This window comes from Lutra lutra, chromosome 6, assembly GCF_902655055.1.
Source record: "Lutra lutra chromosome 6, mLutLut1.2, whole genome shotgun sequence".
Taxonomy (NCBI): Eukaryota; Metazoa; Chordata; class Mammalia; order Carnivora; family Mustelidae; genus Lutra; species Lutra lutra.
Genome location: NC_062283.1, coordinates 128879988 through 129456703, shown reverse-complemented (window position 1 = coordinate 129456703; position 576716 = coordinate 128879988). Strand labels below are relative to the sequence as shown.

Here is a 576716-nt window from a genome sequence, read left to right as displayed (position 1 = left end):
AAAATTTTTTAAATTTTAAAAAACGAAAAAGAAAAAAGAAAGAAAGAAGAAAAGAAGAAAACGTGAATTAAAGGTTCATGAAAACAAACTCTTTTTTAAAGCATCAGTAAGTATAAAAATATCTCCTTGCATGCCTGGCCTTTGGTCCTGAGCCGTAATCCAGCTACTGTATGTGAAGGAGACACTGAACCAAATGGCGAGGCTGGGAAGGAAGGTCTTGGCGCAGGGTCGGGGTCTGGGGGTGCTGGAATGTGAAATGAAAATGGTGTGGCTGCTTTATAAAACTCGTCTTTCTTTCTACCTGTAGTTGTTTCCATTGTTTTTATTTTGTGACACTATTTCCCTTTTGTGTAAATAAACCTAGAAAGAAGCAGGGAGGAAAGGACCACATAGTCTAAAGGTTCTGACTAAATAGGCTTCAGGAGCCACCCTCCCTTTCATTACCAAGGTCAAAGGGCAGACCTTCAGAGCTCACTCACTCACAGGTGCCTTTCTCTTCATTTTTTTTTTTTTAAGATTTATTTATTTGTTTGAGAGAACAAGAGTGATGGGGGGAGGGGCAGAGGGAGAGAAAATCTCAAGCAGACTCCGCACTGAGCACAGAGCCCCACACGGGGCTCGATCTCACAACCCTGAGATCCCAACCTGAGCCAAAAGCAAGCATTGGACAGTCAATGGACTGTGCCACCCAGGCGCCCCTCCCGCGAGCCTTTCTGACTGAAATCTTTTTTCAAGTGTTTCACATATCAGAAATTATCTTCTGTGAGACACTTAAAAGGCATGTGACGTGCTTGCACGAGGAGTAGTGGGGGGAAATGACTGAGGGCTTTCCTTGCTGTCCTCGAGACCGGGTGCCTTCCAGCAAGGACGGCATATTCCTCTACCCCAGTGGCTGTGACCACACAGCGGGGGAGGCGGAGGCCCCTCACCAGCTGTTCAGACACCACGACTTCCCAACAGCCTCACCTGCAGAAGCTTGGGAGGGACACCCAGAGCAGGAAATGGGAAAGGGGACACAGAAGGTGTGGAGGAGATGGGAGGGACTCCACTAACGCTGCTCCCACAGCGGATGAGAGAAAGTACAGCCGCCATGATCTACACACAAACCCTGGGTCCTTCATCACCTGAGGAAGGTAGAGTTGATAGAGCAGAGCAGATGAGTACAAGTAGAGAGCTGTGGCAGGAATCCCCTTGAGCACCCCTGTGTGTTGGATCAGGGGGATGGCGGTGTTTGTAAAGAAGAGTGTTGTTGGTTGTTCAGAACAGGAATCCCTTGGAGATGAAGTGAAGAAGATGGAGGCAGTTGACTCTTTCTGGAACTCCAGAGATCAGAGCCACTTTTGGCCTCCTCTAGGTCACTTCCAGGGTTGATCTCAAAGAGGAGATGACGTACATGAAAGTGACTGGTGTAAAATCCGGCCACATATTCATGAATTAAATGCTCTTTGATTCATGCATGCAGGAATCTCTCCATCCACAAGAGGGAGGCTAACGTGGGTGCGTGCTGGTTAAATGTGGGCTCTGGTATCAGACTGACCAAATGCACTTTCAGACTTCGCCCTCACCTGGCCTCTGCGTGCTCCGTTTCCTCATCTAGAACATGGGAATAACATCGGTATCCTTCTCACAGGGTTGCTGGGAGGCATAAATAAAATGATGCAACTAAATGGCATTTTGTGCTCATTGGATACATGTCCATTAAAATTAGCAGTGGATTTCACTCCCTCTTGGTTTGACCCAACCCTGCACATGAGAAACGGGTGAGGAAAGAGCCTGATACATTCTAGAGGTCTGGAAGCAGGCTGCAGTGACATTACCAGGCATGCGTTCTGTTGTCCAATTCAGATTCAGACTGAGTTAAGACCTGAGTTGACACCGGTAGCTGTGGTGCCCTCAAAAGGGCATGCACGAGGGGGTAGAGAGTCTAAATGTGGGCTCTAGCACTCACAAGCTCTGTGACCCATGCCCGTCCCTTCATCTCCTGGATGGTGCCTTCCTGACCCAGACATGGGGCTTGCGCACAAAGCATGTGGTTTTGTGACAGTTGCCCAAGACCATCTGAGTGACCACCCCTGTCGTGGCGTCTGGCATGGGGAAGCTGTCAGTGTTTCTACCCATTTATTTGGTCAGCTTAGTCGACCAGTGATCCAGTGGCCCAGCCTAGAAGTGACTGTGGGGCTTGGATTCAGCCCTCTAGAGTCTGTGAGGAGTGACACAGCCCCAGGGGACCCCAGCAGCTCTGCCACTGCTCTGGTGAGCCACCCCCATTGGCCATCTACACAAGTAGCTGGGGACAAAGTTGAGCTTAGGGCTCAAAGCATCAAAACCATGGGGAATGGAAAACAGCCTCTGACCCAGAGCCCCCTTTCTCCCCACCCCAGAAATCTAACATGGCTGCCAAAGTGCCTCTCTCTTCTCTCCTCCCTCCTCTCTCTCCCTCTCTCCACTCTCTTCCTCTCTCTGAGCTACTGGAACAGCGGCCTCCCACACTCCGTCTCCCTCAAACTTTACCTGCACATACACTGACAACAGTTGTCTTTTTGATGTTGTTCAGACCCAGGTGTGAGGAAAAGTAGGAGGAGAGTTTTCCCCCTCTCCTAACAGAAAGGTCAATCAACACTGTCTAATCTCATGGTGTAGGCACCAAATCAGTGATCCCACCCTGCTCTGTGGGCTGAGCCATCAGACGTCCTGGGCCCTGGTGAAGCAGCTGGACAGCGCCATGGGCGGTGTGGACACTGGAGCCCGCGGCTGGGCCCTGCCTCTTACTGTGTGTAGCACCTGGACAGGAAGCCCCTTCACCTTCATGCCTCAGTTTCCCCGGCTATGAAACGGGAATGATGATGACAGCAGTGCCACACTCACAAGGCTGTCATGAGAACCAAACAAGTGAATGTGTGGAAAGCCCGCCCTGGGGTCATGTCCAGAGGGACACCTGTCTTGGCAGAGGGTCCTTTTCCCTAGAAAAATGCCGCACACTGGTGGCAGCTGTTCATTCCAGCCATGGCCAGCATGATGGACTTAGAGGCCCTCTCTGGGTACTGAAGCCTCATTTACCATCTCTAAGAGTGTCCAAGGGTCACACCTAGAGGTTATCTTGTGTCCAAGGCCTTCCTGGCTTAAAAGTGTCATAGTTCTGCGACCTGGAATCATTGCACATCACAGAAACCCTGGGACCATGATGGAGTCTTATTCTCTTGTGTAGCTCCCTGCATCCAGAAGAAGCCAGAGGTAGGCTGCCCCACAGGCTAAAGCAGGGTGACACTGGAGCCCCGCTTCTGTGAGCACCAGGGACAAAATGGAGCTCTGCAGGCATCCTGTGTTCACTGCACAATGGCTCTGGCCATCAGGCTTGTCCCACCCTCTTCCACCATCAGGCTGGACTCGTGCCCCAACTCAGCCCCCATTTGCTCATCCAAGGGTGAACGATCGTTCTTCAACGATATAGTTAGGAGGGTCACAGGGTCCTATGTGTGAGCACCCCAGATGACATAGGAAGGGGTGGCCTTTTCCATTTAAACAAGATCCCCAAAAGCCCAAGGGAGGAGCTGTGAATGGCGCCACAGGGAGATCGGGCTTGACTTTATGGATGGGTGGCATGAAAACTGAGCTTTGAAGAGGTGGTTTGTGAAGGGGTGGTTTGTAAATCGCATTAATGATCATCATCTTAAGGGTTCCCCCTGTGCTGGGCCCAGGAGATCCAAGGCGAATAAGACAGGATCTGCACCCTCAAGGACTGTGCAGTCTAGCGAAGGGCACAGACAGGCGAGGAGCTGGACAAGCAGAGCGTGAGGTGCCCTGGGAGGGAGTGGGGCGTGGTAGGGCTCTTGGCCCAACAGGAGAGGGGAGCCAGTGTTTTTTGCAGACTCCCCTAGAGAGCATCACCCAAGTGGTTGGCTGCGTCCTGATGAGTTGTAGAAATTACTCCGGGAAGATGAAGGAAAGACATTTGATGCAGAGGCACCTGGACATGCAAAGAGCGAGGATGGGCCAAGAGCAGGGGCGTCCAGAAACAGTGCCTGCCGCACTGGCAGAGAAGAGGCGGCTCTGGTGAGGCCAGCATGGACCAACATTGGAGGGCTCCGCTTGTCCTACTAGGCCCTTGGCTTTGCTTCTGTAGGGAACCACTAAGGGCTTGGGAACAGGGGTGACATGTCCCAGGGTGAAGCCCTGTTGCCCCTGGTCAAGGAAGCGAGGACTCTGGCTCCTGGGTTGGAGGAGAAGCCAAGGAGGGGAGGCAAGCAGTATCCATCTTGAGTGCCTTTGTACCTAGCCCTGGACTCTGGCATTCTGCCACATCATGTAGGCAGCATGAAGGGACACCTGCTTACGGCTCAAGCTGTCCTCCCATTTTTAAGGGAGCACCTACAGTGCGGGAAGTGGGGTGTGCATCTTGGCAAAGTGGTGAATCTAGGCTCCTCACGTGCAATTTCATAAACCTTGGAAAATATTCAAGGGGATTTCTGGTGAGACCAAGAAGGGGTCCATCTTTTCCACAGCCCTGTCTTCCCATTACCTGTAAGCTACGAGGGCATGGGCTGTGAAATTTATTCTTCTTCCTGTCTCCCCTTAGCATCGCACATGGGGCCCCGGGGCCAGTGGGGGTTTGATAACCAGGAAGACCCTGCCTGACGCGTTTCTCAGGAAGCGGAGTGGTCTCAGCACTTTCCCACACCCAATAAGGGGCAGCGGCCAGTAACCATGAATGCTCAACCTTCTGGCTTAGTTTAAAATTGAGGACCACTTTGGAACAAAACTGAGCCACTGCCAAACTTACAGGAAGTCAAAATGACTCTTCACGAAGATGTCATCTGTTTTTCTCTGGCTTGAACGTGCATGGCCTGGGCTCTGGCCGCAAACCTCATGGATTTGAATCCCATTCTGCGACTCACTGGCTGTGTGGTCTTGGGCAAATATTAAACTCACTGAGATTTGGTTCTTCTTTTATAATAAAGGGAAAAGAACAAGGCCTTTCTCATACAGTTTCTCTGAGGATCAAACTAAGCCTCAGCACATGCTAGGAATAGTTGATGTTCTCATTTCTGTTTTTCTTTATAGATAGTTTTGATAGCCCAAGAGGATTTTGTATTTAGAGAACACCAAGATTAGGAGAAGGAAGGGAAGGGAAAAGGTATGCTTATGTCTACTGAGATGCCATAAAATCCTCTCGTGTTGGTACAAAGGTATCTTTTGTTTCTAGAAGGGTCAAACTGTTTGCTCAATCGTCTTGGACTACAACCACAGCAAAATCAGCATCCTCGATGATTGTCTTTATGAGCAAGTCCAGATGAAAAATCCTAGCTGGGACTCTGTGCCAGACAACAACAGCTGGGTGTCTGGGCCCCTGGCACGTCCTCAGCTGGGCCTACAGAGCTCTGACAGAGTTGTCGTCATAGCCCCATGCCAGCAACATGTGAGAGTCCCTCTTTCCACAAGAGAAAGAAACTTGGTCTCCAGAATCCACTCCCAGGAAGGTCTCTCAGAAAATGCTGCTGACAGGCCTACGTTTTTTTAGAGAAGTTAAACCACACCCGTGTGGGACTCAGCAAATCAATTTACCTTTCCAGGCTTCGGTTTTTTTCACAGGCAGAACAAGAGGATGAGACAGATCAACACTGGCTAGAACTAGGTACTAATGTATTACCCACCTTAGAAGTCTTCTGATGTTTAATCCAGGTACCAAGGAGAAACCAGATTGACCATTCTTGTAGAGTTCTACATTCTTGTAGAGATCTACCATTCTTGTAGAGTTAACACAAAAACATCTCCCAGCCTGGAGGAGGAGGGGGGTGTTGAGATGGTGTGGTGGGAATGAAACCCGAAGGGGATGTTTGCAACTGGATGGTGCTTCTTAGAGTCCAAAAAAAACCCAACCCTGATCAGGACTGGGAGGGTGGTTGGGAGGGACACACAGTCTACAGGCCCAGGACCTCACTACGCATGTCCCTTCATGTCATCAGCAAGGGCATGCTGGGGAAGCAGCCCCTCACACAGGCCAGTGGCCTCTTGTTTGTACACAGGTATGATTCACTGCAGGTCAGGAAGGCCAGCATTGCCCCTGTATCTCAGCATCCTTCAAAACGTACTCACTTTATTTTTTAGAAAATGTTTTCCCTGGGGGAAAGAAATGAGCGCCTTCTGTAACAAGGAAAATAACAACAATAGTCATAATAATGAGAAAAGCAAAAATAAGCACATGTAAGTGCATTTTTTTTCTTAGAGATTTATTTTTGTTTGATGAAGCTGACACCAGTCAGGGAGAGAGGAGAATGTTGGGAGCCCCGCAAGGAAGTGAGCACCCAGAAGAAGGACCACTGCTTCCTGCGGGGTTGGGGGCGTTGGGGAGGTTGGTGTTGGGGTTTAATTTGTCGCTGGAAGTTTTCCTTTTGTTCTCTTTTATAAATCTCTCCCTGGGCTTTCGAGCTTCCCCTCCCTCCCACCTCCCTTCCCCTGTCCCCTAATTTCATTTTTTAAAAAGCGAGCTCGCTCGCCAGGTGTGTCCCCCAAGCTCTCACAGCTCTAATAAATAAGGAGCACCTGTAAAACAGTAGCTTGACTTGTTAAGTGACTCTGTACAAAGGAGAATATAGAAATACAGTATGTACACGGCATCCGCGGGCCCGTGGTGCTTCAAGGCCAGCGCGACACTGTCCTGGCCTCACCGCCCCCAATCCCCCCCCACCACCACCTGCCGCCCCTCCTGTCTCCCGCGGCCCTGTGGGGCGGGGGGTGGGCGCGGGACACCTGGACCCCTCAAGAGGGAACAATTGCTTTATCTGAGTTAGTAAACAGATACACTGAATCACAAGGTGATTTGATTTTTTTTTTTTTTAGTTTTCTTCTTTTTTGGATTTTTTTTTCTTATTTTTTCTCTTTTTTTTCTTTCTTTTTTCTTTTCTTTTTTTTTTTTTTTTTTTCTGTACTCATCAGAATGGGATACTCCACGACTGTCTCACCAACTCAGTGTCAGTACACATGCTCTCGAGGACTTCTGGACTCGCAGCTACGACCATACAAGTGCACACAAGAAAATCTACCCTGTTATCCTCCACCCACTGACCGAGGATCGAATTGCACATTTCTCTTAACCATGACAGGAGAAAGCAAACAGTGAAACAGAATCACGGGCGATCTTTCTCACTTTCCCTCTTGTTTCCACTGGTTCGTCCATACCATTCTAATTATCATGAAAGGACTCTGCGTAAAGAGAGATTGCTTCACTGACTTCCTGGATCACCGAAAACCATCAGGGTTGAAATTTCATCCAAGTCTTTCGTGACGCCCAGCAAACAGTCCCCCTCAGATTGTTTTACACCTTGAGGGCATTTTGGTCTTCAGTTCAACACTCTTGCTCTGTTCCCAAATGGGGCGCTATTTAGGAGAATTTAAAGAGAAAGCTGAGAAGAATAAACATTTACTGAGTTCTCTTGGCATTCAGTCTCTGAAAAACCACAGTATAAACTATTCATGCTGCTTCTTACATCTGTCAAATCGAAAATTAAAAGCCATAAAAGTGTAACACTGAAAATATGGCATTAAAAAGGATAAAGGTGGCCTTTGTAAAAATAACAAGAAAAGTATATCAGCCAATAAAATATTCTAACTCTTCATTTAAAAGTGCATCCTGGGTAGGACAGAGACGACGCTGAAGTGTTGGGACCCCAGGACGATCCCTCTCCGCCTTCAAAACATGGACAGTACAGGTCCCAAACCGTACAATGCAAAATCACAATTCTTCGTGTAGCAGCAAAACCACAGCAGTTTTTAAAATGACTAAAAAAAGATGTTTGTTTTCAAATTCATATCATCTTCCAGCCTCACCCTCTGAGCCTCGAAGATGGAGCGGGGAGAGTACCTATGTTGGTCCTTGTGGCTTGTCGGTGTCTTGTTGTTCTAAAACCAGGGGCAAAATCCCTAAGTTCCTCTGTGGGAAAGCAGAGACGGTGGCCACAAGAAGGCTGGGCCGCTTGGTAGGTCCAAGACGTGCTGGCTTCTCTGGGCTGGAGGCCACCGAGGGAGGGCTACTTCCTCGGAGATGCTTAATGACAGGAAGCGGCTTGATTCGTTTGAGTTTTAGCCAGAGGGGGTGGTGAGCTGACCAGCTGGTGTCATTGGATGGCGTGACATGGTTTGCTCTGCGCCCTCTCTCCACGCAGGGGACCCTGTGAGTGAGCATTCCTGGGAAAAAGAGAAGAAAAGACCGGTCAGCATCCACGGGATCCAACCACACCCCTACCCCATGCAGGGAGAACCCAGGCAGGAGGCAGGGCCGCACGCTCTGGCCCGGTGGGCCCAACCTGCGACGAAGGCCCAGGACAAGAGAGCACAGCGTGATTCTGACGTGTCTTTAATTCACAGTTCTGCTCCGGGTCAGCCCTGCCAGCTTTGTGTGAGGAAATGAAACACGAGTCGCTTCTTGGAATGCTGTAATGAGCATGGGGCACCACGCCCTCCCTCAAGACCACAGCAGCATCCCTTCGCCACCAGGCAACCTTCACCCTCCCCCATAAAGCACGCTTAACTGGCAGCTCCTTTGAATGGCCCAAGGTCACCCCAAAGCGAGGCAAGGTCACGCGGGGGCCCTAGAGCTCCAGACCTCACCCCTGTACTCTGGGTCACACACAGCTCTGGTGTTTGCTACAAAGGAGGAAAGCCTAGAGATGCGCTTTTTAGCCCATGAATAGCGACTGCAGACACGAAGACCTCTCTTCAGAGGTTTCCTGCAGAGGCAGCTGAGCTGGGAGAAATGCCCCATGTCTTGCCTGACAAAGGTGAGCCATTCCCATCTCTTGCTACCTGAACCGAACAGTAGCAAGGGACTGGCAGACAATAAACCAACAGGGCTTCGGGATCCCAGAGCAGAGGCTCTGAAGGGGACTGTTCTCCAGGAAAGTCAATTTCTGGAGAATGCCCACCCCGGCTTTTACCACGGATGTTAGGCTCTGCCTCTCCATCCCTACTGGCTCATTTCATTGGCCACCAGTCCCTTGGTTTGAAATATAACCTCCTGAGGACACCCAGGGACTCCTAGTAAACAGCCACTTAGAAGTCTGCCAAGCAAACTGTAAGGTCCCTGAGGTCTGGGGCTGTGTCTGTTTGGCCCACATCTCCACACCCAGCCCCCGGTTCAGCTAGACACGCATTTGTCCAGTGAATGAGGGTCAAGCAGCTCCCGTCCCTCATGCCCTCAAAAAATTCCTTTTCTCTCCTGCTGATCCGTGAGGATGTCAGAAATGTGACTGGATAAAAGCTGACTGAACGTGAGGTTTACGAGACAGGGGACTCGTAAACATCCTTACAAGGGTTGAGATTATTCCTAGAACAACGAACAAATAACCTCAGGGAGGTGATAGAATTGAAAACTTGAAGGGACCCCAGAGATAATATAATTTCCCATTTTATAGATGAAGAAAAAGAGGCCACAAAGAGACCCTCAAACTTGCTCGGGGTGTCTGTAGCCTGAATTCAGCTCAAGTATGAGGAGGTCAGCATGCTCGTTGGGAAGACTCAACACGAACTTGTGCTTTCAACCCTGCTCTCCCAGTCCTGGTGTTAATGGTAACGATAATAATGATCAGCCAAAAACAAGGTCTGAAAATCTGAATGTGCATGACAGGAAATGCCTGAGTTCCCCAAATCACATTAAATCACCAGATCTGTGTGTATTTAATATGTATATTAAAGAACCAAAGTGAAAATGCAAGACACCACAAATATGCAGTGGGGGTTGGAATTACAAGGCCATGGAAACCTTTTCATTTGGCATGGTCAGATTTGGAAATGTGGCTATTTATCTCTGAATAAAGAGCTCACTTTTTATTTCTTTCTTGTCTCTCTCTCTCTCCTTTACTTCCTTTTCTTTCTTTCTTTCTTTCAGAAAGAAACAATGGCAAGAAGGGATACAGAAATAAAAATGTCAAGAGCCACTATCAAATGAGAGGTCATAAAGAATTGGAAAGGAGACTCAGAAAGCACGAATGGATCCAAAGATACAAGTGTAGCTTCCTCTGGGGCCGTTCTTTCCATTTAGGGAGCATAGCCTGGAACTTGCTTTGAAGGGAGGAAAACCATCCCCACCCCTGGGCTTGGGACCAAGAGTGACCAAATTTTGTAGTTGGAGGAGGTCTCTGAATCCCTTCTTTAAAAAGGAAAAGGCGCGGGGCGGTGGGGGGGGGGGGGGGGAGGGCGGGCGGCAGAAAAGCGTTTAACGCTTTCTTCCAGTGACTGGGAAACACCGCCATTTTGAATGACTTACTTAGGAATGCCATAATGGCTTTTTCAAGGATGTGGCTTTTTTTTCCCCCTTTAATGTAATCATGACCTCAAGAAGAGGAATATTTCTCAAACGAGTTTCTTTATATTCAAATCACCTTTGGACAAAGGCCAAACATGGACAGCATCAGCCTACTTGGAGAAAATTTCAAGGCTTTCATAAGGGACTTGGGAAAACGGGATTATAATGAGAGCCATTCTGGAACCTTAACTACAGCGTTTGCCATCCCAAACACTATAATAATCATTATTATTCTCTGGTATCTATTATTGTCTGGTAAATAATATGTGTTTTCCCCCCAAGTTCTAAAGGGTGCAGCTGCACTGCACTCTATTTTTTGCAGCCCCATTCCTGCTGCTCTGAAAGCCTCCTCACACCGAGCTTATTTTAAGAGAATGGCAAAGTAGACAATTTGTGCTGTTTCCTTGCCTCTCGCCACACACTTGCCATGTCTGGGACACCCACGAAGGCCAGAGGGTGGCAGCACAAGTCCCTGTCTGCAGTCACATTTGAGGAGGGGGTGGGATGGAGGTCATCCTTCTTGTGTTCCTGTGACCTGGCTGGTTCAGGGCAGACCCCCCTCCCTCCCACCCGTTGTTTGGGACATGGGAACAGACTCTGGCTTCAATGACAATGAAGAACCAAGCTTGGGCTTCACCTTCCTGAAGTGACTGGTATGCAAAGTATGAAACTCATGAGTGAGGAGGAAGCAAACTTGGAGTTTTAGAGTGATCATGAGGAAGTTCCAGAGCCCGAGCCAGTTCCTATGTTGCCCTTGCCAAGCAGAAGGATCTTATGGAAAATCCATCCGCTCTAAATTTCTTGATCTGAACAAAGGGGAAATTACTATGATAAGTGAAACAGAGACACTAGTTACAGTCCAGCGTGTCCCCTTCCTTAACCTGCCCAAGCCTTGATTCTTCTGTGAAATGGGTGCCTCGGTGAGATTTTCTATTATATCTTCCACCTCTCAAGTTCTGTGACCATAGGATTTTTGGACCAAAGCCAGTGGTCAACTATGCAGGATTATAAACTTGAGCATAACATAAGGAAGACTATTAATAAATTTCTGAACTCCAAAGCCCAGAATTCCAGAGACTCCTTTCTACAACTCTCTCTCTCACTCACTCACACACACACACACACACAGCTCTCTGGCAGAGAATTTGGAGCGTCCCTTAATGCAGGGAATTCTGGGGAAGTGACTATATTTGTGCCTCCCATTTGGATTTTCCTGTGAGTTGGAGGTTCATCTCAAGGCAGGACAACCAGGGTCCTATAACATGGACTATCACGCACACACAGCCCAGCTCGTACACCATGTGTGTACCGTATTTGAAGACCGGCTCCACAATGCACCGTCTCCAGCAGGCTCATATGGCCAGGTGCCTTCAGAATTCCAGAACCCCTGGTCCCTTCAGGCCAGAAGAATGAAGAACCTTCCTTAGGGAATGCAAACACCAAGGGCACTGAGAGAGCCTCTGCCTGCCTAGCACTTTCCTTTCTTTCTTTTAAACTAGATTCCACACTAGGGCTTGACCTCATGACCCTGAGACCAAGACCTGAGCTGCAATCAAGAGTTGGACGCTCAACCGACTGAGCCACCCGGGTACCCCACTTTTCCTTTTTTCATCAGGAGAGCATTGCTAAGAATGTGATCGAGTTACTCATCCTCTTTTACCACACAAGAGTTTGCAGAGAACTACAGAGAACAAAAATTGGGCCTGAGTACCGATAAGTTTTTTCAGTGTCGATACTGTCAAAATACAACCATTCTCACCTTTCCTTCTTCGGTCTTTACAGTCTAAGACTTAACACTGGTTGTGTTTAAAAGGAAATTTTGTAATTTCTATGCAACCACTTCCAGAAGTAAATGTGCATCCAGAGAAAAATGTTTATCTTATCCTACATTTGCAAGCTGGTCCCTCCACGGTACAAGAGTCCACCTCTGCCAGGAAACCAGCCTTGGGTTATCTAATCCATTCTCCAAACTTCTATTCTTCTTTCCTTCTTCAAATACCTTTGTCATTAGCATCATCAAAATCCTGGATGTCTGTTGTGTCTTACCTGCTTAGAAGGCAAGCTCCCTACATCTGTCATATTTACTCCCAGAATCTACAACCTTGTGGCATCAGCTGCACGATATGCAAGAAATGCCCGCTGCTGAGCCGCTGGCCTTTGTCCATTTACCAGGGCCCCGAAGCAAGGCAGCTCACTCGGGCACGTCGGCCAATCACTTATCACGGTTAAATTACAGCCATTACGCACTGGCTTGGGCCACGCTGTTTATCTGGGACAATAATGAGTCCCCGAGGACTAAACTGCTCTCAGGTAGCCACAGCTATTCTGGGACACTCACAAGAGTAGAGCCCTGCGGTCAATGAGCAGAGTCACCTGCGTTAGCTGATAAACCCAAGTGTGATGCCAGATAGTGGTCTCCACGGCGAGCCCTTTCCAGAAAAGGCTGCAGCGTGGTGAGGTTTTGCCAAAAAATGGTTCCTCCTCTCCCCCATCAATCATCACTTCGTGAGGTATTGAAATGGCTTTTACCAAGCCAGAAAGGGTTTTCATTTATGAAGTGGAGGGCACCTCTTTGCTTACAGCTCGTTAATGGGTGAAAGTCATTGAGAAACATCCCTTCTCCTTCCTTGTGTCATTACGATGGGACATAACCAGTGGCGGGGGAGAGTGGTATGGGATCCAAGGGTGAGCTTCAGTTAGCTCAGGGTTGAGCTCTGGTCTGAACTACAACCTCATCACCACGGTTCTACCCTCCCCATGGCTCTGAAAAGCCAAGGCTCAAGTATATTCAACAGAAAAAAAAAAAAAAAGAAAGAAACCAAACATCAGGCCTTGGTTTTCTTTTTTTATAATCTTCTCCTTTAGCAATATCTCCTATTTTAGTCTTTAATCAATAAAAATCACAACCATATAAGACCACCTACTAGGATAATTCCATTTTTAATCCTTTGTTTGACAAATTAAAATTTTGGTTTTCTTTGCCTGGCCGGTTCTATGAGTTAAATGGGTAGAAAGGCCTGTTTATTCTCATAAGTGGTCACTGCTATTTCTTGCTGACCTCGAAAAGTTCCTAGGGGACAAAGAGCCCTCAGCCATGGAACCCCATCTTGTGCACTCATACAAACCCTTTTCTTCATCCTGGACAACTGATCTTCCTTAAATACCTCAAATCCTTCCTGGAACCTGGGGGATTGAAACCAACCAAATGACCCTGTCTGGCCCTACCCTAAAAGCAGGTGGGGATTCATGAGTACATGTTCATTAACGCACTGGAGCTGGTGGCTACAGTTATTCACAAAAGAGAGGGGAAAAAAAGAAGAAGAAGAATAATTACATAATACAGTTAATGTCCTGCAGGAAATTTTGATGATGAAAAAGTCCTGGCTTTTAGGACTGAGCACTTCCGTAATGGTTTGGGAATTAAGTTAAGTTATTGTGTTAAGTCTGCAGTTTTCCACTCAAATTTTAGTGAGCACCTACTTTATAATCAAAGACTGCACTAGGCACTTTTATGTACTTATTTCACTTGAAAACAAGCATATTGTGTGTGGTTAACTCATTGAAACAACAATGCTACTCAAGTATTTATTATCGTCCCCATTTTGCAGATGAGGAAATTTTCCCAGGAAGGGTAAGGAGCTTACTTGGTCAAAGTCACTAGCTAGAAAGGGGCAGAGTGGGTTGAGTCCAGCTCCTATGACCCCAAGTTCTACGGTCCCGTGGAGGGAGTGCTTCCCCCAGTCCAGGGTTTCATCTCTCCCCTTCCTTCCCAACAAGTGTGTGGGGGGGTCACAGTGTCAGAGCCATAAGGGCCCCAGAGACATACACAGTCCAGTTCCTTTGCTTGATTTGTTAAGAAGTTATAAGTGCATTTTCATTCAAGTTCCATCCAATATACAAACTGGCTAATGCTGGTTCATGTGCCTTCTAAAAATTTTGCCTTGGACAAAAAAAAAGTAGATGTTTATTGTGTTAAGTCTGAGTCTGTCATTTCTCTATATATCTATATTATCTGGACATAGGCAGTCTAGGTTAAAAAAAGGAAGAAGAAAGGAAGAAGAAGAGAAGAAGAAGAAGAAAGAAGAAAGAAGAAAGAAGAAGAAGAAGAAGAAGAAGAAGAAGAAGAAGAAGAAGAAGAAGAAGAAGAAGAAGAAGAAGAAAAGGATCCTAGAGCAAAAAGCAACTTTCTGACGCAAGCAGCTATGGTTTACGAAGCGATAGTAAATTCTAGGATTTTAGGCAGGAGCTGGAAAGGTGGTCTTTCTTTATCTCTTCTCTACAACCAGTCCATGAGTAGAGGAGGGTGGGAAGGAGCACAGGAGATAGTGAGAGAGGGAGAGGCTTCATATTCATGGAAACTAACTTCGCTGTACAGAATGAGAGCAAGCATGCTGACTCCCCACCATGCTGCCACCCACCCCCACCCCCATGCAGCCAAGGACGTGGAGAGTGTGGTTAATAATTGCTTCCCTGCAACCCTTCACCCTCGCAACCCCAGATGTTGAGGTACAACTTATTTCCTGAGATCAGCTGCCCAACGTGAGGAAGTAATACCACGGGTGGCAAAAATATGCCTCTGGTTCTTGGCACGGGGTGTGTAACTCAAGCAGCTTTGGTCAGATCTTGTTTCCCACTGAGAGGAAAGGCAGATGAGGACTCAGGTTCTAATCCTGGCTATGCCACTTCGACCTTGAGCATTTGCTCTGTTTGTCCCAGTCCCTATTTGTAAAAGTTGAACCAAACATCTTAGAATTTCTGGAATGGTTTCCTCACCTCCAAGGCTGACAGCATGGAAGCATTTCCTCACCTTCCATTACACACATCCAAGGGAAGCAAGTTCTGGGCTGCAGGGGCCACTGTGATGATTCTTTTAGCAAGCACCTACTATACACCAGACACTACCTCAACATTTCACTCAGGTTATCTACACTGGAGCCTGATGACTCTATGGGGCAGGGGCTATTATCTTCATTTTCCTTGTATATGAGATGTGCTCTGTGATTTTATATGTGGACTCTGGAGCCGGGCTGCCAGTCGGATCCCAGCACTGTCGCTGATTGACCAATGACACTGGGTAGAAGACTTACCCTCTCTGTGCCTCAGTTACGTCATCTGTAAAATGGACTTACTAATGGTATCCCATAGGGTTGTTGTGGGCGTGTAACATTTGAACACTGCCTACATATAGAGTGTGCTCGATAAATATTAGCTGATGTCATTACATAATGAGAGAGCAGGCACAAAGAGGTTATAAAGCATATCCAAACTCACAGCTAGTAAGCGATGTGGCCAGTTTTCAAATCCAAGCAGGTCTCATTCCAGCCCCGTGGTCTTCTCCCAGACCTTGCAGCCTTTCCTCTAGGGACAGTAGCTGCTGGCTGTTGGGCACCTGATATGCCCACTGTCCATGTTTTCTTACCCATCCCTCACACGGGTGGGATCACTGCCTATCACCTGGAGGAGACAAGGCACTTCCTTCCTCACCTCGAAATGCCTCTGCCAGGATCTGGACGCAGGCTGGCCCAACTCCAAAGCACAGGTCTTTTGCCAGGAAGCCACACCACTGCCAACCTTCCCCCCTGGAAGCCCACTGTCACCAGATGCAGGTGCTTGGGAAGAAGGTCTGTGGTAGGGAAGGTTAAAAAAGATAAAAGGACATCTGCAGAAGCTGTCCCCTCCCCTGACAGCACTTGCAGGCTCTTGGGGGCTGGGGATGGGATTCAGCGGCTGGGGACAACCCAGAAGCTGTCTGAGGTAGAGCCAGCCACCCAAGCCTGATGGCTGCTCTTGGTTCCAAGACCAGAGCGTCTGGGTGTCCGTGGCCACCGTCCTCCGTGTGCCCGAGAGCTGCGGCCCACAGCCGGCACCAGGCCTGGCCAGCTGGTGGTCCCAAGGGATGATCCCTGTGTCGGCACGGCCCTGGGGCCCCGCCATCGTCCCCCGGACTGGCCTTGGACACTGTCTGTCCTTCCGCCACCAGCCGGGAAGCCCCTCTAGGCCCAGGCCCGACGCAAAGCCCCTCTTCCGTTGCACGGCCACCACTTCCGGTGCACAGGGGGCAGCCCCGCCCCTCTCATGGTAGCGATAACTTCCCGCAACGTTTAGCATCCACCCCTGGTAATTAGCCTGTCATCAGAAGGCAGCCATCAGCCTCAGCGATGCCAGTCCTTCTCTCGCTTCCTTTCAGTCCGTGAACAGCTGCTAAAGTAATTTTCCCCCAGCACAGATTTCACGCTGTCACTCCTCCGCTCGAGGTCGGCCTGGCGCGTGGAGTACCAGCCCACGCCTCCCGCCCGGGCGCTCACTGCCCTCCTCCAGGGCTCCAGGCTCCGCCCCAGCCTGGCAAAATGGGGGGCGGGGGGCATTTGCCCCTTACGGAGCTCACTGCCCTCCGCCTCTGTGGCTTTTCACATCCCATAGCCCTCCTTAGCCTGACACTCCCGACTGACAGTCCAGGCCGCTCCCCAGAGTTAGGGCCTAACTCCCAACTCATGTGCTTTCTAGAACCCTCCCAGGGTAACTCCATTCGCTGTTGCTCTCCTGGGGCTCTTCGCCTACATTTAGTCCACGAATACCTGCGCGCCCCCTTGGCCAGCCTTGGGCTAGAAAGTCAGTTACAGCCCCGAGGGAACTGCACAGGCCCCTGTCCTCCCTGAAGCACCCTGTCTGTGGGACCACGGCGACGGGCAGCTCTGCCTGGAGCTTGGAGAAGCTGCCTTGGTTATTTCCTGTGTCTCCCAGCAGTTTATTAGCTCCTCAAAACAGTCAAGAACACCTGCCACTCCCTCTCCCCGTTTTTTCTTTTCCCTTCTTTCCTTCCCTCCCTCCCTCCTTCCTTCTCTCCCTCCCTTCCCTTGTGTCTCTTGACAACAGTGTCCCTGCACAAAGTCAACATTAGATATCATTAGTTAAAAATGGATATATTTTTTTAAATGGATATATTTTATTCTCTAGGGAAATACATGAAGACCATCTCTATCAATAAGTGAAAGGGGGCTGCCTCCCTCTATTTAGAAATGATTGGGAGTTTTTTAAGTTTGTAGACTGTAAAATATGAATTAAGTATAAATTAAGAACTCCAATACAGAATATTTTTAAAAGCTATTATTCTTCTGCATAGGCCACACACACACGTGTGCGTGTGCACGCCTGTACACATACACAACTGGTCAGATGATCAGACAGTGAAGAGAGCTGTCAAAATCGGACCTCTGAACCAGCAGCCCCTCACCTTCATTTGCAGAGCCACAAAGTTTTTCCAAAATATTTCATAGTTTTCAATCAACATTTAGGATTTGTGTTGCTCAAACCTTGGTGGATATGATAATAGACATTAAGACATTAAGGCCCATGCTTACGATGCCTTCATATTAAAGGAGAAGAATGGAGGGACCTGGATGTATTTTTGGTTTGGCAAATTGTAGAAATACTTTTTTTCAAACATTTGGGGTTTGGCTAAAACCAAAACTTATTTTGCCAGGCACTTTGGCCTTAATTTTTAAACCCATGTGTATTTTAGAAGAAATTCAATCTATATGTTTCTGACTCATTTACACTTAACTCATGAAAATGCTGTTTGGTAAGAGCTATTAGATGTCCAAGCAAGTTTATGAGCCTTTTTTAAGCCTTCTTTTCCCCGTTCTTACCAGAAAGTTGTATTTTGCCAGCCGTAAAAGAGTGTGAGCCCCAGAGGCCTGTGGTCAGTCTGAAATTTATAACCTCTGAAGCTTAAATGGATTCTGAGTGTGGAAAAAGTTTGGGTTTCCCCCCCCCTCCTCTTTTTCATATGAAGCGCATGAAAAGGCGACCTCTGATAAAGACGGGACCCTAGGTCTTAGTTTCCAAGACAGCTAAAGGTGAATCATAAAGGGTCCAATCTAACCACCAATAAATTGCCCCTAAAACACTTCAGAGGAACGATATGACACTTTAAACTCATATGGCCACAGATCTAGAGCCAACACTCTCCCGGAAAAGTCTCACTAATTTCTCCCAGGGTAAGACAAAGAGGTGAGACACAATACAATTCAAGTTGAACATTTTACCTTTGGGAGAACTGGGTCATTTTTTTTTAAACTCACAACCAACCCTGTTTATGACTTTTTATACATTTTTTAAATAAGCAGAATCTACTAAAAATAGCATTTGAATTAAAACCAGAAAAGCAGGAAGAACGTGCATGCAAGCTGCTGTGACTTCACCCCGTATCTTCTCTATATAATGACGCTCGGATACCACTCAATTATAGTATTCCAGTGGGAGAAAGCTTTTGGATAAAGTACTTAAAAATGGCTTATAAATATTTAAAGTATAAGCATCTAACAAATCATAATGACAAAGTTTTACATTTAACCACATGTGCTCCAAATATCTTTAAATTACTCTAAATATGGGTTTAAAATATCAAAAGGGCTTGTTGATGGGATGCAGAACTTTGCAGAGAAACTTAAACCTGATCGTTCTTGCTCCCACAACACCCAAGCTGCACAATTTTTAAAGTGTGCGTGTGTAGATTTCCTTAGAAAAAGATCACATTACAGCCCGAATTTCCAAAACAAGAGCTGAAGGATGAAATATAGGGTTTCCCTTTCTCTCACCAAACGCAGCTTAGCCACTTTGCTTCTAGATAATTTGTTAGTGTAGGTTGGCTCAAATTTAAGACAGCAACATTTTAGAAACACTTCGAGAACTCGGCCAGCTGCAAGGAGGATATCATTACAAATTGGGACACATGCTGAATGGGAATACCATTCATTTTCAATACCAAACACATGTCTGGGGAAATAAGCCATGCAAATGAGAGAGAGAGAGATACTTTTTAATTGCATTTTTGGGGATGTTAGGTCAATGGTTCATATCAAATGAGTCTATAAAGTGTATCTCTCCCTCCTGTTGCATAAACGCTCTCGGCCACATTCTTACCTCCCTTTTTACCCGCAACAAAACACAGCCTGCTATCAAAGAGAGACAACACACCAGAGGCTCAATGGGGGAAACGATGAGACATCCAGCAGCACAGCGCAAGAGCAGGGTGGGATGAGGCTGGGGAGCGCTGGGCAGCTTTGATTTGTCACAGTCTGGACCCCGTGGCTCTGTGGAAAGGCAGTTCCCTTCTCTCTATTCAGAGAAGGCGCTGGGAAAACTTGATAGAACTGCACACACAGGCTACTGCTTATGCCAGCTCAGTAGGAGGAGCGAAGAGTTAAAAGATCTCGGGGGCAGCCGGACTGGTTCCCAATCTAAGAATGTGCCGTGCTCTCGGGAGCCATTCTAAAGCATAAGAGCCTGGTTTCAAGTTTTGCTCATTCTTGTCATCTGCTTTTGCTCCGGTTGCTGTCACTAAGCATCTTTTCAATGATCCTTGAAATAATGGGTGTTTGTGTGTGAGCGTGTGTGTTCTCCCTCTTCGTGGATGGCCTCACGTTCTCAGGCCGGACCCCATCCCACTTGGTTGTCAGGCAGAATGCTGTGGAAATCCACAAATTTGGAGGAGAGCTCTACGGGGTCAACATTTCGAGCTGGCCTCGGAGAGGGCATTGACCCCTTTTCCGTGAGAATGGGACCCTGTTAAAGGATGCCGGCATTACATCATTTATCTTTTAAAGCTAATTTATTTGTTTCTCAGAAATGGATTCCTTTTAGGCTTTTGAGATATTAAACACACAAAAAAGCATACGCATGCAGAATGCATTACCTTAACGTGCATTCACGTATGAAGTGCTGTCCATTTAGACTGGCAACCAAAGAACACGCAATAATTCTTTGCAGGATGGGGTGAAGGGAAACAGAACGGCCACCTCTATCCCTCTGGAACAATCTCTTTGACAAGAGAATCTGGAAAAGGCAGCGTGCTGGGGGTGGAGGTCTTTCACCACATGAGGTAAGTGTGCTTGAGTGTATTTTGGTCTTCAAATACCTCTGGCCCTCCCTAAGACTTGTCTGCACGAAGGTAGGTGTAAGTGATTGAACCATGATGCCCAGGCAGCCGCTCAGGCTGGCAAGGAGATGATTCGTTGGAAATCAGACAGGGAGTTTATTTCTAGCACCTTTCTGAGCAATGGGTTGTTAAGAAGTGATCCAAAGCTTTCACTCTCTCCAAGCCCGGTGTCTCCGGGTGAAGAAGCATGCTAGTGAGCTAGGGAAAATGGGTAGCACTTCCAGACACGGCTCCATCAATGCCTTGGTATTTACTGAGCCGTCCACTTCCCAGATGCTAGCCATTCTGCTCCCTCGTCCTCGAAAGTAGGGCAGAAGCTTGTCCCCTAAAGGAGAGTGTCTCCCTCCACAGTAGAAACCTCAAATTCCAGGGGGCTGGGGAAGTATCTAACTTGTTTCTTTTCTTGCTTACCTTTTCTTGTGCTCACAGGACCTGGAGGGTCTACAGACTGTTGCCTTTTGTCACTAAAGCCATCTTCTGGAGGCAAGTCTTATGTTATATCGCGGCAACGGCAGTTCTGTGATATTAGGTCCATCCACGGCAAAAACTGCTACAGATAACTCTGTTTTAAAGGAAACTTTACCATTAAATCGGCTTCCTCAGAGAGACAAGGAAAATTCCAGCTCAGATATGGCTTCGTGATGATGTCAAATAATCCTTCCAAGATGTCAGGCATAGTTCTTTGGAAGCTGAGGTCTACGGACCTCTCCTCCAAAGACAATGCCTCTGTGCACAGGTATGTAACACCTGCCCTGGAATTCCGGGGGGGCTGCTGAAGGCCACCCGTGGACTAGTCCAGGGAGCAGAAGACCAGCTTGAAGAAGCAGCCACATCAGCCAGAAGGCCCGGAAGCCAGGCCGGGACTAGCACGGCACCTGCACGCCCCTGAGACTGAGTGCTTTCGAGTTTGTGCACTGAGAACCCTCTCACTTCACCCTAGTCTGAGCCCTGCTGAAGACAGAGAGTTATGGCTCCATCTGAAAGAAGTAAATACCTGGTCACATACATCCTTTCCTATTGCACCGTAATCTAATTGAAATAACATCCAAAAGCCAGATGCTTGCACATTAAAACCACCCTTTGTGGCACGGGTTAAAACAGCCAGAGGCCCTGAATGAGATGTGGCTAAGGTCGACCTTGACTCTGTGCAATCTAGAAAAGTCTCCTCTACACATCTGAAATGATCACAGGAAGCTCCAGCAGTTCCTCCCCACTCACACGTGTCCATGAGGTGGACCTGGCGGTTTCTCTCTAACTCTGTGAATTACACCTACCTAGAAATGGACAGCCCTCTGCATCTTGACAGACAGCCGAAACTTGAACATCAGGGGTTATGTGGCCAATTCACACATTCCATAACCCCATGTAGTGGGACATTAAGAATCTCCAGACTGGCAGAGGGTCTGAGTACACCCCATTGGGATCAATTTCCTCTTCTCAGTCTCAGGTTTTCTTCTTTTTCCTTGCCTTCATAGCAGGCAGCCAAAGGAGTACTTCCAACGTATGGATCTGACTTCCCAGGCAGCTGACTCTCTCAAGTTTCCCAGCTGGAGAAACTAAACTGGCAAAGAGTTACCCATCACCTCCACCCTTCGGGCTTTCCTGAAGAGGTCAGCACCCCTCCCCCCACCTTGAGATCATCCTTCTCAGGACTGTGGCTCCATAACCAGACTAATGATTAAACTCCAAGAAGCCACAACTAGGGCTGCCTCCTCCAGCTCTCCCAGAGGAAAAAAAAAAAAAAAAAAGTGGGAGGCACCCCTGCTGCTGAGGCAGAGGGAGCAGCATGGAATTGGGACCAGGGAAAAGAGTCCCAGATTTTCTTCCTATTTTAGAAACATGTACGAAATCTGGAAGCCACAAAGGTGGAAGTTGTATGGACTTGTTGCTCCAGGGGGATGGAAAAAGTGAGGGTGAAAAGGTTACTCATGGTACACATTTTTTCCATTGATTATTTTACTTAGAATATGTCATTTCCCTGGAAAATCGAGGAGGGGGGATATTTTCTTTTGAATATCTTCAAACATTTGCAAATGGTTACTCTGAACTCCCCAATGTACCATAAACAAGTGTAAACTGTAGAAATTCAGAAAATGTACAAATACAAACAGCTATCCCCCAAGCTCCCAGGCAAAGACAAAGAAGGGAGTATTCCATTTACAAATGGAATTCTTTGTGGATAGAATAGTTTGGAAAATGTTTATACGTTGTTTTTCTTATTATTTGGAGGAATATTTTTTCCAGCCTACAGAAGCTGCCGCACTGGTATTTGGAGCCTTGAAAGTTGAAGATTAAAGGAAGAATACAATCTTCCAAAGTCTTCGACTAAAACCTCATTAGTTCTGCATCTAAGACAATATCTGCTCGTTGAAATCATTTGTAATCGTATCAACAAAGAAGAATGCATAAAGTCAGGTAACCAGGAAGAATGCATAAAGTCAGGTAACCAGGAACCAGGAATTTCGAATCACTTCAAAATGGAAAAAACAAAGGAAACAAAGCCCCCCAAAAACAAAACCAAAAAAACACCAAACCTCATATTGGCCAAGAAGTAGCAAATCTGATGGCTTCTTTGGAGAACACTGTAGCTCCCCAGATTACTGATCTCAAGATACAGTCTGCTTTGAATCTACTTAAGATGATAAACAAACAAGCTGGTAATAGGGTAGGAGAATGGCAGGCACAGGGGAAAAGTACGAAGAACCCTGACAAGTTACCAACAGACTTTCCAAGAGAAATAGTGTGTGAGTCACCAACAAGCACATGGAGAAATCACTCAGCCACACCTCGGGCCCCACAACTCAGTCCGGTTTAATGCTTTCCACTTTGGCTTTAACTCATCACCAACAGTGTTCACTGTCAGGGCACAAAAGCCATGCCGACCTTTATTTAACGGATGCATTTCCAATTTCCACCACCATATGAATGGGCTGGGTTTCTGAAGGCACCGAAGAAAAACAGCACCACATGTGCACAGAGAATCAAGAAGGGTCAGAGGATGTAAGTGAATTATGGCAGGTTGAGACTGCACTTCGAGGTGACACGTAACTCCAGAGGGCAAGAGGAAATGTGATTTAGTGGAGAGGCAGTTCTTCCCCATCTTAAATCACTTGCCTTGTCACCTTACTGGAGCTGGCCAAGCCTGAGTGTCTCTGACTTTAGAGAAAAGCTGTAATTTCTTACGGGACCCATCATAAAAAGAACTCTCCCATCTCAAGGGGCTATGGGCAATTTTGTCACTGCATCTTCTGAAACTGGCTGAAGCCAGGTTAATATTTTTCGTAATGACTCTGGTCCACATACGAGACCCTAATATGATTCTGTATTCAGCAACATATATCATCCAAACAGCTACCATATATCTCATGCTTTTATGTTCTTTGGGCCCCTCGCTACTCATGGACCAGTGGCACTATTCTTGGCCTGGTCACTTCTCACTCCAGTAATGGCAGTAAAATTGTTCACCCTCCAGTTCCTCCCATAACCTCATAGGAATGATTGCTATCAGAATATATTTAAAATTCCAATTCCCAATGCTTTTTGGCTTTCTAAAGGCCATCACTTCTTCATCCCACACTTTCCTGTTGCTCACTATTTTATTAACCGGGTCAAATTATGCTGGTGGAGATATAAGGGGCATTTCCATTTGAGGTTGACTACGAGAAGGCTCAGTTCATCTGTCTCCGGACAGCAGAATTTGTAGATGTAAAGCTAAGAAAGGATGGTGAGCTGATTTTTAGTGTTCTGCTGCTACTGGCAAAGCCAGCAATGGAAAAGGAAACCTCAAACTATGGTGACTGGGAAAGCCTTCTCGAACCGCCCAACAAGCCTCCTGGCGCTAGCCCTATGCTTCCCAAACAAGCCTCTGGCTGTGAGGTAGGTCCCCATGTAAATATGCCAACATGGAGACAATGGTCTGGTCACGCCATATCCAGGCTTCTGGCCCACATTTATATTTCCCACTGTGGAGTAACGGGCTGGTATTTGGGTTTGTTGTTGCTGCTGGAAAAACAAGAATTGAACACTGTCAAAAAAGAAAGAAAGAAAGAATTGAACACTGTCTCAACACTTGGAAAAGTTGGCAGATATGTTTGGTTTTTGTCTAGGAACCTTCCCCAAGACAGCTAAGGTGAATAAAAGAATTTCATCAAGTAGGACAATAAAGGGACCATTTAGCCCATTCTCTTACAGTGGTTTCAAGAAAATGCAGCTCTGGGGCGCCTGGGTGGCTCAGTGGGCTAAGCCTCTGCCTTCAGTCTCAGGGTCCTGGGATCAAGCCCCACATTGGGCTCTCTGCTCAGCAGGGAGCCTGCTCCCCCCCCCCCCGCCTGCCTCTCTGCCTACTTATGATATCTCTCTCTGTCAAAAAATAAATAAATAAAATCTTTGAAAAAAAAAAAAAAGAAAGAAAATGCAGCTCTGGAGTCAAACAGCCTGGATTTGCATCTTGACTGCTTCCTAACTCGGTCATCTTGGGCCACTTACTTAACTTCCATATCTCAGTTTCCTCATCAGTAAAATGAAGACAACAATAATTATCACATTGATCCAGATCCAAATAAATAGTACTAAAAAACACTTAGAAGGGGGCCTGTACATGCAAACGTAAGCCAGCCGTTCTTCCTATATGGTCCACTTCTACCCAGGCTTCCTTCCTCCCTGGGTTTATGTCCCCACCAGACTAAGTGGAGGGCAGGCACTGAATCATAGTCACCTTAGTTTCTCCCCAGCTCCTGGAAGGAACTGTGCACAAACCAGGTGCTCAGCAAATGTTCATTTCTCTTCCTTTTCTCTCCACAAACCATTGCTAAGCCTCAACTGGATGGACGGAGGGCCTGGGGCTGGCAGGCCAGAGTTAAATACTGGTTCCCCAACTTGCTAGTTCTCATTTGGACAACACCTCCATGCCTTATCTTCCTCCTTGCTAAGGTGGAGATGACACCAATTCTGCCACCTGGTGGGAGGCTCACAAGAGACCACGTCTGGCTTTGGTGGGAGTGCTACACGTGCTAGTTCCTGTTCCCCTTGCTGAGATTTTGGACTCATTATCAATAGCTCATAGCGCATGAAGCAGGATTCCTTCCCTTCATGAGGTCGGACATACGGACTCCCAGTCGCTTCGGCAGGGTGGCCCTCTCGCCTGTCAACCTCTCCCACTGTCCGTAGAGGGGAGCAAACCACCGGCTGAGCCACTGAGCCCCCGAAAGGAGAGAAGGCAAAGCTGGTCAGCAATGCTGGAGGCCTGCCCTAGGGAATGCTTCAGGACAAGAGGAAGGAAGAGCCTCCCTCAACAGGACCTATGGACCACTCTTCCAACACTTTGCCACAGAAATGGGGCTTAGGGGCCCAGAGTTCAGTTGGCATAAACACGTAAGAAAGTTAGTTTGTATTCTCATCTTGCACATGGAACCTGTGGTTTTTGAGAAAATTTGGTGAGTCGAGACCTTGTGCCAATAAGCCTACCCGCCTCCCGGAAGTGACTCATTCACCTTTACCACAGCTCTGTAACCTCATGTCTGAACATTTAAGGGTCCCAAAGAATCTCTCCCTCCTCCCCACACCGTCCCTCTTCTTCAACAGGGTCAATTACAGAGATGGGCTTAAGAATAGAAGTCTGGTTAACTAGATAATGTTTCAAGTCAGGTGCAAGATGGGGCTTCACCATTAAGTCAGTCACCTCGGGCACGGCATCTACCTGCTGTGACGAAGTTTCCTCGGCTGTAAAATGGGAATGATGTTGGATCAAAATGGTGACAGCGTGTGACCGCACTAGGTGAACTCTAAAACTCGCACGGTAAAAACACGAATATCCCGGTAGCGCTCTCGCGCGTCTGCCTCGTAAGGAGTAGGGAGAGGTGCACGGGCTCGTGCGGAGGAGAGCCCCGGTGGACATACAAACCTTTTACTTATTCTGATTTCTAATTCGGAGGCACCTCCTTTTGAGCGGAGGCTCCAGGTCCTCCGGCCCGGCGCTGAGCATGGGCGAGGAGATGATGCACGGCGCCATGGCAGTCTTCTCCGCGGGTTTTGGCACAGGCTGGATCACGCAGCCCGTCTTGGGCAGCATCCGCAGAGCGTACGCGTGGTCCTCGTCCGCGGGGTTATTAAGGTTCGGGTCTGACTTGTCGCCCCCCGCCAGGGCTTCCTCCCCCATCAGCTTTTTGGCCGCCTCCCCGTCCAGGTGACAGTTGGAAGCACAGTTGTTCTCCTTGACGGACTCCAGCTCGCTCACGGCCGGCTCCTCGGGCGACAGCAGCTTCTTGGGGGGCGCGGGCGGCGGCGGCGGCGGGGGCTGCTCCGGCGGCGGCTCCGCGCCCTTGGCGCCCTCGGCCGCGGCGGCGGCGCCGCGCGTGCCATTCACGATGACGTTGCAGGCCGCGGCGGCCTCGGGGCCCGCGGGGGCGCCCGGACCCGGGTCGCCGGCGGCTGGCGGGCTGCAGTGGCCGTCCCTGCAGCCGCCGCAGGTCCTGCGCTCCGCGGCGCCCGGCTCGCGCTCCGCCTTGACGTGCGCGTGCAGCGCGCGGTGGATCACGTTGTGTAGCCGGGCCCGGTGGCCCACGGTCAGGTCGATGACGCCGTCCTGCGGGCCCTGCAGCACGCCGGGGAAGCCGAGCTGGCCGCCCGCGCCCGGGGGGGTGCCTGCGCGCCGCGTCAGGTCCACCACCTCGCTCCGGCCGTGCTCCGCGGGCGCGGGCGCGGGCGCTAGGCTCAGGGCTTGGCCGGAGCAGCCGGGCGGCGAGTCCGCAGACTTGGACGAGCCCTGCTTGGAGTCCCTGGGGGACAGGGAGTGTCCGCCTGGCTTGCCTCCGGACGCTGAAGAGTCGCCAGGGGCGCTCGGAATGAAGTTCTCCCCGTTGCTGGAGAATCCGTTGGGGGGCTTGGAATCATTGACGTGAGGGATGGGAATAGGGATGGGGATGGGCACAGGCAGGGGCACGATCACCGGGTATGGCACGAGCAAGGTGGGAGGCGGCACCAGCGGGGCGAGCGATGGCAGCCCGAAATTCATCATCTGGGGCACTGGCATCGGGCCATTTGGCATCATGCTCACCGGCGGGAAGGGGAGACTGGGCAATGGTGCGCCCGGGGGCGGTGGGGGCAGCAGGCCCGGGGGGTTCCCAGGCATGGTCGGGGTGCTGGGGGGATGGATGTGGGGCGACAGCATGGGCCGGTGCATGGGACTGGAAGTGGGGCCCAGGTTCCTGGGGCCGCCGGGTGGGGGCCCAATGCCAGGGAGCATGGGGTTGGACAGGGGGCTGTTGGGGTTGGAGGCGTGGTGCGGTGGCCCGCGAATAAAGGGCGGGCGGATCTGCTGCATGATCTGTTGTTCCATGAAGATGGGCAGCGGCACCGGGCCGCGGTTGGTCATCACCATGGGAGGGCTGCGAGGCGGGACACCGAGGGGAGGCCCGATGCTAGCAGGTGGCTGGACGGAGACAGGAGGGATGTTTGGCGTCTCGCTGATGGGCATGGACTTGGGCACTGGCGTGGGGATTTTAGTGACAGAGCAGTTGGCAGTGTCAGATGGAGAGACGGTGGTGGACGACGATGGGCCAGGGCCCTGGCTTTGGCCAGCTGCAGCCACTGGGGAGGGGGCCTTCCTCCGAGCATCTGTTAGAGGGATATTCCAAGAGTCTGGAGTGAGCAGCTGCACCCCGGTGCCTTCTGCTTTATTTTCCATGGGAGGGTGTAGTGTGCCGCACAACCCAGCTGGAAGATTGGCCTGTGTCTCTTTGTAGAAAATGTCCATTTTGTATTGATTGAGACATTTTGCACTGCAGAACTGAAGCCTTCGTTCCCCGTCCCCAAAATCCAGGTATTCTTTTGTGTGTCTTATGTGCTTACACCAGTCACATACCTACAACACAGCAATAAAAAGAAAACAAGATAAGCAATTTCCTCTGACAGATCATGTTTTGTGTTTCACATAGAGGTTCTTTCAAACTTTATCACCATTTTTCGAACAGGCGGAAGGGTTTCTTTCCGAAAGGTAACATTCTTAAATGTTTGTCAAATGATTTCTCCTTGGAAGTCAGACATGCTTTTTAAATAGTAACTCTTGGGAATAGCAATTATCACCATTTTCCAGGAAAAACAATTCAACAACAACCCCAAACCGTGTTGTGCCCGTGACGCTCAACGCAAAGGGGGGTCTGACAGAAAGGCGTACATCCCCCTGCCCACATATTTTCACCTGTCCAGGAGGCTCCCTGGAGATGTAAATGTGAATGGTTGTGGAGAAGAGGATTCTCCAGAAGTTTGGCGGCCTTTGAAACAGAGCCCCATAAAATTCTCCTCACGCAAAGTACTTTACACTATTGACTGTGTTCAATAATGCAGTTGGAAAGGTTGTGCTGTGTTAACCAATAACACAAAGCGCGGAACATCATTATGTCTGGCTTCCAAAGGGAAACTTGGAATTAGTCATGAAGTCTGTGTGAGGTTTAGCTATTCCCAACCTGTGATGTTGCACCAAGCTAGAATTATTTTTTGAGCTGTTTGCCCACTCGCTCTCAGTAGTCAGAATTTTTGGTGACATTTCTTGGCAGGCGGTCTTATTTAACAACTTTTCAAACACCAGAGAACGGTTTCCAAAAGTTGTTATGGCTTCCTCCCCTCCCCTTCAAATCTACTCCTGGCAAAAGAAAGATATCACCAAATTTATTTTAAAGTTGGGCTGCAGAACTAATTAAAGGCTGAGAGCTTTTCCCAATTGGAAATCACTAGACATCAAAGTTCAAAAAATAGTCATTCTCGGCTTCGGAACCCATTACTTTGGAGAAATTATTGTGATTTCATTAACACATTAATTTTGCAACACCATCAGCTCTCACAGATGGTGAAGACATGATCTACAATTCAAATATGACTCTTGTTTGCACAAATGTCTTTCCTTCATATGGCATTTTAAACAAGAATTAATATGAGTAATCTTGCCATAGCTATAAACAGATAAACAGATGTCAAAATTTTCAGTAGTTCTTTCAGTGCCTTACTTTTTTGACTGGAAATTACACACACATTTTTTTTTTCTTTTTCTTTTTTTCTTTTTCTATCTAAAGTTCTTTCTTTCTTTCTTTTTAAAATCATATTCTTAGCACTCAATCCATACAGCAGTGGAGGAAGAATTCGGAAATGCTGTGCAATGGTGAGTTCACTGAATTCAAAGCTCTCCTCCATAAAGCATTGTTTCCAATATTGCTCTAAATGGAAACTTGTTTTTGTTGAGGAGGGTGCCTGTTGTTCTGTTGTTGGTGCAGTGTTGTTGCCTTTTTTTTTTTTTAACCATGGTAAACGGATAGCATTAAAAGATGATAACTTTTAATCACAATTGGTCGCATCAACAATGCAAAAACAACATATGCTGGGCATTTGATTACTTATCTCATTTAACTCTCAGCTTTCCTTGACTGTAAACAGTGGTGGCATGCTCGTATGTGACTGGGGGTGTATGCACTTGTGGCAGATGTGGGTCTGTATGTGTAAATCCACTCTCTTCCTTCTCATTTTTTTCCCCCACTGATATTTGCAGGTAATATACTGCAAGGCGTGAGACTGAGTAACAGACACTTAATGGCACACATTCGTTTTCTGTGTAGTCTCATATCAAATTACCCTTTCAAAAATCCTTGTTGTAAGATGAATAATTTCAATACTAATATACTTCTGCATTTCAGTACAGTATTTTCAGGTTTCTCTAGAATTATAGGAATCTTTTTTTAAATCATAGGTGAGAAATCTGCAAGTTTACAGGTGAGTGCAGAATTGCCTCTGATGAAAAGAATCACACAAAACCCAGCAGACCTTGAAAATTCTTATCTAGATAATGGTTAAATAAACTAGTAGTTAAACCTTGAGGCAAGTAAGTTATTATTTTAAAAACCTGATCATTTTTACAAAGTTAATACGTAATGATGTGACATTTAAATCCCTATACGAAATAAAGCCACTGGATTATTTCAGTATTAGAACCCATAGAAAGCCTAAAATGTAAATTTGTAAGCTTGAAGGAAAAGATCAAATATAGCTTCTTTAATCATGAACTTAAAAAATATTATCAGTGAATTAAACTAATTAAAATAATATGCCAAATTTTCTGGCATATTTCTTTTGGATCTTATTTTTTAACCATAAGGGGAAAGAGTTTTCTGAAATCCTTAATTGGTTTTTAAATTGCCAGATTGAATTATTTGCCTCCAGAGGATTCCTCTGTTTCCTCAAGCTAAATAAATATTTTCAAGTGGAGTCACAAAAAATAATCTAAATATAACTTAAATGTTCTCCCTTCCTTCACTTCCTTCACTTTTAATAATTCAGTGATGAATAAGGAATGCTCACAGATCCATCCCAATTATCAAATGAGAATTCTCCACCACATTTTATCTATTTCCACATAAAAAGAATTTCAGACATCAAAGTTTTAAAGCAAAATTCTATTGCATCAAACTTTCCGGTTAAAGCAAAGGCCTAATGTTTACAGCTTCATTTTCTGCAACATTCTAAAGCATTTAGGTAATAGTGTGAAAGTTTGTGACTGCCTCATTTTGGGTAATGTGAGTGTGGATGTGTGTGTGTTCTTGCCTTATTATATTTCAGTTCAGAACACTGCCCTAAAAACACAGAAAAGCAATCTTTCTGATGAAGCAAAAAATTGTTAGAGAGAAAAAAACCCGTCACTTAAGAAATAATGAATCAAGTCTGTCTTACAGGAGACATCATTTAAGATGAGGTCAATGAATTTATGGCACAAATGGCTAAATCATGTGAGGCAATAAAACACGGTACCATCATTCATTCCACATCTAACTAATGACACACTTCTGGTAATTAAAGATTTCATCATAGGAGCCTGAGCTGATTACTTAAGATGTGATAGTTAGGTGAAAATACGTACTATAGATCTCCCTCTTTAATAAAACAACATTTTCATATCCATGAAATACACAGCATGTGTCTCATAAACTATGGTTTTCTGAATTGCCTGTTATGGGGGTAATCTTCCTTTCTTTTTCCACAGGCGGCTTTAATTTTTTTTTTTTTTTTTTTTTAGTTTTTTTCTTAATATGCCAAGAAGTACCAGAATTCCTTCAGATATTTTAAAAGATAAAGATTAAGAAGTACAGAGCTCAACTCACTGGGCTCTGGAACGAGTTCCCCCTAATTCCACCCCAGCTTTGTTTCTGTTGGAATCTGGCCTCTTTGGTTCCACTTCTCTCCCTAACAGGTCCCAGATTGGACAGAGCTGAAGCCGGAGCCGCTTAACGATGGCAATCTGGGGGCTGAACAATCGGCTCATGCAATGCCATTGAGCAGGACAGCTGAAATGCTTCGTATCACAAATACATAATGCATCACCAGGAAGACAAAAGATCACAAAGGAGATAAACAAATGCGTATTCCATTCAACCCTCTAACGGCAGTCCTCAAAAAGATTAAATTTACCTTCCTGGGATGTGTCCAATTCTAAACAACAGAATGAACATTTCCTTTAGTCCATTTAGTATTTCTATTTTGGTGGCTGGCTGCCAGGTTTGTACTTATAAGCTCAGTGGCCTGATGGACTCACTCCTTTCCTATGATATAAATGTGTGGCAACCTACACCCACTAAACTACTCAAAAGACACTGCCTCAGCAGAAATATCACTTGCTCTTGATAGAAGAGAACTGGAAGGCGGGACTTCTGGTTCCTATAACTCTTTCCATCTTGTATTTCTCCTGGAAAGAAAGCAAGCTATTCATGTTGGCAACTGAGCCTTTATTTTTGCATAAACGTCCAAAGTCAAAGCCGAAGTATGCCATGAGGTTACCCACATGGGCATAATATACACATTCTACTGGGCTTAAGAGAAGATGCGGGTGACTGGGGAGGGGGTCGGGGTTCCTAATTAACACATTAATCAGCTGTCAACTGTGGGAGTGAAGTTCACCCTTTAATGGAACCCACTGCCACCTTCGGAGTGGTAATCTGGTGTGAGGCAATATTTAATTAAGAAACGCTTTTGCTGAAATCTTTCTTATCTGGGCAGAGGCAATTGTAGCAACGGACCAATAAAAGGATATTAGCAATCCCCTGAATGCCATCAACAATCTGAAAAACAAAACAAAATCTTCGTGTGCTCCTGACTTTCCACAAATAGAGCACCCAGGTAACAGCTCAGAAGTTATAGCTCCTTAAACGAAATTGTAGCTTGTCCTACGAGGCTGGTTCTCTGGGTCTTGGCCTGTTAAATGTGGCAAACAATCAGTGTTTTTAGAGTCTGGGGTCTGCCTTACCTCACCACATGAACTGACCCCACCCAGATCCCTGCTTCCAGCCTGACCCAGAGGTCCCAGGGTCCCAGCAACCGTTTTTTGGGGGAAGGCACTACGTCCATCGAGGCCCTAATTCCATGCCCTTGGGCAGCAAAGGATGCTATGGAAATTGCCCGGGATTTGGAATCAGAAGACATGGGTTTGATTGTGGGCTCCGTCATTTACTAGCAGTGAAAACTTCAGCTTCAGTTTTTTCCTCTGTGAAATGGAACTAACAGTAGTAACGAGCCATGCCTGTGTGCCCGGCAGATCACCCGGCTTGCTGCACAGTGCGTTTGTTTTTTGGTGTTTTTTTTTTTTTTTTCAGTCCCTAGCCCTCCTCCCTCATGGTTGCTGATGTCCCAGGAACATCCCGTATGTTTAGGTTCATTTTAACTAATGGGAGGATGTTTCTATGGCAGTGTTAGTAAGGAACGGGTAATTGCCATGCACAGCTTTCCAATGGGCCTGTGTGTCTTTGAGAGAGAAAAGAGTGTGTTTCTCTGTTTCTCTCTGGGCAAATGCCTGCTGTACCTCATAGACACCAGCCCCCAGCCCAGCTTCCCAGGAGACTGTTCCAGGGTAACAGAGGGGCTCTGTCTGCAGGGAACCAAGCCCGTGGTTCTATACGCATCCCAGCTGACCACCATCCCGAGAAGACTCTAGTCAGCTCCTGCCGAACCCTCTCTTTCCACGGCCATTCTCCAATTCAGGCAAAAGCTTGACAAAGCAGCACGGCTGCTTGGAAATGAGTGTTCGGACCATTAAAGGAAAGAATTCCTTTCCGGCTCAACTGCTCTTTGAATAGTGGAAGCCATAAACTGTGCTTTTCGTGTTTTATTAAAAAACAGAGCTGATGAGCGATCTGCTTGACTCATTACGTGGAAGGGCCAAAAGCCACAGTAACACAGCCTTTTCAGACAGGATGACCCAAGCCCTGCATTGGGAGAACACACAGGAGGATAAGCCCCCATGGAGCGGGGAAGGGTGCACCAAAACCTGATCTGGGGACCCAACTCACCATTCCAAATTTCCTTGCGAAGCTGGACTAGAGAGTAAAGGAAGGAAAAAGATGGCCTAGCCATAGATTTTTGCAAAGTCACTCAGAAATCAGGAGAGGGATTTAGAACCAGGAAGAACCGTTGTTTGTTGTTGTTGTTGTATTGTTTTTGTTTTTGTTTTTGTTTTTGTTTTTTAAGCAAATTCATGGAGAAGTTCATTTTCAAAATAAACTTTCTGCAGGTTTGGATTTCAACATGATGATGTTTGCTACATAGTTCTTTTTATTTCTGGATCTTTTTTTTTTTTTTTTTTTTTTTTTTTTTAAATTTTTTTATTTTGTTCAGCATAACAGTATTCATTATTTTTGCACCACACCCAGTGCTCCATGCAAATCGTGCCCTCTACAATACCCACCACCTGGTGCCCCCAACCTCCCACCCCCCACCCCCTCAAAATTCTCAGATCGTTTTTCAGAGTCCATAGTCTCTCATGGTTCACCTCCCCTTCCAATTTCCCTCAACTCCCTTCTCCTCTCCATCTCCCCTTGTCCTCCATGCTATTTGTTATGCTCCACAAATAAGTGAAACCATATGTTAATTGACTCTCTCTGCTTGACTTATTTCACTCAGCATAATCTCTTCCAGTCCCGTCCATGTTGTATTTCTGGATCTTATTCAGTTTTGTGTTTTGCTTTGTAGTTTGGGCTCTTTCTCTCCCTCTCCTCTCTCGTTTCTCTAATAGGATCTGGAACTCAAGGAGAAGCCAACAAGTATCTTTGTTAGAATTAAAAGTCTCATTAGAAGACTGGCCTGTAGGAAATTTATACTGTGACTCATGTTCTTTGCATACATTTTAAGCTGGATTTCAGAAGTCTTGGCCCAGGTGACCAGGGCAAGGTCCTTCTTTTGCTCATGTGCCATGAGCTCTGTCAAGCAGAGAGGAGATGGGCTTGGTTTGCAGGACCTCAATGAGCGTTGACAAATGGCTCATTACTGACCCAAGTCTATTTCTACAGCCAAAGCAAGAGATGGAATCCTGGCCTGTATTCAGTGACTGTGGGTCCTCCTCACAGCCAAACACATGATTGAGAAGAAGACGATTTTTCCCTTTGGTCTGATGTGTTACCTTGCCTGAGAGCATTAGCATATCACACAAAACTCTCTGCTTCACTTCTGCTGAATAAATACAACTTACATCTTCTAAACCCAAGTCATCCAGATGGAAAACTAAAAAAATTCAAATGTTGGAAAATCTGGTCTACCTGGTGGAAATGTCTGCCTCTTCGTTTTCTAGTTAATGCCTTGAGAGGACACAGAAATAGCCCAGGAGATCTCAGAGCAATGGAAATCGAGCCCTGAAAAGAACCTGAGAGATCAGTGGGTCCACTCCTCCAGCCTCCAGCTCCTGGTGGGGCCGGGCATCTAATCACTCTGAGCCTCAGGTGCTCAGCGGTGAGATGAGCTCATCGATAGTGACAGAGCTCCCCGAGACACCTGCCAGGAAGAAAGAACCAGCCCATTCTCTGACTGCTTCTTGGAGGCTTGTAGCTGTTCCTGGTAAACTCTCATTCACTTACCAACCCTGTACTGATTACTTGGAACCTGTCTAGCACCCGGCTAAGAGTTCTGCTTGAACAGCCTCATTCAATCCTCTTTGAACAGTCTTTTTTTTTTTTTTTTGAGATTTTTTAAAAGATTTTATTTATTTGACAGAGATCACAAGTAGGCAGAGAGGCAAGGCAGAGAGAGGAGGAGGAAGCAGGCTCCCCAAGGAGCAGAGAGCCCAATGTGGGGCTTGATCCCAGGACCCTGGGATCATGACCTGAGCTGAAGGCAGAGGCTTTAACCCACAGAGCCACTCAGGTGCCCCCTCTTTGAACAGTCTTGTGTATACTTCTCGGCTCCCTCGGTTACAGTCTGAACCAGCTTCTCCCTGTGGATCCTCGGAATTGTTCCCACTTAAGCCCCTAGTGTCCACCTCTGCCCAGTTCTCAAGTCTCTCCAGGACACCCCATCAAAAGTTATGACTTTTATTATAGTGCCTGCCGGAAGCCCCAATTTAATGTAATAAGAATTGAGGACTAACGATAGCTAGCACTATTTAAGCATTAGTAACCATGCTAACTCTGTTACCTCACTGAATCTCCACAAATCCCTTATCACCTGCATAACGGGGGTTTATAGAGGTTAAATAACGTGCCCAAGATTTACATATACAGACCCACATCTGCCACAAGTGCGTACACCCCCAGTCATATACGAGCATGCCACCACTGTTTAGAGTCAAGGAAAGCTGAGAGTTAAATGAGATAAGTAATCAAATGCCTAGCATATGTGCCCAAGATTATCTGCGCAGGTAACAGACGGCAGATCCAGATCCTAACTTAGATCCGTCTGGCTTCAGAGGCCATACTGTCCCCCACTATCTCAAGGATTTTTGCATTTTCTTTTAAAGCTACAGGATGAGGATGGTTGACTAGTATTTGATAATAACATCATTCTGAAATTCCGGAATTTAGTCCTCTAAGGAAATTCACAGGTCAAGCTCAACCAGACTCCCCCAGCGAGCTTGGGTTCCCCTCTACACATACACAGACGGTCTTCCAAGCAGCACTCCGACTTCCGGGATAGGGAGAACCATCCAGACACATCCACACAGCCAACGAATGATCCACGTCATAGTGACCAATCTCCTCTGCACTGAGTTTTCTGGTGGCTTTCTAAAGACAACTGCAGCACAGCTGGAGAGCCCTATGCAGCCTCGTTTATGGCAGCCTATTCTGTGGTTGGGCAGTTCTATCAAAAAGCTTAACCACTTCACATCCCGGTCACTTCCACCCACTGATAGCAGTTCTGTTCACCAGGGTCTCCTAGCATAAGCCAACTCCTCTTCTGAATCTCAGCTTATCAAATACTTAAAAAGAGCCATCAGAGTTTCCCCAGATTGTTATTTTTAAACAACTGGGGGTATCCTGTGTCCATTCTCCAGGAGGGCACATTCCCAGAGTCCTCCCATCCTGTCAGTCCTCCTGTGCCTTGTACCGAGGCATACACTTCACCTTGGTAATGCCCCTCTTAAAGGGTGGAGCCCGAAATGGAATGCAGCAGCCTGACCGGCATAGAGTCCAGGAAACTCTCCTCTCCCTCTTCCAGAACACTATACTATGCCTCCACTAATACCACCCAAGAATACATTTGCTTTTTTTTCTTAGCAGGCATATCCTGCTATAAGGTCTTTGCTTTTTAACAACAAACATTTACTGAGTGACTATTAAGTGCCAAGTTCAAAGCTTTTGCTTATTTCCCTTAATTCTGGCAACAAACTTGTAAAGGAGCTACTGTTATCCCTATTTCACTTGAAAATGAGGAAACAAAGGTTCAAAGAGATGATTTGGTTTCCTGAAGCTCTCACAGCCTACAAATTGTGGAGCCAGGATCCAGATCCAGAACTTGCAACCCATCCTCTCTCTCTGCCACACTGCTTGCTTCATTCTGAGCTTCTGGTCAACCAAAACCTTTTTCTCCTAAGTGCTCATCAATCATTTGTTTAATGATATATTCAAGGACTTTTGAGGGAAAGCCAACCAGCCTACTGTGTCTAGAGTTTCAGAAATGAGAAACTCTTTCCCAATTTTGAAAATTTGGTTAACATTTGTCCTTTTTCTGTCTTTATAAAGCCTCTCCCATCTATCATGATAGAGCAAAGATTATATAAAAGTAGATATGAAATTATCTACAAATTCCCTCAAAAGGGGCTCAGAGATCTAAATTTGCTTAGCACAGCAGGTGCTCTCCACCTAGCTCTTTGCCCACAATGTGGAATTCATAGCCTTCTTTAAGGTTTTCGTCCCACCCAGTCTCAAGAACATTCTCTTTATGGAGACAATGCAAAGAAACCAAATAAAAGTTGCCCAGCCCCGCTTTCTCACCTGCTTTTGTTAAATATTAACCATTTGCTCTAAACATTGATCTATCCAACTCTCCTTCTGGTTCCTTTCATGAGCATAGCTGTAAGAGCTCCCTTTATTACCCTGGAGAGTTCCCCAAGGGTTCAGTCCCTTATGCATCCTAGCCTTTTTGACACAGAATTCATTTTTGGAATTTCCTGCCCCTCATGTTGCTCCTCCAGCCCTAAGATTACACTGAGTCTCTGATTGTGGTTCTAAATCCACCTTTCCTTGGAACTTAAACAAAATTCTGCTTTTCTAAATTGTAGGGAATGTGGCTGGTCATATCGAGCATTCTCTCCCTCTCCATTGCACAGTCCAAGATAGCTGGGTCACTTTCCTCTCCATCCACACGGTAAGCAGCTGTCCTCCATCTTAACCAAATGCTGATCAAATTAAGATTCTCCTTACTGTTTCTCTACCTTCTCAGAACTATCAACAAGACATGGGAAGAAAGGTCAGTTACTCCATTTTTAAGAGAATGACATTCTTAGTAGATATCTAGGTAAGCTGTCCTATTTCTTGCTTCTTTGCTAAATAACCTGTTTTTAACATCTGCTTCAGATTTTGTACTCAATACTCCAAAATAATTCTTGTGATGTTTCTTTTTATTCTCCTCAAATTCCCATCTTACATTTCCTCTGAAGTGCATGGATTACAATGCAAGGATATATTTTCCTGAATTTTACCCACCTATTAGATATGTCTGGGGGGAGGGTGGCATGTTGTTTTATATTTTAGTTCTTTGTGCTAGCTCTAGTCTAGGCACCAAAAAATCCAAAAAAACCCCAAAAACCTCCAAATCTCCGTGGTATCTCTGAGATTGTTTTTAATCTTTTTGTGCCCACAGTCCAGGATAACTCGGCCCTTCCCACTGTCTGCCTTGGTAGAGAGATGTCAGAAGCCATTGGTTTATTCCTGCTCATGACTTTGTTTACTCTTGAGAAGGACTGGTCCCTTCTTCACTATCCCATCTCTTCCTGTGTTGCACCTGCTGACTTCAGTGTGGCTAGTTTTACAGGTTTATTGAATAGTTTCATCTCTCTTCCCTACCTCACAATTTAAATTTTTCTTGATGAGAACCTTTAATCTCTAAATACACTCTTCCCAATCTTCAGTCAATGCCCCAGGCTTTTACTCTTCACTTGGGAAGCAGCAAGTTTTGGCGAGGAAAAGTGGTGAGCTAGGAATCAGAAAACAAATGTCCTGCCTACCCTGTAACTTTGGATCGAATTTCTGTGATTTGGGCCCTCTGTCTCCCTTTAAGTTCTGCTATGAGGAGCAAAACAAATAGTGCAAATGGAAGCACTCTGAAAAACATAAGGTGTCATATAAATATAGATATTTTAATTTTTTATTATAAATGTGTAAGAACTACCTTTAGATGTAGAAAACAAAGCACAGAGCCAACTGGTCTACCTACACTCTACTCTTATTTACCCGTATTCTTCTGTTAAATCTCAGTTATAAAAACAAAGAGAAAATCCACCACTATGAATTTTCCTGTGATGTGTACTTCAAAGTAAAAAAGCACACCACAAAAATAAAACCCAGAAACCGAAATCAACAAAACACTTGACCCCCAAATTCTCCACCCTTTCCAACGGCTTGTGGAGTGTTTGACAGCAATGTAATTGCAATAATGAGGAGGTCTGCAGGCCAGGTTGTGGTCTTAGGCTCACTGAGGATGTTTTAGCCCTAGGCTCAGCTTCAGGCCAGCACCAGTCGCCTGGGCCAGAGTCACCAATGGAATCCCTTATGCTTAGTCAAACACAAATGTGACATTTATGGCATCTGGTGCACCATGCTGCCAATTCAAAAGGCCTAGGATGCTGGGCTTACAAACTTGGGGAAAAGAAAGAATATCGGTTGCCTATTGTCTTTTTAGTTAATTAAAACCTGCGAGAACACCCACTTGGTAGCAGTTTCTTAAGTCTCTAAGAGACACACGCTGGGCTTCTTCTGATTCTGTATCTACATGTTGGTTCTTTTGTCTCCAAAAAGCTTCCTGGATGTGTGTGGACTGTTGTTGTGCCTGGTTCTTTTCCATCTTTGTTCCACGAATTTAGCCATTGTGCCTTGCCAACCCCCCTGGTTGAAAGCCAGAACTCCACCAAAGCTAGATTCTCCACTGACCACCCCTCTTTCAGCTCTGTTCTCATAAGCAAATCCCGGGCTAGCCTGACCCAATCTCCCCACCCAGCTTTAACATCTGAAGGGCTAAATGGTATGAAGCAGGACAGCCAGGACAAAGATTTGTGTTCCTACCTGTTGAAACACACCTGTTATTCATATAAGTCCTTTCTCCCGGTAAATTCAATGGACTCAACAGACACGATCACAATACCATTCACAAGAAGTCTACAAAGAGACAAGCAGCCAGGGGCGCCTGGGTGGTGCAGCTGGTTAAGCATCTGGCTCTTGGTTTCGGCTCAGGTCCTCATCTCAGTGTTGTGAGATCAAGCCGCGCACTGGGGTCTGTACATGGAGTCTGCTTGGGACTCTCTCTCTTCCCCTGACCCTCCCACTTGTGCTAACGCTCTCTCTTTCAAATAAATAAATCTTTAAAAAGAGAGAGAGAGAGACAGCCAGATAATATGTTATGTTTTATTTTATTTTATTTTATATATTTTATTTATTCATTTGCCAGAGAGAGAGAGAGAGAGAGCAAGCACAAGCAGGGGGGATAGCAGAGGGAGAGGGAGAAAGAGGCTACCCACTGAGCAGGGTCCCTGATGTGGGGTTTGATCCCAGGACCCTGGGATCATGACCTGAGCTGAAGGCAGACGCTTAACGACTGAGCCACCCCAGGCAGCCCAATATGTTTTATTTTAGAGATAAATTAATACTAGCAAGAATTACATATCAATGGTCAGTGTTTGGGTAAAAGCCATCTCATAATCCTTGTATAACTAACTACATCATTCTTTGGTTCACTCTGACGAAGGCAATGAAATGGGTAGGAATACTTCCATTTTGAGCCATTGTACAACAGGACTCTTGGCTCCTGGGTAAAGAGAAATGAGCAGGACAGCTACCTAATCCAGGCAGCCTATTCGAAGGGCCTCAGATGTGGTAAGGTACCAAAGACAGGCATATTTGGGGGTAACCTAAATATGTGAGGCCAGGCCTCTCTTCTAGCACTTCCTATCTCAGAGTGAAATAAAGGGCAGTTCTGAGTATATTCTGGTAGCTCGAGGCATGAACATGGTAGCATGTGCAGAAGTTGGGAAGAACAGGAAAGGAAAGAAGGAGGAGGAGGGAAAGAACTGTGTATTAACTAGTTTATACCAGAAGGAACCCACTAGATGCCAAGTGCCTGCTATGGCCACAGCTCACTGACCCGAAGGACACCTCAAGACCTTGGTCTGGCTCTGCCTAACAGGGACAGAATAATCCAATAACCCATTAGGTATCCCTTCCTCGGGAAGGTGGGAATTAAGATAACTCCAAGAGACTAAGCAGTGGTGGGGAGAGCGCTTGTGGGAATAAAGCCAGATGACCACCAAGGACAGGCAGTAAGCAGGAGCCAAGGGGCAGGAGAGGTCACAAGGCAGAGTGGGGAAAAGAGGACTGAAGGGGCAGGAGGAGAAGTCAAGTGTCAGGGAGCTGCAAGTCCTTGAAGGCCAAGTGCTAAAGCAGGAAGCAATGAGGGGGACACTAAGGCAGCACAGCTGCCCACTTATTAGTACTCTGGGACCATCTCTCCTTCCAGAACATCTCCCCATTCTCCATGAGCATAAGCAGCCGTGGGTAGTCCCATCTCACTTATTTTCTTGGGCATCTTTATAGTGAGACTCTATGACTTTAGGAAGACCAAGAATCTAACCCAGCTTTATACACTTTCTCCAACTTAATCCTTACACCTCTGTGAAGTATCACTCTCTGTGGAAGGTTGAGGAAAACCTGGGATGGGGTAGTGACTTCAAAGTCCTTGAATGATCCTCATGATCCTTGCCCCGTTGACGAAGAAGCTCTCTGCGCCACATTACCCCTGGGTACCCTGCTGCGGGTGTGGGCTGCCCCCCAGGGGCAGCCTCAGCCCATGGAAGCAGGAAGCTGACACCAGGGTGTGCCTCTCACATATGCCTCTCGACACCAGCACTGTTTCGGAGGGTCACCACAGAAAGGAACTGTGACTGTCCATCAGGTCCTCGCTTGTACCTGAGCCCACCGCAACTGCCCTCTTCTCACTTACTGTTCCTACCCCAACTTTCTATCGCCTGTAGGGTATTCTGGAAAACTCTCATCCCATCCATGGCCTGCTCCTGCGAAAGGATTCTATGGCCAAGTGACTCTGCGAAATGCTCGTTGCCATATTTAAGCTTCTTTTGAGAAGTTTTGTAGAAAAGAAACATGTTTTACTTCATTAATCCAGAGTTTCCTCAACTTCACAAAAATAGAGCTCTTTTTTTTTTTCCTAGTAGAATCTTAGAGTAGGGCACTTTGGAAAACGCTACTTTAATGATCTGGCTGCCTATAAGACAGAAGCATGAAACCTAGGCCTTACCCCTAAAGTGTCTGTGGTTCTGGGTCCGAATCTTAATGGAACTTTCACGCCCCAGTGTACTCTCCTGCATACGGAGAGGCTTCCGTATGCAACTGTTGGTTGTCAACCAAACCGCAGGAGAAGGGAAAGGTGATTTCCCACGCCTGCACCCTTCTGCCTGTCAGCAGGCTCCGTCCTGCCAGGAGTCAAGGTTATGCGGCCCCTTGTCACACTTTTTTCAGCCCTCATCAGCTTCCTGTGCTCCCCCAGGCCTAGCCGCTATTCCATTTCAGCCTGTGGTTTCAGCTTCTGCCATCACTACAAACTCAATTTCTGTCCTCTCAGTTCCAGCCACCCCACACAACCCACAGGCTCGGCAGGATGTCATGAATACCGTTACCTGCCGTGGGACCCTTCCAAGCCCCGAGGCTCCGCCCAACAGCATTCCGGGTCCCACCACTGCCTTCTCTGCCTGGAAGACAAACGCACGAGCATCTCGTGAACAAGCCACCACAACTGAGGTGGCCGGCTCTTCAAGAACAATAACAAATGGCACGTCGGTGTCTTCACATGTAGACACAGAGAAGGGTCTTACCGGTCGTGCTGAATAAAAATATCAAGAGATAATCCCTCAGACAGCCTTGCTGGCACACTGATTCTGAAGTAAATTCCATGGGTCTGTGAGAATTTATTCTACTCTGATTCCCATCAGGCATTTTTTTTAAAAGATTTTATTTATTTATTTGACAGCTCACAAGCAGGCAGACAGGAAGGCAGAGAGACAGTTTGGGGGTAGGGAGCAGGCTCCCTGCTGAGCAGAGAGCCCGATGCAGGGCTTGATCCCAGGACCCTGAGATCATGACCTGAGCTGAAAGCAGAGGCTTAACCCACTGAGCCACCCAGGAACCCACCATCAAGCATTTTATCTCTTCCCTGGGCTGTTCTCTGCGACAGGCCTTCGGGCAAAGTCACCCTTATCACAAGTGAGTGACACAGGTGTCCTAAAGGGCCAGAAGAACTAGGGTCTCCAAGGGGAAAGGGTGATTAACTATCCCTGGCCTAAGTAAATTCTTCTAATCAGACACCTGCATCCTGTAACCCATACTCCGCGGCCTGATAAACCCAAGGGTAAGTGTGGATGGCCTGATACCATGGTTTCTACCAGGTAACCAGACTCTCTCAAGCTCCACCAGTTGGGAGAGGGCAAATTCTCTTCTAAGTCCTCTTGACAGCATACAGTCATGTTAGCCATCCACATGCCGAGAAAGGGCTGCGACAATTACCTAACAAGAGAGCATACCGCTACCTAAGCCTCCATCCATACCCCTGTTGCTAGAGACTTCGAGAGAACACAGGCCTGGCCCTGAGATAGCCACAATGAGCTGTGCAGTGAGCAGCCTCGCTGGCTAATTGAGCTCTTTGCTGAGCACCAGTGAGACGTGAGACGTGAGTTTGGATTGGAATTCCATTATGAGTTTTTAATAATTAAACGTTACATGTTTGGAACCTCATTCTTCTGTATTACTTTTTAAATATTAATCTAGTTATATCAGCTGGACTTCCTGCAGCCTGACACGCGGTACACGGGAGTCCCATCGAGACAGACAACTGCCTCCCTAACTTAAACCATCTTTGTTGCTCAGTAACAGTAAATATGGCGCTGGACCCATCCTATGCTGTAATTACCCCTCCTTTTAGAAGGCGGCTCCCTCTGTCTTTCGGCACACTCACACTTTCCTCAGCATTACAATGACTTTTTAAACTAGCAAGAAGCCAAATTAATTTTCTTTGGAGAGTGTTATAACACCCCTCGAGCTCTCTGGAGGGAGGGAGGCTGCCCTCCTCAGAACCGGGGTCAGGCTATGGATGCGGAAGGTATGTGAGCGTTTCCTTAGATCTTACCCCACACTGTGATGAGACCCCAGCAGAAAAATGCAAAAACAGGAGCGCACATAAAAACCTCATTAAGGGCTAACCTTGCTATACACAGTGCCCTCAAGCCGACAAGGCTTCTCCCCAGGTGCCCGGCAGCCACTCTCCTGGGCGAATGCTCCTGGGGCTATCGCTGTGTCCTCCCCTCCTCCCATTTCATCATCCCTGTCAGCGACTCCCCGGGGGTCCCCTCTCTCTGCTGCTGGGGGTCTATGGCTGCGGTTTTGCTGCCTGGCTGTCCTCAAAGACAGAACCCCCTGAGCACAGAGATGAGGCCTTCTTAGCTGCCTGATTGCAATGGTGAGCAGCCGGAGGTCAGATTTCAATGGAACTGGGATTCTAAGCCAGGCAGGACAATTAAGGACCTTCTAAATCCAAGGATGGGAGAACCAACACAGCAAGTGTCCCCTGCTCTGGGGATTGTGGGCTCTGGGGATTGTGGACCCCACTGTTTCTGCAGTCAAGGTAATCATCAGACCCATGTCTGCACTCGGCCCCTTGCAGAGCACAGTCTCCAATTTGGTTTCGATTTGAGAATTTGATTCCCTTTTGAGACAAAGCTAGCAGCCCAGAGCCGCCATGAGCTGTTTTAAAGAGTAAAACACAGTTTCACTTAATACAAAAAAGATGTAGGATTCAAGGCAGAAAATTACATGGGAGCTACCTGTATTATAGAAAAAGGGCCCTCCCAGCTGCCCACCTCTATGACCACAGAGGAAGAGGGCAGTGCAGACCCTCCCAGGAGATTAAACATAAAAATCTCTACCAAATGTCAGTATATTGTTTTACCTGTCAGTACTATTGAATGGCTCATGCAAAATGCCTAAATGCAAAAGTCCCTAATTAGTCTCACAAGGAAGCCTGGGGTCCTGTGCCCTCTCCAGACAATGCGTGGTGCCAGCCCAGCCGGTCCAGGAAGGCTGCAAGAACTACACAGTGACTGGTGGGCCCTGGAAGCCGGGACCGCTTGGGAGAGTCCGTACTAGACTGTGGAGGACAAGTCAGTTCCCAGCATGCTAGAGGAATGCTCTAGACGGAGAGAAAAGCTCCGGGCTTATGGAGGGTTCTGCCAAGGCTGAGGCCACCTTCCTCCTCAACCAGCAGTGTCCAGTTCTCCCTGGAGCGGCGGCTCCTTTTCACCCAGTTTCAAGATCCATTCCCACCGGTCACAGGAATGGATGTCGCGTCCTCTTCCTTCCCTCTAGAGGCAGGACTAACAAGCAAGCGGAGAAATGGGAGAATTCGGGCACATGCCCAGCCCTGCATTCTCTCCAGAGCTGTCCTCTGATTCTCCAGGGCAGATTTCTCCTCTGTTCCAGGAGGAGAATCCTGGTTTAAAGAGCATCAGGCGCTTGTTACAGGTGGACAGAAGTCGCTCAGCAGGGGATCGATGGCCCACTGGGCTTTTTGTGTTGTGAGACTGAGGAAAGCAGAGGAAGTGAAGCTTTCCCCGTTTGCCCAATCCCCAGAGGTCATGGTGTCCTCTAGATTATGTCAGCCTCTGTCCCTCTGATTTTCGAATGACTTGGAAAACAAAGCGTAGCATTCCCTAAAAAATATCTAAACGCTTCATAAATCCATCGCTGGGAAGTACCCCATTAATATTTGCTCTAAATCTTTCTTTGCTTAATTTCATCCCATGATTCCTACCCTTGTCTCTATTAATAAATGGATGCCTTCCTTCTTAGATGCCAACGTCCTTCAGATACCTGAAGACCACGATCGAGCCAACCACCCAGGTCCTCAGACCTCACTAATGGGCGCCGAATGCAACAGAAAGAATGATGACACAGTCTGTGCATGTACCTCGGGCTCCAGCTGAATCTTTCCTGCTTTGTTAGCTCCCCAAATCCTTATCCACGCAGCGCTCCATTTTGAGTTTCCAAATTATCAGCCAAGAGGGGAAATGCCAATAGGTCAGAGTAGTACACAGTTATCAGAAGATATTTAAACTAATGCTCACACTGAATCTGTAAACAGGAGACAAAATCCCCAAAGAGTAATTAAGTCTAAATATTTCATTTTCCATCAATGATGCTGAGTGGCTTTTTTTAAAAGGGAGAGCATACTTTAAACAGTGAAAATGATAGATCACTCTCAAATTCCCTTTTGATACTTTTGCATTCAGCATTTCACAATTCAGCAACTTTTGGAAGTTCAAGGTCACCATGCCTAGGAGTTGAAATGGCACCAGAAAGTCATTTCATCCCACCTTGCAAGCAGTGCACAGAGCCCAGCTACAGTATGCTCCGCTGGACATCTGACTCAGCTGGGATGCTTCTGCCAATGGGGAGCTCATTACTTCACAAGGGTGCCCATCCTACTCTTGTTAGCAAACTCTTCCTGATCCTGAGAGGAGGTCTGCCTTTCTGCAACCCCTATAGGCCTGGCCATCTCCCTCAGGGCCACTCAGCATGGCTGCTTCCTTGTCCAGGGCAGTACATGACTGCCTTTCATATACCTGGCAATGGGGGTATGTGTCCCCAGGAAGGACATCCTCAGTCACCTCTATTGTCCTTAAGGCATCATGATTTCCAGACCACCACAGCCCAGAGTGCCCTCATCTCACCCCCATTTCATTCTCAATATGTGACACCCAGGGGAAACACAACACCCTCTAAACCCGCCCTCCAGGGATGGGCAGAGTTGAGCTTTCAGGAGACTAGGTGATGTGATTTTGTGTTTGCTGGAAAGATCTGCCTTCCTCTTCCTCAGCCATGACAGTCTACCTTTAAAGATTTCTCTCTTTAGGTTAAAATATTACATATCTGGACTCCTCTGTTAAAAATCCAAATACCCCTGAAGGGGCAATATTTTAAACCACCAGCAGCCAGTAGGAATTGATTTATTCAGTATCTTTGGACTGATACCTGGATTCTAACCCCAACTTTGTCATTTTTTAGCTGCAAAACCACAAGTCATGTAACCTCTCTGAATAGGAAGGAGTTAATCAGCTGAAGTATCGGGGACTACAAGCTCTTTTTCTTTTTCTTTCTTTCTTTTTTCTTTTTTTTTTAAGTATTTTATTTATTCATTTGACAGAGCACAAACAAGAGGAGTGGCTGGTAGCAGGAGAGGAGACTCCCCATTGAGCAACGAGACTCCCCATTGAGCAAGGAGCCCAATATGGGGCTCAATCCCAGGACTCCGGGATTATGACCCAAACTGAAGGCAGATGCTTAACCAACTGAGCCACCCAGGTGCCCCAGGCCTATAAATTCTTAAGAAAACAGTCATCAAACATTAGCCAAGTATCTGTGAACTTAGAGCAAACACATTCTTTCTTCTCTCTTTCCTTTCCACTTACTACCTCTAAAACTGTCAGGAAAAAGACCTGATTTCTTCAGACCGGAGCATGGTGGGTCCTTATCACCGCTAATATCAAGGCAGTTAAGGAGTGACATAAGATACCTGCGTGAAACTCCAATCAACAACAACCTAATGGTTATGCATTTTTAATAAATGTTTTTCTGCCATCCCTCTGAAATATTTTGACGTATCACACTTGGATCAAAGTCAAGGAGAATTCCTAACCTGGACAGGTGTTTTCCTTCTGGGGTCCATCCTAGAAGGACCCTTGAGAACCTCTACATATTGGTCTTTGCAGCAGAAGCAGCATGGGAAGGATGAAGCTTACGGTTGGGCACCCCACCCCTCGCCCCCGAGTGTCCTGAGCTCCTGCATACAGACAGCTCTGGGGCTCTGGGCCTGGGCTTCTCCAATGGAGTATACATCATAATCACCTGGAGGGCTTATTATAACACAGATCCCAGATATTTGCACACCAATGTTCACTGCAGCATTATTCACAATAGCCAAAGGGTAGAAACCACCCAAGTGTCCATTGACAGATGAGTGGATAAATAAAATGCGGCATAGACATAGAATGAAAAAGTATTCGACCATAAAAGGGGGTGAAGTACGGATACACGCTACATCACGGATGGACCCCAGAAACATCCTACAGGTTGAAAGAAGCCAGACACAAAAGGCCACATATTGTATGATTTCTTTCGCATGAAATATCTAGAACAGGCAAATCCATAAAGACAGAAAGTAAGTTGGCGGCTATCAGGGCCTGGTGGGAGAGGGGAGAGAGGGGTTATTGCTTAACGATGCTAAAGTTTCTGTTTGGGGTGATGAAAAAGTGTCAGAAACAGTGGTGATGGTTGTATGACATTGAGGGTGACAGGGAATGACACATCTAAAATGGTTAAAATGGCAAATGGTATGTTACATGCATTTTACCATGTTATAGAAAAAAAATTGAACCCCTCAATTTCTTGGGGGTGCACCCCCAGCGTCTCTGCTTCAGTAGGCTTGGAAATCTACTGCTGTAAGCCCGGAGGGATTAAGAAAACCCTTCAAACTCTCTTCTCATCCTCCTCTGCTTTGTGGATTGTCTAGAGAAACTCAAACTTCTGTATGTGTGTAGCAATGTCAACACAGGCTGCAAATCGTAAGACCAGCCCACATCTAGGCTGACTCGAGGCTCTCAGTTCTCCCCTGCGGTTTTCTCAAACCTCTTTTTCTTCTCACTCAGTTTTGAGCCACCACTGACCAGTACAGATGCCAATAATTAACACCGGCTTCATCGGGGTAGACACAGGCGCAAGTCTGAAGGGGCCGGTGACGAAGGCGATCTTTTGGGCCTTGTCCTCGGGAACCCTGCCCCACCCTGCAACCCGAACTCGCCAAATTCACAGTGAAGTGTTTTCAGATAGGACTTAGAAAAGTGCTCACTGCTTAAAGTTTCAAAAGAACTTGAGTGCCAGGCTCTGTGATATTGATCTGGGCAAGATACTCCTATGGGGCTGGGAGGATGGAATGCATATGTCTCATTTGGGGTCGAGTAAATTGCCGTAGAGCTCACATTTCTAGGATTCTCTTTTTTGACATTCTTGGGTTCACCTGGAGTTCACTGGTTTTCCCGATGGTATTACTTAACTTCTCCAAATTTAATATATTTTTATTCCTGCTCATTTGGGTGTTGTATGTCCACGCAGGCATGCTTAATTGAGCAGAGGGTGCTGGGCCTTTTCCCTACAGAGGTAACACTGCGCGGCTTTTTCAGCCGGAAAGAGCAGCATCCCAGTCACTGCTGCGGAGTGGCCTGCCATCAGTGGCAGACATGGAAATAGCCACGGCGACCCAGGTGAACTCAATGCCTGGCTAGACTGGCCCTCGGGAGGAGTGGGTCCTCCCACTGGGCTGAGCGAAGCCGACAGCTTTTCCTCCGAGAGCGGAGAGCATGTGGGTTCCTTTCAATTTGCGGGGCTGTCATGTTTCAATATGAAAATGTTGCTTAGAGCCAAATGTTAGTGACAGCAGCCCGTGGCGCCGATCGCAGTTTGCTCTCTTACTCCTGCTAAAAATAAGCTTGCTTTCCCTGGATTCCTTCAAACTCCACATCTGCAGGAAGTTTTTGTTGCTTTGGCTGGCCCTTTTCTTTCTTTCCCGAAGAAGATGACGGGTCTTTGGTTCCACGGGGGACCTCTCCCCTCTCCCCTTGCTGGGAGAACGGCATTCTGAACAATAACAATAAACACTCAGGGCTCAGACGGTCCCTCAAAGGCATCTTATTGGTTCTCAGTTACTATCACAGGCCCCTGCCTCCTAAGTCTTTAGTGAAGGTGGAACTGGGGCAGCTACAAGGGAATTGAATCATCTGACCACAAGTGAAAGATGAGCCCACCGGGATTAGCCGGGCAGGCTGAGAAGCACAACCTGAGGGCGAGCCTTCTGTGTTTGGGGCACGCTTGACAGCAGCCAAGCAGAGAGCCTGCTCCCTCCCGGGCTGCAATAATTTTGTTTTCCAGGTATGAAACGCACACCTAGCACACGGCAAGCACAGCAATGATGCATTCCGAGCACATGCTCAACTCTTCTTAAGGCAAGTATTTGATTGCCTTTATCATTCTCTCTTCCTTTCTCCTGCCCATGGTGTGGGCAAGTGAGTGGTGGGTAGGGGTGGGGGGCAGAGAGGGAAAGAAAGAGAGAGATGGGAGGAGGGGTTGGAACAAAGGACATAGGGGTTTAGGTGTTCTCAGAATCAGCCAGAAGATCTTGTTTGGAACAGGACCTGAAAGCCTGGAATCACTCAAGGAGCTTTCTTACTGGCCCCCACTCCCAGGGCTTTGGATTCAGATTGTCTAAGGCAAGTGGAGCCTCCCTGAGCAAGGGCCATGGGTTGGATCTCGGGTCTCCTGGCTGTGTCCTTCTTCCCCGGGCCCCTCTTCCTCACTCCCCACTGCCGCTGTGGGCCAGCCGCCTCGGATGCCCCCTCCTCTTCAGGAGCTAGCAAGGATTCTGGCTGAAATGTTTGACAACAGACAGTCCGGACGAGTGTTATGGTTCCTTCTCCCCCAGAAAGGAAGATAGACCAGCTCTGCAGTCCTGGCCCAGCTGTCAGGCTCCAAAGGGCCCCAGACAGCTTTTCCCTCTCTGTGGGAAGGGAAGCCTCTGCCTCATTCTCCTTCTGCTCCCAGCTTTGGCTAAGTGCCTGACACACATGGGCTTGACAGAGTTTGCTGGAGCATTGAGTGCTTTCTCGGTTTTCCCCAGAGCTCACAGCCTCTGTGGTCATGCAGGTGAACTCCAGTTGGGAGAGGAGATGTGACTAAGAAAGAGATGTCTGCCAGTGGATTCCTATGAAGTGAGCCTCCTTGAGCCCCAACTTGGCTTATGGAAATTGGAGATGTGTGTCTATGGTGGGGTCCTCATAGAACTAGACGCACTTGGCCAGGAATGGCTCTTAGAGTGCCAAATGATCAAGACCTGGAACACTGGGCAGCATTTTCAGATCATGACCCCACTGGCCAGTCCTGACTTAGCATTTCCCTCCCAGTTTAATCCTCTCTAGGAATAGTGATGATGTGCAGGGTGCAAGGCTTCCCCACCCGGCCTTCCCAGAACCCATGTCCTCCTCTTTCTATCTGTGGTTCTTAATGCCTAATAGAGCCAGGTGCCACCAGGGTCACTAACGCCATGTACAACTTCAACATGGAAACTCCTCAGGAAAAAGTAGAGAGGTCCTGAGGAACAGCTCAACTACCTTTGCATTAAATACAAATTCCATACTACAGGTGGACCTATGACAAATAATCTCCACATTTCCCTCTACCGTCCCTAGACCCTAACGTACTTACAATATTTGCTCAGGAAGAAGATGTGTAGCCCAACAGTACACATCTTGGGGCTTTTCTTATCTCTAAGAGCTTGTACTATAAAATCCAGTTTCCTCTAACAGCCTATGCACACATCCCTAGAGAGGTGATCTTCAGTGTGGGGTGGGGTAACCTGGCAGAGGCAAACATGATCCACTGATGTCATGGAAGAAAATACTAGAACATTGAGTGTTTTCTTGTTTTTTAGTTGTTCTTGTTGTTGTTTACTGGTGAGATGTGTAATCAATAACCTGCTGACATCACAGGTCTAAGGACACGGTAGACCTTTACTTTTCATGAAACTGAATAGCTGGGGGGTTGGGGGGGGAGAAGGAGTGGGGAAAGGAAGGTGTTCGAGGATACTCCCTAGGTTTTTCTTTGGAAAGGGAGATGAACACCAGATCAAAGGTGATGGATACCCCTTTTTTCTCTGTCTGCCTAAAGAGCTTTCTGATGTCAAATCCCCAAGACCCACCTGATTCCCTCTCCCCAGTCAGATGTGATTTATCTCTGGGACCCCTCTTTGCCACTTTTTCCCTTGCTCCAAGCTCAGGTCACTGTCATTTCTGATGTCACTTGAGTTCTTGTCCTGCCTGTCCCAGATTCTCAGCTCTTTGAGGGCTATCTCTTAGGTTATCTCCTGAAGACCTTGCACCTATCTCTTAGGTTATCTCCTGAAGACCTTGCACATAGTATCTAATGGAGAACGCTCAGAAACATAAGAAAGCTTTCATTTAAAAAAAAAAAAAAAAAATGACCTTGTCTACAGTGAGGTCACCGGGCACTAGTCAGTGTTTTCCTGGCTTTGAATTCTAGTCAGTAAGAGCTCAAAAACAGATTTCAGACTTGCCACCCTATGTCAGTCCCCTGAATTATTTTTGCCTAAAAGACTTTTTAAAAATTACTATTTATTGTCACTGCCATTTCATTTATAAAAAAAAAAAAAGAAAAAGAAAAGAAAAAGGACATTTTAATACCACACAGCTAGAAACGATATAGTCTCAGAAAGAAAAGATCATCCTTCCCAAGAAAGGACTTTGGGACCTTATGCTGCCACATAAAATATCTTTATAACGTCCTCACTCCTCATGCCCTAGTTCACAGTTCACTACTTCAGAACCTCTGAGGTGGAGGGAGGCCAAGAACACAAAAACTCCAATCAAATCAATGACGGCCTCTTGCTCCCCAACCCAGGTGGTCAAGGGAGAGACAAGCCCTTGTCTGAATAGAACTTCAATGTATAGGGATTAAGATGTTTGTGCCACCTCGTCTCATCAGTCTGTCTGCCCACAGGTTACATCCTTTCAGGGCCCCGATCTCCAGCAAACAAAACCCCAAATGTCAATCCAAGGCTTTTACCTCAGATAACGTCAAAACCCAAAGAAAATAAAACCAAATGGTGAAATTCCAAATGGTGGAATTTCAAGTGAGTTGGTGGCCTATCCTTTCTATTTGAGTAGCCCCTCAAGTTCCAGCATATTCATGACTACAGACCAAACCACCTCTCTCTAGAGCTGGTCCTATATATAAAGAGGTCCAAAGTTCCAGCAGCCATTAGGACCCTGGACTGACACAGGGTTTCTCATACCTGCTCAGAGGACAAAGCTCCCTATAGATCCCCCATGAAATGCTGATACAGTTAAATCTATCATTTGGACTAAAAACAATGTATACCCAGAAAATGATTATGTTGATGGTAGTACATATAGGTCATCAAGAAAACCCCACCTCCAGCCACATTCTGCCCACACGCACAAAAGGGCTTGAACAACAAGTGATCATCTCTTCCTGAATTCCTCAGTATTTATTTGGGTTTTTTCCTATTGTTTCTTCGGTTTGTCAAATGCTGGCACCTGCTGCTACAATAGGTACCAGACACCAAAGGCTTAAGAATTATTAGGAGAGAAACTCTGAAATGGGAAAAAATTATATTCATTAACTTCATTTCTTTCTACAATAATGCCAGTATTTGACATGAGCAACGGAACATGACAGTCCAGCTGGAGGTACGTCAGTGTTCCTTGGGAGCCTGATGATAACAGGCTGGACTGGTTTACATTGGGTCTGTCCCAGAAATTCCAGGTGGCCACAGACTTGATCTTTTAAATGAGCTGTCCATTTCCTATTATGCAATAAGTGGTCACCAATTGCCTGGAAAATATCGGTATACTTGATCTGACCAATATCTATTCTGCCATGTGTAGGGAGTATAAGACAGACTGGGAAATAAAGCTGGAACCCCAAGTCATCTTGATGATTTATAGTGATGACTGGCAGAACATCTGAAAACAAGTATCCTGGAGAATGGACAGTAGCCATATCAATAGAATCATCCAGAGCACATCCCTGGGACTGAACTTAAGGTCTAATGCTCGCTGGCCCCAGTCCCTTGGTATAGATAGGGACTTCTCCCCATAGTCCCCTTTCTTGGTGTGGACAACAGATTCTGTCCCCAGACCATACGAACCCCAAGGCCTCCCCATCTGCCATGTGCTAAGCTCCCTCGCCTTTTTAAGGCACATGGTGGGAGGGGCAGAGGGACGAGGGTGGTGAGAAGCCCCGAGTTGGGCACCACTGTAGGCAGCATCTTTGAAGTCATGGCACTGGGACTGCCTTGGCTACCCTTCCCATAGTGCATGACCATCTGGCCTAGCCAAGAGAGGCCAGCCAAGTCTAGCCCTTCCTGGTCCTGTAGGCAGAAAGCAAAGGTGGGGGGGGGGGCGTGGATCCTGGTGCAAAGGCTGGTCCCTCATCCTTTACCAACCCAGACTATAGATCCCACTCCATAACCCCACCACCTCCCCTAAGGCAAGCTATGAGGTGAGGACCCACTCTTTTTGTTCTAGGGCTTAAACAATGAAGCCCAAATTCCAGGCACCAGAGGCAATTTGGGATTTAATAACCTAACCCTTTAGATGCCTCACATTTTCTTTCTAAATTGGAGCTCAGACTTCAAATATGCAGAAGTGGTAAAGCAACAGGCTAAGCTTCCTGGGGAGCTGCACTGTCTTGTGCCTGTGCCCCCCACTGCCGCGGCGCACCTGCCTTCACTTGCCCCCAGCCTGCTCCTTCTGGATGCTCCCGGCAACATTCTTTCTTAGCTGTGGGTAAGCGTTCCACCTGTCATACACAGTAAATTTCTCAATGGCTGTGAAAGAGATTCTGGAAGCACGGGGGAGGAGCCCAGGGTGTGCATGGCTGAGTGTGTCACGGGCATGTGTCCTATAATAGTAAGGTGCCTACTAAAGCAGACTCAAATTTACAGGATAAAAATCAATCATCATACCCTAGCCCAGGGCTTCTCCAATCTCAGTGTGCACATGAATCCCCTGGGGATCTTTCCAAAAAGCAGGTTCAGATTCAGTATGGCTGCATTCCCACCAGGGGCCCAGTGGGGTCCCCACTGCTGGAGAGTGGACCACATTTTGAGTACTGAGGGTCCATAGGCGAGTTGGGGTTGGAGGGTCAGCCCAAAGTCAAGAGGACCATTTCCTGAATCCCAAGCCAAGGCACACGTTCTAAGGAAAGATTCAGGTTTGCTTCCTGGACCCAGGGGCGGTCTGGGAACCATAGCAGGATGCTAGAGCTTTGGATTTTTTGGAGTATTCACAGAGATTGAGGCTAGTGATTCTCAAACTCATCTTCTGAGGACCCACTGTATAAGCCAGACCCAACAAAGCAGCTATTGCAATCAGATCACTTTTGTCTTCTCCCAGACCACTGGAAAGAAATGTTAAGGCACTGATTTTGCAAAGTTATGGTTTTGTCCTCTATATTTTCCTCAGCTTTAATTAGAAGCCTTCAAGATTTAGCTATGGCAGGATAATCTCCGGTAGGAGAAAGGCAGCTAATGGAGCAAGAGGCAGTGACCCCTGAGCGTCACCAGCTCTGGGGTCCCCGCTGCAGCCCCACTGGCCCCACATGGCTCTGCAGCTACTGAGTGTTTAACCCTCCGGGGCAAGCCTCAGCCCTCCTTTGACATGCTGTATTCCCACTGGGACTTTGAAAAAGTTATTATAGTATATAATATGTGAGATCGAAAGAAAAATGTACCCAGAGAATACTGAAAACCTACAGCTTGTCTGGCGGATGGCTGGACCGTTCAGGAGGAAAAGTTGAGGGAAACTGAGTGGTGTGGGGGGGGGGGGATGGAGGGGGGCGAGACGCAAGCCAGCAGAGGGGTGAGAGCAGGAAGTGGGAGAAGGGGAGGATGTCTCTGAGCAGGCTGACAGATGACTAGATCCTGCATGGAAATTCGGCCAGAGAGAAATTCCTGGTGATCTAAGAACTTTCATGAACTGGAATGTCGTATATAAGCTTTTCATAGTACTGTGATTTAAAAGCCTTTTACCGGCTTGAACCTTCAGAAAAAGTTGAATTCACCCATGCATGCATGCAAGGACACACACAGACACACACACACACACACACACACACACACACACACACACACGCCTATATACATACATACACTATGGAGTCTTGGCTCAAGAATCTAAAACAGCAAACTCACGGGCCCCAAAATGTTGGCACAATCTGCAGGCCTGGGTCCAGATGCAGGACCCAACTCCAAAGCCAACTTGGAGGGTGTTATTAGACCACACATTGCTCGGTGTCACCCTCCAAGGCGCACTGTGGTGAAAGCGGAAAGAACAAGCCTACCCCCTGCCCACACCTTTCTGGATTCTGGAAGAAAGGAGGTGGGGAGGGGAGACAGGTGGCAACAGGAGTTTGGGTTTGAGTGGGGGTGAAGATGCAGAATTGAGTTTAGATGCCACTCCCTTCACGAATGGAGTGGCCAAGTCTCCAGAACAGGGACATTTGAGCAGGGAAATAAACACATCACAAGGCAATCACTGCAGCATCCATAAACAAGAATTACCCAAATTCAGTAGGAAGGGACTCAGTTCACAGGCCAAGGCTGCTGTATCTGCTAACAAGCATTCAAAGACAACAAAACCAGCAAGCAAACTGCAAAGCCTACTTATGGAAAACCAGGAACTGTCAAACCCGCTTAGACAGATTGATTATTTGTGAACCTGTTTATGACTTTATATTTCATATGTGTATTATAAATAGCGAAAACTACTCCCAGTTCACACAATGGGGATTAAATAGGTCAATAATTTGTAGTGTTTTAAAAAGAGTGACACTATTTCCAAATGCTGGGCACCTGAACCCATTTGTAAACCAATGACTGATGAAAACTGACAGTAAGTGTGAAAGGGGGAGGCTGGTGCAAATCCTGGGACACGTGGTCATCACTCTGATGGCGAAGGCACTGTGTCTGCCTTTGCATATGACACCCCCAACAAAGGACATCCCCGAATAAGGAAACTTGCCCGTGGCAATTCAGTTTGCTCAATTCAGAACTTATCTCCTTTATCCTCCAGTTTTCTAGAAATTATTAGAGGGGCTGGGGGGACTCCAGGCCCTCACAGCATGAGAGCCACAGGCCTCCTCCTTCTGGCTCTGCTTTCCCAGAAACTCACAAGGAGACCTCATGGTATCTCCCAGCTCTGGGTGAAGGGGACTGGGGTGGACATACCAGCCCAGGACATCTTCCCGGGCACAGAGGTTTCCTTCATGCGCCCAAAGCACTTTTTCAGGCTTCTATTACGTGGTACTCAAATTGCTTTTGAGACAGTTTTCCACTGTGTTTTAAAAGCCAGCCCCAGCATGTCTATAAACATCAGTTCATATTCCTGGAATAAATCTTTTTTGTGTTCCGTCCCACTACCCACAGGGGTACAGATGGCAGGTTTTATGTGGCGGCCACTGTTTACAATTCAACCCCACGGAGCCCCATGAGATGCCACAAATGGAGCCCACACAGGAAGACAGCCCCTTGGGCAGCGACATTTGTCCCGACGGGCCAGGAGGGCCAGGAAGGGACACACCCTGAAAGTACACGAGCTAACATACATTCTCCATTCGGGGCCGGCAGCGGGGTCCTGGGCATCCCCGGGAGGCACACAGAGACGCAGGCTTGACCCAAGGGACTGCAGGGTGTGCTCGGCCCAGGCATACACAAAATGCCCAAAATTGGCCGTAGAGTTAAAAACATCCACAAAGCAAATCCTTCCCTACCACGAAGGTCCGCTGCGATCATTTGCATGTCCGTGAGCATCTGCTAGCCGAGTATCAAAGCATCCTTCTTTCTATTCTGATGGACAGTCGTTAATCACAGGAGATGCGACCTTGTGGGCACCTCAATGACTGAATTATAGAAGCAGGGTTTTTTGGGGGGGAGGGAAGGGGGGAAACGAAGAGGAAGCACTTCCCTCCCAAGAATCCTCCCAACAAGCCTCTGCTGTCTCTGTCTCCGGCTAAGATAGCATTTGCTGAAAATGTCAACAGATTGTTTCTTGAGCTGGAGTTGTGCAGACATCTAAAGCTTATTTTAACAGGGCATTTTGCTTAAAATCACTTGGTTAGTTCAGGCATTTTGAATGCCTCTTAGTATATAATTTGGATCAAGAAGTTCTTGTTGAGTTTGACTGATTTAGCATAAATCGGAAGGACATACTGGAATAGACTCTTCACCAACCAGAGCCTTCAGGCCATTAATGTAGCAAAATTTGCTCTTTGTTTGTGGTGAATTTTTAATGGGGTCTTTTTTCTCTCTCTCTTTCTTTCTTTCAACGTGGCTTAGTTGCTATGCAGAGGCTTAGCGCCCCTGCTCGGGGATCAGTTCCAGACTTTGGCTTGATTTGAAACAAGCCTAGCAAATTTGCCCGAATGTTGATTTCAAAAGGTTTTTCGGTTTTCCCATTTCTCTCATCAGGAGATAGAAGGAAGGTGAAAAGCAAGCCACTATCTGAGTTCAGATGACACTGGTCTGATTTTTCCCAAGTATTTGGTAGGATTCAGTAGACACAGTTGAGAAGGACAACCAGTGCCCCTCGAAAAGCTGCCGCAGCTCGCGAGAACCAGGTCTCGGGGAGCTAATTTCAAGATGCAGATTATTTACACTTGAGATAAAGTCTCTTTCTTCCATTTTTACTTTTCAGTCTTTCGCTTTCATTTTCTCTGTCCACATCACGTTGACTAGATGTGACTCAAAAAGTTAATGGTAATTGCGCTCATCTTAATTTAGCAAAGAGAGAGAAAGAGAGAGAGAGAAATGAGTACAATTTGCAGATCTGAGCGCAGGTCATTACAGGTGTGTTATATTAGTGTATTCATGAGCCCTCAGGGACGGCCATGCTGAGCTATCCAATAACTTTCTTAATGTGTAATTACACACCATCGGACTATAATTGATTAATTGAAAAGAATATAGGCAGATGTGAGGGCAAGACTTCTGCTGCTCATTAAATGAATATGTCCTTGCTTCTCTTTAATAAGTTAAGTGGAACTACTCAAAAGCAATTAAGTCAGTAGTGAAATTCATTAAATTTTAAGTAATTATTGGTATTAAATTCTGTAATAAAATCCAAGACTTTGCGTAGTTCTATTTCAAAAAGAAGTATGATGATTCTGTGGGGCCAATGTGGCAGAAGGAGGGTTCCGGAGAAAACTATACCTTAGACTCACTGACATTTTGTGTGAAAATCACCTGAGAGAAAACGAGACAGAAATGGCAGTTGGGGGTAGGGGAAGGCATTCTGGAAGCTCTGGAGCTATCCTTAAACCTAGGAATGTAGTGGTGTTCCTGAAGTCATTCTTTCACTTAAAATCTTCATATGCAGAGTTCAAAAGGAATGAAAAAAAAAAAATACCTGTTTTTCATTCTAATGCCTTGATTACTACTTTTGATACCTTCTCCAGTAGTTAAATTCAAGCAGAAACGTGAATTACAGGGAGTTAAAGGTGATTTGGAGAAAATTCTTTCCAGGCTCTATTCTCTCACTTGGGAAAAAAACCTGAGCTTTTGGGGTCGGGGGTGGGGGGGAGAGGATGAAGTGTGCCACAGCTCAGGGAGTGGCCACAGATAGTCCTCAGGGCCCATAAGGGGCTCCCACACCTTCTGCCACTGTTCCTTCTGCCCAGGCAACTGGACGACTCAGAAATGTGTCAGAAAGGAACTCAACTCAGCCAATGTGCCGCATTCCAGACATTCCTGACAACTCCCTAGACGCAGGGGAGACCTTGGCGTCTGGTCTGTCTGTGGAGAAGTGCCAACTGGGAGCCACACCGGTATGGTCTGTTCATTCATTCTTACGGTAAGTATTTCTTGAGCACCTATTCAAAGCTTTTTAAAGATGACTTTACAGCAATATCTATCTATATAGTATATATGTAATATAAAGTAAATGTAGAAAGATCTTATAAAGTGTGGGGTGGAATTCTGTACAAATGTAGTCCATTTCATACCCATTCAAGCTGATCTGGTGCCCCACACATAGTAGGCACTCAGTAAAAGCTTGCTGACCAAACGATGGAAGGTATCGATGATGTGGGCCATGAAGAAAGCATGATAGTGTGTGGCACTCGCATACAATTCTCTATTTAGGTTTTGGAAACTGTTAACATTAGACATGTTAACGCTTGGCCAGGATAAGCCAAAGAGATGGTGGTGACGGCTGCTGAAAGTGAAGGAGAACTGATTTCAGAACCTTTTATCTACACCCAGGCTTCTGCTCTAACCATCAGCATCCTTATTAGTCCTGTCAATTCTTTCTTCCAATAGAAAACTGAAAATGTAAACCCACGTATTGTGGTCATTTTTTTTTTAAACGCTAGATTCAACCACTTTTTTTTTTTTTTTAATTTGTACTTCCAGATCTAAATATAACTGTGTGTGGTTAGTTGCACAATTTAAAAAGAAACGATTGTACTTTTATTGTTTGCTGGGGCTAACACTTCGGGGATGTTGAGAGCCGGTGTCCTAGATACAAGGCTGCAAGGCTGCTGGTCCCCATCATGGAGACTGTGAGAGGCAACCCCACAGCCGGGACTGACTAGACACAGAGAGAGAGCAGGGAGATACGTGACTCACCATTCCCAGCGGGAGGGAGAAAAGCATTTTATGTATACCCTCATTCCTGCTGGAAGAAAAAAATTCCAATCCTCACACACACTGTAATTTTAGAAAGCATAACTAAAGCTAAAACTAAATTAGACTAACTAGGTATATTAGGCTCAAGAAAAAAAAAATCAGGGCACAAGGAAAGACATTAGGTCTCATTTTCTGTTTGCATGTTTTTCTGTTGTAACGGGCAATTTATTGTCCCACAGCTCCTTTAAATCTTGAACGTGACCTTGATAATCTGTGTAGGGGCAGCCCGACTATTTCAAAGAGAAGTTCTAACCTAGGGAACATGCTGTCCAGCTTTCTCGTGTTCACTAAATGAGGTTTTGCTCACACTGTTTTGGAGCTTTGTTTTTCATTTTTACAACTGTTAACAGGTCCCAAATATATTACAGGCAGCTGAATCAGATCAAAGGAAAACTGATTTATCAAATCAATAATTATGTGCCTAATCTGAAATATTCTGAAACTTACAAGCATATGAGCAAAGAAGATGGCCAAAGAAGATGTGATGTGATGGTGTTCATTTCCAAAAGAAAAGTGGAGTTTTGGGGTGCCTGGGTGGCTCAGTGGGTTAAAGCCTCTGCCTTCAGCTCAGATCATGATCTCAGGGTCCTGGGATCGAGCCCCGTGTTGGGCTTCTCTGCTCAGCGGGAAGCCTGCTTCCCTTCCTCTCTCTCTGCCGGCCTCTCTGCCTACTTGTGATCTCTGTCAAATAAATAAATAAAATCTTAAAAAAAAAGAAAAGAAAAGAAAAATGGAGTTTTAAATGGTCAGGTCATTAGAATAACTAGGAGTGTAGGATTATAAAAATTTTAATTTGAGGGTTTAAATAGCATACACTTTTTGTATGAGACTTTCTCCCCCAAAGCCAGTGGATATGCATTTAATGTTCTATCTTAGTGAACTCAATATATTTAATAAAATGTTTTTTATTTGATGAAAATCTTTAAAATTTTTAGGCTCATTACTGAATTAACACCAGCTCTCCTTCTAGAATCCAGGATATGCAAAACATGAGAAATAAGCTAAGTCCATAGAATCAAAAGCTATGTATGATAAGATATTTCTTATTTCTTCATTTATTTCTTCACTTAAAAAAAAGGGGGGGGGAGGGGTTCTACACTTGTGGTTGAGCATAGCATAGGTTTAGAGTTTTCTGACCTGACCATGTTGTATACCTGAAACTAATGTAACATTGCATCACTATATTCAAATAAATAAATAAATAAATAAAAGGATTCTGAAGAGTCGTGTAGATTTTATTTATTGTCTTTCCTTCCTTCTCTTTAAAGTTGAGCACCGAAGAGGGATTTTATTCCCTTTACTAGTTACCTTTTACTGACTGCTTATTATATGCCAGGCATTTTACATGTATTATCTCACTTAGATTTGACATTAATCCTACACAGCTATCATCTCTGTTTTACAGATGCAGAAACTGATTTTCCCAAGCCTGCAAAGCTAGTAACCAAAGAGCCAGGAAGTAGACCAAGTCCACCGAGTCCAGGGCACAGACACCACACTCCCCCTGTGCTGTTCTCAGAGGCAAGGGATTATTGCCTTCTTGTTAATGGAGGGTCTACACTTCTTTAAATTACCCAAATTTAAGAACTTTTCCCACCCCCCAGTTTGTATTTTTACAGTTCTCATCACACTGATCCCTGAATCACCCCGGATCACAAATATTTGAAATGTCAGGGTCTTTCTTCTGCTTTGATCTTGTTTTTGCCACTGACCACATCTAGCTACTTACTCAATTAAGACTGTTATCCAAAATATAAATTTACAAGAAAATTGGCTTGAGATGAAATCCTTGCCTGTTATTTATATTAGCATGGTCATAAGACCTTGGTGACCAACATTCTTGGCCAGCCATTTGCCGTCTCTTGCCTTTCCAGCTGTGAGAACCCTTTGTCCCCACTGCCTGGACCATACTAACCACCTTCTAGAAGCCTCCCCATTCCCATCCTCCAACCTGTGAAAGCACTGTTTTCATAATAGTACTTCCTGGCTCAGGCACCTACGACAGAGCCCCACATCCTAAAACACCAAACGTGAGATTACCTGCTGTTTCTCACTGTTTTTATTATTTGACCACAACCCATCAAGTTAACTTCTCTCACCTGGCACATCCAGGAGCCTCTCTCAACTACCCACTCCCGCACTCCCCCCACCACCCCCGCCACGTGCTCGATGCTTACCTCTCTCATCATCATTTCCCAAACAGTCTTCTCTTACTCTGGGATACCCTTCTATGGTGCACTCACCCTCCAAGGACCAGCCCAGTCCCTCTCTCTGAGCATCTACTCTTGATGACTCCATCCCACCATCTTTCCCATCCCTTAGCTTCCTTATTGTGTACATTAGATTCCGATATGTATTTCTATTCCCTAATCAGCATAGCACCCATCGGGCACTTTGCTATTCACTAGAAGTTCATTGCTCATATGAGGACAGTTTGTTTATAAACTCCTTATGAGAAGGGTCCACATTTTATATGTTGTTTGCACTGCAACACATGACTTTTAAGCACAGCACTGGAGAAAACTGAAAGAAGACTGTCTTCATAATCTGGGTCACACACACATACCATAACCTCCTACTCTCATACTCATGCCCCCTTTTCAGGTGTGTGTCCATGACACTAAATGCCCAGATTTTTTAAAAAGGTTTTAAATTTTCATAGACATCGCACTGGGTTATCGACATTGTCTTCATGCACTGTATATAAAAGAATAAATTAGAGATATAAGAAACTATTCAGACCAAATTAACCAGGAAGAATATATCCCTCGGGAAAAGGTCTTTTGGGTTTGAATTATCAGGCCTGGCTATTGCCACTGATGGAGCTCAATTTCCAACCTGGCTGATTGGATGACAGTCAGAACACTGTCTAAATTTCAAAATGCTAAGGAAAAATGAAAATAAATATTTCATTACAACTTTATTTTTCCATGCTACTTATTTTTATGTATTCATATGTAAACATCAAATTGTTATAGGAAAAAATACTGCATAAATTAGAAGTGTTAGATGCCACAGGCTGGTGAGCACTTCTGTAATGGTCTAGTTTATTTTCATTTTCCTTTATATATGTATCTACATTTCCACATAGGATATAACAATCTGCCTTCGTATAGTGTATTTTATACATATATATGCAACAATGCCATGTAATTTCAAAACTCAAGCTCTCTGGCAGATACATAAATATTTTCTCTAAGCCAAAAATGATGTTTAGTTCCTTGGGAGTGTTATCAGACAATTTAGAAGCTAAAAGCACCACTGACTGAAATGGGTGTGTAACGGAGGCCCTCCCAGTATTTTACACATTGTAATAATCTGGATATTTTTCATATAAAGGCTTTATCCAATATTTAAATATTGCCCTCTTCCCACCTCAGGCTTTGACACTTGAAAATGTTTACATCGGTTTCCCCTCCTTGTTCCCACAAAGAAGTGGGAGACAGATCCTGCTGCTGTATCAAAATCAGATTCAAAATTTCCATGAAAATGAAACCAAACCATTTTGAGATCTGACCGCTATAAAACAGCAAGAGTATTTCACATAGAAAGTTAAGGGTGTAACTTGACCTGCACAAGCTAATATCCTGAACGTGGATTATGAAACTTGGGATGTGTAGGAAATGCACCATGTGTATTTGTCTCTTCAGTAGGTTGGGAACTTCTCTAGGAGATGTTGGTGACAGTGCCGATGATGGAGAAGGGCCTCTTGATTTATAAAAAAACATACTTTATCCTAATGTAACCTACAGCATGTTCTATGGGGAAAAAGAAAGAAATCATGGCTCTTCGACCAATGTATCTTCATGAATTTTCGAGAGAGATCTTGGTGGATGTGCAATCCCATGGTAGAACATTAAGCTATTTTCTGGATAATTAAGGAAAAAGTTGTGCTTATTATTTTAAACCTGGCTTATCTAGGGTCTGTCTTCACTGGTTTGCTTGAGAAAATGAACAAAGTCATCTGCAGCTCCACTGAAGGGAAAGTACACAGCAGTAACGTGCTCAGCCGCGACAACCACAGGCCAGCTCCCCACTTGAACTTGTTGGTAGCCATCGCACAATCCAGAGCCAACCAAAAGTATTTCGCTTTTACTGAACTAGAGCCTGGGGGATATGTTATTGCATGCACTCATCCAACGAAAAATCACCAAGCACTGATCTCCACAGCTCATGGAATCTATGTCATCATTGTTGTTAAGATACCATTATCTTATACCACTGCTAGGGAAAAACATGGCCAATTCAAAAATGACAGGTCATCAATGATCATTTACAATCCCATTTCTGAGATGTTGGCGGGGGGGTGTATTTTACGTTCCATGAAATGTGACGTGGGCAAGCGCACTGCTCAGGGATACAGTCTAGAAAAACAAAGGATCAGCGCCACAGAGCTCTCGGCCCAAGGGAGCTTCATCTGGACTCAAATAGAAGCTCCCCTCCGGGTTGCATGTGGTCATGCAGTAGGAGCCGGAAGCCCTCCAGGAAGGCCTGACACCTCAGACCAGAAGACTGGGACACGTACAGAATACATGATTCTGAAAGAGACTTCAAGCCAAATGCCGTGAGAAAATACATTCTTTCAAGGATTCTTGTTTGCCCAAATCTGTTCATTTGCAGCTTAATCATGGGCTTTTATCTTCCTTCTTCCCTTTCAAAATTCCCTCTCACCAGTCTCCTAACACCCCCACATCACCACCTCCAATTTCTTGCCTCCCTTATTACTCACAAATGTCATTCTTCTTAACTCCAAATATTTTTCATACCCTTTCCCTTTTTCTCCCAAGAGATTTTGGTTAGCTTGTTCTTCCAACCATAAACCAAACATGGGCCTGAATATGATGGATTTTAGTTCTGGCTGGTTACTTGTGCACTTTCATATTGATAATTGATATCCTATCTGATTTTCTGGATTTGCTTGATACACGACCTGGAGTTTCTGTGAAGCCACCAGAGGTGAATTTTCTTTGGTATTTTAGGTGATTGTTCAGTTCTAGCAATTAAAGCAATGAGGGAGGGTATGGCTGACACCCGACTCTGGGTAATGGCCAGAAATCTTGAAGGATGTGGGTCAGCTCACTCTGAGGAATACCACAGTACTAAATCAAAAGAGGCCAGCGCCCCCCCCCCTTTTTTAAGGTCAGCTCTTTTTTAAATGGCCTTACTGACCACAAAAAGAATCCAAATCTTCAAAAGAAGACTTAAGCACTTATCATACACAATCTATTGCTGTCAGATTTTTATTAAAAATAACATACTCAAATGCTTATATCATATTGAAAAATATATTTTCTATAGTCTACTAAACTAAAAGACCTATACTTTGGTTCCTTTCCCCACAATTTATTACACAATTGGGAATTCTCCAATATTACAGGCCTTTCTGAATAATTTCCCCTTCCTGACATTCTCATGGATGCTCTTTCTGGCTTCGGAACTCTCCCAAAGAACTGTACTATAAAGAAGCCAGGAAGAATGATTCTGAATTAATTTCTTAATTCCTTCATTCCACCCACATAGCCCTGGAATGGAAGGACGTATCAGACCTGGTCCCTCCAGCACAGGTCAGAGAGATATGGGTCAAACCTTGGCCCACGCCTGCTCATTGGATCCCCTTTCTACCCCCAGTGCAAGGAACAAACATCTCTGAATTTTAACTTCCCCACATGTAAAGAGAAAAATAACAATTGCTGTTGAGCAAAGTTAGGGAGAATGAAGGGTCTAAAGGAGAGTGTATAAAGACTGAGCACAGTGCTGGCATATTGGAGGCTCCCCACAAAGGATGATTTCTTGTCTCCTTTCCTTAACAGGCACATCCATTTGCTACTGCAGATATCCCCAGGTGTAAGTTAAAATTTTTCCTTTGCTTTGCACTTAATTTCTTAGTTGCATACTTCCAAAAGTAACAATTTTAGTATTAAATGGCAGGGCAAGATTGAAGGGGTCTTTGGTCATATAGAGAGTCTTCCCTGAGAGTTATAGTTAAAAAAAAAAAAAAAAAAAAAAAAGCTTAGCTCTAAGAATATTCTGCCTAATATATCTGGTCCTTCTCATTGTTCACAAGGAAATTTTGTGTTTTTTGCATGCAAATGTGCACACCCAAGACTTTCAGATAATCTGTTCTAGAAAATGTGGCCAAGTGGTACCCTATGATGTGTTTAAAAAGCAGGCTTGGAAGAAATAATCATGATCACAACACTGATTAAGTACCAAATGTTTGCCAAATACTGTTCTCAGAACCTTATACGGGTATTCATTCATTTGGACCTCATACCAGCACTACTGGACAGATATTGTCCTCATTTTACAGACGAGGACATGGACATTCTGTGACTTGTCTACGGTCACACAGCCAGTGGGTGGAGTGGTGGAGATTCCTGAATCCAAACCAAACACTCTGGCTCAAGAGCCCAAGCTCTCCAGTGCAACACCATACTATATTTTGAACGTTTTGCATTCTTCTTCAAAAAAGCACTCCAATATTGCAGTAACTCACAAATCAGCAATATCGGCTAGGCAGCCAACAGGCATCCCTGGTGCCTTCAGTATGAGCAGGCAAGTGGGTAGATGTTCAAGGGTTTCTCTGAAGTTAAAATATTACATACGGGCTTCTATCCCAATCAACTGGGAAGAGACTCTAGTTAGAGAATAAAGGCAGGTACTCCCAGCATCTACCTTAAGATTCTCTTTAAACTAATGCCACCTTCTAGTTCCATTTTATTAGTCATAAGACTAACACTTACTGAATTTTTACTGTAAGATGCATACTTTTACACATGATCCCACTGACTCCTCAAAACCACCCTATGAGGTATGTACTGTGTTGATTCTCATGTTGTTGATAACAACACTAAAGTTCAGGGCAGACAGTTGTCTGAAATAGATAATTTCTACTGTCAATTAATAAGACCTGCGGGGCTTACTTGCCCAGGCTGTGCAGCAGGCACGTGTGCAGAGCAGACATTGGGATACCCACTCTTAGCTACTATACCACACTGACCCCCTTGGAGAACACAGGATCCTCCACAACTCTCTCTGGCTCTAAGAACCACTGCAAGGTATGTGTGAGAAGTCAGCATGAAACCAAACCATCACGCCTCTGACCTTTCTGTGCCACCGCCCTGAAACTAGAAAGGCAAAGATCTCCATGTCTTGGAAAAGGGAGCTTGCTGAGGACTGAGGATCTCCAATCCAGTCGAGGGTCTCAGATCCAATCAAGGGTGCCTGATTCCAAGAAATGTGCTTATATGAGTGCAGAAGCTGGGGAACTCTAGCCCTTACCCAAATGGCTTCTCCCCGCCATATAAAGAAACTTAAAAGGGAGAGCTGAAATAGGTTTGCCTCGTTGGGGAGTGAAGGGAGATGGTCTACTGCGGTACAGAGGGTCTTTTTACGGGAGAAAAAAGACTCTCCGCTCTGACTGCACAGCAGCAAGGGACCCAGGAGGCTGGGAAGAAAGGGCAGCAGCAAGCCAGAGCAGGTGAAACAACAGCACCTATGGCAACAGAGGGCCATGCGGGCGGAACACGACGGCCGGGCAGAACACGCCCCTTCCGCCCCCGCCCAAGGAGAGGTCTTGCTGCTTGGCGTCCTCGCACCACCTCCGTTGGCACCGCCCCTTGCTTAGTCTAACGCGGGTCCTTCTCTTTCTAAAGAGTTCTACTTTTCTAAAACATATTTCGAAAGGCCGTAGGAGCACAGTTTGGGGCCAAATAGCCCCAGAGTAAAGGGATCCAGAGGGTGGATGTGAAAATGGTGGCAGAGGCCAACTCTCTCTAGATAGCAACCGGTCCCCGGGGGGTTTCTGGGTCACTTGACATGTTTGGGGCTGTTACAAATACTGTTTCAGGAAAATGGCACACGGCAAACTACATACACAAATACTGTATGATATTTTATTTGATGTGACGGAAGTCCAAGTGTGTCACCACGAATTTATGTTCTCGATGCCTTGTGCTGCTCTCCTGGAACTTCAAGCTGAGCTGGGGCATGAATCTGACTTTCTGTTAAACCAAGTGTTAAGGGGAGGGGTTTTGGTTAATTATACCTATTTTGAAAAGCCTATCAATTTCAAGGGAAATATGGCTGTTTCTATCACCTTTTTTTTTTTTTTTTGGTGGGGGGGGAGGGGCCAGTTTCATTAGGTTTCCATGATCTCACAGGAAAGTTCTAACAATAGCTAATATGTGACCGCAACCCCAGAACAGCCCCTCGCTTATGTTATGAGGCCAACATATACTCATGAGCTGGGCTGGGTCGCAAAGAGATCTGATTTCATTTTTTAAATAAATACGTTTAGAACCAGGGGCCTGAAAGTAAAGAATTCAAGTCACCACTGGCACTGTGGTGTGTTTTTTACCTTCAGGGCTTTCTGAACTAGATCTGATTGTCCAAGATTTGCAAGGTCGGACTGAGCAGGGAGGGAAGAGCCACTGCCATCACCAAGTCATTTGTTTTATGTGAATTTAGTCCCAAAGCTTCAATTCCCAATGTAACCAGGGTCAACAGGTTCTTTCTAGCCAGAAAAATGGGGGACCTAAAGTCTTTACCAAAAAAGAAGCCAAAAAAGCTTCTTCACTCACAATCCTTCAGTGGAATAAAAGGGGGATGGGGTGGTCAGAGAATAAAGCAATAGATGAAGCAAGATTAGTAGTCTGATCATTGTTGAAGCTGGGTGACAGGTACAGGGGAGTCAATGGCATCACTCTCTCTACTCTTGTGCATGTTAGGGATTCTCCATAATAATTTCTTTAAATCCACAGAAGCACTAGGAATTTCCATGAAGTAGAGCTACTGACGTCTAAACCTGATAGGATATTGTCAATTATTAAGACCTGTGCAAACGAGCCAGCCTGCTGGCTCACCCCCTTTTCCTTCAAGGACTCTATACTCTGCTCAACTTAGGGGCCACCGGCCGGTGGCTCACTTGGTCTATACTCTCCTGCATCCTCGTCTTTGCCAAGTTATTTCCCTCTGCTTAGAATGCCCCCTTCCCTTACACCTCAGCTCCAGCTTTGGAAATCCAACCCATGTTAAGGCCTAGATCAAAGGTGTCCTCCTCCTCTGTTAAGTCTCTAATTACTGTATTTGGAAATAATCTCTTCCTCCTTTGTACTCCAGAACTTTGCTGGTGCTCTCCTGGGCACAGCCAACTGGGTAATGGTAACAATCATGGCAATAAGAAGAATCATAATAATAGCAGCTAACACTTACTGAAGGCTACTAGGTACCAGGCATTTTAAATATGTCATCGCTTTCAAGCCTTACACTATCTTCTGAGGTTATTACCTTTTATTATCGCATGCTGTAGATGAAGATCTGAGGTTCAGAGAGGTCCAAGAGGATCCACGGTGTTGTAATGCCAGATGTGTCACCATAAATTCTAAGCCTTTGTACTTATGATCCTTAGTGATACCCCCGGAGTAATACAGTGTAAGTTAAAGTCTGGCTGGGGCAAAATTCTAACTTTCAGGAAGCCCTAAGAGCCCATATTCCTGATGACTACAATAATATATAGGCCTATTCTTCCTATTGAATTGTAAGCTCCTTCAGGGAAGGGACTGTGCCTTTTTCTGTTTTGTGTCCCCCCAAAGCACTGTGCAGTATAATTCCATGTATACAGAAGATGCTCCATAATGTCTTGCTAATTGAACAACATATTAATCCAAAGCAGTTCTGCCTAAGGACTATGTCCAACTTTTGTCTACTTTCCCAAGGAAATGAGATGGACAAATCAGCCCACAGAAGATCTGCCTAAGCATCTCACCTCCCCACCACCTCTGCTCACAGGCCACAAAACGAAAATGCTTCTCATCTTCTCCTTACACTGGCATTCTGAGTGACCAGAAAGAATTCTTCCTTGATGCTATTTTTATGCAGCCTCCCAGCTGCAGACTCTATCCCCCACCCTCTGCAAGACTCCCACCCCTAACAGCCTCAGGAAAAGTCGATGTCTCGGCGATGCCTTGGGAATCTGGAACTGAGGAAAACAGTCTGATTTCCCCCTGAGTTTCCTTTCTCTTATTTCTCCTTTCAGACTTCCTAGAGCCGCTTTCTTCCCAACCCGATTACACAAGGCTATTGTTGCTGTCCTTTGACTCTATTCTGACCTCCTTCAATTGCAGTGATGTTCTCGGCACTGGCCTTGAGAACACCTGGGGAGTAGACTTGGGTGCCTTCTGTTCCTTCCCCCAAACCCTCTCAACATGCCTCTTCTTTTAGCTACTGGTCTTCTCCCTCTGGGAACCCAGCTTCTGCTGTATTTCTGCTGAAATTCTGCTGTCTTTTAAGAACTGAGAAAGTCCTGGATGGTGAGGTGTGAGCTCATGACATGGTAAAGGTCCTCCTTACATGACACACGACTTCCACCGTCCATATGAGCATTGTAATAGGGGAAGAGGAGAGAAGGCCTTCTCGTCCCAAAAGAATGAGGCAAAAATGGTAAAGGGACCAGAAATGGAGGTGAAGCTTGGTGCAGAGGCTAGACACCTATAGCTTGTTCTAAATGTTCCCTCTCTGGGACTTCCACAAGCCATATCACTGGAGTGTTAATGGGATGTGAATTTCCACAGCTTCTCTTCTTGAAAGTTATTTGCCTTGGTCATAAATTCAGCTCTGCCAGCAAAACACCTTGGCGTGTGTGTGTGTGTGTGTGTGTGCACGCATGTGTGCCTATCAAAGAGGTAGATGGGGCCACACTGAATTGTGTTTCTATCAAACAGTCCTCAAGCTTTATCTAATGTCACTCATCCTGACAGCCTTGCATTTTCCAAATTAATAAAAAGCATAAGGAAGCTGCTGCTTAACCACCAACCAAAGCATCTTGGCCACCGAGCGATATATCGAGTCATCTGTGTTGGACGTTAAGTGTGAAGGCACGTATCACGGTTTGGGATTTAAATGGAAAAATCAATACCCTACAGGGGTCTCCAGTCGCACAGCGGATCTTTCTATCAGCCAGTGCTTTGTCTGTCAGGGCCTTCTGACTAGGCGTCCCTGGGCATACCGCACGTGGATTTTGCTTTGCTTCTGTTGTGCTTACTTAACCCTCTTCCCAGAAGCAGAGGCGGGGGAGAGACCGGAGACGACAAACGGTCACTAATAAAGTCTGAGGCAGTGTCCAAGCTACCTAGCCGGGGCACTCTCTGTCAGAAAGTGTGGCCCAAAGCGTTAGCCACGTAGCCCAGTGTCCTGATGGTGTGGGAGCCTAGAAGCAACCTGTGGCCCCAGGGCTTTCTCCCAAGGGTCATTGACACCCTCCACGAGGTTCCTCTGCTTTCTAAACCCACCAAGCCTCTTGCTGCAGGGAATTACGCAAAATGGCTTCTAAGCTAAGAAAGCACTTTGGAGCCGGACTTGCAGTCTTTTTTTGTGAAACCTTTAAAAATTTGCTCTAAGCTGCACTAAGAAAACTCCAAGGACTTCTTATTCCTCTCTTAAGAACGTACAAGTCTCTTTCATACAGTAACATAACTTCTCCAGGCTTCATAACCAGCCACAAACACCACTGCCTCTCCTGCAGTTGAAAAAAATGAAATTTCTCCTTGGAGAAATAAGCTTACTTGGTTTTTTTTCCCCTTTACACTCCCTTTTTCCTTTATCACAGAAAAGTACTGATGAAAATAAAGCATTTCTAACAGTGACAAGAAGGACAAAGATTAACCAATCTCTCAAAACCACTGCTAACACAATATTGTGTTGAAGCATAGCAACGACTAAACATATATTTTCTCTAAAGACTGATGGAAAAGATGTTCACATGTATGTCTTAGTTCCTCCTACACAGACTGACCACAACGGGGACCCAAGCGCATTCATTTTACAAATAAATATTTTTTTAAGAAAAATCAAATATGGCATATTACTTGTTTAACAATTTCTCTAAGAAGAAATTAGATACTCCCCAAAGCATTTTGATACCAAAACATAGCATAAATGGCCCATGGCCTACAGTCTTCAGCTGGATAACCACAGTTATAGAGTGAAATATTAAAATGGAAATGAATGAAAAAGGTTTCCCCCAAAATAGGTCATGCTAGTGGACCTGGAAGTTTAAGAGCCCTAAGATAAAATATAAGGTGAGTTGAATTTTCAGGAAAAAAAAAAAATGCATTTCTAAGCAGCAAACCGGCCCACGGATGGGTGGGTCAAAGGGACAGGACACACAGAGTGAGTGGCGCTATTGTGGTTACGCAGTTCGCGGACCAGGGAAGGGCGTTCTCTCACTGGGAACATCTAGCGGCTGTGGCTAGGATGGGTAAGCACGGTATTTTTCTCTCTTCTCCTGCTCTTTGGACACCTTGTTTTTCATGAACTGTTGGTATCAGTGCTAAGTCCAAAGATGGCTACATGTGGGATTTCCTAATGCGGAGACCTGGCAGAGCCGAACTGTGTTGGGCCAAAAAACTAACTAGAAATGAGACTACCTCGGAATGTAACAACTGAGTATTTTCATTGTCTTTCAGTGTTTTCATTTAGCTGGAGCAAATGTTTTGCTTTAATGCAACTGAAGGGAAAAGAACATTTAGGGACAATATAGCTAGATCCCTCATAAAGCCTCATTTTCAAAAGCAGTGTTTAAATCTCTAAATAAATGACAATTCATTCTCTGTTTACTTTAGGTAAACAAAAAATGCATTGCGGAGCACTCATTTTCAAAAGCTAATCAAGAACATTAGGTCCCAACAGATTCATTTAATAGAAATATAATAGGCATTCCTGCTTGCTTTTCATCTTGTCTTGCTGTAAATGCTAAAATGAACAGCAAATTAACCCTACGCTGGAACACAGTCCCTGTCACAGCTGATATCCTCTCTCTCACGACTTGTAAACATCCCCGCATCCTGTCGCTGCTTTGACTTCTCCTACATAGGAAAGACGAAAGCGCCTGATTGAGCTTGGCAAGACAGTGTAGGAACACTTGACTTCTAAAGGGAGTACTGCGTGTCAACTCTGCAATCTTTCCTAGCAGAACAAAATATTACCATGTTGTGTCCTAAAATAGTGTACAATTAGGAAGTAGGAGGAGGAGAGGTGGTGGGATTGTTTTTTTTTTTTTTTTTTTTTTTCCCAAGCTACATATATCCACTGTCTTTCTCTGTATTTTTAACTTTACTAGCCATTCTCCAAATGGCTGGTGATAAACTACTATACAAAACAAGCTAATAAAGACAGGGCCATCCAAGCTCTATAATCAGATATAAAAGATTTGCAAACAACTTGAGATCTTATCATTAATATTCAGTGATAGCAGAATCAGCATTTAGAACTCTATACAGAAAAACTATAATACTTCATAAATTATGTAATAATGAACAAACCCTTGCAAAAACTGTTTTCACTGTGCTAAAGTAACATTCTAGACTTGTTGTAAGTATGTTATTCTTACAAGTAGTTCGCTGTTATTCTTGAAGGCAAGCCTTGGAGTTTCCTTAGCATAGTGCTGCTGGGGAAAATTTTCAGCATGTCCATCTTCATCTCTAGCCTGAAGGGAAATATAATGGCCTATTTAGGGACTTACAAATAATGGAAGAAAAAAAAAAAAGCTAAAAGCATAACAGCTCAGATCATTAAACAAACGGGAATCCAGAAATAACAACATTATTAAGAAGTTTGTTTAAATACGCAGTACGCCTTTTAGGTATCAAAATTTGGGATTTATTTTTCTTTACATAGTTTGGTTTGAACATGCAAATTCATCGTGGTGTAATATTTTAAATGATACAAAGCAAACCAAAATCAAGCAATTTGGTTGGAAATTACCACCACTTCGGGCTTCCCGCGACTTTTCGTGGCACATTTAGGGTTATATGACATACGTACGTGTTTAAACTTTTTGGCATGCTTAAGCAATCTCTAGATAATGCACTTTAAAAAAATTCTAATAGCAAGGCCATAAGAAAAGCAATTTGCATCGTTATATTTTGCATTGTAATACTGTCAGAGATAAACTGATTCCCCTTGATTTTTAAATAAAGATCTGAAAGGAGCAGTGATCTAGTAAGAACAACGATTCTTCAATCGAATGCAGTAAAAAAATAGATTTAATTAAGAAGCTGCGTTAAAAGTTACTGGTTATTTTGATCTACACTGTTAATTAAGAAAGCTGAAGTTTAAATGGAGACATTAACAGAACCCATTAGCAATACCGCTTGCATACAGTCTTCGCTTTCTAATCTCCATCAGTTTCTGGTTTGGCGTTGGAGAGAGGGAGAGGTAGGTGAGAGGAGGCGTGTCTGCAGCACACTCATTAAACCATTCATTTGGGTGACACTTGCACCCTGCTCTGCTCTGATCTCATCTTAGCCCTAACTGCTCTCCCTTCCCTGGCCTCCTGAAATTCACAGCTGAGCTGTCTCCCTCACATATGGCTTGCATATAATTATGCATATTCCATTTTGCACTGCATTAAAATGATGAGCTCCTGGCTCCCTGCCAGCTGATTTTAAAAAGCCCAAGTGAAGTAGGAAAAAGGAGAGAAACACAGGGAGAGTCGCACAGGAAGCAGCAGGTAGTTCTGTCTGCTGTCTCTTTAGATAAAATGTATGTCTGGCACCACGGAAACAGCTGAGAACTACCTGTTGTGATGTACGGACGGAGGGGGAGAAAACAATGCGTCTACGTCTGCGCCACAGCAATGACAGTCCTTGTGTATTGTTTCTCCTTCCATGGAGTGAAATTTGCCCGCTGACAAGTTATCACTCAGAGCTCCTCTGCTAGACGAGGTACTGTCATTTTGGAAACGGATCCAGATCTTGTCCATCTTAGGATGTATTGCTTGTTTTTAATACAGGCCTCTGCTACTTATTCCAGGGAGGAAACGGGATGGAATTTGGAAGTGGAATGTCACGGCCAGGGACATCTGGGTTACAAGAAGTCAGTGGGAGAAGACATTGCTCTGTTTTGGTTTCCTTTTTGAAATTTAGGAACATCTCTGGGATCGGGTGCCTTTCTAGGACACCTTCCCCCAAAACTGCCCCCCCCTCGCCCCCGCCAAATCAGAGTAACATAAAAATGCCGTTACAGGATTGGGCTACATGCGACAGCGAGCGTAAGCACCGCTCACGTCCAGTGGTTATGCAGGCACTGAAACTGTAATGGTCCTTCTCACAGCCTCGAGCCCTATGCTGCAGCTACATCAGGGTCTAAGCTAATAGAATCTTAAATGGGGCCCACATTAAAGTGGAGTGTATAAATAAAAGGCAGCTGGAGGAAAAACAGAAAGAGGTCAATGGGTAGGAACAACATTACATTCTTCGATTCTTTGTAAGTGCATTTTACGCCGCTCTATGAGGTCTCTTAAGGCAGGGACCTCATCTATTTCATCTTTCTTAATTCTGCCATGCCCAGTGCCTTACTTTGAGTTAGTACTTAACCAACATTGAAGTGATGAAAAAAAAAAAAAATACATGGAGAGTAACTAGACCCTACCATAAACAACTTTGCAGAAAATGCCACCTCAAAATAGGCTAAACTTGGTGGTAGGTTCATTATATTCCTGGTGCACTATGATACATATGCTTGGAAACACAGCATATAGTTTACGAGGGCTACTATTTACATATATATGTCTATATTCAATATATATGTATCTTGTGTATAAATATTCATAAGGTGGAATATGTTTATTATGCATGTACTATGTGTACACATTCATACACACCAGATGCCTGGGGATATTTTCAACATTGGTGGCAAAAGTACATCCATCTCACTTACATGTAAGGTGATCACAATGCTTTTTATGTTTTTAAAGGACAAAAAAAAAAGAAAAGAAATCCCACTGTCTAAGATTTTGAAGGTGGTTCCTCAAAGAAGCTGAATTATTAATTTATGAGGTTGAATGAAGCAGCAGTGGAAGAGAAAGGAGAGGGGAGAGGGAGACGGGGAGAATTGGAAGCGAAGAGAGAAAGCCAGAAATCTGCTTCTCCACTGAGCTGTGTATTTGCCTCTCTATGGGACTCCATGGCCCTTGGAAGGGTCTGCCTCTCCCGATCAACCTGATTCCAGAGTCTAAGACATTCTACCCTCCAGCCATTTGCTGCGTTTCCAGCACGCGCCACCGAGCTGGAGAGCATACCACGTGCACGGAGACCAAGTGCCAAACCCTTCACGTGTGTATGCAGACACAAGCACTCACCCACCTCTTGCCAAAGCGTTTCTTTTCGCATTCTGAAGTATTTTTGGGGTAAAATTTAAAATTCCTCTTCCTAGACTAAGTGAAATTAAGTGTATTCATTGATGGCAGGAGAGTTCTCTCTTCCGGCCCATGCTAGAGTCATCCAGGTGGCTTTTTGACAGTGGAGTGTGTCCTCCCCTTTCCGCCCTACCTTTGTAAGATTCTGATTTAATTGGGCCAGGGTGGGGCCTGGACAGGGATATTTTTTAAATTAAAAAAAAAAAAAAAAAAAAAAGCTCTGGGATTGTAACGTACAAGCAGGGCTGAGAGCCACTGATCTAAGGGGCATGCCCAGAGTAGGGGTATCGAGAGGAGGCCCTTGGCAGAGTGTTGGCAGAATGTGCTCCAACCACGTCCCAACCTCACTGGATGGACGGCTCCACAATAACTAAGAGGATGTAGGCTATGGCCCTCGAGACGGGTTTTGTTCTAAAGATTCGAGAGAGGACATGACTCTAGCTGATTGCAGGCAAAAAATTTCTGATTTTAGTCCTTGGCATGACAACTAATCTTGGAAGAGCTACTAGACCAGTTCCTCAAAAGATCTTTCTGGATCTCTCTAAGTAGTCAAAAATCCCCACCTGCCCTCTCTTAGACTGGACACAGGTGCAACTTGATGCCAATGGGTGGGATTTTTGTCCCTCCACCCAAAGACCACACACTTCCTAAGGGGAGGTATGGTGCCTGGTTCCTCACCCGTGGCCCATGAACCCCAGCCAGTACCCGGTGCTCAGTAAGTGTTCTCCGGGAGCGAGCTCTATTTTCATTCCCAGTCACTTGATGGCCATGTTAGATAAAATCCTAGGAGCTTCTTTATCCTACACATAGAATCATTTTAGGATGTTTTATAACCTGTTATATACTGAAGCCAGTGCCGCCTTCTGCCTCTGCCCCATCTGGGGTGCAGACAATGGCGTATCGAGGCAGGCAGATGGAGAGAGCCCACAACCCCTGCAGGGAGGGGTGTGTAAACCCTGTAGATACTCCACATATCCAGTCACAGTAATAACATGAAGCAGAAAGGCTTTGAGCTGGTTTTGTTGTTCTTAAAAGTCTCCACAGACCATGGGTTCTCTAACTGCCTGTCTTAGGGCAGACCACCCCACCGCCAGCTCTTGGCCTTTCCTGGGGCCAGGAGACACCGTGTGGATGTCTGACTTTGTTCTGGAGTGACCAGTTCTGACAGAAGGAATGCCAAGATACATGATGAACTAACTCTCTCCATGTGTCTTATTCTCAACAGCTTTATTCTGACTAATATGCTGGATATTTAGGCCAACTTTGAGGAAAAGCAAATGGAAAGCAATTTTTTTCCTTACATTTTACTACAAATGTGACTGTCAGAACAAAGGTGCATTTTTTTAAAATCTATTATTCTAAGAAGGCTCTGCTTCTCACCATAAAATAGAAGGAAAAGCTCTTCAATTAAACTGTTAAAAGTAAAAATCCTTCATTTAAACTGCAAGGGGATTTCCCCCGCTTGCTGACAGTCAAGCATCCATTTTCATGTGGTACCCACCATTCAAATAAATATTAGATTATGTGAGAAATTCAGACTAATCGCCTCTCTACTTCAAAAATCTCTGGTTTAAACAAACTTCGGATTCACCTCTCTTTCCCTGTGAATCATCAGCCATTCACATTTTTATTTTGATTCTTACATATGGCAATCTTTCATTCTCTTTCAAAGAATTCAGTTCTTCCTTTGGGCTAAAGCTTTGGTGTCGTGTGCCTATGCGAGCAAGCTCAGCAGTTTTTCCCCCTCTGGAGGACTCCCTCAGAAAATGTGGAACATTCTAAAAACAGCTCCAGGGGCCTACCCCAGAAAAGAGAGATTTCTGACTCAACAAAAAGGTTAACACTGTTGCCATTTAAGTGGAAAGATAACTAGGTTTCCTAGTTAATACCTCCCGGTGATGAATGGGAGTTTACACCTCTCCGTCTCTGTGATTTCAGAATTTCTTCAGAAAACAAGAGAAGGTTCCGCGAAGGTTCCGCGTGGAGCCATAGCCAGGGTGAGCGCAGCCAAGTCTCCACACTCGGCGTTCCGGGGCCCCAGCAGATGTGGGACCCGTCAGCTCACACATGTGGTGTCACCAGCCGACTTGAGGATATCAAAAATAGCGCGTCTCAAACTTGCAGGAATGAGTTTAGAGATGAATCGTTGCAGAGAAAATCTTTGATATTTTCAAACTCATTTTGCGAATCAGAAGTAACAGAATTCTTTTCAAAAGTCAAGACAAAAGCACAGGGACTCCACTTCTGGAAACTCTTAGAATTGCATCTTCTGATGTCCCGTGTCCGGTCTCTCCTTCCTGAGTCAATGCCGACACACGTTCCTCTTGAGGAAGTTCAGGGAGGAATAAACTGCAACCATCCCACATGGCCTTTCTGTGTGCTGTGAACATCTTTGTGAACTTGACCTAAAGGTCAGCCCGGTGTCTGGGCCCCTCAGTGAAGTTCAGCCCATGTTGGCCCAGGACTAGAATAACACAGGGAGGCCCGTGGAGGAACTCCGGCTTCTGCTGAGTTATGACCCGGTTATGATCATCTCAGTGGCCCAACTCCTCACGACTGAATGCCCAGTTCCCCTCAACTGGATTCCTATCCTTTCCGCCCATTTTCTGCTTGTAAAACTAGATTTCATCTGTTCTCATGACTTCTCCTGGAAATTTCTTATATGCCTTTTAAGCATTCATTCAGACTCTACTCCTTTAGGAAATCATTCCAGACCTCTTCCTCTTGGTCCTAACCTGGGCTCTGAACCCCTCTATGTGTGTATATGTGGTGTGTGTATGTGTGTGTATCTCCATTCTACCCATTGCATTGCATTGCATTATGACCTCCTATATGTTTATCTTCCCCACTAATCTGTGAGGTTCTTGAGTACAGAAATTATGTCCTATTCAGCTGTAAATCTGTAGAGCCTCATCTACTGCTGGGCATATAATAAAGGCTCCATAAATGGTGAGTGAGTGAGTTTGCTGAGTATGTGAATGAGCTCCAATCCTTCAACCCTAGCAACTGGTCATTCTGCCTTACACTCCAGTCCCCAGAGGTGAGTGTCCTGCCTCTGAGCCCCAGAAGTCACCTGCATACCTGAGCCTCAGCAGGCCTCTGCCAGAGCTCTCTGATTGCTCCTGTCTCCCACCTGGGCCTTCCACTGGCTCTTCTACGTACTTCTGCCCAACACCTAACCCTCCCACCCAGTCAGACACTAGAGTCTCAGCCTCATTATAGCTCTCGTACTCAATTTGGGCTTTGGATAATAATCATTTCATCCTCGTGTTTCTCCCCTGTGCCTCCCACTCTATCTAACCTCTGGTCATTGACTAACAAATTCTTTTCCTCCAAGTCCATTCCCAGATTAACCAACCCAGTGCCTTTCTCCCTGTTTCTGATAGCTCACCTAGTCCTAGTGCTCCAAGTCAGTCTGGAACTCCTTGGTGTAACTCATCTCAGTTATGACTCGTGTCTTATCTTTCCTATCAGACTGGAAACCACTTACAGGAAAATGTATGAGGCCCCCATGCTCAGCAGAGTACTGTGTACCACAAAGAAACCCGTTCATATAGGTTGAATGCATTCATTAATCCTTTGCTCTTCCTTAAGCTAAGACCCAGAAATGTTGTTTTCCTCTACCCTGAATTACCTGCCTCTAAAAATGGATCCCCTTAAGTATGAGTTGTTTCCATGCAAATATTCAATTCGGCAAACATCAGTTCGCAGAGAATTGCACGGCTCGTGGACAGGGTTGTATGTGCACACAGCTTGGGTAGAGAGCTTTCTCTCGCACAGAGGACTCCTGCCTGGCATCAGGCTCCCTGCTCCGGAGACACCCCAGGCACCCAGAAACATCACTCTCTGGACCCAGGCATCTGCTCAATTCACGTTAGTACTAATTTTCCATCAGGATCCCTTGCCCTCCCTTTCATTAGCTTGTCATCAAAGACTGACCGTGGGATTCCTGCAGTGGGGCTGTTTTACTCTGTTCTTTTAACAAAATGTAGTTAAAATCCCATTTAGCAAGTAGGCCAGGGGAGAAGCTGTTTCCCCAATGGAGTTCCTCTTAATTCTCCAAGCTCTGTACCTGCCAGGCTCCTCTGACAGCTCCCACATCTCTGACGGATGAGACGGACTTATTTGCCGCAGCTCTCTGTTTTCACTCCACGCCAACCTTTATATATATCATAAATTTTTAATATCCAATTTGGAGTCCTCAAAGAATAACGGTAACAAATATGCAACATGAAGATAATGGCAATCGAATCATGTTTATGGCCTCCACGAGCATCTCCTTAAACGATGTCGGGTCAGAGCCACTCAGATCGGTGAGTCCGTGAGGCTGGCGGGCTGATCTCGTGTCTGATTAATGGCTGCCCTTACTCAGGGGCCCTAATGGATTGCATGACAGTTTCGGCAACAGATTCCACATCAGCCTGAAATACGGCTACCACACGAGCTAAAATATATCATGCTCGTCCCAGCACATTACAGCTGTGTCCAGTGTAATCAGAGCAGTTGCTAAGTGGTTCTGAAAATCCCTGTCTTGGCTTTTCATTTTTTTGAATCTATTTTCCCTCTATTGGACAGGATGGCTGGATTCATCTCATGCTGCTTTTCGTCGGGTCACCTGAGTGTCTTCGGTGAAGGATTGTTTTTACGGAAGTGGTGTGCAGGTAAGGCCTGGCAGCTGGGGCACGAGGTCCCCTTTTGTGTTCTCTGCGAAAGCCACGCCGCCGCCCCATCCCGCGCAGCTTCTGATTATCCCAGGACCCCTGATCCGTGGTGGATTATCTGGGCTCCTTGATGGCTCCCCGTCCCCCACCTCCCGCCTCCGCCCACCGACTGCCTTTTGGCTTTTTCACTCACTATTCATCTGTATTTATTACCCAGGGTCCTGCGAGGGGGAACAAAAGGAAGGCAATTCCACTTTGTTACCCGTTGGCACCTATAAAATACTTAAATAATTGGCCTAATCCAGGCATTTCAGGTGGTCCTTTCATTTCTTTTCTCTGAAATCCCTAGGCAGAAGGGGCTGGACTCCGGTCTTTATTTACAGACCTCGGGATGGACCGAAAAACTGAAAGGAAATGTGAAGCAGGCGAGGTCCCCATCTGTAAGACTAGGAAAGGATCCAGACGTAATGGAGGAGATTCACTACCTGCAGGAAGTCTCCCTCGACATAACCTGGCCTCACATGGGAATAGGAAACACACCAGAACCAGATGAAGACACTGCTCTGGGTATTATCAAAGATTCATAGGAATGGCTCACATCCCTACAGCTGTTACACATGCACCAGACACCATTCTGAGGGCTTTACATGTATTAACCCATTACTACACGCGCCCAGACACATACCAAATCCAAACAACTATTCATGAGTAGGTACTGTCACTGTCTCCGTCTTACCTAGAAGGAAACACAAGCACAGAGAGATGACGGAGTACACGCAAAGCTGCACAGCTAATGAGGCCTGGAACCTGGATTCGAACCCAGGCAATCTGTCTCCATGGCCCCTACCCTGTACTCAATAATCTGCTACTTCTCTGCTAATGGTCCAAAAAAAAAAAAAAAAAACAAAAAAAAAAACCAGTGTGAAATAACTTGAAAACACTGATGTCATGAAGCTAAAAATATATATTACTTAATTAAGGGAGGTTTTCATAATTCTTTGGTTTTCTTGGGTTTTCAATTCCAAGACGGACTACTCCAAGGAAACCAGGAAAGGAGAGTGCTGAAGAACAAATATTATGGAAGGGGGTGGGGTGGTCTGCAAAGAGCCCAGGAAAAAAGTAGCAAGAGCAAACATGAGTCAGGGAGTCTCCGGCACAGCCTGAGCAAGATGCTACTTCAAAATTTATAAAACTAATCCTTAAAACAAAACAACCTTTTTGACCTGATTCTTATTAAATAATCTTTGGATCATTGATTATGACACCCAAGCCCATCAATTCCAGAAGGACGTGTCCCCCAGAGCTCCCTCAACAGTTCAGATCCTCTAGCAATTTCCTTTGTGAATTTCTTAAAATCAGTATTAGTATTATATGATTTTTTAAAATTAATCCCATAAATAGTGCTGTGCGGATTCTAAAGGACATTGTGTGTCTTATCTCATTCAGTCCTGGCCCTCTGGCATATAAATACAGACTGTGGCTTTGGCTAGCATGAGTTAGTTCATCAAAGCCGAGGATTCTCTTCGATGAACTGGCGAAATTAAGTCACTGTCTTGCCTCGCTGAGACATGGGCCTAGATTGTGGTGATTCTTCAAGGGTGGGGTTGTGGGGAGCCAAAGGCCAGTTCACCAGCTCCTATTCAATACCACAACACCCTCCACTATGGGGAAAAACTGAGACACAGCGACAGTAATGCAGTCCCCGTGAGGTTGATGACTAATTATCTCAGCAGGTGAGAAGACAATGCAAGAGGCTTGGAGTCACGTCCTGGAAGAGTTAGCTTGCTCTGTGTCCCTGCCACAGCACGTACCCTTCATTGTGACCTGACACGTCACACATATATGGGTCTTAGCAAAGGGGAGATGGACCCCGGGGAACATGCAAGAGCACATGAATGAGTCAGTGTGTGTCTCTTATGACTTCTAAAGGAAACAACTCAAAGGGCATACCCGGGTGATGGCAGTCATGGAGAGCCATGAGGCATGAGCTGAAACAACTGTATCCTTGAATTAGCTTCCAAGTCTGAGGCCAAGGACTATAAATTTTAAATTAGCAGCAATCCTTGTCAAAGACCATGATGTCACAATTGTTATCTGTAATAAAGGTTCAGGGCTCAAACCAACCTTCTTTTTTATCTCCTACCAGCAACCACAGAAATGCCATAACGAGGGTCCAGATACAATAGGGCTGCCTACATCTTCTCTGCATGGTTCACATGGGCCTCAGTCTACCCCATCTCCGGGGTGCCCCACTAACCTGCAAAGCGGGCCTGTAGAAGCCCCATGGTATTCAGCACTCTCGTCACTCGTTCCCTCCCAGATCCAGCTTCAAGGCCACATCTCTACCACTCTTGGCTCTCAACCCTCACCCTTGACTCTGGACCTGCCTTGGACACTTTGATCGATGCCCTTGGCCTGGCTGCAGCAGTCTCCATAGACAGTGGCCTTGAAATGGCCATTCTGGTTCTCCGCTCTGGACAGCCACAGAAAAATATCCCACCCTGGTCGCCACTCTGACCTGGGACAGTGTTCTAGTCAGCAACCCTATAATGGGGCCCAAAACATAAGGTGTCCTAAAGATAAGACTTCTTTAGTCAGAAATGGAAGTGAGAATTATGCAATGGCCTTAAAGATCTAAAATTGGCCTGACATAAGGAAGAAAGACCAAGACCAGGAGTAAAATCCTGGCTGTTACTGTGCTCTGTCCACACAAATGCTGTGACCAAACAAAGTGATGCTGTGGTTTGTGCCTGTGCAGGCGGGCAAGGGAGAAGGACAAGGCAACACGTCTACTTACTCTGCCCTCTGGGTCTTACAGAGCGTGAAGCCAGGATGTGATTCCAAACTGGACAGTTCGAACTATGAGCCACATAACATCCGAACTGTTAGCAGAGGCACTGTCAGGCTAAGAGGGACCAAGTCCAAACCACCCTGTTTTCAAACACAGGACTAGGCGCCTGCGTGGTGATCCCAGAATCATGGGAAAATGGTGAGATTAAGCCCCACGTCGGGTTCCATGTTGGGTGTGGAGTCTGCTTAAGAATCTCTCTCTCTCTCCCTCTGCTCCCCCTCCACAGCCCTCTCTCTTTAACAATAACAACAACAACAATAATAATAAAACAAACCCAGGACTGATCAGCCTCTCTAAGGAGACAAATGTAAAGATGACAGCCAAGGAGCTTCTGCTCAAATGGCATCCTCTGGAGTCTCTGTTTTAAATCCCAGCCATTCTGCAGATGATGATTGGAAGTAATAAAAGGTGGGATGGTGACATGTGTAAATAGGGGACAATCCTTTCAGCAGAATTTGGCCTGTGTTGAGGAAAGGGCCTGTTGAAGCCAATAGCTGAGCATCGGGTTAAGGTCTGTTTTTAGATGATAACTTCAGTTAACACTTGTTCCTCTGTCACCCCTTTTTAAAGATATTATTATTATTATTATTATTATTATTACTACATTTCCAAGAGTTCTATTCTGGAATCAAAGCCTAGGTGACAAAAGACAAAAAGTCTCCTGAGTTTCCACATCCTCTCTCTTTATGGTATAATTAAGAATAAGAGAAGGTAGTTCCCCTCTGCACAGTGAGTAGCCCTGCCCCATTCCCTCTCTCACCTAACCTTTCTGGTTACCAAAATTCCCAAACTATTCCAATCCCTCTGTGCCCTAGTATCTCAGTTGCCCAGTGTGGTTCTAGATATGAGATAACTGGAAGCCCAATCAGAGGAAGGCTCCCAGACTGCAGACTGGGCCCTGCTGGAGAGAACATCACTGCTTCTAGAAACTTCCAAATCTGTGACTGCATCACAGAGCTGTCACCGCAAAGGAAGAAAACTCAGTATAGACGTCATTTTGGACAGTAAAATTAAGATTAAAGTTTGTTCTGTGCCAGACTCCATGCTAACCAATTGCAGACCTTGGCTCCTCAAACTCTTGTGAGGTCTATACTACCATTACCACCTCCATTTTGCCAGGAAGGAGTCTGACGTGTAGAGAAGTTCCGTAACTTATCCAAACCTCAGGAGCTGACAAAGGCCAAGCTGGGGTCCAAATGCAGGTGCCTGCACACCATGCGCAGGCTCTTGACCCCCACACATTGGCTCTCCCACAGCAGCTCAGTCAGCACAGGATGTTAGCTGACAATGAGCAAGAGAAGCTATAGATATTACTAGAAGGCAGAGAAGTCATGGCTCAAACGTTCCTGTGGGTCCTTGCAGGAGAGAACTTTGTCCTCTAATCTCCCCCTCTATGTGGCAAAGCACCCACCAATGCCCATGGCAACTCAAATGGAGGTGGTCAAGGGACCCAGCACCTCCCTGAGAGTCAAGGCCCGGGGGTCAGTCTACTAGGCCAGAGGCAACATAGGTAACAAGAACGCAGCCAAAGGTCGAGCAGATCAAAACCCTAAGCCCACCAGGATGGAGGGCAATGGCCTTTCCAAGTATTCTGAACTTTAAGTATGGGGCAAAAAGGAGGGAAGAAAGGAAGGAGAGGGAGGGTGGGGAGTACACATAGCGATGGGCCTTTGCCAGGGGAGTCCTCCAGGTCAGCAGGAGAAACACTGCATGGAAATGGGGTAGGGCACATCCTGAAGTTGACAGTCTTCTCATAGGGGGCTGTTTGTTTTGAAATCCCTCTTCTTTTTCATTTGCAAATCCTACAGATTTAAGATGATGGGGCTCCAAGAAGAGAGTGGGAGCCTAAATCTTCTCTCGGGCATCAACACAGACTGAGCTGTGTTTTCAAGGACAAAGGATTCTAAATTCATAAAACTTTCCTTGTGGTTCTTACCTAATCACAGAACAGAAAACTGTTATGGTTTGATGTGGAAAATAGTAAAAGGGGAATAAGAATGATCACTTGATATAATTATTACTAACATCATTCTTCCCTTATTAGTAAAAATAAGCAGTATTTACATGCAATCAAGAATCTTTGTGTGCAAAATAAGGAAATTTCTTTCATACCTTTGACTTAAGGAATGACAGACCCTTGCCTTGGAATGATAAAAATGATTTGTCTAATTCTATAAACAGAGGTTGTACTACTCAGTATTTATAGAGTACCAAACCACTCTATGTGGCATTGTGACCCCACAGAAAGCAGACAACAATGACAAGGGCACTCATATAACCTTTTCCTTAGGTCCCATTCATTCATTCATTCATTCATCATTTATTGAACATCTACCATGTGTTTGGCTATTGTAGACAACTGAATAACTAAGCATCTACAATGAATGGTATTCAGCCCACATGTCCAACACATTTTAACTTTTTAAATTCAATGATAACAAAACAAATGATCCCTCAGCAAGGGCTAACCATACACAGTTTGGAGTGTCAAATATCACACATTTATATCCTATTTAAAATTTAGATTTTTAAGTAATCACAATTTTTTTAAAGTAAATAAAAGTAAACCACAAAAGGCAAGAAGTAGAAAATATTCTCATAAGCAGATAAGAATGATAAGGAAATAAAAAGCAAGAAAAAGTGAGAGCAAATTCTCCAAGGCCAAGCACCCCATGTGCCATTTGGTGGAGGATGTTCGTACAGAAAGGGGTGAGGAGGGACATTTGGTGCCAATACTGAGCTGAGTTTGATTTCTGGCACCAGCAGTAAAACAGGGGACATAACATCCGGCTCAGAAATTCCATGCAAGGATTAAATGAAACAATTCATCACATGTCCTGCACAATGCCTGTAACAGAGTAAGCACTCAATATATGAGAGTTATTTAAATTTCACAGACCCACTTTCTTCTCTGGAGAGAACAACTCAGCTGGCAGGAAGGCCATAGGGACTCACTCTCTTCTTATCATTGAAGTCGTGATTAAAATTAAGTTGTGTGCAGCTTTAGAGCATGCCCAACAGCCAAAGGCCAACGTCAATGAGAAGACCTGGTGTAGACTTGAGGACTGTTAGAAAGGCATAAATACCCCCACTAGTCAGGATCCTAACCCTCTACACATCAGTATTAATGACCACTTCTATCTCTCTCCTGCCATCTGAAGACCCATTCTGCTCCCTGCAAATAAAGCCTTGTTTTCTTTTTTAATCTCTCCATCTCCTCTTCTGTTTCATGAGTATCTCCATCAAGCAACTTTCTACATGGGCTGAGCAGCTCCTATCCATTCGAGCCACTGGGGATTCATGGAGGCTACTATACCTTGAATTCCACGGTCATTACCACACTTCCAAGGAAGAACTCAACCAAGGTTTTATTGTTGCTTCCTTCCTTACCATTCAAATCATCTCCCTTTAGTCCATATTTTCCAGCTACTAACATCACCCTCTATCAACTTGGTTTCTGACTCAGTAACACAGGACACCTGCACCATTTGCTGATGTAGATTCTCATCAGAGGGGCACGTGGGTGGCTCAGTCATCAGGCATCCGCCTTCGGCTCAGGTCATGATCCCAGGGTCCTGGGATCGAGCCCTGCATCAGGCTCCCTGCTCAGCGGGAAGCCGGCTTCTCCCTCTCCTACTCCCCCTGCTTGTGTTCCCTCTCTGGCCGTCTCTCTCTGTCAAATAAATAAATAAAATCTTTTTTAAAAAAATAAATAAATGCTCATCAGAGGTTGGGCACACATACTCTGGAACCCACATACTCTTTCCAAGCTGAATGGCCTCACCAAAGACAGAGAGGAGCAGACAAAATAGAGGGGAGAATTTCTTTTTTTTTTTTTTTTTTATTTATTTGACAGAGAGAGAGAGATCACAAGTAGGCAGAGAGGCAGGCAGAGAGAGAGAGGGGAGCAGGCTCCCTGCTGAGCAGAGAGCCCGATGTGGGGCTCGATCCCAAGACCCTGAGATCATGACCTGAGCCGAAGGCAGAGGCTTAACCCACTGAGCCACCCAGGTGCCCCTAGAGGGGAGAATTTCTAAACAATCCAATATGTGGTTTACTGCTTGCAGAAAAGGTGCTAATGAGAGGATATAATTTTCTTATTCAAAAGGCTAGGATTTTATTTTATTTTTTCCTTTAAATGTTTCATCATCTATTCAGTCCTTATTCATTTTAGAATTCAGCACAAAATTGTTGCCTTTGAGTTTCGTTTTGTTGTTTAGGTGTTCACCCTCATCTTTCTGTCACATGCTCTCTCCTTCGCTCCCCTTCCACAGGACCCCGGGCCACCTGGCAACCTGTCCATGAGTGAGAAGCCCCTCTCCTCGCTACCTGGGCAATCGCAAACAGCTTTCTCTGATCTCCCAGATTTACTTCATCTTGAAGTAAAATGTCCTCCTTTGTATGAAACATTTTCATTTCTGCTTCTCCACACATCCTGCCCCGCCACAGGAAACTGCTACATGGGTACCATATAATGTTTATGTTCATTTGTTTCTTTATATGACATCCTGCCCTCCCGTGCTCTGCGATCGGATGTCTACAAAGATATAATCAGAATGAAATTGTGTTAGTTTAGATCAGCATCTGTGGCAGCAAGGCCTTAAATGATACAAACAAGGCAGGAGCTCTAATGTCTGTCTTGTTTCAAGGTAAAAATGAAAAATGACATCTTTGATGGAGAAGACTCCACAGAGACCCGGGAGAACCGCAGCCTCTTCCCCTGCTCACAGACAGCTCTCTTTCCCCTCATATGGCTGACAGGTGTGTAATCATGTTCCTTAGTCACAGTCTGTGTTAAAATAACCAATTACCAAATGAATGAGAATGGAGCTCCAGTGTGACCGGTGTCCGTCTTGCAAAGTCATGGTACGCATCCAAAGCATGGCTTTAAACAGAGGCTCCTGGGGTGCCTGTGCGGCTCAGTGGGTTAAAGCCTCTGCCTTTGGCTCAGGTCATGATTCCAGGGTCCTGGGATTGAGCCCCGAATTGGGCTCTCTGTTCAGTAGGGAGCCTGCTTCCCCTGCCCTCTCTCTGCCTACTTGTGATCTCTGTCTGTCAAATAAATAAATAAAATCTTTAAAAAAATAAAAAAAATAAACAGAGGCTCCTTCTCCAAAGATGCTCTCCAAGGCTAGAAGCCTCTCCCACTGTACAGTGAATTTGCTCAAATACAGGACGTTTTTCCTCTGGCCCTGGCCCTAAGGAATGAACAGTCCCACCGGGCCACCATGGATGAGCAGTCCAATTTCCCTGGCGCTGGCAGGTCCCTACCATTTCCTGTTCTGGATCTTTCCAGGACACATCACTGTTGCCTCTCATGCCTGCCTGGATTTCCACATGAACAGGGCAGCAACCACCATCAACATATTCTTCCCTCTGTGGTGTATGTCACCTTCCACCAGGCCCCTTAGGGACAAAGGACAATGCTGAAGCCCAAGAGCCAGGCAAGGAATTCCCGAGATCTACTGCCCAAGAAAGGTAGAGAGTCCCATGCTGGTAGCCTACAGAGACACATGTCGTTCTCTGTCATAGATGTGATCAAGAGAAGCAAATCCGTTAGAATTCATGGAAAAATCGCTTTCTTTTGGCCCAAAGGTAAATAACATGTTGGGGGAAGCAAGCTTGCAAATAACTCAAATGAAGTCAATGTAGAACATTGAGATAATGGCTTACTTACAACCAATGGATTATAATAGTGCTGCTGTTACACTCTAGGTGACCTTCACCTCTAACCCCATCGCTGTGCCCATGGGCGGAGGAGCCCTACTTCCCAGACCTGTAGCTAAAGAAGCTGAAAAAGGGATGAAAGAAAGTTTCCACCCCTTAGCTTTGCTTCCCGCCTGAGAAGCCAAGTTCGTACTTCTTACCCACACTTGGTGGAGCGAAGAGAGGGGTTGTGACCACCATGCAACACCAGCAGTGTTTTAAGGAAAGATTTTGAGTTGCATGTCCACCGAGTATCTTTTGATGAGAAAGACTGTATTTCAGTAAAGCCAAAGGAGGCGCTGATTCGAATTTTAGGCAGCAAATATCAAAGTAAAAAAGTGAATCCCCAAAAATCTCTGCATTGGTTTATTTAGGATAAATCATACAAGGAGATTCAAGAGAGATTCAAGGACGTGAGTGAAAAGTACCATTCTTTTCTATCTCTCAATCCTTTTTTCTCTTATCACAAAAGATGTTCCACTGGAAGATTTACCTACAAAAACCAGACCAAAGCTACTCTCCTGTAAAAGGTCTTGGTAAGCTATGCCTTGCCTGAGATGGGGGGTAATAAAAACATTTGAGAGGAAGGAAAAAAAAAAAAAACAGCTGGTTTTCCCCTTCTGTAAACTGATGAGTTTTTAACCTCAGTCTTGTTATCCTCATTAGCATAAATGCTAATTACCACCTCTCCTCTCCTACTGGAAGGGCAAGCAGGACTCCACGCTGGCTCGAACAATGGCTGACATCCCAGGTCAAGGCTGCGGGTGAGGAAGGAAGACTAGGGCTGCGGACAGGTAAGTGGTGAGACAGGTGCGCTAGACAGGGGACAAAAGGTCAGGGGGCTGCTGGCATCGAGGGTCTCCTTCCAAGGAGGGGGCGAGGCCCACGGCTGCATCGCGTCTGATGTTCTCGCCTCCACTTATTCATGGGCTCCTGGCAAGTTTGGCAGCGGCACCTTGAGTGAAAAGCACACTAGTTTGCACATATGGTGGAAAGAGCCTTGTGCATGGGTTGAATGCATACTGTACTACGTACACATTCTGTTTTATCTCTGGGCCCAGCCGTGCTGCAAACGCTTGCAAATTGGGAAGCCTTCTGTGCAGTAAAAATACGGACAGGAGAAGCTAGACTGTGACTTATAAGATGCGACACTAGCCAAAAAGCCCAAGGAACGAAAAGTTACGGCGGCGCGTGCTTCACGCTCCTTGCAACAAAGGCGGCGGCTCTGTGAGGTGGGAGAGTCCCCGCCAGCCCTGGGTTCCTTCCCCTCCTCCCAGGGTTTCAGACCCAGGGAACAGGCTTCCCTTCCATACACACACACACACACAATGCCTCTCTGGAAACCTCTGCCGGTATCCACTGCTGTTTTCATTTACGGAAAGTGTGAGACTTCTACGGAAAAAAAATTTTTTTTCAGTGAAACTTCTCATTTACTTTGGTGGGAGATGGTGACGAAATTGCTATTTTTGTCCTCCGTTTCATCCTGAGGTCTTCAGCCTACCATCCTGCATCGGGATGCCGCCGCCCTTCAAGAGGCACCAGCATCGTTTTTACTTCCTAAGTGTTTCTGAAAGCAAAATCTGATACCGCTCGGGCTTCAGAACACCCTGTGTATTTGGGATGTGAAAGGGGCAAAGCGGTGGGTTATTCTGACCTTCCTCCTTCCCGCTCTTCCTTTACCTGGCGCCCAAACACAGTCATGATTTTTATAAATAACTCCTTTAAAAGGAGCTAAGGAGAGTGACATAAAAATCCTTTCTTGATTCAAATGACAGAACTTCCTTTCTTTTCTAGTAACCTTGTATAGGAGGAGGAAAACAGTGGGAGAACATAAGGATTTGGACAATGTCTATAGGGGTCAATGCACTAGGCTCTGTCACTCTTACTCAGCCTGCTGAAAAAGGTAAGTTCTTGTCTCAAAAATGAAGAAAGCAAGATGTAACCAGGTATTTGGGGTGCCTGGGTGGCTCAGTCAGTTAAGCATCTGACTTCAGCTCTGGTCATGATCTCAGGGTCCTGGGATGGAGCCCCACGCTGTGCTCCCTGATCAGTCGGAAGCCTGCTTCTCCTTCTGCTGCTCCCCCTGCTTGTGCTCTCTCTCTCTCAAATAAATAAATAAAATCTTAAAAAAAAAAAAAAAAAGATGCCAGCAGGTATCCAGTAGAAGTCACAGAGGAACTATGATGTGGGGTTCTTGGCAAAACACTGACAGCTTCAAGCGTACAAAAGGGAAAGAGCAGAGAGTCCCCAGAGCGATGCCCCATAGTGCCCCCACAGTCTGCCGCAAGCTGCTTCTCGAACCAAGGAGCCATGTCTCCCCTCCTAACCCTTCCATCTGTGCAGCGTCCGAGGTTGCGAAGGAGCAGCAGGCTTACTAATGCTGAAGTGTATGCCTTCCCTAATTCTGTGTGTGGAATTCCTGATTTCGTTTCCATGTGATTCAGAATCATCTTCTCACAAATGTTAGGAGTGACGGAAGTTAACCCCAAACTGGTGGGAAGCTCTGAGTTGCCTGAGGCATGCTTTGGTTTACTGCAGTCAGTTGTTCATTTTCAATATGCTTTTAGTTTGTTGAGTTGCTAGAAACAATAAAATACATATTTAAGAGATTGTGTTTTATAAGGACTCCTCCACAGGCAACTTTCTATCACACTTTCCACCATTCAGGACTTTGTCCAGCTTTCTTTTTCTTTGTCAGGTTTTTGTGGCTGTTTTTTTTTTTTTTTCTTTAAATAAGTTGAAATATACAGAAAACATGATAAAGTCAATAATTGGAAACAGCTCCCACCATTTAACTCTATTAATAACAGTATATGATAGGGGCTCCTGGGTGGCTCAGTGGTTTAAGCCTCTGCCTTCCGCTCAGGTCATGATCTCAGGGGCCTGGGATCGAGCCCCACATCAGGCTCTTTGCTCAGCAGGGAGCCTGCTTCCCCCCCCCCCGCCTCTGGCTGCCTCTCTGCCTATTTGTGATCTCTCTCTCTCTCTCTGTCAAATAAATAAATAAAATCTTTTAAAAAATAGTAATAATAGTGTATGATAATTACTACTGATACACCTGAAATTCTCAGTGGAGATTTCTGAGAAGTATATACAAGGGAAGAGAAAGAAATATTACATACTCGGATAAAGACCCAGGTTCTTAAAATGGACCTTTTAATGAAGTCTTAAGAGAAAGAGTCAGGGGCGCCTGGGTGGCTCAGTGGGTTAAGCCGCTGCCTTTGGCTCAGGTCATGATCTCGGGGTCCTGGGATCAAGTCCCGTATCAGGCTCTCTGCTCAGCAGGGAGCCTGCTTCCCTTCCTCTCTCTCTGCCTGCCTCTCTGCCTACTTGTGATCTCTCTCTGTCAAATAATTAAATAAAATCTTTAAAAAAAAAAAAAAAGAGAGAGTCAGTTGAGTTTAAATACTGCTCATCCTTCCATACGGCCACTTTAGAGCCAGAAAAGGCAGAGCTGGGGGAGATTCTCTGGGTGACTTTCAGAGCCTTTTTACTAGTTTTATTTTGAAAAAAGTAAAATAAAAAACTGACATTGGCAACACATCCCAGTCCCTATCACTTCAATACAACACAGGAGTAGAAAAGGGTCACATGCAAACAACACTTAGTCCAAGGCAGAACTCTGTGCCTCCCGAGGCAGCAAGCCCGCCTCCCCCAGAGACCCATGCTCAGAGCCAAACTGAACACACAAACAGACCAGTCGAGAATGAAGTCGGCCCCAGGCCTCAGCACATCCCACCCTCCCTAGAGCCCTTCAAGCTCCCTGACGTCAGCCATGGACACCCCCAACCAGGCCAACTCCTGGCCTCTTGCCTAGCAGGGGACATATTTAAACAAGAATCAGCCACTTTTTTCTCCCTTTCATGTGTGTATGTCCAATCTTCTGAGCCAAACAGAAAATTCCTTGAGAGAAGGGACTGGATCTTATGTGTCTCTTTCCCATAATCCCCAGAGGTGACGTTCTATGAGATGAAGTAAAATGAGTTCAGAAACCTGGAAGTTCCTCTAGAAAGAGCCCAGGTTAAGGACTGAATATGCTCTGTATTAAAATGGCAATCCGATCCCAGAACTGGGTTAATAAAATACATAGGTGTTTTGAGGATATAAAATCAAGTACCAATACTTGAAATGCCCAAGAATATAGACTTTGAGGAGATAATTTCTTGATTGAGTCAGAACACACTATAGAGCGTGACTGCTCATCCTAGCATGAGCTGTGATGCTGAACATGTCTTTGTCCAGGGAAGCCTGGCTCACAAGGGAGGTTTGGGAGGCATTGCCTTGGGTTGGGGTGGTCAGGAGGGCAGGGGGTTTCAGGTGGGCACTTTAGGTAGGTTTTTGATAGGAGTCTTAATTATTTTCCAGGACCTGTCCAACTTTCCACTTCACCCTCCAGGAACAAAGCTGAGGAGGAAAAAAGTATACTCTGGATTTTGGATCAGGATCACAAGTCTAGTTATGTATAATTAAGCTCTAAACTCTACCATCATCCTCATGTGCTCCCTGTTAATCCTTACGTACTTCTAGTTTGGTCACTGTTCCTTCCCCCCCCTTACTACCTGCATAGGAAATGAACGAAAGACTGTTGAAACCTTGGACGCCTAGCATAGTGCTTGACCCAAGTGAATGCTCAGTAAATGTGGGGCAGTGGACCTGGGAGAGCAACCAAGGTGTATGGCCACCACATCCCCTTCCAAAGGACCGTGTACCATGTTTGGTACCACGTGACCAGCCTCGGCTAATTGGAGCAAGGATATGCATGTGACCCAAGAGCAGTCACTGGATGAGACATCCTCAACCCATGACATGGCCTGTTGCAAAGAGACGAGGTGATTCCATTAGATCTCCTCTCTCGGGAACAAGAACTAGCATGTACCAAGAGACTGCCACACAGTGACAGGCGCTGAACTATAAGGTCACAATAGTGAGCAGAGCCAGAGAGGCCATGATGGAGTCAGCCCGCTGAACAGTGAGGACCAGGGACTATGGGGAAGATAGAAAGAAAAACATGGAGCAGACAGCCAGGGAAAATCAGAGATACCGTGACAGAGGAGATGGAGAGACGCCAAGCCCAAAGCTGCCTCAGTTCTCACTGTTTTCTGCTTCCAAATCCTGCCCCCTTTCCTGAAGAGATGGGCTAAAATAGACAGTAACATCTTCTGTCTTCAATTTAACTCCACTCTCTTCCTCTGCAGAAGTCCAGAGCTTGTTTTTCTTTCTCTCCCACGGTGGAGAGGGGAAGTAGCTCCTGCACATAAAGGGGGCCTCTAAGGGTGAACAAACACGAGAATTTCAAAACCATCGAGTATCTCATCACAAACCTCCATCGCCCGCTGGGTCTGACGGACTGGGCACTGCACTAAATCTCGGAAAGGGAAGGCGTGAGTGAAAGGGGTCCTGTTTGTTTTGCAGGAGTAGACGCCAGTGCTAACAAGCAGAACCAGGGGTGCAATTTCCTTCATCACCGAAAATCACCACTAACGGTGTGGATACGACAGTGCTTTGTTTGGTGAATCCTAGAGTCTGAGTGGATTCTATTTTTTATGGCAAATCAGCCATGGCCTTTTACCCTTCGGGGCATTTGTCATTTCTAATTTCTGAGAGTGGCAGATGTCAGCTCCCTTAGCAAGGAACAATTTTTTGAAATCTGTTTGTACACATCAGCTGACACAAACCAAGCTGAAACCCACTGGGGGAAAGTACAAGATTATGCTGGAAGCAACCAGAAAACAAGGCTTCCATTGCCTTTCCTGCACAGTGGGGGTGGGATGGGCCAGGGTACCTTCTCACTCCCATTTCCTTTATTTCCATTCCGCATATTCCAGAGTACATTTCTGGAAGGTGCAAAGACTGGTTGATTACTCTGAATGTTCAGATCAAGTTCACTTTAATTTTCTAGTCTCTGGCTTAGAGATTAGGTGTATATTGTACAATTTAATGGAATCTTGTTTTTATTTTGGCTTTGTTTTTTTTTTCAGTTAATATTATTTACTCATTCTACTTCTCTTACAGTTACAGTTATAGTCAAAGTCCAAGAAAGGCCCAAGGACTGGGGAGTTACTCCCTGAATTCTCCCTCTGTTCCTTGGGTTCCACTCACCTCATCCCATATCCCCATCCCATCCCATATCTAGTTCCACTGTCAGCCCAGGAGCCCTGGGAACCTGGACTAGGCCCAAGTCATCTCCTACCCAGATGACCATATGGAAATTTTAGGCCCCTTCTTCCCCCCCAACCCCTCACTGCACACACACACACACACACACACACACATACACTCGTAAAGTCTGAGTCAGACCCTTTGCACCTGCCCATACTGGACTCAGAGAACCCAGTGTGAGAAGGACATACAGGTGGTTCAGGGCATGGCAGAACTTCCCACTATGGTAGAGACTGACACAAGCTGGGTTTAATCAGACTGAACCTACAAGGGCAGCCTTGTACAGTCTACAGCAGACCAAGACAGAGAGGCACTCAACAGGACCTCCCAGAGACTCTGGAACCCTAGGACAGCTGGGTCCTATTTCTGATGGTCTATGTCACTTCCTTTGCTTCATTAAATATCACCGAGCCCTGAGGAGAAGACTTCTTCGGGTCTCTTGACCTTTCAAATGATGAGGGGACTTCATTACAAGCTAGAGTTGAAATACCATAGATTAATCTAGTCATAGAATCCAAACTGAAGAAAACACCTGGACAATCTCAAAATCTGTGTTGCAGTCACTCAAACTTCAACTTTCAATTGCCATCTCTCTGTTCTCTCTTGCCCTCTTTATTTTGATCTGCTGCCCTTTCGGGCAGTGATCCTGTTTTCTTTAGCAGACCAAAGGCAGTTTGTTTCTGAGTTAAATGTCACTTCAATATTTCCCCAAGTGAGATGTTTGAACAAGTTTGTGAGTTTCCTAAGCAACAGAGAAATGCTGGAAAAATATTTGGTATCTCAGGTCTGAAAGTTGCCTTAAACTTTGGCTCTCTGAGGCAAATGAAACAGATAGATAGAATACTCCATGCTCCCTGAAGTTTCAGGTTGAAAACTAAAGTATTGGCCTGAAAGCACAGAGCTCTAAACACCAGCCTCCCAAAGCCATGTCACTCAGAATTGTGTCCCCAGACAATTTTAATGCTGAAATAGTCTAGTGACGGTAAGAGAAACAATGGCGGCACACATCCAGGATCACGGAGCCATGGTCAACAACTAATGTGTGAGGAGGGAAGTAAGCGTCCCTAGCCAAACACAGAATTCTGCAGGAAAATTCCTGTGGGAACCCAGATTATGCCCTGAAGGCTGAGATTTGATTAACCTTCTTGTAGCATGTGTAACGACAAATGTTATTGGTCATAAAATTACCCAGCCCTTATTAAAACACAGCTGCAGCTCTGGGCTCAGTGACCTCCTGGGGGAGAGATTTCCATAAGATAGTGAGAGACTTTATGGAGGGAGAGCGCCTTCCTAGCGTTGAAACTACGGGAGAGTGTTTTCTACTTTAATGAGGAGTTCTTGAGAGAGACCAGGCTCCTTAGTATTAAAAGCTTTAAGAAATGGAAGGACCAGATTACATTCAGTCTGCTACTTGGCGGGCAGCTGGTCTACCGCTCACAATATGGAACCATCTTCCTTCACAGAGAACATGCAGCGTCACATTCTCGCAGACCTACCTATTTCACATCCAACTGTTACTGCTAAGGAAGTTTTCATTTCTCTTTGTCTTATATAATCATAGCATCTCAGAATTTGAAGGAAATTTGGAGACTCTTCAGTCCAACAACCCATCCAACTCTACCACCAAGTAGAACTGTATGAAAATGAGAACCTATCTTTGGACATGTTCCAGAAGGGCTGTGCAACTCTAGGCCATGTTCTCAAGGGCTAACACAGCCGATGGAACATACTCCTTCCAACAGCCAGTGCTAGTCAGCTCTCCATCTCATATCGTGGGACTCTCCCTGTGCTTTTCCTGAGCCTCCACATTCATGGGGAGGACAGTTATGAGGCTCCATTCCCTACAAGCCAAACACCATTGTGGGAAGGGGATCCTTTGCTTTTCTGGCATACCGGTGAATCTGTGAGCAATATCCTTTCATCTATGACAAGTTTTTAAATAACTAAAGACAATGAACATGAACAATGAAAATGCTTATTCTTTTCTGTAGCTTGTTCCTCACTATTTATATCCTACTTTCTTTCCCTTCACATGAGCCACTAAACTCATTTTATTAATAGTGTTTCCTTTGTGAGCTTTAAATTTGCTCTTAGGAATCCTTCCCCCAAATACAGAGTACTTCCCCCGTTTAATTTCTCCTAACTTGATCATTTATCTGCTGAAAAATATGAACACTGGAAGGACTACAGAGTTGTATCCTGTTAATTTTTTTCTCAACGAGAAAAATTCCCCAGTCATACACTTTTTCCTCAAACGATGTGAAAGCTTTCCTTGTGAAGTTATTTTGGACCTTCAAATTCCTACAATCTGTGGTTCTTATTTTTCTGTCTCATATATATCATGCCTCCATTAACATTTTATCACTTTTTAAAATTTTTATTATGAATTTTTCAAGAAACACAAAAATAAAGATAGAATAGTGACTCTCCACATTCCCACCACTCGGCTTCAATAACTTATCAGATTTTACCCCACTTCCCTTCATCCATCCCTTCTTTTTATGCCTTCGTCATAGGAGTATTTAAAGTCATCGGAGTCATGTCATCTTCACATACATCAGTGTACATTTCATTCTATCAATTTTTACATAATGTCGATATTATTTTACTTCCCTTCTTTGAGACTTTCCACATTTGGCCCTCAGGTAGACTGGGGGTCTTAGCATCTCAGCACACCACCTCCATTGTCCCTACTTAGCACAGAGGAAGGCAGGGAGGTTTGCCTCACAAGTAAGCACACGCTATCACAAAATACAAAATTCTGGCCACGAATTTAAAGTCTCTTTTATTATGCCAAATTGGCATATAAAAACTATTTGGGAAAGACAAATGTGCATAACTATATAACTCAGGAACCAGAAGATAAAATACACTGCTGCCCGTATTCTCATCAAGATATCATGGCACCATGTACCAAGTGACCTACCAATGTCTAAAGACAATCTTTCTTTAAAAATTTCTTTTATTAACCTCTAAAAAGCTTCCTTTTAATATACCATCATTAAATGAAATTCAGTATTTAAGAGCCATGGAGCCATTAAGAAGCAAGCGTGTGATGATTTAGTAATATTTTAGTTCAAAGAATACATGATTTTAATGATCTCTTTTGAAACACCACAGAACCCCAGACACTGGGAAGAAACAGAAATGTGTGACACACCATTCAAGGGCTCTATTTCTCTCTGTTGTTCTTACTTCTTTCTAAACTATCAAGCTGTAATAATTATTCAGTCTAAGCCGCCCCCGGTAAATGAAACAGCCCTTAGACAGCTGTCAAGGCTCAGTCTTCCGGAAGCTTTGATTTTAATGAAACTCATTAAGGAAAGAAATTAACAGAAAATATCATAATTTGTCTTGTTTCAGAAAACTAAACAGAAACAAAGGGCTTCTTAACCTGACAAGGAATCTGACCAGCCAAGCTCCTCTATTATATTCAGAGCTCCCCACCAGTGAGCTCTGCACAAGCATTGGACTAGGTTAGGAAAAAAACTCTTCCCCGAGAAATGGCCCGGCCTGGAGACTTGTCTCAACTCCATGGAGAAGGCCTCCTTAGTCAGGGCAGGGGATTTTTAGACCCATAGTGCATAAGCACAGACTATTGGAGGAAATGAAAGGCTATGGACAATGTAATTCTAATTAAAGGGCTATGACTGGAGAAATTATCCACATATTTGACCGCATTAAGTTCAACTTCTCTCCAGACAACGATGACATTTCCTTCCTTCCTTTTTTCCTTCCTTCTTTCCTTCCTTCCTTCCTTCCATTCTTCCTCCCTTCCTCCCTTCTGTCCTTCATTTAAAGAAACTCCATGAAATTTATGTTCCTTTGTTTCCTTTCAAGAATGTATATGTAGAATATAATGGAAGAATATAATGTCTTCCAACTTACATTAGGCTGGAATGTTGCAAAGACGGGAAGAAACATTCACCTAAATTTCTATCTACTAGCTAGGACGCTCTCAAGGAAGACACTGATGGTGCCCACAACCTTTACGCTCATAGGTTCAGCACAGGCCTGATTGGGATGCATTTGGATTGCGTGTAGATCTAATTAGCATGCCACCCTGCCTGGTCAGATAACCCTAGAGACAGACCTTTCCGGAGAGAAGGCCTCCGAATGAAACTGAGAGCAAGTATGTAATTGACAGTGATCTTACTGCTGTAAGCACATGTTTTTCAGTCTCTCAGAAAAAAAGCCTGCAAAGGTGGCAGGGCTTTTCCAGGGATTTAGGCTGTGTCAGTGGGAGGTAAGACAAGGAGCTGGTCAGGGTAGGGAGCGTGAACATGGCCCTCCTGTACCCCTGGCCATGCATACCCACCTTCAGCCTGATGCAGGGATAGTCAACAGTACAGTCAGTCTGCTGGGGGAGCAGACCAGGGTCCCTTCCCAGCCTGCTCACTTACGGGTTGTGTGACTGGGTAAGTTATTTAACTCCTCTGAGTCTCGGTTACCTCCCACGTAAGATGGGGTCAAAACACCTTTTTTTATCAGGGTGCTGTGAGGATTAAACAACACAAAGTATTTAGCCCCCAATGTCTGATACAGTGAGAATTTCAAAAATAGGAGGAACTGTGAGCATCCAGGAGTGTATGTAGAGGGCGCTACTGTGATAACCCTTGGGGGTCAGGAAAGCGCTAGGGAAAGGGAGAGGATCCTGGGAGCCAAGTCCTAGAAGGAGAGGAGCCAGGAAGGAGCCAGGGTGTGGGTAGAAGGGAGACCCTGGAAGGGGAGCAGGAGGAGTTCCTGCACTTGGCTGACCTCTCTTCCTGGTGTTGTACTGTCCTGTCCAGGAAAATTCTCAAATCCTTGCTGGGCGAGTCCTATCCTTACCATGGGGATCTACACAGGAGACCCAAGAGCTTAAAGCTTATCTGGGCGTTCTTTGGAATGGGGAAGGTTAAGTAACACTTCTGAAACCCTCTCTTTTAGAAAGATTGGTAAAATGAAGGCAGGAAGCTGCTAAGAAAGTAAGAACCACCAGAGAGACAAGAGGGGAAAAAAGAAAAGTTCTTTGATAGCACACAGTATTATCTCAATTGTTGAAAAAGTAATTTTGAACTAGTTATTTTCTAACTTTTTCTGGGCTCCATTTGATACTCTGAGGGGTATCAGACCACCTCCTAATTGCTGACCCCTCATTAAGGTGTTAAGTCAGATCTATGCAATACATTGAACACTGCTCTTTTTCAGAGAAAGAAATTGACATGTATTTTGCAAACCAGTGAGTGACCATGACTGAGATTTCTCCGTTAGATTAGGAGTCTGTGTTCGTTCGCTACAAGATACAAGCTACGTGTGGGTAGTAATAAAGGAAAATAATCAGACCTACGTGTCACCCAACTACATAGAAATCCACATTGTCTCACATAATACAAAATAAGTTTCTTACAGAGATACCACAGGATGGGTGAGAATAAGATCATTATTCCTACTACTACAAACCTGAGAAGACAGATTAGTTAATCTGCGAAGGTTTTATACAGCCCAAAGACTCAGGGACAAAGCCATGTGGCTGGGAGATCAGGCGAGTAAGCATCCCCATGACTCGGGGTTCACTGACCCCAGACAGGATTACGTATACATTGTGGTTCTCAGTCTTTTTATAGTATCTCCTCTTGTTCTCGTTTCATGCCTGTTTTTTATCGTTTTCTTAGCTAACATAAATGTCATCTGTATGTTTTTATCTAATTCATTGATGGATTCTTTGTGTTAAAGGATTTGCATATTGAAAGAGGGAAAAAATCTGGTTATCAGCTAGCATAATTTGTATAGCCTCCACAACCTCTATAGCAGTTCCCAGATGAAAAAAATGCACCCAAGGCTTGATGGTAAAAATGATGTTATCTATTAGCCTACAAACTAGCTCTTTTAACATCTAATTAATCTAATTTGGTAAACAAATTAACGTTCTTTTCAGTGTTCCTTATTTCAAAAAGTCAGGCCTAGTTTACGGAGTCCATCATTTAGTACAGACCCTGTTCATTCATTTGTTCGATGAATATTTATCAAGAATTTTTAATATAGCTGCCATAGTTTTCAACATTGGGAATATGCCAGTAAGCAAGACAGACATCATCACGGATCTTCATGGGGTTTTATTATAATGGGAAGTACGGACAATATACAAATAAATATCTACAAAAAATGCATGATATCCAGGAGTATTACATGTTATGAAAAGGACAGCAGTTGTGAGAAGTTAAAGGATGGGGCTGCTGACCTAAGTAGATATTTGCTGAATAAAGTGCTCAATTTGTAATATCAGTAGAGTGACTTATATTTTTTCCTAATCTTCCAAGTGTGATATGAATCAAGCATGTTGGAATAAACCCATAGCTAGGGTTTCCACAGTTTTATGTATTAATTCAATTTTATTTATTAATTTATTTGTACTCTGCCTCATTCCTGAAAGGATTTATGGCAGAGCTTCTATACAGTTGCACAAACTGTCCTGCCCCTTTGCTATTAAAGAACTAGATCTTTAGGTAAATACAGACACAGTCATTTCAAAAGTATTTCATTTTCTCTCAATCACAAGTTGATTTCCTTGACAATTTAAGTGTGTCAGTAAGTACTCAGAACCAAGATTTTCCAGGAAGATCAAATGAAAAGGCTGAAAAATCAATACAGGCAGCAACTACTCCTTATAATCACAATTCTCTTAGAAACTTAACTTTGTCATTTGTTTTCACAGTGTGTCAGTCTCCGAGGATACGAGGAGGGATCCTGTCTGTAGCCAGCATCCTCACTCGAAAATGTTCAAATTTTGCATCCCCGTTGACATACAATAAATGACAACATGACATGAGAAGGTGGAGGCAGAATGAAGGGGGAAGTTATTCATACACCATGCAGTCATCTTTTGCTGATCCTCCTTGGTAGAATGGAGGCGGTTTAAATGACACAAGACAAAGAATCACCTAAAAATTGCACTGGAGAGCACACAACCAGTCCCCGGCTCCCTAACCAATCCCAGCCCCTCAAAGTTTCCAGCAGCCAGAACTTAGAATGATGATGACAGGCAACCCTCTGCATTGCTATTAAAACTCAAGTCATGAATAATTAAGTGTAGGCTACACAAAATGTGAGTAAACAAAGCGAAATCGCTGTTACAGATCCGGTACTTGGCACTCAGAGTCCATCTGTTGAAACATTTTGTAATAACTTTCCAAAACTTTGACTTATTTTGACCAAGTCTGATATACAACCAAAGGATATGAGATACACTTTGATTTGTGGCTCGTTTTGTCATTCCCCGAAGAGTAGCCTTTCCATTTTTTGATGGCTATATTTCCAGAATTTTTAATAGTTTGAGAAAGATGTTATCTAGAGATAGCAAAAACAGATTTCTGCCTGTGAAGCCGAGCCTATAGTTCACAAAAGCACAAATATTTATTTAATAGATATTTTTAAATTTTTATTCGATAATGTAAAAGTTGAAAATATGTATTTTACTTTTCAAATCTACCTAAGGTATTCATTACTTAGGCCAAGACAGTTTATGTTTTCATTTTTCTGTTGATTTCAAGGGAAAAAAACCACCTCTAACATGTGAAATATATTTTCTATACCTTAGTTTTAGTTCTGCTTTGCACTTATTCTCTTTATCTTCTTTTTAAGAGAGAAAGAGTGGGTGGGGGAGGGGCAGAAGGAGAAGAGAAAGAGAGAGAGAGAAGCTCAAAGAGGCTCCACGCCCAGCGCAGAGCCTGATGCTGGGCTCGATCTCACAACCCTGAGATGGTGACTGAGCAGAAATCAAGAGTTGGATGCTCAACTGACTGAGGCACCCAGGTACCCCTGTTCTATGTGTATCTGATTCACAGAACAATCCTTGTACTAATAACAAAATGAGTGTACCAAGTACACTGTGCAAGATACACGTACATTTAATAAATGTATTAGTAACGTCAGAGAGACTAAGTCAAATGCTGGAGGTATGTGAACACTTTGTAAGTTATAACATGTCATATAAACGCATATTCTTATTAGTATTGCTATGTATGACATCACATCAATTCATTTCCTTTCATTATATAATACTTTAGGCCACAGCTTTTTATTTTTATTTTTTTTAAAGATTTTATTTATTTATTTGTCAGAGAGAGAGAGCAAGAGTGAGCACAAGCAGATAGAGTGGCAGGCAGAGGCAGAGGGAGTAGCAGGCTCCCTGCCAAGCAAGGAGCCCGATGTGGGACTCGATCCCAGGACTCTGGGATCATGACCTGAGCCGAAGGCAGCCGCTTAACCAACTGAGCCACCCAGGCGTCCCAGGCCACAGCTTTTTAAATGATCACATGGCTCTCTTTTATCAGGCACCTGATTCTCAGAATTGCCAGATGGACGCAGGTGTCCTGAGGTCTGACTGGGATTCTGATTCACCCAGGAAGAAAGAAGGTTCCAACCAGCCGGGTGCCTAAACCTGCTGAAAGATCTGTCCCAGCTGATTATTTACACACTACCTTGTCTTCCTGTGGGCCCGTGACTCGCCTGCTCACGGTCTAGGTTGGTAGGCGAGATTGTGCCATTTGCTTTGTCAGGCACAAATTAATGCAGTTGACCTGTGTGATTAATTCATGCCATTTTGTCAAGCCAAGTCACAAAGAAAGAATATTAGGAAACCACACCATTACCTCCTGTGCTCGGTCATTTGCTCTCAGCTGCAGTGGATCCAAGTGGTCTCCAGAAAGTGTCCAAAGTGACAGTCATGCTGCTGTGAGCACTGTGAGACTGCGGGGAAGCTGATCTGTGTGTACGTGCTCCTAGAAGGATGACACCAGTGTAACAGAAAACCTTTGGCTACATGAAGATTTGGGGAATTATGAGGTCCTTCAGCTTATCAAGGAAGAGCACTGATTTACTACGTTAGCTTCACAGGGTGCATTTCGGCCTTTTCCAAAGGACAAATCACTGAGCGGGATCGTTAGACCCACCCTTGCTTCGGGACCATCTCAGGACAGCTGCTGCCTGTGCCTCACCATAACACCTCTATGATTTTAACAAGCAAAACCATGGTCTGTCTTCTGCGACTTGCCACCAAATTCTCAGGTCAAGTGTAAACGCCTATCACAGTGCACCCTCCGGCATGTTGGAGCCCTCATTAAAAAAACCTCCAAAAGTCTTCAACTGCGCCAATGGAAATGTTTCCAAATCCTCTTATCCCCAACATAACAAATCCCATTGTTTATTAAATCTGATGTTTTGTAAATTGGATACGGCCTGGCTTACCGGGATGGAATATCCACCAAAACAACCCAAGAGAGTTCTTATGGAAAGACAAGTAAATCAGGAGAACCCCCTTCTGTGGTTAAGAAGGCAATTCTAGGACGAGGAGACACAACAGTACCGCAAACCAATTACGGTTCTGTCTGGGTCATGTGCTATCTGTAGCAAAAAGAGGCAAGATGGCAGATGCCCTGGGTTATTTTAATTAATTTAATCATGTGACTAATTGGTCTCTGCTGGGTTTCTGTGGTAACTGCTTCCTAAGTGCTGATGGGCAATTGTGTTAAATGTAGCTTGGAATCCGCACGCAGGGCGTGTGCCTTTGGAGAGCTCCCGACAGAGCCCTGCAGCTGCGCTGGCTTGGAAGGTGCCCTGCTGGGCCTCTGATTGTCTGACTGCGGCGCGCTCCCAGCTGCAGAGTCCTCTGGAAGCCAGCACTGCCTCCCTCTTCTCAAAGCCACTGCTCACCTATCTACGTGGGCGCGAACTCACTGTGCACGCGGGAAAATGATCTCTGATCAAAGAATACCCAGGTTAGGCAAGGGTTTGGGGATTAGAGAAAGGCATCTGTAAGGAAGGGACACTGGAATGGGGAAGAGGAGGGAGGGCAGATGAAGGCTACTCTTCTGTGAATAATATGCAGGCCCAGAAGCTATCATGTGTTATTCATAGCTGCCCAAACGATACTAATAAGCCATCCTTTTAAATGCCTTTCGGGGTTTAGCTTTTTTTTTTTTCCTCATTCTCTTACAATGCCATCTCCTCCTTGTCACTGAGAAGGTGCGTGGGAGAACGGGTGGGTGGATGGCCAGTTTTAGAGCACAGTCTACTTCAGACAGATGGAGGGAAAATGACTTCCAAATTTTCTCATGAAGTGGGATATGTTTGTATTTGCGCAATGCATTCTAGCACCTGTGCAGAGAAAAAAATGTAATCACAGATTTCCCTCAGAATGGGATTTAAAAAAAAAAAAAAGTAAAACCATTAACGGCAGCACAAAGATGCTGCTGTACTTGATCAATCCCTTCCATCTGTGGTCCCAGGCAGACTCTCAGAACAATAGTTTCTTCCCACCTCACCCCCACCCTGAAGAACAGGTCAGTGCTTGGACTATTCTAGAAACTCAAGAGAAACTGCTTTCCGAGATCCGTTCCTGTGTCTGTTGCAATGGTGGCATGAGTGATATTTTTCCCCCAGAGCAGCAGTGGGAGGCAATAGCTGGGTGGCGTTTCTTTTCCTTAACAAATGGCACAGTGACCCAAAGAAGCTATTGTGTGTCCTGTGTGTTCCCGGCTTCTGCAAAGGGGCAGCTCCAATGGACTCCAGCCTGCTTCTCTGCCCCCTCCCCACCACCCGCAGACACAAAGCAACATCTAGGTAAATTAAGCTAAATTGGCTTCATCTAAAAATTTCCCATTAGAGATGAACATTAAATGGGCTGACAGTTTAAATTCCTTTAAGAGGTGGCAAGGAGTTCTGTTAAGCAGTACAATGCATCTGATAGGACATCCAGGCAGCCAGCATTATTTAATCCAACATCTTGCTAAGACCAGGAGCTTCCCCACATCTGTTATGTCTCTGTAATGCAAATGGAAGAATCTGTCCATAACATCACCAGTTTCGTGGCTTTAATGACATCCATTCTGAGAAGTACCTGTCCATTCTAAGTATTGGACAAATTACTGAAAAATTGTGTCATTTGATTCTCAAGGTCTATATCCTGGAAGAAGCATCATTTCTGGCACTGAGGCAGAACTGCCCTGTCTCCTAATACTGGAAAGTTGATTACTGCATGCTTATTCTAAAAACCGGCCCGGGACGCCGAGCAGCACGGCTCAATCCCAGTCTTCTTGTACCATCCTTACACTGACCGATTTACAGCACACCTCCCCTGTCCCACACCTCCATTCCAGGCTGCACACGTCAGAACACCATCCATGCTGTATGTCTGGCTTAAGAGAAGGACTCTAGTTCAGAACAGCAGATGAGGAGCTGAGTTTTCCCACATCCAATCACTCTCAGTTAGGATTTTAAATCTGAATTCAAGAGGTCAATGAATGAATTTCCAAAAGTCCATGAACCCATGAAACAATCTGTAAAATTCTGTGTGTCTGTTTATTTCCTAGCGAAAAGGTCCACTCTGAACTTTTCTTCAGGTTATCCAAGGCGGCTATGATTCAAATAAGAGGTTAAGAACGCCCTGCCCCAGTTCCCCAGTTTTCTCTGCTGGTTTCTGCCCCCACTCTCCTCCTACCCTGTCTCTAATCTAGCTTACTGAATTATTGATATGTGAAAGCCTTAGCTATCATTTCTTTGTCAGCCTACTTTAAAACAGATTCAACCGTCTATCTATAGATGAATGAATAAAGAAGATAATATACACACACACACACACACACACAGGAATATTATTCAGCCATAACAAAACAAAATCTTGTCATCTACAACAACACGGACGGAGACAGAGGATAAAATGCTACGTGAAATAAGTAGAGAAAGGCAAATATATGATTTCACTCCTATGGAATTTCAGAAATAAACTGAGAAAAAAAGAGACAAAAAACCAGACTTTTTAAAATAGAGAACAAATTGGTGGTTGCCAGAGGGCAGGTGGGTACGGGATGGATGAAATAGGTGTAGGGGATTAAGAGTAACTTAATCATGATGAGCACTGAGTAATGTATAGAATCATTGAGTTACTCTACTGTACACCTGAAACTAATATTACAATGTACATTAAGGGGTGCCTGCGTGGCTCAGTTGTTAAGTGTCTGCCTTTGGCTCAGGTCATGATCCCAGGGTGTTGGGATCGATCGAGCCCCACATCAGGCTCCCTGCTCAGCGGGAAGCCTGCTTCTCCCTCTCCCACTCCCCCCTGCTTGTGTTCCCTCTCTCACTGTCTCTGTCTCTGTCAAATAAAGAAATAAAATCTTTATTAAAAATGTATATTAAATATACTGAAATTAAAAGTAAAGTAAAAATAAGTAAATTCAACCATTCTTTCTCCTCAATAGCCAACCTGTACCCTCAAACAAGTCCCCTGACATGGGCCAGTCCTTGGAAAGGAGAAGCCTCATGCCATGATTAGCAGCACAGTCCTACTGACCTACCGGACATGCCTGGGCATCATCTCATTGACTGTGCCATGGACAGCAGACCAAACATGGCAATAATCTATGTGCTGCCATTTAACTCCTCGTCACCTTTGGAACATGGCTGAGGACTATAATGAAAAGCTGCGTGGGAAGCTGCTTCTCTTTCTTCAGTTCACCGCTCAGGTCTATCCTCTGTGTCTGCTCTTCTAATCTGGCTCTCTTACCTAAGCTCCTTCCCCACCAAGTCACTTCTGCCTTCCTTTCCTTCATTTTCACTTGATACAAGAACTTGACGTAGCTCATTTTAAAATCTGAGCATTCCCTTTTATTGTCTGATCAATATTCTCACTGCACCCGGTTCTCCATCAAGACAAATGCATACTTAAAAGCATATTATAAATGGGCAGCCATTGGCCATTTTAAGAGATAAATATGACTCCATTAACAGAGTCCACAATTAAAGTTTAGAAAAACTAATAGAAATACCTCAGTTTAACTTGGTGAAATTGCAGAGTCAAAATCAAAGAGAATCCAATGGTAAGAACTTGAAGGCCCCCATCCTGCCATAATAATTACATTTAATACAAATCTCCCTATTCATTCAATATTTTCAAGCTGGGTTCTCAGCCCATTAATGAGTCCCAACCAGCAACGTTTTAGTAAAATAGAGCATAACAAAACAGAAAATATCAGAGCACAACACGTTAAAAAAAAAAAAAGTATTATTTCAGGAAGCTTTTGGTTCAGTTCGTTTGTTTGTTTATTTTTTAGAGAAAGCGGTAGAGAGTGTGAGCGCCAATTGGGGGAAGGGTAGAGAAAGAGGAAGAGAGAGGGAATCTCCAGCAGACTCCCAGCTGAGCACAGAGCCTGACATGGGGCTTGATCTCCCGACCCTGAGATCATGATCTGAGCCAAAATCAAGAATCAGATGCAAACCGATTGAAGCCACCCAGATGCCCCACTTTTCGTTCAATTTTAAATGGATATACCCTCTTCTGCATATTCTAAAGCCTAAGCATTTTTCATATTTTAATAGTTCTGAAATCGTGATGCATTTTATAATTGTTGCCATCCAGGTTGCAGTTGTGACATAACTGCATGAAAATCTTTTGTCGACACTTCCTAGCAAAATCAAGAAAATGCCAGCATCGAAGTGACGTAAGTAATAGGAAGTAAGGTAGGAGTGGGGGGGGGGGGGGCGTACGCATGTGTACTAAATTACAAAGCAAAATGCATTTCTTACTCCAAGTTCTTGGCAAATAAAACTTTGAAAACTAGCATACTAAGCCCTTTTATGAAGTATATATGTACACTTACTAAATAGTGCTATTCTGGGGCACCTGGGTGGCTCAGTGGGTTAAAGCCTCTGCTTTCGGCTCAGGTCATGATCCCAGGGTCCTGGGATCGAGCCCTGCATCAGGCTCTCTGCTCAGCAGGGAGCCTGCTTCCTCCTATCTCTCTCTGCCTGCCTCTGCCTACTTGTGATCTCTGTCTGTCAAATGAAATGAATAAAATCTTTTTAAAAAATAATAAAATAAATAAATAAATAAATAGTGCTATTCTAATGACAAAGAAGAGCTGTTTCTATCACTCTTCGAGCTACTGCCATTACAATTCTCCTCCTGCAGTTTCAGAGATCTCATGCTGATCACAGCACGGATGGCGGATGGTATCCGCCCCTTACTAGCTCTGTGGCCCCAGCAAGTCACCTCCCTTCTCAGGGCCACAGTTTTCTCACTTGTAATAGGAGGATGTTGGAGAAATTTTGTCACATCACTTTCAGCTCCAACAGTCCAGGAAGCGCACAGATACGCATCCAACTCTCAGCATGTCTGTCATGAGCCTTGTCTATGTGTTCTCAACTTCTCTGCCTCCTTTAATCTCTTGCACATGTTTTCCTACATATAACCTAAAGACCAAAGGACGTCCAAAATCAATTTTTTCTGTCATGGGATATGGTTTTCAGCATCCCTAGAAAGTCTGTAATATTTTGAAATGTTATTATGGACCCTGGCGACTACAATAAGGCTTAGACATTTGTTTTTTAACATGTGACAAGTAGAACTCCCACTCCTGACTCAGAGCCTTTAAGCTGCCTTGCCACCCTTTGCCTTTCTCCTGTCTGTCCCAATTCCGGAATTTGCATTTCAGTCCACATCCTAGCATGTGCTCGCTCATGCAGAGGAGCCTGGCCCCTGGGCTGGGGAAGTCACTCTATGGTCGCCAGTTGTGCTCATCCACATCTGTTCTGGCATGCCTCCTACCATATCATTTGCTTACTCAGCTGTCTCCCCTATTCAACTGAGAGAGCCTTAGAGTCAGAAACCTCTCCTTTATTCATCTTTGTATCACCAGGCACAGACTAACGCCCAGCATGCTGTGGGGGCTGAATAAATGGGTAAATGAATAAATGTGTGGAATGGCATCTCCGTACAAGCACCGGAAAACTCACACACTTGGACAGACATTCCTCTATCACACCTAGGAGAGTTTCTGGTTCATTCGCTGGGTGCACAGGACACACGGCTTTCTACCCAAATACCCAAATTTCTGTGCTTCTCTCCAGCCTTTTACTTCCCCAGTCTCTTCCAGTGTCCAGGCCCAGGCCAAAAGTGATGGGTGCAGATCCCTGATCTGCCAGGCAGTAGCTCCTGAAAGGAAGCTGGGTGACAGCATCAGGACCCAAGAGCAAGAAGGAAACAGCCAACTTCCTTCCCATCTCCCCTGGGAGCCAGCTTGGCATTCCAGGTTGAAGGAAGGGGAAGCAGGGGGAGTGGGCCATGGGTGCCGGGCTGCCCAGGAGGGAGTGAGACCTATCTCTCCATGTCTTCTCCTGTGCACAGCTGGTTTAGGGCAACACAGTGATGGCAACCTCTTGCTGGGCCCCTGTATGGCCCTGGAGAATACAGAGGACAGGGGCTAACTGTGATAACTACGTTGATATAGGTTTTATTCCATACATCATTCATCCATGTCCCTAACATACACAAGGAGAGAGAAATTGAGGTCCAAATCGTCATTCCCAACCCCTGACCAAGCGTTAAGCCAAATAGCTAGGCCCCAGGGATGCCGAACATCTTGCTGAATTGCACGGTCATAAAGAATTACATTTAACGGATATTTATTAAGTGCCAAATGGTTGCATCAGCAACGTAAAGGAAGTGAGAAAAGCAGAATGAAGGAGAGAGGGCGTCTGCTGGTTGGGGGTCGGAAGTGTTAACTTAAGCTTACCTCTTAAGTTTACTTTTGTGCACTTTAATTTTCCCCTCTCATCCCATTTAATAGGGCATACCATGTAAAACATCTAAATTGTTCATCCAACTCTTCCTGAATTTCTAGTTAATTCTGGTTGTCTCGATTTAGGCTTCAACAAATACAGATAATTTCTCTGAGCTCCATCCCTGGTATAGGGCTTCAGAGCATACATCTTCATAATTAATCCTCTGGGGTTTTCTGCTTTTGATTCAGTCTCTAAGTCAAGTTCAATGCTCTGGAATTTGGGAAGCCAACATTATTCGTTTCTACTTATTAAGCAACTCAGGACATAGGAAAATGAAAAAGATATCCCCGGCACAGGCTTTCTCGGGTGCCGAAAGGCCATAAGATGGGGGAATTCTTTATTTCGTTTGCAGTCAGTATTGTCTTGAGAATCATGTTTGAAGTTCTATGAGGTTTACAGTCGTGGTATCTGCTGCCTTTGCAGTTGATGCACAAAGTCCTCGTCCTCTGATGTACCCTCCACGGTGCCACTTTAACCAGACACGGGAAGTCGTCAAACTAAATCACGGACCTGGGATGTGAGTCTACATTCTCTCTCTTGCCTCTACCTGTATCACCCCTTCCCCGGAGCATGCCTCATCGGCTGTGCAACGCACTACAGGAGGGAAATGTTTTCCCAGCCCAGAAACTCATCAACTTGAACCCTGAAGCATGACATCTGAATTCCTTACTGCAAGAGCAGGAGCAGCTCACAACTGCTGTACACGATCATTAACAACCTGCTTGCATTTCCAGGGCTGCCTCTGTGGATTAATATATGCACTACGTACTAAACCATCTGCCACGGAGTCTGACCTGGTCTTTTTCCATGGTGGCCAACCGCAAAGGTTACCCGTAAGTGTTAAGAGGCAGGGTACACTTTCATTGTATTTATCTTCACTAATTCTTTAGTTTTATTATTGGTTCTTTGGTCCCCATCAGTGTACCTTTTCAGGCTCTTTGCATCCCATCTTTGTATAGTCCGGAGCCTAATGAAAATATATTTAATCCTCTATGTCAACTCTTTCAAAGTTCAGCATTAGCCTTTTATAAAAATCAGGTTAAAGAAGGATGAACTACACATTTCCTGCGAAGGTGGGACAAAGCTTATTGTTTGACATACTTTTGTCCACTGTAAAAAACTATCTTTAAAGCAAACATCTAAATGCCCTTTTTTTTTTTTTTTTTTAAAGTCTAGGCAAGGAACACAATTGAAGCCCATTCAAACCAAAACAAGTTCCCCTCTCTGGGGATGCTGAGAGCCAGCCTGTATCAGTGAGTATGAAGATTGAAAGTTTTTGTCCTCTTGTGCTAGCTGACAGCTCCGTGAATGGAATTGCATCTGATGTCAGGTTACCTCATTATATTTGTACATTTGTAGAGCAGGGTTTGGTGCTGTGGGGGGAGGAGGAGGGAGCTGGGAGGAGGTAATCCCCTGTGGTTTTTCAAATGAAAGCAACTTAGAAAAAGTAGCAAACTTCCCTTCCTTCCTGTCATCTACTTCCAAATAAGCAGTGTATTAAGTGACACTATTCCTAATATAAACCCCTGGGACAGTATGCTATTAATTTATGCATACTCTGAGGAATATCATCTACTCCTTACCCAGGTTCTTAATCCAAGGTAAGACTTTATTCCTGGCCTTCAGTATTTATTTTCCTCTAGGGTCTCTTTGGAGGGAGTCAGCCAAACTCTAAGTGAATTATTTGGATTTTTGAAAATCCAAACAACTTACCTTACTTTTTGCAAGGCTACATTTAGTCATCTTTTTTTTTTTTAAGGTTTATATTGAAATGCTAACTCAAGACACAAATACTGTTTTGTTTTGTTTTGTTCTCAGAGGAGGGTTCTCAAATGACAGCCCTGCACACTGTGCGCTGTTAGTTTTCTTTTTCAGAACCTAACTTCTTTCCCAGTTATGATAAAGGAAACTCACCAACCTCAAGCCAGGAAAGTTTCTATTTAAGCATATGTGTGTGTCCGTGCATGCGGACAGGAGCATACGTGAAGGTGTGTGCTGGAAGCACTGAAAGAAGAGGCTGGAGGACCTCCCACCACAATGATTTCGCACTTACAGGGATGCTTACGATGTTTTAGTCGTACCGGAAGCAACATCATACTTGACTTCCTTCACATGCTTTGGGCCTTCTGACTAGGGGTGCTTAAGCTTCTCAGATTTGGTCCAGCTCCTTTTCCTTGGAGACGCAACTCACAAATTTAAGTCACATCAAATCCCTATAAACACTGCCGCACCTCAAAAGGACAGGACGGGATGCCACACCCACCCTCCACATACGCCATCTTTGTCTTCCAGGGCTTTCTAATCTCTTTAGAGCACAGCCCCCAACACCCAATGTATGGAAGCGCGCTGTATGTTTTCGCACTTTCTGGCTGCTTTCTGAGATGTCATCTGTGTGTCCTCTCCATTCCCCATTGGTCTTTAACATGTCTTCCGAGTTGCCAGAGACAGATTTTTCACTTTTCAAAAGGATGCCTTTTTCGTACTAATAAAACTTTCATACTTGTCTGCTTAATCACGCCAGCTTTACTGTCCCCTTTTTACTTTTTTGTTTTTGGCTCAGAGGTATATGAACCATCTGTGCCTCTAAAACAGTTTGCTTAAATAGCCTCCAGGCAGATTTTATGGTTTTTAAGTTTTTTACTTTAACCTTCAGCCTGCTGTTAGCCATTTTCATCACAGTTTTAAAATCAGCCTCTTTTGGAAACGACTGTCACTATATGTGGTTCTCAGAAGTTACTGGAACTGGAGAAGGGGCCACGGACTCCAGCTGAATTGCACCGTGGTGCCCATCCCCCATCACCTGAGGCAGGTGCAGGTACGGTTAGGCTCGGGGAGGGTCATCTCCTCGAGCGGGCATCCTGAAGAGTGACACAGAGACCCTCCATTTTGAATATCTGTGTCCACACCATCCAGTTGTGACCCATGAAAATAAAATCTGAACCACTTACCTGCCTATTTATTCATCACCACATTTCTACGGGATGGTCATCGCGACCCTAGGCACTAAATGAGATCCTAGGCTGAAACAAAGAATACAGAGAAAGGGAGGAGAATTCCTTCCTTCCCGCCACACCATTGTGCCCTGAGAATCGTCCTCTGTTATTTGCTGGCAGACCTGCTGTTCAGTTCCCATTTTATCACAGTTTTCTAGTCTGGGGACCTGGGCGTCAGTAAGCGTTCCTCTATCCTGAGATTTATCACCCAAACTTCCTGTCTACTCTCGCATTAATGTAACATAGGTCTATAGTTCTCTCTACATATAATAAAACCACGTCTCTTCCCACACCCAGAGGGAGGTGGGGAGGTGGGCAGGATCTGCCCTTTCTCTGGCTCTTTCCATCAAAAAATAGCTTACTCCATTTAATTTCAATCATCCAACCATATTTGTCAGACACTAATTATTTTCTTCCCCCAAATCAGTGCATTTTCACCCAATCTTTTCTCTGCTGTTATTGTTGCTTTCCTGATACATTCGATAATAAAAACACTTAGGGTCTTAGAGTTATTATTCTTATTCTTATTATTTATTTACAAAGTGCTGCTACCTTCAGGAGCTACAGGCTGTCAAAATACTCCCTGAAATAAATTAGTAATATTATGCCTAGTCCACCATCCATGAAGCAGAGTGAAAAGTCAAGGAAGGCAGAAGCTAGTAGGCAAGCAGCAAATCCCCAAGGTTGGTCGGAATGAATGAATGAATGAATGAATGAATGAACAAAGACAGAAACAAATGGATCAATGGGATTATTGTTCCAGGGAATATCTGGTTTTTTTCTTGTTTATAGGTTAACGGTCCATTCCCTCACAAAGAACCTGAAATTAGCAAAGAAGTAGCAGATCAGGGCCAGGGTTCTAGATCATGCTGCTGTATCCTCTTCCCAGAGAGCTCTTCCGTCCCCTTTCTCCCCTCCTTCACATCTGTTCATCTTTTGAATTTCAGTGAAAGCCCTACTTCCTCAAGGAAGCTTCCAGGTCTCCTGACTAATCAAATCTCCCTGTTGGAGGCCCTCACAGCACTGTGCCCACACACTCACAGCACTTGACACAGTGACAATTTCACATCTGTGTTATTACATAAATAAATGTCTGCCTTCCACCGCTTCCTGAGGGCAGGAACCGGTTCTCATTGTCCGTTGGAACGCCAACAACTAGCACAGTGCCCGGCACATAGTACCTGCTCAAGAAATCTTTGCTTAATAAATATATAGATAAATTAATAACTTGCAAGTTGCGGCTTTCAAGGTCTCTTCTCCTTCTGCTACCTGAACTTGATGCATTCAGCCTCAGACTAAATCACAATTTGTTTGAACATTCTCCACTCCCTACTGTTCAGCAGGCACAGTTTTCAGCCACAGAGAAAGCTTAAATATGTGGCAGGCATACTCACCTTTGATGAGTAAGAGCAGCCTCACCCAGTCCCAGGTATCTGCCTCCCCATATCCAGTACAGTCCTTGGCCAACTTCTCCTGGCCACTCACACTGGTGGAACTATTTATTGTGCTATCTGCTCTTCTAATAGTACCATTGTTCCTCTTCATAAATAAGCATATCTAACAGCCAAACACAATCCCTTCATCTTAGTTCCATGCAATCACATATTCTATGGAGTCCAAAAAGAAGAAAACAATTCAGCACTTTGTCCTGGTACTAAAGACAACATTCTAATAATCAGGGCTTCAAATAGCTAGTCCTAGAGAGAAGTAGTTCATCTAAGTGTCCTATGGTGAATGTTAACCATATTTTTATCTCTCAATCCATATTTGGATTTCAGATACCTTCTTCCACATGACAAGAGGAGATGGGCATGCCATATTCATTGTGTAAAGAATTCAACCTCATGAGATAACCTCATGAGGTCCCTTCTCCTTCTCTCTCATGGATATCTGCCGGCACCTACCATCAGCTGTCATTCTGACCCCTTCCCTCTCTTAAGAGATTCCAAATTTTCGGGTGCCTGGGTGGCTCAGTTGGTTAGGCGACTGCCTTCAGCTCGGGTCATGATCCTGGAGTCACGGGATCGAGTCCTGCCTCGGGCTCCCAGCTCCTCGGGGAGTCTGCTTCTCCCTCTGACCTTCTCCTTGCTCATGCTCTCTCTCACTGTCTCTCTCTCAAATAAATAAATAAAATATTAAAAAAAAAAAAAAAGAGGGACGCTTGGGTGGCTCAGTTGGTTAAGCGGCTGCCTTCAGCTCGGGTCATGATCCCAGGGTCCTGGGATCGAGTCCCATATCGGGCTCCTTGCTCAGCAGGGAGCCTGCTTCTCCCTCTGCCTCTGCCTGCCTCTCTGCCTACTTGTGATCTCTCTGTCTCTCTCTCACATAAAGAAATAAATATATATATATATATTTTAAAAAAGAGAGAGATTCCAAATTTTCATTCTGGTAGCTGCCTTTCCTCACACGCCTCCCATGGGCTTTAGAGGAAAATAAGCCTAACTCTAACATCCAATGGAAGCCCTGACTGGCTCAAGCTAATCAGAATAGCCATTGCCCTGGTCATAGCCCCAGTTCAGGCATGTGCATGTGACCTAAGCATAAACAATAAATATGAATTTCAAGACTCTTGCTTGGAATGTTAGGACATAGGCACTCTGTCTTTCATTGGATATGAACAAGGAAGCATATAGGCCTGATTGCTGCTAGCAGCCTTCCCATGACCTCTGGGGAACTTGCCTTGGAAAACAGCCAACACTCTATATACAAAAGCACAAAGATGGGAAGAAATGAAACCACTGCACTACAGGATCAACCTGTCTGAAGCATAACCTACCAAGAAAGGGTTGGATGAGCTGGCACAGGCTTGGGAGTAAGTATTGACCCAGAGCTGGGTCCTTTAAAGTCTAACCAGTTTGAGTTGGGTCTTCTGTTACTTGCATTAAAAATCCTGATACTCCATGCCCCCTGCCTCCCCTCCCCCCACAAAAAATCCTGATATAGCCTATAACTATCACCAAATTAAGTCTACCCTTAGAATAAAATAAACTTCAAAACACTCCCTTTACCCAAAGATGCTCCCTTTAAAGTTACTATCTCCTTTCCCTCACACTACTTCTAGGGGCCATGCGGGTGCCTGTGGATACCATAGATCTGTCTCCCAGAACAAGGTTTGGTTTCTGCGTTGAGCTTACCTTCTGAGATCTTAACCTCCCCTCTAGACTAGGTGCAAGCCCCACCTGCCATATAGAAAGAAAAATCACTATGTCAGAACACTTAACCAACAATATCCATCCTTGGTTCATTTTTCCCCACACTTTAAAAAAAAGAGAGAGAGAGAGAGAAAACCCCTAAGCTAGTTCAACATACTTTTGCTACTGAGAAATGTTTCATAATTACTAGTGAATAATTCAGTGAATCTGACACTTTTCATTTTCTATTGCCAGACACACCCAACTCCATGGGAATGCTATTGCCTTTCCTACTCCCTAAATCCTCTCTGCACCTGGGATCTTAAATGTATTACTTCCTTAACAGAGATCCAATCAACAGAGAAGATTAGATCATGTCACACATCTTGCTCAATGCCTCACAGAAGTTGCCATCAAAGTTAGGAGAAAATCCAAACTAGTAGCTCTGTGCCCTAGTGATCTGGCCCCAACCACCTTGATCGTTCAACTCCAGACAATATGGTCTTCTTGCTGCTGTTCAGAAATGCCAAGGCTCTTCCTCTGCCTCTCACTTGCTCCCCCTCCTCTTGTAAATTCTCTGTTCTAAGCTCTTCTCGTGACAGCCCCATCCCCCTTTCTGTCCCTACCCACGCATCACCTCCTCAAGGATGACTTCCATAACCACCAGATATAACATAGCACCCCATCACCATCCATGTCCTCACTCTGTTTTTTCTTCATAGCACTTGTCACTACCTAAAATTTTGTTACATATATACATATTTTTAACTTGTATATTATCAATCTCCCTTAGAGAAAGAATCTAAGTTCCTTTAAGGCAGGGACTTTTCTCTTGTTTTCCAATGTACCCGCCAAGCCCAAAACAGTGCCTAGCATATTACGGAGATGCAGTATATCTTTTATTTGTTTAAATAAATGGATGAATAAATAACAATTTATTTAATCTTGGCTAAAAACAAACAAAAGCAGCACAGAGACTTGTCTCCTACTAGGCAAATCCCCCTTGTCTTTAAGTATTTGCCCTGCTTTTTTTCCCCTTTTTTTCTTTTTTAACTGAAGTTAACATACAATATTATGTATTTATGTATTATGTATTCAACTGAGTTAACATACAATATTATATGAGTTTCAGGTGTCCAAGATAGTGATTCAACATTTATACACATTACGAAATGATCACCATGATAAGTCTACTTGCCATCTGTCACATACAAAGTTATTATAATATTATTGATATAGACCTATTTTGTAATTTATATTCCTGTGACTTATTTAGTTTTATAACCTGGAAGTTTGTACTTCTTAATTCCCTTCACCTATTTAGCCCATCCCACCATCCCTCTCCCCTCTGACAACCACCATTTTGTCCTCTGTATTTATGAGTTTATGTCTGCTGTTTGTTTGTACGTTTGTTTATTCATTTGTTTTTTTAGATTCCACAGATAAGTGAAATCATATGGTATTTGTCTTTCTCTCTCTGACTTATTTCACTCATCATAATACCCTCTAAGGTCCATCTATGTTGTCACAAATGTCTATCTGCCCACCTGTATCTCACCTACCCCTGGGTCTCTGTATCCCCAAATCCTTTGACATCAACAATTTAAATCACTCTAGTTTATAAGATATTTAATCCTACATGTGATCACAGAAAGTATCAGGGCCTTCAAAGACTGGTCTTAGAGTAGGATGCACAGTCTTAAAACTGCTTACCCTATTTAAGATAATATGAATTTATTCTCTCAAAATAGATCACAGATAATATATCATTTATTTGAAATCACCACTTTATCCTAGAATGGCTGGCAATCAGCCTGTGAAGCAGACTAGCAATTGTCATACCTCAAAATTTCTATTACCCACCAAGTCCCCAAAATACACTTATTAGGGTAGGACCAGCTCTCATAATGCTAATTAGTTAATCAAGAAATCGAGACACTAGGAAAGCTCAAGTTTGTGTGACAAAAATTGGATGCAAAATCTTTGACTTATAATTTCTACTACCTCGATGGGAAAAAAATAATCATTTCAAAGTCAAAGCAGTTGTTTTTCTACAATCAAAAGTAGTTAAATACTTTTAAATTCATTTGAACATATTTATGAAGGATTTCTCCTATATGCCTCCAAAGCTCTCTTATAAATCAGTATAATGTTTCCAAGGCACATTTAGAGGTAAAAAAAAAATTCCTATCTACTAACCATATTTTCTTCTATTAGAAGATGAATTAAGCAGAAAATACATTAATGTCTGAATTTATAATAGCAGTGGTTAACCCTTAGCCATAGCAAACTAATGAGGAATATTTTACCATGCAAGGATTAATCAGGGCTCTCCAACACTATGTAATTTGACAGTCAGAGGACTTAATCATGAATGGATTTTATTCCCCTATTTACTTTTCATCATGGGGATGCCTTACAAAGACACTACATGTTAGAATAATATAAATCTGGAGCTTAATCTTATTACTTTAAAGAAATGTCATTTAAATAATATTCCATAGCTTTAAAAAAAGAGTCCTTACAGAGGCAGCACTCGATGATTATGTCGTCTCTGGCTTAAATGCAGCTCAAACATTGAGAAAAATATTAGTATGGAAGTAGTGAGCCTCAAAACCTGGGTCTGGCTAACCCACTGTCAGCAATGAGACAGCAACACAAATTCTGGGAGGTTGTGATTACCGGACATTGGCTTCCACCCCCCAGCCATTGATTATCTCTCTCTTTGTTAAAGACTACAGGAGTTTCATTTAACTGGAGTGCTGAGTACCTTGCAACAGAGTTCAAGGATCTTTTATGGATTCATTAAACCATTGATCTGCCTTCCTGTGCTTGTAGTCGTGCCCAGCTCTGGCTCACAGCCTGTGTTTACAGAGAATGCAACAGACTGACGTTTGTAACCTCCAAAGGCAGTCTGTCAGTAGACATTAGACTGCATTGTGCACACGGCCACTCTAAGAGTGGATTGTAATGTTAAGGAATTTCCCATTCTCCAGCTCAACTGCTGGGGCAGGAATTACGCAGCCATCTACAACAACCTTCTTTATATTCCATCCTAATCTGTGATAATAGGAACAAAGAGCCAAGAGCCCAAGGAACAAATAAGTCCACGTGGCTTGCCCAGTTCACACGTTTGCCTCTGTGTGCAAAAGCCAGCCGGTGGCACTGAGACCGAGGTGGGGAGCGGTGTGATGCGGCAGGGATAAAGACCGCAGGTGTGCCTACAGCTTGCCTCTCCCGAGTATGGCCATCTTGAGTGTACTAGCTTTTGTGACCACACATTGCAAAAATGTATGAGAAAAATTCTGGATTCAAACTACTACCTTAAAATATCTCAAGGCAAGCCACCTGGCCTGTCTTGGGTACTTCACATTTTTAACAAGGCATTTGAGTTAAAAACCTAACTACGATCCTAGGAAAATGTACAATCCTTCTCTCTTGGTTTCTGTGGACACTAAATACTCTTAGAAACTTCTCCCTCCTGTGGTCTTTATGAATAAGGTCTCATGACACGGTCCTTTTAAAGTCCGGTGCAGGGAGGGCTGGAGGTAGCTCACGATGGGAGAAGCACATCAGAACAACCCATGAGATAATTCTTGAAATGCCTGTTCTTCCAATAAACCGAGAACACCACTAGCAGCAAGGTGAGAAAGTTGGCGATGCAAGGGACTGGATCGATTAGGAGAAAGCATGTCCCAAATAACTGGAACTTTTCCTGTTCATTTGTTTCCTGAGCTGCCCACTGCCCCCAACCAGACAGCCGGACTATGAACTTGAGGCACGCCCATTCATCACTCCGCAGCCGCACTCACCAGAACACAATGTAGCTGATGCAATCTGACACTGTGGTTAATGCTAAACGAGAGCGTGCCTTCAAGATGGATTGGATAATTACCGGCAGTTCAAATGAGAGAAACCTGATTTAAGTGTATAGCATTAGCTATCATAGAAGGATGGCCAGACTCTGACTGCGTCTGAAAATCAGCATTCGAGAATATGTCAGATTCAGATCCATGAAAAATCCACCCCCCCTTCCTTTTGTGTGCTGAACAGAAATGTTGAACAAACACTGGGGCTTGAAGCTATTTGGAGTTTCAATCATCTCTTCATATTTAGTCTAAAATAGCTAGTATTATGCAGAAGTTGACATCCATTCTAGATCACAGATTAAAATTATTTATCTGTTTTCCCTACAGCCTTCAAACTGTAGCCCACTAAAAAAACAGATGGGGGTTGGGCGACTGGGTGGCTCAGTCGGTTAAGCGACTGCCCTTGGCTCAGGTCATGATCCTGGAGTCCTATGATGGAGTCCCGCATCAGGCTCCCTGCTCATCTAGGAATCTGCTTCTCCCTCTGACTCTCCCCTCTCATTCTCTCTCTCTCTCACAAATAAATAAATAAAATCTTAAAAAAAAAAAAAAAAAAAAAAAAAAAAAAAAAAAAAAACTAGACAGGGTGCTATTCCTTTCTTGCAGTAGAAAACTTACCTGCCCCCTTCTGTTTGTGCTCCCAGTATACCTTAAACCAGCGCTTCTCAGTGGTGTTCAAGTGTTCTGATAAACATGCTTACATGCCTCTCCCCCGAGTTTTGGATGGCAGTTGGGGGGAACTAGGTCCTCCCAACACTACAGAAGCTCTGCCCTGGAACCCTTTCTGGCTTTCTTCAAGAGCCCAGGTATCACTTTAACCTGACCCACGTCTTGCTTCGCTGCCCCAAACTTTCCTGCTGGAATCCCACCCCAAATGCGTTTCAAAGGGCTAACACCTTCCCCCTCCTCTGCTATTGCTTTTCTCGGAGGTTCTCGTTTGCAGCCTCTCATCAATATTCCATTCCATATTCCAAAATACCACAGAATGAGAAAACAGTTGGGCTTGTTGTTCTTTCCCTAGAGCTTTCTGAGGACGTCCCTGTTTGCTGTGACCAAGAGGGAACTTGGCCCCTGGACGACATACTGAAGCCCTGGGTGGGGCAGCGGGGGCCACTGTCCACCATGCAGCCAGTGGACAGGCCTGTGGCACGGATCCAAAAGGCAGAACCAGAGTGATCGTGCTGCAGGCCAGGGGAGATAGACCCAGAAGGCTCACTGACACCCCGTAAATTCCAGGTGAACCTGCAGGAAGAACTCTGGTGCTTCCCTGGAATGTTTACTGCTCAATTGAGAATATTTGCAAGCAACTGGCAAAAACAAGTCTGTGGCCTGAGATTTGGGCAGTCTAAGAACATTAATTACAAATAATTTCTTAACATCCTTCCCCCAAATTTCATGAATGATAACCATGTTGCAAATTAAATCTTGTAGGTGTTTCAAGGGAACAAAGTAGCCAGGTTAATCACTAGATTTACAGGGCGACTGTTACACATTTCTTCTGCGCTACTAGGTTCGATAATGAAGTCTGAAACTGAGAACCTTTTCCAAGATATCTTCAAGTTTAATAAAAAGACCAATACAGGAGTGCCCCTTATCCATGGTTCACTTTCCATGGTTTCAGTTATTTGTGGTACACTGTGGTCTAGAAGCAGATGATCTTCCTGATTTATCATCACAAGGTCAAGAGTGGCCTAGCACTACATCACAACGCCTACGTCTCACAGCATCACAGGAAGAAGGTCAGTACAGTAAAGATATTTTGAGAAAGAATCCACATTCACATAAGTTTTATGACAGTATGTTGTTATAACTGTCCTATTTTTAGTTCTTATTGTATAGTATTTAATTTATAAATTAAACTTTATCATAGGTGTGTATATATAGGTAAAAATACAGTATCAGGAGGGTTCAGTACTATCCATGGGTTCAAGCATGCACTGGGGGTCTTAGAAGGTCTCCCCCAGGGTCCGGGAGGACTACTGTAGTCTAAATTAAAATGTGTCTTCAAATAATATGATACATGCTAATTAGTGATGGGTTTTCCAAAAGGGATCTCTTCAAAGAAAAAAATCACTGTGAATGTAGGAAATCATTTGAAAGTGAGATAAATGCTTTATTATACAATATTCCCCTCTTTAAATATTTGTTGTTATTATCATCACGATGGCTAGCAATTTAATGAGATGATTTGCAAATGTTGTTTCTCTTTATACCCTTTTAATCTTTAATTCATCCTTACTGTTATCCCTTATCTACACAGCTTACTTCCCACCATGGTCTGGTGGTGAACAGCAACGTTATGACATTGAAGAAATATTTCTATCTATTCTTGTTTCAAATTACAGGGAAATTAGACAAAGGAAGTAAAACTTTTGTGTTTTTAGGCAATTGTGTCTGTTACTAAAATATCAATGCCATGAACCCATAAAGAACACTAAAAGTTAAGATCTTAACAAAGAGAAGAAAACAATCATTTGCATTGCCGGCATTGGCCATTTGTCTTGAATTTTTATTTCCTTCTTGATTTATGGACATGAATTTAGATAATAAGATATTTTCCCAAGCAGAAGGAAAAAGACCAAACACGGGCTATTTGGAGATGACTACTACTTGTGGTCTTGTTTGTTACTCTTGTTTTTAAAGAGATAATGATTACAAGGCATCCTCCCTCAGGAAAGACAATTTCTAAGTGTTATTGTGCAAAGTAAAACTGGTGTTTGTGACACAAAACACCTGAGCATCTCTTGCAAAACCACTAAGACACCTCTGCAACTTTTCAACTCCTAGGCGAATCACTAGGCTAGAAATGTTCCCAAGTCCTTCTCTACTTGTGGCCTCAAAAAGGGGCTGGGAAAAGAGCAAGCTCTTAGTTCCCTGAAAATTCTCCAGTGCATTGAGTAATGAGACGCACGTACCATTGCTCAGCCAATGCCCATAGACTACAAAAGTATTTTTCTTCCCCACTATTTAAAAAAACTTTGGAGCCAGCAATGGAGACTGTTGGGGATAAGGAGTCCACAAAATATAATTACGAATTAACACTATCACTTCTTAGAGCTGATGTCCTGAAATGTATAAGCTAGTAGTTAGGTTCCTTAAGTGAATACAGCTGTGACTCACAGTCCCCCTCCTAATAGAAACTTCGTGAAGAAAGCCTACGTCTGTGTGGTGATCCAAACAACCCTTCAAATAAAATTGTAAACTTTATTATTCAGTTTAAAAATATAAACTACATGCCCAAAAGGGTTAACTTGGCTGGAGTCTACCCACCTTACTTGTTAGGGCCAGGGTTTGAGAGAGACGGATATGACATGACGTTCTTAACCTACTCCATCAAACAGACACAGAGACCCAGAGAAAGAAGGGTGGAGAAGTAAATGAAATTTAAAGAGCCAATTTTCAGGGGGCCTTCATTTTGAGAGTTGGGCTATTTTTGTCCTTGTTTTTAGCAGCAAATCAATTCCTGCCTCCATACCCAAGCATTTGTGAAGAGGAGAGCAGGGGAACCGCAGGCACAGCTGTCCAATTTACATTCACAAATGCAGGTGTTGCTCAGACACAAAACAGAGGTCAGCTGAATGCGGCTCCTAATTAGCTACCTTTTCTACTAGGATTTTTCTTTGTAAAGTTATGCATGCAATTTGGGTTCAACTTAGAGACCATTTTTAGATCCCAGCATGCTATCCACCAAGAAGCGGGCTGTCATTATAAAGCATAATTTACAGCATAGTTAACTTTACATGTTTTTTAAAATCTACATTACACCTAAGGCACATTTCCCTTCCACACACACATTACCCACTCTGTTTTCCATCCCCTTCTGCCTATCTAAAATTTAGTGCAGAATGTAGCCGGAAAATCTTTTATGACAAAACAGGAAGAATTTTGCCCTTTTTCTAAGATTAAGGAAGTCCACAATTTTAATAATGAGGACTAAAGACTTGGTTAAACGGCACAAGAAAAGTAGCTATTTGCTATTGTCTTCAGTGGGGAACACCCTGGGGCTTATTACAGCAGTTCTTAGAAATAGCAGGATGGAGACTGGTATCGAATACAAGCCATTAGGAAACCCAAGCCCTAAATGAAATGACCACAAAATCCTATCAGTTAACAGAAATGCAGCAGCTGTACATGTTTTTTGTAATACAATAGGATATTGTTGCAGAGATAACACTCTTAAAATTAAAAAAAAAAAAAAAAAGCATCCAGCAAGCAATGTGACCGCTTTATTCCCCTATTTGAAAAATGAGAAGGTATGGTGTAGCAGAGCTTTGGAATACATAAATAAGCATGAAGATTGCGGAGAAGACAGGTATTGTATGTACACTAATGGGCTGCTGGGATCAGCTGTCAAAGTCACTGGCTAAACTTGAAGCCACTGTGACTCCCAGCTTCGGCAGGACGTTCAAAGACCTACCCCGGTAATTCCCTGCAGGAAGCAAAAGGTAACGGTCCTCCTCGGATTTTACCTGCCGTACGTATAATCCAAATACTAATTCTTATCTTGGCTCCCAGTTCTGTATCTTTTAAAACTGCATGCTAGAGAAGTTTAAATTCAGTTCGACCTTAAACTTTATAATGATGTAATAGTACACGTTATTTATAATTATATAAATTTTTATATATGGTATTCTGGGCTATTTCAGAGGCTTACTAAAGTCAAGTCGTTTGGCAAAAGATAATATGTATCACAGGGATTGTGACAAATTCATCTCTCTTGATTGTGCTCACTACAGGCCATCCATCAAGATTCAGACCCATAATCCTTCAGAACCATAGAAAGACAAAAACCCCTGTTCTCTAGCCATCTTCTGGGTTGGAATGCAAAGTATTTTGTTGTGGTAAGTAGGGCTTTGAAGATGAAAGTGCTGGGTCCACTCCTGTGACTGTTACCCCAGTGCTCAGCATTCAAAACAGGAGCCCCCGGATCTCAGAGATCATTTTAATCCTCCTATATTAAAACAAACGTGTCTCCCATGCGTTGCTCTAACCGCCTTCCTCTGGCATCTCATTGGCCCCTCCCGAGGGAAGATGAACTCGACTGTTGACTGTCCCAAAAGAATTCCAAACAATTTCCTTACTTGCCTCCCTGTTCCAATGAAGATTATGAGCCTAATTCTTCGAGACTGCTACTAAAATTCCACCCCGCTGGTTCCTGCAGCCTAATTCTTTCAGCATTATGTTTTTTGGCAGAATGATGTGACCCAAATTTGCAGGAGACAATTTGCTGCAACAGTGCTTCTTGCAATGCAGTGAACCCGAGATTAGCATTCCAGGATTATAAATATCAGACTTTAAAAAAAAATAATAATAATTGTTTGCTTCGAGAAACAAGATTTCGAGCTCATATTATGGAAATGGAAATGCTTGGCAAAATGTGGACAATTTTATGAATTAAAGGAAGCTTTCCAGATCAATGGAAAACAATCAAGAAGTAGCAATTTACTTCAGTAAGTGGTGGCAAAATGCTACAGCGGTTCTTTTAAAGATTACGGAAATAGCTGTGCGTGTCTGTGTGTGTGAGATTGTAAAACCATCATGCATTCCATTTCTCAACAGTGGTGGCTGATACTATTCTAAAAGGACATTTTTCAGAGCTGAGGTGTCTTAAAATACAACAAAACAAAAACTGATGAACTATGGCTGTCCCTGTGTTCACCCACCAGGCTGCTCACCAAGGCTTGGCTGTGTGAGCGAATGTTGGTTCAGGTATCCATTATTTCACCTTTTCTCGGTTTCAATCAACTTGCACATAAGGCATCAAGTGAGACCTGACGTTCTTCTTGATTCGAATTTTGTGGATCAGGTTTTGTAAAGAGCCAGAGCAATATCCCCATTGGGAACAAATATGAAACTGCGTGGACTAAAGCTTCCTGGCCATGCTTCCGTGGCTCGCTCCTCGGCCTGTGTAAGCCATCTCTACCGCTTATCTTCCGTGAACTCTAGCCTACCCCCTCTACTGCTGGAGAGACGCTGGCACCTCCGATGTCACTCGGCTGCGACCACCGCCACCGCGTCCCTCCTCACCCGATTCTCATTCACCCTCTCAGAATCCAAACATCAAGACAGAGAAACGGAAGAACAGGGGACACTTAGAAGGGGATTCCTCATTCCGAAAGGTTAAGAATGACAGAGCAGGAGAACAGACACAACAGAAAAAAATAAAATCAAAGGAAAATGTGCACAGTGTTTTCAGCTAGAAGCTAGAGGCGCATGCGCACGTGGTCTTGGGAGGCCTGCATGGCCGCCTCTCTCTAGTGCTCTTACCTTATTTCTCTTGAAGTAGGCTCGTCGGCAGGCCGCAAAGCACTTCTCGCTGCAGAAGCTTTTCACCTCACTTCCCATACTCAGGGAATAGCGCTTGATTCCCACTTTCTGGCACCAGGCACACATTATTTGTACATTTGACACATCATCTTCTATAATAAAAGTATAAGAAAAATGTTCATATCAGAAGCAAACATCCCTTCAAACTTAGACACACCCTGAGCCTGACAGAGCTACCTGAGGCCAAATTTCAATTTCTGCACCTCACCGCTTTCTCACCTCCGTAGGGGAGCCAGCTCCTGAGGGGAAGCCTCAGTGCTTGCTTTTGCTTGCTTTCTCTCTCTTTTCCTTTTTTTCTTTTTTTTTTTCTTGGTTGGCTCTTAAGTCTCCAAAAAAACATCATTTACTTAAAATCCAGAATATGAATGCACACCCAGGAGGGCTCCCGGGGCTTCTTAGCCTGGCAAAATTGCATTTTCTACCTGGTTAAGCCAGGCCCAGTTGTCATGAAGCTGCTAAAATGACCCGTTTCCTCAAAGGTGCTGCTGAAAGCTTGTGAGGGCCACAAGAGGTGGGACGCCCGAGTGCTAACCCACAAATGTGATGCCCTCCTGTGCACCTTGAGGGTCAGGAACCAGGCTCCATCTTGGTCAGCCTGGTGCTTACCACTGTTAGAAGACATGGGGTGGCATTTACCCTTGTGATGTAATGCTTCCCAAGTGGTATGGCTAAGTCAAAAAAGGAAGATGTGAGTGGCCAGATGCCACCGATGGAAAGGCCCTAGCCTGGCTCACTCAGCAGTGTCTTTTGACAAAACCTTCCTGCATGGGTGTCCTCAGGGAGGCACAGGCCTGATTTAAATTCTCTCCACGTGATGTAGCTCATGTCCCGAAATGGAGGGATGGTAATGGAGGTGTCAGGCATGAGACCTGAGGCCACACAGCCGTAACGATCATTCTCGGCTAGGCTGGTCGTCCTAGCAGCTCCTGCTGGACCTGCGGCCCAGGTCATGGAGATGTGCAGAATGACGTTAAGTGGTATGCGAGAATTTTCAATAATTAAAATCCTGCATTTCTTTCCCTTTGCAAGAAAAGAAAACAAATTTAACTGGTGAAAAAAGCCCATATTATCACGAATATTAACTGCTTAAAGCAAAGAGAGGCTTTTAAAGTGAGTCAGCTAACAAAATATATTGAGTAAATCATACTGCAGGTGATAAGAAGTTCTGACAAAAATGTGACAGTGACATTCAAATGGCTCAAGTCTGGGATATACCGGTCTATTTAGGGGTGGGAGCAATGAAAGGAGACTTTAATTAGAAGTCTACAAAATAGGTTCTTGCTGCCTCCTAGGAACTTTTGCTATATTTTGAGTCTTCTGATCCTCCCAATTGACAATGTATGTACATCTGACTGATTGCCACTATCAGCCACATTTCTTCTTCCTTTATGAATTTTTTTTTTTTAACTCTCCCAGACTCGTGCTCCAGACATGAATGATAATCACAAAATCCCCAATAAACTCTGGTATAGTGTCATCTGATTTCTGAATAAAATCCCCCAAAGACTAATTGCTAAGCAAGGCCTGGTCCATGAGTTGTTGACATATTCATGGTTCATACAGTCTGTCATGCAATCATTCCATTTCCAGGGAAAAGATTTGGTTTGAGACAGTGCGGTCATCAGCCTGCAAAATTAGAAGCAAACTAATTTGTAGTGCAGTGATACGGCTCTTTTTCCCCTGAGTATCATCACTCAGAACTATGTGCAGCATTTTATTTACCTTAATGGAATAAATATTGTCATTTTAATGACCACTTTTTTTCACAAATTACATAATGTGATCCATTGTTAATTACCAGATGAGACATGTAAAAATGACCTTTGATATTAATCAAACATTTTTGATAACGTAACTTTCTTTAAATAGAGTCATAACACGAATTCACATGTCGTACAATTATTGCATTTTATAATTTGTCCTAGTCAAAGAAAGCTTTATTTCTATTTTATATGGTCCCTAATATGGTGTCTGTCTACACATAGACATTTTACATGAAATGTCTATAGACGTGAAATGTTATAGACATGAAAACTGAACAAAACTCTATAATTTACCTCAGGGTATGAAGGAGGTTTTTTTTTTTAAATTAGATTAGAAATAATATATTTTAAAAATAATCATCTGTCATTCCTAAACTAATGAGAACTACTGGTTTCTATTGTTCCCAATTGATTAGCTGCTTTAAAATAGTAAAGCCCTAAAAAAGAAGATGATACAGCAGAACGCTCCCAAATGATCCGTTGGCAATATGTTTGATTCTGGTGAGATCTGAAAGGAAAAGAAACTTTTATGGGGGAAATTACTTGGCCTCCAATTCAAAAAGGAGTCCCCACTTCCCAAGGAGCCTCTTTAGAACAACCATTCGGTTCCCCTTGTTGTTCCTTCCCTTGGATTGTCTTGTTTGAGAAACAAAACCTAAAATTTTTCCTTCTAGATCTTTAATGGATACAAATAAGATAAAATAAAATAATCCACCATAATGGACTAAAATTGAGATGGGAAAGGGGAGAGAACAAAGCACTAATGAGGCGGGCACACAGCCTGGCAGGAAGGAAGGAGGCTGGGGAGAGGGCAGCTCGCCATCTCCCTCATGCTTCCCTCCATCACCGCCAGGCAGAGTAGCCGGTCAGTTTTTCAAGAGGAGGCAAGGATTCTCTCTTACAACAGACCTAACAGAGAAACAAAAAGTAGAATTTTAAGGGAAATTGCTTTTACAAATCAGCTGTACTAGAAAGCAACAATATGAGAAGATGAGACAAAAGAAATTGTGCACTTTTGTTTTGTATGTGGCAGTTGGAAAACTCAGAATGGTGGTTAGCATCTGTCTTGTTAAATAATTCAGTATTCCCATCCATTTCTCATAAAATTCCATTTCATGAAGGCAAACACTTGGGAAAAAATTCCACTGGATTTCTCCTTTTCTGTCATCAAACTGTTACCAAGAGCTGGTGCTCCAAAGATGGGAAAACATTTTCAGATATCTCAGGTACTCCAGTCTTATAAAAGCCATTTTTATTCATGTTATACTTAAGAAACTAAGAACTATAATTATCTAAGTTAATTTTTCAGCTAAAACATAGCTCAAAATTCGGGTCCTAGACATGAGATGGTGTCCCATCTTAAATGGGTATAACTGTACCCCTAGCAAAATGAGCTTTTCTTAAGTGCTTAAAACCAAAGGGATAGGCTTGTTTCAACAACCACATTTTTAAAAAATCTGAAACCTGGTAATTATGTGCATGCTTTACACTGGCAACATAGAAGTCCCCAGCATTTTAGCTTTTCTAACTTGATCTGCTGTAAAAAGAGAAAATTTATTTAAAAAAATATTTCTTTGAACTAAAGAGAACCTGATTTCCTATCTTATATTTAGACTAAAGACTGTGCCTTTAGAGACTTGAGATTACCTCAAAGAAGACTGGTGTTACAGATTTTTCCTTACAGCCGTTAGCTGAGTCTTTTTCATAATGAACAATGCAACAACAAATGTAAAATATTTACAGCATTAAGTCACATTCCCAAGGCCAATAGTTTGTATAACATGATAAAATTTTCATATGATAATACCACATAAATATGCATCAATCAAAATATGCATGTTTCTATCAATCATGAAAATTTTGTACTACCTTTTTAGGATTTAATTAAGCAAAATGTTTAGGGTATTTTCTTTACAATCTAGTGTTCAAAGAGCTCTAGAACATTATTCCATTTTTACATCCCAGAAGGAGAAGTTCAGATTAATTACTTTGAGATGAAATCAAAATTGTATTTATTTATCATCATGCAGAGAAGTATGAGATCAAGCATTTCTGGAATGCATGGGTGAAGGATGCTGAAATTGTTTGAGAAGCTGCCTTTTCTGGTGACTTTCAAATATAAGGACAGCCTTTGGTCGGTGGCATTCTAGGGTCAATTGAATTGACTATGAGCACGCATACTAGCTTACCTGACCAGAGCACAAAGAAAATCAGGAGGGTCTTAATGGACCCCAAGGGATTAAACTGAGGATTTACCACCCCTTTGTAACTTTCATGAGAGTCCAAGACTGAGGACAAAATCTGAAAAGATTTGCTGGTGATGTTTCTCTCCTCCAACAGTTCCTGGAATGATCCAGACAATCATTTCAAGATTTGAATTATATTTGAGACAAGTTGCAAGGCAGTCTGAAAGGACTCCTGGGTGTTCTCCACACCATGAAAGGACAGTACAGCATGGGTAGCATTCTGTCACTCTATTCGTCAGAGTAGCTATATTTAAGAACACAGATGAAGACATAGGCTGGAAGGTAGGCAAGAAACTAAGGTTGAAGTTTGCTTTCTTTATAGCCCTTCTTGGAATAATTCAACTCCAAAAATTTTTATGCAATCTCACTCAAAAGCCTCTACAGAGTCCTACAGAAGCTTCTGTACAATTCTTTAGGTTCTAGAAGTGAACATACAAGGAGACCTGGAGAAAATTTGGAACACTGAGCAAAAAGGAAAATAATCATAGCTAGCCATCATTCAGTATTTTATGGTGGCAGGCACAGTGCAAAGTTCTTTAAATCTATCATTTCATCTTAATCACAACCACTGTCCCCCAGACAAATATTAACTGATCCCCTCTGGGTAAAGTGCCCCGATGGGTAAAGTGAGGTTTAGGTTAGCAATTTACTCCAAATCACAGAGCCAGTACATAACAAAGCCTAGACTCCAGAGCCTAGGCTCTTGACTACAACATCTTAGAGACCAGGGCCTTTCTAAAAGCATGGATTACACTCCATCCACACGGACTTCCTCTGCAAAAAGGACTAAAAGCTGTCACAAGATTCTGTTACTTACACAGCACCCTGCTCCATGACACACTAATAGACAAAGGAAATGAAATCAAAAAGGTCAAAATGTCTTTGAGGAAACAGCTCAAGTGTTATTCAATCAATATTTGTTGATTGATTTTCAAAAAAAGTTAAAGGCTCACAATGCAAGCTTTTATTTCTTTATGACTATGAGACTTGGATTTGCTGCATTCTGTCTGAACTTTCACCAGCAAGTGCCACTTAAACATTAAACAAGGAGCCAGAGCCAATAATACCTGGATCTCAGGAAGCAGTCATTCTACCCACAGGCAAGGAGAACTCTTCCCGGTTTTCTGTTTAGTCAGGAGGGGGATCACAGCAAGACATGGATAAGATTGATTTTCCATGTGGGTGAAGCAGGGAATCACTTACATCTGTAATTCCAAAGATGCCACTAAGAATATCCTAGCTTCAAAAATTATGCCACAACTCCTCACTAACATTAAATTCTACCATTAGAGAGTAATTTATTTGGCCAAATACTTTTTATATCCCATTAAAACACAAATTCCCTAAAAGCAGTAAAATTCAGTAAATAGTTGCCAATTATGACTTATGCTTTAAAATCAGTGGTTCTTTCTGAAAAATGAGTTTTCACAGAGAATGGGGAAAAGGGCTGAGGACAAAGTTCCAATGAGAGATGTGAAGGGCAAAATGGGACAGGTTATGGTATGAGAAGCCTGTGGTCACTCACTGCTTTGCTAAAGTCTAGCCCTGGACATACAGATAGAGAAAGCTGAGGCCAACCAAGCAAAGAGTAGACAGGAAAAAATACTATCTGAGCATACAATAGCAGCTCTATCTCCAGACTGCCTTTTAGATGAGAATATTAAAAAGTAGGAGTTGAAGGATGTGGGAGGAATAGCATATAGACAGGGACCTCTGGAAAAGAAAAGCAACAGGCAGATTCACTTAACACCACCTCAAGGGAGTGAATTTCTTTCTGTTTTTGTTTGTTTGTTTGTTTGTTTGAGTGAATGAGGTAACACACACTGCTTTGCAAACCTCAGTCACTATTATTGAAAGACAATGTGATGGAGTGCCAGGAACCAGAGACAGAGGACTTAAGTGAGAGTACTAATACTGCAACTTCCAGTTGTACAGCACTCTAGCTGAGTGACCCACAGTCACTCAAGGGACAGTAATGCCCACCCTAACCGTAGCTGCGGTGACAATGAAATGATAGAGAAGCAGCCACATCCTACATGTAAACGAGCCTGCCTTAGGATTACCAGCAACTAGAGCTGCAAGAAAAGGGAAAGGCCAGCTGTATACATCCTGGAGAGGCTGGATGACCAGGCTCCGGTTTCCTCAGTCACATACCCCCTCCCCATGGATGACATCTGCAGAACCACTATCTTTGACTACAAATAGCAACCCGGTTAATTGGTTAAATTTCACTAACTCAGACTATTTAAGAGTAAAGCCATTAATTTAATAAAAGCTTCACTTACAGTTATTCTTTTTAAAAATTACTTAACTTGAATTAATAGTTGACAAGGTGTTACCAAATATATCACTGTACTGCCAGATGTTCTGTAATTAATAGATGGGAATTCTTGGTAATTATTACATCAACTAGCTACACATGGGTGGATCTTCCTAAGTGCCTGAGAAGTTTGCTCTTTTAAAAAGTATCATAGTAACAACCGAAAATCTCTGCCACCTTGGTAACAACTATTAAAAATTGCCAAATAATAGAGTCTGAATGAATACAATTTTATTGGACTTATTTCCCATTAAAAGGCTAGGTACAGGGGCGCCTGGGTGGCTCAGTTGGTTAAGCAACTGCCTTCAGCTCAGGTTGTGATCTCAAAGTCCAGGAATTGAGTCCGCACTGGGCTCCCTGCTCAGCAGGGAATCTGCTTCTCCCTCTGACCCTCTCCCCTCTCATGCTCTCTCTCTCTCATTCTCTCTCAAATAAACAAATAAAATCTTTTTTTAAAAAGGCTAGGTACAATGAAATGATAAAGGTTCCATACAACTATGATTTTTCATAATACCAAAAATTACCCCTATTTTTTTCCTTTGGAAATAAAGCCATTTGAACTGACTTCAAGAATTATTATTTTTTTAAAGATTTTATTCATTTATTTGACAGAGAGAGAAACAACAAGAGCAGGAACACAGCAGGGGGAGTCGGAGAGGGAAAGCAGGCTTCCTGCTGAGTAGGGAGCCGGATGCCTGGCTCAATCCCAGGACCCTGGGATCATGACCTGAGCCAAAGGCAGACACTTAATAACTAAGCTACTCAGGCACCCCAAGAATTTTTTTCATGTTTTTGGCTGAGGTGATTTCAAGAATTTAAATGGTCCATGCCCCTCTAAATAGAGTGGTTCTTTTTTTTTTTTTTTTTTTTAAGATTTTATTTATTTGACCGAGAGAGATCACAAGCAGGCAAAGAGGCAAGCAGAGAGAGAGAGGAGGAAGCAGGCTCCCTGCTGACAGGAAAGCCCGATGCGGGACTCGATCCCAGGACCCTGAGATCATGACCTGAGCTGAAGGCAGAGGCTCAACCACTGAGCCACCCAGGTGCCCCTAAATAGAGTGGTTCTTAACCCCAAAATAAAATCGAAATCTTGGGCACCTGGGTGGCTCAGTCAGTTAAGCGTCTGACTTCAGCTCAGGTCATGATCCCAAGGTCCTGGAATTGAGTTCCGAGTTGGGCTCCCTGCTCAAGGGGCGGTGGGGGGGGGTCTGCTCTTCCCTTTCCCTTTGCCCCTCCCTCAAGCTTGTGCTCTCTGTTGCTCACTCTCTCTCTGAAGCAAATAAACAAAATCCTCAAAATAAAATAAAATCAAAATCTCTCTACAAAAACTAAAATTTCATTCCAGTAAGTAAAAGGAATGAGCACACTATACATAAAATGACAGCAAAATTACAGAATTTAGTTTTTAAAATTCTAATGAAATGTTCCTATCCTATTTTTAATTTTGTATATATATATGATACATATATATGTGCAGAAATGTGTGTGTATGTATGTAAAACATGTGACTCCAGAATGAATTAAACGTCTACATACTGGTCTCTGCTCTAGACAACTAGTCAAGAACAACCAGTTGAATAAGACACAGCCCCATTCCCAAGAACAGAAAGAAAATTGTGTGCCTCATTATATGACAGGCAGAATGTGGTAAGAGAGAGGTTCAAAAACCTGTTAGAAGCCCAGAAAGTACAGCTTTTGAGTGGGGTCTGGAGGGGGAGAACGTTCGAGAGGAGAAGGGAAAGGACAGAAGGAAAGCAGGAACCAGGGCATGGGGCTCAAGGGTGGCAAGGAGTCCTGAAGTTGCCCCATTCACCAGGATTGTAAGAAGAGAAGAGTAGATCAGACTGGGGCCTGAACAAGGAACCCCTTGAAGGATGTTTGGCAAGGCAATGGAAGGGGCTCACCCTTATTCCACAGGTAATGGGGAGCTCCTGAATGTTTCTTCGTGGAAGATGACAGGATCAGAGACATGCCAAACAATGTTACTCCAGCGGGCTGGATCGGAATTCAGAAAGACTGGAACCTCGTTCTGCATCTGGTAGCCTCAGTAAGCAACAAGGCAGCAGGCTCCAAGTCTCCTTTGCCTTTGTGTGTTCAGTGCCTAGCACACAGCAGGGCTTAAACTATGTTGAATAAATAAATGGACACATGGATGGACGGACAGATGGACGGATAGAGAGGGAAGGAGATGAAGCACGGAACCTATAGAGTGACAGTAGAAATGAAAAGACTTAACCAATTGCCTTCATCAGTTCGTCTCCCTGTGTTTCTTGTCAAAAAAGACCAGGGAAGGGATGCCTGGGTGGCTCAGTCAGGTAAGCAGCTGCCTTCGGCTCAGGTCATGATCCCAGTGTCCTGGGATCGAGTCCCACATCGGGCTCCTTGCTCGGCAGGAAGCCTGCTTCTCCCTCTGCCTTTGCCTGCCACTCTGCCTGCCTGTATGCTCGCTTTCTCTCTCTCTCTTTCTCTCTCTCTCTCACAAATAAATAAAAATAAAATCTTAAAAAAATATATGTCTTTAAAAAAAAGATTGGGGAAAAGTCCAAAAAGTTCTTTGAGAAAATGAGCTATGTAGTCAAAGTCAAAGAGTGAATTTGCTTTACTTTCAGGGTCCCTTCCTCATTTATTTTCCCAACATTCAAACAAAGAAGGAAAATAGAACAAGAGATCCCATAAGCCTCAAAACAGTAATTCTTGGGACTCCTGGGTGGCTCAGTTGGTTGGACGACTGCCTTCGGCTCAGGTCATGATCCTGGAGTCCCGGGATCGAGTCCCGCATCGGGCTCCCGGCTCCACGGGGAGTCTGCTTCTCTCTCTGACCTTCTCCTCGCTCATGCTCTCTCTCACTGTCTCTCTCTCAAATAAATAAATAAAATCTTTTAAAAAAAAAAAAGACAGTAATTCTCTCTTGAATACCATTCTGAACTTGGATTCTCCAACAAGACACTACTTAGCACATGTGTATAAAGTTCCTCGGCATTAACTGGAATTTCTCCCCATAATTTCCCTGATTTGCCACTGAAGGGACTCCTGAATCTCCTGAACCATCTCACCTCCACATCTCAGTACTCACTATGGAGAGTCGGTCTTTCCTACATAATCACCCCAAGAAAGTGGAATAAGAAAGGAAGATGGTAGAACTTAAGAGTCAAGAAAACCTCCATGCGACATTACCCAAAGCACATTCTACAGAATACTAATCCCAGGAGACACTTAAATGGGTGTTATTATTAAAAAGGCTTCCATGGTTAAACATGTATGAAAACATTGGGCTAAACAAAGTTAAATAATAGACCCTTTACCGTAAGCTTTTTTGGTTCTACCAGTGTATAACTAGGAATCCTAAAGGAGGGAGATAGAATGCTATATTTCACCAATCTGACCATGGACAGAGAATCCACAAGACTGGGCTTCTAAGGAAGCCTCCCCTGGATGTGCTGTTCTATTACCCTCCATTAGCACTGAAGCATGAGCACTTCCACATGGGTCATCAATTATCAGGCAAATCTCTCTTTTGCCCAGAAATGGGTCCATAATTCCCAGGATCTTTGTCCGCATTGGGCAAAAAGACAAGGCCTGAAGCCATGTGGCCAGTGCTAGGTGGGCTGACCAGCACCTACTGGTCCTCAATAAATACCACCAGACAGAACAAAGACATCCATGGTTCACAAAGTCCTGTGGTATCTGCTCCATGCACTCCATAAAAAGAAGGCAACCCTTTTCCTGCAAAGTCCTACAGAAAAAAATAGCAGAAATGAATAATAAGGCAATGGGAGAACAATGTTGCTCTTAACACACTGAATAATTCATGTCGACCAGGTGGTTGCCATGGACAAAGAGCTCAAGTAAAATCCTGTCCCCCATTCCTGAGCCCTGCATCTGACCCTGTGTCCAAGCCAAATGCCTTGGGACAATGATACCGCAATCATGGGTTTGCTCTCCACTGGACCTCTCTCCTACATGGCTGAGGTCCACTCCTTGAGCCCCAGCACCTAGACAATAGATGCACGTGATTAGGGAGCAAGGTCAAAATATATGCACCAGCAAATCCATCACTGATGGAAAAGAAATTCCAAGCCCCTGCTCCACAGAGAGGGGCATCATCTCCAAAGAAATACAAATGGCACCATTTTAGGACTAAGGGGTCAAGCTGCTCTACATAGGAAGCCAGAACAAGAAATGCACTCCCATCACCCCCTATTTACAAAAAAGATAAGATCCCAGCCCTCAAGGAGCTTCCTATGGCTGTCCCCAGTGTAAAATGTCAAGATGAAATAGAAAATGACCATGGAAAAGCCAGCCCTGCTCCCATGGCTCTATCACCACCCAGAGGTCACAAAAGCCAGGTATTTCTGGTGACGACCGAGAGGGATATAAACAGCCCCACCGGGGGTGGGGGTTGGGGGGAGCATAAGCAGCCGCATCGTGACTGATTAGCAGGCCAAGTCCCACCTCTTGGCATTAGGGGCAGTCCAGGCAAGCAGCATACGGTGCCAAGATTGCCATTCAAGGGGAGGTAAATTTATGAATTAGAGACTGGGTGTCAAAAGGACACCTGAGTGCAATAGGTTGAAGAGTAGGTTGAAGTTCAAGTTCAGTAGGTCGAGTAGTAGGAAGAACTTCACTCAAATAAATCTCTTAAAAGAACCAAGATGAACCTACTGGAACACTGCCAACAATAATTTACTTTCCTCTTGACCTTTCCATCTTGAACTATTCATTGAAATTTCTTGAATGAGAGCAACGAATGGTTGAGGAACTCTCTGAAGGGGTCCCATGGTGATCCCCACTCGGGAATGTTTTGGCATGAGATATCACATGCCAGAGGTGTCCAGCTATAGTAAAGGTGGAGGACGGCCACACCAAAAGGAAATCTTTCAGAGTCTTTTCTTCTCTCTTCATACTCCCTTTGGTCCACTTTGGCTATGTACTCCTGTGACTCCAGTTAGCATTCAGAAGGCGAAGAGTTCCAAATCAACATAGCTACCTCTCCTTGAGATATTATTTCCAACTACCTCCCAGAACCTAAACCCACCATGTCCAAAGCTGCACACCCCTCCTCCCCATTACCTGACCCTTTCCTGTGTTTCCCCACTCCGTTTTTACCCCTACCATCTATGTGGCTACCTGCAAGCAGAAATCTGGCATCTTTTCTGCTTCTTCTGTCCTTCCCACCTCCCACATTCTGTTATTCACCAGCTCCTCCTAAATATTTTTATAATACACCCACATTCATTCAATTCATGCATGCATTCAATTCATTCAATAAATAAATAAATATTTGCCAAGTCTAATTATGTACCAGGAACTGTTCTAGATGCCCATCTTTATGGAGTTTACCGCTGTCCATTCCAGTGAAGCCACCAATACCTCTGGCCCATCCTACAGGAAGCCTTCTCCTTTATTCCTGTCCAGTTCATTCCCTCCACTCAGGATATGAGAAAGTCCTCTGAAACCCAAGTCTGATCACTGCTTTCACCTGCTCAAAACACTTCAGTGGCATCTACTGCCCTCAAGAAGAACTTGGACTACCTCAGCATGACCTCAATAAGCAGACCAGCCTCTCAGTTTGTCCACTCTCCGGGCTCTGGCTTGTTCTACTTTCTTTGAGGTTCTCACTCTTCTCTGAGCCTTTCCATGTGCTGCTTCCTCATCCACAACCTCAAAATCATCGACTAATTCAGTCCTACTGCCCTTTCATTCTCTTACTTTAAACCTCATCCTAGGGAGGCCTTTCTTGACCCCAAACCTGGTCAGATCATGCAACACTCTGGACTTGATCATCACCAGATGGGACTGAGATTTCTTTTTAATGTCTGTCTCCTCCAGCAGACTGAGAGCCAGTTAAGACAAGGACCATGTCTGGTTCACTAGAATGAAATGTCTGACTTTGGACCTCAGCATAAGCAGCAGGAAAAGCAGAATCCTTACAAGGTGCACCTTGGGTGGTTGGATGCCCAAGGTGGGAGTGAGGGTGGGGATAGGGGAGGAAGCCAAAGACACCATCTTCGGTAATCACTCAGAACAAAGTTGCTTTAGTGGGAAACACCAGTGAAAAGACCCAGAACAGAATGTGATCGTTATTTCCACTTGCCTTGGCCAAGTCCAAGAACTAAGTCTTCTCAATTTAACAGAAACTTTGAGAAGTCAGCATTGGGAATGTCCCTAGAATAACAAGAATTACCAGCTTCACCATCACTTCTCTCTTAACCAAACTTTATTTATACCCTCAAATAAGTAATAGCAAATAGTTCAGTTGGGTCTAGGCTAATCCCAGAAATATACCCACCCTCTACAAGCAAAGGAAAATACAGCTGACATTTCCTCTTATTTCCTGTTAGCATCTTAGCACCTTGTTGACCTAGGGACAGGGTTTTCTGGAATCCTAACTAGGTCATACCCCTAGTTGCAGGCTATGTCAGGGATCAGGGCTATGTGACTTAGAATCCATGTTTAGACGGTGTCCCCAGTCCAGAAGTGAGTTCTGGCCCTGGCTCTACCATTAATGCAACTTGGTGACCTTGAGAAGGTTGTTTAGCCTCTCAGTTTCATTTCCTCAATCTGTAAAAGAGAGAATTTAACTAGATCATCCCTGAGGTCCCTTCTAACTAAAATTCTAGGAGTCTAAATCTGTCAAAATAACAAGATTCATTTAAAGGAGGGCAGCCAGAGGATATTCTTTTTCTTTTTCTTTTTTTCTTGAAGTCCTGACTTAATTTCTTCCCTTTTTACCCTTCTCTATGGCCACCATTGTTGTCCCTTGCCATTTCCACAAGAGGCTTGGAAAATTCTTTGACTGATGGGATAACTTTAGAAGTAGCCCTTTCTGAGCTCTCCAGTATTTGCACCACCATGAATCTGGTAGTTTATTTTTACTCCTTTTTTATATATTTATGCCTCACTTTAAAGGGAAATAACATGAATGTCCATAAAATTTTCCATTGATGCCTGATCTTTCACTGTGGACCTCCACATGCACGATATTTTATCACGAGTTTCCCAGAAAACAGACTCTGAGACACGGATTTGCATCCAGGTGGCTTATTGGGCATGTGATTCCAGGAAGTAAGAATGAGGGGCACAGGAAAAGAACCTGAGGAGGAAGAAGAGCCAAGACAATGAGGTATAACCAATGGAAAGTGGTGTTCAATCATAAAAAACATTCTTTGGAGTACATGAAATACATTTCCTAGCTATTTGCCCAGGGGACAAAAGAAGGAAGAGTTTATTCACCAACTCTCATGCCCCACTGACCCAGTGTGTTCATTTCTCTACACTCTCGGTTTGCATGCGTGTATGTGCCAAAAGGATTTCCATAATGCCCACACTGTCATATCAGAGAAGCCCCACAGTAGGAAGCTACAGACATATGCCATAAGTGTGAGGCAAGGCCCTTTCAGAATGCACAGGCCTAAGCTGTCAAAGGACCACTGCAATCACTGGACTAAGAGGTGGGACCAAGGGGATCCAGAGACAGGCTCAAGAGGTGTCCCATACACAGAGCTGTCATCACTGTAGAGTCTGCTTTCTCAACCATGGCACTATTGATATTGTCAGCCAGATAATTCCTTGTTGTGGGGCTGTCCCCTGCATTGTAGGAAGTTTAGTGCCATGGCTGGCCTCTACTCCCTGTATGCCAGTAACTTCCTCTCTCCCAGCTGTAGCAACCAAAATATCTTCAGCTATTCCCAACTATCCCCTGGGAGGCAAAGCAACCACTGGCGTAAAGTATTGAATATCCTATTTTTGTTACTCACCCGGTACCACTTCATTTCTCTCTACTTACATCGTATCAAAAGCTGTTCTCAAGTAGACCACTCAGGGAGATATTTATGTCTTATACCTGCATCTTAACTTTCGGGTCTCGCTGTGATATATTTCATGTAAGTAGATGATAATGCCTTAATAATAAAGAATGAGGAGATTTTAAATAGTTGATTTAAACAGTTGATTTTGATTAGTCTATAAACAGACTAGAGATGGGGGGAAATGCTGAAATTGTATTCTAGGATATAGTTAATTAAATCAGGAAGAGTTAAAATTTAAAAAAAAAACAAAAAACACCTTTTTTTCAAACTCTAAGTCTCCAAGTAAAGGACTCAAGATTTTTTGAGACAAGGATCTTTTCCCACAATAATGTACATGAGGATAGGGTCCTTATCTAATGGGACTCGTGTCCTTCTGAGAAGAGACAGCAGAGAGTTGCTATCTCTCTCTGCCACATGAGAACACAGAGAAGGTAACTGATTGTAACCACAGAGTTTTTAACAGATACCAAGCCTAATGTTGTTGATCTTGGACTTGCATTCTCCAGAATTGTGAGAAAATAAACTTTGGTTGTATTTAGTTATGGTAACCCAAGCTGATGAATATATTTGTCATAAATCCAGAATCTGTTCATATTTGTTTCTGAACTCCACTGCAGTGATTTATATGCGTATCCTTTTATCATTATTTCATTGTCTCTTTTTAATACAACAGAAATCATTTATTATTGCTCACGGGGTCTGTGAGTTAGATATTTGGGAGTAATTTAGAGCAATTCTGGCTCAGAGTTGTTCATGAACTTACATCCAATGTCTCTTGGGGCTGCAGTAATCTGAAGGCTTGAATTGGGCTGCGGGACCCACTTCTAAGGCAGCTCAACCACAAGGCTGGTAAGCTGGTGCTGGCTGTTGATGGGAGACCCCTTCCTGTCCACATGAGCCCCTCCACAGGGCTGCTTGAGTTTCCTCATGTTCCCTCAAAAATGAACAATCTGAGAGAATTAGGCAAAAACTACAATAACCTTTTATGACAGCCCCAGAAGTTAGTCACATAAACCAGCCTTGATTCAATGTAGAAAGAAATTACCAGGAGACCAGGATCATTAGGGCCATTTTGGAAGCTGGGTTCCAGAATTTCATTTATCTGAAGTCCAAAAATGGGCAAATAATAAACTATATTACTAGCGGGGAGCCTCTGCTGGTGTTAAAACTGTAGAAGGAAATAAGGCAAAGATGGCCATAAAAGTGGTTACCTCTTGAATGGAAAGTTGTGTGTGGACAAGGATCATTATTTGTGGGAAAAAGATACGTGTATATTTTATGCACTTTTACATGTATATTTTAAGTCAAAAGAGAATTGACATGAGAAACACAAAGTGTTCTTTTCTCTCTTATGCCTCAAACACAGATGAGGCTTAAAGTATGTTCAAAAGAAGAATAATAACAACAGTACAATTAACACTGATAATAACATAAACTTATTTAATTATGAATTAATTATTCTAGGTATTACAATGACTATTGGGATCTAGTAGTATAAGTCTTCCTTTTATTTTTTTCTTCAAGATTGTCCCAGCTAATTTTGCCCCTTTGCATCTCCATGTAAATTCAAGATGCAGGTTTTTAATTTCCACAAAATTGTATGCTGGGATTTTTATCAGAATTGAATACATAGATCAATTTAGGAAGAATCTGTCCTTTTAGAATATTATTCATCAATCCATAAACATGGTGTGTCCCTCCACTGATTTAGGTCTTCTTTGATTTCTCTCGGCAATATTTATAGTTTCCTATATAACAATCTTGCATATATTTTGTTAGATTTTTTTTTTTGCCCTGGGTTTTTCATGGTTTAATGCTATTTTAACTGGTATTTTTAAATTTTGTTTTTTACTATATTTGTAGCTGCTATATAGAGATATAATGGATTTGGGAGTACTGCCTATGTTTAGAGACCTTGATAAATGTACTCGTTAATTATAATAGTTCACCTGTACATTGATGGAAAAGGGATGGTTGTAAACAAAATGCCATTTTTACATTTCAAATCTTGTATTTTTAGTTTCTTTTTCATGCCGTATTACATTATCTATGAACTCAAGTACAAAATTAAATAGAAGAGGTGATAGTGGTCATCTTTATCTCATTCTTGATCTCAAGGAAACCTTTCAATATCTCACAATTAAGTATGATATTTGCTGTAGGTTTTTTGTGGATAATTTTTGTCATTTTATGGAAGATCCATTCTGCTCATATTTTGCCAAGAGTTTTTATTATTGTGTTACATTTTTATCAAATTATGTTTTCTGCATCTATTGAGAATATTGTTTGAGGTTTTATTTTATTCTGTTAATGTAGTTAAGCATATTGATGGATTTCTTAAGCTTAAATCAACCTTGCATTCCCAGAAAAGAATTCAAATTAGTCATGATGTATTATCTTTTAGTATACATCACTGGATTTTGTTTGCTATGATTTTTTTTTGAGGGTTTTTGAATAAGTGTTCATGATGAACAGAAGTTTTCCATCTTAATGTAATTCAATTACATTAAATTATCATTTTCCTTACTTCTAATGCCCTTGTCATGTCATGGGATCAAAGTCATGCTGGGATTATAAAATGAGTGAAAGTAGTTTTTTTTGTTTTGTTTTTTCTATTCTCTAGAAGAGTTTCTCTACGTTTGGTTTTCTTTTTTTCCTTAAATTTTTGGTATTATCTACCACTGAAGCTACCTGTACCTAGAATATTCTTTGTAAAAATGATCTAATAATTTTTTTTTAAGATTTTACTTATTTAGAGAGAGAAAGAGAGCACATGAGCAGGGAGAGGGTAGAAGAAGAGAGCAAATCTCAAGCAGACTTCATACTGAGCATGGAGCCCAATGCAGGGCTTGATCTCAAGATCCTGACATCATGACCTGAACCAAAATCAAGAGTCAGATGCTTAACCGACTGAGCCATCCAGGCACCAGTTTAATTTCCTTAATAGATGTAGGACTACTCAAGTTTTCTATTCCTTCTTGTGCCTGTTTTGATAAGTTAAATTGAACATAACATGACTTCTCTTTTGCAGAAATTCTGGGAATTACTTCCAGTAATCATTACTTATGTGTAACATCAAAATTATTAGGCCTAATGACATATGGGTGATATAATCTTTTCATTTACTCACAATTCAAATTTTTTTCCAGCAGTTTTTCTAAAACTTAAATCTATTATTTCAAATCACTCTTCCAGAGTAAAAAATTAATAATTAGCTGATAGTTGTCTAAGTGGCATAAATTTTCCATCAGACTTTTTTTGGCTGCCATAATTACACATAGAGGTGAGTTTTCTTTAAATATGTTCAGTCAACTAACAAATACATATTACAGTATATTAAAATAGACTCAAATCACAAAATCAGGTGGTAAATTCACTATACAAGTCACAAAATCAAGAATTTAAAAATTAAAGTAATTACAGATTACCTAAGCTAAGCACATCATTATTAAGACAAGGAAACTGAGGCACAGAGAAGTAAAGTGACTTATCTTATTTACACGGCCAGTAAAAAGCTGAGCTGGCATTCACAACCCAGGTTTCCTGATTTTTGCTCTGGTAGTCTTTCCACCACATCATGCTACCATTGAAACCACACATTTGAGAGATGCCTTGGTGGCTCAGTCAGTTAAGTGTCTGACTCTTGATTTCAGCTTAATGTCATGATCTCAGGATCACAAGATCAAGCCACGTGTCAGGCTCTGTGCTCAGCAGAGAGTCTACTTGAGATTCTTTCTCTCCTTCTCCCTCTGCCCCCCGCTTTTTTGTACTAGGTACTATCTTTTATTCAAATGAGGCAAACACCGAGGATCAGACAGATGGTCACATAGATGGTCATCTGCCCCAGGTCATAAAGCATAGTATGTACTCAATAAATATTAGCCAACCAATATGAAAGATAGAAAAGGCAACACTGGCCTCAGACCCAGTCTGACTTCCAAGCCCATGTTCTCAGCCATTCTTAGGGACCAACTCCATCCTACTAGAACAATGTGTTTGTCTTCCCGTCTCTCGCCATATAAATGGAAGCCCCATCAACTCATCACTCTCTCTCTTTCTCTCTCTCTCTCTAAAATAAATAAATTTTTAAAAACACACACATATTTTGATTTGGTATTAAGAATGTCTGAACATACACAATGGAATATTACTCAGCCATAAAAAAGAATGATAGCGTGCCATTTCACAACAACATAAGGGTATCGTGCTAAGTGAAGTAACTCAGACAGAGAAAGATAAATACCAAATGATTTCACTTGTATATGGAATCTTAAAAAAAAAATGAACAAACAAACAACAACAATGAAACAGACTCATAAATATAAAGAACAAACTCGGGGTTGCCAGAGGGGAGGGGAGCAGGGGATGAGCAAAATTGGTGAAGGGGGTTAATAGGTACAAACTTTCAGTTCTAAATAAATCAGCATGGGGATGAGAAGTACAGCACTGGGAATACAGCCAATAATACTGTAATAATTTTGTATGGTGATAGATTGTCACTACAAAAAAAAAAAAAGAGAGAGAGAGAGAGAATGAACATACTGAAATTTGAGTTCCACCTTTTCAAGAACCCTCAATTTTATTAAAAAAATAAAATAAAATAGGGCCCATATCATAGTAGGTAAGATTTTGAGACTTCATTTTGTATCTTTCGTTAATCACCTTGAATTCTGAATGACTGTCTTCTGGCCTACATTATGTTTTAGATGTCATTTCTCCTCAACTGTGTAAATATAACAGTTCCTGATTATCTCCCTATAGACCTTCTGCTACTCCATTTTGCCCTTTTGCTGCCACCAAGCTCCACCAAATGCTGCTAAAACTCCTTCCAAAATCAAAGTGGAACGATGTTTTGATTATACCAAGTACACTGTAAGTTCCCAGTGGTCAAGGATGATGACGTACACATTTGTATTACCTAGCATAATGTGAAGCACACTCAGTAAACACATAATTGACTGACATAGGTTTTTGGATAATCCAGGGCTACAAATATGGGTTAAGGGGACATCATCCCTAAGTTCAAATGTCAGTTCTGCCACTTATTACCTGTGTGACCTCAGGCAAGTTGCTCTGGGTCTCAGTTTCCTCATCTGTAAAACAAGGTTAATAATAGCATCCATACAGAGTTGTTCTGGAAATTAAATGAGATAATAATCTATTAGCACAATGTCTGGCCCATAATAAGTGCTCAAAAAATATTCGCTAGGATGAGATTCTATCATTACGATTATTAACTATTCCTATTCCTGCCATTCACCATAATTCCTCCTGTCCTTTTTCTAAGTGAATTGGAAAATTCCCCAAACCTGAGGGTTCAGTGAACACCTTTTTTTTTTTTTTTTTTGAGAAATCTATCTGCTACATAAATAGTAAATCATCCAAATCCCATTAACTCTAGGTCATTTTATTTAATAATCATATTTTAAAAGTTGGACAAATAAATAAATGGCAGAGCAATTTTGATTAAATCCTGTTTTCTCAATGGCTATTTGGAATACATCATTCATATGCAAGCCCCAAGAATATTGAGTAACAGATAAAATAAATAATGATCATAATGCAAACCACATTCTGATTCCCACTTCTCTGCAAGTATAACTCCATGTAAGAATTTTAAGAGCCAAAAAGTAACATGCTTATTAACTGTGGGTTACTCAGTTATATACATAGGGTTTAGCAGATCACGTGAATGTTTCCATATTCTCAGTTAAGCTAATTGTTCCTTAGAGCCCAGTTCTTATATCCCCTTAAGAATTCTAAGATTTGCCTGAAAAAATATATCATATTTCCATGACTATGACTGAACACAAATTTGGAAAGCTCACTGAAAGCAAACCATCCTAGAAGACAGGAAATGGTCATTGTTTTCAAAGAAAGTCAAGACGCTCCTGCACGTAGGGAATCAGGCTCTTAGGAGCTTGATCTCATGTCCCTCCACATAAACCTGTGTATGCCATGGGGACAGACCCTGTCTTTCAACTCTCCCATGGGTAGCGAGAAAGAAGAATATGGTCGCTTACCATTTGAGGTAGGAAAAAAAAAACAAAACACCATTTTATTCAAAACTGCCATATAAATGCATCTAGAGAAATAGATTCCCTCCTTTTTGTACATTTAATTTCATTTTAAAGTATTCTGGGACTTAGAGGGATTCTGGACTTGTGATAGGCAAGTTATATGCCTCTAGGGAAGCCTGTCAAAAGACTCAGATTTAAAATGTCATTTCCTAGATACACGGTGTTTTCTGCAGCAGAGCTCAGTGTGACTTTCACTAGGAAAAGTTGCTGCATTTCATTTTTTCCTCGTGAACAAAAAATAATTACAACAAGAGTTTCATTGATTTCTTTTTCTTTTTTTTTTTTAATTCTTGGGAGCAAAATGTCATGCAGCAAGTCTGAGACTAGAAGAGAAAAATCCTGGTTCAAGTCCAGTCAGCTGCTCTAACCAGAAGTAGGCAGGAGAGGCAGCATCAAGCCTGACCAACCACTGTACAGGACGAACGTCTGGTCAGTGGACCTTTACATATGGAAAGCAGGGAAGATCAATATAAAGTGTTTGTAAAAAAAAATCTGTATTTAAAATCCATTTCAAACGGCTTGACTTCAGTAGTCAAACCAGCGGCGGAGCGGGGTTGGCCTAAATATTTGGATGGAGACTCACTCCAGCACGGCCTTTACAGACCATGCTCAGAGTCCTTTTCTGGCACAATCCTCTTCCAAGGAAGTCCTGAAGGCCTGAAGCCTGTATTAAAATCTCTAATATGAGAAGAATTTCAGCAAGGTCACGATATAATTAACCCGAGTTATCTTTCAAAACTCTTGCTGATATATATTCTGCCACTTCAGACTAGGCTCACGCTGTGATTTTTAAAATTAGCAGAGAAGGAGGCTTTCATATTCATTCGCACTAAAAGGATAAAGGAACGTTTGCATAAAAAGAAAAAGGTGGTCAGTAGTTTCTATTATTCTCTTATTCTTTTAACAGTTTTTCTTGTTGTTGTTGTTTTTTTTAATGGCGTCTCTATATGGCAAAGCCTTATTCTGTCCACTTGCTAGTCTGCAGAAAAGTCTTAGTCTTATTTAAGGATCATGGTGATTCCCTTCAGTGCTTGGAGAAAAAAAAAAAAAGGAAAATCAGGGCTATTATCCTGTGTTTATAACAAGTCTATTACCATAGTAACGACTGTGATGTCACAAACCCTACATTGAGGGCCAAATTCTGTCCCTGACGGGGGAAGGGCAGCTTAGCCTTGGAAATCAGACAAAACTGTACACAAACATGTGTGGCCAGAGCAGGGACAATGCTTGTGGTAATCACCAAAGCCCAGGGAGCTCTCTTTCTCTGAAGAGAAGGCGGGGAGCAGGAGGAGAAAAGCAATTCCCCAGGCCCACAAATAACCTACACCCACACTTCTGGATGCAGCTGTGCAAAAGGAGAGGAGAAATCCAAGCAAGTGTGGTGTCACCATGTTCCCCATCCCAAGTATTCCACTGGGCCCACTGGCTGCCAAACATGGATGGGATCCAATCTGAGCCCGCCCAAGCCCATGAAACACACTCTGGAACCGGTGTCCAACCCGATGGAACCCTCTGGTACCTCAGAGGAGCAGTGACTTGCCTCATGATGGTGAGCCCTTCAAAACCAAGCTGGGGTTTTAGTCCCGCTAGGTCATCTCAGTTCACAGAACCACAGATCCTCAGGTTCAGAGAACGCATCAAGTCTCCCAGAAGGTGGGGACTTGAAAAAATGACTGTGTACCTGTCACTGGGGGATCTGAAGTAGCAAACTAGTAAGGACTCTTATTCTGATGCAGTCTAAGCAAGTTTTGTACAAATACGCTGGAAAAGCAACTTTATATTAAAAGGAATATTGAATCAGGAGTCAGAAGACATTGGACTAGTCTTGGCTCAAGTACTTAGAAGCCACCTGATCTTGAGAAAGCCATTTAACCTATGTGACCTTTAGTTTTTTTATTTAGCTATATCTAGTACACTATTTCCCAGACTCACTGTGAAGATCAAATCACATCAAAAAATGAATGTGAGTGCGCTTCATGAACTATAAAGGATTTAATACAGACATAAGGTATTATTATTGCTGGTATTGTCACATGGCCAGTTTATGGCAGAACGGGAATAATTTAAATGTTAACAGTTATTTTCTTTCCAGGAATCCAAAACATACATATGCTCCCTGTCTTCCCCATCCCGAGAGGTGGACAGTTGCATGATATGGTCAGTTCTAAATTATTCAGGGGCTGATTATCAAGGGGCCTTTTACTTCTAGCCATTGTACCATTTATTAGTTTCCCTTAGGAATGCCAGTGTTAACCTACATATAGCTATAACATTGATAGGGAATGTGTCTCAACTCAGTTACCCTGAATAACAACCCTGGCAAAAGTTTTAACAGAAGGAGAAAGTGAAGTGATTAATTAGATAAAGTTTTTAGGTAATCTGTGGGCCTTACTTATCCATGGATAATCATACACATCACTGTCATAAAGCTATAGTCAAACTCTGACAGGTTGGGGCTAATCCAGCCAAGATACTAGCATTTTCTCAACAACAGAGTGGCCCATACTGGTGATGTATGTGCAGTAGGAATGTGACTATCAGCCATTCAGTCAGTTTTCAACAAACATTACTGGAGCACCTACTATGTGCCAAAACTCACCATACCCTGAAAACCCCACTATCTTCCTATCCATGTTGCTGTCCCTTATGATATTATACAGAGCACCTTGGCAAAGCTCATAGCCTGACTCTCAGAAACTCAATCCTGAAACTTTTGCCAATCTTACCCTAGTGCAAAAATCAGCAACCTCTGGTTGTCGGGCCAGACTCTCCTTCCTGCCTTTTTTGTAAATGATATTTTATTAGAACACAGCTACACCCATTTGTTTATGTACTATCTACAACAGCAGAGTTCAGTAGTTCTGGTAGAGACAGCACAGCCCAGAGCCTAAAACACTATCTGGCCCTTTGTAGGAAAAGTCTGCAGACCCCTGCACTAGATAACGTGACTGAATCAAAATTCATCTCTCCTGTCCATGTTTCTGTGTAGGGATTAATGGAGAAACCTCCTTGAAAGCAGAGATCCTTTCTGTATCTTAGTCTTGTCATATAGAACCTTGGAGAAGCACAGAGCCAAGGTTTAGAGCAGATACAGAAAATTAAACACGTCCTTCCCTACATTTTGTTTTCAACAGATGAGTGCTTTGGGGTTGCATGAAGACAGCATAAAACCACTGGTGTTGAGTTACTTCTGGCTTCTAATTCCTCCGAGTTCCTATGTCTAAGACTTCCAAGGCTCAATCTTTGGCCTGTATCCCTTTGCATATTTTTTTCCTGATCTGATGTGGAATTAGAGTTAAATGGGAGCTGTGTGCTTGAATTCCACGTGGCTGGCTCAGCAGGAAACTCCAGGGCAGGTTTTTTGGCATGCCAAGCTCATGTTAGCCTCAGCTATGCTAATTTCTAAAGCTGTTTGCTTTGCTCAAATAAATCTTAGAGGGGAATTTGCATTTGGATACACACCTTGTTATGCACAAATTATGTGCATGATAATTCTGGGACAGACTAAGGACTTAAAAAAAAAAAGAAGAAGAAGCATGGTGTTTACGGAATGGCTTTAGTGTCATGGGCACTTTGCTAGGTGCTTTACATATATTTTCTCCTCTCACAGCCATGACAATCCTGTGAGATGAAACTGTGATCCCCATTTTACAGATAGAGAAACTGAGGAGGAGAGAGCTTATATAATGTGTCCGTGTCCACAGAGCTGGTAAGTGATAAAGCCTAGATTCGAGCCCAATTTGTCTAAATCGGAGGCCAGTGTCCTTTCCACCTAGACACACTGCCCTAATGTTCCCATTTATCATTACCACGCATCCAGGCCACTGGACACTCACTGGAATATGAACTCTATCTACATTTACAAAATTAGTCACGCCGCCCCTTCCCAGTGGCCTGTGCAAAGTTATGTCTTTGGTCCTTCAGAGATACACCTGAGTCCCTCTGCATCAGAAAACAATCAACCAAAGGAAAATAGGGGCATTAAAAAGGCAAACTATGTGATACACAAATTACATTAGAAATTAGCAGGCAAACACAATCTCAAGTGATTTTGATATGTAAATGGATTTTAAAGACATTCTCTCTCGAGGACCTCGATACGAAAGGACACTTTTTACTACTAAAATGTAGTAGACTAAGCAAGGGAATGTACCCACACTATGAAGAAAAATGTTAGTAACTCTCAGAATATGGTGTAAATACATCTATAATACAAGCCCAGGAATTTATATCTACAAATATCTTCACTGTTTATGGAAACATAACCACACACTTATCTCCCCCCCAACCCCCCAAAAAATACAAACATTGCTTCAGTAAGTTATAGTGAGTACTGCCATCAAAACTTACTATTTATCATTGTTCAGCTCAATATACAGAAAAATAACCACTGTAGCAATTAAGCATTCTAGCGTAACTCCAGCATTTCACAGCAAGCCACATACAGTATCACTGAACTTCTCTCTCCGTATGGAGCACAGCTGTAATATAGCTTGTGCTATCACATAATGCTTAACTCATTGCCTTGCACCTTCACACACACGCCATCTGATCTTCTGGAAATATTAAAAAACTGATTACGTTTGCATGCAAGTGAAATCCAGACATCCATTTTCCTTTAAAGCTCTCAAAGACAGTTTTCCAGGAATTAGAAAGAACTCTGTGACGGAGATGGATAATCTAGGTTATTTCTAAGAAGGGCAGCCCGCTCAGGAGACCCAGCCCCTCACAATGCCACCACACAGTTCAGTCAGTCCGTATATAAAATTATTTCATCCTTTTTTTTTTTAATTTTTAACAGATGATTTCAGAGGAGGAAAATTACTTTTTTGTAGCCAATGGTAGGAAAAATTCATTTGGTTGAAAGTAGATTGGGGACTTGGCCTGAGTTTGCCTAACAGAGTAATGAATGTTACTTTAAATAACACATGCACGAACGTGTCTTGTCTACAAAGCTCCTAAAAACAGTCTTTTCCAAAGGTACCTTGGGCATGTAATAATTCTTTATAAGGTAATTATAACTTTCTAGGACTCGTTCTCATTGGAAACCCCAGTAATGACTTACCTGCTGGTGGCTTTATGAAAGGTGGAGGAATTAAAGGTACAATAATGGGCACATTGCCATGATCCTTGGACCCTGCAGGTGAGTCACTGAGTCCATTTCCTGTGGCAAGCCCAGAATAGCCTGTGCTTATATTGTATGGTGAAATAACACTGTCCTCAGGTAATTTGGGTTTTGGCAAAGAATTTTCTGTAAAAGAAAAAAAGATCACATTCACTATTACAAAAGGGCTTGTTTTCCTTGTGACCACATTTTCTCAAGTCAAATGGCCATGTAACAAAACCAACTTTTCCTTGCAGATCTTTAAACACTTTACCAGAACTCCACAGACTATCCTGGACCTTTTCAGTTTTGTTAACCCTAAATTTTGAGGGGGATCCTTTACCATTTGGCTCCATTATGATAACAAGTACCTCAACTGCATCCTGGTGATGCATTTTAGCACTGGGAAAACCCATAGAAACCTGAGAGGCAATTAACCTTTTCCAGGTACAAAGTCACATCTAGCATCACCCTCCGGCTACCAGCCAAAAACATGCCCCATCCAGTCCTATCACTAGATCCCACTGTATTAAAAAGTTTGGTCATAATATAACCAAAAGAACCCATAAGAAAGAAGCAGATTATTAGAAAGAAAACTTGTTTCACAGGGTAAACATTAGTATCCATTAACTATTAACAAAAATGAAAATAAAGAAAACTTACAATGATCTGAACTTTGTGAATTTTATCCTTGCATGTGAATCATTTAAAAAAAAAATTCAACCATGGAAAACAACTTTTTCCCTCTAGTAGCATATCCTGGCACTCTCTCCATGTTCCCCAGAGGCAAAGATTATTACCTAGACCAAGTATTACACGAGCTATTAGTTTATAGAATATAAACTCATGACTTGCATTTTTCATTTACAGTAAAATTGATGATACTATCCCTATAACATGATGTGTACAATTTCATAGCGGGCTTAACATGAAATTTGTTACATGCGTTCAATTCCACATGCCTACAGGACAGCTCATTTATGTTTTGTCGCTTGGCATATAAGAAGGAAAAAATGCTATCTTAGAGACTGGAAATAAAATGCACGAACAGGTAGTTTATGCCAACAGATTTTGAATGCAGTGCAAATACTGATCAAATTGCCAGTGATGGTGAACGATGATTTTTACCCACACTTTATTGAAGTTCACCAAATGGACTGCTCCTTTCCATACTCCTTTTTTTTTTTACAAACTCTCACTCCGAAATTTAGGTTCATAAATTTAGCATCCATAACAACCCCCACCTCTGGTTCTAGGCTTCCCTCATGAGATATCTGACACTGCTATTCGCTGATTAGAATCAGTGTTAATTTGACACGGCCAAGTCTCTAATTTCCACTCTTTGGCTGGGCTTTGACGAACATTCTTATAAAATAATGTAGGATCCAATCATGCACTACTCTCTTACTCCTCATGCCCCATCCAAGGCTGGGGCAGGAGGAACTTCAAACACAAAACAGAAATAGGGCTTTCCTTTAGAAATCCCACCAAAAAAAGGAGAAAGAGGGGATTACCAAACTAACTTTCAAGGTCTAAAAATCCAAATGCAGTATTTCACTTAATAGAAAGCACCTGTCCCCAAAAACTAATAGATCAAATACGTAAGAAACTAGAAGGAGAACTTAGCAAACATTGTCACTTTCTATAAATCTGTGGGCAGAACCATAACCCTAAGGTCCCTAGCCCTTGCTAGCTAGCGTTCCCATTGCTGGAAGGAGATTAAGCTGTGTCTATTTTTGTTTTATGTTGTGCTCTTTTTTCTGCGGAATTCTGCTTATGGGAAAGCACTACTGGGGATGTACGTTTAAATCAACCATTGGCATAATCAACAAAATGAGTCCCAAAGCAACTCAATTGGCAGGGTGAGATAGTTAATCCTTCTTTGCATGAACAAAGGGACATTAAATGTCATTACCTTTGAGAACAGAAATGTGCTGCCGGCTCTCTCCATCTGTAGGGTAGCTCCTGAATTCAATATCTTCACCATCTTTCAATTCAACCTTATCATAGCCGTACCAGCCAAGGAGTTCATTCATAGTGTTTTCTGCAAAGTTCTGGAAGAGAAGCATAGGCTTCTTTTTTATATAATCAATAACTGTTTGAAAAGAATGCATAAATCGAATTCTGTTTGCACTACCCATTGACTGCTAGACCTGCCCCACCTCCCCTAGAGTGGCGCTCATTTTTCAAATCATGTTCAAAAACCGTAATGCATTTAAATCTCAGGATGACGCATCCAATTATGACAGGCCTTCAGACACTTGCAATTTAAAGATAATAAGAAGAAAAGGTATTTGTCAGTTTTGCTTATAAATAGAAGTCATATTTTAGAATATTCTGCAAAGTCTATATCCCACACACGCACAAAAATATTGAAAGGTAAAGCACAAACACAGCTAAGAAAATATTTTGAAAATGAAAACAATTAATCGACCTTTTTGTGGTTCAGACTGATTTAAATTAGAATTGCTTTCTGATTCAGGTATTGTTTCTTAACATAACTCCTATCTCAGAGAAAGCAAAATCTCAGCCAAGAAATAATTTCTCAGTTGTCAAGCCTACAAGGGTCTCCCTTTTTAATTTTCCCTTTTGCAAGTGTATACTTTAAAAATCAATGCATAATTTGCTTTACTAATTTCACTAGCGACAGATTCTCCGTAAAACGAAAGGTCACTAGGATTGTCTTCTGACAAATAACGTAAAAATACCAAATAACCTTAAGGTTAATAGTAAGCCCAGTTTTGGAGAACACCTGAAAACATTTTATGAACTGTCAATCAATATGTAAATATAAGGTACTAATATTGTTGTTATTATACATACCAAAAATGTGAAAATGGTATAGTTGGACAGTTTTAAAGCTTTAATATCAGGTGACTATTTTTTTTGTGACCTTATCAACTGCTAGATCTGGAAATAAGATGTGAGACTGTATTAATATTCTTAACGCTTGCACGTGCCTTAAAACATCTCTGAGAAATAAACTGCAGTGATAGTCACCAGGAGTTCGGGGGTGAGGGAAATGGGGAGATAGTGGTCCAAGGGTACAAATTTCCAGTTATTAGATTAACAAGTCTGGAGATAAAATGGACAGCATGGTGATTATGGCTAATAATACTGTATCATATACTCAAATGTTACTAAGAGAGTAGACCTTTTTTTTTTAATTTAAAGTATTTTTATTAACATATAATGTATTATTTGCCCCAGGGGTACAGGTCTGTGAATCATCAGATTTACACATCTCATAGCACATCTTAAATGTTCTCACCATGAAAAAGAAATGGAACTATGGGGACGGGATGGAAGGGGTCACTAATGCCACAGCGGTAACCATTTTGCAATATATAAGTCCATCAAATCAGTGCATTGCACACCTTACACTTACACCATGTTACGTGTCAATTATACCTCAATGAAGCTGGGGGAATTTTCTTAAAATAAAAAGAAGGGCCCTGTGCTGCAGAATAAAGGCATCATAAATACAGAATGAATTTATTTATTTATTTTTAATCTCTATCTGGCAAGGCATCCTGAGCTTCCCAGACTTGCTAGAAAAGCAATACATTCTAACCTTCTCTGTGGCTCAAAGAACCTTTTCTCATTCTCCCTAGAAGCTGTCATTTCCGAATTATACTGGGATGTATAATTTATACACCTGAAACAAAGCACTCAGGCTAAACCAAGAGTGTGCACAGCCTCAACATGCAAGTTCCTGTTCTCTTGAATTTCACGACTTTAGATTTCAGCAGGGGTTGCATAAAAAAGAAGAGATATTACACTACTGACTCCACAAAAACAAACCTGGCATTTCAAACCACCCACAGAATGCTAGCATCTTTGCTTTCGTGCCCACTTAAGCTCAGAGCTCCAACTGGGTCTATTGGTGACGGTATAGGGTGCCGGCAGTTTAAAAAAAATCTAGCCAGATTGATTCAGTGTGACCATCCACAAGGCCAACAGTCAGCCATATCAAGCTTTAGTGAGGCATTTATTCTCTCTGATGGCTGGTCATGTCCACATTAAATAGACATTCTTTTCATGAGTGCACAAAGATGATATGATCGATCTGTATAATAATCGGCAACTTCTGGAATACCACTGAGGAGGACTCAGCTAAAATGCTGCTTTACTCAATCAGAAGAGATCCCTTTAATGAGGCTCCAGTCTCCCCTAACACCCAATTCTTTTCACTAAGCTAAGCGCCTGGCCCAGAGAATGACAGTTGCTAAGCACACAAATCGAGGCCCTCCATCAGTGGTCTGGCAGCAGAAATCTCCAAGGATGAGGATTACACCTTACATCCAAACCCCAACTCCCAACTGTGTTGAAAGCCAAATTCAAGCCATCCTCTTGGTCTGTGTGCTATTTACCCCAATCTCCAAGAGAACCGTGCCAACGAGACAGAAAATCTTTTTTGCATAGTAACTCCTGGCCACCATATCCAATTTTCTAGACCATTTGTATCTGGGTGCCTCTCTCTCTGGTTCTGTCTAACCTCTGAAGTGACACAAAGGCTACAGATGCATAATTCATGGAACAACCTGCCAGCCAAGGATATAGATTTGTTTGTTTTAGTCCAGCTGCAAATCCATTCAGCTTTTCAGAACCAATCCCAGGGACTGAGTCCAGAAGTTTCAGACATTAGGGTAAAGACTGAAACCTCAACTGGGTCATTAACACCAAATTTGTATTATTGGGACATCTTAACTATACCCCGTAGTTTATGGTTCATGCTGAAAACTCAGAGGCTTCATGGAACAATCAATTTGAACTTGATCTATTCCATGATTTTCAAGTTACTATAAATGTCAATGAAAATAAACTCTGAAACATTTCCTTTCTTGTCAGTGAAATAAAAATAAACACCTTAATGCTTCACTATATGCTTGCAAAAGCAGAAAACAAAAGGTTTATAAACCCTCAAGCCATAAATCTCAAATCTTTCATGGAAGGAGAAGCAAGATGAAAGAAAGAAAAAACAACACCAGAGTTTCCTGCAGCATATGAAATGGACTATTATTACTTCTGTCTCATACACTACTGTATTAAGAAATTAAAGAACCCCAAAGAATAGCTAATTTAAGATTTTTAATTGCTAGGTAGCATTTGATGCTAGATATCATATGGGCTCATTATGATACTAAACCAAAGGAAATGAAATAGATTTTTGCAGTTATCATCCAAGAAACATAACATACTCTACAAGAAATGAATTTAATGTTTATGGCCCATAAGGGTTTTCAAATCCTTCTGGTAGAAAATTCCAGCAGTTCTTTGTGTTCACATTTTTTGTATTATTACCCTTAAAAAAGGAGTTTTGTTAAAAAAAATTCCTTTCCTACAAAAGTTTCTCATGTATGCTATTTTTTTTTTTTATAAAGGTGATAAGAGGGGTGACTGGGTGGCTCAGTCATTAAGCGTCTGCCTTCCACTCAGGTCTTGATCCCAGGGTCCTGGGATCAAGCCCCACATCGGGCTCTCTGCTTGGTGGAAAGCCTGTTTCTCCCTCTCCCACTCCCCTTGCTTGTGTTCCCTCTCTCGCTGTGTCTCTATCAAATTAATAAATAAAATCTTTAAAAAAATTTTTAAAACAAAATAAAAAGGTGATAAGAGTTAAACTACAGAGATTTTAGAGGTAAAGATGTTCAATAAGACAAGTTACTATACCAAGGGAGGTAGTGAAATTTATTTCCCCCCAAATCTTTTCCCAGCAAATGTCCTAGAAATAGAACGGGAAACTGATGTCCCTCAAGGTCCCTCCCCACAGTAAGATTCTCTGAAATCAAAGAACTTTGACTTACACAAGAAATTAAGTATCTTTTGCAAAGAAATATCATAATTATCATGATCATACATCATAAATTTTACCGAACAGTTACGATTTCAAATATTTTATCATTGCTCCTATAAACCATGAAAATTGTGCCAGAAATTTCAATATTCTGGCATCTGAATCGCATTTTGCAGACTGCCTCTCACCCTTGGAAATGGCACAAAAATCCTCTCTCATACCATGTGGTCCAATTTGGGTTTGGAAAATAGGTCACTATAATTATAATGATAATGTCTAACACTCTTACAGCACTTTACAGTGTTTCCACATCCTTTAACTCTCCTGTTCCTTTCAATAATCCTGTAAGTTGGGCATTTGATTTCCACAATAAACTTTTGGTGAACCTGTATGATACCTTCATTTTACAACAAAAAATTAGTGCATCCAGAAGGTAAATGGTAGGCATGAGACATCACCCAATAAAGTCAAAACAAAATACAGATATTCTGATTCTTATACCAGGCCTCTTTCTACGATCAGTTCCATATAGTCCAATGTGTCAGCAATTCCAAAGAACCGACCTCCTTGGACCAACCAAAGAGCTGCAAAGCAATCATACTATAGGATGTCAACATCACCTGTAAAGAGCTTTCCAACTCGGGCCCCTATCTACCTATGTTAAAACTTCATTTTACTTGCTTTTGGATTTGATCATTGGTCTCTATTCTCCTTAATTATTTGTATTGTTGGGGGGGTGGTCAAAATTCACTGTTGAAATTTAATCATCTCATTTTATAATTTTGGGGGCATTGCATCTGATTCTAATTGCTCTGTACATTTTTTTTTTTAAACACGATTTTATTTATTTATTTATTTAGAGCACATGAGCAGGGAGAGAGGCGTGGGGGGAGAGAGAGAGAGGGAGAGAAGCAGACTCCCCACTAAGCAGGGAGCTGACACAGGCCTCCAGCTCACAACCCTGAGATCATGATCTGAGCTGAAATCAAGAGTCAGATGCTTAATGGACTGAGCCACCCAGGCACCCCTAATTGCTTTATATTTTTAATATTTACCCCAATACTTCCTTACCTTCTCCAATTCCTCTTTCTCAATCCCAGGACTCCTAAATTCCTAACATTTAGTCTGAAAACATGAATTTAAAAAAAAAATGGGTCACAGAAAGATGATGGAAAGGCTGGAAATTTTACTATTTCCCCATTCTTTCTGAGTTCTTTTGATACTGGCAAAATATATTTTTGTTGAAACTTAATTCCCAGGTCATTCATTAGATTCTCCCCTTCTTTACCTGGAGGTAATGTACAAGTGTCAAAGTTCCATCTAAATGATTTTTCATGGAACATTTTACTGGTAAATAATAAAGAGTTAACTTCAAGACACTTTGAAAATTGCAGTAATTACAAATTCTCACAATACTTCTGAAATGCAAGTACTTCAAGGTCTTCGAAAAGGACTAATGATTTTATTTTGAAAACACCAAACAGACTTAAAATATAGGTAGGTAACAGGGCACCTGGGTGGCACAGTCAATTAAGCGTCCCACTCTTAGCCTCTGCTGGGGTCATGATCTCAGGGGTTGTGGGACTGAGCCCCCCCAGCCCCCAGTCACACTCAGTGAGGAGTCTCCTTAGGATTCTCTCTCTCTTTCTCCCTCTGCCTCTCCCACCAAGCACTCAAGCTCGCTGTCTCTCTTTCTCTCTCTAAAATTAATATATCTTTAAAATACAGGTCAGTATCACTGATGTCTTTCTTACCAGTCCTCATAAAACTGAATGCCGACATGTTTCCAACTTTTTACCCTAACCAAGAGAGCAGAAAGTTTTCAGAGAGTTCCCAATCATTCATTCAAATGAGGGAAAAGCCATGTCCTCTCTCTCCCCACAAACATAATCCCAATTTTCACTCCAAGTCCCAGTTTTGGTACAATATGTCACCTATCCCAAATACACTATAAGTTACCCAAGGGCAAAAACCTTTTATTTTCCCAATGCCCCACCTAGGACATTACCTAGCACTTAGAATGCACTCTGTCAATGTGCTAGTGCATTTGAATACATTCACAAATCTTAAGTTTAAAAATACAGAGAAATGATCAAATAAATTTCAAGGAAATTGATTCTAAAAATGAGTATGTGCAAGTTAAAAGAACTATAATATCCAGTGTTAATAAGCAGTCTCTTAGTGCTGGAAATTTAAGTTGATACAACTTTTAGAAAAGGTTATTTGACTGTATGCAGTAAAAGCCTTTAAAAATGTACATACCCGGGGCACCTGGGTGGCTCAGCGGGGTAAAGCCTCTGCCTTCTGCTCAGGTCATGATCCCAGGGTCCTGGGATTGAGCCCCACATCGGGCTCTCTGCTCCGCAGGGAGCCTGCTTCCTCCCCTCTCTCTCTCTGCCTGCCTCTCTGCCTACTTGCGATTTCTCTCTCTCTGTCAAATAAATAAAATCTTAAAAAAAAAAAATGACATACCCTTTCATTCAGCAATTTTATTTCTCAGCACTGTAGGAACTATTCTAAGGAAATGTGTGCAAAAATATGCATGTTCAGGAATGTTAATCTTGGTGTTTTTTTCTTTTTTTTATTTTTTAAAGATTTTTATTTATTTATTTGACAGAGAGAGATCACAAATAGGCAGAGAGGCAGGCAGAGAGAGAGGAAGGGAAGCAGGCTCCATGCTGAGCCGAGAGCCTGATGCGGGACTTGATCCCAGGACCCTGAGATCATGACCTAAGCTGAAGGCAGCAGCTTAACCCACTGAGCCACCCAGGCGCCCTCGATATTTTTTTCTTAGAAACAAACTATATGTCAAACAATAGGAAACTGGATAAATAAATTACAGCTTAGTCATGGGATGACTAAAATAGAATACTATTTTGCACTAAAATATACTCTGTAGATAAATTTTTACTGCCATGAAAAGCTATTAACAATATATTAAGTTAAGGATAGAATACTAAAAGACCATTTTTGTTTTAAAAAATAGTATATATCACACATAGAAAAGGGCATTAAAAGACATATATCAAAATGTTGATAGTTATTATGTCTGGGTGGGAAAATTATAGGCTTTGTTCTTCTTTCAGCTTACTTGTATTGCTTACTCTACCACTTCTATCGGGTCCATGTATTCTTATAAAAATAAATCACTTTAATTAAAAATTAATTAACACATAGTCTTCTCATAGACAGCCATGTCATCCGCATTCACAGTCCTAATGACAATAAAAAGGATCTGTCAGTTATATAACTTCAAAACATTCTGACACACACTGTCCATGAAAGTGAAGCCTATGAGAAATACTTTCAAAGGAAACCCCCATTTCTAAACAATTTACAAGGTTGGGGGGGGAATGCTAGTATCTCTACTGGTTGAGATTATGAATGATAGAATGGTGGTTATTTTTGGAAAATATTTTATCTCCCTTTTCATCTCCATGTGTTCTGAGACAGATTTCTATTAAGCGTCATTGAACTTGTTAATTGAGATTTTAAAGGGGGGGTGAGAGAGCAATTTGCAGAAGACAGCTGATTTCTTCTGCAGACGTAAGAACTGAACTTGATCACAAGTGGGTTTCCTAGCACTATGCCCACATCTGGCCTAAGGTTGGGTCTAAGTCACCTGTCTTAAGATGGACTCACTGGATCGGTTTTATTTTAGAGCTCTGCAAGAAGGTCGGAAGGTAAAACTTAAATAATGCAAAAGAAATATTTTAAGAGCCCTTGACACATTTACTTCCACATTCATGATACCACTGGATCAGATGGTATCTTAAGGATGAAGCACTCCCCACAGATGACCCAGTAGAGGCCATCCACATGCATGGAATCAGAAGAGCGGCCAGTTTATACCTGGGTACCCACTGAAGCCTTGATGGTTTTACCCGAACTACAGCCTATTAGCCTGAGATCCCTTAAAGATGGTCACTGCACTCCATTTGGATCATTTTGTAGCATAGTCCTTGGCCACAACGCATTGATGACAATGCCGTTCTAAGGGCAGAAGACACATCGTCACACTAAAATCCAATTCCGGCCTGAAGCAGGCCTGCGGGGAAAGTCTTGTTCTCTTACTGATATATTCTAAATGGGAAGTCTCCATCATTGGCATAGGAAACCAAAGTTGTGTGTTTCCACATATAAAACCTATATTGCTTCATGGTCTTTTTGTGACATGTCACAATTATGTCCCCACATTTTAATCTATTGGCCAGGACATCAAATGTCCTAAAAAAGGTCAAACAAATGCTGTGACATTGCGGATTCCAGCCTTGAGGCTAACATTGTGGCAAGCAAGGCAGGTGTGTGGCTATGGGCAGCTGTGTCCCCTCGCAGCTGCAGAACCCCCCTAAAAATCACCAGGACCTGTTACATTGTCTTTCTGTCCCTGCCAAAGCCACTCGCCTTAAAACCGGACAGAGTTCCACAACCGTTTGGTTATGTAAGAGATATTAACACCCATCAGTCTACGGATCCTAAAATATACATTCAGCAAATCTCACTCACCACATTCTTTCATGTCTGTTTACACGTTTCAGTTGGCAGCACCAAAAACAAAGTACTCTTTTTTTTTTTTTCCTCATTCTACCCAGTAATATCCCTTCTCTTTTAGGAAAATATTCAATAATCTTATTAGCTTGAGAGTGTAAGTGTGGCTGACTTCCCATTCCACAAGAGGAAGTTTGAGACTTCAGAGCTTTTTAAATGTTCCGCCTTCTACTACTTCTAATAATTTTTTTAAAATTTATTTATTTGACAGACAGAGATCACAAGCAGGCAGAGAGAAAGGGGGAAGCAGGCTCCCTGATGAGCAGAGAGCCTGATGTGAGGCTCCATCCCAGGACCCTGAGATCATGACCTGAGCTGAATGCAGAGGCCCAACCCACTGAGCCACCCAGGTGCCCCTAATAATTTTTTTTTAAAGAAAGAGAAGTATAAAGACTTTTAATGAAAAGGATACTTGCCTAGAAGATATAAAAAGCATGGTCACCTAACAAGACACTATCTTTCTCCGTGACTCTCCTTTTTTCAGTCATTTGTGCTCACTGATATTTGCCCTTTTCAAGGCCCTGTTTTTTACTTTCCTTTAAAAACTCTGTTACCTCTTGGTTTCTATGAGTCTGTCTTTCACACAAGCAGAGTAGGGCTTGGCTTCTCAGAGCAGTGCTTGGCAAGCACAGAGGCAGGAAACGCAGAAGGGAATGAGTCTGTCAGACTCATTTTCTTCTAGTTCAAATGTTTATTTCAGATTCAGGAGGAAGTGGAGTGGTTCCTTTCCATTTCCTGGTCTCTGGAACCTGCGAGTTGTATAAGGCTTCGAGAATCTTGCTCTATCACACTCACAGGTTCACAGACAGAGAGAGACTCTTTTCAGAAAGCCCTGGTTTGAACAGAGCAGAATTCATAGCTCTCCGCGCCCTCCCACAACTCTCTTAATGGGTTTTGACTGGAGCCTTGAGCAGGACAATGGAGAGCAACGTGGAGAACAAACTGGTGGGAGCATCCCCTTTCAGCTTCCAAGGAGTAGGGACCATGTCCCAGCTAACATGAGTCCCCAGCCCCGCCACGTGACACACCTGGGGCCACTGCTCAGCAGCGAGGTCTGACGTGAGTTGTGAATGTCACAGTGAGATCTGTCCTGAGCCCACTTTCTAAGTTCCTGAGACTGGCTGTGTCTGACATCAAGATGGAGTATCAGCAGCAATACTTAAAATATACCTGTTTTAGTAATGAGCTGATTTCAACCTTGAACATGCTGACTTTTCCACACTGTGATTTCTCTCTTTTTTTTTTTTAAATGGAAACCTATTTATTTCACTGCACTCACCAGCTTGATTCTGCAACTTGCTTTATTATCTATGCAGTTGACACAGGTCATTTTTAATGCCAAATGGAGACCATCAGAAACCAAATTAGCAAATCTTGTGGTGAGTTTACTACTAAACTCTAACAGATGTGCCTGTCTCTTAACTGTAGGCATCAGGACTGTAGCATAATTTTAGGTACAAATTACTTACTGGGAATATTTATAGACCAAAAAAAAAATGCTTCAGTAAAGGAGACCCGAAGGCACTTAACTCAGATTATCCTGTAGTTTAACAATTGACAGAGAAATAACATTGTAAATGTATTAATTATGGTTTGTTTAAGAAAGTTTCCAGGGCAGAGAGCTTGATCTAATCACATTGGTTTTGTCAGAGCACTTTAAAAGATAAAAATCTGACTCATTACCTCTACTCATAATGTAGTTTTTTTGAGTTGCATTACTATTCGGTAGCCACTAATCACGTTCCCTAAGATCTATGTATGCAAAAATACATACCCTTAAGTACAACTGTATTTACACTTAACACATGTATTTACATTTACACATTCAAAAGTACAAACTCATTTTTATGTTCTATCTACCATGCTCTAGGGGAACTCCTAAAATGAATTAGTCCTTCTATATGTTGGGATTCGCTCCTAGGATCCATTAATTATGACACATATGAGCTAACAGTATATTGAAGACTATTATGTCTTCACTAGATACAATCACAATACTCACTTTGGAAACCACAAATAGTCAAAATGTGAATTGCATCACCATCTAATTTTTTTAAATTGTCTCTACTGGTCTCTAACTAAATCACACTTATCGTAAGTACAGTAAAGTAACAAGTCCCTTTAATCAAGAAAAACCAGGATAAAGTGAGGAAGAAGAAAAGGAAAGATAAGGAAACATTGTAAAGGTCATAATGAGACAAGCATTTCTACTTGAAGATATTTTCACTACACTACAAGCAAGCTATGCCAAGTCATGTACTCTTCACACACAAAATTATATTGTATCAAATTCAAATTTGTTACAACTGCCATGCACATTAAACCAGTGATAACGAAAATGTAACTGAATATCTGATCTAGTCAAACAGCGACCAACATTAGCTCCCAGCCACATGAAGACAATCTCCAATGCCATTACTGGTGTCAGCTAAACCTCAGCCAGTTTGTCCTCTCCAGCCATTTTTAAATAAATATGTAACTATCTCAATTAGGAGGTTTTGAAGAAAGCCTCATGATGAGGTGATTTTGTTGCTCATTCTCAGCGCCCTGCATTTGCTGTACTTAAAATAGACACTTGTACCAATGTCCTTTCTATTACCCGAAGGGGGGGAAAATCACATACACACCAGTCCTTTCTCTTTCAGCTCTCAGAGAAGCAACTTGATCCACCCAGTGTTGAAACCCGAGTAGGTCACTGTACACCATGATAAAATTCCCTAATCCCTGAGCCAAATCTCCCTAAGGGGGGCCTCCTCCTGACCCTCCACTTCCCAGGCTGACTTTTCCATTCGCTCTCTCCTCTGTCCCCCTTTCATTTCCCCTACCTTCAAGCCTTGATATGTGATCCTCGGTGGGGGCTCAGGTTTCCGTTTTTACAGCTTAGGCCGTGCTAGCTGTATACATTCCTTTCTTTCTGCCGGGCAGTGATTACTTACCAGGGTTTAGTTTACACTGGTCCAGATGAAAGCCGTTCAGATGAAGGCAAACACAGCCAGGCAGCTCCAGCAGCACCGATATGAAGCTGCACAAGGCCACATTGTGTTCTCGGTGACATTTTGTTGCACATATTTTTATACAGGGCAACCAACTTGTTATGTTACTCTACACTGTGGGTTTGGGGACAAGGAGGGGTAATAGTAAGATGACGCTGAAGGGGGGGGTTATTGATGCGGTTGGTAATATTAAAAGCAGAAAAATATTAATGAGTTCAAACTAACCCTTTCACGGTTTGACTTTGAGCAAATATGTTTCAAATGAAGACTTTGGGGGCTCTTCTCTTAGAGGAATACCTACAAAACAATTCCAGTAGAAATGGGAATTCATGCCTTTTGGCATGGTGTGCACTGACATGACTGACGATTTCCGCGAGGCTCTCCCACACATGGGTCCAAACCAGACAGAAAATGCCAGTCCTACAGGCAACTGAATTATTTGCTGCGTAAAACTTCTTACTTAATGCTGCTCTGCGCAGAAACGATGAGGACAACTTCAAATAGTAGATGGTGATTTGGAAGAAAAATAACATTATTTAAAAAGAGGAAATTCTGTACACGGAGGTTAATACCATACTTAGTCCTGCAGCATTGGCTAAAAATTGTGTAATTTTTCCCCTTCACACAATGTTGTTTTTGTTTCTTCCTCACCAGTTCAGACAAACATCTGTTATACTGTAGAAGGACAACTATCTCCCAAACCACGGAGTGCGCCCGCAGCCAAAGTCAACAACGAGAGCCCCAAGCATTGAGCACAGTCAGCCTTTATATCCAGCCGGGATAACATTTCACATGTTTTGATTAAAATTAGCTAATTTGTAATTCTAGAACCTATGAAACTTAAAATCTGCCATCCATATAGATCACATTAGGCAGTGTTTTAAAGGGCCAGTGCACACGGATTTCCTAGTGGCTTCACTTCTCTCCTCTTCCCTCACCCCACATTTAAAATGAAATGGAAAAGTAATCTGGAAATGCAGGACAGGAGGGAAGGGTAAGTGAGAAAGAATGGTTTTTGTAGACTGTTTGAATTCCACCCCCATTGTAAGACAACTCCTACTGGTCTCTCTTTTTAAAAACTATCATTGAATTCAATGGTGGTTTCCATCAGAAGGCAAATCTTCCTAAACTCTCTTTGGACCGATTGAGGCTGCCCCTTATGGTTTCAGACAAAAAGTTCCTCACCCAGAAATAAAAAGTCAAATCTCCAAATTGAAATTGCTAAACATATGCACCTACGTATTCATACAGCAAGTCTTATCCATGTGCCCCTTTCTAAACGGGCTTCTCAGAAGGCACTCTTCACAGAATATGTTGTAATCAAGAAAGCGTCAAAACGCGATAAATTTTATTAGTCATTTAGTCGCATGCCATTTTCATCCATTCTGTCTTTTAAACACAAACTTCGCCAACCTGACAAAGTCAGTTGGCAGTGTTTAGAATTCTATGCAGAAGACGGTGAACATCAGGGCGGCTACGGAATGAAAATTAAAGTCCCCCTGAAAACTGCTACTTGCTTGTAATTCACAAAAAGAAAAAAATATATATATTTTGAAATCCAGAGAGACTCGTGAAATCAACACAGAATAAAACCCTCGCCGGGCAAAAGCTTCAACTTCATGGAAAATAATGGGGGGGCGGTCCGGAGCTGAGCGGTGCTCTTGTGCAATCGCTCCAACGCGAACAGCTGGAGCGCCAGGCGGCTGCGCTCACCACCTCTGGAGCACCGCTGGCCTGGCGGGGAGCCCGGCCTCGCCGACAGGACTCCCGGCTGGCCTTTCCGAACAATGGGCAGGCGCTCTGGAAGGCCGCCCCTCAGTTATCTTTCAGCCGGGCTAGCCCGGGTCTGCTAAACTGGGAAGCGGAGCACGCAAAGGGGAGCGGGAGGCGGAGGCAGCCGAGTGAGAGGAGCGGCTGGGGCGGGCGAGGCAAGCCGGCCGTCAACACGGTACCCAGACCCATGCCGCCGGGGCCGCACTTGCCAGGGCACTGACAGCCTCTTTACACCACCACAGCTGGCTAGTTGGGGGAAAGCGGGATCGAGGAGCGGGGAGATGAACTGAAGGGCAGGGAGCAATCGAGCGCTCCCGGGGTTCCTCGGCCCGGAAGCTCCTTAACTTTGGAGCGATCCGAGAAATGGTTCCCGAAGAAAAGGGGGAAAACTACACCGCCGACTAGGAAAGCCTCTTCACCATGTCCACCCGCCACTTGGGCCCCCGGTCCCCTCCCACTGAAACGCGCCTGTGCCAACCTGGGGTTTATAAGGTTAAATAGTATGTGGTTTCCCGGCCGCCCCCCACCCATCAAATCGGAGGCAGGCAGCCTCGGGGATGCAGCCCGCGAGTTGGCCTCGGTTTTGCACCTGGAGGAGGAGCTGAGGCTTTCTGGGCATCCTACAGAAACTGACAAGCGCTCCCCGTACCCCCCAAATCCATACAACGGCCAAAAGGGAACGAGCGGAAGAAAGAGCTCAGTCTCTCCAGCCCCAAAGTCCAAAAATACCTTCATTTCCTCATTGATCTCCCTTTTCACTGGGTGAGCCGGTTTCCTGCTCCTTTTATTTTCCGGAGGTCTCCCTTCTTTCTCCATTTCTGCCATGTTTTTGTGTCTGGTTTCTGTGGAGATGAAATGGCTGCTGCCGCCGCCGGCGGTGGTGGCGGTGGTGGTGGTGGTGGTGGTGGTGGAGGTGGTGCTGATGGTGGCAATGCTGGCGGAGGTAGCGGTGCTGGCGGGGCTGGGGCTGGGGCTGGGAGGGGGGAGGGCAGGCGGGCGCCGGAGAAGCGGGGTCTCTTCTAGCGGCGGAGAACGTCAGTGGCTGTCAGAGGGAAAGGTAGCTCGAGGAGTCTCGGGGATGCCGCCGCCGCCGCCGCTCCTGCTCCCGCTGCCGCCGCCGCCGCCAGCGCCGCCGCCGCCGCCGCCGCTGCCCCTGCCGCCGCCGCTGCCTCTGCCGCTCCCGCCGCCGCCGCCGCCGCCGGGCTGCATCCTCGGTGCCCCGTGGAGTCGTCAGCCATCTTCCGTCGCTCTGTCCGTCTGCATGGGCGAGCGGAACGAGGGCCGGGCGCGGAGAGAGCTGCTCTGGGCGTGCGTGCGTGGATGTGTGTGTGCGCCGGGGAGAGCGCGCCAGCCCCGGCGCCCAGCGCCTCCTGCTAGCCGAGCCGGGGGCGGGCCGGGGGCCGGCGCGGGGAGGAGGGGGCGGGAGGGAGGGGGAAAGGTGGGGGGGGCTAGGACGGCCCCCGGCTCCCGAGCGGGCGTGGCTTCCACCGTCACTGAATACGCGGATGCTGCGCGGCTTCGGGGGCTGCTCGCGGCCGCTTGCTCATCCGCGGCGGGCACCGGCGGGACGCGGCGCCCCTCGCGGCTGCCACCTCGGCGAGACGGGCCCTGGGGCCGCTCCGACCCCAGCTGTTCTTAGCTCGGTGATGTGGGCTCGCGTGGGTCTGAAGTTAGCTTTTGAGCCCGTCCTAAAAGCTGCTAAAGAAAGAAAAATAAATGAATGGGGGTGAAGGGAGGAAGGTGGGCGGTGGGAGGGCACGGGGACCCGAGGTCGAGTTGTAAAAGGGCCGCTTTGCTTTCCCTCGCGGAAGGCAGACCGCGCTAGCCGCCTGCGGATCCGAGCGCCAGGGTCTCGGGGGGAAGGAGAACACTGCCCGGACCTCCCCCCGCAGTTGCCAGGACAGTGTCCTCTCCGGGGACCCCCTCAGGGCGCGCGGAGGCAGGAGGCCCCCTGGAGAGTTCCCTGTGCCCGCTCCGCGGGTTCCCAACGCGGCGCGGGCTACGACTGCGCTGGCAAGACCGCTTTTGCCTCTCAGTGAACCACTTAGAAGTAGGACATCTCGGCCCTCAGCCCCCTGTTCTTTCTTCTTTCTTTTCCCTCCAGTTCGCTCTCGCTCTTTCTCTCTCTCTCTCTCTCTCACACACACACTTACACACACACGTGTATCACTACAAAGTAACGGCTTTACCCTGTGACCCCGCGCGCACCCTTGTTCCAGTGCCCTGGGTTTAACCTCCAAAGCATTGGGTGCTGCTGGGAGCGCAGGGTCCCGCGTAGGGTTCCGTGGTCCGGGTGCTGGTTGCCCTCGCCCCGCCCGACGGGACCCTCCCTACACCGCCAGGCGACACTTCACCGCGACTTCCGTGCGCCCGGCTGCTCTCCCGCAGCCGTGATAGCTCTCCCTGAGCTCTCGCCCCTCCGCTTTGGCCCTCTCGGTCCTCGCCTGGGGCCAATCAAGCTCGGATTGCATTTGTCGCTCTCTGGGTTGAGGCATCGGTGTGAGCTTGATGAGGCTTCCGTGAGATACGCAGCCCAGACCGCTCCTACGCGCTGCAGGGGGCACATTGACGTTCCCCTCTTCGCTTTCCCGCGCCGCCACACTTCGTAATTACCTGACACAATGCGATATGGGGGTGTCCATTGTTCCACTGCTTGTTATTATGGAGTGTTCATTATAACAGTGGTGGAACTTAAAATTACACAATTTTTCAAGTACTTAAAGATTGAATGAATCGGTTTGGGGAATATGAGTCAGCTTTCCATTAAAATCTGTTTGGCCTGTCAAACGAGGCTCATTCTGGGTATCACGTTGCCTAATTTGCATTTTAGCACTGTTTTGTTTCTAGAACGTCAAATTAGAGATATTTGGGAGCTCCTCAGGAGGGCTAAGCACTTCTACGGTGGCTGTTTTGCATCTTAGCATTATTTTGGGTCGTAAATGCCAAAATACAAATGCTTGGGAGTGTGTCCAAGAAAGCTGAGCACCTCCTGTCGCCTCTTCTCTTCCCGGTGTGGAGGGAGGTGGGGGGGAACCGCACCCTGCTCTGCGTGGCTCGCTGGATCCCAGGCGAGCCAGGAGGCCAGAGTGAGAGAGGCAGAGTCAGAATCTGTTCCTGCAAGGGGTCCAAGCAAAACATTTGCCCGGAAAAAAAAGTTTAAGATCCTGGGGTGGTTATCTGGGGCAGAAAAACTCAAGAGAGGTGGATTGCAGAGTTTTTAGAGAGCGCTCTGCCATACAGGCATCAGTTTGTTTAAGATTTTTCCAGCAACCTTAGGGAGTGTACCCAGGATACACAGGTGTGAGCCCAAGTCTTCTGGGAAGTCTTGAAGCCAGTAGTAGCCCACAAACGACCTACAACGACCCTGGCAACAAGAATGAGGAGAGGAGCCCAAACCTGTTCGCAATAATGCACTACTCCCCGCCTCCCCCTTTCCTAGAACAATAACAACATTCCCCAAGGTGTGAAAGTGGGTATAGAGCTTCCTAATGCTGTTGCCAGTAGGGAGAGATGGAGAGCGGGTCTTTTTGGTTTTTCAATCTGAATTTCATCCAAAACATCTGATAATACGTGAGTTGGAGGTAGTTTGTTTTCTCTGTTTTGTCCTCTTGGTCTTTAATAAGTAGTCAGAAACTTTTTTTTTTTTTTACTTTTAAATATTCTAAAACGGTGGAAACATGTTGTAAAGTATACACAAAGGGAAGCTTTTTGTCTTCTGGAAACATATTTAAGTCCCCTCCGTTTCCTTTAGTGCCAGAAGCATTACAATCGATTCACTGTTGTTCACTTGATATCAAATAACAAGTTATATACCCAAAGTCCTAAGATACAATTTCACAAGTTAAGAATAAACAGAAAAGGTGAACTGTAGCCCAAAGTTATATTAAGAGGCAGCTATACTTCCTTTAAAGGAAGTTTCTTCTTCTGCAATGGCTCATTTAATAAAAGTAGTGATATTAATCAGCTACCTGTTCTTTCATAGCCCTATGTACTCCAGAAAACGGAGGTTGAGAATATTGTCTTAGAATCCACGATGCTTATCTTCAAGTGAGAGAATGAAAGCTCATATAGTATGTGTGTGGGAACTTTTAGTCCCGAATGAACTTCAGAATTAATGATTGTTATAGCTTATTAATGTCAAGTTTTAGGTTTCTTCAAATGTATTATAGATAAAGACAATTATAACAAGAGTTGCTGCTTTATGAATTTGGGTATATCATGAGTCTGATCATGTTCCATAGATAACTTTATACAGTCTGTTGGACGATAACCCCATGTAGGTAGAAACAATCTCCTGCATTTCAAAAGAGCCATTCTTGGGCGCCTGGGTGGCTCAGCGAGTTAAGCCGCTGCCTTCGGCTCAGGTCATGATCTTGGGAGTCCCACATCGGGCTCTCTGCTCAGCAGGGAGCCTGCTTTGCTTCCCTTCCTCTCTCTCTGCCTGCCTCTCTGCCTACTTGTGATCTCTCTCTGTCAAATAAATAAATAAAATCTTTAAAAAAAAAAAAAAAGAGCCATTCTTTCCCTACTATGATTTACCATTATGCCCCAGCTGCCAGCTCACACACACACACACATGCACACACCACCACCATCATTCAAGGCCCTAAACATAGAAATAGTCTTCAATATTCCCTTTACGACCCCCAACAGTCACTAAGATAAGTATAGGACTGACCTTTTTTATACATTCCTTGGGCATATTTTTGCTACTTTTACTCTTCAAGTCCTCTCTTGATATTCATTCTAACCAAATTCACCTAGAAAATACCTCAGAGAGAAGATAGGACAGCCCCAGGATGGTGTGCTTTGGACCCTCAACTTCTAGATCTGCTTCTTTGTTCTCTCTAAGACCACCTAACTCTGAGGCCCAATCTTCCTGCCTGGTAAGGAATGAATAAGTATTTGCTGATTGATTTGTATGACATAATAACACACTTACAAAGAGACTTTCCTGTATATTGTTTGAAAATAATGCTCATATTGAATAAGCTCTGTGGTCTAACCATATACAGGGACTAAAATATGCAGAGAAGTTACTATGCTGAGCACATTATAAGAATTACCTCATTTAATATTGACAAAATCTTATGAGGCAGCTGTTACGGTTATCCCCATTTCACAAATGAGAAAAGTAAGGCCTACACAAGATAAGTTATTAAGTCACAAGCTAGTAAGTGTTGGGCTTTGTGTCTGTAACTTTCTGTCCAACTCTAGTTATGGATTTCTTGATACTATGGTAACCTGATTTAATGAGTCCCTTTTAATAATCTGTGTTTTATCTAATCTAAGCCCCAGTTGATCTGTTTACGTCTTAACCCCTCTGAGATTGTGATACATCTTACAATGAATTCTTATAATTATAAATGACAACCTTTTTTTCTCCCCTCAATAGCACACTCTCCACTCAGTGGTGTGTTTGGTTATGTTAGATTATGCTACAACAGCAAATCAGAAAATCTCAGGACTTAAAGCAACAAACATTTCTACCGCTTGCTCACATGAAGTCTCCTGAAGATCTGTGTGACTCTCCAGAGCAACTTTCCCCTGTGTGATGGCTTGGCATTGAACCTCCACGCCAGCATGTGCTTCCATAGTCACTTCTCTAGAAGATGGAACCCTGAAGGAGCTCTCACCAGAGATTAAATGCTCCAGCTCTGCAGTGACATGTGTCACTTCTGTCTCCAATCCATTGGCCAGAGTTAATCATATGACCCTGCCCAACAGCTAGGGAGGCTGGGAAATTTAATTCCCCCATATTCCCCACAGAGAGGAGAACTGGATGTAGGGGAGCATTTAACATAAACCACAAGGCATCTTCATTGAATAAAATATGGTCATTAGGATCAATCAATGTAAATATCAGGGATCTTTTTTATTCAAAATCTATGAGCAGCAATTGGCTTGTGATTTGTTATACGCCCCCTAAAACATACTTTCAAAGTCTGTGCTCATGTTTAATTTCAGAGAACAGAAATTCAAAGTCAATTTCAAAAAGGACATTATGCAACAGCATAACTATAATACAGGGGCTTTAACCAGGGGTCTACAGGTGAGCTTCCAGACCTTTGGAATGTCCTAAAATCATATACAAAACATTCAGCTCATTTTTTTCTGGGAAATGGGCACGTATGTGTCATCATATTCTCATTTGGGATTCATGATTATTCACTCATTTATTCAACAAATATATATATTGAGGCCCTACCCTATTCTAGGCACTCTCATGGGTGCTTGGGATCGAGCAGCAAACACAGCAGATAAGTTTCCAAATTTCAGAAAGCTCATAGCCTGGAGAGGGGACGATAAGCAAGCAAGCAACAGGGAAGGCAATTTTAGATACAGATAGATGATAAAAGAACAATGTACTAAGTAAGCTACAAGAGTCAGAGGTCTGCTTTAGCTAAAATGATCATAATATATCTTTATGAAAAAAAATCTCACTTCGAAGGGGAAAAATGGGAAGGAACTGCCCATGCAAAGATTTTTGACATCCTGGAGAAAAGTGTTCTGGTCAGAATTCTTCTTTAAAGATGTATTTATTTATTTATTTATTTATTTATTTATTTATTTGAGAGAGGGAGAGAGAGAGAGAGAGACAGAGCCTGTGAGCTGGGGTGGGGGGCAGGCAGAGGGAGAGGGAGAAAGAGAATCTCAAGCAAACTCCCTGCTGAGTGCAGAGCCGGCCAGCCCCAGGGCTCCGTGGGCTGGGTCCCATGACCCTGAAGCTATGACCTGAACCAAAACCAAGAGCTGGTAGCTCAATGGACTGAGCCACCCAAGCGTGCTCTGCTCAGAATTTTAAAGGAGCTGAAGAATGGATGTGCTGAGCATGTTTGAGAAATGGAAAGGTGTCTATAGAGAACAAAAAGAGTGATAGGAGAAGCAGGGAAAGAAGAATACAGGGCCAGATTATATGGGACCTGTAGACCATCACAAGGGGTCACAATCTTATTTTAAAAGCAATGTGGATGGATGCACTGGGTCAAGAAACCTTCCTTTGCGTGGGAAGGCCTGAGTTTCTTCCTGGCTCCGTTATTTGCCTGTGGGGGTCATCCGGCCATCATTAGCTCTACCATTAAACACCAGGTTAACACAGCTAGGCACACCCTTGAGCAGGGATCCCCATTCTCCTTGCAGTTCCAAGAACATTCTTGTCCTCTTTGCCATGGTGTCAAGGTGAAGACTGTGACCTTCCTAAAAGAAGGACAGTCTTTTTTAAATCACAGGTATATAAGGTCCTCAGCTAGTGGCTTCAAACAAACTCAAGGTTCTTTGCAGGACAATAAGGGGCTTCATTTCTTTAGGGAAGGAGGGCTTGAGCAAGTGATCTTACCTTAGTCTTCATTTTCTCAAATGTGAAATGAGAATAGTAAGTTACATTTTCGAGTACTGTTGTTATGACCACATATTATCTGTTAAAGCGAGCTAAAAATAGAACTGCACAAGTTTCTCTCGACAAATATGTACTATCTGCTCTTTTGAGACTCATTGTTGTTTTACAGTAGCCTTAGGTTTATATGTACAGACTAACAGAGGTAAGTGACAATTTATGGAAACCTGACACATGAGGAATAACACCTACGTAATAATAGTGTTCTTCATCTTCAATATGATGTTCCTTTTAATAGTGATTTGTTAGAATGTTATAATTTTAATTTATAAAAAGGAGATTTCTGTATACACTTCCAAGAATATTTCAACTGTACTTATTGAGGCAAGCATACCACTACCTATCAATTCAAGGAAAAGATTTATTGGAGTCATAATTTTTAATTCCTATCCACTGAATTAAAATGAGATCAAAGTCCAGCATTTATTTGCTCCAGGCATCTCCAGGCATGCTCAAAAAAAAAAAAAAAAAAAAAGTTAAGCTCCACTATCAATGTGTATGTCTGAATATAGCAGCTTTATGTGTAATAAGCCAGTAGAAATAAATGAAGACTACCCAAAGGAAAACAAAGCAAAGCCTGTTTATCGAGGGTGAGAAAGCCAGTCACCATCACCTGCATTTGGCAGAGACTCAAAGGGAGGCATGTGGGTGGGAGAGCTTTATAGTGGAAAATAAAAGGCTTCAGGTATATTCTGATTGAAGGTTTTTGGCATGGAGAAACCGGAGGCTAACTAGAAGGTGGGCCAAAGGAAGCAGGACATCCTATGCAATTAGTCTGGGGAGCCTATTTGGCTTTCTCTAGTTGGTCCTGAGTTGGAAGGGGGAAGTATGGTAAGGAATGGGAAAGCCAGAGGTCATTGATGAAGTCCCAACCGTTCTGGGCTGATGGTGGCTTCTCTGGTTTGTTGCTTCCAAAGTTAGGGATCAGAGTTCTGTTGCCGTGTGGCTTTGCCATTGTACATTCTTACGGTCAGTCTCTCCATTTTAAGCCAGATAACCAAGACAAAACTACCTCAAGGTTTAAGGGAGCTTCCATTTGCAGTGAGATAATATTTTGATGTATGAAGAAGTGCTTTGTTTTGTTTATACTTATTACTTCCTTTCTCTCCCATGCACTTCATTCATTTGGCATCCATTGCTTCTGAGTGAGGATGTGATGAGATAAATTCACAGAAAAATATGAGTTCATTACCCACGACTTTTGAGACTTAAAATTGAACTGTGAAATTTGAAGGAGAAAAAGAGTTTGAGAGAAAACTTTTTCTGAGTTTCAAGAGTCTAGGTTTTGATGACCAAGACTCAATGACCTGAAGGATTTAAAGTTTATGCCATAAAATGTAGCTTCAGAAAAATATAAAGACAAGCCAAGGGAAGTTTTTCCAAATCAAAAAGAGATCAGAGGGACGCCTGTGGCTCAGTCAGTTAAGCGGCTGCCTTCGGCTCAGGTCATGATCCCGGGGTCCTGGGCATCGGGCTCCTTTTTCAGTGGGGAGCCTGCTTCTCTCTCTCTGCCTCTGCCTACCTCTCTGCCTACTTGTGATCTCTCTCTCTGACAAATAAATAAATAAATACATCTTTTTTTTTTTTTAAAAGGAGAGGGATCACAATTCTGTGTGGTTGGAATGAAGAAGGAGCAAAGATGCCTAGGTGATGGAAGGAGATTTATTATAGATTCCCAACAAGGTTCAGTGCCCTGAGGAATGGGAGGAACAACCAAACACTTGCTAGGTTTGGGGGAATATGAAGGCAGAGGGCTGAAAGCAGAGATGACTCGTGTCTCCCCCACCCACTAAGGTAGAGCCTGAAACAGCAGCAAGCCTTATGGAACAAGCCAGCCCAACACAGAGCAGGCTAGTGCAGTGAGCATAGGCACAGTGGAATGAAGAAGCCTGAGCAGAAGGTCCTGGGGTAGCCATAAATACTCTCCACTCACCGTAATGTATGTGCTTCGTGTGTGGCTGAGAACGGAGCAGGTGTGACTCTGAGAGCTGCAGAATCAGAGTAGTCCTGCCCCCAAAATGTTGGGCTAGAGACTCCAAGAAGACTTCCATCTCAGAGGATGCTGGCTAGAGAGGTAACTATGTCCAAGGAATAAACGTCACCCACCCCACTAGATGCCAGCTCAGCAAGAGAAGTCCAGGGCACGGGCACAAAAGAAGACCAAATCAACTTAGACTATCTGGAGATTTTCTGCCTTCTAGCACGTAGTTGTATGAAACAGAGACTGAGTTCACTTATACGGAAGTAAAGAAATTTACAAGTAGCAAATACCTAAGGTTTTTACACTGATACTTATAATTCACATATTTATTCTGTGACTCAAATTGGCTTTTAAGCAATTTTTACAAATGGAGTTTTCTGACTCCTGGAGTAAATGGGAGGCCTTATCTGCCTAATTATTTAACATCTAAATAGAATACCCAAACAAAAATAGTTGCTTTGGGGTTATAATAAGACCAACTTAAACGTAGAGCATTTTCGATAGTTAGTCAATTCTGGTACATGTAAAACTTAACTTGGTATCCAAGTTATCGTCAATGGTCATTGCCTTCCTCAATGATATCCACTGATGAAATCAGAACTCTTCTCTTTATTTCATTTATATAGAGACTAACGGAGACTTTTAATAATATATTTCCTTTAGACAAATAATCAAATGCCCTTAAACTTATTAGACCTCTGACACTCCTGTTGAAGGGGATCATCAACTATTGTGTTGATTCCTGCTCTGAGCCAGGAATTTGCAAACAATATGTCATTTATCTCTCCCAACCATGGTTGAGAGAATAATTGTCCCCCATTCACATCTTAGGAGAGTGAGGGTGAGCACAGGGTCACACTAGGAAGTGACCAGTCGAGGATAAAAGTGCACACATACATTGCACTCTCCTCCTCTCTGCTCAGCCCTTTTACCCCCTTTTCTTGGGAAAATAGTGCATGCAGTTAGGTAAATAATTTTAATTTCTTCTTTATTTTAATGTATACATGGCTGTCATAAAAATGAAAACAGCTATACCATAACACTCAACGTTTCAGAAATAATGTACTACATTTTAATATTCTCAAACCAAACATGGCATTCAGTAAATGGTCACACAGGACTGATATCTGTGTTTTGACCCACCTCCTTTGAGAAACATTACCTGTAGTAAAAAACATTTTTCTCTCACAGAAAATCTGTCTCCAATGTGCTGTTTGGCCATAAGTTGTCTCTTTATTACATCCCAGAGGGAGGAAGTAGAGTAGAAAAGATTCCACAGTTTAACTATGAGAGGACATTATACATTTCCATGGAAGAAAAAAAAATTCATCGAAACCTAAGTAGATAAATTAAGGATTCCATAATAAGTCTTGAGATATAGGCTGTGTGTGTGTGTGTTGTTTTTTTTTTAATAAGTCCATTAAAGCTACTAAATTTTTATACCACATGCTAAGAAGGACTGTGGCTTCGACTCCATTTTGCCCTTTCCCTGTGAACTCGGACGGTCTTTAGTGCAGCTGATCTCCTTTCGAAAGCCTCGAAGTGAGGGAGAGCTGGCAGGGCCAGAGAGAAGAGAGAAGATGCCGGTAGGTGACTGCAAGACCTGCTCCCCAAGAAAGTCCCAGGATGTGCAGTCTGGGAAGGCACTGAAGTCCCAAACTGGAAAACAAAGCAAAACCAAACAAAAACTCAGCATGGGAAAAAATGAAGTGCATTACTGAACACGGAGAGCGCACTGGGGTGTTCTTTTTATGTGGTGAGCAGTGGAGTTTTGTGGCCTGAATACATGGACAATTGCTTAGAATTTAGTAATACAAAAGCTACTATTTATTGAATGCTTCTTTATTCACTAGGGACTGTACAAAATACTTTACAGAGATTATTGTGTTCAGTCCTCACACAGTTGACACAATATTTGGTTTGGGTCCTGTTTTACAGATGAGGAAATGGAGGGCCAATGGGACTGAGTGGGCCAGCAGTCTGACTCGAGTCTAGAACTCTCTCTACTGCCTTGCAGCACCAATGGTACTGGCAAGGATTCTTGCTTCCAAGGAATGAAAATGGACTCTGTCTAAAGGAAAAAAAGAATATTGGAGGAAAGGGGACTCCTAGAGCTCAAGAGGCTGGGAGAGTAGGCTGGGAAAACCAGCAGGAGCCCGGGGCCTTAGGAGACCAGGCATAAGGAGACCATCTAAGATGCCACCATCTTCTGGCTCTGCTGCACGACACCTTCTAGAAACCAACATTGGGACATCATGATTCCCCAGGAGCTGCCCGAGAGGTTCATCCTTCATCTTGGGGTGGACAGGCCTGGGTGTGAGGGTCTGCTGCCAGATATTGGGGTTCCTGCTTCTAATTCCAGGGTATGGGGAGACTGAGACTCAAATTCTTTGGCTTTCACAGGAAGGTAAGATCCTGTATCCCAACGTCACCTTCTGTGAATTTCCCCAAACCTGAGGACAGATGGATTTTAACAGCCAAAGGAATGTTACAGTGTCCTTCCAGACTACCCACTGTAGCCACTTTGTAGCAAATCATTCCATTAGGGTAGTAAATGCAGGTCTGTTAAAATAATTTTGAAAGGTCAGACATAGGTGAAATTGTACAAACATTAAATATGGCAAATCAAAACCTGACTGACCTAGAAATTCATTTTAATAGATGCATTTGCAATCTCTAAATGCAAACTTTGAAAAGGCAAATTTGGTAACCCATATGCTAAACATCAACTAATTGAAATGTTTAGGGAATGGAATGTTCTTGTTAATTTCAATTTCTAACTAAATGTGATTAAGCCTCTAAAAAGACCTACAAACTTTTCTATTGCAGACCTTGTCACTGGAATTCTTAATAAAATATTTGGATCGTGAAGATTTTTTGCAATGCCTTGGAATTATTAATGCCTCCATGTGTGGTTGTAAAGTACAATAGGTATAGACTGTGGTAAATGGGTACAGATCTCAGGGCTGCTATTCCATGTACATTTCATTCTCCAAACTTCTGATGCGAGTTTGCCTTTTGTTCTCTCGGTTGCACAAGTTGGGTAAAGAGGAGGAAATAAATTCTGTCCATGTAAACATTTTCTTTGTAGCCCACTAAGAGCACACACACTACTAAGTACTGTGAGCATAAACATAAATGATACAGGTGTTTTAAAATGGAGAAGAAAAAAAAGGGATGACTAATTTCGAGTGAGGGGGACAGAGATGGCAACCATCTGAGTTGGGTCTTGAACAGTCACCAGTAGGATTCTGTCAGGTGAGGGTGGGAGAAAGAGCAGCGTGATAGAAAGTACAATGTGAAGCAAGTTGTCAAGATGTGAAAGTGAAGAGAGAGGTAAGAGAAGAGTGAATAATTTGGGGTGCCTAGGATGGATACATTAAAGGAAGCTATGAGGTCAGTCCAAAGGGAGGATAGGACCAGATGGCTAATGGCCTCAAATACCATCTTAAAGGAGTGTAGACTTCTTTCTGAGAATCCTAGAAAGCCACTGAATCTTTTTTAATATGGTGATAATGAGATCATAAGTGTCAGATAGGAAGATCTTCTGGATAACAGGTGAAAGGCAGAAGGAGAGACCAGAAGTAGGAGATCACATGAGGGTGTTTGCAATAGTTCCAGATGAAATAAATAATTATTTATGTCAGTGCAGTAGTGCTTGGGAGGAACTATTCTAAGAGTTGCCTCAGAAACAGAGTCTGTAAGAATTGGTACCTGACAAAACGGGAAGAGTGTGTGTATGCATAAAGAAATGAGCCCATTGCATAATAAGGATCTCTTTTGCAAAGCAACAACAAAAATAATAATTACACTTCTAATTAGCTCATTGAGTATGCAGAGCTGTAGGTTCCAGTTTTGATTTATTTCCTCCCCATCCTAGACCAGTAGTAGATCCAATAACATTAGATCCAACCATATCTTACCACACCCTGTCTGCTCACTGTCTGAAACATACCTGAATCTCACCACCTCTCTCTAATTCCATGCACCCATCCTAATCTCAGGCCCGTTTATCAGTTGCCAAAACTAAGTAATCGCCACCTAGTTGAGTCCTCTGCTCCCACTCTTGTCCCTGCGTCATCCATTCTCCACACAGCAACCACACCAATTCTTTAAAAATGTAAAACAGATTTTGCTTAAAATGTTCCAGTGATTTCCTATCATACTGTGATGGGTTTAAATATGTCCACAAATTCTTTGATGCTTCTCCCTTGAAAAATAAAGCCAGATTCTCCTTCCCTTGATTATGTGCTAAACTTAGTGACTTGCTTCTAAGAAATAGAATGTGGCAAACTGATGGTGTACAATGTCCAAGATTAGAACATAAAAGGCATTGTGGTTTCCTTCTTTCTCTCTTTTCTTGGATCACTTGCTTGGGGGAAGCCAACTACTATGTCATGATGACATTCAAGCAATCCTGTGGAGAGGTCCATATGGAAAGGAACGGAAGCCCCCTGCCAACAGCCAGCAAGGACCTGAGGTTTTCGGCCAATAGCCATGTGAATGAGCCATCCTGGGAGCAGATTCCCCAGCCTCAGTCAAGCCTTCAGATAACTGTAGCCCTAGTCAATGTCCTGACTCTAGTTACCTGAAAGAACATGAGCCAGAACGACCCAGGTATGTGGCATCCAAATTCCTAACTCACAGAAGCTATGAGATGATAAATGTTGGTTTGAAGCTTCTACATTTGGGGAGAAATCTGTAAAGCAACAATAGATGTTTAACACACATATTTATAATAGAATACAAATTATTTGCTCTGGCCATCAAAGCCCTACATACTCAGGATTCTGCTTATATTACTAACTTAACCATTTACTCTGTAGAAAAGACTGTTAGTGGTCTCTTAACAACTATTTGTCTTCTTTGTTTAGAAATAGGATCACCAGGGGCACCTGGGTGGCGCAGTCAGTTAAGCATCTGACTCCTGGTTTCAGCTCAGGTCATGATCTCAGGGTCGTGAGATGGAGCCCAGTGTCAGGCTCTGGGCTCAGCGGGGTCGGGGGTGGTTTCTGCTTGAGATTCTCTCTCTCTCTCTTCCTCTGCCCCTCCCATTCATGCTCTCTTTCTCTATCTCTCTCTAAAATAAAGAAATAAATCTTTAAAAAAAGAAAAAAGAAAGAAATAGTGTTACCAAATTTTATTCAGTTACATGAATTGAAGCTAATGACCACATTTCCCAGCCTCCCTTAAGCTAGATACGGTCACAGGGCAAATCGTGGCCCCAGATGTAAGCAGATTTGGTGTGTGCAACTTACTGCTGACTGGATATTAGTGTGATGGTAAAAGCATAGAAGCTGGACTAGCCAATTCAAACCACAAGCTGGAAGTCACATGGTGAACATGGCAAAGCCACAACACAGAAAGGACCTAGACCCCCGATACCATCAAGCCAGAGCTGTCTGTCTGGACTTATACATGAGTAAGACATAGGCTGTATCTTGTATTTAAGTGATTGTATTTTTTGATCTCCTTATTACAACAGTCTAACCTGTATCCTAACTGAAACTCAGCTCCTTGTTCACCACCTTCTAGCTACATTGATCCTCTGTCTTTTTTTCTGATACTCTGAGGTCTTTATCCTGTCTATACTTTTGCTTGACATGCTTTTCTACCCAGAGTACCCACAGCTGCCTCCTTGCTTTTGGGTTTCACTGTTTCTCTAAAATAGCCTCCTCATACTTATTCTCTATTACATAATCATAAGTTCTGTTCTTCATGCACCCACCAACCCCTGAAATTTCCTCATCTGTCTGTTTATTGTCTGTCATTCTCCACTGGAATACAATCTCCATAAGATGATGAACCTTGTCTGCCTTATTCCCCATTGAATCTCCAGTGCCAAGACAGTGCCTGCACATAGTAGGTGCTCTATAAATAGCTTTTGTGTGATAGATAAACAAATGAACTAATAGTAAATGATGACAAGAACCTAGTCCTTGGGTCAAATTTTTATAATTTAACCTCATCTACTGCTGAAATTAAGAGAAATTAGGTAATAATAATGGCAATCCAAGATTAGGAAAAGAATGTCAACAAGTCACTTTACCTTCACTATCAAAGTGTCATGGCTTAGTGAAGAAAAAGAAAGATAGAAACAGTAAATGAATCTCTGTTTTGGGCCCCCCCCTTTTTTTTTTAAGATTTTATTTATTTATTTGAGCAAGAGACAGTAAGAGAGAGCATGAGAGGGGAGAAGGTCAGAGGGAGAAGCAGACTCCCCATGGAGCTGGGAGCCCAATGTGGGACTCGATCCTGGGGCTCCATGATCGTGACCTAAGCCAAAGGCAGTGGCTTAACAACTGAGCTACCCAGGTGCCCTGCTTTGGGCCTTTAACCTAACCTAAATAAATAAATAAATAAATAAGAAACTCATAAAAATATTATCCCTAAAGAACAGATTCTCCTAAATGCTAATATAGATGATTATATTACATTAACTCTAAGATGTCAACAATTGTGAGACACACCGTTGTTTTACATACCATGAGAAAAGGAAAAATTCTGTTACAATAGACTGTGCTATTGCTCCCAATTTCTGTCCCCACTGCCCCTTCCCAGACTCCTGGTGGGTGGAATACATTTTCCTATTCTATTCTGTTGTCAGGATGGGCCATGTGACTTGCTTTGGCTAATTAAATGTGAGTAGACATGACAAAAGCCTTATCCAGGTATATTTAAATGTTCTTAGGAAATTAGAGTCCACTTTTGCTCCTTCCTCAACTATGAGATAGTGGTAGAATCCTCCCAGATGGTGGCTAGTCCTGGATTCTAGAACAACATGCTAAGTGACTTACCCAAAGCTCTGTAGAACAAGTTAAGTGACTTACCCAAAGCTCTGTAGCTGTGCAGAGCTAAGGCCAGGGCAACCAAAGCCAACCCCTGTCCCTATGTAATGTGAACAAGAAAGAGATGTCATTGTAAGTCACTGACATGTTGATAATCATGACAAAGGCTTAGAGACAATTAAACTACTACATGCCACCAACTATAAGTTGCATCTTGATTTCAGAGATGTTAAAATGTGAACAAATGCATGTTTTAGAATCAGTACAATAGGGGATGTTTTATACATGTTATCATATATCAGCACAGGATACATCACAGTTGCCCAATAAATATTTGTTGACTTGATGTCATGTATGTGACAATGTGGGGCTCATATTTTTACTGAGAGTCTTCTTGATAAACATGCTTTCTCTTTATTTTATTTTTTTTTTTAAAGATTTTATTTATTTATTTGACAGAGAGAAATCACAAGTAGGCAGAGAGGCAGGCAGAGAGAGAGGAGGAAGCAGGCTCCCTGCTGAGCAGAGAGCCCGATGTGGGGCTTGAACCCAGGACCTGGGATCATGACCTGAGCCGAAGGCAGCGGCTTAACCCACTGAGCCACCCAGGCGCCCCAAACATGCTTTCTCTTTAGCACATTGTAGGTAACAGTATAACTTCAGACTTAAGTGTAATGGAAACTAAAATCTATATAATAACCAAAGTTGAAAGCTGGGAAAAAGATAAAGCTGTGACTTTTCATTACCTCTTAACCTGCCTCTACCCTCCTGCTACTATGTATATATATTTTTCTTTTTTCTTTTTTTTATTTATATCCTGAGGGACTTTCTCCTCCATCTGTCCTTCCCCACAGACCATATAGCTAAATATTAGTCTTCTATTATTTGGGGGGTAATCAGGGAACAAAGGCAGCAAAATTGGAGTTCAGTAACCACTAGCATAAACATAAAACAAAATATTTGGATGCATACTTGTGGAACAAGTTTTTCACACATGCCCCTGAACTGGGTAAGAGGATAAATAAGCTCAAGGAGGGAAGAGGTAGAAACACACGAGCCATGAGCAAGTTTGAGAGATGTCAGCATCTCCCAGATAAAGCCCAGATAAAGCCAGGAGCTGCGTGGAAGCCAACTCAGAGCATTGCTCACTGTACCTGGCCTAATGCTGTGTTATAAATTAATCACAATATATAACTTGTATATCTTTACCCAGAAAAAAGCAAAATAATAATAATTGTGACAATTAGTTGAATAAGAACAGTAAACATTAATTGAGCAGAGCACTCACTATGTGCCTAGCACTAGGCTAAATGACTTACATAAAGTATCTCATTTGCTCCTCCTAATAGTCTTATGTATTAGTCAGCTATTGCTGCAATAATGCCTTGTGACAGGTTACCCTGAAACCCATAACTTACAGCAACCCACATTTCTCATCTTTCTCATCAGTCTCCGGACCAACTGTGGTTTGGATGATCCAGGCTGGGCTCTTGCATAACTCTACTTCAGGCTATGGACAAGGGAGACTTGGCGACAGGATGTGTCTTAGGTTCAGATCTGCTCTATATGCCTCTGTCATTCTGGAAAGAAAGCTAGCTGAGTCATATTCTTCTCATGGTGACGGGAGGCGTGCAAGACAGGAAGTGAAAACACCTGATGCCAGGTTGGGACCTGGCACGTTGTCACTCCTGCCCATACTCTATGACCAAGACTAACAGTCACAGGGAAGAAAAAATACTCTACCTCAGGAGAGATGGGAGTGAACATTTCTGAATTATAATCAAATATATTATATAATAAGGTAGATATACAGGTATTTTACACCCATTTACAGATGCGTAAACCAAAGCACAGTAAGGTTAAGTGACTTACCCAAAGCCATACAGTTAGAAAATGATGAAACCAAGATTTGAATCCAGCTGGTCTAATTCCAGAGCCTAGAATCTTAACTATCACTCTCTATGGTTTTAACAAACCAGACTCCAGGAGGCGTTACAAAGGGAAACTAGAAGCAGTGGTAATTTTACAATAATAAATGGGACCTGAGGAAGAGAAGTGGGTAAGATCAAAGACTCTGACTATTTTGAGATCCTAATCAATAAAGATGATTTTCTTATACGTTTTCATCACTGCAGGAAGTAATATCATAGACATCCACAGAAGGATGTGGTTTCATTTATTTTTAGATCCCCCCCCACCACAGAAATACGTTAAAATTTTATCTACTTAAATACTACTACCTTTGTTACTTATTTGCTCTCCACTTACTTGGAAAGGGAAATCTCATTTATTCTGATAATTCTGAGTAACTATTTACAAAATAATAATAAATTTTATCCTTGTAAAAACACTTAAAGATGTCAGCGCCAGTCATATTTAAATCAATATTTTTAAAAAATTAAGTCTAATAAAAACATTAGACTCAAGCTTTAAGGCATTCAAATATCCTGCATAGAAAGAAGAAAAAAAAAACTGAGGCATAATTATAAAATAAGAGAACTGAGGTACAACTACCATAAATGAATTCCATGGGAAAATTTGTTAGGAAGAGGAGAGAGAGTCTGGGCTAGAGGAGAAGCAAGAAGGAGATCTATACCCAGGAAACTTCTTTATATATATATATATATATATATATATATATATATATATATATATATATATTTTATTTATTTATTTGACAGATCACAAGTAGGCAGAGCAGCAGGCAGAGAGAGAGGAAGGGAAGCTGACTCCATGCTGAGCAGAGAGCCCAATGCAGGTTCAATCCCAGGACCCTGGGTTCATGACCTGAGCCAAAGGCAGAGGCTTTAACCCACTGAGCCACCCAGGCGCCCCCCAGGAAACTTCTAAGACTGAGATGTTGACCAGCTCATGCAGCTTTAGTGTCCTGGAATGCCCACAGATCATTTTTGAACTTCATATATGCTTCCTTTAAAACAAGGACTTTAAAATGATAATTTTTCTTCTTTCTACAGTAGCAAAAGAATCTTATGTCATGACATAGGACCCTTGGTCAGTATTAGAAGTAAACTCTGGGGGCACCTGGGTGGCTCAGTGGGTTAAGCCTCTGTCTTCGGCTCAGGTCATGATCTCAGGGTCCTGGAATCGAGTCCCGAATTGGGCTCTCTGCTCAGCAGGGAGCCTGCTTCCTCCTCTCTCTCTCTCTCTCTCTGCTTGCCTCTCTGCCTACTTGTGATCTCTCTATCAAATAAATAAAATCTTCAACAAAAAAAAAAGAAGTAAACTCCGCACTCACTGTGAGGGTCCCATTTCTCACTCTAGCTTTCTCTACTCTGTTATGATGATTCCAATTTCAAATTGCAGCTGTGATCATTCATTTCCTTTTAGAATAAGTATAAAGTTGAAACATCTTCCACAATTTAAAACGAACCAATTACAATTTAAGCAATGCATTGCACCTTGTTTGGATCTTGACTTCACCAAGTCAACTGTATAAAATCATTTTTGAGACAATTGGAATATTAAGAATTTTGGAAGTCTTGTGAGGTGAAATTGCATGATGGCTTCTTTTTTTTTTTTTAAGGAAATTTTTATTTCTTATAAATAAATTTTAAAATATTTAGAGGCAAAATATTATGATATCTGAGATTTGCTTCATAATACTTTAGCATTGTTTGGAAGAGGAGTACAAAATGTTGGTAATTTCCCAGACTAGATAATATGTACATAGGAGTTCATTATCCTATTTTTTTCTACTTTTGTGTTAAGTTTAAACACCATAATAAAAAAAAAGAAAGAAAATAAAATACCCATTTAAAAACACCACAGAAACACCACCAAAAGAAAAGTCTAGCTCAGAAGATGTCTTCAACAGTGAATAGATTCCTAAAGAAAATGCTATGTTCTAAGTCATCTAATTGGAAATATCCTTAAAACAGCATTGCCACAGTATACAGAAGCAACTTAGCATTCCAGTCGTCTTTTGTATGTATATACATGCTTACCCTACGTAGGCAAATTGTATCATTTGGCCTGGAATTAGAAACAGTTGTTCTCCTTAAGTGTAAGGAGCAAAACACTTTATATCTGTATTTTTTTTAAATTGATTTGAAGTTATGAGGACCTACATGTATATAGTTGAGAGTGATGGGAGTTCATGTTGTAAGCTCACTATGTGCCAGACACTGATCTAAGTACTTTCTGTTTATGAACTCGTGCTCATATTTTAAATTACCCGTTGATTAAGATATTATTGTTTGGGACTCCTGGGTGGCTCAGCGGGTTAAAGCCTCTGCCTTCGGCTTATGTCATGATCCCGGGGTCCTGGGATCGAGCCCCTCATAGGCTCTCTGCTCAGCAGGGAGCCTCCTTCTCCCCATCCCCTCTCTCTGCCTGCCTGTCTGCCTACTTGTGATCTCTGTCTGTCAAATAAATAAAAATAAAAATATTTTTTAAAAAAGATATTATTGTTCTTCCCATTTTAGACCTAAGAAAGGCACAGTACTGAGATGAAATTACATAATTTGCCCAGTATTGCACTACTGGTTAACAGCAAAGCTGGGATACAAATTCAGGGCATCTGCCTCCTGTGTCTGATCCCTTAATCACCAAATTTTGTCACTTTCCATGGAAAAACTGTCTTGTAGAGTTGTTCTTTGTTTAGACTTTGGGAACTGGGACACTTTCATTCCTAGAAAAATACAAGGATTATTACTCCTTTTGACATCAGCATGTTCCTTTTATTTTGTCATGCACTTCAAACCTATTACTTCCAGTGTAGTCACACCAGCCCTATAATACCAAAGCATATTTATTACAGATGCTAGTGGCATGATTTCAAAGAACAGAAAACATCCCAGCAAGCTCTTCTGATTGATTTAAGCCAGGATAATTTTCAGAAACCACTCTGACACTGTAGAAGTTGACAATGACATTTCTCTTATTTGGGAGTCAACTTTTGGGAAATGACCTTACATGATTCTTCCTAATTACCCCATCTTCTCAGATGGTCTTTTGCAAATTCTTTTCAGCCGAGCACGTTGGTATCTCTGCTTCCATATTGTCAAGGTTGATGAAGGAATCCTCTCTCTCTCTTTCTCAATCTGTCTCTTTCTGTTCAGATCCATTGTCTTATTGTTTATTTGGCAAACAAATAGTTTATGAAAGTTGATTTATCTATGGGCCACATCATAATCTTTGAATATGGTAAATTTAATTTTGGGGACTTCTAATAGTTATTTCTAGAAAGGAATTAGTGTGAGTCTACATAGGGCTTTAAATTGAATTATTTGATTGAATTGATCATTGAACTTATGAAAAGAAGGGCTTGGCATGCCTGGGTGGCTCAGTTAAGAGTCTGCCTTTGGCTCGGGTCAGAATCCAGGGTCCTGGGATCAAGCCCCACACTGGGCTCCTTGCTCAGCTGGAAGCCTGCTTCTCCCTCTCCCTCTGCTTTCTTTTTCTTTTTTTTTTTTTTTAAGATTTTATTTATTTATTTGAGAGAGAGACAGTGAGAGAGAGCATGAGCGAGGAGAAGGTCAGAGAGAGAAGCGGACTCCCCGCGGAGCCGGGAGCCCGATGCGGGACTCGATCCCGGGACTCCAGGATCATGACCTGAGCCAAAGGCAGTCGTCCAACCAACTGAGCCACCCAGGCGTCCCTCCCTCTGCTTTCTGATCCTCCTGCCTGTGCTCTCTCTCTCTCTCTCTGTCAAATAAATAAATAAAGTCTTAAAAAAGAATGGCTTGACAGAGTTTTATCACTAAATATGTGAAAAGTGATTTTTTTCAAATTAACTGATCATGCTGATTTGATTGTTCACCCTTAGATACATCCATCCCTGAATGAAATATTTTCCAACTTGAGGGGGAAAAAAAACTGTATTTTAAGACAGAGGAAATATTTTCAGATAGTTTAGGGGTTGTATTTATTATTATAAGGCAGCAGTTACTGACCAAATGCTTTGCCAACTCTATAGTCTGAGGTTATCAATCTTTGTACATATAACAAATGCAGTATGTCATGACTACCTTTCACCTGCTGTTAGCTGTATATGCATTATATGCAACACAATGAGGGGCTTTCTGCACATGCAATTCTATCAAAATCTCTAACTCTAGGGAATGAAGTTTGACCTATAAATTTCTTTTAAAGAAAAAGAAAAGAAAGGAAGGAAGAGAAAGAGAGAGCGAGAAAAGAAAGAATGAAAGAAAGCAAGCAAACAAAGGGGAAAGAAAGAAAAGGGAGGAGAAAGGAAGGGAAGGAAAGGAAGGGAAGAAAGGAAGAGGGAGTAAAAGAGACAGAACCAAAACAAAATAACAGAGAAAGACTATATTATAATTTTTCTAGAGTAGTAATTCTCAACCCTGGCTGCATATTAGGATCCCCCAAGGAATATTCCAAAAATACTGATACCTTGTCCTCAGGCCCAGAGATTTTGAGTGCTTGTGGTAATTTTTGGTCATCATGAGAAACATTTAAATAGCAATGGAGAGCTAGTTGAACTGGTAGTGAAGGAGATATTCTTTAGCCTGGGGTTCTCAGTCTCATGACAAATCAAATACAACTCAAATAACTTCTGAATTTGAGTGTGATTGTGGAGCGAACATGGGAATAAAGAGTAAAGACTTAGCACATTGATTCATTACTCATTTAACTGACCAACAGATATTCATGTGATGTCTATTCTTCCGCAGACACTGTTTTAAGAATGGGGTGCGGTGGCAAACAAAACAATTAAAGAAGAATAATAGGGCCCTCTCTGAAATCTTCCTTGTGGACCTCAAGTTTCAATCTATGTCAATGCCAAGATCAATCAGGTTGGTTGGTTAAAAGAGAGAGAGAGAGAGAGAGAGAGCATGAAATGACCATAAAATCAGATTAGTCTACTACTTAATTTCATTCATGGAATAAAAAGACTCTGATACTTAAGTGGACCCAAAATATCATCTACTTTTGTTTATAGATGAGTAATTTTAACCTCATAAGAGTTAATGACTAGCCTATGATCATATAGTCATTCAGGACAGAGCTGGAGAACCCAGATTGTTGACCTTTTATAATGTCATCTATGTTCAAGTGAAAATCTTCTCAGCTGATTTTTTTTTTTTTCTGTCATTCCATGTTCCTAAAAGAAAACAGCCTCCTGGAAAGAGCTTTTGTAAAAGAAAAAGACCAAGTTCTTCCCCTATTGAGCTAATCCTAGTGTGAAATTAACTAGCAGCACTGCTAGTCAATTCCACATTGCTGCCCTGTGGGGAGAGAAACTAGCAAAAAAAAAAAAAGGAGAGTAGGTCTTGGTTTATTTCCTCTCTAACTGCAGTTGTTCTAAGGTCAAACGCACTGAACATCAGAAAGAGATAGCACGAAAGGACTATACTATACCTAGGGAGTGAGGATCTAAGAAGGGAAGAAATAAAAATTAAACCCAAAAGAAAAATTACAATGAAGAATTATAGTCATATACACTTTCCCATTTCATCTTTGAGGGCTCATCTGTAAAATGGAAAGGGCATTCAGCAATCTTCTCAGTGATGAGGGAAATACAGAACCATACTGTAATGAGATTCCCTTTTATACCTGTTTGTTGGAAATTTTAAGAAGGCTGACAACATCAAGTGTTGAGAGAGTGTGATCCACGGGATCTCTCATAAACAGCTGGTAGAAATGTGAATTGATAAAGCCACTTTAGAAAGCAATTTGACATTATCTATTAAAGTTGAATATTCTCGTACCCTATAACCCAGTAATTCCAATGCTAGATACAAACTCTTGACATATGAACCTGGAGGCATTTGTAAACCTCTTCATGACAACATTGTTGTAACAGAAAAAAATGTGGAAGCAATCCAAATGTCTATTGACAGGAGAATGGATAAACTGTGTATATATTCACTCAGTGGATATTATACAGCAGTCAAAACAAATAAATTGCCACTATACACACCGATATGGGTGAATCTCAATAAAACAACATTGAGTAAAGAAAAGAGGTCCCAAGAAATTACATGGGAATTAGCATGGAATCTCTTTTCAAGATAAAAATAACAAATACATATAAATAATACACTTTTTAGAAATGCATGTATTATTAAGTTCTTTTTAAAAAAAATCATGATAGAGATGTCAGATAACAGATAATAGATAAATAGAGATAATAGAGAGAGAATGATAAATACAAGTTTCCAGATAAAGATAACTTTGGGTTGAGGAAGGAGAATGGGATGGAGAGGTCCACACTGGCAATTTTATCATCAATATTCTAGTTCCTGTAATGATGGTGCGTTCCCAGCATGTATTCCATTACACAAAGATCAGCAGATCATTGTATTAGTTATTTGTTTCAGTATAATAAATTCTCCCCAAATTTAGCAACTTGAAACAATAAACATTTGGGGCACCTGGGTGGCTCAGTTAAGTATCTGCCTTAGGCTCAGGTCATGATCCTGGAGTCCTGGGTTTAAGCCCAACATTGGGTCTCCCTGCTTAACGGTGAGTCTGCATCTCCCTCTGCCTCTCCCCCATTTATGTTCTCTCTCTCTGTGTCAAATAAATAAATAAATAAATAAATAAATAAATAAATAAATAAATAAAATCCTTTTAAAAAGAAACAACAAACATTTGTTATTTCACAAAGTTTTGAGGGTCAGGCATCTGTGCATATCCCCCACTGGTGGTTTTGGCCCAGGGCCTCCCATGAAGTTATAGTCAAGCTATGAGTCAGGGCTGCAGTCTCTGAAGGCGCTGGGGGACCCACTTCCAAGATGGCTCATTCACATGGCTGTTGGCATGAGGCTCAGTTCCTCACCACATGGGCCTCTCCATAGAACTGCTCAAGGCATGGCTTCTCTTGGAACAAATCTTGTGTGTGTTGAGGGGGAGAGATGGAGAGGGAGGAAGGGAGAGAGCAGGAGCAAGAGAGAGCCCAAGATGGAAACTGTAATGTCTTTTACAAAACTAATATTAAAAGTGACACACTGTCACTTCTGCCCGATACTATTAATCACACAGATTAGCCATAAGACTGTGGAAGGGGACACCACCAGGTGGGACCACCAGAAGGCAGGGATCACTGGGCACCACCTGGAGGCTGTTGACCGCCACCGTAAAATTTTTAAAAAGCACAATGCATGGACCAATGATAAAAGTGTGTCAAGAAGCAATTATGTGCACTTGAGTTTGGAAAATAAATGAATATATTAATAAGTGCATTCAGTTCTGAAGACAACAGGACACAGGGGAAGGAGTGAGAGGAGTTTGAGCTTTAATTCTCACCTCTACCACATTTCAGCTTTATGAATTTGGGCAAGTCATTTGACTTGCTTCCATTTAAAAAAAAAAAAGAATGAGAAGATTTACTTGCCTCTTTAAAAATATTTTATTATGAAAATATTCAAACATACACAAAATGGAATAGTGTAAGGAATGCCACATATGCATTATTCAGAATCAACAACTTCGTAGATTTCAGCATTCTTGCTTTGTCTATTTTTTCCTCTCCAGAAGTGTCTCAAAGAAAATTCCTGACACTGTATTGTTTTACCCCTATATAATTAAAAATACAGAAATTTTCTATTTGACACACTCATAAAGTTAATAATTCCTTCGTAATATCTAACATACTAAAACTAGAATTCAAATTTCTTTAATTGCCTCCTAATTTACTTTTTACAGTTGGTTTGTTAGAATCAAGATCCAAATAAGGTCCACACGTTATACTCATTGTGCCTCTCAAAAGCTCAACTTACAGGAGTCCTTTACCACATCCTGTCTCATCCCCTTGCCTTGTTGAAGAAACCCAGTCAGCTGGCTGTAGGACATCTGACATGCTGGATAGGTCTGTTTGTTTCCTCCAAGAGCTCTTTCCCTTGCTCCACTTCCTCCTATGTTTCTAGAAAATTGGAAGTTAGACCTACTGGCTCGATGAGAATTGGAGTCCACTATTTTGGCAAAAATGGTTCCTAGGCGGTGCTGTATACTTCATAAGGCACAGCTGTGTGGGCCCCCCACCCCCATGCCCCTTGTCCCTGCCCTGCCCCCCCATACCTAGCGACGCTGACGTCAGTTAGTGACTCGAGGGGTGTCTCCACTGCTCCTCTGCTCTTTCCCATCAGCTTCTCATCTTTTGAGGATTGCTGCCTGAGTGGATGATTTCAGTGTTGATTTCTCCATTCTATCCTTTCTTCCTCTTTTATTAGACAGAATTATGTTAGGAAGAAGAACTTTCCCTCATCAGCCTGGACTGTCTACGAGAAGTGGCTTGTTCCCAGTTTTACATCCTCTCAGCCTGCCTGTCGCTCCAGCCATTGCCCAAGCAACCTGCTTCCTGAGGATGTAACCTGACAGCCCTTCTCCACAAATGCACTGCCTACATGTCACATTCTGCCCCCGAGCCCCTCTGACTCCATGAGGGTGCGATATCTGCCTGGCGCTCACATGACAGCTTAGAAGTGTGAGGGGGCCAATGCCCCAAGGGGGGATGTTGGACCAATGGAGGCTAGGAGCTGGTCCACAGCTGCCCCTCTCTTGCACCAAGCTGACAGTTATGAAATATATTCTACATGGCAACTCAGAGTCCCAGCAGGCTCAAGGGCTCCTTTCCCACAGCGATGACTAACTTGGAGACACCCTTGTATTAGACCTCCTGTGATTCACTCTTCCTAGCCATCCGCTGCTGCTTCCTGAGGTGGCTATCCAAAATAAAACTACCTCCAAGTAAGCCCTTGTCTCAGATTCAGCTTTCAAGGGGGTGAGCTGGACTAAGTCACCATCAAGTACAATTTTTACAGGAAGGCAGGATAAATGTTCAATTCTTTCATGATATTGAAAATATTCAGAGTATTGCCCTAGTTGTGTCTAATAACTAACTCAAGGATTTATATGTCATCAGTGAATCTTGATCAGTTATAGTTCTTACTCTCTTTTGATGCTCAGATTGTCCCCTTTGCAGCTAGTGGGAGCTCCTTTTATGCTGATTCCTTTGTCCCTTTGACCTGACTCATTAGACTTTATTTTTTTAAAGATTTTATTTATTTATTTGACAGGAGAGACACATTGAGAGAGGGAATACAAGCAGGGAGAGTGGGAGAAGGAGAAGCAGGTTTCCCGCTGAGCAAGGAGCCCCATGCGGGGCTCGATGCCGGGCTCCATCCCAGGACTCTGGGATCATGACCTGAGACAAAGGCAGATGCTTAATGACTGAGCCACCCAGGTGCCCTTAGACTTTAGACTATGATAGAATCCCTGATTTCTGGCACAACACGGTGTCCCAGGCTCATCATGCACCTTTCTTGCCCCAGCCCTGAAATCTGCCATTTTTTTAAAGGACTCATCTCTTTTAACAGGGAATGGTATTTTATTTTATTTTTTTTTTAAAGATTTTATTTATTTATTTGACAGAGATCACAGGTAGGCAGAGAGGCAGGCAGAGAGGCAGGCAGAGAGAGGAAGGGAAGCAGGCTCCCTGCCGAGCAGAGAGCCCCATGCGGGGCTCGATCCCAGGACCCTGGGATCATGACCCGAGCCGAAGGCAGAGGCTTTAACCCGCTGAGCCACCCAGGCGCCCCGGGAATGGTATTTTAAAAGTATGATTATGAGTACTAAAAGTGGTCATTGCTATAAGGTTATCATTATTTTCAGGCCTTTTCAAGGGACAAAACAAGTAAATGCTTCTCCCCTACTCCCCAGATGCAAAACTTTTCTTATTGGGACTTATGAAACATTTTTGAAAAGGAAAAATTATAAGTTCGTACTATTTCCAATTTAACTGTAATTTTTACATGGAGTCTATTTCCTCATTGTTCCTAACAATTCTAACATTTGTTTTTACCTATAATATATAAGAATAACTCAAAGATAATTATATCTATATTTCTACCAGCAATAAGACTGCAGATTGAGAGGTGCCTGTGTGCCTGTGCCACATCCAGCTCTCTGCTCAGCAGGAAGCGGGCTTTCCCCTTTCTCTGTCTGCCTTTCTGCCTACCTGTGATCTCTCTCTGTTTCAAATAAATAAATAAAATCTTTTTAAAAATGCTTTTAGGGGCACCTGGGTAGCTCAGTGGGTTAAGCCTCTGCCTTCGGCTCGGGTCATGATCTCGGGAGTCCTGGGATCGAGCCCCGCATCAGGCTATCTGCTCAACGGAGATCCTGCTTCCCCCTCTCTACCTGTCTCTCTGCCTGCTTGTGATCTCCCTCTCTCTATCAAATAAATAAATAAAAATTCTAAAAAAAAAATAAAAAAATAAAAAAAATTAAAATGCTTAAAAAAAAAAAAGACTGCAGATTGAAGTTTAAGATTTCTTTGTAGGTTTCTTTATCCTGAGAATATATTCCACTATAAATGCACTGTAAAAACACTATTTTCTAGAGTCATTTCATTATTTACTTGCTGTGGTTATGCCACCCACTCAATATATGTTTAGATCATTTGCTTCAGCTTGTTTTCAAATTTTAGCAATTACATTTTTTCTTTAGAATTGAAAATTATTTAGATATGTAAAACATATACATGACTATTTCTAAAATTCAGATCGTTTATATAGCAATAACAAAAAATGAAGAACAGGACAACAAAAGAAACAAAAACTATACAAAGTTAAATAACAAATGAGAAATTGGGATATGTAATTGGAACCTCTAGGAAAATTAATTACTTTTTTACAGATTGTGTAATAAAAGACTTGACTGTTGTCTTTGTTAGTTGACCAATACTGTAATGCATTACATGACTGTACATTCAAAACTAAATAGTCAAGGTATATTCAGGGTAGTCTGTTCCCTACCAGTCCCCTCCAGTTGTTTCTTCCCAACCCAAATATATAGGCAAGTGTACATTCGTAGTTCACCTATCTTCCAAAAAAAAATGCTATACTGTTCTGCGTCTTGGTGTGTTTTTGGTTCCTGTTATTATTTTAAAGCTAACTCATGTTCTGGAGCTCACATTACATCTTGTTCGGAGTTACACAGTGTATTTCATTGTATGGATCTACTCCAGTTTATTCACCCACTCCCCTACTCCTGGTTGTTTGGTTGGTTTCTAATCTTTCATGATTATAAATAATATTACAGTGAATAACCTTGTGCATAAGTCATTTTGTATTTTGGAAAGGGTTCCTAGTATTGGGATTTCTGGGTCAAAGTATAAATGCACACGTAATTTTTCTAGGGATTATCAAATTCCCTTCCATAGATGCTGTGAATTATTTTCCAATCTCCCTGGCGACATATGCTGTCCCTGTTCTCCACAGCCAACAGCCCAGTAGATGGTCAAACTTTTGGGTCATTGCTAATTTGATTATTTGCCTCCTTTTTATCATTCTGCCCCAAGATACACCACAGTGCTTTTCAACTGCTTTTGGAGGAACTTTTCTTAGCATAAACAATAGGTGATTGTGTTGAGGGTGGTAGAAGGAGGATGGCTGCCGTGTCCCTATCTATGTCCACCCGCTTAATCATGGAAATGCCAAAGCCCAAAGCATACACCATCCTTGTTAAGACCTTGTACTTCCAAAGGCTGGCTTAGGTTTCCAGCCAAAGAAAAGGACATCAAATATAACTCAACTTGTTTCTAAGGTCAGCAGAATGTGGAGAGGACAGTAAGTGAAATCCACTGGCACTTTACCAACTTCAGGATCCTGAGAAAGGTGAAGGAGGAACCATGACCATCTTTTGTCAGCTTGCTGTCTCCCAAACAACCCCAAATCCAAGGAGATGGAGAAGTCCTTGTACATGGCTGGAAGTTTCCACAGGTTGTGGTGTGACCATTTTAACCCGCAAGGCTACTCACACACAGGACCTCTTCTTTTGCTGCTTTGTGGGAGTCAGTGTCATCAACGGTCCTTGTTTTTTGTTTGTTTTGTTCTTGTTTGTTTGTTTTCAGCATCTCCCATTTCCCTATATTCCCATGGGTGATTTTGGCCCCTGAGGACACCTGGCAATGTTTTGAGGCACATCAGGTTGTCACAGCCTTGGAGGGTGGCTACTGCTGGGATGTTACTAAACATCCCACCATGCACAGGACAGCCTCTCCCCATAACAAAGAATCCATGCCCTCAAACATCAGTAGTACCAAGGGTGAGAAGCTACACTCTTTCTTTATGCACATATTTGCAAACACTAGCAAAATGACTCTTACCCGTGGCAGAGGAATGACAGAATCACAGATACTTCCTCTCCCTGCTCCCCCAAAAGTCACTATCAATTCAGAAATTTCTTTAGTCAGAAAGACTCAAAGGAGTGATATATTTATCTGGAATAAATACCATTTTAACCTTCTACAAGTGGATTATCATTAGGTATAATGCAACCTTTTAACTGTAAGTATAAAAGAAAGTGCTGATTATTTAAAGTAAATGGGACCAAAAGTCCCATGAATAATCAAAAACTTGGTTAATAGAGTATGACCGGAGAATAATGCATTTGGTTTCTGTGGAGAAATTAAAGTACATGCTGTGAATTGGTATTAAGGAAATTGCATGAAAAGTTAGTCTTAAGGTTCCGTGATTCTGAAGAAACAGCCTCAGGTGCACAATCTATCACATTCAGCCTTTATCTCTCTTCATTTTTTCATGACTTCTTTCACCTTGGATAACCCAGAAGCTCAGGCCTTGGAACTTTTTGAAATGGTAAGATAGCTCACTCTCCACGTTTATTTTCATCTAGAGCAGAGCTGAATTTTATGGCCAGGACTTTGTTATCTCTTCCACAGGAATTATTTTGAACTTCAGCTTGCCTTATTTTGTGGGCAAAGACTGTGTTTAACACTTACAAGCTTAATTCATTTCATCTACAGGGTACCCCTGAGAAGTTATGCCTAAAAGTGAATTTTTGGAAATAAAATTGGATTTTTAAATCACAAGGGAAATTTGCTATTCCAAGGGAGTCTGAGGCTAAATATTTGTAGAGAAAAGCATCTTCCTGCAAAATGAGTACTCTTTTCGTCCTTTTTTAAGTCTACATTTTTATCTGTAGCCTGAATCTAGTCTAGTATTGTGCATGATACTAATTTGAAAAATATCAATCATAACTTTGAAAGCATTTTGAATGTTGAAGCGAGTTTTACAAGCTATTCTTAAGAGTGTAAAATTGGGTAACACATCTTTCATTATGAACAAGGGTTTGTTTATTTATGTATTTGGGAGAGAGAGAAAAAGGGAGGGTGTAAGGGCAGAGGGAGAGGGAGAAGCTCCAGGCTCAGAGGGATCCAGAGGCTGGGCTGGATCCTAGCAACTCTGGGATCACTACCCGACCCAGTGAGCCACCCAGGCACCCCTAACCAGGGCTTTTTTTTTTTTTTTAAACACTTGCTTTGGGTGATGAGAAAAGGGGCAGGATACTAGGTATACCTGAAAAAACAGAAGGTAGCATTGCTTGAATGATAACCACACTGACTGCTTCACCTCAGCAATAAAGATTAAGGAACGGTTAGTAGGTTGTTACTTCACGTAGTGCTGTGGTTAAGAGCATGGATGCAGAAACCTGACTGCCTGCGATAACACCCTTTGTTAAAGGCCTGATGTGGCCTTTGACCATATACACCACTTGGATGTGCCTCAGTTTTCTCACATGAAACATGGAGAATACTAACACTACCTACTTAATGGAGTTGTTTTGGGGATAAAATGAGCTAATCATGAGCCGTAATTGAAAAGCACTACGGCCGTTGAAAATCCTGGTGGTGAAACGAAGCGTCCTTCCGAAGGAAAAGACAAGAGAGGGTGGGCCAGGGCCTCTCTGCTCCCCTGTGGAGGCATGGCTGCTTCTGCCTTGGGCCGTACACAGGGGGAAACCGAGACTCAGCGGGGAGGCTGGTGATTAGACGAGGATCTAGGGCATTCCTTGGGGAAAAAGAACCCTTTCCGCCGGGCCACGCCACCTTCCGTCCGGTTGGGAACTGAGGGCGAAGAGGGCTCAGTCACACGCCTAGACTTTGCGTCCCACCACTGAGTAGCGAACCGTAGCTTCCCAAGGCCAGTCGCCCTGAGGGCCGCCCTCACACCGGTCCACTACCCCACCCAGGGGCTGGTGGACAGCTGTGAGAGGCTTCCCAGGGGAACCGGCACCAATGCCTGGCGCCTTTCCTTCCGGGCGGGCTGGGAGCCATGAAAAGACTTGGCAGACACCGACCCTCGTCCATTACACAAATATTTCTGTGCGCCACTCTGTGCTGGGCGTTGGGCATGCCCTGATGAATCAGACTGGGCCGAAGCTTCGAACACGAGTGTACCACTCGGCAGCTCCCATGACCTAACCAACTCCCAGGAAACCGAGGTCTTCCCAACCTTGGGTGAGGAGAGGGTGTGGGAGGAGCTTAAAGCTTTCGCCCTACCCCATCGCCTTCCGGGGCTCACCTCCAAAGCCCCGCCCCTTCGGGGGTGTTCACGACTGTGCCATAAAGTAGGGAACAGTCTTTGGTCCTGAACTACCCGCCTCTATCTTTACGACAGACCGTATTCCATCTCGCCAATATGGCATCCCCCATTTAGGAGGCGGCCGTGGTTTCTATCCAGATAGCCGGGGCAGTGCTGAGCTCCGGCAGTTGACTGTGTAACCCGAAGCGCCGAAAGCTGCAGTTAAAGTGCTTTTCTGGTCACGATTCCAGGAACTCACCCTTCTCTGAGGGTCAGGAGTTGCCGCTTTCTTCTAGTTCCTGCAAGTTCATCCTCTGCCCCTGGTTTGTTCCTTGAGCCACCTCCGGACACCCCCAAGTCCCTGACATTTCCAGACTCAAACTATGAGCCTTCGGCAGCTGCTGTTGCGCTTGCCCCGTTTTCTCGGGGTGTCGGGTTCCCCGCGTCGCTGGTGGTGGTCCCCGTCCCTCGATACCATCTCCTCGGTGGGCTCCTGGCGTGGTCAGTCCTCCAGGTCCCCGGGCCACTGGAACCAAGTGGTGTCAGAGGCAGAGAAGATCGTGGGCTATCCCACGTCTTTCATGAGCCTCCGCTGCCTGTTGAGCGACGAGCTCAGCAACATCGCTATGCAGGTGCGGAAGCTGGTGGGGACTCAGCACCCTCTGCTTACCACGGCCAGGTGAGCTACTTACTCCCTATCCTGACACGCTCGCACCCACTCGAGTCCTTTTTCCTGGCCGACACCCCCTGCCTCGCTCAGACTGACTCCCTGCTTATTTCTTTTTACTCCTTTCTTTCCTTAGCTCTTCTGGACATTTGATGTTGTCTCTTCTCCAGTCCACTCACCTTAACTTTCTTCTCCATTTGCTCAGCTGAGCGGATAAGTGGTTTAGTTTTGAGAAAACACCTGTAGTCTTCTCGCGTTTCCGCTTCTTAATTATTGAGGGTAAAGATGCCTCAGTGAATTGTAGAGAAATCGAGTAGGGATGTGGGTTTAAGTCACTTTGTGGAAATGGTCTTTTAAAAATAGGATAGATTGATTTTCGGTTCCGGACTGTTCCAGTGGTCGCCTCCAGAAAAAAATGGAGAGGGGGAGATGTTGCTGAAGGTAGACAGTTCTTTGCAACGAATATCCCAGCCTTAAAGTAAGAATCTATCCAGTCAGTAGTCCCTGTCCTCTTGGGATTTTTATCACTTATTCTGGACTACTACTGTGAAACTTGCTATTAGGATTTTAAGACCACAACTTATGCTTCCAGTAAAAACAAACAAAAAACCTTTTTTATTTGAAAATAATTTCAAGCATACAGAAAAGTTGCAAGAATAAAAATAGTTTAATCAGATTCCCTATTCTAAACATATGTACATACTATTTACATTTATGTGTAAATACACACATTTTTATGAATTATTTTAGAGTAGAGTGCATACATCATGGTCCCTTATGCCTAAATATGTAATTGTGTATTTCCTAAGTGTAGGAATATTCTTAACAGTAATCCATTTAAACACACTTAATATTGATACAGTACTTTATTAATATACCATTGATATTCCAGTTTTGTTAATTGACCCAGAAATGTCCTTTATAGTATTCTTTCTTCTCTAGTTCAGGATCTAGCCTAGGATCACGTGTTACAGATAATAGTCATGGCTCTTTCATCTCCTTCAACTGGGAACATTTCCACAGCTCTTGCTTTTGTGAGTAGAGCTGTAGTTAGTTCTCAGATGGGGCAGTTTTGCCCCCTGAGGAACATTTGGTAGTATATGGAGATGTCATGCCTGGGGCATGCTATTGGCACTTAGTAGGTAGAGACCAGGGGTGCTGTTAAACACCCTGTAAGGCCCAGCACAGACCCTACAATGAAGAATTACGGGCCTCCCAATGTCAATAGTACCAAGGTGGAGAAAACCTAGACAAAAATTACCTGTATTTCCCCCGTTTTCCTTTTTAAAATTAAACTTATTTTGAGGTAATTATAGATTCACATGCTGTTGGAAGAAATAATAGAGATCCAATGTACCCTTTACCCGTTTCTCCCAATGGTAACATCTGGCATAACTGGCAAACAAGTAGATTATTGACATCGATACAGTCAAGATGCAGAACATTTCTGTCACCACAAGGATCCCTTATGTTACTCTTTTCTAGCCACTCCCACTTCTCTTGCTTACCTTCTTGGTATAATTTTTTGAGACAACTGTCGTTTCTTTGTTACTACAGAAGTGACTAAATAACAATAAATTGATTTTACTTGTTGGCATTGTTTCCAGTATCAGGAATATCATCTTATCAGTGGGCTAAACTTGTCCTGTAGTTAGAATGTTAATTCTCTGTAGATTTTAGATGTTATACACTCAAAACACACACACACATTCATATGTACTTATATGTTTTAAGGCTTATTAATGAAACGAATGAGCTTACCATCTAATTTAAAGTCTGTAACTACCAATCCTTTTGAAACTATCTGTACTCCCCAGTCCACGTCCCTGAATCCCAATGTACTGGATTTTGTGTCTGTTTTTCCTTTTTAAAAGTTATATTGGTGTTTCTCTAAATAATATGTTAAATTTTGCTCACTTTTGAAATTTATAAATATGGTAGCTTATTGCTTGTAGTCTGTTAGGCTCACTTTTTTATCCGTAATTGTTCCTAAGATTTTTCCATGTCGTGCTTAATTGTACTTCATTAGTTTTTCACTGGTGTATGAAATCCCGTTGTTTGAATATGCCATAGCCTTCTCTCAATCAGCATTTGAGTGGTTTGCATTTTTGTTTTATGAAAAATGCTGCTGTGAATGTGCTTGCGCATATCTCCAGGTGTACTTGTCTTGAGGGACTAGATGGAGGAGGAGTGTATGCACGTGTTCAGTTTTAGTAAATAATAGCAAATTGCTTTCCAAAATGATTGTACCAGCTGCTACTCTCATAAGCAATGTCTGAGTTCAGATTACTCCATGTTCTCATAGCATTAGAACCTTGAAGTTTCTTAATTTTTGCTAATCAAATAGTGGGTTTCACTGCGTGTGGTGGTAATGGTAGTGTTAGTGGCAGGGCTCGTAATAGTACGTTGCATTGTGCATATTACTGTCTTTGTAATAAAACATTGAAGTTAAAAGGGCAGAGCTGGGAAAGGCCTTATTAATGTGTATATTCTGAGAGTTGTAATTCATCTACTTAGTTGCTAGAGCATTAGAAGGGGTGTTGGAGAAGATGCCTTCTAAAGCCACCAGAGACACACTAGATGAAAGCTTGTAAGACGAATTGGCTCTAAAATTTCCTGGTTGTAGCCTGCCCTGACTGCCTAGTACTATTGCACAGTGAAAGAAGTGGAAAGGAACAAAATAAATAAGTTGCAGTAAAGGTGGTAACATGTATGAATTGTTTTATTTTGTGAGAAAAGGAAGAGCTAACGTGCATGTAGTTTTATTATTCTTTGATAGTGTATCACAATTTAAACAGTCTGAACTCATGGGCAGAACAAAAAAAACCTTTGGGGAGGATGTCCTATATTTGTCTGTTTTAGTAGTGGACCAAGCATTTGATCCAAAGGGTAAGCAGACTGTGATTATTGTAAATTATAGCTAAAAACATGGATTAAGCAACTATATATTTTTGAATGATGTACACCTTATTTTGTTGAAATCTTATCAGCAAAGCATTGATAATTAAGAGGAAGGATGTGAGGGCTATCTGGCTGAAACATCTGTCACCCCATTGATTGCCAGGGTTGATTCGGCTGATCTGGCTGGCTAGGTAGGTGTCCCCTTCCTCCCTCACTGCTCCATGTGGGTCCCTCCTGAAGCTGTGTGCTCTGTTGAAGAAGATGACCTTCCCCGATAGAGGAGAGGACTGTTCTTCCATCAAGGATTTAAGAGTAGCTGCACTCCCGTGCTAGGACCTCCAAAAAAGCTCTCAAGGTCCATTTGTAGGAGAATGTAAGGTAGTGAAGCTTCCAAGACTGCAGACACATCCAAATGAGGTGCTGCATGTGGCAGTCTGCCTTTCTTAAAAAAAAAAAAAAAAAAAAAGAGGAAGATGCTGTCATTATGTTAGCCAAGGATGGAAAGACCCCTTGTAGTTGATTTAGTTAAACATAGGAAACTGGACTTTGTAAATTCTTTTACAGTTTCATATTTTGGGTGTCTTACTATTTACTCAAATCAATATTCTAACCCCTTGGGTCATTTTACCTTTTGTTTAAATCTGCATGGTATGTTAGAGATGAATCATGTCTAATACCCTAAAATTTAGGTGAAGGGTGGGATTTTTGGTAAGGAAATCACTATAATTTACTACTCACTACCTTCTCTTTCTTTACCTATGCCATCTCATCATGAAAGGAAAAAGAGCCTAGAAGTGTACTCTAACACATTCAGAAGTGAGACTAAATTTAAAATCTTGGGGCACCTGGGTGGCATAGTTGGGTAAGCACCAGACTCTTGATTTTGGCTTAGGTCATGATCTCAGGATCATGAGATTGAGCCACGTGAGGGCTCTGTGCTCAGTGGGGAGTCTGCTTCTCCCTCTCACTCTCCCTCTGTGCTTGCTATTTCTGTCTCAAATAAATACACAAAATCTTTAAAAAAAAGAAGAAGAAATTACATGGGTAATATTTTAGGGTAGTTGTAGTATATTACATATCGTTTCCTTTGTGATTCTTTTTTCTCCTTTTTTCCCTAGGCTATCATAGGCAGGACCTGAAAAGCAAGTGCAGTAAAGTAAAATGAACAGCAAGAAAGGAATTAAAAAAGTTAAAACAATATGGGGGGGGAAGGTAGGAGGAATCATTCTACATTATGTCAAGTCATAGATATAATTTCATTGATCAAGACAGTGTGGTATTGGCAGAGGAATAGACAGATTGATGGAACAGAATAGAGAACCCAGAAATATCAACACAAATATGCCCAGTTGATTTTTGACAAAGGTACAAAAGCAATTCAGTGGAGGGAGAATAGTCTTTTTAACAAGGTGCTGGAATGATTGGACATCATTGGCAAAAAAACGAACCCTGACCTACACCTCACACCTTAAGGGGGAAAAAAAAAAAAAAAGGAAAATGGATACCTGTGAGATCAATGTAAAATGAATTTAAATGTGAAATGTAAAACTGTATAACTTCTAGAAGAAAAATAGAAAACATCTCTACGATCTGGGGCTAGGTAAACAGTTACTAGACACAACACCAAAACCCCATTTCATAAGAGAAAAAAAAAGTCAGGAATTTGACTTCATCAAAATTAAAGTCTTTGTAGGGGTGTCTGGGTGGCTCAGTTGGTTAAGCAGCTGCCTTCGGCTCAGGTCACGATCCCAGGGTCCTGGGATTGAACCCCCCCATCGGGCTCCCTGCTCAGCAGAGAGTCTGCTTCTTTCTCTCTCTCTGCCGCCTCTCTGCCTACTTGTGCTCTCTCTCTCTCTGTCAAATAAATAAAACCTTAAAAAAAATTAAAGTCTTTATAAAAGACCCTCTTAATAGAATGAAAATATTAGCCAGAGATGAGGAGAAAATATTTGTAAATCAAATATCTGAAGGACTTGTATCCAGAATATGTAAAAAACTCTCTAAACTCAGTGGTTAAGAAAGTAAACAATACAATTAGAAAATGAGCAGAAAGACCCTGTAAAGATGACAAGTAAGTATATGAGAAGGTGGCAGGTAAACATATGTAACATTAGCCATTAGAAAAATGTAAATTAAAACCATGATAAGATAACTGCTACTTACCTGCTAGATAGGCTAAAATGTAAAGTACTGACGATCTGATGTCCTCGTGAAGATGCAGAGGAATGACACCAGATTTCTTTTAACGTTGCTGATGGGAATGTACAAATGGTACAACCGCACTGAGAAGCAGCTTGGCAGTTTCTTATAAAATTAAACATACACTTCCCATACAAACCAGCGATCGTACTCCAGAGAATTTACTCCAGAGAAGTAAAAACTTAGGTCAAAACCTATACTCAAATGTTTATAGCAACTTTATATGTAATAGGCCCAAGTTGGAATAACCCAGATGTCATTCAATGGTGAATTGTTGAACAAACGATATTGCAGCCATGCAATGAAACCCTGTTCAACAATGAAAATAACTATTTATTCATACAACAATTTGAATGAATCTGGAAAGAATTAGGGTGAATGTGATAAGTCAATCCACACTACTGGTGGGAATATAAAAAGCCACTACAGAATACAGTATGGTGGTTCCTCAGAAAAATTAAAGAAAGAATTAACATGTGATCCAACAATTTCACTTCTGGGTATATAGCCCAAAAAAATTGAAAGCAGGTTCTCAAAGAGATGTCCATTCTCCCATGTTCATGGCAGCATTATTTGCAATAGCTTAGTGGTGGAAGCAGCCCAGATGTCCATCAATAGGTGAATGGATAAACAAAATATTGTGTACATATAATGGAATATTATTCAGCCTTAAAAAGGAAATTCTGGCACATGTTGCAACATGGTGAACCTTGAGGACATTATGTTAATTCAAATGAGCCAGTCACAAGAAGACAGATACTGTATTATTTCATTGATATGAGGAATCTAGAGTAGTCCCATTCACAGAAAGTAAAATGGTGGTTGCCAAGGGCATAGAGTTACAGTTTTGTAAGATGAAAAAGTTCTGGAGATTGGTCGCACAACATTGTGAATATAGTGAACTGTACACTTAAAAAATGGCTAAGATAGGAATTTTTATGTGTGTCTTACCACAAAGAAAAAGTCAATCTCAGAAGTTTATATATTGTTGGAAAGAAAGAATTTCCTCTACCCTTCAAGATCCTTCTAGCTGGACTAAGAATCAAAATGACATGAGACAGATTAACAGGAGAAAATCAAATTTAATAGCATATATGTGGGGAATTTACGTAGACATGAAATTCCAAAGAAATGAAGCAAGGAGATGGTTATATGGGCTAAGAAGAGGAGGAGGGGTCTGGGTATTACAAAGGGGAGAAAGACCATTAGCAGGAAGGTGAAAGGAGATATTTGGAAACAAATGTTGCCCAATTATTCAGATAAGTTTCTCAGGGAAAGAGGAGTCTCTGTTAATAGCTCTCTTCCTGGTATGAGCATGCAGTTGAGGGGGAGGTGAAGAGTTTTTCCTTGATCTGCTGGGTTTCAATTGCTTTTAACTCAAAATAATGTTCATGCCAAAGTAGCCAATCTTGGGACAGCCTGCCCTTGACCCCTGTAATACTTTATGATTCCATTTATACAACATTCTCAAAAATGACAAAACTATGGAGATGGAGGACAGATTAATGCTTGCTAGAGTCAGGGACAGAGTGGGCAGCAGGGAGGATATAAATACAAAGGTATTTTGTGGTGATGGAACATTTCAGTATCTTTTAATTTTTTTAAAATATTTCAGTATCTTGATTTTTTTTTTAAGATTTCATTTATTTGACAGAGATCACAAGTAGGCAGAGAGGCAAGCAGAGAGAGAGAGAGAGGGAGGAGGAAGCAGGCTCTCTGCCTAGCAGAGAGCCCGATGCGGGACTTGATCCCAGGACCCTGAGATCATGACCTGAGCTGAAGGCAGAGGCTTAAATTAACCTAACACTGAGCCACCCAGGCAGCCCCAGTATCTTGATTTTGATAGTTACATGAATCTCTACACGGGATAAAGGTGTTAAAACTATGTACACCGACACATACAAATGAATACAGGTTAAGAAAGAGGCTGAAAATGGAATAAGGCTGTAGTTTTGTGTTTTGTTTTATCTTAAGATTTATTTATTTGACAGAGAGAGAGAGAGAGCAGAGGGATGGGAGCAGAGGGAGAGAATCGAAGCAGACTCCATGCTGAGCGCAGAGCCTAACGTGGGGCTTGATCTCACAATCCATGAGATTACAACCTGAGCCAAAACCAAGAGTCATACGCTCAACTGACTGAACCACTCAGGCTCCTAGGTCTGTAGTTTTTGTTAACACTAATGGACGAATGTTAATTTTTGGTTTTCATATACTGTATTACAGCTGAAGACTGAGGAAAGCCAGATAAAGGATACATAGGACTCTATACTATTTTTGTAACTTTCTGTGAGTCTGTAATTATTTAATTATTTTAAAAAGCTGAAAAGAATCACTTTGAATTGAGAGAGAGAATGAATGAGTGAATTAACCAACAAACAAGCAGTAGGCTTAGGAGACAGGAGACCTGCATGTTCTAGTTTTATTCTGTCCGTAGGTAACGGTATGACCCAAGGTAAGTTATTCCATGTTTTCTGGGCTTTAGTTTCCTAAGCAATGAAGTAAGGAGTTTGAATAAATGATTTCCAAAGGTGTTGCCATTTCTATACTAGTATAGAAATTAGTGTTGTAATTGAATATGGCAGGTAAGGGAGCCATTGTCATTTCTCAAGCAGGGAGTGAGCAGATTGGATGCAATGTGGTAACACAGATCTATGATCCTTTTCCTACTATTTAAAAATCCTAAAGGCTCAGAAAACAGAATGTTTTTTCATGCTCATAAATCTGACCTGAACTGATGAGCGATTATTTATAGTCTTTCTTTATTCCGCTTAATGTGAATATTCATGCATTTTTGCTGCAGAAATATTCATGTGTTTGATTACAGGGTGCTGCCCCCAGATCCTACTGGAGTGCAGGGTAGAATGCACTTTCCTAAAATCAGAAAAATTTTGAATTGGTTTCAGGGACTTTGTATGAGATATTGTGGACCTGTCCAAGCTGGACAGTGGGCTTTGGGATGGACTAGAAGCCCAGGTATGTGATGTAGATTGGTAATGTGGTGGAGGTTGAACGTGGCAACAGTATATCAACCCATTTTTCCTCACAACTTGTACCCTGTGGTTCGTTATTACCTTGCTGATTAAATGTGATTATCCACTTGTGCAAAATATATATTTTTTATTTTTAATCATTTAAATTTCTGTATAAATCATTACAGATCTCCCCTACTATCTGAAAGTAGAGCGTTTCTATGAAACCTTCGATAAGCCAAAATGGCATCAAGCAAAAGAAGCAATTACCGTTAATTTATATGGAAAACTTTTAGAGTATTCCCAGACCCAAAAAATAATCTCCCTTAGGCTTTTTTGGATATCTTAGGACACATCTTGCTAACGAATGCACAAAATAAATCGAGATAAAGCACAGATGCTCACAGATACAGTTCAAAGCTACGGCAGTTTGATGCTAAGATGCTGAGTTAGTTCCCAGGGAAGGAGCTTGGTGGTTCCAGTCTCGCTGCTCCGGGTGTGTGCTGCTTCTGTAATGGCTCACTGCAAAACAAACGTTGAATGCTATTTTTGCTTTTTGCCTTTTTTCATAAAAGTGAAAATCCTCTTTGTATTTCTTTTTTTTTTTAAGATTTTATTTATTTATTTGACAGAGATCACAAGTAGGCTGAGAGGCAGGCAGAGAGAGAGAGGTGGAAGCAGGCTGTCTCTCTCTGAGCAGAGAGCCCGATGCGGGGCTCGATCCCAGGACCCTGGGATCATGACCTGAGCTGAAGGCAGAGGCTTTAACCAACTGAGCCACCCAGGCGCCCCCCTCTTTGTATTTCTTTTGGTCAGTGAACTAATATATGTCTTTTGTAAAGCAAAGTGGCTCTAATGTGAACTTTTTTTTTTTTTTAAAGATTTTATTTATTTGACAGAGAGAGATCACAAGTAGGCAGAGAGGCAGGCAGAGAGAGAGAGAGGAGGAAGCAGGCTTCCCGCTTTAGCAGAGAGCCCGATGTGGGGCTCGATCCCAGGACCCCGGGATCATGACCGGAGCTGAAGGCAGAGGCTTTAACCCACTGAGCCACCCAGGTGCCCTGTGAACTTTTGAAAGGCAGGGTATTCCTGTATTATTTTGTTTGAAGTACTTTTAGTTTTATATACACCTACTGTCAAGAACTGAAATGTTTTAATAATCATATAGAGGACACTTTATTATTTCTAAGGTAATGACTTACTTTTTTCACATAGAATTAAATTTTTGTTGTTTATACATAGTTGATATTGAGTAATATGGCCTTACTTGTTTTCGTTGATTACTGTTGACATATTTGGCTTTTAGGATTAAATTTTTGTTTAAATACTCTTATCTTTTTACTTTTGCTTTGATCTCTATTGCACATTTACATAGGTAGGACTAATTTAGTATCATTTAATGGAGACAAATTATGACATTTCATCTCTCTCTAAGGGGATGTTGATTCCTTGGCAGACACTTTTTGTTCCTAGTTCACTACAGTTACTTGGCTACCTATAAAGCCTTATTAGTCTTTTCTGCATGTTAAAATTCTTCAGAGATCTTTGAATTTATTATTAGAAATTTAATTTTAGTCTCTTCCATGTTTATAAAAGACCTTTTCTAGATTCAGTTCTGTAATTACCGACTGAAAACCTGCGTTACTTATGAAGGACTTTTTCTTTTTTTTTTGGATGACTAGGAGAAAATTAAAAATTTTAATTCATTCCACAAATATTTGAGGTGCTTTTGGCATGGAATGTACAAACAAGAATAAGACACAGTTGCTTCCCTTCAGGAATTCATCAGAGACGGTATAGTGAGCATGAGCTCTACAATCAGACTGTTTAGATTTATGTCCTGTCTCTACAACTACCAAGCTATGTGATCTCAGGCAATTTCCTTAACCTTTTTGTGTTTTAGTTTCCTCTTTTGTAAAATGAGAATAATAATAGTACCTATATCCTAGGGTTTTATGAAGATTAAATGGGTAAATATAGGTAAAGTGCTTAGAAGAGTATCTGGCACATTAAAAAGTATCCAAGTGTTAGCAATTTTCATTATTGAAATTCATTTCAGTGGGGAGATATGCTAATAGTGAGAGTACCTTGGGATATAGGCTATAGTATGTGTGAATGATATGCTGAGGGACAGGGATTAAAAAAAAAAACATCTCTACAGAAAATTGAAGACTTGCAAACATGAGATGACTTAAGAGTTGGGTCATGTTGGATGGAAAGGAAATGACCAAGGCAGGGACATAAAAGAGGAGAAATTGCTTAGTCAGCAGTAGAGAAGTAGTAGTTTGGTGTGGTCTGAACATGGGGTGGGATGAGACATAAAGGATAGGTTGAACATATATGTCAATTCCGCCAAGACAGAGTAATGAATGCTAAACAAATAGAAAACTGGACAAAAAATATGAAAGAGTTGTATTCTTGGATTACGAAGCAGTATAGGGTTGTGATTCTATGAAAGGGAAAACAGATGAGATGAAAACTATCACTCTGGCTTTGTGCTGGGAGGTATTTTCCAAATAGCCACACAGAGAGGGGAACAGGAGCAGAGGATGGTGGTATCGGTGAGTTTGAGACAGATCAGATTTTGGGGAAGCGAAGGCAGCAGGAAATTGTGGGGCAGAATACGGAAGAGGAGGGAGTATACAGAGAACGGCTCCAGAGAGCTGAGGGGCCCACCTGAGTCTATTATTGAAGTATGAGCAGCACATGCATAGGATGAAAATCTGTGAGGCTGGGGAGCTGTAAGCTGGCAGTTCTCAGAGTTCTCACAGAGCTGGGAGGCATCTGAGTTCTAACTGGACATTATGGAAAGACTTCGTTGAACAACCAGGCACTCAATAAAGACCCTAGAAAATTATGCCTCAGTAATAGGGATAAACCAGCTTTAGAGGGCAGACTGGTCAAGAACCTCCCTAATAAAGCTTAACAGCAAGTCTCGAAAAGATCAGGCTGACCCAGAAGTAGTTGAACTGCCAGCCAAAGCACACCGAAATTCTTAAAAGGAAGATTAAAATCCAGTCGCTCAACAGCACAATTTAACAATATCCAACATCCAATTAAAAATTACAGGACATTTCAAGAAGCAAGAAAATATGACATATACCAGGAGAAAAATCAGTCAGTAGAAACAGATCCGTAAGACACTGATGATGGAATCAGCAGACAAGACTTATTATAAATATGCTCAAGTTTTTATTTTTTTAAATTTATTTTAATTTTAAAAACATTTTTTAACTTAAATTCAATTAATTAACATATATTATTGGTTTCAGAGGTACAGGTCTGTGATTCATCAGTCTTATGTAACACCCAGTGCTTGTAACATCACATGCCCTCCTTAATATCCCTCACCCAAGTACCCTATCCCCCTACCACCTCCCCTCCAGCAACCTCAGTTTGTTTCTTATGATTAAGAGTCTCTTATGTTTTGTCTCCCTCTCTGGTTTTGTCTTGTTTTATTTTTTCCTCTCTTCCCCTATGAACTTTTGTTTCTTAAATTCCACAAATCAGTGAGATCATATGATAATTGTCTTTCTCTGATTGATCTGTTTCACTTAGCATAATCCCCTGTAGTTCCACCCACGTCATTGCAAGTGGCAAGTTTTCTTTTTTATGGCTGCGTAATATTCCATTGTATATATAGACCACATCTTCTTTATCCATTCATCTGTCTCTGAACATTTGGGCTCTTTCCATAGTTTGGCTGGCATGGACATTGCTGCTATAAACATTGGGGTGCAGGTGACCCTTTGAAACACTACATTTGTATCTCTGGGGTACATACCCACTAGTATGGTTGCTGGGTGGTAGGGTAGCTGTATTTTCAACTTTTTGAGGAACCTCCATACTGTTTTCCAGAGTGGCATTACCAGCCTGCATTCCCACCAACAGCGTAGGAGGGTTCCTATCTTCAAGTTTTTAAAAGAAAGCATGAATAATGATACATGTGATAGAAAAAATATGTAAAGGGTAATATCTGGGGTGCCTGGTTGGTTCAGTGGGTTTAGCCTCTACCTTCGGCTCAGGTCATGTTCTCAGGGTCCTGGGATAAGGCCTTGCATGGGGCTCTCTGCTCAGCAGGGAGCCTGCCTCCCCCCTGCCCCCCGCCTGCCTTTCTGTCCTCTGTCAAATAAATAAATAAAATCTTTTGAAAAAAGTAGTATCTGTAACTGAAAGTTCAGTATGTAAAAGGAAAACATTTATCTGGATTGGCTCAACGGTAGTTTAGACCCTGAAGAAGAAAAGATGAGTGAATTGAAGACATAGCAATAGGTACCCTTTTTAATCTGATACAGAGGCTCCATGAACAATTACAGCTAATACTCTTAATAGTGAAAGACTGAATGCTTTCTACGACAGGACTCAAGGATACTCTCCTTTCCTCTTCTGTTAAAATTATACCAGAAGTTCTAGCCAGTCAAGAAAAAGAATTTAAAAGCATATTGGGTTAGAAAAGAAAAGCAAGTCCTGGGACGTCTGGGTGGCTCAGTTGGTTAAGCAGCTGCCTTCGGCTCAGGTCATGATCCCAGCGTCCTGGGATCGAGTCCCACATCGGGCTCCTTGCTCGTCAGGGAACCTGCTTCTCCCTCTGCCTCTGCCTGCCATTCTGTCTGCCTGTGCTCGCTCTCTCTCCCTCTCTCTCTCTGACAAATAAATAAATAAAATCTTAAAAAAAAAAAAAAGAAAAAAAGAAAAGCAAGTCTTAATTACTAAATAACGTCACATGCTAGGAAATCCCTAAGAATTTACAAAAAAAGCTACTAGAGCTGATAAGCAAGTATAGCAAGCATAAGTTATATAATGTCAAAATATACAAACCAATTGTGTTTCCTTATATCAGCAATAAACAGTTGGAAAATGGATTTGCAAAATGTTTGCCATAATATAAAAAACATGAAATGCTGAGGGATAAATTTAACAGAATATATATAAAGTCTGTACATTGAGAGCTATAAACACTGGTGGAGAAATTAAAGATGACATAAATACCCCTGTTCATGGATTGGAAGAATTAATATTATTAAAATGTCTGTTCTTCCCCAAATTCATCTATAGATTTAGCATACTCCCAATCAAAATTTCTACAGATGATTTTTTGTGAAAATTGATAAGCTGATCTAAAATTAATCTGTGATTGCAAAGATTCACAATAGCTAAAACAATTTTGAAATATAATCGTGTAATGCTAGCATCACATGATTTCAAAACTTCTAGATAGCTACAGTAAACAAGACTCTGAGGGACTGGTGTACAGACAGGCATATACAACACTATGACTGAATATAGTTCTGAAATGGACCCACAGGTATATATGGTAATCCATTTTGACAAAGGTAGCAAGGCAGTAAGTGAGCAAAGGATAGTATTTTCAACAAATGGTGCTGGGGGAAACCTCATGCCATAAAGAACAGTGACCTTTTAATGGATCCTATACCTAAACATAAAAACTAAAATACAAAAATTCTAAAAGAAAACGCAGGGAAAAAAATTGTGACTTTGAAGTAAGTCGAGAATTTTTAGAAAGCATGAAGTGTAAAAGAAAAGAATTATAAAAGAAAAAAAGAACTAGAGTTCATTGACATTTAAAACTGCACTTTAAAAAATGCTGTTAGGAAAATAAAATGGCAATAGGGCGCCTGGGTGGCTTAGTCGGTTGAGCATATAGCTCTTGGTTTCTGCTCAGGTCGTGATCTCATGGGTTGTGGGGTTGAGCCCCTCCTCGGGCTCTATGCTCAGCGGGGAGTCTGCTTGAAGACTCTCTTTCTCTGCCCCTCTTGCTCTTGACCGTGCGTGCTCTCTCCCTCTCAGATAGGCAGGTAGGTAGATAGAAAAGAGCAAGCCACAGAGTGGGATAAAATATACACATGTCTGACAAAGGGCTGGAACATACAAAGAAGTCTTACAACTAAAGCAGACAACCAACTCAAAAATTGGGAAAGTTTGGACATTTTACAAAAGAGGTTACCTAGCCAATTAGTAAAATTGAAAATGATAACATGCTTAACATCATTAGTCACCTCAAAATGCAAACAAAGTAAAACCAGAAAGAGATGTCACTGCATACAAATAAAAATGGCTAAATTTAGGAAGTCTGACCGCGGTAAATGTTGGTGAGAATGTGGAGCAGCTGAAACTGTCCTGTGCTGCTAATGGGACTATAAAATGGTACAGCCGCTCTGAAGAACTATTTGGTCTTTTTTAAAAAAAAGGTTAAGCATACCTTGTACCTTATAATCCAGCAATCCCACTGCAGGGTATTGAAATGATAGAGAATGGAAACAAATGTGCAGTCTTTTTTTTTAAATTTTATTTATTTTTTGTCAGAGAGAAAAAGCGAGTGAGGACAAGCAGGGGGAGCAGCAGGCAGAGGGAGAAGCAGGCTTCCCACTGAGCTGGGAGCCCGATGTGGGACTCCATCCCAGGACCCTGGGATCATGACCTGAGCCAAAGGCAGCCGCTTAACCAACTGAGCCACCCAGGTGTCCCTGCAGTCAGAGATTTTAACACAATTATTCAGAGCAGTTTTATTTACTGTAGGCATAAACCGGAAACAATCTAAATGTCTATCTCAGGTGAATGGAATATCCTTCAGAAAGAAAAATGAGGGGTGCCTGGGTGGCTCAGTTGTTGAGCATCTGCCTTTGGCTCAGGTCATGATCCCAGGGTCCTGGGATCGAGCCCTGCATTGGGCTCCCTGCTTAGTTAGAGAGGCCTGCTTCTCCCTCTCCCACATCACCTGCCTGTGTTCCTGCTCTTGCTGTCTCTCTGTCACATAAATAAATAAAATTTTTTAAAAAAATTTTTAAAAAGAAAGAAAAATGAGTTGATTAATGATTCACTCAATAACATGGTTGGATCTCAAGAACATTATGCTGAGTGAAAGAAGCCAGATACAAAGGAATGCATGCTGTATGATTTCATTTACATGGAAAATCTAGAATAGGTAAAATTATACTGACAGAAAGCATCCACTTTAGTTGTTTGCTTGGGGCCTTAACGGGAACAAAGGAATTTTTAGGATACTAGAAATGTATCATATCTTTATTGTGGTGGCAGTTACACAGATGTACACATTTGGCAAAACATTTTACTGTACACTTAAAATGTATATGTTTTATTGTTAGTGACTGTTATTGAATGTGTCATTTTTATTGCTAAAGGGTGTTCCTCTGCCTGGATATAAGCAAATTGTTTATCTGTTCACCTTAAATGAACATTTTGATTGCTTGTAACTTTTGGCTATTGTGAATAAAGCTGATATGAATTAAAGTTGTTTTAAAAATAAAAAAGGGGGGGCACCTGGGTGCCTCAGTGGGTTAAAGCCTCTGCCTTCAGCTCAGGTCATGATCCGAGGGTCCTGGGATCGAGTCCCGTATTGGGCTCTCTGCTCAGCAGGGAGCCTGCTTCCCTTCCTCTCTCTCTCTCTGCCTGCCTCTCTGCCTGCTTGTGATCTCTGTCAAATAAATAAATAAAATCTTAAAAATAAATAAATAAATGAAATAAATGAAAAAGGAAAAGTTGTAGCTAGATTTTGAGGAGCTTCTTTATGTAGTGTTAAGATCTAATTTAATTTTGAGATCAGCGGAGACCACTAAGGTTAAGTGGTAGAGAGATTTGAATAGGTATGTCTTTTGAAAGCTGATTTTTGTAGCTATGAATGTTGTGGGTTGCAGAAAAGAAAAACTGGAGGCAGGAAGGCCTGGCTATAATCTAGGTTGGTATAATCTAGTTATTTCTTTTTTTTTTTTTAAATTTTATTTATTTATTTATTTGACAGAGAGAGATATCACAAGTAGGCGGAGAGGCAGGCAGAGAGAGAGAGAGGAAGAAGCAGGCTCCCCGCCGAGCAGAGAGCCCGATGCGGGGCTCGATCCCAGGACCCTGGGATCATGACCGGAGCTGAAGGCAGAGGCTTTAACCCACTGAGCCACCCAGGCGCCCCTAATCTAGTTATTTCTATAGGTTGCTATAATCCAGTCCTTTCTCCCCCTGCACAGCTTTATTGAGGTGAATGGTCAAGTAAAATTATATATATTTATATATATATATATATATATATATATATATATAGTATACAATGCGATTATTTGATATATGTATACCTTGTAGGATGATTACCTCACATAATTACCTTTGTATGTGCACTGATGTGTGTGGTGAGAATGCTGAAGATCTACTCTCATAGTAGATTTCAAGTATACAGTAGGGTGTTACTAGCTATAGTCACCATGCTGTACATTAGATACTCAGTACTTATTTTCTTACAACTGAAAGCTTTTGCCCTTTGACCAGCATCTCCCCAATTTTCCTACCCCTCCCAGTACCTGGTAATCATCATTCTGCTGTCTTTTTATATGGGTTGAGTTTGACCCCCGCATTTTTCCCCCTTTTTTCCAGATTCCAGATATAAGTGAGATCATACAGTATTTGTCTTTCCCTGTCTGGCTTATTTTATTTAGCATAATGTCCTCTGGGTTCATCCGTGTTTTTGCAAATGGCAGGATTTCCTTCTTTCTCATGATGAATATATTCCACTGTTTGTGTGTGTGTGTGTGTGTTTATATATCATATACTCATTAGCATTTATCAGTCAATGAATTGTCGTTCCCCTATCTTGGCTTAAGTTGTTCCCATATACTGGCTGTCATGAATAGGGCTGAACATGGGAATGTAGATATCGCTTCAAGACAGTGTTTTCATTTCCTTCAGATGGATACCTAGAACTGGGATTTTCTGGATCTTGTGATAGTTCTGTTTTTAATTTTTTCAGGACCCTCCATATTGTTTTCCATAATGACTGTACCAGTTTACATTCCCAACAGTAGGGCACAAGAATTTCCTTTTGTCCTTATCCTTGCCAACACTTACTATCTCTTGTCTCTTGGTAAAAGTCATCCTAACGGGTGTGAAGCATTATCTCATTGTGGCTTTGATTTACATCTCCCTAATGATTAGTGTTGAGCACCTTTTCATGTACTTGATCGCCATTTCTGATTTCTTTGGAAAAATGTCTTTTCAGGTCATTTGCCCATATTTTCATTGGTTTAGTATTGTTATTATGATTTTGCTGCCGAGATATATGGTTTGCAAATATTTTCTCCCATTTTATAGTTACCTTTTCATTGTGTTGATTGTTTGCTGTATAGAAGCTTTCAGTTTGATACAGTATTACTTGTTTGTTTTTTGTTTTGTTGCTTTTGTTTTTAGTGCTAAGACCAATGTCAAGGAGCTTTTTCCTTGTTTTCTTTTGGAGTTTTACAGTTTTAGGTTTTACATATAAGTCTTTAACCTGCTTCAAGTTGATTTTTGTGAATGGTGTAAGATAGGGATCCAGTTTCATTCTTCCATTCATTTCTTCTTTCAGCAGCTGGTCAATTGTGTCCCCTAGTGGCCAGGTACTGTGCTTATTACCAGGGGATTCAAAGAACACAAGGCACTGAACCGCAACTCCCCTACCCCTTAAAATTTATATTCAAATAAGGGAAATAGATGCATAAAATAGTAAGTGTAATAAAATGTTACACATGTTGGACTAAAAGTATTTTCAAGTAAAATGAAGACACAAAGAATAGAGGGGTCCACTAGGCAGGGGGCTAATGAATCAGGAATGCTCAGTGAAATGACTTGAGTTAAATATTAAAAATTGAGAAGGTGTTTTTGGTGATAAAGGAATATGAGGGTAGGGTATGAACTCGGGCAGTGGTGGTGGATTTGAATTATCAAAAATGGATTTAAGGTACATTTGCAAAGTGGAGTTGACAGGACTTGGTAATTTTGAAAGTAAGAGAACAGAGTTGAGGCTAAGCTAAGAATAAGCTAAATAATTGAGTATGTTGAGGTACCATTAATTGATAGAAGGCATACAGGAGGAGAAGCATGTTTGGGTACAGAGTATAGGGGGATTTTTTTTTTTTTTTAAGATTTATTGAACTTGAAGTGTTTGTGGCATGTGGAGATGTCCAGAATGCAGTTAGAATGGCTCCAGTGCTCCTAATGGAAGTAGACATGAGCTAGATTTGGAAGGTAAGATTTGAAGCCATAGGGATTTATTATCTTTTAGGAAGGGGGTATAGAATAATGTTAGTGTTGTTTGATTGCAAAGGAAGAAATTGATTTTGGATTACTTAAGCAAATAAAGAAATTTATTGGAAAGCACTAGGTAGATCACAGTTTCAAAGGGGGAGTTAGAAAACCAGGCCTTAGAAAGAATGGAAACTGGGGAAGCTCTAAGGGTTATCAGAAGCATGAATTTTGGGACAATTTCTCTGCAGTACAGCACTGTTTTCAGGTAGTTTTGGCTCTGGCTGCCTTTTGTCCTCATATGGCTTCTCAAAGCTCAAATTCCTGTAAGGGAAGATTAATTTGGCCTTTCTTTCATCTTGTGACTATTGTAGATCAGTTCCTTTACTGGCAAATGGTATACTGTGAGCTGCCCTGCCCTCTCCTTTGGTCAGTTAGGGGGTAACTACTGTATTTCAGACCAACTCAAACCTCACAGAATAAGGGAAAGGAATTTCCTTAAAGGAAGATGAAGTGTAATGAGACAAAGGGAAAATAGATTCTGGGCAGGACACCCCCCCTTTAATCCTGAGATTAGTGGCTGCATGAAGCCATTGGTGCAGCTTGAGGGGTAGGTGGCATGTAGGAGTGTACATGATCTGATAGGCAACATAATTGTGCATTCAGATCCCATTTAGGCCTGTGTCTGTTTTCTTTGATGATGGCCTGCTGGAATTTAGAATTAAATGCATCCAATAACGATGAATGATGAGCTACTGGATTGCATGGTCATATAACATTGTTGTATTTAGTTTTCACCAGTCTACTAGTGAGCCAGGTGATTTTTCTCAAAAGGAAATAGTTACTTCATTTGCTTGCTAAAGGGGCCATGGCCTTGTTCCAAAACTGTGGGGGGGGGCTGTGCAGTATTAATTGGGTCCTTTTGACAGGTTTAACACATTATTATAGGTGGAGGCATCTTTTGACTTGTCTATACAGTCATAATGTTGTAGGGGAGGAGGGCAGTATGTACAGCTGCTATTTAAGCAAGGAGTGTCGCACCCAGAACTTGTTACCCCTTTGTCTGGTATCAACATCTTACCTTTCCTTTAGAAATTTTAGAAATTTCCCCGAAAAATGCAGTGATTTTGATAAAGAAATGGAATTCATTCAGCTTCTCCTTTGTACTTTTTACTGTAATATTCCTTCCTCCTGAGCCAGAGAGCCATTGTGGGATTCTGTCAGTTTGTGGGAATATCTGAAAAGTAGGATGTGTTAGTCTCACAATGACTACTGTGAGAAGAGGCTGAGTTGGAACTCCATCTCTCTGCATGACTCATAAGTCGTCACTCTGACCATGGGCCAGTGGGGTATTCTTAATTCCTAAGAGTTAATGTTAGCTCAGAGCTAGTAGGTAATCATCAAGGGCATTGGGTATTTCCCTTTCACTAGCTCATGATTACCTGGGTAAATGGCTAGAGATCCATTTGAAAAAAAAGGTCTTCCATAAGGGAATTGGCCTCCAATTCATTCAACAACTGTGGGTCTTGGCTTTGGGTCAGAGGTCATGACTCTCTTAAGTGTCTCATACTGGTCTCTGTTCACTAAATGTAGAGTTGATTATTTTTAGCTATTTTAATCCAAACAGATCTTAGTGGGATGGCCTTTCATTTGAATTCTTGGGTCTGATTAATGAAATATAGGTAGGGATTTCTGCCTATCACAGCAAAGCCTGAGATTACCGAATATTACCCTGCTGCCTTGTTGGATCACCATGTCCACTTTGCTTCTGGCAATTAACAGCTACCACCTGGACCCACCCAACCTTCCCTGAGCCCCTCAGCACTTTCTGAGTTTAGGGAGTCCATGTCAGTTGCAGTTCCTCCCACCCAAATCCTTAGCCCTAGCAAGAGCTGTTGGAACGGTTAGTAATGACTGTAGTGTGCCCCCCTCACTAATCCTTTTCTGGTATCAAGAGTGAAGGGAGAATCTTCTGGGCCCAGTTGGGAGACTGAGGAAGAACAGTATGTTATACGAATAAAAGTTGATAGTTTGAGTAGAGAAAAGTGGTTCGTGAATCACATCTTTACACCATGGGCTTCGCTTTTTCCAAAGAACTACCAGGACAGTCAGAACCATTTTCATACTGGGAATTGCAACTTAGTTTAGGTCAAGTACCATCATCTGTCATAGTAAACTAATGACAATTTGACTAGGTTTTGTACTCAATTTGTAATTTTATTTATTTTAGTTCTATAAGAACTATAACCATACAGTGTTTATAATTTCTATATTTGGACATATTTAAATGATATTTTAATACAAATCATTTAAGGCAATAACGGATGACTGAATTTTTATCCTTTAAAAATGAAACATATACCACTCAAGGATGAGGAATACTCATGAGTCTGTGTGATTTGGGGCCCAGTTAATAAGGATAAATTGATCATAGGTTTTGAAGTGCTATAATACTTAACTCTTTGTGCTTAGATTTTAATGAATTAAGATTCAGATACCCATATCTCTCTCTTTTCATATTGCTCATCACTACTGTATTGCCAGCTGCTTTTCATCAATACTGTTATATTCTATAATTATCCCTTCTTTATCCTTTTACACAGAATTTTCCTGTGTGTGTGCATGCGTGTGTGTGTGTGTGTGTGTGTGTGTGTGTGTAACACCTTAGAGGCCCTTTAGTTACCAAAAAATACTCATCTGTGCTTGTGGTTTGAAGAGTTTAATGAATGTTTTTCTAAAAATAGCTGCCTTGGAGTAGGTTTTAAAATGAGCACTAGATGTTAACCATTCAGATAGTTGTGTCTGATTTAATACTTATTTGAAGTTCTAGATACAAATCTTTAGTTTATGGAGTGCAGCTGCGCTTGCTTTTCTTCCTATGACTCACCAAAGCTTACTCAAAACCTTTCATTTTTTTCTATTTCTGTATACTGAAACTTCATTTTAACAAATATTTTAAAATAGTTTTTAAAATTACCATTCTTTTGGAATCTCCTTAGAAGTTTATTTCATTTGCTCCAAAGAATTTTTTTTTTTTTTTTAAGCAAACTGAGTTAGTTTTATTTCCAGAGTTGTGAGGTTAGAGGTAGGTCTAATAAGTATTATACCATACTCTAAAAACTTAACAGTAGTATTTTGGAAGTTTTCAAACATTGATAATTTGCATGAACATATTCTGTATAACATAGGGGCTCTGGTACAGGTACTTTCTATATCTTAAATTGTTAAAGTATCAACAAGTAAATGAAATTTAATTTATACTCGAAATTGAAAGGGCTTCACAAATCTTCACCATTTCTAACTTGATGTTCTTTTTTGTTGCTGTATATTTAAAAGGAATGTCATGTATTTTCACGGGACTAATTTATAGTATATACAAAACTTTTATTGAAAGCATTTTTAGGGGCGCCTGGGTGGCTCAGTGGGTTAAAGCCTCTGCTTTCGGCTCAGGTCATGATCCCAGGGTCGTGGGATCGAGCCCCGCATCAGGCTCTCTGCTCAGTGGGGAGCCTGCTTCCCTCTCCTCTCTGTCTACTTGTAAGCATCTCTCTGTCAAATAAATAAATAAAATCTTTAAAAAAAAAAAAAGGCATTTTTATGTAGAGCACCTGGGTGGCTCAGTGGGTTAAGCCTCTGCCTTCAGCTCAGGTCATGATCTCAAGGTCCTGGGATCTAGTCCCGCATCGGACTCCCTGCTCAGTGAAGAGCCTGCTTCCCTCTCTCTCTCTCTCTGCCTTCCTCTCTGCCTACTTGTGATCTCTCTCTCTGTCAAATAAATAAATAAAATCTTTTAAAAAAAAAAAGCATTTTTATGTAGTACTACTATTTTTAAGTATTATGTATTTTTCTCAAATACATTTTGTTCTGTAGTACCCATGATTAAAACACGAGAGTGACAATAGAGTGTGTATGATACAATTTTGTGAGTACATAGAAAGGAGCTCCAAAAATGAACATCTAAGAAATTGGTAGTCCTGGCCTTATAATTTTTTTGTATAAAGCTATTTTATTTTATTTAAAGGTTTATTTATTTATTTTAGGGAGAGAGAGAGAGGAAGAGAGAGCACGAGCGGGAGAGGGAGAAAGAATCTCAAGCAGACTGTGTGCTGAGTGCAGAGCTTGACGTGGGGCTTGATTCCAGGACCCTGAGCTGAGATCATAACCTCCACCTCAGTTGGATGGTTAACTGACTGTGCCACGCGGACATCCCCTGTCCTTAGAACTTTAATTTAGATTTAAAAGTACTCCTGCATTTACCTGGTCAACTTAGGAAAAAACTGGGGTGGAGTTTGAAAGATATGCTGCACTGTACAAATATAAGGTAGGGGGCGCCTGGGTGGCTCAGTGGGTTAAGCCGCTGCCTTCGGTTCAGGTCATGATCCCAGGTCCTGGGTTCAAGCCCCGCATCGGGCTTTCTGCTCAGCAGGGAGCCTGCTTCCTCCTCTCTCTCTGCCTGCCTCTCTGCCTACTTGTGATTTCTCTCTGTCAAATAAATAAATAAAATCTTTAAAAACAAAAAAAACAAAAATAAGGTAGAAGTGGAGGCCAGGACTGTTAGCATGAGAAATAGTAGCAGTTGAAGCTATGTGGTGTAGTGGAAAACACAGCTTTGGAAGATGACTGAACTGGAGTCAGCCTTGGCTTTTGTCATTTATTAGCTGCTGTTTGGGCATGTTAACTACTCAGACTTCTGTTTTCTCACCAGCAAAAATGGGCATAATAGCACCTATGTTGTTGTGAATCTTGAATGAAAGACTTAGGTGACAACATAGTTTTATTTCTCCCTCCCTAACTGGAAAATAGGAAATATCCATGGCAAAAATAAACATCCTTTCTGGAGCAAAATGTAGATTAATTTTGCATCAGTTTATTATATTTTCATTAATGACTTGCCAGTAAAATAGGATTGACTAATGGGTTAGGCATATGAAGAAAATAGTAATTGCTGATTAACATGTGGCCCTGAGTTAGATTTTAGAACTTTTGAAATTGGTTTAATATAGAGGATTTCAAAATATGAATACAACTGGTCACTGCGGATGGGTTACAAACCCAGACAAAGTAAAAAATAGAGAGCCTAGGGTCTCTTAGGTGCATGAGAATAATGTTTGTCGAGAGGTTTTATAATCTCTAAGTAATTTTAACAATGATTAAGGTACTGTCACTTTTTTACCCTTGCCAGGATTGAGGGGGAACATCTGGGAGTGGTAGATCTCCCAAAACTCTCCAGTACTCCTCTCCATGGGTAAATTGGCTGCTGTGTGTTGAAGCAGTCATTGCCGCTACTGGACTATGGGGCACTTAGATGTCCCAGTAGTTAGGGGCCTAAGACAAATGTTTAGATATGGTGATGCCCAGTCTAGTTTTTTGGATCATAAGCAAGGTGCCTGGCTCTTTATATGCTCTTTATATGCCTATCAGATCTTGAAATCTCACTGAATGGCAGGTTGGTAAGTTTCCCGCAGATAGATAAATTCTAACCTGTGATACAGAGTCACAGACTGGTTAGTAGTTTCCCATGTTCTGGAGGATATAGTTTGACTTGTGCATGGCAAAATATCCTTCCTTTCTAGTCACTTCGGCCACTCTCTCCACTTTCCACCCTAAGCTGGAGCCACAGGAAGTAAACGATCTATATTCATACCCGGTAAACATTGCTTAACTTAGGACTTGACTCAAGTATTAGCCTTTTTGATAAGTATTCCATGGTTTCTCCAATTGAAATTGCTCATTCCTCCAGCTTTCTGTCCCTTCGAAAAATCAGAAGGTATGACACCATTGAGCTTTCATTCTCCATGGTCTTGATCAGCTGGTGTCAAGTGGTGGTTGCTTCCTTTAGACTGGGCATATGTTGTACACTTTAAATATATACAAGTATATCTGTCTGTTATTCCTCAGTAAAGTTCAGTAAAAAAAAGAAAAAAAGACTGGGCATATGCTCTTCATTTCACCATTTGAGATGCAGTTACAGCTGACCACTTCATGGATTAATTGGCCTATTTGGATCCTTTATTTTGGACCTCTGATAGCAATATAAGTGTCTCTAAGACTATGATCTTTTTGAAAGAAATAACTTTGTCTCTATATTCCTATTGTCCAGAATATACTTGATACATAGAAAGCCTTTAGTAAGTAATCACAGAATTTAATTGAATGGAGTAAAACTTTTTCCAACCAAAGGACTTTGCCTTTTTCCTCACCTTTGCTTGAGTCATTACTTTAATTAGATCATGATATTTATTTTACATGTTTTTCTTCATAGTGTGGAACATCATGGTTGGAGATTGTGATCACCTCCTCCCAAAGACAGAGAAAGAAAAAAATGCACTTAAATTGTAGCAGGATCGATTAAAATTAAGTGGGGCAAGATTTCCTAGCTGTAAAATTTGTTAGGAACAGATTACAGCGATACTATTGAGTCTTTTTATTTTGAAATCTTCCCAGGACTGGCATACACCTTCTTGAAGACACCAAGAAGAGTAGTATAAAATTCCTCATGAGGCTGTGCAATGCACTACTGAGTAATCAGAATGTTTCAGAAAATTTTGACTATATGTAGTATATAGTACTGCCCAGAACTGCCAAGAAACAGGTCTAGCTCTTTTTCCATCCTTGTTTTTTGCCACTGGCTGTGCTCCCCTGCACCCCTCCAAAATTGAAGAAATCAGGAACTTAATGGTCTTGTGAACAGACCAGGTGAATAGAATCTGTCAAGATCAGGAAACATAAGGATAATGTGAAGTTGAACGTTTAATGCAGCAGAGATGCCTTTATACCTTGGTCATCACAAAGAGAAGGGGGAGAAACTGAAGCAGTCCCTGCCCCCCAGGTTTGGCGGTGAAGGAGCATAAATGAAACTGGCACACTGATTTGAACTGTATTAAAATTTTAAAAATTCTAATATATATATACACATATATATATTAGCTCTCATATTATGGATTAAGAATTTGAGAACAAATTCTAATCAGCAGGTGTACAACTTCTGCAAAAAAGGTAGAGTTTGTTACTCCATAATTTGCTCCTTTATCAAAAACAGCTGTCTACAAATAGTGCCTCATACTGTTGGCAAATTCATTACAAATGCAGGAAGCAATTCCTGTTTCATATGATTGTGATTTGTAAAAATAATTTAGGTGTAAGCTATCCATGAACTTTTTTTTTTTTTTTTTTTAGTAATAATCCTATCTAAATCCTCATATTTTGGCATTACACATGAGTGTCATAAGTTTAAATTCTGGAACATCCAGGCAGAAATATAAGAAAGGGCTCGTTTAAGATGGAATGGCAAACATTCTAATTGGGAGGGCCCTCATTTTGATTTCTGCCCTCCTGCCCCCACCCCTTAACCAAAAACCAAAGCAAAACATCTGGATTTATTTAGGCAGTATAAATATTCTTAAAAGAATGGACCCCTAATCATAAAGCCTTTCTGGCACTGAAAAATGTTTTTTGGGTAGATAGAATTCGCATGATCAGTTAAAATATCTTTGAATTCATAAAGGCTCCCACAAGTCGTGAGTGGAGTTTGGGAGTATAGCGGACTGAGGCTGATGGAATTCATCATAGGCTTTTATCGAAAAGCTATCTGTTAGTGCACAGGGGTTACTCTTTCAGTTTTCCCCTTTAAGAATAGTCTCCAAGAAAGGTAGCTTGTTTCCTGTTAAATGATGGCTATTTCACTTTGAACAATAGGTATACATTTTAGTTTTTTTCTCTTTTCCCATGTTTAAACAAGTTTTGCTACAGGGAGACAAGGAGAAAACAATTGCCTTCAAAGACCCTCTCTTCAGTTTCTGCTTTGTAGTTCTGTCCATAAGACAGAAAGTAGGGAGGAGGGATAATAGCTAAGCATTGGGAAAAAAACCACACACACATTAGTGTCAACTCAGAAGAGGAACCGAAAAGGATAGCTGTGTTGCAGTTAGTCAACCAATATTTATGGACCATCAACTGTGTATTAAAACACAATGTCGGGGGCGCCTGGGTGGCTCAGTGGGTTAAAAGCCTCTGCCTTCGGCTCGGGTCATGATCCCGGGGTCCTGGGATCGAGCCCCACATTGGGTTCTCTGCTCAGCGGGGATCCTGCTTCCTCATCTCTCTCTGCCTGCCTCTCTGCCTCCTTGTGATCTCCGTCTGTCAAATAGATAAATAAAATCTTTAAAAAAAAAAACAAAACACAATGTCAGATTTGTTGACATAAAAAGGGTTTCCATACTCCAAGGACACAGAGTATTCTTGAGGAACCTAGATATAAATCTGTGAAGCTCGAGTGATAATGTAAAATAAAAATAATTTCATCATAGTTGTTAGAGATTGCCAAATGGAAGATTTAGTTAAGTGTTACAGGAGTTAGGTCAGGTATAGACCACTGTGGGCTGACTAAACCAGACGGTTCTGTGGAAGAATTTTGAGCAGCTGCTTGAAGAATGGGTACAATTTGGATTGATGGAAAATAGGAAGAATATATTTCTGCCCTTCCTTTTCACTGGAATACCATGTGTGGAATTCAGAAAGAGTAGAGTTAGCGTCATGTTAATTTTGGGTAAAAATCAGCAGTTAACCATGTGGGAGAACTTTAAGGAGCCTGAGAAAACCTCTTGATTATTTCTGCGTAGTGTAACTTTCCTTAATTCAGGCCTATAAATCAAAAACAAAACATTTTTAAAACGTTGGAAGGCATAGAGAAAGTGATGCCATCCAGGATATTCACTGTAAAAGCAGCAGTATTTATATTATTAAACTTGGACATTTCAAGCAGTTTCAGTGAGGGAAAGAACACACACAAAGGAGCCATGTGTCTCCACTTGAGAAACCTTGACTTTCAACTGCACAGAAAGCTCTGGTAAATCCAAAGCATCAATAAGCTTTCACAGATTCTGATTGTCATACAAATTACATATAAAGAGGAAATGGTTTCCTGTATGCCTTCACTAAAGTGATTATATTTTTCTCAAGATCAAGTTAAGGAAGATATCATTCTTTCCCTTCTATTTTCTTTTCCCTTTTTCCAGTCCATCTTTCCTTTACTATATATTTATTGTAGAGTACACATCTGAGTATATTTTAATAAATTATCTATTTAAAAATACTAAATCCAGGGGCTCCTGGGTGGCTCAGTGGGTTAAGCCTCTGCCTTTGGCTCAGGTCATGATCTCAGGGTCCTGGGATCGAGCCACGCATCTGGCTCTCTGCTCAGCAGCGAGCATCCGTCCTCCTCTTTCTCTGCCTACTTGTGATCTCTCTCTCTCTCTCTCTGTCAAATAAATAAATAAAATCTTGAAAAAAAATTAAACCTGTACTCATTTCTGTTTACACCTGGTAAAATAGAGATGTAGAGTTTATCAAATTTATGGTGAATAGGCATACATAGCCCTTGGGTTGCAGGGATTTTTTTTTAAAAGCAAATTTGGTCACATTTTGTTTGTTTTTAGGCTAGAAATGAATGCCATTTTTTCAGGAACCTGGAGGAATCATAAAGAAAAAGCAAATGTTTCTGGATCAGAGGGGGTAGTTTTTTATTTTTTTTCTGGGAGATAAAGCAATCAAATAGGTTTTTAACCTTCTTTATTCTTTAATATGTGTTACTTGACTTTAGTAATTTAATCTCATTTTTATATAAAACATTTCACTGTTAGCATAGAAATTTATTTAAAAAGTACCCATAATCTTACCGTCTAGAGATAGCTAGTATTACTAATTTGGTGTACAGCCTATAAGACTATAAAACTGGGCGCCTGGGTGGCTCAGTGGGTTAAGCTGCTGCCTTCGGCTCAGGTCATGATCTCAGGGTCCTGGGATCGAGTCCCGCATCGGGCTCTCTGCTCAGCGGGGAGCCTGCTTCCTCCTCTCTCTCTCTGCTTGCCTCTCTGTCTACTTGTGATCTCTCTCTGTCAAATAAATAAATAAAATCTTTAAAAAAAAAAAAAAAAGACTATAAAACTGAGTTTCTCCATGTATGTATTTTTGTTCATATAGTAGAATATAGAGAATTGCTTTTAATGTTAAATGAACTTAATTTTTAAATTATTTTTATTAACATATAATGTATTATTTGCCCCAGGGGTACAGGTCTGTGAATCGTTAGGCTTACACACTTCACAGCATTCACCATAGCCCATACCCACCCCAATGTCCATAACCCAACCACCCTCTCCATAACTCCCTCTCCCCCCAGCAACCCTCAGTTTGTTTTGTGAGATTAAGACTCTCTTATGGTTTGTCTCCCTCCCAATGCCATCTTGTTTCATTTTTTCCTTCCCTACCCCCCAAACCCCCCACTCTGCCTCTCAAATTCCTCATATCAGGGAAATCATATAATATTTTTCTTTCTCTGATTGACTTATTTTGCTCAGCATAATACCCTCTAATTCCATCCACGTTGTTGTAAATGGCAAGATTTCATTTCTTTTGATGGCTGCATAGTATCCATTGTATATATATATACCACATCTTCTTTATCCCTTCATGTGTTGATGGACATCTAGGTTCTTTCCATAGTTTGGTTATTGTGGACATTGCTGCAATAAATAAATAAAGGGTGCACGTGCCCCTTCAGATCACTACATTTGTATCTTTAGGGTAAATACCCAGTAGTGCGTGCGATTGCTGGGTCATAGGGTAGGTCTATTTTCAACTTTTTGAGTAACTCCATACTGTTTTCCAGAGTGGCTGCACCAGCTTGCATTCCCTCCACAGTGTAGGAGGGTTCCCCTTTCTCTGCATCATCTCCAACATCTGTTGCTTCCTGACTTGTTAATTTTAGCCATTCTGACTGGTATGAGTTGGTATCTCATTGTGATTTTGATTTGTATTTCCCTGATGCCGAGTGATGTTGAGCACTTTTTCATGTGTCTGTTGGCTATTTGGATGTCTTCTTTGCAAAAATGTCTGTTCATGGCTCCTGGCCATTTCTTGATTGGATTATTCTTTAGGTGTTGAGTTTGATTAGTTCTTTATAGATTTTGGATACTAGCCCTTTATCTGATATATCGTTTGCAAATATCTTCTCCCATTTTGTCATTTGTATTTCGGTTTTCTTGACTGTTTCCTTTGCTGTGCAAGAGCTTTTGATCTTGATGAAATCCCAATAGTTCATTTTTGCCCTTGCTTCCCTTGCCTTTGGCGATGTTTCTAGGAAGCAGTTGCTGTGGCTGAGGTCGAAGAGGTTGCTGCCTGTGTTCTCCTCAAGGATTTTGATGGATTCCTATCTCACGTTGATGTCTTTCATCCATTTTGAGTCTATTTTTGTGTGTGGTGTAAGGAAATGGTCCAGTTTCATTTTTCTGCATGTGGCTGTCCAATTTTCCCAAGTCTCTTGTTGAAGAGACCTTTTTCCATTGGACATTCTTTCCTGCTTTGTCAAAGATTACTTGACCATAGAGTTGAGGGTCTATTTCTGGGCTCTCTATTCTGTTCCATTGATCTATGTGTCTGTTTTTGTGCCAGTACCATACTGTCTTGATGATGACAGCTTTGTAATAGAGCTTGAAGTCTGAAATTGTGATGCCACCAACTTCGGCTTCCTTTTTCAACATTCCTCTGGCTATTCGGGGTCTTTTATGGTTCCTTATAAATTTTAGGATTATTTGTTCCATCTCTTTGAAAAAAATTTATGGTATTTTGATAGGGATTGCATTAAATGTGTAGATTGCTTTAGGTAGCACAGACATTTTCACAATATTTGTTCTTCCAGTCTATGAGCATGGAGCGTTTTTCCATTTCTTTGTGTCTTCCTCAATTTCTTTTTCTTTCATGAGTACTTTATAGTTTTCTGAGTACAAATTCTTTCCCTCTTTGGTTAGGTTTATTCCTAGGTATCTTATGGTTTTGGGTGCAATTGTAAATGGGATCGACTCCTTAATTTCTCTTTCTTCTGTCTTGTTGTTGGTGTATAGAAATGCAACTGACTTCTGTGCATTGATTTTATATCTTGACACTTAACTGAATTCCTATATGAGTTCTAGCAGTTTTGGAGTGGATTCTTTTGGTTTTCCACATAAAGTATCATATCTGCAGAGAGTGAGAGTTTGACTTCTTCTTTGCTAATTCAGATGCCTTAAATTTCTTTTTGTTGTCTGATTGCTGAGGCTAGGACTTCTAGTACTATGTTGAATAGCAGTGTTGATAGTGAACATCCCTGCCATGTTCCTGACCTTAGCGGAAAAGCCCTCCGTTTGTCCCCATTGAGAATGATATTTGCTGTGGGTTTTTCATAGGTGGCTTTGGTGATATTGAGCAATGTGCCCTCTATCCCTACATTTTGAAGAGTTTTGATCAAGAAAGGATGTTGTACTTTGTCAAATGCTTTTTCAGCATCTATTGAGAGTATCATATGATTCTTGTTCTTTCTTTTATTAATGTATTGTATCACATCGATTGATTTGCAGATGTTGAACCAACCTTGTAGCCCAGGAATAAATCCCACTTGGTCATGGTGAATGATCCTTTTAATGTACTGTTGGATCCTATTGGCTAGTATTTTGGTGAGAATTTTCGTATCAGTATTCATCAAGGATATTGGTCTGTAATTCTCTTTTTTGATGGGATCTTTGTCTGGTTTTGGGATCAAGGTAATGCTGGCCTCATAAAATGAGTTTGGAAGTTTTCCTTCCATTTTGGTTTTCAGTTTCAGGAGAAAAGGTATTAATTCTTCTATTAAATGTTTGGTAGAACCCCTGGGAAGCCATCTGGCCCTGGGCTCTTGTTTGTTGGGAGATTTTTGATGACTGCTTCAATCTCCTCACTGGTTATGGGTCTGTTCAGGTTTTCTATTTCTTCCTGGTTCAGTTTTGGTAGTTTATATGTCTCTAGGAATGTATCCATTTCTTCCAGATTGTCAAATTTGCTGGCATATAGTTGCTCATAATATGTTCTTATAAATGTTTGTATTTCTTTGGTGTTGGTTGTGAGCTCTCTTCTTTCATTCATGATTTTATTATTTGGGTCCTTTCTCTTTTCTTTTTGATAAGTCTGGCCAGGGGTTTATCAATCTTATTAATTCTTTCAGAGAACCACCTCCTAGTTTCTTTGATTTATTCTACTGTTCTTTTGGTTTCTATTTCATTATTTCTTCTCTGATCTCTAGTAGTATTTCTCTTCTCCTGCTGGGTTTAGGCTTTCTTTGCTGTTCTTTTTCCAGCTCCTTTAGGTGTAGGGTTAGGTTGCGTACTTGAGATCTTTCCTGTTTCTTGACAAAGGCTTGTATGGCTATATACTTTCCTCTCAGGACAGCCTTTGCTGTGTCCCACAGATCTGGAACAGTTGTGTTTTCATTATCATTTGTTTCCATGAATTTTTTCAGTCCTTCTTTACTTTCTTGATTGACCCATTCATTCTTTAGTAGGATGCTCTTTAGCCTCCATGCATTTGGATTCTTTCCAACTTTCCTCTTGTGATTGAGTTCTAGCTTCAGAGCATTATGGTCTGAAAATATGCAGGGAATGACCCCAGTCTTTTGGTACCAGTTGAGACCTGATTTGTGACCCAGGATGTGATCTATTCCAGAGAATGTTTCATGTGCACTAAAGAAGAATATGTATTCTGTTGCTTTGGGATGGAATGTTCTGACCATATCTGTGATATCCATCTGGTCCACTCTTGTCATTTAAGGCCTTTATTTCCTTGTTGATCTTTTGCTTGGATGATCTGTCCATTGCAGTGAGGGGGTGTTTAAGTCCCCCTACTATTGTTATATTATTGTCGATGTGTTTCTTTGATTTTGTTATTAATTGGTTTATATAGTTGGCTGCTCCCATGTTAGGGGCATAGATATTTAAAATTGTTAGATCTTCTTGTTGGACAGACCCTTTAAGTATGATATAGTGTCCTTCCTCATCTCTTATTTTAGTCTTTGGCTTAAAATCTAATTTATCTGATATAAGGATTGCCACCCCAGCTTTCTTTTTATGTCTATTATTATGGTAAATTGTTTTCCACCCCCTCACTTTAAATCTGGAGGTGTCTTTGGGTCTAAAATGATTTTCTTGTAGACAGCATATTGATGGGTTTGTTTTTTTATCCATTCTGATACCCTGTGTCTTTTGATTGGGGCGTTTAGCCCATTTACATTCAGGGTCACTATTGAGAGATATGAATTTAGTGCCATTGTATTGCCTGTAAGGTGACTGTTACTGTATAGTGTCTCTGTTCCTTTCTGGTCTGCTACTATTAGGCTTTCTCTTTGCTTAGAGGACCCTTTTCAATATTTCCTGTAGAGCTGGTTCAGTGTTTACAAATTCTTTTAGCTTTTGTTTGTCCTGGAAGCTTTTTATCTCTCCTTCTATTTTCAGTGATAGCCTAGCTGGATGTAGTGTTCTTGGCGGCATGTTTTTCTCATTTAGTGCTCTGAATATATCATGCCAGCTCTTTCTGGCCTACCAGGTCTCTGTGGATAAGTCTGCTGCCAATCTAATATTTTTACCATTGTATGTTACAGACTTCTTTTCCCGGGCTGCTTTCAGGATTTTCTCTTAGTCACTAAGACTGTAAGTTTTACTATTAGATTATGGGGTGTAGTCCTATTTTTATTGATTTTGAGGAGGATTCTCTGTGCCTCCTGGATTTTGATGCTTGTTCCCTTTGCCATTAGGTTAATTCTCTGCAATAATTCGCTCCAGTATATCTTTTGCCCCCCTCTCTCTTTCTTCTTCTTCTGGAATCCCAATTATTCTAATATTGTTTCATCTTATGGTATTACTTATCTCTCCAAATCTCCCCTTGTGGTCCAGTAGTTGTTTGTCTCTCTTTTGCTCAGCTTCCTTATTCTCCATCATTTGGTCTTCTATATCACTGATTCTCTCTTCTGCCTCATTTATCCCCAGTAAGAGCTTCTGGTTTTGATTGCACCTCATTAATAGCTTTTTAAATTTCAGCTTGATTAGATTTTAGCTCTTTTATTTCTCCAGAATGGGATTCTATTTCTCCAGACAGGGTTTCTCTAATAACTTCCATGCCTTTCTCGAGCCCAACCAGCACCTTGATAATCATCATTCTGAACTCTAGATTTGACATATTACAATGTCCGTATTGATTAGGTCCCTAGCCGTTGGTACTGCCTCTTGTTCATTTTTTTGTGGTGAGTTTTTCCACCTTGTCATTTTATCCAGATAATAATATATGAATGAGAGAACAAAATACTAAAAGGGTGGCAAAGACCCCAGAAAAATGTATACTAACCATTGGGGTTTCTCAGAAGAGACCCCAAAATGGGGGGGGGAAAGAAAGGGGGTTTAAAAAAAAATATATATATATATATATACACACACATATATATATGTAGAGCTGGTGCACTAAAGAAGAATGTGTATTCTGTTGCTTTGGGACACAGCAAAGGCTGTCCTGAAAGGAAAGTATATAGCCATACAAGCCTTTGTCAAGAAACAGGAAAGATCTCAAGTACGCAACCTAACCCTACACCTAAAGGAGCTGGAAAAATATATATATATGTGTGTGTATATATATATTCGTTTATTTATTTAATTTAGACTGGTGAATAGAACAGAGCCACCCACTTGATTTTGGGTGTATTTTGGTCTCTTAGAAGAAACTGCCTCCCAAAATTTTAAAGAAAGAAAAACTTATATATACAAAAATAAGGGTAAACGTGATGCAGGAATGGAATATAACTATAAAGATTAAAATTTTAAAAAAATTCTAAAAAAGGAATTGATAAGATAAGTTGGTTGTAAAAAGAAAGAAAAAAGAAGTGGAGAGAATGTGTTCAGGCTGGGGGCTAGAACAAAACCCTTTGCTAGATTTAAGGTATATTTTGATGTATTAGAGGAAATTGTATTCCAAAATTTTTTAGAAAAAAAAAACCCTATATGTACACAAAAAATAAGGTTAAATACAATGAAGGATAAAATATGACTGTAATAACAAAGGTTTAAAAAGAATTATTTTTTAGAAAGGTATTGTTAAGATAAGCTAGTTAAAAAATGTTAAACGAGGAAAAGTTAAAAAAAATTAGAATAAGAAAAAAAATAAAATTAAAAAAATTTAATTTCAGTTGCAAGACTAAAGGATCAAGGGGAGAAAGCCATGAATTCCATGCATTGCTTTGTCCTAGCTCTGAAGTTCCGCATTCTGTTTGATCAGTGAGCTTGGTCTTGGCTGGATGTTCTTGCTGATCTTCTGGGGAGGGGCCTGTTGTAGTGACTCTCAAATGTCTTTGCCCTACTCGGAATTGTACCACCCTTGCCAGGGTCTAAGTAATCTGCTCCGGTTGGCTCTCGGAGCTTTTGTTACCTGAACACTTTCTGTAGAGCGCTGGAGGACAGGAATGAAAATGGCGGCCTCCCAATTTCCAGCCTGGAGGTGCCAAGAGCTCGGGGCCCCACTACTCATTGTGCCCTCAGAGAAAAGTGGTCAATCACTCCCATCTCCCTGTCCGCCCCCCCCCAGCTAACCCAATCTGACCGAGCGTTCCTGTCTCTGGCGCACAGCCCCATTTGGGGTCTCCAAACCCAGCAGATTCCTGCCGCCCTGCTCCTCTGGAGGAGAAAGGTGAATCTCCCCAGATCTGCCACATGTGGGGTCCCTTCTTGAAGAGCAGTGGCCCAGCTGTGTCACGGATCATAGCTTAAGATATCCTTGAGCTGAGAGCTCACTCCTCGGCTCTGTCTCTGTAGTTGGCTTCCTCTCTCTGATACCTGTGAGCTCTGTCACACTCAGACACCCCCGCTCCTTCTGTGACCCCGCAGGACTTGAGACCACACTGTCCCTGCAAGGGATCTACCCCTGCTTAGCCTCTGGAGCGATGTCTCTCAGTGGAGCAGACTTCTAAAAGTTCTGATTTTGCGCTCCGTTGCTCCAGTGCTTGCTGGGAGCCGGCCCCTCCCCCACAGTCTATCTTCCCGTTGCTTCGGATTCACCTCTGTGCATGTCCTACCTCTCAGAATGTGGTCGGTTTTCTGTTCCTAGAGTTGCTGCTCTTCTTTTCGATCTCCTGTTGGGTTTGTAGGTGTTCAGAATGGTTTGATAACTACGTAGCTGAACTACAACCTGATGTCATCTCAGTCTGCTACTCCTCCACCATGTTGCCTGTTTCTCTAAATGAACTTTATTTTTAACAACCACCTTGTATTCCTTGTATGGATATACCATAATATAATTCACTATCCTTTTTGGTTATATATTTTTCCTCCTAAATTTTATGTAATGTCTTTTCCTAGCCCTAGGTTGCAAAGATGTTCACCTATATTTTCTTTAAAGTTTTAATGTACATGTTAAATACATGTAGTTAATTGTATGCTAATTATACCTCAGTAAAGCTGCCTAAATTAAAAACAAATAAAATAAAAGTTGTTTAGCTTCTTGCTTTACATTTAAACCAATGATCCACTTTGCATTTGTTTTTGCGTATAGCATGATATTAAGTCAGAGTTCTTTTTCCTTGAATGTGAATGTCCAGTTATTTCAGCACAACTTATTGAAAAGACTATCCCGGCTCACCGAGCTGCTCTTGCACCTCTGTCAAAACTCAGTTTGTGTATTTGTATAGCTCCATATCTGGGTTCTGTGTTTCATTGATCTATGCTTCTGTTCTTCTGCTGGTATGACACTGTCTTGATTTTGATGGCTGTGTAAGACTTAAAATCAGATAAAGTGATTCTTCCTACTTTGTCTTTTGCATAATTATTTTAGAATAAACTTGTTTATAGCTGTCATAGTGGTTGTGCTGTGGCAGCAAAACCTGGCACCTCTCCAGATTGCCTGTGTGTGGGACTTGCTGTGGCTGAGGCCAGTAGAGGGTGATAGTACTTGGTTGGGGTGAGCTTCTGAACCCCAGCTGAACACAGGTGGGAGGAAGAATTTTTCAGGGAGTAGGAAATGGTTCCTAATGTTAAACAGAGACATGACATCATTTAACATTATTTTTGTAGAAAATATTCCTCTGATCATATCAAGAAGACTATTATATAGCATTTAAAATGGCATTGTCCTGCTTGAAAGCAAAAGAGTAGATGGCTAAGTACCCAAGGACCCTTCTGTTGCTGTTTTCATTTTATCCACTGTTGTCAGGGACTTGGGTTTAGGTTTCTACAGCAACCACAGTCTGGACTACATAATACCAACACTTTGTGTGCATGTGGTGTTAGCGCCGATGCCTTATACACTACATGTGGCAGAGTTGCAGTTGCTATGGAGATCAATCTTTGGACACACTTGGTTGATAACGATGTCTCTCATATGTGGATTTTCCTGCTGAAAGAGTAGGAAGTGGTGCTATGAGCTGACCGAGAGATGCATAAGACTTGATCAATAATTTCTCTATAGCTGAGAATCTCACATTTGAAAGCTCTAAGTTACACATTTGCTCACAGATATATTAAACTGTGTGTCTGTTTACTAATATATGGCTTGATACCTGGAAAGTGGAGTGAAAATATGACTTTAAGGAACACAGGATCAAAGCAACTTGACTCTTCTTGCCATATTAAAGAATATTCTGTAAAAAATTCAAAGACTAGCTATCTGACATTGTTTTTGTAGTCTTATAATAAAGTGGACTGTCAGTAGAAAAGGGAAGGATGCACAATTCTTCTTGTGAACTACTCTAATTTGAATATGGGCCCTTGGGTAGCAGCTAAGAGCCTTTTTCTCAGAGCATCTTATATCTGAAAGTCCTTTGAACTCTAGAAATGGAGTTTCATTAAGGAAGTAGAGGAGGTGATTTTATTTTTTCTTTTCCTTTGACAGTGTCAGTCAGATGAGGGTACAGCTCTAGACCTCAACTTAAGCTAAGACAAGCTGTTGCTGAATGTCCTCAGGATTCTTTAAAGAGATGTGGTTTTAGGTTGATAAACATTTTTGCTTTGGGTTAGAGACACTTGTCAGTCATGAGTTGTTTTACCAGAGTAGTGATTCTCAACCCTGGCTGTGCCTTAGCATGTGGGGCTTTAAGACAGTACTGATGTTTGAGCCTAACAAAAACGAAATCAGAATCTGGGAATGAAGAGAAACTGTAGCATTGGTATTTTTTTCTTTTCTTTTTTTTTTCTTGAAAGGTGGTTACTTGATACTAAAATGCAACCAGGATTGAGAGCCACTGCAGCACAGACAGTTTTCATCTAGAATCTTAAATTTTAGCTAACTTTGTATATTAGAATGCATCAATAAAAGTAATATGAACATTGCAGAAAGTTTAGAAAGGGCAGTCTTACCATCTATGTTAGTTTACTGTTGCTGTTGTAACAGATTACCACAATTTTATTGGCTTAAAATAACACAAGACAATTCTCTTTTCTGGAGATCAGAAATCCTAAATGGGTCTTAGGGGCTAGAATCAAGATGTCAGTAGAGCTGAGTTCCTTCTGGAGACTCAAGGGAGAATCCATTCCTTGCCTTCTGTGACTTCTAGAGGCTGCCCACCTTCCTTGACTTGTGGCCGCATCACTCCAACCTCTGCCTCTGTCATCTCCTTTTCTGACTCTGACTCTCCCAAGACTTCCTCTTATGAGGATCCTTGTGGTTATATTGAGCCCATCCAGGTAGTTAGGATAATCTCCCCAGCTCAAGATCTTTAACTTAATCACATCAGCCCAAGTAAAGTAGCATTCACAGCTTCCAAGGATTAGGACCTGGCCACCTTTTGGGGCTGGAGGGCATTTATTCAGCCTACCATACCAGCTTAATACAAAGATTGTCACTTCAGTATTTTCCTTCCTACTCTTCTTAATATGCGTATTTTTATTAGAATGTGATCATCTTGCATATCCAGTTTTTTATCCTTTTCTGCTACATCTTCATAACCATCATTTTGAATAGCTACATAATAGTCTGTCCATGATTATAACATATTTAACATTATCTTTACCCTGTCGTTGGATTTTTATGTCTTTTCAGATTCCTATTATTGTTAGATCAAGCTGTGATAGTATTTTTATTTATTAAATAGATTCTGGGATGTGGGAGTACTGAGCCATATATTTTTTTAAAGATCTATGTATTTATTTTAGGGAGGGGGAGAGAGAGAGAGAGAGCACGTGTGTACGCACACATGATTGAGAGAGAGGGGCAGAGCATGGAGCCGAGCGTGGAGCCAGATCTCAGAACCCATCCATGAGATCAAGACCTGAGCTGAAACCAAGAGTCAGCTGCTTAATGGACTGAGCCACCTGGACCCACTGAGTTCAATATTATAAGCCTTTTTGTAATGTTTGACTCAAACTCTCACAGTGTGTTTTTGAAGAGTTCTAATTGATTTGCACCATCAGCAATGTATGAGAACACCAGCATCAGTATATATTTGCCAAAATTGGTCATTACCATTTTAAAAAAGACTTACTAATAAGATGGGTGAAAAAAAACATTATCCTGATTTAAATTTAATCTACTCAAAAATTTTTTCCATGTTCCTGTTCATTTCTCTTTGTGTGTTTTGTTCATGTATTTCTCCTAGAATGATTTATTTATTAACCTTTAAGACATCTTCTTATGGTGAAATTATTGCCTTATATGCTACAAATTTTTTTAAACACACATTTAAAAATTTTTGATTATTCTTACCTATTTTTTCCTTTGTGATTCTTCTTTTTTCTATGCTTAAGATTTTTCACCACAAAAGTTTGTGGTAAACATTCAGTTCTATTTTCTTTTACATCTTTCATGACTTAGTCACTGCCCTTAGCAGATTGCTAACAAGCTAAGAGTTCAGGGACTTAATGAGTCCAGGCTTACTGTATGACTTACTGTACCAAGCAAATACCAAATTAATTTGGTTCTGTTTATATAATTTATCAAAATTAGGAACAAATTTTTAAAAGGACTGGAGAAGAAATCTGATAATTTTAATGCAGTCCTAAGATGTTTATTGCCCTTTGCTAGAAGGTTTATTCACTATGCTGTCATGTTGTGTGTTCATGCAGATAATTGAGAATTATAGTAAGCTATCTTAGTCTATGATAAACAGACAGAATGCACTTTAATTACATTCTAATTTATTATCTGGTGAAAGTACCTTGCTAACAAATCAACCCAGATATGACTTATTGGGTAGCCTTTGCACTTAGAGGAATAATCAGTCTGTAATCATAAACAACATGAACCGTTCATCTTCTAGATTGCTATTATATTTATTACGCTCAAATGCCTGCGCTGGGTTTCTTTTCTATTTACTTCGCACTTCATGACTTGCATGCTCCTACCCTGCCTGCTGTAAGTTGGTGGTATCTCGTGCTTAAAAATTCATACTCTTTGGGATGCCTCAGTGGCTCCATCTGTTAAGTGTCTGTCTTGGGCTCAGGTCATGGTCTTGGGGTCCTGGGATGAGCACCGGGTTGGGCTTCCTGCTCAGTAGGGAGTCTGCTTCTCCCTCCCCCTTACCCCTCCCCCTCTTCCTGCTCTCTCTTTATCTCTCAAAAAAAGCAAAACCCAAATTCATTCTCTTGAAATATGAGTTAGGCACATTCCTAGGAACAGAGTTCTTTGTTACTTTACCACAGGAGTGAAATGCATTTCCCCCCTGTTACGGTAAATAGAATAAACTGTCACCATAATGTACTGATCCGTGATTTATTCCATGCTGCTTCCCCCCCCCCCCGCTGCCCCGATAAGAATTAACACAATTCTAATTCTATAAAGAAAAAGTTTGGCCCCCCAGAATAGCAACCACATCCTTTAATATCCTGTGTTATTCCCCCCGCCCTTCGGAAAAGGAGTTATGCAAATTAAGCTGAAACAAGAGCTAGCCCCGATTTCTTTCCTTTGAGACAACCTTGTGCAGAGAATTGGTATCAAGAGGAGTGGGTTTCACCAAGAGAATACAGTTCTTTGGTGCAGTACCTTCTTTCATTCCACCACTTAAGAATGAATGACTTCTGGCACTAGTTCCACATAATAATGTAGAATTTTGTAGCATTACATTACCTCTGTTGACCCAGATCTTTTTGAGTACCACTGTGTTAGGGGGCTTTGGAGTGGGGCTAAAGGTTGGGAGGTACAAAACAGTGTAGAACCACCTAAAGAAATTTATAATCCACCTCCTCAATGGAGTTACAATCAGGAGTTGTTACTGCCTTTTCTGCTTCAGACACCCTTTTTCCCTCTACCTCTACCTTAATGATTTTAATTGAATCTACTGATCCAGTATCTTCAGCAAACCAAGTTGATAATAATCCTTATCTGAGAGTATTATCCTCTTTTTTGAACAAGGATCAACTTACACCTGGAAGAGACCTCACTAGTGTTTTTGGTATAACACTGTGACCACAAATGTGCCTACAATTGTACAGCTCATAAGTAGTAGAAAGGAGGAGTTCTGCATTTCGGTGCTGTGATTTTTTGTTTGTTTGTTTGTTTCCATTCTTGGTCCAAATTTGTATTAAAAAGGAAGGTAAAAAGATACTGGTCTATTTCACTTACCCTCTTTTCCACATTGGAAATTTGTTTTGGCATGCAGATCAGTTTAGGTGGACTTGGAAGTTCTTTCCGTTCTGAAGATTTCTGCAGGAACTATAAATTTTTTATTTTTTACGTAGGAATTGTTCAGTTAATCACTTCTGTTTGAGAGCCCTAGTTTTACTTGGCTTCAGTCTGAGTGGTAAAATAGTGGTGTAAAATCACCTTTCTTCTTTCCTTTTTGTTTAAGCGTTCTCTCTGAGCCAGGTCACGTCCTAAGGTCTTCCCTTAAGATTTTGTGATTATGTCCCTTGAATACCTTGCCTTAGTCCACATGTGTTCTCCATCCTCATAATCCCAGGTTTCTGGAATTTCCTATGGGATATTCTCCTTAGGGCCTGTTCAGCCCCACTTGGGATCTGACTGAGGCATTGTTACTATTTTATTGACTCCTCTGTTCCTGGAACCCTTTTGCTATCTCCTCGAAGCTAGATTCTGTGTGCTCTCCTGTCTGAATATTAGGAGAGAATTAGTCATCATTGTTATGCTTACTTTTCTGCCAGGGAACTCTTAGATGGCTGCTTCTGTTGGAACTAAGCCAAAAGAGACCAGATTTAGTATTTTGAGATCAGACTGAAGGGAGAGCCACAGTGGTATCTTGACAGGGATGCAGAAGGAGGTAGTTCTGAGCATTCAGGGGCTTGTTCTGGGTATCCTGTTCAGGTGGCTACCTATTTCCTGGGGCTCTCCACTGTGCATGAGAATGTTAGCGGGGCTAACTCTGAGCCAAACCCTCTCTGAAGCTATAGCCTCGTTTGCTTTGGAAAAAAAATGCACTTCATGTTTGCCATCCTCTTCACTCTATAGCTGTTAGGATATGAATTATTCAAGAACCCCCTTTTATGACTATATTTGAGTTCCATTTGAGGAATAATAACTCTGCAGTTATATTCTGAATTCAGTGGCTTGACTTTCAGGGAGAAGATCCTTTTAGGATCAAATCAGAGCAAAATAGTCTTATTTGGCCACTGCAATGTAGTCCCCCTTTGGCTTCCAGGCTATAAATTATAAAAGACTCCCCAAAATAGATCTTACCAAGATCACTAATGACCACCACATCACTAAATCTAATGGATTTCTTTTAATCTTTGTTCTAATTGGATTATTGACAGTTTCTTTTTTCTTGAAAAACACTTCAAAAAATTTTTTTAAAAGATTTTATTTATTTATTTGACAGAGAGAGAGAGAGAGAGAGAGAGAGATCACAAGTAGGCAGAGAGGCAGGCAGAGAGAGTCAGGGGGGAAGCAGGCTCCCCCTGAGCAGAGAGCCTGATGCGGGGCTTGATCCCAGGACCCTGAGATCATGACCTGAGCCGAAGGCAGAGGCTTAACCCACTGAGTGACACAGGCGCCCCAAAACACTTTTTACTTGATTTTCTTCTGCTTTCTAGCCATTCCCGCCCTGCCTCTGTGGCACAGGCTTCACCAGGTGATTAAATGTTGCTGTGCCTTCCTATCACCCGCTCTGTTCTGTCTCTACTTTATCCCTCTGGATCCTTCAGTTACCAGAAATGATCTGCATTCATCTAACCTCACCCACCTGGCCTCCTTCTAGACTACCTCCCCCATTCCTGAAGAATATAAAAGTGGATGTGAACAGAGGTGCCTGGGTGGCTCAGTTCGCTAAGCATCTGCCTTCAGCTCAGGCCATGATCACAGGTCCTGGGACCTGGGATTGAGCCCCATGTTGGGCTCCTTGCTCAGCAGGGAGCCTTCTTCTCCTGTCTGCTGCTCCCCCTGCTTGTGCTCTCTCTCTCTGACAAATAAATAAACAAATGAATAAAATCTTGTAAAAAAAAAAAAGTGGATGTGAATATACTAATTTCTGAATTTTCAGTTCTGCTTTATTAGTCTGTCCATTCATGGACCAGTACTACATTGCTTTAATTAAAGATTTATGGTATACTTTAATATTTGGAAGAGCTAGTTCCCCCTCATTGCCCTTCTAGTTCTAGGTTTTTCAGGATCCAGTATGCACTTTATACTTAGTTACTTGAGTATTTTCATTTAGATCACTTTAGTTAATAAACCAAGTATGGGAGAATCAGCACTTTTTGATACTGAGACTTCCTATTCAAGGACATGGCGTGTTTTTCAGTATGTTCACATCCACTTTTATATTCTTCAGGAATATGGGGGGTAGACTAGAAGGAGGCCACGTGGGTGAGGTTAGACGAATGTAGATTGTGGTGATGAATGTTAACTAGATTTATTGTGGTAATCCTGCAATATAGACATATATCAAATTGTTATGCTATGTTTTATACTTAAAATGAATATAGTGTTTATGTTAACTATCTCAAAACTTTTTTTAATTAAGAAAAGACAAATACAAGTTGAAAAAAAATTTGCCACTAATATTACAGACAAATAGATATATTAAGAGAGCTCACAGAAACACAGTAGAAAAATGGGCTAACATTTGCAACAACGTGGATGGAACTGAAGGGTATTATGCTAAGTAAAGTAATAAGTCAATCAGAGAAAGACAATTATCATATGATCTCTCTGGTCTGAGGAATTTGAGAGGCAGGGCGGGGAGTTGTGGGGGGAACAGAGGGAAAAAAATGAAACAAGATGGAACCAGAGAGGGAGACAAACTGTAAGAGACTGTTAATCTCTGGAAACAAACTGAGTGTTGCTGGGGGCTGAGGGAGGGAGAGATAGGGTGGCTGGGTGATGGACATCAGGGAGGGTATGTGCTATGGTGAGTGCTATGAATTGTGTAAGACTGATGATTCACAGGCCTGTACCCCTGAAGCAAATAATACATTATATGTTAATAAAATTTTTTAAAAAATTTTAAAAATGGGCTAAGGATATGAATAGATAATATGGATGGCTCTTAAACATATGAAAGAATGCTCAATCTTACCTTAAAAAAGAAATGCAGATTAATATATCAGTAAAATACAGTTTCTTACCTACCACATTGGTAAAAATCCAGAAGTTTGATAAAGCCATTAGTTGTCCAAGCATTTTCATACATTGTTGGTAGGAGTGTACAATTTAGCAGTGTTTGTCAAAATTACAAATGCTTTAACCCAGCAGTCCTACTTATAAGATCGCAATAGCAAAATCCAATAATAGTTGTGGGCTTTTTCTTTTCATCCATAGGAGACTGGTTAAATAAACCATAGTACATCCTAACAATGGAATGCTATGAGTTACAAAAAAAACAAAAAACATGTTAAGTGAAAAAAACAAGGTACAGAAAAATATGTATAGCATACTTTCTTTTGTATAAGAAAGGAGGGAAGAGTGTGTGTGTGTGTGTGTCCTCATATCAGGATAGATGCACTACATAAGAAAGACTTAAGACTGATTACCTGTGGGGGTGGAGAAAATCAGGTAAATAGTGACAGGTTGGGAGTGTGACAATATACCTTTTTATTTTGTATTCTTTTGATTTAAAAATACCCACAAGTCTGATCATCTTCTCTCCCCCTTCTCCTAACAGCAGCGTCTGTTTCTCCAAGGGTTGAAACTCCTAATGTGAATAGCAAAGCCCAAGATATCTTGTTCCTTCAGCCTTAACACACAGCATGCTTCCCCTTGTTCTCTCTGCTTTGGCCACATTGGCCTTTTTTCTCTCCCTTAAATTCATTGTGTTTCCTTCCATCACAGAGCCTTTACTCACACTATTCTTCTAGCCTGGAGACTTCACCTAGTTAGAATATGCTTATCCTTTGATCTTGACAGTATGTGACTTCTGCAGAGAAGTCTCCTTAGATAAGGTCGAGTTTTGGGTGCATTAGTGGCACCTCGTTCATCTCCTTCCTAACTTTGGTTTTAAATGTAGTTGTACATTCTTTGCTAGGGTTATTTAAAATCAGTCTCTCCACTAGAAAGTAAGCCTCTTGAGAGCAGGGACCATGTATACTTTGTTCAGAGATAAAAGTACCTATTTCGTATAGTAGGTGAGCATTAAATGACATGATACCTATTATGTGCCAAGCATGATGCCTAGCACATAACACTTAATAGCTAGATCCTGCTATGTGTTTTGTCTTTCGTAGAAGGAAATGGTACTGTTTGTGAATAAATTAGCTGGATCAAATTTAAAGAAGAATGCTGACTCTCCTTGCAAAAGAAAGGGTTACCTTTGGAAAGGAGTAACTAGCTTGTGAAAAGAGAAGGAGAAAATAGCTTTTATTCTTCTACTATTCTTGGTTACTGTATCTAAGTCAAACTGCAAGAAAGCAGCTTTTTTGCCAAAATATTTTTTTTCTCTTTCCAATTGCATTTCTTTTTTTAAATCAAGTAGTAGGCAGTTAAAAAAAATAAACAGAATAGAAACTTTCAAGTGGAATCTGGGAATTGATACATACAATTGCAGATCTGTATGTGTTAATATTAACCAAACTTGTAAAAATCTAGTAGAATTCAAGACAATGAGATCCAAGGTGATACAACAGACATTTCACATTACGGCATAGAGAAGAGGTTTATTGTCGATCACTAGGGTCATATTCCCTATTGTGTGATTTGTAGGGTGTTTTTGAAAAGTTTTAAAAATTATGTTGTAGCTGCATAATCTTTTCTTCCAGTATTCCCAAGTTACCATAGCCAAATCTCAGATCTTTGCATTTTGAAAGCTGGCAGATTATTTTAACATATACTTTAAGTGCCAGGTTTTTACTTTTCATATATTAAGTAGATATTAAGAAAATTGCCTTTTGAAATGCAAATTAAAACCACAACGAGATATCACCTTACATGGTCAGAATGACTAGAATCAAATAGATAAGAAATAATGAATGTTGGTGAGATTGTAAAGAGAAAAGAACGCTCATGTGTTTGTTGGTGGGAACATAAATTGGTGCAGCCACTATGAAAAACAGTATGGAGGTTCCTCAAAAAGTTAAAAAAAGAAATACCATATGACCCAGTAATTTCACTAGTGGGTATCTTTTGAAAACACTAATTTGAAAAGATAAATGCACCCCTGTGTTGATTGCAGCATTATTCACAATAGCCAAGATATGGAAGCAACCCAAGTGTCCATAGATGATAGGTGATAGGTGAATTGATAAAGAAGATTTGGTGTATATTTACAATAGAATATCACTCAGCCATAAAACAGAATGAGATCTTGTAATATATAACAACATGGGTAGACCTAGAGGGTATAATGCTAAGTGAAATAAGTCAAACAGAGAAAGACAAATGCCATATGATTTCACTGATATGTGAAATTTTAGAAACAAAACATACAGAAAAAAACGAGACCAAAAAAACACCACTCTTAAATACAGAGAACGAACTGGTGACTGCCAGAGTGGGGGTAGGTGGGAAGACAGGTGAAACAGATAAAGGGGATTAAGAGGGACAAAGTCCCAGTTCTAAAGTAAGTCACAGAGATGAAAAGTACCATCAGTAACTTGGTAATATGTGGTGACAGATGGTGACTCTACTTACTGTGGTGAGCACTGAGTAATGTATAGAAAGAAGTATTGGATGATTGTGTTGCACACCTGAAACTAATATAAACACTATGTTAATTATATTTCAGTCAGAAAAATAAATGAAAGTTATTGAAATATAATTGACATACAATAAAAAATATACATTTCAAGTAAAAAAAGTAAATCAAGCAGTTGATGCTCCTGTAAAAACAATTGCCTATTTGTGTTCCTGTTTAGGTTTCTTTATATTTCTTGGACATTGTCTGCCGCCTTGCTCTTAGGGAATTGTAGTCCTTAGATCCAAACTGAGATCTGCATAACTGGGAGATCTTGTTTTCCTTCACAACTTGGTGAAGGATGTGCATGAAGCACAAAACACAGATGGGGGTCTGTAGGCTACTTGGGGTTCTCAGATCTGTTTTGCTTGTAGAGTAAGTTGAAATAGAGTAAATTGAATCTCCAGTCTTTTTTGAAAATTCAGAAAGTGTAGCAATAGTGGACTGGCATTTCCGTGTAGCAGCAATTGGCTGCATTTGTTCGGTGTGCCAGATGCCCTCCAGGCTGCCGTAGCTTTCTGTCTTCCCCCATCCTTCAAGGTTCATCCCATCACTTCATTAATTTATATTCCTTGCCTGGTTTCTGGCTTCTTCAGGCATTTGAGATTGTGACCCCAGGTGAGGAGAAGAATACTGTGAGGTTAAGGGTAACAGAGACTAAAATCAGTGAGCTGTTGAGCTAACTCAGTTGTACAGTCTAAGAGGTCTTCTATCCCTATGGCATCCTGATCAAGGGAGTCTTTGGTCTCCTTTCCTGGCAAATGAGATTTTTTAAATGGCAGTGGATGTGTTACAGAAATTAGTATAGGAGGGCACCTGTGGGGCTCAGTTGGTTAAGCATCTACCTTCAGTTCAGGTCATGATCCTGGGGTCCTGGGTTAGAGTCCCACATCGGGCTTCTTTCTCAGCAGGGAACCTGCTTCTCCCTCTCCCTCTGCCTCTCCTCCCGCTCATGCTTTCTCTCTCTAATAGATAAATAGAATCTTAAAAAAAAAAATCAGTGTAGGACAGTTAGACAATCATTTAATAAGAACTACAGTACTACCCAGTCAGGGCTGATTTACTGTTTTCTGGAGCTTCCTATAATTCCTCGAAGTTTATTGAAGTATGTTACCTCTTTGTTAAAGAAAGTGTTTGAATTTTTTTTTTTTTTGAAGAAAAAGGTTTTTGTGGGTTTTTTTTTTTAAAGATTTTATTTATTCATTTATTTCATACAGAGAAAGAGATCACAAGTAGGCAAAGAGGCAGGCAGAGAGAGAGGGGGAAGCAGGCTCTCGACTGAGCAGAGAGCCCGAAGTGGGGCTTGATTCCAGGACCCTGGGATCATGACCTGAGCCGAAGGCAGAGGCTTTAACCCACTGAACCACCCAGGTGCCCCTCAAGAAAAAGTTTTTAAGGGAAGATAACCTGTAACTAATAAGTTGACATGTTGATTAATGGCACAGAAAACCAAAAATTCCTCACACCTCCACAATTCTAGATTTTTTCAATGTTTTTATTGTGGTAAAATATACAGAATATAAAACTCAACATTGTAACAATTTTTATGTGTACAATTCACTGACATTAAGTATATTACAATACTGCGCAACCCTCACCACTGTCCATTTCCAGAACTTTTTCATCATCTCAAATAGAAACTGTAATCATTAAACAATAACCCTTCATGTCCCCCACCCTTCCCCAGACCTGGCAAGTAATGTCTGTTCTGCTTTCTGTCTCTATGAATTTGACTTTTCTAGATACCTTATATAAATGGACACTTGTACAATGTTCGTCTTTTGGACTTATTTAGCATAATGTTTTCAAGGTTCATCTATGTTGTAGCATGTATCAGAACTTTATTCTATTTTATGGCAGAATAATACTCCATAGTATGGGTATACCATATCTTGTTGATTCATTTATCTGTTGATGACCCAAAACTCTATAATCTTAGGCTGCATTGTACTTTCCTATTAGCAACTAAATAGGAGGATAGATTCTTTTTGGTTCATCATCCACACTGGCTTCTTGCTCTAACTCCTCTCTCATGTCCCTTGGAGCCTTCACATCAGCGTGACTTTCAGTCATTGTGGACCCAAACCAATCCAGCTTCATTCGGCCACTAGTAAAGCTGTTTGTTGATGTGTATGCCTGCCTTGTCCTACCCCATTTCCCTGCGAAGGTTGGCTTTTCCCCCCAGTACAACTTCTCCTAAGATTTTTTCTAAGGGTTGAAAACCACCTTAGGACTGAAGGTTCTTTTAGAAAGAATGAAACGCAAAGGACTGTGTTCTCCTCAGAACTTGAGAAGTGGAGAATCCACGTTTTCCTTGTCAGCCACAGGGCTCAGCTGGATCAGAGGAGAAGCCAAGTCGATCAGCTGTCCCACCTCCTGGGGGGCCTTGGACGCAGTGTTCCTGTCCATGTCTGGAGTGTTGAGCAGCAGGTCGACTCTAGGAGTATAATGATTTCCATCTTGATTCTATCTAACTTTTGGGTTTTCTCTTGTGCATTAGACCTTCATGCAACTCCCTAGATTTTTGGAAGGCTTAGCTTTCTGGTCTCAACTGTGTCGTTCACTAACTAGCTATGTGACTTTAAGCTATATGAGTCTTAACAATGAAGATTTTAGATATTTCAGGTTTGTTCTAACTTTTGTGTTTGTCATTCAAAACATGTTATTTGCTGTCTGCATGGGGGCAAAAGCAAAAATTGTTGGAAATCCATGTAGGAGTTTATGAATCAAATGAGAATAAATGAATCAAATGAGAATGGTAAAGGCGATTTTATCTTAATGAAGACCACAAAAATATTTCTGTACAAAGCTGTTAGAAATAGAGTATCTTCTTTGCTCACTATATAACATAAGTGGATCTCTATAGTGAGTGAGAAGGAAGTGAGTTTAGAGAAAGTTAACTGGGTCTAAAATCAGTTAGGAAGCAGTATCTTTTTTTGAGCATTTTGAGTAATCTCTCTACCCGGTGTGGGGCTCGAACTCATAACCCTGAGATCAAGAGTAACATGCTCTTTTGACTAAGCCAGCCAGGCACCCCTTGAATGTTTTGAAAAGCCAACTTGTTAAAACTTGGAAACAACTTCATACATTTTATAACTTTTTGATACAGCCACAAAAGCTACTAACTTTTATTACTTTTGTTTGGGCCTGTCTGAGCAAGCTACCTGAGTAGTTACATCTTGCTATTTGAGAGAAGAGATGGGAGAGTCAGAGACAGATCCTGATAGGTTGATGAAACTGGTGAATTTCTTGGTTTAGTAATTTTCAAATCAATTAGATAACTTTGGGAGTCATTGTAGTGTTGTTAACTTTTTAGTTTACCAAGAAAATTAAAAAAAAAAACTTACTGTTTATTATCACTATTTCATAAAAGGAAAACATTCTGACAGTAAAATTTAGGAATTATATCAGAATTAAGGATGGGTCTTAAATAGACCAGCACATTATATTAATGTTTTTCTGGGCACTATGGTAAACTTGGTTGTGAATCAGTGGGGATTACTGGCATAGATATTTTTTTGAAATTGTGAGGAAAGGAAAATCATGCTTCTCTAGACTGAGCAAAGATGGAAAGGATGGAGAAGAACCAGCGCAGTGAAAGGACAAGTTTGGGAAAGGAAGTTTTCAGGGAGTGACGAAGATGCATTGGGTTTTAGATGTGATGGATATCCATCTTGAAGTTCAGCAAGCAGTTAAACAGGTTAGACCTAGAGATACAAATTTAGACATCTTCTGCCTTGCGGTGATACTAGTAGTCCTGAAAATGGGCTGTCTCTTGGGGGGGAAAATACATGGTTGATATGGCAAAGAGTAACTTGTTAAAGGTTACAGGCATGGAATTTAAAACCAAACTGCCTGAATTTGAATCCTGGCTTTGCTAGTTATGAGTGTGACTTTAGTGAGGATGTCTTCTTATGTTGTCCTGAGAATTAAATGAGTTCTAAGCATTATTAAAATGCTTAGAATATTGCTTGGCAGGTAGTCAATGATATGCAAGTGTTAGCTGTCATTATTGGGTAGTGGATTAAAAGATGTCTGGGTAGTTGGTAGTAAGTAGTGGCAGGACATAGCTCCTTTGTAGAAATGGATAAATTCAAAAATCTTATTTTGAAAGTTCTGAGAGCTGTGGGAACGAAGAGGAGGAGATAAACTCAAATTTTAGAGAGGCAAGAGCCCTTCTCATGGGAACTGAGATGGCCAGCTGGTTTTTTTTTTTTTTTTTCCTGAGAGCAGTTGCCAGGTATGGGCGTGTTCCTAGGATTCCGTTTAGTCCAGGCAGAGGGAGTCCCCAGGGAGAAGGAGAAATCAGAAGCGCTTTTAACAGTTGTGTGGGCTTTTTTGACAGATGGAAATCTAAGCAAGCCCAAAATGCACACCCTTTTGTCCTCCCCCCCCCCACACCCCACCCCACCTCAAGACACTCGCTAAGTGCTGGGGCAGTGTAGGAGGCAGGGGGCTAGTTTGGAAAAACTGAGTAAAATCTTTTATAGTCTCATGGTGCTTAGACTTGCTAAGTTCTCAAACTCTTTCAATCTTAAAAGTTTTGGGGGTGCCTGACTGGCTCAGTGGGGCAAGCATACGACTCTTGATCTCGGTCGGGGTCGTGAGTTCAAGCCCCACATTAGGTAAAGAGATTGATTTCTCCTTCTTCTCCTCCCCCTTATTATTATTATTACTTATATTATATAATATATATTATTATGAATTACAAATAATATATATTATATATGTATTATATTATTATTATTTTAAAGATTTTATATATTTGACAAAGAGACACAGCAATAGAGGGAACACAAGCAGGGGGAGCAGGAGAGGGAGAAGCAGGCTTCCCACTGAGCAGGGAGCCTGACACGGGGCTCAATCCCAGCACCCTGGGACCACGACCCAAGCTAAAGGCAGACGCCTAACAACTGAGCCACCCAGGCGCCCCTAGAGATCACTTAAAAAAAAAAAAAAAAAGTTATTGAAAACCCCAATGAGATTCTGTTTCCATGGGTTATAGCTATTGATGTATACTATATCAGAAATTTGGAAATTAAAAGTAAGAAATTATTGAAATACTAATTTTAAAATAATAATAAACTCATTACCTATTAACATTAATAAGCAATTTTTGAAAAATAATTACATTTTTCCAAAACATGAATATATTATTGAAAAGAGTGAATTATTTTATAAGTTTACAGTCTCTGTGGCTTAATACCAGACAGTTAAATTTTCATATCTGCTTCTGCCTTCCATTGTTGCAAAGTGTTGTTTTGGTTGAAGTAAAAGAAGAAAATCCGGCCTTACATAAATAAGTATATGGAAAAGGGAGGAGTAATTTAATAGCTTTTTCAGATAATTGTGAATATTCTTTGATCCTGCATCAAAACTTGACATGTGGTAGTTTCTTAAAGGTTAGTTGCAGTGTGGAATCCAAAACCGTATCAATGAACTTTTGTACTTATTATATTAAAATCCATTGTTCTGTTTTATATTTTGAATGGATCCTTTACCCACCCATATTTGTGTATCATGCATTGGTCATTTGGAATTACTGGTTCACTGAAGTATGCAAATCTTTCAAATACTGACATGTTTCCTTATAAAATATGTTAAAAATTCACATCATATTTGTTTAATACCACCACTGATCTCATTAGAAAAGTCATATGTATTGGAAAGTTGTCAAAGCTGTGGTAGCTGATAAAATTTTCTGCAATTCTAATCTTTGCCTAGAAGTTCAGTTTCTATTGTTGGCAACAAATACTGTTATTTTTATCCCCTGAAGTAACAGGCTCACTGCATTCATTTTTGAGAAAACATCTGCTGAATACCTAAGTCAAAAGACCATAATTTGTCTAATGGTTGTTCTTTCAAGGAAAAATGGTGTTTTGTGGAGGGAGTGGGGGCAACCACTAACTCAGTTATGGCTCAAAGAATCACCTGAGTGCTTTTTGTTGAGACAACGCCATACTTTGGTATGCAACAGTATGCTTTATGCTTGCTTTCCCGCTTGTAACTTGGATTATCAAAATGATGTGTACTCAAAGATTTAATAAAATTAGATACTATTTCATCAGGGATTTAAAAAAAAAAAGACTATTTTAGAGAGACAGAGAGCGCAGGGGGAAGAGGGATAGAGGGAGAGAGAATCCTAAAATGGACTCCCCCTGAGCCCGACGTGGGGCTCCATCCCAGGACCCTGAGCTTGACCTGAGGCGAAATCCAGTCAGTCACCTAACTGAGCCATCCAGACACCCCTCATCAAGGGCATTTTTTTTTAGTAAAACTGGTGCCTCTCTTACTGTAAGTGCATGGCACTGAAGAATATAATTATATGGTCACCGTCTGTTGCCTTGATTGGTGCTAAGGCTGCAGCAGTTTTACCCACTGTTGCTTTTGTACCATCAGTGTCAGTGTCAACACAGTGAGAAAGACAAATAATATCTTATTCTTATAACTAACCTCCCCCCCCCCCCAAAAAAAACCCAATAAACCAAAAAACCTCTCAGTGACCTCTGGAGGTCCACAGTCTATACTCTGACAACCACTAATCTAAGGAGGGGGCCTGCACCGAATAGCTGACAGTTTACCCTCGAGACATTTGAAAGTAGAGGTGCGTGAGGTCTAGCTAAAGCGATATTCCAGTACCAACCCGGTTCAGTCCTAGTGGCCTAGCAGAGGAAAGGGCAAAACCTCTGTGGAAAACAATACTAACAGTAGTTCCTATAGTTCTATATAGTGTTTGACTTACAGTTAGATATGATGAGGAAGGACTTTTGCTTGTCACCAGAAGGGAAGAACAGAATCTGGAATTGCCTTGTCTCTGTAAACAACTAGAAAACTAGTCAAGATTCTCAAAACAGCTTTCTTCACGTATCGGGCAATAGGCAGCACAGCCCAGTGTGTGTTGTCCAGAGGTTAACTGTGTTTTGAATGAAAATGAAAGACGGCGTGTCAATTTGTGGGATGCCGTGAGAGCAATGCTTACAGGGACTTTATCGTTTTACAACAGTGGTCTAATCTGCTACTTGAATCAACTCGAAAAGAAGAGCAAAGTAAATCCAAAATAAGGAAAAGGAATGCAGTAAGCGCTGAAATCAGTGAAATAGAAAATGGACAAACGATAGAAAAGAATAAATTAAACCAAAAGCTGTTTTGTTTTTTTTTTTAATTTATTTATATGAGAGAGAGAGATGGAGAAGCAGACTCCCTGCTGAGCAGAGAGCCTGACGCAGGGCTTGATCCCAGGATCCTGGGCTCATGACCTGAGCAGAAGGCAGACACTTAACCAATCCAGCCCCTCAGGTGCCCCCAAGTGCTGGTTTTTGGAAAGATTAACAGCCCCACCAATAGCCAAAATGATACTGACAAGAAACTTAGGTAAAGATATGGGCAGTTGTGTCCCATCCTGCCCCTTCCCACGTAGGGTATAAAAACAGTGTATTGGGTATGGGGCACCAAGAAAGGAGTCAAAACAGAGGCTAAACTCCAAGTAGTGGAGTGCCAAGTTTGAGGTCTTGGTGGAATTGTTCTGGGATCAATCCTGGGTGTGCCTGTACTTCTGACACTGGGGTGGGGTGGAGGGAAAGTGGAGGGAGGCCAGGATGGAAGTCTGGAGACCCAGTTATTGATTTTGACGTAACTGAGAGTGAAAAGGAAGAAGGAGGAAGAGAGTAATGTTTGCTTTTCCCTTGTGAAAAATTCTTTGACTCTATTTCTGCATTAAAAATTCAGATCTGTGAAAGCCTTAAATGTTGTCATTGTTCACATTCACATTTAGGCTAATGAATCATGCTCAAGTTGCTTTAAAATTGTATTTAGTAAGAAAATGTCTGAAAATTTTTCTTTTGAGAATTTTCAAGGTGAACACAGAACTGAAATTCAAGAGAAATATGAAACTGCTTGTGCAGTCATCTCTCCCCCTTATAAGGTGATTTTCAACAGTATTTAACTGTGTTTTTTAAAGATCTTATTTATTTATTTGAGAGAGCGTGAGAGAGAGAGAGAGAGAACATGTGCGGTCATGTGCAGGGGGAGGCGAAGAGGGAGAGAGAGAAGCAGTCTACCCCTTGAGTAGGGATCCTGATGCGGGGCTCAGTCCCAGGCCACTGAAATCCTGACCGGAACCGAAGGCAGACACTTAACCTACTGAGCCACCCAGGCGCCCTGTTTAGGGTTGGTTGGTTGGTTGGTTTGTTTAACTGTTCCTTTTTATTGCTGCAGGTCGTAGCTGACCATTTTATATCCTATAGGCTAAGTAGAAACAGGCAGAGAAAAATTCTGTTAGGTATACTTTAGATGAAGGAAAATCATTAACTAAATTCTCAGATTATTTTTAATAAGAAAATAGGATTAGTATTGGTATAAAATTCAAACTTCTTCGTTGCTTATTCTATTTTTTAAAGAAGTTTTTCTTATTTGAGAAGTGGCTAAAGTGCTTTGTATAGAATATTTATTAATGTGTGTGGTAAAGAGAGATTTTTAGGTTCTTTTCACCAAATGTTAAATTCTGTGTGGTAGGTTATAGGATGATTCCCCCCCCCCCCGTCATTTTTGTACGTGTTTAAATTGCTTAAATTTTTAAATAATGAGCATGTATTTTTTTCAAAACCTACAGAGCTATTAAAAAAAATACCAAACATAAACATGAAATAAATATTCACTGAGTATATAAATGAATAAAATGGAATTTGTGGTAAAAAAAAAAAAAGGGTAATATGTATTCTATTACTGTTAGGTTTAGTTGTGATATGCATTGGTACGCTGGCCATTCTAGAAAATCACTGTGTCAGTATTTCTAGTTTGTTGCATCTCCCTACCCCAATGTCACTTTATTCCATTTTAGGATACTAGAAATACTTTTAATTCCCTAAAACACCTACCCCCCCCATACAATTATTGAAGGGGGAAAAGCATCAAGAAAAATATTTACTTCCAAATGATTTCTGTACCCTGTCTATAATTTCTCCTCCCCACCCTCCCTGCTTGGAATAGAAACTATTTCTGGCAGCAGGAACTCTCTAAGGAGAATGTTAGCCCTTACCACAGCAGACTGAGTTGTACAAAGAGTTAATTTAAAATGTAGTCCATTTGCCACCAGCCAGGATAGAATGTGGTTGGTCAGTTTTTCGTATCTTCCTTTATTCCCGTTTATCCTTATAAGTGGTCCTCGTCGTCTTTTTTTTTTTTTTTTAAACTCTACCAATTTGTCTTTCTTTCTTATCTCTCCTGAGCTGTAGGTATAGTGTTGTGGGCCTCCCACTTCATCACTGATCTTATGAATAATGGGATTTCTTTTCCAATAGCCAAGTTGTTGTTATCTCTTCCACAAGAGTAAAATACTTAAGCCCTAAATATAAAACTTGAATGGATAGGAAGTTCTAATTTTAGTATGTGTGCTGCCGAAGCGAGCACTGGATCGGAAGTTCTAAGTAAAAAGTCTTTTTATCATAAATTATCTTTTCTTCTGCATTCCCCACACCCCCATCAGTTCGAAGAGCCTTGTTTGAAGCATTATTTTGCATTTCATGCTGCTGGGAATAACAGAGTTTTAAAAAATTAAATTTTTTTTTTAGCAGTGATGGAATCCAATTAGATTGTCCATTGATCACTGAATAGCACAAACTCAATGGTTATTCTCCAGATTTTCAGTAAAGAATATTAAGAGCGAAGGTAGACTTGGATTATACATCAGATAAGCATAATATCCTGTTCTTTTCCAGGACGGTCTGGTTTATATCTGCTTTCCTGGCATAATTTTTAAACAACACGTTTTGTTTGGAGTAATTTGAGATTTACAGAAAACTTGCAAAGCTATTACAGAGTTCCTGTACGCCCCTCAGCCAGTTTTCCCTTGTTATTCATATCTTACATAACCATGGTACATTTGTCAAAACTAAGAAAATCAACAGTAATACATTAGTATTAACTAAACTTCAGATTTTATCCAGATTGTGCTCACTTTTCCACTAATGTTATTTTTCTGTCCTGTGATTCAGTCATAAGAATACTACATTGCATTTAGATGTCCTATCGCCTTTGTCTCCTCTGTTCTGTGACAGTTTGTCAGTCTTTAATTATCTTTCATGACTTTAATGGTTTTGAGGGTCATTGGGCAAGTATTTTGTGTACTGTTCTTCAGCTGGGGTTTGCCTGATATTTTTCTTATATAGACTGAGCCTATTTCTTTTTTGTCTTTTCTTTCTTTCTTTCTCCTTCCTTCCTTCCTTCCTTCCTTCCTTCCTTCCTTCCTTCCTTCCTTCTTTCTTTTAAGCAATGATACCACAGAGATGAATTCCCCCTTTTTATCCCATAATGTTAGGGGTACATTCTGTTAGTATGACATCATTTTTGATGTTAACCTTGATCATCTGACCAAGGTAATATTTGCCACATTTCTCACTGTAAGGTTACCTGCAGCCCCCATACTCTTATTTTTTGCAAGTCGGTAAGTCTAGCCCACTCTCAAAAGGAGCTTAACTACATAAATTATTTGTAATTGTTCTGTAAGAAAGATCTCTGTTTTCTCCCTTATTTATTTCTTCAGCTATTTATTTTTGTCAGCATGGATTCATGTGTATTTTATACTTTTTTTTTTATATACTTTTAATTACCTATTATTATGTTGTTTTGTTGCTCAGATGGTTCTAGGTTTGGTCATTGGGAGTTCTTTCAGGTTGGCTCCTATGTCCTTTGACATACCCTCATTCTTGTGTATGTGTGTGTGTGTGTGTTTACACAAAAGAATCCCCTGGTTAAATCACATAAAAAGATACATAACAAATATTACAAATTCAAGAAGACTAAAATCATACCAAGTATATTTTCCAACCACAGTGGTACAAAACTGAAAGCAAAGCTGGAAAATCTGCAATGTAAATATTAAATATTTAATATATAAATATTGAACAACACACTACTACACAAGAAGTGGGCCAAATAAGAAATCAAACAGCAAATCAAAATAGTCCAGAAGAAAAACACAAAATTCCAAAACCTATGGGATGTAGCAAAAGCAGATGATAGAGTGAAATTTATGCTATAAATGCTTGTGTTAGGAAAAAATGGTCAAATAAACAACATCACACCACAAGGAACTAGAAAAGGAAGAAACTTAGCTGAAATCTAGTAGCAGAAGGAAAAAACAAAAAAAAATCTGACATAAAATAGAGACCAGAATAAACAATAACATAACATCGAAAATAATGACCAGTTTAAAAAAAAATTGCAGTGCTTTAACCACATAACTAAGAAAAGAGAGAAGACTCAAAAACCAAAATGAGAAATGGAAGAGCAAACAATACAACAGATAACCACAGAAATACATAGTGTGATAATAGATTGCTATGAACAATTATATCCTAACAAATCTGATAACTTAGGGAAAAAACCCCAGACAATTCCTAAACATGTGTAAGTTATCAAGATTGAATCATGAATCTTGAATCCAAGAAATGGGAAATCTTAGATCAATAACAAAAATGAAAGTTGAATTAGGAATCAAGAATCTCCCAGCACAGAAAAGCCCAAAACTACAGGGTTTCATTGTTGAATTCTTCCAGACATTTTAAAAAAAATAATTCGTGGCAGTCTTTATCAAAATCTCATAAATAATGAAATAGAGGCCATGAGGACCTTACTACCCTGATACCAAAGCAGGGTGCCTGGGTGGCTCAGTCGATTTAAGTGTCTGCCTTCAGCTCAGGTCATGATCCTGGAGTCCTGGGATTGAGCCCCACATCGGGCTCTCCACTCATCGGATTCCCCACTCATCAGGCTTCCTGCTTGGCGGGGAACCTGCTTCTCCCTCTCCCTCTGCCTGCCTCTCCCCCTGCTTGTACTCTCTGTGTCAAACAAACAAATAAAATCTTAAAAAAAAAAAAAAAAAACAAGAGCAAAAAAGTCTAGTTTGTCCTATATAAGTATTGCTACTCCAGCTTTCTTTTGACATCCATTTGCATGATGAATGTTCTCCACCCCCTCACTTTCAATCTGCAGGTGTCTTAAGGTCTAAAATGAGTCTCTTGTAGGCAGCATGTAAATGGGTCTTTCTTTTCTAATTCATTCTGACACTATGTCTTTTGATTGGAGCATTTAGTCCATTTACATTCAGAGTTAACCATTGACAGATATGTCTTTATTGCTGTTTTATTATTTGTTTTGTCATTGCTTCTAGAGATTTTTTTTCTGATCCTTTTTGTCTTTGTCATTTTTGGTCTCTCCTTTGCCCTCAAAGAGGTCCCTTTAATATTACTTGCCAAGCTGGTTTAGTGGTCACTGAATCCTTTAGTTTTTGTTTGCCTGGGAACATCGTTTTTTCCTTTCCTTTCCTTTCCTTTCCTTTCTTTTCCTTCTTTCTTCTTTCTTACTTTGTGGAACTACAAATCTTTGGGCTCTTCTTGTATTTTCTTCTTCTTGTATTTTCCATAGTCTAGTCCAAGAAGCAACCATTTTCCCAAGGAGCTCTGGTTCTTTTTATTGGATTTTTATTGGATAATGGCATTTAGAAACCAGTATCTGGGCAGTGAGTGTGCTCATTGCTACAAGAGTGTTTCTGTTTCTAGGACCTCTCAACAGACAGAATGAGGAAATATATGTATCCCATACATACATACATATCTGTCGTTATTTCTGTATCTTTCCATCTGTGTCCATTTAAATGTGAGTTCATACTGATGCTGCTGATTCTAACTTCGTACCATAGGATTCTTTCTAGCTTCTCACTTTGTTTATCTGTAACTTCCCTCTCCAACTGTGAATAACTTGGCTCCCACATCCATCACTCATTGACTTACTTATTCAACTATAGTGTATGTGTAAAGCAGTTTTAGAAATGTTAACTCTAGGGCTTCGGGGTGGCTCAGTCAGTTGAGCATCAGACTCTTGATTTCAGCTCCAGTTGTAATCTCAGGGTTGTGGGATGGAGCCCCACATTGGGCTCCTCAACCAGGAGTCTGCTTAACAGCTCTACCCCTCCCCCACTGTGTGCTCCTGGGCTCTCTTTCTTAAATAAATAAATCTTTGGGAAAAAAAGAAATGTTAACTCCTTCTGTGAGAGACAACCAACTAGAAAACAGGGTTTATATATAGTTCCTTTGTCTCTAGCTTTACTGTTTCAAGTCTAACATAATTTTCTAAAGTTATTTAGGGCAGCTCCTTTTTTTCCTGCACCCTCTTCAGTGAAATTATGTTAGACATTTATCATACAGGTAGACGTCTTTGCATTCCATCCTGGGACCCCTAATCTCTCGGTTGATTTTTTAAATGTGCATACATTAAAGTTCACTCTTTTTTTTTTTAAGGTATTATTTATTTATTTGGCAGAGAGAGACACAGCAAGAGAGGGAACACAAGCAGGGGGAGCAGCAGAGGGAGAAGCAGTCTTCCCGCCTAGCAGGGAGCCCAATGCGGGGCTCGATCCCAGGACCCTGGGATCATGACCTGAGCTTAAATCAGACGCTTAACGACTGAGCCACCCAGACGCCCCTAAAGTTCACTTTTTGTGTTACAAAGTTCTTTAGGTTTTGCCAAATATGCAATGTATCCACCATCTCAGTACCATACAGAATTATTTCAGCATCCTAAAAATCCCCGTGTCTCCTTTGTAGTAAACCACTCTGCACTGCTCTAACCCCTGACAGCCACTTAACTGTTTTCTGTCCTCTTAGTTGCACCCTTTTCATAATATCATATGAAAGGAATCATCTGTAATCTTTCAGATCTACGTTTTTCCACTCAGCAAAATGTTTTTAAGATTCGTTCACCTTGGGTGAATCGGTAATTCGTTCCTTTTTATCACTGTGTAGTATTACATTGTGTGAATGTCTCAGTTTGTTTATTCATTCCCCTGTTGAACAGTATCTTGGTTGCTTCCAGTTTTTAGTGATTCTGAATAAAGCTGCTATAAAAATTCACACATAGGTTTTTGCATAAACATGTTTTTATTTTTTTATTTTATATTTTTAAAGAATTTATTTGAGAGAGAGCACAAGCAGGTGGAGTGGCAGGCAGAGAGAGAGGGAGAAGCAGGCTCCCCACTGAGCAGGGAGCCTGACATGGGGCTCGATCCGAGGACCCCAAGATCATGACCTGAACTGAAGGCAGACATTTAACCGACTGAGTCACCCAGGTGCCCCATGAATATATGTTTTTAGTTCATTTGGGTAAATACCTAAGAGCATTACTGGTAGGTTGTATGGTGAATCTGTGTCAGACTTTGCAAGAAATCATCAAACTGTCTTCTGAAGTGGCTGTTCATATTTTTGTATTTCCATTTGCAGTGAATGAGAGTTCTGTTGCTCTGCGTCTGTGCCTGTTATATTTTTCAATAGTGCCTCCTTTCACTTCCAGTAGTGTCCTGGTTTGGATGATAAAAGTGTGCTGTTTTGAAGTAAACATTGACATAGTCTGTCGTCTCTTCTTATGTTTTGTGACTATTGGTGAGAAAATTGGGTCCGGAATTTTTCTAAGAGGTAAAACTTTTCTCCATTCGGAACATAATTTTAGATCATCCAGTTTCAATAATGGTGATTAAGGAAATAAATGGGTAAAGGAAATTAGAGTAAAGTAATTCAATTGATTAGGATTGGATTGACATCATGTAATGACTGCCAGTCTCTGTGAGTTTACTCATTTTGATAGCACTCTTCTAGTTTTCTAATCACTTTCTTCAGTGGCACCACAAGTAATTCTGTACATCTTTTAACATTTAGTCACAAACTGTATTTTGGACCTTTCTTAATATATCAGGAGTTGGGGAAAATGAAATCCTTGCACTTCTGATGTAGTTCTCTATTGGATTCACAGTTAAAGCCTGTAGGGATGGTCGGTAGGACCAGAAGGCAGTTTTTGTCCCTGGGACTCCCACAAAATAGTTGAGGGTGCTTGTTATCTTTCAGATCTTTATGCTTCAGTGTTATCTTAATTTTCATATTTTTTCTTTGGATTCTGGGGTCTGGTATTTCGGTTCTACCTTTGGCATCCTTCATATTAGCCTTAGGCAAGTGCCCTTTTTACCTTACCTTGAAGCCAAACAGAGCACATAATGCTTTTACTCCTTAAAAAATTTTCTTCCTTCCTATCTCTGTAATCACTCTTCCTTATTTATATGAAATTAAAGGTGTCAGCAAAAATGAGAGTTAAAGATTTGCTGAGAAAAATTTTAAGCAGCTTATTCATGTTAATCTACCCAGGGTTTCTAGAGACGGTTCATTTAAGTGAAAATTGCTAATATTTCTAGAAATCCAGGCTGCTGCTTCACTTAGTCTTGCAAGTGAGAATTGTGCTTGCAGGTCAGAGGTCACAGGTGCTTCTACAAGCCTGTCATCTCAGCTTCAGGAACAGCCAACCAACCTTTTTGGTCTTTTTCACAGGTGGTGGGGAGAAGTGGGTAAAAATGCAGTTTCCAGATGTCAGGGTCTGAGTAGGTCAAGTCTCAGACCGTTTTGGGGAATGTCGATTCCACAATGGTCAGGATATAGAAGCAGAGTGCAGGGGTTGGCAGAAAATTCACAAAACCTGTCAGACTTATTTGAGGGGGAAGCAGCTTGTGAATTAAATTGCTCCACTAGTGATTTTCCTTTTCTTAGATTAAATTCAGATGTAACATGCTTGCAGGAAGAACCCTACCTTGGCGCTTTGCTGGTTCATTCGTACCTTTTTCATTGCTTTAGATCTTAGGGAAATACTATGAAGATTTCCTTTGTTACTGGAAGTGATTGCTGGTTGATCTTCATGTTCTCTTTCCAACTCAGAAGATCACATTACCATGAAGGAACAAAACTGATTGTACCTTTGAAAAATATTTCTTCCTGGTTGAATGTGATTCAGTTAGCTTTAATGTTAAAATATTATAACTGTGCTGTGCCTTAATCTTGAGATTACCAGGCATTTTGGATGAGTCAGTCAGCTTCCGTTGGCCCTGGTTGGTTCTTTTGTAAAATGAGATTTGGACTGGTGACGTCTTGGATACCTTCCAACTTCTGATTTTTTTTTTTTTTTTAAATCTACATCTCCAATACAATGCTCTTTACAATTACAACCTTTCTGCATGTATCCAGTATATTTTTTAATAACAACAATTTAATAAGTTGGAAATTTTAAATCTATTCCTCTTTGTATAAAGATCTTTTATAGATTGTTTTGATTCCTGAATATGAGAACCCAGAAAAAAAGTGGATCACTGCCTTCAGTGTCAGCTTTTTTCCCTATGAATACACATAACTATTTATTCAATAATTAATACAACCTTAATTTTTAAAAATGTGTTGATTTTTGAGGAGAAAAATTTATAGCTTACTTTTCAGGCTAAGAAATGAAGATGATGGGGAAAAGGGAAGTTAACCTTACCTTCATTTAACGTGAAGTTCCAAGGTAGATGTTCTATTTACTTAACATTTAATGTGTGAGATCTTTAAATCTTATGTATGATTTTTTTCTAGACTTGTTATTGTACTTTTCAGGAAATGGTATCCCTCGTTCCACTAAGCAATCCTGTTGCATGTTTTGGACTGTGTATTTCTCCTGATGTACAGTAGAGCTTTTTTTTTTTTTAAATATTTTATTTATTCATTTGCCAGAGAGAGTACAAGCAGGGGGAGCAACAGGCAAAGTGAAAGGAAGAAGCAGGCTCCCTGCTGAGCAGGGAGCCCAATGCAGGATTCAATCCCAGAATTCTGGGACCATGACCTGAGCTGAGGGCAGCTGCTTAGCGAACTGAGCCACCCAGCATCCCTACAGAAGTGCTTTTATTTATTTATTTATTTATTTATTTATTTATTTTTAGATTATTTATTTATTTATTTGACAGAGAGAGAGATCACAAATAGATGGAGAGGCAGGCAGAGAGAGAGAGAGAGGGTCTGCTGAGCAGAGAGCCCAATGTGGGACTTGATCCCAGGACCCTGAGATCATGACCTGAGCTGAAGGCAGCGGCTTAACCCACCGAGCCACCCAGGTGCCCCCAGAAGTGCTTTTAAATGTAGAATTGACAGCACCTGCAAACTTACAGATTTGATGAAAGTTCCAGGCCACATACAAGTGCTGCTGTGTACCTACCTAGGTCTAAAGGAGCATTCTACCTTTGCATCCATGTGTGTTTGGCCTAGTATAATTGTCTGCTTCTTGGAATGGACACAGAGAAAACCACTGAAAGATGCAAAGAGATAATAGACTTTTCTCTTTTTATGTCTTCATCAAAATAGCATTTGCAGAGTTCCTTCTGTTCCTCCTCTTTTTACATCCCACCAGGAATCAGACATTTCATATTTGAAGGGCTGTATGAAACTTCCTTCTCGACCCCTCCCCTCTGTAAGGATTCCCAAATGGTAACATTCCTCTTATTTAAGCTTTTATTCAGCTTTTCCTTTGTTTCCTTTCATTTTAGTGGTAAATTGCCTATCATTTTCTTTCTTTTATTATTATTTTTTAAAGATGATTCAGCTTGCAGACTTGAGCTATCAATTTTCTTGGTTTACCATTCTATAATAAAAGTTAGTCTCCCTGGCATTCTTTCAACTGAAACCTTCTCGCTGAATACACATTGGAACAACACCCCAACATGGAGAATAATGATAGCTGGTCAAAGCAATGACCCTAAGGCAGTACAGGATACCCCGATGTTTTCTCATTTACTCAACAAAGATAAGACTATATTAAAAAAAAAAAAAGAAAGAAAGATAAGACTATGATCAACACAATTTGTTCAGTATTTTCTTACATTTCATTTCATTTGTATACAGTAAGTTGTATACAGTAACCAGAATAACTCATTTCCTCTTCCAACAGGGTAGTAACGGAGTGTTTCTTGTGTTTTGCTTCAACTCTGCTCTAGAGCTGTTCTACGTGAAGGATGTTTTTTATTAAAACATTCAAGAAGGTTATGATAGTATCCCTTATTAGGGTCATGTACTGAAGATTTCTTAAATCTTTCCTCCTAAAGTCATTGGCTGACAATTAAATAAAGAGGTGAAATTCAAGGGTGCCTGGGTGGCTCAGTCGGTTAAGCATCTGCCTTCAACTCAGGTTATGATCCTAGGGTCCTGGGATCAAGCCCCATGTCTGGGTCCCTGCTCAAAATCTTTAAAAAGAAAATAAAAGAAGTGAAATTCAGAAATCATTGTTCATCTGGAAAACCTCATTATAACAGTCATGCTTTGTAATCATTCTGGTTCCCTCGTCTCTTATTTGAAGATTTATTTGAGCAAATATTTATTGAGCACTTACTATGTGTAAGGTATTATGATAAGAGGTAAATAATGGGTCAGGAATGAAAGGAATTAGAACTGTGATGTTGACTTTTGTGGCCTTCAAGGACTTCACATTCTAACTGTTCCTTGCATTAACTTTCAGGCCTATGTTTATACAACTGGAGGAGTTTTAGCGTGTTTTTGTTTGTGGGGATTGAGCATTTTGCATCAGTCAACTGGAAAGCACAGGGGTGGGGGGATGGGATGATCTGTTGAAGCCCACAAGTAATGTGTCATTGTTTTTGATAACAGCTTTATTGAGATATAATTTCTATACCATAACACCCTTCTGAAGTATACAGTTCAAGGGCGCCTGGTTGGCTTAGTTGGTTAAGTGTCTGACTCTTGATTTTGACTCAGGTCATGGTCTAAGGGTTGTGAGATCAAGCCCTGTGTAGGGTTCCAGGCTGGGCCTGGAACCTGCTTAAGATTCTCTCTCCCTCTCCCTCTGCTCCTTCCTGCCACTCATGCACAGGCACATGTGCTTTCTCTCTCTCTCTCTCTCTAAAAAAAAAAATAAATAAAAATAAAGTGTACAGGGGTGCCTGGGTGGCTCGGTGGGCTAAAGCCTTCCACCTTCAGCTCAGGTCATGATCCCAGGGTCCTGGGATCGAGCCCCGCATTGGGCTCTTTGCTCAGCAGGAAGCCTGCCTCCTCCTCTCTCTGCCTGCCTCTCTGCCTACTTGTGATCTCTGTCTGTCAAATAAATAAATAAAATCTTTTTTAAAAAGTCAACTGACCATAAATATAAGAGTTTATTTCTGGACTCTATTCCATTGAGCTAAGTGTCTGTCTTTACACTATTACCACACTCTCTTTATAATGGTACCTTTGTGGTTAAGTTTTGAAATTTCATAAGTGACATTTTACCTTTTGATTTTCTTCTTTGTCTAAATGTTTTTGGCTACCAGTTTTTAAGTCTCACTTTTTAGTATTTCTCAAACTTGTATATTTGTGCCCCCACTGACAATTCATTGGTTTAGATCTTAACACTTTATTGTTGCCCAGCTCTACTCCCTTCCCACCACCTCCCCTCCCCCCCAAAAAAGGCATTAGCTTCTTAACTGATTCTTTACATTAATTCATTTAGTCATGCTTGTTTACCTACTGCACCTGCGTTATATGGTATTGGGGATATAACAATGAATAAGTCAGGGGCATCTGGGCGACTCAGTTGGTTAAGTGTCTGCCTTTGGCTTGGGTTACGACGATCTTAGGATCTTGGGACTGAGTTCAGCATCAGGCTCCCTGCTCAGTGGGGGGTCTGCTTATCTCACTCCCTCTGTCCCCCTACCCCACTTGTGCTCTCTCCCTCTTTGTCTCAAATGAATAAATAAAATCTGAAAAAAAAAAAAAAAAAACAATGAATAAGCCAGACATGACCTGTAGTCTTGTGGGGCCTTATATTCCAGTTACAGAAGCACAATAAATAAGGAAAAAAGAAATTAGATGGTGCAATGAAAGGGAATTAAACAAAATAATCTTTATTAAATGTAAATGTAATCTGGCTACATTTCTGATTAAAATTCTTCATTGGCTCTCCATTACTTTCAAGATGAAGTTCAAGTTCCTAATCTAATTATGTTTGAACTTTTTTTAACATTACTTTTTAGTAAGTTCTCTGCTGTCTTCCTTTGTGAATGCTGCATATAAACTGTGTAGCTACTATTAAACCTCAAAAATTCATCTGTAACTGTAAAAAATTTGCAGTAGACTCTTTTTATCTTAACATATTGGCTTGTATATTGCCAATGTTGGCTTGTATATTGGAATATACTTTAATTAAATGCTATAATTTTATGAAATATTTATAAGTAGGATGAAGTATATTAAAAGAATATATTGACATCCTAATATGGAAGTCATGAAGTACAGCTGCAAAAGTTATTTCATAGTAAAAGCATTCTAGTTGCCTTACATGAAGCTATGTCACAGCATATCTAACCAGAATAATCTAATTGTGGTCTTTAATGTGTCAAATGTTCTAAAATATTAAATTGTGCCTTTAATCAGACTGCTAGGCTTGTTTAAACAACACCTAATAAATTTAATACTTCAATTTTTGGATACAGTAAATAAACATAAGTAGGATTATAAGAAAATGGAACATATCCATGAATGAGGTAAAAAGAAAAAAAAAAATCTCATTTCCAAAATGGCCAGGGTGGTGAGTCAGGTTTTTTTTGTTTTTGTTTTTTGGTTTTTTTTTTTTGCCACGAAGAAATCCGGTTGTTACTGAGTATTTGATAGTATTTTACATATGCTTAAAAGCTTTTTGATTTAAAGCTGTCTTCTGTCTCAATTGGCGATGAACACAAAAACATGGATGATAAGGACTTCAGAGTTAAGAAAAGCACCTTATCTCTTGGTTCATTAATCTAACACATTTTTTAAATGCCTACTATGTGATGGATAGTGTTTTATTCACTGGATATGCCAAGTTAGACCAAGGCAAATAAGGCTCCTACTGTCAGGAAGCTTACAAGTTAGGAGTTGAGAGGGTAGACTGATAAAGAGACATGAGGGGGTGGCATATGATATAGTCTAATGGGTACTGCTTTTCCCACACTAAAACTGAGAGCTGCAAGACACAGACCAGATTTAAGAAGGAGTTTCTAAGGAAACCTAAAGATAACAAGGGAGACAAAAAAAAAAAAAGGGCACTGGAGGAAATTAAAGCCTCTGACACCTACAGTTGCAGCAAAAATTAAGCACAGCCTAACTCCTAGCCAGTTAGATATCAAACCTCACACTAAAGTTCTCTGTATATAAAGTGCAACAACAATCACTAGAATAGGGAAACAAAGATCTTTCCTAAGTATAAAAGAAATGTTACAATAAAAAAAAGATACAAAGGAAATATAGTAGATATAAATATAGTACATTTAATAATCATAAAAAATATGGTACTATTATGACCAAACATATGAATTATATTAATAAGTGTGAATAGCCTCAGCTTACCTTGTAACAAAAAAGTATTTTCAATTTAGCCAAAAACCAGCTATATGCTGTATACATGGGGCACACCTAAAACAGCATGAATCAGAAAAGCTAAAAATAAAGGGATGAGTAAAGAAATACCAGACAAATGAAAAAATCCTCATACCAAAGCAAAGCATTTTTTTTTTGTTAAAAAAAAAAAGACATTAGAAATAAGGAACACATTTCAATACAAAAAGTCCCAATTCAAAATGCAGATATAACAGTTACAAGGATCTATACAATAGGTAACACAGCAACCACATTTATGAAGCAAAAAATACGGAACATCCTAGGAGACATAAGCTTGCTCTTTATAATGGGAGAGTTTTTAGGGGCACCTGGGTGGCTCAGTTGTTAAGTGTCTGCCTTCGGCTCAGGTCATGATCTCCTGGTCCTAGGATCAAGCCCCGCATTGGGCTCCCTGCTTGCTGGGAAGCCTGCTTTCTCCCTCTCCCACACCCCCTGCTTGTGTTCCGTTTCTCACTGTCTCTCTCTTTCTCTGTCAATTTAATAAATAAATAAAATATTTATAATAGGAGAATTTAGCAAGCCACTTCCAATATAAGACAGAAGTAAATATAAGGAAGGCCTAAACAACATAATCAAATAAACAATGTGGATAGATAAGTATGTGTATATATATCAAACTTTAAGCTCCAGTAATGGAAAATCTTTTTTTCAAGCGCACATGAAATATTCACAAAAATTGATCATATTTACGTCACAAGAGTAAACATCAGGTGTTATAATATGGAAATATTACAAGCTATATGCTCTAATCTAAATGCAACAACACCAGAAATTATTTTGTAAATTAAAAACCCAAAATACAAAATTCTGATGAAGGAAATTGAAGATGACACAAACAAATGGGAAGATATTCCATGTTCATAAATTGGAAGAACACATGTTAAAATGTCTGTAATACCCAAAGCAGTCTATAGATTTAATGCAATTCCTATCAAAATACCAAGAGCATTTTTCATAGAACTAGAACAAATAATCCTAAAATTTGTATGGAACCACAAAAAAAAAAAAAACCCATTTCAAATAGCCAAAGTAATCTTGGAAAAGACAAAACTAGAGGTGCACAATTGCAGATTTCAAGGTATACTACAAAGTTGTGGTCATAAAAACCATATGTTCCTGGCACAAAAATAGACACACAGATCAATGGAACAGAATAGAAAGCCCAGAAATAAACCCACAATTATATGACGAATTAATCTTGACAAAAGAGGGAAGAATGTGCGGTGAGAAAGAGTCATCAGCAATGTTGGGAAAACTGGACCACTTTCTTACAGCATACACAAAAATAAACTTAAAATGAATTAAGGACCTAAATGTGAGATCTGAAACCATAAAACTGCTAGAAGAAAACATAGGCAGTAATTTCTTTGACTTCATTTTTCTAGATATGTCTCCTCTAGCAACATTTTTCTAGGTATGTCTCCTCAGACAAGAGAAACAAAAGTGGAGACTACAACAAAATAAAATCTTTTGCACAGTGAAGGAAACCCAACAAAATGAAAAGGCAACATACTGAATGGGAAAAAAATATTTGGAAATGATATAGCCAATAAGGGATTAATAGCCAAAATATATAAAGAACATATACAACTTAACACCCCCCCCCAAAAAAAAATCTGATTTGAAAAATGGGCAGAGGACCTGAATAGATATTTTCCTAAGGAGATGTATGGATGGCCAAGAGACCCATGAAAAGATGCTTAATGTCACTAATCATCAGGGTAATGCAAATCAAAACCAAATTAAGATATCACCTTACACCTATGAGGATGACTAAAAAAAGTATTGGTGAGAATGTGGAGAAAAAGACACCCTCACTCCCTGTTAGTTGGAATATAAATTGGTGCAGTCACTGTGGAAAACAGTATGAAAGTTCTTCAAAGAACTGAAAATAATTCCACTACTATTTACCCAGAGAAAATGAAAACACTAATTTGAAAGGATATATGCACTCCTGTGTTCACTGCAACATTATTTCCAATAGCCAAGATATGGAAGCAACCCAAGTGTCCATTGATAGATGAATAAACAAGGTGTGGTATATTATGTATTTACACACACAGAGACAGGAATATTACTCAGCCATAAAAAAAGAATGAGATCTTGCCATTTATGACAACATGGATGGACCTTGAGGGTATTATGCAGAGTGAAAGAAGTCATTCAGAGAGAGACAAATCCATATGATTTCACTCATGTGGGATCTAAAAAAACAAATGAATAAACAAAAAACAGAAGTAGACCCATAGGTACAGAAAACAAACTGGCAGTTGCCTGGGGGCAGGAGGATTATGGACAAAATGGGTGAAGGATAGTAGGGGTACAGGCTTCCAGTTATGGAATGAATAAGTCATGGGGATAGAAGTGCAGCATAGGGAATGTGGTCACTAGTATTGTAATAGGGTTGTATGGCAACGTGGTAGCTACACTTGTGCACGGAGAATTAGAATCACTGTTTTGTAAACACGAAACTAATATAACATTGTGTGCCAACTGTACTTCAATTAAAAAATAAGACTAAAGAATTGTTCCCCATTAAAGGAGACTAAAGAGATGTGACAAGTGAATGCAGTGTGTGATTTGGGATTTTCTTTTGCTGTTGACACATTATTGGGATAATTGGCAAAGCCAAATGAGATCTGTTGATTAGATCATATAATAATGTATCACTGTTAATTTCCCAATATTTATTTTTATACTGTAGTTATATAAGAGAATGTCCTTGTTTTTAGGAAATAAAACAGGATTAAAGGGTATCCTGTCAGCAATTTGCTCTCAAATAGTTTAGGGAAAATGTGAGGATTTTATAGAGAGAAAATAATAGAGCAAATTGGTAAGCTGTTAACATTTGGGGAATCTGGGTGAGGAGTATATAGAGATTCTTTGTATTAGTTCTCCAACTTTTCTGGGAGCCTAGAATTATGCCAAAATAAAAAACTGAAAGAAAAAAAATTATCCAACAAAGGAGTTTTACTCTAAGGCACTTGAAAAATTTTTAATATCTGTCCTCCTTGGGGACTTTATAAATTTCTTTTTTCTTTCTTAGTCTCACTGGAGAAGGAAAGGACAGGCTTTAAAAACAAAAAGTAACACCATGGGTCATCATCTGACAAGGACATTGGTCTATTTTATTTCTGACTTGGACTACTTTTTTTTCTTCTTGGGCATTTCATGATCCTTTTGTTCTCAGGAAAAATGAGGTTTAAATGCCTTTCTTAGTGCATGTGTTGAAATGATACAGCTTCAATAAAGGTGTCTTTCTAACAAAAAACGGAATTTTTTCAAAGACATGAGATGGTTGCCGTAGCTGTAGTTTGGATATCTGTATTCAGGGACTTAAGTTCATTCTCCTAAATTGCTATGCTAGTATGGCCTAAATTCATTCTCCTGGGTTGTGAGGATTAGCTCATACTAGCCACCACGCTTGGACTCCTGATGCTCTTAATATCAACCAGATACTGATGGGCATGCAGTTTCCTTGAATAAAAATGGAACCCACAGTGGAATTAGGGTACTGCATTTTCCACAATTCCCATATGGCAAGGATATCTAACTGCACACCTGCCGTCTATATCAGGATGGTAACCATGTGTCTAAAATTGAATTCTTCATATGAAACCATTTCTCCTACTTTCCCATTGATCTCATTATCCATTTGGTTGTTCAGACTGCAGTTCTGGAAGATAGCCTAGATTCTTTTTTTCTTCTTGATTCTACAATTCTTATTCATTGTAACTCTTGACATTTCTAATTTCTACTTGCCTCTCAGTCACTATTATTGCCGTAGTTCAGATCTTCATCTTTGGTCTTTGTTTGCCCATAAGATACCTATATGATCTTTCTATTGGCAGAGCTCCCCACCATTTCCCCAACCCAAATCCATTACCCATATGATTTGCTGAATGATCTGTTGAAATAGTCTTCATACTCTTTGGTAGCTCCCCATTTCCTACAGAAAAGATTCAAACTCCTTAGCTTATATTACAAAGTGCTTATAATCTAGCAACTGTCTTCTTTTCCATCTTACTTCTTGCTACTCATCGCCCTGTATCACCTTTACCCTGTTAACAACAGCAGATTTCTAAGAGTTCCAGGATGTACCAAGTTGTTGTTCAACTCAGAGTCTTTGCAGATGCTATTTCCGCTACATAGAGTGTTTTCCTTGTCCCTGAGGAATTTGCTTTTCTAGTAACATTGTAGAATAAGATAATATGGAATCCCTATTGCTACAAGTACCCAACGGTACCAAATAGTGTATAACACCCAACAACACAGTTTAAATACATAGCTTAGCTCATAAGAAAAAGGGGGAGATCTCAAGATTCCAAAAAGGAAAATGTATCTCTAAGTTACAGCAGTAAGCATATTATAAACTAGTGTGGTGATGACCTTTGAGGGAAAGAGACCAGAAATAGACCCTCTTGAATAGGAGCTTGAATGTTAATGTCCATTCAGAGACAGGAAATGAACCCTCAGGTGATATGGAGAGTTGCGCATTCCTGAAAACCAAAACCTTTGAAGGACTACAATTCAGAGAGAAAGGTGATCTAGAGAAAGTTGAGAAAGACTATAAGAAATGGTGTATTCTTGAAGAAAACAAAGCCACAGTTTTAGAATTTAAAAATAAGACTTTTTCAGTTGTAAGGACTATATTACAGGAAGGAGGGAGGACAGAGATTCCCCGCCAAAGAAGGAACCAGAAGAGAAGGAACCATACTCTGGTTCCTTCGTACATCAAAATACACCAATACAACTGAAGACACTTTCCCCACACCCTAAGAATTGTCTTGCGGTCAGCAGGGGAGGGGTGAACCTATGATACTCAGGTAGAGGGCATGAGACCTTGCCACGTGTATGAGGAAAGGGGCAGCTGAGGTTCATATTCATAAGTTCGCAGCTTCAAAAAGGTAATTTAGCAACAGTGCTGGTACCATACATTTGAAGGAGGTTATATTGTTTGTCCAGTAAAACTTTTATATCACGTATTGGCATGCAGTATTGTTTTATTACAGAGGGATAGTTTTCCAACAATATCTGCTTGAGATTCAGGGTGACAAAATTCTTCTATGAAAAGGTAAGTTTTTTTTTTTTTAAAGACTTTATTTATTTATTTGAGAGAGAGAGAGAAAGCATGAGGAGGGGAGCAGCAGCGGGAGCGGGAGAAACACATTCCCCACTGTGCAGTGAGCCAGATGTGGGGGTTTGATCTCGAGACCCTGGGATCATGACCTGATGATCCACCTCCACGCTGAGGAGGGAGTTGGATGTGGGGCTCAATGCCAGAACTTGACACGAGCCGAAGGCAGACGCTTAACTGACTGAGCCACCCAGGCGCACCCGTGTTTTTATGAGCTAGCCTTTGGAGTGACAGAGTCACTTCTCTCATATTCTGTTTGTTGAGACTATCACATGGGCCCCTCTAGTTTCAAAAGGGAGAGCACATAGATCTTACCACTTCATGGGAGGAATGTCAGGGTCTTATATGAAGACTGTTTTAAAGGGGAGGTGTATCTGCAGCCAAATTTGAAAAATACAGTTTGCCACCACCCCCAAACTTGTGTCTTGCTGTGAGTTTCAAGTCTGAGTTTATCTTCCCAGGGTGATATGGGATGTTCAAGCCTGGAATCAGGAGTGGGGGTTCCATGGTAACCATATTATAATTTGGTCTGCTGGGACTCTAGTGTTAACAAATGCAAAACTAGTTTGGAGTATCACTTTCAGAACCTAGGCCATATAAGATTATCCCAGAGAGGGGCGCCTGGGTGGCTCAGTCAGTTAAGCATCTGCCTTCGGCTCAGGTCATGACCCCAGGGTCCTGAGATCCAGTGTCAGACCACCTGCTCAGCTGGGAGCTGCTTCTCCTTTCCTCTCTCTGCCCACCCCTCCCCCAGTTGTGCTCACTTTGTCTCAAATAAAATCTTAAAAATGGGTGGGGGGGCACCGGGGTGGCTCAGTTGGTTAAGCATCTGACTCTTTGTTTCAGCCCATATCATGATCCTAGGGTAGTGAGCTCAAGCCCCATGTCAAATCAGCTTAAGATTCTTTCCCCTTCCCACTCCCTCAGCCCGTCCCCCTGCTTGCATGCTCTCTCTCTCTCCCTCTTTCAAATCAGTAAATAAAATCCTTAAGAAAAAAGATTACCTCAAAGAAAATAAAACTTAGTGGAGAATTCATAACAGAAATGATAACTTTGTGGACATCACCTACCATAAGTAGAAGGAATCAGGAGGGTTAGCATCTCAAGAATTTGAGACAGAGAAAAATATGATGGGGAATATAAAATATGTGTTTTAGATGATTGCAGAGAGAAAGTAAGGAAATTTTAAAAATACAGTGCGGCACCTGGTTGGTGCAATCGGTTAAGCATCCAATTCTTGATTTCAGCTCGAGTTATGATCTCAGGGTCATGGGATCAAGCCTCATGTCTGGCTCTTAGCTCGGCGTGGGGTCTGCTTGAGATTCTCTCTCTCTCCCTCTGTCCCTCCCCTGCTCATGTTTTCTCTCTCTCTCTCTCAAAATAAAAAAGAAATACTATGAAGAAAGCTCAAGTCCAAGCATCATCTGTAGGAGGTATTTCCTGTACTCTGTGATAAGCTGTGCAAGTTACTACTGTAGCATTTAACATATTTTGTTGACATTTCACACGCTAGCTGGCTCTCTGCCACCAATCTAAGTCTTGGGCATATGTTTTTGGTAGCAGCTGGACTTGATTCTTTTACTTCCAAGGCTTAGCACAGTGCCTGGTGCATAGTAGGTTCTCAGTAATTTCTCAACTAAAGACTGCATAATTCTATGTCACATTACAAAAATCAAAAATTAGATCAGTCCAGTGATCAGTTCGGATAAGAACAAGTTTTTGTTTTGTTTTTTTAAAGATTTTATTTATTTGACAGATAGAGATCTCAAGTAGGCAGAGGCAGGCAGAGAGAGAGAGAAGCAGGCTCCCCTGCTGAGCAGAGAGCCTGAGGAGGGGCTTGATCCCAGGACCCTGAGATCATGACCTGAGCTGAAGGCAGAGGCTTTAACCCACTGAGCCACCCAGGTGCCCCTAGGAGAACAAGTTTTTATACCTAACTACCAAAATTAACTTTGATAACAGTACTTAAGAATATTAGATGCTTTAGTTGTTTTAATTGGTGATAATTTATAAGGTGTTCACAGGATCCTCCTTTTTTGTTTGTTTGTTTGTTTGTTTTAGAGAGGGAGGGGGCAGATGGAGAGAAAGAATCTTAAGCAGGCTCCACACCTAGCACGGAGCCAGTACGGGGCTGATCCATTGACCCTGAAATCATGGCCTGAGCCGAAATCAAGAGTCGGCTGTTTAACTGACCGAGCCACTCAGGTACCCCAGGGTCCTCCTTTTGAAAGAGAAAATCTTCTGCATTTTCTTAAGGGGTAAGAGGTTTTTCTCTTGTCCTAACTAGTAATCCAGATATGGAAATGAGGGAGAGATTCATGTTTAAAACTTCTGCTTTAGGGGCACCCGAGTGGCTCTGCTGTTTAAGTTGCGAACTCTTTTTTTTTTTTTTTTTTTTTTTAGATTTTATTTATTTATTTGACAGAGATCACAAGTAGGCAGAGAGGCAGGCAGAGAGGGAGAGAGGAGGAAGCAGGCTCTCCGCTGAGCAGAGAGCCTGATGCAGGGCCCCATCCCAGGACCCTGAGATCATGATCTGAGCTGAAGGCAGAGGCTTTAAACCCCTGAGCCACCCAGGTGCCTCTAAGTTGCCAACTCTTGATTTCAGCTCAGGTTCTGAGCGCGGGGTGGTGAGATTGAGCCCAATGTTGGCTCTGTGCTGGGTGTGGACCCTGCTTAAGGTTCTCCCTCTCTCTCCCTCTGCCCCTCCCCACAAAATGAAAATAAAACAAAAACAAACCTGCTTTATAGTCAGCCAGAGTGAGAAAAAGCAGTAGACGATCTGTAGAGCCAGAATTTCTGTGCTTTAACAAACTATGGTCTCTGGCAGAGAGAAAGTGGGGGATATTCTTTTCAGGTCCTTGTAGACATTAGGTTAGAAGAAGGATTGCTTCTTTCTCCTTTTGTTGATGGCAATTTTGAGGAAAAAATGGGCCCAGCTTGAGAATTCCTGGTTGATCATGTAAAAGTACAAGGAACACTAGAGAATAAGATTATAAGCTATCTCTAGATTCAAAATAAGCCCTAAAATAGAAATTTAACACATTGCTTTTTGTTTATAGGTAATGTTATAGATAATATTTATTAATATTAATATTGATTTATTATCTATTGAGCAGAGAGCCTGATATGGGGCTCAATCCCAGTACCCTGGGATCATGACCTGAGCCGAAGGCAGAGGCTTAACCCACTGAGCCACCCAGGCGCCCCGGATTATTAGATTTATTAAGAAAAAAAAATAGTTAAGTGCATAGGTTTAGCTTTGAAACTCTTATAATCGCCTGTATATATTGGGAGACATGAAAAATTGAAGCATAGAATTTGAAAGTGGTCATTTAAATTCTGCTCTAAGTTTATTACTTATTTGATTGGAACCTAATAATTCAAAATTTTTCACTTGCTAATATAGAAGAATAATGGTTTGGCATGACTTATATGATATTGAAGAAATGTATTTTCATCCAGGAAGAGATTTGTTTGCCCCGTTTATCCCTTGCACTTTGACAAAGTCCATTTGTTATGAATTTTCCCTAAAACCAGTCTACCTAGATGTTCTTTATCCTACCAAGCTTTGTGATTCACTCATTTTTATTGACTATTAAACCATGAGTTTGCAAGGAGAGAGAAACCAAGAACTGGGATCTAAAAAAGAAAGTGCCTGCTGAAACTTACACCTGGGAGTCCTGCCTCCAGCTTGTTTGTTGATAGCCTTCCTGACTGCCCAGTAGAATGTGGGGAGTCTGTAACATCAGCAAATGAAAAATGCCTATTACTTTCTTCTTAATTGGACCTTTCAAAAGAATAGAGTCTCTCATGTTTTAAATGGTTGTGGTAAGATGTGAAAGATAAAAAATTAGAGCCGAGGTCCTTGCTTTGAATTTTGCCTTGGTCCCACTGTAAGCAAGTTCTGAATATCAGGTTTCTCATCTGTAAGTCAGGGGGGAAAATGCCTGTCAGGGTTGTTCCGAACATTGTGAGAGATAATGTGTATTTCCAGCATGTGTCTGCATCAGAATAGGAACTTAATAGACATTAGGTCCCTTTCCTTCTTGTTAGAGCCTTTAACAAATCTTTTAATTTGAAAATAGTTCTTTTAAGGAATTGGTATCTAAAGTATCATAGACCCTAGGATGCTTTAAGACCCAGCCAATTTTTTTTGGTTCTGGAGTTATCTGTCTTCTTTCATTCTTACTAATTCTTAGTAATGTATAGTTACCGATTTTACAACCCACAGGAGTATTTTCACTTTAAAATAACCTAAATCAAGATGTCAGGGAGCATTTTACATTTACTTTGGAAAAAAAAAAAAGAGCTAGAATAATTATTTAGTAGATTACAAGGGTAACTGTCAGTTGAAATAAATGAAAATATGGGAATATGTAAACTGCACATTTTCTTTCCCACTTCAGACAGTCTTTGAATCTTGCTATATACAGTTTAATCACACCCCTTAATAGGGGAGTTAGAAAGAAAATCTAAAATATCCTAAAGCCTTTTCCATTATACTTGAATTTTGGGTACCCTAATCCTATAGTAAAAAGATGTTGGTCCATTTATCCAAGTTGAATAACTGTGGTAGCTTATAAATAGACTTTCCTTAATTATATTTTATAGGGGATTCTCCTATTTGCTGTGCTTTTCTTTGGCTTCTGATAGTTGACATTTTCTTAAAGCATTCATTACATCTATATTTAAAGAGGTAAAAGGATTGCTCTGCTTATGAACTGGAAACTGGAGGCTCAGAGGTACTCGGATTTTCTTAGTGTCATAAAGAACTATCTTGCTTTTTGCCACTTGAGAGGAGGCAATAAAATACATTATTCTAGAGTTGTTATCTGTAGGTCTAGAATTGATGTTTGCTAAATGGGGAAAGAACAGAATTGATACTTGGATACCCTGCATTGTAACCAGAGAGGGAGAAATTAAAATTTCATTATTCTTTAATATGTACTCCCTTATCATTGAAATATACTCCAGTTTTGCTTAGATGGCAGACTTAAAATTCAACATTGTAAACCACACCATTCTATCTTTAGAGATTCTTAAATTTTGCAGATGTTATTGAATGCAAAACTCCCAATGGAAACTGCAGATTAAGAAGCTTTGTTTTACTCATTAATTTCTTTGTGGAAATCATTCTGATAGGGATGGTCATGTTTGCGTGGTCGTGTTTTCTTCAGATTGGGACCGCGTTTGAAGGTGATCTTGTGTAAAAGATCCAATGAAGAGTTGCTGATGCTTTCATTGAAACACATCCCACTGATCGCTGGTGAATATTCTCTGAATTACCCAAGACCTTGCTAGTAATCTGTACTAAAAATATCTGGATCTCAGATGATGACTCTGTAGAGTTTTAGCCAACCTGCCACAACTCTTGAGCATAGTCCAGAGCTAACCGTTAACGATGGGTTGTCAGGTGATGTTCTCAAAGGTCTCTGGTTCCTTCATCAGTCACTTCAGCAATTCCACAACTCAGAAGTTCAAAGCTGTGGTTTATTTTTAAGTTTCAAGAAAACAGTTTCTCGGAGCACCTGGGTGGCTCAGTGGGTTAAAGCCTCTGCCTTTGGCTCGGATCATGATTCCAGAGTCCTGGGATCGAGCCCCACATTGGGCTCTCTGTTCAGCGGGGAGCCTGCTTCCCCCTCTCTCTCTGCCTGCCTCTCTGCTTGCTTGTGATCTCTGTCTGTCAAATAAATAAATAAAATCTTCTTTAAAAAAAAAAAAGAAAGAAAACAGTTTCTCATTGTTGAATGTCTTTTGGGAATCTGTATTTTAAAATTGCGTATTAGAACACTAAATTCTTTAAAATCACTCAATAAGTTTTATAGAAATATTTATGTTGTCTCTTTTCTAATAGTTTATTTTGCTTAATTAGAAATACTTACAGAGGGGCGCCTGGGTGGCTCAGTGGGTTAAGCCGCTGCCTTCGGCTCAGGTCATGATCCCAGGTCCTGGGTTCGAGCCCCACATCGGGCTTTCTGCTCAGCAGGGAGCCTGCTTCCTCCTCTCTCTCTGCCTGCCTCTCTGCTTACTTGTGATTTCTCTCTGTCAAATAAATAAATAAAATCTTAAAAAAAAAAAAAAGAAATACTTACAGAGAAGGATATACGCCATGTGATTTTACTCATGCGGAATTTAAGAAATAAAATAAGAAATAAAAAGTCAAGATCTTTGACTTAACTCTTTTGTAGTCCTAGAACACATTTTTAATGATTTCAATGTTCTTAAATTTATTGAGACTTGTTTTGTGGTCCAACATATGGAGAAATGTCTTTGTGTGTTTTGAAAAGAATGTGAATTCTGCACTCACTGTATTGAGTACTGCATTAATCTCAATTATATCATGTTTATTGGTAGATGAGCTTAGGGGAAGGAAAGAATAAAATTATATAAAAACAGTGCAATGAAATATTAAAGGTATCCAGATTAGGAAAAAAGTAAAACTGCTGTATGTGTGTGTATATATATATACACACACATATATCTGTATACATATATATACATACACATGTGTATATATATGTATGTGTATGTATATATATGTGTGTGTATGTATGTATGTGTGTGTGTATGTATATATATATAGCTGAATATAGCTATTCAACTATCCTAGCATCATGAGTTGAAAAGACTCTCCCCCCTTGAATTGTCATGGCACTTTTGTCAGAAGTAATTGACTATATTTATAAAGATTTAGTTTTTACTCTCAATTCTGTTCCATTGATCCGTATGCCTGTCCTTAGGTAATCCACATTACCTTAATCATTGTTGTTTTATAGTTAAGTGCAGGTAGTATAAGTCTTCCGACTTTGTTCTTTTTTTTTTTTTTTTCAGTCTTTTTGGCTCTTCTAGGCACTTTACATTTCCATATAAATTTTAGAATCATCTTACCAAGAAGTTTGCTGGAAATTTGATGGGGATTGTGTTGAATCTAAATATCAATTTGGGGAGAATTAACATCTTAACAGTTGAGGTTTCCAGTTTATAAAATAGAATGATTCTCAGTTTATCTAGGTCTTTTAATTTTTGTCAGTAAAATTTTATAGTTTTCAGTGTCAAATACTACACTTCTTTTGTTAAGTTTATTCCTTAGTATTCTTTTTAATGTTACTGTAAATACAATTGTTTTTTAATTTTAATTTTTATTTTTTGCTAGTATATAAAAATACAGTTGATTTTTGTATATTGATCATGTATCCTGAGATCTTGCTAGACTCATGTATAAATTCTTGTATTTTAATTATAGATTCCTTAGGATTTTCTACACAATCATCCTTGTATAAAAACATTTTTCTTTTCTCTTTTTCAGTCTGAATTTAATATTTTAAGTTTTAATTGCACTGACTAGAAACTTCTGTGCAATGTTGGAAAAAAAGTAGCAAAACCTGCCATTCTTACCTGATTGTCCTTAGGTGGGAAGCATTCACTCTGTAATCATTTTATGATGTTAGCTGTAAGTTTTTCATAGATGCCTTTTATTAGGTGGGGGATGTTCTCTTATGTTCTTTATGTATTGAAAGTTTTTAATGTGAATGGGTGTTGGATTTTGTTAAATTCTTTTTCTGTGTCTATTGAAATGGTTATGGGTTTTTTGTCCTTTATTAATATATTACATTACTTGATTTTTGGTTGTTAAACAAACTTTGCATTCCTGGGATAAATCCTACTTGATCATCATGTATGAGTCTTTTTATATGTTTCTGGATTCAGTTTGCTAATATTTTGTTGAGGATTTTTATGTCTATATTCATTAGTGATATTAATCTGTAGTTTTCTTGTGATGTTTTTGTGTTACTTCTGTGTGCTAGCCTCATAGAATGAATTGGGAAGTTTCGGTCCTCTATTTTTTGAGGGAGTTTGTGAAGGATTGATACCTTCTTTTTTAAATATTTGATAGATTTTTCTAGCAAAGCAGCTGGGCCTGGGGTTTTCTTTGTCATGAGGGTTTAATTAATAATTCAATTTATTTACTTTTAAGTCTATCTATATTTTCTATTTCTTCTTGATTCAGTTTTGGCAGTTTCTTTTCTAGGAATTTGCCCATTTTTTTTCTAAGTTGTCTGATCTTTTTGTATAAAGCAGTTCATAATATTCCCCTATAGTCCTAGTGCTTTAAGGGGTCAGTAGTGAGGTCTCTTTTTTCATTCCAGATTTGGGCAATTTGTGTCTTCTCTTACTTTATTAGTTTAGCTAAGTGTTTGCCAATTTTAAAAGATTTTATTTATTTGACAGAGAGAGAGAGATCACAAGTAGGCAGAGAGGCAGACAGAGAGAGAGGGGGAAGCAGGCTCCCCGCTGAGCAGAGAGCCCGATGCGGGGCTTGATCTCAGGACCCTAAGATCATGACCTGAGCTGAAGGCAGAGGCTTAACCCACTGAGCCACCCAGCTGCCCTGGGTTTGCCAATTTTATTGACCTTTTCAAATAGCCACTTTTTGGTTTCGTTGATTTTTTTTCTCTTTTTTTTAAATTTTATTTCATTGATATTCACTCTGAACTTTATTATTTTCTCCCTTTTTCCTGTTTGCTTGGGGTTTAACTTGCCTTTCTTTGTCTAGTTTCTTAAGGTAGAAGCTCAGATTATTAATTTGAGGCTTTTCCTGATTACAAGCTATCAATATCCCTCCTCACTTCTTTAGTTACATACTGTAAATTTTGATACATTGTGTACATTGTGTTTTCATTTTCATTCATTTCAAAATATTTTTAAAATTTTCTTTATAATTTCATCTTTGACCCCTGTGCTATTTAGAAATATATTGTTTAATTTCTAAATATATTGGTTTTCCCAGATATCTTTCCATTTGAGATCTTTGACTTAAAAATGTGTTTTTAATGATTTTTAATTTTTAATGATTTCAGTGTTCTTAAATTTATTGAGACTTGTTTTGTGGTCCAATATACAGAGAAATGTCTTTGTGTGCTTTAAAAAGAATGTGAATTCTGCACTCATTGTATTGAGTACTGATTTAATCTCAATTATATCATGTTTATTGGTAGTGTTGTTAAAATCTTTTATATCCTTGTTGATTTTGTGTCATTCTATCAATTATTGAAAGTGGAATGTTGAAATCTCCAACTATTATTAGCGATTTACATATTTCCCCTTTTAGTTCTCAGTTTTTCCTTCCTTTTGTGTCTCTATTGTTAGGTTTATATACACTTATAACGAATTATTACATCTTTGTGATCCACTGTTCCTTTTGTGATTATGAAATGTCCTTCATTGTCTCCGGTAACATTTCTTGCCTTAAAGTCTATTTTGTCTGATACTAACATAGCAGTTCCAGCTCTATTATAGTTACTTTTGTATGATCTATCATTTTCTGTCCTATTACTTGTAACCTGTTTATGTCTTCCTGTCTTCCTATCTATATCTTTTAGATGCAATATACAGTTGGCTCTTGCTTTTGAATCTAGTCTGATTCTCCCTACATTTCGAGGAAGTTATTTAGTCCCTCATATCCAATCTAATTATTGATATGATTGGTTTTAAGTCTCTCATTTTTCTGTTTGTTTTGTATTTGTCTCATGTCATTTTTGCCCCTCTGTTCCTCCTTTATTCCTTCCTCTAAGTTAAATAGGTATATTTTGGTGTATAATTTGATTGCTCTTTTGTGTTTTTAACTATATGATTTTGAGTTATTTTCTTGGTGGTGGTTCTAGGAATTATAGTCTTCATCTTAATTTGTCATAGTCTGTTTCAGAATAATGATAACTTAAATTCCAGCAAAGTATAGAAACCTGCTCCGATATATCTCCTTTTTCACTTTGCTTGTGTTATTGTTAAATATATTTTATATCTGTATATGTTGTAAACCCATCAATACAGTATTGCAGTTTTTGCTATGTATAATCAATATCTTCTATGAAATTTTAGAGAAGAAATAAGAAAAAATATATTTATGGAATTTTTTTCATTTATCTATTCACGACTTCTAGTACTCTTTGTTTCTTAATGTAGATTTGGATTACTATCTGATACCCTTTCATTCAGCATGAAGGACTTCCTTTGGTGTTGTTTTTTTTTTTAAAGATTTTATTTATTTATTTGACAGAGAGAGATCACAAGTAGATGGAGAGGCAGGCAGAGAGAGAGAGAGGGAAGCAGGATCTCTGCCGAGCAGAGAACCCGATGCGGGACTCAATCCCAGGACCCTGAGATCATGACCTGAGCCGAAGGCAGCGGCTTAACCCACTGAGCCACCCAGGCGCCCCCTTTGGTGTTTTTTGTAAGGCAAGTCTGATAACAAATTTTCTCTTGTTTATCTCCAAAAGTCTTTATTTCACTTTTTTTTTTTTTTTAAGATTTTATTTACTTATTTAACAGAGAGACACAGCGAGAGAGGAAACACAAGCAGGGGGACTGGGAGAGGGAGAAAGCTGGCTTCCTGTTCAGCAGGGAGCCTGATGTGCGGCTCAATCCCAGAACCCTGGGACCACGACCCGACCTAAGGCAGACACTCAATGACTGAGCCACCCTGATGCCCCATATTTCACTTTATTTTTAATAGGTGATTTTACAGGATACAGAATTCTTAGTTGCCAAGCTTTTTTACTCCCATCATTTTTCTGGCCTCCATTGTTTCCGGTGAGAAATCAGTCATTAATTTTATTGTAGTTCCTTTGTACATGAATCATTTTTCTCTTTTTGTGTGCAGTATTCATCTTTGCCTTTCAGTAGTTTATCTATGATGTGTCTAGGTATTTTGCATTTGTCCTGCATTGGGTTTCATCTGGGGAGCTTGGCTCTATAAGTTACTGTTTTTCATCAAATTTAGGAAGCTTTTTGGGGCACCTGGGTGGCTCAGTGGGTTAAGCCTCTGCCTTCGGCTCAGATCATGATCTCAGGGTCCTGGGATCAAGCCCCACATTGGGCTCTCTGCTCAACAGGGAACCTGCTTCCTCCTCTCTCTGCCTGCCTCTCTGCCTGCTTGTGATCTCTCTCTCTGTCAAATAAATAAATAAAATCTTCAAAAAAAAATTTAGGAAGTTTTTGGTCAATATATCTTTAAGTATTTTTTTCTGCCCTAGTGTTTTTCCACCTTCTGAGCGTCTTATTACACATACATTAATGCACATAATATTGTCTCGTAGGTCTCTGAGGCTCTGTTTATTTTTCTTTAGTCTTTTATTGTGTTCTTCAAATAGTGTAATTTTTACTGATCTATTTTCAAATTCATGGATTCTTTTTTTTTTTTTTTGCTATCTAAAATCTATTGAGGCTCTCTAATGAAATTTTCATTTCATTTATTGTACTTTTCATCTCTGGAAAAGTTCAACATTTACTGAGATTCTGTTGTCAGGGTCATTTAATTCTTTAAACATGGCTTTCTTTACTTCTTTGAGCATGTTTATTATAATAGCTGGTTTGAAATCTTTGCTAAATACAAGATCTAGAGACACTTGGAGACGTTTTCTATTGACTGCTTTTTAATGGATCACATTTTCTTATTTCTTGCATGATTCATAACTTTCTGTTGAGTACGGGACACTTTAGGTACTGTATTGTAGCAACTTGAGTTTGTAGTGTTCACTTCTCCATTGGAGGTGTTGGTTGTTTGTTTGATAACTCCTGGACTAAACCTTTGAAGTGTGTCTTCCCCGCAGTGTGCAGCTGCTGCTGTCTCGACCCACAATTTTTTCCTTGTTTTTATTTATCAACCTGGCTTCTGAGGGATTGCCCTGTGTCTACATAGCTCAGTGATCAGTCAGAGATGAATCAGAAGTTATAATAAAACTCATTGAGCCAGTAAGGCTTCTAATCTCTCTTGACAGATCTGTGTGTGAGCTGGGAAGCGCTTTCAGACTTAAGCCTGCCCTGGCTTTTACTTCCTGTTGGGCCTTCCCATGTCTCACCTGCACACGCCACAGGCTCCATTAGCTAGGGACACAGGGGCCCTCTCTGTCTCTGTAGCAATGCGCATGACCTCTGGCCAATCCCAAAACATGTGGGGTCCAGTCTTCTCTGGCTGTCTTACCTGCTGGAACTCCCTGCTAAATCCTTGGCAGTCTGTTTAGCTTGCCGCTTGCCGCAAATGCCACCCCTGCCATTGCTCATCAGGGGATCCTCTGTGGCAGAGGTGACAAAGCTTCTTGGTTTCGCAGCCTGCCCTGTGCTGCCCTGAATGAGCTACTTGCACTGACAAAGCCAGAGGTGGAGATGGGAGCAGCCCCTGGCAAAATCATCATAGATTCTCACTATTTCTCCCTGAAGTTTCATGGTTTTCATGAAGTACATGCCTCTGAATTCCAGAGTGCTAAAATTACTGCTTTTAACTGTTTTTTTTCAGTTTTATAGTTGCCTTTTGAGGGAGGATTTGTCAGTCACTTTACTCCATCATAATAAAGTCTGAAATCTCTATATCCATTTTACCTTATTTCATTTTTTTCAGATTTTATTATTTGACAGAGAAAGTACAAGCAAGGGGAGCAGCAGGCAGGGGAGAGGGAGAAGCAGGCTCCCTGTTGAGCAGAGAGCCAGATGCAGGGCTCGATCCCAAAATCGAGGCTCATGAGCTGAGCTGAAGGCAGACACTTAACTGACTGAGCCACCCAGGTGCCCCTCTGTATGTGTTTTAAAGCACCAGTGATTTTGGTTATATTACATGTGTGATCCTGTATTTATGTTTGTATTATGTATAAATAATGTCTCATTGGTTAGCCTTTTGGGGGACATTTTCATTAACATTGTATAGGAACATAAGTGATTGGTTACTCAAGTGAAGTAATACTTTAGAGAAAAGACATTGGTAAGGTCAAGTAGAAAGTGTCAACCCTAAAAATTTTCCTTGAAACATGAATTGAAAAATGAAATGAATCAGAGATCATCTGTTACTTTAGAGCCCTTTCCTCTTCAGCGGTTTCAGCATGTTGCCTGGTATAATTCAAGAATCGTTTAAATTAATCCTGTACCTGTGTGAAATATCCACAATATTGACTTAAAATGCAGGGTGCTAGTTTATTTTTTTTATAGATTTAGAAATTTATTAGCATTTCGTGTTTATCTTCAGTATTTGGGATTATTCAAGGAATATCAAAGGAATCTGAATTTATCAGTAAAAGGTTTAATACCATTTGTCAAATTATTTATTTATTTATTTTTTAATGAGAACCTTCCTTACAATGTGAAGCATCATTTTGTTAAAATTCTAATTTTTCGGGGGCACCTGGGTGGCACAGTTGGTTAAGCATCAAGACTCTTGGTTTTGGCTCAGGTTGTGACTTCAGGTTTGTGAGACTGAGCCCCCTGTCAGGCTCCATGCCTAACACAGAGTCTGCTTAAGACCCTCTTTCCCTCCACGCCCCCCTACCCCGTGCATGCTCACACAAGCTCTTTCTCTCTCTCTCTCTCTCTCAAAAAAATAAATAAATCTATTTTAAAAATTCTCTAGTTTTTCACAATGAAGTTTTTTCATATAGGACTTGGGTATTTACCATATATCATGAATATTATAATACATTTAAATCAGCATTAAATGCAAAATACTTTGGCATTGCAGGGTTTTTTTGCAACTAAAAATAAGTTATCTTCTATCTAAATCAATTTTTCTTTATCTCTAACATTTGAAATTAAATGTTCATGTACCATAAAATGCTATTCCAATTAGACTTTGTTAAAGGAAATAGTGCCCAGTATGTAAATTCAGATTTAGCAAATTATGTCCAATTTTATAATGTTGGAGATACCGCTATACATAGAGTCAAAACAAAACGGTATTAACAGAACTTTTCAGCCTGTAGGCATCCCTTTGTAAAAACACAGACCACTCTCTTTCATAATGTTGAAGAAATAAAAGTGTGTTGAGTATGAGAAATGGAGCCCATTTGGTAACTTTATAAGTGAAGATAAAACCAAAATGAGCAGCACTCTTCCCTTGATGATTATGATTGCTAAATTCATCAGTTGTCCAGAGTACTTTTCATTTGTTTTCAGTACATTGTAGACGGGCACCAAAGGCAGGCCTGTCTCATGGACTGTGCCTCCAGTGGCCCAAATTCATTGTAAAATGGATCCTGAGCCATCTCATGCTTGGTCACTGACCGTCAAACATTCCTTTCCATCTTTCTCTCTTGGTGGTCTTCTTGTACTTTCATTGCCCTATGCTCCCAGATTTTTAATGAGGTGCTACCCTTACCAAGCGTTGTTCCGAGTTTCATACTTAGTAGATGGGAGTGCTAGAGCAGAGAGCAAGAGGCAGAGGTTAGTTCTTCCCCTTCACATATAGACAACTCTTCAACAGCATAAGTTTGAACTGCTCAGATCTATTTATGTGTGGATTTTTTCAGTGAATACAGTACTGTAAATGTAGTTTTGCTTCCTTATGATTTTCTTACTCACATCTTCTTTTCTCTAGCTTACTTAAGAATGCAGTACATAATACATACAACATACAAAATATGTGTTAATTGACTATTTATTTATTGGTAAGGCTTCCAGGCAACAGTAGGCTATGAAGTTTAAAGGGAACCGGAAGTTCTAGGTAGATTTTTTTTTTTCTAGATAGATATTTGATGATGCAGGCGGTCAGCGTCTATAATCCCTTGTCGTTTCAGGGTCAGCTGTGTTCAATAGATCTGACATTTGCTCGCCACCTCAATTATTTGGTTCTTTTTTTTTTTAAGATTTTTTTTTTTTTTTTTTGACAGATAGATCACAAGCAGGCAGAGAGAGAGGAGGAAGCAGGCTCCCTGCTGAGCAGAGAGCCCGATGCGGGGCTCGATCCCAGGACTCTTGAGATCATGACCTGAGCCGAAGGCAGTGGCTTAACCCACTGAGCCACCCAGGCGCCCCAATTATTTGGTTCTTAAACGAACATTTTAGAAATCTGCAGTGTGATAAATCTGAAGTATTTTTGGTATCTTTGGAAAGTGTGATATTTGAGATTGGATTTATAACCGTTTTTCCCTCAGAATTCATATACAGAGAACAGAAGCACATGGTTTCAATGCTCTGAGGCCATTGGATGGGTTACCTGTGAGCTGGATGGCTTGCTCCTGAACACCAGCCTTTCTCCCATTAGGAACAGGAACCTGTTCATATTTCTTTGGACTTCTTGAGTTAGTGGCAGAAAACCGTAGAATCAAAACCTAAGCCACACCTTGATATGGAGTTTGTGGCTTCATTCCTCTACTCAGTACCGTAATGCTTGATGCCATGGAGCCAAAACTATCTTTAAAAGAATATTAAAGCTCCAGATTTGCTTTTGCCTGCCTCTTGGTAATATTTAATATGTATCCTTAGCTTGAAAGCAACATAAGGTAGATTAGTCTGTCTCATCCAGTGTTTCTCAACCACGGCTGGTTTTGTACCCCCAGGCATGTTTGGCGGTGTCGGGAGACATTTCTGATTATTACAACTGGAGGATGCTACTGGCATCTCTTGGGTAAAGGTTAGGAATGCTACTAAACAGCCTGCAGGGCACCAACCCTTACAAAAAAGAATTAACCAGCTTCAAGCGTCAAGATTGAGAAACCCTGGTCTTATCAATTTATCTCCATTTAAAATATCACCATATTTTTAAGCAACATGATTCTTTGACTTTCTCACCAATCTCTCAAGTTCTTTATCATTTCATTTCTGCAGTGGCTTTTACTAGGTTATGGATGTAGATCATGCTATACCACCTGTATTCTCTATAGAGTATGGCACAAAGAACATAGAATAATCACTTATTACTTATGGATAAGTGGAAATAATATCACTATCAGAAAACATGAGTGAATAAACCAAATTATTTTTTTTTTAAACTGGATGCAGGTAAATGTGATAGTTTGAAATAACATCAACAACTACCACATTGAATTTTCACATCATCTTTGGAAGATAGGTACTCTTACACTGATTTTACAGTATAATAGTATTTTGACAATTTATGTGGTTGAAATATTGCTATTACGTTTACCTTAGGCAAATTAGCCTCTCTGACCCTTGTTTTCTTATTCTGTAAAATAGTATATTGAACTAGGTTGTCCCTGCTGCAGTTTCAACTCTAACATTCTAAATATTTTTTAATAAGATGTACAGGTGAGGGCACCTGGGTGGCTCAGTGGGTTAAAGCCTCTGCCTTTGGCTCGGGTCATGATCCCGGGGTCCTGGGCCCCACATCGGGCTCTCTGCTCAGCGGGAAGCCTGCTTCCTCCTCTCTCTCTGCCTGCCTCTCTGCCTACTTGTGATCTCTCTCTGTCAAATAAATAAATCTTAAAAAAAAAAAAGATGTACAGGTGATTCCTCATTAAAGTTCAAATGTTCATTTTGTTAATCAGTATTTATAGATGAGACAGGAAAATTATCAAAGGATAGCCATTGCCACTCAGATTTTTCAAAATAAGTAATGTAAAATGCACTGGATTTAGAGCCAGGAATGTGTGTGATTCCCTCCTCCAGTTTTAAAAAGATAAATGTGTGTTTGTTTCATTATTTTTTAAGTTTGAATAAAAATTTAGTTCTTTGGGTTGCCTGGGTGGCTCAGTCCATTAAGCATCTGCCTTCGGATCAGGTCATGATCCTGGGTCTTGGGATCGAGCCCCACATCAGGGTCTTTGTGCAGTGGGGAGTCTGCTTCTTCCTCTGCCTGCTGCTCCCCCTATTTGTGCTACCTCTCTCTCACACACACACAAAAAATAAATAAAATCTTTTAAAAAAAAATTTAGTTCTTAGTAAACAGAGCTTATTTGGTCCTGTCAGGTCAAGACAAAAGGCCACTTGTCAATTTTTCACATCAAATGAGGTTTAATATGAACGTCTTTGTTTTGGGACTTGGGAAATGTTGTATATGACTTCAGTATCCTCTGTGATCAGGATGATAGAAAAATACCTTTGTATTAAATTAAACTCTGGAAAGCTAGGCATTGCTTTCACATGCTAATAGATGGAATTTAAATTTGTATTTATTTTTAATCAGTTGCCTAGTACTAAAATAAATTTGGATACCAGCAGCTCATAATAGTTAATAGCCTGTATAAATGGGTCCCAAGACACCTGTTCCTTTATTGTTAATGAAGCTCTATTTTATGTGCAGGAAGACTAGAGTTCCTGTTGATTCTCTGTCCTAGCAAATCTCCCTGTCTCCTGTGTGCATATTTAAATAACATTAAGAAATGTTGTTTCCTCTTGTTTTCTGCCATCTCTAGAATTCTGCCAGACACAATTATTCTCTTTAATAGGTTGCTTCTTCCCAAATGCATTAGAGTGATATTTTTTCCTGTTTTGTGTGTTTTGAATTTTTTTTAGAATTAAACCTCAATCATGTAATGTTATGAGGATTTGATGTAAAATTATGATGAGTTAATAGCACCAAACACACAAATAGCCAAATAAAGTTTGTCAAGAAAAAAAATAAATGACTTGTGGAAATTTCAACAGCCTGTGGAAGAAAACAAATAAACAAAAATAGAGAAATCAGTTCCCAGGCCCTGATATCATCATGGTTTATCCTCTGAGATTATTTAAGTTTATTCTTCTCCCTATTCTCTTTTGCTGACAGCTGGGAGAATTTATAATTATTTTATTTCTGTTTGCTATTTCATATGAAGCAAGAGGTCATTGGTCTTCTTGCAAATAATTTGAAAGGGCAAAACCATATATACAAAGAACTATTGTCACAATCTACCAGACATTTGTGAGTTTCTGTGTGGTAGAAGTTTGCTATGCATAGGTGGCCCAAAATAACATTTGTGATTTTATGGCATTCATTTCTACTCTCTTGGGGACAGTATATTAACAGGTTTTGAGGAACTGTTTTTATATGTGTGCTTCAGAAGGTGAAAAGCATCCTTCTTATTTCTGTAGCTTTTTCCTTCTTCAGACACCTGAATTTTCACTACTGTTGGTGATAGTTTAAAGGTCATTCTTGAAAAAGAGAATATCATATCATATCTTGGGGAAAAAAGAAGATCACATCTGAAGTGAGAATTACACTGCTGCATTTATTCTGGGACTGCTGAGGGTAGAAAATACATTGTAACCAGCTCAGACACTGAGTACATCCTAAAAGAAGTGAAAATTCGCTATTCACAAGTCTTGCTGATAATGTTAATCTTTGTAAGAGGTAAACCTTACAATCTAGAATCACCATAGGGAAAGGTTTTTCACACCTCAGGCTTGTATTTTGCTGAATTCCTTTATAGTAAAATTTACTATACCAAATAATTCAGTACAACAATGTCTCTGCTTCAATCTCGTGCCTCTCTGCAGTGGTAAAGAAATCTAACACTGGGGCGCCTGGGTGGCTTGGTTGGTTAAGCGACTGCCTTCGGCTCTGGTCGTGGTTCCAGGGTCTTGGGATCGAGCCCCACGTCGGGCTCCCTGCTTAGCAGAGAGCCTGCTTCTCTCTCTCCTTCTGCCTGCTGCTCTGCTTACTTGTGCTCTCTCTCTGTCGAATAAATAAATAAAATCTTTAAAAAAACAAAAAAGAAAGAAATCTAACACTGAACTGTGTATCCTGAAAAGATAAAAGTGGTGATTTGAGATCTCTTTCTCATTAGGGGTAAAGAGAAACATGAAATCACTGTCTCTCTGGTGCTCATTAGAATCACACCTGAGGAGTATGTTTTATTTTTTTTTTTTAATTTTTAATTGAAGTATCATTGACATATTGAAGAGTATGTGATTTTTGCCTAAACTGGCATATGCCTAGGATGTTCCTCTCATTATATTTAAAACTCTTAGTTGATTCCATTTGATTGCCAGGGCTGAGACCACTGTTAGGAGAAGGTAAACGAAGCTGGGGGTTATGGGTTGCTATTCAGTCAGATGCATTGAAAACCCTCTTAAAAGGACTTCCGGTTACCTGATGTCTGTGGTGGTGATCACTCACGGTAGGTAGGCATGTAGGTTTTTTGGGTGGGTGAGTTTCGTACCTTGTTGGAGACTCTCCAGCCTCATATGAGAAAGGAGACTCTTTCCTAGTTTCCGCAGGTTCAAATAATTTCCCCAAATTGTGTTATGGCAGCAGTTTTAAGAGACTACGGAGTTCACTGTAGCTCATCCAAGATACATAATTAAATTTTTTTTTTCCCAGTGAGTCAAATATAAATCTAGGACAGTCTCTTCTATTCTTAAAATATTTGAAATGAAATTTGTTGTTGTTGTTTCTCAGTTAAACCATGATATACTTTGCATCCTCCAAATTCACTCCGTTCATAAATATGCATTCCCTTTTTCTAAATTCTCATCGGGGATTGTTCCACAAAATGAAATACCTCACTTCCAATGAACATGCTTTGATGTGAGAAGCGAAGAAAGAATTTACACACGATGAAAGTCAGCAAATTTAGGGATAGATGCATGAAAGGGAGAATACAGGACAGTTACCATTTACTGAATGTTGTTTTATAAGTGTAATTGGATGGCTGTTGATAGAATTAAAAATAGTAAATATTGTCTTCTTTTTTTTTTTTTTTTTAAATATTAGCGTTCCCCCCCTCGCTTGGAAAAGATGTCAGTGCCTCTACGATGGGCCTGTTAAGAAAGGCTGCCAGTGTTCCCGTGGAGCCACAGGCTCAGATAGCCCCCTCTGCCTGCCTGCCTTCGAGATACCAGGGTTGCTGCTGCAAATGCATTGATAATACATGTAGGAATTGGCTGTTCAAACTTTTACTGCCAGACTAATCCCATTTCTAGTTTCTTGGCTTATTTGAGTTTTTAAGCAAATAGTACCTAGCAAGTTACCACAGTTAAACCTGTGGAATTCAGAGCACCTGCATCTCTGAAAGCTGCTGCTTGTATATGGAGTGGAATCGAATGTTCAGTTAACGATTTTGCCATTTGCTTTTGCAACCTATTGTTTATCGTAAAGAAATTCTCTGTGCTCCTTAATTTCTCATTTCTTCTTCAAGAAGAGATGGCCAAGGAATACGTTTACAGACATGGTTCCCTTTTTATTATTTCAATCCATTATTTTCTCCTCCGGAGATTCGTATTTGTGGTGATAGGCCCTGCATGGCAAGTGCTGAGAAAACATTTGTACAGAGTCTTGCCAAGGAAGACTGTTGACTCTGTGGCATATAGAATAGTGACTTCACTGTTCAAGATCCTCATGTGTTTATTAAAAAGAAAAAAAACCTCAGATACTCGTTAATTCTATTTGTCTGTCTAAATTACTAGATCTTATGGTTAGTATATGAGAATTATTCAATAGTTCAAGTGTATTCAATACAGTATTACAGCCGTTTTATTGATATACTGGCAAAGAAACAAACATGACCACTCTTTACCATCTGTTTATGCTATATAAAGAAGACCATGTTGGTTGCCATGGAAACTACATTTCCAAAACCACTGAGTGTTTGCTTAAAATCTCCAACCTTTTAAAATCGAAAGCTTTATTCCTGAGAAAAAAGAATAGAAAAGTACATTTTAAAATTTCCAGTGCTTTTCTAAAAGTCGTTTTTCTTTCAAATTCATTTATTATTTGTAAGGTGATATTTTACCTCAAGATTTCATAAATTAAGTCGAGGGACTCTTAATTTGAGACTCTGGCATTTTCAAGAACTGGGGAGAAAATGTTAATGCTATCCTGTTGAGGGGACCACCTATTTTCTATAAGTAGAGGCTTTGCTTCTTCAGAAAAACTTTATTGATGTAACAGTTAAAAGGAGTCTAAAGAGGTAACAAATATAATAACATGGTAGCTGGGGAGGAAAGCCAGTTATAAGGTAATTACCATGGCTAACTCTGTTTAGTTACTGCCATCAGGTTAGCTAATATGAGAAAAAATTATAGCAGGGAAGGCTTTAAACAGAAAGGTTCCGACTCTAAAAAGTGTGACTATTAAAAAATATTCCATTATAATAAGTATAAATACAAGAACTATTTTGCAGTAAAAGGAAACAAAAGGAATATTGTTGTAAGTTGCATTAAAGTTACATATTCATAAGACAATTTTTAATAATAGAATTTTAGAATCTTCTAAAATATGCAAGATGTAATATATAAAATGTATAACTGAATTTTGTATTTAAAAATGGGAAGAAATTCTTATTTTAATGTATTCAACTATAAATGCCAAACTAAGGTTATTCTGTTTGTTTTTCCAATTATTGACTTATTTGGGAATATTTGGTAAAGTTTGTGTGACTCTTTTCTGTGATATTGAAAAATTAAGATAATCATCACCCATCCTTATAAAGTTTAAGAATCTTTTCCTTTTTTAAAAAAAGATTTTATTTATTTATTTGAGAGAGAGCATGAGTGAGGAGAGGGTCGAAGGGAGAAGGAGACTCCCCATGGAGCTGGAGCCCGATGCGGGCCAGGATCCCGAGACTCCGGGATCATGACCTGAGCCAAAGGCAGTTGCCTAACCAACTGAGCCACCCAGGTGCCTGAGTTTAAGACTCTTTTAAAGATAAACTCAGAAAGCAATACTAATTTAATAGATTAATTTTCTGCTCTTTTTGAAACACATGACTGTTTTTGCTGCATTTTCTTCTTTAGGTTTGTTTTTAAAATAAAATGCATTTCTTAGTAATATTTTTTAATTAAAATTTTTTATAATTAAATATATCTTTTTTAAGTTTTTTTTTTTTTCAAGCTCTGCGTGGAGCCCCATGTGGGGCTTGAACTCACAACCTGAGATTAAGACCTGAGTTGAGATCAAGAGCTGGACGCTTATCTGACTGAGCCACCTGGGCGCCCCCTTAGTAACATTTTAAAATTATGGTATTGCAAAATGGGACTGAGCTGGCCTCTGAATTGATAAACTTAATCACGTTTCTGGTGATTTGGAGTTTCTTTACCAAAAAGTCTTGGCTTATTAGTCCATTCCCTTAAAGTCTCATAAAAATGTGAAAATATTTTTCTATCAGTGGAAAGATATTTCAGAAATGCGTATCAGTAGAAGGCTCTGTTAATGCTGTTTGGAAGGAAAAGTACTGGATCCAACTGTAGTTAACGAAAGAACATTTTGGAAGAATGCAGACATAGAGAATAACAGTGTCCGAAAAGAATGAAGATATTAGACCTTTGAGTTGAGCTGAAATAATTTTGCTTAAAAACTCTAATTTTTACCAATTTTTTATGCAGGCAATAGCTTGCAAAGTATTTATATCACATTTGGAGACCAGACTGAATGGCGAGCAGGTATAGTGTGAAGACTGTCAGTGCTTGTATAGTATAGATCACTTTTCAGCTCTTGAATACTATGCAACAGTTAGAACCACTCAGCAAGAACAGACCAAAATACAAAATGAGGAACACATTCCAAACAGTCAAGCATTTTGATAGGCCTTACTCATCTATTGATAATTTTCTAGTTTCAACCTGTGTGTGACTAACAAAACAAAATCATCCTAAAATATATCAGCTACAGTATTCACCTGATCTTTAAACCTAGTATTAGTCTGATTACTTTTGAGGGAAGGGGGAAACTTTGGTATCTGATGATACAAATAATACCGCTCTTGTTGACATAACCACACTAGAACTTTATACCAAGGGAAATCATTGCTTACACTTGAGGATCAAATTCATTAGGTTTTTGACATGTGCTAAGAGGCAAAGATTTCATACTTTTTTTTTTTAAATTTTTTAAAAGATTTTATTTATTTATTTGACAGAGAGAGATCACAAGTAGACGGAGAGGCAGGCAGAGAGAGAGAGAGAGAGAGAGGGAAGCAGGCTTCCCGCCGAGCAGAGAGCCCGATGTGGGACTCGATCCCAGGACCCTGAGATCATGACCCGAGCCCAAGGCAGCGGCCCAACCCACTGAGCCACCCAGGCACCCAAGATTTCATACATTTATCATTGTCCTTGAATTCATAAGGTTTGGAGTATTATTGGCAATGTGGAGAAAATAATTACTTTTGTCCCATTACTTTTCTCAGTTTTATTTGATTCTTTACTTTTAATATGGTAAAAAAAAATTTTTTGTCTCTCTTTAAATTTTTGTCATCCCTAGTTTCTCCCTCTCTGCTAAATTTGAAAACATATTTATTTTGCAGTTATCTTTTTAAAAGCCATTATATAACACAAAATCTCTATTTGTGACCTTTTTCTTTACCTTTTACATTATCATTATTATTAGATGTGGATTTTTTCTCAGGGACAGGATAATGACTGTATATCTCAAATATTGAAACTGTCACTGTTCAATCATTTGCTTATCAATTAAACCTCAAATTTTCTTTTTTATTCATTTAAGAAAATTTGCAGCAATACATTTTTATCTTCCCAATTCTTTTTTTTTTTTTTAAAGACTTATGTATTTATTTGAGAGAGAGAGAGACAGAGAGAGTACAAGCAGGGAGACAAGCAGAGGGAGAGGGAGAAGCAGACTTCCCACTGAGCTGAAAGCTCACAGTGGGGCTCCATCCCAGGACCTAGAGATTAGGACCTGAGCCAAAGGCAGATGCTTAACCATCTGAGCCACCCAGACCCCCCCCTTTTTTTTTTTTACTTTATTGAGCTATTTGCTCAGGAGAAGCAATGATTATAAGTGCTCACCAATGTCTGGTGTTCTCTGATATGTGAGGAATGGGATATTTGTATGGTTTCTAAGTACCTCCCCACAAAGCTTATTAATTATCAAGAGGAAAAGTGTGTCTTCACTGTGGAAAAGTATGGTAGATATCCCCTTAATCAAACGGTCAAAGTGAAAATCTGCTGTGAAGAAACAAACTGAAATTGAGGTGGGAAGAACACTAAATCATTTCTGTGATATTCCTGCCGAAGATAACACAACCTGAATCTAATCATGAAGAGATATCTGGGAAACCCACACCGAGGGAACTTCTGCAAAATAGCTGGCCTGTAATCTTCACAGTCATCAAGGCCTTGAAAGTCAAGGAAAACCTAAGAAACTGTTCTAGATTAAAGGAAACCAGAGACATGGCAACTAAGTACAACGTATAATCCTGAACAGGATCCTTCTGCTCTAATAAATATGATTGGGGTCATTGGCATAATCTACATGGCATCTGAGAGTTAGATGGTAGTGATGTATTACTGACTTATAAATGGTTCAGGAAAAGAAGATTCTTTGTTCTGTACTTGAAACTTTGCTGTGAGTTTGAGATTGATTTTTAAGAAGGGGCAGGGAGGGTGAGGAAAGATGTAGTTTCTGGAATCCTAATGCCTGGGTTAGATTCCTGACCCTACCACTTGTTACTACTTTCCTTGTGTCTCAGTTCATCATCTATAAAATTAGAATAAAAAATGGTATCCTACAACCTTGCATGAGGTTTAAGTGAGTAAATGCACTTAGGGTGCGAAGAGTAGTACATGCAGTAGATACTAGCTATTACTTGGGTGTATTTCTGGAATAAAGGGTTCCCAGTGTATCAGTGGGTAAACCCAATTACTTGGGTTTATTTCTGGAACAAGAATGGGTTCCCAGTGTATCAATGAGCAGTGTTTAGAATCTTGGCTTATTTATTCTTTGTGGTGCTAAAGTGACCTTGATACTGATGGATTTTAGAAGTATGAAGCAAACAGTATACCACAAGTCTGTACATTGAAATCAGTGTAGACCCTAATTTTTTATTTGAGTGGTTAGAGAGTTTAAAAACCCACAATAGCTGTTTTGTTTTAGTTTGATATTCCAAGGCTCTTCAGCCTTGTATCAACAGGAAACACAACCTAGCTTGTTTTACTCTGAAGTTCCACCCGTCCTTTCACTTTGAAGTCCTGTTCTTGCCTCCACATTCTTTGTCCCTGGGAACCAAAAAAACTTCAACACGTAACCAGTAATTATGGAAGCATCTTTGGAGTCAAATAGTCCCAATTTGGAATTCTGACTCTCCACTTACTTTTGACCTTGAACAAGAAACGAACCTATCTCCAGGCCTCCGCTTTCTCACCCTGTAAACTGGAGATAACTGTAGTACCTCCTTCACGATGTTGTTGACGGCATGTAAAGTGCGTTGCCCCCGGTATGTGCTGTAAAACTGACAGCTTGCCCCCCATCCCCCACTTCCATTGCCCCTGCTCTTGCCCTCAGAAAGTCAGTCAAAAGGATAGGCAGACAGATGGCCAGAAGTTCCACTACCTTATTTGTGGGGAAGGGAGAATCAATGACTTATGTCATTAGTTTTATTCTCATTTCTAGTGAAATAAGGGCTGTCCTTTTCAGCTCATGCCCCAAACTCTTCCAGAAGGAAAACCGGGGGTGGGGTGGGGGCAGAATGGCATCCTAATGGGGCAAAGCTTAATCATGACTGCAACATTTTTGACATTTCCCAGTACTTCACAGCTATCGCGCTATCCTTTACTCTCTTGTACCTTTTAAAAATGAATTATTTTAGTATGACTTAGGACAAAATACAGCTATTAGGATGGGGACAAAAAGTCTCTAAATGTAAATTTCCTGTCTTATTTTAATATATTCCTAGAAATAAAAACATAGAATGTATATAAATTATTCAAGTAACTATATTCATGGAGAAATTCACGTTCCACCCAATTTCAGGGAAAAGATCCAAAGTGTTTGGTGAAAAATGTCATCTCGGCCTTCCCTAAAAGTTGTAATTTTGTGGACTGTTTTAGGGGATCGACTGTCACAGGCCACCAAAAGGGCACAAGGCCATAAGCCACAAACTGGGCCCATGCAGATGCTCATTCCAGTATAAGACTCCTTGGCTGTGGTGTAGAGCCTGACCACTCCTGCAGTCTGTGAGGGTTTTTGTTGTTGTTTTTTAGTTGTGGTTTCTAACCTGGACAGCACTGTCACTGCAGTGCAAACTTTACTCAGCTGCTGTGTGAATGGGCACTATTCAAGGCTTCCCAGGGCCTTGTGTTTAATGGACTGCAAATCCTCTGGCTCTGTGCTGCCTGTGAGTCTTGTTGAACTTGACTTTAAGGAGAAGGCTGCACCCAACTGCTTGTCCAGCTCTCAGTGCACCAGACCTGTAATCAAAAGAAGTTTTAAAGAGGTGCTTAGGAGAAGTTAACTTGAAACATTTTTTTCACACTTCTTACCTGTAAGGTACTTTCTAAGCCCTGATTCTAAGCCCACATTCATTTTTTATTACTCTCTGTATTGCAGTGCTGCTGTGATCATTATTTCTTGTTGGGTGAATACGAGTTTTGGAGGCAGACACCTGAATTGAGCCCCAAGTCTCTCACTTATTGGTTATATAATCTTGGGCAGGTTACCTTATTCATTCATTCATTCATTCATTCATTCATTCAGTATTTATTGAATGTCTGTGTGTGCCAGGCACTATTCTAAGCAGTGGAGATACGACTGTGGATAAGTAAATATGTTGTAACATGCTTACGTTCTAGTCAAGGAAGACAAATAACTGAAATTAATGAACACAACTATGTAGTGTATCAGTGATAATCACTGACAGAAAATAAACTGAGTCTCAGTATCCTCATTATAAAGTGAAGAAAACTACCATCTCACAGGATGGTTGTCAGGTTAGATGAGTGAACACCCATGAAGGCCTGGGGATAGAAGAGGGTGGATGAGGCAGTCAGGCTACCCAAAGGAAGCTTGGTGACAGTCTAGTAAATGAGAGATTTCTTCCCAGAGCCTTGTGACCTTATAGAGTACAGCAAGTGTTATTGTTATCTGATTATCAGATTGCCTAAAATAATCTGTGTGTGTAATTTATCCCAAGCCATCCCTGTCTTCATTCAGTAGGTGCCATTCCTATTAATGAATAATATGTGAATGAAACTATAAAAAATCGAATTCTGTTTTCCTCTTGACACACAGAATTTGGAAGATGCCACTACCATAGTAGTCTTTCCCCCTTACTACTTCTGTTAGTGGCTTGCTTATTCATTCATTCATTCATTTAAGATTTTGTTTATTTATTTGACAGAGATCACAAGTAGGCAGAGAGGCAGGCAGAGAGAGAGGGGGAAGCAGGCTCCCTGCTGGGCAGAGAGCCTGACGCAGAGCTCGATCCCAGGACCCTGAGATCATGACCTGAGCCAAAGACAGAGGCTTAACCCATTGAGCCACCCAGGCACCCCTATTATTTTTTTTTAAAGTAATCTCTACCCCCAACGTTGGACTTGAAGTCACCATGAAGTATCGCACACTCTCCACCGACTGAGCCAACCAGGTGCCCTTGTGATTATTTTAAGTATTTATAAGGTCTTAATGTTATTGGGTGGCAATATTTGCGATTATGAGAACTAACAGGTTTGAACTTAGCCAGTCATCAGGTCTTTTCTCTTGTGGAATTTCTGTGAAAGATGAACACAGGCAGTCTGTGTCCCACCGCCTGTCACTTCTAATTCTCCCATGCTTTGATTTTCTGTACCTTGACTTCAGTGTTGATTTTGGAAGAAGAGAAGATGTTCCTAAAAATTTTGCACTTGATTTCTGAACCATCGTGTTGCAACGATATGGTTTTAGATTTTGATTGCTTTTCTCTTCATTTTTAAAAAAAGTCTTTTCTCCTGCCAAAATCCATGCTAGCATTTGACTCTGCTGCATCCCCAGCCCTCACCCCAATTTGCCCTTAATGTATTAGCTCCTAATCTGTAAGGTGTTTCATCATTTTTTTCCAACTTGATTATCTTTACTGGCTTATCCTATCTGCTTTCGTATCTTTATTTTTGGCTTCACCTTTTCGTGTTATGTAAAAGCCAGCTGAATGACCTTTTACCTTTTCGTCTTTTCCAACTTGTTCTCAAGCAAATATTCTAAATTTTGCACTGTTGGACCACCTTCATTAGCTAATAGGACTCAGACCCCCAGGTACTAAGCAAATTGGGTATTATATTAAAACAGTCTTTTTTCCCTCAAAAGAGATTCTTTTTGAATTAAAAAAAATCCTGTGCTTATATACTAGCCTAGTAAAACCGTAGAAAATTATGGAAGATTAATCTGAGAGCAGTTCTTTTTGAGTGGCAGAGTCTATTGAAATCGGGACTGCAAGTTGAGAAAAGCACTGAGCATTAAGGGAACACTCATTCATGTTTGGTTGATTTATTCCCTCTGCAGACGGATAGTGGTAGTAGGAGGTGTAATTCACAGCACCAGCTCTTAGCTGGGGGCCCCGCATGAGTGGTGGTGGGAGTCTGGTATGTCTGTGGAGTGTAATGATGCCTGTGTTCCAGCACTCAATTTTTCTACCCCTTTGCTTCAACACTAAAGTGCTTTTTAAAAATGTGAATAAAAGAGGTCTGTATATAAAAATTATTGTATGAGATAATTTTAACAGAGTTTTCAGTGTGATCAAAATATTATTTTTTTAAATGGTCCTAATTTTCTACATTCATATTTTTAAATCTTCAGTTATCATTTGAGTACGAAAGTCTTCATGGGTTTTTTGTTTGTTTGTTTCCTGTTGGTATGGTTTAATTCTAAGGTGGCCAGCCAGCTTACAATGTTGCTGCAGACTTGATCAGTTATGACATTATTTTATACTTCGTTTTTATTTCAATCACGTATCATCAAACTACTGGTGTTAATAATCATTTCTGAAAGCTCCTGGCTTGGTTTCCACGCCCTGCTCAACAACTCCTATGCCTCACCCCCATTCTACTTTTCTCTTCTCTCTTACTTCCTTTTTTTTTTCCCAACACCTGTCTCCTGCCACATGCCCATCAAACCTAATTGCAGCTTTCGGAGGGCTTTGGTAAGACAGTTCCGTGGACCTTATGTCCCTCAGGGATTTAATTCGGGTGGGATGTGCATGTGGCCCTCAAGCCATATCAGTGACTGCCACAGCTCCCAGATTCTAAGGGCTGGTCACCCCAGGCCCTAAAGTTGTTTCAAGTCTAGGGCAGTTTAGTCTCAGGATGGATATATCAGGAATAATACAATTTGGGTCATTTTGTCAATGGAAATTAACTTCCAGTTCTTCTGCTAATTTTGTATAAAAATCTGTGACATGCAGACTATTTTTAGTCTCCCTCAAATTATAGTGCTTTAAAACAATTTTCATGAGTGTTAATTTTTTTCTTTTACAACTGAGTAATATTACTGTCATTGATTTACTAATTATATATTTTTTTAATAGCACTTCTTTGATATCGTTTAAACACTGGCCTTGTGTCTAACTCTTAGAGAAATTAAAGGTGAAATATGAGAACCCAACATAGGACTCTGGGGTTCATAAATGTGGGTTAAATTTTTTTCTTGAAATGAGAAACACAACTATAATATAGTAAGTCATCTGCCTTCTTAAAATTCTGTTATTCTTAAAATACAGTACTTTTTTTCTCCAGACTTAAAAAGAGATCTGTGCTCTCATGCATTTTAGGAAATAAATCACCCTTAATCTAAAAATCTGTTGATTAACGCTTATTATCATATAGGGGTATTTGCTTCCTATCTTGTTCCTTTTCATTTCTTAAACAAATATTTTAAACTTACAGAAAAATACAAAGACACTTTGTATATGGAACACCTATATAATGATATCCAGATTTAAAACGTTAATGTTTGCCATATTTTTTTCTAGTTTTTGTCCTTGGCCTTGTTTATATGCATATATATGTGCATATATTGAAACATAATTGAGATATTATGTATACAGTTTTATATTCTATCTTCATTTAACATTTTAAGTATTCCTCCATGTCATTAAAAAAGTTTTAATGGTTTCTTGCAACACTAAATTTGTTCTAGTATATGGACAGATTTTTTTGTTTTTAAATGGTGATGATTCTATTCCTACTTAATTAATTTTACATTATGCTTCCAGTTCTTTTGACTTTATATATCACATACTTTACATGACTCAAAACACTATTTTTCCCAAAAAAAACTGCAGGTTGCAACTCATTAGTACAAAATCAATTTAGCAGGTTGTAGTCAGCATTCAAAAAAAATTAGAAAAGATCAGAGTATTTCTAATGCTTCTTTGGCAAAAACTGTGCACATTGCAGGCGATCCTGACGTCTCAGTTTTCTGTATAGAAATCTTAAAAAAATGTGTCTAGGAGTCGCAGTCACTGTCCTAAAGCGCTATTAGGAATCTTATCGATCAACCCACCTCATGTATGTTAGTTTTGACATTTATCTTTGGTGCTTACATTGTTTGGATTGGCTTATTGGAATTGGATATATTTAAAGTGGCGTAATAGAATAGTAAAGCTCTGTAGCTGTAGGTGTTAGCATCTGAGGGAGTTCTTATTGTGGGGGTCTGAGTGGTACTGATTCTTTTGCCCTTAGTTTTATTTCGAGGCACTTTGAGCTGACTCAAAGGTGATGGTCCCTTCTTTGTACGTGGTGAAACTCTTTCCTTAATATTTGACTATAAATGTACCAGAGGATTGTGATTTGGATCATACCATAAGTTAGAATTCTGAACTCTTGAGCATACATCTCAAAAGTTTTCTCTCGTGCCCCAGTTCTGCCATCCTACCTCAACTCTCCATCTGGAACTAATCTCTACCTTCTGTTCAAAGTGAGGACAGCCTTCTCTCACGGGCACTGATGCAGCAGTGAATTCATTCACTTCTCCTAAATGAGGAAACAAAACACATAAACACTCCAGTATATTGACTTCTCTCTATTTAAAACTTAAGGAGTCAATCCTTTAATGTGGTATAATTCTCATATATGGTAACTTTCCAGTGTAGTATTAAAATCTCAGCCTGTTTTTTAGAGTATGTTGGGGCTTTTCTCCTGTGTGGCTGTCGCTTTTAAAGAATATACTCTGATTTAGGAAGAGGGACTCAAGGGCGCCTGGGTGGCTCAGTGGGTTAAGCCGCTGCCTTCGGCTCATGTCATGATCCCAGGGTCCTGGGATCGAGTCCCACATCGGGCTCGCTGCTCAGCAGGGAGCCTGCTTCCCTTCCTCTCTCTCTGCCTGCCTCTCTGCCTACTTGTGATCTCTCTCTGTCAAATAAATAAATAAAATCTTTAAAAAAAAAAAAAAGGAAGAGGGACTCAAGACACAGAGCTGACTGGCTCAATGTGGCAAATGGAGAACAGAAGAGATGAGGAAAGTCGGGAATAGTAGTGGGGCTGTTTGGGTGGGATGTGTGAGATGGAGAATCTGCTGTTCTACTTCTTGAACCTATTTATTCTCTCATCTTGTGTTTTTTGTTGTTGGTTTTGTTTTTTGTTTTTTGTTTTTTGTTTTTGAGACCTGCTCTATGTCAGTTACTCTGCTAGGTGCAGGGCATCCAAAGATGGCAAGCCTGAATACCTTCAAGGTTTTCACAGGCCTGTGAGGTATATAGTACCTGTGAGCCAATAATTAAATAGCAAGGCCATATAAAGCCTGAGTGAATCTAGGCTTTCAGGTCCAAAATGGCCTCCGTCGTGCATGCTTGTTCACACTTCTTTCTGGGTATCTGCGAAGACCCCTTTTATTTGTTTGTGGACCCACTGTGTTCCTTCATGCTGGTTACTCATCCTTCCTCTGTCCCCTAAGTGAAGGAATTCTCCAAGATTCCTTTTCCCCTCTCATCCCTTCCCTTCCCTCTTTTCTCTTCTCAAAAACTCATCCATCAATTCCTACTAAATCAGCCATCACCTCTTCAAAGATGCTTCCCAAATCTGTAGCCACAGCATTTCCAGCTACCTGCTGGGCATCTCCATCTGGAAGTCTTTCTTGCATTCAAAGTTAACATGTCCAAAACTGAGCTCATTAATTCCCCATTAGCTCTCTTTTTTCTTCCAATCCCCATGAATGCTAGCATCATCATCTCCGGGAAACAGGTCTGAACCTCACATTCATCCCTTATCTTTCCTTCACTGCATGAGGGTCGCCCCTCACGCAGTCAGCTGGCCAGACTAGCCTGTTCCACTTCCGTGCTGCGGCCATCATTCAGCTCTTCTTTTCCATCGCTGCTGCCACTGCCCTAATTGAGGCCCTCATTATCTCCCACCTGGACTATTGGAAGAAGCTACTCCGAACTAATCTTCCCTGTCCTTTCCATCACACCCAATGCGCTACTGCCAGAGTAACAATATCAGGCCCAGAGTAACAGTTTTAGTCTTTAGCTCTGATCACATTACTCCCTTGCTGACAAACCATCCATGCCTTCAAATTGCCTGCAGACTGAAGTCCCACCTCTGAACCTGACTCCGGAAGCCCTTCATTCTTTAAGCTGTCTTTTTTCTGGGCTTGTTCGCCTTCACATATTGCCCGGTGGTTAGCCCCCACAGCTCCAGAACCTGCTCCTCATTCTAACACCTTCTTAGCATGCATAACTTGTCTTTTTTCTCCTCAGATACCACTCTTTCCATTCCATTAACCCCATTCCAGTCCTGCCTCCATTCTCTGCTCGGGGAAGTCTGACCAACTCTCAGGCTCCATCTGAATGCTACCTCTACTGTCAGGAGCACCTCTAGCGAGAAACAGTTTTCTTTCTTCTGTGTACTGATAGCTTTTTGTTACTCTACTACCTTTGGTATATGTTGCTTGTTATTATTCAGCTTAAACATATTTGAACCTATTATTATAATTTTTTATTTATATCACTTATTTCTTTGTATGCCTCTCATGTTTGGTACATATGTGTTGAAGAAATGGAATTTGAGAGGCTACATGGAAAGGTATCAGGGACGCCTGGGTGGCTTAGTCCATTAAGCGTCTGACTCTTGACTTTGGCCCAGGTCATGATCTCTGGGCGGTGAGATCAATCCCTGCATCGGGCTCTGTGCTGGGCAGGGAGGCTGCTTAAGATTGTCTCTCTCTCTCCCCCTCTCTCAGTCTCCCTCTCCCTCTCAAAAAAGAGGTGGGGGGGCATACCTATGATTTGAGGATTTGAAATACAGAACTGAAAGGAAGGTAGTAGCTGTGGAAAGATATGATGATGCATGCAGTTAGCCATAAAACCATAATGTGAGAAGGATATAGAGCTGGGTTGCACAGCGTTTCACCTATTCAATCCTTACGTCCATCACGAAATGGTATAGCTATTAAAATATTAGTGTGTGTTCGCTCTTTATGTCTGTTGTAGATCTAGAGCAGAATTTTAGAGGGGGCCAAGTTCCTTCCTACCATGCTCCCAAATTCAGCTACAGATTTTTCAGGATGATATTATTTGAAATTAGTGCTCTATCCATATTGGTTAATTTTCCAGGACTACATAGTATCCACCATCGATTTAAATTGAATTGCAATATTACTTTAGATTTGGTACCTCTCTCACTTGTCCACCCCCATATTTCTACCTCCGTATTTCTCATTGACTACTGTAAAAGCCTCCTAACTCAGCTCCTCATACCCACTTTGTTTTTCCTCCTTCCTCTCCACCCAAGTCATTTTTCCACTGATGATAAGATTTTTTTGTTTTTTTTGTTTTTTGTTTTTTGTTTTTAAATATCTGATTATGTCACCTGCTGCTTAATAAAAACTACAATGGCTTCTTACCACTCTTTGGGTAAAGAGCAAAAGTCTTCACGTGGCCTGCTTAACCTGTGTGGTCTAGTACCATCTGTCTCCAGCTTCATTTCATACAGTGCTCTCAGCCTCACTTATGCCTGGTCTTGCATTGCAGATATACTCCTCGTGTCTGTTCCCATCCCGCTGACCCCTCTTACATCTCTTCTTCCTTTGGGTATCAGCTTAGCCATCACCTCCTCACGGAAGCTTCTGACTTTCCTCGCTAGGTCAGTTCCCCTTTTTTAAACCCTCCCAGTATCATCTTTTTCCTTTGTGGCATTTACTGCCATTGTAATTTTGCATTTCTCTGTGATTCTTCCATTATTTCTGGTCTTTTCCACTAGCCTGCAAGTTCCACAAGCTCCATGCCTAGTTTTGATCACCATTGTGTCTGTGCCTCGCACAGTGCCTAATTTATGGACGGTGTCCAGTCTGAATTAGTTGAATGAATGAATGATGAGGTTTTAGTTCACATGAGCTAAAAGGAACACAATTCTGTAGAACTTCAGTAAATAAGATTTCAAGGTATTAATATTGCTTTCATTCATGACATTCTAATTTTGATGACAATAAAGGATTCTTTCAATTTGGGGGCCTATTATACATACTGTAGAGTATTGGATAATTAAATAAGTGAGGTGAGATCATGAAGAATCCCAGAGGAAGAAGAAACTTCAAATGTCAAACAGTCCAGGCGTGTATGTCAGGGGCTGTGCAGTTTCCCAAATGTCTCTGTTAACGGGACTCAGCATCACCAGAGGCTGCTTTGTTTTTTGTTTTTTGTTTTTAATTTCTTCATGTTGAATCAATATTGGCCTGCTCTGTTTTCATATTTTCTATCCAGTTGTGTCAGTTTCTATAGTAGTTCTGTCTCCTACCCAGATGGAGCCCTTTCAGACGAATAGACCCCTCTCATGCCTTTCGCCAGCTTTCATTCTCCCAACTCTTCCCCTCACATGCTGAGCTCCTGCCATGTTGGTTCTGGAAATAGCTATGCCCCCATCTTTCCTCCAAACCTTCACCCATACTTTTTCTTCTTTGGAACACCTTTTTTTTTTTAAGCCCCTTCACTTCCCCTTTCAGCTTTAGCTCCCCTGGCTACTGCCTCCTCATCCTTAAGTCTTGGGGAAATCTCCTTCACCCCTCTCCACCCCCATTTATGTTAGTGGCCCCTTCTCTGTGCTTCCACAGCCCTTGTTCATCCCATAAAGTAGCTCATGCCTCATTTTACTGGGATTTTTAATCCAGACTCTATTTATCCATCGGAAGGGAGACCACAGCTCGCCAGCGCTCACCATCAGGCCCTCCTCCACTGTTGTTTACACCATGCCTAACATGCTGTAAGCGTTCACTGCCTCTTTGCCTGGATAAATTTGAGAATACCAACCTAACTATTCCCTAGCTAGCATCCAGAGCTTTTTCTACAGGCATGCATGTGGCACTAGAGGAATTCACCGTCTTCTAGCCATGCTCTGGCTCATTGGTGTCCCTCCTGTAGAGAGGCACTGAGAGGAACTCATGCTGTTTCAGGCAGAGTACAGCCTGATCTAGATGAGAACTAGTATCTCTGTATTATAGAATCCCAAGGGTTTTTTTATGCTCAGAAGCAAAAGTTCTTATTCTCGTTTGGTTGTGAGCTAATTTTTGAGCTGCAGACATTATCAGTTTATCTTGGTGCTTTTTTTTTTTTAAGGGTGTTAATGAAGTAAATTTCAAGAAGTGGTGTTTGGAAGCAGTTTTTTAATTTACTTAAGCTGTTAAGCTCTTCTCCGGGTCGTTAACTACTGTCAGAAGGTGGGCTTTTCTGACTCTTCCCTTGGTTTCTGTCAGCCGGTCCACTACAGTTTCTCTTCCTGACCTTTTCAGAATGCTTTCTCAAAGTGGCAAATGTTTCACTGATGCATGATGAAGTTTGCAAGGGGTGGGGGGGGGAAGAATTCCTCCACTTTTGTTATTTTGGGAGGTAGGAGAGGAGATTTATAGGCGATTATGTATGCCTGTGGAGTGGGCTAGACTTTGAGAGACAGGAATAGAAATGGATTAGAAGAAAGAAAAAATATGAGTTGAGAAAAAAAATAGGTGGCAAAAAAGTAATAAGGACAGCGAATGTAATTTTCTGATTATGTGATCACCTACCACATGCTTCCACGGTATTAGATACTTTCTTCTTGTTGCTTCTTCCATAAAATGATGATGGAAAGTAGACATCGTCAGCCTCATTTTATAGTGGAGGTAACAGTCTCCGAGTCCTACAGCTAGTGAATGGGAGAAGGAGGTTTTTTTTTTTTTAAACCTGTTTCTAAAGCTACAGTCTTCTCATTATTAGCAAATAATTTTGTACATGAGATGAAGCAGATTGGAGAGTCATGAGAGCATAGTGGTTAAGAGTAGATTCTAGGGCATCTGCGTGGCTCAGTTGGTTGAGTGACTGCCTTCGGCTCAGGTCATGATCCCGGAGTCCCAGGATCCAGTCCCGCATCCGGCTCCCTGCTCGGTGGAGAGTCTGCTTCTCCCTCTGACCTTCCCCCTCTCGTTCTCAATCTCTCTATCATTCTCTCCCTCTCAAATAAACAAAATCTCAAAAAAAAATTTTTTTCTAAAAAAAGTGTATATAGATTCTAGAGTCAGTTGGTCTAGACTCAGATCTTGGCTTTGTCAAGGCTCTGCTGCCTACCCGCTGTGAGCAAGTTGCTTAACTTCTTCGAGTGCTTCATTCTTCCTCATTCATCTGCAAAATTGGGGTAATTGTGGTACTTTCCTCTTGGAGTTTTTGTGAATTAATTTAGTTAATATATAGTAAACCCTTAGAATAGTTCCTGGCATATATGAAGCACTATATGAGTATTTGTTGCCCTTCTTCTTCTTCATCCTCCTCTCCTCCCTCTCCCCACCGCCCTTTCTTTCTTCTTTTCTCTTTCTTCTTTCTTCTTCGTTTGTGTGTGTGTCTCCTATGGAAGGTCCCATCTCTGAGAACTTTGAGGCAGGCATCAAAACTGTTACCAGAGCTCTTTTATTAGCATGATGTAGCCAGACTTTTCTCCAGTTTCTCACCCTCTTGGAGGTCTTATTGTGTTATTATATCCCTCATCCCTCCCCAGGTTCAACCCCCAAAACACAAGCACCCACATACAGCCTCACCTTCCTCTTTTCCCTTTCTTCAGTTAAGAGCCAATTCAGACCTTCTCCTTAATACTATTATCTAAAAAGGGAAGAATAAAGATTCACCTTGGGCAGTGCATTAATAAGGATCTAGCAGCCTAAGTTAAAATTTGTAATTCAAAGCAGAAAACTTAGGAAGTGTTCCTGCTCCCACTTTACATTTACTTATTATAAAATAGGGTGCTTCCCAGCCTCCCTGCTGTTTGGGTCTACAGGATTTAAGTGGAGAGCTACATGACAATGAGAAGCTTTGGATATTTCTGATATTTCTGATGATTATTTGTTTCTGTTGTGATATAACTTAATTACTATAAATTAGCTGCTTTTTCCTAAGAAATTAGAACTTCCTTTTAAAAATTACTAACTCCTCAAACTTGCTGACGATCACTTACTAGATTGAGGGGAAAGTATAATTAGCAAAAGAGCTATATCTGTTCCTTTGCAGAAAGCTTGAAGATCTGCCTTATTTTGAAACCAGGAAGGTTTTTAAAATTTCTGTTTGGAGGCATGAGGGGCAAAGATTTTTCTTAAGTAATGAACTAACTCATTAATTTTGGCTATGTTAACTTAATTAATTTAAATTAATTCTTTGTTCAACACTTACCAAAGAGGGCTTAATAATTTAATGAAGTATAATACAATTTTAATACTTTTTCCCACAACACTCAAGAACTATATTCATGTGTTATTTATGTACGTATGCATAGTATCTATTTGATTAGTGCTCATGAGCATTGTTCTAAATATTAATTTATTATAATATATTGCCCATAGTTTCCTTCTTTCTTCTTTCTCTCTCTCTCTCTCTCTTTCTTTCTTTCTCTCTTTCTTCCTTCCTTTCTGTGTTGCCATTTAGTTCTTATATGACAACCATTTACAATATTTGAGGAAAAAAAAAACCAATGTATTCCTGGCCTTAGTTATAGTAGAAATTATGAAAATTCAATACTCATCGCAAAAATAAAATGACATGCTAAGTTAAAGCCATATTGTTGTCTAGAATGATAATGCTTTCCATAAATAATAGGAAATGGCAAGACTTGCTGATGGCATACATTTCCATTTTACTTATCAAATAAATTTTTAAGTCATTTGGATGTGTCACTATAATTCTCTGATCATCTTCTCTACCTGTGAAGACGGAAATCATTTTTACCACTCTCCCAAATAATATCACTTCACCCAAGCCATATAATTTGTATTTCAGTTGCTATTAGCTACGTAGAACAGTTTAAAACTATGGGTTGAGCAAACAGTTGAGATTGTGAGGTGGAGGGTCCAGACCATAGGAAAACCCAGAAAGAGGAAGGAGCCAGATCATTATAGCAATATAAGCCTCACAATCGGAGACTGTCACTTTTAATGCCAGCCACGGGTTTCGCTGGTCGTTTCCTGAACTCACTGCTTTCTGCTGTATTAGCTCTTTCTTCCCCTACTTCTATTTCTTTCCGCGGAGTCCCATTCTCTGATTTGGAAGTCTGGTGAATAGTAGCAACTTCCTCGCTTGATGTGGCTGATCCTGTAACAGTATATTAATCCTCTCCTTTTTTTGTTGGCAGGGGGCTCGTACACGATAGCCGGCATAACCTCCAGTTGCGGGGCTTGGTGGTGCTACTTATTTCTAAAGCAGCTGGGCCCAGCAGCACGAATGCTTCGTGTCAGAACTATGACATGGTCAGTGGGATCTATTCATGGTAAGAAGAACTTAGTCTTTTGACCTGACTTTCTAAATTGTGTTTCCTTTTACTGAACAGTGGTCAGTGGAGCTCACTGTTTAGTTCTTTGTCATTCTCTGATTCACGGATTAACATATTTTGTATGGTTAAAAATGTATTTTTATTGTTCTTTTTTTTTTTTAAGTTATTTATTTATTTAGCAATCTCTACACCCAGTGTGGGGCTCGAATTCATGACCCCAAGACCAAGAGTCACACACTCTTCCGACTCAGCCAACCAGGCACCCCCCTCTTTCTTAAATGTATTTTTTTTTAAGATTTTATTTATTTATCAGAGAGAGAGAGAGAGGGAGAGAGAGCGAGCACAGGCAGACAGAGTGGCAGGCAGAGGCAGAGGGAGAAGCAGGCTCCCTGCCAAGCAAGGAGCCCGATGTGGGACTTGATCCCAGGATGCTAGGATCATGACCTGAGCCGAAGACAGCTGCTTAACCAACTGAGCCACCCAGGCATTCCCTTAAATGTATTTTTATCGTTCTTAACAAGTCTAATAGACTTAGCAGCTCCATGCGTAACTGGTAAATTTCCCTATACATATGTGTTGAAAACTTTCATTTCTGTTCTAGCCATTTAAAATTTTCTATTCGTGACTACCCCTCCTTCACCATCATGGTATTTCTCTATAGAGACATAGTCCAGGAATTATGATTTTTAAACCTACTCAAAATGATACCTAACTATAAAATAATGTTGCAACTATCTTTTTAGGAGAATGAATGTACTTCAGTGCCATATTGTTTTATTATGCTTATTTTTATGGTGAAAAGGTTTTTAACTAAACTTGCTAGAATAAGAAATTTTTTCTCCTACACACTTAGACACGTGTGTGAGTATGAGTCATTTTTGCTTCACATAAAAACATACTTAAAATTTTCAGTTCTTGGGACGCCTTGGTGGCTCAGTTGGTTAAGCCGCTGCCTTCGGCTCAGGTCATGATCCCGGGCTCCTGGGATCGAGTCCTGCATCGGGCTCCTTGCTTGGCAGGGAGCCTGCTTCTCTCTCTGTCTCTGCCTGCCTCTCTGCCTGCTTGTGTGTACTCTCTCTCTCTCTCTGGCAAATAAATAAAAATAAAAATCTTTAAAAATTTTTCAGTTCTATTTTTTTAAAAATCATTGCATTAAAAAAATCACTGTGTATTTTTTAGTAACAGTGTATCAGTAGTAACTTTTTTTAATTTAGTATTTATTGCACTTGACATTGTGTTAAAAGCCTCCCTAGAGCCTCTCTGTAGCCCCTGCAGGTAGACTTTGGCACGTGAAATTAAAACCACTCCAGAAACATGGGTGACAAGGAAATTTTCCTCACAAAAAGAAGCATTTCTGGGAAGTTTGACTTATGGGTACTGTATCTCATGGAGTTACTTTAAAAATTAACCCATACCTTAGTTTTGTTTTTTTTTCTACTAGTCCTATCCATACATTTTTTTTCTTAGATAATATTTAGAGAGGACTACTGCTTACCAGGTATGAAGCCAAATGATCTTCCTCATTAACAAGCAATCAGAATTATCACTGCTGGACCCCTCCTCCAGCCAGGATAATTTTGCAGACCTTTTACCATTTATCCATGCAAGTATCTTCACCAGAAGGGATACCTGGGATCGTTTTCAGTCCCTACTCACTGAGAAATAATTTATATTTGTTTAGTGTTTTATAGGTTACTGATCATTTTTATTAGTTATCTCATTTGATCGTTACCAAAATGCTATAGATAAGAGTTGTCATTATACTTATTTTATTCTTGAGCAAACTGAGATTCAAAAATCTTGAGATTTTTTTTCAAGGTGGCCCAACTGACAAATGAGACAAGTTGAGGATCCAACTATAGTTCTTTTCCTTCCAAATTTCATATGGTTTTTTTTTTTCTTGATTCCATTCTGCTTTTCTAGTCTGATTCAAAGAATTTATTTCACATATAGGCTAGGCTGTCCATTAAATTAGTATGCCAAAAAGGATCTTCTTCTTGTAAGCATGTCTTTGAAAAACGTCTGAATGGAAAGTAAATTGGCAAATCTTCTATACATCTACATCCTTCCCCCAGCCTGTCTGAATTAGAGCTCAAAACTTTACCTTAGGAGTTTTGTAGAGAGCCCTTGATTGAGTTTAGTTGAATTAACCACAGAAAATACATAGAGATCTGTAATGAATACCAATAATCTTGTTAATCCCTGGAAAGCAAATGGACTCCATAGTACCTTGTATCCCATGTATCTTTGTTTCCTTTAGGAACTCTGTTGATTTTCAGTCTGCCACTTTGACCCTATTGGTTGGACCTCTGCTTTTGCAATTGGGTGACTGTACATATCTTTAATGAAGACCAGCTATGTTTTATTATCTCTCATCCTAAAATAAAAATAACCCTTGGAAAGTACTATTTGATGCATATGTGTTCCCTAAATATTTGCACAAATGAATTATCCCCATTTTGCAGTAAAAGAAGCTAAGACTGAGGTTGAGAACTATCTAAAATCTTCTAGTTGGAAAGTGATAGAGTTGGTATGTAAATCCTACTTTTACTCTAAAGTGCGCCCCCTTTCTCCTAGGCCGGTGGTGATATCTGTATGTGGACAGGGCACTGTAATGTGATCTTGTGTTTTGAATTTCGCATCTAGCCACTAAGAAACAGTTGCATCTCCTTCTGATCCTTTGGAGGAATATAACACATGTGACAGATGATTATAGTAACATGAACAATTATAAAAAAAACTTTACAAAAGAATAGGTGGTACATTATGAATATAAAAACTTTATAAATAATATAAATGGGTTTTATAGAATCCATAAATATGTTTACCAAATAATCCTGGTGTGTTGTTCCAAGCTATTTTCTATAATCAAACTTAATCTAGTAAGTCGTTGGTGATGCTTGGGTGTTTTACACACTTGTTAATGTGAAAATGTAATTTGGCACAGTACTATGAGAAACCATTAATTTGTTTCTCTACCCCTGAAGTCATTTGTTTGGCTCTTGGTTCCTTAATTGTTCAAGTGTAACTTTCGCTGGAGTCTTGTATCTATAATGACACAGTGAATTATTTAACATTTGAGGGAAGTACTGACTTGGGAGCTTTTTAATTCACCTCCAGACTTCTGGGATTTACATTGTTTGTGTTTTTCTCTCATAAACTTGACTTTGAGGTCAGATCATGGGACCTGAGTAAATTACCTAAGGGACCAAAAGTGAGTTAGGTGACCTCTTTTGTTTGGCCTAAGGATATAAGTGATGGATATAACCTGTGGATATGCTTAGGAAATGTAGCATTTAATGGCCAAGAGAGGCAGAAGTGAGGCTAAAATGTAATAATTACATTTTGAAAAACAGCTACGAGAGCTACATTTATAAAACTGCACTATAAACATCTACCATAGCCTTTTGCCAACAAGGCTGTGGACTTCAGTTTTATTCCTCCAATCCTGGCTTTCAAAAAATTGATTGCAAAAGTGATCAATCAAAAAAGTAATACTGTAATGTTGTATAGTGACAGATGGTGACTATACTGATTGTGGTGAGCACTGAGTAATGTATGCAATTGTCACATCACTGTTGCACCCCTGAAACTAATACAACATTATATGTCAGCTATATTTCAATAATAAAAAAATTAATCTTTAAGAGTATTACTAAATTGCCAGGTATCATAGCCACTCCTAAGAAGATAAATTTATAACTTCCTACTATCTTAAGGATAGAATATTTTTATTTTATGTACAAGAAAGTCATTACAATATATAAAATATGATATTACAAAGTATAGATGTCTCTAATGTAATTATTAAGTTTAAAGAAACTTAGGTGAATTTTCCTTACGAATACTTCAGCTTTCTCGGTTGTTTTAGCAAGAATTGATTCAGTTATTTCTTGTCTAACTAACTGTTGTAAACAGACCACATGTTTTCATTCTACCTTCATTGCCTGAAATTTCCCAACATCTTTTATTAACTCTGGTAGAAGAGATTGAAACAAGAACCTTTGCACGGCCGAACCTCCATAGAGCATAAACGTAGTATGCCAAACAAAATACACATTTGGAATCACACATTTTACAGTAGTAGTTTAACATGGACTGTGTCTCACAGTGACTGTACCTTATTATGTCCTTTGACACTTTCAGTTCAGGACGTGAGCTGTAAAGCCAACTCTAAAGTACTCCTCATGGAACATGAAAAAGTCTCAACTTCTCAACATAGTTATCATGTAAAGTGAGATGTAAAGTTACATTTCAAAGGAAAAAAGTATTAGTGGAATATCATTGAAAAATCCAAAAAAATAACACACACAGTACTGCAGAAGATCTACTAAATTTTTGCATCTTTTGATTTTATCTTTTTTTAAAGATTTATTTGAGAGAGAGAGAGTGCGGGGGAGGGGCAGAGGGAGAGGGAAAGAGAATCCTCAAGCCGACTCCCTGCTGAGCACAGAGCCTGCCTGCCTTGTGGCCCCTCAGCCAGGACTCAGGTCATGACCTCAGCCGGAATCACAGAGCCAGCTGCCTAACCGTCTGAGCCACCCAGGCGCCCCTAAATTTTTAAAAATCCCATTAAAAGTTTATTTGCTTTATATTTTGACCTATTCCTTCTTTCAGTGCCTTTTATTTGCTCACCTCTGTTATCCACAGCTCCCATTCTAGCGTCTCTATGGCTTGATGTTTTACTGGTTTTAGACTCCTCTGAGTTTATGTTGTCCTCAATTCCCATTTCCATAGGGAGGAGAATGACCTGCTGTTGGGGAACCAGTGTAGTGACAGTATTGCTTCTGGGTGACAGGTGAGCTGATGAGTAAAAAAATAAAATTATGGACCGATCATTTTCTGTATTTATTTGTAATACTGATAACAGAAAACTGTGTACTTTGTGTGCTGTGAAACATAGTTCAGATGATCTATTTTCTCCATGTTACCCCAGCACTCAGTATATTCCTAACACATAGATGGCAGTCAGTGACTCTAAGATCATGGCTAATTAATAATAATAATAATTTTAAATTATTATTTTTTAAATTTTTATTATCATTTAATCTTCAAGCAAGGAAGACCTCCCTAAAAGGTTCCAGAACCCTGAAACTATAAACAAAAAATACATTTGACTGCACATAAGTGGAAAAAATTACTGTAAAGTCAAAAGAAAATGCCAGAGTTACAAAAATATTTAAAACATACAAGCCAAAGGACCAATTTTTAATGAACAAATCAGTTGAAGGTCTTATAAATCCAGAAGAAGATAATGCAACACAAACATGAACTAAAGAAATGAACAGGCTGTTCAGTGAAAAAGAATCTTAGATGATTAGTAAACAACAGGTGGAAAAGTCTGGAATTCATCATAATGGACAAATTAAAACACAATCACTGTTTTCCTTTGTCAGATTGGCAAAGATTAAAAAGTTTGATACCCAGTATTTGTGAGTGTGTAAGAAGTAAGCACTTGAATGCTTTGTTAGTAGGGACATTAATTGATAGAGTTACTTAGAAAATAATTTGGTAACTAACAGTTATAAAACAGACCAAATATTTTCATTCTACCTTTGTTGCCTGAAATTTCCCAACACCTCTTATTTAACTGATAAAAGAGATTGGAAGAAGTTTGCCAAGCACATTTTCTTTTCTTCCTGAGTATTCAGCTAGACTACATTGCCTAGCTTTGGGGTAGCTATAGCATTTTCAACTATAAATTATACTCTAATTCAACCACCCTTTGATTTAGCAAAATTGCTGATGTGTAAACACAAATGCTCAAAGATGTATGTATAAGAATGCTTTTTGTAGCATTGTTTGCAAGAACAACAGCAACCCCAAAAAAGGGAAATAAAGCATCCACCAAGAGAGCCCATGTTGTTACTGATGCAAGGGAGTATCAGATGGAGGTTTAAAAACATTAAGGAGGTCTGTTTGCCTGATCTGGAAAGATCTCGAAGAATCAAGAAAAAAAAATCAAGATGCAGAAACGTATTACAGTTTGATCCCACTGGGGCTTGAATGGGTGAACGGTGGATTTTTCTACACATGGAAAATGCTTTAAAAGAGACACAAAGAGTTAATTGTGGTCACCTCTGGGGATGGGCAACTGGTTGGGGGAAATGGGATGAGAGAGACTTCATTCATTTTATGTCCTCAGTGGTCTGAGTTATTTTTAACTGTATGTTTGTTTTACTTAAGCACTTCATAATGCACTTTTACCAAAAAACTGGTGGTTAGGGCGCCTGGGTGGCTCAGTGGGTTAAGCCGCTGCCTTCGGCTCAGGTCATGATCTCGGGGTCCTGGGATCGAGTCCCGCATCAGGCTCTCTGCTCAGCGGGGAGCCTGCTTCCCTCTCTCTCTCTCTCTCTGCCTGCCTCTCCGTCTACTTGTGATCTCTCTCTGTCAAATAAGTAAATAAAATCTTTAAAAAAACAAAACAAAACTGGTGGTTAGTTTAGTCCTGCTGTTAGAATGAGGGCTTTAGAGTCCCTGGGCTGACCTGAACTTTTTCTTTTCCCCTTTTTGACAAGATCAGGTAGACTATTAAAATGCATAAAGTATAGATTTTTTTTTTTTTAACAAAGAGAGCAGGAGTGAAGCAAAATGATTTACTTTCTTAGGTTTACTCTCCTTGTTAAAATGGACACCATCGGGGCACCTGGGTGGCTCAGTTGGTTAAGTGTCTGACTCTTGGTTTGACTCAGATCATGATTTCACAGTTACGGGATTGTGTCCTGCACTGGGCTCTGCACTCAGTATGGAGTCTGCTTCAGATTCTCTCTCCCTCTTCTTCCTACTCACTCTCTCTCAAATAAATACATAAAATCTTAAAATGGACACCGTCAACTTCTTGGAAATTGTGCTAGTTCTTTTTTTTTTAACTCAGTGTATTATTCAGTTGATTAAGGTTAAATTAATCATTATATCCTAAGGTCATTGTTGGGCTTTTAGAACTAATCACCAAAAAAAGCATAAACATAACTATAAGTTAAATCTAGAAAACATCTTAATAAAATGACTCGTGTTAACAGTGATTTCTCCTCTAAGAGGAAGTTTGTCAGACTTGGGATGCTGTCACAGAAGTGATGGTAGAATATTTGGAAGCCCAAATGAAATCTTAATTTAAGGAGAACGGTGGAAAATTTTAAAAATGGTAAAAGAAGTGAGTTTTGTTGTTGATAAATCTTTAAATTTAGGGAATAAGTCTTGGTCTCAGCTGAAAATATTTTAGTTTATAATTATCTTTTTAGTGTGGCATGAGTTAATTTCTGATGACGTCTAGTCATGGTAACAGTAGACTATCCATCTTCACCTTCATACCTCACATTAGAATTTGTCTGGTACTTAAAACTGCCTAACAAAATTAGGAAACCATATATACCTTAGAGATTGACCAAATCAAAAAATACCTTTGAAATGAGGATTGGGGCATCTGGGTAGCTCAGATGGTTCAGCATCCAATTTGTGATTTCAGCTCAGGTCATGATTTCAAGGGGCCTGAGGTTGACCTCCACCTCTGGATCCTCTCCAGAGGAGTCTGCTTGAGATTCTCTCCCTCTGGCCCTTCCTTCATGCATGCCCACTCTTTCTCTCTCTCTCTCTCTCTCTCTCAAATAAATAAATAAATTTTGAGGGGGAAAAAAAAAGAAATGAGGCTTAAGTAAGAACACGTTGATTATATTCATTTTGGGCTCTCAGTTACATTGATGTGAAATAATTAATATTGAAATGTATAGCAGGAAACATAGTTAAGTTTGTTGTTTTTTTTAAGAAGACATATGTAAATGCTAGAAAAGAGTCTGGGAGAAACCTCACCCACCTGATGATGACAGTGGTTGGAAGAAGTATGAAGGGAGGAGGTTTGGGAACAGCTATAGAGAAATCATCAAAGGGGGCTTTATTTGGAACATTTAATTTTTTTTGTAAAGAAAATCTATTCCTATTATTTTGTATGATTAAAATTAACTTGAAAATTAAAAGAAAGTTCTATTTCATACTTACAAAGCAATAAAAACCTACTTAAAAATGCATCTTTTTGTACTACAAGAACCTTAAAAATGAGAAGTGCTTATTGACAGTGATTTAAAATGGTTATGCTGAATAATTGAATTTAGAGTAGGCTTTTGAAGATAATTTCCTAAAGATATCTCAGTTCCCTTTCAGAGAGATTTCAAGAGATGAAAGCATGTGCACTTTGATTGCATATTCCTATTGATTGTATTCTGCTTACAACAATAAAAATAAACTCCAGATACAAATCTAGCAATATTACTAATTCATTACAACCAGTGCTTATTTTCTTCATTAACTTTTTATTGTTATTTTCAACTTACACAGTGTGCACAAATGCAGCAATTATATGTTGAAAAAGAAAGGGGAAGGCTCTTTATGTTCAGGATACTGTACATCACAAGTCATTACTTCACCAGAGCTGTTGGAGAAACACAAAATAAGAACAGCCTCTTACCAAACAAGTATAATTAACCACAAAAAGTAGGTGGGCTTAGCTACTAATCTACTCAGCTGAGAGTTCGCTTATTGTATATAAATATCTTGCTATAGATTAGCCTGCCTGAATACATCACAGCAAAAAACACACCACATAAATTGCTTTGGTGTTGGTGAAAAAGTTTAAATCTTTTCCTCAAAGAAGGGCTGTGTTGACTAGCAAGAAGCCATAGTCAAAGCCAATGTCCGGTGTCTAATTCTGCATTTTTTTAAATCTTTATTTTTAATTTTTTAAAAAATAATTATTTGTGGGGGGGGAACTAGCAGGGGGCAGTGCAGAGGGAGAGCTCTGGAGAAGCAGACTCACCCCACTCAGCAGGGAGCCTGATGTGAGGCTCGATCCCAGGACCCTGAGATCATGACATGAGCCAAAGGCAGGCACTTGACCGACTGAGCCACGTAGGCGCCCCTAATTCTGCATTTTAAACAGGGCTTAATTCTTGACACTTGTCATAACAAAATGTTAGCTTTGTGTGGTAGAAGATGTACAGTCAAAATGTTTAGTGACAGAGTTTGCTTAATAGTTTCATCCTTCCTGTTGATCCTTTGAACCCAGACCCAAGGCACCTCCCACTAGCAGACAGTGTGGTGTAATAGAGACATGGGTGTAAGGGCTAGAGATCTGGGTTCTTGTCACAAATGTGTAACTGATAGGCTATTTCGTGTAAGGCAGTCCCTTAATCGCTCTGTGTGATTACTTATCTATAAGATGTGATCATAATGGGCTTCAGGTCCAGGAGCTCAACCACAGGACACGTATTCAGCAAGATTCAAGTAGCGTGTGGTACAACACAACACATCCTGACTACCTCGTCTCTGCAAGGCACAGGGCTGAGTCTGCGAATATTAATAAGAAATAGTCTCCGGCCTCTAGTGACAAGGTAGAAAAATAATATGCATCTAGTAGCCATCTGACACTGAATGCAATTTCATTTCTAGAGCTCTGTTTCTGGAACTTAACTTTTAGAGCTATAACCATATTCACTCTTGGGTCCACAATCCTTCCATATTTAATTAAATTAAAGTTGCTTATTTAAAGACCGATAATCCTTAACATCTCTCGCATAAGTTGCTACTAGAGTACTGGCATCCACGGTGCCAAGGAACTCCCTTCTCCACTGTGCTGTTGGATTTTTTCACTCTTGGATTGTGTAGGTGGGTTGTAATAGAGGAAAAGAGCAGATCCTCAGGTTGGTTATCTCTAATCCTGGCATCCTTCCTCCTGAAGTTACTGGTATCTTGGGTCTTCATTTTCTTTTTCTTTTTTTTTTTAATATTTTATTTATTTATTTGACAGAGAGAGAGATCACAGGTAGGCAGAGAGGCAGGCAGAGAGAGAGAGAGAAAGGAAGGGAAGCAGGCTCCCTGCTGAGCAGAGAGCCCGATGCAGGCCTCGATCGCAGGACCCTGGGATCATGACCTGAGCCGAAGGCAGAGGCTTTAACCCACTGAGCCACCCAGGAGCCCCTTCATTTTCTTTTATTAAGATTCCCCCATTCCCTCCTTTGCTCAAGTTTTTAAGTTTGTAAGCAGAATATAATATCCTTAATTCTTCACTGGTGTCCCATTCCCTGCAGGATTAAATACAAATTCCTTAGCACAATAATTCCTAGCAGCTCTAGAATAGAAGTGGAGAAGGTAAAAGCATGATCATGGTTTTTCTTTGCCACCAAGAAAAGGATATGTGCAAAGGAATGCTTGACCTAATAAATTATTTAGGTGTGGGCTGCCTGGCTGGCTCAGTTAGAGGAGCATGTGACTGTTGGTCTTGGGGTTGTAAGTTCAAGTCCCACGGAGGATAGAGATTACTCAATAAATAAATAAACTCAAAAAATATCTTATTTAGGCTTGATGAGCAAGGAAGTGAAGCTGAGGGAGTCTAAAATTAGGGAGAAAACAGTGATCAAGGTCTGGAGGTCTTGATGACTCATATTCGGGGTTGGAGTAGTAATGCAGTGAGAGAGCTCAGAGGTTAGGTGGTTGTAGGAAAAAAGTAGGAGATTCACAGTGAACATTTTAGAAGGAGAACAGTCCTGAAAGGTAAGCTCCAGTTGTGCCTAAGAGTGAGGTTGATGGAATGTAGTAGAGATTGAATTGAGTAGATTGAGAAACTACGGGATGGGGAGTTCATGTGATTGAAGTCAACCAGGAGAACAACAAAACTGATCTGAGATACCAAAGACTAAGGAAAACAGAGTAACAGAGGAGAGGAGTGGCGGTGGAAAGTAGTTCGAAGGATCAGTGGGTTTCTCAAGATGGTGAAGAAATAATGAGAGTACTGGCCCCACCTCTCAGCTCCTCAGCCTGTGGTTTATAGGTAGTGAAGCATAACCACTCACAAAGATACAGGGCTTTCAGTACTCCAGGAAAAGCCATGTCTCTATTAAAGCCAGAACCTAGAGGGAATGTTCTATGAGTTTTTAGAACACTTAACACTGTTTTGTAATGACTAATTTATGTATATGTCTTCCCACTAGACATTACCTTCTAGAGGTAAGGGCCTGTGTTTTAGTCTAACCCAGCATGTCTCCAGTGAGCCTTCTGTTATATTTTGTATCTTTGAGACACTTCTTGTATGTCTTGGAATGATTTCTGTTCCTATATCATCCCTCTACTAGAGTTGTTCATTCATTCATTGGCTCATTCACTCATTGGCTAATTCATTCATTTAGTCAACAACCATTTATTGAACACCTGCTATGTGCAAGGCTGAGCATGATAAACACAGAAAAATAGTAATTATTACTATAGCTAACACCTTTTTAAAAAATATCTGGTACCAGTTCCATGTGCTAAAATGTTAATTTATTTAATCTTATGACATTAGTTAAGAAAAAATTGCTTTCTTGGGCACCAGGCTTATAGAAATTTAATAACTTGAACAAGTTTATAGTGTAAGTGAATGGCAGAATTGGGATTGAAACCTCATTTGAGGGGTGTCTGGGTGGCTTAGTCGTTAAGCATCTGCCTTCAACTCAGGTCATGATCCCAGGGTCCTGGGATCCAGCCCCACATCGGGCTCTGTGCTCAGCGGCGAGAAGCCTCCTTCTTCCTCTCCCTCTCCCCCTGCTTGTGTTTCCTCTCTTGCTGTCTCTCTCTCTGTCAAATAAATAAAATCTTTTAAAAAAGAAAAAAAGAAAAGAAAAAAAACCCATTTGATCATAGAACCCATGCTTTTTCCATTACTGTACCTGGCCTCTGGAGTAGGGTGCCCTAAATATACTTTCTTACTCATCTTGACATCCTCAGCACTAAACACAGATTTTTATGTTCCATGTTTGGTGGTGCAGAATTGTGTAGTTAGATGGAAACCAGGTTTTCGTTGGCTACCAAAGCCCTCGCATTATGGTAGGCACTCAGGGGCTCCACGAACTACGGTTGATATACTGAGACAAAATTTCCTTTGTTTTGAGATTGAGTATGGATCTCTCTCTACAATTTAAAAATAAAAACGTTTACATTTGCAAACTGTATCTCTTTAACTCCATATTTCCTTTCACAGATTTATTCTTTATCTATTGGGGAAAAACCGATAACTGTGTGTTTTCTCTGATATACGAACCACTTTCTAAGACAGACTTGTGCCCTAAGAAGATGTTCTGTCTAATGAGCATTTCCTATAGAGCAGGAACAAACTGTATTTCATTGGTCATTAATCTTGAAATACTCAGTGCTACAAATTTTGGTATTGAAAAAACCACTAAATTCATACTCATTGGAGTCACGGTTTCAGGGAAATACTTGGGTAATTATGCACCTACAAGATATGCTGCTGTCCATGGGTAATTTACATCCTGCAGAAATAGAGAGTGTCTATTCCTCTACCGTAATTACTTACATATTTATCACAAATAATGATGTAACAGATTTTTAGAGGCTGTGCATAAGAGAACCAACAAACTGAGACGCAAAACAAGTTTCCACCCCTTCTTTCCAAAGCTATAGTTAATCACTTGAACACTATCCAATATAGCAGAAAGCTGGCAGACTTTTCTTTGCAGCAGGCTATGTAAAAATGTTGATAATTTACAGCTTATCATGCCATGCAAACGACTGTGTTCTCAGTGTAGGAGAGTGAGAAAATACGGCTGTGAAATTACTGAACTCTCCTTTGTTAGTTGTTTACTGGCAACAGTGGAAGGAGTCTTTGCACTTAAAATGCATTTCTGTATTTAATTTTATAACATTCAGTTCAGGATTTTTTTTAAATGGGAACTTACTTTTTCTCTCTCTTTGTAGCTAGGCCAGAGCAGTTTTAATTTAACAAAAACAGTAAGCTGAAAAATCAGAATTGTGGGGGAATTTCAGTGGAATAGTAATAAATTATTAGGGTTTAGTTTAGTTTATGGTTTAAATGATGCAAAACCAGTTCTTTTTGACACCCCTGCAGTGTTTCATAGTCAGCTTGTTATTTTCATAGGTACCTTATGCAAAGTTTGTTTGGCTGGAAGTTATTTTCTTCAGGAATAATGAGGGGGTAGGCAAGGTAACCTGGACCTCTTTGTAATGTGTTGAACATAGCCACCTATGTTAGTTCTTTTCTTAACATTTTCTCATTTTACTGATTCCCCTCTTCAATTCAGAAAGCCCAAAAATCAGGTACCACATAGTCTTTTGTGGTTTATATTCTCTCTGTGCCTGGTGTGCTATTGCCAACTTATCCTCAGTAAATATGCCCCAAACCATGACCTCCAGTTTGGTGGGAAGGTAGCTCCTCTGTGAAGGACTAGCCAAGGTTCGCTTTTAGATGCTACCTACACTTGATAGGGGGCCTTGAGTGAAGGAAGTTCCTAAGAGAGCCAAGTAAAGACAGAAGAACTGTTATTTGAAAGTCCAGAGTCTGTTTCCTTCTAATTCTTCAACTCTAAATGGGTGTAGAGCTTTCTATGTAGTTTACACTTCCCTGAAGATAAAAAGAGAAGAAAAATTCGTATTTACATATTTAAAACATTCAAAACAGCTTGTTTAGTTTTTCTGTTCTCCTGTTTGTTTTAGAAACAGTTTAGAAGCTGGGGACTTTCTAGTTCTTATTAATCCCATACTCTTTTTTTTTTTTTTTTCCCGTAACACAAATAATCAGATATTGAGTATATTTAAATGGGAATTTTTATACCTCTGCAACTCGTATGTTTTTGAGAAATAATGGAGTATTATCTCAGAGAAAATAGGAATATCAAGGCATTATCATTTTTATTGTCATTGTCCTCTTGAAGCAACTTTTTAGTATAAAAACTTATATTTTACAGCCACACAGAAGAATTTGTTTTCTACTTCAAACCTTTTTTTTTTCTTTTTTAAGTCAAATATTACAACAACCTTCAAGTCATCTGTTTGTGGCAAAGTAAAAAATTGAGTATAATGATTAATTCTGCTTTCTTCTTTTTAGGTGGTGGGCGGGGGTGCGGGGAGGGGTACTAGACAGAGACCTGAAGTGTGCCTTGTGGGTTGGAGGATGGGATACCTAACAGTACTCTCCACTGACCTCTTCTGGCCTCCTGTTAAATGTGGTATTGGAGTGGACAGCGATTCTCTCTTAGAATGCCTTGGTGAGAGAAAGAGGATGCCAGAAAATCAGCCAATGTAGATAGACTTTGTGATGATAGCCTCCTAACCGCTTTCATATCCTTTTGCTACTCTCCCACCCTCCAATAGAAAAGAGTCTGATTACCAAACACACTTCGTAGGTAAACTAATAATTACTCAGTTTTTTTCATTTTATTAGGTACACTTGTAACTGACAATCTGAACATCTGATGACCTTGAGATAATACTCTTACATCTTATCAATGTGTACGAAGCTAAGGAAAATTTGAATAGTTATTAATAGATGTGCCTTTATCCAGAGGTGAATGAAGGACTCCTTAGACAATTTGGGAAGGGGAAAACAACACTTCTGTGAAGAATTCTTTACCTACTATGAAGAATCCTTAAAGATCTAGGAATTTGGGTACCTGGGTGGTTCAGTCAGTTGAGCGTCTGCTTTTGGCTCAGGTCATGATCCCAGGGTCCTGGGCTTGAGCCCCCCATCAGGCTTCCTGCTCAGTGGGGAGTCTGCTTCTCCTTCTCCCTCTTCCTTTGTGCTTGCCGTTTCATTCTCTCCCTCAAATAAATAAATCTTTGGAAAAAATGCTTTTGTAGGTATCAGATTACACTGAACTGTACTGGGTACCATACCAAAAGAATTAAATCAGTCTACTCTCGGTCCTTTTAAAGTTTATTATCTCTAATGTGTATTTTTAAAATATACAGACAGTATATCATAGACACATATATTAGATATATAACACATCATAGTTCATACTTTCATCAGTTTAGGGAGAAAAAAACAAGGATACTGCCCTCATTTGTGGTGGTAAAGATCAATTAGAATAGCCAATGAAATTCAGATTTTGGTCATATCAAATTATTCAGTCAGATTTAATTAACATTAAATAGATAATACATTTATCCACTCTGAAATTTGATTTACCATACATGGACCTGACCAGGTAATCTATTCCTTAAGATAAAATTTTTCAAAATTTGGGACGCCTAGGTGGCTCAGTTGGTTAAAGCCACTGCCTTCGGCTCAGGTCATGATCCCAGCGTCCTGGGATCGAGTCCCACATCAGGCTCCTTGTTCTGTGGGGAGCCTGCTTCTCCCTCTGCCTCTGCCTGCCACTCTGTCTGCCTGTGCTCGCTCTCTCTCTCTCTCTCTCTCTCTCTGACAAATAAATAAAATCTTAAAAAAAATTTTTTTTTCAAAATTTAAAACATGGTTATCTGAACTGTTCTAGAACTTCTTTGCTGACTTTATTTCATAAAGTCCATCATTCCAACTTTAGGATGTTTTCTTCTAATCTGGGTCAGTGTTTAAAAGAGATTCCTTGGGGTGCCTGGGTGGCTCAGTCGGTTAAGCATCTGCCTTTGGCTCAGGTCATGATCCCAGGGTCCTGGGATGGAGCCCAGTGTTGGAATCCCTGCTCAAATGGGAAGCCTGCTTCTCCTTTTCCCACTCCCCTGCTTATGTTCCCTCTCTTGCTGTCTCTCTCTCTCTCTCTGTCAAATAAATAAATAAAAATCTTTAAAAATAAAAATAAATACATAAATAAAATAAAAGAGATTCCTTAAAATGTATATTCTAATGATTTGCGGTAAACAGCCCCACTTCAGCCCTTCACTCTCCACTTCTCCACATTCCCAGCGTCTTTTTCCCCTACTGTTCCCTATTGGGTAGAATTACCCTTTGGGTCCCACTTTAAAAGCTGCTTTCTTTGGAACTCCTTCCCTTATTCCATCAAGATTTGGGTGAGGCCTCCTTCCTCTGGGCTCCCTTGGAACTCTGTGTTTACTTCTAGGATAGTAGTTATTGCCCAGGATTAAAATCATTTGGTTTGCTCTGTAAACCCTTCCCTGATCTAGCTAGCCATCAGCTTCTTGAGAACCGAGCTATGGTTTTATTCCTTTCTTTTTTTTTTTTCTTGGATGAATTCTCAGAGCCTATCACAGAGTTTGACATGTGGCAGGCATGCCATAAATGCCCATTAAAGAGAAGTGAGGGATCCTCAAATGTTGACTACAATTGCAGGCTGTTAATATTAACATATAGAGAAACTATTTGAAATATTGTCCTTCTAATTGTATGAATTTGAACAGGTCATTAACAACCCATCAGGACTTCAGAAACATCTTCAAAAGATCTTTTTGCTACAACTATTTACCTCAGTTCAGATGCTGTTAATTGGTTATCTGATGATTTGACAAAATCTATTAAAAAGCTGTTATTTAGCAGTATCTATTTTAATATTCATAACTCACTCCAAGATGTCCCCTCTTGACCAAACCTTTCTAGTTATAGTATAGCCCAAATCCCAATTCATTAGATATCAATAAATGTGGGTTTGCCACAAAGATAAGAAACTCGGTTATCTTTTTAAGAAAATAAGTATTTATAGCAATAAGTGAATTTATAACCAAGTTGAGCACAAAAGCAGAGTAAAAAATGTTTAAAAATAAATTGATGTAAATGAGGCATTTGAAAATACAGGTTGGTCCTTCATCGTTAACTTTAATTTTGTGACTTTTGTCAGTTGATGTCACAACCTTAGTGTTATTTTTAAAATAGTTTTTTTTTTAGGGGCCTTTAATTAAGTAATGTGGTGTTTGCTTATTTCAAAGAGCCTGTCTTCATTCCTGTCAAAGCCATGCTGGCAGGGCATCGCTTTTCTTTTCCCTTTTGTTAATATTCTGTGTTAGATAATGGTTTCGCAAATAATAGATTCCAAGGACCTTTGATCCACCATTACTGTAAAATAAAATACAACTTAATTTTTTTCTGGGCATAATGGTTTTAACCTTGTGTACTAATTTGACTGTGCTTGTGGGGGCAGATCCTTAAATGAGACACAAATGAAGGAAAAATTGCTAATGCTGCCACTGTATATGTAATGAGCACTGGGTAATAAACCATAACCTCTTCGACATTTCTCTGGAAAGCAGCGTGATTATTTTGGATGGCTAGCCCTTTGTGGATGGCTCATTACCGTCTGGCATAATATGTATTGATAGAGACTGTAATTGTCAACTCCTATTTGACATGCTGCCTCTAATAAATATGGCTTGCATCACTGGAATCTACTAATGGTTATATGGGAAACTGTAATTAAAGAAAAAAATTATATATGTTTTAGGTTTAAAAAATAGTATATACGTATAGAAAGTGTCTCTATAGAGGATTGTCTGCTCACCACTCTCCAACCCCCCCCCACCTTTGCAGCTTCTTGTCTTAGGGTATTTGAAGCTTCCCCTGGGGATTGGTACTTTTTCATCAGTATAGGACCAACATGTGACAAGACCCACGTGCGTGCGTGTGTGTGTGTGTGTGTGTGTGTGTGTGTGTGTGAGAGAGAGAGGGAGAGAGAGAGAGAGAGAAAAACAGAGGGAAGAGATTATCCTCCACACTTAAGGAAAGCATTCCTTTTTTTTTTTTTTTAAGATTTTATTTATTTACTTGAACGAGAGTGAGAGAAGCAGGCTCCCCACTGAGCCAGGAGCCTGATGTGGAGCTCGATCCCAGGACCCTGAGATCACGACCTAAGCCAAAAGCAGTCACTTAACCGACTGAGGCCATTCAGGTGCCCCAAGGTAAAGCATTCCTATCAACAAAGAAGTGGCAGTGTGAAAAGTCCTTCTATGTATATAAAAGATCCATAAGACTCTAGTTTATGCTTCTGAGTTCAACTCCTGAAGTTAATGCTTTATATATAGCCAGATAGTCTCATATTATTCACCTTTTCCATGGTTTTCTTTAACTATATCTTTTTCTAACTTTACTCTCATTTTGTTATAAGAAACTTCTGTTCTTTGGTAGGGAAAAAAAATACCTAAGAAGCCAAATTAATATGGAATAGGAGGGTACCTGGGTGGCTCAGTTGGTTAAGCATCTGCCTTTGGCTCAGGTTATGATCCTGCGGTTCTGGGATCAAGCCCCATGTCGGGCACCCTGCTCATTGAGGAGTCTGCTTCCCCTACTCCCCCTACTTGTGCTCTCCCTCTCTGTCAAATAAATAAAATCTTTAAAAAAATATGGAATATGAATCACAGGGATATTAAAGACCCACAGAATACCTTACATAATATTTAAGATTGAAAAAGTGTAAATCAGAGACTAGAGCTGGACCTACCTCATGTTATAAACCAAATGTAAGCCTGGTCATTTTGTGTCTGAAAATATAGAATTGGAATTCTAGAGAATAATTTTTTAAAATATTTTATTTACTTATTTATTTGAGAGAGAGCATGAGCAGGGGGGAAGGGCAGAGGGAGAAGCAGACACCCTGCTGAGCAGGGAGCTCAATGTGAGGCTCGATCCCAGGACCCTGAGATCATGACCTGAGCCAAAGGCAGATGCTTAATTGACTGAGCCACCCAGGCACCCTGAGAATAATATTTTTGTTACACATTGTGTAATTGTAATAGACTCTAAACTTCTTGACAAGTTTCTCTTGCTTTATGTATATAGCTCATGATTTTTATGAAATGAAATCTTTAGCATAGCTCATGAAATCAGAACATGGGCACATGTTTCTATTTCCTGGAGTAGGTCTAGAAAATGATATAAAAACATAGGCAACTCGGGTTTTTTCTCAGCAATGTGAAGTTTGATATCATAATTTTCATTCTAAGGAAATGGAATCCTATTTTTACCGTTCTGGTGAAGAGACGTAGGTGTTGGGAGAGCACAGCTGTATTCATCCACCCATAGTTTTAAATCATGGTCCTGTTGGTTTGTCTGGGCAAGTTCCTTGACTTTTCTGAGCCCCCATGTACTCATGTGTAAAAATAGGGACAATACTACCTACCTACCACAGCTATTATAAGAATCATTTGGAAGAACAGGGAGTCCTGGGTGGCTCAGTCAGTTGGGTGTCTGACTCTTGATTTCAGCTCAGGTCATATCTCGGGGTCATGAGATTGAGCCCCGCTTTGGGCTCCATGTTCAGTGGGGAGTCCACTTGGGATTTTCTCCCCCTCCCCTCCCAAGATAAATAAATAATTCTCTAAAAGAATCATTTGAGGGACACCTGGGTGGCTCAGTTGGTTGGGCGGCTACCTTCAGCTCTAGTCATGATCCCAGGGTCCAGGGATTGAGTCCCACTTTGGGCTCCTTGCTCAGTGGAGAACCTGTTTTTCTCTGCCTCTGCCTGCCACTCTGTATGCTTGTGTTCTCTCTTTCTCTCTCTCTGACAGATAAATAAATAAAATCTTCTTTAAAAATTTTAAAAATGGGGATGCCTGGGTGGCTCAGTTGATTAAGTATCCGCCTTTGGCTCAGGTCATGATCTTAGGGTCCTGGGATCGAGTCCCACATCAGGCTCTTTGCTCAGCGGGGAGTCTGCTTCTCTCTCTGCCTCTGCCTGCCACTCTGCCTGCTTGTGCATGCTCTATCTCTCTGACAAATAAATAAATAAAATCTTTTAAATAAAAAAAAGAATCATTTGAAAGCACCTATGAACTTAATGCAGTACTTTTTGGTGTCAACTAGCTATTCTGTTGACATTATACTTCTTTTTTTGCCCTTTTATTCTTGCTTCTTCATTCTTCCCCCCCCCCCCCCCACAGAGGACCACCTTTCTAATCTGATATATTCTCTGCTTTCACAAGGGAGTCCTGTCCATGAATCACAGAGTTTTAATTTTGTTAGGCCATAATTAATAGCTAATACCTATTAGCATCCAGACCCCATTCTAGTTTTCTTACATGCATTAACTCACTGAATCCTCACAGCACCCTTAGAGATTATCATCCCCATTTCACAGATGAAAAAAACTGAAGCATATGGAGGTGAAGCATCTTGATCAAAGCGACACAGTGATGGGGCCAGGATTTGAAGCCAGGCAGTCTAACTCCAGAGCCTCAACTCTTAGCCACCAACTACACTGTCTCTGCAGTTCACCTCTGCTCATAGCGCTAAGACAAAAGGAGAGAGCAGGTACGGTTCTAGAGAGGCCTAGTCTGCCTCCCTTTGTAGGGCTAAATTATATTTAAAAGGACAAAACCAACACAGCAGTTGAGGGGATAGATGGGTGTTTTGGCGGGGGGTGGGGGTGGCGGGTAGATGGTAAACCATGTGGAGGAAGAAGCAACTATGTTGTAGGATGCCAAGGGAAGGGGAAACTAAGTCATGTCTAGTCTTACACTACACCTGCCAGCAAATACCAAGTGTTTCCTCAGCATGGAACACCCAGGTCTACTGCTCTTGATCTCACTAATTCTTTGCTATTCTTTAAGACACAGCTGAATCCTCATCTTCTCCAGGAAACCTTCCCCAACCCCCAGGCTGAGCTAAGTTCCCCTTCCCTGGGCTCCCATACGCACTGCACGGAAGTCTCTACAAACATTACTGGTCATAGCTGCCATGTACTGAGCACAGACCACATGCCCGGCGTCACACGTGTTATCTCTTTCGTGTCCCATGACAGTAGTAAAGGGTCAGTAGTGATGTCCCCTTTATATAGATAAAGACAATAAAGCTCAAAGGTGTTAAAATATTTAGCCAAGATCCCATGGCCAGTAAACCACAGCTCTGGGATTTAAATCAGGTCTTTCTTACCCCAAACATATTCTTTTTTTTTTTTTAAAGATTTTATTTATTTATTTGACAGAGAGAGAGATCACAAGTAGGCAGAGAGACAGACAGAGAGAGATGAGGAGAAGCAGGCTCCCTGCTGAGCAGAGAACCTGACATGGGACTCAATCCCAGGCCCCTGGGATCATGACCTGAGCCGAAGGTAGAGGCTTAACCCACTGAGCCACCCAGGCGCCCCCAAACATATTCTTTTTTTTTTTTTTAAAGATTTTATTTATTTATTTGACAGACAGAAATCACAAGTAGGCAGAGAGTCAGACAGAGAGAGAGGGGGAAGCAGGCTCCATGCTGAGCAGAGAGCCCAATGCGGGGCTCGATCCCAGGACCCTGAGATCATGACCTGAGCTGAAGGCAGAGGCTTTAACCCACTGAGCCACCCAGGCGCCCCTCCCCCAAACATATTCTTAATGACTGCAGTGTATTTACCTACTTCGTTGACATTATCTACCTTTGTCTTTCTCCTAATCGGATTGCAAACCCTTCAAGGACTACACTGTGTCTTATTTATTTTTTACCCTAGACTCTGTCAAAACTGTGCTTTAGAAAAGAAACAGACTATTCAAATATGCTTATTTTTGCTAAATGTACTTGAATGTTAAATGTGTTTTTAATGAGCAGAGTTTAATATAATTTTCCTTTGACTTAATATATTATCAAACTGTATAAAACATGTACAGGTAGTGCTGGATAGATCTTCTTCCTTTAGAGCTGAAATCAAATATTACATGAAGAAATGTTTGTAATTAATAACAATAAATCTCCAACAAAGAGTAATGCCATATAATAACGCAATATGTAATAATATAATTAGAATAATTGTAAGTTCTTTGCAGAAATACAAAGAAATCAAACTGCTGGTGTTATCAGGGATTTCAGAATGACAGCCACCTACCTTTAGCTCCCAGAAGGAACAACCCAGCATCGTTCCCTTCCCCGAGTGCTGGCACTAAAGCTTGTATCCCTCCTTTTGAGATTCCTGGCTCAGTCCTTTCCTGTGGAGAAGGGCTTATGGTAGGGCAAGACCTTTACAGTGGAAAGCAGTTCAATTATGAACTGTTTAAGTTATTACCTAAACTTAAGGCCCAGGAAGGCTAAACTGTGGGTACATTTTTATCTTTTAACAGGGCTTGCTAAAAGGACAAGCCAGAATATCTCCGTGTCCTCCCCTGATTAAGTCTTCCCTCTATTCTTTTCTTTAGAATGAGAATGAAGACAAAGAGCTGAGTTAGGTAATTCATTTCTCTGCTCTCTTCAAACTGAGTTAATTCTGTCACACCACTCTGATTAATATGTAGGTCTCTGTTTTGGACCGCAGCAGGGCACTTGTGTCCAGAGGTAAGTATGCTGGTGAAATTAGGTGGTATAATGACTTGACATTCTGATAATTAACTGGCTGTGAATATTTGACTTAGGTACCTAAGACCCAACTGTTAACTCACGTTTCTTCGTATAGGTAACCTCAGTGAAACAAAATATAAATAGAAATATGTTAATTTTCTTTTGTTTCTATGTGAAAATGACTCTTTGGCAAATAGGGGCAATTCAGTCATTTTGGTCTGTTAATTTATCCAAGTCATTTGAGGCTGTGGCCGGAGGATGAAGGGTGTTCCTGGACTTCTCTCCTTTCTTGTATTGTTCTCATTTCTTTCCCTCTCGGCCCTGTCTGCGAGGAGACACCCACGCCTTTGTCCTAAACCTACGCTCCGCCCATATTCCTGTTTCTGTCTGCTGGCTGCAGCCTCTCTCCAACCATTCCAGGGCAGCTGCCGACTCTGTTCATTGTCTGACAGGGGCAGTGAGCCCTGTTGGGACCAGTGGCAGGCGGTAGCAAGCTGACTGGGGAGCCCCTCCCCCACAACGCTTCCCCCAGCACTGCTGTGGCAGTCCTGCAGGGCACCAATGGGGCGAGAAGCTGCATCCTTGCCTTCATTGAGCTCGGTGTCCCTCTTCTAAGTAAAGCCCAGCTCACCTGTCACCTCTTCCATGGAGCCTTCCCATTTCTCCCCGTCCCTGCCCCGAATATATTCCTAGGGTCTGACACACAAAAATAATAACACATTAATAAATTTATGGATGTTAATGATAATCAGATAATCCAGGTTGACCATTCTGTTTTCATTGGTTCTGAATTTTAAGTCACAAATAATCAAAACATTTAGTTTGTAAAGCTTTTTCCAATTAATTAACTCAGGCGGCTATTTCATGGTCATGAAATTTTTATATTATGATGAACATATTTTAGCTTGTTGTAATAGGGCTATATGTAATCTGAATTGAGTGTTTATTAAATGACTCTTTTTTCTTATTTCTTTCTGCTGGTCTTTGACTTCCAAATTGGCCTGTGAACCATTTGGGTAGGCTGAGCAGGGACCCCAGTGCGGGACTCAATCCCAGGTCCCTAGGGTCATGATCTGAGCTAAAAGCAGACACATAACCGACTGAGCCACCCAGGCTCCCCAAGTACCATGAAGGGTTTTAGTGGTGGAAGTTGGTGGCTCATACTCAGATATTTCAGGTTTATCTTATTCCTTTCAGCTTACCTAATTTAAAGCTTACTTACAGATAAATTCATTTGTAAAGAAAAGAGTTGGTATTTTTAAAATAATTACAGTAGGGTTCAAATACTCTTTAAGTGATCGGACTTGATTGGATGAATGTCTAAGAATGCAGACAGGTGAAAGGAAGCTGGTCTTCTTTGACAAAACCGTAGTGTGGACATAAAAATGAACTAGACCAGTACCAAGGAAGACAATAAGGGTAACAGAGGCCAAAGATGATTAAATATGGAGATGTATAAAGGCAATATAAAACCCACAAGAAATGGAAAAAGATCAGCTAACTTGGAACATCGCAGAGTTTGGTCAGAATAAGCACAACATTGGAGGCAGCCACACTCTCAGCTGCCTGTTTCTAAGACAGTCTTAGGGAGCAGAAGTGTCTGTCTCTGAGTTGAATTATATTAGATGAGCTTCATGTTCTCTGTTTAATTCTTTAAATCCAGACTTTTAAAGATGCTATGTGGTCTTTAGGTTGCAAGCCAGAATAAAGTGTTTGCTGACCAGCGTGTGTAGCTTTATCCCTTTACAAAGTTGATGTATTTTCTGAGGTGAGCAGGCGACATTTTCAGATGTCTCTGTTTCTGTTTGTTATTTTCTATCCCTGCCAGGCTTTCAGCCCCTTGAGAGCAAGATTCTGATGGGTTTTTGGTGGAAAAGTGGCACCAAACACCTGTGCCTGGCACATCCCGGGAGCTCACAAAATAACAGAATTGGCAGAACCTTATGCGCCTTTGACCATCCTTTCAGAGTGCATTTTGTCAGTTATTTTTTTTAAATGTATGTTCTTCAAATGTGTGTATATTTTATACATATTTTAAGAAGCCATATTACTTAACTCCCCAGAAGCAGAGATGAGCATCCAGAAGGCCAGCGTGAGAAGCCATGATGAGACACAGGAGAAGGGAGAGAGAACTGCAGGGAGCAGAAGGCGCAGTGGTTGGGTCAAGTTCAGCTGTAGAAAGGTGTTGGTTTTGTTTCCTGAGTCCCTGTCTCCCCACAGCCCTTGATCATCGACCACCTCCAGTATCTGCTGCCCTCTTGTTATCTCGCTCCTCCCCATCAGAACCTGTGGGAATAATCATGAATCATTGATACTTTAGGGTGAATTACATTTATCTAAACAGTTCTGTTATCAGAAAGCTCTGGTTTTAAATTCTGGCTTTATTGCCTATGAGCTGCAGAACCTTACAAGTTACCTCATCTCCCCCCACGCCTTAGTCTTGGTTTCCTCTCATTTGCAAAGGGAATAAATAGCACTGAGATTACTTGAAATATGTAGCAAGCGGTTTGGTGTTTTGTCTTGTTTTTGAGAAATTAGGTATCAATATGGAAAAAAAAGTATTTTCTTTGCTCATAAAATAAATATGTTGACTGTAGAAGAAAAAGCACAGGATGAGAATTAGGGCATCTGGATTTTAGTTCTTTTCTCTACAACCTATGTGTACCAATCTATGGAACCTGACATAATTCAGTAGGTCTTTCTGATCTGCTGGTTCTTCATCTTTTACATAGATGTGTTAGTCTAGCTCAATAGAAGATTTACAGAAGAATTTCAAGGGCTGGTCATGGGTGGGGTTGGGGGAGGGGTGGGGGATGGGACTAGAGGGACAGAGAAGGATTGCCCATCACTAAGAGAGGCATCCAGAAGTCCAAGGGACTATGGTCTATGCCAAGCCCCGGACACCCTCATAAGAATGCCTGCAGTAGGGGCGCCTGGGTGGCTCAGTAGGTTAAAGCCTCTGCCTTCGACTCAGGTCATGATCCCAGGGTCCTGGGATCGAGCCCCACATCAGGCTCTCTGCTCCTTAGGGAGCCTGCTTCCTCCTCTCTCTCTGCCTGCCTCTCTGCCTACTTCTGATCTCTCTCTGTGTCAAATAAATAAAATCTTAAAAAAAAAAAAAAAAAAAAGAATGCCTGCGGTATATAGTGGGTGACCCTCTGCCGCCACGGGTTATTGTCTTGCTGCTCTGTTGGCAGTTCACTCCTGACCTGTACCAACCGGATAGTTGGGATGTAACATTTCCTCTAGAGATTTATTTCAATAGAAAGGTGAATTGATTTAAAAGCAGTAATGGCTAACATTTGTGGAGTACTTACTGTGTAAAGGTATCATTCTATGAATAGTATACACAGTTGTTTAAGTCCAGGACATAGACACGTGTGCTTTCATTATCTCTGTTTTACAGACGAAAGCACTGGTCCCTGAGAGTGGTCGAGCAAATGCTTTAAGATCACACGGCTACTAAGTGGCAGAGTTGGGATGTGGATCTAGGCAGGATGGCTCCAGAATGTGCATTTCATTAGCCCTTTGCTGTGTGGTGGCTCTAGACAAAATCCTAAAAAAGGATTTAAAGATAAGTTTTAAAGAAAAACCTAAGTATGTAAGAACACACGTGGTATCGTGTGGAAATGACAAAAACAACACACAAATAACTAAAGTTGGTAAATGCTGCTTTGGAGCATTGCCTTTAGCAACTCTCTGATAACCCTGAATTTCGGATTCCCCAGAGAAAGAATCTGAGTGCCCCTGACTGGCCTGGATGCTCAGCGCTGGGTCACCCAGCTGGGTAGGAAAAACTGAGGGCCACATAGAACAGACAAGACAGCTATGACTCACCATATGGTCTCAGGGCAGGGATGGAGAGGGAGCATTATTTCCAGAGGAAACTGAATCATTATCAGGGCAATCACCCTGGAGGTACCCACCATAACAAGCAGTTGGCTAAGTCTGGGCTGACTTCACGACATAAATTAAAATTGTTTTTTCTTCCCCGGATCTCTGACATGAAGCTCATATCCTTGTCACTTCAGAGACTCATGGAGAAATGATAGACTGTCACAAACCAAATCACTTATCTTTTTGTTTTAAAAAAGATAGCCCAGGGGTGCCTGGGTGGCTCAGTCATTAAGCATCCAACTCTTGGTTTTGGCTCAGATCATGATCTCATGTGTTGTGAGATCGAGACCCGCATCGGGCTCCATGCTCAGTGGGGAGTCTGCTTGAGAGTCTCTCTCTTTCTTTAAGAATAAATAAATCTTAAAAAAAAAATAGAATAGCCATTTAGAAATATATAACACAATTTTAAGTGTTACACTGTGACTCTGTAATTTCCCTTCTAGGGGTAGATCCTACAAAAATACTCCAACAGGGGCGCCTGGGTGGCTCAGTGGGTTAAGCCGCTGCCTTCGGCTCAGGTCATGATCTCAGGGTCCTGGGATCGAGCCCCGCATCGGGCTCTCTGCTCAGCAGGGAGCCTGCTTCCTTCTCTCTCTCTCTGCCTGCCTCTCTGCCTGCTTGTGATCTCTCTCTGTCAAATAAATAAATAAAATCTTAAAAAAAAAAAATACTCCAACATAGGCACATAAATACATGTCTGAGGATGTTCACTGCAGCATTGTTTATAATAATAGAAAATAGGAAATGACCAAAATATTTATTAATGGAGTCTGGAGAACATTATGGTATATCTATGCTATAAATAAATATCCATCATTAAAATGATTTAGGTGGTCCAAAAAAAACAAAAAGATTTAGGTGGTCCTATATATAGTGGCAAAATTCTTCCAACTGTGTGAAGTGAGTAAAGCAGGTGACAGTACAGCAAGTATGAATGAACTCATTTTTATTGGAAAATGTGTAGCATTTGCTGTGTTTATAAATGCATTTGCTGTTTATAAACATACGTTTTAAACATATAGCAAAAGTCTGAAAGAAAATGCGCTAAGCTATAAGAAAGATAACTTCTAAGGAAGGTAGCAGGACGGAGGGGTGGTGAACCTGGTGGAGCCCCGTAGAAATAGAATTTTAAATTTGCTATAGCCACACCAAAAATAGAAAAGGAAACAAGCAAGTGAGATTAATACTAATAATATATTTTATTTAAGCTAATATATCTAAAATATTATTTCAACATGTCATCAATGTAAAACACTTATTACTGGGATTTTTTTTTTTTTTAATTTTTTTGGTACAAAGTCTTTAATGGTTATAAGAAGTCTAGATTTGGACCAGCATTGTATCAAGTGCTTACTGGCTTCATGTGGGTAGTGTCCAGCATATTGAACAGCTTAGCTCTATAGACTTTTATATTGTTCCAATTTTTTTTTACAGTAAGGGTATGTTCATCTGACTTATATGCTGCATTTTTCTAAGTAGACCATTTGATAGTTGTGATGTTTTAAAAAGGTGAGTTTTAGGGGAGCCTGCCTGGGTGGCTCAGTTGGTTAAGCCTTGGGCTCAGGTCATGATCCCGGAGTCGTGGGATCGAGCCCTACATCAGGCTCCCTTGCTCAGCCTACTTCTTCCTCTCCCACTCCCCCTGCTTGTGCTCCCTCACTTGCTCTCTTCTCTCTCTCTCTCAGATAAATAAATAAAATCTTTAAAAATAAAAAAAAAAGGTGAGTTTGAATCTCATCTTTTAATCTCCCTGTATCACTTTTCTGTGAAACCGAAATTTGGATGGCACACTTATTTCACTTGAAATCAGTAGTTGTTGTGGATTTCTATCCCAGTGAACACACATTGGGCCCGTATTGGAATTAAATAAAGTGACATAATTTGAAAGAATGAATAGAGATACCTTTTAATAACATCTAAATTACAACACGGACTTATAAGGTTTTTTATTCATTTTTGAGAGAGAGAGAGCGCATGTGCACAAGCGAGAGCAAGAGCAGGGGGAAGGGTCAGAGGGAGAGGGAGAAGCAGATTCCCCACTGAGCAGGGTGCCTGACATGGGGCTTGATCTTGGGGCTGAAATGTGACATTTCTGCTCATGACCTGAGCCAAAGGCAGACATTTAACAGACTGAGCCACCCAGATGCCCCCAACTCCAGACTTTTTTATTACTTTGTATATATGTATTACTCCTTTGCTTGCTGGGCTGTGGCCGCCTTTGGAACATTTTCTGTTGTTTCTGTGGTTGTAAACAGAAAACGCACTAAAGAAGAAATGTGAAGCTTAAGGGTTACCTGGGGGATGAAGTGTGAACATAAAATAATAAGGTTTATTTTTTTGTGCATAAACAAATGGTATACATTTGCCTTTCAAAGTAATTTGCTTGACAATTATATGTGGATGCCATTTCCTGCATTGATCCTTTGAAATACCTTATAGTCTGTTTTCTAAAAACAAGTATTACCGGGGCACCTGGTTTCAGCTCAGGTCATGATCTCAGGGTCATGATCTCAGGGTTGTGAGATCAAGCCCTGTGTTGGATCCACATTCCGCTGCTTGTCCCTCTCCCTTCCCCTCTGCTCCTCTCCTCGTCCTCACTCTCTCTCTCAAATAAATAAATAAAATCTTTAAAAATCTTAAAGAAGAAATTTTTTTTTTAATGGCTTTCAGACACCTACCGGATTGGTCCGTCATTCATTTGGCTTTGGAGAATATATATATCATGTGCACATTATATGTTTACCACAGATTGTAATATTCTTCTTAGGAAAAGTTACGTTGACATTTCCATTTTCTGTTGCTGTCCTTTATACTTAATTTCTTTAAAAATTCCAAATACTTGAAATATTAAAGTGAAAATCAAAACAACTAGCCTAAATAAAGAATGGCTCTAAATGAGCATAAGGTTTGTTTTTTTAGAGTGATGGAAAAGTTTAAAATTACATTGTAGTGATGGTTGACAATTTTGTAAATAATAAAATGCATTGAACTGTGCTCTTAAAACAGGTGAATTTTATATGTAAATTATATTTCAATAAAGCTGTTTAGGGGGAAAAAATAGCCTCCAGTGACCATATTAAGAATTTTTATAGCTGTATCTGTACTGAAAATAGGTTTATGCATGGTAGTAGGAGTATTTTGTAGGATGCATGGTAATAGGAGTATTTTGTAGGATGCATGGTAATAGGAGTGTTTTGTAGGATCTAATCGTTTAAAGAGATACTTGAAAGTGTCATTTGATTTTAAATATTTTTTCTATTTGACATTCAGATTGTATATCTTTGCCTCTCCTGGGTAATGTTTTCTATAGAGACTCACTGACCTTTCTTTCCCTTGTGGAAATCCATTTCCCCATCTATAAAACTGGGTTAATAACTAAACTTAGTGAAGATTAAATGAGATGCTATGTAAAAATTATAATATCTGGAATGTAGTAGGTTATGAACTGTGCCATTGTCTGCTTGCTGAGTACCTGCCATGGCTTTCTCCTATTGTTTGTAGTGTAAACATGCTGGTGAGACACTCTACTTTTATACATGAAAAGACCTGGTGAAATATTTGGGGGAACATTTAGGATTTGTTCTTAAGACTCTTGATACTGGGTCCATTAGATAGCCATGTAAGCAATCTAATTTAATGCATATCCACATACACCCTATGCCTTGACACCGTTTTCCATCAGAAATGGATCTTTGCCCCTTTATGCTCACCTCACCTTCCCGTTTTCCAGCCTCAAACACATTTGGTGGTCTAAGGGAAGCCAACCAAGGCTCCCTTTCCAGTCCATCCCTGCCTTCTGTTCCTTAGTTGGAGAGGTCTTTGAGAATGACATTTCCTTCCTTCAGTGCTTCCCGTGCCCCATTTAACATGCAGCTTTCACATTTCTCCTAGCCCCTACTTGTTCTCTAAAGAAGGGAAAATTCCAACTTTAGCCTCTCATGAAGCAATTCAGAGCTCACGGAGCCCTGGCAGTGGGCCACGGACTCAGCACTGAACTTCAGTAACGATTCAGAGTCCCCTCATCTATAAGCAAGTGCCATGATTCACAGGTGAAAACCTCCTTGTCACCTTCTGCCATCACGTATCCTTCCTTTTATCCCCTCACCCAGAGTGTAGGCCACCTCCCAATTCAACAAATATTGTTAGTTTCCTTCCATACGAATTTCGCTCCAAAGTATTTTCTTGCGTACTCTCTGGGTTGTCACTGGCCTGTCATTTGGCCCTGTCGGGTTGTGCCCAAAGCAGTTTCCAGAGCTCCATGATGCCCCTTCGAAGATAGAGGTTTGTAAGAAAATGGAGACGCCCGCTTGCTGTTGTAATCACTTCTCTCATCCTCCACCTGCCATCACGTGGAGACAGTGGATAATTATCGGAGCAGAGAGCCCGAGTCCTGGACTGCAGCAGAAGAATGAGCGCCAATGGCGGGCGAGTGACAAATCCACTCTCCAGTGGGGGAGGGAGACACACATTTTGGAAAACTCTGACCCAGAATCAGATGTATTTGTATAACCTTTTCATGTAAAACTGTGCTGCAGTCAGAGAGGGGGTTTGGGTTTTCTTCATTAAAAGCTTATTAAATGAAGAAAATAGGGACAGTCGTTTTGCTTCGGTAGATGGGGGTCAGGGAGGAGGGGTCTGATCTCCTCGGGATATTAATGTCTTGCCTTCAGCCAGGGGAAATGAGCCGTCACTTGAGTTAGAGGTAGCTTTATGTGCTCATCACTAGGGATTCCCATATGTCCGGGGACCTGCACCAGTAAAAAATGGCAGAGCGCAGCGGTAGAGTGCGGAGGGCTCTCATTGGAATTCATGTCAGGGAGCTCAGCTCAGTCTGCCCAGAGCAAGTCTGTTTAATGTTGATCAGCTGTCCATCTGATAAACCGAACTGATATGGGCATTCCCTCCGAGGGCTGCCCTGACAGTGACAGTCACAGCACCCAGATGTCTTGTTAGGCTTTTTTTTTTTTTTTTTTTTTTGTAGTCTGGAGTATTTTTAACCCCTTTTGTGATACCCAAATGAAAAAGTACTTTTCGAGACCTAGATAAGGATGCCTAGCTACGCTTTCCCTTTGCTTCTCTGGCAGAAAACAACCCAGCTTAAACTATGTTCAGAGACCAGAGAATATTCGCTGGCCACGCTTTCTCCCACCTCATCATCAACATCTCATGACATGCAGGATAATTATGTGTTGACAGTCAAGTTTGTGTCTAGTTATTCAAAATGATTTTTTTTTTTAAATGTCTTAAATACAGTAAGTCACCTGGCTTGGTTATGCCTTTACTAGTCTTCAGTGTTAGTTGATCACTAAGTAGAGCCTTATTCTGTTCGTGCATAAAGAGAAATGCATTGCAGATTTTGTTTCGGTGGCTAATTTCTAGTAATAACTACAGTGACTCCTTACTGAATCTCAACATCATCTGCTTTCTCAAGTATGACTGCCACCGCTGAAGGCAGCTCCTTTCTTTGTAGATTGGTTGACAGGTATGGAGGGAACTAATTACACAGAACACATCAATACTGAGCTTTTAAAAAAAAAAAAAATAGGGGGGGAGTAACAGTGAGGAGATGGGCATGTTAATTAGCTTGACCATAGTAATTATTTCAGTGTGTATATGTTTATCAAAACATTATGTTGTACATGTTAAATATGTACAGTTTTTACTTAAAAATCTAAAATATACTAAGCTTGCTTTCTAGAAAAAAAATCAAGAGACAGAAGTCTTTGTGTTAAGCTGGGATTATTTTAAAATTATATTTCTGCAAAACTACCAGTTATTCAGAATTACATATGGGAGGACTTTGTTTTATTTTTATTTATTTACTTATTTATTTTAAGTAAGATCCATGCCCAGCATGGAGCCCAACCTAGGGCTTGAACTCATGACCCCAAGATCAAGGCCTGAGCTAAGATCAAGAGGCGGATGTTCAACCGACTGAGCCATCCAGGCACCCTGAGAGAACTGTTTTAAAGGTTTCTATTGAGGACTCCTGGGTGGCTTGGTTGGTTAAGAGTCTACCTTTGGCTCAGGTCGTGATTCCTGGGATCCAGCCCCGCATCCGCCTCCCTGCTCAGCGGGGAGCCTGCTTCCTCCCTCTGCCTGCTGCTCTGCCTACTTGTGCTCTATCTCTGTCAAATAAATAAATAAATAAAAATCTTTAAAAAAAAAAAAAAAAGGTTTCTGTTGAAATACTACTTAAGGATTTTTGTCTCCCCCTATCCCGCCACACACATACTTCTATCTTATATTTTCATGTTATAGCAAGATTTTAACATAAATTCAGATACTGAATCTCCTTGAATGAGACCGGCCTCTAACTTACATTTTCGGGTGAGTTTTCCTAAAAGAGACACAGAGCCCTTAGCATTTTCAGTGATTTCTTAGCATGTGTGGTCAGAGCTGGAAATAAGACCTGGTTATTCTGTACAGCCCTTGAACCTCTGATTCAATCTCTATTTGGAGGTCGTCGTTACTAGGGCCTACAGCTTTGGCATTTTGCTTTCAGTGATTGAGATTTCTGGTTTCAGATTAGCCTGTTTTTAATCAGATTTCTCATGTCCAAATGTAGGAATGAAACAACATTCATTTTGAATCCTGTGATCATGGCAAATTCAAAATTCAAAGTTCCATCTTCACTTAGGCTTTCAACATGAGTCAACGGCAGAATAAGAAAATTATTATGTTTTTGTAATTATTGCAATGAATTGAATGAACTTCTTGGACCTTTGGGTCTGGCGCACTTATCCAAAAAATCAGTATTCAACAGTTATGATTAAAGGTTATCAGCAAGAAAGATTCTTTTACCTGACATTGAAAACATATACTTTTCCTTTCTATTATAATTCATATATCTTGATATTTTTTATATTTGGGTATTTTTTTTAAGTGTTATTTTTAAAGATGACTCTGTGCTAAGTGCAGAGCCTGATGCAGGGCTCAGTCTTAAAATTCCAAGATCATGACCTGAGTTGAAACCAAGAGTTGGATCCTTAACCAACTGTATCACCGAGGCACACCTAAAGTATATTTTAAGAATTCTTTTGCTCAGGGCGCCTGGATGGCTCAGTGGGTTAAAGCCTCTGCCTTCGGCTCAGGTCATGATCCCAGGGTCCTAGGATCGAGCCCCCCCCCCCCACATTGCATCGGGCTCTCTGCTCAGCAGGGAACCTGCTTCCCTTCTTATCTCTCTGCCTGCCTCTCTGCCTAATTGTGATCTCTGTCTGTCAAATAAATAAATAAAATCTTTAAAAAAAATGAGTTAAAGAATTCTTTTGCTCTTACGTGCTTTTCTCCATTAACCCCCATTTGCCCTTCTGGAGCTTCCTTTCTGTGGGGCTGTGAAGAGGGAAACAAAACACAGACAAAACAGCTAGCATGTCAGAGGACTAGAAGTGCAATGAGGGGGTTGGGGGGAAGCAGGAAGTGGAGTAGGGACATCTGGTGGATTTGGGAGGGTCACTGCTATAGTGAAGTGGTCAAAGAAGGCATTCTGAGCAGGTTTACTTTGTGGGGACCTAAAGGAAGCAAGTGACTAAGTTTTGTTAGATACATAAGGGAAGACTGGTACAGACAGAGGAAAGGGCAAAGGCACTGTGGCGAGAAAAGCCTTGGCATGTTCAAGGAAAGTCAAAGAGAAGTATTGTAGCTGGGGAAGAGTGAGCAAGGAGGAAAGAGGGTAACATGAATTCAGAGGGGTAGGGAGGTAGAGGAACTGGAACAGATTGTGTTGGACCTTGGAGTCCATTATAGGGACTTTGGCATCTACCCTGAATGAGATGGGGAGCCACTGGCAGGTTTTAAGTGAAGGACCAGAGTGATGGATTACATGTGTCTTCATCTTCCTACTTACTCATTCTATCTTTTCTATTTTGCAAAGCTAATGGACTAAAAATATTATCTCATTTTTATAATACTCCTTTTTCAAATATTAGTGAGGGAGCATCATTTTGTATGGTTTTTTTTTTTTTTTTTTTTGCCATTTGTGTTTCTTCTGAAATACCTCTTCATATCCTTTCCTATTTTGCGCTGAGCTGTTTATCTGTTTCTTATTAATTTCTTGTCCAGTAAGCTCCCACATATTTTGAATACAATCTTTTGTCTGCTGTATCTGTTGCAAATACTTTATTTCAAGTCTCTATTTGCCTGAGTCTTTTTTTATGTTTTATTTCACTAATAACATTTTTGTACATTCTAACTCCTCAGATTTACCATTATTTTTCTTATGGCTTCCTGACTTCCCATTTTATTTTACAAGGCTTTCTCCCCCCAAGATCATTAAGAATGGTTTCCTAAATTTTTAGTTTTCACATTTAGATCTTTAATCTATCTAAATATTTTTATCTATGATGCAGGGTAGGTATATAACTTTATTATTTTTTTTTCCCTGAACTGACAGCCATTTGTGCTAACATCTTCTGTAGAAATAATCCATCTTTTCCCTAACAATTTGAAATGTTATCCTTACCATCAGTAGTTTTCCAAATACATTTGGATCTCTTTCTGGATTCCATTCCACTAATCTATTATTTTTTTCTAATATTATCATTATTTCTAATATATATAATATATATAATATAATATATATAATATTTGATAATATAAAATTATTATATTTCTAATATAATAATGATAATATTTCTAATATTATCATTATTTCTAATAATATTCATTATTTCTAATATTATCATTATCATGATATTACTATACTTTTTTAAGTTGCAATAACTTAATTATAAATTTTGAAATCTAGAATGACAGGCCTTTTCTTTTTCAAAAGTTTCTCTGACATTTTCAAATTTATTCTCACATCATAAAAGTTAGTTTTCTAGTTAAAAAAAAAATCTTGTGATTTTAAATAAATAACTCTTGCCTACCAGTTTAATGCTTTTAGAAAACCCTCAATTTTGTACATTTTGTATTTGGGATTTTTCTTAGTTTTCCACTGATATGCAAAGAGCCTGGACTTTAGAAATCAGAGAGCCCCAAGCTTGTGGCTCTGTAGTTCACTAGCTATATAAACTTGAGCAAGTCAGTTAGCCTACCAGCCCATCTCCCTTCTGTATGGTAGAGATAATAATGCTTACCTCAGAAGTTGTTGTGAGTTTGACATTATTTTATTTATTAATCTGTTAACTGAATTATTGTTATGCTTGCAAAATTATTTTTCATGAAATACTTAGCATACAGTAGTTAATTGGTTCAAAGTAATAATTAATTTAGTAATTAATTTCTGATCTTTTTCATTTCTAGTAATAAATAATTTAGTAAGTTGGAACCATAATTGCTCTTAGGCATTTAAAAAAATAGGATATTTGAAGTATTTTCAGATGAAATGAGATGATACCTGGCATTTACTTCAAAATAGTCGGCAAGAAGAGTGAAAGGTATGGCTGAAGCAAGATTAGAGTCCACAGAGGTTCTTTATGCCGAATTTTCTACTTCGGTATATTTAAAAATTCTCAGAATAAAAAGGTTTTTTAAAAAATGCATCTTTAGGGGCGCCTGGGTGGCTCAGTGGGTTAAAGCCTCTGCCTTCGGCTCAGGTCATGATCCCAGGGTCCTGGGATTGAGCCCCGCGTCGCGCTCTCTACTCCGCAGGGAGCCTGCTTCCTCCCCTCTCTCTCTCTGCCTGCCTCTCTGCCTACTTGTGATATCTCTCTCTCTGTCATATAAATAAAATCTTTAAAAAAAATTTTTTTTAAATGCATCTTTAAAAACAGTTAAAAATGACAAAGTATAAACCTTTGTTATTTCCAAATGGAATATTATGTATTTGTTATATTACTATCTGTACTTTTCTTTGCTATAGTTTAACCTCTCAAAAAGAAGGAAAGCAAGGAGGGAAGGAGGAAGAAAAAGGTAAAAAAATAATAATAATAAAGGGAAAGAAGGCTTCATTGTCTTTTACCTCCCTTGCCTGTATAGTGAAACACAATTGACCCTTCTACTGTTTTAACGCCAGCTTAAACATGTAAAACATTTGAAAAGATTTCAAGTTAAATAAAGAACAATTTATAATAATTAAAACTGCTTATCAGCAGACCTGGTTCCTGTGAGGTAGTTATACTCATCCCTAGATGGGGCTAATTGAGTTTAATTGACCTCTGGGGTCACTTTGAACTCTGATTCTATGAACCTGACTTTGTAGTTGATCTCATCCTTCCCTTTTGAAACTAAGAATCATAATAATCCACTATACCTTTATATAAGATTGACTGATAATTAGAGTTACTCATTTAACAAACATTTGTAGGCAGCCTAGAGAAATGGGATAGTATAATTCACAGTGCAGTGAGGGAGAAGGGTAGCAGGAAGATAGATGGCTAAAGAAATAATTATAGGATAGTACAGTAAAAAACACTCCATTCAGAGACTTTTGAGCACAGAAGGGTTAACTCTAGGAAAGTACGGGAAGACTTGGACTGAGTCCCAAAAATTCTTCATAGAAAAATATATTTATCACTCACCCTGTAGCAACAAAAGTTGTATGAAAAAAAAAAAGTTGTGTCACTCACCCGTACAGTGGACTTCTGTAGAAATGGTAAGTAGAACAGGGAGATTCTCTGTAAATGATGTAGAACTATCTCCAAGCGATAATATTTTTTAAAACTCTTAAAATTTTTTAAGTAATCTTTACACCCAGTGTGCGGCTCCAATTCATGGCCCCAAGACCAAGAATCACACATTCACAACCAAACCAGCCAGGGGCCCTCTACGAAATACTAGTGAATAAAACCAGAGTGCATAAATATGAACATAAAATAGCTTTGCATCTTTTCTGGTATCATTTTACTAACCATAGCTTCTTAGGAATAGCTACTTGACTGCATATAACAGGACTCTAACAATAGTAGCTTAAAAGAATGCAGTGTTTATCTACACTAACAAGAAGTCTAGAGGTGAACATATCAGAGCTAGTATAGCCCTCGAAGAAGTAAGTCATTAGGGCCCCGAGCTTCTCTGTTCTTTCTGCTCTATCGTCCTTAGGTTGGGGGCCCCCTTTAGGATCCTTAGGTCTCTTCTGGGCCATCCTCTAGGCAGGGAGGTATTTGGGCCATCTTCCAGACAGGAAGAAGGGGTAAGCCCAAATTTCCAGAAGTATACAGCACACCAACTGACTCTGCCCCCTAACACCAGGAACTCAGGAGATGTCTCAGAAGCTCCTCCTAGTAGATTTCTGCTTACAGTCTTTGACCAGACTGTGCTACACGATCACTACTGGCCTCAGGGGATCTTGGAGAGGTATTTTTAAGTGAGTCCATTGTCACTCCATATATAATCAAAGATACATTGGTAGTGAGGAACATAAAAATGGATAGGTGACTAGCAATGGCTGCTATCATTACGTCTAAAACCTAGGATGCTCTTGGCCTTATCAGTGCATGTCAGAAAATTAAGACTGTACAAAATTTTATTGTCAGAGGCAAAATTCAAATTTGTTCTGCTTAAAATACAGAAGAGAAATTTTCTCATTTAGAAAAATCCACTTTGTTAGTGCTTGATTGTAATGGAATAAAAATTTCATGTTGAATACATAAAAAAAAAATAAAAATAAAAATAAAAATAAAACCTAGGATGCTAAAAAAAAAAAAAAATTGGAGAAATGTTGGGGAAAAAATGGACCAGAACAGATGAAGTTGTTTAGTGTAACTGAAAGTGATTTGGTGAAAATTTTTGTAGAAACATTGATCAATCCTCAGTTTCATTCAATGTGGTAATTATTTCCCTACTCTGATTATTTAACATAAGTGGTATTCATTTGTGACTCTTTTCCAATCAAGATTTAGCATGAAAAATACCCAAGAGTACGAAAATATATGTACATAAAATGGCATGAAGACTTTTATTTAAGATAATTTTTAAAACCCAGTATGTTGAAAGTTTACTAGATTGCTTTGGTTGGCTAAAACAGGAATAAGATAATGAGAAGAAAAATTTCCCAGATTCTTTCATACTGTCACTACTTCTCTGCTATACGCTAAATTATACGCTGGCATAATGTGATCTGGAGTTGTTTATCTGATGATAAAATCTTAGAAATTGAGAGCACACTACCGGATAGTGGAATTGCAGGACAGATTTCAAAGATGACAAATCATTTCATTTCTATTTTCTATAAAAAAGTAGTGTTAATAGCAATATTTTGGTCTCTTTGTAACTGTTAACTGCCAGTCTAGCTAACTTTTAAATCCCTGAATCGGGGGCACCTGGGTGGCTCATTCAGTTAAGCAACTGCCTTTGGCTCCGGATGTGATTCTAGGGTCCTGGGATCTAGCGCCCCCCCACCCCTCCACATCCAGCTCCTTGCCCAGCAGGGAGCCTGCTGCTGCTTCTCCCTCTGCCTGCCTCTTCCCCTGCTTGTGCTGTCGAATAAATAAATAAAATCTTTAAAATCAGTCAATCAATCCCTGAATCATAGGATTTGGGAGCTGGAAGGAATTGTTTCTCCTTCAGTGATGAGAAGACTGCGCACCTCAGAGTTTAAGAGATCTGCCCCTGAACTGTGTGATGTCACAGGCAGAAGTAGAACTGTTATCCAGATTTCCTGACTGGCTAAATCACTTGAGTTGGTTCTGATCAAATGATTGGGAAACAAGTTGATTACTTTTCCAAGTTATTATGAACAAAAGGAGTCAAATCTATTCATAATTTATTTTCTCCTAGAAAATCATCTTCTGGAGCACCTGGGTAGCTCAGTTGGTTAAGCGTCTGCTTTCTGCTCAGGTCTTGATCCCAGGGTCCTGGGATCCAGCCTCACTTTGGGCTCCCTACAGGGAGCCTGCTTCTCCCTCTCCCTCTGCTGCTCCCCTGCTTGTGCTCTCTCTCTCTCTCTCTTTCTCTGTCAAATGAATACATAAAATCTTAAATTAAAAAAAAAAAAAGAAAGAAAGGAAAATTCTCTTCTGTAGTGCTTAGAACTAGGGATCAAAATTGGACAAGTTTGGGTGGGCATACACCAGTGTTGGTAACATTGGTAACTTGGGCCTTTTTTCCCTTCTCATTTACTGTTCATTTGCAAATAAACACTTTAAATTATCATTGGTCATTATGATAAGGTGGCTCTGAGTTCCAGCTTTGTCCTTTACAAACTGAATATTCTTTTTTTTTTTTAAGATTTTATTTATTTATTTGACAGAGAGAAATCACAAGTAGGCAGAGAGGCAAGCAGAGAGAGGAGGAAGCAGGCTCCCCGCCGAGCAGAAAGCCCGATGTGGGGCTTGAACCCAGGACCTGGGATCATGACCTGAGCCGAAGGCAGCGGCTTAACCCACTGAGCCACCCAGGCGCCCCCAAACTGAATATTCTTGATCAAGTACTTAACCTCCCTAGACCTGCTGTAATTAGAATCACAAGTAGATAATAGAAACGAAAGTTCTTTGTAAATGGGGCATACTGTACAAATTAAGGCTTTTCACTTTTACTATTACAATTGTTTTTGTGTTGATTCTGACCATGTGGCATTTAAAGATTGCTATTTATTTAATGAATGCCGTTTTATGATTATAGATGTTTTTCTTTAAAAGCTCACAATTGGGGTGCCTGGGTGGCTCAGTGGGTTAAAGCCTCTGCCTTCAGCTCAGGTCATGATCTCAGGGTCTTGGGATGGAGTCCCACGTCGGGCTCTCTGCTCAGCAGGGAGCCTGCTTCCTCCTATCTCTCTGCCTGCCTCTCTGCCTACTTGTGATCTCTGTCTGTCAAATAAAGAAATAAAATCTTTAAAAAATAAATAAATAAATAAAAGCTCACAATTATTTGTGTCAGCCTCAGAGGAATTCAAAACACCTACAACTTCTTGCATACATGGTTATTATGTTCTTTCATAAGCTGACTGAATGAAACATCTGTCCAGTGCTTTAACCCTTCCTAAGTTATACACTTGCTGACAGTCCCATTGTGTGATTTTTGTGAAACATGACTTTTTTATGGATTTTTACAGTGTTGGTATTATAAATTAGTGAACAGGATACTAATAAAATATGTTTTTATTCCTTTCTTTTAGTTACTTTTTTAAAAGATAATTTTTTTAAAGATTTTATTTATTTATTTGACAGAGATCACAAGTAGGCAGAGAGACAGGCAGAGAGAGAAAGAGGAGGAAGCAGGCTCCCCGCTGAGCAGAGAGCCCTATGCGGGGCTCGATCCCAGGACCCCGAGATCATGACCTGAGCCGAAGGCAGAGGCTTAACCCACTGAGCCACCCAGGCACCCTAAAAATGTAATTTTTCTTTTATAGATGCCCAGTTATTTGGCTCCTTAATCTTATATAATTGTACCTTTATGTAACTATTGTGTCATAGTTGTTTAAACTAGTACCGTATCTTTCTTGAGATAAAATTTTCTTCCTTTCTTTCAGTTACTTTTGTAAAGGCTAATTCTAAACGTTAGCTCCTTTTGTTTGTTTTTGAATGTTTTCTGTTAACTTCTCAGTAGTCTTTAATATAGGATTAAAAAGTCTCCTATTTATTATTTGATTATTTTATATTTATTTGTCTCCATGTTTAAGGTTGTCCTAGTTCAAATGCTTAAATTTGACCTTTAGGTCAAGCCCTTTTGTTACATTTCCCTTGGGCCTTTGTAATAGCTTCCTTCCTCACTGATGTCTCTACTTTCACTGTCTACTTTTTCAGATTTTTCTACATATCACTTTCAGAATATTTTTCCTAAATCACTTAAAAAATATATATCATTCCTCCTTCTCAAAAACACCGCCTGTGTAACAAAATACAGACCCTTTAACTTGCTATAATCTAGCTCTAGATTCCTGCTTCTCACCTATCCACACAGACCCTATGCTCTTACCAAAATGACCTCCTCACCCTCTGGTCATGTTTTCCCCTCTTGCCTTCACCCAACCTTGATTCCTATTCTTCCTCATTCTGGGGTTCCTAATTCCTACGTTGTGTCTGCCCCTTTCTCTCCAGCTGTAGAAATCATACCTGTCATTCAGAGCAGCACAAATTACCTTCTTCAGAGAAAATTTTAAAATCTTGCAACTGGCAATCTAGGGAGCACCCTGGTATAGTGGAAATAGGTTGGATTTTGAAGTCCCTATCAGTTATCTGTTGCATAACAAACTACCCCAAAACTTGGTGGCTTAAAACAGGAAACATTTCACTTTTCATAGTTCTGTGGGTTGGCTGGACTGCTCCTCTGCTAGTTTCTCCTGGATTTATTTATGTGGCTGCATTTAGCTGGTAGGTCAGCTGGAGGGTGAGCATGGGTAGGAAAGCTGGGCTTTCTTCCCTTCATGTTGTCTTTCATTCTCAAGGAGGCCCAATGAGGCTTCTTCACATGTAGTGTCAGGATAGCATTCCAAGAGAGTAGCCCCCAATGCAAAAATACTCACCCATCTTCTTTGTCCCACATTTGCTGACATCCAGCTGACCAGGCAAGTCAGCTAATCAAGTCAGAGTTAATCAAGGAGGAGACATGACATGGATGTGACGAAGTATGATTCAGTCACATGGCTAAGCCCAGAGTCAGTATGGAAAGGACAACACAGGAGCATGGAAACCAATTGGTGTGATTCACATGAAGTCATCTGTAACCAATTTCAACAGATTTCCAGCCCTGTATTACTGTATGCCTTTGGGAAAGTCATTTAACAGTGTGCAACGATTTTCTCACCTATAAAAAGGAGTTAGTAATACCTACCATAGGATGGTTATGAAATTTAAGTATTTTAATAATTGTTTGGGCTTTTATGATTTTAAAATAATGGTTTTATCATTGTAGGAAATGTACAAAGTATAGAAAAGTATAAGAAAAGAAATATTTTGGGGCATCTAGGTGTCTCAGTTGGTCAGCATCTATCTTCAGCTGGGGTCATGATCACTGAGTCCTGGGATCCCAGGGTTCTGGGATCCTGGGGTCCTGGGATCAAGCCCCAAGTCAGGCGCTCCCTGCTCAGCTGAGAGCCTATTTCTCCCTCTCCATCTGCCCCTCCCTCTGTAACCCCCTCTAGTGCTCTTTCTCTCTCTCTCCTCTCTCTCCAATAAGTATGTAAAATCTTTAAAAAAGGGAAAAGAAAAGAAACATTTCTTGACATCCCATCTGAGACAGTACTATACTATAAACTTCTCCAGGGCCTTCTCTGTTTTATTCACTACTGTAGGTATATATCTTGGTTTTTATTCTGATATATAAGGTCTTTGAAGAAAGAGACCACATTTTATTCACCTTCAAATCCCATAGCTTTGGATTAGAATTTAAAAAGATAACATATGAAGGTGTTTAACTTAATGCCTGACAAGGTTTATGGTCCCCCTTAAACTGGAGATTCTTTAGGTACTAGAAGGGAATTTCAGAAATCCTAAAATTGCGGAGGTGGGAAGGGTATGCTGGTAGCAGAATATCTAAATGGAACTGTAGAGGGTCACCCCACTAGCAGCTTCTCTCTGGGAGTCCTGGTTATTCATGAGAGGAAGGGTGAGGAATGTTCTAGGGAAGGAACATGTCAAGATCTGCTTATAGATCCGAAACTGCTCAGTGGAGAGGCCTCTATTAAAAACTTCATTAAGGAGCGCCTGGGTGGCTCAGCGGGTTAAAGCCTCTGCCTTCAGCTCAGGTCATGATCCCAGCATCCTGGGATCGAGCCCCACATCGGGCTCTCCGTTTGGCGGGGAGCCTGCTTCCCCCTCTCTCTCTCTGCCTGTCTCTCTGCCTACTTGTGATCTCTGTCTGTCAAATAAATAAATAAAATCTTTTAAAAAAATAAAAAATAAAAACTTCATTAAAAGGAATAGTCTTTAAAAAAAGAGGGAGAGGGACTAGTCACTGAAATAGTTTGCTGTTGAGCACTGAAGTCTGCCATTACTGATATGGTGGTATTCTTGACATTCAGCCAAGTCTCACCTTCATGTTTCAGTCAAAGAAGTTTGGCAGAGATCACAGAACTTATCCATACTGCTCTCCTCGTGCATCGTGGCATAGTAAATTTAAATGAGCTGCAATCTTCTGATGGACCACTGAAAGACATGCAATTTGGAAATAAAATAGCTATCCTGAGTGGAGACTTTCTTCTAGCAAATGCCTGCAATGGACTAGCGTTGCTACAGAACACCAAGGTAATGGCGGGCAGGTTACTCGTGCCTGGATGACTTTCAGGTGTGGAGGTCTGTGCACCCCGCTGCCCCAGCTCCCCACATGGAGATGCTCAGTAAAATTGTAATGATTTACCTGTAAAGCTGGTAAATGCGAGCAAAGAATTTTGAAATTAATTTGTTTTTTTTCTGGTTATAATGATTTGTTCATTATAGAATACTGTTAAATAGTTAACACAGAGAATATATATATAAACAGATACTACCTATATTACCTCACTATCCAGAAATAATCACTGTTATTAATATTGTGATGTATTTCCTTTCAAGCTTTTTGCTTGCTTACTCCTACCTTTATATATGTGAATTTTTTGTAACATAGGTGAGAACTTACATTTATAAGAACTTACATGTATAATCCTGCCCGTTTTTTCCTACTTCATATTATGATGTGGGTATTTTCCCATGTTACTAACATTTTTCACAAACTTGTTAATGGTTGCATAATATTCAGTTATTTAAATGTAATATTTATTTAACAAATGTCTCATTTAGGAACTTAAGTTGCTTCTAATTTTTTATTGTCATAAACAGATCTGCAGTAAACATCTTTACACAGTAGTATCCCTCCTTCCAGATTATTTTTTTCAGTTAAGTACCTAAAAGTGGCTCAGAGGGTTTAGACATTTTTAGCATTCTTGATACATACTGCCAAGCTTCTCTCTAGAAAGATTGTAAAGTTAATCCTTGTATATGAATTTGAGTTAGATTTAGTTATAAAATAACAGTGGCCTAAACAAGATAGGGTTTATTCTTTCTCATGTAAAAACATCCAGGGGCCCCTGGGTGGCTCAGTGGGTTAAAGCCTCTGCCTTCGGCTCAGGTCATGATCCCAGGGTCCTGGGATCGAGCCCCGAGTCGGGCTCTCCGCTCAGCGGGGAGCCTGCTCCCTCCTCTCTCTCTCTCTGCCTGCCTCTCAGCCCATCTCTATCTGTCAAATAAATAAAATCTTAAAAAACAAAAAAAAACATCCAGGACTAGGCAGTGTAGTCTTGGATTGATTCTCCAAAGTCAGGAGCAAAGGCATTTTCTGTCTTACTGCTCTGCCATCCCTATCGTACTCTGTAGTTTTGGCCCCGGATAGCTACCATCATGTTCTCCCTCCAGTCAATACGAAGGGAGGAGGAGGAAGACAGAGAAAAGCAGATCTCCTTCACCTGAAAGTCAAGAGAGGGTACATCCTCGTTTGCTAAGGAGAGTCTCAGTGTAAGCCCACTGTCCCAGAATTCCAAATGACTTAACATTTGTCCTGGATTTTCTTCTTTTGACAGAGAACAGTTACTAATAATTACATTAGGAGGAGCCAGGATGGGTTTCATAGATGTCTACTTTATACTTCCAACCTCTGCCTCAGTTTTTGTCTAGTATGGCTAGTAGAATGGGAGACCCATGTACAGTGGAGAATGTTTTCATGTAGATGTTAAATCTGGAGGACAACCAGCAGTAATTCATCTCTTTTCCCAACCCTTTCATATACCTTCCAATCAAGAACAGAACACGGGGCAGTTGCTCATAGAACAAAGTGCAGTGAATGTCTAGATTAACCGTTAACTTTTTCCTGTATCGGGTGTAGAAGTATTTGACATTGCTGCCCCGGCTGGCCACTTGATGTATCTCCCAAATGTCCTATGGCCTACAAGAGTCACCAAGCTACCAGGTACAAGTCCCAAAGTGCAGTGGGACTTTGGGGCATCGGTGAAGTACCTGTGGGAAATCGAGACTGATCGGAGAGGGTAGCCAGTAGACTGAGCACGTTGGCTTGTGTAATATAAACCTGTAATTATTTTATTGTTTGGCAGCATTTTATTTTCGCAATAAACCCTTTTGGCAGCAATAAGCTAAAACTATACATTTCATTTTTTAAAGTGCTGAGAAAGTTGATAAGGAATGTGTAATTTGCACAAAATGTTGGCATTTACTATCCACTGCAGAGGCCATTCTGGTATCACTAACCACATGAAAACAGGAAGCATCAAATCTGCTGAAAAAATAAGCCTAACTTGTAGACAAATGCCTATTTTTCCAGATTAATTTCACTCATTCTCGACTACAGGTTTTTATGTGCACGTAGGAAAAGGTAAGCAATCACTTTATATTTGTTGGCTCCCTTGGCAGAAGAAAAACGCTACAAACAGTTACATAATTACAGTGTTAGTTGAGTGCCAGCCTGGTACTTAAAGTGTTCAATCATTTTAGTTAATTCAAAAAAATGTTTCATTTTTTCCATCCACTCATGGGACCAAGGTAAAGCTTTTGGAAGTACACTCTATCAAAGATAAAGCCATTATGAGTGAGTTTGGAAATTCAGTTTAAAGTACAACATGGGGGACGCCTGGGTGGCTCAGTTGGTTAAGCAGCTGCCTTTGGCTCAGGTCATGATCCCAGCGTCCTGGGATCGAGTCCCACATCGGGCTCCTTGCTCATCAGGGAGCCTGCTTCTCTCTCTGCCTCTGCCTGCCATTCTGTCTGCCTGTGCTTGCTCTCTCTCTCTCTCTCTCTGACAAATAAATAAATAAAATCTTTAAAAAAAAAAAAAGTACAACATGGGGGGCGCCTGGGGGGCTCAGTGGGTTAAAGCCTCTGCCTTTGGCTCAGGTCATGATCTCAGGGTCCTGGGATCGAGCCCTGCATTGGGCTCTCTGCTCGGCAGGGAGCCTGCTTCCTCCTCTCTCACTGCCTGCCTCTCTGCCTACTTGTGATCTCTGTCTGTCAAATAAATTTTAAAAATCCTCAAAAAATTAAAAAATAAAGTACAACATGGAAGGGATGCTTAGCTGGCTTAGTCAGTAGAGCATCCGACTCATGATCACGGGGTCATAAGTTTAAGCCCCACTCTGGGTATAGAGATAGCTTAAATAAATAAGGTTCTACATAGGAGAGAACAATATTAGTTTATTTATTTTTTTTTTTAAGATTTTATTTATTTATTTGTTAGAGAGAGAGAGCATGAGCACAGGCAGACAGAGTGGTAGGCAGAGGCAGAGGGAGAAGAAGGCTCCCCACCAAGCAAGGAGCCCTATGTGGGACTCGATCCCAGGACGCTGGGATCATAACCCGAGCCCAAGGCAGCTGCTCAACCAACTGAGCCACCCAGGCGTCCCACAATATTAGTTTATAATAATAATACAAGTACACATGTTGGTGAGGCACACACAGTGTTTTGGTAAAAACAATGTCCTTACTACACTGCGAAACTATGGAGTAGTTGGAATTCACTATGATGTACCCATAATTCCTAATCGCATCTTTTTTTTTTTTTTTAAGATTTATTTTATTTATTTATTTGACAGACAGAGATCACAAGTCGGCAAGAGGCAGGCAGAGAGAGAGGAGGAAGCAGGCTCCCCGCAGAGCAGAGAGCCCGATGCGGTGCTCGACCCCAGGACCCTGGGATCATGACCTGAGCTGAAGGCAGCAGCTTAATCCACTGAGCCACCCAGGCGCCCCTCCTAAATGCATCTTAACAAGTGTTAACATTCTATTAATTGAAATAGAAGGTATTATTATAAAAATTTACAGGTATCTTTAATGTTCAAATCTTCAAACTCTAAGATTTTGAGGATTTTGGTGTTGAGTACAAAAATACAGCACCACAGTATGTACCTTCTGTCTCTATTGACTACCATTAATCAGAATTTCAAAATCTTTATACCCAACAACGGTATTGTTATACATGAGTCATAAGATTTTGGTGACATCTTGCTCAAAATCCATTAGAAATGTTAAAGTCTTCAACAAATAGAATACATAATGAAAGTTTTAGGGAATTACAGTGAAAACAATGAATGAAAATTCCACTGGAATTTTTCCTTACAAAAGCAAGGGAGGAACAGAACAAAATAAATAGTAAGATCTCAAATGCTACCCAAGATTAAAATTTACAATTCTATAATTGTGCTTTGGAATATCTCACCTTGCAAGAAGAATACTTTGGTATGGCTGCTATTTTGAATAAATTACACACACACGAGTAAAATGAAATTGAGAAGGCCTAGATTTTGTAGCATCTAATTTAGTAAAAACACTCAGAAGAATCATAGAGGCAATTTATTTGACAAGCTTTGTCTTATAAAAATATTTGTCAAAGAAAGGTACTCTGAAGGAAGCAAAAAGACAGTACCTTGAAAATATTTGGGCTGGAATAGTTACACTTTACAATATTTTAAAAATTAGAATTGAGTTTCTCTTCCATTTAGCAGATTTGCTCAGAGCTTACCAAGTAACTCAGAATCTGTAGAATGAACATTTTCTCAATTAAAAATATTATAATCTACCAATAAGAATCAATTGAAGTTATCAATAATTTCAAATTAGTCATAAGATGCCCTGTAAAGAATATTGCTGGCAGTTTTATTCTTAAATACTATATATATATATATATATATATATATATATATATATATATATATATTTTTTTTTTTTTTTTTAAGATTTTATCCATTCATTTGAGAGAGAGAAAGAGAGCACAAGCAGAGAGGAGAGAGAGAAGCAGTCTCCCTACAAGCAGGGAGCTCAAGAAGGGGCTTGATCCCAGGACCCTGAGATCATGACCTGAGCCAAAGGCAGACACTCAACCAACTGAGCCACCCAGGCACCCCAAAATGCTGTATTTTTCAAAGCACATTCTTCAGGGGCACCTGGCTGGCTTGGTCAGTAGAGCATGTGACTCTTGATCTCTGGGTTGTTCTTTGAATCCCCATGTTGGGTGTAGAGATTACTTAAAACCTTTTTAAAAATAAAATAAAAGCACATTCTTCAGAGAAATGCCAGTTACATAATATTAGGGACAGATATGGCTAAGAATGAGTTAAAGTATATAAATAGATACCAAGAATAATTATTCTAGGGGTGCCTGGGTGGCTCATTCATTAAGCGTCTACCTTCAGCTCAGATCATGATCCCAGGGTCCTGGAATCGAGCCCCGCATCAGGCTCCCTGCTCAGTGGGAAGCCTGCTTCTCCTTCTCCCACCCTCCCTTCTTGTGTTCCCTCTCTCACTGTGTCTCCCTCTATCAAATAAATAAATAAAATCTTAAAAAAAAAAAAGAATAATTATTCTACTGGCTGTTTTTTAATATTCAAATAATCAATATAAAGTTCCTTTTTGTTTTAATGTACATGGATATATGTTTTTCTTTCTTTTTAAATTTCATTTTTGAAAATAATTTTTGAATAGAACTTGTTAACAAGTCCACCAACAGAGTAAAGTCAATTGTTAATAAATACATGCTTCAAAAAGGATAATTTTTTTTTTTTTTAAGCACTCCCTTTTATTCTCAAGTGTCCCAGTTTGGACGATAAACTATACAGTATCACCTCTTTAAAGACATTTCTCAGGGCGCCTGGGTGGCTCAGTGGGTTAAGCCGCTGCCTTCGGCTCAGGTCATGATCTCAGGGTCCTGGGATCGAGTCCCGCATCGGGCTCTCTGCTCAGCAGGGAGCCTGCTTCCCTCCCTCTCTCTCTGCCTGCCTCTCTGTCTACTTGTGATCTCTCTCTGTCAAATAAATAAAATCTTTAAAAAAAAAATAAAATAAAGACATTTCTCAGAAGTCACTTAGGATGGTTCTGCTTACCAACTGGCCAGAATTTAATTATATGGCTACACCTACTTATAAGGGAGACTAGGAAATAGAAACTTTCTTGTGGGTAGCCATGTGCCCAGACAAAAGTCTCGAAGATACAGATAACAGATATGGGGAGACAAAGAGCATTCTGCCTTATCTCCCCATCACACTTTTGGCTAGCACATATTTTCATGAGACAGACTTGCTGATTTGTAGGGGAAAAATGGTATGGTACCTTTAATATATAGTTTATATTCACATGGAAAGGAAGCCAGAGTAAGAAATGAATTGATTATATAAAATGGAATAATAGAGCATCTCAAATCTCCCTCTAGAGATTTATTGCCATTTGGGTATTCTTTTTATTTTTATTTACCTTCAAATTGCTCTATTTTCTATGTGTATAGTCTACTTTGATGCATCTCACTAAATCCTCTCCTTTACTGGAATTCATATGTTAGTGGAAGGATGTCAGATCCATTGCCTTTGAGAGCCCCTCTCTGACGGCAGCATCCATCTTTCCTCTTGACCTATACCTGCTGTGGTCTGTGATGAACTTTAGGTCTTGGGAAAGGAGGAGACCTCAGAAGGTACAGGCCCGGTATAGTTTCTGGGTGCCTGGCACTGGCCACTCGTAGGTTAGACCCACATACCTAAGAAGAAGAACTAGTCAGAATTTGGTAACTAGATCCACATTTCAGTAATTAGCTGACAGCCTGGCCCCACCTTAAAACGAGACTTACTGCCTTTCGACAAATTTCCGTTTTCTCTAATCATTAGTTTTAACATACTTTAAGCTATTCTGATGAAATCTTACATAAGGTTAAGAAGACGGTATTTCATACAAATATAATCATACTGTAACGACATAAACAAGTATTTGTTTGCACTAGCAAACTCACTTTATGGGAATGATGTTTAATGTGTTCCTTTTTCTTAGCTAGCTTGCATCATTCACACATCTTTCTTTCAGTGCAGTTCAAGTTCAGAGAAAATGGAAGCTTTACTCCCATCAAAATCAATTCTGTTTCATAGTTTGTGAAACACTCTTGGTGTTTTGCATTCAGAAGCATCACTATAAATGTTCCAGAGTCTAAGACCTCCACCATCTGCTCCATTAGGCACTGGATTTCAGTGGCAGTATTTGATTCAAAAAAAAAGAAAACCAAAAAAAAAACACCCCCCCACACACAAAATAAAAACAGCATATTCAAACAACAGTTCAGCCCGAAGCTTCTCCTTGAAATAAGAATGATCAGGCATTTTCCTTCCCCTTCAGTGAGCCCTAATACCTTCATGGTCTCTGTACCGGTTTGCACTTGTAGATTTTCATTTTATTGACCTTTTTGGTGAGGAATTTCTTTTTCCTTTTTAGACCATGATATATTGTTTTTTTTGTTTGTTTTTGCTTTTTGAAGATTTTATTTATTTATTTGACGGAGAGAGAGATCACAAGTACACAGAGAGGCAGGCAGAGAGGGGGAAGCAGGCTCCCTGCTGAGCAGAGAACCCAAAGTGGGGCTCGATCCCAGGACCTGGGGATCATGACCTGAGCCGAAGGCAGAGGCTTAACCCACTGAGGCACCCAGGTACCCCGGTATATTGTTTTTTAAATGTGATAATTGTGTGTTGAATTGAAGCCTTTCTTCTATGCAACCATTCTGTTCATTCAAAAAAAAAAAAATAGGATCTTTTTGTTCCTTGTTCTTCAAAATTTGAAGAAAATTTTGAAGGCTCTATGAAGGTCCATTTCAAAAGATACTTCACTGGATCAGTTCTTGTGAAACACCTTGAGTACCGTGTCCAGGGGTCTATAATTGGTCTCTACAAATCTAGGCTCCTAGTACCTCTCTTTTAATCATACTAGATGGTTTCCAAACCATGTGAACAGTAGTTTAAACTGAGGAGATTATAAGGGGTAACTCAAGTTCTTGAAAGTCAAGAATTCTCTTGATAAAGCAAATCTTCTGTACTCAAAACAAATTCCTTTCATTTAAATACTTGACAGCTTATTTTTTTAAGGAAAATAGTTATACCTCAGAAGAAGACTAATTTTATTAATGAGTTCCCAGAAGCTTAAGTTGATTAAGGATAATACTAATCAATAAACATTTTTTAGGCGGAGGAGGAGATAGTGATAAATATTTCTTTGGGGCAGTATTAAATTTTTTCAAGTTCTATACATGTGCTTAATGCCTTAGTAAAGTTAGATTTCTATTTAATGATGTTTTAATTTTCTCTTACAAGAAAGAAACATTGTTGATAGATGAATAGGTAAAGAAGTTGTGGTATATATACCATGTGCTATATATTTTATATGGGTGTGTGGGTGTGACTATTACACTGCCGTAAAAGGAGTGAAATCTTACCATTTGGGACAACATGGATGGACCTAGACCTACCAAGTGAAATAAGTCAGACTCAGAAAGACAAATGTCATATAATCTCATTTATATGTGGAATTTAAAAAGCAAAACAAATGAACAACAGAACAGAAACACTCATAGGTACAAGAAACAAAGGGGTGGGGTTTGTGCGGACAAAATAGGTAAAGGGAATTAAGAGGTAAAAACTTACAGTTATAAAATCAGTAAGTCATGGGGATGTAATATACAGCCTAAGGAACATAATAATATTGTAATAACTTTGTATGGTGAAGGATAGTAACTAGACTTATTGTAGAGCTCATTCTGCACTGTATCAAAATACCGCATCACTGGGGCACCTGGGTAGCGCGGTCAGTTAAGTGTCAGACTCTTGGTTTCAGCTTAAGTCACGATCTCAGGGTTGTGAGATCGAGCCCCATGTCCAACTCTGCATTCAGCATGGAGTCTGCTGAAAGATTCCCTCTGTCCTCCCTCTGCCTGCCACTCCCTCTGCTTGTGCGCTCTCTCTCTGGCAAATAAATCTTAAAAAAAAAAGCAAAAAATTCTCTCTCTCCCTCTCTCTCTGCCCCTTCCCCATTCTCTCTCTTTCTATTTCTAAAATAAATCTTTTTTTAAAAAATTGCATTACTGTAATGTACACTTAAAACTAATAGGCTATTGTATGTCAATTGTACTTTTCTTTAAAAAAGAAAAGAAAAATTTGTCAGCAATAGCAGTGAAAAGAGAGGGGCACCTGGGTGGCTCAGTCCGTGTGGTGTGTCAACCTTTAGCTCTGGTCATGATCCCAGGGTCCTAGGATCCAGCCCTGCATCAGGCTCCCTGCTCAGCAGGGAGCCTACTTCTCCCTCTCTCTCTGCTGCTCCCCTATAGTTTGTGCTCTCTCACTCTTGCTGTCTCTCAAATAAATAAATAAATAAAATCTTAAAAAAAAAAAAAAGGCAATGAAAAGAGAGATCACAGCAGTGAGGGAGCAGACAGAACTTAATACAGAATTTCTGTGTATAGTATATCAGTCTTTTCACAGTGACAGCTTTTTTTGAGGGTCTATATTTAACTTGGTAATTAAAGTTAGCGTATTTGTAGCAACTTTAATTTTTTATGACTTATTCATTCTACCAATTTTCCATTTTCTTGTGCTACTGGGTTTTTTTTGTTTTTTTTTTTGTTTTTAGATTATTTATTTATTTAGTTAGTTGACAGAGATCACAAGTAGGCAGAGAGGCAGTCAGAGAGGGAGAGGGGGAATGCTACTGGATTCTTGTCTGAATTTCTGCATTATGTGTTTATCTCTGTACTTCTCCTGGGGCAGACAGTAAGAACAAGCATTCTGCAGTCACAAGAAATTCAGAGCTGTTTTATAATTGCCAAGGGTAAAATTAGCAAAGTCAATTATTCTCCCTTTGGCCTTTCCCTGAAGATATTAGGGGTCTTCAAGGTAATTGCCTAAGGTAACACTTAGATTTTTAAATATCTCTAAGTATAGAAATTGGTATATTAATTCTCTGGTAATTGTCTTCTTATTATTATAGCTGTTGTCACATAAGTGTGAATTAACAAAATTTTGAATTCAAGAGTGAGTTTAAAAATTAGTATTTTGAGTTTTCGTTCATTTTCAATTATGGAAGCCAAGGACAGCTTTTTGTTCTGGTACTTCACTAACCACAAACCCTAGGCTTTGAGACCTCAGAATGCCTCTTTTTAAGCCATAAATTCCCTGACTCCATTGGAATAAGTTGCTCTCTGTTGTGTTCATGTAGACTTATCACTGAATCCTGGAATGATGGGGTCATACCAGAGTCTAGAATTTTAGTGTCTGAGCATCAAGCTACCAGACATGCTGAATAATTGGGGGAAAAACATGAAATGGAAAAAAGCACTCTAATTTTAAAATTTGGCTGACCATTAGAAGCTTTTTTTCAGGTCCCTGTTTATTTTGTAGACTGGATCTGTAGTTTAGGATTAAGCCATAGTACAAATAAGGCTGTGTGGATTACTACTTGTCATCTTTTTTTTTTTTCATTTTACATCTATAGTGATAACCCTAGTATTTAAAAAATTGAACTCACCATGGTTTTTTTTTTTCTTTTCTATTTTTTTTAGTCATTTTCATTTAATGGACCTTTCACTATACATCAGGTGGGAGTATGTGAGTTAGCCCTGGTTTTGTTTGAGCACCCCAGAATATTATCATGATGTCATTCCTGGGGACTGTTCTATTAAGCATTAGTGATTTATATTTCTAAATAACCAGGGGCACAGATGTACTCCTTACATAACTGATGTATTTCCTTATGTTAACTTTGTTTTCCTAAAGGCATAAATATGTTGTTTACAAGGAAGATTTTTGTTTGTATAAATAATGTTCAGTTTATGCATATAAATCTCTTCCTTTTACACCATCTATATATTTTAATAAAGAGACTGCTATTGGTTACTTGATGTTTATATTATTTGTTGTATTTTTTTTTTAAGATTTTATTTATTTATTTGAGAGAGAGACAGTGAGAGAGAGCGTGAGTGAGAAGGTCAGAGGGAGAAGCAGACTCCCCACGGAGCTGGGAGCCTGATGTGGGACTCGATCCCGGGACTCCGGGATCATGACCTGAGCCGAAGGCAGTCGTCCAACCAACTGAGGCACCCAGGCGTCCCTATTATTTGTTGTATTAATTCTACTTTCAAATTCATGTTAAAAAGTGAAATGTGGAGCACCAGGGTGGCTCAGTCGGTTAAGCTCTTGATTTGGCTCAAGTCATGACCGCAGGGTTGTGATATTGAGCCCTACATTGGGCTCCATGCTGGGTGCGGAGCTTATAAAGATGGTTTTCTCCTCCCCCTCTTTTTCCCTCTGCCCCCTCTCCCCCCAACTCATGCACATGTACTGTCTCTCTTAAAAAAAAAAAAAAAAAAAAGTGAAACCTAGGGGTTTCAGTTGGTAGAGCATGTCACTCTTGTTCTTGTGGTCATGAGTTCAAGCCCCACATTGGGTATGGAGCCTACCTTAAAAAAAAAGTGAAACCTAGAAACATGTTATATATCATAGGAAATTTGAGATTTTCTTTGTCATATTCATTTAAAATAGATGTTATGACCTTGTGTGAAATTATTGTTTTATTTGTTGAAATTATTGGTTAATATCTTTTAGCCTCTTTGGTCTCACACTCAAAATTAATGTTCTTTTTCTACATATAACCCACTCAAGTATTGGTTTTCACGACTAGAGTAAATGTGTGCAGAAGGTAATTAGGTGTCATATGTTGTAACAATAAAGGCAACTATCTCCCTATCAGTTAAAGAAGCCAAAATGCTATGACAGAATTATAATTTCAGAATCCCCCAGTTTTTTCCAGTTTATCATTTATTAACATAGCTATTAAACAGACACTATATCCATTCTGAGCCACTTCCTTGATCTTTAAAGCAAAAGTGATAAATGATTGGTGTTTGAGAAGTGTACTAGAAACAAGAAGACAAATATTATGCTCTTTTAAAATTTATGATCTCATTAAAAACTTGACCTTTGCCCTTTGGGTGCCATAAAACAATGGAATGAAGTGTCTTTTTGCCATAAGAAGGTCAATTGCCGTCATGCAAAATGGACACTTCTCTGAATGTCTGTCCACCCGAAAGTTGATGACCCAGAAGGGAATTTCTTCCCTCTGCCTGGCATTCAAAGAAGCCCATTTTTAAAAGTCTGTGTTCTACAAAAAAATCTATTCTCTAAAATGGGTAGAATTGAAGCCCACACCCTGGTTGGCCATGAGAGGTAGAAATATATTGGTATGGCACTTTCATATATTTAATCACCTCAGTTTTGTCAATCCCTTTTTTCTACTTTCCAGAAATTAATCAGAAGCCAGCTTTTTTTTTTTCCCTCTCCATTTTCACTGGCATAAATTGCTATTTCTCTAAAGCCAGAGGGAGAAAAAAATCTCCTTTTCAGCTCGAGTTATTCAGTACTCTTCCTTTTGCCTTTCTAATGATTTTACTCAAGGAACTTCCAGAGGTAGGAGTTAACAAAAGTACTGGGTAGATGAACAGCTGATCCCTTCCCCTCCATTGTCAGCTGCCTGACCTCACATCTCTTCACTCGTCCTTCCTTTATCCCATAGATTTGTCCTCAGTGCCTCTTTCTTTGTCTCTTATTGTTCCCAAATCAATTAATTTCATCTCAGGCAGTCCTCAGAGCGTGTACACATACTCTTCAACCCTTTTCTTCCTGTTTTTTCATTCTTTATCTTCTTACCTGTTATTTCAGAAAAATTGTTATCCATCCTTTTGCCTTCTCTGTGCTCCTTTCGAAGGAAAAACCAGCCATGAAACTTTACTGAGGAGTTGACAAACATCAGAGTGAAGCTTGGAATGGTCTTTTGTTAAGAATAAGGAAAGTTTAAAAAAAAAAAAGAAAGAAAGAATAAAGAAAATTATATAATTACAAATGAAGTGGAGGGGCACCTGGGTGGCTCAGTGGGTTAAGCTTCTGCCTTCGGCTCAGGTCATGATCTCAGGGTCCTGGGATCGAGCCCCGAGTCAGGCTCTCTGCTCAGCAGGGAGCCTGCTTCCCCTTCTCTCTCTGCCTGCCTCTCTGCCTACTTGTGATCTCTGTCAAATAAATAAATAAAATCTTAAAAAAAAAAAAAAAGAAATGAAGTGGATATGAGAAAGAACCAGTGTCTCTACCCTCATTTTCTTATTAAACCAAATTTCCCTATAACAGTCAATGTTTAAAGGCCATTTAAAAAAATATTTCCTGTTTAGTTTTGTTTTCCTGTTTTGTTTAATTGCAAGTCTTATAAGATTGTGGTTTTCTATTTGATTTTCAATTTTAAGTATATGGCATTTCTAATGTTATGGGCTGCCCTGAGAACCTACCCACCATTTATAACCTTGAATGTTAGGAAAATGAGGTATGAGCTCCAAACAACTGACTTACAGATAAAATTCCAAAATGGTACGTTTGTAATCTGGTGACTGGTTCTATAAGATTGATACCAAATTTGAACCCCATAAGCAAAACAACAGGTAAGAGCATCCCAAAGGATCCATGTGACTGCTTATCATTAGTAGCCACATATAGCTTAGTTGTATTGATATAATTTTGGTTTTAGCATTTCCATCATTTTCCTGGCTCCTCAGAGTTGTAAATACTCATGGAAAAAATTCACTCTAAGCCAAAGTTGGCTTATGGGGCCTTAACCCAGGAGCAAATTTTATTTATTTAGCAATAGTGATTGGGGAAGAGCCCTTTCCTGGCAGCTAATGACCTACTGGAGGACTCATGTGCCCAAGGCAAAGCTGAAGGCCATTAGCCCAACAGGCCATTAACTGACAAATGCCTGACCCTGAGGTCATTTCTGATACTGTAAACTATGAACACATTAAAGTGGGTTTGTTGGAAAGTATGGCTGTGCCAAGAAAGTTTCTTTTTAAACATTTTGGAAAATGCATTGTTTGTTGTTATTCATATGGCTTAATTGTCTTTGTTCTGGGGCCATTTTCACTGTGCACAGCAAGTCAGACATCAGTAAACACCAAAACTATGCTCTGTGGCCATCTTTGATATTTAAAGGACAGTTTTCCTGATTAGAATATCAGATTAACTATATCATTCCTAAGGAGCTTCAGCTTTCACTTCTGTGTGAAACTTAGGTTTTCATGATGTGTTGAGCTGTGTAGCCCTTATGTATTTTATAGTTCTCAGCGAAGACCTATAAAGCCAAATAAGTGGAAAGAACTCCAAAGTAGAAGTCTATGGACCTAGTTTCTATCATTTGTTGTTTTTTTTAATTGGCCAGTTAACATTGGACAGTTCATTTTATCTCTCAGGTTTTAATTGAGAACATTCATCTTTTTCTCTAGACTGTTTATCTAATGTCTTTCTTTCTTCTTTTTTTTTTTTTTAAGTAAGCTCCATGCCTAACATGGGACTTAAAACTTAAGACCCTGAGATCAAGGGTCACATGCTCTACTGACTGAGCCAGCCAGGAATGCACCTCTAATGTCTTAATATTCCATTTTACAAGTGAAATTAGAAACTTCATGATGTAGGATATCCATTAAAATTAGTACAAAACATTTAGGGACGCCTGGGTGGCTCAGTTGGTTAAAATTAGTACAAAACATTTAAAAAATTTTTTTAAAATAATTTAAAAAATAATATTAACAACTTACATTTTTAAGTGCCTACTAAGTAGTAGACACTGTAAGTGCTCTGTGTGTATTAACTAACTTAATCTCTCCTGAGGCATGGGAGAGAGTTAAGTAATTTCCTAGAGGAAATGGTAGAGCTGCTGTCTAATTTTAAAGGCAATATGGCTCCAAAATCCTCATGCTTAACTAAAGTAGAAAACAAGCACACCAACTAAGAACAATGATACTTCTTTTTGCCAGCAATTTTGCAGTTACCAATATTGGAATTTATAATATTTTAAACAATTAATAGTTTTTAAATATTGGAATAAATATTTCAGTACAAACATCAATAGAAACTTTAAGAAACATTTTTTTAAGATTTTATTTATTTATTTGACAGAGAGAGAGATCACAAGTAGGCAGAGAGGCAGGCAGAGAGAGAGAGAGGAGGAAGCAGGCTCCCCGCTGAGCAGAGAGCCCGATGCAGGGCTCGATCCCAGGACCCTGAGATCATGACCTGAGCCGAAGGCAGAGGCTTTAACCCACTGAGCCACCCAGGCGCCCCTTTAAGAAACATTTTAGAGGAATAACTAGTAAGCAAAGACAACTTATTTTCTTAGTTTACTCATCTGTATAACAAAGGCATTATTCCATCTCCTATATCTTTACTGATGACAATATTCTACAAATCTGAGTGTTGTAGGAAAGAGTCTAAGCATGTATATATACATATATATGTGTATATGTATATATATCCAGATCCAGAAAATGCCATGAAATAGGAAGAAAAACAAAGGAATTGAGAAAAAGTTGTTTATAAACTCAGAGATGTAATAGAGAATTGAAAATATTTTATAAATGTCTAAGACCTAGAGATATATATGCACATTTCAGCCATCTAAAACAATACCCCAAATTAGTGAACTCACCTTTAAGGCCAGTTTGTCCTGGGAAACTGATATGGCTTAATTTGTTCAAGTTCAAACTTTAAAAGTCATAAGGGGGGGGCGCCTGGGTGGCTCAGTGGGTTAAGCCGCTGCCTTCGGCTCAGGTCATGATCTCAGGGTCCTGGGATCGAGTCCCGCATCGGGCTCTCTGCTCAGCGGGGAGCCTGCTTCCCTCTCTCTCTCTGCCTGCCTCTGTGTCTACTTGTGATCTCTGTCTGTCAAATAAATAAATAAAATCTTTAAAAAAAATAAAAAATAAAATAAAAGCCAATTATATCACCTATTTTCAGTCTTCATGTGAATTATATCAACCAAAAAAAAAAAAAAAACCAACAATTGTATCTCTGCAGATGGGAGAATTTCTAATCCAAGGGTATCCATTGTTTGATTCAAGGGTACCATACAGCCAGTCTAAAGTTTCTACTACATGATTTTTTTGAAGGAGAAGGGAAAAAAAAGTATTAACTAATTTTCTAGAAGGCAGTACCAGTAGAGCCAGTTATTTTTAGAATTCCATTGATTCACAGATTTTGAAGAGCTGCAAAGGTATTTGGAAGAAATACAATTACAGTTTTAGACAAGATGCGTGGATTTTAATGCATATGAGTCATGCTTTTATTTCTGTGGTTGCCTTTGAAGTGCAAACCTTGGGATGTCTCTAAATTACAAACATCTGTCTTTTAATGTAGCCCAGTTTGAAGAGGAACTAATTGAACTAAAAATTGAACTATGTTATCCAAAAGACATGGGATCCCAGGAATTTGCAAGATATATGTATGAATCTTAGAAAAATCCTGAGATTTTTAACTCTGGCCAAATGTGGTTTAGTTTTTTTCATTTATCTAGTAAGCTCAAAGCTAAAAGTCAATATTAGTGATGTATATAAATCAAGATGGAAATATGTCCTAACACTATATCCCATAGTACCCGAGAATGATTGTTTTAACCTAACTTCTGCCTCTGTTTCAGTTCCATATTTGTTTTTGAAATAAAGTGATAAAGAAATTAACACCTTTATATATATTAATTTTGTTTCAGAATTAACAATGTGTAAACTGCCTGTCAAAAATTTGGGGACCTTGGGTGCAGTTAAGATGGCTAACCAAGGTAGGAGCTATACATGACATATCAGCATTATATAAGGTTATATTTCAAAGTACCAATCACATGCTGTTTATTGGTGGGTAGTGAAATCACTTTAGCAAATCATTATCAACGCTTTTTTTTTAATGAAACACAGTAGAAAATAGAGGGATAATGAAATTTTTGTTTTATGAAAATGTTCACTCACTTTTTATACATATGCATGCGTGCATGTACAGTGTCATAATATAAAATATAGTTCCTCTGTGGCTGCAACCTTAAAATCTCGAAAGTTCATAGTATTAGTCCGTGTTCTAGCCAGCAGCATCCTTTCAGCTGAGTGAAATAATGTACCACGATTCTGGTGTGCTGAAGTTTTCACATCATGAACTTGTGTTTCTCAAAGGTGGGATTAACTGTTAAGTAAGATCACACTTGGAAAATATCACTTAACATCAATGAGAGTGGCATCAAAGGAAGAAGCAATGAAAGCAAAATGGAGGTTATCAGCCACATGGGGGAAAAGAGAGCACATCACTGAAATAGCAGACATAATTCTCTCTGAGAACTTGTCAGAACAATGTGTAATGGTGCTGCTAAGTGTGGAACATCCTGAGTACAATAAACTTCATATACAGAAATTCCTGTGTTGGAGATAATGAAAAATAAAGCAATTAAACTGTTGTCTGATGTTACAGTTACTTTCTTTTATGACTAAGCATTCAGTTCCCAGCAGCTATGTACAGTTTTTGTAGTAATGCAAAATATTTAACACAACCAACTTTTTTTTTAACCCACTGGAAAGCATCTCTTTTTCCTTTATTTCTCCTGAAAAGTTTCATTTTGGTGTAAGCATTTTTTTTTTAAGATTTTATTTATTTATTTGACAGAGAGAGATCACAAGCAGGCAGAGAGACAGGAGGAAGCAGGCTCCCTGCTGAGCAGAGAGCCCGATGTGGGACTCGATCCCAGGACTCTGAGATCATGACCTGAGCCGAAGGCAGTGGCTTAACGCACTGAGCCACCCAGGCACCTGGTGTAAGCATTTTAAATTAAAAACTTTTTCAGGAACCTAGTCACTGTTTAAGTCAATAAAAGATTGTTCTTTAGTAGTGAACAGTACAGTAACCATGCACCTTCATTGAAAAAGTGAACTCAGTATTTTTGGATCACTCCATCATTGCTACTGAAAGAAATCCAGGTCACCTGGGTGGCTCAGTCAGTTCAGCCTCTGCCTTCGGCCCAGGTCATAATCTCAGGGTCCTGGAATAGAGTCCCACATCAGGCTCCCTGCTTAGTGGGGAATCTGCTTCTCCCTCTCCCCTTGGCTCTTCCCCTACTTATGTGCTCTCTCACGCTCTCTCTCTGCTTCTCAAATAAAATCTTAAAAACGAAATAAAGAGGGGCACCTGGGTGGCTCAGTGGGTTAGGCCTCTACCTTCAGGTTGGGTCATGGTCTCAGGGTCCTAGGATCGAGCCCCGCAGTGGGTTCTCTGCTTGGTGGGGAGCCTGCTTCCCCCCCCCTCTCTGCCTGCCTCTCTGCCTACTTGTGATTTCTCTCTCTGTCAAATAAATAAAATCTAAAAAGAAAAAGAAATCATATTTTGGCATCATCCTTATAATTATTATGAATAAAAAATGTATGCAGCGACACAGTTACGCATTTCTGGTCATGGGGCTTACTGGTGATAAAATGCAGATCCCTCTTATCTAGATAAGCAAACCGAGGCCCAGAAAAGTGATATGGCTGGCCCAAGGTCATGCTGCTCATCTATGTTTTAACCTTCTAAGTGGTCAGTGACAAAGTAATGTCATTTATAAGGTCATAACTAGTTTCATTCGTACAGTGCCCGGAACACAGTGAACTATCAGCAAATGTTTATGGAATGAATTAGCCAATATAGTATTAAATTTCAACACTGAATAGTCAAGCCATTTTCTTGAAGTTGTGGCCCATTTCTTTTAAGTTTTATCTTTTAAGTGATTTTTAAACTTTTCTTCAGTTCACTGAATTTTCTGAGCCCTTTTTGATAAATGTTACCAGTAGTTAGAGCCGATAAACCAATGTATCAGCTGTTCTAAATTAAAAATTAAGATTATCAATTTGCTTAGTTTTTGCTGCACCTGTCCTACTGGTTGTGCCATTTCTGTCTCTGCTCTTCCCCCCTTAGCCAGAAAGAACTTCCAGCTCACTAGAACAGATTGCTCTCCCTCCCACAAATAAGCACGGTCTTACACATTTGGCAGCATTGAAAAGGCCCCCTTCAAAAAGCCTGCCCAGAAGCTTCCTCCAGAACTCCTATGAGTCAGTGATGTGTTTATTACAACAGACCTTTCATCATTGTCTTCATTAAACCTGGTCCTTGTCTCATAGGAAGGAGTGGAGCGAACCACTCTTTCATAGACTTCTTCAATGGCTTTATTAAAGCTACTCATTTATATTAATCAGCATGCAGATTAGGGCTCATCTGGGTTGTTTGTGCCCAGGTGGTGGGTGAGTAGATTTACCCCTGATTTGGCCACTGCGCTCATCCCTGTGTTCTTCAGAGGTCTCATCTCCACTGAGGCTGCCAGCCTGAAAGCTCTGGCTGAGCACTGGGGACTGAGTCCACCTGGAACAAAGTTGTTTGCTTAAACCCAGTTTGTAAATGATAAAGTGCTTTACAAATGTTAGATGTTATTATTGGTCTCTGTGGGAGAGCGCTGCTCCTTCACCCATTCCTCTTCCTCACCTTGGTGGCGTAAGCAAATCTTTCCATCTTTAAATGCATCTCTCAGATGCTTCATTTGCGGGAAGAGGACCTAAAGAAAGAGTGAAGCTCGCCACTCTGGTTACTATTAGCAGGCCCTTTGGCTGTTTTTCTATAAGGCATTTTTCCCGACAGTATAGTTTTTGTGGCTTAAAAATAAAATCTTGGGGTGCCTGGGTGGCTCAGTGGGTTAAAGCTCTGCCTTCGGCTCAGGTCATGATTCCAGAGTCCTGGGATCGAGCCCCGCATCGGGCTCTCTGCTTAGCAGGGAGCCTGTTTCCTCCTCTCTCTCTCTCTCTCTGCCCACTTGTGATCTCTGTCAAATAAATAAAATCTTTTTTTAAAAAAATCTTGACTATCCCTTGAGATATCAAAGCTCTTTGGAAAGGACATATTTACGCTAAATCTGTCTTTTGTTCCTCCCAAGATGTATATGAGGATTAATTCTTCCCCAAGGGCGTTTTACCTTTGCTACTGCTTCATGCATTGCTGTTTCTTCCTGTAGGTGGGGGAAGGAGTGCAATAAATTTGTGTGTAATTAATGCCATCAGCACTGCAGATGTGTGCACGCACAGGACTGTTTCCTTTGCTAGCAGCTGTTAAGAGTAGTAAAGGCTGAGGGGCTGTGGGTTCATTTGCTTCCTAAATAGAGTGATGGATCAAATGTTGTCTTGTCATTCCACACTGTAGTAAAAACTGTCATTAAAGTAACCTCTCTGGCGCAAGTTTTTGAAAGAGGATTATAAATCTGTAATAGTCTCCACAGTTTCTATATACCGAACAGGTTAAGTACATAGCAACCTTTTTTAAGTGAGTTAAAATACAACCGTACTACCTTACTACGTAACCTCGGGTTATGCTGGCTTGAGCTTTCATTGAGCCACATTTGTCTAAATATACAGCTATATTTTACTTGTAATTTGGGATAGGTGATCCTTTGGTCCTCTCCAGTGGTCTGGTTTACTAGTTAACCACCTACGACTCGGTTGAGACTGTTCTGTCTGACAAATGCTAACTGACAGTACAGTACTCCTCGATCACGTTCATTGGGAGAGGCGCAGCTTGTCTGCACAGAAGGCTTACCACCACTTACTGATCTTATTTTTGCTAATCCAAGGACTATTGATTGATCGATATTTTCCAGAAATCGGTTTGTGGACCCAGCTCCGGAAGGCTATCCGAGACGAAAAGCAGAGCATGCTTCCCAACTCCCCACCCCAGCCCATGGAAATAGGGTTATTGTTTTACCTAATCATAAAAGCAGTACAATAAAAGGAGGCAGAAAATGTAGTACATTATAAATTTCAGCCATGACAAGTTTAGCAATTATAAACTTAAGCAGTTCTGAAAAGTCAAAAAGGAACATTTTTTAATTAAAAATCATCCAGGAGCTTACCACGAACATTATCATTCTTATTAATGGTTTTCTTGTCCTTTCAGACTTTTTTCTCAGTGTATATAAACACATAGATTGACCTCATTTTGTTTTAAAAATTCCTATTGTGCTTTTCCGTTTTATAACCAGCTTTTTTTTTTTTCCTTAAGAAGATATTACAGATATCTTTGTACAGCGGTGTGAGGATGTCTTTTGGTCATTGTTCTCTTACTGCCCCTACTTCTCCCATTTCCTGTTTTTTATGTTAAGAATTTTAGTACAGCTGAGGGCATAATCACTGCAACACCTTTTGCGAGGGTATATACATCGCTTTTGCTTTTCAGTTAAGAAAAATCTTTGAATTGCAGTTACCCTTGCCAACAGATAAAGAATGAATCAATTACATATTCCCCTGAGACTGATGAAGTTTGTCCTTTAAATTAACCATTTAAAAATTCATTCCATCAATTACAGCTCAATATGATAATAGTAATAATAAATGTATTCCATACAGGATGGTCCAAGAAGCCAGCTCATAACATGGACAGTCTGAAGTTACCACTTCTGGCTCACTGAAATCTAGGGTGTTACTCAGAAGATTGGGGGAGAGTATATAGAATTGCTGTATAGTGAGATTTCAACAAGACAAATGGTAGAGAAAAGCATTTTTGTATTGCACGTGCAGGTAAGCATTTCTGCCATTCTTACACCCTCCAGAAATGCAGAAATAAAGAGACTTATCTCCTGTTTGATTACTTTTTAGACAGCTAAAGTAAACTTCATAACATTAATGGTGACAGATCTCTTCTACGCGTCCTCCTCATTCACTCCTAGAGAGGAAGCGATGCATTCAACTAGAGCCATTAGTTTGACTCAACTTCGCACTTGAACCTGGTATCATTCTGAATCCAGCAGTGTGAATTCTTCCCAAGCATTAGAGCCATTCAAGACCCAGAATTCAGCAGTGTTGACCTTTCATTAACCCACAGAGGACATTTTTGTCAGCTGGTAGGGTGGACTACCAGTTATAATGGTTTAAAAAAGGGAATGGTTCAGAAAATGGAAATTGTTTCCATTATGCTTCTAGGTATTGAAACCAAGGGCGACTGGGTGCAAACACTTTGACAAAGAAAGCAATCAGAGTTCAGATACAGAGAAAGGTCCATGTGAAGAGAACAGCTAAAAATAATCTAAGCAAAGATGACTCATCAAAGTTTACAAAAAAGCAGTTTTCAAATTTACATGCCTAATTATAAATACTAAGATTTGCATTTCTAGAAGCTCAGAATCAGAATTGGAAGGGACCTTAAAGAGTTATATTTTGCAACTTCCCTCATTTTATAGTTGGGAAGACCCCAAACTCAGAGAAATTAATTGGTTTGCCCCAGATCTCACCATGGAATTAGTAGTAGGCCTTGCAGTAGAATCTCGATCCTCTGGCTCCTAATGCCTGCTCTGTTTCATTATAGTCCTCTAATTTGTTGGGCTCCCAAGAGTGGCCAGCATCGATGCTCTTTTAGTCTATCTTCTTTTTGTAGTAGAAAGTATTTGTGGGACGCCTGGGTGGCTCAGATGGTTAAGCGTCCGCCTTCAGCTCAGGTCATGATCTCTGGGTCCTAGGCTTGAGCCGCGAGTCAGTCTCCCAGCTCAATGGAGAGTCTGATTCTCCCTATCCTTTTACCTCTCCCCCCTGCTCATGCTCACTCTCTCTCTCTCTCTCTCTCTCCCTCTCTCTATCGCAGTGGAATAAATAAAATCCAAGAAAGGAAGGAAGGAAGGAAGGAAGGAAGGAAGGAAGGAAGGAAGGATGAATTTACATGTCCCCCCTGAGCCTAAGGAACAGAAGTCCTTGAATCTTATCTAGAGCACCAAGAAGTGGGGGGCTTGGCCTCTTAGACCCAGGAGATCTGGCAGTTAAGCTTCTGGGTTCTCTGGCTGCTGCCATCCTTCCTACCATTTGTGGTTGATGGAACAAATCACTCCACAAGAAGCTGAGGGAGAACATTAAGCAGGTGTTTTCTGGGGCACCTGGGTGGCTCAGTCAATAAGCCTCTGCCTTTGGCTCAGGTCATGATCCCAGGATCTTGGGATCAAGCCCTGCATTGGGCTCTCCGCTCAGCGGGGGAGCCTGCTTCTCCAGCTCCCTCTCCCTACCGCTCTGCCTACTTTGCTCTCTGTCAAATAAATAAATAAAAATCCTTAAAAAAAAAAAAATGCAGGTTCTTTCTTACTTTTAAGTGCATCAGGTACCAAAACAGGTGAATGCCTATGTTAGTTAGCCATATATTGAAAAACATTCAGATCATTAAGTGGTCTTATTAAAGGTGGTTTGTGGTCTTTCTAGAAATATTACAGTTTTAAAGGAGTATAATAAATACATCTCTAGTATAATTTTAAAAGTAAAATCAACATTTCAGGCAATGGAAAGAGATTTACATGTGCACTGAGTAAGTCACCCATGCCTGGGAAACATTCAACTCCCCTAGGCTATTCCTGCTTTTCATAATCACTTACCTTCCAACACTTGTTAACCCAAGGAACTCCAAAGCTTTTTCCTCAGTGCTCGATATTGGCTTTGGAGGTGTATTCTGCTCAAATAAGTAAGGCTTATTTGGAAGTATGGGTTGTTTATAAATGGTGAACTTGTAAGTGCAGGTTTGCCTATATTTGCTAATTACATTAAAGAGAAAAAGAGTGAGAGAATAAAATGTTCCTGTTGCTTCTGCCTGGTCTGGAATTTCAAGGAAGTAAAGGCGTAGTCTAGTTATCCAGAGTCATTGTTAAAAGTTCATGCCGTCATCTTGACACTGAGCATTGGACTTTCTCTTTACAAGTCGCTCTTCACTTTACCAGTGCTGGTCTCAGAGCTCAAACTATTTCAAAACCATAACATTTCTTAGTGAGTGATTGATCTGTATTACGTGTCCAGCCATCAGGGGGATCTTGGGATGTTGCTTGTATAAACTGTAATCCAATCTGATGCTGTGCATTTAGTTACAATCTTTTCATAGACCTATTGGCGATACTCTATCCTCCTGGATTTGGGAATAGGGCTTATCTGATACCTTCAGGGAGAAAAAAATCCATTCATTTTCTTTCTTCCCCACTTAAATAACTCAACACATCTGGTAACACTGTAGGATCATTGTCCTTCTAGTTCCTCTGCAGCTCATATTGCTACAATATTTCTTAAGTATTTGGTTACCTAAAGGGCAATGTGATTAAAAAAAAAAAGACTTTGTATAGGTCTTACAAATTAACCCATCTGCAGAGCTAGGAAAAAAAAATGCCTTTAATCAGCAGAATTTCCCTATCAGCAGCCTTGTCTCTGTTAAACAGTATGAATATAAATATAAATTTGGAGATAAATGTCCATGTGTTAAAATTTTTTTAAAAAGTCTTTCCACAAATTAATATAATTTGCCTCTAAGAAAATGTTTATTAAATCTAGGGTACCTGAGATTAAAGTATCTTGTTGTTTGGGTCTGTCTCCTTTGGGTTAATAATGTCTTCAATTACAAGAATGATAAAAGCTGAAACAAAATCCTTTAATTCAATCAGAACTGAGCTAAATTTTAGGAAGCAGAGAGTGGGAATCAGATACGGGAACTGCATAATATAGGAAGCTAAATATACAAGATATTAAGACTTCGTAAGAAGCGGTTGGGGCAGCTTTGAGGAAAATCTGTTTGAAATGGCTGCATTGAACATTCGAGTAAATACCACTATTTTATTCTCCTGAATTAAGATGGTTTATGCAAACAACTCTAAATTGCACAGAGTTCCAAAGAGACTGTTTTCTGCTTGTTTTACATTCTGGAACAAGTTCAAAGCTTTTGATTTTGCTTGATTTTTTTTTTTTTAATAGCCTGAGCCTTGGAAATAGTACAGGTTTGATGAATTTGATTTCACTATCGCAGTTCTGTAAAAATTTTCAGTGTTTATGGTACATTTGACTCAGGGGCCCTACACCAAATATATCCACAGTGCATTTTAAGGACAACAGAATGAACACATTTGAAAGGTTAACCATTCTTTTGCTTTTGCTTTTCTTTCTGTATTAAGTGTGAAAATTAGCACTGTAATGGCTCCCAGAATGAAGATACTGAAAAAGTATCCACCTGACAGAAATAAACATACAGAAAATAAATCGTGTTAAGATTTCATTGGGTATCTGAAATTTAAGCTTAGGTTCAAAATGGCTATTACTGGATTTTCTTGTATATTAGTTCAATGCTATGCTTGTAAGATTTTTTTTTCTTGAATTATGCCTGAAAAAAAAAATTGGATCACCCCTCTAATATCCAGGTGGGCAGTGCCATTTGCCAGGATTTTTGTATATAACCCCATTTTTTCCATCAGGCACAAATACTGTCTTGCTACTAAGGCTCCTGAGGTAGAAACGGAGGCAAAAATTGTATAATTGTTTCTTTTAATGTTTTTTATCGTCTTTTAGGTTGTGGAACTTATAGCAAGTGCTCTTATGGACTTGGTACAAGGGGTATACCATGAAAATTCTACTTCAGCAAAGGTAAGGATTTGGTATTCATTATAAAATGTTAAGCTAAAAACCCTCGTGGCAAAACTAGAATTGATGAGCGAAAATGTCATTCTTGTTTTGTGTTTAAATTGTACATGACATTTTTTTTAGATTAGTGTTTTGGCTACAAATTCATGGCCATACGCTTAGTACATAGCAGATTTAGCCAATTAAAACAACCTCTTATCCTCTGGCTGGATTCACAGTCTGTTCAATCTACAGCAGCCCAGTAGACTCCAGGATGCTGCTGGCTGGCAGGTAGCACCGTCACCAGGCAGGCTGGAGAAGCAGCTTGTGCTGAGGTGCCTGGGTCCAGCCTGTCCCCCAGAGGAAGGGGCCTTCCATGTCCCTGAAGAGTGGACATGCTCTGAAGAAGACGACTTTTGGGGGGGCAAGATCCAGAATTTACTGCGTTATTAAATTCTCAGTGATAAGAAGTAGGATAGTTGTGCAGTTGAATCATTTTGATTAATTATATAGATCTAGAATTAAGCTTTTTTAACTCATTTAACAGGACATCTTATGGGTTAGCTTTTATTTTTTTAAAATGCAGTTATTTCATTTCAGTAGGATATTGAATGTGAAGCAATTGCCTCATTGACCACCACCATCATTTACCATGGTATATACTGTTACACAGGATTCCTATCTTAGTGTTTCATTATTCTAACTTCTTTAGCGTCTGTATTAGCAAGATTTCTCTCACTGCAGATTAGAGAAAATATGCACGTATGCACATCTTAGGCTTTTTGACATTTCCATTTGAAAAAAGAAAGACAGATTTTACTGGAAATGAAACATAGAGCATGAGCAACTTGGCTAAGAAATGTAGAAGTATAACCCAGGGACTCCGGATGGTTCGGAGAATGGTAAGTAAAATATGAAGAATTATACCTCGAACGTCTGCTAACATTTGGTTCAAGGAACCATAGCTCCCAGTAGGCATATCTAGCTTCACCTAAGCAGCCTAGTGCTATGTGGGGGCCTGTCAGTATGTAGGACCACAGTGGGACCCCCTTTGCTGCATTTTTCTAAAACATAGCGTACGTCACTACCATTGCTGAGGGTACATAGCAGATTGTAAAAAGGAGGATTCTCGGTCTAGTTCCCTTATAGGAAGTTGCCTTATACGTAGTATAATGGAGATGATGATAGCTGAGCACGTAACACCGTGGTAAGTCATTCATCTGTGTTTCTTATTTAATCTTCACAGAAAGCCAGCTAGTGGACACTACTGCTTCCCCATTTTACATATGTGAAAACTGAGGTTTAGAGAAGCTTAAATTCTTGGCTCACAGTCGGACCACTTGTTAGCTGAGATTTGAACTCCAGAGCTCAGGCTCTTCACCTCTCATTTTTTGCCTCTTTACCTTAATGAAACCCCATTTGTTAGTGTCCCTTTGCCATACCTGAGATCTCACCATGTGTGATGACTATAGTGACCTCTTCTGGTGGTTGAGGCATTGGTCTCCCCTGGGATGGTTCCAAGATGTTGAACTTAGTTCCATGGAAGAGAGTAATAGTTTACAGTTAAGTATCTTAATTTTTTTTTAAGATTTTATTTATTTATTTGACAGACAGAGATCACAAGTAGGCAGAGAGGCAGGCAAAGAGGGAGGAAGCAGGCTCCCCGCTGAGCAGAGAGCCCGATGTGGGGCTCAATCCCAGGACCCTGGGATCATGACCTGAGCCAAAGGCAGAGGCTTTAACCCACTGAGCCACCCAAGCGCCCCAAGTATCTTAATTTTTAAGCAAAAGTGTTGTTACTGGTTTTAGGGTTCTTGATTTATTATTTATTCGCTCTTACTCTTTGTCCACTATAATTAGCCTAATTGTCCACTATAATTAGCCTATTTTGTTAATAATTTTGTTAACATTCGTTAAGTACTTCTTATATGTCAGGCAGATCTCATGATAAACAATGATAAATGCTTAGATAGTACTTTATGGTGTGCTTATGCTCTCTTCCTGTCCATTCACCCATGGAAAGGATAACATGTATCGATGTGCCCATTTTACAGAGGAAAAACCTGAAATTCAGGGCTGATGGATGGCAGGAAAGCAGTGTGTCTGGAAACTATTTGTTGATGCACGTTTCACAGTGACATGATCTGAACCCAAGTTTTTTGACTCCAAGTCCCACATAATCTGTTTCTTCCTGGGAAAGAGAAAAGAGGAAGCAACAAAAGTCTTTGAAGGACTGTTGATCATATGCTCACGGCCACTTAGCAAGCACTAATTGCTGACTTTGATTAGCTAGTTTTCCTCAAAAGAATCTGTAGTGATGCTTTGTTCATCTGTCTTCTTTCCCTGTCATCTCCTCAAACACAGTCCTTTCAAACTAGAGACCTTCTTTAAGCAATTACATTTCTGAATATAGCCAAACTGTTTAAGGAGCCTTTTTGGTTGTGTGTGTGTGTGTGTGTGTGTGCGCGTGTGTGTGTCTTTAATATAACGGAAGCAGAATGCATAGTTGAACCAAAGCTGTGGGAGAGCTTCTCGATGCCTCTATTTGTGCCCCAGGTCCAATTTAGGTTAACCACATTTCCCTTCCTAACCAGAAAAATTCTGGCTTTTATCCCCCTCCTCTTAAGTGTGCTGGCCATTGCAATGGCTGTTCGGAATTTGGGTTTTCGGACTTGGCCCAGGAATCACTTCAGAAGCAGAGAGAGCACTGCCCCACATGAAGTGCCTTCAAGGTTTTCATGTTCTGGCGCGATTGGGAAGCAGCCACAAGTGGAGGTCATGTGGGAAGTGAGTGGCACAACCTCCGTAGCCGTGGGCCAATTCAGTACACAAAAGAATTGCTTTGTGATTGAAAATCGGCTGCAAATCATTTCATCTCCCTAGGGAGAAGAGTATACAATAGCAGTCTGTTTTCTATATGGCTACTTAATGCAGTGATGGAGAACCTTGGTAGTACAAAAATAGCTTTCTGTGTAGTCGTATCTCTGTGACCAGAGTAGATGCATTCAAAGCAAATGGAGGGGAATTACAGCAGAACGTTCAAAACCACCTTCTCCAGAAGGACTTTGCAATTTCTTAATCCTCCTTCAAACTATGGGAATTGAAGGTGACTGGTGTCAGTAATACTTAACAGATCATAGGTAAATTGTGATCATGTAAACATTTGAAGTAATTCTAGAAATTCATCCTTTGTTCTAGCCATTGAAAAATAACATTTTTATTTTTCTGTTTGCTAGTGTGTGAGCCATTTTTTCCTTATAATGAAAACGAACCATGTGCTTTCTTCGGTGTTTATAATTTTCCTCTCTTTCTACCTGTTTTTGTTGTTGTTAGCTAATTGAAAAAAAGCAGATTAAATAGAAAAATTGCATTTTAAAAGCAATGGTTGTTTACCATCCCAGGAGTTCCTCAGTCAAGTTCTGCCTTGTACATTGTATTCATGTTACTCACTGTACACACTAAATATTTTACATTTTAGCAAAATTGGTATTGAATCCACAGACCTTGGTATCTAAACTCTTTTTAACATAATTATCTTATACCTTGTTTCTAATTAGAAGAGTAACTGCATGTTTGTTAAATAAAAATTGGAAGCACAGAGAAAGGTCAAGGGGAAAATAAAATTTATTTTACATAAACCATTCCCCAGAAATGAATCATGATTACACTTAAGTGTATTTCCTTCTAGATTTCATTCTGTATTTCTCTCATTTTAGAGTTATTCTGAAAAGCTTTTGTCCTGATTTATTTCTCAGGATTGGTTATTAATAGTCTTCGAAATTTGGGTGCCTGGGTGGCTCAGTAGGTTAAGTGTCTGCCTTCAGCTCAGGTCATGATCCCAGGGTCCGGGAATTGGGTCCCACATTGGCCTGCTCCTCCCTCTCCCTCTGCCTGCCACTCCCTCTGCTTGTGTTGTCTCTCTGAAAGTCTTTAAAAACTAAAAATAAACTAAAAGTCTTTAAACTTAATTTTTTTTTTTTTAAAGATTTTGTTTATTTGGCAGAGAGAGGCACAGCGAGAGAGGGAACACAAGCAGGGGTAGTGGGAGAGGGAGAAGCAGGCTTCCAGCCGAGCAGGGAGCCCAATGTGGGGCTCGATTCCAGGACCCTGGGACCATGACCCAAGCTGAAGGCGGACGCTTAATGACTGTGCCACCCAGGTGCCCCTAAATTTTTTTTTAAGATTTTATTTATTTATTTGACAGAGAAAGAGAGATCACAAGCCGGCAGAGAGGCAGACAGCAAGAGAAGGAAGCAGGCTCCCTGCTGAACAGAGAGCCCGACATGGGGCTCAATCCCAGGACCCTGAGGTCATGACCTGAGCCAAAGTCAGAGGCTAAACCCACTGAGCCACTCAGGCACCTCTTAAACTTAATATTAATGGCTATTTAATATTTCTCCTTACTACTATACTGTAATTTAGTGAACAGTTCCACTATTTTTAGATACTTCCCCCATTTTCTTTTTTTTTTATGAATTTAAACAATACTGTGATGACCTTAGTGTATATTACTCTGCTCTATTTCACTGTTTGCTAAAAAAAAAAAAAAAAAAAACTTGAAAGTGAGATTTTTTTTTTTTTAATCAAAAGTAAGAATATTTTCAACATACTCCTATGCAGAAAAAGTTTGCTGTCCTTAGAAAAGCCTGCTTATAAGGGGTGCCTGGGTGGCTCAGTCAGTTAAGCATCTGACTTGATTTCAGCTCAGGTCATGTGATGGAATCCCCCATCTGCCTTGTGCTCAGTGGGGGAGCCTGCTTCAGATTCTCTTCCTCTCTCTCCCTTTGCCCCCCCAAAATAAAAAAAAGGAAGACCTTCTTATAAGGTTGGCACTTGGCTGGCATCTGGGTACTTGGATTTTAGGAGGGTCTCTACCATTATCTAACTGTAAGTGAGGCTCACTGTACCCAAACTGTTTCTGCAAACAATGTGGTTTGTTTTGTTTCGTTTTAAATTTTCATTCATTCATCTATTTATTTATTTAAGATTTTCTTTATTTATTTGACACAGAGAGAGAGAGCAAGAGGGAACACAAGCAGGGTGAATGGGAGAGGGTGAAGCGGGCTTACCTCTGGGCAGGGAAGCCGATGCAGGGCTCAATCCCGGGGCTCCGGGATCATGACCTGAGCCAAAGGGAGACGCTTAACCACTGAGCCACCCAGGCACCCCCCTTGTGGTTTAATTTGAATACATGCTTTCCTTCTGGGAGTCTGGAATTTTGGTATATGCTAGACAGGGGTTGACCAACCCCTGCAGAAAAACCAAGCACTCAGTCTCCAATGAATTTCCCCAGTAGACAGCATTCTGTGTATGTTAACACATGCGCTAATTCTTGGAGGAATCACTCACATTCTGTGTGACTCCACTGACAGAGGATTCTTGGAAACTTGCACCCAGCTTCCTGTGGACTTCACCTCGTGCACATTTTTCCCTTTCCTGGTTTTGCTTTGTATCCTTTTGCAGTAATCAACCATGAGTTTGACTGTACGTTGAGTCCTATGAGTCCTCCTAAACTGTGAGGTGTCAAACCTTGGGGTGGTCTTAGAGCCCACTACACACTCTTTTTCTGATTCCTTATTTATATTCCACCCACTCCTATTCCTTCTTTGAGAATCAAATCAACTCATGTTGGTGTTGAAAGGGGGAACAGCACACCTGTTTCCTGTCTTTAGAGATTCTGCTCATGTTGGTTTGGCTCTAGTCTCAGGAAATTGAGAGGGTTTTAAAGAGGATCCAGGTCTCTTGAACTGGTTTTAACCGAGTCACTAAAATTACAAAGATCATTCTATTTTTTCCCAAACATATATTTTCAGTAGATTATTCTCTTAAGAGAAGGAGGAAAGGGGCACCTAGGTGGCATGGTCGGTTGAGTGGCCAACTCTTGGTTTCAGTTCAGGTCATGATCTCAAGGTTGTGAGACTGAGCCCCTTCATCGGGCTCCACAGTCAGCATGGAGTCTGCTTGGGATTCTCTCTCTCCCTCTCCCTGTGCCCCTCCTGCTTGTGTTCTATCTCTTTAAAAAAACAAATTTCTAAAAGAGAGAGAGAGAGAGAAGTAGGAAAGAAAACTTCTCTCCATATATTTTTTATGCTTATCTTTCTTTAATCCCTTAGCAGCTTTTAAGTAAAATATAAAAATAAGATAATTCAGTCCACCAAGAAGGTATAGAATAGCTCCTACCTGCAAAGCTCAATGCCATCTTCTAAAATACAGTAAAAAGATGAGTTTTGACCATTGAAAAACATAACAGGAGGAAGATGTGAACAAAAAGTCACTTCTGGTTGGGGAAACCAGAAAAGACATCAAGGAGAATGTGATACATGAGGTGGACATTTAAGGATGGGAAGGATATCTGTTGATGGGGAAGGATGGCATTCCAGGCAGAGGAAACCACATGATCAAAAGTTGAGAGGCATATTTAAGATCAGCGTTTCATCCATATTAGAATAAAGGAGTCATAAGGATACTGGAAAGGTAGCTTTTGCCACATCCTTGAAGACTTGCAATACCAGATTTAGAGCTAAATCCAGATTTAGTACTTGAGATAAGAGAGGGATTAAAGATTTTTAAACAAAAGAATTACATAATCAAATTAACCTTTGGGAAAGCTAACTCATCAGTGGTCTTTATGATGATTTGCAGGAGATTAGAGGTATATGAAGAGAGATGGAAAACTAAAATAATAAGAGCTAGGGGTATTCTTCCTCCACTGTAACAGAGTTGGCCCCCTTTTATATTCATATTTCTACACCAATATCGTAATTTTCAGAAACGAGCCTCCCACCCAATCCAAAATAGCTACCCTACTTAATGCCTTTACCTTATTAATCACAGTTCTAACCATTTGATATCTTCCTTATGGTTTCTCCAACAAGCATATAAGCTCTATAGGAGGTGGGTTTTTGTTTACCATTGTATCCCCAATACCAAAACAGTACCGAACACATTAGTAGTAACCCAAAAAATAGTTGTTAAATTAGTGATACAGATTTATTGATGTACAATAAACTAAAAACAAAGTGCACAGTCTGATATATTTTGATACATGTGTGCACCAGTGAAAATATCATCACAATCAAGATAATAAACATACCCATTACTCCAAACAGTCTTGCTTATGGCTTGGTACAAAAGCAATAATCCCCAAAACTCATTGACTATTTTTTTAGCTGTAATGCAAATCCACTGAAGCATAGCTTCCATCTGAGCCCACATTGTTGCCCCTTCAGGACTTGGGACCAAGAGTAACCAACACAAATATGCTGATGCACCTGTTTCTTGTTGTACCATAAATAATAGTCTGTTGTCTTTGATCCAGAAGTCTTGTGTCTCTCTGAGTGCTGCTTTAGTAACATCCCACAAATTTTCATTATGTTGTTTTTAAATTTTCATTCAGTTCAAACTATTTACTAATTTCTCTTTTGACTTCTTTTTTACTCTTATATTATTTAAAACCTTGTTATTTAGTTTCTGAAGTGTTTGGAGATTTTTCCAGATGTCTTTCTATTATCGATTTATAATACCATTGTGGTTAGGGAACATATTTTATATGGTTTAAATTTTTTTTTAAGTTTTTTTTTTTAAAGATTTTATTTATTTATTTGACAGGGATCACAAGTAGGCAGAGAGGCAGGCAGAGAGAGAGAAGAAGAGAAGCAGGCCTCCTGCTGAGCAGAGAGTCCAATTTGGGGCTCGATCCCAGGACCCTGGAATCATGACCTGAGCAGAAGGCAGAGGCTTTAACCCACTGAGCCACCCAGGCACCCCTGGTTTAAATTGTTTTAAATGTATTGAGAGTTGTTTTATGACCCAGATATGATCTATCTTGGCAAATGTTCACTTAAAAAGAATATGTATTCTGATGTTGTTTATGGAGTGCTATGTAAATATCAATTAAGTCAGATTGGTTGATAGTGTCATTAAAGTCTTCTATGTCTGAAATGGTTTTCATTCAGCTCATTTTGTCAGTTACTAAGAGAAGGATGTTAAAGTCTCTGATTATAATTGTGGATTTGTTTTATTTCTCCCCATAGTTCTATCAGTTTTTCCATCATGTATTTCAAAGCCCTGCTTTAGGCTCATTAACCTTTAGGATCCTTATGTTGTTTTGATTATTTGATCCTTTTATCGTTATCTTTTTTTATGAGCTTTTTTTTAGCCCTAGTTATATTCTTTGCTGATTTTTCTTCTCTTTTGTTTTTTTTTTCCTAATCTCTACCTTATCTGATACTAATATAACCACTCCAGCTTTCTTTTGATTAAAATTATGATATGGTATATCTTTTCCATCCTTGTACTGTTTTTATATTTAAAGTGGGCTTCTTATATGCAGCATTTATTTGGATCTTGCTCTTTAATTTAATCTGACAATCTCTACCTTTTAATTTGTGTGTTTAGGTGATTTACATTTGATGTATTTATTTATATGGTTGAGTTTAAGTCTGCTATCTTATTATTTGTTTGCCATTTATCTCATTTGTTCTTTCTTCCCTTTTCCTCTTTTTCTGCCTTCTCTTACATTATTTTTTACAATGCCATTTTGCCTCCTTCTTGTTAACTACAACTCTTTGCTGCATTTTTAGTGGCTATTCTTGAGTTTAAAATATATATCTTTAACTTATCACAGTCATGTTTCAAGTGATAGTATACCATTACTTACAGGGTAAAAAGCTTATAAAAGGTTATTTCTACTTCTTCCCTGTCAGGCTTTGTGTTATTCTCATGTATTTAACTTCTACATACATTATAAATCTCACAATACAATGTTACTATATTTGCTTTAAACATTCAATTATATTTTAAAGGGACTTAAGTTTTTTTAAGTCATTTATATTTATCCCCATAGTTAATATCTTCAGTGCTTTTCATTTCTTTCTGTCAGTCATCCAGATTCCCATGTAGTATTATTTTCCTCCTTCTCAAAAGATTTCTTTTGACATTGCTTATAGTATAGGTCTCCTGGTGATTAATTCTTCCAGCTTTTGTGTCTGAAAAAAAATCTTCATTTTGACTTTGTTTTTAAGATATGTTCACTGGATATAAAATTCAAGATTGACGATTTTTTTTCTTTCAGTGTTTTAAAGATATTTCTTCATTGTCTTCTCACCTTGGTTCCAACAAGAAAATTGCTGCTGTCCTTATTTGCGTTCCTCTGTACATAACGTGTCTAAATTTTCTCACACTGTTTCTGATTTTCTCTTAGCCACGTTTGGAGCATTTGAATTATGATGTGCCTTGGTGTCCTGTTTTTCGTGTTTTTTGTGCTTGGGGTTCAGTAGGCCTCTTAGATCTGTGAGTTTATTGTTTTTGTCAAATTTGGGTCATTATTTCTTTAAATATTTTTTCTGTCCTCCTCTCTCCTTCGCACGGAGACTCAAATTACTTGTGTAATAGGTTGTTTAGTGTTGTTCCAGAGCCCACTGATGCTGTATTTTTTTTTTTTTCAGTGTTTTTCTCTTTGCATTTCATTTTGGATAATTTCTGTTGGTGTGTATTCAAGTTCACCAATATATATCTTCTATGTTCCTATTTAATATGTGCAATGTCTCTTCTAGCTCCTAGACCATATGGATCACAGTTATGAAAACTGTTTAATATCCCTGTCTACTGATTCTATCATCTGTGTCATTTCTGAGTTGATTTCAATTGACTGATTTTTCTCATTATAAATTAAGTTTTGCTGCCCCCCCTTTTTTTAAGATTTTATTTATTTATTTGACAGAGAAAGAGCACAAGCAGGTACAACAGCAGGCAGAGGGAAAAGGAGAAGCATGGTCCCCACTAAGCAGAGAACCCAACTTGAGGCTCAATCCCAGGACCCTGGAATCATGACCTGAGCCAAAGGCAGACACTCAACCAACTGAGCCACACAGGCACCCCTGCATGCTTGGCTAGTTTCAATTGGATGCTACACACTGTGATTTTAATTTTGTTGGATTCCAGATACTTTGGTATCTCTATAAATATTCTTGAGTGTTCTTCTAGAATTCAGTTAAGTTACTGGAAAAAGTTTGATCTTTTCAGGTCTTACTCTTAAGTTTTGTTAGGCAGGACCAAAAAAGCATTTGGCCCAGGGCTAATTTTCCCCACCTCTAAGGTAAACCCCTTCTGACTTCTTTACTGATACCCTATGAATTATGAAGTTTTCCACTCTGACATGTGGGAACAGGAACTATTCGCAGCTGTGTGAGCTCTAGGAATTGTTCCCTCTGTAGTTTCTGAATGATTCTTTCCTCAGACTTTAATAGGGTTGCTGCACCCATGCATTGGTAATACTCAGCTGGAGACTTCAGGGAAACCTTCTCTACATCTCCAGAGCTCTCTGTGCAGCTCTCCTATCTTGAGAACTCTGCCCTATACAAACTAGCCTGTACTTCAAACCCCTTTGGCCTCTCTAGACACACTGAACCATCTCCTCAGCTCAAGGGGACTGACTGTTAGGCTCTTCTGTGACCTGGCATTCTCTCTAGGCAATTAGCTGGAACAATTTTAAGACTCACTTATTTCCCATTTCTTAGAGATCATGGTCATTTGTTGCCGACTTCGAATGTATTAAAGCTCTTGTTTCATGTATTTTGTCCAGTGTTTTAATGGTTTCAGGTGGAGGAGTAAATCCAGTCTCCTACTCCATATTGGTGGCAGGGCCAGTCCTTGTGACTTTATTTTTTTATTTGTGTTGTAATGACTTTTTATTTATTTTTATTTATTTATTTTTAAAGATTTTATTTATTTATTTGACAGAGATCACATGTAGGCAGAGAGGCAGGCAGAAAGAGAGAGAGAGAGGAGGAAGCAGGCTCTCCACTGAGCAGAGAGCCCGATGCGGGGCTCGATCCCAGGACCCTGAGATCATGACCTGAGCCAAAGGCAGAGGCTTTAACCCACTGAGCCACCCAGGTGCCCCTGTAATGACTTTTTAAAAAATAACAAATATAGGGACACCTGGGTGGCTCAGTCATTAAGCATCTGCCTTTGGCTCAGGTCATGATCCCAGGGTCCTGGGATCGAGCCCCACATAGGACTTACTGCTGTGCAGAGAGCCTACTTCTCTCTCTCCCACTCCCCCTGCCTGTGTTCCCTCTCTCACTGTGTCTCTTTCTGTCAAATAAATAAAATCTTAATATATATATATATATATATACATATATATATATATAAAATTTTCCTCCTATAAATTTTATTATGCCTTTATATTGCTGGTACCCTTCATGCTTACTTTAGTGTGTCTATTGCCATGTGTACTTCAGCCATGAGAATTAGAAATCAAAACTGGCTCCAATATTTCACACCTGGTTTACTGGGGAAAAAAATGATGATAGATTTGACATAACAGAGGCTTGGTTATAGAGAGAAGTAGATGCATTTAGATGAATCAGATTAATGTTGAGCTGTTGGCAGACTCTCCAGATAGAAGAGTCAAGAGCTCCAGGGAGGTAATGTGGGAATTCCTCTTTGTAGACTTATAGGTAAATGAGTTTGGGTAGACAAAGAAACAAAAGTTTAGGAAAATAAAAGTAGAATAGAGAATATGGAAAGGAAGTTGAAACTGTAGTCAGACCTACCACGATATGCTTTAAGTAGACTTTGAATTTGACATCGTTTCTTTCCAACTAAGACTGAAAGAGAAATATGTTGTGTTCTGAATTTGTCATTATTTGATGATTAATTCTATAGATAATTTTTGTATAGAAATGTTTTCCTGAAATTAAACAAATAGGGATATATGTGGTAGGCCCATTGATGAATATGGTTAATAATATCTTCTTCATAGGGGCACATGGGTGGATCAGTCGGTTAGATGGCTGCCTTCAGCTCAGTTCATGATTCCAGGATTCTGGGATTGAGCCCTCTGTTGGGCTCCCTGCTCTGTGGGGAGTCTGCTTCTCCTTCTCCCCTGCTTGTGTGCTCTCTCTCTCACAGATAAATAAATAAATTCTTTTTTAAAAAATACCTTCATCATAAAATTGCAAACAGCCAGGATGCCTGGGTGGCCTAGTCTGTTAAGTGTCTACTTCTTGGTTTTTGCTCAGGTCATGATGTCAGGGTCATGTGACTGAGCCCCATGTCAGGTTCCCCACTCAGCAGGGAGTCTCCATGAGATTCTCTCTCCCCTCCGTCTGCCCCTATCCCCACTCGCTGGTGCTCTCTTGTGCTCTCACACTCTGTCTCTCAAATAAATAAATAAAACTTTTTTAAAAAAATTGCAAACACCCAGATCTCCCAACATCTACTCAGAAATCAGAGGATGTGTAATAATTGATATCTCGGTGAAGATACTTCTTTTTGATGGAAACTGAGAGAGTAAAATTCTATCTCCTGATACTTCAACATAATAAAGAGATTGAATTTGAGAAACCTAGACAGTGTTTCACATTGGCTTTTGGTTGAATTATTTGTTATCATGAATCCTACATGAGCCATAGAGCTAGATTAGGCAGTTTTGATAAAGTGCCTATTAGTAAACATGACTTGCTGTTGTGTGCACAACAGCAGCACACTGAGTGCTACTGGATTCTTCAGAACAAAGCTACAGCCAAAAACACAGACCTGCCCTCAAGGGCCTGATGATACATGTAACTTAGAGGAAAGACATGCACGTAAAACCACTGGGAGCAATTTACCCATAAGACCACATGGAAATTGTTATGGTACAGGATAAATATGCAGGAGAAAGGGCAGCATTAAGAGTTCACACTATTTCAGGGGAGCTTCCTAGAGGAGGTAATTTTCTTTCAAGTTGAGCCTTAGAAGTTATAGTAGAAAGGAACTCAAAGTTGTTGGGGTTTGTTGGCATCGGGAAGTTGGCTATGAGCGTTGGCATTGTGTATTCATTATTTAACGTACCTTTTGAGCATCTGTGTGGCAGACACTAGCGATACAAGTGCTCAGTGAATAGGACATCTTTGCCCTCAGGGAGCTTACATCTTAGTGGAGAGGCCAACTCTAAACAATCATATACACAAGTAACCAAGAGAAATAACTGATAGGTATAATTGTATGCAAAGAACGAAATAAGGATACATGACAGTGAGGGATTGAGGGAATTCCTCTAGACTGGATGTTCATAGAAGTCCTCTCTGAGGAAATAACTTTCAAGCTGAGATCTGAATGACGAAAATCAGCTGTGTAAAAAAAAGAACAGAAGGAAAAGCATTCCAGGAAGAGGAAGCAACTCAGGAAAATGCCTGAAGGACGAATCAGCTTAATGTATCCACAGAAGAGAAGGAAGGCCTACCCAGCTGGCACACACAGGACGAATAGTAGAGTGGTTGGAGGTAAGAGCCAAGAGACAGACCGGTAGTACGAAAACACATATGACACCAACATACAGGTGCCTTGGATGCAGGCTCAACTAAAACCAAGAAACTTACTTTATTTTAGGGTTACCCAAGTATTATTCTAGGCCTGCTCATTCTACAAATTTTATTGAGTACCTATTATGTACCAGCATCTGTGCTTGGACACATCAGGTACGTGGGTGTTGAGAACTAAGGTGGAGACAGAGTTGTCGTTGGAGCTACAGCAAAGAGGCCTTGCTAGGAAAAGTTATCATTTTCAAAGGGATCCATGAGTGGGGCGATGGGTGAGCCCAATGATGGTTACTAAGAAGGGCACGGATTGCATGGAGCACTGGGTGTTACACACAAACAATGAATCATGGAACACTACATCAAAAACCAATCATGTACTGTATGGTGACTAACATAACATAATTTAAAAAGAGAGAGAGAGAAAAATCCAAACTCGGAAAAATAAATACACTGGTAAAATTTAAAAAAAAAAAAAAATCCATGAGTCAAAGTAGATCTTGAACATTTGTATTGGGGAGTTTTGATTTAAAATAAAGAGGAATGCACCATAGGATCTTATATAATGAGAAAAGCTGTGATGAAGATTATTGTAGAAGCTGTGAATAGGATCGAATGGAAGCCAAAGAAATTGGAAGTGGGGAGGCCAGCTGGAAGAACCTTGAAATAACATGGGTCTGAAGCGACAGACAAGACTGTTGGCAGTGGAAGCCCATGTGGGGCAAGGGCCCAGGAGTTCAGCAGGTATTCTCTCTCTCAACTTACTAAGTGATTGACAATTTATGTCACTTGCTTTCTTACCGTCTCGCTGTGTGTTTTGCGGAATTGAGTCAACATTCATCATGTTTTAACCTGTTCTTTATGTAGTGCAGACTTTTGTTTTAATGCCTAGTACCCTCTAAATAGCATTTTCCCGTGAAATGAACTGTGTTGCACAAAAATATGTTTTAAAAGTAATAGACAATAATTAGAAATACAGGGTACTCGTACAGGTTGGTTTCAGTCTCTTTATCTGCAGATGATAGTCTTTTGTTGAGAGGCCCCAAGCTGAAACCACCCAGCTGAGCCATTCCAGAATTCTGAACCAAAGGAATTGTGAAACATAATACATGTTTGTATGTCCCTTGCCGTTTAACTGCAGTCTTCACTCACCGTGAGCAGGGTGTGCTTGCATGCCCTTGACCTCTGCATGCAACCATTTGACTTGCTTTGGCCAACAGGAGGCTCTCTTGGGCTTCTGCAATCACTGTGAGAAAACCTGTTCTGGCTAGACTTCTGGAACAAGAAAAATGAGAAGCATTTGGAACAGAGCCCCTCCAGCCAACCCAGAAACATGCAAGGTGAAGCAGAACCACTAGTCTAGGTTAGCTGAATCTGTCTGACCCACAGACACGTGCATGTGATGACTGGAAGCCACTGAGTTTGGAGTAGCTATACCAAGAGTAAATTGGAGTCAGAGAGAGTCAGACCATCCATGGGGACCTGGAGGTCCAGGCCAAGCCCATCATGAGGGTTCTTATCGGAGCAGTTGACTAGAAGCTTCCAGCCTGAGGACCCAAGTGCTGCCTTCCAGGGCTGGGAACTACTAAGTAACTGGATTGTCAGCCCTCCTCCAGCTCAAGAGAACAGAGGATTGGTACTTGGCATTTCAGGCAGGCCATGTCAGGGCTGTTCATGAAGCATCTACAGTGGGATGGGGGTTTTTTGTGTTTTTCTTAAAGTTTTTATAGCTTAGTAATCCTCATGAAAAATCTGCACAGTTAACCCAGGTCAAGTCACTGCAGAATCGGCTCCTCCTTGCCAGCACTCCTTCTTTGGCCTTCGCGGTCCCCCTGACTCTCTTCAGTCTTTTCTTGTGTTCCTTTCACTGTTTTCATGAGGCCTTTTTCAAACCAGCCACATCATGCTAGACTGTATTGGGGTCCATGACTCGTAAGTCACACTGAAGCCACTTGTCTTGCCACCACCAGAATGAGCTTTGAATCCAAGTACAAAAATGATATCCAGTGTGGTCTTGTACCTTTTAGCACGTTTTTCCTCAATTTCTGTTGCAGTTACTGTTGCCTTCCTAGGATGAAGGGCAAGCAATGAGCATTTGTTTCCACTGAAGGAGGGTAGATGGTCATGAACTTCTTCATGGTGATAGTTAACCATGTTACTCGTGAGGGCAGTCCTCCTCAGGTGGCCAGAGAGGAACATTTCTTGTAACGTTTCTTACAGAGACGTTATTGTGCAGTGTGCAAACAGAAGCACAAAACAGTGTGGGAAATCCTGGGTTTTGCAGACTCTTCCTATAAACATGGATAAAGGTGGGCAAAGGAGGTTAACTAAAGAATCAGTGAGTTGAGTTCCAAGAAACTAATTAATCTTTTCAAAGTGGAAGGGAGTTCGTATTGGAAGTTTTCTTTTGTAGATTAGAAGTAAGAAAACTTTATTTTCCTTTTTTTGGAGTTAAAAATATCCCATGTGTGTATGCACGTGTGTGTGTGTGTGTAAAAATTGTCTTTAAAAGAAAACATGTATTTAAGAGATTTAGAAGTGAAACAGTGAGTGCTGTATAAAAGCATTAAGATACTCTGGGGTGTATTTCACTGGTACATTTACTCACAACCTGTCCCTAACATTGCACCCAAGGCATGTATTAATGAGCTAATAAAACATGCCATGTCATTTTTTATTGTTTGCTGGGCATCTGTTCAAGCTTATATCACTCCCATATCCAAGACTTTGAAGATGCTAGTGGTGGTGATAATAAATACCTATAATTTTACTAACATCCTTTTTTCATAAAGTAGACACAGTCTTAAATCATTCATTACAAATAAAAATGTTGAGTTTATTCACATTTAAAGGCTACTGAGAGTGGTTTAAAATTTTTTTTTATTATGAGATGTATCACTCATACAAGAGTATATACAGCAGATACATACAGTTTAAAGAATAATAACAAAGTGCCCACCACATTTAAGCAATAGTACTGTATCTATTTTTTTTAATCCACAAAATGTTTTTATTTAATAGCAGCAAATGTATTGTGAAGTAAACATATTAGAATCAAATGTAGGAGTATGAGGTTAGTTAGATAGAGGTGAAAAGTGAAGGTTGACACAGATACTGAGAAGGCAAAAAAGCCATTGGTGACTGAGACAGCTTAGTACCTATAATGGTCCTTTCAATTAAGTAGACCCTCAAGTTTAGAGTGGGTCTGGTTGGTGAATGTTTTTATTTGTTCAGTGTTTAAATTGAATTTGTACACCATTTAGAGGTACTCCAGGTCACTTAGTGATAGCTATCACAGCAAAACATCTTAAGAGGCAGTTTATTTGCCTGAGAGATAAAACATGACTATTAAGCATGTAAATTGTTTAACAGAATACCATTCTGATCACAGGACAAGAATAGACCTCTCAGAAAATGAAGCTCAAGCCTTCAATTACCAGCTGTCTGTGTGCCAGTGAGTCTCAATTTATGTCCCCATCCCAGACCACTCCTGAGCTCTGGAGCTAAATATTTTGCTGCTCATTCAGTATTTCTTCTTGGAGCTCTTACAGGCATGTCAGACTCAGTACACATAAGACCAGATAGATGATCTTTCCCTCCAAACCCACTCCATTCTTCTCTGTCTTCACAAAGAACACTACTGTTTATCCAGATTCTCAGGTCAAAAGCAGAGCCGTCATCCTTTATACGTCTGCCCCTCACCAGGCTTACCCTCATGGCTGCCTCACTCCATCTTCTGTATCATCCTCTTGGCCAGCCCCATAACCGGAAGGGAGCAGAGAACTCAGTTGCTCTCCTGAGCACTCTTAAAAAAATAGAGTGTGGGGGTGCCTGGGTGGCTCAGTGGGTTAAAGCCTCTGCCTTCGGCTCAGGTCATGATCCCAGGGTCCTGGGATCAAGCCCCACATCGGGCTCTCTGCTCAGCAGGAAGCCTGCTTTCTGTCCTCTCTCTGCCTGCCTCTCTGCCTACTTGTGATCTCTGTCAAATAAATAAATAAAATCTTTTTAAAAAAATAGAGTGTGGTGGTTTTAAAAAAATAAAATAAAAAGGTCACATTTTTTTTTTTTTACTTTCCTCCCATGATCTACTATCAAATAGTAAGGATCTGTGTTCCTTCCCCTTGAATCTCAATGCACTTGTGAGAACGTCAGCCAATAAAGTACTATAGAGGTGACACTACACGACTTCTTGGGCTCGGTCATAAAAAGGTCTCTTAGAATGCTTGCTGTCCTGAACACTCCCTCTGCCTGGTCTCTCAGAACTCAAGCAGCTCAACCACCTTGCTGGGAGAAGTCATGTGACTTGCCCACAGGGAGGCGCTCCTGTCCTCAGTCTCCCAAGGGCCTCGCGGAGGTGTGGGTAAATAAACTGTCTTGTTGGAAGTGGATATCTGGTGACCCTGCTGTCCCAGCCCCTAGTCGGTAGATCATCCCCAGCTTTTCTAGTCTTCCTAACTGAGGCCCCAAGAATCCCGTGGCAGAGACCAGCCATCTTCTCTGTTCCCTTTTCAAATCCCTGACCCACAGAATCTGTGAGCATCATAACATGGTTGTGGTGTTTATGCCATTAAGGTGTAGGGTGGTTTGTTATGCAGAAATAGATTGTCAGGGGCACCTAGGTGGCTCAGTGGGTTAAGCAACAGCCTTCAGCTCAGGTCATGATCCTGGAGCCCTGGCATAAAGTCCCACATCAGGCTCCCTCCTTGGCAGGGAGTCTGCCTCTCCCTCTGGTCAGAGGTCCCTCTTCTCATGCTCTCTCTCTCTCAAATAAAATCTTTAAAAAAGAAATAGATTGTCAGAATATAGATCTTTCCAACATATTTTAAGGCATTATGTTAGCATAATGCATGTTAGCATGACCATCAGGTCATGAAGACTGTGCTGAAAGATACTGGGAGGAACAGAGTAAATATGCTTTCTGGACATCCATGATTGAATCCTAACATTTATGCAGAAGGTGCTTCTGTTAGCTTGGATTGCCACAATAAAATACCACTGACTGGGTGGCTTAAACAACAACAAAAAAATTTTTTTCACAGTTCTGAAGGCTAGAAGTCTGCAGGTTCTGGGCAATTCGGGGCATCAGGGAGAGTTAACATGACAGCTCCACGATATCAAGGTTTTCTGTCTCTGCTTGTCTCTTTCTCGCCTCTGCCTTCTGGTGTCCTCTTTATCATCAGGCTGTTGGCAGTTTGGCTGCAGTAGTCCTGGGTGTGTCTCAATGAGATGGAGCAGCATCCCAAGGAAACAGTTACTAGTTTCACCTGGGTCTCTTTCTAGGAGCCTCCTGGGTAGACTTCCCTCCTGTCTCATTAGCTAGAGTTAGACCACACTCCCATCCCTAAAGTAATCATTGGCAACTATCCCATGAAACGGGGCGGGGGTGGTCTGTGCAAGATGACCTCCAAAGGCCAAGTGAGCTGTAAGACCAAAGAAAAAGGCGGACCAGTTCAGTTAGATGAAAAATGGCTTATCTGGGGGAATGAGGGACAGAAGCGTATCTTTGGCAGCAGCAAGGCTGCAACCCCACCTCCCTTAGGATCTATTTTTATAGCCAAGAGGCTGGGAGTACATTCTAGGGAGCCACCAAGAGGACAGTGTTTAGGTGTGTGCCCCTGTCCTATCTCCTGGACAGGTCAAGGGCGTCATGCCCTGAGGGTATACATAAGGGTGTGGTTACATAAAAGGAAAGAATGTGGGAGGGGATGGTTCAGGTCCCAGGACCATCAATCATGGCAGATTTGTCCAAGATGCTGTTAGTCTGGTTTAGACATCAGAGCTGTGAGGACCTGAACAAAATGAGGTCTTGTTAGTGAGGAGGGAGAGTGGTGTGGATCCTAGGTGGGCAGCGTCTTGTCCACAGTAGGGAGCTATCTTGGTTTCACTTTTTGAGCAGCTCATCTTGTTCTCGACTCTCAGTCTCCATTAGCTACCCCTTTCCTGTGATCTGCTCACCTGGAATGTAACACTTTACCCCGTAATGGAGCTTCCCGTTGTTGCCCCGCATCTAAATGACCTCCAGAACAACCCATCTAAATTGCACATGTAATCATATCATTTCCCTGCTGAAAACCGTTTCCCTGCACATAAATGATAAGAATCCAAACCTCTGGACCTCTTACCTATTTGACTAGTCTCCTCTTTTCTCACCTACCCCTCCACTGTAGGCTTCAACAGTGCGGGACTAATATGATGCCCCCAAGTCATCCTCTACCTTACCTTCCAGGCTAATTCCAGTTTATTATTCAGAACCTAATTCAGCTCCAACAGTCCCCAACCAGTCTTCTATAACTCTTCCTTTTTTTTTAAATATTTTATTTACTTATTTGATACAAAAAAAATATAGCAAGAGAGAGAATACAAGCAGGGGCAGTGGGAGAGGGAGAAGCAGACTCCCCGCTGAGCAGGGAGCCCGATGCGGGGCTCTCTCCAGACCCTGGGATCATGACCTGATCCGAAGGCAGACACTTAATGACTGAGCCACCCAGATGCCCCCCCCCCATCTTCCTTAATAGAAGTATTCACTCCCTTCTCTGTACTATAAGCACAGCTCTCTTTTCACATACCAAACTACTTTCTATGTACTGAAACCGAACTTCTGCTGAAATTCTAATCATCAAGAAGTAATGCCTGATTTTTAAATCCACAGTGCTTGGCATATAGTAAGCGTGCAGAAAAATCAACCACCTGCGTCTACTGCACGTACCCATGGTATCCCAAGCAGCACCGATGCTGTGCATTTCAGAGCAGACCACATTTGCTCTTGGTGCTGTCCAGTTTGCTCATCTCAAAGAATTAGTCAGTATTCCCTACTGCCCCTACTGCGCAACCCATCTGAAAACTATCTGTTGCCCTCTAGCTGTTCAGAGCTTTCCCCTTCCCAAGGATACCACCTGCTGAAGGATTTGTGCTATAAAAGGGTCTTCCCTTCTCCATCCTGACCCCTTTCCAGGGTGGTCATTCCTACACATTTCAGCAAGATCTGACTAGTGCAGAAGGCAGGAAGGGACTGGCTTGCTCAAAACCAAGAAGTCCCTGGTAACCCTTCTAATTTGTGAGTGACGTTTTAATAGCTTTATGGTGTAGAAGCATTTTTTTAAAGATTTTTTTATTTATTTATTTGAGGGAGAAAGAGGGAACAAGAGAGAGAGTACAAGCAGGGGAGAGAGGGAGAAACAGGCTCCCCGCTGAGCAGGGAGCCCAACATGGGCCTCTTCCCAGGACTCCAGTACCATGACCTGACCCAAAGGCAGATGCTTGACTGACTGAGCTACCCAGATGCCCCTCTAGAGGCATTTTTTTTTTAACAGTATTTAGTTAGGGACGCTTGGGTGATCCAGTCGGTTAAGCATCTGCCTTCAGCTCAGGTCATGATCCCAGAGTCCTGGGATCGAGTTCCACATCAGGCTCCCTGCTCCACAGGGACCCTCCTTTTCCCTCTGCCTGCTGTTCGCCCTGCTTGTGCTCTCACACTCTCTCACTCTCTCTGGCAAATAAATAATTAAAATCTTTTTTTAAAAAACAATAAAACAATGTTAGTTATATGTGTGAATCAGATCTTACCGATTTCTCTCCCATGATTTACAAAGATATAAACCTTCCAGATACCTACTTCACTGTCTCCCATGTGCTTGGATTATAAATCAGAGCAAATTATTTTACCCTATTAGATGATTCTGTTAAAAATATTATACTTTTTTTTCCTCTGTAGGGATTCCTAAAAAAATACCTGTGATGTCTGCTATTCCTAATCTCATTACTCATCTTATACTCTAGACTGTTGGATTTATTCAATAGATATTATTAAAAGACTTAATTTACAGGTTGAAAATAGGTTTTTGATACATAGATAAAACATGTCATTCATCCTTAAATACAACCTACTTTTCCAAGTACAAAAGATTTTTCATATATTTCTATTATGTATTAAGCAAAATAGAATCCAATTGCTATTTGTCTGAGACTCATCTCTGTCATGTACTAGTGTCTGATTTTGGTCAAAATATAGTCTTCAAACCTCCTTAACTTTTAAATGGGAATAATGACAATTAAGATTTTTGAGAGCTAATTTAATAATGAATGTGAAAATGCCATCACATAGCTTGTTCCCAGGAAGTACTAGACTTCATTCTCCTCCTTGCTTCCTTCTTATCGCTAAATTTAGAGAGTCCTTATTGAGAATTTCCTAAACTTATTTTTTTTCTTTTTAAATAAGGGTAGTAAACTGTGTCGGATCTTATTTAACTTCTCAAAATAGCTAAAAGCAGCAACTCAAAGCGAACATTTAAAATGGTAAAATGGGGCATTAGAGAGATCAGGTCTCTCACCAGAGCCAAATTTATGCTGCATTTATAAAGATAATGGCTCTGAGCATGTATCAGAAGTAAGAAGCATGACAACAGAGGCTATTTGCATCCTTTCTTTGAAGTGCTTTTAACTCAACAGATAGCCAGTTCCTTAATCACCCAAACTCTTCTTTTCTGATAGTATGAAAGGTAGAAGTTTGACGTGTAAATTCTGGATGGGGCTTTGTCATCTTCCTGCATCAGTTAATTTGCTTTTGTTCTGTAATCTGACAAGCCACTTTATAAACACACTCCTGTCTCCTGTGAATACTTATATACAATGTATTACTTTCATGTAACTGAAAGTACGTGTCCCCCAGACAATTCAGTTAGCAGAACAGCATATTATATTTGAGCAAAACCACCAGTGCCACTATCTCAGGCCAACATCGTCTTGCAGGCTTCAGTTTGTGTATGTGTGTGTTATTTGAACCAGCCTTACTTGAGCAAAAAGGTCATGTGACAGTGGATGAGAGACTTGCGTTTTTTAAATCAGCGTTCTTCTGTCTGACAGTCATTCGATAGGCATATGGGTATATATTACCTTTATGGAAAAAAGGAAATCCCGTCAAAAGTAAATATTCATTCACTGTGTCTTCCTTTTATAGATAATAAATCTTCAGTAAAAACTACACATATGTAAGTCGATGCTATAAAAATATCTAAATCTCATTTACTCTGACTACATTCATTCATTTCACACCAATTCTGTATCTCTGATGTGTGAAGATACTGATTTGAATGTGGTTATCAAACCAGTTTCTTGGTATTTTATAATTGTACATTCCTTTTTCCTTTGTAATACAGCGTGCTCTCATAATACATACATGGCAAGCTGATGGAAATGAATGGAGGGACCTGGTTTCATTTGTAACCAAGGTCACAATATGTAATAATTTAATGTTCAGAGAATAAATGTTCTGATTAACTTAGAAACAAAATTATTAACTTACACCCTTATTAACTTATACAAATATATTTCTAGGGACTATAAATTAATTGTTTTCTTGGTTATCTGAATTTTCTAATTTTTTTTCAGTGATCATGTATCACTTGTGTAATTTAAAATGTAGAAATAATGAATAATAAAACATCTTAGTCACAATAAGGAAAATGTAATGAACCAAACTGAATCTTTGATTGGAAACCCTGCAAAAATTATTCTGAAACAGAATCATATTGCTTTAACCATACGTTTATGTAGATATATTTATACATGCCATCCTTAGACTGTGAGCTTCTTGAGGACAGACCGTTCATCTTCGTATCTATATTGTTTTGCGGAGAACCTAACCCATCAGAGAACCTAAGTAAAGCTTGTATGAATAAATGAGGATGGTATACAAGCCACAAAAAAGTTAATTGAGAGTCATAGAAATTGTTGAAATGACAATTTAAGCATTTAAGACCAAGAAATGTAAAATATTACTCAGTCATTTTTTTCTTTTTTAACTTTATTGAGCTATATTTTACATACCATAAAATCAACCCATTTCAAGCATAAAATTCAACGATTTTTAGAAACCGTATCCAGTTGTACAGTAATCACCATAAATCAGTTTTAGAACACTTTCACACACACTCTCATAAGGTCCCTCATGCCCATTCACAGTTTCCACCCCCAGCCTAGGCAACCGCTAATCTCCATTTCACATAAATGAAGTCATACAATATGTGGCCTTTTGTGCCTCTTTCACTTAGTTTAATGTTTCTGAGATTCATCCAATGCAGGGCGTGTGTGTGTAGTTCCTTCTCTTGTTGCCGACTAGCATTCATTGTATGAATACATCTACTCATTAGCTTGAAAAAAATTTTTTAAAGAGTGTGTAAATACTTAAGAAATGCAACAGGTAAACATAATTCTATTCATTCAGCAAACATTTGTTGGAGATTAAAGATGGCCTAAGTGATTAAAAATATACAAAGATGCCTAACACAAGGTCCACCCTAGTCAAGAAAAGACAGATAAGCAATCGGGCAAGTCAGAAAGAATGCAGTGCTGGGCGCCTGGGTGGCTCAGAGGGTTAAGCCTCTGCTTCGGCTCAGGTCATGATCTCAGGGTCCTGGGATGGAGCCCCAAGTCGGGCTCTCTGCTCAGCGGGGAGCCTGCTTCCCCCTCTGTCTCTGCCTGCCTCTCTGCCTACTTGTGATCTCTGTCTGTCAAATAGATAAATAAAATCTTAAAAAAAAAAAAAAGAAAGAAAGAATGCAATGCTATGTTGTGATATAAGTAAGGTAACATTGGTTTAGAGAGGAAAGTGTTTGTGGGAGTATTTGAGAATGCTTCTCAACGAATCAATGTTTGAGGGGCGCCTGGGTGGCTCAGTGGGTTAAGCCTCTGCCTTCGGCTCAGGTCATGATCTCGGGGTCCTGGGATCGAGCCCCATATCGGGCTCTCTGCTCACCCAGGGAGCCTGCTTCCTCCTCTCTCTGCCTGCCTCTCTGCCTACTTGTGATCTCTCTCTGCCAAATAAATAAATAACATCTTTAATTAAAAAAAAAAAAAGAATCGATGTTTGAACCGGATGTATTCAATCTAATAGGAAGGGGGTGGGAGGAGATGATAATCTTTTTTGAAGGGAATAATATTTTTAAATTCACACAAGTGTGAAAGTACATATTTTATTCAAGAAAACAGCAAATTGTTCTGTGTTGCTAGAAACCAGCCTTCAAAGGACTGTTTTGGGTAGGAGATGGGGCTTGGAGTATTGCTTGGTACCAAAATGGAGTGCCTTCAATGGTATGCTGCAGTTTTTCTCGAAGCTGTGAGTGCTAGGAAGGTGTTCTAGGAGAATTATTTCAGTTCTTTATTATTTCCAAGTTAGGGATGACAGAGGAAGGTGGAAATGAGAGAAAGAGAAGGGTATCAAAAGAAAGATAAAGGTTCAGCAAATATTTGTTGCACATCTAATGTAGGAGAGGGCAAAACAGACAAAGCCCTTGCCTTTGTGCAGCCAGCATTCTAGCGGAGAGGATAAGCAATAACCCATTAAACTAGTAACTATATGAGGAGTCTAGTAGAACCACGGAAAAGAGGTTTAAAGCAGAGTAAGGAGATAGGAAGTGATAAGGGAGGGAGGGAGACTATTAACGATGAGTTGAAATTTGAGCAGAGACCCCAAAGTGACGAGGAACTGAACCCTGTAAACATCTGGGCAGAGTGCGTGACAGAGAAGGGCAAGTTCAGGGGCCCCAGAAGAGCCTGCCTGGAGAAACAGCACAAAGGCCAGTGTGGTCCGTGAGGCTTAAGTTGTAAAAGGATCACCCTTGCAGCTGGGTGAACAATAGACTGTAAACCTGTATGTATTTCGTTTCACATGTGTGTGGCCTTAGATGTACGATTAATTCCTGGAAGTGGGATTGCTGGGTCACAGGGCAAATGCATTTGTCATTTTCATGGATACATGGTGCAGTTGCCACCCAGTCCCCCCCTCCACGAGCTGTGCTGGACAGGCCTGTTTCTCCAGAGCCTCACCAACACTCAGTAAAGCTCTGCAGAGGGGGCAATTTTTTCTAATGGTCAGAAGCCCCCAAATCAAGATGTTGACGAGGTGCCTTTCCTTCTGGAGGCCCTAGGAGAGATCCATTTCCTTGCTTTTTCTAATTTCTGCCTTCATTCCTGTGCTTGTGGCCCCAGCCTCCATCTGTCGATTCAGCAACATGGCATCTTCCAGTCTCCCTCCCTCTCCCTCTCTTCCCCCCTTCCCCTCCCTCTCCCTCTCTTCCCCCCTTCCCCTCCCCCTCCCCTTCTCCCCTTCTGTCATCGCATCACCTGATTCAGACCCTGCTGCTTTCCTCCCAAAGGATCCTTGTGATTACCACAGGCCCACCCAGTTAATCTGGGATGATCCCTCCATCTCAACATCCTGAATTCAGCCACATCTGCAGAATGCCTTTGGCCATGTTAAGGTGACATTCGGGGAGAGACGGGTGCAGGGGGCACAGACTTTATTAGCTTAGCACAAGGAGAGTTCCCATTTGTCTGTGATAGAAAATGGAAATACTTTTCCTCATCATCCTTTGTCTTCTCACATTGCCTATGGTTTTGTGGTTGGTTGCTTTGCTTTTGTCTTTGACATTTGGAGTAAATGCAGATCAATCTGTTATTTTTTTCTAGGTAGCTATTCAATTATACCAGCACCATTGACAGAAAAAGTCCATCTTTTCCCTAAAATGTAATAAATTCTTATATATAATTTGATTTCTGGACTATTTTGTTCAGTTGTCCTTCTGTCTAAAAAGTACACTTTTTAAAAAGTTTTTATAATTTATAATTAATTATAATTATATATAATATATTATATATAAATATATTAATATAACATATAAACTTATATGTAAGTTTATGTTATATTAATATATTTATATATAAATTTTTATATATTTATATATAACTATAATTGTAATTTTATAATTATAAAATATGATTATAACTTATAAAATTTAAATTTTATAATTAAAATTATAGTGTAATACGTGGTATCTTTAGATTTGTAATGCCTAATAGGGCTAGGCATCTTCCGCTGTCCCCATCCACCCCCGCCTCCCCCAAACCCCCACACACTGTTCTTGTTCACGGTTTTCCTGCCTACTTTTATTACGTTTGTTTGTTCTGTGTGAACTCTAGAATCAGCTTGTCTGGTTTCAGGACAGGAAAAAGGTCTTTTTAGTTTAATTGGGGTAAACTTCATGAGGTTGGACTGTACTGTCTTTTTTTTTAAGATTTTGTTTATTTATTTGTTAGAGAGAGAAAACACTAGCAAGGGGAGCAGTAGGCAGAGCAGGCAGAGCGAGGAGCAGGCGTCCCGTGGAGCAAGGAGCCCCACGTGGGGCTCGATCCTAGGACTCTGGGATGGTGACCTGAGCCAAAGGCAGACGCTTAACCAACTGAGCCACCCAAGCGTCCCTGGACTATAGTGTCTCTAAACATGATATATTTTTATATTCATTCAACTTACTTGTGTTCCCTCCCTAGTATTTTAACATTTTTCTTCATATCAGTTTTTCACCTAAGTTTATTGCCAGCTTTTTATTCTTTCTTTTCATAGACATAATAGAAGAAAAGACCCTATTTATAATGTTTTCTGATTATTTTTTATGCATGAAAGCTATGGTTAATACATTTGTTATATTAATAATATATTCATTTTGTATGCCTCTACTTTATTGAATTATTTTGCTTATTGTAGTTTTTAGTTGAGTCTCTTGGTTTTTCCCAATATGCAGTCATACTGTATTCAAGTAGAAAGAGTTAAAATCTTCCTTTCTAATACATCCTTTTCTTGCCTCTTCCATTACACTGTTAAACAACAGTGATGTGCTTTTTTCTTATTCCTAAATTTAGTAAGACTCATGTTTCTTTATAAAGTATTTGCTGACGTTGGGGCTGACACACAGACACACATGCACACACACGCGCACACGTCATATTAAAGAAATACACATCTGTTCCCATTTTATTTAGGCCCCCCCCAAAAAAAAATAGGAGTTGAATTTTTCAAATGCTTATTTAGTATATATATGGAGAGATAATATGGTTTCTATCTTTGATTAATTAATATGGTATGTTCATTCACACGTTTAAAAATACATTCTCAAACATGTAAATTAAATATGTTATTATTCAGGCCTAATGTTTTATAAAACTCTTATGCACTATTTCTCCCTTGGGTCGCCTTTTTTATTATTACACAATGTTATTTTGCACACTTGTAACTGTTGCCATAAGTGAGACTTTCTTCTTGTTTAAAGGCATAATAAATAAAACGAAGCTGGGAATTTGATCCGACCAATGGGCTGAAAGTGCCCTTCCTCATGGTGAAAGAAATAGACTAGATCTGAACTGACCTTTTCATTGTCCTGTTTTCTTATTATTTGTTAATTTTGTCCTCAAAGAATGATGGAAGGAGAAAGATTATGGTATAGGTAGCAGGAAGAAAGTATTTGGGTTAGTTAATCCTTTTGGATGGGTTCTAGTTTGTTAGAAGTTTCGAAGGAACAGCGTAAAGCGTTCATCATTCTTGTCCTCCAGGAGCCCCCTGCCTAGAACAGACTGGTCCAGTAGGGCAGCCTCTAACTCCTTGTACCCTGTGAGCACTTGAAATGTGACTGGTGATGGGCTCTAAGTGTAAAATACACGCTGATTTTGAAAACTTAGTATAAAAAAATATAAAATATCTCAGTAACTTCATATTGATTATATATTGAAATATATATATATTGGATATATTGGGATAGATAAAATGTCATTAAGATTAATTTCACCTGTTTTCACTTTTTTAACGCAACTACTGGCAAGTTTTAAATTGCGTATGTGGCTTAGATTTTATTTTTACTGTACATCACTGGTCTAGAGGCAGTAGGTATGTGTATACTTATAAAGATTTTATTTATTTATTTGACAGACAGAAATCACAAGTAGGCAGAGAGGCAGGCAGAGAGGCAGGCAGAGAGAGGGGGGGAGGCAGGCTCCCTGCCAAGCAGAGAACTCGATGAGGAGCTTGATCCCAGGACCCTGGGATCATGACCTGAGCCGAAGGCAGAGGCTCAACCCACTGAGCCACCCAGGTGCCCCTAGCCTGAGTGTTTTAAATAGTGCATTTCTTAACTCTTCTACTCGCCAAAATCCAAAACAATTAAATTACTCCTAAAGCATTTGTAAAATCCTGGCTTTGTTGCCTTTTTTAGGAAAATCTTATCACAAAAGATATTGGAATATCGGCTTGGAAGAAGCAGGCTTTTCTCTCCCATGGAGCCTTATTAGCAAAGAGCTGCCAGGCCGCCATGGAATTAGCAAAGCATGATGCTGACGTTCAGGATGTGGCATTTCAGTACGGGAAGCACGTGGCCATGAGTCATAAGGTATTTGCACATTTTCTCTTTTTCCAGTTCTTAAATAGCTAAAATGATACGTAAGAAACTTCTTGCTATTTAATAAGCTGCTTTTATATCTCAAAAAAAAAATGTTTATTGTGCGCTTAACACCTATCAGCCATAGATGGTGATTGTTACATAATATGAACAGTATGATTGGTGGGGACTATGTAGTTCTTACCGAAAGCTACAACTTACACCGTATTTGTCATGTTTGTCTTTTCTTACTACCTGAAAGGGTTCTTGAGAGAACTCTTGCAGATTATTAAATAACACCTAATGTTGCCATTTACAGAATGAAAGAATATTTGCATTTTTGTTACGGTTCCCTTATGGTTTCATATGTGAAACAAATTATGGAAAGTTAATGAAATTTAGAAATATAGGGAGTAAAAGTGAAAGCTTTAATTCTAAAAATTGATTCTTTTGAATGGGCATAATGAAATTGAAAAAGTATCAAGTTAGCTGTTACATTGCTGTCTCTGTATATATGTAACTTAAAAATTCCATTTGATATGTATTTCTTAAATGTTATGTAAATAGCTTTTAAGAGAGGAGAAAATACGTACATATGTTACATACACGTAAAATATCTCCAGATGAGTTTTTATATATTTTATTAAATCTTAGATTCATTTATTAAGCAGTTACATTTACTTAAACTTTATTTAAATTATTGCTTTTGACTTAAAAAGTAAAACAAAGTCTTCTGCCAAATAAAAAAGGAGATGTGTCAGGGAAAAATTACTTTAAAGAATTTTAAAGATTATTGTGAATCCTATGAATTGTTCTTTGGCTTTTTATTAAAGTTCATCTAAAGCTGTATTCCTTTAGCTTCATTTTTCACTGCATTAACTGGTATTTTCTGAAAGGACTAAAAGGTGTGTGTGCATTTGAATGATTTAACTCTTTTAACTACTCCTCCTAGATAAATTCTGATCTCCAGCCTTTTATTAAAGAAAAGACCAGTGACTCCGTGGCTTTTAATCTAAACTCAGCTCCCGTAGTCTTACATCAGGAGTTTCTTGGAAGAGATTTGTGGATTAAGCAGATTGGAGAGGTAAAACAAAATTATTCCTATTTTAGGTATCAGTAGAGGAGTATTTAGTTGAATTTGGAACGTAATTGGTATTTCATAATGAGCGAAGCCATATAAGAGCATTTTCATGTAACAGGTAATATTCTTACTTTATAATCTGCATTTTTAAGAGGCAAATGTTAGTTAAAAGTTAGGGATTGAAATACTGTTTTCTGGGGCGCCTGGGTGGCTCAGTGGGTTAAGCCGCTGCCTTCGGCTCAGGTCATGATCTCAGAGTCCTGGGATCGAGCCCCGCATGGGGCTCTCTGCTCAGCAGGGAGCCTGCTTCCTCCTCTCTCTCTGCCTGCCTCTCTGCCTGCTTGTGATCTCTCTGTCAAATAAATAAATAAAATCTTTAAAAAAAAAAAAAGAAATACTGTTTTCTTATTATCTGGATTCTTAGAATACTGCAGCACAAAACCAGGGCCTGTGGTGGCTGCTAATTAATTCAGAGGGTTTTTTGTTTTTTTTTTTTTTCCTAAAGGCTTTCAAAAATTGGGCTATGGTAATAGCACCACCCTTTAACTGACGGCAATTTCCCCATCTGCAGACTCTAGCACAAGCTGCAGAATTCCAGAAGCTCCGTCTGTCAGCTCATTGGGTTATTTTAAAACAAACTTGGACCCTGAATACTCCAAATCTGAGGTATTATCAAAGAAAAAAAAAAAGCATGGTAAAGTCAGAGGGGAAAAGGGCCTTAAATTGGGTGAATTTCCTACTTTTTTTGTAGGAGAAAAGGTGTAAAAGATGAGAGGGAATTTTTTTTAAAATTTGATTTTAATCGAGAAACTCTAGAATCACAAAGTATTGCCCTTTTACGCAGAACTTCATGGAATTTACTTAGCTTTGGGGTTCTAATCGATTGGGTTAATGTGAGACTAGACTTAGGGAACTAGGCACAGCTGAGGGTGGGGATAGCAGCCATACTTCAAGCAAAGACAACCTATGTGATATCTGCATTTGGAACAATAAGATTTTCCCTGTCCTAACCCTCTTCCCTTATTGGCTCTCAACATGCCATCAGCCAGCTTAAAATCCCTCATATTTACCTGGTAGAAAAATGGGGAAACTGTCAAGCCCAGGAGAAAAGACCTACGGACCTGGGTGCTTGGGGCTCCCTTGTGCCATATCCCTGACCAGTCCTCCTACGGGGAGGCCCACCAGTTGTCAAGCCTCAGAGTACCCAAGTGCACAGAATATCCAACTGAAATGGAGTAGGTATTAGAGGACCTCTGGGCATTAGAGAAAAGCCTGTGCCATGAGGGAATGAGTCAAAAGCAAACTGATGGAAAGGGAACTTGGAGGAAACAGACCATGCAAAGAAAGAAAGACATTCCAAAAGCACTATAATCAATCTACTCAATGAGAAAAGACATTAAGTTCATGAAATAAGAACAGATGATACATAAAAAGGGACAATCCAAGAATAAGAAATGAGAATCATTAGATACAAAAATATGAAAGCAGAATTTTTTAAAATCAGGAGCGTAGAAGATACAAATGAGAAAATTTCCCAGAAAGTTGAATAAGAAAGTCAGCAAAAGAGATAAGAGAATTAGAGAACCAATACGACAGATCCTAGATTTATTAGGGGTCCCAGAGAAAAAAAACTGAAAATGGAGGTAAGAAAAATTAACAACAACAAAAAAATTATAAAGAAAAGTCCTGAGAATTGAAGGACTTAAGTTTGCAAATTGAAATGGTGCCCTAAATAATTGATTTTAAAAGACTCATACCAAGTCACATCATTATCACATTTTGCAACAATGGGGATGAAAAGAGAACCTAATACTTTCAGGAAGAAAAAGAAAAACCTACCATACAAAGGATGGAGAATCAGAAAGGCCTCTCAGTAGTGACACTGAGAGCTTCAAGACAATGGACTAATAGCTTCAACATTCAAAGAGAAAATTGTTTCCAACTTAGACGTTTATGACCGTCACATTATCAAGTGTGGTGTTAAATAAAGACAATTCAAAACAGATATACAAGGTCTCGAAAAACTTTACCTCCCAAGCATCTTTTTTCAAGAGATGTATTTCGAGTGATGTGTTTTATTAAGATGAGGAAGTAACCAAGAAAGAGAAAGACATGGAATCTAGGAACTAGGGAATCCAGACATAGGCTGGAGGCAGTGCGAATTCCTGGGACAACATGAAAGGAAGGATAATAAACTAATAACGCCAACAATAAGAGAACTTACTATGTGCCAAGCACTCTACTAATGAGGAGCCTGAGGCACAGAGAAATTAATTTGCACACAGTCACACAGCTAGCAAGCAGCAGAGCCGGGATTCAAACCCAGGCAGCCTTGCCACTGGGCTCACATCTTTAAGTAACAAGTGACATGCCACTCTGTCTCTCATCCAAGCACGTCTTAGCTGATGGTGATGCCTCCAGTCCAGATTGGAACAAGAGGACAGAGATCTCGAGGAGAGATTTTTCTAAGGAAAACAATGAAACTAATATGCTTGACCATATTGAGGATTTTTTTTTTAAGATTTTATTTTTGGGGGCACCTGAGTGGCTCAGTTGTTAAGCATTTGCCTTTGGCTCAGATCACGATCCCAGGGTCCTGGGATTGAGCCCCGTGTTGGGATCCCTGCTCAAGTAGGAAGCCTGCTTCTCCTTCTCCCACTCCCCTGCTTGTGTTCCCTCTCTCACTGTCTCTCTCTCTCTCTCTAATAAATAAATTAAATCTTTTTTTTAAAAAGAGAGAGATTTTATTTATTTGAGAGAGAGAGCACGAGCAGGGGAAGTGGCCAAGGGGGAAGGAGAAGCAGACCCCTGGCTGAGCAGAGAGCCAAACGCAGGGCTCAATCCAAGGACCCCGAGATCATGACCTGGGCCGAAGGCAGACACTTAACCTACTGGAGCCACCCAGGCTCACCATGTTGAGAATTAAAGACAAATATGGAGATACCTAGAAAACTAAGTGTTGCTGTTTAAAATAACGATGTAATTACGTTAGTGAATTTTATGAGTCAGGAGTTTGGACAGCACACCGAGATGACTACCCCCCAACATCGGGGGCCTCAGCTGGAATGCCCCGGAGTGGGGAGGTGACTCAGCAGTGCTGGGCGCTGTAGGCATCTGGAGACTCAGCTCACGCTAGCACCTGGGCTGGGATGTCAAGACCACGTTGCTGACCAGCCGGAGTGCTCACACGTGGTTCCTCCATTTAGCTTGGCTTCCTTGCAGCATGGCAGCCCTAGAGTAGTCGGATTTCTTCCTTGCCTGCTCAGAACTCTGAACACCAGTGTCCCAGCAAACCAGGTGGAGACTGCATCTTCTTTTCGACCAGCCTCAGAAGTCACACACAGTGTGACTTTCCCATCGTCTCTTTTTTTTTTTTAAGTTATTAATTTTTTTTTTAAAGATTTTATTTATTTATTTGACAGAGAGAGATCACAAGCAGGCAGAGAGGCAGGCAGAGAGACAGGAGGAAGCAGGCTCCCTGCTGAGCAGAGAGCCCGATGCGGGACTCGATCCCAGGACTCCGAGATCATGACCTGAGCCGAAGGCAGCGGCTTAACCCACTGAGCCACCCAGGCGCCCCCCCCCCATCGTCTCTTATCGAACACTCTACAAGCCCGCCCACAATCAAGAGCAGTTTGTAGGCTCACCTGGCAATGGGAAGAATGTCAAAGAGTTTGGGGCCAGGTTTTAAAACAGCCACACTAAACATATGAATGAAGATGTTATTAGCTGTTGGGAAAGAATTTTCAATGTATAAGAAAGGAAATACAACATAATACTCTACATGGCTTAGAGAATAATATTTATACAGCATAAAAATATAAATGCAGAATGTGGATTTAAGCCAAAGAGGGTAATCAATGGGAGGAAGGTAGGGGAAAAGAGTATGTTTCATCATGTAAGAAATGTAATTATTTCTTTCATGGTAGAATCAATAGATAATGTCTGCAACTTAAAATCAAGGAAAAGCACTGTTTGAAGGTAGACAGCAAAAGAAACAGCTAAACAGAGAGACACAGAACAGATAAGATCTGGAGAGTGCTAGGTTGTTTTGTTAGAAGTCTTAAAGTTCCTTTTTTGTTGTTGTTAGATTTTATTTATTTATTTGAGAGGGAGAGAGAGCGTGAGCAGGGGTAGGGGCAGAGAGAGAAGCAGATTCCTCACTGAACAGGGAGCCTCACGTGGGGCTTGATCCCAGGACTCTGGGATCATGACCTGAGCCGAAGGCAGACACTTGGCCCATTGAGCCACCCAGGTGCCCCTAAAGTTGGCTTTTTAAATACAGTGTTTGCTTTTATTTAAAAACATATAGTTTAAAATTGTATATTTCCTATTGTAATTCTACTTCTAATAGTCTATCCTCCAAAAAAGATCAGATGTGAACAAAGACTTACCTATTAAAATATGCACTAAAATAGTAACTCTAAAAAGAAAAAAGTAAAAATTGGCCCATTTAAAAATAGAAAAAAGGGGGCGCCTGTGTGGCTCAGGTGATTAAACGTCTGCCTTCAGCTCAGGTGGTGATCCTGGAGTCCTGGGATCGAGCCCTACATCAGGCTCCCTGCTCACTGGGGAGTCTGCTTCTCCCTCTCCCTCTGCCCCTCCCCCTGCCCTACTCCTTCTCTCTCTATGTCTCTCTCTCAAATAAATAAATAAAATCTTTTTAAAAAAATAGAAAAAAGGTTAAATGAAGTACAGTACAATGAAATATACAACTATTGAATATTGTATTACTGGGGTGTATTTGTGTGTTTTTTGACAGCTGAACCAAAAATATATATACAGATGGTGTTAGTAGCTCTAATTGGGTTACATTAGAATACATTGCAGATTTACATTTTGGTTGAAAAGATCCAGCTAAATATGTTGAATGGAAGCTACCAACTCTCCCTTGGCTATTTACATATACATACATACATACATACATACATATATCTCTCGGAGATGTGAATTTTAAAGAAGCTTCACAGAAAAGGGACATATTTAATTTTTGGTTTCTTTGCAAGCATACAAAGTCTTAAATGTAGACAACATGAGAATCCAGGATTTCCTAAACAGCTGGTAAAATAGTCCCAAATCTCTGTCTCCGACTTGATTTTAACTTTGCAGAGGGATATCCTTTCCAAATAGCCAGTGCCTTCGGCAGTAACTCAAATAAACCAAATAGATCTTGTCCAGAGGTCAGCAAGCCCTGCCAAGATGATGTCTGTGAGCAGATGATGTCCTGCCCACCAACCTAGGTTCCCTGTGATACTGTCTAGATCCTCATCCTTCCAGAAAGCCCGGGAGCTTATTGTCCATTTCGCAGCCCCACCAGGCCATGTGGTTTTCTCCAGTTAGCTTCAGGCCCTTCTTCTTTATCTCCATGTCTAAGTCATGAACAGGATTGCTGGTGAAGAGAAGATTCGTTCATCTAAAACAAATAAGGACCAGGAAGTTGGTTGTTGTCGTGCAAGGGGAAACATTCCTCAGGTTAAAGCCTCCTTACCTGAGTTTATTTTTATCTTCTAAATTATAATATTCATGTTTATATAAAGCTCTAAGTGATGATAATGTTGTTCTGTGAGTGCCCCCTCGTCAGAGTTAGGGGACACAATTAGCATAATACTCAAGAGGGACTTTCTATCCTAAATCTCAAGGAGGTTGCTTATTAATCCTGAAATTAGTTCTAATACTCTCTTTCCAGGTTTTCCTGTTATTTACCCCCACTGCATTTTTGTGACCCTTTCCTTCTCAGGTATTGAATTTTATTTCACGATCCTTAAGGGTAACAATGAATTCACCTTTGAATTATCTATGGCAGCTGACATAGTGACTTACTTGGAATAGTCATCCAGTTAATACTCGTCAAAAAAGTGTGTATGGTATGGTTTTCACAGAGTTATACTGGTTGATGGCAGCTATGCTTTGTTAAATAGAAAAAGTCAAGTTGGTATAGCAGAAATGGAGAGAACCAGGTTTAGGTTTTGGAAGACCTTAATTCTAGTCCGGACTCAGCTAGCATCTGTATAACCTTAATCACAGTCTTCCGTGTCCTTGTTATTATTTTCTGTAAAATGATGCTGTTGAACTAGATCATTCTGTGGTCACTTTCAGCTCTCAAATAAATCTAAGAAATAGGTCTCTTAGGTAAGAAGTGCATTATAAGAAAAATATTAATCTCTATTAGATGCTTAATACTAGACTTGACACTGAGAAATGGAAAAGTCTTGCTCTCAATGATGGAAGTCACCTATGATTTCTTATTATCACATGTAAAATTACTTCCCTGCTCTACTCAGACAGGTTTGTGTCCCATCTACCCTTTCGATTTCCTGCTTGGAGAGAGTGAGAATTAATGACTAGACATGGCAGGGAAGACGAGATCACATACCCTTAATGCCCATTCAACATCGTTGTGAAGCCAGGAAGAAGAAACTTCTGGAATTTTTCATATCAGGCCCTGCTACCTCCTCCTCACCTCCCTAAGTCTCAAGATTAGATAGCTTAGATAGCTGTCTTCCATCACACCCGTTAGCAGGCAGGTGCACATGTGTGTTCGTGCATGCACACACACAAACACACACACACACACCCCGCTTTTGTAAGAGGCAGTTAAGAGCACTAGGCCAGACCTGAAACAGCTGAAAAATATTTGTTGAACAATGTTTCCATACTACATTCTACCTTAATTTTAAATTTAAATTTGTCGCTGCTGAAAAATAATGATCAGGTAAAAATACTGAGTGAATGGGTGATTCACCCGAGGGAGGTGAAGTCACTACTCAGTTACCATTTTGATTCATAATAAAAGAACGTAGAATCCTTCAGAAAACCACAGAGCTCTGACTCTCTCAGGGAGTCCGGGGGCTGCTGCGGGTCAGCAAGCTTTATTTTTAATGATGCTTCTAGTTTTCTGTGGCCATTATAAGTCACTGAAGAGATAGGAATTATGATTATATTCTCCTGGCTATTTCTGAAAGTACTGAAATGTCACTTAGGCTTGTGACATTCTGACAGTGTCATAACTGACCGTAAACTACCTTAAGTGAACTACATTTTACCAGTGCTGAGCTGTAACTCACTCATCCCTAGGTATCTGGCTATTATTTCTCATTCAAAACCTGAAACAAAGATCGCTAGTCAAGGCTGGTGTACATGAACGTAACAAATGTATATTCTTAAAACAAAGGAGAGAAATGCAGAGTCCTCGTTAACGTTACCTGATATGCTTCTAATTATTTAAGTTATTTTGAGTTGGTTTTTTTTTTAAGATTTTTATTTATTTATTTGACAGAGAGAGACACAGCAAGAGAGGGGACACAAGCAGGGGGAGTGGGAGAGGGAGAAAGTAGGCTTTCTGTCAAGCAGGGAGCCTGATGCGGGGCTCGATCCCAGAACCCTGGGATCGTGACCTGAGCCGAAGGCTGACGCTTAATGACTGAGTCACCCGGGCGCTTGTTGAGTTGTTTCAAAAGGAATAATATTAACATCCTCTACCACAGAGGGTGGATAGTATGGGCCTTTGAAGGGACTGTATATGAGACCACAAAGACTGAAATGGCTCTAGAGATCTCCTAAATTAAAATATTTCTTATGGTTTTCTGTTACTTTTAAGGAAACAAAGTGCTCGAGTACAGGAAATATAGAATTAAATTGCCTGCAGGTTGTCTGTGGCCTCTTAAAGAGGGGAATAAAAGAAATACACAAATACAAAGAATACTGTAGTGATGTCATTTAGAGAGCACAGAGGAAAGTCAAGAAGAGATTTGGGAAATTGGTGATCTCTGAGGGGGTCCTTGAAGAAGAAGATCTCAATGGCAAAGCTGGGAATGAGAGGCTTCCTAGCCAACAGAAGTCATGAAAAAGGAATGCAGGTGGTCAAGTGCACTGTATTCAAAGAAATACAAGTATTATCGTTTGGATTGAATGTGAAAAAATACAGGGCAGTATAGGGAGAGGCAAAGAATTGCTCTGAAATAATATGTAATGCCTATGTTTAAAGATTTTGGTTCAATCAAACATGTACATGAATGTCGAGATATGCAATGTGTACAACAGCCAAGAAGTGGAAACAACCCAATGTCCATCAAATGATGAATGGATAAACAAAATATAGTATGTCCGTACTATGGAATATTACCCAGCCGTAAAAAGGAGTGAAGTATTGATATGTGCTACAATACGACAAAAATGTTCTGGAACTAGATAGTGGAGATGGTTGCACAACATTCTGAATGTATTCAGTGCCCCCTGAATTATACTCTTTAAAATAGTAAGACTGTGGATGTTTGCTTGCAGAAAATGAATTTGATTCAGGTCAGGGAGCAGACACTGAAAGTTTCTGAACCAGGTGAAATGTGTTTTAGGGAGATATTTTTTACTACGTCCTATAGGATGAAAGGAAAAAGGAAATAGTAGAGAGAAGGAGTTTGGTTAGGAAGCTTTGGGGAACCTGTTGATAAGTTCAGGAGAAAAGTACTGATCAGAGTGTTGGCAACAAAAAGGTTAAGTGTAAAACTCACTTCAAAGAGGGGCACTTGGCTGGCTCAGTTGGTAGAACATGTGACTCTTGATCTGGGGTTGTGAGTTCAAGCCCTACCTTGGGTGTAGAGATTACTCAAAATCTTGGGGGTTGGGGGAGAAATAAACGCATTTCAGGGGAGAAAATTTACAAGGCCTGAAAATTGGTATGGTAGGGAGAAGCCGGCAGGTATGTACTAGGGAGGGCAGTCAGAGGCCAAAACCAGGATTTTAAACTTAGATTATAAGAACAATCATGCCATTAATAAAAATAGAAAAGTTAAGTGGAAAAACTGGTATAAACTTGGGTTGTTGTTTTTTTTAAGATTTTATTTATTTATTTGACAGAGATCACAAGTAGGCAGAGAGGCAGGCAGAGATAGAGAGAGGAGGTAGCAGGCTCCCTGCTGAGCAGAGAGCCGGACTCGGGACTCTATCCCAGGACCCTGGGATAATGACCTGAACCGAAGGCAGAGGCTTTAACCCACTGAGCCACCCAGGCGCCCCATAAATTTGGTTTTTGACATTGTGAGCTTGAAGTGCATCATCAAAGTTGGTGTCCATCACATTGGAATCTGGCCACTGGAGGAAACAACTCAGTTCTATGTTCAGCCTGATTTCCTTGCTCTTGGCCTTTCTGCAGTGTGGGTAGATTTTGTCTGTGTTTGAAATTTTAAATTTCGTGACTCTTCCAGATTCCAAGAAAGCATAGCAAGAAAAAAGGTTTTGCAAAGGGATGATAAGATTTCTGAATAAAGAAAAATGTATTATGTAGATAATGCAAGTCCTTCCTCTTTTTTTAATTTTTTTTAAGTTTTAAAGGTTTTATTTACTTATTTTGAGAGCAAGAGAGTGTGTGAACGAGGAGAGGGGCAGAGAGAAAGGGAGAGAGAATCTCAAGCAGACTCCACACTGAGCACAGAGCTCAAGTCAGGGCTCAATCCCACAACCATGAGGTCATGACCTGAGCCAAAATCAAGAGTTGGTTGCTTATGATTGAGCCACCCAGCCACCCCTACCCTCCTCTTTTTTTTAACTGGACACCGTGACCTCTGTGCACCTGTCTGTTGCTTCCTCTTTTCCCAGGTAGCCCAAGAAGGAGAATACAAAAAACATTCACATTCCCCTCCAAAGATTAGCTTTCCCAGGTAAAAGAGAGGGTAACATAGAAGTCCAGTTCTAAATGGTATTGACTTCTTGCCGATGCCTTCTGTGCTATCTTACAATAGGCAAGAATGATCAGGATCACAAAGAAGCCTGCCCTCTTCCTTTCTATTCTGATACCGTTCCCACTTTGTAACTGGAAAGCTGCGTTGGTATAAGGCCTGCTTTTCCTGCCAAACCAAAATTCAACTGCTTAAACTTTGGGACTAGCAAATCTAATAGATTCTGATTTGTAAGCTTTCTTTTTTTTTTTAAAGATTTTATTTATTTGAGAGAGAGAGCACAAGCTGGGGAAGGGGCAGAGGGAGAGGGAGAAGCAGACTCCCCACTGAGCAGGGAGTCTGATGCGGGGCTCCATCCCAGGACCCTGGATCATGACCTGAGCTGATGCAGACGCTTAACCAACTGAACCACCCAGGCGCCCCTGATTTATAAGCTTTCTAAATCCTCATACACTCTACCCAAACCATTCTAGGATGAGGATGGAAGTCCTACCCTTTCTCCCTTCCTCTGTCCCCTGATAAACCTTTTCATTCATGTATAACACTAAACTCTCCCCCTTCCTACCAATACAGATGCACAGAGAATTTCTTTCCAGTAAGACCTGACTTCTCTATTTATTTTTTTATTTTATTTTTTTTTAAGATTTTATTTATTTATTTGACAGAGAGAGATCACAAGTAGATGGAGAGGCAGGCAGAGAGAGAGAGAGGGAAGCAGGATCTCCGCCGAGCAGAGAATCCGATGCGGGACTTGATCCCAGGACCCTGAGATCATGACCTGAGCCGAAGGTAGCGGCTTAACCCACTGAGCCACCCAGGCGCCCTTTTTTTTTTTTTTTTTTAAGATTTTATTTATTTATTTGACAGAGAGAGATCACAAGTAGATGGAGAGGCAGGCAGAGAGAGAGAGAGGGAAGCAGGATCTCCGCCAAGCAGAGAACCCGATGCGGGACTCGATCCCAAGGACCTGACTTCTCTAAAGGAGCCAATGATATTCCTGCAAAAGACCTTTCAAGTGTCATTGTTTTTGCAGCCACCAAAGTCATCTTTTATTCAAACAAGGATTACTAATGGATAATAGGTTAAGACAATTGGATGAATGCTTAGAAGAAAACCAAATATTCACATGGACTCAAAGCATCTCACAGATTACTTATTAAATACAAAGAGAAACAGTGAACAAACTTAGTGTCACCAATAATGAGACAAACATATTGTATGACTCCTGATGTAATGGAGAAGTATACGGCATCACGTATGTAGTTATCTTGCCCCCCCCCAAAAAAAAAAGTTTTCATTTAATCTGACCACAAAAAAACAACTGGACAAATCTAGGGTAAGGGACATTCTTTAAGGCAGTTGACCTGGACTCTTAAAACGTGTGGTATTATGAACAACAGAAAAGGTGTGGTGTAGAGACTCTTGTAGATTAGAAGAGATTTAAAAGCCGTGACATCCAAAAAGAATGTATGATTGCTAACTTGACCTTGGATCTGGTTAAAAACAGCTCTGAACGACACTATTGGCTGAACTGGAAACATTTGAGTATAGACTTCTTAGACATTATAGGAAGCATTTAACTTGTTGGATATGATAATGAGTTTGTGGTTATGCAGAAGAACATCGTTGTTCTTGGAGATAAATGCTATAGTATTCAAGGAGGAGCCATCATGATGTCTACAACTTACAGCAAATAGATAGCAAATGATCATCCAAAGAAAAAGCAAAGGTGACAAAATATTAGCAATTGAGTAATGTAGGTGGAGGGCAAATGGGTGTTCATGATGTTGTCTCCACTAAAAAATTTGAGGAGGAAAAAAAAGTTTGAGGCGAAAGGTAGTTTTCCTTAAAATTTTATTTACTTATTTATTTTTAAGATTTTATTTATTTATTTGACAGAGACACAGCAAGAGAGGGAATGCGAACAGGGTGAGTGGGAGAGGGAGAAGCGGGCTTCTGCCGAGCAGGGAGCCCAATGCAGGGCTCGATCCCAGGACCCTAGGATCATGATCTGAGCCGAAGGCAGATGCTTAACGACTGAGCCACCCAGGCACCCCTTTCCTTAAAATGTTAAAAAGAGAATCTCTTTTAAAACCACTGTTATTGGGGCGCCTGGGTGGCTTAGTGGGTTGGGCTGCTGCCTTCAGTGGATCCTGGGATCGAGTCCCACATCGGGCTTCTGCTCAGCAGGAAGCCTGCTTCCCTCTCTCTCTCTCTGCCTGACTCTGTCCACTGTGATCTCTCTCTGTCAAATAAATAAATAAAATCTTCAAAAAAAAAAAAAAAAAGTCACGTCAAATCTTAAAAAAAAAAAAAAAAAAAAAAAAACCCCACTGTTATTCCCAAATATAGCCGCTAGCATTTGGGAAGAATAACGTGATAAGTAGAGATGATGAGTCTCTAGCAATTTCTGGACTCCCTGCTGTGGAATATTAGCTTTCTACTTTCAGAAAAAGGTTTCTCCATCTCCAGCCTTCAAGTCCAGATAGCAGTAGTCGAAAATTGGTAACAGTTCATTTATGTCATCCAATCCTTCTTTGTTACCTGACTTATAAGAAAGCATTTGTTTCTTAAAGTAAAAGACCACATTGTACATCCATTACTTACCAACAGGGAATCTGTCTGCTTTGGTCTGCAGAGACGGGTGTATAAACCTTTAGAATTAATCCCTCTGTGCATCCTCTCACTCAGAATGCTGGCTTTTTTTTTTCTCTCTCTCTCTCTCGTACAGAATATTGTTTTACAGTGCTCACTATAGCTGTCTGAGGAGGCCTCTGGTCATGAGTACTGGCACACTATCTTGTCTATTTTCACTTTTTTTTTTTTTTTTAAGATAAAACAAGGTTCAAACCACACATTCTCTGTGAACTGCTAAAGACTGGGAAAAATTACTTTCTTTTCTCCTGACCTGGATTGACAAGAAGCACACCTATAGGAGGCAAAAAGATGACTGAATCCCTTTTAAAGACCCTGGTAATGAAGCCCGCAGGGAATTGTCGTGTACGGGAGAATTTACAGTGGCTTCTGGAGACGAGCAGTGTGGCAGGAAGAGGTTCAGGACTGCTGGCTGTTGAAATACAGTCTGGATTTATTTTATATCAGCCTATTTTGGGCCCCAGCGAGAAAGTTATTTTAATAATATCTTGCTCTACTAGAAATATACATGATAAGTGGCAGATGTCAGAAAAAGAGGGGAAAGTTATAGCACTCCATTCTCCTTGAGACTTAAGGAGTTTATATAGTTGTTCTCGTTCAGCCTTTGAAGTAAACATTGATGCATACGGAAGAATAAATTGAATAAAATAAATTGAAAAGGACGTTAGACAATGGTCCAGACCAGTGATCTTCAAATGAGTGAGAAACTCAGGGCGAGGGTACTGAGGCTCTGCATTTTTAACAAACCACCCAGGTTATTCCAGTAACCAGTCCAGCATTTATGAGAGCCCAACATTTGGGAACATAGTGTCTAGTTCAACACTCTTATTTTACAGAGAAGAAAATGAAGATGAAAATGCACAGAAAAATTTTTTAATTGTTGGAGGTATTAACATATTATGGGCTAGAAACCATAGTTGCTGACACGCAGCATATCATATCTTCCCAGGAGGGCACAGTGCTTTTTGGAGTGGTCACCGGCAAGGTATTAGCCACTTGCTTTCCTCCATAGACAGGGAGTTCTTAGCACCCTAAGCTTTGAGGTGTGGCTCTTGAAATGTCCTGAGGTGTCTGTTTTAGGCTCTTTCCACTTCAACACACTGCTTTCAAGGTTGAGGCATTGAATTACACTAAACCACTGTTTCTATGAGAAGGCTACTAGATCAGTCTTCTCTGTTCTATCCTTTTGTTGTTTGATTTTCATGAATTCTTTGAATTTATAGTCCACAGATTTCCCTCCGTAGCCTACTTATAAACAGCAGTTGGGCAGTAAAGTGAGCATATGGTATTGTTCAAGACAGGTGAAAATGATTGGTCAAATACCAGCTAATGCTTCCACATTAACTACATCCTTAGACACCCCACTTTCCTAGAACTAGGAGTTAGTATAATGAACTTTGCTTCGTAAGTTTCCTGAATAGATAGGACTTAACCAACATATATAAAGAAAAAGCACTTATCCATCTATGCATTCATCACCAGTTGTTATTGGCCATGTGCCCGACCCTAGTCCCGATCTACACATGAAATGCACTTATAAGCAGGAGAGAAAGTTGTCTCTTCTCAGAGAGCCTAAGTCTTAGAGGGAGATTGTCTGTGAAGCCTGTGCAGCCCCTAGAGTATAAGCTCCGTGAGGGCAGAGATTTTGATCTGTTCTGTTCATGGCTGCGTCTCCAGTGCCTAAGCGGTACCCGACACGTAGGAGATGCCTGGTGAATTTAGCGCAGGAGCGATTGTCTGGCCAAAGAGAAACTATGGCCCCTCCCAAACTAACTGCTTTACAAAAAAAAAAAAAAAAAAAAAAGAATAGGTACTGTTCAATGAGAAATATTATTTATAGAGGGGATTAAATCACCATTGCTGTTGGTTTCTCAAGTGCTCTATTTTTATAAGCTCTTAAAGCCTTCTGTGAAAAAAATTTTGTGTCGAAATATATATACTCTTAGGTATGTATATGACCTACATAGATATTAACACACATGGCTGGAAATACATATATATTCTCTACCAAAAAGATTTAAATCTTTATCATCTTTGTTTTATAAAATAACTCATACTTCTATGTACAAGCTAAAGCAGTCAAGGATGAAATGGTTTCACAGAATGGGATGTTTGTTGTGATAAAATGAAAAGGACGTTCCGGGGAGCTGCATATCAACAGCTAAAGTCTGTTCAGGTTGTAATGGCTGCGGTAATCGTGCTGTCATTTTATGTAGGCTCCTAATCTCTCAGCTTTCAAAACATTTAAGAGTTGATATTGAACAGATGTGGATTACATACATGGTGTTTCTCCGCTGCCGTCTCCAGCAAAGTGTATCTCTACTGGGTGAGGGGTTGGTAGCAAAGCTAGCTATGCAAAATAAAATGAGAGAGTTTGAAAATAGCTTGTGATTGATAAAGCACAAGTACCTCAAAGTAATAGAATTCTCAAAGATAATTCATTTATAACCCAAGTAGGGAAACAATGGTTTTACAAAAATTTCTGATAGGACCATTCTAGTGTTCTTATCTATGAACAGCATTACATTCTTTCTTCCCACCTGAAGGAACAGCTGTTAGTTTTGGGTTTGGTTTTGGGTTTTGGGTTTGGGTTTGGTTTTATGAGACAAACTGGAAAGCAACCTCATACTCCAAAAGGAGAAGTCCACCCGAAGTCGTCATAAATTATGTGGTTTCTCCCTCTCTCCTTACCTAACAGCCTCAAGATACAAAAGCTCCTCTACTTCCTAGCCTTCAACAAAGACCACTTTCAACACTTTTAACATACCTGTTGCGGGGGCGCCTGGGTGGCTCAGTGGGTTAAGCCGCTGCCTTCGGCTCAGGTCATGATCCCAGGTCCTGGGTTCGAGCCCCACATCGGGCTTTCTGCTCAGCGGGGAGCCTGCTTCCTCCTCTCTGTCTGCCTCTCTGTTTACTTGTGATTTCTCTCTGTCAAATAAATAAAATCTTAAAAAAAAAAAAATACCTGTTGCGTTAAACACTGGAAGATAAGGATGTTGAAAGACGCAGAATGTTAAGCTGGTTAGAACGGGAACAAAATTGAAAATAGTGAGGAAATGGCCAATTTGTTGTGGGAATGAGTTGTTGGACAGTAGAAACAATTAATTCTGTGGAGCTCCCCGTCCGTACATCCTTTGAAAAGTGCTGTGGTGGAGGAATCGTACTAACCAGCAAGAGACAAAGGAAAGGATGAACAATTGAAAAGGTGGAAAGCTTGTGACCACAGGCTCAGTCTCAATGTCAGATATCTCTTAACCTAAAATGAATGCAAGAGACAGCTGGGAGTTTGAGAACTTAAAGACTAAGCAAATTGTGAAATGCCTTTGCTAAAATTTTGGTCACAAGCCATGGATTATTACTTGGATCAAAGCCTGTTCATGTTCGCGCACTAACAAAGTTTAGTAGCTGGGTCACAAGTGCGCTGAACGGACGTGCTGAAGGCTCCCTAACGAGCTGTAGGTATTAGAGTGGAGAAAGAGGGATTTTTGAGTGTAGACAGAGCTATTCTGGAAAAAAATGTCCACAGACACACAAACAAGTAAATATAAAATATCTGAGCAAGTGGGTTAAAGCCTCTGCCTTCGGCTCAGGTCATGATCCCAGGGTCCTGGGATGGAGCCCTGCATCGGGCTCTCCACTCAGCAGGGAGCCTGCTTCCTTCCCTCCCTGCTTGCCTCTCTGCCTACTTGTGATCTCTGTCAAATAAATAAATAAAATCTTTTTTAAAAAATAAAAAATAGAATAGCTGAGCAGAAGGAAGAATAAGCCTAGTTTTTACAGTTCTCCAAGAACTGACTCCTATTCCTTGTGGTATAATGCATCTCAGGACTAAGTTCAAACTCTTCCTGGTTCACTGAAAATCTAGATCCCTAAAAAATTTGAAGAGCAGATTGAAAACCCTGAATTCTTCATTATAATACATTGGTTGCAGAAAACTTTTGTTTCATAGAAAACATTCAAGTCACAATTTTAACTTAGAGTGGTTTGTGTTGGTGCCAGTAGCTACTACCTGAGCAGTGTCTTCTTCTAAGTTACTTATTAAAGAAAATGCAGACATCTTTGTATAAAAATTTTTAAAGGATTCTAAAGAAGCAAGAAGAGTCAAGACGAATGTTATATAAAATCTTTTCTCTCAAGTAGTAATTTGACTTAGGAACAAAATGGTCTCAAGACCTAACCTGTTTGCAAATCGAACAGTTCTTACTCTGAGGTAGCAGGAGTTTTATTCTGAAGTCCACAAAAATTAGCTGACGGATCAAGATTAATACACTGATTGTCTCTGTTATGTTAGGAAATTTTATATAATACTTTTGAGTGTATGTGTTAATTTTAAATTTTTAATAACTAAAATATTTTTAAATAAAGTCTGACCCCATTTAGAATGTCTTTTTTTTTTTTTTTTTTTAGATTTATTTTAGGGGTGCCTGGGTGGCTCAGTTGTTGAGCGTCTGCCTTCCGCTCTGGTCATGATCCCAGGGTCCTGGGATCAAGCCCCCCACATCGGGCTCCTTGCTCAGCAGGAAGCCTGCTTCTCCCCCTCCCACTCGCCCTGCTTATATTTCCTCTCTCGCTGTGTCTCCTCTGTCAAATAAATAAATAACATCTTTTAAAAAAATAAGATTTATTTTAGAGAGAGAGATAGTGAGAGGGGGTGGAAGGCAGGCAGAAGGAGAGAGAGAATCCCAGGCACACTCCGTGCTGAGCATGGAGCCCAATGGGGGCCTTGTGCGACCTCATGGCCCCGAGATCATGACCTGAGCCGAATTCAAGAGTCGAATGACTAACTGAGCCACCCAGACACCCCTAGTATGTCATTTTCAATTCGACCTTTCTTCTCTTTAATCTCTTGGCAGCTGGGGGGTGGAGGTGCGGGTCTTTCAACATAATACAACATAATAAAAATTATGCCAAAGGAACTGGAGGAGACACTGGCCCCCAAATTACTTATGTTTATGCAAGAGGAAACATGTTGTTACAGGGGAACCATCTGATAGTCACCACCTTAACCAAGTGATCAAATTCATAGCTTTACTTAGAGTGGGACCGCCTAACATTTTGTGCCTCCTGAACTGATACAGTATTAAGTATGTAATATTTTGTATAAAGTACTCATGGCAGAAACATTTAAACAAGTTTTTTTGGACCTAGTTTTCAGTTTGCAAGCAAAACAGGGACAAGTTAAATGACAGTGAAAAAGTAATATGGCAAATATGGCAAGTCAGATTTTCAGAGTGCCTGGCTGACTCAGCAAGTCTTGGTCTCGGCATTGTGGGTCTGAGCCCCACACTGGGTATAGACATTACTTAAAATAATTAAAAATTAATTAATTAATTTAATTAATAGTTTAAAATAATTAAAAATAACATTACTAAAAAATAACTGGGTGGCTCAGTTGTTAAGCATCTACCTTTGGCTCAGGTCATGATCCCAGGATCCTGGGATCAAGCCCCGCATCTGGCTCCCTGCTCAGCAGGAAGATTGCTTCTCCCTCTCCCACTCCCCCTACCTGTATTCCTGCTTTCACTGTCTCTCTGTGTCAAATAAATAAAATCTGGGCGCCTGGGTGGCTCAGTGGGTTAAGCCGCTGCCTTCGGCTCAGGTCATGATCTCAGGGTCCTGGGATCGAGTCCAGCATCGGGCTCTCTGCTCAGCAGGGAGCCTGCTTCCCTCTCTCTCTCTCTCTCTCTCTCTCTGCCTGCCTCTCCATCTACTTGTGAACTCTCTGTCAAATAAATAAATAAAATCTTTAAAAAAAAAAAAACTATTAAAAAAAAAACAAATAAATAAAATCTTTTAAAAATAAGAATAAAATAAAATTTTAAAAAGTCAATGATTTTCATGAAAAAATTAGTAATTTTTATTTTTACTTCTTGAAAAATGAGAAGGGTCTAGTCTAGATTTAAAAGACTAACCTCTGTGGGGCACCTGGGTGGCTCAGTGGGTTAAAGCCTCTGCCTTCGGCTCAGGTCATGATCTCAGGATCCTGGGATCGAGCCCCACATCGGGCTCTCTGCTCAGTGGAGAGCCTGCTTCCTCCTCTCTCTCTCTCTGCCTGCCTCTCTGCCTACATGTGATCTCTGTCTGTCAAATAAATAAATAAAATATTAAAAAAAAAAAAAAAAAAGACTAACCTCTGAGGGGTGCCTGGGTGGCTTAGTCAGGTAAGCGGCTGCCTTCGGCTCGGGTCATGATCCCAGGGTCTTGGGATCAAGCCCCGTGTCAGGCTCCCTGCTCAGCGGGCAGTCTGCTTCCCCCTCTCCCTCTGCCTGCTGCTCTGCCTATTGGTACTCTCTGTCAAATAAATAAATAAAATCTTTTTTAAAAATTAAAAAAAAAAAAAAAGACTAACCTCTGAGATACAAAAACTATGTGCAGTGTGTAAATCTTGATTAATCCTGGTTGGGGAGGGGAAGCTATAAAAGATATTCTTGGGACAATAGGAGAAATTTGAATATGGATTGCATCTCAGATAATATGGAATTATTGTTAGTTTTTAACATTTGGTAGCAGTCATGTGGTCACATCTGAGACGTTCTATGCTTACAAGACGTGTGCTGAAGCGTGGCAGGGTGAAGAGTTATGATGTCCGCTACTACCATGTCTAGATAGAGCATATACATGTGCTTCCTCTCCTGTTCTTTCAACTTTTCAGTGTGTTTAAAAGTGTTATGTGTATAGTTGTGTAGAGATACAACTATCTAGATGTATAAAGAGATACATGGTAGGGAACCAAGGGAGGTCGACCTTTATTCTTGGAGAAGTACAAGTTATAGAAGCACTAAATAATTTTTAAAGAACTAACAAATTAATTTCCCCCTCTTTCTACTTTAGGCTCGAGAGAAAGGAAGATTAGACTATGCTAAGGTAAGTAGATTTTATACATATTGTACGGTTTCATTCATTCCAGTCTGGTGTGTGGTTTTTGTTTATATTTGAAAGGTCAGAAGAGAATCATCCCTTTCAAGGTTGAGGGACATTCCCTGTTAAGTAACAGGCGTCCGCAGGTAAGTGTCCTTACCCAGTGCCTACTTCATCTAGACCTTGGTGGTGTCGAGACTACAACAGTAAGCCAGATGAAGTGTTTTCTTTTGGGACATTTACAGTCCAGTGTGGGAGATAGATAACTAATGAACAACTAAATGGATACATCATATACAGTCATGTTCTGGCAAGTGCAATGAGGAAAAACAAAGTGGAGAAGATCACTCACCATTGCTAGAAAGATGCCTTTGGCATCTTTGGCTTTTTAGCGCCATTAGATAGTACGTGAGAAAGACCACACAGAGCCAACTTAGACTCCTAAAGGTAGTAGTTTTCACATCGTCTCTGGAGCTTTTGAAAACACATGGCTAAGTGCTGCATCACACCCTTTTTCACCAAGATCAAAACCCCCTGGTGGAGAGAGCAAGGCAGGGGGAGGGAGGAAGTATTTGAAAAAAGGCTCCACAGATTGTTCCGACACGCAGCCTTGGCAGTGCACCAGTGCAAGCCTCTGAACACACTTGGGTCACGTTCTGTGTCCCTCCAGGGACAAATGGAACATTGTAGCGGGAGCGTGGGACGCGTACAGCTGCTTGGCCCAAGGAACGTGCTAATCGTCTGGTCTAGGCAGTAATCAGGAGTCTCCCGGGTGTGAGCACACCTGCACTCAAAGACAAGGAGGAAGAAATACGAGCTGTAAGGGCAGGCAGTGGGACAGCTGAAACCCACCGTGATCTCTCGGGGCTTATCCAGAACCTCGTGCTCTCCTGACGGCCCACGGGGTGTCCGCCCATGGCTCCGTGCCTTTGCTCTCTTTTCCTTGACTGAGATGCAGTCCCTCCTTCTCTCTGTCTCACAAACTTTTGCTTCCTTTCTGAAAAACTAGATAAGAGCACCTCTAAACTGAGGGCCTCCATACGCATCACTCTTCTTAGATGTCGACTTGAGCCTTAACGTATCCGAACTCGGACCATGGACATGTCCTCCTGGGTCTCCCACAGGCATCTTAAAGTGAACTCACCATCTTGCGTGACATCTCTGGTCTTTTTTTTTTAAGTTTTATTTATTTAAGTAATCTCTACACCCAGTGTGGGGTTCAAACTCATGACCTCAAGATCAAAAGTTGCATGCTTTTGTAACTGAGCCAGTCAGGCAATCCTAAAAAGACCTTATTTTTAGAGAAGTTTTAGCTTCACAGCAAAATCAGGCAGAAAGGATCAAGAGTTACCATATCCTCTGACCCTACACGCACATGGCCTCCCCTACTATCAGTAATCTGCAGGAGAGTGACATATTTATTAGAAAAGCTACATCAACATATCGTCAGTACCCAAAGTCCATGGTTTACATCAGTGTCCACTTATGTTGTATCTCTTGGCCGTTTAACTTATTCTCTCTCCTGATGTTGACCCTGTCATCCCACCAGTCAACCCTGTGAGAATCTTAGAAGTGCCCTTGACAGCTCCTACTCCCTCACCCCCAGGTTCTTTACCAAGTCACGCCATTTTGGTATCCTACATAAGTTTTCTTAAATCCAACCCCCCACCCCCTTGATCTGTCTTCCATTATTTACGTTGAGTTTCTGACTGGAAAGCCTACTGACTGGTCTTCGTGACTTTGTCACCGCAAGTCCATTACTAGCTGGAATGTCTATCTAAATCATAAACCTGACAGTTTCACGCTCCTGCTGGAAACCTGTCATTGGCTCATGTCGTTTATAACGCAAATTCAAAGCTTGCCAGATGATTTCACCCCCCAGAGGGACTCTCCAGCTCTGTGCTCCAGCAGCACAAGATCACACAAAACATACTGTTTCTGTTTTCTATGCCTTGACTCAAGCTGTCCCCTCTGCTTGAAATGTCCTTCCCCCTTTATCAGCTACGCTGGTTCAGTTAGGATCATCTCCTACAGGTGGTCCTTCCTGGTTCCCCAGGCTGGATCAAGTGCTTTCCTTCATTCTTTAATACACCATGCATCTCTCAGGCCATTACTCTAATATTATGATGCCCCATTTATGGGACAGACCACACACTATGAGCTCTCTGAGGGCAGGGATAGTGTCTTATTTGTCTTTGTATACTTGCTGGTTAGCCTAGCGTTTGGCACATGGTAAACGGTGAGTGACTGAATGAGGGAGGAAGGCATGGAGGGAACGGATGAATGTAGAAAATAGAAGAGTAAGAAAAGAGAAGATGCATGAAGTTAGTTTCAGGAGAAAATCTGGTATAGGGTTCTTTTATCTCGGAGAGGAAGGATGCTTTTGATAAACATCATGGATATCAACAGGGTTAAAAAGATTGTTGGGGGAGGCGCCCGGGTGGCTCAAACGGTAAAGCATCTGCCTTCTGCTCCGGTCACTATCCCAGGGATCGATCCCTGGGATCGAGCCCCACATCAGGCTCCCTGCTTGGCGGGAAGCCTGCTTCCTCCTCTCCCACTCCCCCTGCTTGTGTTCCCTCTCTCGCTGTGTCTGTCCCTGTCAAATAAATAAATAAAATCTTAAAAAAAAGAAAATTGGGGAAGACTGTAATATACTATCTTAGAGATAAAGGCTGAGATTTTTCTGTGACAGTAAAAGAAAGGTAACCAGAAAAGTCAGCACAATTTGGCAATAGAGTGTTGATAATTGATATTTATTCATGACTCAGAGAACTCCCATAGGATTTTTTTATTACAGAGACACATGACAATTGAAGAGGTTAAGAGAAAGGAAAAAATATGATGCACAGATAGAAGACACCCCTGGGCCAAGCAGAGGCTCAGCCACCAACTCACTGCAAAATTTGATGATCACTTAACCTCTCTGGTCTTTGGTTTCCTTCATAGAAAGCAAGCCATTGAGATAAGCGCTAGTCAGTTCTTCGGGCCCATTCCAAATTCGAGAGGAGACATTCTTCTTGGTGGGGGGGGAAGGGGGGTTGGGCATTCTTATCTTGTAGACCTGAGGTCCAGATTCATTCCCTCTTCCACTTTGTCCACCCAGCCACTATGTATTGGACCGTTAATATGTGCAAGTCGCTGTGCATCATGGGCAAGACATGCGGGCCTTGCCTTCACATGCTTCCTCGACTCAGACCTCCCTATCTATTTTTTTTTTTAAAGATTTTATTTATTTATTTGGCAAACAGAGATCACAAGTAGGCAGAGAGAGGGGGAAGCAGGTTCCCTGCCGAGCAGAGAGCCCGATGTGGGGCTCAGTCCCAGGACCCTGGGATCATGACCTGAGCCAAAGGCAGAGGCTTTAACCCACTGAGGCATCCAGGTGCCACCAGACCTCCCTATCTAAAGTAGCCACTCCCCAGGGACACCTGAGTGACTCCATCTTAGTTGAGATGGAGGTTAAGCATCTGCCTTTGGCTCAGGTCATGATCTCAGGGTCCTGGGATCGAGTCCCACATCGGGCTCCCTGTTGAGAGGTGAGCTGCTGCTGCTTCTCCCTCTGCCTCTCCTCCCAGCTCGTGTTCTCACTCACCCTGTGTGCACTCTCTTGCTCTCTCTCTCTCTCTCTCTCAAATAAATAAATAATCTTTAAGAAATAATAATAGAGTAGCCACCCCCCCTTTCTCTATTTTTTCTTAACATTTATAGTCATCTAAAATTATCATTTTCACTGAGTTGATTGTTTCTGCTTTTTCTCTTTCGCTGAAACAACAGAGCTCTAAAGGCAGGGCCTAATTCATGGTAACATCATCTGCACCCATCACAGGCTTCTATATAGGAGGGCTTGGTGAATGCATGCACGTGAGTTGCATTAGTGTTATTCTAGAAGGGAAGGCAGTTCTGGGAGGTCTGGAATGGAGTATTGTAGACTTCAATGAACTATTTTAAGAGTACACTGACTATATAACACAGTCCATCTCAACGGTCAGTAGCCCTAAGGTTGCCTTCTGAAGTGCCTAATGACAATATTTCTCATGCCAGTAAACAGAACCCAGCCCTCTGGAATATGTGGCACAGTTCTGACACTTAAGGGCCGAGTACTTGATCTAGGCAATTAATCTACATTTATCATCCTTACACAGACCTACACCCAAGTAACATGGGGAAATTATATCCATCCCTTCCACGTACGGGGGAGGTACCTGCAGGGTGCAGTTTATGATACTGTCTCCGTGTACTGAACTGTGGGCCCATAGTATACGTATCATGACCCCAGGTCTCTTTCTCTCTGTTCGGCATGATCATGGTGCTCGTGCTGACCAATGGAGGCCCCATGCTTAGCAGCTCAGGGCTGCCCTTGTGGGGTTATCTGTAAGAACTACATCTGGAAAACTCCGCAGCCATTTCTGGAGATCATCATGAAATATATTCATGGCTGGAAATTTTGTTACTTCCAAGTGGTATTTACCCCAAAACCAAATTTTTTCTGAAAAATCCGATTTCGAGGACCATGGAAAATTATTTTGGCCGTGTGTTCTGCGGCCTCACCTGCCATCTCTCAAATTCTGTGGGTCTTAGCAGGGCGAGGAGGTAAAGGGAGAGATAGAAGAGGTGGTTGTTTCCAAAGCATTTTTGGCAGAATCTTGAGACTGTCGCTTTCTGCAAAACTGTGGTCTGTACTCAGTCACTCAGATAAGAAATGGAATTACTTTTTAATTGAGCACCTGGTGTGATAGAGTGTGGAGATGAATGCTTTACACCCCCACGGTGCCTTTCATCTTAAGATACCAAAGTACTCAACAACTATTCATTCATTACGTCTCGCCCCCCTCTATCAGGCAGTTAACACACTCATGAGCCACTCTACCTATCATGGAAACTCATCCACCTGGAGTCCGGGCAAGGCCGGGGGCGGCTGTGTCACTGTAGGGCAATTCCACACAGTAGCTTCTAAAATAGAACAACAAGGAACATCTTCCTTCCCTAGTTAAAACTGAGGAAGTTCTAGAAGACAGAATGTAATTATCCAAAGTGAGTATGACCCAGAAAGCTGGTGCTAGCACTTGAGCTCATATGCACAATGCGATGGGGATCTTAATTACCGCGATGGGTCTGCAGCCCCCGGGGGGTGTATCTCAGATTCCATTCCATGCTCCTTGGGCTTCCGGCCCCATGGTCAAACTCGGTGGATTCAGTGCGGAGCTAGAGGAAAGAGTGCCACCTATTGAACTGTTAAGAATTCATGGGTGCTTGTTGGGACTGGTGGAGAAGCTTCTCGGACCCCACTCACGCTTGGTTTGCTATGGTAACATATATATGTCGGATAGAAAACGAATATGTTGACTCCTCTTGCTTAGAAAAACATCTACAAACGTCTGTGTATTTTCCCCAGCTGGAGCAGAGCGTATGCCTGCAGTTCAGCCCTACTGCTCCTCGAAACAAGCCTGCTGCTAAAAGACTGAGGCAGATGGTATTTTTACCACTTCAGGCAAAACATGGCACCTATGGTTCGGCTTTCTACAATTTTAATTTTTTAACACTTCCAAAATGGCTGCTTAAATCTCTCCAGCCTAGAGATGCAGACTTCTCTCCCAGTTTCTTTTTAATAATTGCTGCAGATGGGGGCGCCTGGGTGGCTCAGTGGGTTAAAGCCTCTGCCTTCCGCTCAGGTCAGGATCCCAGGGTCCTGGGATCGAGCCCTGCATCGGGCTCTCTGCTCAGTGGGGAGCTGCTTCCCTCTCTCTCTGTCTGCCTCTCTGCCTACTTGTGATCTCTGTCAAATAAATAAATAAAATCTTTTTTAAAAAATAATAATTTCTGCAGATACACAGGCAGGAATAAAGAGTACCTAGGTGGTCAAAACCAGACTCAGTCATGTGCTTTGCCGGCCACCGGCTCATTCCTTCACAAGACCCTGGATCAGGCCTTGAAGGGGGAGCTTCATTGACCTTCATGCTCATTTTGACACAAAGACCTATATAGATGGTTTATAGGAGCTTTCTTTACAGTCCTCTCTAGTCTTTTCCTGGGCATCCTAATAATTTTCCCCATGACGCAGTACAGAAGAGAGAGTTGCTTTTTTCATGTCTTCCTCCTGAGGTTCGCTCTAAGCGTAGAGTTGCTCAAGGTTAAGCACCGGGAAAAGAAAGATCTTGCAGGTGTTAATTCATTACGCATCCAGTTTTCAGTTGAACGTAAGAGAGAGATTATTTTTAAAGGAGTGGGGTTTTGACGCACCCTCTCCGCTGGGGTCTGTTCAGGGTTGCGGAGAAGCACGAGCTTCTGGCTGTGTCCCACCACACTCAGGCTCGGTGTCCAGAGCCGCTCTTCTCCTCCCTCCCCGCCCTCAGAAGGCCTCGCACATTCTGTTTTATTATAAAACGAATTTGCATAGGGTACACATTAAAATTCTCTTCCCACCAGCAAACAGGGTTGTCCGCAGACATTTGCATTTCCTCGCATATCATCACTTCCCTTCAAGAGGAAAAAAGAGACTTTCCTCTCATGTCATGGTTCTCCTTTCCAAGGTTTGCCCCTGTTTGTCTTTTTTTTTTTCTTTTATTATCCATAAATTGCTTCCACCATTTTGCTGCAGACTGAGTCCAAAATTCTACTTTTTTGGAGCTTGAGTATAGAAAATTTTCTGTAAATATTATTGTCCTTTCTTTACTGACAAAGCCAGACTTTTTTTTCCTTTTTTTTTTTTTTTTTTTGGCAGACAGTTTTTGCCTGCTCGTTCTCTCTCATAACCCTAGCTAACTGGCTCTGAGAATTTTTCACATTGGCACATTGAGAGACCAGATGTTACTGTGTTTTCTCTTCTGCATACCCCTTTCTTGGGCAGATGCTGCTTCTCCTACCCTGGGACTTCACATTAGCTCCTTTGGTAGAGTGGTCCATACGGCATCATTGGATGTACTAAATCTCTCGTTTCCTCAAACCTCCTGAAGTTGTCTTTACATTTAGGATTTCTGTTTTCGTGGTAACAACAGACACTGTATAGAAGCATGGTCATTTTCTCCCATCTTTTCCCATAAAGAACTTGTGATCCAATTAAATGAGATGTTTATCATAGTGTTTAATGAAGAAAATCCAAATACCAATGATGATATGGGTGCAACTATGTAAAATTTTGATAAAGACTGGAAGAAAGCATTAAAAACATAAATATGGGCATTAAGGTGATAACACTTCAGCATGCTTTAAAATAAATACATTTTCTTTTTTTTAATAAGATTTTATTTATTTATTTGGCAGAGAGAGACACCGCAAGAGAGGGAACATAGCAGAGGGAGTGAGAGAGGGAGAAGCAGGCTCCCTGCAGGGCAGGGAGCCCAATGCCAGGCTCTGTCCCATGACCTTGGGATCATGACCTGAGCCTAAGACAGATGCTTAACAGCTGAGCCACCCAGGTGCCCCGAATAAATATATTTTCTTTTTAAGATTTCTGGTTTTGAAATGTGGACTCACATATTTAGAATTTTGACCTGAGCTGCGGGGAATTGACAAGTAACTTGCCTGAAATCATGTGTTTAGTGACATAACCAGAATTTAATTTTAGACTCCTAAAAAATTGCATGTCTGCTTCTGTGGCAATAGGCAGAAATACATGGTTGGAAAATGTCATTTTTGTACACTGCGAGTTTCTGTGCTAGACCTCCTGTAGTGGTTGAAGTGATGGAAGACAATTGAGGAAAACGGAAAGCTAGCACTGAGCAGGCCTTGCAGGTGTTGATCTGATGACCTAACCACAGCACAGGGATAGGTGCTAGAAGGGACTGCCAAGACTGCCATCTGAAAGCTTGAAACCCCACCTCCACCCCTTGTTTCCTTAAAAACCAGATAAAAAGGGACGCCTGGGTGGTTCAGTCTGCTAAGCATCTGCCTTCGGCTCAGGTCATGATCCCAGGGTCCTGGGAGTGAGTCCCACATCAGGCTCCCTGTTCAGCAGAGAGCCTGCTTCTCCCTTTGCCCCTCCTCCTGCTTGTGCTCTCTCTCTCTTAAATAAATAAATAAAGTCTTTTAAAAAATAAAATAGGGGGGCGCCTGGGTGGCTCAGTGGGTTAAGCCGCTGCCTTCGGCTCAGGTCATGATCTCAGAGTCCTGGGATCGAGCCCCGCATCGGGCTCTCTGCTCAGCGGGGAGCCTGCTTCCTCCTCTCTCTCTGCCTGCCTCTCTGCCTGCTTGTGATCTCTCTGTCAAATAAATAAATGGAATCTTTAAAAAAAATAAATAAATAAAATAAAATAGGGCACCTGGGTGGCTCAGTGGGTTAAAGCCTCTGCCTTTGGCTCAGGTCATGATTCCAGGGTCCTGGGATCGAGGCCCTCATCGGGCTCTCTGCTCAGCGGGGAGCCTGCTTCCCTTCCTCTCTCTCTGCCTGCCTCTCTGCCTACTTGTGATCTCTGTCTGTCAAATAAATAAAAAATCTTAATAAATAAATAAAATAAATTCTAGGGGCACCTGGGTGGTTCCATCAGTTATGCAAGTCCCACTGTTGCTCTCAGCTCAGACCTTGATCTCAGGGTCATGAGTTCAAAGCCCCATGTTGGGCTCCATATACCATATTTAGTATCTTGAACCAGAGTCATGCCTTACTATGAGCCCTCAAGTCTTTTTGCAAAACAGTTGCCCTTTGGACATGCATTCATCCCTAGTCATCAAGCTAGTTTTTTCCTCCTTAAGTCTCTGAGTATGTTATTTTACATTTATCCCCAGTGACTATCATCTTGCTTTGATGATCTATTCCTCTAATTTCTTAATGTTATTTTAAAATTAGATTCTTGTTCTCTCAGGTGTTAGCAATCCCACACACTTCAGTGGCATCAACAGACTTGATGGTCATAATCTCTGTTCCCCTGTGGATCATGAATAATATTAGTAAATTCTATCAATAATAAGCCTCTTTGTGACATCATAAAATGTGCCATTCTCTCCATTGTTAACCCAAATACTATTGATATTATTTGAATTCAATTCTCTACATAGTTGCAGATATTTTTTTTTTCTTCAAATCGTATATTCCTAGCTAGCTGATCTCGGGTTTCTAATTTTATATGTAAACTGAGAAATTAGTTCACAATAATAATATTTAGTGGGATAGTCTCTCTCAATCTTAAAATTACCATTTTGAATTGCTGACATCTAAAAAATTACATAGCTACATAATATCTGTCATTCATCAGGAAGCTACGGCAGACTTAGATTGTTGGTGAAGACCAGTTTTTAGTTGTAAGCCTGGAATCGTGTACGGTTTTGCTCACCACTGTACTCTGAGGGCCTAACACAGTGCCTGGCACACATACTAGGTACCAGATAAATATTTGTTGGATTAGAGTAGAATAGAATGAGCGAATAACCCAAGATAAACCAAATGTTTGTGCCTCGATTCTGTTCTTTTCATTGATAAGGCGTATTTGGCTCTGCCTTTGTTCTTTTTCCCTCCCAAGTATATTTGCAATCAGATGGTTACATCCTCTATGCTTTGCACTCCCTGGGTTGAAACAAAGATTCACTTGGGGTAACCTTTTGAATCGTAGTCTAGAAAGCGAACTAAAAATGCCCTCCAGGCTGGTTCTGTGGGTGACTGCTCTGCACTGTGGGAGACCTGGATTCAATTACTGCTCCCAGTTAGTGGCATCAGGAGCCACCTGTGCATAGGACGTGCCTATATGCCTTTATGTGGAGGATAGAGCCTTCTGTCCCCTAGAGGAGACTGTTTAGTCCATTGAAACTGTTTTAAGTAGATCGAAGGAAATACCATTCCCTTTCCTTGTCTAAAAACAGTGGCAAGGCACGGGCTTTCCAAAATTATGTTCTTGAAGAGAAAGAAAAGGGAGGCACCCCCACGTAGACCCCGAATGTGGTTTCAGTAAGTAACAGGTCTTTGTCATTACCTAGATTGATACTTCCAAACTCAGACACTCATCTTACAGCCTGGTTTTATACAGAATTGAAGGTTTTTGTGATTTCAGCATGATCGGTATCAGAAAGCTATAATCTGTTTCGTTGGCACATGTGAAGCCATTCTCTCACATTCCCCCACATTTCCCCACTTGCCCCATCAGGAAGAGCACCGATCCTGGAGGAGCTGAACTGCCTTTCCTGAAATGGCAAGGTGGCAGTGCCACCTCTTTTTTCAAACAGAATTACTGAGATAATGGTCGAGATTACAAGAACTGCAGCATTGGCTAGTGATGTGTAAGATGCTACTAAAGCTTTTGGCCAAGTGGATCCTGTCTCTTCCCCACAAATCTGATTTGCTGGCTTGATGAAAGATATTATCTATTCACCGGATCATAACAAAGCCGGAGGTGGACCGCTAAAGACAGATTCCTGCATAGTGCGATGGTGCCCCCTGTAGAAGGTCTCCCAGTCCTAGGTCTAAGGAAATTACACTCACCTTTATCTTGGATTCAGCTAAAAAGACGTGTGCTCCTCCTTAAAAAGGTTGTAGGCCTTTCTACGTGCTATGATCTCTGTGCGATGCCTACCCTAGTACACGTCTCTCATTGTGCACTCTGCTCAAGACACACAAAACACTTTGATCAGATGGCTCTATCAAATTCTATCTTTGAATCCCTTCGTTTTATGGAGAAGAGATCAAATAACCTCACAGTGCCCACACCGTTGCTATCTCACAGAGTCATGATTCTGTCCAGGTTCGCTGACTCCGCGGGATCTACTCTTTACCACCATACAGCTTCTCGGAGGACTTAGACCTACTGTGAAGCAAGCAAGGGAGAATGTGAATGCAGGCTCTGGTTTCATGAACATCCGGGAGATGTGATGCCTCACTCTATAGTCCAACATCGTTCTTGTCTCAGAAATAGTGATTATCTAGTAAATGACTGTCTTACAATTTATGTTTGCTGATCTAGTGCAATAATTATGGGGATTTTTTTTTAACTGGCAAGCACTCTTCACTCTTCAAAGAAAGGTTTATGGATATAAACATTTAAAATGACTTCTCGTTACCATTCTCTTGAGGGAGGCAAGGATCTATGTTAACAAATACACCTTCCGTAACTCCGTATCGTAGAGATCTCCTTCTGGAAGAAGTGTTCATCCCACAGGTGTGGGATGAATAGTTACATGGCACAGACAGTAACTGGTTCCTGCATTTGCCCTCAGTCTGATGTAACCTGCCTGGAAGATAACGTCACCGTTGTAACTCTCAGTAGATAGAGTCTTTCTGTTGTTGGACACGGACTTTAGTGATGGAAGTCTTAGATGTGTTTAAGCTCATGTTGTATCAGGATACATGTTAGGATATTAGAAATCTAGGGTCATGTAGACAGCAGTGGTAGTGATAGTAGTTTTGAGGCAAGTGATCCCCAGTTACCAGCATCCAAATGCTAAAGCAGACAAAAAATTGAGACATAAGGAGGAATTAAGAAATGGATACGTAAGAAATGTACGCACGTACTTTATGTGTTCCACAAATAACCCCCAGGACTGTCACATTCCTACATGACCTGATTGCTCTCATCCCACAATATTCTTTTTTTTTTTTTAATTTTATTTATTTATTTGACAGAGAGAGATCACAGTAGACAGAGAGGCAGGCAGAGAGAGAGAGAGAGAGGGAAGCAGGCTCCCTGCTGAGCAGAGAGGCCGATGCGGGACTCGATCCCAGGACCCCGGGACCATGACCCGAGCCGAAGGCAGCGGCCCAACCCACTGAGCCACCCAGGCGCCCCCCACAATATTCTTTTTAATTAAATAACCAGCATAGTATTCATCATGAGATTACAGAGTTTAGTATTGATTCACTCCTATAAAAAGCTACAGGCAAAGAGTGGCTCGTTGTGGCAGTCTATAACCTATGATATGTTTTGCTTTTTGAATTTCAATGTGTATAATTAAGCTCCTCTTTGGAATATGATACTAAAAATAAAAAATTATTTTTGAATCAGAATTCAGATAAATCTGAGCTTATTTATAAAGAGTTAAATTTTCCTTCAGAAGACATGATTGCTCTCCTATGCAATTTAAGCCTCAATTTAATATAATTCCATATTACTAACCTCAAATTCCAATGAAATGCCAATGGAAGTTTATAAACTAAGAATTAAGTTCTAGGGGCGCCTGGGTGGCTCAGTGGGTTACGCCGCTGCCTTCGGCTCAGGTCATGATCCCAGGGTCCTGGGATCGAGTCCCGCATCGGGCTCGCTGCTCAGCAGGAAGCCTGCTTCCCTTCCTCTCTCTCTGCCTGCCTCTCTGCCTACTTGTGATCTCTCTCTGTCAAATAAATAAATAAAATCTTAAAAAAAAAAAAAAGAATTAAATTCTACATTGTGGTCCATCTGAGTGCCTGGGTGGCTCAGTTGCTTAAGCATCTGACTCTTGGTTTTGGCTCAGGCCATCTCAGGGTGGGGGGGATCGAGGCCCACATAAGGCTCTGCACTCAAGGGGGAGTCGGCTTGAGATTCTTACTCCCTGTCCCGCCCCCACTACCCGCCCATGCATGCACTCTCTCTCAAATAAAATAAATCTTTTAAAAATAAATAAATTGCACATTTTGGTCCATTTAATTACATTTTGGAATCAGATATATTAGCTCCTACCCTGAGCTACATACAAGTTGAAACTGTCTTTCTTAAGGAGCAAGCACTACTTTTTTTTTTTTTTTTTTTTTTAATTTATTTGAGAGAGAGTAAGCACACAAGTCAGGGGAGGGGCAGAGGGAGAGGGAGAAGCAGAGCAGGCTCCCTGATGAGCAGGGAGCCCAACATGGGGCTTGATCCCAGGTTCCCGGGATCATGACCTGAGCTGAAGGCAGACGTCCAACCGACTGAGCCACCGGGCGCCCTGAGAAGGAAGCACTACCTTGCCTGAATTCTCTGCCAAGGAGTCAACAATTTAGGTCAGTCTTGAGTATGCCAGTAAAATGTTTTTAGCTACATGAAAATACCTCTAAATACATACATATACATGTATATGTAGGGGTACTGAACTCTATACATATGTATATATGAGTGTATGATTTTGGATTATTTGTACATATAATAGGGATGTATATATTCAGATATGATCATTTGTATGAAATGAGCTATTTGGTTATGAAGCTATTCGTGGATAGTAGCCCACAGCACAGACTCGTAAATGTGCTCCGCTAAGACACCGTGTCTTGAATTGAGCTCTGAAACAAATCTCACTGGTTCACCCAGGACATCATCTTATTGCCACACATCATCTTATTTGTTCTTCTTAATAACTTCATGTGGTATGATATGATCTTTCCAATTTTACAGGTGAGGGCTTAGAGAAGTTGCCTAGCCCAAGATCACACGTGTCCAGGGCCACAGTTTCCCTACTAATGTTTGCTCATTGCCTCTCTACAGTTGTTTTTCATATTATGAAACAGCAGAAATGGATTAACCGGTCTTAGGAGGAGAAACCTCATCCCCTTATTGGATTAAAAAAGGTTCCTGTGTGGCTTCATCTGGGGGTTTCTGCTCTGGTTCTTGAAAAACTGCCCTATGTGGAAATAGCAGCATTTTGTCCCTCCCAGAGCATACCTCTTCTCTTAACTCCCATCTCCACAGGCTTCAGGTCCCAAGACTCAGCAAGGGAAAAGAAGAGCAGAGTAACAAATGCCATGTGTGTCACACATGCTCATACAATTATACAAAGTGATCTTAATTCTGCAAAAGAATACAAAGAACTTATTTTAAAAGTATTGTAAAGCTTAATACATATTACGGGAGTTTTCCAGACTATTTTACAAAAGAAAAAATACTCTGATGTTTTATAAGAGAACGGAAAAATGTTAAAGTATGGGCTAAATTATATTTGTCCATTTGAACTCATTAGTCCTTTATTCAATGACTTTTTTCCCCAAGATTTATTTATTTAGAGAAAGAGAGAGCGACCGAGACACAAGCAGGGGAGAGGCAAGGGAGGGAAGAATCCCCAAGCAGACACCCTACTGAGTGCAGAAACCCACCCAGAGCCTGATCCCATGACCCCAAGATCATGACCCCAGCAAAATCAAGAGTTGGGCGCCCAATCAACTGAGCCACCCAGGTTCCCCATCCAAGGACTTAAATGTAGTATGATGAGCCCTGCGATTGCTTTTATTTAATTTTTTTTGAGAGAGAGAAAGGACATGTGCATGAGGTGAGGGGAGGGGCAGTAGGAGAGGGAAAGAGAGAATCCCAAGCAGGCTCCACAACCAGCACAGAGCCCAACACAGCGGCTCAATCTCACAACCCTGAGATCATGACCTGAGTGGAAATCCAGAGTTGGACACTTAACCAATTGAGCCACCCAGGTGGCCCCCAAGATTAGTTTTAAAAAATAGTGAAAACAGGACGCCTGGATAGCTCTGTTGGTTAAGTGGCTGCCTTCAGCTCTGCTGTGATCTCAGGGTCCTGGGATCGAGTCCCACGTTGGGCTCCTCACTCACTGGGAAGCCTGCTTCTCCCTCTGCCTTCTGCTCCCCTGCTCGTGTGCGTGCTCCCTCTCTTGCTCTCTCTCCTCACCCCACCCCACCCCCGGCAAATAAATAAATAAATAAATAATCTTTAAAAAAAAAATAAAGTATAGTGAAAATGACATGAGGTAATGATGTCCTGTGATTGGGTGAAACAGCAGGTACCATTACTGCAGTCAGAATCTTTGGTTGAGATTTTTGGTAAAAATAAGTTTTCACTATTAAGGAGTTAAGTAAAAATATGTTAGTTTTGTGACTTAAAAAGTGGAGGTGATGATATCTGAGCCTTATTCAGGGCCTTAGTTTAAAAAATAAAAAGTATGACCTGAAGAATATACCTAATCAATTAAAATATTTATGGCCTTTTTCTTAGCCGAAATGTGGAAATTTTCCATTTCCAATTCTTACTGACATTTGTTCTGCAGTCATATGGCATTTTTAGTTATGGTTTTTATTTTATTTTTTTTTAAAGATTTTATTTATTTATTTGACAGAGAGAGATCACAAGCAGGCAGAGAGGCAGGTAGAGAGAGAGGAGGAAGCAGGCTCCCCGCTGAGCAGAGAGCCCGATGCGGGGCTCGATCCCAGGACCCTGAGATCATGACCTGAGCCGAAGGCAGCGGTTTAACCCACTGAGCCACCCAGGCGCCCCTAGTTATGGTTTTTAAAAATGTATATATTGTAATAGAGATGCGTGGTTAATATAAAAATGGCTACGGGGCACCTGGGTGGCTCAGTGGGTTAAGCCGCTGCCTTCGGCTCAGGTCATGATCTCAGGGTCCTGGGATCGAGTCCCGCATCGGGCTCTCTGCTCAGCAGGGAGCCTGCTTCCCTCTCTCTCTCTCTGCCTGCCTCTCTGTCTACTTGTGATCTCTCTCTGTCAAAATCAATAAATAAAATCTTAAAAAAAAAAATGGCTTCAATTTTCTGTCATATCTGTAAATAGAGTTTTATCCAAAGCTATTTGACTTAATGTATTTCTTAAAATCTATGATGTAGGGGCACCTGGGTGGCTCAGTGGGTTAAAGCCTCTGCCTTTGGCTCAGGTCATGATCCCAGGGTCCTGCGATCGAGCCCTGCATCGGGCTCTCTGCTCAGCAGGCAGCCTGCTTCCCTCCCCTCTCTCTGCCTGCTTATAATCTCTGCCTGTCAAATAAATAAATAAAATCTTAAAAAAATATATCTATGATGTATAGTGAAAAAATTTGCCCTTGGGGCACAGGTTTGCAAAGGACATTATTGACATAGATAGGTGTTCTCTTCCCAGATGAAATTGATATGTCTCCCAGTTCACATATGAGTGAAAGGAAAAGCATTATACCATGCTGCTTAAGAGCAAGAAGTATTTGGATCTTGACTCCAGCACTTATCTTCCATGTTACCTTGAGCAAGTTAACTCTTGTCTAAGTTTGTTCATCAGTAAAATAAGAATAATGTTAGTAGCTACCTCATAGGGCTGTTGTAAAGATTGAAGATACGTATGTCTTAGTGCTGGGCACACATAAGTACTGTGAGGTTGTCTTTGTTGTTACTGCTAGTATTGTTATGATTATGGGCTATTTTAATATTGGGAATTGTACCATTCTTGTCCTTTGGCACATGAATTCATGTGCTCGAGGAAGAAACTAAAAATTCTCTTATTTCGGGGTGCCTGGGTGGCTCAGTGGGTTAAGCCTCTGCCTTCGGCTCAGGTCATGATCCCAGGGTCTTGGGCTCGAGCCCCACATCAGGCTCTCTGCTCAGCGGGAAGCCTGCTTCCTCCTCTCTCTCTGCCTGCCTCTCTGCCTACTTGTGATCTCTGTCAAATAAATAAATAACATCTTTTTTTAAAAATTCTCTTATTTCCGTCCCCTTTCCTTTTGCAGAAATAAGATATTTAATTAAATCAGTAGATTTTCTTTCTGTAGACTCTTGCAGATATTCTGTTGTTCTGAGGAAAAACAAATGCCTTTTAGGTGGTTTGCAATTTGTTTGTTTATCATAATATGTTTATCATGTTAGAGAAAAGTTTTAATTATAGCTTTTCCCTCTGTACCAAGTCTTGCCAATCAGAAGTTGGGAAGACCTTTCAGTTGAAGCACTATCAGCTAGAATCTTGGAGTTGGATGGGACTTTGAAGGCTGCCTTGTTCCACCTTCCACATCTGCTAAGAATTTTATTCAGAGGGACGCCTGAGGGGCTCAGTCAGTTGAGCATCTGTCTGCCTTGGGCTCAGGTCATGATCCCGGAATCCTGGGATCAAGTCCCACGTTGGGCTCCTTGCTCGGCAGGGAGCCTGCTTCTCCCTCTGCTTGCCATTCCCCCTGCTTGTGCTCTCTCTCTCTCTCTCCCCCTCTCTCTGTCTCCCCCTGACAAATAAATAAATAAAATCTTTAAAAAAAAAAAAGAATTTTATTCATCCCTTCTCTGTTGTGGTCATCTAGTTGCTGAGGACTTCCAAAAACAGGAGCTTCACAGCTTGTGAAAAATAATTACTCTTGTTAGACAACTCTAGTTGTTTGAAAGCTCTCTCTTATTTGTCGTTGAAGTCTGCTTCCAGAAATTTCACCTTGTTCCTCTTTGTTCTGTCTCCTGAAGCATACAGAACAGGACTGTTCCATCTTCCATTTGATTAATTCAGATGCTGGAAGATGGCTTTCATCTCCTCCTGTAATCCTTTCCTCCAGGTTAAACATTCCTTAGGTCCGTGTTTTCAAATACTTCTTCATCCTAATACTGGAGCCAGGCTACCCTGAATGCCCATCTTGATACGTGGCCATGACACCCAGGACAGAACATAGTTTTCTAACCACGAACTGACCATCAAACAGTACAGCCTGACCATTCCTGCCTGTGTTTTGGATACGTACCTCTGTTGACACTGCCGAAGTTTGTGTTTGGGCTTTTTTCTAAATTTTCTTTAATCTGTATCACCGTCTTGGCTTATATAAAGAATGTGGTTACCAAAGATTCTCACCACTTCTTTATGAGTCACTGTCAAACTGAGGCTCACACATGTACAATGAATTTTTGAAACCTATAGAACCTGTAGAACTATACAATTATCCCTGTACATTGTATCTCGCGAATATCAGTCTTTTTTCAATATGTGAAAACCATTAAGGTTTTGATGCCATCCATGTGTTAGCTTTCTCTCTTGGCTCTATGACATCTGAAAATTAAAATCTAGTACATATTTCTTCTCCGTCTTCATTCAGGTAATCCATGGAACTGTGATAAAGGAAAGAAACCAAATTGGGGTTGTTTTTTGTTTTTCTTTTTTTTATTAAAATATAGTTGACTGGGTGCCTGAGTGGCTTAGTTGGTTAAGTGTCTGCCTTTGGCTCTGGTCGTGATCCCAGGTTCCTGGGATCGAGTCCCATGTTGAGCTCCCTGCTCAGCAAGGAGTGTGCTTCTCCCTTTCTCTCTCCCTCTGCCTCTCCCTCTGCTTGTGCTTTCTTTCTCTCTCAAATAAATTTTTTAAAAATCTTAAAAAAAAAAAAGAAAGAAAGAAAGAGGGGGTGCCTGTGTGGCTCCATGGGTTAAACCTCTGCCTTCAGCTCAGGTCATGATCTCAGGGTCCTGGGATCAAGCCCTGCATCAGGCTCTCTGCTCAGAAGGGAGCCTGCTTCCCCCTCACCCCTGCCTGCTTTTCTGCCTACTTATGATAGCTCTCTCTCTCTGTCAAATAAATAAATAAAATCTTAAAAAAAAAAAAAAAAGAAAGAAAGGGGGCGCCTGGGTGGCTCAGTGGGTTAAAGCTTCTGCCTTTGGCTCGGGTCATGATCTCAGGGTCCTGGGATCGAGCCCCGCATCGGGCTCTCTGCTCAGCAGGGAGCCTGCTTCCCTCTCTCTCTCTCTCTCTCTCTCTCTGCCTGCCTCTCTGCCTACTTGTGATCTCTGTCTGTCAAATAAATAAATAAAATCTAAAAAAAAAAAAAAAAAAGAAAAAGAAAGAAAGAAAGAAAAAGAAATATAGTTGACACACAATGTTACATTGTTAGATGTACAACATGGTGATTTGACAAGTCTGTATGTTATGCTGTGCTCGACACAAATGTAGCTACCATCTGTCATCATACACCACTGTTATGATACCACTGATCATATTCCCCATGTGGTACCTTTTATTTCTGTGACCGATTATACATTTCATAACTGGAAACCTGTATCTCCCAATCCCCTTCTCCTTTTTGCCCATCCCCCAATCCTCCTCCCCTAAGACAACCATCAGTTTGTTCTTTGAATCTATGGGTCTGTTCCTGGTGTTCACTTATTTGTTTCATTTTTTAGATTCTATATTAAATGAAATCATATGGTATTTGTGAAATCACATGGTATTTGTCTTTCTCTGTCTGACTTATTTCACTTTAGCATTTAATACCCTGTAGGTCGATCTATGTTGTCACAGATGGGAAGATCTCATTCTTTTTTATAGCTGAGTAATATTCCTATATGAATGTGTGTGCATGTGTATACATACCACATCTTTATCCAGTCATCTATCAATGGACACTTGAGTTGCTTTTGTATCTTGGCTATTGTAAATAATGCTGCAATAAACACAGGAGTGCATATATCTTTTCAAATTAGTGTTTTCAAAAGATACCCAGTAGTGGAATTACTGGATAATATGGTATTTCTATTATCAATTTTTTGAGGAACCCTCCTACTGTTTTCCATAGTGGTTGCACCAATTGACATTCCCACCAACAGTGCACAAGGGTTCCTTTTTCTCCACATCCCCACCAACACTTGTATTTCTTGTCTTTTTGATAGTAGCCATTCTGACTGGTGTAAAGTGATATCTCATTGTGGTTTTGATTTGCATTTCCCTGATGATAGTGTTGACTATCTTTTCATGTCTCTTGACCATCTGGGTGTCTTCTTTGGAAAATGTCTATTCAGGTCCTCTGCCCAATTTTAATCAGATTATTTGGGTTTTTTAATAAGTTCTTGATATATTTTGGATATTGACCCCTTTTGGATATATTATTTGCAAATATCTTCTCCCATTCAGTAGGCTGCCTTTTTGTTTTGTTGATGGTTTTCTTCACTGTGCAAAAGCTCTTTATTTTGGCATAGTCCCAGTAGTTTATTTTTGCTTCTGTTTCCCTTGTCTGAGGAGACAGATCTAGAAAAATGTTACTAAAGCCAATGTGAAAGAAATTACTGCCTATGTTTTCTTCTAGGAGTTTTATGATTTTATGTCTCACATTTAGGTCTTTAATCCATTTCAGTGTTATTTTTATGTATGGTATAAGAAAGTGGTCCAGTTTCATTCTTTTGCATATAGCTTTCCATTTTTTTCAGAACCACTTATTAAAAAGACTAAACCAAATGCTGAGTCCTGGAGGTTGCTTTTCTGCCCAAAATAAACCCACTACCAAACATTCTTTAAGAGTAGTTGTTTTACATATTTGAATTCATTTTACCATACTCTAATCCCTCAGAGCCCCATTTCTGTGTCTTATCCACAAAAGACTGTTTCCTTTTTTTTTTTTTTTTTTTTTTTTTTTAAGATTTTACAATGTAGGGGCGCCTGCGTGGCTCAGTGGGTTAAGGCCTCTGCTTTGGCTTAGGTCATGATCCCGGAGTCCTGGGATCGAGCCCCACATCAGGCTCTCTGCTCAGCAGGAAGCCTGCTTCCTCCTCTCTCTCTGCCTGCCTCTCTGGCTACTTGTGATCTCTCTCTGTCAAATAAATAAATAATCTTTAAAAAAAAAAAAAAGATTTTACAATGTATTTATTTGTCAGAGAGAGAGCGCGCAAGCAGGGGGAGCAGCAGGCAGAGGGAGAAACGGGCTCCCCACTGAGCAAGGAGACTGATGCGGGACTTGATCCCAGGACTCTGGGATCCTGACCTGAGCTGAAGGCAGATGCTTAACTGACTGAGCCACTCAGCTTCCCAGAACGAAGTTTTTAAAACCCAAATATACTCTATCTTTACTGTTTCTGAAGCTAACAGTGAGTGGCCATATCGAAAGAAAAATGAGAATATTTTGTAATGATTTGCTCATTGTGACCCACCTGTCCTGGGGCTGCAGTCAGCACTCACTTTTTTTCTAGAGCTCACAACCCATCTATTTGATAACGTTTTTTAGAATTTTGCCATCATTGTCCATAAATTCACTGGTCTTTGTTCCAGATGCACCTCCGTCCTCATCTTTTTCTTTTGTCCTGTGTTCGAAGACATTTGTCAGTTGAATCTCATCTCTGAGATTTCTTAGGTCTTTCAGTAGCTGGGAAGGACCATTTGTGTGCACTGGGAGCATGAAAAGGACCGAGGCGAGTGGATGCCTCTGTCAAGGTGCTCTAGACTGGAACTGAGTTTCCAGAGTGAGGAGGAAGACGGAGAAGGGAAGTGCCGCCAGAGATATCAGGCAAAACGAGTGAGAAATCTGCTGGTGGGGAGGAGGCTCAGTGAGGGTGTCACGCAGTAATTTGTCCAAAAGGGCAATACTGTGTTCAGAATGGGAGTGGTGGTGGCCTTAAAACGCAGAGGATCCCGGAAGCCAGACCTAAGGCAGGTTGGTAGCTGCCTCCTCCCTGATGACCTGTAACGGGCTGTTTCATCCTTAAAGTCCCCTCTTCATGGAATTTATTTTCATCTTTACAGTTTTTAACTCATTCTTTATTTCTGTTTCCTTTGTCTTCTCTTAATAATACGTCATCTTTGGGGACTATTTGAGAGTACTTGTCCTTCTTTGACATACTGCCCTGATATTTTGATGCCTCTTATTTTTATCATCGTCTCCTTCCCCTGTGCACCCCCCATCAGTCTTCAACAGATTCTGATGAGGTTGTTTCTGAACATTTTTCTGTGAGGAATGGCACTTTAAAAATTGTGTGATAAGTGTCCTGGTGATAATACAGACTTATGGGTGGATTCCCCCACAATTCTCACAGCTTTCTACCTCTCCTTTGTCAGCTCCTTCAAATCAGGGAGAGCATCCGATCTCCACAGTGCAGCTCTGTGCAGAATAGCTGCTCAGCCCAGGCTCAGCAATGGAGGAGGCAAAATGCTGCTCCTTTATACCTGGGCCTTTTCCAGTCTGAGCCCCAAGAGACCTTATCTGTAGATGTTTATTTTGGGCTCTTTCATAATTAATGATGACCACAGTTGAAATTTAGTTTTTTCAGAGGCTCTCATCCCCCTTGAACGATTTCCATTTATGATCTCTTGGAATCATGGCAGTCTTTTCACTAATTTTTAAATGTGCTTTCCTAATTTATGGTCTGGGTGTCCAAAACCATGCGTGCTGGTCCTTTCTTTCACTGAGTCTAGTACCAGGTTGGAGTCCCTTATCACTACTGCATGTTAGTTTCTGCCATCTTCTTAATCCCCATTAGGGAAGCATGGTCCACTTTTCCCACTCGATTAGGAGATGAGTGGTCTCTTTCCGTAACAGCATGGCCGCCATTTGTTACCTTTCCTCCTTATTCAAGTGTTTTCAACCATTAAAAACAAACAAACAAACAAAAACCCCCTTTAACATACTGCTTCTACTTCCTTAGTCTCTATTATCCAGTTTCTACAGAACAAGGTCTACCCTAATTTCCAGATGAGTTTCAGCATCCCCATTCTCTAGGGCACTTTCTCTGTTTGGGCAAAGGAAAACTTGGGGTTCTCTCCAATTCTGTTCCAGTGCTATAGAGAGGAACAGCTCTGGATGTGCAGAAATGAAACCTAAGCCATTTCTCAGATTTGCTGTTGGCTCTTGCCACTCAGCCGATCTCATCCTAGTTACCTTCTCCTGCAAAATGAGATGAGAAGATAAGACTGGGCTTGGGTTTCTACCAGGTCTGAAAGTCTTTCTTTGGTTTCATTGGAGAGAAGCAGTTGTCTCACGCACTTCTGCTAAAGCTGCCTAGATCTCATGGTAGGGGCTTGTCTTTACCATTTAAGAGAATTTTTTAACCAAATGGTTTTCAAAAGCATATGATGATTTCTCAAAAGGGTCTCATAAAAGCAACATTTATCACTGAAAAGGTGTTTAATAACACCTTTTAATAAATGTTAAATAATAAGGCACTTAACTTTAAGTACTTTGCATCTTTTTCTCTCTGTGTTAATGTCTTTAATTGGATCCTCTAGCAAGGGATTTGGACTTAATTTATTGCAGGTGATGCTGCACTTACATAATTATTCAGTTGACTTAATTAGAGATTTAATTATATTAGTGCCCTAAAGTGCTATATCAGAGAAGTAAAAACACAGACTGGTAATTCACCTTTTTGTATTTTTTTACATCACTCACCCTACAACTAAAACTGTTTTTCAAGCCATAAAGGCCAGAGGGCATGCCAGCCTCTTCTAGCCATATCCTAATATGGAAAGTTCTGTCTGTGCATTTGTTTAGGCTTTGCCCAGTCAAAATGTAGGTGAAAGCAAAAGTGGAAAGAATTTTTCCAATTGTGTGGTGAGCCTGGGTGGCTCAGATGGTTAAGCATCTGCCTTTTACCTCAGGTCATGATCTCCATGTCCTGGGCTTGAGCCCCACATTGGGCTCCCAGTTCAGTGGGGAGTCTGCTTCTCCCTCTCCCTCTGCCTCTCCCCTGCTTGTACCCTCTCTGTCTCTCTCTCTCTCTCTCTCAAATGAATAAATAAAACCTTAAAAAAAAAAAAAAAGGATTTTTCTAATTGTGGTCTTATCTCTTGCATCTTTTAGAACCAAAGTTGTAGGTCCAGTCCCTCAGCAGTCCTTTCAACCCCCTCCAGCTCTGCTGCCCTAGGGCAGCTGCCTAACAGGTGGTCCTCGGAGGAAGCAGCTGTGTTTGTATCTCCCACACCTACTACACACCCACGCCATCCAGGTGCACAATACATGGTGGTCAAAACAGTATAAACCTTTGGGGCGCCTGGTGGCTCAGGAAGTTAAGCCTCTGCCTTCGGCTCAGGTCATGATCTCAGGGTACTGGGATCGAGCCCCGCATCGGGTTCTCTGCTCAGTGGGGAGCCTGCTTCCCCCTTCTCTGCCTGCCTCTCTGCCTACTTGTGATCTGTCTGTCAAATAAATAAATAAAATATTTTTTAAATGTTCATTAATGTTGACTATAATATTTTTAAAAAGTATAAACTCAACCCATCTATTTTTTTAAGATTTAATTTTTTTATTTGAGAGAGATCAACGAGCAGGGGTGAGAAGGGTAGAGGGAGAAACAGACTCCCTGTTGAGCAGGGAGCTCGATGCAGGACTCCATCCCAGGACCTTGGGATCATGACCTGAGCTAAAGGCAGACGTTTAACTGACTGAGCCACCCAGTCGCCCCCAACCCAACTATTTTAAAATACAGTAACTCAAAATATGTTCCCCAGCAGGTAAGGTACTCCCAAATCGGGCTAATCATTGGAATGACTTAAGAAGCATTTTTAGGCCTTATTAAATCCGTCTCTAGGATTGGGGCCTAGATATCTGCATTTTAAAGTTCCCCAGGTGAGGGATGCCTGGGTGACTCAGTCGGTCAAAAGGCTGCCATCACCTCAGATCATGATGGGGGGTGGGTTCTGGGATCTATCTCTGAGGCAGTCTCCTGCTCAGCAGGGAGCCTGCTTCTTCCTCTCCTCCTGCCGCTTTCCCTGCTTATACTCTTTCTAATAAATAAATAAAATCTCAAAAAAGAGAGAGAGGGAGAGACACGTAGAACGCAATTGCACAACATAGCCTGATCCTTTCAAAACGGCAATATCATAGGGGAGAAAATATTCAAGTGTCGTAACAGATGAATGCAGTGTGTGAAGCAGGACTCATCATGATTCAGGGAAAAAAAATAAAAAACTAACAAAGACATTTTAGAGCCAACTGGGGAAATTTGCTCATGGACTAGATATGACACAATGGTGGAGAATTATTGTTAACTTTCCAAGTTGGGACAATATTCTGGTTATGCAGGAGAGAGTTCTTAGGAGCTGCAGTCAAAACAAGGGTGAAGTCTGCTGCAGCCCAACGTGTGTTCAAGCCACGTCCTGCCAGCTCAGAGCCTGTTGTTAAATATTTCAGAATTTTGTGATTCCACCGTCCTTGATCGCTTGCGATCAGCTGTGATGGGAGTTTTTATACCACAAAAATCTGCAAATGCTACAAACCGGGTTTTTCTCCTCCCCTGGAGAGGTGACTTACCAGCATACCACTGCCCACAGCTTATTTGCAAACAGTTGAGAAAACACATACATACAAGTAGATAAAACAAAAATAGCAAAATATTGACAGTTGTTGACTGTCAGTAGTTATGTGGTCATGCGTTGCACTAGACGAGGAGTCAGCCGCCAGTCCGAGAAGGCGAAGGTGGAAGTATTTTAGGCTCTGTGGGTGAGTACAGCTCTGCGGCAGCTACTCACCTCTGCAGCTCTGCCACAAGAGCCCAAAGCAGCCACAGACAGTATGTAACTGAACGGACATGGATATGTGCCAATAAAACTTTATTTATAAAAACAGCGGGGTTAGATTGGGCCTGCAGCTTGCCAACTCCTGTGCTAGTCTTTGAACTTTTTTGTACTTTTTAAATATTTGATAATAATTTTTTTTTTTAATTCAGATTTCTTAGCTTAGTTTTCCCAGCCCTCCTGGATCCCCTGTTACTTACCCCTGTAAGGCTTGTCACACCAATGTACCTTTATTCCCTGGACACTGTACTCTGGTCTCCTCTGTGCCTTTGTTTAATCTCTTTCGATAAGATTCCCTTGCTCCTCTCAACCCTGTAACTGCTTACCAACGTTCTCAAAACATGCCTCAAATCTCACTACCCTGTAAGGTCTTCTTGAATCTCTTCTAATTACAGTTGATCTCTCATTGATCATTTATAGTCCTTTATTCGTCCCGTGGTTTTGCTGCTTTTTACAGTATACCCTTAACTAGTTCCTGATCCGTGAAGTGGAGAAGGATCATCGTACTCCTTTCACATAGTAAGTGTTTAGTTAACGTCTGCACACTGAAATCCACTCATGCATTTATGTACGTGCCTGCAGGTACCAACCCAAAGTGTAGAATACAGAATGTTGGCCTGTCTAGTTTAGGTTTGGGGTAATTAAAGATAATGAAAATTGAGAGCATGTTCTCTCTTCCTCCCTCCCCTCCCACCCTTTTGCTTTTCTTCCCCCTTCCATCCCTCCTTCCTTCCTTAATCCAACTCCAACTACCTTTGAGGTTGTTGTGCATGAAGCTACAACAGACTTCATCTTTTGGATGGGTTGGCTTTCTAAGGGCCTGAGGAGGAAGAAGACTTCAGTTGTTTGGAATATTTGTAGTGTTTTAGACACTGTCTAGCACTCTGTGCTGTCTCAGGTAGTTGCTTCCAACAGTCCTACAAGGGGCTGATATTACCCCAAGTAGTTAAATGGCTCCTCTAAGATTATAAAGCTACAGTGGGAGTTCGAATCCACCATTTGAGTGCCTTCATGCATTCAGTGGTTGGCAAGAGACCAGGGCATCCCGGGCTGAAATAGTCCCAAAGTTCACGTGCAGTGTGTGGCAATACCCGTGGGGCAGTGAGATTCTGGCAGAGTATAGTGTTCGGTACTGTGGGACGGAGTGTTGGAAACCCTGGCTTCTGACCACAGCTGTGCCACTCCCCACCTGTGATCTTGGGTGAGCTGCTGAGCTTCTCTGAGCCTCTGTTTTCTTCTCTATGTAATTAGAGGAATAAAGCAGGTTGTTTCTTTTATTCCTTCATGTTACGTGTGCTGTATGCAGTAGCTTAAAGTCTAAGGAAGAGATAAACATGGGAATGGAGAATTGACGTACAACACTACAATAATGCTGTACTCCAGGGGGCGCCTGGGTGGCTCAGTCCTTAAGCGTCTGCCTTGCGCTCAGCTCAGGTCATGATCGCAGGGTCCAGGGATCAAGCCCCACATCGGGCTCCCTGCTCAGAGTGGAGCCTGCTTCTCTCTCTCCTACTCCCTCTAATCATGTTCCCTCTCTCACTGTGTCTCTCTCTGTCAAATAAATAAAATCTAAAAAAAAATAATGCTGTACTCCAGATATGCACAGGGCACTTGGGGAGCCCCAAGGAAAAGAAGAGGCACCCACCTCCTTAGGGCTCTCATGCCTAGCTGAGCATATTCTGCTCAAGTGGAATTTGGGGAGTTTGAAGGACATGGGGAGATACGGGAACAGTCTCAGGGGAGATAACTGAGTAGTTTCCCTAAATAATGATGATAGGAGAACACAGGCTGGGCAAGGGCTAGATCAGGAAAGGACTTCTGTGACCTCATGAGAGAGCTTGGACTCTTCTGAGGGGTATTGGAAAGTAGTGAAGGGTTTTGAACAAGATCACATTTGCATTTTATAAAGCTCTCGTTGGCAGCATGACAGATGGAGTCCAGGGGCAAAATCTGCTGGTAGGAAGACTCTTGAGGAAGTGGTTGCGTAAAACAACCTAGGCAAGGGATGATGGTCATCTGAACGGAGGTCGCAGCAATGATCATGAAGAGGGGAGGATAAATTTGAGAGCTCTAAAAGAGACGGAATGGCTAGGACCTAGAGACTCCGTCTGCCCAGATGGATACAGACAACCTCACAATCTCTGTGGCCTCAAACAATAAGATGTATTCCTTGCCCATGCTCTAGGGTCCACGCAGGTAGGAGAGGCACCGTGGCGCTCAGTGTGGTCACTCTGGAATCCAGCATGAGGAACTTCTCCAGTGTGGCTGGGCGATATAGCCACCTTGGGGAAGGCTCTGGAGGGATTTATGTGGACGGTTTAAATGCTGCCGCCCAGAAGTGACTTACATCCCCCTCGACTCATGGACTAAAACTTGTCCCTTGGGGGCACCTGGGTGGCTCAGTGGGTTAAAGCCTCTGCCTTCGGCTCAGGTCATGATCTCAGGGTCCTGGGATGGAGCCCCGCATCAGGCTCTCTGCTCGGCAGGGAGCCTGCTTCCCTTCCTCTCTCTCTGCCTGCCTCTCTCCCTACTTGTGATCTCGGTCTGTCAAATAAATGAATAAATAAATAAAAAAAAACAGGACAATTATGAATGTTCCTATTATTTATTTTTTTATTTTTTTTTAAAGATTTTATTTATTTATTTGGCAGACAGAGATCACAAGTAGGCAGAGAGGCAGGCAGAGAGAGAGAGGAAGGGAAGCAGGCTCCCTGCCGAGCAGAGAGCCCGATGCCGATCCCAGGACCCTGGGATCATGACCTGAGCTGAAGACAGAGGCTTTAACCCACTGAGCCACCCAGGCGCCCCTGTTCCTGTTATTTAAAACAAAAACAAAAACAAAAACAAAAACAAAAACTTGTCCCTTGGCCCCACCCAATCTCTGGGGGCCAGAGGGCCTGACTGGAAATGAGGCATGAAGGAGGACCCCCCCCCCCAGGTTTCTGATTTAGGGAGTTAGGTAGAGGTATTCACTGAGAAAGAGGAGAGGGAACTGGGGGAAAAGGAAGCAGGCTGACCAAGTCACTATAAATCTCTTTCAGCTCTGAAGGGTAACCCTATTATTGGCCCTTCCCCGTCATCCAAAAGAGGGATTAGAAATAAACTCCAGTTATTGGCAAGAGTTTCCTTTATCCTTTACAAAGGTGTGTTTCAGTTCATTCTTCCCAGTCAGATAAAGGCTCTTAGTTTTAAAAAACGTAGCGTTCAGACCTCAACTAAGGTGTCTTTCTCGAATTTTCATACGGACTATTGTGTCAGCATATAGCATTTAAAAAAAAAAAAAGTCACTAAGTAGGATGTTAATGAAGCCTTCCTCACGTAAGAATATCAGGCTGCTGCATTCAAAATGCCAGAGACGTAAATGCCCTCCGCCTTCATTACCGCCATCCCCCAGCGGGGCACATTTCAGGATATCAAGGGGTGGGAGTCGCCGGGGAGGAGGTGTTATTAGGCTGATTGGAGCCAATTGTGTTCCTCGGGAGCCCAGACACCTAGCAGCCTTAGGGAACGGTAGTGCCTCCAAACCTTTGGGGACTGGTGTCCTCTTTACCTCAAGAAGAACGTAGCAGAAACAACGAATCCACACTGTGCCTCCCCTCCCCCGCCCCGTGACAACCTCCCCTCCCCAATTTAACTGTGGTACCTGAAAAACTGACTTTTATTGTGCATTTGTTTCTTAACAGTTGCGGGAAACAATCAAAGCTGGCAAAGGTGTGACTTCAGCTATGGACCTGTGTCGTTACCATGGAAACAAGGCACTGGAGGCCCTGGAGAGCTTTCCTCCCTCGGAGGCCAGATCTGCTTTAGAAAACATTGTGTTTGCAGTGACCAGATTTTCGTGACACCAAATTAAAAAGACACTATTGTTCGTTAGCCGGAAAAAAACAAAAAACAAAAAAACCTGGGGAATGAGGGGATCGGGAGAGCTTTCGTGATGGCATATCTAAATGTGTTTAATGACTTTAAAATCATAATCCATTTTTCCCCCTTCCTTTTATCACATTGGTAAATGAATCCTGCGTCCTTTTTGGAACTGCTACCAACAAAATTAGAAGAAAAAAGGTCAAGCAGTTTTCACTTGTCACGCCAGCAGCACACTTGAGGCTGCAGTAGCAGAAATAATTAATGAGATTCGCTCCTGTGACCTCAGCACATGGACAGGAAATAAGTCCTTATTGATTGGACCGAGCCCGGGATGGCGCCGGGGCGGTGGCCTGTGGTTTGCCTTCCAGAGAGGGCAGAGCAAGCTGGAAGCGGCAGGTGTCGAGAGAAACACTGATCGGTGCCGACCAGCGAGGACTGTCAAATCAAAAACTAGTGACCAACTGTCATAAGGGACGGTAGTTTTGATAATGAAGAAAAAAAAAATGTGCTTTGTCTCCTTGCAATTATGTCTCTGTATCTGTAGGTACAGTATGAATACACTTCGTGCTAACTCGTTTTGGTAAGGGTTTTGTTTTGTTTTGTTAGGAAAAATTTGCTGAAAAAACAATGCTAAATATTTGAAGTAGGAGATTAAAATGTTATCATATGTTAACTTGGTTGTGGTAGGAATGGCTTGCTTTTCTTTCTAGAAGACCAAATTTTTTTTTTCAAATGCATTTCAAAGACCCAAACTCTTTTTTTTTTTTTTAAAAGCCAAACAGGATGCTTTTTTTCAAGTAGGATGTATTCATTTGTCATATTTCGGTGTAGAGAATACCTTTACAACTTTTACGAGTGTCACATACATACCTGTTGATCTGGGGAATAAACTGGCAATTTTTTTTTTTTTTTTAAATTCAGAATGTCAGATTTTGGTCTTGAACCACAGACATCCAATTACAGAGAGAATACGAGCCATCTCCCAGGCCTGCAATCAGACACCGTCTCTGTGTGGTTCATGGAGATGATTTTTGTGGTTTGCCTGCGTGCAATATGAGAAGACCGTGGACAAGAAGGCTGAGTTTACATAAATGATCCAGATTGAGACTCAGCTACCTTTCTTCCTTATGTGGTGTAATTACAGCCCTATCTGCAGACAGTGAACACAGCAAACAGATTTTATTACCTCGTTCACTCAAACACTAAGTGAAGTTATTTTAGTCAAATTCCTTCCCCCCAAAGTTACGAAACCATTTTATCAGGACCCAGACTATGGCCTGCGATGAAGAGAAAAAGTGAGCTGCAGAGGTTAAGGTATTGTATTATGAAATATTTTTTAATATACTTAAAATATTATAATCGTATAGTTTATGCTACCACAACTCGAACGCCTGTAGATTTAGCTTCAGAGAATGCTTTTCTGTTTGAAACGGTCTTTTCTTGAAGAAATTGGCTTAATTAGTAACTCTGGTTAGCCACATTAGATCAGACTAGGTTTTAATCATTAACTTCCACCAAGGAGGAGTCCTGCTTTTTGTTCTCTAGATGTGCAGGAACTTACCCCGACCTGTCGGTTTTCTGAAGCAGATGGTCGGGTGCTCTGAGGCCCGATTCCTGGGCTCTTCTGTTTCTGCTTTAGCAGCTGGTTTGTTGGGTGACCTTGAGCAAGTCACTTCCCCCTGAGTCTCAACTTCCTCCTCTGTTAAATAAATGAGAGAATGTATGAAGTCCCTTCCAGCCTTGTTTTATTTTCTAAAAGACTGTCATTTCTGACCCTGGATAGCAGAGATGCTCTGTGAGGTTCAGGGAGGAGGAAAGGTGAGACCCAGGGGGAGAGAAGCTATGAAGGAGTGCATAAAACTTAATGGCAAATTTCCTCCGACACTACCTCGTGGCTTAGGGCCTACAGTATTCCTAGCTCTCTTTTGTATGGCCTGTAATCCTGGAGTCTTCTGTTTCAGCACCTGACTTTCTGCTTTCTCTGGGACCTTTCCTCCCCTGGCTCAGGTGTCCTGCCCTCAGTGTTGAGCGAGCTCTGCCTCTGCCTTCCTGCTCAGCAAACCTCCCCTCGGGCTTTTGTTAAACCTAACACTGTTGGGTAATTCACTCTCCAGCTTTAAATGGTGAGAGTGTTTCTTCATGCCCCTTCTTTAGAGATGTTTGTTTATGAACTCTTATGTCCTTATAATTTCAGATAATTTAGGGAGAAATTTGGGGCACCAAGACATGCCTAATCACACCTCTTATTCTACCACCTGGGTGCGGCCAGGGACATCACTGCTGACCAGGTAAGACTCTGGCCTCAGAATGTCCCCTCCACCCCCTCTCCGTCGCCCCCCGCATCCCCAGTTTCTTGCTAGAGGGGAAGAATTCCTTCATCAGCCATTGTGCTGCTCCCCTCCACCTGGTTCCCCCAACTTGCAAATTGGCTCCTCCAAACCTCATTCAGTTCAGGCTCCTAAGACCAGCCACACTCTCCTCCCTGTCAGTCTTGTCTTGCTCCGGTGTGTGTAGGCTGTGACGGTGAGGGCCTTGTGTGCACACTGAGCTCGTGCTCTCTCGTTCCAGTCCCGCAGCCACGCCCTGGGGGTAAGCCTCTGACCCTCTCCAGATGCAGAAGCAGGCCTAGGGGACCACTTCTAACCGCCCGGCCTGCCCCACCTCCCCACCTCCCCACCAGAGAGTCTTTCCAGGTAGCGCCTGGTTCTCTCTTCCTCTGCTTCTCTTTCCTGCTTTCCAAGATCTCGAGCCTGTGGCCTCGTATCTCCTTCATGCCCCGATTCCTGATCTTCAGTGTCTCCTCTGCTGACTATTTATGTTCCATCCTCCCTCCAGATCCCCAAAACAAACTTCCTCCCTTCACGCTGTGTGTTCTTCTGCTCCATATTTTTTCTTCTCAGCATCACCAACACATTTTCTTACAGTCTCCTGACTCTAACCCTTGCAGCCGGTCCCTACCAGCCCCCACCACCTAGACCAGTGTGGAGCTTTAGGTGCTCCGAGAATCCTGTGGAACAGATCCCTTGGGTCCCTCCCCGAACAACACTGAGATGGCCTTCCAGCAGATGGCAGCCAGACATCCCCCCAGCATTCCAGGTCTCTAACGCAGCCGCCCCTCTCCCTGGGCACACCTTGACCCAACTCTGTGCAGGTCCTTCCCCCTTCTCCGTCCTCCTTCATACCTGACCCATCTCTTAGTCACACCCCGGGAGACATTCTTTTCTAAACACTTACATTCTATTTTCCCAGAAACTAAAAAGCAGTTTCCTGCTCCACTAAGTTTTCTGCTTTTAAAGTTCCCAACTTCATGGGGCGCCTGGGTGGCTCAGTGGGTTAAAAAGCCTCTGCCTTCGGCTCAGGTCATGATCCCAGGGTCCTGGGATCGAGCCCCGCATCGGGCTCTCTGCTCAGCAGGGAGCCTGCTTCCTCCTCTCTCTCTGCCTGCCTCTCTGCCTACTTGTGATCTCTGTCTGTCAAATAAATAAATAAAATCTTTAAAATAAAATAAAATAAAATAAAGTTCCCAACTTCGAACCCCTGTTTCCTGGCATACAAAAACAGTGTAAGTGAGATATGGATTAGATAGTGAGCAGTTTGCCATTATGATGTCTTTTAAAGAAGATACAGTTTATGACTATCATTAAACTTTGTTGTAAGTTTTACTTAATAATACTAAATCCCCTTCATGTTTTCTTGTTCACATAATGTGGTTTATGTAGGCACACCGAAAAATAAATTATCAGTGTCATTATTGGCCTGGTGCAGGTCTCATTCTATAATGTTTGAGACTGTGTCTTACCCATGACAGTATTACTGCTATGGGCCAGGATGTGGGTGACACCAACAAGTTGGAATAAAAGACATATACTTTAGTACAAAATGCTCCAAAAAGATAGAGACCTTTTTTTAGGCCCAGTATCTGCAACACACTGAACTCCAGTGACCGCAAAGCAGTTGGAATAATCCATGATGATCTTTTTTCAAAGTCTGAGAAGGTGTTCCAACATGGCCATCTCCGGGCAAGCAGGTGTGGGGGAATTATGTCTGATCAACAAAAGCACAGCTAAAGGATACGTCTCCTTTTTTTTTTTTTTTTTAAGACTCTAGCTAATCAGCAAGTTCATCACTGATAAAGAGAACCTTGCTTTTCAGAAAACTGTTGTCAAGCTCCTTCCTAGAGTTCTTAATTTCAGGAAGCTCCTTTCCTGCCACTTCATTTATCTTCCCACTTGGAAATCCTATTGTTAAGATCACCTTTCTGACCAATAGATGCTCCAGAATTTATCTTTATAATCTGGAATGACTGTCCCTCACGGTAGAGCAGACATGCCACACCTTTGTTAAAGCACAAAAGGGCAGAAATGAATTGGACTGGTTCTTGAATTCATTAAACTGTGAGGACATAATTGTCATTCCATTATTATTAATAGTTTCCATTATTGTTAATCGTGTTTTAGTAATACTAAAGCTATTTGCACTTTCTTTTACAAGCATAAAGCAATCTAACGAAATAATCATTTGCCTCTTTCTCTTCCCTACCTTCAGTCCTGATCTCAAATGAACTGTTTTCTTCTTTCAGAATGGGTCCTGCCTTTCCATTAAGAAGATAAAATGCTTCTAAAGGTGACTAAAGGGGCACCTGGGTGGCTCCGTGGGTTGAAGGACTGCCTCCGGCTCAGCTCATGATCCCAGGGTCCTGGGATCGATCCCCTCATCGACCTCCGTGCTCAGCGGGGAGTCTGCTTCTCCCTCTCTCACTGCTGTCCCCCCTGCTTGTGCTCTCTCTAATAAATAAATAAAATCTTTTAAAAATAAATAAATATATAATAAAGGTGACTAAAAACCAAGTGTCACCTGGGGAGAATCTAGAGGGGCCAGACCTGATGGTGGGATCCACCTCTTTCTCTAGGTCACCCCACCTGCCCTTGGGGTGCTGATGTGCTAAGTTTTCAGCCTGCCCTGGTGAAGGAATGTTCATAGTTCCATCTTTCTGTCTTTCTTTCTTTCTTCCTTTCTTCCTTTCAGACTTTATTTATTTGACAAAGAGAGAGAGAGAGAACACAAACAGGGGGAGTGGGAGAGGGAGAAGCAGGCTCCCCGCTGAGCAGGGAGCCCGATGTGGGGCTCGATCCCAGGATCCTGGGATGATGACCTGGGCCACCCAGGTGCCCTGGCATGTTCATATTTCTTTCTTTTCTGTAGAAAGAGAAAGTTTCTCAGACTTTTATTCTTTTTCATTCTTTGGAGATGCTGACCATCTTCCTAGAAAAGCTGCATCAGCTTCCTTTCAGCTTGATCTGCTCATTTCCAGGTCTGACCGTGTACCCGTCACTGTGCATCCAGTGAGCAAACAAGTGGGTCACCCCTGCCTTGACTGTTGGGTAGCTACAATTTCACTTTTTGAGCACATTAAAAAAAAAAAATTAAGATTTTATTTATTTATTTGTCAGAGAGAGAGAGAAAGAGCACAAGCAGGGAGAGCTATAGGCAGAGGGAGAAAGAGGCTCCCCACTGAGCAGGGAGCCCCATACGGGACTTGATCCCAGATACCTGGCATCATGACCTGACCCAAAGGCAGACGCTTCACTGACTGAGCCACCCAGGTGTTCCCCCCCACCTCCAAAAAATTTTTTTCAAGTAAGCTCTATGCACAATGTGGGGCTTGAACACGTTTAAGTAAATAACAACTTTAAAAATTTTTTGGAAAATAGAAAAAAATTAATCTTTTACAGTCTCACCATGCTAACATAATCATCTCACCATTTCATTTCTATTTCAGCCTTTTCTATCATGCATATCTTTTTTTTTTTTTTTTTTTTTTTTTGCATGGGTCTAATTATAGTATACGTTTAACTTTGGGTCCTGCTGTTTTCACATAACATATCATAAACATTTTTCCATGATGTTGCAGTTTTTATAACCATTATTAATAAGTAGGTTAAGTTCTTTTTTTTTTTTTTTTAAAGATTTTATTTATTTATTTGACAGAGAGAGATCACAAGCAGGCAGAGAGGCAGGCAGAGAGACAGGAGGAAGCAGGCTCCCTGCTGAGCAGAGAGCCCGATGCGGGACTCGATCCCAGGACTCTGAGATCATGACCTGAGCCGAAGGCAGCGGCTTAACCCGCTGAGCCACCCAGGCGCCCTAAGTAGGTTAAGTTCTAAAGGCAGCTAAATTTCTATTCCTGGTCAGATTCTGCAGTATAAATAGGTATACGGTAAATACTCCATAAGAAAACCTCCTGGGGCACCTGGGTGGCTCAGTGGGTTAAGCCGCTGCCTTCGGCTCAGGTCATGATCTCAGGGTTGTGGGATCGAGCCCCGAATCGGGCTCTCTGCTCAGCAGGGAGCCTGCTTCCCTCTCTCTCTTTGCCTGCCTCTCTGCCTACTTGTGATCTCTCTCTCTGTCAAATAAATACATAAAATAAATCTTAAAAAAAGAAAGAAAGAAAGAAAAAAAGAAAGAGAGAAAAAAAGAAAGAAAAGAAAAAGAAAACCTCCTAACCTGGGGCACCTGGGTGGCTCAGTCTGTTGGGCATCTGCCTTTAGCTCTGGCCCTGATTCCAGGAACCTACAATGGGGCCCTATATGAGGCTCCCTGCTCAGTGGGAGACGGCTTCTCCCTTTCCCTCTGCACCTTCTCACCCCAACTCATGCTCTCTCGCTCACTTGCTCTCTCAGATAAATAAATACAATCTTAAAAAAAGAAAAAAACCTCCCAATCTGCTACAAAGAAAGTCTTTGAACTTGGAAAAATAATGCTCCTGTGGTTTCTCCCTAGTAGCAGGTTAAAACTGTGGAACCAAAACAAAACAAAAAACTGTGGAACAAATTCCTTTAAAATTCTGCAACTTGAACGATCAATTTTTTTTTTGGTTGGTGGTTCCATTCCTGCAAAATAATGACTTCTTCCTTCCCACTGAAGTTCACAATCGAAGGAAGGAAAGGGCCTCAATCAATAATCATACCTTCTGCTCTCTTGGCAAAGACCACAGAGAAACGACCTCGTAGGAGATGAGAAGCCATCTTTGCTTGACAGTGTAGGGGAATAGTGGTGCCTGGGTGGCTCAGTGGGTTAAGCCGCTGCTTTCGGCTCAAGTCATGATCTCTGGGTCCTGGGATTGAGTCCCGCATCGGGGTCTCTGCTCAGCGGGGAGCCTGCTTCCCTCTCTCTCTCTCTCTGCCTGCCTCTCTGCCTACTTGTGATCCCTACCTGTCAAATAAATAAATAAATAAAATCTTAAAAAAAAAAAAAAAGAAAGAAAGAAAGTGTAGGGGAATAAAATAGGCCACTCAAAAATGTGCTGCTTTGGCACATTGGTTATTTTGAATTAAAGGTATTTGAGGGGTACCTGGCTGGCTCAGTAGGATGAGCATGCAACTCTTGATCTCAGGGTTGTGAGTTCAAGGCCCATGTTGAGTATAGAGATTACTTAAAAATAAAATCTTGGGGCACCTGGGTGGCTCAGTGGTTAAGCCGCTGCCTTCGGCTCAGGTCATGATCTCAGAGTCCTGGGATCGAGCCCCGCATCGGGCTCTCTGCTCGGCAGGGAGCCTGCTTCCTCCTCTCTCTCTGCCTGCCTCTCTGCCTACTTGTGATCTCTCTGTCAAATAAATAAATAAAATCTTTAAAAAAAATAAAATAAAATAAAATAAAATAAAATCTTAAAAAAAAAAAGTAATTGAGAAACAGCCTGTGCAAGAAGGACCCTCTGACCCTCCTTTATCCTTCTGAAAACGAAATAAATCTCCCATGTAAAGGGTACCCTTCCTCTACCAGGAGGAAGAGAGACATCCTCATCACAAGAGATAGGAATTTAGGGCTGAGCAGGCCTTGGAAACAAATTTTGTTACTTCTTCACTACTACCCTCAAGCCCAAACCTCTTCGTCTTGTCAACTCTTCACAAATTAATTCTTTGTCTAAAAGGTATAAAAGCTGCTTGCTTTGGTTATTATTTGAGTTTCATATTTTTATGGGCTCCTTACATACAAAATTAAATTTGCTTTTCTCCTGTTAAACTGTCTTCTGCCTATTTAATGATTAAACCAGCCAAAGAACCTAGAAGGGAATAAGGAAAACATGTCCTTCCCCTACAGAAGACTTGGGAGAAGGAAACTTCTAGGGTCTGTTCAAAGGGAAACAAAATAATCTATATCTGACTCCGATCATTTATGCTGTAAAAGTATGAGCTTATCGTGTTTTGTTATTATCTTGTTTCATTTGGGTCTTTCTTTTTTTAAGCCTAGAAAACATCATTCTCAAAGAATTAAGCTACACTTGAAATCTTTCCTTCCTTAAGTTAATCATTGTAATTTTCCTACTTGCATTATTTCTCACTTCCTTTTCACCTCACTTCCTCACTATTTCTCACTTCCTGTTTGTGTTATTTCTCACTCAAAACAGCATTTTGCTGATTTCTGCCACTATAATTACATCATGAATTGCCTAGTAACCTGAACTCGTATACACAGAATATGATCAATTTATTGTGAACTTTCTGATTGCTGCCTGTTTATGCTTCTCTTTCCTTATATCCTTCTTTCTTTCCTTTTTATGAACATCAGGACTGCTTTAATTGCATTCTTTTTTAAAAGCAGCTTAAGTGAAGTATAATTTACATATCATAAAATTCATCTAGTTATGAAATTGGATGATTTTTAGTAAGTATACAAAGTTGTGAACACGTCACCACATTTCAGGGTTAAAGATCCCTTGTGCCCACTCACAGTCAATCCTTGGGTAGCCACTAATCTACTCTCCATCTGTAGATTTGCCTTCTCTGGACATTTTATGTAAATGGAGTTATACTTTTTTACATCATTTAACATCATGTTTTTGAGGTTGATTCACTTTGTAGCATTAATCATTACTCCTTTTTTTGCTAAATAGTGCTCCATGATAGGGATATGCCACATTTGTTTATCTGTTTACCAGCTGATTGGCATTGGGTTGTTTCTACATTTTACCTATTATGAATAACGCTGCTATGAATATTCAAGAACAAGTCTTGGTGCGGACAAGTTTTCATTTCTCTTAGATTCCTAAGAGTAAAACTTATGGTAAATTTATGTTTAATGTTTTAGAAATTGCCAAGCTATTTCCCAAGTAGTATCATTTACATTTCTACCAGCGACACATGTAGATTCCTGTTTCTTCACATCTTTACCAACCCTTGATAGTCTCATTTTTATTATAGCTATCCTAGTAGAAATGAGATAGTATCTCATTGTGATTTTTGTTTGCATTTCCCTAATGACTAATGATGTTAAGCATCCTCTAATGAGCATATTAGCTGTTTATATTTCTTCTTTGGTGAAATGTCTATTCAAACATTTTGCCCATTTCTTAATTGGGTTATTGTCTTATTATTGAATTATAAGCATTTTTTTTAAAGATTTATTTATTTTAGAGAGAGAGAGAGCATGTGCAAATAGAGGGAGGGTAGAGGGAGAGATCTTCAAGCAGACTCCCTACTAAGCACAGAGTCCGATGTGGGGCTTGGTCCCACAACCCTGAGATCATGACCTGAGCCAAAAGGAAGAGTCAAACATTCAACCAACTGAGCCACCCAGGCGCCCCGAGTTATAAGCATTCTTGATATATTCTGGATACAAGTTCTTTATCAAATATATTTTACTCCCATTCTATTACCTGATTTCATGTTCATAATGATGGAATTTTTTTTGTTTGCTTTTAATTTCAGGAGCAAGCATGAACGGGGGAAGGAGGAGAAGGAGAAGCAGTTTGCCTACAGAGCAGAGAACCCAATGCAGGACTTGGTCCCAGGACCCCAGGATCATGACTCGAGCTGAAGGCAGATGCTTAACTGACTAAGCCACCCAGGCACCCCCATAATGGTGTCTTTTAAAGCACAAAAGTCTTTAATTTTGATTAAGTCCAATTTGTTAACTTTTTTTTAACATATCATGCTTTTGGTGTCATATCTAAGGCATCATTGCCTAATCCAAAATGACAAAGATTGTTTCTAATGTTCTTTTCTTAAAGTTTTATATATTTAGCTCTTAAGCTTAGGCCTATGATAAATTTTCAGTTATTTTTTTGTATATGGTGTGAGATAAATCCGGGTTTCTTGTCCTCAGCACTGTTGACACATCAGGCTGGGTCATTTGCTGTGGGGGGTCTGCCCTGTGCCTTGTTAGATATTCAGCAGCATCTCTGGCTTCTACTCAGTAAGTGTCAGTAGCACCCTTGCCCCCAGTTGTGACAACCAAAGTTGTCTCCAGACATTGCCAAATATACTCTCCCTTTGGGAAGCCCAAATTACTCCCATTGAAAACCACTGAATTAAATTAAAAAAAAATTTTTTTTAAAGATTTTTATTTATTTATTTGACAGAGAGAGATCACAAGTAGACGGAGAGGAAGGCAGAGAGAGAGAGAAAGAGAGAGAGGGAAGCAGGCTTCTTGCTGAGCAGAGAGCCCGACGTGGGACTCGATCCCAGGACCCTGAGATCATGACCTGAGCCGAAGGCAGCGGCTTAACCCACTGAGCCACCCAGGCGCCCCGTAAATCAAAAATTTTTGTATGTGGATATCCATTTGTTCTAGAGAAACCTTTTGTTGAAAAAACTATTCTTTCCCCCTTTGAATTGCCTTGGTAACTTTGCAGAAAATCAATTGGCCATAAATATAAGGGCTTGTTTCTGGAATCTCAATTCTGTTCCATTGATTTTTCTCTTTCCTTAAGGCAGTATCATACCGTCTTGATTACTATAGCTCTATATTAAGTCTTAAAATTGGGAAGTGTTGGGGCGGCTCAATTAGTTAAGTGTCTGCCTTTAGCTTAAGTCAGGATCTCCACGTCCTGGGATCGAGCCCCGCTTTGGGCTCCCTACTCAGTGAGGAACCTGCTTCTCCCTCTCCCTCTGTCACTCCCCTGTTTGTGCTTGCTCTCTTTCTGTCAAATAAATTAATAAATAAATATTTTTTAAAAATAAAATAAAATTGGGAAGTGTAAGTCCTCCAACTTATTTTTTTCATTTAACTTTTTTTTTTTTTTTTAAGATTTGATTTATTCATTTGAAAAAGACAGAGAAAGCACAGGCATGGGAGAGGGAGAAGCAGACTCCCCGCTGAGCTGGGAGTCCCGCAAGGGATTGATCTCATGACCCTGAGATCATGACATGAGCCAGAATCAAGAGTCAGCTGCCTAACAGACTGAGGTGCTCCACATTTCACAAGTAGATTCACAAGTAGTTATAAGAAATAACACAGAGAGATTCCAGGTACCCTTTATAGTTTCCCCCAATGGTAACATCTTATAAAACTGTAATACAGTACCACAGCTAAGATAATGAGATTGTTACAGACCATCAATCTTGGTCAGATTTCCCCATTTATACTTGTAATTCTTTTTCAAAGCTGTTTTGGCCACTCTGGCATTTCCATAAAAAAGTTCTGTGAGTAGCTTGTCAATTTCTACAAAAGAGCCTTCTGGGATTTTGACAGGGATTGTACTGAATATATAGATATAATTTTGGTAAATTGCCATCATAGCAATATTAATCTTCTTTTTTTTTTTTTAAAGATTTTATTTATTTATTTGACAGAGAGAGAAAAATCACAAGTAGTCAGAGAGGCAGGCAGGGGGGAGGGGGGAAGCAGACCCCCTGCTGAGCAGGGAGCCCAATGCTGGGCTCCATCCCAGGACCCTGAGATCATGACCTGAGCCAAAGGCAGAGGCTTAACCCACTAAGCCACCCAGGTGCCCCAAATATTAATCTTCTAATCCATGAGTCATGATTTTCTTTTCCTTGTTTTTAATTGTGGATATATAATATATGTATTATATATATTTTTAAGCATAACATGCACCATTCTAGTTATGTTAAGTGTACAATTAAGTGATATTAATTATATTCACACAGTTGTGCAACCATTACCACTATCTACTTCCACAGCTTTTCTATTACCCCAAACAGAAACCATGTTTTTCTTCTTTAAAGCAATAGTGAAATTGCCAACTTACTAGTTACTGTACAGTCTTCTATGGCCTCCAAAGTCTTACCCCCCGCCCCAGGTCAGTAATTCAGTACCAAACCGTGAATCCCAGAGAATCCTGATAATTATCTTTGGAGAAAAATAGATAGAATCTTTGTTAAGAAAGTGGTCTTTAGGGGCACTTGGATGGCTCAGTCATTAGGCGTCTGCCTTTGGCTCAGGTTATGATCTCAGGGTCCTGGGATCAAGCCCCGCATCGGGCTCCCTGCTCAGCAGGGAGCCCGCTTCTCCCTCTCTCTCTCTGCCTGCTGCTCTGCCTACTTATGATCTCTCTGTTAAATAAATAAATAAAATCTTTTAAAAAAAAGAAAGAAACTGGCCTTTAGAGTCTTCAGATCCCAGCTCTGCCATTGACAAGCAGGTTATTTACCTTCTCTGAATCTTAAGTTATCATGCACAATTTGAACATTCTTGTTTCTCTCAGTCTTCTAGGTGTGGTCTTCACTGAATGGGGAACAGGGACTCCCAGCCATCCTCGGCAGCCTGCAGGTGCTGTGGGAGGCCACAGAATGAAGATGCACGTTATCTAAGAACATATTATTTTCCCCCCACAAAGCTAAAGTTAGGTAATTCAACTGTAAATGATTTTTTAAAGTTTTATGTCATATAAAATACACATATTATGGAATTAAATGTAAGCTTTGTATTTATTTTAATATAAAATGTAAGACTTAAGGGGCACCTGGCTAGCTCAACGTAGACTCTTGATCTCAGGGTCGTGAGTTCCAGCCCCAAGTTGGGCATAGAGCTTACTTTATTTATTTTTAAAGATTTTATTTATTGATTTAATTGACCGAGAGAGAGTGAGGGAGAGCACAAACGGGAGAGGAGCAGAGGGAGAAGGAGAAGCAGACTCCCCACTGAGAAGGAAGTCCAACGCAGGGCTTGTCCCAGGACCCTGGGACCCTGACCTGAGCTAAAGGCAGACACTTAATGACTGAGCCACCCAGGTGCCCCCAGAGCTTACTTTAGATACATAAATCAATCAAATAAAATGTAAGGCTTAAAAAAAATGTAGAGTTTGTGTTGGGTGTTCTGAGCTCAACCTACTTCCCTTCCACATCGCACATTCCACTTAGTGAGTCTTTTACCCTCTAGTCTCCCTCCCACCCTGATAGGTCCTCACTTACCATTCACAGCCCTTTTTCCTACAGAACCTTAGAATCTTTAATGCAGCACACCAGGCAGCGGCTATTAAAATTTCAGAACAAGCACACAAGTTGAGATCTATCTGCCGTCTCCGTTCAACGAGCTAACAACTATTTGCTTCATATTTTATCATTTGGGAGTATTTGAAATAGAATCAATAGCCCTAAAAATCAAAGTAATTTTATTTACTCTTGGCTTTCCAAGTGTTCCATTCTTTCTTTCAGATGATTTTATTTTCTCTGCTTTACATATAAACTGTCATGATAAAGACAATGAAAGGCATCATGTGATAGGCTGACTTTGAAAATGGCAGTATCTGGGGCACCTGGGTGGCTCAGTCCATTAAGCATTGGCCTTCAGCTCAGATCATGATCCCGGAGTCCCAGGATCGAGCCCCGCATCGGGCTTCCTGCTCAGCAGACAGTCTGCTTCTCCCTTTCTCTCTGCCCCTCACCCTATTCGAGTCTGCTTCTCTCTCTGCTCCTTACCCCACTTTTGCTCTCTCTCAAATAAATAAAATATCTAAAAAAAATAAAAATGAAAAAATTATTTAAAAATAAAAATGGCAGTATCTGTCAGGCTATTCAAGTCTTCTGGCCCCAAGGTATTTATTTTATGTAACTTTGTCTTCCTAATAGCCATCAACAGAAAGAAATTGAAAAAATCCTTTTGAACTGTCTGCGTAAAACACTTTACATGCACTATTGTGGTCATTAATTCCTATTTAAGAAATGTTGAAATGTGTTCTTTTGTTCCCTATTTAAGAAGGGTTTAGGGGCAGCTGGGTTGCCCAGTTGGTTGAGCATCTGACTTCAGCTCATGTCATGATCCCGGGTCCTAGGATTGAGCCAAGCCCCAAGGCTCCCTGCTCAGTGGTGAACCTGGTTCTCCCTCTCCCTCTGCTGCTCCTCATGCTTGTGTTCTCTCGTGTTCTCCCTCTCTCGTAAAGTGAATAAATAAAATCTTAAAAAAAAAAAAAAAAAAGGAGGGGGCACCTGGGTGGCTTAGTTGTTTAAGCAGCTGTCTTCGGCTCAGGTCATGATCCCTGGGATTGAGCCCCACGTTGGGCTCCCTTGTCAGCAAGGAGTCTGCCTCTCTCTTTCCCTCTGGTCTTGTGTTCTCTCACTCTCTCTCTCAAGTAAATAAATAAAATCTTTTCAAAAATAAATAAAATTTTAAGACGAGACAGAGAAAGGGACTGTGACCCCTTTATTAAAAAAAAAGAAAAAAAAAGGTTTATAAATTTTGCCTTATCAGTTATAACACTGGGATTTGTTTGGGATTTTTTTTTTTAAAGATTTTATTTATTATTTATTTGAGAGAGAGAGACAGTGAGAGAGAGCATGAGCTAGGAGAAGGTCAGAGAGAGAAGCAGACTCCCCATGGAGCTGGGAGCCCGATGCGGGACTCGATCCCGGGACTCCAGGATCATGACCTGAGCCGAAGGCAGTCGTCCAACCAACTGAGCCACCCAGGCGTCCCATGGGATTTTTTTTTTAAGGTTCTCATCTCTTTATACATATAATGAAGAGATAGATGAGAGCAGGTAGTAGAGAGACAAATCTTTTTTTGACTAAACTATTAAACACCTAAACATTTATATTTTTCTTCCCAGTGATCTACCTACCAACTTTTTATGATAGGAAGCTGGCATGACAGATTACTTTAATTTGTATCTAGCTGTTGCTAAGCTATCACCATGGTATCAAGGCACTAAGGCAAATATAGATGCCTAAAAACAAATGTGTAGGAAGAAAATTTTGTCCCTAGCCCCCTCACCTTTCCTGTCATCTGGATGAGTCGTTCAACATCAAAATTCTGTGTCATAGTTGCTGTTCAGTCATAACAAAACAAAACTTTTGAAAACCAAATTATTACACTCCACAAAAATACAGTGTCTGCAAATGTTAGATTTGTCATTTACAAAAGCCATCACCAGTCTTTGTACCTACACCTTGTAATGATTGAAATAGCACTCATAGTAACTGTTGAATTTTTGCCCTTAAGCAATATAAAACATCAGCAAGAATACTGCCCTATTAATTTAGTTTTTATGGTCAGTCAGAATGAATGGCATCTTTTTGTTCTGCCTCAATAGTTAAAGCTTTTCAAATAGTTTTTAGAATTTCAAATTCTAGTAGATGATTTCAGCCAAATGCCCTATTGTGAGCTTTATCTTCAAGAGTGGTATAAATGCACTCTCCAGTCTTGTCTCTTAGTCCTATTACTTCCTCTGCCTCTCCATGCATACACGCTAAGAGATTATTTAATCCAAAGGGACCAGCTCAATTTTCTTAAAAGTGCCCATCAATGCTATTAAAATATGTTTATAGACTGGATGTATCACTTGTTTACCCAAATAGCAGCATAAATATCTGTTTTTAGAAAGCTTTACCATAAATCTTTCTATATGATTGGATTCTTCAGCAAGGCTATGATTAGGAAATAAACCATTTTCCCCCTTGGCTAGTTCTAATGAAAGCTTTCCAACTTAAACATTGTGTTTGAACACTTCTTCCATTCATAGCATGTACCCATCAAAAAGCCCTTTCTGTTTGCAGTATGTCAGCTGCACTATTTATAACCTAGTTAACAATGCCAACTAGAGGCAGTAAAAGGTGTATATTTCATATGCAAATTCCTAGCAGTAATTTCTACAATTACATATAGTTGCTTGCTCTATTATGTTTAACACCAGCCTTATAAAACTGAGTACAGGAAGTAGAAAATGGTCTAATATTATGTTTTTACATTTTTGTATTGCTTAAAAGTTGCACTGAATTAATCAGAAAAATGAAAATTAAAGAGTGCAACATGAAAGTACCCCTAGCTTGTAATGGACATTTTCACATAATGGGACCTGTCACTTTGATCACCTGCAACAGTAGCTGTTCAGACCAAGAAACTCACTGTGGGACGCAGGCTCTTCTTTCTGTTTTGCCTCCAAATTTGTGTTTTCCCAAACAGTCCTCTTGGTGCTTTTTTGTTTTACCAGATTATGATTCCCCTGACTTGGAAATCATGAGTAGAGAGAGAAGAAACCAGAATAAATTTATGCTTTCTTTCACTGCCATTCACTAAGTGTTACTATGGGCAAAACACTGTCTTTCCTACAGAGATGACCAGAGAGTGAGATTATTTGTTTCTTCCCCACTATGATGTGAACTTCTTAGGATCAGATTCTCTTTGAAGGCAGTGGGATATAACAAACAGAATACACAGATCTGGGTTCAAATACTGACTTCTCCATTGGATGTGATATCAGGAAAATTCCCCATGTTTCTTCTTGCTTTCTTAAAGAAATGAAGAATGTCATGCGTAGTAGTAAAATGGCTGAGTGCCCAAATACCCTATCCCTGTACCCATTACAGAAGCTGTCAGTAAAAGGTCAGTAAAGGAAATACGTTTTTATAATGAAACAAGTAAAATAGAGAGAGGGTAAAGGAGCCGTTGATTGCAAATTCTTATTAGAAGAATATAGATTATGAAAGTAGGTCTAGACAGGACATGCAGATGGCCAACAGACACATGAAAAGATGTTAAACATCACTTAACATCAGGGAAATACAAATCCAAACTTCAATGAGATACCACCTCACAGCTGTCAGAGTGGTTAAAATCAACAACACAAGAGACAACAGGTGTTGGTGAGGATGTGGGGAAAACAGAACTGTCTTGCACTGTTGGTGGGAATGCAGACTGGTGCAGCCAGTGTGGAAAACGGTATGGAGGTTCCTCAAAAACTTAAAAATAGAACTAGCCAACAATCTAGCAATTGCACTACTAGGCATTTACTCAGAGAATACAAAAATACTAATTCAAAGGGATATATACACCCATGTGTTTATAGCAGCATTATCTGTAGTAGCCATATTATGGAAACAACCCAAGTGTCCATCAACTGATAATGGATAAGGAAGATGTAGTGTGTATATATAATGGAATATTATTCAGCCATGAAAAAGAACAAAATCTTGCCATTTGCAATGACATGAATGCAGCTAGAGAGTATTATGCTAAGCAAAATAAATCAAGACAAATACAGTATGATTTCACTCATATGTGGATTTTAAGAAATAAGCAAAGAAAAAATAGATAAATTAAGAAAGTCTTTTTTTTTAAAGATTTTATTTATTTATTTGACAGAGATCACAAGTAGGCAGAGAGGCAGGCAGAGAGAGAGGAAGGGAAGCAGGCTCCCCACTGAGCAGAGAGCCCGACGTGGGGCTCGATTCCAGGACCCCGGATCATGACCTGAGCCAAAGGCAGACGCTTAACAACCGAGCCACCCAGGCACCCCTAGACCTTTTTTTAAGGAAGATTTTATTTATTTATTTATTTGAGAGAGCACATGAGAGAGAGCATGAGCTGGGGGTGGGGGACAGAGGAAGAGGGAGAGAGAAAAGCAGACTCCCCACTGAGCAGGGAGTGTGATGTTGGGCTCAATCCCAGGACCCCAGGACCATGACCAGAGCCAAAGTCTCTGGTTTAGCCATTTAGCCGTTTAGCCAACTGAGCCCCCCAAGTCCCCCCAAGAAACAGACTCTTAATTGTAGAGGACAAACATGGTTACCAGAGGGGAAGTGGCGGGGGGAGGCATTAAATAGGTGATGGGGATTAAAGACTGCACCTATGATGAGCATGGGGTGATGTATGGAAGTGTTGAATCACTATATTGTACATCTGAAACTAATATTATACTGTGTATTAACTATACTGGAATTTAAATAAAAACTTTTTTTAAAAAGGTGGGTCTAGAGACTTTTCTAGGCATATAGGACAATATGAGGTGAAAGGAGTCTAAATAGAGATGATTAGCACCAATTCAGGCGTGTATCTCTATTTTTCCCCCCTAGGGACCCCAGGGGTGTACCTTTATTTTATGTTTTTAATATTTTATTTACTTATTTGACAGAGCACAAGCAGGATGAGCAGCAGGCAGAGGGAGAGGGAGAAGCTGGCTCCCTGCTGAGTAAGGAGCCCCATGCCAGGCTCAATCCCAGGCCCCTGGGATCATGAGCCGAGCTGAAGGCAAGATGTTCAACCGACTGAGCCACCCAGGTGCCCCAAGGGATGTATCTTTAAAAAGCAATATTTAAAGTTCAAAGGCGGGGCGCCTGGGTGGCTCAGTGGGTTAAGCCGCTGCCTTCGGCTCGGGTCATGATCTCAGGGTCCTGGGATCGAGTCCCGCATCGGGCTCTCTGCTCAGCGAGAAGCCTGCTTCCCTCTCTCTCTCTCTCTGCCTGCCTCTCCGTCTACTTGTGATCTCTCTCTGTCAAATAAATAAAAATAAAATCTTTAAAAAAAAAATAAAATAAAAAAAAATAAAGTTCAAAGGCAAGCATAAAGCTTATCATTTGGGAAGTTATGGGGCTAGATGGTAACCATATTCCCACAATGTGGTATGTGAACCACCTGCATCAAAATCAGGGGCTTGTGTTAGTATCAGGGTCACCCCCCTGCCCCCACCATGTCCTGAGCCAGAACCTCCAGAGGTGAGGGGCAGGGATCACGTTTCTCAAAAGCTTCCAAGTAATTCTCACATACTTTCCGTTTGGGATCCAGTGGGGGTAGATGACACATTTCTAAGGTTCCATTGATATTCTAATTATTGCTGGTGCAACAAAGAGAGGTTCAAACATGAGGTTTGAAGTAAGACAGATTCCAGGCAGATTGAAATGCTCAACGGTAAAGCCAGAAAAATAAAAATCCATGGAGAAAAACAAATACTGCATGACCTCCCGTATGTGTAGAATCTTAACAACAACAACAAAAAAAAACAAAATCCTGAATTCTTGGATACAGAAAATAGATTGGTGGTTGTGGGGGGTGGGGGTTGGGGTGGGATGGGGGATGAGGGTGGAAGTGAGGGGGTGGAAGGTGGAGGATGAGTGAAGAGGGTCAAATGTACAAACCTCCAGTTACAAAACAAATATGTCACAGGGATGTAATGTACAGCATGGTACCGCTGGTGAATAATATTGTATTGCATATTTGGAAATTGCTAGAAGAATACATCTTAGAAGTTGTCATTGCAAGAAAAAAAACCTGTAGCTCTGTGTGGTAATGGATGTTAACTAAACTTAGTGTGGTGATCATCTCATAATACAGTTGTCCCTTGAACAACACAGCTTTGAACTGTGTGGGTCCACTTATAGGCAGATTTTCCCCAAAAAATACAGTACTGGTAATGTATTTTCATTATGATTTTCTTTTCTCTACCTTATTTTATTGTAAGAATACAGTATATAACACATATAAAATATGTGTTAATCAGTTGTTCATGTTCTCAGTAAGCCTTTCAGTCAGCGGTAGGCTATTAATAGTTAAGTCTGGGGGGACTCAAAAATTACACATGGACACAGACCTGTACCCCTGGGGATAAAAATACGTTATATGTTTATTAAAAAAATAAATGAATTAATTTTTAAAAATTATACATGGATTTTCAACTGTGGTGGGTAGTGCCCCTAGGCCCAACATTGTTCAAGGATCAATTGTATATACAAATATCTAATCGCGGGTGTCTAGCTGGCTCAGTTGGAAAAGCATGTGACTCTTGACCTCAGGATTGTGAGATCAAGCCCCACATTGGACTCTGTGCTGGGCGCAGAGGCTGTTGAAAATTTTCTCTCTTTCCGCCTCCCTCTGCCTCTTCCCCCATCTAAAAAAAATACAGAAAGGGGGAAAGAAGCATAAGATGTGGGGTGCCTAGGTGGCTCAGTCATTAAGTGTCTGCCTTCGGCTCAGGTCATGATCCCAGGATCCTGGGAGAGACCCCTGCATGGGGCTCCCTGCTCAGTGGGAAACCTGCTTCTCCCTCTCCCACTCCTCTTGCTTGTATTCCCTCTCTCACCATCTCTGTCAAATAAATAAATAAAATCTTAAAAAAAAAAAAAAGACATATAAGTTGTGTAGTAAATGAGAAATGTAGAATAAAATGGCAGAAATAAGTACTTATATTGGAATGCATTATAATAAATATACGTTAATTAAATTGACCAAACACTGTATGTTAACTACATGAATTAAAATTTTTTTAAAAAATTAAATTGACTAATTAAAAAAACAGACTCAGGGGGCACCTGGGTGTCCCAGTCAGTTAGGCCTCCAGCTCTTGATTTCCACTCAGTTTGTGATCTCAGGGTCCTGGGATTATGCCCCATGTCAGGCTCTGCATTCAGTAGGGAGTCTGTTTGGGGATTCTTTCTCCCTCTCTCTCTGTCCCTCTGCCCACCCGCACCACCGCCCCCCCCAGCTTGTGCTTGCATGCTCTCTTTTTTTCCTTCTCTCTCAAATAAATAAATCTTAAAAAAAAAAAAACACACACACTGATTGGGTTAAAAAGTAAGATCCAATAATAGGTTGTCTAAAAGAGAAACTTCGGGATGCCTAGGTGGCTCAGTGGGTTAAAGCCTCTGCCTTCGGCTCAGGTCATGATCTCGGGGTCCTGGGATCGAGCCCCGCATCAGGCTCCCTGCTCAGCGGGGAGCCTGCTTCCTCCTCTCTCTCTCTCTCTCTCTCTCTCTCTCTGCCTGCTCGTGATCTCTCTCTGTCAAATAAATACATAAAAAATCTTAAAAAAAAAAAAAAGAGAGAGAGAAACTTAAGACATAAAAAGTTTAAAAATAGGGACAACTGGATGGCTCAGTGGGTTAAAGCCTCTGCCTTTGGCTCAGGTCATGATCCCAGGATCCTGGGATCGAGCCCCGCATCAGGCTCTCTGCTCAGTAGGGAGCCTGCTTCCCCCTCTCTCTCTGCCTGCTTCTCTGCCTACTTGTGATCTCTGTCAAATAAATAAATAAAATCTTAAAAAAAAAAGTTTAAAAATAAAAGATGGGAAAAATTATGGACCAAAAGAAAAAAAGGGGGAAAATCTTAATAGCTGACAATATAGAATATAAGGCAAAAAAATATAGGGGACAAAGAAGGACATTATATGCTGATTAAAGGAATAGAGTAAAAAGCTATAACCATCAAAAACATGTATGCAGGGGTGCCTGGGTGCCTCAATGGGTTAAAGCCTTTGTCTGTGGCTCGGGTCATGATCCCAGGATTTTGGGATCGGCAGGGAGCCTGCTTCCTCTTCTCTCTCTCTGCCTGCCTCTCTGCTTACTTGTGATCTCTGTCTGTCAAATAAATAAATAAAATCTTTAAAACAAACAAACAAACATGTATGCACCTAACAATACAACATCAAAATATACAAAGAAACAACTTAAAAAAATTTCTGGGAGAAATGAATAAATCAAGTTATAGTTAAAAGATTTTAGCCACATCTTTTTGAAATTGAAGATCAAGCACATGAAATACATATATCGAAATGCTTAATAATTCAGTTAATAAGCTAAAGCTTGTGAGGTATATGTAGAACCCAGCACCAAAGGAATAGTTTAATGGTAACTATCAGATTAAACTATGTGAAGATGTTCATAGTTGACAATTTTTCACCCATAGAGGTGGTGGTTTCATCTTATTCAACCTAAACTGTATAAGTTGCTGAAGGGACTAAATCAGCTAATGTGTATAAAATAATCAGCACAATGTCTAATTTAGTCTCCTTTTCCTGTAGTCCACTAAGACAGAACTTGCCTTGATCTTTGGTTATCATAAATTAATTCACTAAAACGGTATTGTAATTGGATAAGTGAGAGCCAAAGAATTCAGTAATGTGAAACGTAAGGTCACAGTTTTCTGTAAGGTCAACAACAAAATGACCAGTGTGGAGCTAGCTGGTGAGGAATTCTGGGAATCCAGCTGCCATGTCTAAATTCGGACAGACAAAGCTGTGATTTGGTGCCACCTGGTGGTGGTGGTTGGCTCCAATTTAAATATTATTGGAACAATTCTGAGGCCGGAGGCAGCGGAAGAGCATCAGTAATTCCAGAAATGTCCCAGTTAGTTGGCCAGATTCAGAGATTTGCCTTGGAGAATACTGAAGACCAGAGACTCACTCTTCACTTTTCTCTTTTTCTGCAGCAAGTTTATTACATGCCTTTCCTTCACCTTCATGACCTTGGTCTCCATGCCAAGATCCCCATCCTCAACCCTAGCATAGAACTTTAACGCCCACCCCAACTCTTATCCCTGTCCTGTTCTCAAACATCGGCTAGGCCCAGAATGGGAGCCAGTTGCCAATTCTGCATTATATCTAAAATTATATTTTTGATGCGTGCCTCATTATGGGGGTTTTACTGTGCTTGTAAAGGATCCCCTGAATGCCCACAACATAGGAGCACTGTATTTTTTTTTTAAAGCCTTTGATTACTGCAAATGTTTCTGGTTGGCTATAAAAAGACTTTATTAGGTTGAGACTAATTGAAATTCAAGCAGGAAAATAAAAGGAATATTAACCCTGTTATATGAATGCTATGAAAACTCAAATTTATAGTTGCCTTTTGTGGCTGATCTCTTGTTATCCAACAGACTCAGAACTTCTTTGGTTACTTCTTTGTTGAATTTCCTGGTTTGGGGGGTGCCTGAGTGGCTCAGTGGGTTAAGCCTCTGCCTTCGGCTCAGGTCATGATCTCAGGGTCCTGGGATCAAGCCCCACATCAGGTTCTCTGCTCAGTGGGGAGCCTGTTTCCCCCTCTCTGCCTGCTTTTCTGCCTACTGGTGATCTCTCTCTCTCTCTCTCTCTCTGTCAAATAAATAAATAAATAAAATCTTAAAAAAAAAATTTTCTGGTTTGGGCAGGGGTGGGGGGCAGCCTTTCCTTCCTTATATAAACATGCCCTATTCCAGTATTATAGGCATGCGCCCTGAACCCACAAACTGGGCTTCTCAGCATCTGCATGGAGGGGCAAGCCTGGAAAGGGGGTAGTGGTCAGTTATTGGTTACATTTCTGTTTCTGTCCCCATCCCTTTTCCTGGCGTCCCTCCACTTGTGGGTTATGGCTGGGTCACTAAACCGAGTCAGAGATAGGCAGTCTGAGAGACCGGCACTGCGGAGAGCAGCAGAGCTAGCTAGCTGTTTGAGATCAGACTCTTCTTGGTCTGTGGCTGCAAGAGGTCACATCTGTCTCGGATGAAATTGTCAAGCACCAGGCTGAGTGTCGAGCTGCGGAAGATTTGCCGCACACACCTTCTCTGCCCACTACCTATTGTTCTGACCTTACCTGTTCCTTAGGCCTGGACTCTAACTTCACAGGCTCTCTGGTTTTTACTCCAAAGGGCTATTTATAGTTTTCCAAATACGGCCCGCAGTTTCCTGCTCAGTGGCTGCCCAGGATTTTCTCCGCTCAGAATGCCCTTCACCCAGCGTTTGTGGGTCAGAATCCCGCTCAGACTTCTGCAGCCTCTCAGGACAGCCCCGTCCTTCATGGAAACTTCCTGAGCCAGCTGCTCACTCATGCCTGCGCTGGGGCCCCCTCTGATGCTGCCTTCTGTTTCATATTCCAGTGCTCAGGGCTCGTGGTAGATTTGTTGGGTAGACTGAAATCTCTGTGAGGACAGGCATTTGACTTACCCATTTTTTAATTCCTGAAAGGGCTCAAAGCTTTGCAGTCATAGGTGTTCGATAAATATTTGTTTAATTTTGAGAGCTTTTGTCACATTAAAACCAGTCAGGCTGTCTTCCAGAGAATTCTCACCCTCTCCTGCCAACTGCATGGGTGCACAACCCTAATTTAGGGACTAAGTGGCCTCCCCCACCTCCCTCTACAATTGATATCAGCCAAATTCTGTCCCTGCAGAAGTTCTCTGGGAATGTAGCCACTGGGAAAATACATTCACATACTCTCCAGCCTAGACTAGCGATCCCTTTGGCACTGAGATAATTTACTTACTTACCCAATGTCAAGGCTGGATAAATGCAGTTTCCCTAAGTACAAAGTTTACTTACTGAAAGCTGGGATTGCAACAGGAATCTTACAAAGAATTTGCACGGGTACAGAAGCCGTCCCTTTTGTGCGTCTTCATTTTTTAACGTTTAAATGTTATTAAATCATTGGCTAGCAACTTGGATGTAACATATTTTATTACAGAAACCATTTGAAGACTTCAGTATCTCCAGAAAGAGAATTCAGGAAATACCAAATGTGTGAGTCTTCGAGAATCACAACGTAAGTGCCTTATCTGTCCCCAAACTGGTTATTTTTCATTTTCATTATTTTTTTTTAAAGATTTTATTTATTTATTTGACAGAGAGAAATCACAAGTAGGCAGAGAGGCAGGCAGAGAGAGAGGAGGAAGCAGGCTCCCCGCTGAGCAGAAAGCCCGATGTGGGGCTCGAACCCAGGACCTGGGATCACGACCTGAGCCGAAGGCAGCGGCTTAACCCACTGAGCCACCCAGGCGCCCCTTTCATTTTCATTATTATTCATTTGTTTCTACTGAAGCTAATACTTTCCTTTAAAAAAAAAACCTATTTTTAAATTTATTGAAGAAAAGTAACCTCAGACCTCTCTAATTTCTAATGTAGGATATCCCAAGGGAAGCAAGTAATGGAGATTATTAGATTCCTCCGGTCCCTTTTCCCTCAAATTCACACATGTGAGTTCCAAAGGGCAATTATTCCTCTTTGGTCCGTGCTGATTATATATGTCAGGAGGGTAATAAGGTCATTTATTTGAACGATTTTCATCTGGTGTACTTCTAATATTCTTGCCTCACTCCTGACCACTCAAATCAGTATCACAGGGAGACCAGCATCTCTCTCCCACCTCCAAAGAAAATGATGAAACAAAGGTGATTTGTGTCTGAACTTTCTGCTCCCAAATTTATCATCTTCCCGGAGCACAAGGATTGTATGGCTTTAGTCGTTTAAACCAGTAACGGCCCAGTAGTAATGTTAATCCTTTAAACCCAATGACGGCTGGGTAATAACTAGTATCACGTGTTTACTATTAACTCGATGGATAAACCTCCAAGGTATGACCTATTTTTCAAAACCTTTTTATTGAATTCAGAAATTGCCCCCGGCAGAATCAGGAAAACAAGGTACTGTACTAATAAAAGTAAATGCTACATTATAACAAGTTATTAAGAAGACCCGTGTTAGATACTTATATTTTACTGTGAAAACTGGAATCTGATTAGTTGACTGAATTGGGATTTCCTTCCTAAAAGGTTGTTCTAGTGCTTCCCTAGAAGCCACTGAGAAATTCTGAAACTGCTCTATAGATAACGTCAACTCACATATGTTCAGCAAGATCATATTTTTGAGGTAGTAATCTATATATATATATATTTTTTAAAGATTTTATTTATTTGATAGAGAGAGAGCACGTGGGAGCACAGGCAGAGTGTCAGGCAGAGGCAGAGGGAGAAGCAGGCTCCCCGCCGGGCAAGGAGCCCGATGCGGGACTCGATCTCAGGACTCTGGGATCATGACCTGAGCCGAAGGCAGCTGCTTAACCAACTAAGCCACCCAGGCATCCCGTAATCTGTATTTTTATTCTCCTGTTATTTCCCTTTCTCTTCCCTGCCTCGAAGCAGAAATTCCCATCTGGGTTTATTGTCTTGGTGAAGGGATGAGATGGAACAGCAAGTGGAAATCGTCCTCAAGCTTTAGTTTCTAAAAGCATAAGCCCCAGCAAGGAGCTGATTGGAGCCAAAGGCAAAAGCAGGAGGATCCTGGACAGGGAGGTGGAGAGGAGCAGGGGCTGGCATAGGAGCTCTCCAGCAAGAGGGCTGGAGGCAGGCCTGCCCTTCGAGAAGACACAGTGTGAGCCATGGCCGCAGACTAGAGGCCTGTGGGCCAGACCTGACTTTGTTTGGCCATGTGAATTGCAGTCATTCATATTAAAAATCTGGACAATTTCACATAAAATTCCAGGTTTGGGTTTCTCGGAAGTAATTGGCAGAGTTGGCCGTACTGGATTCGGTCTGTAATGACACGCAACGGCTGTCTGCCTTAGATAAGGAATGAACCCTGTAGTTTGCCGGAGTCCCCATCGCTCCCTGCCTTATCCCTCCGCTGACCCCAAGGGTTAATCACCCTAACACTTCCACTGCTGTTTTCTGGACAATAGAGGATGCTCCTCTTTACCCAGGATTTTCCCCATAAATGGAGAAACAAAAGATAGACTAAAGATGGTTCACATTGAAAGAACCCAGGGAGCTAGTGCATTTTCTTGTAGAAGTGATGATCTTATGCGTTGAATAGGCAATCCACTGGCTTCCCCCATGAATTCTTGCTGCTTGCTTTAGGCAATTGCATCAAGTATCCCTGTTCTAGGCAGCCTTGCAAAGAGATGACGGTGTCCCCGGTCAGGCTTGGCAGAGCCATTGCCCGCAGGGGACAGTGAGCAGAATGATGGATGACTTAGCCAGAACCGAGGTGGGCAAATGCCTAGAGGAGAGAGGCCCTTGGAAGCCCACTGAGAGTGGGGAAGACTCCAAAATGATGGGGCTTAAAATAGAAAGTAAAATATAAACATGGTTATTTCATACACACAAATGGACGGACTCAGAGCTGCATGCAATACCTGTATTCTCTCACTGGCTTGGTTACTTAGCTCAGGGCTCTAGTGGCCCCAATGTGCACTCGTGATAGAGGCTACCAGAGCCTGTCCTGGGGAAAGACAGCAGGACATGTTGTTCTTTTCCTTGTGGATGGGGGAAAGATAATAAACACTAGAATTGTGGTTCGAGGACCATCACCTGTTTTAGAATTATATGATGGTATCTCTCCCTTTCTGCATGGAGTTTTGATTTAAAAAAGGGTTCTAGGGCGGGGTGCCCAAGTCGTTCAGTCGTTAAGTATCTGCCTTCAGCTCAGGTCATGATCCCAGGGTCCTGGAATGGAGCCCCACATGGGACTCCTAACCCAGTAGGGAGCCTGCTTCTCCCTCTCCCTCTGCCTTCTGCTCCCCCTGCTCATGCGCGCTCTCTCTCTCTCTGTCAAATAAATAAATTACAACTTTTAATTAAAATAATAATAAATAAGATAAAATAAAATGGGGTTCTATGGGTGTCTTGGGCATATGAACCTTTGTGTTTTTGCTGCTAAACCAGAAATGTGTTTTTCAAAACCCCAACTATTACGTGCCTGTGTTAGTTATCTCAATAGTTTGCTCCCCTCATTTATGACCAATAAAAATAACAGCTCTCCTTTATTGAACTAACCTTCTGCCAGCCTGTAGCAGTGCTACACCTAACGGCCTTGTTTATAAACCCCCTGTAGGGTGGGGTTGCCCCGTGCTGTGAAACGGAAATGGAAGCTCAAAGCAGAAGCAAGCTTCCAAAATCTCACACTCAGCGCACGCTGGAGTTGGGATTCAAATCCACATCTGTCTGACTTTATAAGCCCGGCACTCTACAGCTAGCAAGTCTACAGCATTTATTATCACTCGCTATTTGCAGGATAGTGATCGGGCAGAGGGATGGAAATATGAATGCAATGGCTAAGTCTCCAAGGAGCAGCAAAATTAAATTAGGCACATTCTTTAAAAATAAGAGGGAAGGTAGGTTCCTGCAGTGACAGGTTTTATAAGAATCCTTGGATTTGTGCTGGTAGCAGAGGAAGTTACATCGTCAGCAGAACATTCACTCTGGGACCCTGGGCTTCTGGGATGCTAGGACGGAGTCCAGGTGAACATGCTACTCTTTTCCCCATGAGTTGAAGTGCATCCCCCAAAAGACATTGAAATCTTTACCCTCAGTATCTGTGAATGGGACATTATTTGGAAATAAGGTCTTTGAGGATGATCAAGTTCAGGTGAGGTCATTAGGTTGGCTCCACTCCAGTATGACTGGTGTCCTTATAAAAAGGAGAAGTTTGGGGGCATCTGGGTGGCACAGTCAGTTGAATGTCCGACTTGATCTTGGCTAAGGTCATGATCTCATGGGTCATTGGGTCTAGCCCTTTCTCAAGCTCTGTGCTCATTGGGGGTCTGCTTGAAGATTCTCTCTCTCTGCCCTTCCCCCACTCTAGGCAGGTCTGTGCTCTCTGAAATAAATCTTTCATAAACTAAAATTAAATAAAATTAAAAGGAGAAGTTTGGACCCAGAGACCGGCATGTACAGAGGGAAGATGATGTGAAGACGTAGGGAGAATGCCATCTACAAGCCAAGGAACAGCTGAGGCTACCAGACACTGAGAGAGAGACCTGGAGCAGATGCTCGTTCACAGCCCTCAGAAAGAACCAGCCTGGCCAACAAACACCTTGACCTAGACCACCTTGACTCCAAAACTGTGAGATAATAAATTTCTGATGTTCTAAGCCACCCAGTTGGTGGCACTTTGCGATGGCCGCCCTAGGAAAGAAAAACACCATCCAACCTGTGTTCTTTTAGTTGTTTTATTATTATTTTTGAAACGTTTTGCTTATTTTAGAGAGAGAATGCACCAGCAGGGAGAGCAGCGGAGGGCAAAGGTGAGGGGGACAATCTCCAGCAGGTGGTGCTGAGCACAGAGCCCAACATGGGGCTCGATCCCAGGACCCTGAGATCACAACATGAGCCTAAGCCAAGAGTCAGATGCTCAACCGACTGAGCCACTTGGGCGCCCCTGTATACTTTTCAAAAAGAGAAGATTCAGTTGTGCGGCTTTGTCCTCATCTCCTTCAGAGTCCTCCTCCTGAGTGGGTCTGGGACGCCCAGGAAGGCCGGGAATCATCCACATGCAATCTTAAGCCCGTATATCATGGCTTGGCCCCCATCTACAGCCTGTGTCCAAGCCACAGCAGGGAAGAGCCCCTTGAGATCCTTAGTGCGGAAGGCAGCGGGACACACACTGGAGTCCAGCCCAAGGGTATCTGGAAGACATGAATAACAGTCCCATCAGGTAAGACCACTTAGGCTGAGATAAGGGCTCTCTGCAAAAAAGGTCTAAGCGGGAGCATAGACCCGGGTGTTACTCCCCCTGGTGGGGAAGGGGGTGGTGAAAACACAGCAGAGGAGGTTTTGGAGGAAGAACAGGCATTGACTAGGAGACTCCAAAAACCTCAAAGGCACAGGCAGAAGAGGCAGAAATGCCCGGCCGGGCAGGAAAGGAGAACTCTAGCACTCCTATACATCTTAGAGTAGAATGGGATTTTCTGCAAGGAAAAGGTGAATTTCTATTGTAGTCAGCACTATTTCTGTTTTGAACAATTAAACTGGGAAATAGCTAGCCTGAATTGGAAAACAGCAGAAGAACTAGTACTAAGGCTGTAATGCCGGTCGTGCCAACCGCGTGATGCTTCTAGATCCTGGCGCATATTAGGTCTGCAATAACTGTGTGCTACAGGAGAGGATGAGTTACAAACCACGCAATCTCTCTGGACATTTGTTTTTTTCATCTGTTCAAAAATGGGATAGATCGATACGGGGAGGTGATACACCTATGCCACCTCTCTCAGATCTGTGCTCAAAGGCAAACAGGGTGACAAAATGTGAAAGCGCTAATGTTACAAATGTAAATGTTTATGTTCCGCCCAAATCCATATGTTGACGAGCTACCCCCCCAGGGTAATGGTATTTGAAGATGGGGCCTTTGGGAGGTAATGAGGCTTAGTTGAAGTCGTAAGGGTGGGGCCCTCCTGACAGGATCAGTGCTTTTTTCTTAAGATTTATTTATTTGAGGGGTGCCTGGGTGGCTCAGAGGGTTAAGCCTCTGCCTTCAGCTCAGGTCATGATCTCAGGGTCGTGGGATGGAGCCCTGCAACGGTCTCTCTGCTCAGCAGGGAGCCTGCTTCCCCCTCTCTCTCTGCCTGTCTCTCTGCCTCCTTGTGATCTCTCCCATTGCCAAAAAAAAAAAAAAAAAAAAAAGGATTTATTTACTTGAGATAGAGGGAGAGCATGCCTGAGCAGGGGGGAGGGACACAGGGGGAAAGAGAATCCCAGGCAAACTCCCTGCTGAGCGTGGAGCCCAACACAGGGCTCAGTCTCACAAGCCTGAGATCATGACCTGAGCTGAAACCAAGAGTTCAGACACCCAACCCACTGAGCCACCCAGGCGCCCCAGGATCAGTGAGAAGAAATACCCAGGGAGTTTGCTCTTTTCCTATCCACCATGCGAGGACACAGCGGGAAAGTAGGTGCCTGCAAACCAGGAAGAGGGTTCTCGCCAGAACCCAGCCATGCTGGTGCTCTGATCTCAGACTTCCAGCCTCCAGAAATGTGAGAAGATCCATTTCTGTTATTTAAGCCCCCTAGTGTAGGGTATTTTTGTTACGGTGGCCGGAGCACACTAAGACAACAACGGAAAGAAATTCATGACTGTGAACTTCATGAGGCTCTGTATAGGGGAGGGGGGCGCAGTCCTGGCACGTGGCGTGGATCCTACCTTGATTAGCTGCTTGCCTTTGGGCTCGTCCCTTCTAACGGCATGCAGGGGCGGGGGTACAGGGACGTTTCCGGACACCATTCATGCAGACTAGGACCCATCCTGTTCCTCATGTTCCACCCTTTGTTTCTTCATCTATAAAAAAAGGATGAGGAATGGAACATGATATCTAACAGTGACTCATTTATCCTTGCAGCAGATACTTGGTGAGAATCCACCATGTCTGAGGCAGGAGCCGGTGTTTGGAGATGGAGCTCTGGGACATGGTCTTGCCTTCCGGAGTTCACAGAAAGGCTCTTACGGCTTTCCGGGAACAGATTCTCTGTATTAGGCACCTCAGGCTGCCGTAGCAAAATATCACAGACTCAGGGGCTCAAACCACAGATCTTTATTTCTTATAATTCTGGATGCCAGAAGTCCAAGGTCAAGGTACTAGCATTCTTTGTTTCTCCTGAGGCCCCTTCTCCCTGGCTTGCAGATGGCCACCTTCTCTTCACGTCCCCTGATGGCTCTCATGTCCCCATTTCTTTGTGCGCATCGCTGGTGACTCTCCCTCTGCTTTTAAGATACTTGAGAGACTCTTAATCTTAGGAAACAAACTGAGGGTTGCTGGAGGGGAGAGGGTAGACGGATGGGGTAACTGGGTGATGGACACTAAGGAGGGCACGTGACGTAAGAGCACTGGGTGTTGTGGGAGACTGATGAGTCACTCAGCTCTGCATCCGAAACCAATAATACATTATCTGTTACTTAATTGAATTTATTATTATTTTTTTAATATTTTATTTATTTATTTGACAGACAGAGATCACAAGTAGGCAGAGAGGCAGGCAGAGACAGAGGAGGAAGCAGGCTCTCCACCGAGCAGAGAGCCCGATGCGGGGCTCGATCCCAGGACCCTGGGACCATGACCTGAGCCAAGGCAGAGGCCCAACCCACCGAGCCACCCAGGCGCCCCTTGAATTTATTTTTTTAAAGATTTTATTTATTTATTTGACAGACAGAGATCGATCACAAGTAGGCAGAGAGGTAGGCAAAGAGAGAGAGAGAGAAGAAAGCAGGCTCCCCACGGAGCTGACAGCCCAATGTGGGGCTGGATCCCAGGACTCTGGGATCATGACTGAGCCAAAGGGCAGAGGCTTTAACCCACTGAGCCACCCAGACGCCCCACTTAATTGAATTTAAATTAAAAAAAAAAGAATACCAGTCATTGGACTGAGGCACACCATATGACCTCATTTAACATTAATTACCTCTGTAGAGAGTCTCTCTAAATACAGTCCTCCCGGCACCTGGGAGGCTCATTCGGTTAAGCATCTGCCTTCAGCTCAGATTATGATCCCAGGGTCCTGGGATGGAGCCTGGGTCTCCTGCCCCTCCTCCAGCTTGTGTGTGTACGCACTCTCTCTCCATCTCTCTCAAAAATAAATAAATACAATTTTTTAAAAGTTATTTAAAAATATAGTCATTTTCTGAGATATATTGGGGGTTAGGACTTCAATACATGGATTTAGGGGGAGGTCAGAGTTGAGTTCCTAACAGCCTCTTCGACCAGGAAAGAAAAGACGCCTTGGCAGTAGAGCAGGGGCCTGTGGCCCAGACCTGGACCACCCAGGGCCTCTCCAGGAAGAGAGCTGAGCTGCTCACCGAAGGATGCGGCTGGCGGCAGGGGCCGCTCTTCTGAATAAACACTCTGCGAAGCACAGACCTTGTGTATTTCACTTTTTTGCGCCCTCTTGACTTTCTTTCTTTTTTTTTTTTTTTTACTCTGTTTGGCCTTTGGTAGGAATAACAAAGAGGAACCCAAAAACATCATTCCAGAAGCCAATGTGCCTTGGGCAAGCCACCTTTCCTTTCTACCTCAGCTTCCTTCTTGGTATAATCAAGTAGTTAGCATTTATTATTTCTCAGACCTTAATGTGCCATGATTCTAGGGAAATCCTTAGGTACAGTCACGGTTACTTCTCTAAAATACTGACAGTTCATGGGACGCCTGGGTGGCTCAGTGGGTTAAGTTGTCTGCCTTCTGCTCGGGTCATAAGTCCCACACCCGGCTCCTTTGCTCAGTGGGGAACCAGCTTCTCCCTCTGCCTGCCGCTCCCTCTGCTTGTGCTCTCTCTGATCAAATACATACGTACGTTAAGATACTGACAATTCAGAAGCTTGGGGAAGGGGAGACACAGATTCTGCAGCCAAATGCCATATTTACTTTTGGAGCCTTATTAAGATCTCTTTCTCTTTTTTTTTTTTTTTTTTTTTTTTTTTTTTCTCTGTTTTCTACTAAGAACATGGAGATAAAGGGGAGCTTGCTGACAGGAGAAAATCCAGACTCTCACACCAGCTCTACGTGACTTAGCTACTCTAGGGAGACTTTCCCTCTGCAGGCCCTGGTGACGACTCAGGCCTTCGTCTGTGGGAAGGGGGTACAAGGCTGCAAAAGCAGTGGGCGCCCATTGTAGGAAAAAATGAAACCCAACATGACACAAAGGTATTATGTGAACAAGTAAACATCCCCCCTTTCTCCCTACCATCCTATAACATTGGCTCCCCCGTGTTCCCCAGTCTTCTCACTTACACAGAAATGACATGTGCATTTTTTTTTTTTTTTTTTTTTTTTTTTTTTACAAAAACAGGATTACACATGTCATGTGGCCTGGCACACAGAGATGCGAGGGCACCTGGCTCCAGGAATCCCAAACAGACCAAGCTCAACCCGTCGCCACTGACAAAATTCAAAGGCAGAGAAACAAGTGGTGGTGGAACAAGAAAAGAATTTAAAAAAAAATTTTTTTTTATCATCTTTATACCCGGACCTGGGGCTCAAACTCATGACCCAAAATCAAGTGTTGCATTCTCTTCCAACTGAGCCAGCCAGGCACCCTGAACAAGAAAGGAATTTCAAAGAGGCCAATAGCAGAAAACAGAGGTGTGTGCCCTCTCGGAAACTATGGCCAAAAAAAGGAACGACTTCCAGGTTTATATAAGGAAAAATGTGGTGCAAAGGTGGGTGGGTACCTGCAGGTAGGCTGAGAAGGTCAAAAGGATCAGTGTCCTGGAGTCAGTCCTGGGTGGGGTCTTAGGGGCTCAGTCCCGTCCTTATTGCTTCGGGGATAGTTTTGGTTCGCATCTAGGGATGATCTTGCCCTCAAGGTCTTCGAACCAAACTAGAAAGTTCGAGGTCAAAACTGAGGCGCCCAAGTTTTCTTTCAAATAGATCTCTGATTGTCTTTTACTCAGTAAGGTGGTATAGACTTTCTTCTGTCTCTGTAAAAAAAGTACTTCTCTTTCTAAAGCCTGTGTAGTAGGCCTAGCATATGTCATTTATTGAGCAGGTTTTCAAATCCCCTCACATTTTTTTTGCTAACACGAACGATCCTGCAATAAACAGACTTGCAGATGTAGCTTTGGTTGAGTATCTCCCCGGGAAGGAGTCTTAGAAATAGAATCACTGACCCTCGAGTTCATTTCTATGAAGTGTTTCATTGTATAGAAAAATTTTTAGGCAGGTCAACTAAGACCAAAAAAGATGTGTCTGTGTATGTATATCATTTCATTTAAAGGCTCTTTTGATCCACAGCCTGAAATAATTTCTTAAAAACTGGCCGGTTACTAGGAGAGTATGTCTTCTTTTTTTTCTTTTTTTAATGGGCACCGATTGGCTGGGAAAGCGGCCTCCCTTACTCCCTGCTTCCTGTCAGTCACAGCTGTGTGATCAGTGTGGGGACTCCTGACTGCAGGCCCTTGGGCGCCCCTCTGGGCTCGGGGGCCCTGGGCCTGCAATGCCTCCAGCCAGCACTCTGGGCTAGGGATGAGCTATAGTTCAGATTGGCATTTGTTTTCTCAAGGGCTTGAAATTGAGAGCGGGACTGCAGTGATTTTCACTCTTCCTAACATTTCTTTTTGCAGAATCCTATTGTGCAAACCAGATATTCAGCTAAAATCAGATCTTAATGGCTGTGTTGGGTACTTAAAATCTCAAGCTGCTATAAATTATTAAATAGTCCTTCCACGCAGAAGAAGAACGGCCCAGAACAAATTCTCTGCAGCATTTTCATTCAAAACTTAATCTTTTCCCCTGTTGGGTCGTTTACCTCCTCTGGATTCCACTAAAGGTAGGTCTCCCCGCCCCCAAGCCCCAGCACACAAGGGGTTAAACTGAACTCCCGGAGCCTAATTTCCCAAACAAAAGCCAGTTTTGCAAGTTGGTTTTCAAGGTGTGTCTTTCCATAAGTTCTATTTAATGAAGTTAATACGTGTTCCCACTTCCCTTCTTTTTTTCCTTCTTACTTTTCTGTTGTCAGTATTCATGGAATCTGGATCTGTCAGCTACTTCTGTTTGAAGTGGAAGAATTGGCAAAATTATACATCCAGCAGGCAAGAAATAAAGTGGAAATGTCTCACAAGTAACAGTGAAATCTGTTGCGTTGTTTTAAGACTTAACCACTGAGGGGGGGAAAAAAGCCCTACTAAATATTGTCTTGGCAACTATAAATATATTTTAGCGACGATAAAAACCTTTAGAATAGCAGTTACAAGATAACTGAAACCTAATGCCTGTCTGTCTGCCACTCTGAATTATATATATTTACATTATGTATATATCCCATTCTTTTTATTAAAGGCTGTGCAATTCTCCTTTTGAGTTGGTCTAGTGTTTTGTGTGAATCCTTTGTATGGCCAGGGAGCCGATCTCCTCCCTGCTGCTTTTGACTCAGGTAAGATTGGAAATAAGCTCATTAGATCAATTGCAACAACTCTAATCTGAAAACTTGAAAAATGAATTTCTAATTAAGAAATTTCCAATCATGCAGATATCTAAAACTCAGGGATGGATTTATTTATTTATTTATTTATTTTTAAGGTCTTTCCACACATCCCCATGAACCAGGAACCGTCGTCACTCCTACTGACTTCGGGTTGTGTTGGGCAGGAATTGTTTTTTATACGTCATTCCTCTCCCCATCTTACTCCATGTTTATTCATCTTTTTTCAGAAGGCATTACTTTTATTTGCATGCACTTTCAGACCTATTATTTTTTTCAGACCTTTTATTTTTTAAAGACTCCAAAATACAAGTTAGATAAAACTATTCCAATGCAGCTTTGGCTGTTACCTTCAACTTCATACACTATTTTCCCTTATGAAACAAAACAAAAAGAGCATACAAAACCATTTGAAGGTAGGTCATTTCCTAGATAGCAGTGATTTCCATTTTGTTAATAACTTATTTGGAATGAACAGCTTTGTTAAGTAGATTGATCCAGTTATGCAAATTAAGATGTGTCATTTATAATAATATTCAAGGTCACTCTCATTTCTCTAAGATGTTTTAAAAAGTCAGTGGTCAGGTAAGCATGCTGCTCGCCTGAGATGCTATTTATTAACAAAACTACTATATTTGACAAAATCCTTGGTTTCAAACACGAGGAAATGTTGGTTTCTATTTTTATTTCAATTGTTTTATTATTTAATTCCTCCCTAAACACCTCAGTTGTTACTGTAGAGGGCCGGCTAAAGCTATAGATTTTCACAACACCTATCTCATCTAATCCCCTTTGTAAAAATGTAACAAGGTCATTTTACATTTTTAAACCACTTCTGCAAAGTGGTTTAAAAATGCAAAGTGAGCTTAAATGCTACTCTTAACTCTTCCTAACTCTTCTACTGGGAAATCCTAGAAAACTGAACTAATGAAATGCAATTTATACTCTTTAAATTCTAATTCTAACTGTCACATTAAATTGAAGGTGAGACTAAAACTGCTGTATCTGTTAAGTGAGTCAAGCGATATTCCGTATTATACATGTTATTTAATGTGCGAGTGTAAAAGTCAAGTTCCCGGCAGAAACCGAAGCGCCTCCATTCCGTCTTCTGGGAATGTATAAATTAACCATTCTCCCCCAAGCGGTCCTCCTCCCTTCCTCCCTCCGCCCTATTTTAAATGTAGATAGGGCGTCTCAAGTCTTTTGAATTTGAAGGGCTGCTATCTCGGCCCCATTCTTTTCATCATCCTGTTTTGAATGACACTGAGCACGTATAGATTCTTTTATAAAAGCACCCCCTGGATGCAGAGCTCGGTTCTCCCCGAGGCTTGCTAATTTTGCATAGCAATTAGTACTGACTTCTCAAAATGGGCTATCCAAATGCAGCCTCCAGAATGTTCCACGTAGTTCCTCAAAGGTCTTAGATAACCGAGCGCCTTTTGATTTCAAACCCGAAGGGAAAGAACTTGCATAATTACTAAATTCCCAACTGGAGGGGTCCGGAGGATACGGTAATCCAGACCTATACGTTAATTCAAACCCTCCCCGCAACTGGGCAGCAAGGAGCCAGCATATGCCTTCTTTTAAAATCTATTCTACCTATTCACTGACCGCGCAGGGCTGGGCCACATGGCTCGCTCCTGCAGCCAGTCAGCTGTGAGCAGCAGATGGGATCATTTGCATTTTTCTTTTTATATTTACTCCGACCGGCAAATTAAAGGTTTTTTTAAAAAAAATCTACATTCTCATTGTTGCCTAAAATGTAAACGTGGTTTAACTGTTGGATTGGGCTTCCCTGACCTTCACACGCCACACCCCTTCAAGTCACTGAGACATAAGAAAATACCCGAGGGGTAGGTTTCGTATTTATCAACTTGGAATCTACAGTCCGGGAGTTTGGAGTAGAAAGAATCAGGCTTTATTGAACTGGTGACTCGTGTTTTTCTATTTTAAGCGCTCGGCGCAGATACCCCGTGGGTTTGTCGGTGGCATGTGGGTCTGCGAGCGCGCGCACTTCTGAATGTCTTGCTCTGTAGCCTCAAACCTCAAAACTTCGGGTTCCGAGTAGAAGGGTGACTTTTCAGCTCCGGCTCACAACAGAGGGCGGCCACCCTGCCGGGGGAGTGGCCAGAGCCTGCGTTTCCCAGCGCCGGGGTCGCTCACCCGCGCCCCGCCGGACTCCATGCCGGCTTCGCGGGGGCCCTGGGGGCCCCCCGGGTCCTGGCGCCCCGAAGTCTTTGTGCGGATCGCGGCGCGGGAACACCCGCCCGGGGTGGGGGGGTGCGGGGCCACGACCGGGATACCAAAAACTGGGGAGAGACGCGGGCGCGAGGGGAGGAGACGACCCGCAACAGTCGCCGTCCCGCGGAAGAAAAAAAAAAAGTGGAAAAAGAGGCTTTTCAGGTCAAACTCCTCGGGGCTGAGCAACCACGTTTCAGAGCGATGACTCGCGGGGGGAGAACACACGACGTGCAGGGGACATTGTTAGGCAGCGCTGCCCGGGCTCGCCGTGGGTTGCGCGGCCGCCGCCCCCCGCCGCGAGCCGCCGGCGCGGGCCCACGTGGAGCGGCGCGGCGCTGGACGAGCGCAGGGCCGCCCGGGTCCCCGGAGTGCGCGCCCCAGCTCCCCGCCGCGGCCGTTCACGCCCGAGCGCCGCCGCCGGTCCCGCGTGTGCCCCGCTGAGGGGGAGGGGCGGGCCAGGGGTGGGGGCGGAGGGGTTGTGGTTCCACTGCAGCGGGGGCTCCTGTGTCCTTGTGCGGAAATGACACACGGAGTCCCGTCACGTCACGCGAGAGCGCAGCGCACGGACACACACAAAGAGAGGGGAAAATACACGGCGCCCTCCCGCCGCCCCCAGCAACTCCCCGGGCCGCCCCGGCCAGGCCCTCCGCGCGCGGCCCCCACTCCCCGGCCCCGCGCTCCCCCACCCCCCCACGTGGCGCCCAAACTCGGCGCGGGCCCGCTCTGCAAAGTACACAACTCGCGTCCCAGGTAAGTGCGGGGCGGATCAAGCCGGCCGCGCGGTGGCGGCTCCGGGGCAAGACGGACGGGCGAGTGGCTGCAACATCCATGCCGGGGTGGGGGCGGGAGCAGGGGAGGGGACGCGAAGGGGGGCTGCCCTGAGCGCGCCCGCCCGGAGGAGCGCCCACCCCCGCGCAGGGCCGAGCCGCCCCAGCGGGCGCCCAGCGCCCACGGGCTCGCCGCGCCCATTGTGCCGCGCGCCCCTTTGTGCCCGCTCGGAACGCGGCGGCTCCATGGCGTTCCGGGGAGCACGCGCGCCGCGCGGGGGCGGGGGGAGCGCGGAGTGGAACGGTCCGCGCCGCCGCCGCCCGCCAGCCCCACTCGCGCCGTGCGCGGGCCCCGCACCCCCGCCTGGCGCTGCGATGGAGCGGCCGGGGCCGCCGGAAGGCTCTGCGGAGCCCGCGGTGGGCTCGGCGCTCGCGCTCGGCCGGGCTGCGGCGGGGCACGGCTCGGCGTGTACAAGGGGGTGTCAGAGCAGGAGCAGGGGGCGGGGACTGGAGGGAGATGCCGAGCGGGGAGCTGGAGGCCGGAGGAGCCCCCGTTCGGAGGGACGCTGCCTCCGGAGTCTGCAAATGGAGCTAGGCAGGCCGGCGGCGGCGGCGGCGGTGGCCGCCGGAGCGGACAGGGAAGGGCCCCGCCGCCAGGGGGCGCAGCGCTCCCTCCCCCGCAGTCCACGGCGCGGTTCGCGGTTCCCGCTGCCCAGGAGCTGGAGGCGGGCCCGGCGCCCTGGGTGTGCACCCGGCCTGGCGCGGGGCCTTCCCGGCCGGCCGCGAAGCTACAGCCCAGGGGGCTCGGCGCTCCTCGTGACCGCCCGCCCCCTTTCTCTTTTTATTGTAAACGCGAGTTCCCACGCAGACTTTGCCCTCGCCTTATCGGTGAGCTGTGCTGCAACGCTGGTGAGGGCCTTGTGTGTCGCGGCTTAGTTTTTTACAAGGTGTTTTTACGGGGGTGAGAGAGTTTGATTGCTCAGGTGGCCCGGCTGGAAGAATTGTACACGCAAAGGCTAACCAGACGAGGGGGCACGGAATAGAGCTAATAAGCACCTCGCAGTTGGTAATGTTCAACTTCTTAAAGTGACTTTCTGCTGTTCACCGTGCCAGAAAGCTGTGGCTGCAGGAAACAGGCAAGGAAGTGAGCTCTCTGGCTTGCTGGGTATGTGAGAGAGGGATGGAGGAGATTCTTCTGTTAATCCGTACCCCCAGCCCCCTTGGTTTTTGTTCTGTTTTGTTTAATCATCCGTCCCTAGTTCATGGTTTCATATCACCATACAGGACATTGAACAGAAAAGTTTTATGCCCTTCCCTTCCCCCACCGCGCACACAGCTGTAGTTCCAGCAAAGAACAGAGACCAGTTAGGACCTAATAAGATCTTCATCCCAGTAACCTATTAGAGGGTACTGCGTTGCCCACATTTAATTAGTACTGCCCCTTTTGGTGGTGCCCTTCTAGGTTCCAGAACATCCTTTACATGAGCAGAGGAACTGCAGAATGTTTAATAATTAGGAAGGGAAAAATTAGAATCAACCCTGACAGATTTGCTGAGGTGAAAATTTAATCTCCTGCAGAATGTCCCACCTGCCACTTTTTCAAGCTAAAAAGCCCCTGAAGCAATGAGGAAGGAAACAAGAAGCTTTTATGAATTGAATTGACACCGTGATGAAAAATCTGGGAATGTGTCTTTTAAATACCGCAAAATTGTATAATGTAGAAACACATGAAGATTGCTAGCCAAGCAGCAAAAATAACTTGGTGTTAGTGGATGGGAGGCTGGGATGTAGCCTTTTTTTTCCTGGCACCTGGTTGTGATGACGGGTGGTGAATTATGGTGGCCTCTCTTATTATTCATTAGCCCCTTATTGGCTAATGTAAGTTTGGGGGAATTATTTGCAGAATTAATCTTCTGGCTGATGGAACTTTTCTGCCTCCTCCCCCTTGGTGGTTACAGGGGTGTATACGCATGTTCTTTTTCATGGAACTGTGTACCTTTCCCCCCCAGAGAGTGAATCTTACCGTGTGATAATTTTTTAAAATGAAATTTAAAGTCACAACACACGTGCCCTCCAAATGGGGTATTTGAAAAAGTGCTTTGTGAGCATGGTTCGCTCTTGCTATTTCTTTCCCCCTCCAGATTGGACGATTGTTCTTGTCCCTTCTGATGCTCCGGTATTTCTTGCAACATTATTTCAGCTCTGGGCTCTTAGGGCTTCTGGAACAAGCTGCCACACATGACCCCCACATGTCGTGCTAAGAGTGTGCTGCGTGCTTGGCCTCAGGCCTCCGGCCTCCCGGGGGTCAAACAGGAGAGGCGCTGTTTCTCTGGGAGCATGTTAGTCACCGAATGATCTGATGTGTTATAAACCAGCCAGGGTTTTCTGAGCAGCTCACCTGGTAGCATGCCCACCCCTCCTATTCAACCCAATTTGAAACACATTGTATTTAAAATGAAGCCTCTCAGTTCTTTGTTCTCTACCAATGGCCCTGCTCTCCCCTCTCCTATTCGGTTATCAGTGGCCAGTGAAACACAGTTGCATCAGTGTCTGTAATTGCATTGATTGCTCAATTTGAATAAATTACTCATTGGCCTTTGTTTTTTCCATGTTTTTATTTTTGTAAGTAATCTCCATGCCCTGCGTGGAGCTCGAGCTCACAACCCCAAGATCGAGAGTCGCATGCTCTTCCAACTGAGCCCGTCAGGGGCCCCCCGGTCTGTCCTGGGGATGTGTTGGGGAATGTTGGTTTGAGCATGGAGCTAGTAGTGATGGGAAGGATGGAGGCATGGGGGGGGGGGGGGGGTTTACAGCTGACTATGCCCCAACTCTGATTAGCTCATGTGGTCACAAGACGACGTACTCCGAAAAAGTGGGAAGTACAGAGGAAACTCAGCTTGTACCTCCTAGGAAAATTAGTCACCACTGTACAGTCAGGCAGTCACATGGGTGACTGCTAGGGTGTGCTGGCCCTTTTTCCCTCCTCGAGCCCCAGCTTCTGGGTGCCAAGATTAAAGTTACAAGTCTGGCGCCTTTCCCCATTGATGTCTTTGGAAGGTAGCCCCTCTTGGCCTCAGGAAGGCTTTGAGAGTGTGGCTTAGCTGAGGAGGAGGACATCGTGCTTCCTCGGGTTCAGACAAGACAGTCTGAAGGGTAAGACAACAGCTCGCAGGCGGGCAGCCTGCCTGGCGGAGGTCGCGCTTCTTGGCCTTGCTGGAAGATGCGGTGGTTCTCCGAGTAAGGAAGGCAGCAACAATTACAGCTTTCGAAAACTCGGGGGAAGATTGCCCTGGTTTTTTGTGAGAACTGGTATTTTTCAAACTGCATTTGCAGATGTGTCTAAAAATAAAAACAAATTGCAAACATGTCCTACAAGTCCCAGGGGCGGGATGCCAGTGCCAAGAGGGCCGGGTTCCGAGAGCCGCGGGACTCCCAGCTGATCCCGTAAACGCAGAGCCCCGCGCCCCGCAAGAGCAGATGGCATGGGAACATTCTTTCTGTCCTTAGGGAGAGCATTTTATTTGATTTCACCCCCTTCCAGTTTGTTTTGTTTCTTTCGTTTACAAGAAAAGTCACTAAACTGTCAAACGCTTTGTCATATTACTTAATTTTGTAGTTTTAAGAACTATCCAGTATTACAATGACTTTGAAAATATTTATTTTAAAGATTTTGTTTATTTATTTGACAGGCGGGTGCGGGGTGGGGGGGAAGCAGGCTCCCTGCTGAGCAGAGAACCCGATGCGGGGCTCCATCCCAGGACCCTGAGATCATGACCTGAGCCGAAGGCAGCGGCTTAACCCACTGAGCCACCCAGGTGCCCCGAAAATCTTGTTATTTAAAAAAGCCTTAAAATGGATAACGTTTACTAGGTGCCACGTGCCAGTCACTTTCTCCTTTGTAATTTTCACAAAAATTCCTTAGGTAGGGTAGTGTGTTCGACTCCATTTTACAGAAGAAAGAACGGAGGGTGGGGAAGCCATTTGCCCCGTGTTAATAAGCTGAACAGTAGGGGGGTCAGGGCTTTAACCCAATTCTTTCTGACTCTGAAGTTCGGTAGGTTTTTCTCAATTTTCTTCAAGATCTACTGCACTCGTCGTTGCTCTGGTGGTCCAGAGCCCGGATCCCAGGCTGTCCAAGGGGCCTGTGGACCAGGTGACTTCTGCACCAGAGCCCGCCTACAAATGGGCGCTCGGCGGGAAGGGAGGAAACAGCGTGGTGCACTCATGCCCCACTCCTCAGGCTCTTCTGGAAGGCTAGAGTGAGGCCCCGGAGCCCACCTGGGGCCCTGCTCTCTGTGATAACCCCACACCCCAAGCGAGGCACAGACCGCTGCCCTCCCTGGTTCTCTGCCTGCAAAGTCAGAGGGCTCTTGCGAGGATGGTGTGGGTTCACCTGGGGAACAGACTGCCAGCCGGCCTTCCAGAACGTGAGCTGCTGTCCTCCTTTTCTCTGCTTAATTTTTAAAATCGATATGACAGAGAAGAATCACAAAGTCAGATGAGTTGTGGCAGTTGTGAAAAGGATGAGGTGAGTTTTTGTTAGGTCTTTACCTTTTTGAAATCCCGAATATGTTTTTTCAGTAATGGTCCGAGCGTGTTTTCCCCGCTTTACCCCTTGCATGTGGCAACCGGCACAGTCCCCAGCTCCCTGGTGCCCAGGTTCTAAACACAGTGCTCTTCTGGGGCTCCAGTTCTCCAGCAGCCCTTCCTGTGGTGAGAGTTTGCCTCACTTTGCATTTGAGAACGTGACTTGGGAAGGAGGAAGATCTGCCCCCGTCGCATGGTGTGAGGTCAGGGCTGCTGGGCCCTGTCTTCCTGGACTGTACCTCAGCCCGGTGGCCGGTGCTAAGTTCAGTGGACGTTTCCGATTTAGTGGGCTAGAATCCTGAGTCAGCTGGCTGGGATTTGAACCTCGAGGTTTCAGGAAGCCCAAGTACTTCCCATTTCGGGGCCTGCTGCTGGTCCTGGGTGAGTCCTGGCCAGCCACAAGCCCCTGGTGCCTCAGATTAGCATCACACTGCTCTCACCAAGGGGACTGCCCTGGCTGCCCTCTCCTGAGCACAGGTTCCTTGGAAAGAACTTGATGAGAAGACCCCTGGCCACTCCTAGCCCCCTCTGAGCAGCACTGGAGAACTTTGTCCCTTGGACACGTGTGGGACACTTAGGGAAGAGCTCCATGACCCTGGGAAGGCAGTGGGCATTGGCAAGGAATCACCACACCAGACGACCCCTCCTTTCCTTACTGTGGTCTTGTCTTCAGCTCTCCACGAGAATTCCCCACGACAGGTTCTGTGTGACTCCTTATTGCCCACTTGAACCGGTCACCTCACCACACCTTCCTTTTTCTGTGGTCCAGCCATTCCTCAGGTCTGCAGACCTCCTGACCGTCCCTCTCCCCACTACCTCCTGCTGCTTAACCCAGGAGCCAGGCCCCTCAGAGCAGGCCTCTGCTTGCCCAGCTGGGGCCAATTTTGAGGAGTCAGGGAAGGAGGGCCCCAGAGGCGGGTCAGAACATCTCCCAGACACCACAAGAGAACCCTGAAGAAAGGACCACGTTGAACAGTGGTCATTCAGAATACAGAGACCCGGAAAGCAAGGCCTCTGCCCTGGCAAGTTGTTAAGCCTCGGGCCAGCCACAAACCCTCCCGTGACCCCGCCTTCCATCCCTGATCCAGAAGACTTGCTCTCTTTTTTTTTTTTTTAATTTTTTTTTTCCTGCCATGAAATTTGCCTTATTTTGAAAATCCTTCAAGAATCAGGCAAATGCACTGATAGAGCCTATGATGTACCCACCAGGAAATGACATTTCCTGATGGTTCAAAACCAGTCTCTTCACCTTCTTATTCATACCCAGGTTTATGAGCTGACACTTTTTCTGATCTCTCTTTCTCCCCACACTGAGGAGCATTTTTGACTTTCAGAGGCAATAATTCAGAGAAAGATATGAAATGAAAGGCCTTTCCTAGTTTGTCAGTTGTTACATTGTTTCTTAGATTATCCATATTTTATATGTTTAAAAGTTGAATGATTTGATTTTACATAATGAGTATGTTGCTGTCTGTGGGCTTAAGTGGGACTGTGGCCTGGCTCTGTTCTATATTCATATTGTAATACTTCTTATTTTTAATTTTAAAATATTTCTTTTTCATTTTCAAAGAGTTGCATGCCCACTGTAGAGTATTTGGAAACGAGAAGGAAATATTAAGGGAAAAAAGTCATCCATAATCCCCTAATTGGAGGTAATTAACATTTTGGCATATTTCCTTCCAGCTGCTTTATGGCATTTTTTAATTATGCAGTTGACATATCCCCAGCAAACTTTGAAGTAGGTTATTATTGACTGAATAGCCCTGTAATGAACAATTGATTTTGAATCTTTACACATAATTTAATGCTCAGCTCTTTCTGTCAATAGAGGTTTTCGAATTCACGTGTTGAGAAAATGTGTTGAAGTTGACTTCCTAACTTTGTATAATGGAAATAACGATAGTGATCAACGGGGATCTCAATCTAGGTCCCATTCAGTTTGATGCCTCCTACTTTCTCCGCAGCTTTTTGTGAAATTGATCAGTGCGTAATAACAGCTCAGGGCTGCGGAGGGCTTCTGCACCAGGATTTCCTCCCTGTGCGTAACCTGAGAGCCTCTGCCCTCTGCCTAGCGTGGCAACTGTGTATCGTGACTGTCAAGGGTGGGAGACTCCGTAAAGGACCAAGATTTGGTTAAAGGTCCTTGTAAGCTCAAAGTGATGAGGAAGATCAAGATTTGCCCATCTAAGCACTGACAAAGTTATTATTATTTTTTAAAGATTTTATTTATTTGTTTGACAGAGAGACAAGTAGGCAGAGAGGCAAGCGGGGGTTGGGGGGGAGGTGCGCGCGCACGCGCAAAGCAGGCTCCCTGCTGAGCAAGGAGCCTGATGCAGGGCTCAATCCCAGGACCCTGAGATCATGACCTGAGCCGAAGGCAGAGGCTTAACCCACTGAGCCACCCAGGAATCCCGACAAAGTTATTTTCAAAGTAGATTTCTTTTCCCCCTAGAATAGTGTTATTTCTTCCCTCTAAAGAAAAAAGTCTGATAAGTACATACCAGAGCTTAAAATTATTTATATCCAGGTCACAAAATTGTAAGCGTTGGTGGTCTTCTGCACAGCTGTGGCAGGCAGCCTGTGTTTACTGGATTTGAGTTATGGTTGTTATAGAAACCCTAATGTAATATCTCCTAACCTTGGGGTTCTGAGTGCTCTTTCCTTCCTGTTACTTTTATCTCACGCTGTTTACCCATCTTCCCCAACGACAGAGGTTCCCAGAGTCCCATCTTCATCCTCTGGGACCTCCATCCCTGCTTCTGTTGGTTGTGATCAGTCCTTTTAAGTCAGCTGTCTGGTCGGTCACCCCCTGCACAGAGGACGGTCCCCACACTGGCACCAGCAGCTCCGGTGTGCAGTGGGGGGGTGTGGTCACTCGAGCACTGGGCAGGGAGGCCTCAGCATGTTCCCAGCCTTTCTGAGCCTTGGATCCCGTACCTATAAAAGGAGATCACCTCTGAGGTCCCTTTTGTCTCTCAAACTGTGCCTCAGTTTCCTAATGTGTAAAATGAGACTAACAAGAGTCTCTACCTCATAGGATTGCTGGGGCAGTTAGTTTCTACACGGCGTAAGTTATTGTTTCTGTTGATTGTCCGCCAAGGGCACAGAGCACGGGACAGTGAGGTGAGGAGTCCGAAGGAATCGGCAGGGCAGCCTGGCTGGCCTGTTGGACTCCCCTGCTGGTGCCCTCAGCACCGCCCGCAGACAGGGAACGCCTTCCCCCACGGAAAGAAGCCTGTTACCATGACCTTGACTGTCTCCTCCCAGAGAAACTACTCTGGAGCCCTGTCTCCCAGTCTGTTTCTGGGGGAAACGCAAACTAAAAAAAAATGATAGAGAAATTTCTGTGATCTAGTAAATGAAAAAACAAGGAACAGGATCTTAAACCTTCCAGTTTCAGCATCTCTGTATGCTTAAAAATTATTAAGACCCCAAAGAGCCTTAGTTTATATGGTTATATCTGTCAGTATTTACTGTGTTAGAAATTAAAACAGAGGGGTGCCTGGGTGGCTCACTCGGTTTGTTGAGTGTCAGGGACAACCAGCTCTGGTCATCATCTCCAGGTTGCGCGGTTGAGCCCGATGCCAGACTCCATGCTTACCTCAGAGGCTGTTTGGGATTCTCTCTCCCTCTGTGTCTCCTCCCTGCTTGCATGTTCTGTCTCTAAATAAATGAATCAATAAAAATCTTTAAAAAATTTTAAAAAAGAAATTAAAATGGAAAGGTGTTTAAATTTTTTTAAAAAATATTTTATTTCTTTGACAGATGGAGATCACAGGTAGGCAGAGAAGCAGGCAGAGAGCCCTATGTGGGGCTCAATCCCAGGACCCTGGGATCATGACCTGAGCCTGAGCTGAAGGCAGAGGCTTTAACCCACTGAGCCACCCAGGCGCCCCTAAATATTTTTTAATTTATTTAAAAACAACCATAATAAGTCCACTATAAGGTAGTGTCAGTAGTATTTTAATGAAAGGTAATTATTCCCCCAGCCCCCCAAAAAATGTTAGTGAAAAGATTGGTATTGTTTACATTCTTTATTTTTTTAAGTTTTTTTTTTTTTTTTTTTTTTAAGTAATTTCTACACCCAATGTAGGGCTTGAACTCACCACCCTGAGATCAAGAGTTGCAGGCTCTGCCAGCTGAGCCAGCCAGGTGCCCCTTGTGTTGTTTACATTCTTGCATCTCTCTTTAATATCCGGCTCAATAGAAGGCAGCTGAATTTTCCTGGTTGCCTCTGTAGTCAGTCTTTCACAAAATAACACTTCATGGAGTGTCTGGAAAGCTCTCCTACACATCTATGAGAGAAAAGGGGCGATAATACCTCAGTGTTATAAAAACACTTTTCATCTCATATAACCCTTGAAAGGTCTTGAATATACTTGTAAAGTGGTTCCCCAAAAAGAGAAAAAAAAAAAAAGGCTGTTTTTAAAAGTGCCCATTTTGTGGCACCTGGGTGGCTCAGTGGTTAAAGCCTCTGCCTTCGGCTCAGGTCATGATCTCAGGGTCCTGGGATCGAGCCTCACATGGGGCTCTCTGCTCAGCAGGGAGCCTGCCTCCTCCTCTCTCTCTCTTCCTGCCTCTTTGCCTACTTGTTATCTGTCTGTCAAATTAAAAAAAAAAAGTGCCCATTTCCAGGGTGTCAGTCCGCCTGGAGCTGGGGAGGGACGCACAGGCTGTGCACGCGGGGACGAGCCAGCGCTGGCAACTGCTGGACACGGTTCACGCTCTGAGAGCCGCTGACCCTGAACATCTGTGCAAGGATGCACGAGAAAACTGACATCGTTGCCTCTCAGAGAGTGACTGGGGTCAGAGGGGGTGGGGAGAGACAGTGGACTTTTTTTTTTTTTTTAAGATTTTATTTATTCATTTGAGAGAGAGACTGAGAACGAGTTGGAGAAGAGCAGGGGGGGTAGCTGACTCCCCGCCGAGCAGGACTCGATCCCAGGACCCTGAGATCACTGACCTGAGCCAAAGGCAGACGCTCAACCCACTGAGCCACCCAGGTGCCTGACGGTGGACTTTTAAACCAAATCTCCTTTTTAAAAATTAATTAATTAATTAATTAATAAGATTTTATTTATTTATTTGACAGAGCTAGATCATAAGTAGGCAGACAGACAGGCAGAGAGAGAGGGAGAAGCAGGCTCCCCGCTGAGCAGAGAGCCCGATGCAGGGCTCCATCCCAGGACCCTGAGATCATGACCCGAGCCGAAGGCAGAGGCTTTAACCCACTGAGCCACCCAGGTGCCCCCAAATCTCCTTTTTATACTTTCTGAATTTTCTTTCTTGTGCGTGCATTTTCTAGTCAAAAAAAGAAAAAAAAGACCCTAAGCATCTTCCCTTCTTAAAATGAACTCCAAAAATAGACATTGACCTGTAATTTGTAAATCTTTTCAACGTTTCCATTTCTTTGTGGCATCTCTGAGAACTGATTCTTTCTCAGCCCCAATGAGTGATTCTCACCGTCTGCCTTCCCTGTCGTCCCTCTCCCAGACTTTCTTCCTGCCAGAGGCAGGAGCTTGCTGATACTCAGGCATCAGATTTAGGCGCATTTCAGCGGGAGGCATGGAGGGAGCCCTGCCAGTGACTGCATTTATGTAGCCAATTTAAGCAACTTAGCCTTTGTAATTTGATATTTGAGTGGCTAAAGCATCTTGTTATTTCTGAACGTTTGGGATTACCCTCCCTTTTGTGCTTTTTGTAAACGGAAGGCTTTTCTGATGACATTCTAATCTTCCCCCGCCCGTGTGCCCTGCATGGAAAATTGAACATTGTCCGTCTCGCTCTGTGCAGAAGGATCGAGACTATTAGGCATTTTAATAAAATCATATATACTCTTACGAGCTCTGCAATATTTAAACCTTTCTGTACCCATGACAGTCATTTAGCCTGAGGTTTCCTAGGATGTTTGGTTAAAAGAATAATAATAATAATAACTGAGCATTTTCAGTTACTAAATTAACCCCTGGAAATTGGTCCTATTTGAGAGTTCCCCTCCAAAAGGTCATGGGCATCGTAGAACCTGAGATATTTTCGTTAGAGGCAGCAGCAGGCTACATGGGTCTCATTGACCTTTGTTCCCTTCATTTGTTTAAGCATTCCTTTGGGCTTGGCCTGGGGCTTCTGGGGGACATGGAACAGCCACCCCTTGGGGGAGAAAGCTGATTCTCAGGAACACGTGGGTGCATACTTTGGTGGTCTCACAGCTTGCAAGACTGGTGAGAGCAAGCCCCAGGGGGCGGGAACCGTGGTGATTGGTAACTATAACCTACAGTTCCTGCGGCATGCTCGGCCTCTGGGCGCGCGGTGTCCACCCCGGCCGGGCAGCCTTGTGACCTTCATCCGGGCAAACGACCAGGAAGTGGAGGGAGCCATGTGTGGAGGTGGCAATGTGATGTCCCTGTCTTTTCTCCCACTGTGCGGTCACTGTGTCAGTACGGGGAGGCTGGGAGTCCCCCTGGACATCTCTTCTGCCCTGTGGAGTGGAGTCTGTGTCTAAGCACGGAATAGACAGATTTTCCAGGTAGCTCCATGCAGACAGAGGGAGATTTGGGTGTTCCAGCTGCTGTTGGATAGAAGGATGTAAGGTTGGAAACTGGCCCCCGTGTTCACCAGAACCACCTTACTGGACGAATGAGGATTCTGTGATTTCTGCCCCGGGGAGCTGACTGGAGAGAGACATAGGCTAGTTTTGAATCCTAGTTCTGCCACCGAGCAGCTTGGTGACCCTGGGTCAAGTTACCTGCCCTGTGTTCCCTTCCCAACCCCCCTTCCATTTGCAATTATTGTGTTTCCATAATCAAAATATTATAACTATAGTTTTTTTCTCTCTTCATTGGGGTAGAGTTGACAAATAAGAATTGTTGAGATTTAAGGAATAATGCCCTTGGTTTCTTTATTGGTAAAATTGGGATTCAGAGAGCTCGGGGCGAGATGGAAGCGTTGGTGACGTGGCTGGTGCATCCGGCTTGCGGTGGGTGGGCTGCGGTGTTGGTTGAGGACCCTCACTCCTGTCCACATCACACAGTCAGATGCAGTTGTGGGTTCTTCTGGCTTTGCCAACGGGAAATTCCCCAGTTTCCCATGGAGCGGGGCAGCTTTGCTGGCTGGGAGGGAAGGGGCCTGCTGTGCTGGGGTCTGGGTCACTTCCCTGCTAATCTAGCATCTGTCACTGGTCTAAGGTGACACTGGTTCCAGAACAGATGCCCTCTGGGTGTCTTGAGTGCCCAGGACGGGGGCCACTGGGAGCCTTCCCAGACCCCCTTTTGGCTTTCTGCCCCCCCCCCCCCCCCCCGCAGGAGGCCAGGTGTGTGCTCTTCACCGTTTTCCTCACCAGGTGCTTGTATGCCTGCGCTAGTATCACACGGTGTGGTGTAGAAAACACCCTTCCTGCCTCCTGAGCCCCCGTCCCGGCCAAGTGTATGCCCAGCACTGGGCTGCAGGCCCCACCGGTCTGCCCGAGCCCCAGCCCCAGCGGTATCCCCAGCCCATGCCAGCGCTTGCCTCCCCGGCTCCCTGCCGCTCTCTGGGACAGCTGGGCAGATAACCTGTAGATAACTGTGCTGGCCTTGTTGGGCGCTGTGCTTCTGTCCGCTGTGTTTTTTTACCGACACCTGTTTTCTTCCAGGATTTGCTTGTCCTTTTAATGTCCTCTGCTTAGCGTCTTTGAGTCTTTGTGGTTTTTCTTCCACCTTGACCCTTTCTCTCCCCCAGTGAGCCATCCACCTCCTCCTCCCTTTCCCACAGCTTCTCCCCAGTCATCTGTGTCGCGCCCTGCGCCCTCTCTAAGACTCACTCAGTCCTGCCCATCTGTTCCACTGCTTCTCACCCTGCTCTGGATTTCAGTGACCGTGGGGTGGGGTCTCCCAGGGCCGTTGGCATCAGGCAAGGCCCGCAGTGCATTTCCTTATGAAGCTCCCCTGCCTGGGCTTGAACTTCTCCCCGTGTGGGCTGCCTTGCTGTTTGCAGACTGTTGTTCGCCTGCCTGCCTGTGCTCCACCCGCCCTCACTACTCCCAGCCCCTCAGGGAGGAGACGTCAAAAGTGGGGTTTTTCCCCTTGCAATACAGTGGAAATTGTATTTGCTAAAATTCACTGTTGGTACTCTTGACCCTTGAATTGGACTTATTATCTTCCCTCAATACCATCTTGTGTGTTACATTTTTCAGATAACAGATACTTCGGTAAATAGGAATTATTTTCAGTGTAATTGCAGTTTCAGATAAATCTTAAATTTTTTATTCATTTCTCTGAAAATTAGTAATACAGAGACGGAAAGAACTATGCCTGTCATAAAGTTACTGTGACATTCTGAGGATACCACATCACATCATAAGCACCATACACGTGTTGCTATTATTAGTGAATTTTGAGGCTGTTAACTGTGTGCATAGTTTACCTAGATTCACTCCCTCTTTCTTGCCTCTCCCGCAACAAAAACCGAGAATCACACACCATTCTATGGCTATTTGGTGAGTAGCTTGCTGGACTTTGTAGATAGCATTGTTCTTCTAGAAATTTCTGAAAAGATACTTCTTAGTCCTGCTCTCCTCAAAGGGTTAATCAGAATGGGAACTCAGTATTTGCAGTCGGCTTAATCAGTTGTGGGAAGCACAACTCAGTGTCAGTAGTACAGGACGTCAGTGTCTTCTTTTCTAGCGTTACTGCCTCATGTACACCTTATTCTGTTTATGAAAGCTGTTATGTCGTTTGGGGGAAATCTCAGAGATTTAATGCTGCTTTTAATCATGGTGTCTGTTCCATCCTGGCACAGGCAGTGGGAGTCAGGGGCCCCGCACCTGACCCTTGCAGCCCATAGAGTGCCCCTTACTCTCGTTGTCCCCCCCCCCCCCCCCCCCCCGCCTTGTTCCCTCATCCGTAAAAAGAAGGGTTTGGGCCAGATTCTGTGGCGCTCCAGAGCTTTAAAAACCCACACTGCCTCTTCTTGCTGCTTTGGAAGGAAGGGCTAGACCAGCACCATCCAATAAAAATAGAACGCAAGCCGCTTAAGTAGTTTCAGATTTTCTAGTAGCTACATTTTAAAAAGTGAAATTAATTTTAATAAATTTTATTTAGCCCAGTGAATCTGACATTATCTTGTCAACATGTAATCAACATAAGTATGATTAGATATTTTACTTTTTTTTCCCCTCTGCTACATCATTGAAATCCAGGGTATACTTCCACTTACAGCATGTCTTCATTTGGACGAGCACCTGGAGTCAGTCCTGTGACCCACTTGTGTCCCAAGGAGCCACCCCCTACATCCTTAGTCCACCTTTCCAGTCTGTGGCTGGAATTTAGAAAGCAGGGACTGACAGGAGATCATCTGAACTTGGGTCTTTTGTAAGACTTGATTTTCTCAAATAACGTTCCCCCTCGGTGTGAAAGTTGACTCAGTCGATGCTTTAGGACCCATTCTGCCCACGTGGAGTTTTGGAGAAGCGCTCCCAGAGGGTACACAGAAGGCCTGGCTGCTTCTAACTCAGAGGATGCGGCTTTCCATGATGTTAGGGAACAGTGTCAGCTCAGCTTCCATGACCCAGAGCCAGGGTTGGGAGGGTAAGGGAATTTCTCATGGGTATGGAAAATTAAGAAGTAAGTCAAGCAATAAATCAAGACTTTGTCTTTGTCTTTTCATTTAGTGGAATAGAAGATGAACTCAACTGAATTCAGTGAAGATGTAGAAGAAGGTAAAAAAAAAAAAGCTTCTTTTTAAAAAATATTTTTAACTTAGTATTTTTTTATTAGGCCATACACTACATGGTTCAAAAATAAAAAGCTACATAATGAAACATCAGTGGAACTTCTCCTCCCTCCCCTGGTTCCCATCCCCCTCCACCCATACACCTGCTAGAGGTGTCTTATGTATCTTTCCGGAGTTACTTTTAAAAGTATCATTTCAGAGATAGTATTTCTTTCTTTCTCTCTCTCTACTGTCTTCCCGCCCCCAAAAGGACTTTAAAACCAGTTTTGAGCAAAAAATTCTCTGAACGTGGTTTTATTGTCTTAGCACTAAGGTGGTAAGACAGAGATCACTAGGTTGGAAAGCGTGGTTTAGTTGTTCCTAGACTTCATTATCTGAGTGGTAGTGTCCGAGGGCAGCCCGCACCCAGCCTGTCGCTCAGGGAACTCTGCTAACCTCCGAGCGGCCCAGTGGTCTTTCCCGCTGAGCCCTGTTTCTTCTCTGCTACAGTTCTAAAAAATAACACTGTGAAAGTGGAGACAGAGGCCGAAGATGCTGCCCTGGACTGTTCGGTGAGCTCCAGGTCCTCCGAGAAGCACCCTCTGGACTGCGTCTTCACTGCCCTCCAGGATTCCAGCAAGCGAAAGCAGCCGGGTGGCGATGGCCAGCCTGACTCTGTCCCCGGCGTGAAGAGGCGGCGGCTGATTCCCGAGGTGAGGGCCCAGCCCCTTCTGCTGTTTGCTTGGGCTCTGACCCTCTCGTTAGATGCACTGTCTCTCTACCTGTGCGTATCCAGGCGACTGCTGAACCCTTGAGCGTGAGAAAGCTTTCGTTGCAGCTGTCCCATCTCTGGCTTAGATTTCTCGAAGGTGTGCTCTCTAACTAGAATTCTTACAGATGTCTGGATTCATGACGCAGCTAGGGGAGCCTTCACAACCCAACCGCTTTTGAGTTTTGCTTTGCTTTGCTTCAGCCGATAGTAAGGGCTGTTAAGAAAAGCCTCCCGCATTTTATGGAGTACACACGGTACACAGATTCCTGGAAAAGTTGAGGGGTGGGAGGTCTTTTCCTAAATCAAGCCCGTCTTTTCTATTAAGAGAACTTATTCAGTGAACCTTTTTACAAAGGGAGTTCTTTTGTAACTACCTGTTACCCCCAACCTACGAATTTTATGAATTTGCTCTATTTTTTTCTTCACCTGCTGGTTAGATTGAATTGGACTAAATTTATTTTTTTTTTAAAGATTTATTTATTTATTTATTTATTTTTTAAAAAAGATTTTATTTATTTATTTGAAAGAGATCACAAGTAGGCAGAGAGACAGGCAGAGAGAGGAGGAAGCAGGCTCACTGCTGAGCAGAGAGCCCGATGCGGGGCTTGATCCCAGGATCCTGGGATCATGACCTGAGCCAAAGGCAGAGGCTTAACCCACTGAGCCACCCAGGTGCCCAAGATTTATTTATTTATTTGAGAGAGAGAGCATGAGCAGGAGGGGGAGAAGGAGGGAGGGAAAGAATCCCAAGCAGACTCCCCACTGAGCATAGAGCCTGACACAGGGCTCGATCTCATGACCCGGAGATCACAACTGAGCTGAAACCAGGAGTTGGATGCTTAACTGACTGTACTACCCAGGTGCCCCTGAACTTGGCTAAATTCTGAGAGAGAGAGACACTGGAACTGGACATGGTGGCCCCCTCTAGCAGCCTACAGTCCAGGTGGGAGACAAGACCTGCACACAGAACAGTTAAGACCAAGGAGAGAGCGGAAGCTTTAGGACATCAGGGGTCTGGTGTGGGATGTTCTACCTCCAAGCCTCCCCATGGGCTGGCAGACACCTTAAACTTTTTTTTTTTTTTTTTAAGATTTTATTTATTTATTTGACACAGAGAGAGAGATCACAAGTAGGCTGAGAGGCAGGCAGAGAGAGAGGAGGAAGCAGGCTCCCCGCTGAGCAGAGAGGCTGATGCGGGGCTCGATCCCAGGACCCTGAGATGATGACCTGAGCTGGAGGCAGAGGCTTAACCCACTGAGCCACCCAGGTGCCCCCCAGCAATACATTTTTAAAAAATCAATAATGTCCACCTAGGAAAAAAGTTGAAATTTGTTATAACTAGGTGAGCATTTTTTTTTTTCCTTTTTGAGAGAGAGAGAATGGGTGAGCACTGCTCTGCCCCTCACCCTGCAGAGGGAGAGGGAGAAGCAGATTCCCTGCTGAGCAAGGTGCCCGACGTGGGGCTCGATCCCAGGACCCTGAGATCATGACCTGAGCCAAAAGTCGATGCTCAACTGACTGAGCCACCCAGACACCCTGTATGAGAATTTTATTTTTATTTTTATTTTATATTCTGTATGAGCATTTTAAGTAAAGGTTAATTGTGGATCTCCCGCCCTTGGCTCTGGCTGCTCTGGCTGCCTGCACCAGCTGCCTGCTGGATGCCTTGTGACTCTGGGGAAGGTCTCACGTGTGGCTAGCAGGCTCCAGTGCCCTGCGTAATGATTGCGGAGGAAACCTCAGACTCCTCACTGCTGAGTGAGATTCATGCTGGTTGAATATGGGCTCTAAGATGGTTCGTCAAAGAGCTTATTTGAAAAACATGTAACCACTTTTTTCTTATGTTTCCTTTTACACCATAAGTTATTATCCTTTCCCCTAATGACTGCTAGTTAGATGTTTTCCACTCCCATGTTATCCCAAGTACAGCCGCAGGGACCATCCGTATACGTAAACCCAGTGCCCTCTGTGAGTGTTTCTGTGGGTTAGATGCCTAGAGGTCATCCTACAAGTGTCGAGAAGCTTCAGAAGAAGCACGGCTGAGATCCTAAAGGAGCTCCCGAAAACGTTTCCTTCTTTGTGTCACATTACATTTCTGCCTCAGACCGGTTCTGTGGACTCCTTCAAGTACGCAAGCAAAGCCAGAGTTCCAGAAATGGAATGCAGACTTGAGTGTATTGGTTCACCTTCGCCGTGGGACAAACTACCCTGAACCTTAGCAGCTTAAAATGGCCACCTTTGTATTTGTTGGCGGTTCTGGGGACAGCTGGTAGTTCCAGATTTGGCCTGACGTGGCCGGGGCGAGGTGATCTAGAATGGCCTCCCTCCTGTGTCTCGGGCCTCGGCTAGGCTGGCTGTGCCCGCTGCAGCTTCCCTTTCTGCACGTTCTCGCCCCTGGGAGGCTGGTCCAGGCTTGTTCATGTAACACAGAAGGGTTCTCAGAGCAAGGGAGGCCAAGCTCAGGAGCACAGACACCTTTCACACCTCTGCTAGCGTCACCTCTTTAGCTGGTGTCCTTTTGGCCAAAGCAAGTCCCACCGGCTACCCTGGATGCGGGGGTCGTAAGAACAGACTTCGCCCTGACGGTAGGAGCAGCAAACCCACATTGTGAAGCGGCTTTTCACCCAAGGCTTTCACACTGCGGTGGCTGTTTGTTCCCACAGTCCGGAACAACAAGCACACCAGGAGGGAACTCTGGCCACGTTTTCCTGGTTTGTGACCTTTGTGGACAGCCTGGGGTGGTCCCGTTGTCTCCTTGCGCAAAGGGGGTCACTTTATCCTTCCATTATGTATGATTTTCTTGGAATGGCCTCGCAGAGAAGGGAGTGTCTTCGCATTCTTGGGGGCAGAGAGGGAAGGAGAAGGTTCTTATGATTTGTATTTTGGTTGAATCCTTCAGTATGTGTAGCAAGGTAGGAAAAAACCTGGCATTGAGCTGGAACTCCACTGAGGGTCATGGTGCAGGGATCTCCCCGAGCGGCACATGAAGGTTGTGACTGCCTCCCAGTTTGGTGCGGCGGCAAGCTTCAGCTGGGACCTCAGGCATCGTCCTGGAATTCCCACACATTTGGAGAAAGGGGAACCAAATGTGTTTGAATATTTCTAATATCACTTGTCCAGTTTACATATTCTTACTGGGCAGATATGTTTACTTTTCAGTAGGTTGGAGACAGCAGGCAGTTCTAACCTGTTAGATTTTAGATTGGAAAAGAGAGGTTAAGTCCTGGATTTTGTTTTGGGTATTCTACTAGTTTTGTTCATTCTTATTGTATGTAAAGTGAGGTTGATAGCCACGCACCGCTTCCTGTTCCGTAAAAAGAATATAAGTATGAACCTTTTGAAATTCTGGAGCTCCTTGGAGAACGGTGTCTTACGAATTCAAGGCAGTATTTCCTTTTAAAAGTCTGTGTAAGTTGATGTGTCAGTAAATCAATAGCCTCAGTACCCTTGGGATTTTAGAACAGTCCATCAGTTTTATGAAATTATAGTATATGTTGATATATTTTTTTAAGATTTTTAGTTATTTGACAGAGACACAGTGAGAGAGGGAACACAAGCAGGGGGAGTGGGAGAGGGAGAAGCAGGCTTCCCGCTGAGCAGGGAACCCGATGTGGGGCTCGATCCCATGAGCCAAAGGCAGACTTTTAACGACTGAGCCACCCAGCTGCCCCTATGTTGATTTTTCAACATAGTGAGTAGCCCTTTATCCTTCTCCCCCTGGATTTTATTTTATTTTTTTTTTATTTGCCAGACAGAGATCAGAAGTAGGCAGAGAGGCAGGTAGAGAGAGAGAGAGGGAAGCAGGCTCCCTGCCGAGCAGAGAGGGGCTCGATCCCAAGACCCTGGGATCATGACCTGAGCCGAAGGCAGAGGCTTTAACCCACTGAGCCACCCAGGCGCCCCTCCCCCTGAATTTTTTCTGATCCTTCTTAACAGATAAGGCAGCAGGGGTGAGAGTTGGGGTGGGGGGGGCGGGGGAGGGGAGGTGGGACGACCACATATGCAGCTTTTTTTTACCAGAGTAAGACAAGAGGAGCCTGGAGGCCAAAACAAGTGATCATCCAAAAAAGTGGAAAGGAAGTTCATAAGCAGTGACGGGGTGTCGGCTTGACAAAGGGCACCATTCCTTGTTCAGTCCATGACAAACCAGTGACAAGAGAGTTAACAGCTCCCACCAGACAGATGAGTCACTTCCGCATAGAAGTTAAAGCACCAGGATGCCAGGGGGCAGCCTTGTTCCTGGTGCAGAGTATCGCAAGGGACTGGATCCCTCACTCCCTGCATCTGGGGAGGCGAGCCCCACCCGTCTCTGATCCAGCCTGGAGGAGGAGGAAATCATTAACCTGGGAGTCAGATGCGGAGGAGAGTTCACCACGGGGCCCTGGGCCAATTCCGTGACCTCCCAGACTTTCAAGTTCCTCCGTGGTGATGAGTGCGAATTCTGCTCCTCTCATCAGTTTCTTGTGTGTGAGGGAGCCCAGCCCAGGGCTTGCCCCGCATCAGCCCTCAAAACCACCTGGCAGCTCCCATCTCCATTTCCCACCCTTCAAGGTCAGCATTCTCCTGCCTCCCTCCGAGTGCATCAGAACAAAAAGGGCATGGCATTGCCGAGGGAGACCATCCGACACCCTTTAGGACACCCTGGGCCGAGTGTCCTTAATTCTGAAAACCATCCAAGCTGGAGCCTAGACCGCCTTGTCTCTTCTCCCCCAAGCCCGAAGACCGGGGAGGGGAGGATGAAGGGTGGGGGTGGGATTTGCGTGGTAGGCCTCATGGCAAAGGTACGTCAGGTTCCAGCTCCTGTCAGTGCTGATGACGTGTTCATGGTGACACTGAGTACAGTACTTAGAAGACACACAGAACCTCCCTCAGAAAACCTAACAAAAGGCTGTATAAAGACTTATTTGGCACCTCCACTGGAAAGGGCTTCATAGCCAAATACAGCAGATGTGGGAGGTGAGTAGCCAGCATTTTTATTGGTAATTATCTTTTTATTCGCGGAATTGGGGGCGACTTTCAAGACCCGTGTGCCAGGCAGGAGTTAGCCTTGTTCTCCTGGGGCTTTTCGCTTCTTTGTTTTTTGTTTTTTGTTTTTTAAGATTTTATTTATTTATTTGACAGAGAGAGATCACAAGTAGATGGAGAGGCAGGCAGAGAGAGGGTGAGGGGGAAGCAGGATCGCCGCCGAGCAGAGAACCCGACGCGGGACTCGATCCCAGGACCCTGAGATCATGACCCGAGCCGAAGGCAGCGGCCCAACCCACCGAGCCACCCAGGCGCCCTCTTTGTTTGTTTTTAATTCTAAAGTGTCACTGTGTTTTGTTTTTCCAACTGGAGAATGGAAATGTCATCTCCCTCATGTGGTGCAAACAGTCTGAACACCTTCTCAGTGGCCGTGGCTGTGGTACCAGCTGGAGAGTCACAGTAATTTCTGTTGCAGCTGCAGCGGATAGGTACTGTGCCATTCCCACTGTAACGAGGCTCGGGGAAGGTGGTGCTCCCAAGCCTGCTCGGTGTGAGGCTGTGCAGTTACCCACCGTGCCGGGGGCCCTGACGGCTGCAGGGGTGTAAGATGCGGAGAGAAGTCTTTGAAGGTGTCCTGCCCTGGCAGTTCGTGTCTTCTCCAGTCTAATTGCTCTGTCTCCCAGCTTACTCCTTCAGGCCCCACAGCAGTTTCTACATCCGGGAACAGCGAAAGGATGACCCAAGGGGTAGAAACCATGAGGTCGGGGGGACGGTCTAGCTCCTTCCCTGGGTCCCCAGAGCCTGCCAGATGTCAGGCATCCCATCCTGTTCGCTCCCTGGGTCTGCGTGGCAGCGGAGAGCTCTTCCAGACCTTTTTGCTAACCGTAGCTGGTCATGGGATGATGGTGATGATGGAGAGAAACATTCTGTTGAGAATGAAGAAGGTAAGCGCCGCTTCTGGCTTGATCACTGATGTGGGATCCCCCTGGGAGCCGACTCCTAGGGTCTGGCCTAGAGGCCGCACGAATTCTCCACCTTCTCTCCCTCTGGAAGGTGGGCTGCTCCGTGGGTGCTCTAGTCTGCTAACTCTTCTGGGCCCCAGTTAGCCACTCGTCATTGGCCAACCTGCCTCCCGGGACTGCTTGGATTTGGAGCCCCGGAGAAGATGTTTAATGCTTGAAGCGTCTCCATGGCGACCCCGTCCCTGAGACGCAGCTGGGCACAGACATGTAGAATCTGCCCTCCATGGTCGCCTTATCCTCACATCAGCCCAACATCAGCCTCTTTGTGTTCCTGTCCCCCAGTGAGAGGTGTGGGCATTCCCTCTTGAGTCTGAGGGTGCTAGCAGGGATCTGAAATGCCTCGACCGAGTCCAGGACAGAGGCTGGCACTGGCAAGCCGGAGCCCTGCGGCAGAGTTCCCATATGGCTGGAAGATGAGCCTCAGAGAACTGGGAACGGCATCAGCCAGACAACCCCGTGCCAAGTAGCACAGATTTAAAGATTTCTTGATACTCCTAGACAGCTGAGCAGAGATTTTTATCAGCAGCAGCAAAGGCAGCCAGCTCGTTGTCGCCTTGGCAGTGGAATTAACTGGAACACTGAGTTGACAGGACACCAGTGTGGGGCTATCTAAGAACCTTCTCTTTGGGGCTCGTGTTGTGTTTTGTGTTGCATGGTGTATCTAAGGTCTCTGGGAGTGAGGAATGTTGCCCTCTACTGGGACTCTAACTTAATTTTTTCTTCCAGCAGGTTAGCCAAAACCGTTTCTTATTGATGGCAGTGTTTCTAATGTGCTTAGTAGAAACTGAAATATTTTTATTAATGATCCTGAACAGTGAGAGTTATAGAGGGGATTTCCAGTTCTGATATACCCTGGCATTCTGCCTGCCGGAGGAATGTGGGGGAGCACAGTGACTTCTCTTCGTTACTGGTATTGAGACAGTTGAACCAGAAAACGTTCCCCGAACTTACGCTCCATACCGGGTGTTAATGAGGGCACCCCGCTCTCTAGAACGCTCTCTAGGTACTTTTGCTGCAATGCATGTGAGTTTCTAGTGACCTCTGCACAGAATCTTATTTTATGATGTATTAGTGGGATCACTTGTAAAGCAAAGACCCTTGTTCTAAAATAACTCCCAATGTATTTATCATTTTTTAATGACTGCCATTAGAAACTCAAATTCCTCTATATTTGAGAAATGAAAATATAAAACGTCATGGTAATCTCATGATCCACAGGACATGCAATATTATTTCGGTGTAATTGAACTTAATGGTGAATAAGTTGCTAAAATTTAATTTACAGCCTATAGGAATTAGCAAGTAAGACACTTGGGATTTATTAGGGCAGTGCTTTTAAGATTTTATTTATCTATTAAAGCACGCATGAGTTGGGGGGCAGAGGGAAGCAGGCGCCCCACTGAGCAGGGAGCCTGATGCAGGGCTTGATCCCAGGACCCGGGGCCCGTGACCTGAGCTAAATTAAAGGCAGAAGCTTAACCGACTGAGCCATCCAGGTGCCCCCTACAGTAGTGCTTTTCAGCAGTGACCCACTGCTGTAGTTGTAATAACTTATAACAGAACTACAGCTCACATGTATGGATTTGTATGCACAGAGAAACAGAACTTTCCCCAGCTTACTTGCCATAGCAGTGCACCCTGCTATTTTCTGTTCTTTTTCCCCTTCTCCCTGCCTTTTTTCCTTCTTCTGCTTTCCCTTCTTTCTTTCTTCTTATGCTGGTTATGACCCACCAAATCAACTTCATCATTTACTAATGGGTCACGATCCATAGTTCCAGACCGTGTTGGGATAAAGATTTTCATCTCCATCCCCTCCTTTCTCAAGTTTCTGAGGTGTGTGTTGTGTGCGTGTGTGAGCCTCCCTCCCTTCATAATCCTCTGCTTTCTGTCTGGTAGCAGAACAAAAGAACTGTAAAGAGCTTAAAACCACACCTTCAGCGGGGTTGTCCCATACCCCTCCCCTGCCCCCAGCCGTGAGGGCAAAACTGACCTCGAAGTGCCTTCTGGGAGTGACTTATCCTGAGGCAGTGCAGGGAGGTCCTCCATTTGTTTACAGGCTGAGAGTCATCTTTACAGCTAGTTTAATAAAAGGCCCCCCCCCCCCCATTACCTCTGCACTGGCTTGGGAATAGTAATAATAATTATATTCTAACAGTGAATATTTATTAAGCACTTACTATGATTCAGACAGGGCTCAGTGCTTTCTGCACATTATCTCATTAAGTCTTCATAACTACCCTGTGAGACCTACCATTATTTATCCCTGAGTTTCTAGAAGCCGAAGCATGAAAAACCATTTGATTTGGCCAAGGTCACAGAAGACAGGCTGAGCTAAGATCTTACCCATGCTTTTATACCTCTCGACAGACATGTTATTCATAAAGTTGGTGCCCTGTCTGAGCAGCTCCTCTTTCTCATGCATAGGTTTGAGAATGGCCAAACGCCGTGCTGCTTTAGCCATCCATGAGTCTAGCAGACCCACGTTCATTGAGCATGTCTGTGTCCCAGGCACTGTGCAAGGTCCTGGGTGGGGCTAGACTCAGGAGTGACCTGGTCCCATCATGGGAGCAATCCTGCAGTGTGATGAGGACAGGGCCGGGTGAGGAGACCCCAGGAGGGGGAGGGTCTAGTGGCAGGCCATCTGTGCTAGGCTCCTCCCAGGTCAGCGGGCCCCTGGTCCTCCGTCCTTGAGAAGCTAGGGCCTGGGAGGAGGAGCAGGGGAGGAGGGCCAGGTGCCACCTCTCAACAGTCATCAGCTTATACAAACAAACCCCGAGGAAAGGATTGGCCAGCTCCGTGGGATCGTTAAAAAGTACATTCAGGTACTTAGGGAGTAAGATAGCTAGTCTTACACATGGTTCTTATCAACAGAGAGGCAGGAGAAAAATTAACCTCCCTCTGTGTGAGTCAGATCTTTCCATTATTTAAAAGAGAGGGTCCAGGAAGTAATTCATTAATTTAGACTATAAAATGAAATATAACATGTGGGTGGTTGAAAAAGATCAAAGTCTTGTATGTTTATGTGGCCTCGTGCTCTGTTTTCACGTGAACCCATGTATTACTCACCTGCCCTCATAAATCTGGCCTCTTGAGCTTGTCTTTTCTCCCTGCCCTTTTTCGGCTACAAGAGAAAAACACGTCATATACTGTTTTGTGCCGGCATTCATTATCTGAAGACTTACAGGTGACAGTGAATCTGCCTGAGGCAGGTTGAGATGAGGCAAACTGAGAGCAGGTGCTGTCTTCCAGGCCTTGGCCACTCGGAGAGGACCCACGGCGCCTGGGAGCTTGTTAGAACGGCAGGCCCGGGGGCGCCAGGCTGGCTCAGTCAGAAGAGTACGCAGCTCTCGCAGGGTTGTGAGTTCGAGCCGCACATTGGTTGTTGAGATTACTAAAATAAATGAATCAATGAATGAAAGAAACTAAGTTAAAAGAAAGGAAATGTGGCCCAGGGACCAGAATCTGCATTCTAACAAGATCCCAGGTGATTCATACATAGATTGGAGTTTCAGAAGCACTAGCCTTGGCCACCTTACACCAACCGTATTCTCCTCGGGTGTGGAAGTATCCCAAGGATGCGCATTGTTCCTCCCGATTCTGCAGTTGCCTGGGCACACACCTGTCAGTGAAAGCAAATACTTTGTGCTTCAGCCCTGCGTGTTTGTTCCCCTGACGCCCACCCATGCTCACCAGTTAGCTTTTCTGCTTAATTAAACCCTCAAAACTACATTCCAGGAAGGGCTTGGGTCAAGTCTAACATTTGTAAAAACCAGCCTTATGAAGTTGGGACTGAGATGAAAGGAATGGCACAATATTTGAGAAGCTCTGACATCTGTGTATATCAGGGAGGGCATCACCACGATCAAGATAACAGGAATCACCAACTACCATAAAGTTTGCATGTGCCCCTTTGCGTCTTTCCTGCACCCTCAGGTCCCCACCCTATCGATGTTTGTATTTTCTAGAATTTTCTGTGAGTGGAATCCTACAGTAGGGCCTCTTTTGTTTGGCTTCTTCTAGCATAATTATTTTAGACTCATCGTGAGTACTGTATCAGTTCTGTTGCTGAGTAATACTCCATTGTATGGGGGCGCCTGGGTGGCTCAGTGGGTTAAGGCCTCTGCCTTCGGCTCAGGTCATGATCCCAGGGTCCTGGGATCGAGCTCCGCATTGGGCTCTCTGCTCCGTGGAGAGCCTGCTTCCTCCTCTCTCTCTGCCTGCCTCTCTGCCTACTTGTGATCTCTGTCAAATAAATAAATAAAATGTTTAAAAAAAAAATACTCCATTATATGCATATAGGACAGTTTGTATACTTGCTGATAACATTTTGGGTTGTTTCCAGTTTTGGCCATTTACAGATGGGGCTCCTGTGAGCATTGGTGTGTAAGTCTTTGTAGGATCATGTGCTTTCAATTTGCTTGGTAGATAAATATCTAAGCATGAAATACCAGGATTATATAGTCCGTGTATATGTAACTTTTTAAGAAACTACCAGCTGTTTTCCAGAGTGGTTACACCATTCCATAGCCCCACCAGCAGTGTGTGTGAGTTTTGATGCCTTCACATCTCCAGCACTGGGTATCATCTTTTCGCTTGTACGCATTCTGGTAGGGATGGTGAGGTATCCCCCAGTGGCCTAATAAGTATACTAATAAACATCTCCTTTTTATATACTTAAATTATTTTGACAGAGTTAGATAGCAAGAGTGAGAGAGCACTGGTGGGGAGCAGCAGGCAGAGGGAGGGGGAGGAGCAGGGACCTGGATGCGGGACTCGCTCTGAGGACCCTGGGATCATGACCTGGGTGGAAGGCGGACGCTTAACCGGCTGATCCACCCAGGTGCCCCTGTCCATTTTTTTCTCTTAATGGTTTATGTTGTGGTGTCATAACTAAGAAATGTTTGCCTAAACCAAGGTCATAAGGGATTTCTCTTAGTTTTCTTCTAGAAGTGTTAAAATTTAAGTTAGGTTTTATATTCACATCCACAATGCATTTTTTTTCTTTTTTAAAAATATTTATTTGACACAGAGAGAAAGATCACAAGTAGGCAGAGAGGCAGGCAGAGAGAGAGGGGGAAGCAGGCTCCCTGCTGAGCAGAGAGCCCAATTCGGGGCTCGATCCCTGGACCCTGAGATCATGACCTGAGCCGAAGGCAGACAGACACCCAACGACTGAGCCACCCAGGTGCCCCCACAATGCACTTTGAGTTCATTGCTTTACATGGCACACAGAAGATGGGCATTGGGGTTGTGTGGTTCTGTGTGTGTATATCCAGTTGTTCCAGCATCATCTGCTGAACAGATGATTTTTTTCCATTGGGTTTCCTTTGAGCCTGGGTTACAAATCTCTTGTCCTTATATACATAAAATGTTCAGGGCCTGGCAACAGGGGAAACCACTGGTGAAAGCAGTGAGAACTTTGGGTTCTCAGTTGGCCAGGGTTGATGGCTATCTGGTAGTGGAGCTGGGACTCAAGCTTTGGGGTCTTTAAAGGGGATCTCGAGCTTGCCCTGTGGGGGAGGGGTCCCGCAGAGTGGACTTGCACAGTGTGCGTGCCATTCCTTGGGTGAGCTGAGGAGATAGTCCCTGAAATGAGCGTGGTAGAGCTTAATGCTCTCACTGCCCTTTGTGGAGCAAGGCGGAGGGTACATGGCAGGTAGCTTTGTAGGTGTGTGGGAGAGGCGTGAATGCATTCCGTGCAGTGGCTGCCTTAAGACACTGGGGCTTGTCTCCTGCAGCTCTTTGAGAATGGCTGCGGGGCCAGCAGGAGATGGCAACTCAGAAACCTGGGGACCCCGTCACCCTGTGCAGCCCACAGCTGCATGAGCTCTGGGACGTTCTGAGCCAGCCCTTTCGCAGCCTGAGATAAGAGGTCACGCTGGGCAGTGGTAGAGTTGCCGCAGATCCCCGTTCTGTGCTCCCCATGTCTCACCTCAGGGCCTGTCTGCTGTCCTCGAGGCTGCAGACCGGCAGACACACCATTGTCTTCCTGAGCGGCTGTAGGCAGGAGTCCCGATCCCCTGTGGGAGAGCCCCCGGAGGCCCACGTCAGTGAGGTGCCGGACCCCCGCCCTGGGGGCTCCTCTTGCCCTGGTGGTCGCTCTGGAGTCCCTGGCAGGGCTGTTGCCCAGCCGGCCTTGTGTGCAGGAGGCACGGCAGCGGTGTCCTGCAGGAAGTGGGAGCCTTCTGGCCGGCCAGAGCCTCCATCAGGGACTAGGAGGAGGGAGAGGGAGCTGCTCAGGGCGGGCATGTAAGGCTGTGTCAGCTGTGCGTTCCTGGCCTGGCAGGGTGAGCCGGGGCGAGGGAGGTGGTTCCTCACGCACGTCCGAGGGGGGGGGGGGACCTCGGCACCCCTGTGTGCCTCGGACCCACGCATCGTGTAGTAAATCAGAGCCTAACACGCTGTCTGTTTTCCAGGCCCTCCTCGCAGGCATGCGGAACCGTGAGAACAGCTCGCCCTGCCAGGGCAACGGGGAGCAGGCCGGCAGGGGCAAGAACTTGGGCTCCGCATGGCCTGGTGAGGAGGAGCCCTGCGGCGACATGAGCACCCCGTCCTACAAAAAACCCTTGTACGGCATCTCGCACAAGATCATGGAGAAGAAGAACCCTCCCGCTGGCGACTTGCTGGGCACGTACGAGCTCTTTGACAAGGCCAACTCTAGCAACAGCCCCTCGCCCCTGCGGCTCCTGAACGAGCCGCAGAAGCGGGACTGCGCTGGCACCGCGGCGGCCACCACCGATGGGGACCCCAACATCTACTTTCTGATCCAGAAGATGTTCTATATGCTCAACACACTCTCTTCCAACATGTCCCAGCTGCACAGCAAGGTGGACCTGCTCTCCCTGGAGGTGAGCCGCATCAAGAAGCAGGTGAGCCCCACTGAGCTGGTGGCCAAGTTCCAGCCGCCCCCCGAGTACCAGCTCACGGCGGCGGAGCTCAAGCAGATCGTGGACCAGAGCCTGTCGGGCGGCGACCTGGCCTGCCGCCTGCTGGTGCAGCTCTTCCCCGAGCTCTTCAGCGACGTGGACTTCTCCCGCGGCTGCAGCGCCTGTGGCTTTGCGGCCAAGCGCAAGCTGGAGTCGCTGCACCTGCAGCTTATCCGCGACTATGTGGAGGTCTACTACCCGTCGGTGAGGGACACGGCCGTGTGGCAGGCCGAGTGTCTGCCCCAGCTGAACGACTTCTTTAGCCGCTTCTGGGCCCAGCGGGAGATGGAGGACAGCCAGCCCAGCGGCCAGGTGGCCAGCTTCTTCGAGGCGGAACAGGTAGATGCCAGCCACTTCCTGGACAACAAGGACCAGGAGGAGGCCCTGTCCCTGGACCGGAGCAGCACCATCGCCTCAGACCACGTGGTGGACACGCAGGACCTCACCGAGTTCCTGGACGAAGCCTCGTCCCCTGGCGAGTTCGCCGTCTTCCTCCTGCACCGGCTCTTCCCGGAGCTCTTCGACCACCGGAAGCTGGGCGAGCAGTACAGCTGCTACGGGGACGGCGGCAAGCAGGAGCTGGACCCGCAGCGGCTGCGGATCATCCGCAACTACACGGAGATCTACTTCCCCGACGTGCAGGAGGAGGAGGCCTGGCTGCAGCAGTGCGCCCAGCGCCTCAACGACGAGCTCGAGGGCCTGGCGCTGGACGGGGGCAGCGAGGGCGAGCCAGCGCGCGACGACTGCTACGACTCCTCCAGCCTGCCCGACGACATCTCCGTGGTCAAGGTGGAAGACAGCTTTGAGGGCGAGCGGCCCGGCCGGCGGTCCAAGAAGATCTGGCTGGTGCCCATCGACTTCGACAAGCTGGAGATCCCGCAGCCCGACTTCGAGGTGCCGGGCGCCGACTGCCTGCTCAGCAAGGAGCAGCTGCGCAGCATCTACGAGAGCAGCCTGTCCATCGGTAACTTTGCCTCGCGCCTGCTGGTGCACCTCTTCCCCGAGCTCTTCACGCACGAGAACCTGCGCAAGCAGTACAACTGCAGCGGCTCCCTGGGCAAGAAGCAGCTGGACCCGTCCCGCATCAAGCTCATCCGCCACTACGTGCAGCTGCTCTACCCGCGCGCCAAGAACGACCGCGTCTGGACGCTGGAGTTCGTGGGCAAGCTGGACGAGCGCTGCCGGCGCCGCGACACGGAGCAGCGGCGCTCCTACCAGCAGCAGCGCAAGGTGCACGTGCCGGGCCCCGAGTGCAGGGACCTGACGAGCTACGCCATCAACCCCGAGCGGTTCCGAGAGGAGTTCGAGGGGCCCCCGCTGCCCCCTGAAAGGAGCAGCAAGGACTTCTGCAAGATCCCCCTGGACGAGCTGGTGGTCCCCTCGCCCGACTTCCCGGTGCCTCCGCCGTACCTGCTGTCGGACAAGGAGGTACGCGAGATCGTGCAGCAGAGCCTGTCGGTGGGCAACTTCGCCGCGCGGCTCCTGGTCCGGCTCTTCCCGGAACTCTTCACGGCCGAAAACCTCCGGCTGCAGTACAACCACTCCGGCGCCTGCAACAAGAAGCAGCTGGACCCCACACGGCTGCGGCTCATCCGCCACTACGTGGAGGCCGTGTACCCGGTGGAGAAGATGGAGGAGGTGTGGCACTACGAGTGCATCCCGAGCATCGACGAGCGGTGCCGCCGCCCCAACAGGAAGAAATGCGACATTCTGAAGAAGGCCAAGAAGGTGGAGAAGTGACGGCTGGGCGCCCCCTGGGACTGCACGTGCTCTCCGAGCGCGCCAGGGGTGTCCGCAGACGCGCACCTTACGGTGGCGGGGAGGGGCTCGCTCGGTTTGCACACGTGGACACCGTGCAGCCGCAGGAGGGACAGAAGCTTCGCGTGCGTCTCTCCTCCTCGCGACTTTCAGTCCCGTGTCCCCAGGGTGCGGCTGGAGTCCGGGAGAGCGGAGAGGCCTCGGGAGCCGGCCCTTCTCTTCTTGGCCGTGTCTCTCCATCCACCGCCCCACCCCCTGCAATTTCAAATGCATAGTCAGCGACTCTCTTGTTCCTCTTCCCACATTTTACATCTTCCATTTTTATCCATTTTTTTAATTAAAGAGAAACCCTTTTTAAGAAAAAAAATCATTGGGCTCTTTGGGGGCCATTTTACTTAAAAAAACTATCTTTTAAATATTTGTGACGAAGTACTGTAAGATGCCTTCGGTTGCTGGGATTTTTTTTAAAGATGGTTTCAGATTTATGAAATTTTTAGAAATGCCACGTTCCTGCATGATGGCTAATAATAGCTTCAGGTGGCATAGAGACCAATTTTACTGACCTTGTCTTTTACATATGACTTTGGAAGAATCAAGATGCCCCTCGGATGGCAGTCGAGGGGATGGAGAAGTGTGACCTCCTTTCCCACGGTGGTTGCACCCTCCCTTCCGCTGTGGTGCTGAGGAGGGGGCCTGCCCTCGCGACCTGGCCTGTTCCCCGTGGCCGTGTTGGTAGAATGCTGTGCCCACTCTCTGTAGATGAGAACACTGGATGATGATGATGATATGAATGTAGGTAGACGTGGAAACACGTACGCAATGTCATTTTGAGCTGTGTCCTTCCACTGCCCCCTTCCCTCTCTCCACAAAGATGCTCTTTGGAGGGGCAGACACATTTCCTTGGAAAAGAGTGTGTGTGAATATTTGGCTTCTTGTTTGATTTAAGGATGGGCCCCCTCTGGGCTCACCAAAGCTGTTTACTTTCCGTGTGTGTTTTTGTGCAACACCCGGGTTTTTTGAGCTGTCTGGTGGCTTCCCCACACCTCAGTGCAAGCCCCTCCTGTCAATAGCGCATCCTTGTTCCTCAGGGCAAGCCCAGGCCTCAGGCCCTCTTGGGGATACCTGGCATTGGAAGGTCACAGGTCGTTCAAATGGGGCTCCCCCATCCCCTCCCAGAGTCCACTCAGCTGTCGCCTCAGAACCCCAGAAGCTCTGCTACCCTATGTCTCTGGCCAGTCTCCTGGCCTCAGAGTAAGACATATCTTTTTTCCTCACTGGTTGGGAAGGTCACACTGCTCCAGGCCAGTGGCAAATTCTCCGGGATATCAATCAGGAAATTCCCCAGAGGTAAAGTCCTGAAAAACAATATTCTTTTACCCACCTGACTTTGGGGTCCAAAGCCCTAAGAGGGAAGGGAAACGGTGTCACCCAAATCAAGTACATTATACCAGAAATTTGGAAAATGAACTGAATCACACAGGGTGGTCCCAAAACCCTTGTGGAACGTTGCAGAGTTAATAATCTAGTGGCTTAATGTTTGCTACCTTAAGATGCAGAAATAATAGAAACAATCTGTGAATTTTCTCTATACAACTGATAAGGACTTTAGTTCTGGTGGCTATATGACATAATTTTGCCTGTACCCAGAGGGCTTTTTTTTTTTTTTTTAATGACAGGATTTTGAGCAATGTAAAGTTGCCAGTCTGACTTTAAGTAAATTTGTTTTTAAATGCCATTTACAGATTATTTCTGTTGAAACTGCAGACCCAAATTATTGAAATTTAGAAATGCACAGGGACTTAATGACTCTCACATACACCCACACCCACCCACATGTGCACACACATTTCTTCTATCTAAAAAACTTAAGTGGGATGAAGGGGACCTACATGAGCAATGAGCTCAACCTCTTTGTGCCTGGAAAGAAGGGACTAGAGCAGCCAGGAAACTCACTTTTTCCCCCTCACTTCGGCCTTTCTCTATGCCTTAGTCTCTCCAACACACACACACATGTTCGTGCCCATGCGCACGGCCTACCCAAAGATGGCAGTGGCACTCTCGCTGCCAGCCCTGTTGGTCGGAGAGTGCCATGGAATTTGACCTGGTCTCTAGGATGTGTCCAAGAGGATTCCAAGCCATGTGAAAATTGCCCTGCTTTCTAGAGGGTGGACTACGACCCTACAACTTCAGAAGCACAATCATTTTATTAATAATAAGTCCTGTCTCCCCATGTTAGAAAAATCAACAAGTTCTAGGGATGAGATGTGTTTCTTCACAACCTAGAGCATGTTCAGTTTTTGGAAACTGCATTTTGATGGTTTCCTTAATACCTTTCCTGCGTAGGGCCTCCCCCCACTGACCCCCACCACCCCACCCCCAAATCTTAGCGTCCCTTTTAGTGAAGAGAGGTGGACACACTCTGAGAGTTGTTTCTTGTCCCTCCGGACTGTCTCATCAGGAAACACCTGCAGGTCCTGCGTCTGTCTGTACGGCCTCCTCAGTTCTCTGGCCATACCGGCGGGCCCCAGGGCAGTTTTTTACATGAAGCAATAGAAGTACAAAATACTTACTTTTTCAAAATTTAATATTTTCTATAAAATGTGTTGGTAAATCCCTTCCCCCTCCCCGTTCCAAATTCTTCTTCTTTTTTTTACTTGTTTTTTTTTCCCCTTGTATCTGGAGGACTAAAGAATTAGCACAGACACATTCTGATGTTAAGGAAAATAGCAAGTCACGGTAGCTGGTAGTGTCCCTCGTTCTCTCTGTTAGTAAGTTTAAAAGAATGTATGAAGGTAGTCATGAATGTACTAAGTGTTCTAATCCTGCTTCAGTCCACTTGGGCTGTGTCAACATGACCACAAACATTTGACAGGGAATAAAGTCGTGTCTAGTGTCATGGGCAATAGTGTGCCCCTCCCCCTTTGGTGTTGGCCCCAGATCTTCCTTTATTTTTATGTTTGGGTTGGAGGGGTTACCACATCTGCAGCAATCATCCACCAACCTATGGGATCTACTTAGCGATGAAAGAATTCGCTGTTTAAATGGTAAGAGTCACTGGCCTGCCCACACCACAGCACGGCCACTTGGGTTCCTACAGAGATGGCCTCGGTTTCCACCCCCCCCCCCTTGCAATGTTGGATTCTTGTCCAATTGCAGTGGGGTCTCGAGACCCCTCATGGGAGGTCACTGAGATCTCGCACCCTGCCTGGCTGTGTGGGTAGGAGCGCGGAGTGGAGGTGGGGGCCCAGGGGCCGTTTATGCCATTTGGAAATAACTTGCCTCGTGTAGATCCAGCCTTAATGTTTTTCTGACATCCTAGTGAAAGCAGACCCTGCACAAAGTGGATATCAGAGTTAATACTGTGAGGAGACAAAATAACGAGAATAGTTTTACCAAAGATAATGAAATACCGCATAATGTCTGCATTTTACCATTGATTTGAGTGCGTCCTTAGAAAACTGAATGTAACAAAAAACCCAGGACATTTTTGGAAATTGTATGCTCTCTAGAAAACTTTGTGTGAATTTTTATACAAGCACTGTTTTATGAGTTATATAAAATGTTATAAAAATAGAAAAAATACGGTCTTTGTAACATCTTGTTTTCTTAGGGCCCAGGTCGCTCAGAGCCTGTGTTGGTCTAGTCTTTCCATCTTTCTGTGAGGCCTCCCCAACCCCTCCCAGGGGAGGACAGGAATAGGGGTGGGGGGGTGAGAGGGGGTAGGGGGTGTCTCAGCCTCTCAAGCTTCTACACCCCAGGGCGACTGTGGCGCAGTTCACAGGATTCAGTTGGCTGCAGCTGACAGAAATCCCCAAATAAATCCTAATCCTTTTCTACACGAACCACTTCCTGGCCACACAGAGGCGCATGTGACCTTTTCATACCTTTACTGGTGAGGTGCCAGCCCAGCCCTGCGACCAAGGACCAAGCCTGCACCCCCACTTTCAACCCCCCCCCGCCTTTTTTTTCCTCTCACTTTGGAGTAAATGGGATTTAGTTCCTCAAAGGTAACATATTATTAAGTGATAACAAGTGGTTACGTGTTTTTTTCTTACCTCTTCGGCTAATTATAAATTATTTCATATTCATAGTAAAAATACCATCTCAAGCCGTCAGAGGAACGTTGTTTGTGGCCGAGGGTCACGAAGATAGAAACTTGTGGCTGGTGATTGGGATACTTTTCCCAGGGACTCTGCTGTGAATCCTGACGTGTGTATGTGTGTGTGTGTGTGTGTGTGTGTGTGTGTGTGTGTGTGTGCCTGCCTCTGTCAGCAGGTTAGGGCCAGTCGGGGGCTGGAGTGACAAGTTTAAGCAAGACTTGAAGGAAGACTAAATTCTTTGCATTCTGGCTGTGGGTATGTTTGTTTTCTGCCCAAAAGAGAAGTCACAGAATTTCAGTATCTGTGAGCTTACTTATAAAATCTAGTTCTCGGAGATAAGAACCACACACAAAGTTAATTATCATGATCACTGGAATGGTGACAGGCAATGGCCTCTTTGGGGATGCTTCTAAGCAAACGTAACTGTCCCCCACCATCCCCCGTGGCCAGTGGTGAGAAAGGCGCGACGAACACTCCTTCCCTACTCGCTGTGACGGCCCCTCACGTTCACCAAGTACATACACGTGCCGGCCACGCTGCTGAGAGCCCAACCTTAATGATGGTCTCAAAAACCCCACGAGGGGGGCGCCTGGGTGGCTCAGTGGGTTAGGCCTCTGCCTTGGGCTCAGGTCATGATCTCAGGGTCCTGGGATCGAGCCCCGCATCGGGCTCTCTGCTCAGCAGGGAGCCTGCTTCTCCCTCTCTCTCTGCCTGCCTCTCTGCCTACTTGTGATCTGTCAAATAAATAAAATCTTGAAAAAAAACCCCGCGAGGTAAGTTCCAGAATTGTGCCTATTAAGAAAGGTATGATATGGTCCTGAGGGGTGCATATACTCTCTCCTTTAATTCTCCTAAAAACTCGAGTGTCTTGGGAACCATGATTTATTTGTGTTGTGGTGAGGAAGCAGAGAGAAGTAGGTTTCTTGCCCAAGTTTGTGCACCTGGAGAATTGCGGTGTCAGGGTTTAAACCCATGGGTCCGCTTCTGCAACAGCACACCAGTCCGGCTGCTGAACACCCTCTGAGTCATAGCACACACAAGATTCCGATTCGAAAACGAGTGCAAGTCACTGGTGTCCTTGACCACCCATGTCCCTCTAAGCCCCAGTTTGTCTGATCTCAGATGCGGGTGTGCTGGTTTCAGATTTGTGTGTGAGGTCACCGGCGACTGTGGAGAGCCCTGTTCTGGGACCAGTGAGCACACCTGGGAAGAGTTTGTGAGAGGAACCGCCATGGATCGGATTCCCTTGGGGCAGAACCTGAGACGTTCCCGTGAGAGTGGCGGTGGGCTTGTCCTCAGGAGAAGGGGCAGGAGGGATGCAGCAGAGGCTGGGGAAGGCCAGGAGCTAGGGTGTGGGTCTCCACTGCTGTCCAGCTTCATCCCCATTTTGGGAAAGCCCTAGAACTATGGGTTGTTTGGCAGGATTAGTCCCAGGTGAGGCAGAAGGGCTTGTTGGTCCTTGTTAGAGGTCTTCCCCAGGTTGGAAAAGGGCAGCTCTCCCGGCAAGAGGGCCAAGGGCTGAGCTCCAGAAGGGCCGCTGAAAGCAGGAGCGGTTAGGGGGTCCTCTGCCTCGAGGGAATGGGTGTTCCGGTGAAGGGGATCTGGGTTAAGCCTCCATCAGCATCGCTAGGGTCAGACCACCAGAGAGGATGTTAAGCCAGACCAATGGGCCCTATCCCCAGAGTAGGCCTCAGTGGGTCTGGATGGGGCCTAGGAATTTGCATCCCTGCCAAGTTTCCAGGTGATGCTGGCCCTGCTGGTCCACGGCCACACTCTGAGGGCCCCTGCACCAGTGACTTAACAAGGTAGGCTGTGCGTGTCACAGAAAACCGACAGTTTAGCCCTTTTCCAATTATGAGAAATAGATCTCAGCTGGAATAAATGGTTTCCCATTGTTCAAATAAAACTACTTCTTAACTAGCAATAAATGAAATCTTAGCTTTTCAGGTCAGCAGGAAGACAGGTTTACAAATGCTTACGCAGCATGGCCTAGGAGCACTGGCCAAACGTGGCTTTTGCCAGAGCCTAGTTCTACAGGGGGAAGCCTGTTCATTGATTTTAAGGCGTAAGAATTCATTTGTTCTTCTAAAGGGAGTTTGTTTTCCGGATGGCGAACTGTGTCCTTGACAGAGGTGGAGAACGTGTCATGCCACAGCTCATCCTTCCAGAAGCTCCTACAGTGTGGCAGCTGTGTAGTCAGAAGCGACAATGGGTCCTTAAATTACAGGGAGTTCAGGTTTTTGTAAGCGCTCCCTTTTTCTGAGCCCACTAATGGCTTAGGGACTTGACATACGTTATTTCATTTAATCCTCACAGGAACCCTGTTTCTATCCCCCATTTTACAGATGGGGCTGCTTCTAGAGGTTGAGTAACTTGGTCAAGGTCAGACAGCTGGCAGAGCAGGTGCTGCTAATGGTGACTGGCTTGACTCCGAAGTCCCGTGCTCGGGATTTCGATGCCACGCCTTACGTGGCTGCATGCAGTAAACTTCTCCGTCCTTCTGCCTAGGGGCCTCCTGCGGTTTAACTTGGGGTTGTGCTGACTGTCCAGGAGCTGCCTGAGTGTTTGACTTGAGAAAGCTTTCAGTGCAGAGAGCAGAAAGAGAAACACAGGAAGAATCATCTCGTCCTCTAAAGGAAGTGCGTTCATTCTGCAAAAATATTTGTTTTAAGATTTTTATTTATTTATTTGAGAGCGAGAACAAGCAGAGGGGAGTGGCGGAATGAGAGGGAAAAGCCGGCTTCCCGCCAAGCAGGGAACCCGACACGGGGCTCCATCCCAGGACCCCAAAATCATGACCTGAGCCAAAGGCAGGCACTTAACCCACTGAGCTACCCAGGAGCCCTGCAAAAGTATTTGTAGTGCCAGTTCTCTTCTGGGCACTCTTCCATGACTCTAACAAGTCCTCAACTCATTAATTGGTAGTTAGTAGGCCTTGGAGAGAAGGCTCTGGTGGTAAACACCACCAAACCTAACCTCTCTTGCCTGAAACGGAATTTTAAGCTGCACGTGGGTAATAAGCGGACTGCGAAGTTGGGCTCCTCGGCTCAGTGCCAAAAGCTGAGGCCACGGCAGATGGAGGAGGGCTGGGCTCCGGCCTGAGGCAGCCGCAGGCCCACAGCTTCCCGACTCTCCTGCTTCTCCCAGACTGGAAACGCTCCCGCTGAGAGGCTGTGAATGCCGGCTGCAGAGCTCCATAGCCTTGGTCTTCCTGGTGTTCGGTTCCTGCTACTTCTGACACAGGTATTAAACCCAAGTCTCCTCCTCAGTGTGGATGCGGGGAAGCCTCAGCTCAGGCACAGCGCGGGCACGAGGGGGCCTGTGCCTTGGCCGATGCAAGACCCCTGGCGACGGGAGCCTTCTCGTCGGGTCCTCGGGTTGTTGCTGGTTGTGTTGCTTCAAAGGAGAGTTGGCTGCTGTCATTTTAGCCTCACCTTTTGCGTCTCTGCATCAGAATCAAGAGGTAAGGGCTCTCCTCTACGTCCGAGAGAAAAATCTATGCATTGCAAAGGGGCAGGAAGTATCTAATAGGAAGCCTTCTGAGTGGGGCTCTGGAAATCACTATTACCCAGTCCAGAACTCTGAATAGAAATGGCCCATTTTATTTATTTATTTATTTATTTATAAAGATTTTGTTGATTTATTTGACAGACAGAGATCACAAGTAGGCAGAGAGGAGGAAGAGAGCCTGATGCGGGGCTCGATCCCAGGACTCTGGGATCATGACCTGAGCCAAAGGCGGAGGCTTTAACCACTGAGCCACCCAGGCGCCCCAGAAATGGCCCATTTTAGACACTTGCTGTTCTACCCTGACTGCAGTTTTGGGGGCTTCACTTATCTGCCTTGGGGAAGGTCTCATCATCTTTAAGAATTCTGTCCCAGAGGGGTGCCTGGGTGGCTCAGTGGGTTGGGCCTCTGGCTCAGGGTCGTGATCTCAGGGTCCTGGGATCAGGCCCCAGATTGGGCTCTCTGCTTGGGGGGGTGGGGGGGCCTGCTTCCCCCTCTCTCTCTTCCTGCCTCTCTGCCTACTTGTGAACTCTCTGTCAAAGATAAAATCTTTAAAAAAAAAAAAAAAAAAGAAAGAAAAGAATTCTGTCCCAGGAGGGGCTCCTGGGTGATGCAGTCAGTTAAGCATTCGACTCTTTGATTTTTTGGCTCACGTCATGATCTCAGAGTTGGGAGATGGAGCCCCACACCAGGCTCCTTGCTGGGTGTGGAGTCTGCTTAAGGGTCTTTCTCTCTTCTCCCTCTGCCCACCACCCCCCAACCCCCACACTCTCTCCGACAAAATAAAGTCACAAGATAGAAGGCCCACTGGGTACAGATGACATCTCTACGGAAGAATCGAGAAGGACATCCTGTGTGACCCATGTCCTCGAGGACATTGCATATCCTTGCAAATTCCTACTTTCACCGGCCTGCTTCTGATACGCCTGCTTAACCAAAAACGAACAAAAAACCCCTTAACCCAACATGCAGGTCTTTGAGAGGAACAGGAAAGCGGCAGTCTCAGAAAGCTGCCTCCAACCTCAGGGCCTTCAGAGAAATTCCAGGGGGCAGATTACGGAGTAGCAGCTACCAACGGCAGAAGGAACAGCAGGTTGTGGGGCCTTTCCTGTACAGGAAAAGAATTTACAAAGAATGCGTGGTAAAAGTAACCGCATCTCTTTACACCTAGACTAGCCAAGGGGAGCAAGGCCGGCTGGGGCTGGGTGAGGCTCCGCCCACAGTGCTGGGCACTTCCAGTGGAAAACTTCCGGGTGTGTATCCGCAGTCCCACCTAGTGATGTGCTGGTAGATGTTTAAGAAATGACTCTCCAAGGGAAAGATAAGTACTGTTTTTTTTTTTTTTTTTAAAGATTTTATTTATTTATCTGACAGAGAGAGATCACAAGTAGGCAGAGAGGCAGGCAGAGAGAGAGAGGAGGAAGCAGGCCCCCTGCTGAGCAGAGAGCCCGATTCGGGACTCGATCCCAGGACCCTGAGATCATAACCTGAGCCGAAGGCAGCGGCTTAACCCACTGAGCCACCCAGGTGCCCCAGTACTGGTTTTTTGTTTGTTTGTTTGTTTTTTTAAAGATTTTATTTATTTGACAGACAGAGATTACAAGCAGGCAGAGAGACAGTCAGAGAGAGGAGGAAGCAGGCTCCCTGCTGAGCAGAGAGCCCGATGTGGGGCTTGATCCCAGGACCCTGGGATCATGACCTGAGCTGAAGGCAGAGGCTTTAACCCACTGAGCCACCCAAGCGCCCCCCAGTACTGGTTTTTGATGATTGCGATTTCCAAGGTGAAAATACTACCACAGGTGACTCCAAGCTTCCTATGTGACCTGCTGAAAGATGCCCTCTTTCTGCTCTCAAGTCCACTCCACGGAGTTTCTAATGTCCTGCACTACTCCCTGGCGATTGTCAGTAAGCTCACTGATAATCTGACGGCACCTTTCTGCAAGCCAAATGTGTGTGACCGAGATGATGCCGAACTTGAGCCGAGTGTCACTTTACTTGCCGGATACGGGCTGCACCGTTAGAATGTTCACGGAATGTACACCAGCACTCCAACCGCAATCTTTCTTTTCAGCTTCTTAGAAAATGCTACTTATGTTTCCATCTCCCCAGTCATCACTAACCAAATAAACTGTGACTTAAGAAATATCCCCCAAATGTCTACTTTTCTCTACAAAATGTTAAAATGATGATGAAACGATAGCCTAGCCATCCATCTATATAATTTTCCAGGGAAGACAACAGATGCTATTTGGCAGAGAAATGCTATTAGCATCGTATTTCCTAGAGGGCATCTACTTCTTTGAAAGAATTAGCCATCATTACTGATAAAAGGGCTACATCAGCCTCTACCAAAGTAGTCATAACTTAAAAAAAAAAAACAACTTGCCATCCCATTAGAGCAGGGTGTCTCAACCTCATCTCTACTCATTTGGGGTCCAGTAACTTTGTTGTGGGGTGTCCTGTCACTGTAGGACATGTAGAGGCATCACTGGTCCCTATCTACTCGATGTCCCCAACCACCCCCCCCCCCCAGGCTGTGACACCCGAGAGGTCTCTAGACATTGCCCAACGTGAATTCACCCTGGTTGAGAACCACTGTACTAGAAACATATACATCTTTAATCTTTTCCAATTTTAATTTTCCCGGAGGTGGCGTCGCCACGGTGGCACTAGAAAGCAACCGTCATTTGGGTCAAGTAATGGGTGAGTTTCGAGAGTTCTGTGAATCCTTATGAATTGCTTTTGTTTCTGCTATTTCATAACCGTGTTCCAAGTCCCTTGCACTGCAGACAACTGTTAAGAGCTCAGTGTTTGCCATGTGCCCCTGCCAAACCAACATGCTCCATGAGATTTTTTTTAGCTTGATTTTTTTTTAATTTTTATTTTTTAAAGATTTTATTTATTTATTTGTCAGAGAGAGAGGGAGAGAGAGCAAGCACAGGCAGACAGAATGGCAGGCAGAGGCAGAGGGAGAAGCAGGCTCCCCAATGAGCAAGGAGCCCGATGCGGGACTCGATCCCAGGACGCCGGGATCATGATCTGAGCCGAAGGCAGCTGCTTAACCAACTGAGCCACCCAGGCGTCCCTAGTTTGATTTTTTTTAAAACAGAGAGGTCTGGCGTGCGGCCCCGAACACTGCAAGCAGCTAGGTGAGGTCCTAATTACCAAAAGCTTCAAAAAGCCTTTCAAGTGGCTTTTCCTGCTTCCTAGCTAGCAATAGCTCCTCTTCTTACCTCATACAACACATTTTGATTTTCTCCTTCCTTTGAACACATGACAAGGTAAAGCAATTAGTACCCCGGTCCCCATTTGACCAATGAGGAAGGTGAAGCCCAGAGACGGAGGTCAAACTGTAACCAAGGTAACCCGACTTACCAATGGCAAGACTGAGCCTAAAAACCAGGACCCCTGACACATCCCTAGGTCATGCTGCCACTCACCACACAAGACTTCTTAGTCTTTCTACAACTTTCTAAAGAGAAGTCAAGAGGAGAGTGGGAAGGAGGAAGAGAGGGAGAGCGAAACAGGGATGGAGGTAGAGGAAATGAGAAAAAGACAAGACATTAGTCTCCTAAATTATAATTCATAACTAAGTCCTGTTAAAATTAAAGATTTTACTGGTAACTCAGTAAAGCCCAATTAACAAGTGGTAAAACGGAAACATTCCCTCTGTTGCTCTGCACATTATGTAGTCTTTCTTCCGGAGAGCTTACTTAAGCTTTCAAATCAAGATCAATTTTTTGGAGCCTTCTGAAATTCAAGGTGTTAAGGCCTTCATACTCATGGGCCCAGACATCCCCCTGCTTTGGGCCACAGAAGTTTCCCTTCATTGTCAGTTAACCTGAATTCTCAAGAATTCCTGGAGGGCAATAAAAGGACCCATGCACAGCCAGTCTTTTTTCCATGACACCATCTAATGGGTCTCTACTTGAGCGGACTCTTCTAGTGCTAGGAAACTGTTTATGGGAGTCTACAAACCAATTTATTTCTGCAGATGTCCTTTTCTTAGATGACGTATATTATGTGTGTGTCCCTTCTAATACTATTATTTTTTTAGGCTTTCTCCTTTTTATAGCACTTTCTTGAGAATTAGAATAATCGGTTTCTCTTTGTTCTCTTCGTTGATAATATCTGTGCTTCCCTTAAAACCTACTACTAAAATCTACTTTCACCTGAAAATTAAACTCTCAGCTTATTATCCTAAGCTGGGACACGGGTCATCCTATTTTTTTTCTGTAAAAGGTCAAGGGTCGTGGGATCGAGCCCCACATCGGGCTCTCTGCTCAGCAGGGAGCCTGCTTCCCCCACCTCCTCTGTCTGCCTCTCTGCCTGCTTGTGATCTCTGTCTGTCAAGTAAATAAAATCTTAAAAAAAAAAAAAAAAAAAAGTCAGGTAGTAAATATTAAATATTTTAGGCTTTGTGGGCTACCTAAGGGCTCTGTTCATATATTCCTTCCTTCCTTTTAACAATGTTTTAAAAATGTAAAAACCATTCTTGAATTCCATAAAAAAGGCCTCTGGGGCCCCCTGCCCTAAACGATTACTGTTAAATGGGCCCTAACTAGCCCATTTGCAGTGAGTTGGAACAACTTCACGTATCTATCCTTCTGAAGACAAACTGAAGGGAACGAAAGCTCACAAATCGGTAATTCAGAAGGGCTGGTGGAGAAAGGGGTCTCCCAACGGATATGAAGGGTGACCTTGACTTCAACTGGTTTTGCCATTAAGAAGTCTGAACCCAGGGAAGCTGGTCAGCAGGGATAAAACTGAAACAAAGGCACAAACAACAAGGCCAGTTTATTTTACACAGATTCCCGAGGTAGTTACTGTGCGGAACAGCAGGCTTGGCATTAAAACTCTCTCTGGGGTTAGTTCACTCAGGACACATCTCATTCATGCTCATGAGGCCAAAATGAGGTCAAAGCGAGCACAAATCAAGCTCTGGAGAGGATTCCAGGCCATGGGCAGTGTCTCCAAGCTATGGATCCCCATTTCCATAAAAGAGCTCCGCAGATTCCACTAAAGGTGAGGTGACTTTATTTTAATAAAAATGTCCTCTTTTGAAGCTGGCCCTTCCCTCCATCACTAGAAAGCAGTTTTATTAATATAAAGCAATCCATTTATTTAGACATACTCTTTTTAGGCAACTTTAACTTTTTCCACCGGCGTAACACCACTCTGTACTTTTCACTTTCTGTTTTCTCCTCCAGCACTTTTTTCAGGAGAACCCTCATTACCGTCTCTGTTTCTGCTTCTTTATCCTCTCCAATCAGAAGATCCAATGTATCTCCCACTTTCACCTGAAAATGGAAAGAAAACTCAGCCTTCATCGCATTTTGGGAAACGCAGGCTAATGCAAATGTCCTTTTTTTTTTTTTTTAAGTTTATTTTTTTAGTCCTCTTTATACCCAACATGGGGCTGAGATCAAGAGTTGCATGCTCCACTGACTGAGCCAGCCAGGTGCCCCGAAAATGTCCTTGCTTTGAGTTTTTATCCGGGAACCATCATTACCCAGAGGGCCATGTGAGAAAGGTAGTGATTCTGCTGAAACCGTCCCTTATCCCTGGTACCTCCAGGTGAAAGGGCCTTGCTCAGAGGATGCCTCCAACACTCGTGCCCAACACTATCCGTGTCCTTCCATCAGACCTAGACAGCTGCCTGCTCATGGCAGCTCTGGTGTGGTGTGGCCCACTCACTCACCTCTACTGGATGACTGAAGGAAACACACGGAGGGATTTGTTTCGGTAATGGTGACAAGAGGCAAAGAAAGTGGGGCACAATCAGAGAGAGTACGTGCATAGTAATTACTATCAGCACTGAGAAAATAATTTCCAGGGTAACTTTTCATTGATTTCGACCCAGAAGAGCTATGTAACCGGGGATGGGGCAGTCTGTTGAAAATTAGCCGCTATGGAAGAACATTCAGCTGTATCTCTTAGAGAATGGTGAACTTCTTCTCTAGCACTGATTAGCCCCGGTGATGCCACATCATCAAGAAGACAGGACTCAGTTCACAAAGACAGAAGGATCAAGTTGGATGCTGACTCAATGGGTTCAAAGCGCTAACATCAAACCCGTTCTTACCCAGGTGGGACCCTTAGGCTGAGTAGTCCCGGTCACGTCCCAGGGCAGTCACAGCAGTGTCGCCAGGGACAGCCCATGGTAGGCACCTGGTCCTGGCAGGTCAGGATTTCAGGATCTGCCCAGTGACTCGGGAAGGAGCTAAACAGACCCAGGTGTCATATGCTCTTTCCGCTAGGACACAAGCCAGGACTGACTGGGGCCACCTCAGACCACTCACCACTGCTTCCCAGGAGGTGGGCAGCAACCCCATGTGTGTGCCATGGACTTGAAGTGTGCACACGTGGCCATTTAAAAGTCTACTGGAGGGTTTCTGTTTAAGAAATATGGTGCCACTTTTACCTTATTTTCTGATTAATGTTCTCTGAGGCAGTCCTAAATTCATGCTGTCAAAAACACCTGCACCTTACCTGGGCAAACTCATTTTTGTGCTCCCATCCATTCAAGGGCCCAGTATTCAGTCCACAACGTGGGAATACACACTTCTGCCACCATGTCACGCTCGTCAGCCTAGAGCAGTGATATGTGAAACTCACGCAGCAGCTGGTTATAAACCATTAACCTTCTCCCCTCTGGGCTGAGAAGCAAAAAGGCTCAAACCGCAAGGAAGCATGGAGACTGCTTCTCCTCTGGGTCTGAAGGATGGGCTGACCCAAGCATCATCTAGGGGGTCTGTCCTCCTATAGTTCTCATGAGTTCAATTAGGAAAAAGAAAAAAAAAAGACCATTTGCCCGCCCCAACTGTGTGGACATTTAAAATCAATGTCCGGGGCGCCTGGGTGGCTCAGTCAGTTAAGTGTCTGCCTTTGGCTCAGGTATGATCCTGGAGTCTCAGGATCGAATCCCCCATCAGACTCCCTGCTGGCAGGGAGTCTGCGTCTCCCTCTGCCCCTCACCCCACTCATGTTCTCTTTCTCTCACACTCTCTCTAAAATCATAAAATCTTAAAAAAAAAAAAAATCAGTGTCCAGAAATACAAGGTTTGAGAGCATTTCGAATGCTTTTACATTTTTCAGCATGGCTTTATTAAAATTCACTTTTTAATAAGTAACATACGCATGTGATACAAAATATACACAGAGCCAACTGCAGCCCTCCTTTGTGTCCCTTCACAATCTGCTGTGTGTCCTGCGTGCAGCTGAGCAGCAGAGGCCTCTGGGAGCTTACTTCTAAGGCAGCGAGCAGGGAAGGAAGGCTTCCCCTGTAGCCAGTCAATCCCCGGGAGCGGGGAGTTCAGGAAGCTTCAGTCCTTTTGTGTAAGTCAGCAGGCCCTGGCTCGCCACGGCACAGACAGGCGGCCTGCTCGGCTTGCTCGGAGCTGCAGCACCACAAACCCGCCTGACCCTTCAGGGCCCGTGGCCAGGCACAGCCCCGTGCGGCAGGCCTCGGAAGGGGAGGTGTCCTTTATTCCCTGCAAGGGCCTGTCCTCCTTCATGCGGGAGACAGCACAGCAGACACAAAGCGACACTGGTTGGGATTAAGGGCTGTTCCAAATATCTACATTTCAAATCTCCCCTTAGCTGCAGTTACTATGGCTACAGGCCTCCTAGTAACAAGGCAGTCGAGTGTTAACACTGGCCCCTTCCTCTGCTGACCCTCAGGAGAAATCTGGAAGGCAGCCGAGACAAGAGAACACCCAAGGCAGAATGCAGCAGCAGCAATTAGACTGTAGTTAACAATGTCTCAAAGCAGAGGGGGGAAGATGGACTTGTGGCGTTTGTAAATGAGGCCCTGGCACAGAGGCGTGGCGCACCCAGAGCAGGTCCTGTCTTAGAAACACGGCGGCTGAGGAGAGGGGGCAGGGCTGCAAGCAGGCAAAAGCAATTATGGGAGAAGAAGGGCCTGATCTCCAGAGGCATGTCTGTAGCGCCTGATTTCCCGCAGCTCACAGAGCCAGGACTGACATGCTGAACCCGCCGGGTCGGTGCCGTCACAGATCATGGACCTTGAGGCCGGGCGGCTGAGATGAGCACTGGGGAGTGCCCCTCCTCCTGTCAGTTTAGCCAAGAGAGCCTGTAGGATCCCAGAGAGCAAGGTCTCCGAAGAACGCCTCAGTGCTGATCGAACGCCTCAGTGCTGATCGGGATCCAAGGCCAACAGCTCACACCCTCCCCTGCCCCAGAGCAAAAGGATGTAGCTGAAGCCCTCCATCCCCAGGGGAGTTGTGAAACACCAAACAAGCTTGGAAGCCACCTACAAAAGCGCGTCTGACTTCCCGGGAACATTTGTTCTCTAGACACTAAGAGTGAGATTATGTCTGCTGATGCCTCGTATGTCTGTGTCTTCCAAGCTTTTTTTTTTTTTTTTAAGATTTTTATGTACTCATCTGAGATGGAGAGACACAGAGAGAGTGTGTGCATGAGGAAGGGGGAGTAGAGGAGGGAGAGGGAAAAGCCGGCTTCCTGCTGATCCTGCAGCCCCCTGATCCCAGGACGCTGGGATCATGACCTAAGCCAAAGGCAGATGCTTAACCACCTGAGCCACTGGGCATTGCCCTTCAAAACTTTTTTTAAACAGTCTCTGTCATACACCTTTTTTTTTTTTTTTAAAGATTTTATTTATTTATTTATTTGACAGAGAGAGAGAGAGAGATCACAAGTAGGCAGAGAGGCAGGCAGAGAGAGAGGAGGAAGCAGGCTCCCTGCTGAGCAGAGAGCCCGATTCGGGGCTCGATCCCAGGATCCTGGGATCATGACCTGAGCCGAAGGCAGAGGCTTTAACCCACTGAGCCACCCAGGCGCCCCTGTCATACACCTTTTTATTGTGCTTCGTTAGCTTTTACTATCATTACTATTTTTCCAATTATGAAAGTGATCTATACTTATAAAAAATTCAGAAAATAGAAAGAAGAAAATATAACCCATAATGGCCCAAAGATAAATACTAGTATTACTAATTCCAGATGTATGTATACATGCAACTTATTTCTACAATACACAATTTATACACACACACATATGTATGTGTGTGTGTATGATTTATAACAACACTGGATGCTGGAAATACATTTTCTTATACCTGATTTCTTTCACTTAACGACAGTGTTGCTATGGACCTGTTAGAAAACAGGAAGTGTCTTTTCTAATGGCTGCTCTGCGCGCAGAGCAGGGCATGTGGCAAGTGTTGCGGGTACCGCCAAACTAACCAGAATCACACACCCACTCAGCTAACAGCAGTCCACCACTGGGATCGCTACACAATCAACTCTTCTCAGTCTCATTATTAGCTTTTCATGGGACTAATGACTCAGTTAACGGATTTTTGCGAATTGTGATAGTGGTCCGTCTTAAAATTTTAAGGAAAAAAGGAAAGTTTTCTCTTAAGGACATCAAGGCTGCAGAAGAGCAAGTGGTCTGTGTCACCAAGTTGGCTGGTGATTCTCACGAGCTTGACCAGGCCTCTGGGGAGTCACAGAGCGTGCAACACAGACACACACAAGGGGTCACTGATGCCCCCTGAGGGGAAGTCGGGGTGGCACTGAGTACTGGCAGAGAAAGAGACAAAAATATCTGCTGTCAGAATAGCTCACCGTTCTGCTTTTCTTCCACAATTTCTCCCCATTCAGCCTGAGCTCACCTTTGTAGAATGCATCTTCCACTTTGCTAAAAAAAAGAAAAAGAAAAAGAAAAAGAAAAAAAAAAAGTCAAATGCTTTGAAATAGAAATACATCCAAAACAATTACATAGGTCTGAAAAAAAAAAAACAGCTGCCATTAAGGCTCATTCTGACAGTGACCAGCCTCTCCACAAAGCCTCCATTCTGGCTGCTGGGAAAGGGGGGAGTCAACTGCCCCCATGTTTATCTCAAACAGCGAGACCCAGGGGCCCTTCTGAATGGACACCAAACTGTGGCAGAGACGCACGGACATCACTGGGCAGGTAAGCTCTGGGAGGGCTCGGGGTACTCCCCCCTCTGACTCCTGCAGCAGCCGCCTGCAAAGCGGGAGCTCCCAGGGTTCATGACCACCAAAGCGCTCCAGGCTCTGAGGAAAAGAACAGGCACCACACGTATGGTGAGGCCATTAACAAATCTTCTGCGAGTCTGCACTGAGGTGGGGAAACTCCAATCCCGCAGCCGCCGACCTCTCCATTCAGTCACTAGGGCAACGGGACCAGGAGAGAGCGAGGACAGAAATCAGTGAGCTCTTCTCTTGCCGCTCGGACTCCAGGTGGTTAACATCTGGGGTTCTGCTTGTAACAGCAGCAGCTACTTCTCTGGGGGAGAGAGAGCCCCCCCCTTACAAGCTGGCCAGATTTTAGAGCATATTCAAAATCCCCACGAGGAGGCCTATGGGCTCAGTCATCTTTACGAGTCCTTAAGTGTCATGGATTAAAAAATTAGACTACGCCATGAAATTAGGTCATAAAGGTATAAATTGCACATGGAAATCTGAACATATTATCCATACCATGGTTCTTATCTTGCATGCAGTATGCACACAATGATTGCTGAACGAATGAATGAACAATGAGGGTCACTATTCTTATGTAATTATTCTAGCAGAGAGAACAATACTAAAGAAATTCTGAAAGTTCCACTTAACATCTCTGTGCACTACATATGAACACACAGAATTTTCTTCATAACAGCTAACATACAATGAGTACCTACTATGTGTCAGGCACTGCTTTGTTATTTTTTTAAATTTAAATTCAATTTAATTAACACATAGCACATTACTTTCAGAGTAGAGTTCAGGGGTTCGTCAGTTGCATTAACACCCAGTGTTCATCCCATCACGTGCCTTCCTTAATTCCCATCACCCAGTTACCCCCTCCCCACCGCAGCACCCCTCAGTTTGTTTCCTAGAGTTAAGAGTCTCTCATGGTTTGTCTCGTTTTTGTCGTATCTTTCCTTCCCTTCCCTTCCGTTCATCTGTTCTGTTTCTTAAATTCCACCTACAAGGGAAATCATACGGCATTTGTCTTTCTCTTATTTCACTTAGCATGAGACCCTCTAGTTCCATCCACTAAGATGCTTTAGGCAGAGAAGCACCAACTTCTAAAGTAGGTGCTACTTTACATCCTACAGATGAGAAAACCAAAGCTTAGGGAATTCAAGGAACTTGCCCAGGCTCACACAGAGCACGAAGGGTCTAGTTACACAGCCTGCGTTCTTGACTGCATGACACGGCTTCTGTTGTTTCTAAAAGGTACCTTCTTACCCTGTGGCATTTGTGAAACCCAGGCATGGTTTCCTCTTGCTATATACTCTAACGTGGTCATGACTTTCCTCAAAACGCTGGTATGAAATCGACAGCTCATCTTAAGAGTCGACTGTGTCTTAGAATTAGGGAAATACGGCACGGGAGATGTGCAGCGGTGCCCTGCCTTGCTGCTGGAGTCAGGGTTCTCGTCTGTAGCAGGAAACAACTGCAACAGGTGACTGGAAGGTCCTCCCGTATCTGTGGCTCCCCTCACCACAGACGGGCTGAGTGATGGGAACTACCACGTTAAAATGACAAGACGACAAAGCATTTTGTAATAAAACGCACGTCAGACTTACTTTCTCCCGACATCTAGGCCTGTCTTTAGGATGACATCGTACCGAAAAGACTGCACCACTTTCTCCAGGTCTTTGTAGTCTTTGACCACACTGGGGTCTTCTTCGAGCCCCTGTTCTTGCTCACTCATCTCACGGTCACTCTCTTCCTCAGAGTCCTCGTCATCCTCGGCCTTCTGCAGAGTCTTCTTGGTGGACTTCTTAGAGCTTATATTACTCTTAAGTCTTATGGAAAGGGGGAAAATATATTCTGGAGATACTACAAGGCCTGGGAGTCTCAGCGAGAAAATGTTATGGAAGAACGTTTTACAATTTGATGTGTTTAACTGGGTACTAGAAAAATAGAAGTATCGATTCCAGGAAGCACAGAGTTTCGATGAAGGTGTCCCTTGCAGCGCGCCCCACAGTCCAATCCAGGCGTCTGGCTTTCTCAGAATGCTGGCAGGGAATCTGACACCCGTCACAGCCATGGCGCATATAACCTGCAACAGACAGTAATTCAGTTGTATGTCGCAAGTGCAGTGTCCTGGCATTCTTACCACATAACCATGCACACCACGAACACTCCGTATGAGTACTGTACTTATTCTCCCCTACAAAAGACCACATTGGTCTGTACGTAGCCAGGGCCACGCGCTTTTCCATGGTGAGTTGTCTAGCTGTGCTTTTCTCAGGAGGGTGGAACTAGATACTGAGATGTGTGAACACACCGGTTCTCCTCTTCTCCATCTGCCAAATTGGCTTGGATACTGATTACTAACTGAAAAATATTAACACTTCTTCTCAAGGGTTTTAAGAAAATGATCTCAGGCACTTGGGTGGCTCAGTTGGGTAAGGGACTGCCTTCAGCTCAGGTCATGATGGGAGTTGTGCATTGCGGGGGGGGGGGGTCCCCTGCTCAGCAGGGTGTCTGTTTCTCCCTCTGACCCTCCCTGCCTCATTCTTGCTCTCTTTTTCTCTCAAATAAATAAAACCTTAAAATAAAAAATCTCATGCAGAGAAAGACTATTTGCTGACATACGTCACATCCTTACAATACTGACTTTGTCAAGGAAGGACACCAAGTCATGACTTTATAAAACCCAGAGTGAAATCTCTAGACTTTATTTCAACCCCCAACCCCAGCAAATCAGAGCTAGCAAGGAGCAGACTGGACAGTTACCTTTTACCTTCTTTTCCATCTTTCTCCTACTGTTTGAGGCATTGGCAAGTAGAAAAGGAAGGCGCCAAGAGACCCTGAGGCACTAAGGTGCTGACACGCCAGAGAGCAGCCAATTCCTAAGTTACCTCAAAGAAACCACCTTATGATGGTAGCAACCTCTCCCAAGTACATCAATATGGCTTTAGAGGCCGTAATTCAGTAATATGAGAAGGGCTGCCATATGGTCCATATCCTCAAACCTTAAGTCTGTGAATGACTTTCCACGGTGACAAGGCTATACCTTCAGACAGATTTCCTTGATGATGGTTTCAAAGATTTTTCCTTCCTCCTTTCATCACAAAGTCTACAACAGCCAATTACCTATAAGCCCACTCAAAAGCACATAGCTACTTCCAAGTTATATATATTTTTTAAAGGTTTTATTTATTTATTTGACACAGAGAGAGAGAGACCACAAGTAGGCAGAGAGGCAGGCGGAGAGGCAGGGGGAAGCAGGCTCCCCACTGAGCAGAGAGCCGGATGTGGGGCTCGATCCCAGGACCCTGAGATCATGACCTGAACCGAAGGTAGAGGCTTAACCCACTGAGCCACCCAGGTGCCCTCCAAGTTGTATTTATTAACATCTTGGCTCTTATTTTTATTGGCATGAACAATGAGCTCAACTCTATATCTCATTGCTGTTGGGACCCCAATCTGAGTCTTAACTGAGAAATAAAGCATGCATAATTGAAGGGTTATTTTTCAACAGAACTAAATTTATTTATTTTTAAGATTTTATTTATTTACTTGACAGCGAGAGAGAGAGATCACAAGTATGCAGAGAGGCAGGCGGGGGGCAGGGAGGGGGGAAGTAGGCTCCCCACCAAGCAGAGAGCCTGATGCAGGGCTCCATCCCAGGACCCTGAGATCATGACCTGGGTGGGCCGAAGGCAGAGGCTTAACTCACTGAGCCACCCAGGCGCCCCCAGAACTAGATAAAATAATTTTTAAATGTTATAAAGTCCACAAGTGCTCTAAAATACTGAGTGGAAACTATTGGAAGCACCTTAAAGAGAAATATTGAGACAAATCATTCTTATACATATTCTATCTAACTTAATAGAGAACAAATAATAACTATGCATAGAAAAAAACCCTTAAATTTTATAGAAACAGGGATGAAGAAAGAGAACAGTGTATTTCAGTAGTTTCTAGACTTTGTATTTCATGGATCACTACAATCAAAAATTAAGTAGTTCCTGGCTGGCTCAGTTGGTAGAATATGTGACTCTTGACCTCTGGTAATGGGCTTGAGCCCCACACTGGGTGCAGACATTACTTAAAACCTTAAAAAAAAAAAAAAAAAAAAGAAAAGAAAAAGTTACCTAATGGTGGACTTTTTGCCAAGTAAAGATTTTTTTTTAAGTTGAAATTGCTACTCTTATTATCATAATTTAAGAGAAAGAAGATTTTAATGATTATTATGTGAAACATATTTTCAGGTAGATAATTTGAAAAGAATAAAAGAAAACTCAAACCATCCATATTCACTCTATGACAACGGCTGTTAAAATTTTAACATATATTCTTCACAGTGTAGTTTTAAGAAAAGTAATTCTCTCATGGGGAGAGCCTTTCATACCTTTCTGCCCATTCGAAACACACAAGAAGGTTAACCCTAAGTGGCCAGAGCTCTCTACTATCAACCTCAAAAGTGACTGGTTAGTAAGATGCTCTTATAATACAAAAGATAAAGATGGGCATTAATGATAATAATTTGCCTATCTTTCTCAAATTGTGGGTCATGAGCCATTATAAAATTTTTACTTTTCAAGAACCAAAACTGGGAATGCTGGGGGGGCTCAGTCAGTGAAGCACGTGCCTTCAGCTCAGGTCATGATCTTGGGGTCTTGGAATCGCTCCCTGAAACCTTGGCGTCATGCTCCCTGCTCAGCGAAGAGCCTGCTTCTCCCTCTCCCTGTGCTTGTGCTCTCCCATGCTTTCTCTCTTGCTCTCTGTCAAACAACTAAATTAAAAAAGAATCTTTTTTTAAAAGAATTAAAACTGAAACGTGTAGATTACAGTATATCACATACGGTAAGAGTAAATACTGTCTTTTTTTTTTTTTTAAGATTTTATTTATTTATTTGACAGAGATCAGAAGTAGGCAGAGAGGCAGGCGGGGGCAGATGGGGGGCGGAAGCAGGCTCCCCAATGAGCAGAGAGCCCGATGCGGGGGGCTTGATCCCAGGACCCTGAGAACATGACCTGAGCTGAAGGCAGAGGCTTTAACCCACTGAGCCACTCAGGTGCCCCAGAGTAAATATTACTTTATGAAACTTTCATTATAATACATATACACATATGTAAGTATACATACACACATACTGGGTCATAATGGAAAATGTATTTAGTAAAGATAATAGTAAAAAAAAAAGTTTTTTAGGCCAGAAAACACTGGCCTAAGTGACTTCAGCGAAGCCTATTTTGCTATCAGGTGTGATACCAAAGGCTGTATACATGCCCACGAGCTGAGAACCTGGCTGCACGTTCCCCACAATGAATACTCCCAGGGCTGCATGTGTGGGCAGAGATGAAAATGGCAGCCTCTCCGGGATCACTTTACACAGGGCCCTCATTTTACAGATGAGCACAAATGAGACTTGGAGCAATTTAACAATCTGCTAGTTCATACAGCTAGTAACCAGTACAGCCAGGATTCCAATAACAAGTCTTCTTAACGATCATTGTTTACTATGGGTCAGTCCCCGCTCTACCTATTAATTCATTTATTCCTTCCTAACAGCCCATCTCAGTGACAGGATCACACAAATACTAAGTGGATTTGGGGCGCCTGGATGGCTCAGTGGGTTAAGCCTCTGCCTTCGGCTCAGGTCATGATCCCAGGGTCCTGGGATCGAGCCCCGCATCGGGCTCTCTTCTCAGCGGGGAGCCTGCTCCCCACCCCCTACCCCGTCTCTCTCTGCCTGCCTCTCTGCCTACAAAAGGCTAGCTCTCCAAAGGCCGTACCTATGAAAGTTTGGACCTGACCCAGAGAGCATGTGAATCATAGAAAGATCTTAAGCGGGGAAGTGACCTGACAGAAGTGTTATTTTAAGAGTTCTTTGCCAATGGTGTGGACTGAGTAGTGGAGAGGAAAACGGCTGGAAGCCCGGAAGTCTGTGGTCAGATCTTCAGGGTAGATAAGATAGTGAACGAGCAGAAGCCTGTAAGCAAAGCAACGTCTGGAACAGAGGCAACGCTGCCCTTGACCTGCGGGACACTGGGAATCGCTCCACGTTCGCGAGCCTGTTCACTGCTCGATTAAGAACCCGGTCTAACTGCTTTGCAGCCTACTGCCACTGAAAAGCGTCCCTTCTGGAGACCTCTCAGGTTGACCGCGGAAACTGGGGAGGCTGCCCCGACATACTTCCCACCCCCGCGGGCTGCGCACCTTCCCGGGTCTTCAAGGTCAAAGGAAACTGGACACCTGCGTCCTCAAGCTCTGGGTCTGCGTTTGGAGCCTGCAGTAGCGGCCGGGCCCAAGCGCGGACAGCCGCGGCGCACCGGATCCCCACGGCCCCCGCAGCCCCCGGGTCCACAGGGCGTCCCGAGGCTGTCCGGGCCGGGGCAAGACGCGGGAGATTCACGCGGAGTCCTGGCAGGAGCGCAGGCAGGGCAGAGGCGCTGGCCGCGCCCTTACTTCACGAGTGCGCACCGGGAAGCAACAGAGCGGGCTCCAGCCGGGGTCACAACACGCCCGACAGGGGCGCAGTTACTAGCACTCCGGGACCGCTCCTCCCTCCCTCGATCCCTCCCCGCGGCCTGGCGCACCCGGGCCTCCAGGCCCCGCCCCGCCCCTTCCGTTGGCGCCGCCGTGGCGAGAGCGGGCCGGGAGGGGCTCACGGGCGCGGCTGCGGCAACGCAGCGACCCCTGCTGGAGATCGCGCTTCGGAGGACTGCGCTGAGGCCAGGCCCGGGCCGAGTGGAGCCCGGAAGCCGGTGCCACGGGTTTCCACGTGGTTGAAGAGAATTTGTCTTCATGCAGTGTCCTTGGATTTTCTGGGGTCACGGACCCTTTTGAACAGCTTTGAGAGTTATAACGTGTCTCCAGAAAAATGTACATACCCGCCAGAACTTACTAATAAAATAAGGTAAGTTCACAACATCTTTTCTAGAATAAAGTGATTCAGGGGGTGACTGGGTCATAACTGTCCTGCAGTAGCTGATTAGATGGCCAGATAAAAAGTCTGCAAAGACTGCTTAGCCACGGACCTTGTGGAAATAGCCCTTTGGCAACGTAAGAAGATGAACCAGAAACCAAAGAAAGTACTTCAAGGGGACAACCTGTTTGTCACATATCCACATTAATCTTTATTTTTTTAATTTATGTTTTATTTTTTATTTTTTTTAAAGATTTTATTTATTTATTTATTTGAAAGGCAGAGATCACCAGGAGGCAGAGAGGCAGGCAGAGAGAGAGAGGGAAGCAGGCTCCCCGCTGAGCAGAGAACCCGATGCGGGACTCGATCCCAGGACCCTGAGATCATGACCTGAGCTGAAGGCAGCGGCTTAACCCACTGAGCCACCCAGGCGCCCTATTTTTTATTTTTTAAAAGATTTTACTTAGGGGCACCTGGGTGGCTCAGTGGGTTAGGGCCTCTGCCTTCGGCTCAGGGTCCTGGGATTGAGCCCCGCATTGGGCTCTCTGCTCCGTGGAGAGCCTGCTTCCTCCTCTCTCTCTGCCTGCCTCTCTGCCTACTTGGGATCTCTCTCTGTCAAATAAATAAATAAAATGTTAAAAAAAAATAAAGATTTTATTTATTTATTTGACAGAGATCCCAAGTAGGCAGAGAGGCAGGCAGAGAGAGAGGGGGAAGCAGGCTCCCTGCTGAGCAGAGAGCCCTGAGATCATGACCTGAATGGAAGGCAGAGGCTTTAACCCACTGAGCCACCCAGATGCCCCCACATTAATGTGTTATAATATGTTATTAATGTGTTAATAAATAATATGTTTATTAATAACAGATATGTGCTCTGTTAAATTTAAAAAATAGCCTGTTTTCAGAGCATCTTCCCTTCTCTTTCCCATCCTCACCAGCTCCCAAGTTTTCTGCACTTTTATTTTCCGCTGCTTCCTCTTTGCTACACACAGTGGCTATTTGTTTGCATTTGAACAATAAGAAAGCAGTTACAAATTGTTTCAAATGTTGAAATGATACAACTTCATACAACTGTCAACTCGCTTTATACTGTTGACATTTTGGGTGATATACAGTTGTATTTACTAGTTTAAGTCATTTGTAGAAGGTTACAGATAAATTGTTAAATCTGCCAGTAATAGGGGTTTATCAGTATTACTTTTAACCGACCAAATTACTGTATGATCACGTGTGATTACAGGAGGAGATAAAAGAATACAGTGATAATGGGTTACATAGACCCAGCTTGGTCACTGGCCTTTAAAAAAAGAAATATTTCATTATATGAATTGAGTTAGTTTTTAACTTAAAATGCTAATTAATATTAAAACCTGCTGGGAGATTAACAAGTAGTATGTGGGGTTGGGAGTATACATTTGTGATTTGTAATTTTTCCTGCAGAAACATTCTTGGGTGCCTGGCTGGCTCAGTTGGTGGGGCATGTGACTCTTCATCTCAGGGTCATGAGTTCAAGCCCCATGTTGGGTGTGGAGCCTACTTAAAAAAAAAAATAGGAAAGAAACATCCCGATCTTTTCTCCCCTGGGCAGGAGCTCCTGCTTTTGTATGTTTGGGGGGGTTGTAGTTTTCACAAATTCAGACCACCTAGTGGACCAAATTTCCATTTCAGCCAACAGGGCTATGCCACTTCAGATCACAAGATGAGAATTTTAATTTAGCTCAAATACTTACTCTTTTTTTTTTTTTTAAGATTTTATTTATTTATTTGGCAGACAGAGATCACAAGTAGGCAGAGAGGCAGGCAGAGAGAGAGAGAGGAGGAAGCAGGCTCCCTGCTAAGCAGAGAGCCCGATGCGGGGCTCGATCCCAAGACCCCAGGATCATGACCCGAGCTGAAGGCAGCGGCTTTAACCCACTGAGCCACCCAGGCGCCCCTCAAATACTTACTCTTACATAAAGAGATGAGTAAAGCGGATGATGTGTTTGGTTGGGGCCTGTAGGTAAATTAAAAAAAAATTTTTTTTTTAAGATTTTATTTATTTATTTGACACAGAGAGAGTACAAGTAGGTAGAGCAGCAGGCAGAAAGACAGGGAAAAGCAGGCTCTCCACTGAGCAGGGAGCCCAATTCGGGGCTCAGTCCCAGAACCCTGGGATAATGACCTGAACCGCTTAAGGCAGACGCTTAACCCACTGAGCCACCCAGGCACCCCTATAGTTATTTTTTCTTTTTTTTTTTTTAAGATTTTATTTATTTATTTGACAGACAGAGATCACAAGTAGGCAGAGAGGCAGGCAGAGAGAGAGAGGAAGGGAAGCAGGCTCCCTGCTGAGCAGAGAGCCCGATGCGGGGCTCGATCCCAGGACCCTGGGATCATGACCTGAGCCGAAGGCAGCGGCTTTAACCCACTGAGCCACCCAGGCGCCCCGTTATTTTTTCTTTTAATGAAGGAGGAGTGGCTTTGCTCTTAGTGCTCTCAAGATTGTTACAGGCTGGATTTTTTTTAGTTTACTTAAAAAAAAATTTTTTTTTAAAAATAAACATATAATGTATTATTAGCCCCAGGGGTACAGGTCTGTGAATTGCCAGGTTTACACACTTCACAGCACTCACCACAGAACATACCCTCCCCAGTGTCCATCATAACCCCACCACCCTCTCCCTATCCCCCTCCTCCCGGCCCCCCTCAGTTTATTTTGTGAGATTAAGAGTCTCTTATGGTGTGTCTCCCTCCTGATCCCATCATGTTTCATTTATTCTTTTCTACCCCCCAAACTCCCCACATTGCATCTCCACTTCCTCATATCAGGGAGATCATATGATAGTTGTCTTTCTCTGATTGACTTATTTCGCTAAGCATAATATCCTCTAGTTCTATCCACGTCATCACAAATGGCAAGATTTCATTGTTTTTGATGGCTGCATAGTATTCCATTATATATATATACCACATCATCTTTTTTTTTTTTTTTTTTTTAAAGACCCTCTGGCCTCTTTTTTTTTTTAATTTATTTGACAGAGAGAGATCACAAGCAGACGGAGAGGCAGGCAGAGAGAGAGGGAAGCAGGCTTCTTGCTGAGCAGAGAGCCCGATGTGGGACTCGATCCCAGGACCCTGAGATCATGACCTGAGCCGAAGGCAGCGGCTTAACCCACTGAGCCACCCAGGCGCCCTACCACATCATCTTTATCCATTCATCTGTTGTTGGACATCTAGGTTCTTTCCATAGTTTGGCTATTGTGGACATTGCTGCTACAAACATTCGGGTGCACGTGTCCCTTCAGATCACTACGTTTGTATATTTAGGGTAAATACCCAGTAGTGCAATTGCTGGGTCACAGGGTAGTTCTATTTTCAACTTTTTTTCTTTTTTTTTTTTTTAATTAATTAATTTATTTATTAAAGATTTTATTTATTTATTTGACAGACAGAGATCACAAGCAGGCAGAGAGGCAGGCAGAGAGAGAGGGAGAGGGAAGCAGGCTCCCCGCCGAGCTGAGAGCCCGACGCGGGACTCGATCCCAGGACCCCGAGATCATGACCTGAGCCGAAGGCAGTGGCCCAACCCACTGAGCCACCCAGGCGCCCCTATTTTCAACTTTTTGAGGAACCTCCATGCTGTTTCCCAGAGCGGCTGCACCAGCTTGCATTCCCACCAACAGTGTAGGAGGGTTCCCCTTTCTCCGCATCCTCGCCAGCATCTGTCATTTCCTGACTTGTTAATTTTAGCCATTCTGACTGGTGTGAGGTGATATCTCATTGTGGTTTTGATTCGTATTTCCCTGATGTACAGGCTGGATTTTATTTTCTTGTATGTCCTCTTACAACTTATTTACTGCTTATTCTTTGTTTAAGTGGAGAAAAATTACCTGGAGAAGGAAGTTCCTTTCCACTGCCTCCCCATGCTTATCCCACACCTCAAGGTTAGCTAATCACCAAAAGTTTTTAAAGAACATTACAAGGCCCCATCCCTCCACTTTGCATCCCATTTCCTCTCACTTTATCAAGGAACTTATTCTTTTGACTTTGCTCTTTCCTGAATCATCAATCTTTCTCACTCTTCTAGATCATTCCTGCCCACATACAACAAGTAACAAGTTCTAGGTCTCTCACATTAATGAGATATATGAGATAATTTAATTTTAAAAATTGAATAGAAATAATGTGATACTTTTTTTTTTTTTTTAAAGATTTTATTTATTTATTTGACAGAGATCACAAGTAGACGGAGAGGCAGGCAGAGAGAGAGAGGGGGAAGCAGGCTTCCTGCTGAGCAGAGAGCCCGATGTGGGACTTGATCCCAGGACCCTGAGATCATGACCTGAGCCGAAGGCAGCGGCTTAACCCACTGAGCCACCCAGGCGCCCAATGTGATACTTTTTTCACTTCACTTTATTTTTGAGATTCTTCCGTTTATACATTCAATTAGGCTTCTTCATGCAATTCATATATAAATTATTCCCAGTTTATTTCTTCTTTTCCTAAAGAACAGTTAGGTTTTGTCAAACATTGCAGTGATGGGCACTTATGGGGGTATTGATGTGTTTGAAAGTGTTTCTAGGGTGTTTACTTAGAATAGGAATCTCCTGGGACCTAGCGTAAGTATGTTTTTCCTCAATCATACTAAAAATGGCCTAATTTAGGGGCGCCTGGGTGGCTCAGTGGGTTAAAGCCTCTGCCTTCAGCTCAGGCCATGATCCCAGGGTCCTGGGATCGAGCCCCGCATCGGGCTCTCTGCTCAGTGGGGAGCCTGCTTCCTCCTCTCTCTCTGCCTGCCTCTCTGCCTACTTGTGATCTCTGTCTAATAAATAAATAAAATCTTAAAAAAAATGGCCTAATTTACATTTGTACAGGCTCAGGAAAGCCATATTCCACCCCCACCCCCCCATTGTCAATAGTTCATATCATCAGATTTTTAAAATATTGTCAGTTATATGGATGGAAAATGACACCTAGTTTTAACTCGTAAACTTTCCCTGATTGGTAGTGAGATTGAGTATCTTTTTGTATAGTCATTGGTCAGATCTTCTCTTCTTTAATTTGCCAGTTTATACCCTTGCCCACTTTTCTGTGTAGTTGCCTTTTCCATTCACCTGTCTTCCCAGTGAAGGTAAACCAGGTACCACCAGAACTCCAAGAACTCACTACCTGCATCATGCTCGTGACCTGCGGCAGACGTGGCTCCCATGGAGTTCAGCCATGTTGTGATCCTGGTAACCCTGTTCCTGATTTGGGTTTATGATGCTTGCCATTCCTTCCTTCTTTCCTTCCTTCCTTCCTCCCTCCTCCTTTCCCTCCCTCCCTTCCTTCCTCCCGAATGGACTATTTTTAAAAAAAATTTATTTATTTGAGAGAGAGAGAGAGAGCTCGACTGAGAGTGGGCGGAGGGGAGGAAGGCAAAGTGGACTCCCTGCTGAGCAAGGAACCGCTGTAGGGTTGGATCCCAGGACTTAGGGGTCATGACCTGAGCCCAAGGCAGACAGGCAACCAACTGAGCCACCCAGCTGCTCCAATCTCCTGCTTTCTTAAAAGAATACTTACAGGGATACCTGGATGGCTCAGCCATTTACGTGTCTGACTCTCTTTTTTTTTTTTTTTAAGATTTTATTTATTTATTTGACAGAAATCATAAGTAGGCAGAGAGGCAGGCATAGAGAGAGGGGGAGGCAGGCTCCCCACTGAGCAGAGAGCCCAATGTGGGGCTTGATCCCAGGACCCTGAGATCATGACCTGAGCCGAAGGCAGAGGCTTTAACCCACTGAGCCAGCCAGGCGCCCCTAAGTGTCTGACTCTTGATTTCGACTTAGGTCATGGTCTCAGGGTCAAGAGATTGGGCCCATGTCCAACTGGGCTCTACACTTGGCTGGGAGCCTGCTGGAGATTCCTTCCCTCTGCAACCCCCACTCCCTGTTAACTATGCATTCTCTCTGTCTCTTTCAAATAAATAGTCTTCTTAAAAGACCTAGTTTAAAAAAAATCACATGCTTATGTTTTCCCAAACAATATATTGATGAGTTTTGTTCTTGAAATGTATTTAAATGATGTCATATTATAGGTCACGTGTGGTACAGCATCTGTTGATGACTTGTTCTTTCACTCAACACTAGAATTCTAAGATTGAGTCGCCGATCTGCTGCCTCCAGATTATAGTTCAGCCATTTCTTTTAGTGTAACTATACCATAATTTATTATTTTTGTTTCTGTTTTTTTTTCAGAAAAGAGAAAAACAATTTTATTTTTTAAATGATTTTAGTTTTTCATTTTTTGGCCACTATATTTTTTTCAGTCTTTTGTAGAATTTTATTTTCTCCTTTCAGTCACCATAAGATGATATCCAAATTTTATTGTAATTGGAGGATCTATAAACACAGACTTACCCAGCCCACTCATAGGCAAGGCAAATGCTGCTTCTGGAAATGGTCCCACCATGATACCTCTGGTCACCCCTTTGCCCAGCTCTATCTTCATGACAGCCACTTCATTGGATATCTTTCCAGACTTTAACTTTTCCGTGGCTCCCATGGTTTTCCCTTGTTTTTTACATGGAAAGTGTCTGACCTTTACTGCATCGTTGCCACATTTGGGACCCTGAGCCTTCTTGTCAGAAGAACGACCACTCCGGGAGGTAGCTCCACTTTTCCCTAAACTGCTTTTTCCTTTGGGCAGCATCTTCAAAACTTGCAGCTGAACTGCCTATATATATATATATATATATATATATATATATATATAATAAAAATATATATTTATTATATATATAATAAAATATATATTTATTATATATATTATATATAAATATAATATATATTTATATATTTAAAGATTTTATTCATTCATTCGACAGACTGCGGTCACAAGCAGACAGAGAGGCAGGCAGAGAGAGAGGAGGAAGCAGTCTCCCTGCCGAGTAAAGAGCCCGACATGGGGCTTGATCCCAGGACCCCGGGATCACGACCCGAGCCAAAGGCAGAAGCTTCAACCCACTGAGCCACCCAGGCACCCCAGTATATATATATTTTTTAAGGTTTTATTTATTTATTTATATATTTGACAGAGATTGAGAGAGAGAGACACGGCAAGAGAGGGAACACAAGTGGGGGAGTGGGAAAGGGAGAAGCAGGCTACCTGCCGAGCAGGGAGCCTGATGCAGGGCTTGATCCCAGGACCCTGGGATTATGACCTGAGCCGAAAATGACTGAACCACCCAGGTGTCCCAGGATTTATAATTAATTAATTAATTAATTTGTCAGAGAGAGAGGGAGAGCACAGAGGGAGCAGTGGGCTCCCCGCTGAGCAGGGAGATGGGCATGGAACTTGATCCCAGGACCCTGGAATCATGACCTGAACTGAGCTGAAGGCAGATGCCTAACCGAATGAGCCACCCAGGTGTCCATGCCAGTATTATTATTTTTTTAATTGAATTTGATACACATGCTACCCTAATTTCAGGTGTATAATACAGTGATTCAACTTCTCTATATGTTATGCTATGCTCCCCATAAATGTAGCTGCCATCTTGACCATACAACACTGGGTGTTTGTTTGTTTTTTTTAAAGATTTTCTTTATTTATTTGAGAGAGAGAGAGAATGAGAGACAACACGAGAGGGGAGAAGGTCAGAGGGAGAAGCAGACTCCCCACGGAGCTGGGAGCCTGAAGTAGGACTCAATTCCAAGACTCTGGGATCATGACCTGAGCCGAAAGCAGTGGCTTAACCAACTGAGCCACCCAGGCGCGGCAACCATACAACACTGTTAACAATACCATTGACTATATGCTATGTGCTGTACCTTCCATCTCCTTGACTTACTCATTCCATAACTGTGAAATGAATAACTGTGCCTCCCACGCCCCTGCACCCCTTTACCATCATTTACTTTTTGTTCTGTTGGTGGACTGTGGTTACTTCTCTGTTCTTCTGTTTTTGTTTTCACGATATTGGAAAACGTATCCGTGAACCATCATTCAAATATATTTAAACCAAAATTTTCAGAGGGTATCGATTTAGGAGTAAAATTATTGGAATTTTGAATATACATACATAATATAATAAGTATAACAATATGCTGCAATAAAAGTTATATGAATGTGGTCTCATCCCCCCAAATATCTTACAATGTACTCCTCCTTCTACTTGTGTTGATGTGAGATGATACAGTGCCCAGGTGATTAGATGAAGTCAGGTGCATGATGTGGGCATTGTGATGAGGCAGTAAGATACTCCTGACCCGACAATTTGTCAGTAGGAGGCTCGTCTGCTTCCAGATCATGGTTAACCACAGACGACTGAAACTGTGTAAAGGGAAACACCATGAGTAAAGGGGGGCGGGCGCTATGTATTTCTAGGTACCATCTATTTTTCTTGCCCTTTCAAATTGTAGAATTTATTTTTATTTTATTTTTTTTAAGATTTTTATTTATTTATTTGAGAGAGAGAGATCACAAGTAGGCAGAGAGGCAGGCAGAGAGAGAGAGAGGAAGGGAAGCAGGCTCCCTGCTGAGCAGAGAGCCCGATGCGGGACTCGATCCCAGGACCCTGAGATCATGACCTGAGCCGAAGGCAGCGGCTTAACCCACTGAGCCACCCAGGCACCCTAGAATTTATTTTTTTTTAAAGATTTTATTTATTTATTTGACAGACAGAGATAACAAGTAGGTAGAGAAGCAGGCAGAGGGAGAGGAGGAAGCAGGCTCCCTTCTCCCTGCTGAGCAGAGAGAACAATGTGGGGCTCAATCCCAGGACCCTAAGATCATGACCTGAGCCAAAGGCAGAGACTTTAACCCACTGAGCCATCCAGGCGCCCCTTTTAGTTACATTTAGTTACATTTTGAAGACTTTTTTATTGATGTAAAACTTACATAGTAAAACGCACAAATCTTAAGTATAAACTTAGTGACCTTGTGCATATGTTTTATTCCTGTAATTACCATACAGAAAAAGATCTACATAGAGCATTTCTAACACACCAGAAGGCTCTGTCATGTTCCTCCCAGTGAACAATGCCAAAGAGAATCACTGTTCTGACCTCTATTACTACGTATTAGCTTTGTCTGTCTGTATATGGTTGTATTTTCTCTGTCCCTTTTTTTTTTTTAAGATTTTATTTATTCATTTGACAGAGTGTGCACAAGCAGGGGGAACAGCAGGCAGAAGGAGAGAAGCAGACTCCTCACTTAGTAGGAAGCCCGATGCAGGACTTGATCCCAGGACCCTGAGATCATGACCTGAGCCAAAGGCAGCCACTAATCTGACTGAGCCACCCAGGCACCACTCATTTGTTTTCTTAGATTCCAAATATGAGTGAAATCACATGGTGTTTGTCTTTCTCTTTCTGACTTACTTCACTTAGTATGATACCCCGTAGGTCTATCCATATTGTTGCAAATGTCATGATCTCTTCTTTTTTTCTGGCTGTGCATGTGTGTGTGTGTATACACATATACTTACATATGTGTAAGTATACATACATGTAAGTATACACATATGTAAGTATGTATGGATCACATATATATTCGTATCTATGAAATATTACATATTATATACATATTATGTACATATGTAACATATATCATACATATATAACTATACATATATACTTATATGCACACATACACACACTACATCTTTCTTATCCATTTGTCTACCAATGGGTACTTGGATTGCTTCCATATTTTGGCTATTGTAAATAATGCCACAATAAACAGGTGTGCACATATCTTTTTGTATTAGTGTTTTCATTTTCTTTGGGTAAATATGCAGTAGTAGAATTATTGGATCATATGGTATTACTCTTTTAAATTTTTTGAGAAAGCTCTATGCTTTCTCAAGCAACCATGGTGGCTGCACCAGTTTACATTCTTCACATCCTCACCAACACTTGTTATTTCTTCTCTCTCTCTCTCTCTCTTTTTTTAAGATTTTAAAATTTATTTGAGGGCACCTGGGTGGCTCAGTAGGTTAAGCCTCTGCCTTCGGTTCAGGTCAAGATCTCAGGATCCTGGGATCAAGCCCCTCATTGGGCTCTCTGCTTGGTGGGGAGCCTGCTTCCTCCTCTCTCTGCCTGCCTCTCTGCCTACTTGTGATTTCTCTCTGTCAAATAAATAAATAAAATCTTAAAAAAAAGATTTTTTTATTTATTTGAGAGAGAAAGAAAGAGAGAGAGAGAGAGAGAGAGAGAGAGAGAATGGTGGGGGGGGAGGGGCAGAGGAAGAGCAGGCTCCCCGCTGAATAGTGAGCCCGATATGGGGCTCGATCCCAGGATCCCAGGATCATGACCTGAGGTGCAGGCAGAGACTTTAACCCACCGAGCCACCCAGGCGCCCCTTCATTTACATTTTCATAATGATTAGTGATACTGAGCATTTTTTCCTGTGTGTCATAGCCTTTCCAAACTTTGTACTTTTTAAATCTTATCTCACTGTTTCAGTGCTCTGGTACAATGTTGAACAAAAGCAGTGGTAGTATCATTTTTCCTGATTCTAAAAGGAATGCTTTTTTCTATTAAAAGTAATATTTGCATGGGGGCGCCTGGGTGGTTCAGCCAGTTAAAAGCATCCAACTGTTGATTTAGACTCAGGTTGTGATCTCAGGGTGGTGAGATCAAGCCATGTGTTGGGCTCAGCACTGGGTGTGGAGCCTGCTTGAGATTCTCTTTCTTCCTCTCCTCTGTCCCTCCCCAGCCCCCTCCCCCAAATATATATATTTGCTAAATGGTTTGGCAAAACTTTTTTTTCAGATTAAGAAGCATCCTTTTATACTTCTTTTGCTATAGAATATTTTATAGATTTTTAAAAAAAGATTTATTTATTCATTTGAGAGAGAGCTCACATGAGTGGGAGGAGGGGCAGAGGGAGAGAGAGAATCCTCCCAGGCCAAGCAGGGAGCCTGACACAGGGCTTGATCCCAGGATCCCGAGATCATGACCAACCTGAGCCAAAATCAAGTTAGATACCCAACTGACTAACCACCCAGGTGCCCCTAGAATCATATACCATTTCTTTCTTTTCTTTTCATTTCTCTTCTTTTCTTTTTTGATTTTATTTTTTCAAGTAATCTCTACACCCAACAAGGGGCTTGAATTCACAACCCTGAGAGTCCCCTGCTCCACCCACTGAGCCAGCCAGGTGTCCCTCAAAACACCATTTCTGTATGTATTTGAGAAGATGATATGGTTTTTCTCCTTAAATATGGTGTGATTAATTGTGTGCATGGATTTTTTAAAAAGATTTTATTTATTTATTTGGGAGAGTGCAAGAGGAGAGGGGCAGAGGGGAAGGGGCAGAAGAGGAGGAAGAGAAAGGGAAAGAACCTCAAGAAGACTCCCTGCTGAGTGGGGAGCCCATGTGGGACTGGATCGCATGACCCCAAGATCATATCCTGAGTCAAAATCAAGAGTCAGACACTCAGCTGACTGAGCTACCCAGGCACCCCTGGATTTTCTGATATTAAGCCATTCTTGTATAAACCCAACCTGGTCATTAAAAAAAAATTCTTTTGGGGCACCTGGGTGGCTCAGTGGGTTAAAGCCTCTGCCTTCGGCTCAGGTCATGATCCTAGGTTTCTGAGATTGAGCCCCGCATCCGGCTCTCTACTCAGCAGGGAGCTTGCTTCCTCCTCTCTGCCTGCTTCCTCCTCTCTGCCTGCTTCTCTGCCTACTTGTGATCTCTGTCTGTCAAATAAATAAATAAAATCTTTAAAAAAAAAATTCTTTTGGGGTGCCTGGGTGGCTCAATTGTTAAGTGGCTGCCTTCAGCTCAGGTCATGATCCCAGGGTCCTGGGACTGAGCCCTGCATCCATCGGGCTCCCTGCTCAGTGGAAGGCCTGCTTCTCCTTCTCCCACTCCCCTTCCTTGTGTTCCCTCTCTCACTGTGTCTCTCTCTGTCAAATAAATAAATAAAATATTAAAAAAAACATAAAAAATTTAAAAATTCTCTTACGAAATTTAGAATTAAAGTGGATTCCTTGGGGTGCCTGGCTGGCTCAGTCAGTGGCGAACATGTGACTCAATCTGGGGGTTGTGAGTTCAAGCCCCATGTTGGGTGTGGAGATTACTTAAAAATAAAATCTAAAAATAAAAAAAAAGAATAAAGTGAGGGGCGCCTGGGTGGCTCAGAGGGTTAAGCCTTTGCCTTCAGCTCAGGTCATGATCCCAGGGTCCTGGGATTGAGCCTCACATGGGGCTCTCTGCTCAGCAGGGAGCCTGCTTCCCCTTCTCTCTCTGCCTGCCTCTCTGCCTACTTGTGAGCTCTCTCTGTTTGTCAAATAAGTAAATAAAATCTTAAAAAAAAATAAAGTGAAGTTTTGTTTTGTTTTCAGATTTTATCTGAGACCGAGAGAGTGCGTGAGCATATGTAAGTGATGGGGGGGGGAGGGACGTAAGTGCTGGGGAATTGGAAGAAAGGCAGGGAAGCCTTTCCCCACCCCTTCAACCCCCCCCCCACCCGGCCAAGAGGAAACTACCCTTAAAAGCACTTTACACCACCCTAGAGGGAACCCTCCACCATTTCCCATGCGATAGATAGATAGATAGACAAATAGACAATAGATAGATAGATGACAAAAACCTGATGGCGTAACAGGCTCCTGGAGGGCTAATCCAATTAAAAATCCCTAATCTTAGAAACAACAGTGGTGATCCTCTTGGGTCCCCTCCTTCTTTGGGAGCTTTGTATTCTATCACTCAATAAACTTTCCTTTGCTGCCCATCATTCTGTCTGGTTTATGTCTTCATTCTTCAAAATGGCTTGACCAAGAATAGTGGGAACTAAAGGAGAGAAGATCCCGTAAAACCTGGAGCCCAACATGGGGCTTGATCTCAAGACCCTGAGATCCTGACCTGAGCTGAAATCAAGAATTGGGACACTTAACTGAGCCACCCAGGTACACCATAACATGGGGGTCTTGCAGACAACATAGTAGAGTTGTGTTTTTTGGTCTACTCTAACACTCTTATGAACTTTTTGTTGTTGTTGTTGTTTTAAAAAGATTTTATTTATTTATTTGACAGATCACAAGTAGGCAGAGAGGCAGGCAGAGAGAGAGGGGGAGGCAGGCTCCCTGCTGAGTAGAGAGCCCGATGTGGGCCTCAATCCCAGGACACTGAGATCATGACCTGAGCTGAAGCAGAGGCTTTAACCCACTGAGCCACCCAGGCGCCCCTCTTATGAATTTTTTTGCTAATATTTTGCTTAGGATTTTTTATGTGTGTTTATGGGCAAGATTGGTCTCTCAACTTTCCTTTCTTACACCATCCTTGTATAGCTGTAGAATTTCAATTATATCAGCCTCATTGAATGGTTAAGGGAATGTTGCTTTCCTTTGTATCTAGAAGAATTTATGTAAGATTGGAATAACCTTAACTGTTTAAAATTTGGAAGACTATCTGCATGTATTGGTTTGTGTGTGTGAAGATTTCTTAATCTACAGATTAAATTACTTTTATTTTTTTATTTTTATTTTTTTAAAAGATTTTATTTATTTATTTGACAGACAGAGATCACAAATAGGCAGAGAGGCAGGCAGAGAGAGAGGGAGAGGGAAGCAGGCTCCCTGCTGAGCTGAGAGCCCGATGCGGGACCATCTCAGGACCCTGAGATCATGACCTGAGCCGAAGGCAGTGGCTTAACCCACTGAGCCACCCAGGCGCCTCTACTTTTATTTTTTTAAAGATACATTTATTTTAGAGAGAAGGAGCATGCCAGCGTGAGTGGTGGGAGGGGCAGACAGATGGAGAAAATCCTTAAGTGGACTCCCTGCTGAGAGCAGAGACCCCAGCATGGGGTTTGATCCTTGGACCCCAAGATCATGACGGGAGTAGAAACCAAGAGTCAGACACTCAACTGACTGAGCCACCCAGGTGCACCTAAATTATTTTTTTTTAAGTAGGACTACACAAACTTTCTATTTCTTCTTGAATTAGTTTAAGTTAAATTTTCCATGAATTATTTCATTATGTGTTTCCCAATTAAATAGCATAAAATTGTTTATAATATTTTAGCTTTTGAAATGTTATTGTATTTATTTCCATCTTTTTAAAAAAAAGATTTTATTTATTTATTTGACAGAGAGAGAGAGAGAGAAAGAGATCACAAGTAGGCAGAGAAGCAGGTGGAGGGGGCGGGGGGAAAGCAGGCCCACTGCTGAGCAGAGAGCCCGAGGTGGGGCTTGATCCCAGGACCCTGGGATCATGATGTGAGCCAAGGGCAGAGGCTTAACCCACTGAGCCACCCAGGCACCCCTATTTATTTATTTCCATCTTATTTATTTTTTTCTTTTCCTTAATCTATCTTTCCAGAGGTTGTCAATTTAAATAGTTTTAAATACCCAACTTTTGGCTTTTAATAAATCCTTTTGATGATATATGTGTTTTCTAGTTAATGGATTTATTTTTTTCTTTATCATTTCCTTCCTTTTACTTTCTTTCAGTTTATTTTGTTGTGTTTTTTTCCTCATTTCCTTAGCTAGATGCTTAGCTCAACCACTTTTACTTTCTCAGTACAAGCATTTATGTTTTCCCCTGAGGACTAGTTTAACTGTATCCCATAAGTATTTTCAATAACATTCTTTGGGCCACAGTTGGGATTACTGGTCTAGATTGATTAATGGCAAATAAACTAAATTTGTTGAACACTTACTAAATATCTAAATATAGATTCCTATGGTAATCACCTTAGGATATGAAAAACCTGTAGCAGATGCTGTTGGCTTCTTTCCTTCTACCCATAACAGAGTAAATCTATTGCATATTTTAGTTAACGACTCATTCCCTGCAAGTTGCACAGACCTAATAATGTTCCCTGTTAAAAGGATCTGAGTTGATAGTAATGACAATGTCAGTAACAGGCAAGGAAGCAAGTGATCCGAAACACGAAACAATGAGGAATACTCTCGGCATCTCCCCCTGCAAATATATTTAAGTACCGACAGTTATATTGGGGGACATGACAGTTTTTTAAATAAATGTGCTTCTTAATTTTTTGTTTGTTCTCTACACTGGCGTGAAGGACAAACCAAAAACGATAGCTTATTAGTAAAATGAAAAGGAAAAGCTCTTTGGCCAGGGATAGCCTCAGTTCTTTGAACCATGTATTTTGGAGTAACTTCAGGGGGCAGCTTCTCATGTTTTGTGCGATTATGTTCAAGCTCTGAATCTATAATTTGTCTTAATCTTCCACGAACACTCCCTTGCCGCTATTTATTCTCTGCCATCCCACAATTTACTGAGATCTATATTGTGTGCGTATTGTATAGGCGACTAGGAAACTTTATAGAATCTTTTGTTATTACTGTTGAAATGACCAATTAAGGAATGAAGGAGGACTGTATTTATTTATATATCATGTGTATTTTTCAATCTTTTAAAATATCTTGTGTATTTTTTAAATTTTATTTTTATTTATTTTTATTTTTAATTTTTTAAAAAGATTTTATTTATGGGGCGCCTGGGTGGCTCAGTTGGTTAAGAATCTGCCTTCGGCTGGGGTCATGATCCCAGCGTCTTGGGATATGGGGGGGGCCCCCCCATCAGGTTCCCTGCTCAGGAGAGAGCCTACTTCTCCCTCTCCCTTGGTCCCTCCCCGTTCTTGTGCACTCTCGCTCTCTCACTCTCTCACTCTCTCACTCTTTAAATAAAAATATTTAAATGATTTTATTTATTTATCTGACAGAGAGTGAGAGCGCACAAACAGGCAGAGTGGCAGGCAGAGGGAGACGGAGAAGCAGGCTCCCCGCTAAGCAGAGAGCCCACTGTGCAGCTTGATCCCAGGACTCCAGGAAATTTTTATTTTTAAATAAATTTGTATTTAAAGTGTACAACAGACAAAAATAAAGTGCACAACACAATGATGAGCTATATGTATACAGTGGAATAATTGCTACAGTCATGCTCATTAACAGATCATCTCCTCACATGGTTACTGTTTCTGTGTGTGTGATGATAGCACCTGAAATGTACTCTTGCGGTACATTTCCATTATTCAGCACAGCGTTACTACGTCATCATGCTGTACATTAGCTTTCTAGACTTATTCATTGCACAGAACTGCAGATCTGTTCCCAGTATCTGCCCACTTCTCCACCTTCCTTCTCCTGGTAACTACTGTTATACTCTCTGCTTCTGTGTATTTGCCTTTTTTAGATTCCAAATATAAGTGAGATCATGCCCTTTTTTTCCTTCTGTGTCTGGCTTATTTCATTTAGTATAATGTCCTCCAGGTTCACCCATGTTTGTGCGAATGGCAGATATTATCTGCATGTTTATATTAGGTTGAGCCATATGAGACTGCTGCTATTTGATCATTTTTGACCTACAAAGATAGCGATTTCATATGGCTCAATCCTGTGTAATCAGAGCTTGAATAGAAGCAGATCTTATGGCATGGTCATTAAATTCCTTCTTCTGGTAAGAGAAAAAAATTGGGAAAAATAAAAGCTACCATGAGTAGTTGTGTCATATGTTAGTAACCTTAAAATTTACTGTTCCTAACTACTTAATGTTGAAGTTTTGAGAAGCCATTCAAGTTTGTTGGGGGCGGGGCAGGGGGAAGCCTTTGCTTTGAGCTAAAGGGGAAGATCAGTGGTGTTTCCAGTGCTTTGGCACACTAGTAGATGGGCTTTGTTTTCTTTTTAACATCTGAGAGGAAATGACAGATAATGGGAGTTGGAGGCAGAGCTGAAAGGATTCAGTATCACAAAGAACCAGGCTAAATTCACTCACTCACTCACTGTCAGGCAGCTTTAATTGTCATTCAAAGAAACAAGGCTATTGCTTTTTGAAAAATCTCTAACTCAGATGTTCCAGAGTATAAACTTACAATGTTGTTAATGCCGTCTGTCCCCTAGAACAGATTGGTTGTTGGGCTGTAGGACTCTCCTCCTTTCACATCACTTGTTTCCAGAATCTGGTCTTCATTCCCTTGTGTGTTTCAATAAGTCACACTGATGAAGTTCTAGAACCTAGGTGAGGTTCAGTGGGCTGAGGTCTGGAGCCGATGACCAAGAAAGAATTCTTGAGACTTCTTTGGTGCAAAATGGTGGTTTATTAAAGCACGGGGACAGGACCCGTGGGCAGAAAGAGCTGCTGCCCTGTTATCCTGAGGAGTGGCTGATTATATACACAGGCGTTGGGTAGGTGAGAAGAAAGGGGGTGATGTTAGCCTTTAAGGAATTTTGGAAGCAAGGTCTCTGGGACCTTGAGGGGCTAGCTATTGTTGGGAGAAAGGTTATTTATTACTAGTAGTAAAAATCTTCTTGTGAGACCCTTTAGATGTATATCAGGGGGCCATATGCTTGGGAATGATTCTCGACACTATCTTAGAGATCTAGAGATAAAGTTTCACATTTCTCCTATCAAGTGTTCTTGTTAGTGAGATTTGGGTTTAGAAGAAATTTAACTTTATTTAGGGCTTGAGGAACTGAGTTATTTGCTTCTGGAAATTGTGCTATTGATAAGGTAACTTCTTTGTTTGTAGATCTCTAGGACATTTGTAAACCAAGGGAGACTCCTGTCTTGTAGGATTGTGATTTCTGCAAGTTAACTATTTGTTTCTCACTTATGGCAGTCAGGGGTGCCTGAGGAATGTCACACACATTACCAAGGGGAGCGGGTGGAAAGGGGGTGCAAGGTGCCACCTTTGCTTTGTCCTCAGCCAGCCTCCTGCTCACTCATCAACACTGCCTTAGAAATTACGGATCTGGCATACCTGGGTGGCTCAGTTGGATGAGCACCTGACTTTGGCTCAGGTCATGATCTCAGGGTCCTGGGATCTGGCCCTGCATTGGGCTCCATGCTCAGTGGGGAATCTGCTTGTCCCTCTCCCTCTGCCTTTCCCCCCACTCATTCTCTCTCTCTCTCTCAAATACGTAAAATTTAAAAAGAAAAAAAGAAATGATGGATCTGATTTTTTCCATAATGAGGAAATGCTATCTCTATCTTCCCTTTACATAATACTTGACTCTCTTTTTAACCTTGACAAGCAGGACCCAGAACTTTGCATGTTGGTCAGTGAATGGGTTATATTCTGATAATTTGCCAAGACCAGACAGTGGGATCCGGTGAAACAGATAATAGTACTTATCAACATAACAAGCACAAAATTGGCTATTGGTGGAAACAAAGTAGCCTAAAAGATTTTGGTTTCTGGGGCGCCTGGGTGGCTCAGTGGGTTAAAGCCTATGCCTTTGGCTCAGGTCATGATCCCAGTGCCCTGGGATCGAGACCCCGCATTGGGCTCTCTGCTCAGCAGGGAGCCTGCTTCCTCCTCTCTCTCTGCCTGCCTCTCTGCCCACTTGGTTTCTCAGTATATGTTAACATATAGATGTGTGAATTTGGACAGTTACCTAAGCTGTGTTCCAGTTTCTGGATGTGTAAAAGGTAGATGGTAATAGTGGCGACCTCAAACAATTATTGTGAGGATTAAAGATAATCTGTACAAGGATGCAATGTTTAGCAAATAAAAATACAGAAAACCCAATTAAGTTTCAATTTCAGATGAATAACCAATACTTTTTTAGTATAAGTATGTCCAAATATTGCATGGGATGTGCATTCAGATTTAACTCCGGGGGCACCTGGGTGGCTCAGTCGGTTGAGTCTCCAGCTCTTGGTTTTGGCTGAGGTCATGATCTCAGGGTTGTGAGATTGAGGCCTGCATTGGGCTCCTTGCTCAACGAGGAGTCTGTCCCTCCCCCTGTCCCTCTGTGCCTCCCCGCCCCACCCAGTCCCTGCTCACGCTCACACACACTCTCAAATAAATAAATCTAAGGATTCATTTATTTGAGACTGAGAGAGAGCACAAGCAGGGGAAGGGGCAAGGGAGAGGGAGAGAATGTCAAGCAGACTCCCCACTGAACACAGAGCCCAACACAGGGCTTGATCTCACCATCCTGAGATCATGACCTCAGCTGAAATCAAGAGTCAGATGCTTAACTGACCAGGCCACCCAGGTACCCCATAAATAAATAAAATCTTAAGAAAAAAATTGGTGTGAGGCACCTGGGTAGATCAATTAGTTAAGCAACTGCCTTCAACTCAGGTCATGATCCCAGAGTCCCAGGTTCGAGTTCTACATCAGGCTTCCCTACTCAGTGGGAGTCTGCTTCTCCCTCTGACCCTCCCTCCACTCGTGTTCTCTCTCTTTCTCTCTCTCTCTCAAATGAATAAAATCTAAAAAAATAAAAAATAAAATAAAAATTGGTGTATATTAAAAAAAAATTTAACTGTGCAATGTATGCACTAGGATACCTTGAGAGACCAAAAGAACCCCCCAGATTGAAAATGTATTCTATCTAGGGAATCGGAAAGCTAACCAGCTAGTTTCGCTTCTGTATGAACGCTTGCTTTTTCGCGCGTGGGGGCTAACCAGCCAGTTCTGCTTCTGTTTGATTGCTTAACGCGCGCGTGGGTCCCCTAAACCAATCAGCTAACACCAAATATGCCTTTTTCAAATGTTCAAACTGTCAACCAATCGGCTCAGCCCCACCCAAAACTTGTTTGTACCTGTCTATAAAAACCCTGCACCTACCCAGCTGGGGACCTCTTAGCGTCACCGGCAATGGGTGCGCGGAGGTCCAGGCTCGAACCTGCAATAAATGACCCTTGCCACTTGGCTTTGACTCACGTCTCTGGTGGTCTTTTAAGGTGGGCGTATTACTCACCCGGCATCACAACCTGACACAAATAGCTATTTTCCATATCTCCAGCCAGGCTCTGGTGAAAGTGGGAAGGCACTCACCGGTCTCATCTAGCAGACTACTGTCCCAGTGTAAGATAAATGATGGTGTGCTCTCTGGCCGTTTACCTTTCTACCCCCTCCCACATGTAAACTCCAGGAGGGTGATAACCATGTTTTGGTTCTCTTTTCCTACCTTTATCATCTACTATCTAGCAGCATTTTGCACACAGCAGGGGCAGGATAAATGCTTATTAGAAAGAGATTCAGGTAAGAACCTGGTTAAAAACTTGGCCATGTCTTCTCACTGGCCACTGGTCAACACAAATCTTCTTGTCCAGTGAGTGAGAGGAGCTGGGGGCACGACGCTGGCTGTCAGCATCCACTGTAATTCTCCAGCTCCAGTTCACTTTATCTCGATTCCATTGTTACCCAGCAACAGATAGCTTGAGGCTGTTTCTCAAGGAGTCTTTCCTCTTGGGAATTGTGAATGCCGGCCACACAAGTATTCCATTCTTGTCCGTAATCTTCCTTGAGACAAGTGAATAAATGGATGAACAGAAAACAACAGAGTTCTCTGGAATGATGAGATGCTTATGAGCATGTACTCTGAAGCCAGGTATCTTGGATTCGAATCTTGGCTCTCTGCTTATTAGCAAGTGTGACTTTGGCCCCGTCATTTGACCTCAAGCCTCAGCTTCCTTAACTGTAAAAGGGGAATAAAAGTATACCTATCTTGGGGCGCCTGGGTGGCTCAGTGGGTTAAAGCCTCTGCCTTTGGCTCAGGTCATGATCTTAGGGTTCTGGGATCGAGCCCTGCGTCGGGCTCTCTGCTCTGCGGGGAGCCTGCTTCTGCCTCTCTGCCTGCTTGTGATCTCTGTCAAGTAAATACATTAAAAAAAAAAAAAAAAAGGTATACGTATCTTGAAGGAAGCTGAAAATTAAATGAGTTAATATATGTAAAGTACTTACTTAGGACAGTGCATGGCGTGTGGTAAGTAATACATAAACGTTAACAAAAAGAAAGAAAAAAAAGATGAGCTCCTGATTGCTGCTTACAAATAGGGCGTCTCGCCAACACCCTTCGGTGAACTGGACAGTTTTGTCACCCTTCCCTATGGCTTTTCTGTGCAAATGTAAGCTTCCTCTTGTACATGTCCAAGGCAGACCTTTGTCAAAAGCCCTTACACATGTATGAATGTTGTTCTTTCTTTGACAAGCATCCCGCTGGGTGGGGGGTGGTGGTAGTTGTGATCCTTTGAGAAGACAGTCCCTCGGTGCATACGGGTGCTCTCGGCCAGTGTGCTCTTCAGCCAAGGGTGCTGGCCAGGGGCTGGAATCAACTGAAAGTTCTTCCGGACATTCTCGCTAGATGGCCTTCATGGCAGAGGCTCCACGCATGCAGTCTTCATTGCTGTGCTTGGGTCTGGGCAGAAGCGAGGTGGCGGGGGAGTGGACAATGGGGAAACACAGAGCTAGGCCCCCTGTCTGTCAGCACACACACACTTATAAACATCTTTTCAGGGGTGTCTGGGTGGCTCAGTGGGTTAAGCCTCTGCTTTCGGCTCTGGTCATGATCTCAGGGTCTTGGGATCGAGGCCCGCATCGGGCTCTCTGCTCAGCAAGGAGCCTGCTTCCCTCTCTCTCTGCCTGGTTCTCTGCCTACTTGTGACCTCTGTCTGTCAAATAAATAAAAAACAAACAAAAAACTCTGTCTTTTCATTTTGAGGAACTGACTGGAACCCTGTAAGGAACTGCCTGAAAAGCAGCTGGAGGCCGAGGCAATGACCTTGAGCCGTGGGTCTCAAAGTGTGATAGCAGGATTATCATCTGTGGTAGCATCACGGAGGGACTTAGAAATGCACAATCTAGGCTCCTGCCCCTGACCTAGTAAAGGAGAAACTCCAGAGTAGAGCCCAGTCATCTTTTAACAAGCCTTCCGGGGGGATTGTGATACTTGGTCAAGTTTGAGAAGCACACACCCCATTTCTCTCCATCCCATGTTTTCTGTCCTCAAGTGTTGGTATTGTGCATGTGGTCTTCCCCCCGCCCTCCACCACGAGCCATCCCTTTTAATAAAAAGGGGCTGTTTAGGTCTCTCCAAACTGTTATGCTCACGTGAGCCCCGTTGTCTCCGAGAACCTGGGGAGGGGATTGGCGTTTTCTATCCTTGGAGATGAGCGATTGCAAAATGCTTTCTTTCCACAGGTGAAAATTAGATAATCAGGCCTAGTAAACCGGATGATAAGCACCTCGGGGTTTACAAAGCTTCACTCTCTCCAGGCACAAAAAAGCCCAGGGAAAGAAGCTGAGTAGCTTACCCCTGACGGAGGAGGTGACCCCAGGCTGCTCCAGCTGGAGAACCGAAAGGGCTGGAAGATGCATTGCTGTGCGTTCGTGAGACGTTCTGCCATTCTTCTCTAAGATTTAGCATCTGGTACTTCCCCCAGAGACTTTGGGTGTTTTCTGTGTGATCCTCTTGACTCATAGAGTGGAGTGAACCTATCATCTATAACTCTGCAGAGGAAATCCCTGAACCCACGTGGGTGGGCACGTAAGCACCGTCTGCCCTCCCACTTTGGGGAGGGGTGGGGGGGTGCTCCCTTCAGCTGCCCCCCCGGGAGGACTTGTTATGGCAGGAAGGGAACTGAGCCCAGAGGTGCCCTTTCATGGAGCTTTGAGCTATCGTTCTTCTATCCTGTAGTTCCTCTTGTTAGATTTACAGGTGAATACAATCCGAGGCAGAAAGTTTAATCAGCTTGTCAGTGGCTGATTTTTGTTTTTATTTTATTTTTTTATTATTTTTTAAAGATTTTATTTATTTATTTGACAGAGAGAGATCACAAGTAGATGGAGAGGCAGGCAGAGAGAGAGAGAGAGGGAAGCAGGCTTCTCGCTGAGCAGAGAGCCCGATGCGGGACTCGATCCCAGGACCCTGAGATCATGACCTGAGCCGAAGGCAGCAGCTTAACCCACTGAGCCACCCAGGCGCCCTGATTTTTGTTTTTAAAAAGATTTTTTTTATTTGCCAGAGAGATAGAGATAGGGTGAGCACACGTAGGGGAGCGCCAGGCAGAGGGAGAAGCAGGCTTCCCGTTGAGCAGGGAGCCCGATGCAGGACTCCATCCTATGACCCTGAGATCATGACCTAAGCTGAAGGCAGCTGCTTAATAGACTGAACCACCCAGGCTCCTTGATTTTTGTTTTTTGTACAGAAAAATGACAGTGAAGTAGAGCTTCCCTACTGCCTTGTGGGTTAATGATTGTCTAAAGCTATGGTGTCCCATACAGTAGCTACCAGCCACATGTAGTTATCTTAAATCATTTAAAATATAAAATTCAGTTCATTTGTAGTTACTACTTTTCAAGGGCTCGGTAGCTGCATGTGACTAGTGACTACCATATCAGAAAGTGCAAAATCAGAACATTTCCATCACTGCACTGGCGGTGCACTGGTCTAAAGTGATCGTTGTCACATTTTAAGTTGACATGTGTCATACATAAGCCATTTGAATCCTTCCCTTGTTTCCTTTGTCTCAAAGATACTGCCAAGAAAAAAGAGGGTAATGCTCAGACCTCCAGCAGACTAAAACACAGGTGTGAGAAAGATACACACTAGTTGTTTACCTGTGTATGTTTGTTCACTCAATTATTCTGTCAGTCGTGTGCCTCTATTACATCCTGAGTATGTTCTAGACGGTATAGGACATCTTCTAGGATATTTCCCTGCTCACAAGAAGCTACTGTCTAGAGGAGACAGACAAAAGGACAGGTCGCTGTAATGCAACAGGCTATGTTTTTAAAGATTTTATTTATTTATTTGAGAGAGTGTGAGAGAGAACATGAGAGGGGAGAACATCAGAAGGAGAAGCAGACTGCCTGCCGAGCTGGGACCCCAATGCAGGGCTTGATCCTGGGACTCTGGAACCACGACCTGAGCTGAAGTCAGTGGCTCAACCAATTGAGCCACCCAGGTGCCCCACAGGGTATGTTTTAATACGCCTGATGATATGAAGGGCTTTAAGGAAGTCAAAAGAGGAAATAAACATGCTGGGCCTGGCAGAACTTAGTGACAGTGGTATTTGAGCTGAAGCTTAAAGTTTGACGTAGGAGTTTGCCAGGGGACTCAGGCACCCAGCCACAGGAAAGCATATGCAAAAGCCCAGGGGCATGACATGGCTGCTGTCTGGGGGCTGGGCGGGGGTGGGGGTGTGTGGGGTGGGTGGGGGGTAGCTCACAGGTGGGGCCTGCATTCCTCATTAGCGGGTATTCCAGGCAGTCTCCTTCATGCCAGCTTGACTGTAATAAATCCTAATAAGGTTGGTGGGGGTGTGGGCACCTGGCTGGTTCAGCCGGTGGAGCATGTGACTCTTGATCTCAGGGTCCTGAACTCGAGCCCCATGTTAGGCAGAGAGTTTATGTATTAAAAAAAAAAAAAAAAGGCAAGCCCGGTGGGTCATGTAGCTGAAAGTATTAAGGTCCTTTATGGGCTTTGCACTCGGCCTAGCCCATGGTGAGTGCTCAACACTTCTTGATTTCCTGTTCTTTGCCTTGCACATTTGCTCCCATTTTCTGTTACCAAGTTTCTTTTTCTTACCTGCCTTTCCATAGTGTTTCTAAGTCTCTAGAAGTGACTGGTTTCTCATTTCCCTGAAAAAAAATTTTTATTTTTTATTTTTTTAAAGAGGGAGAGAGAAGGGGTGGGCAGAGGGAGGGAGAGAGAGAGAATCTTAAGCAGGCTCCTCCCAGCATGGAGCCCCACCCGGGACTCAATCTCACAACCCTGAGATCATGACCTGAACTGAAATCAAGGTCAGACCCTTAACTGGCTGAGCCACCCAGGCTCCCCACATTTCTTGGTGATTAAGTCTAACAAAATCTCACCCTCCTGGGGCACCTGGGTGGCTCAGTGGTTAAGCCTCTGCCTTCAGCTCAGGTCATGATCTCAGGGTCTTGGGATCGAGTCCCACATCGGGCTCTCTGCTCTGCAGGGAGCCTGCTTCCTCCTCTCTCCCTCTCTCTGCCTGCCTCTCCGCCCACCTGTGATCTCTCTCTGTCAAATAAATAAAAAAAAATCTTTAAAAAAAAAAAATCTCACCCTCCTATCTATTATGGGCTCATTGATACGGTCCTTTCAATAACAGTTAAAATGTCTACTTCAATTTATCTGCTTTTGTTCTCTTGCTAAGTTTTTCTCTTTCCTTTATGATATATGACCTTTCTGTATATAACTTTACAAAGGATGTCTCTGATTTATCAGTTACTGTCCACGACATCCTATCATAAGACAGCATTATAAATGGAGAATTTTTAGGAATAGCTTCATTTTTAAAAGGGCATCTCCTATCTGAATGACTGCGGGGATGTCAGTTGTGAGTAAATGTTCCAGGAAGTTCCACTCTTAATTCTGATGAATTAATAATAGGCACCTAATTCATCCTAGGTCACTTAACCGGCAGAGCAAGCATACAAATGGAGGTACATTCCAAGTGTCTGAGTATTTAAAAACTATAAATCAAGCTAACAAATAAATAAAATTTGCTCTATCTTCCTACATTGATAAATAAACCCTCATAATGACAGAAATAAAACATGCTTAAAGCAATTGCTTCTGTATGACGGAAAGTTGCTGAAATATGACTAAATCTAATGATTATTGTACATGTCTGAATGTCCTTTTGATGGGCTACTGATATTTGGGAAGACAAAAAAACACATAATTTATAAATGTTTCTGTCATCTGTTTTTCTTACTTTTACTTCAGCAAAATCACTGTGTTATCCGGATCTTTGGCAATGAGCTAAAGGATTGAAAATCAATATAATTGTGCTCAAATACTGAATATACATTCAGATGTATATTAAAATAAATACCAAACATAGAAAAATTTAACTTTTTGGAACGCATATATTAAATAATACTTTCTTCCAAAACATTCAAAATAACTAAGAAGAACAAATTATTGACTAATATCACATTTTAATAAAAATAAATCTGGCATTTTATTTATATTTTAAAAGATTTTATTTATTTTATCTTGAGAAAGAGAAAGTGCTCCTGTGCCTGCCAGTGGGGGGAGGGGCAGAGGGAGAGGGACAGATTCTTTTAGGCATGGAGCCCTACATGGGCTCAACCTCATGACGGTGAGATCGCCACCAGAGCCAAAACCAAGAGTCAGATGCTCAACCGACTGAGCCACCCACACGCCCCATAAATCTGACATTATAGATATATTTTTTGAAAAATTTAGTTAAATGCTATTGAATAGTTTAGTAAAAACAAAGCACTTTATTTATTTATTTTAAAGATTATTATTTATTTATTTGACAGAGAGAGAGACCGTGAGAAAGGGAACACTACTAGCAGGGGTAGTGGGAGAGGGAGAAGCAGGCTTCCCGCTGACACGGAGCCTGACATGAGACTTGATCCCAGCACTCGGATCATGACCTGAGCCGAAGGCAGATGCTTAATGACTGAGTCACCCAGGTGTCCAAAACAAAGTACTTTAAACTCTGGTGTTTGGTGTCGGGTATAAGAAATTGGTATCATGTTTCATGCCTGTTACAGCAAATTTATGAGTATGCAAATTTATGAGTATGATATTTAATATCATAAAGATGTTCCCTCGTAGTTACCGGCAGTTGTGTTGAATACCACCCCAAGTCATGAGAACCTCCAGAACCACAAATGAGAACATGAAGAGAAGCAAGAAAACGGGCTTTCAGCCCCGTGGGAAATTACAGTCTGTCATGCCAGAAACTTCCGTACTCACAGTATCTCAGAGGAAGGACTGACAAGTTAATTTGTTTTGTTTTTCTCTTACCTAAGTATTTGTGCCATTCGCATGCTTCTCACAACCCAAAGCAATGTCTTGTCTTTGACTTTGGCAGTAGCACAACCCGCTAACTGTCCTGGCATTTGTACTCAGATGCCTTTTGTCTCGAGTACAAAGGGTGAGAGGTTAGGGAAGCATTTTCCAGGGGCTTGAACAGTGTTGGTCACAGAGTACATGCATCCTGGTAGCCCAGGTGGTGAGGCACAGGCCAGGAGCCCCCTAATCTGGTCTAAGGGCAGGCTGAGATATGTCTACACCCTGTGTCGTGGTCAGTTTGGGTGGTTAGAACGTGATAGACTAGGTGTCTTATAAACCACAAATATGTTTTTCACAGTTTTGTAGGCAGGGAAGTTCAGGTTCAAGGCGACAGCAGATTCAGTTTCTGGAGGGGATGAGAGAGCTCTACGGAGTCTCTCTCTCTCTCTTTTTTTTTTTTAAGTTTTATTTATTTATTTGACAGAGATCACAAGTAGGCAGAGAGGCAGGCAGAGAGAGAGAGGGAAGCAGGCTCCCTGCTGAGTAGATAGCCGGATGCGAGCCTCAATCCCAGGACCCTGAGACCATGACCTGAACTGAAAGCAGAGATTTTAACCCACTGAGTCACCCAGGTGCCCCTCTTTTATTATTATTTTTTTAATTTATTTGAGAGAGAAAGATATCATGAGCTGGGTGAGAGGCAAAGGGAGCAGCAGATTTTCCGCTGAGCAGGGAGTCCAATGCCAGGCTCTATCCAAGGACTCTGGGTTCTTGACCTCAGCCGAAGGCAAATGTTTAACCAGCCGCCTTCTCCTCTTTTTTTTTTTTTTTTCTTTTCTTAAGTTTACCTGAAGATGGTATTTAAGCCTGAATTCTAAGCCACCCAAGAGTTAGATTTTTCCCTGGGTGTCTCCCATGTGTACACGGAGTATACATGTAAAAAACCCTTCTTTTTGTTTTTCTCTTGTTAATCCGTCTTTTGTTACAAGGGTCCTAGGCAAGAACTTAGGAAGATATTTTAGCTCTCCTACAGTATGAGTTTTGAAGGAGACACATTCAGTCTGTAACCCTCTGGGTCTGGAATTTTATTTATTAAAAATATATTACCTCAGGTCTAGGTGATAAATGAAACTTTAGCCTCCCAGAATTGTTTGTAAAAGATGAGTGATTTG

General features: G+C 42.1%; 6 protein-coding genes and 1 long non-coding RNA gene across 13 annotated transcripts; 4 read left to right on the top strand and 3 right to left on the bottom strand.

Moving 5' to 3' along the window:
* Window positions 1–6893: 6893 nt before the first annotated feature.
* On the bottom strand, window positions 6894–170337 carry SOBP (sine oculis binding protein homolog). 2 transcript variants are annotated; one of them, XM_047733766.1, is made up of 8 exons: window positions 170170–170335; window positions 168710–169678; window positions 154788–154926; window positions 152834–153019; window positions 127492–127643; window positions 73450–73545; window positions 26131–28089; window positions 6894–8178 (listed from the first exon to the last, which is right to left on the bottom strand). In XM_047733766.1, exons 2-7 carry the CDS (start codon window positions 168803–168805, stop codon window positions 26134–26136), a joined length of 2625 nt encoding a protein of 874 aa, XP_047589722.1. In that variant the 5' UTR covers window positions 168806–169678; window positions 170170–170335; the 3' UTR covers window positions 6894–8178; window positions 26131–26133. The 2 variants fall into 2 exon arrangements, with proteins under 2 accessions (XP_047589722.1, XP_047589724.1); XM_047733768.1 differs by lacking the exon at window positions 73450–73545 and having other exon boundaries at window positions 170170–170337.
* Window positions 83740–90276, top strand: LOC125102477 (uncharacterized). The gene is made up of 3 exons (XR_007128137.1): window positions 83740–83907; window positions 88419–88530; window positions 90181–90276. It is a non-coding gene; the product is annotated as an uncharacterized LOC125102477 (long non-coding RNA).
* Window positions 170338–200566: 30229 nt separating the features above from the next.
* On the top strand, window positions 200567–457375 carry PDSS2 (decaprenyl diphosphate synthase subunit 2). 2 transcript variants are annotated; one of them, XM_047733752.1, is made up of 8 exons: window positions 200567–201131; window positions 311430–311564; window positions 354293–354491; window positions 379219–379293; window positions 407609–407782; window positions 408723–408854; window positions 428006–428038; window positions 456522–457375. In XM_047733752.1, exons 1-8 carry the CDS (start codon window positions 200836–200838, stop codon window positions 456678–456680), a joined length of 1203 nt encoding a protein of 400 aa, XP_047589708.1. In that variant the 5' UTR covers window positions 200567–200835; the 3' UTR covers window positions 456681–457375. The 2 variants fall into 2 exon arrangements, with proteins under 2 accessions (XP_047589708.1, XP_047589709.1); XM_047733753.1 differs by lacking the exon at window positions 456522–457375 and adding an exon at window positions 438103–439579.
* A 37062-nt stretch (window positions 457376–494437) lies between these two features.
* Window positions 494438–524991, top strand: BEND3 (BEN domain containing 3). Of its 3 annotated transcripts, XM_047733577.1 has the most exons (4): window positions 494438–494838; window positions 509086–509133; window positions 509637–509839; window positions 522302–524991. In XM_047733577.1, the coding sequence occupies exons 2-4, from the start codon at window positions 509097–509099 to the stop codon at window positions 524549–524551; spliced, it is 2490 nt and encodes an 829-aa protein (XP_047589533.1). In that variant the 5' UTR covers window positions 494438–494838; window positions 509086–509096; the 3' UTR covers window positions 524552–524991. The 3 variants fall into 3 exon arrangements, with proteins under 3 accessions (XP_047589533.1, XP_047589536.1, XP_047589535.1); XM_047733580.1 differs by lacking the exons at window positions 494438–494838; window positions 509086–509133 and adding an exon at window positions 513919–514854 and having other exon boundaries at window positions 509710–509839; XM_047733579.1 differs by lacking the exons at window positions 494438–494838; window positions 509086–509133; window positions 509637–509839 and adding an exon at window positions 515364–516908.
* Window positions 524992–526955: 1964 nt separating this feature from the next.
* Window positions 526956–548516, bottom strand: MTRES1 (mitochondrial transcription rescue factor 1). 3 transcript variants are annotated; one of them, XM_047733581.1, is made up of 5 exons: window positions 548356–548516; window positions 543764–544242; window positions 541788–541860; window positions 537311–537476; window positions 526956–527900 (listed from the first exon to the last, which is right to left on the bottom strand). In XM_047733581.1, the coding sequence occupies exons 2-5, from the start codon at window positions 544228–544230 to the stop codon at window positions 527866–527868; spliced, it is 741 nt and encodes a 246-aa protein (XP_047589537.1). In that variant the 5' UTR covers window positions 544231–544242; window positions 548356–548516; the 3' UTR covers window positions 526956–527865. The 3 variants fall into 3 exon arrangements, with proteins under 3 accessions (XP_047589537.1, XP_047589538.1, XP_047589539.1); XM_047733582.1 differs by lacking the exon at window positions 526956–527900 and adding an exon at window positions 531453–532114; XM_047733583.1 differs by lacking the exon at window positions 526956–527900 and having other exon boundaries at window positions 536954–537476.
* LOC125101669 (uncharacterized) lies at window positions 544331–554342 on the top strand. The gene is made up of 3 exons (XM_047732019.1): window positions 544331–544406; window positions 548272–549055; window positions 554170–554342. The coding sequence occupies exons 1-3, from the start codon at window positions 544331–544333 to the stop codon at window positions 554270–554272; spliced, it is 963 nt and encodes a 320-aa protein (XP_047587975.1). The 3' UTR covers window positions 554273–554342.
* An 841-nt stretch (window positions 554343–555183) lies between these two features.
* On the bottom strand, window positions 555184–555733 carry LOC125102394 (peptidyl-prolyl cis-trans isomerase NIMA-interacting 4-like). The gene has a single exon (XM_047733584.1). It carries the CDS (start codon window positions 555731–555733, stop codon window positions 555365–555367), a length of 369 nt encoding a protein of 122 aa, XP_047589540.1. The 3' UTR covers window positions 555184–555364.
* Between the last annotated feature and the right edge of the window lie 20983 nt (window positions 555734–576716).

What these genes read in the sequence shown, in the direction of transcription:
- SOBP (XM_047733766.1), bottom strand. Translation starts at nt 168,805, where the DNA reads ATGGCAGAAATGGAGAAAGAAGGGAGACCTCCGGAAAATAAAAGGAGC. An exon ending in CCTACTTCAAGAGAAATAAG is followed by an intron (nt 73,546 to 127,491) that starts GTAAGAGCACTA and finishes ATTTCCCTTCAG; the next exon opens with GCTAGAGATGAAGATGGACA. An exon ending in AGAATAACAGCGAACTACTT is followed by an intron (nt 28,090 to 73,449) that starts GTAAGAATAACA and finishes GCTGTGTTGTAG; the next exon opens with GTATGTGACTGGTGTAAGCA.
- PDSS2 (XM_047733752.1), top strand. Translation starts at nt 200,836, where the DNA reads ATGAGCCTTCGGCAGCTGCTGTTGCGCTTGCCCCGTTTTCTCGGGGTG. An exon ending in AAAATTCTACTTCAGCAAAG is followed by an intron (nt 379,294 to 407,608) that starts GTAAGGATTTGG and finishes TGCCTTTTTTAG; the next exon opens with GAAAATCTTATCACAAAAGA. An exon ending in GAAGATTAGACTATGCTAAG is followed by an intron (nt 428,039 to 456,521) that starts GTAAGTAGATTT and finishes GTTTCTTAACAG; the next exon opens with TTGCGGGAAACAATCAAAGC.
- BEND3 (XM_047733577.1), top strand. Translation starts at nt 509,097, where the DNA reads ATGAACTCAACTGAATTCAGTGAAGATGTAGAAGAAG. An exon ending in CAGTGAAGATGTAGAAGAAG is followed by an intron (nt 509,134 to 509,636) that starts GTAAAAAAAAAA and finishes TCTCTGCTACAG; the next exon opens with TTCTAAAAAATAACACTGTG. An exon ending in GGCGGCGGCTGATTCCCGAG is followed by an intron (nt 509,840 to 522,301) that starts GTGAGGGCCCAG and finishes TCTGTTTTCCAG; the next exon opens with GCCCTCCTCGCAGGCATGCG.
- MTRES1 (XM_047733581.1), bottom strand. Translation starts at nt 544,230, where the DNA reads ATGGCTGTGACGGGTGTCAGATTCCCTGCCAGCATTCTGAGAAAGCCA. An exon ending in TGTGGAAGAAAAGCAGAACG is followed by an intron (nt 537,477 to 541,787) that starts GTGAGCTATTCT and finishes TTCCATTTTCAG; the next exon opens with GTGAAAGTGGGAGATACATT. An exon ending in GTTAAAGTTGCCTAAAAAGA is followed by an intron (nt 527,901 to 537,310) that starts GTATGTCTAAAT and finishes CACTTTGTGCAG; the next exon opens with GGTCTGCTTTCACTAGGATG.
- LOC125101669 (XM_047732019.1), top strand. Translation starts at nt 544,331, where the DNA reads ATGAGTACTGTACTTATTCTCCCCTACAAAAGACCACATTGGTCTGTA. An exon ending in GGGCCACGCGCTTTTCCATG is followed by an intron (nt 544,407 to 548,271) that starts GTGAGTTGTCTA and finishes GCCACTGAAAAG; the next exon opens with CGTCCCTTCTGGAGACCTCT. An exon ending in GAACTTACTAATAAAATAAG is followed by an intron (nt 549,056 to 554,169) that starts GTAAGTTCACAA and finishes CTGTCTTCCCAG; the next exon opens with TGAAGGTAAACCAGGTACCA.
- LOC125102394 (XM_047733584.1), bottom strand. Translation starts at nt 555,733, where the DNA reads ATGCTGCCCAAAGGAAAAAGCAGTTTAGGGAAAAGTGGAGCTACCTCC.